Raw genomic sequence first — 450,025 nt, 5'->3', positions numbered from 1 at the left:
TGGAAACATATCATTCCTTCACTGTCGCTGGGTCAAAATCCTGGAACTCTCTCCCAAACAGCACTATGGGTGTATCTACATCACAGGGACTGCAGCTGTTCAAGAAGGCAGCTCATCACCACCTTCTCAAGGGCAATTAGGGATGGGCAATAGTTGCTAGTCCAGCCAGTGACACCCCGCATCCTGCATGTGAGTAAAGAAAATGCTCCGAACCAATAGGAAGAGGGGGCAGGACTGGAGTACCGATTGGCTGACCCGTGGTCCTCCAGCCAATCGGAGTGAATGAGGGAGCAGAGCTGAGCCCAGATTTGCCTCATTGGCTGAAACTCTGCATCATTTTGGAAGCTGATTTGTCTCCAACTCCAGGAGAAAACTGGACTTTTCTGTTTATGACTTTAAACAGATGAAACCATGTGGGTGTGGAGCAAACATTTCAACATTTGTTAGTGAAATGCATTGATTCGGGACAGACAGCAGGGATAATTTGAAGTAATAACACAGTGTAGTGAGAAAGGAAATTCAATGGCAGGATTGGGGAGCTGGGACTTGAAACTGAAGATTTGAGAACTGAAATAATCTGGAGTAAGAAAGGAGAAATGACAAGAAACTGAATAATCAGTAACAGGACATCAATTGGTCTCTTATCAAAGAGAAATCGACAATTCATTCCAACTGATCAATAATCTCCAACTGTCAGGATGAATGTGGTTCACTCCTGAATGTGATTTCTCTCTTTATTCTTCAATGGAATATGGGCATCGCTGACAAGGCCAGCATTTGTTGCCCATCCCTAATTAACCTTGAGAAGGTGTTGGTGAGCCACCTTCTTGAATATAACTGAGTGACACCTCACAGAATCACAGAATCACACTGTGCAGAAGAGGCCTTTTGGCCTATTGAGCCTGCACCAACACATGAAAAACACCTGACCTACCTACCTGATCCCATTTACCAGCACATGGCCCATAGCCTTGAATTTTATGACCTGCCAAGTGCTCATTCAGATACTTTTTAAAGGATGTGAGGCAACCCGCCTCGACCACCCTCCCAGGTAGCGCATTCCAGATCATCACAACCCTCTGGGTAAAAAGATTTTTCCTCACATTCCCCCCCCGAAACCTCCTGCCCCTCACCTTGAACTTTTGTCCCCTCGTGACTGACCCTTCAACAAAGGAGAATAGCTGCTCCCTATGCACCCTGTCCATGCTCCTCGTAATCATGTACACCTCGATCAGGTCGCCCCTCAGTCTTCTCTGCTCCAACGAAAACAACCCAAGTCTATCCAACCTCTCTTCATAACTTAAATGTTTCATCCCAGGCAACAACCTGATGAATCTCCTCTGCACCCGCTCTAGTGCAATCACATCCTTCCTATAATGTGGTGACCAGAACTGCACACAGCACTCCAGCTGTGGCCTCACCAAGGTTCTTTACAACTCCAACATGACCTCCCTACTTTTGTAATCTATGCCTCGATTGGTAAAGGCAAGTGTCCCATATGCCTTTTTCACCACTCCACCAACATGCCCCTCTGCCTTCAGAGATCTATGGACACACACGCTGAGGTCCCTTTGTTCCTCAGAACTTCCTAGTATCATGCCGTTCATTGAGTACTTCCTTGTCAAGTTACTCCTTCCAAAGTGTATCACCTCACGCTTTTCAGGGTTAAATTCCATCTGCCACTTATCTGCCCATTTGACCATCCCGTCTATATCTTCCTGTAGCCCAAGACACTCAACCTCACTGTTAACCACCTGGTCAATCTTTGTGTCACCTGCAACCTTACTAATTCCATCTCCACATAGTCATCTATATCATTTACATAAATGACAAATAATAGGGGACCGAGCACAGATCCCTGTGGTACGCCACTGGACACTGGCTTCCAGTCACTAAAGCATCCTTCTGTCATCACCCTCTGCCTCCTACAACTAAGCCAATTTTGAATCCACCTTATCAAATTACCCTGTGTCCCATGTGCATTTGCCTTCTTTATAAGTCTCCCATGTGGGACCTTGTCAAAGGCTTTGCTGAAATCCATACAAACTACATCAACTGCTCTACCCTCATCTACACACCTGGTCACCTCCTCAAAAAATTCAATCAAATTTGTTAGGCATGACCTCCCTCTGTCAAAGCCATGCTGACTATCCCTGATCAAACCTTGCCTCTCCAAGTGGGGATAGATACTCTTCTTCAGAACTTTCTCCAATAGTTTCCCTACCACTGACATGAGACTTACTGGCCTGTAGTTCCCTGGCTTATCTCGAAAACCCTTTTTAAATAGCGGAACCACATTAGCTGTTCTCCAGTCCTCTGGAACCTCCCCTGTGGCCAGAGAGGAATTAAAATTTTGGGTCAGTGCCCCTGCGATCTCCTCCCTTGCCTCCCTCAGCAGTCTGGCACACAAATCATCTGGACCTGGAGATTTGTCCACTTTTAAGCCAACACCTCCAATACCTTGTCACTCCCTATATTAATTTGCTTAATAACCTCGCAGTCTCTCTCCCCGAGTTTGATAACCTTCATCCTCATTCTCCTGGGTGAAGACGGATGTGAAACATTCATTCAACACTCTAGTGATGTTCTCTGGCCCTACCCATAGATTTCCCCCTTGGTCCCTTTCAGGCCCTACTTTTTCCCTGGTTATCCTCTTCCCATTGGTATACTTATAGAATATCTTGGGATTTTCCCTACTTTTACCAGCCAGAGCTTTCTCATATCCCCTCTTTGCTCTCATAATTGCTTTCTTAAGCTACACCCTGCACATTCTGTACTCCACTAATGCCTCCGCTAATTTGCTTCCCTTGTACCTGCTAAAAGCCTCTCTTTTCCTTCTCATCATAGCCTGAATATCTCTGGTTATCCATGGTTTTCTGGGCTTGTTACTCCTTCTTATCACCCTAACGGGAACATGTTGAGCCTGTACCCTTCCCATTTCCTGTTTGAACGTCCCCCATTGCTCCTCTGTAGATTTCCCCACAAGTAGCTGTTCCCAGCCTCCCTTGGGCAGATCCTGCCTTATTTTACTAAAATCCACTCTCCCCTAATCCAAAACATTTTTTTGCAACTTGTCTATTTCTTTGTCCATAACAAACTTAAACTGTATCATGGGAATATACTAAGAGGGGTAGACGAAGTGAGAGATCTTGGCGTTCAAGTACACATGTCCCTGAAGGCAGTAGTTCAAGTAGACAAGGTTGTAAAGAAGACATATGGAATTCTCTCCTTCATTGGCAAAGGTATAGAATATAAAAGTAAGGATATTATGTTGGAATTGTATAAAACACTGGTGAGGCCACAACTAGAGTATTGTCTGCAGTTCTGGTCACCAGATTACAGGAAGGACGTAATATCTCTGGAGAGAGTGTAGAGGAGGTTTACAAGAATATTGCCAGGGTTAGAAAAGTGTAGCTATGAGGAGAGATTGGATAGGTTGGGGTTATTTTCCTTAGAACAAAGAAGGCTGAGAGGTGACTTGATTGAGGGGTACAAAATTATGAGGGGAATAAAAAGAGTGGACAGGATAAAATTGTTTCCCTTGGAGGAGAGTTCTAGAACCAGGGGACATAGATTCAAAATAAGTGGCAGAAGGTGTAGTGGGGACATGAGGAAGAACTTTTTTATGCAGAGTGTAGTGGGTGTCTGGAATTCACTACCCAAGTTGGTGGTAGAGGCAGAAACTCTAAACTCTTTTAAAAAGTACCTGGATCTGCACCTAAATTGCTGTAAACTGCAGGGTTATGGGCCGGATGCAGGAAGGTGGGATTAGAAAGGGCACCTGGGTGTCCTCTGGCTGCATGGACAAGATGGGCCGAATGGCCTCCTTCTGTGCTGTCACTTTTCTATGGTTCTATGTTGTGGTCGCTATCACTAAAATGCTCCCCCACCAACACCTCAGCCACCTGTCCGGCTTCATTCCCCAGAATTAGGTCCAGCACCGCGCCATCCCTTTTGGACCCTCTACATATTGACCTAACTGTACACATTTCAAAAAATCTATTCCATCCAAGCCCTTAACACTATGTATATCTCAATTAATGTTAGGAAAGTTGAAATCACCTAATATAATTACCCGATTGTTATTGTTTCTACACACCTCCACAAATTGTGCATATTTACTCCTCAATTTCCCACTGACTATCTGGGGGTCTATAATAAACACCTAACAATGTGGCTGCCCCTATTTTATTCCTAAGCTCTACCCACAAAGCTTCATTCGATGCCCCCTCCAAGATATCATCTCTCCTTACTGCAGTAACTGACTCCTTAACTAATAATGCAATGCCTCCTCCTCTTCTTCACCCAATTTAAAGGGCAGCTAAGAGTGAACCACATTGCTCTGGGTCTGGAGTCACATGTAGGCCAAACTGGGTATGGATAGCAGATTTCCTTCCCTGAAGGACATTAGTGAACCAGGTGGGGTTTAGAACAATTTTTGATAGTTGTCATGGTCACCATTGCTTCGACTAGATTTATATTCTAGATATATCAATTCAGAACTGAGGAAGAAGTCATATTGGACTCGAAACATTAACTCTGTTTCTCTCTCCACAGATGCTGCCAGACCTACTGAGTTTTTCCAGCATTTTCTGTAGATGAGGCTGGATGCACAAGTGAATCCTTTCCCACGTATGGAGCAGATGAACTGCATCTCCCTGGTGGAAAGGACGTTTCCTCTTGTGGATGAGTCCAGAACTAGATAGCACTGTTTTAAAATTAGGGGTCACCCATTTAAAACGGAAGTGAGGCAAAAAAAATTTCTCTCAGAGGGTCGTGAGTCGATGGAAACCTCTTCCTGAAAAGATGGTGGAAGCAGAGTTTTTGAATATTTTTAAGGCAGAGGTGGATAGATTCTTGGTAAGCAAGGGAGTGATAGATTATTGGGAGTAGGCAGGATGCAGATTTCAGGCTACAATCAGATCAGCCAGATCTTATTGAATGGCAGAGCAGGCTCGATAATGGCCTATCCTGCTCCTTGTTCGTATGTTTGTTCATATGCCTCAGAAGGCAGTGGAGGCAGGGTCACTGAGTACACCTTCGGTCTGTCCGCAAGCATGACCCAGACCTCCCTGTCGCTTGCCATTTCAACACTCCACCCTGCTCTCGTGCCCACATGTCCGTCCTTGGCCTGCTGCAATGTTCCAATGTGAAGCTCAACGCAAACTGGAGGAACAGCACCTCATCTTCCGACTAGGCACTTTACAGCCTTCTGGACTGAATATTGAGTTCAACAACTTCAGATCATGAACTCTCTCCTCCATCCCCACCCCCTTTCCGATCCCCCTTTTTCCAATAATTTATATATATTTTTCTTTTCCCACCTATTTCCATTATTTTTAAATGCATTTCCATCCATTGTTTTATCTCTACCTTTTAGCCTATTTCGATCCCTTCCCCCCACCCCACCCCCACTAGGGCTATCTGTACCTTGCTCGTCCTGCTTTCTACCCTTAATGTCACCATTAGCACATATCTTAGCTAATATCACCACCTTCAACACCTCTTTGTCCTTTTGTCTATGACATCTTTTGGCAATCTCCACCTATCACTGGCCCTCTATCCAGCTCTACCTGTTCCACCCCGCCCCTCAAATCAGCTTATATTTCACCTCTTTTCTATTTTTCCTTAGTTCTGATGAAGAGTCATTCGGACTCGAAATGTTAACTGTATCCCTCTCCGCAGATGCTGTCAGACCTGCTGAGTTTTTCCAGGTATTTTTGTTCTTGTTTTGGATTTCCAGCATCCGCAGTTGTTTGCTTTTATCTAGGTGAATCAGTTATTCTGTTTCTGGATTCAGTGCTCTCTGTAATTCGGTGTCATCTCCTCCCAACTCCTGATCAGCATATTGCACATCCACCTTGTACTGCGCATGCTCAGAGTACAACCCGGTGCTGAGTAATCACACTGGGCTCCTGTAGTACTTGATGGGGCACAGTCTGGCCACTTGAGAAATCGTGCATTGTATCACCATCACGGAAAACCAATTGGTGAACGGAATTTTTTGTCAACAAATTGAGATTGGATCAAATGGCCTGTTTCTGTAATAAAATCCTATGGGGTAGAGGTGGATTAATACTTAGGTCTATGCAGTTGCGGCCCAAGAGGTGAATTAATACTCAGGCCATGAAACCCCCCACCATAAACTCAGCACCGACTCCATCCCCCTCCTTGCCACACTGTGAGGCTGGACCAGACAAATTGCAACCTTCGCCTCCTATTTGAACCTGAGTTGAGTATCGTGCTACCAACAACATATCCTCTCTATCACTAAGATCACCTGTTTCCAGCTCTGTCATATCAATTGTCTCCATCCCACCTGGGCCAATTTGCTGCTGAAATCTTCATCCATTCCTTTGTTACCTCCAGTTTCGCCTATTCCAATGCTCTCTTGATTAGTCTCCCATTTTCCACCCTCTATAAACTTACGCTCATCCAAAACTCTTCTGGGTGGACAGCAGTTTAGTGGGAATGGAGACCACAGAGCGGAAAGTGTGTCTCATGGACAAGTTGAGCTCATGAAAGTATAAAGGGAGGTAGGAGAGAAACTAAAGAAAGATTCTTGTTCAGAGCTAGGACTGGTCAGATCTGGAGAAGCAGTTTGGCCCAGTGGACGAGTGAAAAGGAGGAAAGTGGCAGAAGCAGCTGATTAGATGGTCTCAATCTTGGAAACAAGGAAGTAAATCAGCTCCTCGCATTTGTCATTGGAGGTGAGGATGGAGGAGACAGGGGAGAGGGAGAGCACTTCAAAAGGAACTAACTTGCATTGGAGATATTAAAATGACTCATCATTCCATCTGTTTAACACAAAATGTATTTATTTGGCTTTTATCCAGAATATTGACACATATAACTGAGAGTTTATTAACTTTAGCAGAAACAGATCCGAATACTATATTTGCTATGAGGCGAGGGATGGAGAGATATCGGGAAGACCAATGCAACATGAAGATTGATCATGGTAGTTTACATTAATGGAAGTAAGCTTCTTAAAAAGTGACCCCTCCTGCTTTACTTTATTCAACATGTATATGAATTTGAAACCAGTTATATGGTTATTAACAACAGCAGCAACAACCCCAACTGTAAACTTAGCTCAGCCTTCAGTTCAGTGGATTAGCAGCAGAAATAAGAACAGAATCCAAGGCTTGCAGTCACTTGTGAATTCATTGATAATCTATCATCTCAGCAGGGTAGATGATAGATTAAATGGCTACCCACATACGGATCATGTAAAAGGCTTCTCCCGAGTGTGAGTGCGCTGGTGCCTCAGCAGTTCCCTTTTGTATTTAAAGCTCTTGTCATAGCCAGAACATTTAAATGTTCTCTTATCAGTGTGAACAAGCTGGAGTGAAATGAGGGTGCTTGACCGAATGAATCCCATCCCACACTCGGAGCAGATGAATGGCCTCTCCCCAGTGCGAACAGGTGAAGCAAAGTAGAAGGTCAGGACAGATGGGAGCCAAGGATAAATTTGACAAGACGTCATGGACACAAGACAGTGTGAGTGTTAATGGTTATGTTTGAGTTTTGGTGAACACCTTGTCAAACACCAGGTGGGAAATGGAAAACAATGAAGGTGAACATGGTGAAAGAGCCAAAAGGAAATCCTGTCAGAGAGAAGACCTTCTCTGTAACCTGTCTTAACTGCTCTGTTGGTTCATTTATTGAAACAAGGGACTCTCCTTGTTCTAATGATGACATTCCCTGTCTGCCCAATTATCACTTTAAGTCAGCCCTTGAATTGTTTGTGCATTGTTTCATCATGTTCCCAATTTTCACTAACAAATGTTGAAATGTTTGCTCCACACCCACAGGGTTTCATCTGTTTAAAGCCACAAACAGAAAGGTCCAGTTTTCTCCTGGAGTTTGAGACAAATCAACTTTCAAAGTGATGCAGTTTCAGCCAATGAGGAAGATCCGGACTCATTCGCCCCTCATTCACTCCGATTGGTTGAAGAACCAGCCTCTCAAGTTCTGTTTCCCAGCCACGCCCCCTTTTTCTATTGGTCCGGAGATGCTGTCAATCAGGCGAGCACCGTGAGCTGGAGCATGCGCAGTGTGGCTGTTGAGGCCAGTGCGGGAAGAGGCGCCAGTGCGCAGGCGCAGTGTCGAAGAGTCTGGAGCATGCGCAATGCGATTGATGGCCTTGCGGGAAGAGGCGCCAGTTTGTCCCGAAGAAGCGGAGTCAGAGCGAGGAGGTGGGCGGGGAGGATTCAGAAACACCCGCTGGAGGCCCCAAACCCCCAACGAGACTCATTGATTTTATTGTCAGTCTGCAGACAGGAGCTGGAGAACTGAACCCAGGCAGAGGAGAGGGAGGGAGAAAACTGGGAGTGGAGGAAAAAAATGGTGGAGATGGGTTTGGATTTCAGCCCAGGGAGGAGGGAGAGTGTGTGTGGCGGGGATTTACAGGTTTGGGGGAACAAGAGAGGAAGAAATGGTCCATAGAAACTAGAATTGTCTGTTCTGAATTTCTAGGCTGTGCTGACAGTCAAGAGTTTTGTAAACTCCTTATGCAGGATATTAGAAGGGGAAGATTTACAGAGAGAAGTTCAAATCAAACTTCACATCAAGATTTAAAACCGTCACTCGATTCATCAGGACCTGAATATCATCGGCAATTGAATGTGGAAGGAGAAATACTTGTTTTGTCTGTGGGAAAAGATTTCAAACATCAGTGTGACTGGAAAAGCACCGAGACACACACACCCGTGTGAGAGTGTCCTAGTGCACTAACTGTGGAAAGAGCTTTAACCAGTTACACAGCCTGAAAAAAACATCACACCATTCACAGTGGGGAGAGACTGTACATGTGTTCTGCTTGTGGATGAGGCTTCAACTGATCGTCCAACCTGATGAGATATAAGGACTCCGGCACCATGGACAAACCATGGAAATGTGAGGATTGTGGTAAAGGATTCAATTATCCATCTCAGCTGGAAATCCATCGATGCATTCACACTGGGGAGAAGCCGTTCACCTGTTCCGTGTGTGGGAAGGGATTCACTCAGACAACCAAACTCATGTCACACTAGCGAATTCACATTAAGAGGCCATTCACCTGCCCTGTATGTGGGAAGGGATTTATTCAGACATCCTGTCTTATGTTGCACCAGCGAATTCACACTGAGGAGAGGCCGTTCAGCTGCACTTACTGTGAAAAGAGGTTCAGGTCTTCATCTGACCTCCATATACACCAGCGACTTCACACTGGGCAGAAGCCATTCACTTGCCCTGTGTGTGGGAAGGGATTCACTCATTCATCCGGCCTAAGGTCACACCAGCAAGTTCATTCTGAGGAGAAGCCATTCAACTGTACTTCCTGTAGAAAGAGTTTCAGGCATTCCTCTGCCCTTGCTGAACACCAGCGAGTTCACACTGGGAAGAGGCCGTTCACTTGCTCTGTGTGTGGGCAGGGATTTACTCAGTCATCCAGTCTGCTGAGACACCAGCGAGTTCACACTGGGGAGAAGCCGTTTAGCTGCACTTCTTGTGGAAAGAGTTTCAGGCAGTCATCCACCCTCATTGCACACCAGCGAGTTCACACTGGGGAGAAACCATTCTCCTGCTCTGTATGTGGGAAGGGATTCACTGTATCATCCGCCCTCGAGTCACACCAGCAAATTCACACTGAGGAGAAGCCATTCAGCGGCACGGACTGTGGAAAGAGTGTCAGGTGTTCATCTGCTCTCCTGGCACATCAGAGAGTTCACACTGGAGAGAGACCATTCACCTGCTCCGTGTGTGGGAAGAGATTCACTCGGTCCTTCAACCTAGTGACACATGAGTGAGTTCATAAGTGACTGCAGGGGTTGGATTCTGCTGTTATCACTGCTGTTAATCATGTTCAGGATTGATAGTCTGACAATGTCAAGTTTGTTTCTGCTGACATTAACAACCCCTATAACTGGCTGGAGTTTAATATTCTGGAGATGTCACTGATACTCGGGGCTTTAGTGTCCCTTTTTAAAAACACCAACTGTGATCATTCCCCTTAATTCATGAACTCTGCTGGAAGGTCGGATCCGTTCCACAGGACGTGCATGACACAACAATAATCACAGTTTACAAAAACAAAGGGGACAGAGGAGATTGCAACAAAAACTTTGTCCACCAAAGTTCCTCTGTCTCATCCACTCCTTTCATGACAACATGCCCTGTACTGTACAGTTTGACGGCTCCACTTCTGACAGTTTCAGGGTGAAGAATGGTGTGAAACAGGGCTGTGTCCGAGTCCCCAATTTGTTTGGCATTTTCTTCTCCATGTTCCTGACCTTGCCCTTCCCTGCAGATATGGAAGGAGTTTCCCTGAATACTCAGTCAGACGAAAATTCCACAATCTGTCCAGACTGAAAATGAAGACAAAATACAGCCTGTCTCGATCAGAGACCTCCTCTATGCTGATGATGTCATGCTTGTGACTCACACAGAAACTCAGCTACAAAGACCCATGGACTGTCTCTCCCGTGTCTGTAACTTGTTCTCCCTTACTGTAAACATCAAGAAAACTGTGGTTTGGGGACTGGGTGTCCGTCCTTGATCACACTGGAAGTGGCCAGTGAAATCTGTGACTTTGGGTCCACAATGACAGACAATCTGTTTCTTGATGCAGAACTCGATACACGCATCGGGAAAGCGGCTTCACCTTTGGCCGACTCACATCAAGCTGTCTCTCAGCACCAAGATGCTGGTTTATGAGGCTTGTGTCTGAAACATGGACGATTTACAGTGATCAGGAAAGGAAGCTCAATATCTTTAACTTTCGCTGTTTGCGGCACATTCAGGGCGTCTCAGGGACAGAATCAGGAATGTGGCAGTCCTCTCAAAGACAAATCTCCCAAGTATGCTGACTCTCATCAAGCAGAGGCGACTTCACTGGCTCTGAAGAAGAGTCATACGGACTTGAAACATAACTCTGTTTCTCTCTCCACAGATGCTGTCAGACCTGCTGGGTTTTTCCAGAATTTTTGTTTCTACCCCATAAGAGGCTTCTGGCCACCCTTCCATGGTCTTGTCCGTGTCTGGGTGGCTCTGGAGAGGGAGCATGTGGTGTCCACTCATACGGTTGATACTTTCCACCACCGGTGGGTACCTCAAGGTACAGAGTGTCTCGGAGACACTGGAAACAACATTCTGGTTTAGTTAGGAAGGTTCTCTTCACTCTTGTTGGGGCTTTGATGCTGATTTTGGGCTCTTTTCATTTAATTGGACAACGTGCTTGAGAGAAGAAAGTATGTTCTATAGAAACTAGAATTGTCTGATCTGAATTTCTATCTTGGACTGACGGTGATAACTTTTGTCAACTGTATTTACAGGATATTAGAAGGAGATGATTTGAAGATGGGAAACTCAAACCAAACATTTCATCACAATCTGACAGAGTCATGTGATTCATCAGGACCAGAATATCTTCAGTCTTTGAATGTCGAAGGAGAAATGTTTGTTCTGATTGTGGGAAAAGATTTCAAGCATCAGTGTGGCTGGAAAAGCACCGAGACACACACCCGAGTGAGAGCGTTCCAGTGCACTGACTGTGGAAAGAGCTTTAACCAGTTACACAGCCTGAAATAACGTCACAACATTCACAGTGGGGAGAGACTGTACATGTGTTCTGTGTGTGGATGAGGCTTCAACTGATCGTCCAACCTGGAGAGATACAAGGACACTGAGACCACAAAGAAACCGTGGAAATGTGGGGAGTGTGGGAAGGGATTCACTTGCCCATCCCAGCTGGAAGCTCATCGACGCACTCACACTGGGGAGAGACCGTACTCCTGCTCCGTGTGTGGGAAAGGATTCACTCTGATGTCCAGCATTCAGTTACACCAGCGAGTTCACACTGACGAGAGGCCTTTTAAATGCTTTGACTGTGGGAAAGGCTTTAAAATCTCACCGGACCTAATTAAACACCAGCTTGTTCACACTGACGAGAGACCATTCAGTTGTTCTCAATGTGAGAAGAGATTCAGACAATCGCCTCACCTCATTCAACACCAGCGAGTTCACACCGGGGAGAGGCCGTACACCTGCTCCGTGTGTGGGAAGGGATTCACTTCATCATCCAACCTGGTGACACATCAGCGGGTTCACACAGGGGAGAAGATATTCACCTGCTCTGTGTGTGGGAAGGGGTTTTCTCAGTCATCAAACCTGCTGACACACCAGCAAGTTCACACTGGGGAGAGGCCGTTCACCTGCTCTGTGTGTGGGAAGAGATTTGCTCGATCATCTCACTTGCTGACGCACCAGCGAGTTCACAAATGACTGCAGAGGTTGGATTCTGCAGTTAATCACATCCTTTGTTTCTGTTGCTGTTAGTAACCCTTGTAACTGGGCTGGAGTTTAATATTCTGGATATCTGTCAAATAAATGAGTTTAGATGAAAGCAGACAGCGCTGTTGTAAGAACCTAAGAGAGGGAAGAGAAGCGTGAGAGGTGTGTCTCCAGCTGCAGCTCCTGGAAGCCCGGGTTTTGGAGCTGGAGCGGCAGCTGGGGACACTGTGGAGCATCTGCGAGGCGGAGAGTATCATAGAGAGGTGGTCACACCGTAGGCTAAGAGTCCACAGACAGGAAGGGAATGGGTGACCATCAGGCAGAGCAAGAGGACTAGGCACACAGTGCAGGAATCTCCTGTGGCTATTGCCTTGTAAAACAGATATACCACTTTGGATACTGTTGAAGGGAATGGCCTCTCAGGGGAAAGCAGCAACAGCCAAATTCGTTGCACCGTGGTTGGCTCTGCTGCACTGGTGAAGAGTAAAAAGTGTGGGAATGCAATAATTAATTCAATTGGAAGGGGAATAAATTGGCATTTCTGTGGCCGCAAACGAGACTTCAGGATGGTATGTTGTCTCCCTGGTGCTAGGGTCAAGGATGTCTCAGAGCGGCTGGAGGACATTCTGAAGGGGGAGGGTGAACAGCCAGTGGTCCTGGTACACATTGGTACAAACGACATAGGCAAAAAAAGGGATGAAGTCCCAAAAGCAGAATATAGGGGGTTAGGAAGTAAGTTGAAAAGTAGGATCTCAAAGGTAGTGATTTCAGGATTACTACCAGTGCCACGTGCTAGTCAGAGTAGAAATAGCAGGATATGTCGGATGAATACGTGGCCGAAGAGATGGTGTGAAGGGGAGGGTTTCAGATTCCTGGGACATTGGGGCCAGTTCTGGAGGAGGTGGGACCAGTACAAACTGGACGGGTTACACCTGGGCAGGACCCGGACTGATGTCTTAGGAGGAACATTTGCTAGAGTGGTTGGGAAGGGTTTAAACTAAAATGGCAGGGGGATGGGAACCTATGCAAGCAGTCAGAGGAGGGGGAATCAAGGACAAGAACAAAAGACAGAAAGGGGAATAAGAAAAGTGATAGGCAGAGAAATCAAGGGCAAGAATCAAACAGGCCCTCAGTGAAAAATAGTGGGAACGGGACAAGTAATGTTAAAAAGACAAGCCTTAAGGCTTTATGCCTTAACGCGAGGAGCATTCACAATAAAGTGGATGAATTAACCACGCAAATAGATGTAAACAGGTATGATATAGCCGGGATTACGGAGACATGGCTGCAGGTTGACCAGGGATGGGAACTGAACATCCAGGGATATTCAGTATTTCGGAAGAACAGACAAAAAGGAAAAGGCAGAGTTGCATTGCTGGTTAAAGAGGAAATTAGCGCAATGGTAAGGAAAGATATGAGCTCCGACGGTGTGGAATCTGTATGGGTAGAACTGAGAAACACTAAGGGGCAAAAAACGTTAGTGGAGGTTGTATATAGACCCCCAAAATGTAGTGGTGATGTTGGGAATGGCATTAAACAGGAAATTAGAGACGCATGCAATAAAGGAACATCTGTAATTATGGGTGACTTTAATCTGCATATCGATTGGGCAAATCTAATCAGTAACAATACCATAGAGGAGGAATTCCTGGAGTGTGTACGGGATGTTTTTCTGGACCAATACGTTGAAGAACCAGCTAGAGAACAGGCCATCCTAGACTGGGTATTATGTAATGAGAAAGGAATAATTGGCAATCTAGTTGTGCGAGGCCCCTTGGGGATGAGCGACCATAATATGAATTAATTCTTCATCAAGATGGAGAGTGACGTAGTTGATTCTGAGACTAGGGTCCTGAATCTTTATAAGGGAAACTATGATGGTATGAGGCGTGAGTTGGCTATGATGGATTGGGAAACATTACTTCAATGGATGAGGGTGGATAGGCAATGGCAAACATTCAAAGAGTGCATGGGTGAACTGCAGCAATTGTTTATTCCTCTCTGGTGCAAAAGCAAAATAGGAACGGTGGCCAAACCATGGCTTACAAGGAAAATTAGAGATAGTATGATATCCAAGGAAGAGGCATACAAATTGGCCAGAAAACGTAACAGACCTGAGGATTGGGAGCAGTTTAGAATTCAGCAAAAGAGGACCTAGCAATTGATTAAGAAGGGGAATATAGGGTACTAGAGTAAGCTTACGGGGAACATAAAAACTGACTGTAAAAGTTTCTGTAGGTATGTGAAGAGAAAAAGATTGGTGAAGACAAATGTAGGTCCCTTACAGTCAGAAACAGGAGAATTTATAATGGGGAGCAAAGAAATGGCTAACCAACTAAATAAATACTTTGGTTCTGTCTTCAGAAAGGAGGACACAAGTAACATACCAGAAATGTTGGGGAACACAGGGTTTAGTGAGAGGGGGGAACTGAAAGAAATCAGAATTAGTAGGGAAATAGTGTTGGGGAAATTGATGGGATTGAAGGCCAATAAATCCCCAGGGCCTGATAACCTACATCCCAGAGTACTTAAGGAAGTGGCCCTAGAAATAGTGAAAACATTGGTGGTCATCTTCCGAGATTCTATAGACTCTGGAACAGTTCCTACAGATTGGAGGGTAGTTAATGTAACCCCAATACTTAAAAAGGGAGGTAGAGAGAAACCAGGGAATTGTAGACCAGTCAGCCTGAAATCGGTACTTGGGAAAATTCTGAGTCCATTATAGAAGATTTAATAGCTGAGCACTTGGAAAACAGTAGCAGAATTGGACAGAGTCAGCATGGATTTATGAAAAGGAAATCATGCTTGACAAATCTACTGGAATTTTTCGAGGATGTAACGAGTAGAGTTGATGAGGGGGAGCCAATGGATGTGGTTTATTTGGACTTTCAGAAGGCTTTCGACAAAGTCCCACATAGATTGGCGTGTAAAATTAAAGCGCATGGGATTGGGGGTAGTGTATTGAGATGGATAGAAAACTGGTTGGCAGACAGGAAACAAAGAGTAGGAATAAACGGGTCTTTTTCCGAATGGCAGGCAGTGACTAGTGGGGTACCGCAGGGATCGGTGCTGGGACCCTAGTTATTCACAATATATATTAATGATTTAGATGAGGGAACTAAATGTAATGTCTCCAAATTCGCAGATGACACAAAGCTGGGTGGGAGGGTGAGCTGTGAGGAGGATGCAGAGATGCTTCAGTGTGATTTGGACAAGCTGAGTGAGTGGGCAAATGCATAGCAGATGCAGCATAATGTGGATAAATATGAGGTTATCCATTTTGGTAGCAAAAACAGGAAGGCAGATGATTATCTGAATGGCTATTAATTGAGAGAGGGGAATGCGTAACAAGACCTGGGTTTTCTCGTACACCCGTTGCTGAAGGTAAGCATGTAGGTGCAGCAGGCGGTAAAGAAGGCAAATGGTATGTTGGCCTTCATAGCCAGAGGATTCGAGTACAGGAACAGGGATGTCTTCCTGCAATTGTACAGGGCCTTGGTGAGACCACACCTGGAATATTGTGTGCAGTTTTGGTCTCCTTATCTGAGGAAGGATGTACTTGCTATGGAGGGAGCGCAGTGAAGGTTTACCCGACTAATTCCTGGGATGGCGGGATTGACATATGAGGAGAGATTGAGTCAGTGAGGATTATATTCGCTGGAGTTCAAAAGAATGAGGGGGTATCTCATAGAAACCTATAAAATTCTAACAGGACTAGACAGAGTAGACGCAGGAAGGATGTTCCTGATGGTGGGGGAGTCCAGAAGCAGGGATCACAGTCTGAGGATATGGGGTAGACCATTTAGGACTGAGATGAGGAGAAATTTCTTCACCCAGAGAGTGGTGAGCCTGTGGAATTTGTTACCACAGAAAGTAGTTGAGGCCAAAACATTGTATGCTTCCAAGAAGGAGTTAGATATAGCTCTTGGGGTGAAAGGGATCAAAGGATAAGGGGAGAAAGTGGGAGCAGGCTATTGAGCTGGATGATCAGCCATGATCATAATGAATGGCGGCGCAGGCTCGAAGGGCCCAATGGCCTACTCCTGCTCCTAGTTTCTTTGTTTCTATAAGGGCTAGGAGCGGGATTAGACTGGATGACCTGTCACGCCTGCTCCGCCATTCAAAATGATCATGGCCGATTTCAGCCTCAATTCCACTTTCCTGCCTGTTCACCATGATCCTCGATTCCCTGAGAGAGACCAAAATTCTGTCTCAGTCTAAATCTCAGTCTTCAACATCTTCAACGATGGAAACTGAAAATGAAACTTTACAGGACTGAAGGAGGCCATATGGCCCGTCATATCTGTGCCAGCCCAATCCCACTATCCAGTTCTTCGTCTGTAACCTTGTAGGTTACAGAACGTCAAGTTCCTGACTTTATTGATTGGCGCTATGGTCAGTCTCCACCTCATTCCCACAAAATAATCACAACCTGAATTGTGAATCACAATGGTGGGGCTTTTACCCAGCATTCCCCGAGGTAGAGAATGTCCCCTATCCACACAACAGGAGACCAGTGCACAGGTTCAGTGCCCCCCAGTGTTTGGAGCATGCGCAGTGTCAGTCATGACCACGGAGAGCCACTTGTTTGTCGCTTCTGCAACCGGTAGAGGGAGCGATGGAGCCGGCGGCTGGACGGGGAGGATTTGGAAACACTGTGGATCCGGAAACCCTGAGGAATAATTGTCAGCTCCTGGTTTGCAGCTGCGGGGCTTCTCCCTCCCGGGAACAGGTCCAGGTTAACGGCCGCCATCCTGTGTCAGCGAGTGGAGGATGGTTCACATCAGAGGATGGGGGAGGGGGGACAATAAATAAAAGGTTACACTTTGGGCCCAAATCAATGAGGACTCTGATCTCTCTTTGGGAAACTATGAACAAATGGCTCCTTGTAAATTGAGCTCAGGGTTACATTGGGCAGGAAGAGAAGCAGAAACCAAAACGGGACAAGAGACTGAGTTTAAATTAGTTAGGGAGAGGAAGTAGGAAAGAAACCCTGGGAGGTTTGGATAAACCACTTTCATGATTGCACATTAAATCTCCACACAATAAGTTCTGGACACACGGTTAACATCTGATATTCTGTATGGTCGGTCAGGGTGATTCAGATTAATAGATAATTGGTTTGGTTCGATAGATAATTGGTTTATGGAAAAGTCATCACGGTGCCAGGTACTGAATTGTGATGATGATACAAATAAAACAAGTAATCATCATTCATGACATAGTTATAGGCAATATTAAAATAAAGTGAAAATATTAATCAGTTAAAGGGTTGCACAATTATGATCATTTCAGCATAAAGTCATTACAATATGTTACAAAATGCAGGACTCCTTAATTTATAGATTAGAAATGAAAGGTCTACTGCACTCTGCATTTTCTATTAAAGTCCTTCGATCATATGTTGTCAGCTTGAGTTCATTAAACTCTCAATCATTTACATCCTATTTATGAGTTTTATACAGTGGATGATCGGGCTGTCTTGTAGTGTATTTGTCCCATAGCTTATTTGCAGATGTTATCTTTTCTCCTGAACTCCATTATGCATTTACTTCCATGTGGTTGGGCAGTGCCTTTGAGAGGTGGGATTCTGGAGTTTTCTGCTGTCCCAGCTGCTGAGACACCAGCTAGTTCGCATTGATGAGAGGCTGTTTAACTGCTCTGATTGTGAGAAGAGCTTTAAAAGACGAGAGGACCTGGTCAAGCACCAGTTTGTTCACACTGAGAGACAGTTAGTTGTTCTCACTGTGGGAAAGTGTTTAGACAATCACTGAACCTCATAAAACACCAGCAAGTTCACACTCACTTGCACCATGTGTGGGAAGGGATTCACTCGACTATCTCACCTCAGGTCACACCAACTTGTTCACACTGATAACAGACCTTTCCAATGTTCAGAATGTGAGAAGAGCTTTAAAACTGCAGGTGATCTACTGAGACACCAGTGAGTTCACACTGAGGAGAGGCCGTTTACCTGCTCCATCTGCCAGAAGGGTTTTATTTGTTTGACCAACCTCAAGCTGCACCAGCAAGTTCACTCTATTAGGAAACCTTTCCAATGTTCTGACTGTGAGAAGAGCTTTAAAACTACAAGGGATCTACTGATGCACCAGTGTATTCACACAGGGGAGAGGTCATTCACCTGCTCCACATGTGGGAAGGGATTCACTTGTCTAGCTCACCTCAATTCACATCATTGTTCACACTGATTACAGACTTTTCAAATGTTCAAAATGTGAGAAGACTTTTAAAACCACAGGTGTTCTGCTGAGACACCAGCGAGTTCACACTGTGGAGAGGCCGTTCACCTGCTCTGTGTGTAGGAAGGGATTCACTCATTCATCCCACTTAATGAGGCACTAGCGAGTTCACAATTGAACAAAGGGGTTGGATTTTGCTGTTATCACTGCTGTTAATCACATACAGGACAACCAGGTTCATTCTGACAGTTGGGCTGATGTTAATAACCATGTAACTGGGCTGAAGTTTGATTCATTTGACAGATCTCAAGATATTCATGTTGTTTGAAACACAGAGTGTCGTGTCCTTAATTTCTCTAAGATAAGAGGAGAATAATTGATGTCCTGATACTGACTGCTGCTTTTTTGCGTCTTTTTTCCTTTCTAACTCAAGATTATTTCAGTTCTCATACCTTCGGTTACTCTCATGGACAATTCCCAGCTCCCCATACCTTCCAGAATGTCTCTCCTGGCCTTGGGATCCTGGGAAGGTATCTGTAACACTCCCAGGATCAATAAACACAAAAGCCAGCCTGTTAATCACTCTCAACTACTGGATTTAGTGTGTGTCCCCCACAGCAAAAGTCAAATAAATCAGTTTTGTGTTAAACACAAGGTGTGTTTATTATTTAAAATATCTATAACACATGTTAGTTCCTTTTGAAGTGCTATCCCTCTCCCCTGTCTCCTCCATCCCCACCTCTATAAGATTAAGGTTTGGGAGTCATGGATTAAACAAAAAAAATGTTCAAGTTCCTCAGTGATTTTAAAGTTGTTTATTAATTATTAAGTAGTTTATTCAGAAGAACCAGATTAAATATGATCATAAACTAAATGGATATAAAATTACACTTGACCCGTGACAGGTGAAAGTGGTTTTGATAGCAGTCTCTTGTTCGATGTTTGCATCTGTTTTCTCTTTTGTTCTGTCTTCTCGAGCTGACTGAGGGGTTAGGAAGTTAGGAATGTTTCTGCCGATGAGGACTGCCCCCTTTCCCTCTGAGCACCCATTAAAATACTTTATTTCTAGGGGCTGGTAGTTTACCCCATGTCAATCACTTGTTCGATTCCCCATCTGGTCAGTGACCAGAGGCGAGGTAGCCATGGTGTCACCCCCTCCCCTCCACCCTTGTCCATCACTTTGCTTCAAGATCATCTTGCAGCTTATCTTGTGCTTGGTACGCCACCTGTTACCTCCTGCCAGACACTTGTCTAGATTCTTCTTGGCTGTTATCTCTGTTTGTCCCTGGCTCTGGCTGCTATGAACTGTTTATTCAAAGTGACAGAGACAGCAGAGACAAAGTAACAACCTTGTGTCAGACAGTCTTATGCAATACCTGCTGATTCTATAATAATTTTGTAATATTCTTAAAGATACATCTCTTACAGCACTCCCCTTTGAAAAGGAAATATACTCACAACTGTTTCTGACTAACCTAATTATTTCTACACTAGAGCTTGTTTCCCTAATTTCTCGATTACATACCGAAGATAACTAAAGTTACTGGAATTATCAGAATCATCATGACAAAATATTAATCTGAATCACCCTAATTCAACTAAACAGAATAACAGACATTAACCTTGTGTCCGGAACTTTCTGTGTAGAGATTTAACGAGCAATTGTGAAGGTGGTTTCTCCAAACCTCCCAGGGTTTCCTTCCTTCCTTCTCTCCCTCTCTAAGTTAAAGTCAGTCTCTTGTCCCGTTTTAGTTTCTGATTCTCTTCCTGCCCAATGTAACCCTGAGCTCATGTTTTACAAGGACCAAATATTTTGATAGCTTCCCAAACAGATCAGAGACCTCCTGAAACAAAAACAAAAATTGCTGGAAAAACTCCCAGCATCTGTGGAGAGAAAGACAGAGTTAACGTTTCAAGTCCGTATGACTGTTCTTCAGAGTCTTTCTCTCCATAGATGCTGTCAGACCTGCTGGGTTTTTGCAGCAATTTTTGTTTTTGTTTGATTTCTAGCATCCACAGTATTTTGCTTTTTATCAGAGTCCTGCTCATTGATTTGATCCCAAAGTGTAACCTCTTAAATTAATTCATCTCAGTTGGGTAGCAGAAAATAGCCTATTGCCTGTTTGGAGTTTCAATGGCGCTGTTGTTACCCAGCAATCCTCGCGAATGTGAATATGCTCTATTCACTCGACAGGACGCCCCAGTGCGCAGGCGCAGTGCTGGGCTGTATCTGGAGCGTGCGCAGTGTCACTTTGCTCAGAGGCCTGCGAGTGTGGAAGATGCTTTTATTCAGAGGGTGAGAGCCGGTGGTGGGGAGGGAGGAATGGAGCCGGGAGTGGAGGGGAGGGGAGGGAGGTGAGGCCTCATGTAAACACTAGGTGTAGGCCGAAATCCTGGATTAGAACCTCCATGTCCCGCGTTTGCAACTCCGGCGCTTTTCCCCGGAACACGCCCAGTTAACGGCCGCCATCTTGGGGCAAGGGGCGGAGGGGCGTATGCGCAGTGGGTGTCTCACTGATTCGGAGCCGGGACAATGGCCCGTGACGTCACTGAGGAACCTCTAGTTTGGGTGGAGCTGTGAACATGAGAATCAGGAGCAGGAGTCGGCCATTCGGCCCCTCAAGCCTGCCCCACCATTCAATAAGATCACGGCTGACCTGCCGCAGGCCTCAACTCCTCTTTGGTGCCAACTCCTCATAGCCCTCAACTTCCCAAGTGGGGGCAACTTTGGGCACAATGTCAGATTTTACTGGTTTGGAGACTGGGTCTTGCCTGGTGTTTTCTCACAGTGTATGCATTTGTTTAAAATATCTTTCAAAACTGAGGGGAAAATGTCCTAATAACTGTTTGATAAGCATCTCTGCTCCTGGCTGCTGCTGACCCTGCCACTTGTAATGACTTAATGGAGTCAGACAGTACAACTGTGCATGCACAGCATTGGTAGCAAACACAGCCGGCGAAGGGCAGGAGGACGCATGCACGGCCGCCATCTTTAGAAGCGATGAGCAGCAGAGGGCATGCGCAGTCATCACTGTCCCTTGCAGCAGGAGGAGGGAATGTTGTGTCTCCTGTCAATCCAAGATGTCCACCAATACTCATCTGCACATGCGCACTGCTCCAGAAATCCAATGGCTTCACCACTGGAGCCTGCAGCCTGGAACCTGGAGTGGGAGAAGGGAGAAGAATGAGGAGAGGCAATATAGTCTAACACTCACAGCAATCTACAATCCATGCACATTATTGTGACAGAGAGACAAAGTTTCCAACATGTCTGCAGTAAAAGATCCCACAAGGAAAATATTTTACTTTCCCATCTGCATATTCTCCCCCTCAAAACCCCTGTAAAAGGAGTTTCCAAAATCCATCAGTGTCAGTCCAGGATAGAAATGCACAATATTCTCTCCTCCTGCTGACAGGGAAAACAGCGAATATGCCCTGCCGCATATTGCCCCCTATAAAGATGGCAGTCGCTAACCTGGGTCTGCCATCAGCATACAACTGTGCATGTATCACACTGGTAGAAAACACAGCCAGGGGAGAGTGTTGTGAATTCTTATCCTGGACTGACAGTGATGGATGTTGGAAACTCCTTTTCCTTGGGGTCTGAAGGGGAGGAATTACCAACGACAAGTCAAATTAAGAGTACCAAGAGAATTGTCTCCTCTGAATCTCGAACCTCGACTGACACTTATGACTTTTGTGATCTCCTTTTACAGGGTGTTAAAAGATTTGAAGACTGCCAGGTTGTTCTCTGAATCCAGTGCTTCTGATATCTTTACAGCTGCAGGCAGCAGCAGGAGATTTTAAATTTGAAAACAGTGAAATTGTTTCAGAGGTGAGTGTTATTGAGCATTCTTGACAATTTAGAGTTTTTAGTGCTGTGCTCTGGTTCCATGGCTCAGGGGCTGGTGTGGCTCCTTTATTGTGGATCTCAATCCATGTCCATCCATTGCTCTGTTTCACCTCTGCCCTCCCTGATCACCTCTCTGTCATTGTCTAACTTCCTCTGTCTCTTCTAATGGGTGTGTTTTAACCATGTTTGATATTTTGCTGTTATTTCCACCAACTGTGTCTAAATGAGGTTTCCACTGCTGCCCATCCCCCCCAGTTATTCACTACTGATTTACCAGCTTTATTTCTCCACGGTTAGGAATTGTTTTCTCCTTCACGAGAGATCATTTCTCTTCCACTTCTAAACTTATATTGACCATCAAATTCTGGTCCATTTTTATTCCCCGTAATTCATTTTGCACACTCTGAAACATTAACTCTGTTGCTCTTTCTACAGTTACTGCCTGACCTGCTGAGTATTTCCAGCATTTGCTCTTTTTATTTTAGATTCCCAGCGGCTGCATTATTTTCCTTTTGTTTTATTGCAGATGTTTCTCACAGAACTGAATCTAAAAACAGAGATGGACCAATTAAGAACTGATTATTAGGTTGGGTGTTGGTTGCAGATTTTGGCCCCTGGCCTCCATGGTAGGTGCTTATTCACATAATCATTGTGTGATTACAATACAGGAGGCCATTCAGCCTGTCATGGTCAAGCCCGTGCTGGCGTTCTGCAAGAGCAAATCGGCTAGTCGCATTCCCCTGCCCTTTCCGCGTAGCCCAACTTTTAACTTCAGGTGCTTCTCCAATTCCCTTTTGAAAGCCTTTATTGCATCAGTTTAAGCTGGAGTGGAGATGGAGGAGAAGCTGCTGGGTTTAACCCTGAGTTCTTCGGAACCCAGAAATTTCCAATGTGAAATTGTCGAGGGAGGTGGATTCCAGGGAGATCAGGTTGTTAAATGGACACTGTCCGTACAATGTAAAAGAATATTGTTTTTGGAATAAATATTTCTATAGATGCTTTTAATTTATTTTACATATACATATTTTGAAAATTTATTCCTACCAGCAGCAGATATTACCCATCCCCAGTTACCTGTGGAGAAGATGATGTTTGACCTTCTTGAACCGCTGCAGTCCGTGTGGTGAAGGTGCTCCCACAATGCTGTTAGGTAAGGAGTTACAGGATTTTCACTCAGTGATGATGAAGGAACAGTGATGTATGTCCAAATCAATGGCAATAATGTGTATTTATATAGTGCCTTTCATGTAATAGACCTTTCCAGGGTGTTTCACAGGTGTGTTATAAAGCAACATTTGACACTGAGCCACATAAGGACATATTAGGGCAGGTGACCAAAAGCTTGGTCAAAGAGGTAGGTTTTAAGGAATATTTTAAAGGAGGAAAGTGAGATGGAGAGGCAGAGCTTGGGGCCTTGGCAACTGAAAGAACAGCCACCAATGGTGGAGCGAATCAAATCAGAAATGCTCAAGGGGCAGGAATTAGATGAGCGCAGAGATCTCAAAGGGTTGTGCGGCTGCAGGAGAGTACAGAGATAGGGATGATCATAGCCATAGAGGGATTTGAAAACAAGGATGAGAATTTTAAAGTTTGGTGCTTAAATGAGAACCTTTGTAGGCAGCAAGCACAGGGTAATGGGTGAAGAAGACTTGATGCAAGGAAACACGTAGGCAACAGAGTTTTGGATGAGCTCAAGATTACAGGGAGGTTGAATATGGGAGTCCGGTCGCGCGTGTGTTGGGATAGTTAAGTCTAGAGGTAACAAAGGAATGGATGAGGGTTTAAGACTCGGGTGGAGTTGGACGATGTGACTGAGGTGCAAATAGGCAGTCTTGGTGACGATGCAGATATGTGGTTGGAAGCTCATCATGAGTTCAGATATGACACCAAAGTTGTGAACAGTCTGGTTCAGCCTCAGACAGTTGCCAGGGAGAGGGATGGAGTCGACGGCCAGGGAGAGGAGTTTGTAGCGGGGATTGATGACAATGGCTTCGGTCGTTCCAATATTTAAATGGAGGAAATTTCTGCTCATCCAGTACTGGCTGCCGGACAAGTCAGAACGGTGTGTGAATTGGAGGGGAACTTGGAGTTGGAGGTGATGCAGACCAGGTGGCAGGTTACCTTCCCTGAAAGACGTTAGTGAATGAGTTAGGTTTACAACAATCCACATACACCTGCTCCCTTGGCCCTTCTGGGTTGAGGGTTTGGGAAGTTCTGGTTGAGTTGTGGATACATAAAATCACTCTCCTTTACCCCCCTCACTCTGCCATCTCTCTCTCTCTCTCTCATCTCTCCCCCTATAGAGGCCAGAACCTTGTGTAGGCCCAGACTGGGAGGCCTGTTCCCTTCCCTGAAGGACATTAGTGAACCAGTTGGGTTTTTATGACAATCCAGCAGTTTTCATGGTCATTTTTTCCTAGTCCTGGCCCCACAAATTACCAGATTCATTCAGCTCAATTTCACAACCTGCCTTTGTGTTTTTGTGGGTTCTCTCTCACTCCCTTTTTTCTGTTTTACATCAATTTCACAGGGTATTAGAAGAGGAGGATTTGCAGTCGGGAAACTCAAACTAAACATCATGTCAGGATCTGACAGTCTCCCAGTTTATCGCAATCTGAATATCATCATCAGATAGTGAACATGGAAGGAAAAAGCACCGTTCACAGCGGAGAGAAACCGTACACATGTTCTGTCTGTGGGCAAAGCTTCAACTTTTCATCCAACCTGCAGAGACACAAAGACACCCGCACCACGGAGAAACCATGGAAATGTGAGGACTGTGCAAAGCGATTGAATTGTCCTGTTAAGCTGGAATCTCATTTGCACTTTCACACTGGAGAGAGGCCGTTCACCTGCTCAGAGTGTGGGAAGGGATTTACTCGTTCATCCCACCTGCTTCGGCACCAGTGTGTTCACACTGGGGAGAGGCCGTTCACCTGCACCAGATGTGGAAAGGGATTCACTCGGACGTGCCACCTCATGGCACACCAGCGTGTTCACACTGAGGAGAGACCATTTAAATGTCCGGGCTGCGGGAAGGGCTATAAAAGTTCAGGTGAATTGATGTACCATCAACGTATCCACACTGATGAGAGACCGTTCAGGTGCTCTCACTGCGGGACTGGGTTCAGGCGATCATCTGACCTCACTGAACACCAGAGAACTCACACTGGGGAGAGGCCGTTCATCTGCACGGAGTGCGGGAAAGGATTTACTCAGTCATCCAGCCTGCTGAGACACCAGCGAGTTCACACTGAAGAGAGACCATTCACCTGTCCCGAGTGTGGGATGGGATTCAGTAATTCATCCAACCTGCTGACCCACCAACGTGTTCACACTGGGGAGAGGCCATTCACCTGCTCAGCATGTGGGAAGGGATTCACTCAGTCATTCAGCTTGCTGAGGCATCGGCGAGTTCACACTGGGGAGAGGCCATTCACCTGCCCCGTGTGTGGGAAGGGATTCATTAGTTCAACCAACCTGCAGAGACACCAGAAGGTTCACACTGGGGAGAGACCTTTTAAATGCCCAGACTGCAGGAAATGCTATAAAAACTCCTGGGAACTCATGTCCCATCAACAGATTCATGCTGAATAGATACCATTCAGGTGCTCTCAGTGCGGGACTGAGTTCAGGAAATCATCTTAACTCGCTGAACACCAGTGAATCCACACTGGGGAGAGGCCATTCACCTGCACAGAGTGTAAGGAGGGGTTCATTAATTGAACCAATCTGCTCAGATACAAGCAAGTTCACGAGTGATTGGATTTTGCTGTAAATCACATCCAGGATTGAATTATGTTCTTTGGGGTCTGTTTCTGCTGATGTTAATAAACTCCATCATAGTTATAGTGGTTAATATTCTGGATAGAAGCCAAATAAATCAGCTTTGTCTTAAACAAAGTGTGTTGAGTCTTTTTAATGTCTCTGAAACAAGTTAATTCCTTTTGAAGTGCTCTCCCGCTCCCCTGTCTCCTCCTCCCTCACCTCCAAAAACAAGTGTGAGGAGCTCATGGAGCTTCTTTGTTACTAAGATTGAGACAATCTGATCAGCTGCCTCTGCTGCTTTCCACCCTTCCACTAGCCCACCGGGACAAACTGCCTTTAAAGTTACCCCCCCGGGCCTGATCCAAGAACGTCCCTCTTTCTCTAGGCTCCCTCCCATCTCCCCTCATACCCTCTCAGGGCTCATCTTGCCCATGAGACCCACCTCCTGCTCCATCGACCCTATTCCCATGTAAATTGATCTTGTTAACAGTTCTCTCTCTTCAGTTGTTTTCCCGCTTTCGTTTAAATCTGCCGCCATCGCCACCTCCTCAAAACACAGACCCTTGTCTCCACTGTCCTTGCAAACTAAAGCCCCATTTCCAAACTGCCGTTCCTCTCCAAAGTCCGAGATCATCTTATCGACTCCCAATTAATTATCTGTCCATCATTCCCGGAAGTCCGTATTTGAATCCCTTCCAGCAGATTTCAGCCTCTGCCACAATACGGAAACAGCTCTTCTCAAAGTCACAAATGACATCCTCTGTGACTGTGACAAAGGTTAAGTAACCCTCCTTGTTCTTCTGGACCTGTCTGCAGCCTCGACATGGTTGACCACACAATCCTCCTGCACTTCTCCACTATCACCCAGCCGATGGGACTACTCTCGCCTGGTTCCTTGTAATCTATCTAATCACAGCCAGAGGATCACCTTCAATGGCTTCTCTACCTGTTCCCACACAGTTACCTCTGGTATGCACACCAAGGTCCCTCTGACCTTCAGTACTTTCCATGGTCCTGCCATTCACAGTGTAATCCCTTGCCTTGTTAGCCCTCCCCAAGTGCATTAATTCAAACTTTTCCGGGTTGAATTCCATTTGCTACTGCTCTGCCCACCTGACCAGTCCATTGATATCCTCGTTTGTGAAGCTAAAAACAAATGTGGTGCTATTTAAAATCAAACAACATGACGTGGGAGAAAATAAAGGGAAGACATAGAGTAAACTAAAAATAAAAAATAAACTCGAAACGTCAACTGTACTCTTCTCCGCCGATGCTGCCAGACCTGCTGAGTTTTTCCAGGTATTTTTTATTTTTTGTTTTGGATTTCCAGCATCCGCAGTTTTTTTGTTTTTAACATAAATTAAACTCCCTTCCCCCACCTGCCAGCCCAGCACGCAGGCGCAGAAAGCGCTGCTGACCTGAGCTGTCTGGAGCGATCTCTGTTTGGACCAAGCAGTCGCCGTAGTCAGTGGGGGGAGGGGGGAATTCGCCGAGCGGCTACTCGCTCTGGCCGGAGCCGTCAGCCGGTTGCCTGGAAACCTTGGCTCGAGGAGTCGGCGGAGCGGGAACAATAGGTGGGGGCGGGGCTCCCGTGTCCGCGCTCTGGCCTGCAGACTGGAACCCGAGGACGTCACCGCGGATCAGAGTGATTCCTATTGGCTGATTCAGGCAGGGTTCCATTGTGGACGTCACAATGCGGAAGTTGGACAATGAGCTTCAGACGAAAACTTCCTCCTCTGGGCAACATCTGTGAGGAAATCAATGCTTCTCCCTTTCCATTTCTTTTCTAATTCTGGGGATAAATTGGTGACCTGCAGGAACTGAAGGGAAATGAAGTGATTCCAGGGAGGGATTCCAGACTCTGAGAAGGTAAGCCGAGGTCTCGCTCTCTCTCTCTTAAAGACATTGACATCCTTTGCTCCTTCAACTTGACACATTTATTTGTCTGGCTAAATTAGGCTGGCTCCTTCCTAATTGTTTACAATTAAAGGAATGGTTTCCCCAAGAGATGGCCGATATTTAAGGGGACATTAAATTAATATAGGACAGAGATATGTTTAATATTGTCATAAGGTACATTTTAAATATATAATTTATGGTCCTGTAAGAAAGTTCTTTTTTCATCTCATTATGTAATACTGTTGCTATGTTATATATTTCTCGTACTGAAAGAGTCCAGTTGTCAATTTGAGTCCATGCTGACTCAATGTGGAACAATCCACTCAGCCCGATTCGTCTTCTACATTCTTGTATCCTTGCATGATTATTTCTTTCAAGTGCCCATCCAATTTCATTTTAAAACCATTTACATTTTAGCAGCCTCCATAAACATTTTAGCAGCCTCCATAAACATTTTCGGTCTCTAATTCCAGGACATGAAGCACTGACCATGGTCTGTCGATCAGCATGAATCTCTCCTTCAGGACAATTAGGAGGTTCAAAGTTATGTGCAGCAAAGTATCTTGGATATGAACTTGAGGTGATGTAACCTATGGGGGTACAGACCAGGCGCTGGAAGGTGGTGTTAGATTGGATTGTTCTTTCTTGGATGGCACAGACATGATGGACCGAATGGTCTTCTCTGCTATAAATATATTATGTACCTATGAGAGGGCAGATGGAACCCCAGTTTAACCTCTCATTCGAAATACAGAACCTCAGACAGTGCAGCATTCTCTCAGTACTGACATTGATTTATAGAGGTGGAAAGGTTTAAGGAGGGAATCCCCGAGTTCAATCCAGAGAATTTTGAGGTAATTGATTTGGGGAAGGCTAACAAGGCAAGGGGATACAGAACAAATAGTAGAATAGTGAGAAATGTAGAGGAACAGAAGGACCCTGGATTGTATGCCTACAGATCCCTGAAGGTAACAGCACAGGTAGATAAGGTGGTTAAAAAAGCACGTGGAATATTTTTCTTTAATAGCAGAGGCCTGCGTATCTGTAGCACTTTCTGCTTGTATTTAAATCTAAATCCTTACGCTTGAAGTTAACAAACTGATTGGGTAAGGGGGCGTCACAATAAAATACAGTAACTACCCACATATACTTTCTGTCAGTGTGGGGTCAGTGCGCCTCCCACCCCCACATTTCATCCAGGTCTGAGGAGCTTGGAGACTGGGATCCGGATGAGTAATGGCGGCCCCAGCTCCCACAATCCCCCGCGCTGGTGAAACCGCTCTATCCGCCGCGCGGTGGGCGACCCGGGACTGCGCATGTCCAAGGGAGAGGGAAGTTGCGCATGTGCGAGGGAGAGCCCCTCCCCCCAACATTACTATCATGCTGAGATGTTGGCCAATGGGAATACTTGGAGGACCGGAAGTATCCGGGTGCTCTAGCCAATCAGAGCGCAGGCTTTGTGTCTCCAGCGCAGAGACGAAACTTCCTCCTGTATCCAACATCTGTGAGTAAAACCATTTCTTTTCTCCCCCTTTCCATTTCTTTTCTCATTCTGAGTTTAAATTGTTGATTTGCAGGAACTGAAGGGAAAGGAAGTGAATCCAGGGAGGGTGCAGACTCTGGAAAGGTTGGCCCAGGTCTCTCTCTCTCTTAAAGACATTGACATCCTTTGCTCCCTCAGCTCGACACATTTATTTGTCTGGCTAAAAGGATGGCCTCTTTCTTAATGTTCATAACTAAGGGGATGGCTTCCCCAGGAGATGGCTGACATTTAAGGGACAGTAAATTATATTGGAAGAGTTATGTTGAGTGTTGTTATATCATACATATTAGAGATATTATTTATGGTTCTTTAATCATGTACATTTATTATTATTTCTATTCTTGTAATATATTAGGTGGTAGCATTTTATATTTCCAACCATAGAGTCATTTTGGCATTCAGCGATTTGAGTCCATGCCAACTCTCCAAGATTAGCCTGGAGTCTCCAGGAATTGAAGACCATTCTCCAATTCACTGCTGCGTGCAACCCTGGAGAAAATTCATCAGGAAATTAATAAAGATTGGGTTTTTTTGTAATTTTCTTAGAACATTTCACTTTGCCAGATGTAAAACTATTGAAAATGTGTGTGGGGATGGAGGTGGGTGTTGGGTGGCTGGGGAGGGCGTGGAAGGCTGCTTGGCTGACAGTTGAGCATCATCCAAGTGGATATTGAGTCTTTTTGCTTTCCAGTTGCTGGAGGAAGGCAGTGTGCCACAAGGTTGGCTGTGTTGGTTGATTAACGGCTGGAACGTGGAGGTAAATCATGTGGTGAAACCTCCAGGAATACATTTCATCACAGTTGGCAAGCTTAGTCCTCACTCACTCTCCATAAAGCAATCCATTCACCCTGTAGATTCTCATAGTCTTGCAAGTTTATTTCCTTCAAATGCCTAATTTCATCCTCAAATCATTGTTAATATCTGCTTCTACCAGCATCGTAGGCAGCAAGTTCCAAGTAAATCTAAGAGTACTGTAACTCTAGCTCAGCATCAGAGTACTGTATCTCGAGCTCAGCATCAGAGTACTGTATCTCTAGCTCAGCATCAGAGTACTGTATCTCTAGCTCAGCATCAGAGTACTGTATCTCTAGCTCAGCATCAGAGTACTGTATCTCTAGCTCAGCATCAGAGTACTGTATCTCTAGCTCAGCATCAGAGTACTGTATCTCTAGCTCAGCATCAGAGTACTGTATCTCTAGCTCAGCATCAGAGTACTGTATCTCTAGCTCAGCATCAGAGTACTGTATCTGTAACTCAGCATCAGAGTACTGTGTCTGTAACTCAGCATCAGAGTACTGTATCTCTAGCTCAGCATCAGAGTACTGTATCTCTAGCTCAGCATCAGAGTACTGTATCTCTAGCTCAGCATCAGAGTACTGTATCTGTAACTCAGCATCAGAGTACTGTGTCTGTAACTCAGCATCAGAGTACTGTGTCTGTAACTCAGCATCAGAGTACTGTGTCTGTAACTCAGCATCAGAGTACTGTGTCTGTAACTCAGCATCAGAGTACTGTATCTGTAACTCAGCATCAGAGTACTGTGTCTCTAACTCAGCAGAGTATTGTCTCTCTAAACCAGCTTTAGGGTACTGTATCTCTAACTCAACATCAGAGTGTTGTATCTCTAGCTCAGTAATAGAGTACTGTATCTCTAACTCAGTGGTAGAGCACTGTATCACTCAGCAATAGAGTACTGTATCTCCAGCTCCATAGTAGAATACAGTATCTCAATATCAGTATTAGAGTACTGAATATTACACACATTTTTAGTCCTGTGATAGATTTTCGTGCCTCTGCGTCCAGAACAGGAAGCGGTGAGTGTGGAACTGTCAGTTAGCATGATTTGCCACATTCAGGAGAATTGGGAGGGTGTACATTAGGTAATGCAGAGTTAGAAAGGAGGGAGAGTGTGTGGGATGGAGATTTACACATTTTGGAACATAGGAGGGAAGAATGTTCCTTAGAAATTAGAATTGTCTGTTCTGAATTTTTATCCTAGACTGATGACATGTGTGAACTCCTTTTACAGGATATTAGAAGGGGAGGATTTGCAAACAGAAATCTCAATACAAAAGTCACGTCAAGATCTGACAGTCACTCAATTCACGGGAACTGAATATCATCAGCCTTTGAATCTAGACGGAGAAATGTTGGTCTGTTCTGTCAGCTTCAAAAAGTTTTAAACATCTGTGTGACTGGAAAAGCATTGAGACACACACACCCAAGTGAGAATTTTCCATTGTACGACTGTGGAATAACCTGAAAAAACACAAGGACACCTGCACCATGGAGAAACCGTGGAAATGTGGGGATTGCGGGAAAGGATTCCGTTCCCCGTCTGTGCTGGAAATTCATCGACGCAGTCACACTGGGGAGAGGCCGTTCACCTGCTCCGAGTGTGGGAAGGGATTCACACGATTATCCACACTGCTGACACACCAGCGAGTTCACACTGGGGAGAGGCCATTCACCTGCGCTGAGTGCGGGAAGGGATTCACTCAGTCATCCCACCTGCTGATACACCAGCGAGTTCACACCGGGGAGAGGCCGTTCACCTGCTCCTTGTGTGAGAAGGGTTTCAGTGATTCATCTACCCTGCAGACACACCAGCGAGTTCACACTGGGGAGAGACCGTTCACTTGCTCCATGTGTGGGAAAGGATTCGCTCAGTCATCCAACCTGTATTCACATCAGCGAGTTCACACTGCGGAGAGGCCATTCACCTGCTCTGTGTGTGGGAAGAGGTTCCCTCACTCATCCAACCTGCTGAGACACCAGCAGGTTCACAGTGGGGAGGGGGCTTTCACTTGCTCTCAGTGTGGGAAGGGATTCAGTGATTCATCCAACCTATTTTCACACCAGCGGGTTCACACTGGGGAGAGGCCGTTCATGTGCTTTGTGTGTGGGAAGGGATTTACTCAGTCATCCAGCCTGCAGACACACCAGCGAATTCACACTGGGGAGAGACCGTTCACCTGCTCTGTGTGCGGGAAGGGATTCAGTGATTCATCCAACCTGTTTTCACACCAGCGAGTTCACACTGGGGAGAGGCCGTTCCCCTGCTCTCAGTGTGGGAAGGGATTCACTCGGTTATCCAACCTGGTGACACACCAGCGAGTTCACAGTGGGGAGAAGCCATTCATCTGCTCCGAGTGTGGGAAGGGATTCACACAGTCACAACACCTGCTAAGACACCAGCGAGCTCACCAGTGCTTACAGAGGTTGGATTCTGCTGCTATTGCTGCTGTTAATCACATCCAGAACTGAACCATGTTCATTATGAAAGTTGGGAGGGTCAGAGGGTTTCTTTCTGCTGGACTGGTCAGTCTCATGACTTTGCTTCCAGTGGGCTGATGCTCTTTGAATGTGGGAGAGCACTTTTCCACTGAAATGATCCATAAAAGCTGATGAAGTACATTTATTTATCCTGGATAGTAAATAGTGTTGTTCCTACCACTACAGGTAGATTTAAAATAAATACATCTGCTTTTTTCCCATTGAGTCTATAGCACAGGGCTAGACCAGTCGGCTCCATTGGTCTATGTCAGTATTTGTGCTCCACATGAGCCTCCACCCACCCCTCTTCATCTCCCCCATCAGCATATCCTTCTATTCCTTTCTCCCTCTTGTTTGTATCTAGCTTCCCCTTAAATGTATTCATGCTGTTCACCTCAACCAGTCACTGTGATAGCGAGTTCCACATTGTCACCACTCACTGGATAAAGAGGTTTCTCATGAAATCCCCATTGGATTATTGAACCCCTTCATAATCTTAAAGACTCCCATCAGGTTACCCTTCAGTCTTCTCTTTTCTAGAGAAAAGCAGCCCCAGACTTTCCCGAGGGTTGAAATGCTCTCAGTTCTGGTATTATTCTTGTAAATATTTGTTGCCCCTTCTCCAGTGCCTCTATTTCCCTTTTCTAAATGGACATCAAAAATGTTGACAGTACTCCCAGTGTAGTCTAATCATGGTTCGAAACAAGTTGAATATAACTTCCCTGCTTTTCAATTCTGTCCCTCTAGAAAGGAACCCTACATCTGAGCCCCGCACTTTAGACAAGATGTGAAATTATGCGAGAGAGCGCAGAGGAGAATCGTGAGAATGCGCCAGAGATGAGGGTCTTCAGTTAGTTGGAGAGACGGGAGCAGCTGAAATTTCTGTCTTTAGATCATAGAGTCATTAGGGCAGAGAAGGAGGCCATGCAGCCCATCGAGTCCATGTCGACTCTTGGCAGAGCAAATTAGTCAGTCCCATTGCCCTGTTCTATCCCTGTTACCCTGAATGTTTATTTCCCTCAAGTGTCCATCCAATTTCCTTTTGAAATTATTCATTGTCTCCTTTTCCACTGCCCTTATAAGCAGTGAGTTCCAGGTCATTCCCACTCAGTGTGTAAAATATTCTACCTCAAATCCCCCTGCATCTCCTCCCCAAAAGCTTAAATCCATGTCCCCCACTCCTTGTACCTCAGTTAATGGGAACAGCTTTTCTTTGTCCACCTTATGTAAACTTGTCATAATTTTGTACACCTCTATCAAATCTCCCCTGAACCTCCTTTACGCCAAGGAGAACAATCCCAGTTTGTCATCTAAAATAAAGAACAAACAGAATATGTTAATGCCTGGAATCAAATGGGAATTTAAAGGTATTTTGAAAATATTGTACCGGACAGTAAAGGAATTGGAATTACTCACCTTGGGTGTTGTTCAATGGAATATATCAATCCGGTATCCACATACATTCTAGTGAAAGTCAAGGAAGTGTCGATGAGATGAACAAGTTGATAGCTTTATCTTGGAAATATTTGTATCCTTTGCTTATATTCTTTTTATAAGAAAACCACATTTGATAGCCTGGCTAATACCTAAAATATCAACACCATATCAGGGGAGATAAGCAAAGATCTCGAGATTAACACCCACTTTCATCTTTTAATAAGAACACCTGAAAGTTCAGAATATGTGGCATGATATTGGAATACCGATTTGTGTGTACAGATGTAATTTGTTACATGTGAAGCAACTAACGTGTAAATTCATGGTGAAAGGCACTGAAGAATGGGTTCCAAACATGGACAGCTACTTGACAAACACCATGACATGAAATGGTTAATGTGACCAGGGAAATGAGACAACATTTTGACATCATTAAGACACTGACTCATACTCCATGGAGAAACTGACTTTAAAACAATCAGGATAGAATTAAGCACACTGGTCACACTCAAAAGATGAATTAAATTAAAGTTAAAGGGATAAAAATTTTCGATTGGGAAAATCAAGGGCTTGGGAGAAATAATACTCAGTAAGAACTGTCCACAAGTTGGATAGGGATAAAGAGAGAGCTGGAGAATCTTTGACATCCATGCTTGATAAGTTGCTTCTTGATGCTCTTTGATATTCCTCATGTACTAGTACCATAGAGCTCATGGAGCTCCTTCATGAGAAGAAAAGATTGAGTAAATGTTACTCCAGATGGGGCCAGAACAGAACTGGAAAATAACAGAGTGAAATTGAATGAGGGAGTCAGAGAGAGAGAGTACTGCTCCCCCTCAAGATGTGGGCTGTAAGAATCCTGGGGGATCCCCGCTTGGGGTTTTCTTGCTAATTAGTGAACAATAAAATAAATTCGATAACTGGCTGTGCATTTATTTTTAATTTTATTCTTATGCTTCTGTTTTTATTCCTGTTGTGATTACGCTCTGAGTAAGGATGGTTGATAGGTGACAGGATGGGATATTGTGGCTTGGGTCTTCATTGACCAAATGTTTTATTGATCTGAAAGGTGTAAAAGGGGCCAAACTTTGGCAGGAGCCTAGCAGAGCTGAGAAGAAATGACTTGCTGGGTGTCCTCGGGCTGGCATGGACAAGATGGGCCGAATGGCCTCCTGTGCTATAACTTTTCTATGGTTCTATGTGGGAACAGGGAGACAAACAGGCTCCCAGAGGACAGAGAAAACAAGAGTACCTTGAATCTTAGACGACACCTGGGTGTGAAGGCCACCATGTTTTCACTGCTTGGCCTGGGAATGCTGACTCCCTGTACCGGGGATGGAATGTGGGGAAATCAATTGTTTCAGAGTTTGATTTGGCTTGGACGGGTACAGATGGATCAATGACAGATTTTTAATTGGTTCATTCAAATATTAGCTTGGCAATGATTGGGTTAAATCAGTCTCCGTAGACTTTGCAATGTATAAAAGTAAAAGAAGTGATCCCCCGAGTTCAGGGATTTGTAGAGGTTTTACATGTTGCATTGACTGGTGCCATGGCGTCTGGGACAGACCAGGGAGCATTTACGTGGAGATGGTGCTTCTATCCAGAGTGTAATGGTAATGCTGCTGCACTTTGATACTACTGCTCAGACATGAGCAAGTGTCAGCTCTTATTTGAATAATATCTCGCCACTATCACCAATAATTGTTATCACTGTGACTCATTTAAGAGTTTGGGAAAGAGGGACAAAAGGTTAATTAACTCCCTGAACCCCATTTTCTAACATCGCTGTGTCAAAAACAAAATCTCATCTCCCCCTGTGGCTCCCTTACCTTAGAGGGACTCATTTTCTGTTAAAGAGCCTGCCACTCTCCCTAAAGTGCATAAATCTAATCATGTAAAGCCCAGCAAAATCAAATATTTTTTTTGATAAAAGTTTATTAATGAAACAGAACATGGTTAAAAAGAAAATTACTTAAGGATCAAAGACAACCAGAGTAAAAGGATTTGCACAATGTTCTGGACCCAAATGGTTTCTCTTCAGCTCCTCTGTAAGCTGTTCCCAAGACTCCCCGCTTTGGAATCAGGGGAACTGAACCCCAGGGGTCACGTCACCATCAGACCCAGTCGCCCCGCCACTCCTTCCTCAATTGGTTGGAGGCCCACTTCCCAGTCAGCCTTCCAGCATCTTCCTATTAGTCAATACCCATGGCAGTTTCTTAACTGCGATGCAGACCCTGTTATTCTCAGCTAAATTCAGCCCTCAGCTCCATCATTGACATGAGCAATAGAGACAGAAAGGAGCCAGAGGCTCAAATGGGAGCTCAAAACTTGTGGCGGGCTGTAAACCAACACTAACGTTTGTCAGTCAAATACATGTTATTTATGCTGGAGTTTTGATTATTAGATTTAGGCACTAGAGGCAAAATGTGGGGAATTTAAAGGATAACTTTCCCTTTCTAACTTTGTATTGTCTGTAGTGTCAACTCAAGGGCCCTATCTGCCCCTTTGGGCGGAGATGGAAGTTCTCATGGCCAATATTTTGAAGAAGAGCAGGGGAGCTATCCCAGGTGTCCCGGCCAATATTTATCAATCAGCATCACTAAAACAGATCATCTGCTCATTATCACATTGATGTTTGTGGGATCTTGCAGTGTGTAAACTGGCTGCCATGTTTCCAACTTTACGACAGTGACTACACTTCAAAAGTACTTCATTGGCTGCAAAGCGTTTTGTGATGTACTGTGGTTGTGAAAGACGCTATATAAATGTAATATCTTAAAATTAAGATTTATATTATCTGATCTTGCGATCTGTAACTTAATTGATTTCAGCTTGCCACTTAATAAATTCACTTTGGTCCGAACAAGATTTTAACCAATTAAGGCAAAGCAGACTTCTCTCGATAGTAAACTTAAAAAAAACTTATTTTTTTATTCATTCATGGGATGTGGACGTCGCTGGCTAGGTCAGCATTTATTGCCCATCCCTAATTGCCCTTGTTCAGAGGGGCATTTAAGAGTCTGGAGTCACATGTAGGCCAGACCAGGTAAGGGCAGCAGATTTCCTTCCCTGACAATGGTTTCATGAGTCATTATCAGCCTTTTAATCTCAGATTCCTATTGAATTCAAATTCCATCATCTGCCATGGTGGGATTCAAACCCTGGTCCCCAAAGCATTACCCTAGGTCTCTGGATTACTAGTCCAGCGATAATACCACTACACCATTGCCTCCCCCATACATTATGAGATAAAGGTTTAATTAACAATTTTAAGACATTAACTTTTACAACTTCATGTGGGTGATCAGTCCGTAGAAGCGTCACCCTCTCTGGCTCCTTCTTTGACAGTAATTTCCTTGGAACTCAGCCTTGGGAATCTTCAGCACTTGGCTAGCAAGGAAGACCTTTGGAACCTCTATTTTTATCCCCAAAGTGACCATTACCTCACATCAGAATGGGGCTTGTTGTAACATGACAATGGATCAATTTAGTTACTAGATTAATTGTATTCACAATTACTTACACGACCTTCTCTCATTATCTTTGACAGGAATACAATAGAACTGTTTCATACTATCCCTTTATCTGATTCTATACAATCAGACAGGTTTTCAGACAGTTTCAAACTTTGAGGCTAATCAGAGCTTGAAGGTCTCTCTTACCAGTACATTTATCTTCATTGCACATTCTTTATGTACGCAGCAGTGAAGGTTTCACATCTTTACAGTGAATAAAACTCAGTCTTTTACTATAACTACTGATTCATTATTGATTCATTAATTGTAACTCAATTAAGGCTCACTACTTAAACATCTGTTACTGACTGATAGTTAATTAATACAGTAATATTTAATCAATACATTTGGTTAATACAAGATACAGTGGTTCAAAACAACAGTTCGTGGAAAACAATAGCTTTTTTACTAATCCTGAATGGATTAAATAATGAGCCTTATTCTTAAACTGGATTTTGGCAGAATATGATGTCCTATAGCTTATCAAAATTAGAAAATAATTTATTTGTTTAAACAATTTCTGCTAGTTCTGCAGTTTCTAGAAAAAATAGGTTTATATGGTGTTCATTTTTTAAAATGCAGATGCACCCTTTATAATATAATTATCTATTACATTGATGCACTAAGTGATAACTTATTCAAGGTTCATTACTGAATAATCATCTGGTTCATGACTGGCTATTAATACAAAACCAATATGTATTTAATAAAGAAAAGTTATACAATGTGCAAAAGTTTCAAGAAGCCACGTGTTAAGAGTTTAAAATGGCTCCCTTGACCTTGTTACTTAAAACAGTGAATACAGGATGAAAGTGATTGATTTTTAAAATGAAATTTGACTACCCCGCCCTATCTATAGTTTCATACATTACAACAATGATGAAACTTCAAAACTACTTCATTGGCTGCAGAACACTTCAAGAGGTCCTGTGGTCCTGAGAGGTGCTATAGAAATGTATTGTTTCGTAATTGTCCAGAAAATTGAATATATTACACACAATCCCCTTGTCAAAATCATTGATAAAGATTGAACCTTAATTTTGTGTAATAACCACACCTTTGACACCATTTTGAATACTATGTGAAACTTCAAACACACAATATCCTGAATTATTTGTTTTAAAACACAGCAAGTTGTTGTGATTTGGAACGCACTGCCTGAAAACGGTGCGAGAAGCAGATTCACTTCTATCTTTAAAAAGGGATCTGGACAGATTCTTGAAAGGGAAAGAAAACTGCAGGGCGACTGGATTAATTGAGTTGTTTTTCAAAGAGCCAGCATGAGCATGATGGGCCTAATGGCCTCCCTCTTTGCTCTGTGAGCCTTGTAGGCATTTAAAGTGAGTGGTCATGACCTGGAATCTGCTTCCAATGAGGGTGAGAGAAGCGGAGATAATTGGGTGGACAAATAAACCTATAGGGATGTGAGGATGGAACGGGGCAATGGAACTGACTGGTCCACTCTGGAGAGCTGGCATGCAATTGATGGGCCGAATGCATAATTCTATGATCTAAAGAGAGGAATTTCATCTACTCCAGTCTCTCCAACTAATTGAAGTCCCTCATCCCTGGTGCCGTTCTCATAAATCCTGTCTCCAGCCTCTCAAAGAATTCACATCTTTCCTTTAATGTGTGGTCCATATATAGTGTTCCATTATAGACGGATAGAATTGAAAACCAGGGAGTTTATGTTCATCTTGTTTCGAACCATGGTTAGACTAACTGGGAGTACTGTCAACATTAGTGATCTCCATTTAGAAAAAGAACAATACCAGAACCAAAAGCATTTTCTTCACTGACACTTCTCAGGAAAAAGAGAGAAGACTGGAGGATGACCTGATGGAAGTCTTTAAGATTATGAAGGGATTCAATAATCCAATAGGGATTTCATGACAAACCTCTTTACCCAGCGAGTGGTGAGAATGTGGAACTTGCTACCACAGCGAGTGGTTGAGGTGAAAAACATGAAGACATTTAAGCAGAGGTTAGATACATACACGAGGGAGATAGGAATAGAAAGATATGCTGATGGGGGGAGATGAAGCGGAGGCTCATGTGGAGCATAAATACTGACAAAGACCAATTGAGCCGACTGGCCTGGCCCCATGCTGTAGACTCAATGGAACAGAGACAAATGTATTTATTTGTGATCTATCTGTAGTGGTAGGAAAAACACTGTTTACTATTTAGGATATAATAAATGTACTTAATCAGCTTTGTGGATCATTTCAGTGGGAATGTGCACTCCCAGGCTCAAAGAACATCAGCCCACTGGAAGCAAAGCCTTGAGACCAGCCAGCCCAGCGGAAAGAAGCCCTCTGACCCTCCCACTTCATCAACAGTCAGAATGAACATGGTTCAGTCCTGGATGTGATTAACAACAGCAATAACAGCAGAATCCCTGCAATCATCTGTGAACTCGCTGGTGTCTCATCAGGCTGGATAACTGAGTAAATCCCTTCCCTCAAACAGAGCAGGTGAATGGCCTCTTCTCAGCATGAACTTGCTGGTGCTTCAGCAGGGTGGATGAATGTCTGAATCTCTTCCCGCAGTTACAGCAGATGAATGGCCTCTCCCCAGTATGAATTCGTTGGTGCATCAGCAGGTTGGATGAATCACTGAATCCCTTCCCACACTCAGAGCAGGTGAACGGTCTCTCCCCGGTGTGAAGTCGCTCATGTGTCTGCAGGGCAGATGAATGAATGAATCCCTTCCCACAGTCAGAGCAGGTGAATGGTCTCTCCCCGGTGTGAATTCGCTGGTGTCTCCGCAGGGCGGATGAATGAGTGAATCCCTTCCCACACTTGGAGCAGGTGAACGGCTTCTCCCCTGTGTGAACTCGCTGGTGGGTGAGCAAGTTAGTTGACTGATTGAATCCCTTCCCACACTCAGAGCAGGTGAAAGGTCTCTCACCGGTATGAAGTCGCTGGTGTATCAGCAGGTTGGATAACTGAGTGAATCCTTTCCCACAGTCAGAGCAGGCGAATGGCCTCTCCCCAGTGTGAATTCGCTGGTGTGTCATCAGGCTGGATAACTGAGTAAATGCCTTCCCACAGTCAGAGCAGGTGAACGGCCTCTGCCCAGTGTGAACTCGCTGGTGTCTCCACAGGGCGGATGACTGAGTGAATCCCTTCCCACACTCGGAGCAGGTGAACGGACTCTCCCCTGTGTGAACTCGTTGGTGTGTCAGCAAGTTAGTTGACTGATTGAATCCCTTCCCACACACTGAGCAAGTGAAAGGTCTCTCCCCGGTATGAAGTCGCTGGTGTATCAGCAGGCTGGATAACTGAGTGAATCCTTTCCCACAGTCAGAGCAGGCGAATGGCCTCTCCCCAGTGTGAATTCGCTGGTGGGTCATCAGGCTGGATAACTGAGTAAATGCCTTCCCACAGTCAGAGCAGGTGAACGGCCTCTGCCCAGTGTGAACTCGCTGGTGTCTCCGCAGGGCGGATGACTGAGTGAATCCCTTCCCACACTTGGAGCAGGTGAATGGTCTCCCCCCGGTGTGAATTCGCTTGTGTGTCAGCAGGTTGGCTGAGAGAGTGAATCCCTTCCCACAAACAGGGCAGGTGAATGGTCTATCCCTGGTGTGACTGCGTCGATGATTTTCCAGTGCAGATGGGGTCCGGAATCCCTTCCCACAGTCCCTGCACTTCCACGGTTTCTCCATTGTGTGGGTGTCCTTGTGTCTCTCCAGTTTCAACAATCAGTTGAAAACACTTCTACAAACAGAACACGTGTACAGTCTCTCCCTGCTGTTAATGGTCTCATGTTTTTGTCAAGCTGTGTAACCCGTTAAAGCTTTCTCCACAGTCAGTGCACTGGAACACTCTCACTCGGGCTGTGTGTCTCAGTGCTTTTCCAGTCACACTGATGTTTAAAACCTTTTGAAGCAGACAGAACAGACAAACAGTTCTCCTTCTAGATTCTAAGGCCGATGATACTCACATTGTGATGAACCGAGTGACTGTTGATGTGACATTTGGTTTGAGATTTCAGTTTGCAAATCCTCCCCCTCTAATGTCCTGTAAAAGTTTACAAAAGTCATTGCTGTCAGTACAGGGGAGAAATTCAGAACAGGCTATTGTAATTTTGATAGAACATTCTTTCCTCTCTCAATCCCCAAAATCTCTAAATCTCCATCCCGCACACTTTCCCTACATCCTCATTCTGCCATACCAAATATACACCCTTCCAATTTTTCTAAAGGTGCTGATTCAAGCTGATTGACAGATTCATGTTCACTGCTTCCTGTCCTGGGCACGGAGGTTATAAGAAATGGGAACATCAGTAGGCCATTCATTCCATCAAGCCTGCTCCACCATTCAATAAGATCATGTTTGATCTGATGTGGCCTTAACTGCACTTTCCTGCCTATCCACTAACCATTTGGCTCCCTTGTCGATCAAAAATCTGTCTAACTCGGCCTTGAATATATTCAATGTCCCGTCTCCACTGCTCTCTGTGGATGAGAATTCCTAAGACTAATGCTCCTCTGAGAGAATAAATTCCTCCCCATCTCCATCTTAAATAGGAGACCCCTTTTTAAAAACTGTGTCCCCTTGTTCTAGATTTCCCCATGAGAGGGAACATTCTCCCAGCACCTGTCGAGCCCCCTCAGAATGCTATTTGTTTCAATAAGATCACCTCTCGTTCTTCTAAACTCCAATGAGTTAAGGCTCAACCTGCTTAGCATTTTTCATAAAACAATCCTTCATCCCAGGAATCAGTCTAGTGAACCTTCTAAAATGGCTCCCAAGCCAGTATATCCCTCCTTAAGGAAGGAGTCCAAAACTGTACAGAATACTCAACGTGTGGCCTCAACAATGCCCTGTGCAGCTGTAGCAAGACTTCCTGAAAAATTCCTTTGCGAGTAGTGGACCGGACCCAGAATAGGGACAAATGGACCTTCTAGCAAGTATAAGTGAGCCACATTGTGAGTCCAACTGATAATCTTATATTGGGCCTGGTCCTCAGCAGGGAAAATGAATTTGTCGAGGCATTGTGGCTTTTCAATTAAACAAAAGCTACATGGACAACTATTCCTTGTCGTTTCCCCCAGTGGCATCTCTCAACCAACTGGATTTGACTCGGATTTTCTGAATTTAATTAAAAGCTAGCCATGATTGTTCCCTGGTGCATACCCCAAAGCAACAACGTGACCTGAGTACACTTGCAAAACAATCAGCTCACTGTTTTACAATATGAATTATTGTTCCCTTTGAAATTTGACATTCTAGCATCTATTCTGATGCGTGCAAATGAAAAGCTTCGACAGAATCTCTCTTTTTACAGCAATACTCAATGTCTCTCTGACTGTACTGTCTCATTAAATACCGGGCAACTCCTGGACAAACCACCCCTTTCATTGAGAGGCCTGGGGCAACCTTTCCAGAGTCTGCACCCTCCCTGGATTCACTTCATTTCCTTCAGTTCCTGCAAGTCAACAATTTAAGCCCAGAATTAGAAAAGAAATGGAAAGGGGGAAACATTGATTTCCTCACAGATGATGCCCAGAGGAGGAAGTTTTAGTCTGAAGCTCATTGTCCAACTTCCGCATTGTGACGTCCACAATGGAACACCATGCCTGAATCAGCCAATAGGAATCACTCTGCTCCGCGGTGACGTCTTCGGGTTCCAGTCTGCAGGCCAGGCCCGCGGACACTGGAGCCCCGCCCCCACCCATTGTTCCCGCTCCCCCTGCATCTCCTCGAGCCAAGGTTTCCAGGCAACCGGCTGACGGCACCGGCCAGAGCGAGAAGCCGCTCGGCGAATTCCCCCTCCCCCCACTGACTACGGCGGCTGGTCCAAAAATAGATCGAGAGCGACCGCTAGCGGCAGCTGCACTGCGCGTGCTCCAGACAGCTCGGGTCAGCAGCCCCTTCTGCGCCTGCGCGCTGGGCTGCCCGCAGAGGGAGTGCAGCTCACAAAATGTCTTCCACTCATTTTCTTTCAAGTTTGATTTTAAACAATACAACATTTGTTATTAACTTCACACAGACACTAAAACTTCCTCCTCTGTCTAACATCTGTGAGTAAAACACTTTCTTTCCCTCACAACAAAAACAGAAACAGAAATACCTGGAAAAACTCAGCAGGTCTGGCAGTAGTTTCGAGTCCTCATGACCCTTCAACAGAACTAAGAGATAGGAAAAGGGTGAAATATAAGCTGGTTTGGGGGGGTGGGGTGGGGGGGGTGGGTGGATGGGTTGTGGTGACAAGCAGCCAGTAATAGGTGGAGATAACCAAAAGAACACAGACAAAAGAACAATGAGGTGTTGAAGGTGGTGATATTATCTAAGAGAATGTGCGAATTAAGAGTAGAAAACAGGACAAGCAAGGTACAGATAGCTCTAGTTGGGGTGGGGGAATACTAAAAGGTAGAAATAAACAATGGGTGGAAATACATTTAAAAACAATGGAAATAGGTGGGAAAAGAAAAATCTATATAAATTATTGGAAAAAACAAAAAGGAGGGGGAAGAAACGGGAAGGGGATGGGGATGGAGGAGAAAGTTCAAGATCGAAAATTGTTGAACTCAATATTCAGTCCGGAAGGCTGTAAAGTGCCTAGTCGGAAGATGAGGTGCTGTTCTGCCAGTTTGCGTTGAGCTTCACTGGAACAATGCAGCAAGCCAAGGGCAGACATGTGGGCAAGAGAGCAGGGTGGAGTGTTGAAATGGCAAGCGATAGGGAGGTCTGGGTAATGCTTGCGGACAGACCGAAGGTGTTCTGCAAAGCAGTCACCCAGTCTGCGTTTGGTCTCTCCAATGTAGAGGAAACTGCATTGGGAGCAACGAATGCAGTAGACTAAGTTGAGGGAAGTGCAAGTGAAAAGCTGCTTCACTTGAAAGGAGTGTTTGGGCCCTTTGACGGTGAGGAGAGAGGAAGTGAAGGGGCAGGTGTTGCATATTTTGCGTTTGCATGGGGAGGTGCCGTAGGTGGGGGTTGAGGAGTAGGGGGTGATGGAGGTGTAGACCAGGGTGTCACGGAGGGAACGATCCCTACGGAATACCGCCGGGGGGAGTGAAGGGAAGATGTGTTTGGTGGTGGCATCATGCTGGAGTTGGCGGAAATGGCGGAGGATGATCCTTTAAATGCGGAGGCTGGTGGGGTGATAAGTGAAGACAAAGGGGACCCTATCATGTTTCTGGGAGGGAGGAGAAGGCGTGAGGGCAGATGCTTTCTTTCCCTCCCCTGGGAAATACAGAAAGTTGTGGGACTCTGTAACCGGAATTAGTGCCAAATATGCTGAGGGGGAAAATGTTTGTGATTTTGTGGAACCTGTTTTTATTGTATAAACTTTTTAAAGTCAAATTTATCCTGTCTACTCAAATCCTGTTTGTCTGTTAATGCAGGTTTCATGTATGTTGATTTTAATTTGATTGTTACAGTAAAAGTTTTAAAAGTTAACCTTATCCTTAGGTTTATTCCGTTGGGGGTTGTCTGGGAATTTGTTTATTTTAAGGGGATCGTAACAACATAGATATGTCTAGTGGTGTAATATTGTACATATTGGATATATTATTTATGGTTCTGCAAAAAAGTACATTTATTACTATTTCTAGTCTTGTAATGTTGTAATATAGTACTGCAGCGATGTTGACACAGCAACTTGTAAAGGCTGAGTTGTTTAAATCCCAGATGGAAACTTGAACAACTGTCAAAACCTATATTTTCAATTGGTATGTTTGAAATGCAGCTCTGAGTTCAGAAATAAAACCACTAAGCCTCAAGAGGTTTTTTTTATCTAAACTAACTTAAACATTTATTAATTTAACAAGAAATTAAACACATATACATGTCTACAAATTACTACCATAATTTTTAAACAAATCCCCAAATTAATCACACCCAGGTAAATCTTCACCAAGGCAACAACAACCCACAGACGTTAAACAGACACCAGGCAAAGTACATATCATCTTACGAATTCAAAATGAGGTTCCTTTCAATTTGTTTCCTTTGCAGACAGTTGTAGGGCTTACAGGCTTTTTAGATGTTACATGCCTCTGACCTGCACACACAAACTCCTCTTGGGTTACACCTAGCTCTCCCTTTGAACGTAAATTCAAACTGTATCATTAGGTCTTTGAACTTCACCTCTTCTAACAATAAAACCCCTTTCATAGCACCAATTTTATTAGTAATATGAACACATTTCTTGGTCTCCTAGCTAGGTGCCCCAAGATGTTACCCCCTTCTTTTGAATGGTTTATTCAACAAATGCAGATATACTCTTTGCCTTTTAACTTACTGTTCACCCAATTACCACCTCAAATCTACTATACATAAAAGCACCCAGATTATCTGGCTAGAATCCAATTAAGCCACACATACACACCCACAGACACAGACCCTACTATAAGTCCAATTTAAAAAATAATTTCCAATAGCATTATTTACATTCATATCTTCATGACAAGCTACATTATATATTTACAGTTGTAGAGTCATTACAGTACAGAAGGAGTCCATTCGGCAACTCGAGTCCATGCCGACTCTCTGTAGAGCAATCCAGTCAGTCCCATTCCCCCTTCTATATCCGCGTTACCCTGCAAGTTTATTTCCTTCAAGTGTCCATCCAATTTCATTGTGAAATTATTGGTTGTCTCTGCTTCCATCACCCTCTCATGCTGCAAGTTCCAGGTCATGGCAACTCGCTACCTAAGAAAAAATCTTCCTCACATCCCCACTATATCTCTAACCAAGTGATATAGTACTGTATATTACACACATTTTTTGTCCAATATTAAAGATTATATATATATATATATGTATATGGTGAACAGCCTGCATGAAGATTTTCAGGTCTCATTGTCCAGCATAGGAAGCAGTAAGCATGAATTGACACCTTCAGGAGAATTAGGAGGATGTATATGAGGTACAGCAGAGTGAGAATGGAGAGAGAGCTGGGGGTGGGGGTGGCGGGTGCTGTGGGGAACAGAAATTTACAGACTTGGGGAATGAGAGAAGAAAGAATGTTCCATAGAAACTAGAATTGCCTGGTCTGAATTTCTATTCCGGACTGAAAGTGATGACTTTTATAAACTCCTTTTACTGGATATTAGAAGGTGAGGATTTGAAGACGCAAATCTCAAAACAAACTTCACATCAAGATCTGACAGAGTCACTTGGTTCTTCAGGACCTGAATACCAATAGCATTTCAATCTAGAAGAAGAAATGTTTGTCTGTTCCGTCTGCTTCAAAAGGTTTTAAACATATCTTTGACTGGAAAAGCACCAAGACACACTCACCTCAGTTCCAGTGCACTGACTGTGGAAAGAGCTTTAACCGGTTACACAGCCAGAAAAAAAAAATCACACCATTCACAGTGGGGAGAGACTGTACACTTGTGTGTGTGGACAAGGCTTCAACTGATCACCGAACCTGCAGAGAAAGAAGGCCATTGGCACCATGGAGAAAGTGTGGGATTGTGGGGACTGTGGGAAGGGATGCAGATTCCCATGTCAGCTGGAAACTCATTCATAGCAGGGAGAGGCTGTTCACCTGTTCTGAGTGTGGGAAAGGATTCAATGATTCATCCATCCTATGCAAGCCGAGCAAGTTCACACTGGGGAGAGACCATTCACCTGGTCAGGGTGTGGGAAGGGTTTTACTCAGTTATCCAGCCTGCAGACGCACCAGCGTGCTCACACCGGGGAAAGGCCATTCACCTGCCCTGAGTGTGGGAAGGCATTCAGTGATCATTCCACCCTGCGGAAACACCAGCAAATTCACACTGGGGAGAGGCCGTTCACGTGCTCTGAATGTGGGAAGGGATTCAGAGATTCATCTGCCCTGCAGAGGCACCAGTGAGTTCACAATGGTGAGAGGCCGTTCATCTGTTTCGTGTGTGGAAAGGGATTCACTGACTCATCCACCCTGCTGACACGTCGACGAATTCACACCGAGGAGAGGCTGTTCACCTGCTCCGAGTGTGGGAATGGATTCAGAGATTCACCCACCTTGCTGAGGCACCAGTGAGTTCACACCGAGAGGCTGTTCAGCTGCTCCGCGTGTGGAAAGGGATTCACTGACTCATTCACCCTGCTGACACACCAGCGAGTTCATACAGGGGAGAGGCCGTTCACGTGCTGTGTATGTGGGAAGGGATTCAGTACATCGTCCAGCCTGCTGAGACACCATGTCACCCACACCAATGAGAGACCTTTCAAATGCTCTGACTGTGGGAGTTGTTTCAAAAGCTCTCGGGACCTGATGGCTCACCAGTGCATTCACACTGAGGAGAGTCCGTTCAGTTGCTCTCGCTGTGCGAAGAGATTTAGAACATCATCCAACCTGCAGGCATGGCAGCGAGTTCACAAGTGACTGCAGGGGTTGGATTCTGCTGTTATTGCTGCTGTTAATCACATCCAGGACTGATCCATGTTCATTCTGACAGCTGGTGAAGTGGGAGGGTTGGAGAGTTTCTTTCTGCTGGACTGGCCGGTCTCACAACTTTGCTTCAAGTGGGCCGATTCTCTTTGAGCCTGGGAGTGCACATTTCCCCTGCAAAAGCTGATGGAGGACATTTATTTTATCCTGGATAGTAAATAGTGTTTTTCCTACCACTACAGTTAGATCTAAAGTATATACATTTGTCTCTGTTTCACTGAGTCTACAGCACAGGGCCAGGCTCATCTGGTCTTTGTCAGTATTTATGTTCCACATGATTCTCCGCCCACTCCTCTTCATCTCCCCCATCAGCATATCCTTCTATTCCTTCTCCATGATGTATGTACCTAGCTTCGCCTTAAATGTATTCATGCTGTTCACCTCAACCACTCGTGATTCCTTTCACAGAGTCCATTGCTGAAAGGACTTTCAGCTGCGATGTTCATGAACATAATGTTCATGTTTTCACACATCTCTAAACTCATCATTCGCAAATTCCCCTCAATTATCAGTCAGAAATTTAGCTGGTGTGCCAGGTCTAGTCACAGAATTTTTACAATGCAGAATGAGGCCATTCGGCTCATCGAGTCTGCATGAGCTCGCTGAAAGAATGTTCTACCTAATCCCACTCCCCTGCCTTATCCCCGTAACCTTGCACATTCTCTCTTTTTGGGTAGCAATCCAATTCCCTTTTGAATACCTCGATCAAACCTGCCTCCGCCACCCTCTCAGGAAGTTCGTTCCAGACTCAAATCATCCTCTGGGTGAAAAAATTTCCTCTCATCACTTCTCCTTTTGGCAATTATTTTGTATCTGTGCCCTCTAGTTCTTGATGTTCTCTTGAGTGGGAACGGTTTCTTACTATTTACCCTGTCCATACCTCTCGAGATGTTGAATACCTCTATCAAGTCTCTTCTCAGCCTTCTTTTCTCAAAGGAAAACAGTCCCAACCTCTCCAATCTTACCTTATAGCTACAGTCGTTTATCCCTGGAAACATTCTTGTGAATCTCCTCTGTACTCTCTCCAATGCCTTCACATCCTTCCTCAAGTATGGTGCCCAGAACTGGATGTTGTGCTCCAGATGAGGCCTAACTAGTGTCTTACACAAGTTTAACATGACCTCCTTACTCTTGTACTCAATTCCCCTATTAATAAAACGTAGGATATCATATGCTTTATTAACTGCTCTCTCAACATGCACTGCCACCTTGAATGAGTTATGTACATATACACTGATGTCCTTATGTTCCTGCACTTCCTTAAGAACTTCCCTTTATTTCATACAGTCTCTCCACATTCTTCCTGCCAAAATGAATCAGCTCCCACTTCTCTGCATTGAACTTCATCTGCTATTTGTCTGCCTAGTCCACCAATGTGTCTATGTCCTTTTAAAGTTCAAGACTATCCTCGTCACAGTCGACAATGCTTCCAATCTTCGTATCATCCGCAAATTTTGAAATCATGCCCTGCACACCACAGTCTAGGTCATTAATATGTATCAAGAAGAGCAAGGGTCCCAACACTGAACCCTGGGTAACTCCACTACAGACCTTCCTTCAATCTGAAAAACAACCATTTATCACTACTCTCTCTTTCCTGTCACTCAGCCAATTTCTTATCCAAGTTCCTACTTTCCCTTTTATTCGATGAGCTAGAATTTTGCTCACAACTCTGTTCTGTGGCACTGTATCAAATGCCTTTTGCAAATCCATATACACAACATCAACAACATTGCCCTTATCAACCTCTAGCCAGAACAATTCCATACTTGACCCCTCTGGAACATCCTCTCTCTCCAGTACTGTAATACCATCTTTAATCAATACAGCCACTCCACGCCCTCCCCAACTTTCTTCCTTCCCTGTCCCTCCTAAATACCTTATACCCAGGAACATTTAATGCCCAGTCCTGTCCATCTTTGAGCCAGGTCTCAGCTATAGCAATAATATCATAGTTCCATTTGTCAGCCTGTGTCTTTAGTTCACCAATCTTATTAATCACACTCCATGCATTCACACGCATGCACATTAATACTAACTTAGGCTTTTTAAACTTTCCCCCTTGCTCTGACTCCATTTAATGACTTATGATAGCCTACTCTAGTTCTATCAGACTCTCCGAGTGTTCTACTTACCTTGATACTACTCTCTGATATATCCTCATCAGCTACTTCTACTTCTCTACTTCCCACTGGCAGTTTTTCTCCTCTCCTCTCTGAATTTCCCCTCAGGTTCCCATCCTCCTGCCAATCTAGTTTAAACCCTCCCTATCTATTTCTCCATGACTTGGTCTATAATCACCCTTTTGTCCTTGCGATGTCTTATTGGAGAAAGACTAAATCGGTTACCATGTCTATAAAGTGTAGAATGAAAATATTTCTGTCTTTGTCCCATTCCTTTCGATCCATGGCATCTACCTTGTTATGGAGTCACCTGCCAAGGGAAGGTTTACAATAGGATCCACTCATAATTGGGCCAAAGCTCCTTCTAACTGGTACAATTTATTCAGAGCAATCATTATCATTTTCAGCCTCAGAATTCTCAGCATCATGTGTCACTCTGAAGACCCTGATTTTCTGCTTTGGGCAGTTCATCACACAATGATATTGTGAGTTAGACCTGAAACACCTGTTAATTGTTCCCCGGTCATTCAGTCCTGACAGCCTTATGGTGAAGGAAGAAACTGGAACCAATCTTATTGGTATAGATTTATTCACAGAGTGAAACATTACAGGTATATACCTCCTAACTCCACTCTATGTCAGTAAGTGCCTCTTCATATGCGCTCATGTAACCAACCAATCAATGCCCAGCACCTGTATATACTGAAGCCCAAATGATATAATGAACACCCACAGTCAGAGTATTTAAAAAGTCTCAATCGGTGTGACTGCCATGCTAACTCAGCAGGTTGGATGACTCAGTGAATCCTTTCCCACACACGGAGCAGGTGAAAGGCCTCTCCCCAGTGAGAACGCGTCGGTCTGTCCGCAGACTGGTTGACTGAGTGAATCCCTTCCCACACACAGAGCAGGTAAATGACCTTTCCCCAGTGTGAACCGCCCAGTGCTTCTGCAGGGTGGATGATTCACTGAATCCCTTCCCACACACAGAGCAGGTGAACGGCCTCTCCCCAATGTGAGCTCGTTGGTGTCTCCGGAAGCTGGATGACTCCACAAATCCCTTCCCACACATGGAGCAGATGAATGGCCTCTCCCCAGTGTGAACTCTCTGGTGTATCAGCAGATTGAATAACTTAGTGAATCCCTTCCCACACACGGAGCAGGTGAACGGCCTCTCCCCAGTGTGACTGCGTCGATGAATCTCCAGCTCAGATGGGGCTTTGAATCCCTTCCCACAATCCCCACATATCCAGTTTCTCCCTGGTGCGGGTTGCCTTTTGTCCTTCCAGTTTTTATGATCAGTTGAAGCCTCATCCTCACACAGAACACGTGTACAGTCTCTCACCACTGTGAATGGTGTGATGTTTTTTCAGGCTGCTTAACATGAGCACACTGACTCGGGTGTGTGTGTCTCAGTGCTTTTCCAGTCATACCGATGTTTAAACCTTTTGAAGAGACAGAACAGACAAACATGTCTCTGTCTAGATTCAAAGGCCAATGATATTCACATTGCAATTAATTGAGTGACTCTGTCAGATCTTAATGTGATGCTTGTTTTGAGATTTCTGACTTCAGATCCTCTCCTTCCAATATCCTGTAAAAGGAGTTTACACAAGTCATCACTGTTATTAGAGAATAGAAGCTCAGAACAGACAATTCTAGTTTATATGAACACTTTTTCTTCTTTCATTCCTGAAAAGGTGTAAACCTCCACCCCACACACTTTCCTTCTAATCCCACTCTGCTGTCCTTCATATACACTCTCCAAGTTCTCCTGAAGGTGCCAGTTCATGCTGATTGACAGATACATGCTCACTGCTTCCTGTCCAGGACACAGGGCCCTGAAAATGAACTGGAACTCACTCCATACAAGGGTGGTGGAAGCGGAGATAATCAATGATTTCAAAATTAAATTGGATGGACACTTGAAGGAAATAAACTTGCAGTGTTACCTGGATATAGAGGGGGAATGGGACTGACTGGATTGCTCTACAGAGAGTTGGCATGGACCTGAGTAACTGAATTGTCTCTGTGCTGGAATAACTCTATGACTGGAAATATATAACATACCTACAGTACTGTATTGCAAGACTAGAAATAATAATGAATGAACTTTACTACAGAACCATAAATGACATCTAATATGTACTATATAACAACACTAGACACATCTCTGTTGTTACAATCCCCATGGAGAACGATAACCTTAAAATAAAAAGAAACAAATTCCCAGACAACCCCAACGGAATAAACCAAAGGGCAAGGTTTCACTTTTAACTTTTACTGTATCAAACTAAAATCAGCATAAATGAAGCATGCATTAAAAAAGTTTTTATAATAAGAGCTAAATTTCACTTTAAATAGCTTGCACAATAAAAGCTTCTTCCACAAAATCACAAGAAATTCCCCCTTCAGCATATTTGACACTAATTCCAGTTACAGAGTCCCACAACTCTCTGTATTTCCAAGGTATACATTCAGTTCCTTTCCTCCTACAGGAGGTTGGACTGAAGTCCGTTCAGAGGGCTGTCTTCCCACAGCCCATTTCCACAGGCAGCCCCAAGAGTCACAGCCTCTGGATCTCTCACTGTTGGATTCCCCCAATCAGCCTTTTTGCTCTTCTTTTCCCAGCTGCTCAGACTTCCTTCCTCTCCATCTCCCACTCACAGCTTCACTGTTCTGTTACTGAATTATTCCCTTTTCTCCTGAAAACCTGAACCTCTCAACCCCGCCTGTTTCTCTTTTTCTTTTCAACGCAAACAAACTTTCATATCCTGGACACAGGAGGAAGTTTTGGTCTGTGTGAAGCCCATCTTCTGATTGGGTGGAGGACCAAAGTCCTTCCGGTATTCCAGCGCTCGCTATTGGCCGGAGCCGTCATCGGTTGCCTGGAGACCTTCTGTTGAAAAGTCATATGGACTCGAAACGTTAACTGTGTTCCTCTCCGTAGATGCTGTCGGACCTGCTGAGTTTTTCCAGGTATTTTTATTTTTGCCTGAAGACCTTGTCTGGGGGCAGTGCTGGGGTGGGGGCGGGGCTCCCGTGTCCGCGCGGCCTGCAGGCAGAGGACGTCACCGCAGAGCAGAGTGATTCCTATTGGTTGATTCAGCCAGTGTTCCATTGTGGGCGTCACAATGACTCAGAGGTTCGTTCCCAGTACACAGTGTCCCATTGGGAGCAATAGCTCTGGTTACAGAAGCAAAACACTGCGGATTGGACAATAGCTTAGCACGTCTGGAGGTCAAAGTCACCCCCGCCCCACGTGGGCACGGGTTACGCTCCCTCATTGTGGTCGGACCGGGTTGACCAATGGGATGAGCTTGTGGACCTGAATTGGGCTTTGTGCTAATGGCTGCACGGAGCTTCCCCCATTGTCTGAATGCGGGTGTTGGACAATGAGCTTGTGAACATGTTCATTACTGCCCAGCAAAACTGTAATGAGCAGATTAACAAACTCTGAATGAAGATTCAGCGTCACACACATCAAAACTTCTTCCTCTGTCCCACTTCTGTGAGTAAAACACTTTATTTTCTCCCCCTTTCCATTTTTTTTTCTCATTATGGGTTTAAATTGTTGACTTGCAGGAACTGAAGGGAAAGGAAGTGAATCCAGGGAGGGTGCAGACTCTGGAAAGGTTGGCCCAGGTCTCTCTCACTCTTAAAGGCAGTGACATCCTTTACTCCCTCAGCTCGCTACATTTATTTGTCTGGCTAAAAGGATGGCCTCTTTCTTAATGTTTCTAATTAAAGGGGTGGTTTCCCCAGGAGATGGCTGGCATTTAAGGGGACAGTAAATTAATATTGGACAGATTTAGTGTTATATGCTAAAAATTAGATATATTAATGTTTCTGTAATAAAGTACATTTGTCATTATTTATAGTCTTGCGATATAGTACTGTAGCTACTTTGTATATTTCCAGTCATAGAGTCATTACAGCACAGAAGAAATCCATTTGGCAACTTGAGTCAATGCTGACTCTCTGTCAAGCAATTCAGTCAGTCAGTCCCATTCCCCCGCTATATCCCCATTCCCCTGCAAGTTTATTTCCTTCAAGTGCCATCCCATTTCATTTTAAAATCATTGATTGCCTCTGCTTCCACCACACTCTTAAGCGGAGAGTTCCAGGTCATGACCACTCATTTCCTAAATAAAGTGCTTCCTCACATCCCCCATGTATCATATAATACAGTATTCTATGTTACATGAGTTTTTCTCCAATAGATATATAGAACTGGTAAGCATGGATCTGTCGACCAGCATGGATTCGCACCTTCAGGAGAATTGGAAGGGTGTATATTAGGTATGGCAGAGTGAGAATGGAGGGAAAGTATGTGGGATGGAGATTTACAGCTTTTGTGGAAAGAATGATCCACAGGAACTAGAATTGCCTGGTCCAAATTTCTATCCTGTACTGACAGTGATGACCTTTGTAAACTCCTTTTGCAGGACATTGGAATGGGCGGATTTGCAGACAGATTATCAAACCAAACGTCACTTAAGAATCTGACAGTCACCTGATTCAATGGGACCTGAATATTACCGGCCTTTGAATCTAGAAGAAGAAATGTTTGTCTGTTTTGTCTGCTCCAAAAGATTTTAAACATCAGTGTGACTGGAAAATCACTGAGACAGAGAGACCTGAGTGAGTGTATTCCAGTGCATCACACCATTCATAACAGGGAGAGACGGTACACGTGTTCTGTGTGTGGATGAGGCTTCAACTGATCGTCAAACCTGGAAAGAAATAAGGAAACCCGCACCATGGAGAAACCATGGAAATGTGGGGATTGTGGAAAGGGATTCCGGATCCCGTCTGCACTGGAAACCCATCGACGTGTTCACACTGGGGAGAGGCCGTTCACGTGCTCTGTGTGTGGGAAAGGATTCTGTACCCCGTCTGCACTGAAGATTCATCAATGTGGTCACACCGGGGAGAGGCCATTCACCTGCTCTGTGTGCGGGAAGCGTTTTCTCCAGTCATCTGACCTGTGGAATCACCAACGAATTCACACTGGGGAGAGGCCATTCACCTGCTCTGAATGTGGGAAGGGATTTACTCAGTCATCCCACCTAGTGGCACATCAGGGAGTTCACACCAAGGAGAGGCCATTCACCTGCTTTGAGTGTGGGAAGGGATTCACGCAATCATCCAGCCTGCGGACACATCAGCGAGTTCACACTGGGGAGAGGCCATTCACCTGCTCTGCATGTGGGAAGGGATTCACTCAGTCATCCAACCTGCTGACACACCAGCGTGTTCACACCGGGGAGAGGCCATTTAACTGTTCTGAATGTGGGAAGGGATTCACTCAATCATCCAACCTGCTGACACACCAGCGTGTTCACACCGGGGAAAGGCCATTCATCTGCTCTGAATGTGGGAAGGGATTCAGTCTGTCCTCCAATCTGCAGAATCACCAGCGAGTTCACATTAGGGAGAGGCCATTCACCAGCTCTGAGTGTGGGTAGGGATTCACTCAGTTATCAAATTTGCAGACACACCAGCAAGTTCATGGTTGATTGTAGGGGTTGGATTCTGCTATTATTGCTGCTGTTAATCTCATCCAAACTGAGCCATGTTCATTTTGACACTTGGTGAAGTGGGAGGGTCGAAGGATTTCTTTCTGCTAGACTGATTTTTCTTCCAGTGGGCTCATGCTCTGTTGGACTGACTTTGCTTCCAGTGGCCTGATGCTCTTTGAGTTTGGGAGTGCACATTTCCACTAAAATGGTCTGCAAAAGCAGAACTGTAGTAGAACTGGAGTCAATGGGAATCAGGGGGAAAACTCTCCACTGGTTGGAGTCATACCTGGCAGAAAGGAAGATGGTTGTGGTTGTTGGAGGTCAGTCATCTCAGCTCCAGGGCATCACCGCAGGAGTTCCTCAGGGTAGTGTCCTTGGCCCAACCATCTTCAGCTGCTTCATCAATGACCTTCTTTCCATTATAAAGTCAGAAGTGGGGATGTTCACTGATGATTGCACAAAGTTCAGCATCATTCGCGACTCCTCAGATACTGAAGCAGTCCATGTCCAAATTCAGCAGGGCCTGGACAATATCCAGGCTTGTGTTGACAAGTGGCACGTAACATTTGTGCCACACAAATGCCAGGCAATGACCATCACCAACAAGAGAGCATCAAACCATCGCCCCTTGAGGTTCAATGGCATTAACTTCACTGAATCCCCCACTATCAGCATCCTGGGGGTTACCATTGACCAGAAAATGAACTGGACTAGCCATATAAATACTGTGGCTACAAAATTAGGTCAGAGGCTAGCAATCCTGTGACGCGTAACTCATCTCCTGACTTCCCAAAGCCTGTCTACCATCTACAAGGCACAAATCAGGATTGTGATGAAATACCCAACACTTGCCTGGATGAGTGCAGCTCCCACAACACTCAAGGAGCTTGACACCATCTAGGATAAAGCAGCCCGCTTGACTGGCACCACATCCACAGACATTCACTCCCTCCTCCACTGACACACAGTAGCAGCAGTGTGTACCATCTACAAGATGCACTAGCAGGAATTCACCAAGGCTCCGTCAACAGCACCTTCCAAACCCACGACCACTATCATCTAGAAGGACAAGATCAGCAGATTGATGGGAACACCACCACCTGGAAGTTCCCCTCCAAGTCATTCACCATCATGACTTGGAAATATATTGCTGTTCCTTCACTGTCGATAGGTCAAAATTCTGGAACTCCCTTCCTGACAGCACTGTGAATGTACCTACACCACATGGACTGCAGCGGTTCAGGAAGGCAGCTCACCGCCACCTTTTCAAGAGCAACTAGGGATAGGCAATAAATGCTGGCCCAGCCAGCGAAGCCCACATCCCATCAATGAATGAATAAAATCTCAGAGCTCTGCAATCTCTCATCATTTAGATAATATGCTTTTTTATTCTTCCTGACAAAATGGTCAATGCCACATTTGTCCACACTATACCCCATTTGCCAGATCTTTACCCATTCACTTAACCTATCTGTGTCCCTTTGTGGCCTCCTTATGTCCTCTTCAAAACTTACTCTCCCACCTACCTTTCTATCATTGAAATAATTTTGATTATTAATATATTAACATCCTGATAATTGCAATAATTTCCTGATTATTGGAGCAATGGGCAGCTGATTATTAATGCAATGGGAACTGTGTAATTAATGTAATTAGATCCTGATTATTAATGTAATAGGACGCTGATTATTTATACAATAAGATCCTGATTGTTGATGCAATAGGTACCAGACTATTAATGTAATAATATCCTGATTATTAATGTGTTGGGATCCTGAATATTAAAGTAATTGGACTCTGATCATTAATGTAATAGGATCATCATTACTGATGTAACAGTACCCTGATTATTGATACATGTTTTTATTCATTCATGGGATGTGGGCGTCACATTTACTGGTGATCCCTGATTGCCCTTGAGAAGGTGGTGGTGAGCTGCTTTCTTGAACTGCTGCAGTCCATGTAGTGTAGGTACACGCACAGTGCTGACTTGTTTTTAGCGCTTTTTATACAACCAAGTGGTTTGCTGGGCCGTTTCAGAGGGTGTTTAAAAGCCAACCACCTTGCTGTGGGTCTGGAGTCACACATAGGCCAGACCAGGAAAGGATGGCAGATTTCCTTCCCTTAAGGGCATCAATGAACCAGACGGGTTTTTACAACAATGAAAATGGTTTCATGGTTGTCATTGGACTTTTAATTCCAGATTTTTATTGAATTTAAATTCCATCATCTGCTTCGGTGGGATTTGAACCCAGATCCCCAGAGCATTACCCTGGGTTCCTGGATTACTAGTCCAGTGACAATGTAGTGACACTACACCACTGCCTCGCCCCACTTGACACTGTTCTGAGGATGTGAAAGGTTCTAAATGAATACAAGGGCTTTCAGCTCCACATACTGTCCACTGGGGAGTTCTTCTGGTGCAGTGCGACCAACATTCATGTTCTAACTAACACCACCAAAAGAACTGGATTAATTGGTACTCGTCTGATTGTTGCTTTTGGAATTTTACTGTGCGCAAACTGGTTGATATGAAACAGTAACAACTTGTATTTATATAATATAATTAATGTAATAAAACATCCCAAGATGCTTTAGAGGAGTTTCATAAAGAAAATATTGACACATAGGGCAACATTAAGGTGGATGGCAAAAACATTGATTGGAGAGGCAGATTTGAACAAGAATCTTCAATCAGGAAAGAGATGGAGAATTTAGGGAGGGAATTTCAAAGCTTCATGCCTAGGCCCTGCCACCAATCGTGGAGTAATTAAAATCAGGGATGTTAAAGAGGTCAGAATGAGAAGCACAGATTATCTCAGAGGGTGTGAAACTGGAGATTACAGAGATGGGAGGGATGAGGCCATGGAGGGTTTTGAAAATGAGGATGTGAATTTTAAAATCGAGGCATTACTTGACCAGGAGCCAATGTAGGTCAGTGAGCACAGGGGTGAAGGGTGAACGGGACTTGGTGTGAGAAAGCACATGGGCAGCAGAGTTTTGGATGATCTCACATTTCCGTGTGGGGGTGGGGTGAATGTGAGAGGCTGGTCAGGAATGTATTGGAATCGCCAAGTCTAAAGGTAACACAGGCATGGATGAGGGTTTCAGCAGCAGATGAGCTGGGGTGGGGTGGAGACAGGCGACGTTATGGAGGTTGAAATATCTGGTGTTAGTGATGGTGTAGATATGTGGTCAGAAACTCATCTTGGGGTCAAATCTGACACCACAATTGTGAAGAGTGTGGTTCAGCCTCAGACAGTTCCCAGGGAGAGGGATGGACTCGGTAGTTAGGGAACGGAATTTGTAGTGGTGACTGAGACAATGGTTCTGGTCTTCCCAATTTTTAATTGGAGGAAATTTCTGCTCATCCAGTACTGGGTGTGGGATAAGCAGTTTGATAATTTAGTAACAGTGGAGGAATGAAGAGGGATGGTGGTGAGGTAGAGCTGGCCTTTGTCAGTGTACATGTGAAAACTAACACGGTGCTTTTGGATGATGTCACCTAGTGGCAGCATGTAGATGAGAAATAGGAAGGGCCAAGGATTGATCCTTGGGGAGACTCCCAAGGAGAGGAAAGGAGAATTGGAGATGGGGCATTAGTTTGCAAAGCTGGTGAGTTCAAAGGTTGTTTTTGTAATGATGGGTGATGACGGTGGATTTAAAGGTGAGGGACAGAACCAGAAGAGACAGAGAACTGCCAACACGATCAGCTAAAACGTGGAAGCTGGATGGTCAGCAGTTTAGTGAGAATAGGATCAAGGGAGCAGAAGGCAGGTCTCATGGATAAGGTGAGCTCTGAGGGAAATAGAAGATAGGAGCGAAACTGGACAAAGATGTGAGATCAGGGCTCGGACAAGGGGGGACTTCAGAAACAGTTTTGCCCAGTGCGCTAGTGGAAGGGAGGGAAGTAGCAGAGGCAGCTGATCAGATTGTCTCAATCTTAGGGACAAAGATGCTCCATGAGCTCCTCAGACTTGTTGTTGGAGGTGAGGATGGAGGAGACAGGGGAGAGGGAGAGCCCTTCAAAAGGAACTAACTTATGTTTGAGATATTAAAAAGATTCAACACGCTATGTTTAACACAAAGCTGATTTATTTGACTTTTATCCATACAATTAATCCATATGACTGGGCTGGAGTTTATGAATATCAGCAGCAACAGATGCCAATGAACATGGTTCAGTCCAGGATGTGATAAACAGCAAAATACCATCACCATAGTTACCTGTGAACTCGCTGATGTTTCAGCAGGGTGGATGAGGTGGTGAATCCCTTCCCACAGTCAGGGCAGGTGAACGGTCTCTCCCCAGTGTGAACACGCTGGTGTGTCCGCAGGGTGGATGACTGAGTAAATCCCTTCCCACACATAACGCAGGTGAACGGTCTCTCGCCAGTGTGAATTCGCTGGTGTGCAGTGAGTTGTTCTAATCCCCTGAACCCAGTCCCACAGTGAGAGCACCTGAATGGTCTTTCATCAGTGTGAACACGTTGATGGCGCATCAGGTCCCCGGAACTTTTATAGCACTTCCCGCAGTCTGGGCATTTAAAAGGTTTCTCATCAGTGTGAACACGTTGATGGGACATCAGTTCCCGGGAACTTTTATAGCACTTCCCACACTCTGGGCATTTAAAAGGTCTCTCGTCAGTGTGAACACTCTGGTGCTTCAGCAGGGTGGATGGATCTGTGAATCCCTTCCCACACTTGGAGCAGGTGAACGGTCTCTCCCCTGTGTGAACTCGCTGGTGTGTCAATAGTGCAGATGACTGAGTGAATCCCTTTCCACACTCGGAGCAGGTGAACGGCCTCTCCCTAGTGTGAACTCGCTGATGTACAGTGAGTTCTTCTGATCGCCTGAACCCAGTCCCGCAGTGAGAGCACCTGAATGGTCTCTCGTCAGTGTGAACAAGTTGATGGCGCATCAGGTCCAGGGAACTTTTATAGCACTTCCCGCAGTCTGGGCATTTAAAAGGTCTCTCATCAGTGTGAGCGCGCTGGTGTTTCAGCAGGTTGGATGACTGAGCAAATCCCTTTCCACACTGGGAGCAGGTGAACGGCCTCTCCCCAGTGTGAACTCGCTGGTGCGTCAGCAGCCCTGATGATCGAGTGAATCCCTTCCCACACTCGGGGCAGGTAAACAGCCTCTCCCCACTATGAACTCACTGGTGTCTCACTAAGTGGGATGACTGAGTGAATCCCTTATCACACTGGGAGCAGGTGAATGGCCTTTCCCCAGTGTGAGCTCTCTGGTGTTGCAGCAGGTTGGATGACCGACTGAATCCCTTCCCACACTCAGGGCAGGTGAATGGCCTCTCCCCAGTGTGACTGCGTCGATGAGCTTCCAGTTCAGACGGGGATCTGAATCCATCTTCACAGTCTCCACATTTCCATGGTTTCTCCCCACTCTGAATGGTGTTTTTTCCTTCCATGTTCAAAATGTGATGATATTCAGGTTATGGTAAATTGGCGACTCTGTCAGGTCCCGATGTGATGTTTGATTTGAATTTCATGACTGCAAATCCTCCCCTTCTAATACCCTGTGAAACTGATTTAAAACAGAAAATAAACGAGTGAGAGAGAACCCATAAAAACACAAAGACAGGTTGTGAAATTAAGCTGAATGAACCTGGTAATTTGTATGGTTGGCACGAGGAAGAAGTGACCATTAAAGCTGCTGCATTTTTTGTAAAAACCCAACTGGTTCACTAATGTCCTTTCAGGAAGGGAATCTGCCACCCAGTCTGGCCTACACAAGACTCTGGCCTCTATAAGAACAAACACCCTGTGGAACCTGCTCCACCGTTCAACATGATCGTGGCTGATCTTGGTCTTCAACTCCACTTTCCCGCCCACTCCCCATATCCCTCGATTACCTGAGAAACCAAAAATCTCTCCATCTCAGCCTTAAATATATTTAAAGATGGAATATCCAGAGATCTCTGGGCTAGAGAATTCTATGTGCCAAGAAAGACAGAGAGAAGGAAAGGAGGGAAGTGGGAGAGAGAGAGAGGGAGAGAGAGAGAAAAAAAAACATTGAGAGGAATCGGATAGAGAGAGAGAGGGAGGGGGGGGGGGGTGCAGTGGAAGAGGCAGATGGAAATGGATCGGCATTTTATAGACCTGCAAATGCTCCACAATTTAACAGAATCTCCCAAACCCTCAACCTCCACCATCGAGAAGGCTAGGGTAGCATGTATATGTGAACACCATTACCTCCAAGTTCTCCTCCAAGTCACACACCATCTTGACTTGTCTGACATCCAGTACTGGATGAGCAGAAATTTACTCTATTTAAATATTAGGAAGACCAAAGCCATTGTCTTCAGTCCCCTCTATAAACTCCACTCCTGAGCCACCAACTCCATCCCTCTACCTGCCAACTATCTGAGGATGAACCAGACTGTTCAAAACCATGGCAAAACATTTCACCCCAAGATGAACTTTCAAACACATAAACACATCATCACCAAGACCGCCTATTCCCACCTCAGTAACATCTCCTGACTCCACCCTAGTCTCAGTTCATCTGCTGCAAAAACTGTCTTCCATTCCCTTGTTATTTCTAGACTTAACCCTGGCTGGAGGTACTGGAGCCAGGGAAGAGAGTCTCAGAATAAAGGGCAGGCCATTTGGGACTGAGACAAGGAGGATTTTTTTTCACTCAGATGGTGGTGAATCTTTGGAATTCACTGCCCCACAGGATTGTGGCTCAGTCATTGAGTATGTTCAAGACTGAGATCGATAGATTTCTACATCTTAAAAACATAAAGCGATCCGGGAATAGTGCAGGAAAATGGCATTGAAGTAGAAATGATCTCATTGAATGGAGGAGCAGGCTCGAAGGGCTGAATGGCCGACTCCTGCTCCTATTTCTTATGTTCTTTGGCTCTCTCCAAACGTTTAACCTCCCTGTAATCTTGAGGTGATCCAAAATTCTGCTGCCTGTGTGCTTACTCACACCAAGACGTGTTCACCCGTTACCCCTGTGCTCACTGATATACAAAGGTTCCTGTTTAAAAAGCAATAAAACTTTTAATTTCTCATCCTTGTTTTTAAATCCCTCCATGGTCTTGCCTCTCTCTATCTCTGTAATCTCCTGCAGCCTCACAACCCTCCAAGATCTCTGCACTCCTCCGTCTGTATTGTCCATCGTTGTGGGAGCATGGACTGCAGCGGTTCAAGAAGGTCAGACATCATCTTCTCCACAGGTAACTGGGGATGGGAAATATCTGCTGCTGGTCTTGTTAGTGAAAGGGCAGGGGAGTGGGACTAGCTGATTTGCTCTTATAAAGAGACAGCACAGGCAGGAAGGCAGAACAGCCTCCATCTGCATTGTAACCATTCAATGATTCAGAACCGACACTGGAGACCAGGGACCAGCCTCTGGAACCAATGTCCAGCCTGATACAAACCGGCTCTTCAGTGATCTGGGAGCTGCGGCCCCGCTCGGTGCAAACGGGGGAGGGGGACCGGTCAGTTTATTTCCGGGGTTTGCAGTTTACACAACATGTTTCCGGAGCCTCTCCGTCCACCCGCCGGATCCATCGCTCCCACCGCCCCGTCCTCTCCCCCCTTTACCCATTGTGGACCCGTCTCTCCATCGCCATTAGCCGCACTGCACATGCTTCAGTCACAGTCTGGCTCCGCCCCCTCTTTAACTCCGATTGGTTGGAGGATCAGACCCAGCTGCTGGGACCTCCAGCCCCGCCCCCTCTTCCTATTGGTCCGGAGCTGCCGCCAATCACCCAGGCATTGTGACGGTTTCAAACGCTGAGAGATGCCAGACTCAGCCCGACTTGCTGATTCTTGGCAGCATTTTCTGTTTGGGAATTAGAGCTAGAGATGGATGGTCAGTTCCCCTCTGTCCGAGGGGGATTCACACTCATTTCCCCAGTGCAGTGATTATCACGTTTACTTTACATGATATTTTACATGAGAAAGTCCCCGGTTCAATCCTGGCAGTTTAATTAGTGAGATTAAACTCACTAATCCTTGAGTTTAAACAAAAATAGAATTACCTGGAAAAACTCAGCAGGTCTGGCAGCATCGGTGGAGAAGAAATCAGTTGACGTTTCGAGTCCTCATGACCCTTCGGCAGAACTGAGTATAGTTAGGAGAGGGGTGAAATATAAGCTGGTTTAAGGTGGGGGGCGGGAGGGGGGAGAGAGAAGTTGAGGGTGGGGTGATTGTGGGGATAAGCAAGCAGTGATAGGAGCAGATAATCAAAAGATGTCACAGACAAAAGGAACAAAGAGGTGTTGAAGGTGGTGATATTATCTAAGAAAAGTGCTAATTAAGAATGGATGGCAGGATACTCAAGGTACAGCTCTAGTGGGGGTGGGGTGGAAAGACTAACAAAGTTTTAGTTTTAGATTTAAAAATAATGGAAATATGTGGGAAAAGAAGAATCTATATAAATTATTGAAAAGAAAAAAAAAGGGGGGGGAGAGGGGAGAAACGGGGTGGGGATGGGGGGAGGGGGAGTTTAAGATCTAAAGTTGTTGAATTCAATGTTCAGCCCAGAAGGCTGTAAAGTGCCTAGTCGGAAGATGAGGTGCTGTTCCTCCAGTTTGCGTTGGGCTTCACTGGAACAATGCAGCAAGCCAAGGACAGACATGTGGGCAAGAGAACAGGGTGGAGTGTTAAAATGGCAAGCGACAGGGAGGTTTGGGTCTTTCTTGCGGACAGACCGCAGGCGTTCTGCAAAGCGGTCGCCCAGTTTGCGTTTGGTCTCTCCAATGTAGAGGAGACCGCATTGGGAGCAACGAATGCAGTAGACTAAGTTAGGGGAAATGCAAGTGCTTCACTTGAAAGGAGTGTTTGGGCCCTTGGACGGTGAGGAGAGAGGAAGTGAAGGTGCAGGTGTTGCATCTTCTGCATGGGCATGGGGAGGTGCCATAGGATGGGGGTTGAGGAATAGGGGGTGATGGAGGAGTGGACTAGGGTGTCCCGGAGGGAACGATCCCTATGGAATGCCGCCAGGGGGGGTGAAGGGAAGATGTGTTTGGTGGTGGCATCATGCTGGAGTTGGCGGAAATGGCAGAGGATGATCCTTTGAATGTGGAGGCTGGTGGGGTGATAAGTGAGGACAAGGGGGACCCTATCAAGTTTCTGGGAAGGAGGAGAAGGCGTGAGGGCGGATGCGCGGGATATGGGCCGGACACGGTTGAGGGCCCTGTCAACGACTGTGGGTGCAAAACCTCGGTTAAGGAAGAAGGACATGTCAGAGGAGCTGTTTTTGAAGGTAGCGTCATCAGAACAGATGCGACGGAGGCGAAGGAACTGAGAGAATGGGATGGAGTCCTTACAGGAAGCGGGGTGTGAGGAGCTGTAGTCGAGGTAGCTGTGGGAGTCGGTAGGCTTGTAATGGATATTGGTGGACAGTCTATCATCAGAAATTGAGACAGAGAGGTCAAGGAAGGGAAGAGAAGTGTCAGAGATGGACCATGTGAAAATGATGGAGGGGTGGAGATTGGAAGCAAAATTAATAAATTTTTCCAGGTCCCGACGAGAGCATGAAGCAGCACCGAAGTAATCATCGATGTACCGGAGAAAGAGTTGTGGGAGGGGGCCGGAGTAGGACTGGAACAAGGAATGTTCCACATACCCCATAAAGAGACAGGCATAGCTGGGGCCCATGCGGGTACCCATAGCCACATTTTATTTGGAGGAAGTGAGAGGAGTTAACGGAGAAATTGTTCAGTGTGAGAACAAGTTCAGCCAGATGGAGGAGAGTAGGGGTGGATGGGGATTGTTCGGGCCTCTGTTCAAGGAAGAAGCTAAGGGCCCTCAGACCATCCTGGTGGGGGATGGAGGTGTAGAGGGATTGGAGATCCATGGTGAAGAGGAAGCGGTTGGGGCCAGGGAACTGGAAATTGTTGATGTGACGTAAGGTGTCAGAGGAATCACGGATGTAGGTGGGAAGGGACTGGACAAGGGGAGAGAGAAGGGAGTCAAGATAACGAGAAATGAGTTCCGTGGGGCAGGAACAGGCTGACACGATCGGTCTGCCAGGACAGTTCTGTTTGTGGATTTTGGGTAGGAGGTAGAAGCGGGCCGTCCAGGTTTGGGCGACTATCAAGTTGGAAGCTGTGGGAGGAAGATCTCCAGAGGAGATGAGGTCAGTGACAGTCCTGGAAACAATGGCTTGATGTTCTGTGGTGGGGTCAAGGTCCAGGGAGAGGTAGGAGGAAGTGTCTGCGAGTTGACGCTCAGCCTCCGCGAGGTAGAGGTCAATGCGCCAGACAACAACAGTACCACCCTTGTCAGCGGGTTTGATGACAATGTTGGGGTTGGACCCGAGAGAACGGAGTGCAGTAAGTTCAGAGAGAGACAGATTAGAATGGGTGAGAGGAGCAGAGAAATTGAGACGGCTAATGTCACGCCGACAGTTCTCAATGAAAAGGTCAAGAGAAGGTAAGAATCCAGAGGGAGGGGTCCAGGTGGAGGGAGAATATTGGAGGTGGGTAAAAGGATCCGTTGAACGGGGAGAGGACTCCTGCCCAAAGAAGTGAGCATGGAGATGAAGACGGCGGAAGAAGAGTTCAGCATCATGCCGAGCCCGAAATTCACTGAGATGAGGGTGTAAGGGTATGAAGCTAAGTCCTTTGCTGAGAACTGAACGTTCAGCATAACCTTGAGTTTAACATTGTTACTGATGGGGAATTAACAGTGAGTTTAGTTTCATGGAAAAACTCAGCAGGTCTGGCAGCATCGGCGGAGAAGAACAAAGTTGACGTTTGAGTCCTCATGACCCTTCAACAGAACTAAGTAGAAATAGGAAAGGGGTGAAATATAAGCTGGTTTAAAGGGGGAGTTGTTGTTGGGACAAGCAAGCAGTGATAGGAGCAGATAACCAAAAGATGTCACAGACAAAAGAACAAAGAGGTGTTGAAGGTGGTGATATTATCTAAAAGAATCATCCCACCCCCACTAGAGCTACCTTGCTCGTCCTGCTCTCCAATCTTAATTAGCACATTCTTTTAGATAATATGACCACCTTCAACACCTCTTTAATAAAAACAAAAAACTGCAGATGCTGGAAATCCAAAACAAAAACAGAATTACCTGGAAAAACTCAGCAGGTCTGGCAGCATCGGTGGAGAAGAATAAAGTTGATGTTTCGAGTCCTCGTGACCCTTCAACAGAACTGAGTAAAATTAGGAGAGGGGTGAAATATAAGCTGGTTTAAGGTCGGGGGTGGGGTGGGGGGAGAGAAGTTGCGGGGGGGCGGGGGGTGGTTGTAGTGACAAGCAAGCAGTGATAGGAGCAGATAATCAAAAGATGCCACAGACAAAAGAACACTTTGTGTTGAAGGTGGTGATATTATCTAAGAGAATGTGCTAATTAAGAATGGATGGCAGGACACACAAGGTACAGCTCTAATGGGGGTGGGGTGAAATAAGGCTAACAGGGCATAAAAGGTATAAATTTAAAAATAATGGAAATAGGTTGGAAAAGAAAAATCTATATAAATTATTGGAAAAAACAAAAGGGAGGGGGAAGAAACGGAAAGGGGGTGGGGATGGAGGAGGGAGTTACAGCCTTCCGGACTGAATATTGAATTCAACAACTTTAGATCTTGAACTCCCTCCTTCAGCCCCACCCACTTTCCGTTTCATCCCCCTCTCTTTTGTTTTGTCCAATAATTTATATAGATTTTTCTTTTCCCACCTATTCCCATTATTTTTAAATTTGTACCTTTTATGCCCTGTTAGCCTTATTTCACCCCACCCCCACTAGAGCTGTACCTTGTGTGTCCTGCCATCCATTCTTAATTAGCACATTCTCTTAGATAATATCACCACCTTCAACACCTCATTGTTCTTTTCTTTGTGACATCTTTTGATTATCTGCTCCTATCACTGCTTGCTTGTCCCTACAACCTCCCCCCCACCCCCACCCCACCTTAAACCAGCTTATATTTCACCCCTCTCCTAATTTTACTCAGTTCTGTTGAAGGGTCATGAGGACTCGAAACGTCAACTTTATTCTTCTCCGCCGATGCTGCCAGGCCTGCTGAGTTTTTCCAGGTAATTCTGTTTTTGTTTTCAACACCTCTTTGTTCTTTTGTCTGTGACATCTTTTGGTTATCTCCTCCTATCACTGCTTGCTTGTCCCAACAACCCCCACCCCCCCACCCCCCCCTCCACCAAACCAGCTTATATTTCACCCCTTTCCTATTTCTACTTAGTTCTGTTGAAGGGTCATGAGGACTCGAAATCACCCCTTTCCTATTTCTACTTAGTTCTGTTGAAGGGTCATGAGGACTCGAAACGTCAACTTTGTTCTTCTCCGCCGATGCTGCCAGACCTGTTGAGTTTTTCCAGGTATTTCTGTTTTTGTTTTGGATTTCCAGCATCCACAGTTTTTTGTTTTTATCTCTGAGTTTAGTTTCATGTCGAACAGGGTGATAGTTACTGTTGTCTCATTCCAGAGAAAACTGATCCTCTCTGACCCAAAAACAAAATACTGTAATACTCTAGGTGGAAATCCGACCTAGCACTGGGGGGTCACTGTTTAAAAATAAGGGGTGGCTCATTTAAGACAGAGATGAAGAGAAGTTTTTTCTCTCATAGGGTCATGAGTCTTTGGAACTGACTTCCTCAAAAGGCAGTGGACACAGAGTCTTTGAATATTTTTAAGGCAGAGCTCGATAGATTCTTGATAAGCAAGGAGGTGAAAAGTTATCAGGGGTGGGCAGGAATGTGGAGTTAAGCTGACAATTAGATCAGCTCAATTAGATCAGGCTCAAGGGGCCGAGTGGCCTACTCCTCCTCCTAATTCGTATATTTGTTTGACCTCAAAACAGAAAATATTGGAAACTCTGAGCAGGTTAAACAGCATCTACAGAGAGGGAAACAGAGTGAATGCTTCAGGTCAGGAACCTTTGATCCAAACTGGAAAAAAATTAGAGATCGAACAGTTTACCAGCAAGTACAAAGTCAGAGAAAAGAGAGTGGGGGAGGACGGTGGGGTCGAAGGATTTTCTTATGATGAGAGACAACAGTGGATTTAAAGGGGAGAGGGACAGTATGAAAAGAGAATGAACAGTTAAGGATATTGTCTAAAATGTGGAAGTTGGATGGTCAGCAGTTTAGTGAGAATAGTGTCAAGGAAGCCGAAGGCAGGTCTCAGTGACAAGGTGAGCTGAGGGAGATAGAAGATAGGAGAGAAACTGGAGAAAGATTCAAGTGCAGAGCTTGGACAAGAAGGCGCTTCAGATACAACTTTTCCAGGTAGGTTAGTGGAAGGGAGGGAAGCAGCAGAGGCAGCTGATCAGATTGTCTCAATCTTAGTGACAAAGAAGTTCCGTGAGTTGTTGTTGTTCGAGGTGAGGAGGAGGATACGGGGAAAGGGAGAGCACTTCAAAAGGAACTAACTCCTGTTAGAGATATTAGAAGTTTCACCGCACTGTGCGTTTAGAACAAAGTTGATTTATTTGACTTTTATCCAAAATATTAACCATTATAACTGGGCTGAAGTTTATTAACATCAGCAGAAACAGACCCCAATGAACATGGTTCAGTCCTAGACATGATTAACAGCAAAATCCAATCACTGGAATTATTTGTGAACTCGATGGTGACTCATCAATGTGGATGACCGAGTGAATCTCTTCCCACGCACTAAACAGGTGAATGGTCTCTCCACACTGTGAACCCGTTGGTGTGTCTGCAGATGGGATGACTGAGTAAATCCCTTCCCACACTCGGAGCAGGTGAACGGCCTCTCTCCAGTGTGAATTCGCTGGTGTTCAGTGAGCTGAGACGATTGCCTGAACCCAATATCACAGTGCGAGCATCTGAATGGTCTCTCATCAGTATGAATACATTGATGGGACATCAGATCCCCAGACCTTTTATAGCACTTCCCACAGTCTGGGCATTTAAAAGGTCTCTCATCAGTGTGGACTCGTTGATGGCGCATCAGTTCCCCAGAACTTTTAAAGCATTTCCTGCAGTCTATGCATTTAAAAGGTCTCTCGTCAGTGTGAACTCGCTGGTGTGACAGTAGATTGGCTGATTGAGTGAATCCCATCCCACACTCGGAGCAGAGGAATGGTCTCTCCCCAGTGTGAATTCGTTGGTGTACAGTGAGTTCAGATGATCGCCTGAACCCACTCCCGCAGTGAGAGCACCTGAACGGTCTCTCGCCAGTGTGAATATGTTGATGGGACATAAGTTTATCTGAAGTTTGATAGCACTTCCCACAGTCCAGGCATTTAAAAGGTCTCTTGTCAGTGTGAACTCGCTGGTGTCTCATCAAGTTGGATGAACAAGTGAATCCCTTTCCACACTCGAAGCAGGTGAATGGTCTCTCCCCAGTGTGACCTCGCTGGTGTATCAGCAGGGTGGATGACTGAGCGAATCCTTTCCCACACTTGGTGCAGACAAACGGCCTCTCCCCAGTATGAACTCTTCGGTGTGTCAGCAGGTCGGATGAATTAATGAATCCCTTCCCACACTTGGAGCAGGTGAACTGTCTCTCCCCAGTGTGAACTCGCTGATGTTTCAGCAGGTGGTTTGACTTTGTGAATACCTTCCCACACTTGGAGCAGGTGAATGGCCTCTCCTCAGTGTAAACTCGCTGGTGTGTCAGCAGGTTGGTTGAATCAATGAATTCTTTCCCACAGTCAGAGTGGGGAAATGTCCTCTCCCCAGTGTGACAGCGCTGATGAATTTCTAGCTCAGACGGGTAATTGAATCCCTTCCCATAGTCCCCACATTTCCCTGGTTTCTCCTCAGTGTGAATGGTGCTTTTTACTTCCATGTTCAAAGGCTGATGATATTCAGGTCCTGATGAATCGAGAGACTCTGTCAGATCCTAATGTGATGTTTGATTTAAATTTCCTGACTGCAATTCCTCTCCTAATATCCTATGAAACTGATTTAAAACAGAAAAGAGGGAGTGAGAGAGAAACCACAAAAAGACAAACATAGGTTGTGAAATTGAGCTGAATGAATCTGGTAATTTGTGGTGCCGAACCCAACTGCATCACTAATATCCTTCAGGGAAGGGAATCAGGCTCCAAGTCTTACTTCTGATGAAGAGTCATACGGACTCGAAACGTTAACTGTGTTCCTCTCCGCAGATGCTGTCAGACCTGCTGAGTTTTTCCAGCTATTTTTGTTTTTGTTTCAGGCTCCAGGTCTGTTTGACTTTCCCGTCTGTAAATCCTCCTCTTCTAACCCCCTGTAAAAGGGGGTTAAATCCAAAATCCATCCCTGTCAGTCCAGGATAGAAATTCACACCATTCTCTCCTGCTTCCTGCTCCAGGATCAGTAAAGTGAGTTAAAGGTGATTTCTCATTAACAAATCCATTGCTGCATTTCCTTCATTAACCCACATTTGTCCACTCGGGCCTGGCACCGGGAGAAAGCCCGCAGCTGCCGTTCCGTTCGGTGCAAAGGCGGGCCCGGCACTTTCTTACTGGGGGTGTTGAGGCCTCCACTGGGTGTTTGTGAAGCCTCCCCTCCCACCCACTGCCCCTAACGCTGCCTCCGCTTATCCGCCTCCTTCCCGCCTGAAGATGAGACAAACAAGCGTCTGTCCCTGGACATCACCCGCACTGCGCATGCTCCAGGTCACAATGCTGGGGAATGATTGACGGAGGTTTCGGACCACTGGGAAGAGGGGACGAGGCTGGAAGACCGAGCGGGAGACTCTGATCCTCCAACCAATCGGAGTGAATGAGGGGGCGGGGCTGAGCCCGGATCAACCTCATTGGCTGAAACTCTGCATCATTTTGAAAGCAAATTTGTGTCAAACTCCAGGAGAAAACCGGACCTTTCTGTTTGTGGCTTTAAACAGATGAAACTCTGTGGATGTGGAGCAAACATTTCAACATTTGTTACTGAAATGGATTCATTCAGGACAGACAGCAGGGATTATTTCAGGAAATTACACAGTGTAGTGATTGTTTCTCTTTGAACCCATCCCTTGGCGAACAGTGTGAATTAGTGGAAGAATTCACAGGATGTTTAACGCTCCTTCCATGTCTGGAACCATTTAATTCCAGCCGATTTGTTGGTCCAGCTTCAACCGGGAGAGTTTGATGAGCTCCCACAAACTCACACAATGGGAGTGGACAGGCAGACTTACCGGACATTCAGAACACATGAACCTGACCACTCCACTTTGAACAGGGCTGTTTGCTTCCATGTTCAAAAGCTGATGATGTTCAGGTCCTGATCTATGTCAGATCTTGATGTGATGCTTGGTTTGTGTTTTCCGTTAGCAAATCCCCCTGTAAAAAGAGTTTCCAAAAACCATCACTGGAAGTTCAGGCTAGAAATTCAGACCTAACTTTTCTTTTGGTTTGAATTAACTGTGTGTAAGTCCTCTTCCTCCGAAAAACATTCCAGAAACAACCACTGTCATAATACAATCAGAGACAACGTTGTTTTCTGAAAGGGAAATCGTGTTTGACAATTTCATTAAAGTTCTTTGAGGATGTAACTAGCTGGGTGGATAATGGAAACCAGTAGATGTAGTGCATTTGGGTTTCGAAAAGGTATTCAATTAGCTGTCACATAAAATTTAACTGCACAGGCTAAGTGATAAGATGTTGTGGTGATATATTAGTATGGATAGATGATTGGATAACTAACAGGAAACAGAGGGTCTGGATAAATGGGTCATTTTCAGGTTGGTAGACTAACTGCTGGAATGCCACGGGGATAAAAGAGCGCGAGAAGAGCGGCGGAGACACAGGATAAAACTGAAAAAGTGATATCACAGGAAAGCTGTGACCTGATTGGTTAGTAGGAAATATGCACCAAATTTGAAAAAAACACTGCAAAGCTAATTAATAAATTAATTAACTAAGTAGAGATGGCTGGGCAGGTGATGTGTTGTAGCTGTATGATGTGGGAGCTGGCAGATCCCATTGCGAGCCGCAGTGACCATATCTGCAGCAAGTGTTGGTTGCTGGAGGAATTCCTCAAAATTGATGAGCTGGAGTCCGAGCTCCGGATGCTGCGGCACATCCAGGAGGGGGAGAGTTACCTGGACGCTTTGTTTCAGGAGGCAGTCACACCTGGTAGATTAAGTACCTCAAATTCGGGCAGTTGTCAGGGTCAGCAGGGTGTGACTGCAAGTGAGGCAGGTAGGGGTATCCTGTGTTCAGGAACAGAGGAGCTTCAGCTCTTGACCTTGTCCAACAGGTACGAGATACTTGCTCCTTGTGTGGATAAGGAACAGGGCTGTAGGGAGGATGAGCCAGCTGACCGTGGCACAGGAGGCCATTCAAGAGAGAGGAGCAAAAAGACAAGTGGTAGTTGTAGGGGATTCTATAATTAGGGGAATTGATAGTATCCTTTTTAAGCAGGATCGAGAGTCCAGCATGGTATGTTGCCTGCCCGGTGCCAGGGTGAGGGACATCTCTGACCAGCTTGAAAGGATTTTGGAGAGGGAGGGGAGGATCCAGTTGTTGTGGTCCACATCGGGACAAATAACATAGGTAAGACTAGGAAAGAGGACCTGTTTGGGGATTATCAGGAACTAGGAACTAAATTAAAGAACAGGTCCTCAAGGGTTCTCATCTCCGGATTACAACCCGAGCCACGTGAGAATTGGCATAGGGACGCGAGAATAAGGGAAGTAAACACGTGGCTAAAGGAGTGGTGTGGGAAAAAGGGGTTCCATTTCATGGGTATGGGCATCAGTATTTGAACAGGAGGGATCTGTACTGTTGGGACAGTCTCCACCTGAACCAATCTGGGACCAATGTTCTAGCGAAAAGGGTAAATAGGGTGGTCAACAGAACTTTAAACTAGAAAGTCGGGGGGAATGGAAGGGTAAAACTCCAAGCAGTATGACTAATGGGAAACAAAGCAGCAGGTTAGCATGTGGGGGGGTGGATTCAACTTCATGGAAAACTATGAAAAAACTGAAAAGGAAGGAGAGCCCAGGAGAGGCTATTAAATTCTCCAGAACACAAAATGGGACAGAGTGTTTGGAAAGGGCTAGGAATCTAACTTCAAGCACATCAGATAAAGGGATGACAATGAGAAGAGGGACAGGAAATACAGGACTGAAGGTGTTGTATATGATTGCATGCAGTATATGAAATAAGGTAAATGAGCTTGTGGCACAGATTGAAATTGGCAGGTATGATGTGGTGGGCATCGCGGAAACATGGCTGCAGGGGGATCAGGACTGGGAGCTAAATATCCAAGGATATATATCCTATCAAAAAGATAGGCAGGTTGGCAGAGCGGGTAGGGTTGCTTTGTTAGTAAGAAATGAAATTGAATCGATAGCAAGAAACGACGTAGGGTCAGATGATGTAGAATCTGTGTGGGTACAGTTGAGGAACCGCAAAGGTAAAAAAAACCCTAATGGGAGTTATGTACAGGCCTCCGAACAGTAGTCAGGATGTGGGGCACAAGATACACCATGAGATAGAAAAGATGTGTAAGAAAGGCATGGTTACAGTGATCATGCGGGATTTCAATATGCAGGTAGACTGGGAAAATCAAGTTGGTAGTGGATCCCAAGAAAAGGAATTTGTGGAATGTCTACGAGATGGCTTTTTGGAGCAGCTTGTGGTGGAGCCCACTAGGTAACAGGCAATTCTAGATTTAGTGATGTGTAATGAAGCAGATTTGATAGGGGAGCTTAAGGTGAAGGAAACCTTAGGAGGAAGTGACCATAATATGATAGAATTTACCCTGCAATTTGAGAGGAAAAAGCTGGAATCAGATGTAACGGTATTACAGTTGAATAAAGGCAATTACAGAGGCATGAGGGAGGAGCTGGCCAGAATTGACTGGGAGATGAGCCTAGCAGGAAAGACAGTGGAACAGCAATGGCAGGAGTTTCTGGGAGTAATTTGGGAGACACTGCAAAAATTAATCCCTAGGAAGAAGAAGCATACTAAAGGGAGGACAAGGCAACCATAACTGACAAGGGAAATCAGGGACAGCATAAAAGCTAAAGAGAAAGCATACAATGCGGCGAAGAGCAGTGGGAAGCCAGGGAGTTGGGAAGCCTACAAAGAGCAACAGAGGAAAACTAAAAAAGAAATAAGGATGGATGAGATTAAATATGAGGGTAAACTAGCCAGTAATATAAAAGAAGATTGCAAGAGTTTTTTTTAGATATATAAAGGGTAAGAGAGAGGAAAAAGTGGACATTGGGCCACTGGAAAATGACACTGGAAAAGTAATAATGGGGAACAAAGAAATGGCAGAGGAACTGAATAGGTACTTTGCTTCAGTCTTCATGGAGGAAGACACGAGTAACATCCCCAAAATTCAAGAGAGTCGGGGGGGGCAGAGGTGAGTATGGTGGCCATTACCAAGGAGAAGGTGCTAGGAAAACTGAAAGGTCTGAAGGTGGATAAATCACCTGGACCAGATGGATTACACCCCAGAGTTCTGAATGAGATAGCTGAAGAGATAGTGGAAGTGTGAGTGGTGTTCTTTCATGAATCACTGGAGTCAGGGAGGGTCCCAGAGGACTGGAAAATCGCAAATGTAACCCACCTGTTTAACAAGGGAGTGAGGCAAAAGATGGGAAATTACAGGCCGATTAGCCTGACCTCGGTCGTTGGTAAGATTTTAGAGTCCATTATTAAGGATGAGATTTCAGAATATTTGGAAGTGCATGGTAAAATAGGGCAAAGTCAGCATGGTTTCATCAAGGGGAGGTCATGCCTGACAAATCTGTTAGAATTCTTTGAGGAGGTAACAAGCAGGTTAGACAAAGGAGAGCCAATGAATGTTATCTACTCGGACTTCCAGAAGGCCTTTGACAAGGTGCCGCACAGGAGGCTGCTCAGTAAGATAAGAGCCCATGGTGTTAGAGGCGAGGTACTAGCATGGATAGAAGATTGGCTGTCTGGCAGGAGGCAGAGAGTGGGGATAAGGGGGTCCTTCTCAGGATGGTGGCCGGTGACTAGTGGAGTTCCGCAGGGGTCAGTGTTGGGACAACTTTTCACTTTATACATTAATGATCTATATGAAGGAACTGAGGTCATTCTGGCTAAGTTTGCAGATGATACAAAGATAGGTGGAGGGACAGGTAGTATTGAGGAGGCGGGGCGGCTGCAGAAGGATTTAGACAGGTTAGGAGAATGGGAAAAGAATTGGCAGATGGAATACAACGTGGGAAGTGTGAGGTCATGCACTTTGGTAAGAAGAATAGAGGCATGGACTATTTTCTAAATGGGGAGAGAATTCAGAAATCTGGAGTGCAAAGGGACTTGGGAGTCCTAGTCCAGGATTCTCTTAAGGTTAACTTGCAAGTTGAGGCAGTAGTTAGGAAGACAAGTGCAATGTTGGCATTTATTTCGAGAGGAATAGAATATAAAAGTAGGGATGTACTGCTGAGGCTTTATAAGGCTCTGGTCAGACCACATTTAGAATATTGTGAGCAATTTTGGGCCCCATATCTCAGGAAGAATGTGCTGGCCTTGGAGAGGGTCCAGAGGATGATCCCAGGAATGAAAGGCTTAACATATGAGGAAGGTTTGAGGACTCTGGGTCTATACTCAATGGAGTTTAGAAGGATGAGGGGGGATCTGATTGAAACTTACAGAATACTGAAAGGCCTGGATAGAGTGGACGTGGGGAAGATGTTTCCATTAGTAGGAGAGACTAGGACTCGAGGGCACAGCCTCAGAGTGAAGGGAAAACCTTTTAGAACAGAGATGAGGAGAAACTTCTTTAGCCAGAGAATGGTGAATCTATGGAATTCATTGCCACAGAAGGGTGTGGAGGCCAGGTCATTGAGTGTATTTAAGACCGAGATAGGTAAGGGGATCAAAGGTTATGGGGAGAAGGCGGGAGAATGGGGTTGAGAAACTTATCAGCCATGATTGAATGGAGGAGCAGACTCGATGGGCCGAATGGCCTAATTTCTGCCCCGATGTCTTATGGTCTTATGGGATCAGTGCTGGGACCTCAACCATTTACAATCTATATTAATGACGTGGTTGAATGGGCCAAGTGTATTGCAGCCAAATTTGCTGACAATACAAAGATGAGTAGGAAATCAAGTTGTGAAGAGACAAAGAGCTCGGTTAAGTGAATGGGAAAACACTTGCAGATGGTGCATGATTTGGGAAAATGTGAGGGTTTCCACTTTGACAAGAAGAATAGAAAAGCAGAAATCATTTAAGTAGAGAGACACTGCAGAATGCTGTAGTACAGAGGGAGTCCTGGCACATAAATCTCAAAAAGTTAGCATGCAGGTACAGCAAGAAATTAGGAAGGTAACTGGAATGTTGGCCTTCATTGCAAGAGGGTTGGAGTATAAAAGTAGGAAAGTTTTGCAACAGCTGTAGAGGGCATTGGTGAAACCACACCTAGAGTACTGTGTACAGTTTTGGTCTCCTTACTTAAGGAGGGATATACCCAGCGTGTCCACTCTGAACCAGGTTTGCTGCTCCCTCTGTGTCCAGCACTGTCTGCATCCCTGGTACAAAGAAATGGAATTTCAAAAGAAGGAAGGAATCTGTCAGCATTTGAAAGACATTCACAGAGAATTGAAGGGCTCCTTGAATGGCAAGCTGTAACTAGTAGGGTGCCACGAGGTTCAGTCCTTGGGCCCCAACTATTTACAATCTATATTAATGACTTGGATTCAGGGATAGAAGGTACGATAGCTAACTTTGCAGATGACACCAAAATAGGTGGGAAAGTAAGCTGCAATGAAGAAATAAGAAATTTACAAATGGATATGGAAGGGTTAGGTGAATGGGCCAAAATTTGGCAGATGGAGTTTAATGTGGATAAGTGTGAGGTTATCCACTTTGGTCAGAAGAATAAAAAGGCGACTTATTATTTAAATGGAGAGAAACTTCAGTGCAGAGGGATCTGGGTGTCCGAGTGCATGAATCGCTGAAAGCTAGTATGCAGGTACAGCAGATAATTAGGAAGGCAAATGGAATTTTGGCATTTATTGCTAAAGGAATAGAGTATAAAAATAGGGAAGTGTTGTTGCAACTGTACAAGGCATTGGTGAGACCGCACCTGGAGTACTATGCACAGTTTTGGTGTCCTTACTTGAGGAAGGATGTTGTTGCATTGGAGGCAGGTCAGAGGAGGTTCACTAGATTGATTCCAGAGATGCGGGGCTTGTCTTATGAGGAGAGATTGAGCAGTTTAGGCCTATACTCGCTACAGTGTAGAAAGATGAGAGGAGATCTAATTGGGGTATATAAGATGCTAAAGGGGGTAGATAAAGTAGACATGAGCAGATGTTTCCCCTTGTGGGGCATTCTAGAATGAGAGGCCATAGTTTTAGGCTAAGGGGTGGTAGGTCTAAATCAGAGATGAGGAGGAATTACTTTTCTCAAAGGGTCGTGAATCTGTGGAATTCACTACCTCAGAATGCAGTGGATGCCAGGACGATGAATAAATTTAAGGAGGAGATAGACAGATTTTTAATTAGTAACGGGTTGAAAGGTTTTGGGGGGAGGGCGGGAAATTGGAGTTGAGGCCGAAATGAGATCATCCATGATCGTATTGAATGGTGGGGCAGGCTCGAGGGGCTGAATTGCCTACTCCTGCTCCTAGTTCTTATGTTCTTAAGATTTTTCTTTATTCTTGGACAGTTGGACATCAGACTGTCTCCTTTCAATATGGAGCTCCATTGTAGGGCTGGGACCACCTTTGAAGGAGCTGCCAATGAGTCCTGCCCTTTCCCCAAAGCCTTCATTAGAATCATAGAATGGTTACAGCATAGAAGAAGGTCATTCGGCCCATCATGTCCATGCCCACGCCAGCTTTCCGAAAGAGCTACTCAGCCAGTTCCACTCCCCGGCCATTTCATCGTAGCCCTGCACATTTTTTCTGTTCAGATAATTATCCAATTCTGTTTTGAAAGGCATGATTGAACCTTCCTCCACCACACTCTCAGTCAGTGCACTCCAGATTCTAACCACTCACTGCAAAACAGGGTTTTCCTCATGTCACCATTGCTTCTTTTTCAATTCACCTTTAACCCATGTCCTCTGGTCCTCAGCCCTTCTGCCACTAGGAATATTTTCTCCCTGTCTACTCTGTCCAGATCCCTCATGATTTTGAGCATTGCTATCAAATCTCCTCTTAATCTTCTTTTCTCTAAACAGATCAGCCCCATCTTTACCAATCTATCCTCATAACTGCAGTTTCTAATCCCTGGAACCATTCTCAATAATTTGTTCTGCATCCTCTTCAATACCTTCACATCCTTCCTAAAGTGTGGAATCCAGAATTGGACACAATACTCCAGTTGAGGTTGAACCAGTGTTTTATTCTGATTTCTCATAACTTCCTTGTGATTCTCGGGGAGTTGAACACCAGCCTTTCTCCTGTCGACATAGAGCTGCCTTATAGGGTTGTGATCACCTTTGAAAGAGCTGCCAATTAGCCCACACTCCCCTGCCCTTTCCCCAGAGCCCTGCAAACTTTACCTTTTAACTGGAGATCCAACTCACTTTGGAAAGTTGTTATTGAATCTGCCTCCTATCCCCTTTCAGGCAGAATGTCTCAGGTCATAACTTATTGAGTAAAAAATGGTTCCTCATCTTCCTAATGGATTTTTGCCAATTATTTGATGTGATGTGTTTAATTGTTGGTTTCCTGTTGAAGACATTACCTGAGTGGATTTAGGGGAACACGCTCGTGATATCTCAGAGAGACCAAACACACGACATGCTGTATATTTGAAACAAAGCTGATTTATTTGATGTATTAAAATAGTCAACACCAGCCACATTACAGGAGATTGCTGAAAAAAGAGACATGACTAAGCTTTTTGTCTTGCACTCATCAGGACAATTCACAATGTTCAGCACCATTCGTGACTCCTCAGATACTGAAACAGTCCATGTCCAAATGCAGCAAGACCTGGACAATATCCAGGTTTTGGCTGACAAGTGGAAAGTAACATTCACGCCACACAAGTGTCAGGCAATGACCATCTCCAAAAATAGAGAATCCAACCATTGCCCATCGCTGTATCCCCCACTATCAACATCCTGGGGGTTACCATCTGCTAATTAGTTTAAATCTAAGCCCTCTGGTCATTGACATCTCTGTTAACGGAAATAAGTCCTTTCTATCCACTCTATCTGGGCCCCTCATAATTTTATACACCTCAGTTAAATCTCCCCTCAGCCTCCTCTGTTCCAAAGAAAACAACCCCAGCCTGTCCAATTTTTCCTTATAGTTAAAATTCGCCATTCCTATCAATATCCTCGTAAATCTCCTCTGTACCCTCTCTGGTGTGAACACATCCTTCTTGTAATGCACTGACCAGAACTGTACTCAGTAGTCCAGCTGTGGTCTAACTAGTAGTTTATTCAGCTCTAGTATAACCTCCCTGATCGTGTAATAAAAACAGAAAATGCTGGAAATGCTCAGCAGCTCTGGCAGCATCTATGGAGAGAGAGGAGTTTCAGGTCTGTGATCTTTCATCAGCGAAAAATGCTAGAAATATTCCCTGTTCTTGTATTCTATGTCTCAGTTAATAACAGAAAGTATCCTGTCTGCCTTTTTAATCACCTTATCTACCTCGCCTGGCCCTTCAGGGACCTGTGGACATGCATTCCAATGTCCCTCTGTTCACCTACACTTCTCACTATCATACCAGTAATATCCTTTCTCTAAGCCGTGTTTGCCCTCCCCAAATGTAATTATTACCTCACACTTCTCCAGACTGATCTCCATTTGCTACTTTTCTGCCCACCTGACCATTCTATTGACACCTTCCTACAGTTTACAGCTTTCTTCCTCACTGTTAATGACAAGATTGAAAATGTCTTAATCATGTCCCCATGTTAAAGTCTAAATCAGTGATATATACCACAGAAGTATGGGATCCTGTGCTGAGCCATCCAGAACTCCACCGGAAACAGCCTTGTAGTCCCAAAAACATCTCTTGGCCATTCCCCTTTGCTTCCTGCTGCACCAGGTGATGACATTTCCTGCACTTGTGATTGTACAGCACAGAGAAGCATCCTGGTTTTCCCACATGGAACTGGATGCGCACCCTACAGGAATCAGATGCCCTGCCATGCCTTTATTTATCTGATTATTAACTCATTTAAACAAAATAAGCTAACCATTAAAATAAATAAAGATTCATCAGCTACCCACCAATCAGCTTCTTCTATTGTGCTGAAGTCACCTTATTTTTAGAGGGAATTAACAAAAATGTTTTTCTTAACTCTTATTATCTAAACACCTCAGGGTTTAATTTACTGAAAAAATCAGATTTCTTCACTGTTTCAACCCATTGTTAGTTAGCTTTATCATTATTCCCTAGATTTGATTAATTGAATACTGACTGCAATTATATGATAAATTATCAATTCGTCTTTAGTTTTAGGCTAATTGATTACTTTATAGTTGATTAATGCAGTGACCAGGGCCATACTCAGTACTCTAGCTGTGCTCTAACTAGTGTTTTACACAATTCTAACATAATCTCCCTGCTCTTATATTCTAGGCCTCAGACAAGAAAGTGCCCCAAATGCCTTCTTGACCACCTGATCTACCTGTCCAGCCACATTCAGGGATCTGTGAATGTGCACTCCAAGGTCTCCCTGTTCCTCTGTACTTCTCAGCATCATGCCTTTTATTTTCATTCCCTTCTCTTGTTTGCCCTCCCCAATTTCATCATCACACACTGCTCCAGATTCATTTACATTTACCAATTTTCTGCTCATCTGACCAGTCCATTGATGTTTTCCTGCAGTCCACAGCTTTCTTCCTCATTGTCAACCACACCAGCAATGTTGACATCATCTGCAAACTTCTTGCTCATTGCCCCTACATTTAAGACTAAATCATTGATAAAAACTACAAATTGTGGAACCCCACTGAAAATAGACGTCCAGACATGATTCAGTCCCACATGTGATTAACAGTAGCAATACCAGCAGAATCCAACCCCCGCTGTCGCATATGAACTTGCTGGTGTCGCAGCAGGTTGTTTGACTGAGCAAATCTCTTCCCACACACGGAGCAGGTGAACGGCCTCTCCCCAGTATGAACTCGCTGATGTGTCAGTAGATTCTGTTTACTTTTAAATCTCTTCTCACAGTCAGAACATTTAAAAGGTCTCTGATCAGTGTGAACAAGTTGATGTGTAGTGAGATGAGACGACTGAGTGAATCTTTTGCCACACAGAAGACAAGCATATGGTCTCTCCCCAGTGTGAACTCGCTGGTGTATCAGAAGGTCAGATGAATCAATGAATTCCTGCCTACATTGACTGCAGGTGAATGGCCTCTCCCCAGTGTGAACTCGATTGTGTCTCACCAGATGGGCTAACCGAGTGAATCCCTTCCCACAGATAGAGCAGGTGAATGGCCTCTCCCCAGTGTGAGTGTGTTGGTGTTTCAGAAGATCCTTTTTGCTTTTAAATTTTTTCTCACAGCCAGGACAATTATAAGGTCTCTGCTCAGTGTGAACAAATTTGTGTGTCAGAAGGTGGGATGAAGAAGTGAATCTCTTCCCACACACGGAGCAGGTGAATGGCCTCTCCCCAGTGTGAGTGCGTTCATGGTTCAGTAAATCCTTTTTACTTTTAAAGCTCTTCTCACAGTCAGAACATTTAAAAGGTCTCTTATCAGTGTGAACAAGTTGGTGTGTCAGGAGGTGGGATGACTGACTGAATCCCTTCCCACACACATTGCAGGTGAATGGCCTCTCCCCAGTGTGAGTGCGTTGGTGTGTCAGTAGATCCTTTGTGCTTTTAAAGCTCTTCTCACAGTCAGAACATTTAAATGGTCTCTCATCAGAGTGAGCTCGATGGTGAGTCCGGAGGTTTGACAAAGCATTAAATCCCTTCCCACATTCAAGACAGGTGAATGGCCATTCGCCAGTATGAACATGCTGGTGTGTGTAGAGGCTGGATGACTGAGTGAATCGCTTCCCACACACGGAGCAGGTGAACGGTCTCTCCCCAGTGTGGCTGCGTCGATGAGTTTCCACCTCAGATGGGTAATTAAATCCCTTCCCACAGTCCCCACATTTCCACGGTTTCCCCGTGGAGCGGGTGTCCTTGTGCCTCTCCAGGTTGCGCGGTCAATTGAAGCCCAGTCACACACACACACAAAACACGTGTACAGTCCCTCTCCACTGTGAACAGTTGATGTTTTTTTCAGGCTGTGTAACTGGTTAAAGCTCTTTCCACAGTCAGTTCACTGGAAAACTCTCACTCGGGGTGTGTGTGTCTGTCTTTGTGCTTCTCCAGTCACACTGATGTTTGAAACATTTTCCCACAGATAGAATAGCCAAACATTTCTCCTTCCACATTCAAAGGCCAATGATATTCGGATCCTGATGAATCAAGTGACTGTCAGATCTTGATGTGGTGTTTGGTTTGAATTTCCCATCTGCAAATCCAACCCTCCGAATACCCTGTAAATGAAGTTTAAATTGAAATACTCAAAATATGCAATCGACAAACAGACCATTCTGTCCAACCATTCTGCTAGTATTATGCTTCTCCTCCCATTCCATGCAAATCATCTCAGCCTTTCAGTTTACCTTTCTAATCCCTTTTCTCCCATGTACTCATCTAGTCTCCTGTTGAAACTATCACAATGTTTCCCCCTCAATGATTTCTTGTGAGTTCCACATTGTAACCACTCTCTGAGTGAAGAAATTTCAAGTGGAAACATTGTCTCCATATCTACCCCGTCCAACCCATTGATCATTGTAAGGACCTCTATCTAAAGAAAAAATGCCCCAACCCAAACTTTCCCAGCACATGTAATTTTTTTTTTTGGTTTACAAAATTCATCAGTTGGCCCAGGATAGAAATTGGGAGGAGACAAACGTTTCTCTCGGTTTGAGTTTGCTGTGTGTAAACCCTCTTCTTCTAACCCCCTGTGAAAGGAGTTTCCAAAATCCAGCCCTGTCAGTCCCGGATAGAAATTCACAACATTCTCTCCTCCTGCTCCGGGTTTGTCACCGGGACATTTCCTCTCGGCTCCACTCAGTACAAACGGAGAACCGGTAGCTTCTCATTTGGGGTTTGCAGTTTTCACAACACGTTTCCGGAGCCTCCCCGTCCACCCGCCGGATCCCTCGCGCCCTCCACCCCGCCATCCCGCCCTTTACCCATTGTGAATCCGGGATAGAAGCGTCTGTCCCTGGTCATCTGACACTGCGCATGCTCTCAACACTGGGCAGCACTGCGCCTGCGCACTGCTCCCCTGTGGTTATGGATAGGGGACATTCTCCACCGCGGGGGATGCTGGGTAGAAATGCTGCCATAGAGAACCCCAATTATGAACAGGTTTTTTTTCGCTTTCACATTGGGGTCGGATGGCCAATAAATAAGATTAAATTCGTGCTGGTTTTCCTTAATTAACCAACATTTATCGATGTGATTATTAATTTTATCTCGAATCATTGCTTCTAGAATTTTCCCCACCACAGAAGTTAAACTGACTGGCCTGTAGTTACTGGGCTTATCTTTACTTTGTTTCAACAAAGTTGTAACGTTTGCAATCGTACAGTCCTCTGGAACCACCTCTGAGCCTAAGTGAAATTGGAAAATTATGGCCAGTGACTCTGCAATTTCCACTCTCACTTCCTTCATTATCCTTGGATGCAACTCATCCAGTCCTGGCGCTTTATTAACTTTAAGTATAGACTGTCTATCTAATATCTCCTTCTTATCAATTTTAAATACTTCTAGTGTTTTAATTACCTCCTCTTTCACTGTGGCCATATAGCATCTTCTTCCTTGGTAAAAAGACATGCAAAATATTCTTATAAAAGCAAAATACTGCAGATGCTAGAAATCTGAAACAAAAACTCAGCAGATCTGACAGCCTCTTACTCTCTGCAGTATTATACTCTTATTCATTCTCTCTCCAGGAAGAATGTGTCCATTGTCCTTTGTTGTTTCACTGGCCTTTATTGCTTTTTATCATCCGTAATTGGCCTTTAATGTAAGCAGATTGGAGTAGAAGAATGAAGTTGTCTTGCTACAATTATACAGGGATTTTCTGAGACCACAACTGCAACCCTGCATGCAGTTTTGGTTTCCACATTTAAAGAAGGATATACTTGCATTGGAGGTAGTACAGTGAAGGTTCACTACATTGGTCCCTGTGGTGAAATGGTTGTCCTATGATCAGTGGCTGAGTAAATTGGGTCTATAATCTCAGGAGTTTAAAAGGTGAGAGGTGATCTCATTGAAACATTTCAGATTCTAAGGAGCTTGATAGGGCAGACATGGAGAAGTTGTCTTCCCAGCTGAAGAATCAAAAAGATGGGGTACAGTCTCAGGATAAGGAGCCGATCATTTAGGACTGAGATGGGGAAAAAATTATTCACTCATGTTGTTGTGAATATTTGGAATTCTCTACTCCAGAGGGTTGGGGATGGTCTATTGTTGGATTCATTTAAGGCTGAGATAGACAAATCTTTGGTCTCTCAGCGAATCGACGGATATGGGGAACAGGTGGGAAAGTGGAGTTGAAGCTGAAGATCAGCTACGATCATATTCAATGATGGAGCAGGCTCGAGGGGCCCTATGGTCTATTCTGCTGCTTTTTACTATGCACTTACGTCCAGAAAATGCTTTTAACTTGTAAAACTGATTCGATTTCTGATGCCAAGCTGTTTGTGTTTTAATCTTGTCTCATTGAGTGATTTCACTGTAACTGAATATGGCTTTACTGATCAATGGACATTGAGCTCTCAGTGACTGCACTGCAGATACCATTCGTTTAACTGTTCTGTGTGGAAATGAGAAACTGAGCAGAAAATGGTTAACAGGTTCACTTCTCTCAAACACTGAGATTAGAGAGGGGAAAATGTGTTATTGTTGATAGCAAGCAGTCTCAGGCATTCCATGTCTGATTGGTTGTTTTTATTTAATTGTAAGAAAATAGGGAAGTGTAACACAGAAATAAGAGGAGTTCATACAACTCCCCCCCCCCCCCTCCCATTTTACATCATTATTTTGTTAAACGTTCCAAGATTTAGTCTTTTTAATCCTATTTGTCTTCAATACTCGACTTTCCAAGAGCTTATTTTAAACTCTTCAACTCATCTGTGATGGTCACTCTCTGTGCCCAACCTGCCTTTTTTAGGAAATAAATTGATCATTACTTCTCTCTGTCAGCCTAACTTTCTCCCTTTCTATGTATCTGTCTTTCTCACTCTGCATCATTCTCCATCAATCCCACTCTTTACAGTCTTTGGAAAATATATTGTCCTTCAATAGAAACAGGAGGATGTCATTCAGCCCCCTTGACGCTACTCTGAATTCACTAAGAGAATTGCTGATCTGCCTATCAGCATCGTTCCCTTACTTCCATCTTCCTCGCTCAACAAAAGCAGGAACAACCCTGGCAAACAAACTCCCAGGAGGAGGTTGGGTGTGGGGGGCTCAATTCCACTTGAGCATTCATTGATTGAACCAAAGTCCAACACCATAATCACTCGACCAACCTGCTGCATTGGAACCTTTTGCTGACCACTCATTGGGCCTTTCAGTGAATGAGACAGCACACATTCCAATGGTCATGGTGAGTTTCTTTTTCCTTCATTCTATTTTCATCAGTCTCCAATTTGAAATGTCTGACAAGTTCCTCTCGGTATTATAACTGAGAATGTGTCTATCTGCTCAGCATTAACTGAACACGGTAAGAGAGATGCTTTGGGATTATTTGAACTTGGTTTCAGCCCATGCACACAGTGGTTCACTGAGGGCTCGGTGATACATGTGCTACTGACATATTTACGATGTGGGGAAGAGACTGTGAAGAGAATCTGTGTATCTACATATGTATCAATATTACAAAGACAAGAAGATAGAAGGGAGGGAAACTGAAATGAGTGGAGTGTATGAAGACAGATAGAAAGACAGAATAATACATGATGGACGCACACTGTTTATAATGTACCTTCACTTGTCTGTGATTACAGATATCCGGTAACATGATGGTTGTGAACTTAATGTTGTTTATCATGTTTTGCTTCAAGATTCAAACATCCATCTTCAAGTTTGACATGTGGGGAATCTTCTCTGTTGCAGAGAGCTAGCTGCCTTTCCAGAGACTCATCAGAGGTTTTAATGATGATGATGATGGCGATCATTACTATTATTTCATGTTTATATAACCAAGACAAAGTGGATAGTGGAGGGGACCCTCTTATGACAGATGATGAGGAAAGTAATGCCACACCATCTTGCACCTTAAAATCGTAGACCTCATGTGCGCCAGCATCGTCAGAATATCAGTAAACCTCCACAATGTCACAATAGAATGTCATTCCCACTCGGTCTGTAACAGTGGAACCATCCCCCCTGTGAGCAGGCTGACCTAGCTCGGGGTCAGAGAGTCATAGAGTTATACAGCACAGAAAAAGGCCCTTCGGCCCATCGCGTCCATGCTGGCCATCAAGCACCTATCTATTCTAATCCCATTTCCCAGCACTTGGCCCACAGCCCTGTATGTAATGGCATTTCAAGTGCTCACCTAAATACTTCTTAAATGTTGTCAGGGTTCCTGCCTCTACCACCCCCTCAGGCAGTGTGTCCCAGATTCCAACCATCCCCTGTGTGAAAATATTTTTCCTCAAATCCCCTCTAAAGCTCCTGCCCCTTACCTTAAATCTCTGCCCCCTGGTTATTGACACCTCCGCTGAGGGGAAAAGTTTCTTCTTATCTACCCTATCTATGCCCCTCATAATTTTGTACACCTCTATCAGGTCCCCCCTTGGCCTTCTCTGCTCTAAGGAAAACAACCCTAGCCTATCCAGTCTCTCTTTATAGCTGAAACACTCCAGCCCAGACAACATCCTGGTGAATCTCCTCTGCACCCTCTCCAGTGCAATCACATCCTTCCTATAGTGTGGCACCCAGAATTGCACAGATTACTCCAGATGCGGCCCAACTAGTGTTTTATACAGCTCCAACATAACCCCCCTGCTCTTATATTCTATGCCTCGACTAATAAAGGCAAGTATCCCATATGCCTTCTTAACCACATTGTCTACCTGTGCTGCTGCCTTCAGGGATCTATGGACTTGTACACCAAGGTCCCTCTGATCCCCTGTACTTCCTCGGCTCATGACATTCATTTGTATTCTCTTGCCATGTTAATCCTCCCAAAATACATCACCTCACACTTCTCAGGATTAAATTCAATTTGCCACTGTTCTGTCCATTTTACCAGCCCATCTATATTACCCTGTAATCTAAGGCTTTCCTCTTCACTATTTATGACTCCACCAATTTTTGTGTCACCTGCGAACTTACTGATTATACCTCCTATATTCACATCGAAATCATTAATACAAACAGCAAGAGTCCCAGCACCGATCCACTCATCACAGGCTTCCAATCACAAAAACAACTTTGGACCATCACCCTCTGCCTCCTGCCACTAAGCCAATTTTGGACCCAATTTGCCAAATTGCAGAGCTCGAAATCGGGACCAAATTAACCACGTTAATATGGGGGCTGCAGCTGACCGACGCTGCAGAGTACCACTGCTCCCCGAGGCTCACAGTGACAGAAAACAGTGAAACTCTCATACAGAACTCCTGGATGCCTGGGCCCCAGCTGCTGAAGCGTGATATAAGGGCGGTCAGATGTTGACACGGTGCTGAGTCACGCCCCTGTGAGCTGACACACATGGAGACGGAGCCAGGAAGCAGCCCCTTGTGTGAAGGACTCACAACAGACTGATTATTTGACACTGGGAAGTGTCCTTGAGTGTCAGCAATCTCTGTCTCGGTGCGTATCTGAACTTTGAACCCTGGTTTTAAAGGGAGAAGTATTTGATCAGAGGCAGGAAGGAAGGTTTAACCTGTACATTGGTTCTCTGATGGGTCTGTCTGTCCGATTGGATTCTACAGTTTGTTTTCTCAGCTGCTCCTGGAGACAGTTGGGTGACAGTTTAAGCCGAGTTTCTATCTGACACCCAACAGCCAGGAGCTCCCAGCCACAGTCCAAAGGCAGTTTTTGTACAGGGGTGAGACAGTTTTCCATCACCGTGAGTCTTAGAGAGAGTGCAGTGTGAATACGCTGTTGTCTCAGCAGGTCATTGCTTCTTGTAAAGGTATTCTCACATTCAGAATATTGAAACAGAGTGAACACATTGGTGTTCAGTGTATTGGGAGGATTCAGAGAGAAGCTGGAAGCGGCGGATAGTGAGAGTGGAGAATGTTCATTGTTTAATGTTCGGCTCTGGGGCCGCACTCGGGATTTGTAAACCCCGCCCCGCCCCGCCCGAGGTTTATTAACCCGCTCCCGACAGTGACCTCTCACCTGACAGCTCACAATGCCCGGCTGATTGACAGCAGCTCCGGACCAATAGCAGGAGGGGGCGAGTCCGCGGCAGCGGCTGGTTCTCGAGCCAATCGGAGTGATGGAGGGGCGGGGCTAGGCTGCGACTGAAGCATGCGCAGTACGGGAATGGGAGCCGGAAGAAGGCGGTCGGGTTAAGATCTCAAAGGGTGAGAAATGAAGCCGACGGCTGGCGATTGGGAACCGGGAGGGGGGGAGCCTGGAAACCGCGCGCGAGCTCAGAGGGCGGTTGGAGATTGTGAATTGGGGGGAGCCTGGAAACCGCGCGCGAGCTCGGAGGACGGGGAGACGGTGGCCTCGTGGTAATGTCACTGGGCTCGAAACCCAGAGACCCTGATCTGAGGATATGGGTTCAATTCAGTGAATAAATCTGGAATATAAACCTCGTCTCGGAAATAGTGACCATAAAACTATCATGGGTTGTTTTAAAACCTCATCTGGTTCACCTGCGCCCCTTCAGGGAAGGAAATCTGCCAACCTACATGTGACTGCAGACCCACAGTGATGTGGTTCACTCTGAAACCGTCCGGCAAGCCACTTAGTTCCAGGGCTATTGGGGATGGGCAACGCCCGCATCCCATAACAGAATTAAAAAACATGGTGGCTGTGGGACTGGAAACCCTGGTAAGAGGCCTGGCTTATGCAGGCAATTGCCTGTCACCATCTCGGGAGGGGAAGGGGGGTGGGGTGAATGGTTGGCCATATTGGTGAGGCAATTGTCATTTGTGGGAGAGAATTCCAAACTTTTCCCAGCCTTTGTGTCAACAATTGTTATCTCCTTTCACTCTGAAAGACCTGGCCACAATTTTTAGACTATGTCCCTAGTCCACAACTCCCCAGTTAACAGAAATAACAATCCGAGTTCCAGTCTTCTCTCCTGATAATTTAATTTCAGGTATTTCTGTGACTGGAAAAGTACCTGGATACACAAAGCCCTGGTCAGACCACACCTGGAGAACGGTGTTCACTGCTGGGCAGCACACCTCAGGAATGATATATTGTCCTTGGAGGGAGTGCAGCACAGATTTGAATGCATGATACCTGGACTCCAAGAGTTAAATTGTGAGGAGAGATGATACAAAGTTGGGTTGTATTCCCTGGAATTTAGAAGATTAAGGGGTGATTTGATCAAAGTTTTCAAAATATTAATTGGAACTGATTGGATAGATGGAGAGAAACAATTTCCACCAGTTGGGGAATCTGGGACTGGGAGCACAGTGTAAACATGAGAGAGCCAGACCTTTCAGGAGTGAAGTTAACAAACACTTCTACACACAAAGGGAGGTAGAAGTGAGGAACTCTGTTCCACAAACAGCAGTTGATGTGAGATCAATGTTAATGTTAAATCTAACATTGAACGATCTTTGTTAACCAAAGGTGTTAATGGATATGGGGCAAAGGCAGGCATATAGGGTTAGATCACAGATAACCCATGATCTCATTTCACGGTGGAACAGACACGAGGGGCTAAACAGCCACCTCCTAGAATCATAGAAACTTACACCACAGAAAGAGGCCATTCAACCCTTTGTGCTTCTGCTGTCTCTTTGAAAGAGCAGTCATGTTTAGACCCACATACCCACACTCTGTTTGTAATCAGTAAGTTCCTCATTCTCAAATCCTTTTAAAATTCCTTATAGAATCAGGTTCCAGCACCTTTTCAGCTCAAGAGTTCCCAATCCTGACAACTCCCTGCTGGTGCAGAAACTGCTGAACTCGATGTTGAGTTCTGGAAGGTTGTAAAGTGTCGAATCAAAAGATGAGCTGCTGTTCCTCGAGCTCCCACTGAGCTTCATTGTAACAGTTCAGGGGGCCAAGGACAGAAAGGTCAGAGTGGGAGTGGGGCGGAGAATTAAAATGACAAGTGACTGGAAGCTCAGGGTCAAGCTCACAGACTGAACAGAGGTTGTTCAACAAAGTGATCGCCCAATCTGTGTTTGAACTTCCCTATGTAAATGCAGACCACATGATGAGCACTGAATAAAGAAACTAAATAGAAAAAATTACAAGTAAATCACTGTTTGTTGTCGGCTGAAGAAAGATGCTTCATTTGAAGAGTAAGGGTTACAAAGTAAAACAAGCCGATTTCCAGAATATTAAATCACCAGTCCAGTTATAGAGATTATTATCAGCAGAAACAAACCCAAACTATCAGAATGAACATGGTTCAGTCCTGAATGTGATTAACAGCAGAGTCCAACCCCTGGAGTCACTGCTGAACTCGCTGGTGTGTCAGCCGGTTGGATGATGGATTAAATCCCTTCTCACACGTGGAGCAGGTGTCCGGCCTCTCCCCAGTGTGAACTCACTGTAGTGTGTCTTGGAGCTGATGGTTTTCCCCATGCACCAGCTGCTCTTGTCTTTCCAGGTGGTGGGGGTCATGGGTTTGGGAGATTCTATCAAAAATTCTGGTTGAATTGCAGATCTATGAAATCCATCTCCTTTCCCCCTCCTCCACCTCTCTCTCTTCTCCCATAGAGGCCAGAGTCTTGTGTAGGCCCAGACCGGGAGGCAGGTTCCCTTCCCTGAAGGACATTGGTGAACCAGTTGGGTTTTTATGACAATCCAGCAGTTTTCATGGTCATTTTATCCTAGTGCCGCCCCCACAAATTATCAGATTCATTCAGCTCAATTTCACAGCCTGCCTTTGTGTTTTTGTGGGTTCTGTTTCATATTTCCTTGTTTGTTTTAAATTAATTTTACAGGGTATTAGAAAGATTTTCAGTCGGGAAAGTCAAACCAAACATCACATCAAAATCTGCCAGAGTCGTTCGATTCATCAGGACCTGAATATTATCAGCCTTTGAACATGGAAGCAAAAAGTACCGTTCACACCAGGGAGAAACCCTGGAAATGTGGGGACTGTGGGAAGGGATTCAGATCCCCATCTGAGCTGGAAACTCATCGATGCAATCACACCGGGGAAAGGCCGTTCATCTGCTCCGTGTGTGGGAAGGGATTCATTCAGTTAGTCTGTCTTCAGAGGCACCAGCGACTTCACACTGGGGAGAGGCCGTTCACCTGTTCTGTGTGTGGAAAAGGATTCACTCTCTCATCCCACCTGCTGAAACACCAGCAAGTTCACACTGACAAGAGAGAGTTTAAATGTCCCAACTGTGAAAAGAGCTTCAAAAACCTACACGGACTGAGGGTGCACCAGCATATTCACACCAGGTACGCACCATTCAGCTGCTCACAGTGTGGGAAGAGGTTCAGGACATCACCCCACCTTCTGACACACCAACGAGTTCACACTGACGAGAGACCTTTTAAATGTTCAGACTGTGGGAAGTGCTTCAAAACTCCTGGGGATCTGCAATATCATCAACGTATTCACACTGATGAGAGACCGTTCAGGTGCTCTCGCTGCGGGACTGGCTTCAGGCAATCGTCTCACCTCACTACACACCAACGCACTCACACTGGGGAGAGGCCATTCACCTGCTCCAAGTGTGGGAAGGGATTCAGTCAGTCATCCAACCTGTTGACACACCAACAAGTTCACACTGAGGAGAGGCCATTCACCTGCTCTGAATGTGGAAAGGGATTCACACGATCATCCCACCTGCTGAGCCACCAGCGCATTCACACTGGGGAGAGGCCGTTTACCTGCTCCAAGTGCGGGAAGGGATTCACACAATCATCAGCGCTGCTGACACACCAGCGAGTTCACACTGGGAGAGACCCTTCACCTGCTCCATGTGTGGGAAGGGATTTAATCGATCATCCAACCTGGGGAAACACCAGCGAGTTCACATGTGACTGCACTGCTCTGATTCTGCTGCTGTTATCAGATTCAGGAGTGAACCTTGTTAATTATGATATTGGGGAAGTGTTGATGCTGTTGTTGCTAACCACAGTATCCGGGCTGGAGTTGACAATTGTGAAGTGCCTTTCACAATCTCAGGACATCTCTGTGTGCAGTAAGCCTCTACAAACAACAATGTGATAATGACCAGAGATGATCTGTTTTTAGTGAGATTGGTTGAGGGTGAAATATTGGCCTCACAGGGGAGAACTCCCCTCCTCTCCTTCCAAATAGTGGCCATGGGATCCTTCACAGTCCATGTCCAAATGCAGCAAGACCTGGACAATATCCAGGCTTGGGCTGACAAGTGACAAGTAACATTCACGCCACAGAAGTGTCAGGCAATGACCATCGCCAACAAGAGAAATCCAACCATTGGCCCTTGATGTTCAAAGGCATTACCATCACTGAATCCCCCACGATCAACATCCTGGGGGTTACCATTGACCAGAAACTGAACTGGACCAGCCATATAAATACTGTGGCTACAAGAGCAGGTCAGAGGCTAGGAATCATGCATCGAGTAACTCACCTCCTGACTCCCCAAAGCCTGTCTACCATCTACAAGGCACAAGTCAGGAGTGTGTTGGAATACTCCCCACTTGCCTGGATGAGTGCAGCTCCCACAACACTCAAGAAACTTTACACCATCCAGGACAAAGTAGCCTGCTTGATTGGCACCACATCCTCAAACATTCACTCCCTCCACCACCGATGCACAGTAGCAGCAGTGTGTACCATCTACAAGGTGCACTGCAAGAATTCACCAAGGCTCCTTCAACAGCACCTTTCAAACCCACAACCGCTACCATCTAGAAGGACAAGGGCAGCAGATAGATGGGAATACCACCACCTGGAAGTTCCCCTCCAAGTCACTCACTATCCTGACTTAGAAATATATCGCCGTTCTTCACTGTTGCTGGGTCAAAATCCTGGAACTCCCTTCCTAACAGCACTGTGGGTGTACCTACACCAGATGGACTGCAGCGGTTCAAGAAGGCAGCTCACCGCCACCTTCTCAAGGGCAACTAGGGAGAGGCAATAAATGCTGGCCCAGCCAGCGAAGTCCACATCCCATGAATGAATGAACAAAAAACAACTAGAGTATTGTGTACAGTACTGTTCTCCTTATTTAGGAAAGATGTCAATGTGTTAGAAGCAGTTCAGAGATGGTTTACTAGACTAATACCAGGAATGGGTGGGTTGTCTTATGAAGATAGGCTTTTTTTTCATTTGTTCATGGGATGTGGGTGTCGCTGGCTAGGCCAGCATTCGTTGCCCATCCCTAATTGCCCTTATTCAGAGGCATTTCAGAGTCAACCACATTGTTGTGGGTCTGGAGTCACATGCAGGCCAGACTAGGTAAGGATTGCACAGTAAAGGACATTAGTGAACCAGATGGGTTTTTACAACAATCGGCAATGGTTTCATGGTCATCAACAGACTTTGAACTCCCGATGTTTTATTGGATTTAAATTCCAGCATCTGCCGTGGTAGGATTCAAACCCGAGTCCCCAGAGCATTACCCTGGGTCTCTGGAATACTAGTCAGTGACAATACCACTGTGCCACCACCTCCCCTCCCACCAAGGTTTGGCTTGGACAGGTTAGGCTTCTATCCGCTAGAATTTAGAAGAATAAGAGGTGACTTACTTGAAATGTTTAAGATCCTGAGGGGTCTTGACATGGTGGATGTGGAGAGGATGTTTCCTCCTGTCGGAGAATCTAGAACTAGGGGTCACTGTTTAAAAATAAGGGGTTGCTCATTTAAGACAGAGATGAGGAGAAATTTTTTTCCCTCAGAGGGCTGTGAGTCTTTGGAACTCACCACTAGAGATATAAATTAGCCATGTGGGTCAAAAAATCAAAGGGGTTGTTTTTAAAGTAAAAGACAGTTAATTTACATTTCTGTTTGGACCATCCTTGGTATATCACGTCATGTAGATAGGCTGTGGGGGTTAGGAAAGTTCTTTGGTTTAATTTATCTGTGTCTGGCCATCTTGGTGATGCAACAGAGAGTGGGCGGGGCTTCATGGTCCCAGTGACCTGGAGAGAAAATGATGAATTCATTGGTTACATTCTCACTCTCCACACAGGGACTTGAGAACAGAACCCAGCTAGATTAGAGAGAGGGATAAACTGGGAGTGAGGAGAGGAATGGTGGAGATGGTATGATGGGTTTGGCAGGATGACCATATCTCATGGAGAAAATTAAGGGACAACCTGCCATGGGAGTCCATATGAGTGGGTGGGAGGGTCTTGGTTGGGATGCTGCCAGAGCTGGTGAGGCGCGGAGAAATGGGGTGAATTGGCTGACAGAGCTGTTGGAGCACAGAAACAGTAAGGGACAGTGTTCTGCATGAGGCATGACCACAAAGGTCCAATTTAAGGGACAAACAGTGTTCTGCACCAGGAAGCCCAGGACAGCTGAATACAGGACAATTCTGTAAAATCCTGTACATTTGGTCACCCTGCGTTTTGGATTCCAGCACAGGGAGGAGGAAGAGTGTGTGGGATGAGGGTTTACCACCTTGCAGGAACAAGAGAGGAAACCATGTTCCATAGAAACCAAAATTGTCTGTTTAGAATTTCTATCCTGTCTTTACAGTGATGAGTTTTGTAAACTCCTTTTCCAGGATATTAGAACGGGTTTTACAGGCAGGAGGCTCAAACCGAACACCACAGCATAATCTGACAGAGTCACTCGATTCATCAGGACCTGAAGATCATCAGCCTTTCAATGTGGATGGAGAAATGTTTGTCTGTTCTGCCTGTGGGGAAATGTTTCAAACATCAGTATGACTGGAAAATCACCAAGACGTGCACACCTGAGTGAGAGTGTTCCAGTGTACTGACTGTGGAAAGAGCTTTAGTTACACAGCCTGAATAAAGATCACACCATTCACAGTGGGGAGAAACCATACACATGTTCTGTGTGTGGACGAGGCTTCAACTCATTGTCCAATCTGAAGAGACACAAGGACACGGTGCACCGTGGAGAAACCATGGAACTGGGAGGAATGTGGTAAAGGATTCAATTCTTCATCCAGGCTGGAAATTCATCAGTGCATTCACAATGGGGAAAAGCCATTCAGTTGTTCCGTGTGTGGGATGGGATTCACTCGGTCATCTGGCCTTCAGTCACACCAGCGAGTTCACACTGAGAAGAAGCCATTCAGCTGCACAACCTGTGGAGAGAGGTTCAAATCTTCATCCATCCTCACTGAACACCAGCGGATTGACATGGGTGGGAGATCATTCATTTGCTTCGTGTGTGGGAGTTGTTGCAAGGATATGCTTTTGCTTCAGTGACTGGAAGCCAGTGTCCAGTGACGTACCACAGGGATCTGTGCTGCGACCCTTATTATTTGTCATTTATATAAACGACATAGATGACTATGTGGGGGGTAGGATTAGTAAGTTTGTGGATGACACAAAGATTGGCCGGGCAGTTAACAGTGAGGTTGAATGTCTTGGGCTACAGGAAGATATAGACGGGATGGTCAAATGGGCAGATAAGTGGCAGATGGAACTTAACCCTGAAAAGTGTGAGGTGATACACTTTGGAAGGAGTAATTTGACAAGGAAGTATTCAAAGAACGGCATGACACTAGGAAGTTCTGAGGAACAAAGGGACCTTGGCGTGTGTGTCCATAGATGTCTGAAGGTGGAGGGGCATGTTAGTGGGGTGGTGAAAAAGGCATATGGGACACTTGCCTTTATCAACCGAGGCATAGATTACAAAAGTAGGGAGATCATGTTGGAGTTGTATAGAACCTTGGTGAGGCCACTGTTGGAGTACTGTGTGCAGTTCTGGTCACCACATTATAGGAAGGATGTGATTGCACTGGAGAGGGTGCAGAGGAGATTCGCCAGGATGTTGCCTGGGATGAAACATTTAAGTTATGAAGAGAGGTTGGATAGACTTGGGTTGTTTTCGTTGGAGCAGAGAAGACTGAGGGGCGACCTGATCGAGGTGTACAAGATTATGAGGGGCATGGACAGGGTGGATAGGAAGCAGCTATTCCATTTAGTTGAAGGGTCAGTCATGAGGGCACATAAGTTCAAGGTGAGGGGCAGGAGGTTTAGCGGGGAATGAGAGGAAAAACATTTTTACCCAGAGGGTGGTGACGGTCTGGAATGTACTGCCTGGGAGGGTGGTGGAGGCGGGTTGCCTCACATCCTTTAAAAAGTACCTGGATGAGCACTTGGCACATCATAACATTCAAGGCGATGGGCCAAGTGCTGGTGAATGGGATTAGGTAGGTAGGTCAGGTGTTTCTCACGTGTCGGTGCAGACTCGATGGGCCGAAGGGCCTCTTCTGTACTGTGTGATTCTGTGTGGAAAGGGATTCACTAAGGTATTCGCCCTCCAGTAACACCACCGAATGCACATTAAGAAGAATCCATTCAGCTGCACTGCTGCGTCAGCTGCGGAAAGAGTTTCAGGCAGTCAACCGACCTCAGTGGACACCAACGTACTCACACTGCGGAGAAGCCATTCACCTGCTCCATGTGTGGAAGGGAATTCCTTGGTCATCCCAACTGCTGACACATCAGCGAGTTCACATCGGGGACAGACCGTTCACCTGCTCCTTGTGTGGGAAGGGATTCCCTTGGTTATCCCAACTGCTGACACATCAGCGAGTTCACATCAGGGACAGACCGTTCACCTGCTCCTTGTGAGGGACAGGATTCACTCAGTCACAACACCTGCTGAGACACGAGCGGGTTCACAAGTGATTACAGGGGTTGGATTCTGCTGTTTTTGCTGCTGTTAATCACACAGGATCAATAGTCTGACAATAATTGGTTTGTTTCTGCTGATGTTAACAAAACTGTAACTGGCTAATGTTTAATATTCTGGAAATGTCACTGATTTTCAGGGCTGCATTGTCCCTTTTTAAAAGCTTCATCTGTGATCTTTCCCCTTAATACGAGAACTCTCAATAGGAGCTAATTTACAAGAAAATTCTGAACTTTTACTTCAACCTTAAATTGATCTTTGATGCAAACTCTACAGTTCAGTATCTGAAAGGTTCCACTGATTAACATCTCCAATTAGAAAGTGCTGATTAACCCTTGCTGACAATTCTTACTGACTTCCACATTCTTCACAGTGACACCTCCATTATGAAGTTAAATTATGAAGGAACAGCAATTAAAATGGTGAAATATTTTACAGGCACATCAATAAAAGCTTCATCAATCAACATTGATATTGATGAAGTTTGGAAGTCGCTGAGTTCAATCATTTCTGACACAGCAGCAGTAACATTTGGTAAAGGTGGAACCCACAACAAAGACTGGTTTGAGACCCACTCAGCAGAGATGACATTTGTCATTGAAGCAAAAAGCAAAGCCCACCTGATGTACAACATAAAGCCAACAGCCAAATACTGTGTGCAGTTCTGGTCACCATATGAATTTAAGGGGAAGTGGTGGAGTGGTATTGTCACTGGACTTGTGTTCCAGAGACCCAGGGTAATGGGGATGCGGGTTTGAATCCCACCATGGCAAATGGTGGAATTTGAATTCAAATATCTGGAATTAGAAGTCCAATGATGACCATGAAACCATTGTCATAAAAACCCATCTGGTTCATTGATGCCCTTTAGGAAAGGAAATCTGTCATCTTCACCTGGTCTGGCCTACATATGACTCCAGACCCACAGCAACTCCTAAAAATGCTCTCTAAACAAGGGCAATTAGGGATTGGCAATAAATGCAAGGGTTTATATGTCATGAGAACGCACACACACAAACAAACTGGGTCTCTTTTCTTTTGAAAAAAGACGTCTGAGGGCTGAGCTAATCATTTAAAATGATAAAGGTTTTGATAGAGAGGATACAGGGAGAATGTTTACTCTTGTGGAGAAAAGCATAACTAGACACCATCAATATAGGATTGTCACCAAGAAATCCAATAGGGAATTCAGAAGAAACTTCTTCACCCACAGATGGAGTGAGTGAAGTGAATAGTATCAATGTACTTATGGGGAGGCTGGACAAACATATGAGGGAGAAGGGGATATTGGGTTATGGTGATAGATTTGGAAGTGGAAAGATGGGAGGAGGCTCGAGTGGAACATAAACACTGAAATGGACTGGATGGGCCGAATGGTCTGTTTCTGTGCTGTATGTCTATGTAATCCTATCTAAGGCTTCAACTGATTGTCCAACCTGGAGAGACACAAGGACACCCACAACAGGGAGAAACCATGGAAATGCGGGGACTGTGGGAAGGGATTCAGCTCTCCATCCCAGCTGGAAACTCATTGGCTCAGTCACACTGGGGAGAGACTGTTCCCCTGCACCGTGTGGAGGAAGGGATTCACCGAATCATCCAGCTTCCAGAAACGCCAGCACACTCACAGTGAGGAGAAACTGTGAAACTTACACTGTGTGTGGGAAAAGATTCACTCAGTCACCCATTCTCCGGATACAGTCTGTAAGAATTCTGTTCTTTCTTTGTCTGTGTATTTATATAGTCTGTAGGAGTTGTGTTCTTTCTTTGCCTGTATGTTGATCTGTAGGGCAGAATCTGTGGAGGTGATGCCATGCTTTGAACCAGCTTGTCCTAGTTTGGAACTGTGAGATGGTGGAAGTGCAGAAGTTCTATGTAATCACAGAGGAATGTGTGTGCTCTCAACAACAGGCGAACGCTGTTCAGATGAACACACCTGTGATTGGGCAAGAGCCACATGATTGTGTGGTGAAATGTCCATGGACAGTTCTGATTGGTGGCCTCAGGGGAGCCAGTTGGGGGTGGGGGGGAGGGGTTCCAGCATAAGAACAGTCCTCTCACGGGCAAAAACAAAAAGCTAAAAGTTTTTCCAGGTAATTATGTTTTTGTTTTGTCCTCTCACGGGGTTTGATGCAGTGGAGAAAAGAACAAAGGGAAGAAGACAAAGAAATAAGAAAGAAGCAAGAAAGCTGGAAACTCCACACGAAAACCAGAAGCTATGGGGAAAGAAGTGCGCTCTGCTGTCCAGATATGACACGGGAAGTATAGAGCTCACATTATTCTGTAAATCACTGCTTGAACTTTACCTTTAGTCCAGAAGTTTGTCCTGTCTTTCTCTTAATAAAGCTGCTCCATAACTGAACTTTATTGTCACATCCGATCCTGTTGTAAGTAAGGAGTTCAATCCCTACAACCCACAAGTTCACATCAAGGAGATTCTAAAACAAAAACAGAATTACCTGGAAAAACCCAGCAGGTCTGGCAGCATCGGTGGAGAAGAAATCAGTTAACGTTTTGGGTCTTCATGACCCTTCGGCAGAACTGAGTCAGTTCTGCCGAAGGGTCATGAAGACCCAAAACGTTAACTGATTTCTTCTCCACCGATGCTGCCAGACCTGCTGGGTTTTTCCAGGTAATTCTGTTTTCGTTTTGGATTTCCAGCATCCGCAGTAGCTTTTAGCTTTTTGTTTTTATCTCAAGGAGATTCTGTCCATCTGCTCCATTTGTAGGAAAGGATTCACTTGTGTGTCCAGCCTCACTGCCCATCAGTTGTTCACTCTGATAAGAGACCTTTTAATTGTTCCCACTGCGTGAAGAGTTTTAAAAGCTCGAAAGATCTGATGAAATACCAACTCACTCACACTGAAGAGAAACCATTCACCCGCACTGAGTGTGGGAAGAGATTCACTACTCACTCAACCTGCGGACACACCAACCATCCTGCCAATGGAAACAATTTCTCCCAATGTAAATGAAAACTCCTAAAAAATAATCATTTCCACACCTCTATTAAATCAGTCCTTAACCTTCTCTACTCTAAAGAGAACAATTCCAGCTTCTCCAGTCTCTCCATGTAACTGAAACCTCTCATCCCTGATACTATTCTGGTAAGTTTTCTCTGTACTCCAAGGCCTAGACATCTTTCCCAAAGTGTGGTGCTCAGAATTGACCACAAGATTACAGCTGATCAGTGATTTATAAAGATTTAGGATAACTGCCCTGCTTTTCCACTCCATGTCCCCATTAGTAAACCGAGGTTCCCATTATATTTTTATAAACAATTGATCAACATGTCCTAACGGATTCAAAGGTTTGTGTCCATGCACTCCCAGGTCACTCTGTTCCTGCACTGTGTTTAAAATTGTACCATTTAGTTTATACTGCCTCTCCTCATTCGTCTTTCCAAATGCATCATTGACTGTGAATCACTTTGAGATGTTCTGAGGATGTGAAAGGTGCTAAATGAACATGAGAACTTTCTTTTACAGCTGATTAAGAGTTGTAGATTTTGATCCATAGATTAAATTGGGATTGATATTCAAAGTTAACCACTTTACTGTAGAAAAACTCCAACTGGGAGTCAGTGAATTAAGAGGAATGATCCCAGACAGCGGTTCTTCAAGGTACACTTCAGGCCCGGCAGCTCAATCAGCTCCACTCTCAGCTCAGGAGACCTCAACAACTCCACAAACTGTCCACAGGGGAGTTCTCCTGGTGCAGTGGGACCAATATTCGTGCTTTAACTATCACCACCAAAAAAAACTGGATTAATTAGTCACTGGTTTGATTCCTGTTTGTGGAATCTTACTGTGCACAAACTGGCTGTCGTGAAACAGTAACTGGTAGCTATATAACACGATTAATGTAATAAAACATCCCAAGTGCTTCTGAGAAATTTCATAAAGAAAAAAATTGGCACTGAGTTACATAGGACATTATTAATGTAGATAGCCAAAACCTTGATTAGAGAGGTAGATTTTAACAAGCATCTTTAATCAGGAGAGAGAGAGCTGGAGGAGCGGAGTGGGTTAGGGAGGGAACTTTATGCCTGGGTACAGCTACTAATGGTGGAATAATTAAAATCAGGGATGTTGAACGGGCCAGAATAAGAGGAGAGCAGATATCTCAAAGGGTGTGAGGCTGGAGATTACAAAGATTGGGAGGGATGGGGCCATAGAGGAATTTGAAAACAAGGCTACAATTTTAAAACCAGGATTTTGTCAAAACCAAGCTTTAACCAGTGGCCAATGTAGAGCAGAGAACACAGGAGTGATGGGTGAATGGGAATTGGCGTGAGAAAGCACATGGGCAGCAGAGTTTTGGACAAGCTCACGTTTCCAGGTGGATGTGGGGTGAATATGAGAGGCTGGTCAGGAATGTATTGCAATCGTCAAGTCTAAAGGTAACACAGGCATGGATGAGGGTTTCAGCAGCAGATGAGCTGGGGTGGGGTGGAGACAGGTGACGATAGGGAGATTGAAATATCTGGTATTAGTGATGGTGTGGATATGTGGTCAGAAACTCATCTTGGGGTCAAATCTGACACCAAGATTGTGAAGAGTGTGGTTCAGCCTCAGACAGTTCCCAGGGAGAGAGATGGACTCAGTAGTTAGGGAACAGAATTTGTAGCGGTGACTGAAGACAATGACTTTGGTCAGATAAGCAGTTTGATAATTTAGTAACAGTGGAGGAATGGAGAGAGATGGTGGTGAGGTAGAGCTGGGCGTTGTCAGTGTACATGTGAAAACTAACACAGTGCTTTAGGATGATGTTGCCTAGTAGCAGCCTGTAGATGAGAAATAGGAGGGTCCAAGGATAGATCCTTGGGGGACACCAAGTTCAAGGACTTTGCAGAGGAAATGGAGGTTGGAGATGGGGTGGTAGTTTGCTAGGACTGTGGAGTCAAGGGTTGGTTTCCCTCAGGATGGTGACGATGGTGCATTGCAAGGCGAGGGTGACAGTACCAGGAGAGAGAGAGAACTGTTAATAATATCAGCTAACATGGGCAAGTTGGATGGTCAGCAGTTTAATGAGAATAGGATCGAGGGACTTGGATGCGGGTCTCATGGACAAGATGAGCTCTGACAGGGATTGACAGGAGGTAGAAGAGAAACTGGAGAAATATGCAATTTCAGGGCTTGGTCAAGGAGGAACTGTAGAGACCGTTTGGCCCGGTGGGCTGGTGGGAAAGAGGGAAGCAGCAGAGGCAGCTGATCGGATTGTCTCAATCTTAGTGACAAAGAAGCTCCATGAGCTCCTCGCACTTGTTGTTGGGAGTGAGGATGGAGGAGGCTGGGTAGAGCCCTTCAGAAGGAACTAACTTGTATTCGAGATACTAAAAAGATTCAACAGGCTGTGTGTTCAACACAAAGCTGATTTATTTAATTATTGCCAGAATAATATTCCTGCTAACTGGGCTGGAGTTTATTAACATCAGCAGAAACAGACCCCAATGAACATGGTTCAGTCCTGAATGTGATTAACAGCAAAATCCATCACTGTAGAAACTTGTGAACTCGCTGGTGCTTTAGCAGCGTGGATGAAGTTGTGAATCCTTTCCCACACTCAGAGCAGGTGAATGGCCTCTCCCCGGTGTGAATTCGCTGGTGATTCAGCAGGGTGGATAACTGAGTGAATCCCTTCCCACATTCCATGCAGGTGAATGGCCTCTCCCCAGTGTGAATTCGCTGGTGCACAGTGAGCTGTTCTGATCGCCTGAATCCAGTACCACAATGAGAGCACCTGAATGGTCTCTCCTCAGTATGAACACGTTGATGGGACATCAGTTCCCCAGAACTTTTAAAGCACTTCTTGCAGTCCAGGCATTTGAAAGGTCTCTCCTCAGTGTGAACTCGCTGGTGTGTCAGCAGGTGGGATGACTGAGTGAATCCCTTCCCACACTCGGAGCAGGTGAATGGCCTCTCCCCAGAGTGAATTCGCTCGTGTTCCAACAGGTTGGATAACTGAGTGAATCCCTTTCCACACTCGAAGCAGGTAAATGGCCTCGCCCCAGTGTGATCTCGCTGATGTTTCAGCAGGCTGGATGACTGACTGAATCCCTTCCCACACATAGAGCAGGTGAATGGCCTCTCCCCAGTGTGACTGCGTCGATGAGTTTCCAGGTCAGATGGGTAATTGAATCTCTTTCCACAATCCCCACATTTCCACGGTTTCTCCCCAGTGTGAATGCGCTTGTGTCTTGACAGGCCAGATGATTGTCTGAAGCCTCGTCCACACACAGAACACGTGTACTGTTTCTCCGCGATGTGAACGGTGCTTTTTCCTTTCATGTTCAAAGGCTGATGCTTTCCAGTTATGTTAAATTGGGCGACTGTCAGCTCCTGATGTGATGCTTGGCTTGAGGTTCATGACTGAAAGTGATTTAAAACAGAAAAAAGGGGGTGAGAGAGAACCCACAAAAACAGAAGGGCAGGTTGTGAAATTGAGCTGAATCAATCTGGTAATTTGTGGGGCCGGCACCAGGAAGAAGTGACCATGAAAACTGCTGGATTGTCATAAAAACCCAACTGCTTCAGGGAAGGGAACCTGTCACCCAGAGTGGACCTACACAAGACACTGGCCTCAATGGGAGGAGAGAGAGAGAGAGAGAGAGAGAGATAGAGAGAGAGGTGGGACAGGCAGGGGGTCAAAGAGAGGGAACAAACCCAGAACCTACTAAAAGGACCAGGGTATCAGGTGTATGTGAACACCATCACCTCCAAGTTCCCCTCCAAGTCACTCATCGTCCTGACTGGTCTGACATCCAGTACTGGATTAACAGAAATTTCCTCCACTTAAGTACCGGGAAGACCAAAGCCTTTGTCTTCGGTCCCCACTACAAACTTCACTCCTTAGCCACCGACTCCATCCCTCTCCCTGCCAACTGTCTGAGGCTGAACCAGATTGTTCACAACCATGGCAGAATATTTCACCCCAAGCAAGATAAACTTTCAGCCACGAATCCACATTATCACCAAGACCGCCCATTTCCACCTCAGTAACATCGTCCGACTCTGTCCTCGTTTCAGTTCATCTGCCGTTGAAACCGTCATCCATTCCTTTGTTAACCCTAGACTTAACTATCCTGACACATTCCCCGCTGGCCTCCCACATTCAACCTCCCTGTGACCGTGAGGTCACGCAAAACTCTGCTGCCCATGTGTTTACTCACACCAAGCCTTATTCACCCGTCCTCCCTATGCTCACTGACCTACAAAGGCTCCTGTTTAAGAAGCACCAAAATTTAAACATTCTCACCCTTATTTTCCTCCATGGTTGTATTCTCCCCTATCTCTGTAATCTCCTCCAGACAGTCAATCCTCCAAGATCAAAAACAAAAATACCTGGAAAAACTCAGCAGGTCTGACAGCATCTGCAGGGAGGTTGCACTCATCTAATTCAGGCGTTTATGATTGGTGGCCGTCCTTTCAGTTGCCTAGGCCCCAAACTTTGGAATTTCATCCTTAAACCTCTCCCCGTTGCTACCTCACTCTCACCCTTTAAGATAATCCTCAAAACCTACCTCTTTGGCCATACACCTGCTGCCCTGCTCCCTCACAACAACTTATGTAGCTTAGTTCAAATGTTTCTTTATAACATTTTTGTAAAATGTCTTGGAAGGTTTTATTACGTTAAAGGCACAATATAAATACAAATTATTAGAACATAAGAAATAAGAGCAGGAGTAGGCCATTCGGCCCCTCAGCCTGTCCAGCCATTCAATAAGATCATGGCTGCTCTGCCCCAGGCCTCAACTCCTTATTCGTGCCAGTTTTTCATAGCCCTCAACTCCTCAATATTTCAAAAATCTATCTACCTCCTCTTTAAATCCTTTAAGTGATCTAGCCTCCGCAACTCTCTGGAGTAGAGAATTCCAGACATTCACTATCCTCTGAGAGATGAAATTCCTTCGGATCTCAGTTTTAAATGAGTGTCCCCTTATTCTGTAACTATGTCCCCTAGTTCAAGATTCTCCCACTAATGGAAACATCTTCTCAACATCTACCCTGATAAGCCCCCTCAGAATTTTTTATGTTTCAGTAAGATCACACCCCACTGACTTGGATGTATATCTCTGCTTCTTCATCATTTCTGGGTCAAAATCATGTAACTCCTCACCTAAAAGCTTCATGAGATCACCTTCACCACACGGACTGCAGAGGTAAGAAGGTCAAACATCATCTTCTCCATGAGCAACTGGGCATTGGCAATATATGCTGCTGGCCTTTTAGTGATGTCCAAATCGCAAGAATAAATTTTTAAAAATATGTATACATTCCAAAAACAATACTCTTTTACATTGTACGGACAACGTTTGTTTAATAACCAGATCTCCCCTAGTATCTGCCTCCCTTGATAATTTCAGATTGAAATTGCTGTGTCCAACTGAGTTCCAAAGTCCTCAGGGTTAAATCCAGCAGCTTCTCCTCCATCTCCCCTCCAGCTCAAACTGATGCAAATAAGACTTTAAAAAGGGAATTGGATAAAAATCTAAGGAGAAAAAAATTGCCGAAGAAAGGACAGGGGAGTGGGACTAGCTGATCTGTCCTTGCAGAGAACCAGAACAGGCACAAAGGATCAAATGGCCTCCGTCTGTATTGTAATCATTCAATGATTCTCTGATTCTATTAAAAAGGACCAACACTGGAGGCTGAGGACCAACTTCTGAACCAATGCCTACCTGGCAACAAACTGGCTCATAATGTGTGTTTCTAGACTCGGTTCTGTGAGCAATGCTTGCAATAAAAGGAACACAAAACACTGAAGCTGCTGGAAAGCTGAAATAAAAAGAGCAAATGCTGGAAATACTCAGTAGATCAGGCAGTATCTGTGATCAAAGCAAAATAGTTAATGTTTCAGGTTATGCAGAATGAATAACGGGGAATAAAAATGATGTAGAATTTGGTGGTCAATATAAGTTTAGAAACGAAAGAGAAATGGGCCAAAGCGCAGGAAAAGAGAACTCCTGACTGAAAAATATGGTAGGAGGATAAAGCTGGTAAGCAAAATATAAAATACCAAATAGAGCTAAAAGACACCCAATACTGGAGGCAGAGGATGTTAGAGAATGGAAGAGAGGTGATCTGGAAGGCAGAGGTGAAACAGAGCAATAGATGGATTCAGATCCACAGAACAGGAGCTGCACAGCCTGAGAGCCATGAAACTCTCACAGATAACAAAGTACAGCACTAAGAGTTCTAAATGGTAGTTGAAAAGGTCAAAAATAGTCACCTCTGAAACAATTTCACTGTTTTCAATGTTAAAATCTCCTGTTGGAACCTGCAGCTGGAAAGATATCAGAAGCACTGGAGTCAAAGAAAAATCTCCCAGTTGAGGAAATACCCGGGGAGCGGGGTGATGTCACCGCGCAATTGTCGATGTGTGATGACATCACAGACACGAACACAGAACATCTGGGTCTGAGCAAACCAGTGATCACCACACATTATGAAGGATGTGAGGGTCCTTGAGAGGGTGAAGAGGAGATTTACCAGAATGGTTCCAGGGGTGTGAATTTTATTTGCAATGTTAGGTTGGAGAAACTGGGGCTGTTCTCCTTGGAGCAAAGGGGATTGAGGGGAGATTTGATAGAGGTGTACAAGTTTATAATAGGTTTAGGTAAGGTAGATAAAGAAAAACTGTTCCCATTATCTGATTGTGAAAAGGTTACTCGCCATAGATTTAAGGTTTTGGGAAGATGAGAGGAAGAAATTTTACACAGCGAACGGTAATGACCTGGAACTCAATACTTACACTCAAAGGCTGATAATATCCAGGTCCTGATGAATTTCTGATTCTGTCAGATGTTGATGTGATGTTTGGTTTGAGTTTCTTGTCTGAAAATCTTCTTCTAATACCCTGTGAAAAAAGTTCACAAAAACCATCACTGTCAGTCCAGGATAGAAAATCAGAAAAGCATTTTTCTTGATTTGAGTTTGCTGTGTGTAAATCCTCCCCTTCTAATCCCCTGTAAAAGGAGTTTCAAAAATCCATCCCTCTCAGCTAGGAGAGAAATTCACAATATTCTCCCCTCCTGCCACCTGGCCCTGCGCATGCGCCCTGCTGCACATTACCCTTCGTCGTCATCAGCAGTTCCTCGATTCAAGGATGACATTTAATCAGGGTCGTGAGTTTCTGCCGTGGGTCTTCATGTGATTAAACAGATGCACAGAGCTTTGGACACATTGGGTTCCATGAGATATTGGGATTAGGACAGCAGGATTTGCTTCCTTTTCTTTCCTTCTCTGCCTCCTCAATAAGACATTGGGACTCAAAGGGCAATACAGCTTGATGGACAAACTGTCCCCATTCTGAACAATGGGTAACAAGCTCCTCCCAGCCATTAAAAACATTGCCCCCTACAAAGATGGCGGCCGTGCATGCGCCCTGCTGCACGTTACCCCAATAAAGATGGCGGCCGTTAATTTGCCCGATCACTGGCCCCGCTTGGTGAAAACAGTGGAACAATAAGTTCTTTTTCGGGGTTCGCGGCTTACACAACATGTTTAAGAAGCCTCCCCGCCCACCCACCCACCGGATCTATCGCTCCCTCCGCCCCGCCATCCCCCCCTCTTTACCTATTGCGGATCCGAGAAAGAAACGCCTCTCTCTTTCTCTCTCGCCATTACCATCACTGCGCATGCTTCTGTCACAAGACAAGCCCCGCCCCTCATTCACTCCGATTCGTTGGATGACCAGTCGCTCCAGCTCGGTCCTACTGCCCCGCCCCTAGTTTCTATTGGTCCGGAGCAGCCGTCAATCACCCGGGCATTGTGACGGTTTCAAACGCTGAGAGCGGCCACAGACTCAGCCTGACTTGCTGATTCTTGGCAGCGTTTTCTATTTGGGAATTAGAGCTAGAGATGGATGGTCAGTTCCCCTCTGTCCGGGGGGGATTCACACTCATTTCCCCAGTGCAGTGATTATCACGTTTACTTTACATGAGAAAGTCCCCGGTTCAATCCCGGCTCTGAAGAAGTCATACGGTCTCGAAACGTAAACTCTCATTCTCTCCCCACAGATACTGTTAGACCTGCTGAGTTTTTCCTTCGTTTTCTGTTTCAGATTTCCAGCATCCGCAGTATTTTGCTTTTATCAATCCCGGCTGGAAGCTTTGTGTTTAACATTGTTACTGGCGAGGAATTAACAATGAATTTAGTTTCATGTCGAACAGGGTGATAGTTACTGTTGTCTCATTCTTTAAACGTTCCTTCTTCACCTTTAAACAGGTAACGGAAAGTGAGAGAAAACAAGACGCTGGAAATCCGACCTCAAAACAGAAAATGTTGGAAACACTCAGCAAACAATGGAGAGGGAAACAGAGCGAATTTTTCAGGTCACTGAACTTTTATCCAAACTGGGAGAACTATGTTTACCAACAAGTACATAGTCGGAGATAAGAGAGGCAGAGAGCAGGAAAGAAAAACGATCCTGTGATAGGATGGAAAGCTGGAGATTAAATGACAAAGGGGATGATGGTGCAAGGCAAAATTGGGCGATAACGATACAAGCAAACAAACCAATGGAACAAGTGAACAAATAAAAGACAAGTCCAGAGGAAGTAAAAATCGTAACAGCAGAACAATTAGCATCAGCTACTGTGAGGAAAAAAGGGAGCAGTGGTTATGATCTGAAATTGTTGAAATGAATGTTGAGTCCAGAAGGTTGTGAAGTGGCCAATCAATAACGAGGTGCTGTTCCTCGAGTTTCCTTTGAGGTTTATTAGAAGAGTGCAGGAGGCTGAGGGCAGAGGTCAGACCTGAAGTGAGGTGGAGAATTAAAATAGTAAATGACCGGAAGCTCACTGACTCACAGACTGGTGATGTTCCACAAAGCAATCACCCAATCAGATTTAGTCTCTTCAGTGTAGAGGAGACCGCATTATGAGCAGGTAACGCAATACTAAATTGCAAGAAGACACAATAAATCACTGTGCCATTTGGAAAGTGTGTTTGGGGTCCTGGAATGTAAGAAGTGGGAGGTGAAAGTGTGGGTGCTGCATCTGCTGTGCTTGCATAGAAATGATTCACAATGATGTTCATAAGAACACAAGAAATAGGAGCAGGTGTAGACCATACGGTCCTTGAGCTTCTGAACCATTAAATGATTAACCTTAGCCCCACTTTCCCACCCTATCCCCAAATCTATTGATTCCCCGAGTATCCAAATCTTAATGGATTTGCATTTTGAATATACTCAAAGTGGAGAGTGATAGATTCAATTCATTTTTAATCTGGAAAATGCATAGAGAAGGTGCACATGAATCGCAAGTGCTCCCTATCACTGCTTGGCAATCATATTAACTGAACTTTTATCTAGCTTGTGTCACCCCACTGAAATCCTGTATTTCTCTGACATGTTATTCTTCATATCATAACTGATGGATTAAGAGTTAAACAGCCCACCATCCCAGTGTAAGGGGAAGAGGCAACTTTGTAGATGCTCCATAATGTTACAGACTGGCTCGTTGGATCTGCTCATTCTATCCCATCTTATATTCAGCTAATGATTAAAATGCTGCAACATACAGGCATTTGGGACAATAGTGAGTTTACTGCTCAGATTAGCTTCATATATAAAATGGATCTGGAAGAACTGGAGAAGATGCAAGAAAAAATTACTAGAATGATGCCAGAACTGGCAGGTTACACCCAACAAGAAAAATTGGACAGACTGTAAATGTTTTCTCTGGAAAAGAGAGTAAAGGATGACCTGAACATTTAAAATTATGAAAGGGTTTGACAGGGTAGATAAGTGAGAGATGTTTCCAGTTGCGGACAAATGAGAATAAATATCAGTTTGTCACTGATAAATCTAAGTACAGTTCTAGAGCAGCCAGAGATAAAAACAGAAAATGCTGGAAATACTCAGCATATCAGTGAAAGGAGAAAGGGAGTTAATATTTCAGGTCTGTGCAGTTCCGATGAAAGCTCATCTGCCTGAAATGTAAACTCTGTTTCTCTCTCCACAGATGTTATCAGATCTACAGAGTATTTCCAGAATTTTCTAATGTTAATTCAAATCTGATGCACCCACAGTATTTTGCTTTTCTTTAATTGGAGAATGCTGAGAACGTGGAACTCATTACCATGAGCATTTGGGATTCCTGTCTGAGCTGGAAACTCTTGGGTAAAATCTCCCCGTGGAGAAAAAATACTTTGCCAGCTGAATGTGGAAATGGATTCGCTCAGTCATCCCATTTACTCACACAACAGCACAGTCACACCAGAGGGAGACCACTCAGACACTTACCATGTGTGAAGGGATTTGCTCAGTTAAGCCACTGGTTAACATTCCAGCTTTAAAAGCTAAAAGCACTTGATCCACTGTCAGTGCTTTCATGTTGGTGAGGGGCAGTTTAACTATTCTGTCTATGGGGAAAAGCACTTTTATACCCCACCTGCTGAGACCCTGGTGAGTTCACACCTGACTGTAGGTGTTCATTCTGCTTTTAATCACACCCAGTACAAAACTATGTTAGCGAGCCCGTGGTCTTTAGGTGCTGCATCAATTAATTTAATAAATTGGTATCGTGGCCCAATGTCTCCAATCGTAATCGAATCGCACAACTTTATGTTCCAACAACAACTATCGACTTTCAATGGCGAGGGTCTTACCCAGCATGCACTGCGAGTATGAATGTGCTCTATCCTCATTACAGGGGCTCATTGCGCAAGCGCATTGCTCCGTTGCGACCCGAGCATGCATAGTGTGGGCTGTCACTGGAGCTGCAAGGAACGGATCGGAAGTGATCGAGTGCAGTTGAGTAATGGAGCCAGTGGCTGGGTGACGAGGATTAGAACCATCGAAGTGGGCGGGGATGCTTCATAAGTACTCAGTGTAGACCTGAAACCCGAAATAAAAACTTATCGTTCCCGCCTTGGCACCGAACGGAGTATAAGCAATGGGACTCCTCTCGCTCGTAGGCCTGGTTTGCCGGTCGCCATCTTTGTGGGGGGCAATGTGCAGCACTGCGTGTGCGCGACCGCCATATTTATTGGGGGTGATCCTGGACCAGGAGCAGAGGAAGGGTTGCCACCCATCACATTCACAGAATTGTTACAGCACAAAGGAGGCCATTCAGCCCATCATGTCTGTACCGGCTCTCAAAATGAGCATTATAACAGTGCCATTCTCCTTTTCCCCGTACCCTTGCATATTGTTTCTATTTAAATAATCATCCAATGTCCTCTTGAATGCCTCGATTGAAGCTGTCTCCACCACACTTCCAGGCAGTGCATTCCAGACTCGAACCACTCACTGTGAGAAAAAGTTTTTTTCTCATATCACATTTGCCTTTTTTTGCAAATCACTTTAAATCTTTGCCGTCTTGTTCTACATTGTTTTCCGAGCAGGAACAGTTTCTCCCTTTCTACTCTATCCAAACCCCTCATGATTTTGAGCATCTCTATCAAAACTCCCCTTAGCCTTCTCCTCTCCAAGGAGAACAGTCCCAACCTCTCCAATCTGTCTTCATAACTGAAGTTTCTCATCCCTGAAACCATTCTTGTAAACCTCTTCCGCACACTCTCCAATGCATTCATATCGTTCCGATCGTGTGATGCCCAGAACTGTACACAATACTCCAGCTGAGGTCTAACTAGTGTCTTATATAAGTTCAGCATAACCTCCTTGGAGTCTCCAGCAATTGAAGATGAATCCCCAGGACACTGCCGTGTGCAACCCCGGATAAAAATCATCAGGACATTAAAAAATATTTTTTTTTGTAATTTTCTTTGAACATTTCTCTTTACCAGATATAAAAATATTGAAAATGGGATAAAGGCTGTTTGGCTGACAATCAATCATCATCCAATTGGATAATGAGACTTTTTGATTTCCAATTAGTGTCGGAAGGCAGTGTGTAAAGGATGGATGTGTGGGGGCAGGTCATGTGATTAAACCTCCAGGGATACATTTAATCAGAGTTGTAACCCTAGAGGAGAGAATGCTGTGAATTTCTATCCTGGACTGACAGTGATGATTTCTGTAAACTTACAGGGCACTGGAAGTGGAGGATTGACAAACAGGAAACTCAAATCAAACATCACATCAAGATCTGACAGAGGCACTCCATCAGAACCTGAATATCAGCAGCATCTGAATGTGGAAGGTAAAAGGTTTCTCTGTTCTCTCTGTGGGAGAAGATGTCAGGTATCAATGTGACTGGAAAAGCACTGAGACACATAAACCCTGGTTAGAGCACACCTGGAGAATTATGTTCATTTCTGGGCAACAAACAACAGGAAGGATAGAATGGCCTTGGAGGGAGTGTAACACATTTACCTGAGTGATATCTGAACTCCATGGTTTAAATTACAAGGTGAGATTACACAAAAGAGTCATCGAGTTATTATGGCACAGAGGAGGCCATTAGGCCCATTGAGTCCATGCCAACTCTCTATTGCAATCCAGTCAGTCCTGTTCCCCTGCTCTATCCCTGTATCCTTGCAGGTTTATTTCCCTCAAGTGCCTATCTAATTTCCTTTTGAGATCATTCATCATGTCCATTTCTACCACCCTCATAGGCAGCAAGTTCCAGCTCATTACACTCACTGTGTAAAAATGTTTTCCCTCAGAATCCCCTCAATCTCTTACCCAAATCCTTAAATCTGTGTCCATGAGTCCTTGAGCGATCAGCTGATGGGAATAGCCTTTCTTTTTCTACCTTATCTAAACCTGTCATAATCTTGTGCATCTCTATCAATCTCCCCTCAACCTCCTTTACAGGAACCATTCTGGTAAATCTCCTCTGCACTTTTCTCAATGACCTTCACATCCTTCCTAAAGTGAGGTGACCAGAACTGGATGCAATTCTCGAATTGTGGCCTAACCAGAGCTTTATAAAGATTCAGCATAACTTCGCTGTTTGTGTACTCAACGCCACTATTCATGTACCTCGAGATCCAATTTATTTTGACCAGCTACTCGCTTAATATGTCCTGTCACCTTCAAAGATCTCTGCACATGAACCCGCAGGTCCCTCTGTCCCTGCTCACTCTTTAGAACTGTGCCTTTCATTATATATTGACTCTCTCTACCCATTCTGCCAGAACACACTACTCACTGTGAGGATTGTGATCCCTGAATTTAGAAGATTAAGAGGTGATTTGATCAAAGTTTTCAGTATATTAATTGTAACTGTCAGGGTGGATAGAGAGGAACTATTTCCACTGGTTGGGGAATCTAGGACGAGTGAGCGGAGTCTAAACGTAGAATCAGGTTCCAGCACCTTTTCAGGTAGAGAGTTCCCGATCCTGACAATCCTGATCCTGTTGGTGCAGAAACTGCTGAACTCGATATTGAGTCTGGAAGGTTGTAAAGTGCCGAATTGAAAGATGAGCTGCTGTTCCTCGAGCTCTCACTGAGCTTCATTGGAACAGTTCAGGAGGCCAAGGACAGAGAGGTCAGAGTGGGAGTGGGGCGGAGAATTAAAATGACAAATGACCGGAAGCTCAGGGTCAAGGTCACAGACAAAATGGAGGTTGTTCCAAAAAGTGATCACCCTCATTGTCGAGCAGATCACTTCGTGAGCAGTGAAGACAATAACTAAATTGCAAGAAGTACAAGCAAATTTCTGTTTGGTTTCATCTTGGAAAACCTTGAGAATAGCCCAAAGAAAGATACTTTATTTTAAGAATAAAGGTTACAAAACACAGCCTCTTCCCAGTGTGAACTCGCTGGTGTGTCTTGGACGTGATGGTTTTCCCATGCACCAGCTGCTCTTGCTCATCTAGAAGATGGGGTGCTGGGTTTGGGACATGATGTCAAAATTCTCATGTATCAAGTCCATCTCCGTTGCCCCCTCCTCCACCTCTCTCTCTTTCTCCTCCCATAGAGGCCAGGCTCTTGTGTATCCCAGCCCGGCTGGCAGGTTCCATTCCCTGAAGGACATTAGTGAGTCAGTTGGGTTTTTATGATAATCCAGCAGTTTTCATGGTCACTTTCCTCTGGTGCCGGCCCCACAAATGACCAGATTCATTCAGCTCAATTTCACAACCAGCCTTTGTGTTTTTGTGGGTTTTCTCTCACTCCCTTTTATCTGTTTTAAATCAATTTCACAGGGTATTAGAAGGGGAGGATTTGCAGTCGGGAAACTGAAACCAAACATCACATCAGAATCTGATGGAGTCTCTCAATTTATCAGGACGGGAATGTCATCAGCCTTGGAACATGGAAGGAAAAAGCACCGTTCACACTGGTGAGAAACCCTATAAATGTGGGGACTGTGGGAAGGGGTTCAATTACTCGTCTCAGTTGGAAATTCATCGGCGCAGTCACACTGGGGAGCGGCCGTTTACCTGCTCTGAGTGTGGGAAGGGATTCACTCAGTCTTCCAACCTGCTGCAACACCAACGAGTTCACACTGGGGAGAAGCCGTTCAGGTGCTCTCACTGCGGGACTGGCTTCAGGCGATCGGGTGACCTCATCACACACCAGCGAGTTCACACCAGGGAGAGGTTGTTCACCTGCTCCGTGTGTGGGCAGGGATTCAATCATTTTTCTGTCCTGTGGACACACCAACGAGTTCACACCGACGAGGGAGAGTTTAAATGCTGTAACTGTGAAAAGAGCTTTAAAAGCCCACGTTCACTGATGGAACACCAGCGCATTCACACCGGTTCCATGCCGTTCAGCTGCTCTGAGTGTGGGAAGAGGTTCAGGGGATCCTCCACCCTGCTGAAACACCAATGCACTCACACCAGGGAGAGGCCGTTCAGCTGCTCCGAGTGTGGGAAGGGATTCACTCGGTCATCCAATCTGTTGAGGCATTGGCATGTTCACTCAGACGAGAGACCTTTTAAATGTCCAGACTGTGGGAAGTGCTTTAAAAGGTCTGAGAAACTGACGTCCCATCAACGTGTTCACACTGACGAGAGACCGTTCACATGTTCTCACTGTGGGACTGGGTTCAGGCGAGCAGGTAATCTCATTGCACACCAGCGAGTTCACACTGGGGAGAGACCGTTCACCTGCTCGGAGTGTGGGAAGGGATTCACTCGTTTATCTCATCTCACTACACATCACCTTGTTCACACAGATACGAGACCTTTTCAATGTTCTGACTGTGAGAAGCACTTTAAAAGCAGAAATAATCTGGTGAAACATCAGCAAATTCACACTGGGGAGAGGCCGTTCACCTGCTCTGTGTGTGAGAAGAGATTCACTCGTTCATCCAACCTGCTGAAACATCAGCGAATTCACAGGTGATTACAGGGGTTGGATTCTGTTGTTGTTGATGCTGTTAATCACATCCTGGACTAAACCATGTCCATTCTGACAGTTGGGGTTGATCTCTAATGTCAGTTGCCCAGTTTAGACTTAGTGTGTACCTGCACCGTCTCTCAATCATGTCTGCAAACCTCGTTTTCAATGTAAATCACTCAGAAACTGTCTTGAACTAAAGATGAACAACAAACAGATCACAGTGCAATCCTGCAGCTCTATATTGATGGGAGAAAGTCTGTTCTGTAACTCGAGGATGAGGCTCGGTAAGCTCTGAATGTTTGTAATCATAAGTAGGCTCGAGCTGTTTGTGAGACGGGCTGATCAAAGCTGTTAATTTGTCAGATATTGAAGGAATTACTCTGAAAATAAACTCACCAATTTATAACCCCAGACTTTGCTCCCTGCTGTAATTAATACTCAGCATCCATTCGTGCTGATTTGCAGTGAATCACTGAATATCCTGTGGAGTCTTTGTTCCTTGTTTTGTGAAATAGCTCTCCCCATTAGTGCTGAACTGCTGGATAACTCTGATTACATTTAGACACGTCTAGAAAGGGTCTGTGTGCCCACATTTCACTGTGATTTGAAAACAATAAACAATGTTCATGGCCTGACTTGTAATCTGGTATCTGGGTGATTTGTGAAGAAAGATTTAATTCACTCACTCAGCAGCTTGAGGGGAACCAGACTGAGGTTTAATGAACATAAGAAATAGGAGCAGGAAAGGCCATTCAGCCCATTAAGCCTGCTCTGCTAGTCGATACGATCATGTCTGATCTTCTACCTTAGCTCCACACTCCCCACAAACTTAATTCCCCTTGTACCCAAACCTCTATCGACCTCTGTTTCAAATATAATTGAGAACCACAGCTCCCTGGGGTAGAAAATTCCAAAACCCTATCGACCTCTGTTTTAAATATAACTGAGAACCACAGCTCCCTGGGTTAGAAAATTCCAAAACCCTATCGACCTCTGTCTTAAATATAACTGAGAACCACGGCTCCCTGGGGTAGAAAATTCCAAAGGATCACAACTCTGAATGAAGAAATTCCTCCTCATCTCAGTCATGAATGGTTGACCCCTTATTCTGAGACTAATCCCCGTGTCTAGATTCTCCAGATGGGAAACTTTTTCTCAGCATCTACTTTGTCAGGCCCCTTAAGAATGTTTCAGTTAGATCTCCTCTCATTCTTCTAAACTCCATTCAATGTAGGCTTAATCTGCTCAATCTCTCCTCATGCGACAATTACTTCATCCCAGGAACTAGTCTGGTGAACATTTGTTTCACTCCCTCTAGGTCAAGTATGTCTTTCTTTAGGTAAGGAGACTAAACCCACACACAGTACTCCAGGTGAGGCCTCACCAATGCTCTGTGTAATTGTAGTAAGACATCTTTACTCTTATACTCCAATCCCTTTGTAATAAAAGCTAACAGACCATTTACCATTTGCTTGCTGTACCTGCGTGTTAACTTTCTGTGATTCATGTACAAGAACAGCCAGGTCCTTCTGAATGCAAATATTTCCCTCTCACCATTCGAAAAATATTATTTTTTTTATTATTCCTACCAAAGTGGATAACTTCACATTTCACATGTTGTCTTCCATTTGCCATGTTCTTACCCAACCTGTCTATATCCCTCTGCAGCCTCTTTGTGTCCTCCTCAGCACTTACTTTCCCACCCAACATTGTATCGTCAGAAAATCTGGATACATTACACTCAGTCCCCTCATCTAAGTCATTGATATCGATTGTAAATAGCTGAGGCACAACTACTAATCCTTGTGGGACCTGCTGTCACAGCCTACCACCCTGAAAATGTCCCATTTATTCCTACTCTCTGTTTTCTGACCATTAACCAATCCTCAGTTCATGCTAAGATACCCCCAAACACCAGACCGAATTGTGTAATGACCTCTTGTGTGGCCCCTTATCAAATGCTTTTTGAAAATACAAATACACAACATCTACTGATACCCTCATTATCCTCCTCACTTATTACATTTTCAAAAAGTTCTGAACAGATTTGTCAAATATGAATCCATAAATCCTTTCATAAATCCATGTTGGCTCTACTTAATCAGTTAATGATTTTCTAAATGCCCTGTTAACACATCCCTCATGATAGATTCCTACATTTTGCCAATTATTGATGTTAGACTAACTGGTTTCTACTTCCCCATTTTCTCTCTTCCTCCTTTTCAGAAAAGTGAGATGATGTTTGCTACCAAGGCTAGGACAGACACTCTGGAAGGTATGGACAGCTGGGACTTGTCCATGAGAGTAACCAAAGGTCTGGGAACTGAAATAATCCAGAGTGATGATGAGGTGTTAGTCGTGGCTCAGTGTTGCATTTTTATGTCTGAGTCAGGAGGTTGTGGGTCCAAATCCACATCCAGAAAGATGAGCATAAAATCCAGGCTGACATTCCACTGCAGTACTGATGGAGCACTGCACTGTCAGAGACGGCACTGAGACAGAATGGATGGGTGTAAGAGATCCATTGACACTATTTCAAAGAGCTGGGGGTTTCTACAAGAGTCTTGGTCAATATTTATCCCTCTATCAACATCACTGAAACAGATCATCTGGGTATTATCAATTTTTTGTCTATGGGATCTTGCTGTGCATAAATTAGATGCTGTATTTCCTACATTACAATATTGACTGCACTTCAAAGGAATTTCATTGGCTGTAAAATGCTTTGGGACATCCCTGATGTCACTAAAGGCTCTACACAAATACAAATCTCTCTTTAACAGTGGAGAAAAGGCCCAGAAATGGAACAGTCAAGAACAGGATTTCAATTTGTCTCCTCTTAACCTGGAGAGAACAAATACTCCACACACTGTGTTGGACACCAAGTTGATTTATTTGACATTTAACCAGAATATTAAACTCCAGCCCTGTTGCAAGGATTATTAACATCAGGAGGAATAAACTCCCAAGAGCTGGATTTTCAAAGAGGTTTGGAAACCTGACCCTGGATTAATTCCAAGTTCAGACACTGCACCTGAACTGCATTGCTCTTGCGACACTATTTTTAAATGTAAATGAGCTGTTTTGGCAGGAGATGAGCTCAGCATCCAATCCGAGGCACCAAGTGCCTCCAGGGAGAGGGAGCTTCTTGTCTGACGCCAGCAGCAAATGCAGACAGCAGCCATTTTGGGGTTTGCTGCTGCTTTGCAGAGGGGCGCTGGCAGTTCATGAAATGACCAGGACAATAAAAACAACACAAGTGCGCACTGACGTCAAGTTGAGGTACAGTGCTCAAACCAGAACAAGTCTACCCCACAAATTTTACACACAAAAAAAAAGAAAATTAACTTCCTTTTGACGCATAGTAACTCTAACAGCTGTGCACTAACATGTCTGGCATCATCCTGTAAGTAAGCCTGGGTAATAGGTTTTAGTGCAGCCCAACCACGTTCAGGTTCATTTCATTTCATATTCATTGTAATAAGCTAACAAGGTCAAAACACAATTTTCTGCTAACGCTGAGATGAGAAGCCATTTTGATGTTAACCTTTTACAACAAACTAACCCAAAACAGTATCACGAAGCAGTGACTGATGAGCAACAGATGATTGGTAGTTAAGTAGAAGTCGCTTTATGTTGTTTCTGTATTTCTCCATTAGCATTTCTTATGAGAGAATTAAAGTGCTGTAACAGCTGGGTAAGAAATGGGATAAGCCCTGGACTCGCTCCCTATCAGGAACACACACTGTTCTTGATTGTTGAGTCTATTTTAATGAATGGGCTCCTGTAAAGACACCAAGATAAGAGACACAGCTTAAAGGAAGGAACTGTCCTAAGTTTAAGACAATGTGGTAATTTAGCTAAAACCAATGGAGTTAGCTCTTGTCACATTCTTGACAAATTGTAGACCAATTAGCCATTTCCAACAACTTGGCTAAGGTGGGCTTACAACATCATTTAAGTGTAAAAATTAAGGTTGCGAGAAGCCATTTTGTTAGCATGTTATCTGTGTATCGAATAATGGAGGGTTATCCTCACTTCACATCTTCGGCCTGATCAACCGAGCAACATTGAGAAGTCTGTTTAATTGTTAAAGTTAAACATTCTCCTCTTACTGTTAATTGAAACTTTGATTTTTAATCTTTCTAACTTGTTACCTTCCCACCTTTTAATGGTTAATAAATCTTTTGAAATGACCATTTAAAGTGTTCATTCCTGCCAGATGGTTAAGTCCTGTAGAACCTGATGATTTCATTCACAATTGGGGATTTATTGCAAACAATCTGTACCCCATAAATCAATTTAGAATCCAGAAGAAAAGATTGAAAATCCCATTCTGTTCGAGACAGACTCCTTAACAAGTTCTTTAATGAGATTAAATTGGTTCATTGGTGGTTAATCAGATGGTTAATTGGTGGTGAGTTAATTGGCACTTTGAAAATCACAAACTGTCTCAGAGGCAGCGGATCCAGTGCCTCTGACCAGGAAAGTAATTTTCAAGTCGCACAAGTCCCAGTTCCCACCCTCGTCAGGAAGTGAAAATCCAACCCCAGCTCTCAGAATGAACATAGTTCAAACCTGGATGTGATTCACAGCAGCAATAACAGCAGAATCCAACCTCTGTTGTCAAATGTGAAACTTCTGGTGTCTCTTCAGGTTAGATGAAAAAGTGAATCTCTTCCCACAGACGGGGCAGTTGAAAGGCCTCTCCCCAGTGTGAACTCGTTGGTGTCTGTGCAGGTTATGCGACCGAGTGAATCTCTTCCCACACACACAGCAGGTGAACGGCCTCTCCCCAGTGTGAACTCGCTGGTGTTTGAGCAAATTTATTGGTCCTTTGAAACTCTTCTCACAGTCAGAGCATTTAAACAATCTCTGATCACTGTGAACAAGTTGATGTGTCAGCAGAGCAGATGACTGAGTGAAGCCTTTCCCACACACAGAGCAAGTGAACGGCCTCTCCCCAGTGTGAACCCGCTGGTGGGTCCCCAGGTTAGATGAGCTCATGAATCCCTTCCCGCACACGGAACAGTTGAACGGCCTCACGCCACTGTGAACACGCTGGTGTGTCAGAAGATTTGATAACTGCGTGAAACCCTTCCCACAATCGATGCAGGTGAACGGCCTCTCCCCAGTGTGAATACGCCGATGAATTTCCAGCTGGGATGGGGAAATGAATCCAGCTCCACAGTCCCCACATTTCCACGGTTTCTCCGTGGTGCGGGTGTCCTTGTGTCTCTCCAGGTTGGATCCTTGTCCAAACACACAGACACATGTACGGTTTCTCCCCACTGTAAATGCTGTAATTTTTTCAGGTTGCGTAACTAGCTAAAGCTCTTTACACAGTCAGTGCACTGGAACACTCTCACCGGTGTGATTGTGTCTCGGTGCTTTTCCAGTCATATAGATGAGTGATTTTTTTTTTCTACAGTCAGAATAGGCAAATATTTCTCCTCCCACGTTCAAAGGCCGGTGATATTCAGCTCCTGATGAATCAAGTGACTCTGTTAGATCTTGATGTGATATGTTGTTTGAGTTACCAGTCTATAAATTCTCCCTTCTGATGCCCCTGTAAGCAGAGGTTTCAAAAGACCTCATTGTAAGCACAGCACAGAAATTCAGAACAGTTAATTTTAGTTTCTATGGAACATTTTTTCCTCTCTTCCCCCAAAGCTGTAAATCCCCGTCCCACACACTCTCCCTCCTCCCTGGGCTGAAATCTAAATAAAGTGTTGGATAATTCTCTGTATCTTTTTAATAAATTCTACAACTGGAGATCATGTTTTACAAGGGGCCATTTGTTAACAGTTTCCCAAACACAGATCAGATTCCTCATTGATTTGAGCCCAAAGTGTAACCTCTTATTTATTGTCCCCCCTCCCCCATCCTCTGATGTGAACCATCCTCCACTCGCTGACCCAGGATGGCGGCCGTTAACCTGGACCTGTTCCCGGGAGGGAGAAGCCCCGCAGCTGCAAACCAGGAGCTGACAATTATTCCTCAGGGTTTGCGGATCCACAAAGTGTTTCCAAATCCTCCCCGTCCAGCCGCCGGCTCCATCGCTCCCTCCCTCCCGGGCCTGTCACCGCGGGGTAAACACGGGGCCTGGGGCCTACCCCAGAAGTTGATCCAGTTCCCAGTCCAGCCGCGGTTTCCATTCCTACCCTGTGCTCACAATCGCCTCCCGAAGCGTCCGCTCCTCCTCACTCTGTCACCATGACTGACACTGAGCATGCTCAGAGCGCACACCCACACTGCACCTGCGCACTGGGAAGGGGGGGAGGGCTTCACCATCCGCCGCCATCTTGGCAGAGGAAGGTGAGTCTTGTTCAGGGAGCCGGGCACATGGGCGGCCAACTTGGTGAGGGAAGAGAGGCGTGAGGACGGGGCTTCCTCCCCGGTTACAGGCCCAGGTTACCCGGGCAACCGGCCGCCGCCATCTTGTGCTGAGGGTTTTCCATCCGGGTCTTTAGTGAAGGAATGGACAATGAGCTGGAGTCAGTTTGAAAACTGTTCAGAGGAAGGTCTGAAATCAGATTTACATCCAGTTACCTGTAAGGACAATAAAGTCTACATCAATTATGTGTTCAAAATGAAATCAGAATGCTGGAAATACTCAGTTCTGAAGAAGAATCATATTGGATTGGAAATGTTAAATCTGTTTCTCTTAACAGAAGCTGCCAAACCTGCTGAGGATTTCCAGAACTTTCTGTTTTTATTTCAGATTTCCAGCATTCACAGTATTTTACTTTTATTTCAGTGCTGGTACTTCTATAAAGAAATATAAGCGAAAAAGCTTTGTTGATGTAATTGGAATGGAATTGTCTTGTGTGAAATATAAACACCAGCACAAATCAGTCGAACAGAAAGGTCTGTTTCTGGACTCGGTATTCTCTGTAATTCAGCGTCATCTCCTACCTGCTCCTGATCAGCATGTTCCACATCCACCACTTGTACTGTACATGCTCAGAGTACAACCCAGTGCTGAGTAATCGCACTGGGCTCCTGCAGTCATTGATGGGTCACATTCTGGCATATGGGAAATTATGGATTGTAACAATGTAATTGAAAGACCAATTGGGGAACAGAAATTTTTATCACCACATTGAGATTGGACCTGTTTCTGTGATGTTGTCCTATGGGACAGAGACAAATTAATGCTCAACTCTCTACAGCTGTGGCCCAGGAGGTGGTTTAATACATGGGCCCATAGCCCCCACCCACCGCCATTAACACTGTCACCCTCATCACCGACTCCATCCCCCTCCCTTACCAAAGTCTGAGGCTGAAGCTGACCGATTGCAACCTTAGTTTCCTATTTGAACCTCAGCTGAGGGCTGAGCTACTGACAACTTATCCTTTCCATCACTAAAATCAGCTCCTCCCACCTCTAATATCAGTTTCTTCATCCCTCCTCAGCTCATTTCCTGTTGAAATCTTCAATTATGTCTTTGATGCCTCCAGATTCGACTATTCCAATGCTCTCCTGACTGGTGTTCCATCTTCCACCCTCCATAAACTTATGCTCATTTAAAACTCTTCTGAGTGGTCAGCAGTTTAGCAGAATAGGGTCAATAGAGCAGAAGGTGGGTCTCATGGACAAGATGAGGTCTTGAGAGGATGATGGGAGATCAGAGAGAAACTAAAGAAAGATGTGAGTTCAGGGCTAGAGTTGGTCAGATCTTTAGAGGAAGTTTGGCCAGATGGTCTAGTGGAAAGGAGGGGAGGAGCAGAGAGAGTTGATCGGATTGTCTCAATCTCAGCGACAAAGAAGCTTCATGAGCTCCTCATACTTGTTGTTTGGGGTGAGGATGGAGGAGATGGGGAGAGAGAGAGAGCCCTTCAAAAGAAATTAACTTGTGGTAGAAATATTAAATGACTTGTCACATTGTCTGTTTTACATAAAGCTTATTGGTTTGACTTTTATCCAGAATATTAACACATATAACTAGGTCAAACTTTTAGCTTTGTTAACATCGGCAGAAACAGTTCCCAGTGCTATTTTTATTTTGAGACAAGTGATGAAGAAATATTGGGGAGGTCAATGAATCATGAAGATTGTAGTTATTGATCTAGAGAAGGCTTATGACCAGGTGCCCAGGGAGGGAGACTGGAGATGTGTTAGAATTCGTGGAGTCCCTGGGAAGTATGTACGACTATTACAGGACATGTCCAAGGAGTTCCAGACAAGAGTAAGAAGCTGTGTGGGAGAGACTGAGAGCTTCAAAATCAAAGTTGCATTGTACCAAGGATCAACACTGAACCCTTTCCTCTTCCTGATGGTCACAGATGTTTGAACTGAGCAAATGTGACAGGAACTGCCATGGTCAATGATATTTGCAGATGACACTGAGCTGTGTGGTAGGTTTAATGAGAACATGACTGAGTATCTGGAGAAAAGCACTGGGAAGACACGGGTATGAAGATTAGGTTTTTAAAAATTTATTATTTAATGGGATGTGGGAGTCACTGACAAGACCAGCAATTGATATCTATTCCTAATTGCCATTGATGGTTTCCTCGTCCATTGCAGGGGGCGGTTAAGAGTCAACCACATTGCTGTGGGACTGGAGTCACATGTAGGCCAGACTGGGTAAGGATGGCAGATTTACCTTCCCTAAAGGACATTAGTGAACCAAAGACCCAATTTATGGACTGTCAGTTTGAGTCTAGGGAAGAGAATCAGAGTGAAGGTGTAAAGGTTATGGGCGAAGTCTTGGAGAATGTGAGTAGCTTCAAGTACCTGAGGGAGGTCAGTGATGGCAGAGAGTGGAAGTATAGAAATTAAGAAACGGATTAACTTAGGTTGGAGTAATTGGAAGAAGTGCGGCTCAGTGTGCTGTGATGGAAAAGTGTCACTGAAGTTGAAAAGGAAGAATCTACAGGACCGGCCTTGTTAAATAGAGCAGAAACTTGGACAACATCAAGAAAAGAGGAACAGCAACTGAATACTCATGAGATACAGATGCTGAAGTGGACGTGTAGAGTGACAAAGGATAAGATCAGGAATCAGTGTGGCCATTATCATCGTGACGGCAGCGGTGGCAGACAATGAGGACATTTTTTTCTTCTTTCATTGGATGTGGCTAGACCAGCATTTACTGCCCATCCCTAATTGCCCTTGAGAAGGCAATGGTGAGCTGCCTTCTTGAACCACAGCAGCCCATGTAGTGTGGGTATACGGACAGTGCTGTTAGGGAGGAAGTTCAGCATTTTGACCCAGCGACAGTGAAGGAATGGTGCTATATTTCCAAGTCAGGATGGTGAGTAGCTTGGAGGGGAAAATTAAGGTGGTGGTGTTCCCATGTGCCTGCTGCCCTTGTCCTTCTAAGTGGTAGATGTTGCAGGTTTGGAAGGAGCTGTCAAAGGCCTTGGTGAGTTGCTGCAGTGTATGTTGTAGATGATGTCACTGTGGATCGGTTGTAGAGGGATGAATGTTTAAGGTAGTGGTCGGAGCACCAATCAAACTCGCTGCTCTGTGCTGGATGTTGTTGAGCTTCTTGCATGTTATGAAGCTGCACCCATCCAAGCAAGTGGCGAGTATTTCATCACACTCCTGATTTGTGCCTTGTAGATGATGGGGAGGCTTTGGGAAGTGTTATGACGTGACAGGTGATGTGTGCCAGGCGGACCAAATCCACAAGGGAAACTTATCCACGCTATCACAAGGGTTTTGCAATTTGTATTTATTTCAAGATTTGTGCACTGATCAGAAGTAATGTGTGCACTAACACCTTTAGAGACTTTATAAACTCAATTGAAACATTTATTAATGAAAAAAAAATATTTCAAGCATGTACATAAGATTACAGTTACTTAATACAATAACAAATCCCAAAATTACTAATTAACCTGATTCCCAACTACACACCTCCTTTAAGGCAACAGCCCAAAACAGATTTTAAGTTAAAATAGCAAGCCAGCAAGTTTACCACAGCATCCACTTGACAGTGGAATTCCAAAGGCTTTTCTCCAACTTTAGTTACCGGACTTCTGCAAAAATGGCTGGGGCTTCTCTAAGGCTGTTTCACACACTCCTCTTAGATCTTACATGGCTCCACAACAAAGCCTTTCATTCTTCTATATATATGTTTCTCTCTCTTTAATCTGTAAATTCCTTTGTTCTGTATGTCTTTGGAAATTTACCTTCTTCATAATATAAAAATCTTTCATATTGCCAATATGGTCAGTACCTTTGGGAAAAATAAACACACTGGTTGGCCTTGCTTATCTTGCTAGTTGTAAACATCCTATCATCCCTTTGAAACCCAACAACTCCTTCACTTATCTAAAAATTCAAATTTCCTTTGCAACTTATATGCAAAGCCTTGTCCATGCTTACTCATTAGCATTTATAATACCGTTTGTACACCTCACTTCTTTTGATAATTTCAACCTTGTAGTCGATGTGACTCTCATTAAATACCACAGACAGAAAAATGTACATTCACATCCACAAACCTACTTTACAATAAACCACTATAATATTATGAAAATTATTATAGTTTCATGACAGGAGACAGGAGGTGAGAAACACTCCACAGAAATCCTCGTCTCAACCTGTTCTTGTTGCCACGCTATAGTGGGGGTTTCAGTGATGGTAATGCCATTGAATATCATGGGGAGATAGTCATTGCCTGGCACTGGTGTGAAGCAAAAGTAACTTACCACTTGTCAGTCCAAGCCTGAATGTTGTCCAGGTCTTGCTGCATATGGACACGGACTGCTTTAATATCCAAGGAGCCATGAGTGATGGCTGAACATTGTATAATGACCATTGAACATCCCCATTTCTGACTTTATGATGGAGGGAAGGTCATTAATGAAGCAGCTGAAGATGATTAGGCCAAGGACATTACCCTGAGGAACTCCTGCAGTGATGTCCTGGGACTGAGATGATTGACCTCCAACATCCACAACCATCTTCCTTTGAAGAAGAAGAAAAACGATCCCAATGAACATGGTTCAGAACTGGATGTGGTTAACAGCAAAATAAAATCACAGTACTTACTCATGAGCTCACTGGTGAGCAGGTTGGATGACTGGGTGAATCCCTTCCCAAACTCGGATCAGATGTAAGGCCTCTTTCCAGTGTGAACTCGCTGGTATCTCAGCAGATTGAATGATAGAGTGAATTCCTTCCCACAGTCAGAGCAGGTGAATGGCCTCTCCCAGTGTGAATTTGCTGGTGCGTCAGCAGGTGAGATGACTCAGGAAATCCCTTCCCACAGTCAGAGCAGGTGAATGGCCTCTCCCCAGTGTGAACTCGCTGGTGTCTCTGCAGGTGGGATGACTGAGTGAATCCCTTCCCACATTTGGAGCAGGTGAATGGTTTCTCCCCAGTGTGAATTCGCTGGTGCGTCAGCAGGTGAGATGACTCAGGAAATCCCTTCCCACAGTCAGAGCAGGTGAATGGCCTCTCCCCTGTGTGAACCTTCCGGTGTGTCAGCAAGGTGGATGACCGAGTGAATCCCTTCCCACACTCAGAGCAGGTGAATGGTCTCTCCCCAGTGTGAACTCGCTGGTGTATCAGCAGGTAGGATGACTGAGTGAATCCCTTTCCACAGTCCCCACATTTCCATAGCTTCTTCCAATTGTGACTGTGCTTGTGTCTCGACAGGCCAGATGATTGCCTGAAGCCTTGCCCACAGACAGAACACGTGTATGGTTTCTCTCCACTGTGAACGGTGCTTTTTCCTTCCATGTTCAAATTCTGATGATACTCAAGTTTCAATAAATTGAGCAACTCTGTCAGATCCTGATGTGAGATTTGGTTTGAGTTTCCTGACTGCAAATCCTCCACTTCTAATATCCTGTGAAATTGATTTAAAACAGATAAAAAGGGATGAGAGAACCCACAAACACACAAAGGCAGGTTGTAAAATTGAGCTGAATGAATCTGGTAATGTGTGGAATTGGCATGAGGAAAAAGTGACATTGAAAACTACCGGATTGTCACAAACATCCAACTGGTTCACTAGTGTCCTTTAGGGAAGGGAACCTACCACCCAGTCTGAGTCTGGGTGTACACAAGAGTCTGAACACTTGGTGAGGAGAGAAAGAGAGAGACGTGGGAGAGGGGGTGAAGGAGTGGGATTTTAAATGTTTACAGCTTGACAAAAACTGTGACAGAATCTCCTAAACCCTCAACTTCAACCATCTAGAAGTACCAGGTGGTAGGTGCTTGTGAATACTATCACCTCCAAGTCACACACCATCCTGACCCGTCTGACATCCAGTACTGGATGAACAGAAATGTCTTTCATATAAATACGGAGAAAACTTTTTTAATTCGTGCATGGGATGTGGCCATCTTTGGCTAGGCAAACATTTATTGCCCATCCCCAATTGCCCTGGAGAAGTTGGTGGTGAGCTATCTTCTTGAACCATTGCAGTCCATGTGGTGCAGGTACACCCACAATGCTATTAGGGAGGGAGTTCTAGGATTTTGACCCAGCAATATTGAAAGAACAGCAATATTTTTCCAAGTCACGATGGTAAGTGGCTTGGAGGGGAACTTCCAGGTAGTGGTGTTCCCATGTGTCTGCTGCCCTTGTCCTTCTAGATTTGAAAGATGCTGCCGAAGAACCCTTGGTGAGTTCCAGCAGTGCATCTTATAGATGGTGTGTACCATGCGTCGGTGGTGGAATGTTTGTGGATGGGGTGCCAATCAAGCGGCTGCTTTGTCCTGGATGGTTTCGAGCTTCTTGAATGTTGTTAGAGCGACACTCATCCAGACAATGGGAAAGTATTCCCTCAAGCATCTGACTTGTGCCTTGTAGATGGTGGACAGGCTTTGGGGAGTCAGGAGGTGAGTTATTTGCTGCAGCATTCCTAGCCTCTGACCTGCTTTTGTAGCCACAGTATTTATATGGCTAGTCCAGTTCAGTTTCTGGTCACTGGTGACCCCTAGAATGTTGATAGTGGGGGATTCAGCGATGGTAATGCCATTGAATGTAAAAGGGAGATGCCTGGCACTTGTGTGGCGCGAATGTTACTTACCACTCGTCAGCCCAAGCCTGGATATTGTTCAGGTCTTACTACATTTGTTCATGGACTGCTTCGGTATCTGAGGAATCGTGAATGCTGCTGACATTGTGCAATTATCAGTGAACATCCCCACTTCTGACTTTATGGTGGAAGGAAGGTCAGTGATGAAGCAGCTAAAGATATTTGAGCCCAAGACACTACCCTGAGGAACTCCTGCAGTGATATCCTGGAGCTGAGATGATTGACCTCCGACAACCACAACCATCTTCCTTTGTGCTAGGTATAACTCCAACCAGTGGAGTTTTCCCCCGATTCCCTTTGACTCCAGTTTTGATAGGGCTCTTTGATGCCACAGTCAGTCAAATGCTGCCTTAATGTTAAGAGCAGTCACTCTCACCTGACCTCTGGAGTTCAGCTCTTTTGTTCATGTTTGAACAAAGGCTGTAATGGGGTCAGGAGCTGAGTGGCCCTGGCAAAACGCAAACTGTGTGACATTGAGCAGGTTATTGCTAAGCAAGTGCTGCTTGATAGCACTGTTGATGACCCCTTCCACCGCTTTCCTGATTATCAAGATTAGACTGATGAGTCTGCAATTGGCTGGGTTGGACTTTTCTTTTTTGTGTGCAGGACAAACCTGGGCAATTTTCCACATAGCCAGGTAGATGCCAGTGTTGTAGCTGTACTGGAACAGCTTGGCTAGGGGCATGGCAAGTTCTGGAGCACAAGTCTTCAGTGCTATTGCCGGAATGTTGTCAGGGCCCACAGCCTTTGCAGTATTCACTGCCTTCAGCCATTTCTTGATATCACCTGGAGTGAATTGAATTGGTTGAAGACTGGCATCTGTGATACTGGGGACCTCAGGAAGAGGCTGAGCTGGATCACCCACTCAGCACTTCTGGCTGAAAATTGTTGCAAATTCTTCAGCCTTATCTTTAGCTCTGATGTGCTGGGTTCCCCATCATTGAAGGTGGGGATATTTGTGGAGCCTCCTCCTCCAGTGACTTGTTTAATTGCCCACCACCATTTACGACTGGATATGGCAGGACTGCAGAGCTTAGATCTGTCAGGAAGATATAATTATTATTATAATGTTATTGTAAAATAGAGTAACAGTGGGATGTGTTTATGTGTCTATATGTGTCTGCGTGTGTGAGAGACTTAATTGAATTAGAGGCAGCTAGTCTGGATGCTTTTATGTAAGAAGAGAAGTTAGGTTTGAAAAATTAATTTGATAAACATAGTGAAGTTTAGAAACATAGGTGTCAAGGGAATATTTGCATTTTTGAATAAACCAGACTAGATTGTTTTCAAAAGATGGAGTGAAATGTGACACCTAGCCAGGTGAAGTTTAGAAAGAGTGTGTTTATTTTTCCCAAAGACTACTGGTAAAACTTAGTGGTATGAGAGATTTTATCAGAAACATAAAGTCCAATGACATAGTGAAGCAATGGGAATTTGCATTCAAAGGGGAAGAAATGTATAAAGGAACGAAGGTTGCGTGTAAGGGAAAGCAGTCTAAGATTCAACGAGTGTGAAAAACCTTTAGCATCTATGCCTCAAACTGCTGCCTTCAGGGGCTGAAGTTAAAAGAACTCATTTGGATTCTTAATTTTTTTTAAAAAATTCATTCACAGGATGCGGGCTTCACTGGCTGGGCCAGCATTTATTGCCCATCCCTAGTTGCCCTTGAGAAGGTGGTGGTGAGCTGCCTTCTTGAACCACTGTGGTTCATGTGGTGTAGGTACACCCACAGTGCTGTTAGGGAGTTCCAGGATTTTGACCCAGCGACAGTGAAGGAACAGTGATATATTTCCAGGTCAGGTTGGTCAGTGACTTGGAGGGGAACTTCTAGATGGTGGTGTTCCCATCTACCTGCCGCCCTTGTCCTTCTAGATGGTAGAAGTCATCGGTTTGGAAGGTGCTGTTGAAGTAGCCTTGGTGAATTCCTGCAGTGCATCTATTAGATGGTACACACTGCTGTTATTGTGCGTCAGTGGTGGAGGGAGTGAATGTTTGTGGATGTGGTGCCAATCAATTTATCCTGGATGGTGTCCAGCTTCTTCAGTGTTGTAGGAGCTGCACTCATCCAGGCAAGCGGAGAGTATTCCATCACACTCCTTACTTGTGCCTTGTAGATGATGGACAGGCTTTGGGGAGTCAGGAGGTGAGTTACTTGTCGCATAACCTGCTCTTGTAGCCATAGTATTTATATGGCTAGTCCTTTTCAGTTTCTGGTCAATGCTAACCCCCAGGATAGTGGGGAATTCAGTGATGGTAATGCCATTGAATGTCAAGGGGCGATGGTTAGATTCTCTCTTGTTTGAGATGGTCATTGCCTGACACTAATGTGGCACGAATGTTACTTGCCACTTGTCAGCCCAAGCCTGGATGCTGTTCAGGGTATGGTTTATTTTGCCTGGGACTTAGGAAAGTATGTGTCTTACTGTTGCCTTAACGAAAGTGCAACTGGGAGTCAGATTAAGCAGGGGATTTAGAAGTTATCAAAGTAGTAATTTGTAGATCTATGTATGTATTTAAAGTCATTTCTTTTATTAATAAATGTTTAATCTAGTTTTGTAAAAACCAATAAGACTTGGTGGTCTTATTACTACTGAATTCAAGGCACGCATCTCAAAACATAAACAAATTGCAAAAGAAGTTGTGGCAGTTGCTTCAAGTTCCCCTTTCTGATTTGAACAACTCAGCATTTACCATCGGCTGTGCCATAACATATCTGAACCATTGGTTGTGGAATCGCTTAGCTCTGTCTATCACTTGCTGCTTATGCTGTTTGGAACTCAAGTAATCCTGTGTTGTAGCTTCAGCAGGTTGACACCTCATTTCTACATATGCCTCGTGTTGTTCCTGGTATGCCACCTGCACACTTGATTGAAGCAGGGTTGATCCCCTTGATGGTAATAAGACCATAAGACATCGGAGCAGAAATTAGGCCATTCGGCCCATCGAGTCTGCTTCGCCATTCAACCATGGCTGATAAGTTTCTCAACCCCATTCTCCCGCCTTATCCCCGTAACCTTTGATCCCCTTTCCAATCAAGAACCTATCTATCTCGCTCTTAAATACACTCAATGACCTGGCCTCCACAGCCTTCTGTGGCAATGAATTCCATAGATTCACCACTCTCTGGCTAAAGAAGTTTCTCCTCATCTCTGTTCTAAAAGATCTTCCCTTTACTCTGAGGCTGTGCCCTCGAGTCCTAGTCTCTCCTACTAATGGAAACATCTTCCCCACGTCCACTCTATCCAGGCCTTTCAGTATTCTGTAAGTTTCAATCAGATCCCACCCATATCCTTCTAAACTCCATTGAGTATAGACCCAGAGTCCTCAAATGTTCCTCATATGTTAAGCCTTTCATTCTTGGGATTGTTCTCGTGAATCTCCTCTGGACCCTCTCCAGGGCCAGCACATCCTTCCTGAGATACGGGGCCCAAAATTGCTCACAATATTCTAAATATGGTCTGACCAGAGCCTTATAAAGCCTCAGCAGCACATCCCTGCTTTTATATTCTAGTCCTCTCGAAATAAATGCCAACATTGCATTTGCCTTCCTAACTACTGACTCAACCTGCAAGTTAACCTTAAGAGAATCCTGGACTAGGACTCCCAAGTCCCTTTGCACTCCAGATTTCCGAATTCTCTCCCCATTTAGAAAATAGTAATGGTAGAGTGGGTGATATACCAGGGCATGAAGTTACAGATTGTGGATGAGTACAATTCTGCTGCTGCTGATGGCCCACAGCGCCTCATGGCTGCCCAGTTTTGAGTTGTTCGATCTGTTCAAAACTTATCCCATTTCGCAAGCTGGTAGTTCCATACAACACGATGGAGGGTATCCTCAATGTGAAGACAGGACTTTTTCTCCACAAGGACTATATTCTGCGAATATGAGTGTGTCAGGCTGTTGCTTAACTTGTTTGTGAGCAGCTCTCCCAATTTTGGCACCAGATGTTAGTAAGGATGATATTCCAGGGTCGACAGGGCTGAGTTTGCCATTGTCGCTTCCGGCCTAGGTTGATGCCAGGTGGTCTGTCTGGTTTCATTCCTTATCCAATTGCTGGTAATGGTTTGACAGAGTCAACCACATTGCTGTGGGTCTAGAGTCACATGTAGGCCAGACCAGGTAAGGAAGGCAGATTTCCTTCCCTAAAGGGCATTAGTGAACCAGTTTGGTTTTTATGACAATCAAAAATGGTTTCATGGTCATCATTAGACTTTTAATTCCACCATCTGCCATGGTGGGATTACAATCCAGTTCCCAGAGCATTACCCTGGGTCTCTGGATTACTAGTCCAGTGACAATGCCACTATGCCACCACCTTCCCTATAACTGAAACCATTGTCTTCAGTCCCTTCTCCATTCAATAGCCACTGACCCCATCCCTCCCCCTAGCAACTATCTGAGAATGAACCAGACTGTTCACAACATCAGTGTCATGTTTCACCCCAAACTGACCTTCCAACCACATATATGCATCATGTGAACATGCAAAATAGGAGCATAAGTAGGCAATTCGGCTCCTCAAGCCTGCTTCGCCATTCAATATAATTATGACTTTGATTAGAGAACCTTTGAATCCCTTGCCTAACAAGATTCTATTTACCTCAAAAATATTTAATGACCCTGCCACCACTGACTTCTGAGGCAGAGAGTTCCAGAGTCGCAGAACCCTCAGAGAAAAAAATTCTCCTCATCTCTGTCCTGAAAGGGCGACTCCTAATTTTCAAACAATGCCCCTAGTTCTGGACTCACCCAAAAGAGGAAACATCCTTTGCAAGTCCATCTTGTCTAAACGATTCAGGATCTTATATACTTCAATCAAATCACCCCTCACTCTTCTAAACTCCAGTAGAAACAGGCCAGCCTGACCAACCTTTCCTCATAAGACAACCTGCTCAGTGCAGGTATCAATCGAGTAAACCTCCTCTGAACCGCCTCAAACACATTTACATTCCTCCTTAAATAAGGAGACCAAAAACTGCTCTCAGTTTTTCAGATGTGGTCTCACCAATGCCCTGTATAACTGGTGTATAACATACTGACTTTTATGTTCAATTCATCTCGTAATAAAGAGAAGCTTCCATTAGCCTTCTAAATTACTTACTGTACCTGCATACTAATTTTTTGTGACTCGTGCACTAGAACACCTAGATCCCTCTGCACCTCAAAATTCTGTGTTATTCTCCATTTAAGTAACACTCTGCCTTTTTATTCTTCCTGCCAAAGTGAACAACTTCACATTTTCACACATTATACTCCATTTGCCAGATCTTAGCCCACTTGCTCAACCTATCTATATGCATCTGCAATCTTCTCACGTCATCTTCACAACTTACTTTCCTACCAATCTTGGTGTCATCAGCAAATTTAGCTCCCATGACTTCGCTCCCCTCATCTAAGTAATTGATATAAATTGTTAAATGTTCAGGATCCAGCAGACCCCTGCTGGACTCCACTCATCACATCCTGACAATTAGAAAAACACCCATTTATGTATACTCTCTGTTTTCTGCCAGCCAGCCAATCTTCTATCCATGCTAATATGTTACCCACTACAACATGAGCATTTATTTTCCACAATAACCTTTGGTGTGTCACCTTATCAAATGCCTTTTGGAAATCCAAGTACAGTATTTCTACAGGTTCCCCTTTATCATCACCAAGACCGCCCATTTCCACCTCATTGAAATCGTCCAACTCCATCCTCGTCTCAGTTCATCTGCTGCTGAAACCCTCATCCATTCCTTTGTTACCTCAAGACTTAACTAACCTAACACAATCCCAGGTGGCCTTCCACATTAAACCTCCCTGTAATCTTGAGGTCATCCAAAACTCTGTTGCCCATGTGCTTACTCACACTAAGTCTTGTTCACCCATCATGCCTGTGCTTGCTGATCTTCAAATGCTTCAGTTCAAGAAACACCTAAATTTTTAATTTCTCATCCTTGCTTTCAAATCCCTCCCTGTGTCTGTGATCTCCTCCAGTCTCATACCCTCTAAGATAATTCTTAAAACCTACCTCTGTGACCAAACCTTTGCCCAAACATCTCCGTATGTGGGCTCATTGTCAAATGCTGCTTTATAAGACTCCAGTGAAACACCTTGGAATGTTCTATTACATGAAAGGCACTATATAAATACACATCATTGTTGTTGATTTGGACATATGTCACCGTTCCTTCATCGTCACCGAGTGAAAATCCTGTGACTGCTTATCTCACAGCATTGTGGGAGCACCTTCACCACACGGGCTGCAACAGTTCAAGGTCAAACATCATCTTCTCCACAATTGTTGAACAATTCTATGACTCAATGATTCTTTACATAGATGGGAACATCACTACCGAGAAGTTCCCCTCCAAGTCACTCACCAACCTGACCTGGAAATATAATCACTGTTCCTTCACTGTTGCTGGGTCAAAATCCTGGAGCTCCCTCCCTAACAGCACAGTGGGTGCACCTACACCACATAGACTGCAGCGGTTCAAGACGACAGCTCAGCACCACCTTGTCAAGGGCAACTAGGGATGGGCAATAAATGCTGGCCCAGCCAGTGAAGCCCGTGTCCCATGAATGAATTTTTTTTTAAATGAAGAAGAATCCAAATGAGTTCTCTTAACTTCAGCCCCTGAAGGAAGCAGTTTGAGGCATAGATGCTAAAGGTTTTTCACACTCGTTGAACCTTAGACTGCTTTCCCTTACACGCAAGATTTGTTCCTTTATACATTTCTTCCCCTTTGAATGCAAATTCCTATTGCTTCACTATGTCGTTGGTCTTTATGTTTCTGATAAAATCTCTCATACCACTAAGTTTTACCAGTAGTCTTTGGGAAAAATAAACACACCCTTTCTAAACTTCACCTGGCTAAGGTGTCACATTTCACTCTGTCTTTTGAAAACAATCTAGTCTGGTTTATTCAAAAATGCAAATATTCCCTTGACACCTATGTTTCTAAACTTCACTATGTTTATCAAATTAATCTTTTAAACCTAACTTCTCTTCTTACATAAAAGAATCCAGACTAGCTACACCACATGGGCTGCAGCGGTTCAAGAAGACAGCTCAGCACCACCTTCTCAAGGGCAACTAGGGGTGAGCAATAAATGCTGGCCTCTCCCCAGAGTCGGACCCGAGCGAAACGGAAGAAACCGGGGACTCGGGGATAATATTCAGTTTTCTAGTCGCGTCTTAAGTAGAAAATGTTGCCGGTTTTATTTTGGGTTCTGGATCCACATTCGGTGTTTGTAAAACCTCCATTTTAAACCCGCTGCCTCGAGCTCTCTTACCGTCTGTCGCCACGGCCCGCGCATGCTCAGATCACAATGCTCGGGGTGTGATTGACGACAGCTCCGGACCAATAGGAAGAGGGGGCAGGACTGGAGGACCAAAAGCGAACGGCTGGTCCTCCAACCAATCGGAGTGAACGAGGGGCGGGGCTGAACCTGGATGTCCCTCATTGGCTCAAAGTCTGCATCTTGAAAGCTGATCTGTCTCAAACTCCAGGCGAAAACTGGACCTTTCGGTTTGTGGCTTTAAACAGATGAAACCCTGTGGGTGGGGAGCAAACATTTCAACATTTGTTAGTGAAATGGATTAATTCAGGACAAACAGCAGGGATTATTTCAGGAAATTACACAGTGTAGTGAACTCTTTGAATTCACCCTTGGAGAACAGTGTGAATTAGTGGAAGAATTCACAGGCTGTTTAACGCTCCTTCCAATTCTGGAACTGTTTAGTTCCAGCGGATCTGCAGTTCCCGCTTCAACCTGGAGAGTTTCATGAGTTCCCACAACTCACGCAATGGGAGTGGACAGCTGGACCCGCCGGACACACCTATCCTGTCTGATATCAACCCAGAATGAGCTGGAGAGCCGTCTCCACTCCCCAGGACTGTCTACAGTGGGGTTTCTGACACAGAGGCAGGAACGTCGATAGTTATTTTTTTAGTAATAACCCTAAATGGTACAAGTTTCATTGAGCTGACATGATCTCTTCCTTTCTATATCCACTTCACTGTTTAAATAAAGTTTTGATTTTACTTCCACAGCTTAATGGCAGCAGCGACATCATCGAACCACCTCCTTCCTTGTGAGAATGCAGAAATACAGTCGCTACAGAAACACATCCTTCTCTATCCTCTACCAAGTCTCTCCTCATCCTCTGAGAATCAAACTATTTCTAGCTCTGTCCAGTATTTTCATTATCCTTCAATGAAAGTTCTCTGTGTATTATTGCTTAGTTATTGTGAATCTAATCAAGCTGCTCCAATGTTCATTCTAATTCAGTTTGCGTTATGTTTAATCTTGGGCTATCACATCTGCTTCTGCTTCTGCCTTATCTTCATGTTCAGCCTGGTTTCACTGGAGTGAGCTTCCTGTGGCCAGAATTCAATTAAACGACCTGTTCAGCTGCATGTATTCTCTCAGTGCCCAAGTGCCTGTGTTAGTCATTTGGTCATTGTTTAATACTTCATCAGCAGTCTCTCGATTCAAGGATGACACCTACTCAGACTGGTGAGTTTCTGCCATGGGTCTCCTTGTGACTGAACAGACTGATTCTCGACCTGCAGATCTTTGGCCTCATGGGGCTGGACATCCATGAAGTATTGGGATCTGGAGCGCAGCATTTGCTTCCACTTATTTCCTTCTCTGCTGCTGCTCTGCCTCATCATGAAGATGATGTGACTCAAAGTGTGATGCAGTTTGATGGAAAAATTGTCTCCATTCTGAACAATTGGGAGAAAGCTCCTCCAGGTCATTCAGGTCAACGCTGCTGCACAACAAGGTGAGCAGGCTGCAGAAAATTGGTTTGTATTTCATTAAATATTGAAGTTTCAGGGATGATATGATGCTGGTTTTTAAAATGATCAATGTGCTTGTGAGGATAGATACAGGGAAACTATTTGCTTTGCTGGGTAATCCAGAACAAGAAGGCATAATCAAAACAATAGAACCTGGAGTGAAATCAGGAACAACATGTTCAGACAAAGGTGGTGGAAATCAGGACCAAACTCCCCAGAACCTGTGGATGCTGAGGGTCAATTGAATTTCTCAAGGCATGAACCGATCGAATTTTGTTCAGTAAATATATCAAAGTAATTTGATCCAAGTTGGGAAAAGGGAGGTGTGGTGCAGATCAGCCATGATCTAATAGAACAGTGGAGCAGGCTTGAGGGGCTGAATGGCTTGCTTCTGTTCCTATGTGCTGGCTGCAATCACTCCAGCAAGAAGTACCCAAGAAAGGGGGAAGTTTGTAATGTCCCTATGGGGTGCAGTGTGTTCAGCATCTGACTCTGAGCTGCCTTCTCTCATCAAGCTCTAGGGAACAGTCACTCTCCTCTCAGATAGAGTTTAAAGGAAGGGCCGCTCCATTTGACACAGGTGATACTTGGGATTTTGGTGTCACTAACAAGACCAGCAGCAGATATTGCCCATGCCCAGTTACCTGTGGGGAAGATGATGTTTGACCTTCTTGAACCGCTGCAGTGTGTGTGATGGTGCTCCCACAATGCTGCTAGATAAGGAGGTACAGGATTTTCAGCCAGTGAGTATAAAGGAACAGTGATATATGTCCAAACCAACAATAATTTATATTTATATAGCATCTTCAATGTAATATAATGTTCCAAGGCATTTTGCAGAAATATTACAAAGCAACATTTGACACCAAGCCACGTAAGGAGAATTTAGGGAAGGTGACCAAAAGCTTTGTGAAAGAGGTAGGTTAAGGAGAATCTTAAAGGAGGAAAGTGAGCAGAGATGTGGAGAGGTTTAGGGAGGAAATTCCAGAGCTTGGGGCTTCAGAAACTTAAAGAACGGTCAGGAATGGCCAAGAGATCAGCGCAGACATCTCGGAGGGTTGTGGGACTGGAGGACATCACAGGGATAGGAATGATCACAGCCACAGATGGATTTGAAAACAAGGACGAGAATTTCAAAATGTTGGTGCTTCTTAAACAGGAGCCTTTGTTGGTCAGTGAGCACAGGGGTGATGGGTGAACAAGACTTCCTGCAAGTAAACACATGGGCAGCAGAGTGTTGAATCATCTCAAGATTACTGGTGGGTGAATGTGGGAGGCCGGCCTGGGGTGTGTTAGGATAGTTAAGCCTCGAGATAATAAAAAAATGGATGAGAGTTTCAGAAGCAGATGAGCTGAGACAAGGACAGGGTTGGGTGATGTTACTGAGGTGGAAATAGGCAGTCTTGGTGATAATGGAGATATGTGAATGGAAGCTTAGTTTGAAACATGACACCAAGTTTGTGAAGAGTCTGGTTCAGCCTCAGACAGTTGCCGGGGAGAGGGAAGGAGTCAGTGGCTAGGGAGTGGAGTTAGTAGCGGGGACTGAAGACAATGGCTTTAATTTTTTCAATATTTAATTGGAGGACATTTCTGTTCATCCAGTACTGGATGTCAGACAAGTCAGGACAGTGTGTGACTTGGAGGGGAACTTGGAAGTGATGGTGTTCACATACACCTGCTACCCTGTTCCTTCTAGGTGATGTCAATTAAGGGTTTGGGAGGTTCTGTCAATGTTCTGGTCGAGTTGATATGAAATCCCTCTCCTTCACCCCTGCCACTCCCATCTCTCTCTCTCCCTTTTTACCCCTCTGCATCTCTCTCACCCCCCACCTCTCTCTCTCTCTCTATCTCTCTCTCTATCTCGCTCTGTCCCTCCTCCCATAGAGGCCAGGGTCTTGTTAAGGCCCAGACTGGATGATAGGTTCCCTTCCCTGACGAACATTAGTGAACCAGTTGAATTGTTATGACAATCCAGCAGATTTCAATGTCATTTTTCCCCAGTGCTAGTCCCACAAATTCACAGATTTTAAGCCCAATTTCACAATCTGCTTTTTGTGTTTTTGTGGGTTCTCTCTCACTCCCTTTTTTCCGTTTTAAGTCAGTTTCACAGAGTATTAGAAGGGGAGGATTTGCAGTCAAAAAACTCAAACCAAACATCACATCAGGATCTGACGGAGTCGCCCAATTTATCGTAACTGAATATCATTGGACTTTAAATATGGAAGGGAAAAGCCCCTTTCACAGCGGGGAGAAACGTGTACACATGTTCTGAGCGTGGACGAGGATTCAGAGGATCATCTCGCCTGTTGAAATACAAGTGCAGTTACACTGGGGAGAATCTGTGGAAATGTGGGGAATGTGAGGAGGGATTTAGCTACCTGGAAGCTGGAAATTCACCAATGCAGTGACACTGGGGAGGGGCCATTAAGCAGCTCCACGTGTGGTAAGGGATTCACTCATACATCCACCCTGCTGATGAGTTCACACTGGGGAGAAACCTATTAAATGCCCAGACTGTGGGAAGTGCTATAAAAGTTCCAGCGAACTGATGTCTCATCAACATGTTCACACTGACAAGAGACCCTTCAGGTGCTCTCACTGTGGAACTGAGTTCAGGCGATCATATCAATTCACTGTACACAAACAAATTCATACTTGGGAGAAGCCATTCACCTGCTCTGAGCGTGGGAGGGGATTCACCCAATCATCTCACCTCATGGCACACCGGCAAGTTCACACTGAGAAAAGACCTTTTAAATGCCCTGACTGTGGGAAGTGCTATAAAAGTTCTGGGACCTGATGCTCTATCAACTTGTTCACACTGATGAGAGACCATTCAAGTGTTGTCACTTTGGGACTGGTTTCAAGCAATCATCTCACCTCATTGCACACCAGCGAGTTCACACTGGGGAAAAATTGATCACCTGCTCTGAGTGTGGGAAGAGATTCACTCAGTTATCCGCCATGCTGTCACACCCGTGAGTTCACACTAACGAGAGACCTTTTAAATGCTCAGAATGTGGGAACTGCTGTAAAAGTTCTGGGCAACGGATGCTCCATCAATGTGTTCAAACTGATGAGGCCCTTCAGGTGTTCTCACTGTGGGACTGTGTTCAGGCGATCATCTCATCTCACTGTACACCAGAGAATTCACACTGGGGAGAGACCATTCACCTGCTCCGAGTGTGGGAAGAGATTCACTCAGGAATCGCACCTCATGGCACACCACCGAGTTCGCAAGTGACTGTCAGAGCTCGATTTTGCTGTTAATCACATCCAGGATGTGACCATGTTCATTAGGGTCTTTTTCAGCGGATGTTAATAAATTCCAGCCCTGTTATAGATGTTAATAATCTGAATAAAAGTCAAATAAATCCACTTTCTGTTAAACACACAGCCTGTCGAATCTTTTTAATATCTTTAACACAAGTTACTTCCTTTGTAAGTGCTCTCCCTCTCCCCTGTCTCCTCCGTCCTCATCTCCAACAACAAGTGTGAGGAGCTGAAATAAAAACAGAAAGTGCTGGAAATAAATAAACACTGCCAGAAAGTAGCAGGTTAATGATTCGAGTCCAATATGACTCATCTTCGGGACCCTACTCTTCAGGAGAGTCATGTTGGACTCGAAACATTCACTTTGTTGACATACATTGCCTCCTGATCAAACAAGGCTTCGATTTTTAAATTTGCATCCTTGTTTTCAAATCCTTTCATGACCTCATCCTTTCCTGTCTCTGTAATCTCCAGTCACACAACCCTCTGAGATATATGAAATCCCCCTCCTTTGCCCCCTGCCTCTCCAATTACTCCTCCCACAGGGACTGGAATCACATTTAGGCCCAGATCAGGTGGCTATTCCCTTCCCTGGTGGATATTATTGAACCCAGTTCAGTTTCTGATGACAATTATTAACAATTTTCATTGTCACTTTTTCCTAGTGCCAGCCCCAAAAACCACCATGTTCATTCAGCTGAATTTCACAACCTGGATTTGTGTTTTTTTGGGTTCTCTCACTCCCTTTTTCCTGGTTTAACTCAATTTCAGAGGGGATTAAGGAGAAGTATTTGCAGTCCAGAAACTCAAAGTAAGCATCACATCAGGATTGGAGAGAGTCGCCCAATTTATCCTAAACTGAATATCATCCTCAGATTTTGAACATGGAAGGAAAAAGTGCCGTTCATAGTGGGGAGAAACAGTACACGTGTTGTGTGTGTGGACGAGGCTTCCACCAATCATCTGGCCTATTGAAACACAAGTGCAGTCACTCCAGGGAGAAACCATGGAAATGTGGGGATTGTGGGAAGGAATTCAGATACCCATCTGAACTGAAAATTCATCGGCACCGTCACACCCGGGGGAGACAGTTCACCTGCTCTGAGTGTGGGAAGGGATTCATTCAATCATCCCAACTGCTGAGACACCAATGGGTTCACACTGGGGAGAGGCCATTCAGCTGCTCCCTGTGTGAAAAGAGATTTACTCAGTCATCGCAGCTGCTAATATACCAGCATGTTTACACTGGGGAGAAGTTATGCACGTGCTCCCTGTGTGGGAAAAGATTCACTCAGTCATTGATCCTGCTGATACACCAGCATGTTCGCACTGGGAAGAGGCCATTCACCTGCTCTGTATGTAGGAAGGGATTCACTCAGCCATCCCACTTGCTGACACATCAGCGAGTTCACACTGGGGAGCGGCCATTCACCTGTTATGAGTGTGAGAATGGATTCACTCGGTCACCCCATCTGCTCACATACCAGCGAGTTCACACTGCAGAGAGGCCATTCACTTGCTCCGTGTGTGGGAAGGGATTCACTCGATCATCCCACCTGCTGGAACACCAGCGAGTTCACACTCTGGAGAGACAGTTCAACTGCTCTGAATGTGGGAAGGAATTCTCTCAGCTATCCTCCCTGCTGAGACACCAGCAAATTCACACTGAGAGGCCTTTTAAATGCCCAGACTGTGGGAAGTGCTTTAAAAGTTCTGGGGAACTGATGTCCCATCAACTTATTCACACTGAGGAGAGACCATTCAGGTACTCTCGCTATGGGACTGGGTTCAGCCGAACAGACAAACTCACTGTTCACCAGCGCACTCGCACTAGGCAGAGACCATTCACCTGCTCTGTGTGCAGGAAGGGATTCACTCAGTCACTGGCACTGCTGAGACACCAGAGAATTCACAAGTAACTACAGTGATTAGATTTTGCTGTTATTCACATCCATGACTGGAGTATATGGGGCCTGTTTCTGCTGATGTCAATAAACTCCAGTCTACTTATAGGGCTTAATATTCAGGGTAAAAAGTCAAATAAATTAACTTTGTGTTAAACACACTGATGAGTTTTTAAAAATATATCTCTAGCATAAGTTAGTTCCTTTTGAAGGGCTTTCCCTCTCCCCAGTCTCCTCCATCCGCACCCCCAACAACAAGTGTGAGGAGCTCATGGAGCTTCTTTGTCACTAAGATTGAGACCCTCTGATCAGTTGCTTCTGCTGCTGACCTCCCTTCCACTAGCCCACCGGGCCAAGCTGCCTCTAAAGATCTGCCCAACTCTAGCCCTAAGCTCATCTTTATTTAGTTTCTCTCCAATCTCCCTTCATCCTCTAAACAGCTTATCTTGTCCATGAGACCCACATTCTGCTCTATCCACCCTGTTCCCACTCAACTGCTGACCACCTAAAAAAGGTTTGGATAAGCAAAACATTCTGGAGGGTGGAAGATGGGAGACCAGCCGGGAGAGGATTGGAATCATCAAATCCGGAAGTAACAAAGGCAGGGGTGAGAATTTCAGCAGGAAATGGGCTGAGATTGGATGGACACAACCAATATTACAGAGAAGGAAGGAGGTGATCTTAGTGGATATGTAGTGGTAGCTCAGCTGTCAGTCAAATAGGAAACTAAGTTTGCAATTGGTCTGGTTCAGCCTCAGGCTGTGGTCAGGGGGGTGAGAGGATGGAGTCAGTGATGAGGATAACAGTTTATGGTGGGGAGGGGGTTTTCATGGGCTCAAATATTAACCCACCTCATCTCGCAGCCATTTAGACTCGAACATTAATCCCCGTCTCCGACATATGATTACATTACAGAAAAAGAGTCATTCAGTCCAATCTTGGCATGTTGATGAAAATTTCTGTTCATCAATTGGGGCTTTCAGTGACAGTACTACAATCCATAATTAACCATGTGTCAGAATGACTACAGGAGCCCAGTACGATTACTCAGCACCGAGTTGTACTCTGAGCATGAGCAGTACAAGTGGTGGATGTGCAACATGCTGATCAGGAGACAGTAGGAGGTCACATTTAATTACAGACAATATCGAGTCCAGAAACAGGCCATTCAGTTCAACCAGTGTGCGCTGGTGTTTATATTGGACACAAGACACTTTCCATTCCATCTCCCTCATCTCAGTCTTTCAGCTTATCTTTCTAATCTCCTTTCTCTCATGTAATCATCTAGTTTCCTTTTGAAACAATCTAAGCTATTTGCCCAACTTCTTCCTGTGGTTGTGAATTTCTCATTCTAAACATTCCGAGTAAAGACATTTTTCCTTATTTCCCAATAAATCCAACAGGGAAATATCTTGAATTCATGGCCCTAGATTTTGATTCTCCCACAAGTGGAACTATGGATTCCACATCTACCTTATTGAACCCGTTCATAATTTAAAGACCTCTATCCAGTCACCTCTAAGACTTCCCTTTTCTAAAGGTAAAAGCTCCAACCTGTTCAATGTTTCCCAATGACTGTAACCTCTCCGTTCTGACATCATCCGTGCAAATCACTTTTGCACTTTCTCCAGTTCTTCTTTATCCTTATTACAGTACAGAGATCAGAACTGTACACAGGATCCTACACAAATGAAACATAACTTCACTATTTCGGAATTCTACACCCTAGAAATACATCCTGGTCCTGTGTGAACATTTTTATTTGATTTACTGACTTGTGATGTTTTTAACTATTTGTTCACCTGTATTCGAGATTGGTTTGCTCTTCTACCCCTTTAACTTTCTTATTCTCTAAGGTTTGGTGATATTTGTACTTTTCCTACCAAAGTGCATCATCGCATATTATCTCTGTTGAAGTTCATTTGCCACTTCACTGTCCAGTCTGTAACTTTTCCAATATCCTCTTGCATTATGTTGCATTCTTCCTCAGTTTTTGATAAATGCTCTTAGTTTGGTAACAGCTGCAAACTTTGACATTGAATTACTTGTTCTCAGGTCCAAATCATTAATGTAAATTATGAATAACGGTGGTACCAGAACTGATCCTTGTAGATCATCACTTTTGACCTTTTTGCAATCTGAAATGGTGGGAGGTGGGCGGGAATAAATTTCACAGACATTGCATCAGCAGGGGGAACTTGAAATCACGGATGAACACAATGGGAAGAACTTGAAATAAAAGCAGAAAATTCTGGAAAAACTCAGCAGGTCTGGCAGAATCTGTGGAGAGAGAAACAAAGTCAATGTTTCGAGTCCACATGACTCTTCTTCAGAGCAGCGGGTACTTGAAACTGCAGGTGAACACGGAAAGCAGGGAGGGAGACGTGTCTGAGTGAGCTGAGAAGCTTCAGAAACTTTCTAAGATCCTGAAAAAGAGGCCACGGGCCCCATGGGGAGTGGGCTCACTGGAGTCAGGATTTTATTTTCCGAGTGTTTGGAATGGACAATGAGCTGGAGCTCAGTTTTCAAGCTGTTCTGAGGAAGGTCTGAAATCAGATTTACATCCAGATATCTGTAAGGACAATAAAGTTTACATCAATTATGTTTTTAAAATGAAATCAGAATGCTGGAAATACTCAGTTCTGAAGAAGAATCATATTGGATTGGAAATGTTAAATCTGTTTCTCTCTCTTCATAGAAGCTGCCAAACCTGCTGAGGATTTCCAGAACTTTCTGTTTTTATTTCAGATTTCCAGCAACCCTACTATTTTGTTTTTATTATAGTTATTTTTAAAAAAATTTTGTTGCATAATGAGTTAGGGTAAAATAATTGTTACCATTTAAATGTACAAATCAATTATATGCAATTGTGGAATTGAGAATTGGCTGTTCAGGAGCAATGTCAGACAGCATTTCTTCACAAAAAATATATTGGAAATCTGGAATGCTGTTGAGATTAGAAGGGCTGAAATTTACAAACTAAGATTGCACGACGTTTCTGAAGAGAATCAAGGCAGTTGGATGGATTTAACATACAGATCAGGCACTGCATACTGGAGCTCAATGCCTGAGGTTGGACTAACTCTGGTTTTGTTTTGAAAATGGTGTAGGTTTCCTGTTTGCTCTGTAGATTATCTTCATGCCTGTAGGTAATTTGATGGAGGTGAAGTGCAGTTTTGCAGTGAGTGAAAGGGAGGATGGATGGTGTGATATGTTAAGACATGGCAGATGATGTGTGCCAGACGGACCAAATCCACAAGGGAAACCACAACGGTTTTCCAATTTGTATTTATTACGAGAAGATGTGTTTTTTTTATTCATTCATGGGATGTGGGCGTCACTGGCTAGGCCAGCCTTTATTGCCCATCCTTAATTGCACTTGTTCAGAGGGAATTTAAGAAGCAACCACACTGCTGTGGGTCTGGAGTCACACGTAGGCCAGACCAGATAAGGTTGGCAGACTTCCTTTGCTAAATAACATTAGTGAACCAGATGGGATTTTACAACAATAATAGAACTGGAGTTTATTAACATCAGCAGAAACAGAATCCAATGAACATATTTCAGTCCTGAATATGCTTCACAGCAAAATCCAATTACTGTAGTAGCTTGTGAACTTGCTGGTGTCTCAGCAGGGTGGAGGAGTGAGTGAATCCCTTCCTGCACATGGAACAGGTTAACGGCCTCTCCCCATTGTCAATTTGTTGGTGTTTCTGTAGGTAGGATGAACGTGTAAATTGTTTCCCACACTCAGATCAGGTAAACAGCCTTTCCCTAATGTGAACTCGCTGGTGTCTCAGCAGGTCAGATGAATGAGTGAATCCCTTCCCACACCTGGAGCAGGTGAATGGCCTCTCCCTATTGTGAAAGCGTTGGTGTCTCAGCAGGTCTGATGAATGAGTGAATCCCTTCCCACACCTGGAGCAGGTAAATGGCCTCTCCCTATTGTGAAAGCGTTGGTGTCTCAGCAGGTCTGAAGAATGAGTGAATCCTTTCCCACATTCAGAGCAGGTAAATGGCCGCTATCCAGGGTGAATTTGTTGACGTTTCTGCAGGTAGGATGAACAAGTGAATCCTTTCTCACACTTGGAGCTGGTAAACGGCCTCTCTCCAGTGTGAACCCGCTGGTGTCTCACTAGGTTAGTTTAATTACTGAATCCCTTCCCACACTCGGAACAGATGAATGGTCTCTCCCCAGTGTGATTGCGTCAATGAATTTCCAGCTCAGAAAGGGATCTGAATTTGTTCCCACAATCCCATTTCCACTCTTTCTCCATGGTGTCAGTGCCTTTGTGTTTCTTCAGATTGGACAATCAGTTGTAGCCTCGTTCACACACAGAACACGTGTACAGTTTCTCCCCAATTTGAATGGTGTGATTGTTTTTTTCCAAGGCTGTATAACTGGTTAAAGCTCTTTCCAGTCAGTGCACTGAGACACTCTCACTCAGGGGTGTGTGTGTCTTGGTTCTTTTCCAGTCACACTGATGTTTGAAATTTTTTTTTTTAAATATACTTTATTCATAAAATATCTGGAAGAACATTCCAAACCATTTCAAAATCACCATCACATAAGTACCAATCAGATTCAACTTTTACACATTTATCACAAGGTGCATCAATACAATCAATGAATATTACAATCATTTCAATATGGTCAATGCAGACAATCAGACAATGTTATTGGAGTTATCAACATACATCATGTTGCACTCTGAGGTGCTTCAATACATTTATAATACACTTAGTATTCACTGCATACATTCATTTTGAGCTGTACAGCCCAAGGGGCTCTCAACAGTTCCCAGCCCCTCAGTGCACTATGGCAAAAAGGTCTTAGGCAGCGACCTTTCCCCATTGCGCCTTTGCGGCGGCTGCCCCAAGCTTTAGTGCATCCCTCAGCACGTAATCTTGGACTTTGGAATGTGCCAGTCTGCAACACTCGGTCGGGGACAACTCTTTGCGCTGGAAGACCAAGAAGTTTCGGGCAGACCAAAGAGCGTCTTTCACCGAGTTGATGATCCTCCAGTTGCAGTTGATGTTTGTCTCGGTGTGTGTCCCTGGGAACAGCCCATAGAGCACAGAGTCCTGTGTCACAGAACTGCTCGGGATGAACCTCGACAGAAACCATTGCATCTCTCTCCAGACTTTCTTTGCAAAGGCACAATCCACAAGGTGAACAACGGTCTCTTCCCCACCACAGCCACCTCAAGGGCAACGTGCAGAGGGGGTGAGACTCCTGGCGTGTAGGAAGGATCTGACGGGGAGGGCCTTTCTCACCACCAGCCAAGCCAGGTAGTGTTCTCCCACAGACAGAACAAACACTTCTCCTTCCACATTTAAATGTTGACGATATTCAGGTCCTGATAAATCGAGTGACTCTGTCAGGTCATGGTGTGATGTTTGTTATGATTTTCCCGCCTGTAAATCCTCCCCTTCTAAGGAAGGGGTAAAAGGAGTTTAGAAAACTCTTCACTGTAAATGCAGGATAGAAATTCTAGAGGCCTTCCAGCTCCAGCAGCCGAACAACGCATCCTTCAGTCACAGCCCAGCCCCGCCCCTCGTTTATTCCGATTTGTTGGAGGACCAGCCACTCCTGCTCAGTCCTCCAAGTCCACACCTCTTCCTATTGGTCCGGAGCTGCCGTCAATCACCGGGCATTGTGAGCTGTCAGGTGGGAGGTCACTGTCGGGAGCGGGTTCATAAGCCTCGGGCGGGGTTTACAAATCCCAAGTGTGGCCCCAGAGCCGAATATTAAACAATGAACATTCTCCACTCTCACTATCCGCCGCTTCCGGCTTCTCTCCGGGAACAACCTCAAACAAAGAGAGGAAGACCCTCCGAGCATGCGCGATCCACCCGCCAACCCGCGGCAGATAGAGCGGTTTCTGAGACACACAGGATTGTGGGTAATCAGGCCGCCATCAGCAGTCGAGTCTCAGTTAATCTCTGTCTCAATCTGGGCAAGTGAGGGTGAGATTCTGCTGACATAGAGATTGTAACATTTTTTAAAAATGAATCTCTTTCTCCCAGCATCTGCACCCTTCAATCTTGGCAATCAGCCTGTTTCATTAGGTCTGTATAAGACCCAATGCTTTGTGTTTTAATGGGAATTAGCAGATTTTTTTTTACGACCATGAGCTTGCATTGCGGACTGTAATATTGTTATCCTTCTCTGTTGATCTTATCCAGAAGGGCTGGTGTAAATAAAAGGACTTGGTCTGCAAGATAGTCACTGTGAGCATTTAATGGAACATTTTTGTGTCAAAGTTCAGTGACAGCTGATCATTCACTGAGTGAGTGTGTAAAAATATAACTCAAATACTCACAACTTCTGCAAATGATTCTCTGGTTACAGTTCGACAGATAAGAAAGGAATCAGGAGCGTGCAGTCCCACACAGCTTACCAACAGTGGAGAGGTATTGGAGGATGATGGTTTGGTTAACAGTGTCAAAGATTGCAGACAGGCTGAAAAGAAACAATAAGTGAGAGTAAACCTTTGTCACACTCACATAGGATGTAATTTCTGACTTTGATAAGAGCTATTCTGATACTGTGCAGGAGGAGAAATCTTATTGGAGAGATTCAAACATGGAGTTCCAGAAAAGATGGGCATGGGTTTTAGAGGTGACAAGGACTTTGCAGAGGAGAGGGTTGTCAAAGATGGGGCGGGAGTTTGTAAGGACATTGGGGTCAAAAGTTTGTTTTATTGAGGGGGTGATGATGGCAGATTTGAAGGAGAGAGGGACAGCACCTGAAGAGAGAGACTGATAACAATGTCAGCAAATATGGGAAAGTTGAGTGATCAGTGGTTTAGAAATATGCAGGTTTCAGAGCTCATACAAGGGGGAACTTTAGAGGCAGCTTAGCCTGGTGGGCTACTGGAAGGGGCAGAAGCAGCAGAGGCAACTAATTGGATTGTCTCAATCTTTGCGATAAAGAAGCTCCATGAGCTCCTCACACATGTTGTTGGAGGTGAGGATGCGGGAGACAGGGGAGAAGGAGAGCCCTTCAAAAGAAACTAACTTGGGTTAGCGATATTAAAAAAGACTCAACAGACTGTGTTTAACAAAAGCTGATTTATTTGAGTTTTATTCAGAATATTAACATTAACTGGGCTTGAGTTTATTAACATTAGCAGAAACAGGCCCGAGTTCAGTCTTGGATGTGACAATCACATTCGCTGGTGACTCAGGACATGGGATAAATAAGCAAATCCATTGCCACATTCACAACAGGTGACCTCTCACCACAGTGAATTTGCTGGTGTAGTGAGTTGAGGTGAATAGTGAACACAGTCCCGCAGTGTAAACACCTGAGTGGTCTGTCATCAGTGAGAACAAGTTGGTGGAACATCAGTTCCTGGGAAACTGTATAACAATTCCTGCACCCTGGGCATTTAAAAGGTCTTCCATCAATGTGAACATGTGGGTGTTCCAAGAGGATGGCTGAGTGAATTTCTTCCCTCACTCGGAGTAGGTGGACGGCCTCTCCCTAGTGTGAACATTCTGGTGTTTCAGCAGGTTGGATGACCGAATGAAGCCCTTCCCACACTCAGCGCAGGTGAATTGCCTTTCCCTAGTGTGAACCTTCTGGTGTCTCAGCAGGTTGGTTGAATTAATAAATCCCTTCCCACACTTGGGGCAAGTGAACGGCCTCTCCCCAGTGTGAACTCGCTGATGTGTCAGTAGGTCGGATGACTGAGTGAATCCCTTTCCACACTCAGAACAGGTGAATGGTCGCTCCCCAGTGTGAATTCGCTGATGTACAATGAGGACAGATGATTGTCTGAACCCAGTCCCGCAGTGAGAGCACCTGAACGGTCTCTCGTCGGTGTGAACACGTCGATGGTACATCAGTTCCCCGGAACTTTTATAGCACTTCCCGCAGTCTGGACATTTAATAGGTCTCTCATCAGTGTGAACTCGCTGGTGTGTGTGCAGGTGGGACAACTGAATGAATCCTTTCCCGCACCTGGAGCAGGTGAAAGGTCTCTCCCCAGAGTGAATTCGCTGGTGTAACAGCAAGTCGGATGACTGAGTAAATCCCTTCCCACACTCAGAGCAGGTGAATGGTCTCTCCCCAGTGTGAAGTCGCTGGTGTTTCAGCAGGTGGGATGACTGAGTGAATCCCTTTCCACAATCAGCGCAGGTGAACGGCCTCTCCCCTGTGTGACTGCGCTGGTGTTTCTGCAAGTGGGATGACTGAATGAATCCCTTCCCACAGTCGGAGCAGGTAAACGGTCTCTCCCCAGTGTGAATTCTCTGGTGTGTCAGGAAGTGCGATGACTGAGTGAATCCCTTCCCACACTCAGAGCAGGTGAATGCCCTCTCCCCAGTGTGACTGCGCTGGTGTGCCAGCATAGCGGATGACTGGGTGAATCCCTTCCCACATTTGGAGCAGGTGAATGGCCTCTCTCCAGTGTGACTACGCCGATGAGTTTCTAGCCTAACTGGATAATCAAATCCCTTCCCACAGTCCCCACATTTCCACGGCTTCTCCCCATTCTGGCTGCATTTATGCTTTGACAGGCCAGAGGATCGGCTGAAGCCTTGTCCACATACAGAACACATGTACGGTTTCTCTCCGCTGTGAACGGTGCTTTTTCCTTCCATGTTCAAAATCTGAAGATATTCGAGTTATGATAAAATTGGTGGCTCCATCATGATGTGATGTTTGGATTTATTTTTCCAACTCCAAATCCTCCCCTTCTAATACCCTGTGAAATTGATTTAAAACAGTAAAAAGGGAGTGAAAGAGAACCCACAAAAACACAAAGGCAAGGTTGTGAAATCGAGCTGAAGGAATCTGGTAATTTTGTGGGGCCAGCACTAGGAAAAAGTGACCATGAAAACTACTGGATTGTGAAAAGAACCCAACTGGTTCATTCACATCCTTTGGGGAAGGAAACCTGCCACCTGGTCTGGGCTGACACAAAACTCTGGCCTCTATGGGACGAGAGAGAAGAGAGATGGGGTGGAAGAGGCAGGAGGCTGAGGAGAAGCATTTCATGTACCTGAAACTCAACCGGAACTTTGACAGAATCTCCCAAACACTCAACCTTCACCACCTAGAAGGCCAAGGTAGCAGGTGTATGTGAACATCATCACCTGCAAGTTCCCCTCCAACTCATACATCATCCTGGCTTGTCTGTGCTGGCCAGTACTGGATGAGCAGAAATTTACTCCACTTAAATATTGGGAAGACCAAAGCCATTGTCTTCAGTACCCATAACAAACTCCACTCCCTCGGCACTAACTTCATCCCTCCTCCTGGCACTTGTCTGAGGCTAAAGTTCACAACTTTGGTGTAATATTTGATCCTGAGATGAGCTTCCAACCACATATCTGCACCATCACCAAGACCGCCTCAGTAACGTCGCCTGACTCCGCCCTAGTCTCAGCTCATCTGCTGATAGAACACTCATACATTCCTTTATTATTTCTAGACTTAACTATCCTAACGCACTCCTGACAGCCTCCCACGTTCAACCTCCCTGTAATCTTTAGGTGATCCAAAACACTGCTGCCCGTGTGCTTACTCGCACCAAGTCTTGTTCACCCATCAGCCCTGTGCTCGCTGACCTACTAAAGCTCTGGGTTAAGAAGCATCTAAATTTTAAAATTCTCATCCTTGTTTACCGGAATGGCTGTGATGATCCCTCCCTCTGTAATCTTCTCCAGCCAGCCAACCTTCGAAATCTTACAACTCATCTAATTCCGGCCACTTGAACATTCCTAATTTGAATTGCTCCATCAGTGTTGGCCGTTCTTTCAGTTACCCAGGTCCCAAGCTCTGGAATTTCCTTCCTAACTTTTTGCTGCTCTCTCCCTCGCTTTCCTCCTTTGAGACACTCCTTACAAGCGCAATATAAATATAAATTGTTGTTGATCTGGACATATAACATTGTTTCTTCATTGTCACTAGTGAGTAACCTGTAACTCCTTATCTAACAGCATTGTGGGAGCACCTTCACCACACGGACTGCTGAGGTTCAAGAAGGTCAAACATCATCTTATTCACAGGCAACTGGGAATTGGTAATATCTGCTGCTGGTCTTGTTAGTGACGCCCAAATCCCAAGAATACATTTTTAAAATATGCACTTGTAAAATAGGTTGAAAACATCTATAGAAATACCTGCTCCTAAAACAATATCCTTTTACATTGTCGGGACAGTGTCTGTTTGGCAAGCTGATCTCTCCTAGGATGTACTTCCCTTGACAATTTCATACTGGAAATTGCTGGGCTCGACTGGGTTCCAAAATGCTCGGGGTTAAACCCAGCAGTTTCTCCTCCATCTCCACTCCAGCTAAGCTGATGCAACAAAGGCTTTCAAAAGGGAATTGGATAAAATACCTGAAGAGAATAGAATTGCTGGGCTACAAGGACAGGATAGGGGAATGGGATGAGCTGATTGCTCTTGCAAAGAACCAGCACAGCCACAATGGGCTAAATGGCCTCCTTCTGTATTGTAATCAGACTATGAATGCATGAAGAAGGACCTATATTTGAACATTTTTTTTGAAACTATATTTTAAGGGTAAAACTCCATGAAGCATGACTAATGGGAAACAAAGCAGCAGGTTAGCGTGTTGCGGGGGTGGATTCAACTTCATGGAAAATTATGAAAAAAACTGAAAAGAAAGGAGAGCCCAGGAGAGGCTATTAAAGTCTCCAGAACACAAAACAGGACAGAGTGTTTGGAAAGGGCTAGGAATCTAACTTCAAGCACATCAGATAAAGGGATGACAATGAGAAAGGGGAGGGGAAATACAGGACTGAAGGTGTTGTATCTGAATGCACGCAGTATACGAAATAAGGTAAATGAGCTTGTAGCACAGATTGAAATTGGCAAGTATGATGTGGTGGGCATATCGGAGACATGGCTGCAAGGCGATCTGGACTGGGAGCTAAATATCCAAGTATATACATCCTATCGAAAAGATAGGCAGGTTGGCAGAGGGGGTGGGGATGCTTTGTTAGTAAGAAATTAATTTAAATCGATAGCAAGAAATGATGTAGGGTCAGATGATGTAGAATCTGTGTGGGTAGAGTTAAGGAACCGCAAAGGTAAAAAAAACCATAATGGGAGTTATGTACAGGCCTCCGAACAGTAGTCAGGATGTGGGGCACAAGATACACCAGGAGATAGAAAAGGTGTGTAAGAACGGCAAGGTTACAGTGATCATGGGGTATTTCAATATGCAGGTCAACTGGGAAAATCAGGTTGGTAGTGGATCCCAAGAAAAGGAATTTGTGGAATGTCTACGAGATGGTTTTTTGGAGCAACTTGTGGTGGAGCCCACGAGGGAACAGGCAATTCTAGATTTAGTGATGTGTAATGAGGCAGATTTGATAAGGGAGCTTAAGGTGAAGGAAACCTTAGGAGGAAGTGACCATAATATGACAGAATTTACCCTGCAATTTGAGAGGAAAAAGCTGGAATCAGATGTAACGGTATTACAGTTGAATAAAGGCAACCACAGAGGCATGAGGGAGTAGCTGGCCAGAATTGACTGGGAGATGAGCCTAGCAGGAAAGACAGTGGAACAGCAATGGCAGGAGTTTCTGGGAGTAATTTGGGAGACACAGCAAAAATTCATCCCTAGGAAGAAGAAGCATACTAAAGGGAGGACGAGGCAACCATGGCTGACCAGGGAAGTCAGGGACAGCATAAAAGCTAAAGAGAAAGCATACAATGCGGCGAAGAGCAGTGGGAAACCAGGGGATTGGGAAGCCTACAAAGACCAACAGAGGACAACTAAAAAAGATGCAAGGAGGGAGAAGATTAAATATGAGGGTAAACTAGCCAGTAATATAAAAGAAGATTGCAAGAGTATTTTTAGATATATAAAGGGTAAGAGAGAGGCAAAAGTGGACATTGGGCCACTGGAAAATGATGCTGGAGAAGTAGTAGTGGGGAACAAAGAAATAGCGGAGGAACTGAATAGGTACTTTGCATCAGTCTTCACAGTGGAAGACACGAGTGACATCCCCAAAGTTCAAGAGAGTCAGGGGGCAGAGGTGAGTATGGTGGCCATTACCAAGGAGAAGGTGCTAGGAAAACTGAAAGGTCTGAAGGTGGATAAATCACCTGGACCAGATGGATTACACCCCAGAGTTCTGAAGGAGATAGCTGAAGAGATAGTGGAGGCGTTAGTGGTGATCTTTCAGGAATCACTGGAGTCAGGGAGGGTCCCAGAGGACTGGAAAATCGCTAATGTAACCCCCCCGTTTAAGAAGGGAGTGAGGCAAAAGACGGGAAATTACAGGCCGATTAGCCTGACCTCGGTCGTTGGTAAGATTTTAGAGTCCATTATTAAGGATGAGATTTCAGAATACTTGGAAGTGCATGGTAAAATTGGGCAAAGTCAGCATGGTTTCATGAAGGGGAGGTCATGCCTGACAAATCTGTTAGAATTCTTTGAGGAGGTAACGAGTAGGTTAGATAAAGGAGAGCCAATGGATGTTATCTACTTGGATTTCCAGAAGGCCTTTGACAAGGTGCCGCACAGGAGGCTGCTCAGTAAGATAAGAGCCCATGGTGTTAGAGGCAAGGTATTAGCATGGATAGAAGATTGGCTGTCTGGCAGGAGGAGAGAGTGGGGATAAGGGGGTCCTTCTCAGGATGGTGGCCAGTGACTAGTGGAGTTCCGCAGGGGTCAGTGTTGGGACCACAACTTTTCACTTTATACATTAATGATCTAGATGAAGGAACTGAGGGCATCCTGGCTAAGTTTGCAGATGATACAAAGATAGGTGGAGGGACAGGTAGTATTGAGGAGGCGGGGAGGCTGCAGAAGGATTTGGACAGGTTAGGAGAATGGGCAAAGAAGTGGCAGATGGAATACAACGTGGGCAAGTGTGAGGTCATGCACTTTGGTAGGAAGAATAAAGGCATGCACTATTTTCTAAATGGGGAGAGAATTCAGAAATCTGGAGTGCAAAGGGACTTGGGAGTCCTAGTCCAGGATTCTCTTAAGGTTAACTTGCAGGTTGAGTCGGTAGTTAGGAAGGCAAATGCAATGTTGGCATTTATTGCAAGAGGATTAGAATATAAAAGCAGGGATGTGCTGCTGAGGCTTTATAAGGCTCTGGTCAGACAACATTTAGAATATTGTGAGCAATTTTGGGCCCCATATCTCAGGAAGGATGTGCTGGCCCTGGAGAGGGTTCAGAGGAGGTTCACGAGAATGATCCCAGGAATGAAAGGCTTAACATATGAGGAACGTTTGAGGACTCTGGGTCTATACTCGATGGAGTTTAGATGAGGGGGGATCTGATTGAAACTTACAGAATACTGAAAGGCCTGGATAGAGTGGACGTGGGGAAGATGTTTCCATTAGTAGGAGAGACTAGGACACGAGGGCACAGCCTCAGAGTAAAGGGAAGACCTTTTAGAACAGAGATGAGGAGAAACTTCTTTAGCCAGAGAGTGGTCAATCTATGGAATTCATTGCCACAGAAGGCTGTGGAGGCTAGGTCATTGAGTGTATTTAAGACCGAGATAGATAGGTTCTTGATTGGTAAGGGGATCAAAGGTTATGGGGAGAAGGCGGGAGAATGGAGTTGAGAAACTTATCAGCCATGATTGAATGGCGGAGCAGACTCGATGAGCCGAATGGCCTAATTTCTGCTCCTATATCTTATGGTCTAACATACGAATTAGAAGCAGAAGGCCAGTTGGCTCCTCAAGCCTACTCCATCATTCAATAAGATCATGGTTGATCTGATCGTGGCCTCAATTCCACATTCCACCTCCCCCTGATAATCTACCATTGAGGCCAGGGACCAACCTACCCAACCAACACCAACCCTGATACAATTCTGTGCTTAATTGGTTTACCTCTGTTTCTAGATTCAGTTCTTTGAGCAACACCTGCAATCAAACAAAAGCAAAATACTGTGGTTACTGGAAATCTGAATTAAAAAGAGCAAATGCTGGAAATACTCAGCAGGTCAGACAGTAGCTGTGGAAAGAAAAAAGGAATTAATGTTAATGAATTACAGGAAATAAAAACGGAGCAGTATTTGATGGACAATATAAGCTCAGAAGCGGAAGAGAAATAATCTCTAATGGAGGAAAAACAATTCCTGACCACAGAAAGATAAAATTGGTAAATCAGTGGTGAATAGCCAGGGGATACGCAGATGTGGAAACCTGATTTAGACACAGTTGGCAGATAACAGTAAATTACCAAATATAACTAAAATACCCTATCATTAGAAGCAGAGGAAGCTAGACAATGGCAGACAGGTGATTGGGGAGGGCAGATATGAAGCAGAGCAATAAATGAGAATGGATTCAGATCCACAGTAAAGGAACCACACCAACTCCAGTGTCATGGAACCAGAGCACAACGCTAAAAGCTCTAAACTGTAGATGCATGTTCAATAATACTCACCTCTGAAACAATTTCAAATTTAGAATCTACTGGAGCCTGCAGCTGAAAAGATATCAGGAGCACTGGAGTCAGAGAAAAATCTGGCAGTCTTTGGATCTTCTAACTCCCTGCAAAATGAAATTACAAAAGTCATAAGTGTCAGATGTGGTTAGAAATTCAGGAGAGACAAACATTTCTCTTGGTTTGAGTCTGCTGTGTGTAAATCCTCTCCTGCTAACTCCCTGTAAAAGGAGTTTCCAAAATCCATCCCTGTCAGCCCAAGATAGAAATTTATAACATCATCTCCTGCTTCCTGGCCCAAGGTAACTTAGGCAGGGACATGCTTGCATTGGAGGCGTTCAGAAAATGTTCATGAGGCTGATTCCTGGGATGAGGGGGTTTGTCTTATGAGAAAATGTTGAACAAATTGGGTCTATAGTCATTGGAGTTTAGGAGAATGAGAGGTGATCTTACTGAAATATGTAAGATTCTGAGGGGGCTTGACAGGATGGATCAAAAAGGTTGCTTCCACTCATGGGGGAATCTAGAACCAACGGGCACGGTTAAAAAGTAAGGGTTCTCCCGTTTAATGCAAGGATGAGGTGAAATTTCTTCTGAGGGTTGTCTGTCTCTGGAAATATTTTCCCCACAGTGGAGGCTGTTCATTGAACATATTCAATCCTGATTTAAACAGATTTTTGATCTACAAGTGAGTCAAGGGTTATATGGGGCTGGGTGGGTTGGGAGGTGGAGGGCATACAAGAAAGTGGAGTTAGGCCACAGTCTGATCGACCATGATCTTATTGAATGGTGGAGCATGCAAGATGGACCAAATGGCCGACTGCGAATTCTGATGTTCTTATTCTTATGTTGTTAGGCCGGCCGTGCATTACCCCCCTAAAGATGGCGACCGTTAACCTGGGCCAGTCACCACCCCTTGTGTGCAGAATGACAATAAAATAAACGAGTCAATAATTTTCTCTCCTGGTCACCGGGACCCTGAGGCCCCGCCTACTCTCTGTTTCGTCACCGAGATGGCCGCGCGTGCGCTCCAGTCCCCGCTGAACCAAGCTCGCGGCTGGGCCTGTTCCCGGGAAAAAAAAACCCAGACCCGCAAACAATGGGACTTGCAGGGCCTTACTCGGGCCCTGCGGCCTACACCGGGTGTTTACGAAGCCTCCCCGCTCCTCAGCTCCTGGCTCCATTCCTCCCCGCCCTTCCCTTCCCACCCCGACTCGCCGGCTCCATTCATCCTCTCGCTTTCCCGACCTGATCCGCCCGCTCTCACCCATTTCCAATCGCGTCGGTCACCCTCGTACGGCTCTGAGCAAAGTGACACTGCGCATGCTCCTGGAAGTCCAGTAGTGCACCTGCGCACTGGACTCCTGTAGGAGTGAATAGGGCACATTCACAGCCGCAGGGAATGTTGGGTGACAACAGCGCCATTGGAACATCGAAATGCACAACAGAAAATAATATTGTTACGCAATAGAGATAAAATAATAAAAAGTAAATTCTTGTAAATCTGCGCGCTGCCCTGTTCCATACCCAAAGTGTCTTAAACGGCTGCTCTCCTGTGGGAAAATGCTGAGCTTTTAAAGCTTTCCCCACTGGTTCCCCTTTCACTCCTCCACAGAAACTGCTGATTCTGGCTGGGTTCAAACCCACTGGTTCCTCTCTCTTACTCGGCCTATCCCCAGATACTGAATGTTCACTGTTTTATAGAATGATGCAGCACAGATGGAAACCATTCGGTCCAACATACCTGTGCTGGTTGTTTCGAAGATCTAGCCAATTAATTCCACAGACTTGTTGGCACTGTCACATCCATGTATATCTCCTGTAGTAACGCAGGAGGTGAATGGAAAAGGCTTTCCAGTTGGATGCTTCTCAGACACACTCACCCCTGTGGAAAGATCGATTGACCAGTGTACTGGACAGGCATTAAGGGTTCACTGAAATAAAAACAGAAAGTGTGGGAAAACTCAGCAGGTCTGGCAGCACCTGTGGAGAGAGAAACAGAATTAATGTTTTGAGTCCAATATGATTCTTCTTCAGAACTGAACTGGACAGCCTTTTGTCCTTTATTCTGCCATTAAAACTGACTGGGTTTTGTTTCTTTATTACAACCATTACCATTCCCTTTGCTTTTCGTTCCATTACACCTTTGTTATTTAATCTCTACCACCCTCTGACCTATCCCTGACCTTCTCTTTTATTCTATCTGACCCTGCCCTCTTCTTCAACAGCTTAAAACCCATCCTATTTCTATAGATAAAAGCAAAATACTGTGGATGCTGGAAATCTGAAACAAAAAATAGAAAATGTTGGAAAAACTCAGCAGGTCTGACAGCATGTGTAGAGAGAGACACAGGGTTGACTTATCGAGTTCATATGACTCTTCTTCAGATCCACCCTATTTCTACCTCACTTCAGTCCTGAAGAAGAGTCATACTGGACGCTAAACATTAACTCTGTTTCTCTCTCCACAGATGCTGTCAGAGAATCCTTCAAAAACACCCAAGAAGCTTGACAACATCCAAGACAAAGCAGTCCGCTTGATTGGCACCCCTTTCACGAACATTCACTCCTTCCACCACCGCATAGTGACAGCAGTGTGTACCATCTATAAGGTGCACTGCAGAAACTCACCAAGGCTCCTTAGACACCTCCTTTCAAACCCACGACCACAACCATCTAGAAGGACAAGGGTATTAGACACATGGGTACACCACAACCTGGAATATCCCCTCCAAGCCACCCACCATCCTGATTTGGAAGTATATTGCTGCTCCTTCACTGTCGCTGGGTCAAATTCCTTTCCTAACAGCACTGTGGGTGTACCTACATCACATGGACTGCAGCGGTTCAAGAAAACAGCTCACCACAACCTTCTGAAGGGCAACTAGGGATGGACAATAAATGCTGGCCTGGCCAGCGATGCCCACCTCCCTTGAATGAATGAATAAGCTGCTGGGTTTTTCCAGAACCTGTTCTTATTTCTGTTCTGTGGCATCCACAAGATGTTGCTCTTGTTTAAGTGTTCACTAGTTAGTTAAGCACGAAGGGTACTTCATAAAGTTTAATTCAATAACCCTACACATCCCACAGGCCACAGTGGCATAATTAATAAGAGGCCAAGTTAAGGGAGTATCCCGGTGTGATAGAGCAGAAGAATTATGGAGTTACAAAGCAAAGGTTTTAATATCCTGTAACCTCACAATCACCAATTGACTGGGATGTTGCAGTATGAAAGAATCACACATACCTGTCAAATGAAGGAGGCCATGTCCAAACCTGTTAAAGGTACACCACTGTTAGACTGCACTGGCGTTTATGTGGATTGGTCTCGGTTTTATGACTGTATCAGACTGTTGCTGTGTCTTTGATTCCCCATGACAGCTGTAGCATCCTTATTAAATACCCACCACAATACTTAGCCCAGAAATGTGAGGTTATTATCATCACAGTCCTTCAAACCGTCACTGAGACAATCGGCTCCTTTGGTTGTAACTCGTTCAGAGAAAACCTACCTCTCTGGCAAAACAAAACACGGAAATGAAACCACTCCAAACTCCGAATGACTTGGGATTTTTTTTATTCATTGATGGGTTGTTGGCTTCGCTGGCTGGGCCAGCATTTATTGCCCATCACTAATTGCCGTGGAGAAGATGGTGGGGAGCTGCCTTATTGAACTGCTGCAGTCCCTGTGATGTAGGTACACCCGCAGTGCTGATAGGGGCAGAGTTCCAGGATTGTGACCCAGCGACAGTGAAGGAACAATGATATATTTACAAGTCAGTATGGTGAGTGGCTTGGTGGGGGGGTGGAATTTCTAGGTGGTGGAGTTCCTATCCATCTGCTGCCCTTGTCCTTCTAAATGGTAGTGGTCGTGGGTTTGGAAGGTGTTGTCGAAAGAGCCTTGGTGAATTCCTGCAGTGCATCTTGTAGATGGTGCACAGTGCTGCTAGTGTCTGTCAGTGGTGTAGGGAGTGAATGTTTGTGGATATGGTGCCAATTAAGCGGGCTGCTTTGTCCTGGACGGTGTCAAGCTTCTTGAGTGCTGTGGGAGCTGCACTCATTCAGGCAAGAGGGGAGTATTCCATCACACTCCTGATTTGTGCCTTGTAGTTGGTGGACAGGCTCTGTGGAGTCAGGGGGTGAGTTACTCATTGCATGATTCCTAGCCTCTGACCTGCTCTTGTAGCCATTGCATTTATATGGCTAGTCCAGTTTAGTTTTTGGTCAATGGTAATCCCCAGGATGCTGATAGTGGGGAATTCAATGATCGTAATGCCATTGAACATTAAAGGGCAATGGTTGGATTCTCTCTTTTTGGAGATGATTCATTGCTTGACACTTGTGTGGTGCGAATATTACTTACCACTTGTCAGCCCAAGCCTGGATATTGTCCAGGTCTTGCTGCATTTGGACTTGGACTGCTTCAGTGTCTGAGGAGTCATGAATGGTGCTGAACATTGTGCAATCATCAGCGAACATCCCCATTTCTGACCTTATGCTGAAAGGAAGGTCATTGATGAAGCAGCTGAAGATGGTTGGGCCGAGGACAAAACCCTGAGGAATTCCTGCAGTGATGCCCTGAAACTGAGACGACTGACCTCCAACAACCACAACCACTTTCCTTTGTGCTAGGTGTGGCTCCAACCAGTGGAGAGTTTTCCCCTGATTCCCATTGACTCCAGTTTTGCAAGGGCTCCTTAATGCCAAACTCTGTCAAATGCAGCCTTGATGTCAAGGGCAGTCACTCTCACCTCACCTCGGAGTTCAGCTCTTTTGTCTATGTTTGAACCAAGACGGTAATGAAGTCAGGAGCTGAGTGGCCCAGGCAGAACCCAAACTGGACGTCAGTGAGCAGGTTATTGCTAAGCAAGTGCCTCTTGATAGCACTGTTGATGACCCCTTCAATTACTTTACTGAGGGTTGAGTAATTGGCCAGGTTGGATTTGTCCTGCTTTTTGTGTACAAGACATAACTGGGCAACTTTCCACATAGCTGGGTTGATGCCAGTGTTGTAGTTGTGCTGGAACAGCTTGGTTAGGGGTGCAGCAAGATCTGGAGCACAAGTCTTCAGTACTATTGCCAGAATATTGTCAAGGTCCATAGCGTTTGCAGTATCCAGTGCCTTCAGCCGTTTCTTGATATCATGTGGAGTGAATCAAATTGACAGAAGACTGGCATCCATGATGCTGGGGACCTCTGGAGGAGGCTGAGATGGATCATCCACTTGGCACTTCTGGCTGAAGATTGTAGCAAATGCCTCAGCCTTATCTTTAACACTGATGTGCTGGGCTCCTCCATCATTGAGGATGGGGATATTTGTGGCGCCTCCTCCTCCAGTGAGTTGTTTATTTGTCCACCACCTTCACGACTGGATGTGGCAGGACTGCAGAGCTTAGATCTGATCCGTTGGTTGTGGAATTGCTTAGCCTGTCTAACAGTTGCTGCTTATGCTGTTTGGCATGCAAGTAGTCCTGTTTTATAGCTTCACCAAGTTGACACCGCATTTTTAGGTATGCCTGGTGCTGCTCCTGGCATTCTCTCCTGCACACTTCATTGAACCTGGATTGATCCCCTGGCATTATTGTAATGGTAGAGTGGGGGATATGCCGGGCCATAAGGTTACAGATTGCGTTCGAATACAATTCTGCTGCTGCTGATGGCCCACAGCATCCCATGGATGCCCAGTCTTGAGTTGCTAGGTCTGTTCGAAATCTATCCGATTTAGCATGATGGTAGTGGCACACAACATGATGGAGGGTATTCTCAAAGTGAAGGCGGGCCTTCGTCTCCACAATGACTCTGCGGTGATCACTCCAATCGATACTGTCATGGACGGATGTATTTGCAGCAGGCAGGTTGGTGAGGGTGAGGCCAGATGTTTTTCACTCTTGTTCTCTCACCACCTGCCACAGACCCAATCTAGCAGTTATGTCATTTAGGCCTCGGCCAGTAGTGGTGTTACCGAAGCACTCTTGGTAATGGACATTGAAGTCCCCCACTCAGAGTACATTCTGCACCCTTACCGACCTCAGTGCTTCCTTAAAGCGGTGTTCAACATGGAGGAGCACTGATTCATCAGCTGAGGGAGGGCTGTATGTGGTAATCAGCAGGAGGTTTGCTTGCCCATGTTTGACCTGATGTCATAAGACTTCATGGGGTCCAAAGTCGATGTTGAGGACTCCCAGGACAACTCCCTCCCGACTACCTCTACTGGGCCTGTTCTGCCGATGGGACAGGACATACCTAGGGATGGTGATGGTGGTGTCTGGAACATTATCTGCAAGGCATGATTCTGTGAGGATGACTCTGTCAGGCTGTTGCTTGACTAGTCTGTGAGACAGCTCTCCCAGTTTTGGCACTAGCCTCCAGATGTTAGTAAGGAAGACATTGTCGTTTCCAGTGCCTCCGTCGATGCTGGGTGGTCCGTCTGGCTTCATTCCTTTTTTGTGACTTTGTAGTGGTTTGTTACAACTGAGTTGCTTGCTAGGCCATTTCAGAGGGCATGTAAGAGTCAACCACATTGCTATGGGTCTGGAGTCATGTGTAGGCCAGACCAGGTAAGGACAACAAATTTTCTTCCCTCAAGGACATTAGTGAACCTGATGGGTTTTTACAACAATCAACAATGGTTTCATGGCCATCATTAGGCTTTATTTCCAGATTTTTATTGAATTGAAATTCCACCATCTGCCGTGGCGGGATTTGAACCTGGGTCTCCAGAGCATTTCCCTGGGTCTCTGGATTACCAGTCCAACGACAACACCACTGGAATTGTCCACAATATTGCTGGTAAGTGTCCAGGACAAGTTGATATTTGCAAGGTGAAGGGACATCAGCAGCAGCAGTTAGTGAAGAGGTTGATGGTAATAAGCAGGTAGACTGATTCACCAGGAAAGCTGCACCAGAGGGGATTCCATGGGATCCACCCAAATCACAATCGTTGGCACCGGTACGACAGACTCCAGTTAAACCTGATTTAAAAGCTTGTCAGGACCCTGACCCTGATGTGACTGTGGTCAAAGAGGCTGTCACCATAGGAAAGAGTTTCCCTCATCACTCACAGCAAGTAAGGACTCACATGTAATCCATCATGAGATTTTCCATCACAAGGATGGCCTTGTTGGACTTGGGTCACACCTCGATGCCTTTGAAAATAATTAATTTTTTCTTTGGATCAAATTGGGGCAATTTTGCTTTTTCAAGTCCTCGATATGTTACATAATTACTATCGGTGGCTGAGGATGCATCAGGATGGCCATCACCACCTGAGCCTGTGTCCAAATTAATCCAGTCCTATGAAATAAATGATCCCATTGGACACGGCCATCTGAATGATGCCCTCTGGGAAACAATGCAGATTAATTGTACAGGCCCACTGCCCACAGTAAAAAAGGGGGGACTGGTATACCCTGGTAGTTATAGATATGTTGAATGGCCTCTCCCCAGTTTGAACTCGCTGGTGTATCAGAAAGTCAGTTGAATGAATGAATCGCTTCCCCCACTCGGAGCAGGTGAACAGCCTCTGCCCAGTGTGGATGGTGTGTCAGCAACTGGTACCTGCTTTTAAAACTCCCCTGCTGGATTGAAGCTTTCCCTGTCTGTAAAAATGATGCAGTCACTACATTTAAAATCTTTTGGGGACCAGATGGGGCTTTCTGAAAAGGATAGAGAGCGATAATGTTTCTTATTTTACAGCAGAAGAAATACAGTAGCTCTGTCGTCTTGTGGGTGTGGAACCACATTTCCAAACCCCCTACCATCCAGAGCCCAGTGCAATGGCCGAGATCTTAAATCACTCTGGAGAAATGACACTGAAAGAAGCTGTCATGATGGGAGCTGATGATCTGGTCAAGGCCAATGACTGGGTCACTGCCTCGCCTGGTACCTCAATGACCATTCACTCCACTCCTGTTCACTCCCCCGGTCACAGCCTATTTCAGCTCGACCAATCCAGATTGTAAATCCCCCGCCCCCGGGGTCCCACTCCCCATTGCTACTCGACAGACTCGGGACCAGTTTCTCCAGAACCTCCACATTCTCCCTGCCACAGGCAGTGGAGAAGATGGTGCTGCCCATCTCAACACCTCCAGGGAGAAAAGCCCCACCCATTAGGTTAACTGTTCAATTGGAGATGAAGTGATATTAAAAGCATTGTTAAACAGGGGGGGCCTGGGTGGGTTACTTGGGAAGGTCCATATGATGTTCTACATTAACTGGGAGAAACAAGTCTTAGATTGAGTATTCAGTAGCAAGAGAATGAAACACAATATCTGTGTTACCATGGAGATCAGTGTAAACAGTAAAAACTGAAAAGGTCAAATAGCCAGATGGAGAATAAATGCTGTGTTTGATTTTATCCAACAGGGACAACATGTGGATGGTCATCGTGCTCCTGGACTGTGTCCAGGCTGAAGTTCTGTTCCTACCGTATGATCCTCCCCCAGATTGTCCTTTCTGAGCTCCAGCCAGGTGATGTTAAACACTCAGGTGGGAAAGACAAAAATCTACAACAATGTATTTACAACAAAGCTGATTTATTTGATATATAACCAGAATATTAAACTTCAGTTCAATTATTAACATCAGCAGAAAGAAATGCCAACTTTCAGAATGAACAGGGTTCAGTCCTGGATGTGATTAACAACAGCAGAATCCAACCCCTGCAGTCAATTCTGAACTCGCTGGTGTCTCACCAAGTGGGATGAATGGACGGATCCCTTCCCACACTCGGTGCCAGTGAACAGCCTCTCCCCAGTGTGTGTACGTTGGTGTGCCAGCAATTTACACCTACTTTTAAAGCTCTTCTCGCAGTCAGAACATCTAAAAGGTCTCTGATCAGTGTGAACCAGTTGGTGTGCCTTGAGCAGGGATAATCGGGAGAATCTATTGCCACATATGGAGCAGGTGAACGGCTTCTCCCCAGTGTGAACTCGCTGGTGTATCAAAAAGTCGGATGAATGAATGAATCCCTTCCCACACTCGGAGCAGGTGAATGGCCTCTCCCCAGTGTGAATGCGTTGGTGTGTCAGCAACTGGGACCTGCTTTTAAAGCTCTTCTCACAGTCAGAACATTTAAAAGGTCTATTGTCTGTGTGAACCAGTTGGTGTGAAGTGAGGTGGGATGACCGAGAGAATCCCTTTCCACACTCAGAGCAGGTGAATGGCCTCTCCCCAGTGTGAGCTCTCTGGTGGGCCAGCAGGTGGGCTGACTGAGTGAATCCCTTCCCACAGGCAGAGCAGGTGAACGGCCTCTCTCCGGTGTGAACTCGCTGGTGTGTCCGAAGGTCTGATGAATTAATGAATCCCTTCCCACACATGGAGCAGGTGAATGGCCTCTCCTCAGTGTGAGTGAGTTGGTGTCTCAGAAGGTCGGATGACCGAGTGAATCCCTTCCCACACAAGGAGCAGGGGAATGGTCTCTCTCCAGTGTGAATGTGTCGATGAGTTTCCAGCCGCGATTGGTATTTGAATCCTTTCCCACAGTCCCCACATTTCCATGGTTTCTCCATGGTGCTGGTGTCCTTCAGTCTCTCCAACTTGGAAGATCAATTGAAGCCTCATCCACACACACAACACTTGTACATTTTCCCCTCGCTGTGAATGGTGTGATTCTTTTCAGGCCGTGTACTGGAACACTCTCACTCGGGTGTGTGCGTCTTGCTGCTTTTCCAGTCACACTGATGTTTGAAATCTTTTCACATGGACAAACGTTTCTCCTTCCATGTTCAGAGACCAATGATATTCAGGTCCTGATGAATCAAGTCTCTGTCAGATCTTGATAATTGGTTTTAGTTTCCCATCTGTAAATCTTCCCCTCCTAACACCCTGTAAAAAAAGGTTTACATAGAATTACACAGAATAAACAGAATAGAAACAGGCCATTTGGCCCAACTAGTCTCTGCTGGTCTTTATACTCCACATGCTTCTCATTCCATTCCATCTACCTCAGCTCAGTCTTTCACTTTATTTTTCTATTCCTTTTTCTCTCATGTACTCGTCTAGTTTACTTTTGAAATTATCTCAGCTTTTTGCCACAACTGCTCCTTGTGGTAGTGAGTTCACTGTCGAACCACTCTGAGTAAACACATTTCTCCTTATTGGATTTATCAGTAACTATCTTGTACTTCTGGCCCCTGGTTTTGGATTCACCCACAAGTGGAAACATCTACATCTACAATGTCTCGCATGGCAGGCTGGGCAGAAAATTAAAAAGTCAAGGAACCCCACAGCAAGATGTAAGTTAGATCCAAAATAGGCTCAATGGCAGGAAGCGGTGAATGATGGTCGATGGGTGTTTTTTTTATGATTGGAAGGCTGTTTCCAGTGGGGTTTCACAGGGCTCAGTACTGGGTCCTGTATTCATGGTTTATACCATTGATTCAGACTTAAACGTAGGGATATGAATAACAAATTTGCAGATGATACAAAAATAAGGCCGTGTGCTTGGTAGTGAGATAAAAAGCAGTGTCCCTTAATTCTCAATTCCCTCACAAGAGGAAACATATTCTCAGCATCTACCCTGTCAAGACCCCTCAGAATCTTGTATGTCTCAATAAGATCACCTCTCATTCTTCTCAGCTCCAATGGATACAGGCCCAACCTTTCCTCATGAGACAGCACCTTCATCCCAGGAATCAGCCCAGTGAACCTTCTCTGAACTGCTTCCAGTGCAAGTATATCCCTCCTTGAATAAGGGGACCAAAACTGTACACAGTACTCTAGATGCAGTCCTACCAATTCCTTGTACAGTATTAGCAAGATTACCCTACTTTTATACTCCATCCTCCTTGCAATAAAGGCCAACATCCCATTTGCCTTCCTAATCACTTGCTTTACCTGAATGTTAACTTTTTGTGATTCATGTACAAGGACACCTAGAACCCTCAGTACTGCAGCCTCTCTCTATTTCAATAATATTTTGCTTTTCTATTCTTCCTGCCAAAGTGGACATCCTCACATTTTACCACATTATACTCCATCTGCCAATTTTTGCCTACTCACTTAGCCTATCTATATCCTTTTGCAGACTCTTTGCATCCTCCTCACAACTTGCTTTCCTACCTATCTTTGTATCATTAGAAAATTTAGCTACAATACAATTGGCCCCTTCAGCCAAGTCATTTGTATAGATCCTAAATAGTTGAGGCCCCAACACTGATCCCTGTGGCACTCCACTGGTTGCAGATTGCCAACTGGAAAATGGCCCATTTATCCCAACTCGATCTTTCCTGTTAGTTAGCCAATCCTCTATCCATGCTAATATATCATCCCCAACACCATGAACTCTTATCTTGTGCAGTAATCTTTAACGTGACAATTCATTGAAGGCCTTTTGGAAATCCAAACACACTCCATCTACTGGTTCCCCTTTATCCACCCTGTTTATTACATCCTCAAAAAACTCAAGGCTCCTTGGTCATTTTGGAGGTGAGGATGAAGCAGACAGGGGAAAGGGAGGGCCCTTCAAAAGAAACTAACGAGTTAGAGATATTAACAAGATCCAACACACTGTGCATTCAACAAAAAGCTGATTTAACTTTTGTCCAGAATATTAATCACTGTAACTGGGCTGGACTTCATTATCAGAAACAGACCCCAATGGACAAATGAATTAACAGCAAAGTCCAATCAGAGTAGTTACTTGTGAACTCGCTGGTGTCTCAGCAGGGTGGATGAGTGAGATAACCCCTTCTTACATACGGCGCAGGTGAACGGCCTCTATCCAGTGTGAACTCGCTGGTGTGTTAGCAGGCGTAATGACCGAGTGAATCCCTTTCCCCGGTCTGTGCAGGTGAACGGCCTCTCTCCAGTGTGAATTCGTTGGTGTACAGTGAGGTCAGATAATTGCCTGAACCCAGTCCTGCAGTGAGAGTACCTGAACAGTCTCTCATCAGTGTGAACACGTTGATGGCGCATTAGTTCCCTAGAACTTATATAGCACTTCCCACAGTCTGGCATTTAAAAGGTCTCTTGTCAGTGTGAACTCGCTGGTGAGCCAACAGGTTGCATGACAGAGTGAATCCCTTCCCAAACTTCAGCCAGATGATCAGCTGAAGCCTCGTCCACACACAGAACACATGTATGGTTCCTCCCAACTGTGAATGGTGTTTTCAACTTCCGTGTTCAAAATCTAATGATATTTAGTTTATAATAAATTGGGTGACTGCATTAGATCCTCATGTGATGTTGAGTTTGAGTTTCGCAACTGCTAGTTCTCCCCTTCTAATATCCTGTAAAAATGATTTAAAACAGAATAGGGGAGTAAGAGAGAACCCATTAAAACACAAAGGCAGATTGTGAAATTGGGCCGAATGAATCTGGTAATTTGTGGGCTGGCACGAGGGAAAAGTGACCATGAAAACTGCTGGATTGTTGTGAAACTCCAACTGGTTCAGGTTGGACAGGTTAGGAGAATGGGCAATGAAGTGGCAGATGGAATACAACATGGGGAAGTGTGAGGTCATGCACTTTGGTAGGAAGAAGAGGCATGGACTATTTTCTAAATGGGGAGAGAATTCAGAAATCTGGAGTGCAAAGAGACTTGGGAGCCCTAGCCCAGGATTCTCTTAAGGTTAACTTGCAGGTTGAGTCGGTAGTTAGGAAGGCAAATGCAATGCTGGCATTTATTTCGAGAGGACTAGAATATAAAAGCAGGGATGTGCTGATGAAGCTATGTAAGGCTCTGGTCAGACCACATTTAGAATATTGTGAACAATTTTGGGCCCCATATCTCAGGAAGGATGTGCTGGCCCTGGAGAGGGTCCAGAGGAGGTTCACGAGAACGATCCCAGGAATGAAAGGCTTAACATATGAGGAACATTTGAGGACTCTGGGTCTATACTCGATGGAGTTTAGAAGGATGAGGGGGGATCTGATTGAAACTTACCAAATACTGAAAGGCCTGGATAGAGTGGACGTGGGGAAGATGTTTCCATTAGTAGGAGAGACTAGGACCCGAGGGCACAGCCTCAGAGTAAAGGGAAGACCTTTTAGAACAGAGATGAGGAGAAACTTCTTTAGCCAGAGAGTGGTGAATCTATGGAATTCATTGCCACAGAAGGCTGTGGAGGCCAGGTCATTGAGTGTATTTAAGGCCGAGATAGATAGGTTCTTGATTGGTAAGGGGATCAAAGGTTATGGGGAGAAGGCGGGAGAATGGGGTCGAGAAACTTATCAGCCATGATTGAATTGCGGAGCAGACTCGATGGGCCAATTGGCCTAATTTCTGCTCCTATGTCTTATGGTCTTATGGTTCACTAATGTCCTTCAGGGAAGGGAACCTACGATCGAGTTACCCTACACAAGACTCTATGGGAAGATTGAGAGAAAGGGAGAGAGGGAGTAGTGAAGGAGAGGGATTTTGTATTTCTACAACTAAGCCAGAAGTTTCGCACGGTTACCACATTTATAGTTTCTCCCCGGTGTGACTGCGCTTGTGGCTCGACAAGCTAGATGATTGGCAGAATTCTCATCCACAGAAAGCACATATGTACAATTTCTCCCTGTTGTAAACGCTGCTTTTTCCTTCCATGTTCAAAATTATATGATATTCAGATTAGGATAATCTGCCAGTCAGTCTGAACCTACACAAGGCCCTGGCCTCGATAAGGGGGAGGGAGACAGAGAGGGGAGGAGATTTTATGTATCATCAACCTGATCAGAACTTTGACAAAACCTTCTAAAGCCTCAACCTCCATCACCTAAAAGTAAATCCTCCCCTTCTAACCCCCTGTAAAAGGAGTTTCCAAAATCCACCCCTGTCAGCCCAGGATAGAAATCCACAATATTCTCTCCTCCTGCTGACAGGGACGGGGATGACTGCGCATGCGCCCTGCTGCACATTGGCCCCTATAAAGATGGTGGCCGTTAACGCGCATCTGTCATCAGGTTCAGCCCACGGCTGCTGCCCCGCATGGACTAAATGCGGGATTGGTAGATTCTTAATTTTGTTCCCAGGCATCCACTGGGTGTTTATGAGGCCTTCTCGCCCATTCCACCGCGTCCATTACCCACCTATAATCAGCCGTTGTTCACCGGTTGCGGAGTCGAGACGACCGCCCTCCTGTCGCTCCAGCACGTAGAGTGCGCACGCACCCACTGGAACTAAATGCGCATGAGCAATTCACAACCCACCACTGCGCCTGCGCCATGGTTTCCTCTGGTGAGTAGAGGGCACATGCTGTATCGTCATGGATGCTGGGTAAGATCCGCACCATTAAAACACGACATTGTTGAATAGAAAATTATGATTTGTGATCGGACTACGATGGAGCCATGGGGCCAAGATATAAAACTATTAAATTAATTGATACAGCAAACAAAGTGGCCCTCCATCATAATTCTGTCCTGGGTATAATTAACAACAGAACAAACCACTACAATTCAGTGTGAACTCACTGGAGTCTCAGCAGCTGGTAGGTGAGCAAGTAATTTTTCTTCCCCATTCACGGAACATTTAAACCATGTATTGCCTGTAAGAGACAAGTGGATAAAATCCTTTGAACTTTTAAAGTTGTGGTGTGAACAGGTGGGCAAACTGAATAAATCCCATTGCACAAGTGTAGTATCTGAATGGTCTCTCTCCGGAGTGACTGTGCTGCTGTGTCAGTAAATGGAATAACTGAATGAATCAATTTCCACGTTCAGCTGGTGAACAATCCATTCATGGGTATGAATTGACCCATCAGTTTCCAGCTCAGACGAGGATCTCAAACCCTTCCGGTGATGAATTCCAGATTCTCAACATGCTCCCAGTAAAAAAATACTGCCGATGCTGTAAATCGGAAATAAAAACAGACAATTCTGAAATTTCAAGCAGGCCTGATAACATCTGCAGAGGGGAAATATAATTTACATTTCAGGTCTGCAACCTTTCAATGAAATGTTAATCATGTTTCCCAATCCACAGATGCTGTCAGACATGGTGAGGATTAGAAGCGTTTTCTGTTTTAATCTCCTGTTGAAGAAGTTTCTCCCGAATTGCACATTAGTTTTATTGATGATGAACTTATATTTATTCTCATCCATCTGCAGCTGGAAACATCTTCCACTTGTCTGCCTTGTCAATCTCTTTTATAATCTTAAAAACTCGATCAGGTCATCTGTCACTCTCTTTACCAGGTAAAACATCTCTAGCTTGTTCAATCTTTCTTGATAGATATAACCTTGCAGTTTTGGCATTATTCCAGTGCATTCCAGTGCAGATGCAACAACCACCCTTTCACCTCCTCAGTTCCCATGTTCTAGGGCCCCAAATACACTTTCCAAGTGATAAAGCAAATTACTTGCACTTCTTTCAATTTAGGATTGTGTATTCACTGCTTATGATGTGATCCCCTCCACACTAAGGTGACTAAATCAAGATTGGACAACTGCTTTGTGGAACATCACCATTAAGTGTTCAAATATATTCCTGAGCATCTGGTCATTTTCTATTTTAATTCTCTACCCCACGCCCAGTCTGACCTCTCAGTCCTCAGCCTCCTGTACTGATCATAATCATTACTCCCATTTTTTCAGAAGGTAGGTGCTGGTAATGGTTCTGCTATTACTATTTATGCCTATTCTGGACTTGTCTTTTATTTGTTCACTTGTCCCATTAGTTTATTGTCTTATCACAGAATTTTATCTTGCATTATCCCCCCTTTATCATTTAATAACTCCTGCCTTCCATCAACAATGTTCATTCCTCCTCTTCACCTCTTATCCTTGACTCTGTACTTGTTTGTCAACTATTACATCTCTAAATTCTTCAACTTTTGATAAAGGTTCACTCACCTTAAGCATTGATGCTGTTGTCCTCTCCATGGAGGCTGTTTGACCTGCTGAGTGTTTCCAACAATATCTTTTGAGTTCAAATTTGCAGCCTCTGCAGTATTTTGTTTTTGGGTCTCTGTGGATCAGTTTTCTCTCACTTAACGTGACCTGTTTAAGAAGTTAAAGTAGGAGCCATTAAAGAATGAGGCAACAGTTATTCAGTTCAAAAACAAATTGAACAAAATGTTAATTGATCATTTTTTTATATAGTTTGATGGAATGTGGGGGTCACTGTCAAGACCAGCAGTTATGACCAAAGCCTAATTTCCATTGAACTTAGTGGCTTGATTGACCATTTTAGAAGGCAGTTAAAAGTCAACCACGTCACCGTGGGCCGGGAGTCACAAGTAGGTCAGACCAGGTAAGGACAGCAGATTTCCTCCTCTAAAGGAAATTCGAGAACCAGGTGGGTTTTTATGACAATCGATGAAAGCTTCATGGTCACCATTACTGAGACTAGTCTTCAATTTCAGACTTATTGATGAATTGAATTTAAATTTCACCCACTGTCATGGTGGGATTTGAACCTGTGTCCGCACTTCTGGATTATTAGTCCAGTGACCTGATCATCTGCTCTTAGCAATTGAAACACAAAGTTTCCACGTTGGCTCAAAGCAGGAATTTCACATGTAAAGCAAACATTCTGCCCACTGCACTATGGAAATTAGTGTCAAACATCTGCGACCAAGGGGAGCTGACCATACATCTCTCAGTCCAATTCACAAAAAGGAAATGTTGGGAATACTGAGCGGGTCAGACTGAGTCTGTGGAGAGAGAAACAGTTAATGGTTCAAGACACTGAACTTCCATCTGAACTGGAAAAAAAAGACACACAATAGATTTTTTAAACAAATGCACAGTCAGAGAAAGGGGGAGGGGTAAATAACTGAAGAGAAGGTTTGTGATCAGTTGTAAGGCAGGAGAGATTAAATAACAAAAGGATGATGATGCAAGGCAAAAGTGAGAGTAATGGAACTAGTGAAGAAACTAAAGGTGGGACAGCCATTCTGTATCTGTCACTATTTCTACTCTGGTTGGAAATGTGTTCCTTCTTTGTTGATCCATTTCACTTCTTTCATACACTGAAAATTCTCAACCTTTCTCCACCGTTACCTTTTACAAACATTTCATTGAACAAACACACAGTCAGACAAGAAAACAATCACCATTTTGAAGCACTGAAACAATGAAAGCATAGAAATATTTTCATAACCATCTTGTTCATGCTTCATATCAATATTTTAGAGGTAATTTTTACTTTGGGGAAGATTAAAATTGTTAGGGTAAGGTTATTAAAATTCTGGACTTTAGAAATTGCCAGGACACCTCAAGAAATGGCAGTTCAAAGGCTGGTCCGTGTTTGTTCAATATGATCAGAATAGAAGAGAGAGAGAGAGATCTATAAAATGGCAGGGGAGCTCGTTTAGCCAGAAATCTGGAGACAGAGTGTGTGTGAGCTGTATGGTCCTGTCTTTGTTAAAGAGGTGAATTATTTAAGCAGACTTCAGGGTTAAGAGGTTTGGTTAATTAATGTAAATATCTATTGGTACATGGGCTCTTTTTAAAAATGTCATCATACATTGTACATTAGGTCACACGTACAAACTTGTCCCTTGCACTTCCTGTGAAGTGGAGGGCAGTTTTCACTGGCAGTTTCAGTGGATTGAAGAACAGAGTGATGCACAGACACAGTGCGGTTCTGATGAACAGTCACAGACCTGAAATGTAAACTATGTTTCCTTCTCCACATACGCAAGCGGATCTGCTGAAAATTCCAGCATTTTCTGCTTTATTTCTGATTTCCAACATCTGCAATATTTTGCTTTTCCTTAACTGGAGAGGGCTGAGAATGTGGAACTCATTGCAGGAAGGCAGAAAATGCTGGAAAAACTCAGCAGGTCCGGCAGCATCTGTGGGGAGAGAAACAGAGTCAACGTTTCGAGTACGTATGACCCTTCTTCAGAGCTGAAGAAAAGTGGAAATGTGATTAAATTTACACTGTTAAAGGGGGTGGGGCAGGTGGAGCTGGATAGAAGGCCAGCGATAGGTGGGGACAAAGGAGGGATTGACAAAGATGTCATGAACTAAAGGACAAAGGGAGTGTTAATGGTAGTGGTTAGTGCTAAAAAAAAAGTTGCTGATAGTGGCATAAAGATAAGAAAGCAGAATGTGATAATAGCAGAACAAGGGTAGCATTGTGTGAAAGAACAACATGGGACAACTAACAGATGGCCCTGTAGGGGATGGGGTTTAGGGAGGGGGTAGAGTGTGGTGGGGTGGGAAAAAAGGATAAAAAATGGATAGAAGGGGGATATAAAAAAGGGGATAAAACAATGGATAAATGAATAAAAATGAAAATAAAAACGTGGGAAAAAAACTGAATGTAGAAAAAAGGGGATTAGAAAAAAGGGGTGAGAATGGAGGAGAGAGTTCACGGTCTGAAGTTGTTGAACTCAATGTTAAGTTCAGGAGGCTGTAAAGTGCCTAATCAGAAGATGAGGTGCTGTTCCTCCAGTTTGCGTTATGCTTTACTGGAACATTGCAGCAGGCCAAGGACAGAGATGTGGGCATGAGAACAGGATGGGGTGTTGAAATGGCAAGTGATCGGAAGGTCTGGTTCATGCTTGAGGACAGACCAGGGGTGTTCTGCAAAGCGGTCACCCAATCTGCGTTTGGTCTCCCTGATGTAGAAGAGACCACATTGGGAACAGCGGATGTAGTAGGCCAAATTGAAGGAGGTGCAAGTGAAGCAGTGTTTCACTTAAAAGGAGTGTTTGGGCCCTTGGACAGTGAGTAGGCAGGAGGTAAAGGGGAAGCTGTTGCACCTTCTGCAATTGCATAGGAAGGTGCCATGGGAAGGGGATGAGGTGTTGGGGATGATGGAGGAGTGGACCAGGATGTTCTGGAGGGAACGGTCCCTATGGAATGCTGACGGGGGACTTAACAGTATAAATTTCATCACATTTCCACTTCTTGTCAGCTCTGAAGAAGTGTCATATGGACTCAAAAAGTTAACTCTGTTTCTCTCTCTACAGATGCTGCTAGATCTGCTGAGTTTTCCCAGCATTTTTTTGTTTTTGTTTCAGATTTACAGCATCTGCAGCATTTTGCTTTTATCATTTCAGGAAGGGTTTGAGATTCCCATCTGAGAGTAAAGTGATGGGTAAGATCACAGCATGAAAATATCATCACCAGCTGAAGGTGGAAAGGGATTCAGTTGGTCATCCCATTTACTGACACAGCAGCACAGTCACAGTGCAGAGACCTTTCACATATTTCACGAATGAGAAAGGAATTACTTAGTTTTCTCACCTCCCACCAACTTTGAAAGTTCAAATGATTTGATTCACAATCAGTGCATTCTGACTAGCAAGAGGCAGCTTAAGTGTTTTGTGTCTTGGGAAAACTCCACGCACTGACAGTCCAGTGAGTTTCCATCTAACTGTTAAAGTATTAATTTTTATTAATTACACCCAGGATAGAAATATGGTGGAGGACCCGTGCACTTTGGTTGCCGTATCAATTGATTTAATAATATTATATTTTGGCCCTGTGACTCCAATCGATCACAAAACATAATTTTCTATTCAACAATATCATGTTTCAATGACCGGAGTCTTACCCAGCATTCGCGGCGGGGCAGAACGTGCCCTATTCTCGTTGCAGAAGCTTCTTGCGCATGCGCACTACCGGGTGTGACTCGAACATGCGCTTTGCGGGCGCTGAGTAGAGCATGCGCAGTCGAGGCCGCACCATGAACTGGTCGAAAACAAAAACAAAATTACCTGGAAAAACTCAGCAGGTCTGGCAGCATCGGTGGAGAAGAAGAGTCGACGTTTCGAGTCCTCACGACCCTTCAACAGAACTGTTGAAATTCTGTTGAAGGGTCGTGAGGACTCGAAACGTCGACTCTTTTCTTCTCCGCCGATGCTGCCAGACCTGCTGAGTTTTTCCAGGTAATTCTGTTTTTGTTTTGGATTTCCAGCATCCGCAGTAGTTTATTGTTTTTAGGAACTGGTCGAAGCTGTTCACAAATATCGAGTGCAGGCGAGTAAATGAAGCCGGTGGATGGGGAGGATTAAAGACGGCAGAGTGGGTGGGGAGGCTTGATAAATACCCACTGGCTGCCTCAACGTCGGAATAAGCTGCTAGAGCTCCCGAGGAAGCAGCGAACGGGGAGGTAGCTGCGGGCCGCGGTTCTCAGTCACAGGCCGCAGTAAACGGCCGCCATCTTTACAGGGGCAAACTGCAACAGAGCGCATGCGCGGTCATCCCTGTCAGCAGGAGGAGAGAATGTTGTGAATTTCTATCCTGGACTGACAGGGATGGATTTTGGAAACTCCTTTTACAGCGGGTTAGAAAGGGAGGATTTACACACAGCAAACTCCTCTGACATAGGTCTTTAAAATTCTGATTGAGTTGGACAGATAGATGTGGACAGAATGTTTACACTTGTTAGTAATAAATCCAAGAGGAAAACGGGAGATATTTCTGTCCTCAGACAGTTGTTAGAATGTGGAACTCGCTACTACAGGAAGTGGTTGAGACAAATCCCTTAGATGCTTTCAAAAGTAAACTAGATGAGAACAAGAGAAGAAAGGGATTAGAAAGATAAACTGAAAGGCTGAGATGAGGTCGGCAGAATGGGAGGAGACGCCTGTGGAGTAGAAACTCCAAGATAGACTAGATAGACCGATTAGCCTGTTTATGTAATGTATGTTCCATGTAATTCTTTGTAAACTTATTTTACAGAAAAAAGAAGAGGAAGATTTGCAGTCAGGAAAAGTAAACCAAACTTTACATCAAAGTCTGACAGTGTCTCAATTCATCTGGATCTGAAGATTTGTATATCTGAAGGATTTAATTGACTGTCTCAGTTGGAAACCAGTGAGATGCTGTTCACCTGCTCCTCCTGTGTGAAGGGATTGATACAGCTGGTTAACATGCTGACACAACCGTGAGAGGCTGTTCATCTGCTCTGTGCGTGGGAAGAAATTCATGTGTTCATCCAACCTGCTGGCACACCAACTCAATCACTTTGATGAGGAACCTCTTCAATGCTCTGACTCTGAGAAAAGCCTTGAAACCTCTGAGGAACTGGTCCAACACCAGCGAGTTCACACTGGTGAGAGACCGTTCAGCCGCTCCCACTGCGGGAAGAGGTTCAGGCTGTCCTCCCGCCTCACGGAGCACCAGCTCCTTCACACACACGAGAGGCCGTTCAGCTGCTCTCACTGTGGGGAGTCGTTCAGCAAGTCAATGCATCTCACAGCACCAGCCAGTTCACACCAAGGACAGGCCATTCAGCTGCTCCCAGTGTGGGAAGAGATTCGCTCAGTCCTCCCATTACACTGAGCACTAGCTTGTTCACACCGATAAGAGACGTTTTAAATGCTCAGCGTGTGAGAAGACCTTTAAAAGACACAGTGAACTGCTGAGACACCAGCGCACTCACACCAGCGACAGGCCATTCACTTGCTCTGTGTGTGGGGAGAGCTTCACCCATTCAACTTCTGAAGCACGAGGGTGTTCACAAAGGGGAGAGACCCTTCATCTGCTCTGTGTGTGGGAATGGATTCACTCGGTCATCCAACCTCCTGGCACACCAACGGGTTCACACCGGGGAGAGGCCGTTCACCTGCTCTGACTGTGGGAAGACATTTACTTGATCATTCCACCTTCTGACACACCAGCAAATTCACACAGGGGAGAGACCGTTCACCTGCTCTGAGTGCGGGCAGGGATTCACACGGTTATCCCAACTGGTGAGACCTCAGCGAGGTCACACTGGGGAGTGGCCGTTCATCTATTCCACGTATGACAAGAGAGTTCCTGAATCCGCCCAATACACTGAACACCAACATGTTCACTCTAATAAGAGAACTTTTAAATGTTCTGAATGTGAGAAGACCTTTACAAGAAGCAATGACCTGCTGAGACACCAGCGTATTCACACTGGGGAGAGGCCGTTCCTCTGCTCCGAGTGTGGGAAAACATTTATGCATTCATCTGATCTGGTGAAACACCAGCGCACTCACTTTGGGGAGAGGTCATTCCTCTGCGCCGAGTGTGGGAAGAGATTCACTCGGTCATCTGATCTAGTGAGACACCAACGCACTCACACTGGGGAGAGGCCATTCACCTGCTCTGAGTGTGGGAAGGGATTCACTCTGTTAGCCAACCTGCTGAGACACCGGTGAGTTCACAGTGGGGGGAGAGGACGTTCCTCTGCTCCGAGTGTGGGAAGAGATTCACTCAGTCATCCCACCTGCTGAGACACCAGCGCATTCATACTGAGGAGAGACCTTTTAAATGCTCTGACTGCGGGAAGTGCTTTAAACCTCAGGAGAACTGATGTACCATCAACGCATTCATACTGAGAAAAGACCGTTCAGGTGCCATCAGTGCAGGACTGAGTTCAGGAAATCATCTCAACTCACTTTACACCAGCGAATTCACACTGGGGAGAGGCCGTTCACCTACTCCGAGTGTGGGAAGGGATTTACTTGTTCACACCACCTACTGAGACACCAGCGAGTTCACAGGTCACTGGCAAAGTTGGATTTTCTTGATTTTGCTGCTGAGAATTATGTCCAGGACTGAACCTTTTCTCCTTTCTACCTCTAGAGTATTTAAGTTCTCCTACCTTCAGTTACTCTCATGGAAAAGTCCCAGCTCCCCATACTTCCAGAGTGTCTTTCTTAGCCTTGGGATCCAGGGAAGGCATCTGTAAGAGACTCGGGATCACTAAACACAGAACTCAACCTGTTAATCAGTTTCAGCTCCTGAATTTGGTGTGTGTCCCACAGCATCTCTCTCACCTTCAATGTGTGAATGGAGCATCACGTCTGCAAACCTGGCTTAAATTGAAATCCACTCAGTAAATGTATTTAATGAAACACTGTGGCTGATGAGACAATGTTAAGGTGCCAGTGTGCGGCTGTATTGCTGGGTCAGCCGTGGCTCAGTGGGTAACACTCTGATCTCTCAAGCAGAAGGTTGTGGGGTCAAGTTCCACTTCAGCCACTCAGCACTAAAACTGAGGTTGACTCTCCAGTGCAGTACTGAGGGGGTGCCTCACTGTCAGAGATGCTGTCTTTCAACTGAGAATATTACCAAGGCCCCCATCTGGCTGCTCGGGAGGATGTAAAAGATCCACTGGTCTCTATGTTGAAGAAGAGCAGGGGAGTTATTCCTGATGTCCCAGCCAATATTCATCCCTCAGCCAATGTGACAAACACAGATGATCTGGTCATTATCATATTGCTGTTTGTGGGAGCTTGCTATGTGCAAATTGATTGTGATGTGTTTCCTAAATTACAACAGTGACTGCACTTCAAAAGGATTTCCCTGATGTAAAGCACTTTGGGACACCCTGAGGTGGTGAAAGGTGCTACATAAATGCAAGTCTTTCTTTTCTCTGTGTTTTGCCTGTAATGGAAAATGCCTGAACCTTTGTCCCAGTGGAACCTTTGCTGTTATGAAATGTGGGTGAATATTAATGAGCCTCACATCGTTGCTGATGTCTGCTGCAATTGTGTAGAAAGGGGATGTGTAAAGAGCTGGTCTTTGTATGGCGATGTGAACCAAGGAAACGGTATCTGTGTGTGATAGTGACACAGCCTTGTGCTCACACTCAGAGCAATGCACAGATATCCTTCTGGTTACGGTTTGAGCAGAGTCATCACAAATATAGTGAACAAGTTAAATATAAATATCTCCAGTGTAGCTGCAGCTTGTTAGATCAGAGGTGGGGAGAATGGGGCAAATGAAATTAAACACAGATAAATGTGAGGTAGCAGATTTTGGTCAGAAGAATAAGCAGGTCACTTATTACTTGGAAGGTCTGAGTCTGGGTGGGGTAGAGGAACAAAGAGATCTCCAAGTATAAATACAGCAATCAGAGCAAGACCATAAAAAGAGAAAACCAAGTACTAGGTTTTATTTCGCAAGGAATGGAATTGGAAAGTTGGGAGGTTCTGCTAAAGCTGTCTGGAACCTTGGTTAGGCCACACTTGAGAATAAAGAGTGTAATCTGGTCACCATTTTATAAAAAAGGATAGAGAGACACTGGCAAGGGAGCAGAGAAGATTTACGAGGATGACTACTGAAATACATATGAATCAGAATCACAGTGCAGAAGATGCCCTACGGCCCATCGAGTCTGCACCGACACACCTGACCTACCTACCTACCTAATCCCATTTACCAGCACTTGGCCCATAGCCTTGAATATTATGATGTACCAAATGCTCATGCAGCTACTTTTTAAAGGATGTGAGGCAACCAGCCTCCCAGGCAGTGCATTCAAGACCGTCACCACCCTCTGGGTAAAAAAGTTTTGTCTCACATCCACCCGAAACCTCCTGCCCCTCACCTTGAACTTATGCCCCCTTGTGACTGACCCTTCAACTAAGGGGAACAGATGCTCCCTATCCACCCTGTCCATGCCCCTCATAATCTTGTACACCTCGATCAGGTCGCCCCTCAGCCTTCTCTACTCCAACGAAAACAACCCAAGTCTATCCAACCTCTCTTCATAACTTGAATGTTTCATCCCAGGCAACATCCTGGTGAATCTCTTCTGCACCCCCTCCAGTGCATTCACATCCTTCCTATGAAGAAAGGATTGACAGGCTAGGTCTCTTCACTTCTGAGAAAAGAATGTTGAAGGGTGTCCTAATAGAATCACACAGTGCAGAAGAGGCCATTCGGCCCATCGAGTCTGTACTGACTCGTGAGAAACACCTGACCTACCTAATCCCATTTTCCAGCACTTGGCCCATAGTCTTGAATGTTATGACGTGCCAAGTGCTCATCCAGGTGCTTTTTAAAGGATGTGAGGCTACCCGCCTCCACCACCCACCCAGGCAGTGCATTCCAGACCATCACCACCCTCTGGGTAAAAAAGTTTTTCCTCACATCCCCCCTAAACCTCCTGCCCCTCACCTTGAACTTATGTCCCCTCGTGACTGACCCTTCAACTAAGTGGAATAGCTGCTTCCTATCCACCCCCTCCATGCCCCTCATAATCTTGTGCACCTTGATCAGGTCACCCCTCAGTCTTCTCTGCTCCAATGAAAACAACCCAAGTCTGTCCAACCTCTCTTCATAACTTAAATGTTTCATCCCAGGCAACATCCTGGTGAATCTCCTCCACACCCTCTCCAGTGCAATCACATCCTTCCTATAATGTGGCAACCAGAACTGCACACAGTACTCCAGCTGTGGCCTTCTTGTTAAATTACTCCTTCCAAAGTGTATCACCTCACACTTTTCAGGGTTAAATTCCATCTGCCACTTATCTGCCCATCCTGTCTATATCTTCCTGTAGCCCAAGACACTCAACCTCACTGTTAATCACCCGGCCAAGCTTTGTGTCATCCGCAAACTTACTAATCCTATCCCCCATGTAGTCATCTATGTCATTTATATAAATGACGAATAATAGGGGACCCAGCACAGATCCCTGTGGTATGCCACTGGACACTGGCTTCCAGTGAGGAAAGCAACCTTCTGTCATCATCCTCTGTCTCCCACAACTAAGCCCATTTTGAATCCACCTTATCAAATTACCCTGTATCCCATGTGCATTTGCCTTCTTTATAAGTCTCCCATGTGGGACCTTGTCAAAGGCTTTACTGAAATCTATATAAACTACATAAACTGCACTACCCTCATCTACACACCTGGTCATCTCCTCAAAACGTTCAATCAAATTTGTTAGGCATGACTTCCCTCTGACAAAGCCATGCTGACTGTCCCTGATTAGGGCCTGAATTACTATTTGAAGCTTAACTAGTGTGACTCATCTCAGCTCACCTTATCTCTATTTAAGAAAGGGACTATTAGAAGCACACGAGCAGGGGAGAGACCTCATCCTGAGTGAGACACAGCGAGAGTGAGTGTGGGTCTTGGCAATTTGCTGCACAGTAGGAATTGAACTGGCAAGTCTTTCTCTTTACTTTCTCTGAGTTCAGTAGTCTAGTTAAAAGGTTGCTAAGGCAGCTGACTCACCTGACTGTGTGACAGTTAACTATCAATCACCTGAAGCCTGATTAGGCATGAATAGGTTTTGATTACTATTTGAAGCTATATTCAAGACATTACTGCAGTCGATCCTCTCTGATTATCACCAGACTTGACCATGTCTCTATTTATATTGTACATGACTCTGTTATTTGTGCCCTTGATGCTGTCTCAGTTGTTACAAACTAGACCATGTTTCTGTTTATGTTTCATTAGACCCTGTCTCAGTTATTTGACCATGTCTCTAATTATATCCACCTGTATTACACGAGGCCCTGTACTAGTAACATTACTAACAATTTGAAAGTACTCAATTAGGTGTAAAGTGTTTTGACACATGTGGTGATCATGATATGAGCTATATAAATGCAAATATTTCTTAATATTATTTTGAACTGTACTAGACCCTGTCCTGGTTTATAGTACAGTAGACCCGGTGTACTGATTACCGCACTAGATCCTGTCCCTGTTTATAATGCACTCGCCCCTGTTTTGCTTTTAACTTACCTTGGCCATGTCTCAGTTATTGCCACATAAGACCAGGCCACTATTTGCACTACACTAGGCCCTGTCAAAGCAGCTACTGCAGTCGACTGTGCCACTGTAATTTGGGCCTCTGTCTGTTACATTACAGTGGGCCATATCACAATATATCTTAGTTATTATGGCACTAGAGTCAGACCATGTCTTGCTTAATATTCCATTAGGCACCATCCTTTTCATTACTGCACTAGGTCCGGTCTTGGATTATTTTACTCTTCCTGCTGCATCAGTAATCACTGCACGAGACCCTGTCTCAGTTGAGATTAATCTGGGCCCTGTCTCAGTCATCCCTACACTAGACCCTATTTCAGTTTATATTAATCTAGGCCCTGTATCAATAATCAGTTGCAGGGTTATGGAGAAAAGGCGGGAGAGTGTGATTAGCTAAGTGATTCTCGCAGATAAGACAGGCCAGTTGTCCTCTTTCTCTGGGGGAACCATTGTTTGAATCTTATGCTAATGGCGGCCGAGATTCCCACAATCCATCGCGCTCCAAAAACCGCTCTATTCAACACGCACCTTTCCCCAGGCGCTGAGAGTGCGCATGCTCCCCAGGGCCAGCCGCGGGGCATTCTGGGTGGCTCCTTTGTTGTGAGTCGGACTCGGTGGAAACCCGACCCCCAGCCAGGGGAGATCACCGCGCGGCCGCCGGGCCGCTCTCATTCGGCCTCTGAGAGCCGCACTCGCTGTTCCTGAGGCTGTGCTCGCCCCCCGCTCAGTTTCTCCATTGAATCCTGTTTCTCTCCTTGTTTTTCCCAACTCAGATTCACCGCCACATTTTCCTTTCTCCCTCTGAGCCCCTGAACTCCATCTGACAGGGTCATGTTGGAGAGCGAGCATTGACTGTCCTGGGAAACAACAGCAAGAGGAGCTCAGAGGCCGGAGGAGCAAAGGGAGCAGCGACTTCAGTCACCAGTCGGGGGGATTGAGGACTGGACCCTGAGTCAGTCAGTCAGGGGAGTCAGAGTGAACCCCTGGGGAATCAGTCATCTCTGAAAAATTAAATGAGTATCTCTTTTATCAACAACACAATTTAACATTTATCAGGTTTTTTTTATTCTTTGTTACCTCAAACCCAGGACATCGCTGCAGGAATTCCTCAGGACAGTATCCTGGGCCCAACCATCTTCAGCTGCTTTATCAATAACCTTTTTTCCATCATAAATCAGACTTGGGAATATATTGCGGTTCCTTCATTGTCGCTGGGTCGAAATCCTGGAACTCCCTTCCTAACAGCGCCGACACCACATGGACTACAGCAGTTCAAGGAAGTGAACAGGAAGATTTGCTGACAGGAAACTCAAACCAAAAATCACGTCAAAATCTGACAGATTCACTCAATACATCAGGTGCTGGATATCATTGAACCTTTAATGTAGGAGGAGAAATGTTTTAACCAATTGCACAGCCTGAAAAAACATCTAATCATTCACAGCGGGGATAAACTGTGTACGAGGTTTGGTCTGACCATCCAACATGGACAGCCACAAGGACACCGGCACCATGGAGAAACCGTGGAAATGTGGGGACTGTGGGAAGGGATTTGGTTCCCCATCAAAACTGGAAATTCATCAACGCAGCCACACTGGGGAGAGGCCATTCACCTGCTCCGTGTGTGGGAAGGGATTCACTAATTCATCCAACCTGATGAGACACAAGCACATTCACACTGAGCAGAGTTCAGTCATCTGCTCCGTGTGTGGGAAGGCAATTGGTCATTCATCAAACTTTCAGAGGCACCAGCAAACTCACAGTGGAGAGAGGCCGTTCACCTGCTCCGTGTGTGGGAAGGGATTCACTCAGTCATCCTACCTGCTGACACACCAGCGCATTCACACGAGGAAGAGTCCGTTCATCTGTTCCTTGTGTGGAGAGGGATTTAATCGATTATCCAGACTTCTGAATCACCAGAGAATTCACACTGGGGAAAGTCCATACACCTGCTTTATCTGTGGCAAGGGATTTAATCGACCATCCAAACTACTGACACACCAGCGAATTCACACTGGGGAGAGGCCATTCACCTGCTCCATGTGCGGGAAGGGATACACCAATTCATCTGACCTGTTGACGCATCAGCGAGTTCACACTGGCGAGAGGCCATTCACATGTTCCATGTGTGGAAAGGGATTCATTCGGTCATCCCACCTTCTGACACATCAACTTGTTCATACTGATCAGAGACCTTTTAAATGTTCTGAGTGTGAGAAGACATTTAAAAGTAAAAAGGATCTGCTGACACACCAGCGAGTTCACACTGGGGAGAGGCCATTCACCTGCTCCGTGTGTGGGAAGGGATTCACTCAGTCATCCACCCTGCTGACACATCAGCGAGTTCACAAGTGACTATGGGGATTGAAATCTGTGGTTACTGTTGCTTTTAATCCTGTTCAGGATTGAATTCTTTCATTCTGACAGCTGGAGTTTGTTTCTGCAGAAATATAATTGTGCAAAGATGTTTAGCAGCTCAGAAGACTGGATAGAATTTAAAAAAAGCAAAGAATGATTGAAAGATTAATAAAGAAAGAAAAAGTCGAGTACGAGAGAAAGCGAGGTAGAAATATAAAGACAGATAGTGAAAGTAAATATTGATATTTAAAAATGAAAAGAGTTAACAAAGTGAGGGTTGCTCCTATAGAAAGTGAATCTGGGGAGTTAATAATGGAAAATAAGGAGATGGCAGATGAATTGAACAGATATTTTGCATCGTCTTCACTGTGGAGGATACAAGTAACATGCCAGGAATGGCTATAAATCAGGAATTGGAAGGGAGGGAGGAGCTCAAGAAAATTACAATCACCAGGGAAGTGGTACTGAGCAAATTGTTGGAGCTGTGGGCTGATAAGTCCCCCTGTCCTGATGGATTTCATCCTTGGGTCTTAAAAGAAGTGGCTAGTGAGATAGTTGATGCATTGGTTTTAATTTTCCAAAATTCGCTAGATTCGGGGAAGGATAGGAAAATCAGATAGGAAAATAGGAAATGTAACTCTTATTCAAAAAGGGAGGGAGACAGAGAGCAGGAAACTATAGGCCAGTTAGCTTAACATCTGTCATAGGGAAAATGTTAGAAGCATTATTACAGGGCACTTAGATAACTTCAAGTTTAATCAGGCAGAGTCAACAAGGTTTTGTGAGAGGGAAATCATGCTTAACCAATTTATTGGGGCTCTTTGAAGAAGTAATAGGTGCTGTGGATAAAGGGGAACTGGTGGATGTACTGTACCTATATTTCCAGAAGGCATTTGATAAGGTGCCTCATTAAAGGTTATTGTGGAAAATGAAATCTCATGGTGTAGGGGGTAACATATTGACATGAATAGATGATTAGCTAGCTAACAGGAAACAGAGAGTAGGCATAAATGGGTCTTTTTCTGATTAGCAGGATGTGATGAGTGGTGTGCCACAAGGATCGGTGCGGGGACCTCAGCTCTTTATAATTTATATAAATGATTTGGATGAAGGAACCAATGGTGTGATTGCTAAATTTGCTGATGACACATAGGTAGGAAAGTAAATTGTGAAGATGACATAAGAAGGCTACAAAAAGATACAAATAGGTTAGGTGAGTGGGCAAAAAGCTGGCAAATGGAGTATAATGTGGGAAAATGTGACATTGTCCACGTTGGCAGGACGAATAAAAAAGAAGCATATTATTTAAATGGTGAGAGATTGCAGAGCTCTGAGATTCAGAGGGATCTGGGTGTCCTAGTGCATGAATCACAAAAGGTTAGTGTGCAGGTACAGCAAATAATTAGTAAAGCTGAAAGAATGTTATCATTCATTGCAAGGGAAATTGAATACAAAAGTAGGGAGGTTATGCTTCAGTTATACAGGGCACTTGGTGAGCCCACATCTGGAGTACTATGTGTAGTACTGGTCTCCTTATTTAAGGAAAGATGTAAATGCATTGGAAGCAGTTCAGCGAAGGTTTAATTGATCAATACCAGGAATGGGCGGGTTGTCTTATGAGGAAAGATTGGAGGAAAGAGGTAACTTGATTGAAACACATTGAGGGGTCTTGTCAAGGTGGATGTGGAAAGGATGTTTTCTCTTCTGAGAGAATCTTGAACTAGGGGCCACTGTTTAAGGGGTCGCCCATTTAAGTCAGAGATGAGGAGTTATTTTTTCTCTCGTAGGGTTGTGAGACTTTGGAATTCTCTTCCTCAAAAGGCAGTTGAGACAGAATCTTTGATTATATTTAAGGCAGAGGTAGATAGATTCTTGATAAGCAAGGGGGTGAAAGGTTGTCAGGGTCGGCAGGAATGTGTAGTTGAGATTACAATCAGATCAGCCATGATCTTATTGAATGGCGGAACAAGCCCGAGGGGCCGAGTGGCCTACTCCTGCTCCTAATTCGTATGTTCGTATATAAGTTGATAAACCATATCAATGGGCTGCTGTTTAATATTCTGGATAAATGTCACATAGCATGTCAAACTTTATTTTTCACACATTGTTGTACAATTTTGTCTTTCCTACCTGAGTGTTTAACATCACCTGGCTGGAGCTCAGAAAGGACAATCTGGGGGAGGATCATATGGCAGGAACAGAACTTCAGCCTGGATGCAGTCCTTTAGGGTCATACTGAGAGGGACAAATGACACTTTGGTCTTTCTCATATTTCTTCACTGACAGCAAAACCCACATGTGGATTAATCCTGAGATGTGAGAAATGTGTCACAGCCACTTCTGTGCAGTACGTACAGACTAACGATGACCAAGGTCAGGCTGTGGAGTCCAAGGCCACATAGAAAAATGGATGGAAAGATACAAACTCCCTGGAAATCTAACCCTCTGATTTCTGTTTTGTAACCATCGTGTTTCAAAGCTGCTAGGCAGAGAGCAGAAGGCTCCTTTACAACTGTTGGTTGTAGAACCTGAGTCAGGCAGTCTGGAAACATGCTGTTAAATCAGAGATTGGTGTAAAACTGTGCTCTGTTCCTGACTGAAACTGAAATGGCAGGAATAAGTCTCCAGTTTAAAAATGACCGTGGTGATTATTCTGTGAAGTTTTTAAGATTTATTGGTGACAGTCCTGAGTCCACTACTTTAAGCCAATGTCAACAATAACTTGTATTGACATAGCACCTTTAACATAGTAAAACGTAGCTAAAAATAAATAGTGTAACGTCTGTCTTAAAATAACACAAGGAGGAATTCACAGGATCCTTTTAACTCCTGGGACAATTATACAACAGACATTTGATCTCCAGATGAAGAAGGACCTACACCATGTTTCCAAGAATTCCCGGCTATATTGATGTGTGTGTGTTAGATCCCAGGATTTTGTTGCAGTCTTCCTCCAGTATTAACTGTACTTCCCAATTTGGTAATCAATTAATTCATAAATAAATCAGTTCATCACTTCCTCATGTCATTTGTTCACTCTGCTACTGAATTAAAGATTTAATGAACTGTACAACAAAGTTTTGTTAACTGGGAATTCTTATCTGTGATTTACTGTAATTCTGCTCCCAAATTTTAAAATTGGGTTTCTGATTTCTGAGTCCAAATCGTTTGTATAAATTTGAATAACAGTGGTTCCAGCATTGCTCCCTGTGGAACATCAGTTCCCACCTTTTACCAGTCTGAGTCACTTTGCTTAACCTCTTCTCTGTTTTCTGTTTTGTAACCCGCTTGTTATCCATAACAGTGTGTACAAGGTGACCAAGATCAGGCTGTGTGGAGTGAAGGGCCAGGCAGCAGATGGATGGAAAGATGGCTACAAAACCGAAATCAAAAGGTTAGATTTACAGGGAGTTTGGAGCCATCTTTTCATCCATTCTGCTCTGTGGCCTGACCTTCACCGAGGCCATCAATATAAGGGGAATTATCCATATTACCAATAGGAAAGTAGGGGCTGCAATTATGCAAAGATGTTCTGTATTGTCTAAAATCTCCCACCAGGGCTGATCACCAGAGTGGTCATAGACCACCTAATGTCTGTTGGTGGCTTAACTTTTTGCCATTGTGTCAGTTCAATATGTTGTCCATTATAGATTAAGGTTCAGAGAAAGTGCTGGAATTAGGTAGTCAAAACTGCTTTGAGTCCCTGGAGCATAATGATTACTTGAATTTCTATAACTTTTTGGTCCTTACAGACACTGATACTTTATCGCCAGTCTTAGTCAGTAGTCGGGTTAGCGGTGTGAGGCATAACCTGGTCCACCTGATCGATAGGAAGTGTATCCATGTGGGTTTGTGTGTGTGTGTTGTGTCAAACCAAGTGGAAGGTCCCATGTCCTTTGTAGCAACATGAAGAGTCTTTTTTTTTTCAAGATCCCTTCCTTTCCCCTCACTATTATCCTCAGTTCAGAAAACCCTTGTGTACATTATCCTCCAGCATGCTACTGTCTCCACTAAATACTTCCATCGGTCTTAGTAACAGATAGGAATGGGATCACTGATATCACAGGAATAATTTCTGAAATGCTGTCATTCTGATTTTAAAGCTTCCTGGAGTAAGACATTGATCCAGACCTTCCCACCTAACACCAATCTTTATCCCCATCTGAGTTCCAGATTTTAATGTGATTGTCCCATATGTTTAGCATCTGTCCATCTGCGAGAGATGATGGGATTGCAGCCTCAGAACTTTAATGAGAACAGATGAGACGATCTGCTGCACTTCATCTGATGGCTGAACAAGCAGATTCTATAAAGGCAAAAGTGCCTCGTATGAAGGTTTTCCTTACTTGTGTTGCGGGATGATCTCTGCTGACACCTTGTTTGTCTGTGTTGGAGTTTCTGAAACCACATGTCGCTGTGGTGGTGAACTCCTGCCCACAGCTGGTGTTTCCAATTGCATCAATCATCAGTCAGCTTCCCACTTGTCAAGATTAATGTCGAGGGCTTTCATGTCTCACCTTTGAAGCTTTGAATGTGATTGTGCAATATAGAAAACATGTTTAACCTCTTTAAACCTGGTTCAGCACATCCCCTCCAAACACGTTACAACAAATTGTCTTTGAGATCAGCTTTTACTTTACATTCTGTGTTGTTCTGAATGATGACAATATTAACCTTCTCCCTGAGCTGTCCTGACCCTTCTGCCAGTTCATTTATTGAAACCAAGGACTCCCCTTGTTCTAATGGTGACATTCCCTGTCTGTCCAGTTATTCCTTTAAGTTTGTGGCTTGTTTCACCACGTTCCCACATTTCAGTAACAAATGTTGAAATATTTGCTCCACACCCACAGGGTTTCATCTGTTTAAAGCCACAAACAGAAAGGTCCAAAACAAAAACAGAAACAGAAATACCTGGAAAAACTCAGCAGGTCTGGCAGCATCGGCGGAGAAGAACAAAGTTGACGTTTCGAGTCCTCATGACCCTTCAACAGAACAGGGTCATGAGGACTCGAAACGTCAACTGTACTCTTCTCCGCCGATGCTGCCAGACCTGCTGAGTTTTTCCAGGTATTTCTGTTTTTGTTTTGGATTTCCAGCATCCGCAGTTTTTTGTTTTTATCTCAACACAAAGGTCCAGTTTTCTCCAGGAGTTTGAGGCAAACCAGCTTTCAACATGATGAAGAGTTTCAGCCAATGAGGGAGATCCTGATTCAGCCTCGCCCCTCATTCACTCCAATTGGCTGGTGGGCCAGCCGCGCCCCTTTGGTCCTGCAGTCCTGCCCCCTCTTCCTATTGGTCCAGAGTTGCCGTCAATCACCCGGGTATTATGACGGGAGCATGCGCAGTGTGGCTGCTGGAGCTGGACATCAGTGCGCAGGTGCAATTCCGCCTCGAGTCTGGAGCATGCGCAGTGTGAGTGAGGGCGAAGGAAAGCTGCTTGTTTGTCAGGTCCGCAGCCGGTAAGATAAAGGGCGGAATTGAGGGAGAGATGCAGCCGGCGGGTGGACGGGCAGGTTTCGTAAACACCTTGAGCCGTTCTGAAGCCAGAATAACAAGCTACCGGTTCCTCGCTGGTATCTGTGGGCGGCAGTTGCCCCGATCCGCGTTCCTCGGTGAGAGGTCCGGATTAACGGTTGCCATTTTGTGCAGCAGGGCGCATGCGCGGACATTCCTTTCCCTGTCAACAGGAGGAGAGAATATTGTGCATTTCTATCCTGGACTGACAGGGATGGATTTTGGAAATTATCTTTACAGGGGGTTAGAAGGGGAGGATTTACACACAGCAAACTTAAATCAAGAGAAATGTTTGTCCCTTCTCAGTTTCCATCCTGGAAATATAGTGATGGTTATTGTGAACTTACAGGGCACTGGAAGTGGGGGATTGACAGACGGGAAACTCAAACCAAACATCTGACAGAGTCATTCGATTCATCAGAACCTGAATATCACCAAAGTTTGAATGTAGAAGTGAAACAGCTTGTCTGTAGGCAAAGATTTCAGGTAAGCCCAGTTAAGTTGGAAACAAAGGTTGGCAGGTGAAACTGGAACTGAAAAATTGGCTGATTTGAAATAAGAGATAGTTTGGACGCATGAGGCAAAAGATAGGGGAAAGAAATTCAGAGCTCTCACAATGACAAAAACAACAGAGATTAAGATGAAGAAGAAAAAGTGTACTTTATTGCAGATGTCAGGTGTAAAGTAGAACCAAGCTGAATAAAAAAAGGTTCAGAGCAGAATTGGAAAAGCAATTAAGAGAAGCAAAGAGAGAGTATGAAAAGAGATTGATGGCTAACATAGAAAGAAATTAAAATGTCTTCTATAGACATACAAAGGATGATGAAGGGATGGGTGGGGCTGATTCGGAACCACAAAGGGGATTCACACATGGAGGCAGGGGGCATGGCTGATGTATTAAATTAATACTTTGCACCTGTATTTACTAAAGAAATTGCACAGGTCATGGTGAAAGAGAAGGTAGTTGAGACCCCTAAAGGGTTTAAAATTGATGAGATATTGGATAGGCTGTCTGTACTTAAAATGGACAATGTACCAGGATGGTTTGCATCCATGGATATTGAGGGAAGTGAGAGTGGGAATTGCAGAGGCACTGGCCAGAACCTTTCAATCTTCCTTATACTCGGGTGATGTCAGAAGACTGGAGAATTCCAAAGGTTCCACCCTTGTTCAGAAAGGGTCTAAAGATAAGCTCAGCAACTACAGGTCTATCAGTTTAACCTCTGTGGTGTGGAAGCTTCTAGAAACGATAATTCAGGACAAAATTAATAACGGTAAATCATGTTTATCTAAAATAAAAACAAAGTTCTGTAAAAACTCTGCAAGTCAGGCAGCATCTGTAGAGAGAGAAACAGAGTTAATGTTTCGAGTCCGATATGACTCTTTCTCAGAACCGGCTTATCTAACTTACTTGAGTTTTTTGATGAGGCATCAGAGAGGGGTGATGAGGGTAATTCTGTTTATGTGGTGTAGATGGATTTCCAAAAGGCATTTAATAAAGTGCTGCACAACAGACTTGTGAGAAAAGTTATAGCTCATGTGATCAAAGGGACAGTAACAACATGGATACGGAATTGGCTGAGCGCCTGGAAACAAAGAGTAGTGGTGCAGTGGTTAATGGTTGTTTTTTGGACTGGACGAAGATTTATAGTGGAGTTCCCAAGGGATCAGCATTAGGAGCTCTGCTACTCCTGAAAAAATATTAGGATCTACACCTTGGTATCCAGGGCTCAGTTTCAAAATTCACAAACATTACAAAACTTGGAAGCATTGTGAACTGTGAGGACGATAGTGTGGAACTTCAAAAGGATGTAGACAGGTTGGTAGACAGGATGGACAAGTGGCAGATGAAATGTAATGCAGAGAAGTGTGACATGATTCATTTTGGTCAGAAGAACGCTGGGAGACAATAGAAAAGAAAGAATACAAGTCTAAAGTGGGTATAGGAGCAGAGGGACCTGGATGTATATGTGTATATGTTGAAGGTGCCAAGGCAGGTTGAGAAAGCAGTTCATAAAGCACACGGTATCCTGGGGTTTATTAATGGGGACATTGAGTACAAGAGCAAAGTTGTTATGTTAAACTTGGATACAAGACTGGTTCGGCCTCAACTGGGGTATTGTGTCTATTTCTGGGTACCACACTTTGGGAAGGATGTGAAGGCATTAGAGAGAGTGCAGAAAAGATTCATGAGAATGAAGTCCCTCATCCCTGAAGTTACAAATATAAATTAGAGAAGTCCGGACTGTTCTCCTTGGAGAAGAGAAGGTTGAGAGGAGATTTGATAGAGGTGTTCAAAGTCATGAGGGGCCTGGACAGAGTGAACAAGGAAAAGCTGCTCTCATTGGTGGAAGGATGGAAATTCAGAGGACACAGATTGAAGGGAATTGGGGAAAGAAGCAATGGTCATATGAGAAAAACTTTATCTCACAGCCAGTGTTTAGACTCTGGAATGCACTGCCTGAGAGTGCGGCGGAGGCAGATTCCATCGAGGCATTCAAGAGGAAATGATGGTATTGTTTGAAAAAGAAGAATGTGTGGGGCTACAGAGAGAAGGCAGGGGAGTGGCACCAGATGGATATCTCCTTTAGGTAGCCAGAATATACACAAGGGGCCGAATGGCCTCCTTCTGTGCTGTGACTATTCGATGATCCTGAAGCAGTGTGACTGGAAAAGCACCGAGACACACAAACCCTGGTTAGAGCACACCTGGAGAACCGTGTTCAGTTCTGGGCAGCAAACCTTAGGAAGGATAGAATGGCCTTGGAGGGAGCGTAGCACAGATTTACCTGAATAATATCTGAACCCGAAGGGTTAAATTTCAAGGCAAGATTGCATGCAAGAGTCACCGAGACATTATGACATAAAGGAGGCCGTTTGGCCCATTGAGTCCCTGCCAGCTCTCCAGAGCAATCCAGTCAGTCCCATTTCCCTGCTCTATCACTGTATTCTTGCAGATTTATTTCCCTCAAGTGTTTATCCAATTTCCTTTTGAGATCATTCATCATGTCCATTGCCATCCCCCCTCATAGGCAGCAAGTTCCAGCTCATTATCACTCATTCTCAGAGGGCCAATAGGCTGTGGAATTCTCTTCCCCTGAGACCAGTGGGGCTGGGTCATTGAATATATTCAAGGCTGAGCTATATAGATTCTCGATTGACAAAGGAGTCGCAGGTTATAGGGGATAAATAGGAAAATAGAGTTGAGGCCACAATCATATCAGCCGTGATCTTATCAAATGGTGGGGCAGGATTGAGGGGCCGAATGGCCTACTGTTGCTCCTAATTCCAATGTTCGTATGTATGGAAACTCAGTACGGTCCTGCCAGGGAGAGGGTGTTCAGCAATTGAAATCAGTGAGGACTCTGATTTCTGGGAAGGAAGGAAACTCTGGGAGGTGGGCGTGGAGGATTCAGAAACACCCATTGGAGACCCCAAACCCCCAATAAGAGCCTGCAGGTCCTGCGTTTGCAGCGCTGGGGCTTCTTCCCAGGAGCAGGCCCAGATTAACAGCTGTCATCTTGGTTCATCTGGGAGCAGACGCATGTATGGCCACCTTCATGATGCAACAGAGAGTGGACGGGGCTTGAGGGTGTCTGTGACCAGGAGGGAAAATGATTAATTCATTGATTTTATTGTCAGTCTCCAGACAGGAGCTGGAGAACTGAAGCCAGGCAGAGGAGTGGGAGGGAGAAACCTGGGAGTGGAGGAAAGAAATGGTGGAGATGGTGAGATGGGTTTGGATTTCAGCCCAGGGAGGTGGGAGAGTGTGTGGGACGGGGATTTACAGCTTTGGGGGAACAAGAGAGAAAACAATATTCCATTAAAACTAGAATTGTCTGTTCTGAATTTCTATCCTGGACTGACATTGATGACTTTTATAAACTCATTTTCCAGGGTATTAGAAGGGAAGGATTTGCAGATGTGAAACTCAAACCAAACATTTTCTGACAGTCACTCAATTCACCAGGACCTGAATATCCTCAGATTTTGAATGTGGAAGGAGAAATGTTTGTCTGTTCCGTCTGTGGGGAAAGATATTGAACTTCAGTGTCACTGGAAAAACACCGAGACACACACTCACACCCGAGTGAGAGTGTTTCAGTGAACTGACTGTGGAAAGAGCTTTAACCAGTTAAACAGCCTGAAATAGCATCACATCGTTCACTGTGAGGAGAAACTGTACACATGTTCTGTGCCTGGACAAGGTTTCAACTGATTATTCAACCTGGAGAGACACAAGGACACCCACACTATGGAGAAACCGTGGAAATGTGAGGACTGTGGGAAAGGATTCAGTTACCCATCCCTGCTGGAAAACCATCGACGCAGTCACACCGGGGAAAGGCCATTCACCTGCTCTGTGTGTGGGGAGGGATTTACTCAGTCATCTGGCCTTTGGTCACACCAGCGAATTCACACTGAGGAGAAGCTATTCAGCTGCACTTCCTGTGGAAAGAGGTTCAGGCACTCTTCAGCACTCACTGTACATCAACGCACTCACACTGGGGAGAGGCCATTCATCTGCTCCGAGTGTGGGAAGGGATTTACTCAGTCATTCCACCTTTTGACACACCAGCGAGTTCACACTGGAGCGAGGTTGTTCACTTGCTCTGTGTGTGGGAAAGGATTCACTGGGTCATCCCACCTGCTGTCACACCAGCGAATTCACATTGAAGAGAAGCCATTCAGTTGCACTTCCTGTGGAAAGAGTTTCAGACAGGCATCGTCCCTCATTTTACACCAGCGAGTTCACACTGGGGAGAGACCGTTCACCTGCTCCATGTGTGGGAAGGGATTCACAGTTTTACCCAACCTGCTGAGACACCAGCGAATTCACACTGAGGAGAAGCCATTTAGCTGCACTTCCTGTGGGAAGAGTTTCAGGCAGTCATCCAACCTCACTGCTCACCAACGCACTCACACTGCAGAGAAACCGTTCACATGCTCCGTATGTGGGAAAGGATTCAGTCGGTCATCCAATCTCACTGCACACCAGCGAGTTCACACTGGGGAGAGGCCGTTCACTTGCTCGCTGTGTGGGAAGGGATTTGCAAAGTCTTTCAACCTGCTGACCCACCAACGCACTCACACTGAGAAGAGGTTATTCAACTCTCGGTGTGTGGGAAGGGATTCACTCAGTCACAATGCCTCCTGAGACATCAGCAAGTTCATAAGTGACTGCAGGGGTTGGATCCTGTTGTTCTTGCTGCTTGTAAGCTTGTTTAGTATTGGTAGTCTGGCAATATTTTGTTTCTGCTGATGTTAACAACACTATAACTGGCTGGAGTTTAATATTCTGGAGATGTCACTGATTTTCAGGACTGCAGTGTCCCTTTTTAAAAGCACCATCTGTGATCCTTCCCCTTAATTTCAAAAACTTTCAGTAGGAACCCCTTGACAATAAAATTATGAACTTTTACTACAATCGTAAATTGATATTTGGTGAAAAATCTCCAATTTAGTGTCTGAAAGATTTAACTGCAGGTATCTAAATTTTTTTTTTCAATGCCAATGGGAAGAGGATAATCAGGGAAAGAGTTGGGCCCATTAGGGACCAATGGGCCTTGACATTTTGACCAACATTCAAGGCTATGGGCCAAGTGCTGGTAAATGGGATTATGTAGGTAGGTCAGGTGTTTCTCATTATTGGTGCAGACTCGATGGGCTGAAGGGCCTCTTCTGCACTGTGTGATTCTGACAAGATTTCAAGTGTGACTGGAAAAATGCTGAGACACACAAACCCTGGTTCAAGCACACCTGAAGAACAGTGTTCAGTTCTGGGCAACAAACATCAGGAAGGATAGAATGGCCTTGGAGGGAGTGTAGCACATACTTACCTGAGTGATCTGGGCTCCAAGGGTTAAATTACAGAATGAGATTACACAAAAGAGTCACAGAGTCATTATGGCATAGAGGAGGCCATTAGGCTATGTAGAGCAATCCAATCAGTCCCATTCCCCTGCTCTATCCCTGTATCCTTGCAAGTTTATTTCCCTCATGCTTCTGTCCAATTTCCTTTTGAAATCGCTCACCATGTCCATTTTCACCCCCCTCATAGGCAGTAACCTCCAGGTCATTACCACTCACTGTAAAAATATTCTTCCTCACATCTCCCGCACCTTTTACCCAAAATCTTAAACCTCTGTCCTTGGGTCCTTGTACAATCAGCTGATGGGAATAGCTTTTCTTTGTCTATACCTAAACCTGTCATAATCTCGTACACCTCTACCAATCTCCTCTCAACCTCCTTTGCAGGAACCATTCTGGTAAAGCTCCTCTGCACCTTCTCAAGGACCTTCCTCCCTCCCATCCTCCCTAAAGTGAGGTGACCAGAACTGGATGCAGTTCTCAAATTGTGGCCTAACCAGAGCTCCATAAAGAATTCAACATAACTTCCCTGTTTTTGTTCTCAATATCACTATTTATGAAGCTCAAGATCCAATCGGCTTTGCTAACCACTCTCTTAATACATTCTGTCACCTTCAGAGATCAAAGCCATGAAGCCTCAGGTCCCTCTGTCTCTGCACACTCTTTAGAGCTGTGCCATGAATAATATTTTCCCTCTCCCTATTCCTCCTGATAAAATACATCACCTCACTGTGAGGGTTGTAATCCCTGGAATTTATAAGATTAAGAGCTGATTTGATCAAAGTTTTTGGGATATTAATTGGAACTGACAGAATAGATAGGAACTATTTCCACTGGTTGGGGAATCTAGGACGAGTGGGTGGAGGCTAAACATAGAATCAGGGAGAGAGTTCCCGATCAGAACAATTCTCTGTTGGTGCACTTCCCTTTTTTGTTCTCAGTACCTCTATTTATGAAGCCCAAGACCCCATATGCTTCACTGATACCCCCTCAATCTGTCCTGCCACATGAAATTGGTTCCATAAATGGTTTAATCATCACTTGTACTCAGAAAGCCTACATAATGATACAAGATTTAAAATAGTTCCGGTACTATGTGCCCTGAATACCACACACCCATCCCCAAGGTTATGTCATCCCATCTACAAGGACCTTGATGTTCGGATGATAAGGGAATTATCCGGGGATTTCAGAAGTCAGAATGCAGGGAGAGAGATGGGTGGACAATGACCACCCAGTAGCCATGACCCCGGTGTTAAGGCAGTTTTGGGAAAACACTGAAATCGTCCCTGTGATAGTGACACCAGTAAAAAGGGTGGAGGGAAGAGAGGGATCGGTGATTGGGCTGGAATAGGGGCCACGGCTGCTGGGAAGCACTTAGACATGGAGAATATGTGGGAACAGGACGAGGCTGTGAGGCAGCAATGGACAGGAATCTTCAGTAAAAGAAATAAAAGGCAGAGAGATGAAATCCTGGAACAACAAGAAGGAGTGAAATCCAGAAAAGAGATGGTGGACGGACTGATCGAGAGAAAGGGAACGGTCAATGAGATCATTCAGCAGAATAAGATTGAGGTGAAAAGTCAGGACATGTCTAAAGCTGTTCCCTGTGTGATGTAAGGAGGGTTTTTATTGGATCAGGTACAAGGCCAGGAGGACATTGAAAAACAATAGAGAGTCCAATAATAGAGAACCCAAAGGGTCTGGAGCGGGGAGGGTTAATAAACCCAGGGAATCACAGGGCCAGTAGGACATTGAAAAACAATAGAGAGCTCAAAGGGTCTGGAGGGGGAGGGTTAATAAACTCAGGGAATCACAGGCTGCACAAACTTCAAGTGTGAGCCCAGACCCATTTTAAAACAGTGAACAAATAAATCCCTGATTTTACTGAGACTCTTTTCCGTGTCCCAGCTCCTGTAAATACTGACGGGAAAGGGACCGGAATCTCAGGAGGCTCCACTCCGCTGGCTGTTCGTGAGGAAGTGATCTCTGATCAGATTAATGTGCTTCTGCTGTGAGTATTTAATAAAGTGTCCGAACCTCTCATTGTGCTTCCTGTCCAATATCCCCCTCATCCATGGATCTTCTGTTTTACCAACTGGGGGGGAAAAAATGCCCGTTCACAGATTGGTCTCGATGGCGGCTGGTTTACCCTGAATCCCCATGGGTCAGAAAGTCCCCTGTCAATGAAAACGGGAACCCATAGTGCCGGAATGAGGGCCGGGCTGTGCTCTGAGGCAGGGGCACAGCTGGGCGATGTTACTGAGGTGGAAATGGGTGGTTTTATTGATCTGTAGTCAGAAGCTGAGTTTGGGCTGAAATATGACAACAAGGTTGCGAATATTCTGGTTCAGCCTCAGAGAGCTGGTTAGGGAGTGGAGACAATGGCTTTCATCTTCCCAACGTTTAAATGGAGGGAATTTCTGCTCATCCAGTACTGGATGTCAGACAAGTCAGGACGGTGCGTGAGTTGGAGGTGATGGTGTTCATTGACACCTGTTACCTTCGTCCTTCTAGGTGGAGGAGGTTGAGGGTTTGGGAGATTCTGCCAAAGTTCTGGTCGAGCTGAAGATGTATTAAACACATCTTCACCCCCTGCATCTCCCACCTCTCTCTCTCCTCCCATGGAGGCCAGAATCTTGTATAGGCCCAGACTGGGTGGCAGGTTCCCTTCCCCGAAGGACATTAGTGAACCAGTTGGGTTTTTATGACAATCCAGCAGTTTTCATGGTCACTTTTTCCTAGTACCGGCCGCACAAACTACTAGATTCATTCAGCTCAGTTTCACAACCTGTTTTTGTGGGTTCTCTCTCACTCCCTTTTTCCTGTTTTAAATCAGTTTCACAGGGGATTAGACGGGGAAGATTTGCAGTCAGGAAGCAGAAACAAAACATCACAGCAGATTCTGACAGTCACCCAATTTATTGTAACCTGAATATCATTTGATTTTGAACATGGAAAGAAAAAGCACCGTTCACATCGCGGAGAAACCGTGGTTTCTGTGTGGACGAGGCTTCAACCAATCATCTGGCCTGTCAAGACACAAGCGCAGCCACACCAGGGAAAAACCGTGGAAATGTGGGGACTGTGGGAAGGGATTCAGATTCCCGTCTGAGTTGGAAATGCATCGGCGCAGTCGCACTGGGGAGAGGCCGTTCACCTGCTCCACGTGTGGGAAGGGATTCACTCTTTCATCCAACCTATTGAGCCACCAGCGAGTTCACACTGATGAGAGACCTTTTAAATGCCAGACTGTGGGAAGTGCTTTAAAAGTTCCTGGGAGCTGATGTACCATCAGTGTGTTCATACAGACAAGAGACCATTTAAATGCTCTCACTGCGGAACTGGGTTCAGGCGATCATCTCAACTCATTGTACACCAGCGAATTCACACTGGGGAGAGGCCGTTCACCTGCTCCACTTGTGGGAAGGGATTCACTCACTCACCCCACCTGCTGAGACATCAGCGAGTTCACACGGGGGAGAGACCGTTCATCTGCTCTGAGTGTGGGAAGGGATTCACTCGGTCATCCCACCTGCTGACACACCAGCGAGTTCAGACTGGGGAGAGGCCATTCAACCGCCCCCAGTGTCAGAAGGGATTCACTCAGTTATCTAGCCTGCTGAGACACCAGCAAATTCACACTGGGAAGAGGCCATTTTCCTGCCCTCAGTGTGGGAAGAGATTCACTACCTCATCCAACCTGCTGACACACCAACGAATTCACACTGAGGAGAGACCATTCACCTGCGCCCAGTGTGGGAAGAGATTCACTACCTCGTCCAACCTGCTGACACACCAGCGAGTTCTCACTGAGGAGAGACCATTCACCTGCGCCCAGTGTGGGAAGAGATTCACTTATTCACCCCACCTGCTGAGACACCAGCGAATTCACAAGTAACAACAGTGATGGGATTTTGCTGTTCATCACATCTAGGACTGAATCATGTTCATTGGGGTCTGTTTCTGCTGATGTTATTAAACTACAGCCCACTTACTAATCTGGCGAAAAGTCAAATAAATTAGTTTTGTGTTAAAGACACAGTGTGATGAATCTTTTTAATATCACTAACACAAGTTAGTTCCTTTTGAAGGGCTCTCCCTCTCCCCTGTCTCCTCCATCCGCACCTCCAACAACAAGTGTGAGGAGCTCATAGAGATTCTTTGTCACTAGGATTAAGACAATCTGATCAGCTGCCTCTGCTGCTTCCCTCCCTTCCACTCGCCCTCCCTAAAGTTCCCCATTACCCAATCCCTGAACTCTCATCTTTCTGTCGTTTCCCTCCCATCTCCCCTCATGCCCTCTCAGAGCTCATCTTGTCCATGAAACCCACCTCCTGCTTCCTCAGCCCTACTCCCACTAAACTGCTGATCACTCAACTTTCCAATGTCCACTGACTATGTTAATAGTTTTCTTTCTCAGGTACTGTCCCTCTCTCCTTCAGATTTCCCATCATTATACCCTTCTCAAAAAACAAATGCTTGACCCCACTGTCTTTCCAAACTATTGCCCCATCTCCAGCCTCCCTTTCCTCTCCAAAGTCCTTGAACATGTTGTCACCTCCCAAATCTGTGCCCATTTTTCCCAGAACTCCATGTTTGAATCCCTCCAAATAGGTTTTTGCCCCTGTCACAGTGCTGAAACAACTCTTATCAAAGTCACAAATGACACCCTATGTGACTGTGACAAAGATAAACTCTCCCTTCTCGTCCTCGACCTGTCTGCAGCCTTTGACAATGTTGACCACATCATTCTGCACCTTTGCCTCTCCCCTGTCGTCCAGCTGGGTGGGGCTGCTCTCTCCTGGTTCCATTCTTCTTTATCTAATCATAGCCAGAGACTCACTTGCAATGTCTTCCCTTTCCAATCCCAGAGTTACCTCTGGTGTCCCCAAAGGATCCAGCCTTGGTCTCCTCTTGTTTCTCATTAACCTGCTCCACACAATGACATCATCTGAAAACACTGTCAGTTCTCACATTTACACTGACAGCTCCCAGCTCTGCCTCACCACCACCTCTCACGATTTCTCCACTCTTGGTAAATTATCAGACTGTTTGTCTGATATCTGGTGGTGGATGTGCAGAAATTTCTTCAAATTAAACATTGGGAAGACTGAAGTCATTGTCTGAATGACTGGTAGAAGCAGATTCAGTAGTAACTTTCAAAAGTGATTTGAATTTCAACTTAATAAGTAAAGATTTGGAGGGCGATCGGAAAAGGGTAGGGGAGTGCGACAGATTGGTAACATTTTCAGAGACAGGACAGGCACAATGGGCTGAATGGCCACCATCCGTGCTCTGAGATTCTATCATATGTTTATTATGAATCGTTCCATTATTATAGATGACAGAATGTCGTCAAACCACAGCAGAGAAGGAGGCCATTTGGCCTATTGAATCTGTGCTGACAAATTCGGCAAGCGATCCAGTTAGTCCCACTACCCTATTCTTTACCCCATACCAGCATCATTTCTCCTTTAAGAATTTATCCGATTCCCTTTTGAAGGTCACTCTTGAATCTGTATCCATCCGATAGTGAATTCCAAATTCTTACTACTTGTTACTGAAAAGATTTCCTCATGATGCTAGCATAAAAGCAAAATACTGCAGATGCTGGGTGTCTGAAATAAAACAGAAAATGCTGGAAAAACTCAGCAGGTCTGACAGCGCCTGTGGAGAGAGAGAAACAGAGTTAACATTTCGAGTCCGTGTATGACTCTCCTTTGTCTCCTCTCTCTCTCACACACTCTCCTAGTCGGTTCCTCGACATTCGAGTCTGAAAAAAAGCTTGTACACTCCAGGAATTCATCCACCACAGTAATATTGCTAATTTGGTTTGCCCAACCCATATGCAGCTTAAAGTCACCCCTGAATACCATAGCACCCTTGTTACATGCATCTCTAATTTCCTGTTTAATACAGTCCCCCACCTGATCACTACTGTTTGGAGGCCTACAGACAACACCCAATAATGTTTTCTTCCCATTGTTGCTTCTTAGCTCCACCCAGACTGATTCTACATCTAGATTTTCTGAGCCAATTTCCTCTCTCATTATCACATGAATTTGTCCTTAACTAACAATGCCACACCACCTCCTTTTCCATTTTTCCTGCCTGTCCTTAATATCGAGTATGCTTGGACATTCAGTTCCCAGCCATGGTCACCCTGCAGCCAAGTCTCTTTAATCACAATCATATTGTATCCGTTTACATCTACTTGCACTGTTAATCCATCTACCTTATTGCGAATGTTCTGTGCTTTAGACTTTTTAACATTTTTAACATCCTTGATTTTTTGTTCTATGGCTCTATTTACTGTTAGCCCTTGTTTCCTCTGCCTTCCACTTTTGCTTTCTACTTTTCTGTCTCTCATTCCAATCTTTGTTTCCCTCTCTTGTGTCTCCCCACTCAGTTTCCCATCTCCCTGTCAGTCTAGTTTAAACCCTCCCCCACAGTACTAGCAAACACCCTAGCGAGGATATTGGTTGCAGTCCTACTGGGGTGCAACCCATCCACCTTGTACAGGTCCCATCTTCCCTAGAATCAGTCCCAATGTCTCAGCAATCTAAGTCCCTCCCTCCTGCACCATCTCTCCAGCCATGAATTAATCTGGTATATTCTCCTAATCCTGATCTTTCCAGCACGTGGCGCTTGGAGTATTCCTGATTCCAGGGGAATCCTGGAGGCCTTGCTTTTTAATTTATTTCCCAGCTCCCTATATTCTGCTTTCAGGACCTCATCCCTCTTTTTCCCTACATCATCGGTACCTATATGGACAATGACTCTGGCTGTTCACCCATCCCTTCAGAATGTCCTGCAGCCACTCAGTGACATCCTTGATGCTGGTGCCAGGGAGACAACATACCATCCTGGTATCACGTCTGCGGCCGCAGAAACGTCTATCTGTTCCCCTTATGATTGAATCCCCTGTCAATATTTCTCTTGCGCTCTCCCCACCTTGTGCAGCTGAGCCACACGTGATGCCACAGACATTTTTTAATTCATTCATGGGATGTGGGCATCGCTGGCTGGGTCAGCATATATTGCCCATCCCTAATTGCCCTTTTCAGAGGGCATTTAAGAGTCAACCACATTGCTGTGGGTCTGGAGTCACATGTAGGCCAGACCAGGTAAGGATGACAGATTTTCTTCCCTAAAGGGACATTAGTGAACCAAATGGGTTTTCACAACAATCGACAATGGTTTCATGGTCTTTAGACTTTTTAAATTCTAGATTGTTTATCAAATTCAAATTCCGTTGCGGGATTCAAACCCAGGTCCCCAGAGCATTACCCTCGGTGTCCGGATTATTCGTCCAGCGACAATACCACTACGCCATTGCATCCCCTTTGCTTGGACCCAGGGACCCCTGCACTACCTGCCTAATGCTTTTTACTCTGTCTGGCAGGCACCCAATCACTTTCTGCCTGTGTACTCTTTACCTGCGGTATGACCACCTCACTGTATGTGCTATCCACGAAGATCTCTTCTTTGCTTTTGCTCCACAGTGACTCCAGCCACAGCTCCAGCTCTGAAACGTGGATTTTGAGTAGCTGCAACTGGAGACATTTCCTGCATACTTGGTCACCTGGAGACTGGAAGTGTCCCTGACTTTCCACATCGCACAGGAGGAGCATTCCACTTGGCCGAGCTGCCCTGCCATGACTTAACTGTATAAGCCAGTTAACTAATGGACTAGCTGCAGCTGCAAGCAGAGCCTGTATAATCTTGGTTTTAAAGCTGGACTAAAACTCACTTTCTCCCAACCCAAAGAGAAACTTTTAGCAAGACTTAGAAGGACAAGGGCAGCAGACAGAGGGGAACACCACCACCTGGAAGTTCCCCTCCAAGCCACTCACCATCCTAACTTGGAAATATGTTGCCATTCCTTCACTGTTGCTGAATAAAAATCCTGGAATTCCTCCCTAACAGCACTGTGGGTGTACCTACACCATGTGGACGACAGTGGTTCAAGAAAGCAGTTCACCGCCACCTTCTCAAGGGCAACTAGGGATGGGCAATAAATGCTGGCCTAGCCAGCGATTCCCACATCCCATAAATGAATAAAAAATTTAAAGAATGGTTAGACTTTAGATAGAAATTAATCCTTAAAAGTCCCTCTCTTACCAAACGCCAACTTAAGCACTCAAATGCAACCCAAAGCAACACTCCAGTTAAGATAAAAGCATAACTATCGATGACTTGCTTTTATGCTGCCTAAATCTAGCTTCTGAAAACCTGTTTAAGCCAGTTAACTAATTAACTAGCTGCAGCTGCAAGCAGAGCCTGCATAATCCCTGTTTTAAAGCTGGACTAAAACAACTTCTCCCAACCCAAAGAACAACTTTTAGTTAGTTGCTAAATTAAAGAAAGATTATACTTTAGATAGAATTAACCCTTAAAAGTCCCTCTCTCATCAAACTCCAGCTGAAGCACTCTGATGCACCCCAAAGCAGCCCTCCTGTGCAGACCAGTGAGGGTGATAATGGAACATTTTTATATAAACGTGCAGTGATACCTGATCACCCATTGAGTGAGTGAGTCTATAACAGTGTTATTCAAATAATCACAGCTACTGCAGGTGATTCTCTGGCTACAATTTGATAAGAAAGGAATCAGGAGCGTGATGTCCCATCTAGCTGGGTACCAGTGGAGGGGCATTGGGGGAGGATGGTTTGGTTCTTGGTGTCAATGACTGCAGAGAGGCCGAGAAGGACAAGGAGGGAGAGTTCATCTTGGTGACATGGAATGTAAGTTGTGATTCTAAGAGCTCCTTCAACATTGTGACAGGGGCAACAATCATATTGGGGGGATTCAAAAATGGAATTCCTGGAAAGATGGGCATGGATTTGGGAAGTGACAAGGACTTTGGATGCAAAAGGGAGGTTGGAGATGGGGTGGGAGTTTGTAAAAATGTTGTGGTCAAGGGTTGGTTTTATTGAGGAGGGGGTGATGATCGCAGATTTGAAGGACAGAGGGACAGGACCTGAAGAGAGAGAACCATTAACAGTGTCAGTGAAAATGGGGAAGTTGGAACATCAGTAGATTAGTGAGAATAGGGTCAATGGAGCAGGAGGTGGTTCTCATGGACAAGATGAGCTCTGAGAGGGCATGAGGAGAGATGGCAGATAAACATAAGAAATATGTGAGTTCAGGGCTAGGAGAAGGAGCAGCTTGAGAGGCAGTTCAGCCCAGTGTGTTAGTGGAAGGGAGGAAAGCAGCAGAGGCAGTTGATAGGATTGTCTTAATCATAGTGACAAAGAAACTCCATGAGCTCCTCACACTTGTTTTTTTTTCTAATTCAATCATTGGACATGGGCATTGCAGTCGAGGCCAGCATTTATTGCTCATCCCTAATTTCCCTTGAGAAGGTGAGGGTGAGCTGCCTTTTTAAGGCAGCCCTGTGGTGTAGATACACCCACAGTGCTGTTAGGGAGGGAGTTCCAGGATTTTGACCCAGTGACAGTGAAGGAACAACGATATATTTCCAAGTCAGGATGGTAAGTGGCTTGGAGGGGAACTTCCAGGTGATGATGTTCCCATCTATCTACTTGCCTTGTCCTTCTAGATGGTAGTGGTCGTGGATTCAGAAGGTGCTGTCTAAGGAGCCTGGTGAGTTGGAGTTTGAGAACGGAGGAGACAGGAAAGGGAGAGCACTTCAAAGGAATTAACTTGTGTTATAGATGTTAAAAAGACTCGGCACACTGTGTGTTTAACACAAAGCTGATTTATTTTGATGATATCCAGAATATTAACACCTATAACTGGGCTGGAGTTTATTAACATCAGCAGAAAAAGAGCCCAATTTAGTCCTGGATGTGATTAGCAGCAAAATCCAATCACTATACTTACTTGTGAACTCGCTGGTGTGTCAGCAGGGTGGATGACTGAGTGAATCCCTTCCCACACTCAGAGCAGGTGAATGGTCTCTCCCCAGTGTGAACTCGCTGGTGCTCAGTGAGGTGAGATGATCGCCTGAACCCAGTCCCACAGTGAGAGCACCTGAACGGTCTCTCGTCAGTGTGAACACGTTGATGGGACATCAAGACCCCGGAACTTTTATAACACTTCCCGCAGTCTGGGCATTTAAAAGGTCTCTCCCCAGTGTGACCTCGCTGGTGTATCAGCAACCTGGAGGACCGAGTGAATCCCTTCCCACATACGTGGCAAGAGAATGGCCACTCCCCAGTGTGAACTTGCTGATGTGTCAGCAGGTCGGATGTCCGAGTGAATCCCTTCCCGCACTTGGAGCAAATGAACGGCCTCTTCCCAGTGTGAACTTGCTGATGTATCAGCAAGGTGGATAACTGCGTGAATCCCTTCCCACAATCGGAGCAGGTAAACGGTGTCTCCCCAGTGTGAATGCGCCGGTGTGTCACCAGATGGGATGACCGAGTGAATCCCTTCCCACATTCGGGGCAGGTGAATGGTCTCTCTCCAGTGTGAAGTCGCTGGTGTACAGTGAGTTGAGATGACCACCTGAACCCAGTCCCGCAGTGAGAGCACCTGAACGGTCTCTCATCAGTGTGAACATTTTGATGGGACATCAAGTCCCCAGAACTTCTGAAGCGCTTCCCACAGTCTGGACATTTAAAACGTGTCTCGTCAGTATGAATGCGCCGATGTGTCAGCAGGTTGGATGACTGAGTGAATCCCTTCCCACACTCGGAGCAGGTGAACGGCCTCTCCCCGGTGTGAACTCGTTGGTGTCTTGTCAGGTGGCATGATCGAGTGAAACCTATCCCACAGTCAGAGCAGGTGAATGGCCTCTCCCCAGTGTGAGTGCGCCTGTGACTTTCCAGCTGAACTGGATAATTATATCCCTTCCCACAGTCTCCACATTTCCACAGTTTCTCCCTGTTGTGACTGCATTTGTGTTTTGATAGGTTAGATGATCGGCTGAAGCCTCGTCCACACACAGAACACGTGAACGGTTTCTCTCCACTGTGAACGGTGCTTTTTCCTTCCATGTTCAAATTCTGATGATATTCTAGTTATGATAAATTGGGTGACTCTATCGGATCCCAATGTGATGTTTGGTTTCAGCTTCCTGACTGCAAATCCTTCCCTTCCAATATCCTGTGAAATTGATATAAAACAGAAAAAGAGAGTGAGACAGAACCCAGAAGACACAAAGGTAGGTTGTGAAATTGAGCTGAATGAATCCGGTAATTTGTGGGGCCGGCACCAGGAAAAATTGACCATGAAAACTGCTGGATTGTCGTAAAAACCCAACTGGTTCACTGATGTCCTTCAGGGTGGGAATCTGGTGTGGGCCTAAACAAGACTCTGGTTCTATGGGTGGAGAGAGGGTGTTTGGGAGAGAGAGGTGGGAGAGGCAGGTGGTGAAGGAGAAAAATTTGATATCTATAATTTCACAAAAACATTGACAGAATCACCCAAACCATCAGATTCCACCACCTAGACAGGCCAGGGTATGTAAACACCAGCACCTCCAAGTTCCCACCCAAGTCACGCACCATTCTAACTTGTCTGACGTCAAGTACGGGATGCGCAGAAATTTCCTCTGAAGCTGAACCAGATTGTTCACAACCATGGTGTCATATTTGACTCCCAGATGAGCTTCCAACCACATATCCACATCATCACCAAGGCCGCCTATTTCTACCTCAGTAATATGGCCTGACTCCACCTTAGTCTCAGTTTATCTCCTGCAGAAACCATTATCCATTCCTTTGTTACTGCAAGGCTAAACTATCCTAACACACTCCCAGTCAGCCTTCAACATTAAATCATCCCCCTCCACCCCCGTAATCTTGAAGTAATTCAAAGCTCTGTTGCTTGTGTGTTTAGTCGCACTGTCTTGTTCACCCACTGCCACTGTGCTCACTGATCTACAAAGGCTCCCAGTTAAGAAGCACCAACTTTTAAAATTCTCAAACAAAAACAAAAATAGCTGGAAAAACTCAGCAGGTCCAACAGCATCTGTGGAGAGGAATACAGTTAACGTTTCGAGTCCGTATGACTCTTCATCAGAACTAAGGAGAAATAGAAATGAGGTGAAATATAAGCTTGTTGAGGGGGGTGGGACGGGTAGAGCTGTTTAGAGGGCCAGTGATAGATGGAGGCAAAGAAGAGACTGCCAAAGATGTCATAGACAGAAGGACAAAGGATAAAGTTCTCATCCTTGTTTTCCTCCATGGTTGTGATCATTCCTGTCTCCACAATCTCCACAACCAGCCACACAATCTCCAAGATCTCTGCACTCATCTAATTCCAGCCTCTTGAGAATTCCCGATTTTAATCGCCATCAGTGATTGTTCCTTCCGTTGCCTAGGCCACAAGCTCTGGAATTTCCTTCTTCAACCTCTCTGCCTCTCCACGTCATTTTCCTCCTTTAAAATATTCCTTAAAACCTACCTCTTTGACAAAGCTTTTGGTCACCTGCCCTAATATCTCCTTATGTGGCTGTGGCAAATGTTACCTTGTAACATTTATGTGAAATGCATTGGAAAGTTTTATACTGTTTAGGGCACAATATAAATACAAATGATTGTCACTGACTTGGACATATATCGTTGTTCTGCCTCATCAATAAGACATTGTGACTCAAAGTGTGAAGCAGCTTGATGGACAATTGTTCACACTTTGTCATTGGAAAAATTTCAATAACATTGCCCCCTACAAAGATGGAGGCCGCGCATGCGCCCTGCTGCAAATTGCCCCCAATAAAAATGGCGGCCGTTAATCCGGGTCTGGAACTGGGTGAAAGCGGCGGCCCTGCTCTGTGCAAAAGAGCGTCACGGTCCCGGGTATTGATTGGTTGTTTTTCGAGCTTTACGGTTTACATAACATTTACGAAGCCTATTCAACCGCCGGCCGGATTGCGCCATCGCTTCACCCCGCCATCCTACCCTCTCCGCCTTTACCGAATGCGAATCCTAGAAAGAAGCTTTTCCCCATCGCCATTAATCACACTGCGCATGCTTCACTCAGCCCAGCCCTGCCCCGCCCCTTATTCACTCCGATTGGTTGGAGGACCAGCCGCTTCGACGCGCCGACAGCCCCGCCCTCTCCTTGCCTATTGGTCCGGTTCTGCCGTCAATCAGCCGGGCATTGTGAGCTGTCAGGTGAGAGGTCACTGTCGTGAGCGGCTTCATTGAAACATAGGAAATGGAAGCAGGAATAGGCAATTAAGCTCTTCGAGTCTGCTCTGCCATTCAGTATGATCATGGCTGATCCTCTATCTCAATGCCATACTCCCGCTCTCACCCCATACCCCTCGACGCCTTTAGAGTCTAGAAATCTGTCCGTTTCCTTCTTAAATATATTCAGCGATTTTGCCACCACAGCCCCCTGTGATAGAGAGTTCCACAGGCTGACCACCTTTTGTGCGAAAAAGTTTCTCCTCATCTCAATCCTAAATGGCCTACCCCGTATCCCGAGATTGTGACCTCTTGATCTAGACCCCGCCCCCAGGCAGAGGAAACGTCATCCCGGCATCCAGTCTGTCCAGCCCTGTCAGAATTTTATACGTTTCAATGAGACCCCCTCTCATTCTTCTACACTCCAATAAATACAGGCTTTGTCGGCCCAACCTGTCCTCATACGACAATCCTGCCATCCCAGGAATCAGTCTGGTCAACCTTCGCTGCACCCCCTCTATGGCAAGTATATCCTTTGTTCGGTAAGGAGACAAAACTTCACACAATACTCCAGGTGTGATCTTACCAAGGCCCTGTATAGCTGCAGTAAGACATCCTTGTTCCTATACTCAAGTCCTCTCGCAATGAAGGCCAGCATACCATTTGCCTTAACAGCTTGCTGCACCTGCATGCTTGCTTTCAGTGACTGGTGTACAAGGACACCCAGGTCCCTTTGTACATCAACATTTCCCAATGTATCACCATTTAAATAATATTCTGCCATTCTGTTTTTCCTACCGAAGTGAATAACTTCACACTTATCCATGTTATACTGCATCTGCTATGTATTTTCCCACTCACTCGACTTGTCTAAATCACCTTGAAGACTCTTGACACCCCCCTCACCACTCACATTTCCACCTAGTTTTGTGTGGCCAGCAAACTTGGAAATATTACATTTGTTTCCCTCCTCCAAATCATTGATATATACTGTGAATAGCTGGGGCCCAAGCACTGATCCCTGCGGTACCCCACTAGTCACCGCCTGCTATTCCAAAAAAGACCCATTTATTCCTGCTGTTTCCTGTCCGCTAACCAGTTCTCAATTCATACCAATATATTACCCCCAATCCCATGTGCTTTAATTTTGCACACTAACCTCTTATGTGGGACTTTAACCATTCTGAAAATCCAAATACACCCATCCACTGGTTCTCCCTTATCTTTTCTATTAGTCATGTCCTCAAAAAACTCCAGGAGGTTTGTCAAACATGATTACCCTTTCATAAATCCATGTTGACTTTGTCTAATCCTGTTGATATTTTCTAAATATCTTGTTATCACATCCTTTATAATAGATTCTAGCAACTTCCCTACCACAGATGTTAGGCTGACTGGTCTGTATTTCCCCGTTTCTTTCCTCCTTCCTTTTTTTAAAATCGTGGGGTTACTTTTGCTACCTTCCAATCTGCTGGGACTATTCCAGAATCTACAGAATTTTGGAAGATGACAACCAACACATCTACTTTTTCCATGGCCACCTATTTAGTACCCTGGGATATAGATTATCAGGCTCTGGGGACTTATCAGCTTTCAGTCCCATTAATTTCTCCAGCACTGTTTTTTTTAAGTAATGCTAATTTCCTTCAATTCCTCCTTCTCATTAGATCTTTGGTTCCCTAGTATTTCTTGGAAGCTATTTGTGTCTTCCTCCATGAAGACAGAACTAGTATGGTTGTTTAATTGCACTGCCATATCCTTGTTCTCTATTATAAATTCTCCTATTTCCATAACCATAAGACATAGGAGCAGAAATTAAGCCATTCGGCCCATCGAGTCTGCTCCGCCATTCAATCATGGCTGATAAGTTTCTCAACCCCATTCTCCCGCCTTCTCCCCATAACCTTTGATCCCCTTACCAATCAAAAGATTTCGGCCTGTAAGCGACCTACATTTGTCTTCACTAATCTTTTTCTTCTTACATGCTTGTAGAAGCTTTTATGTTCCTTGCAAGTTCACACTCGTACTCTATTTTCCCCTCTTAATCAATCTCTTGGTCCTCCTTTGCTGAATTTTAAGCCTCAGTCTTGCTATTTTTTCAAGCAACTTTACATGACACCTCTGGATCCAATACTACACTTCATTTGTTTTGTTAGCCATGGTTGGGCCACTTTTCCTGTTGTGTTTTTGCACCAGAAAGGAATATATAACTGTTGCAATGCATACATTCGTTCCTTATATATTAGCCATTGCCTATCCACCGTCATGTCTTTTAATGAATTTCTCCAATTTATCTTAGCCAACTCACGCCTTATATCTTTGTAGTTTCCTTTGTTTAGATTTAGGACCTGAGTTTCAAATTGGACTACTTCATTTTCCAACCTAAGGAAGAATTCTCTCATGTTATGGTCATTGTTCCCTAAAGAACCCCGCACCACAAGATTATTAATTAACCTCTTCTCATTGCACAAAACCAAATCTAGGATAGCCTGTTCCCTAGTTGGTTCCTCGACACACTGGTCGAAAAACCATCTCGTACAGACTCCAGGAATTCATCCGCCACAATGTTATTGCTAATTTGATTTGCCCAGTCTATATTAGATTAAAGTCACCCAAGATTACTGTAGCACCCTTGTTATATGCATCTCTAATTTCCTTTTTAATACTGTCCCCTGCCTTACCACCACTGTCTGGAGGCCTATATACAACTCCCACTCATGTTTTCCACCCCTTGTTGCTTCTTAGCTCCACCCAGACTGATTCTACATCTAGATTTTCTCAGCCGATATCCTCTCTCACTATTGCACTGATTTCATCCTTAACAAACAATACCACTCCACTTTCTTTTCCTTTGTGCCTGCCCTTCCTAAATATCGAATACCCTTGGATATTCGGTTTCCAGCCTTGGTCACCCTGCAGCCGTGCCTTTGTAATCGCAATCATGTCATAGCTGTTTACATCTATTTGCACTATTAATTCATCTACCTTATTGCGAATGCTCCATGCATTCAGAGACAGTGCCTTTAGACTTGTCTTTATTCACATCTTCTTTTGTACTATTGCCCTATTTGCTGCTAGCCCCCGTTTCCTCTGCCTTCCACTTTTGCTTTTTACTTTCCTGTCTTTCATGTCTATCTTTGTTTCCCTCTTCTGTGTCTCCCACTCAGGTTCCCAACCCCATGGAGTCTGTGGGCTGTGGTACAGGTGCCAATGATTGTGATTTGGGGGGTCCCATGGGATCCCCTCTGGGGCAGCTTTCCTGGTGAGCCAGTCTGCCTGGTTATTACCATCACTCTCTTCACTAACTCCTGCTGCTGACAAACAGCAATTTGCCCTGGACACTTACCAGCAACACCCCGAATCATTCAGAGTTTGTAGTGGTGACTGAGTGGTTTCCTTTCTGTTGTCGAGAAGCCATATGTTTTTTGCCAGGATGAAAGATTCTGCATAAGGGAATTACAACTAGAGGAGCTTTCAGAATAGTTGGTGCTTCTTTCAGTAACAGTTTGAAAGGCTGTGATGCTTTCTAGGCTGAATATTGTGGTGGTTATTTAATAAGGATATTACAGCTGTCATGAGGTATCAAAGACACAGAACCAGTCTGGCACAGACCTTGTTTATAAAACAAAGATCCATCCAGATGAACAGTGGAGTCTCACAATGATGTGGCTTTTACTGGTTCATTGTACGTGGCCTCTTTCACCTGACATGTATGTGAGGTTCTTTCATACTGCAACATCCCAGCCAATTCTTAATTGTGAGGTTGCAGGATATTAATTCATCTACTCTATTACATCAGCGATACTCCCTTAATTGACCCTGTATTAAAAATGTCACTGTGGTCTGTGGGGTATGTAGAATTATTGAATTAAACTCTACCAGGTAACTCTGTGTAACTCTTCATATCTGCTTAGTACACTGGGCAATCGATCTTTGCACAAGGGTGAGTATGTCTGAGAGCTGTCCAACTGGAAAATCTTCTCCATTCACCTCTTGCATTATGACAGCAGACTGTTCTGACTCCACCAGCAGGGCTGTGAAATCAATTAAATAAATCTTGCAAAAAGCCAGCATAGGCATGATGGGCTGAATGGTTTCCATCTGTGCTGTATTGTTCTATAAAGCAGTGAATATTCAGTTTCTTTAGATGCTTCAATCTATTTTACATATACATATTTTAAAAGTTTGTGGAATTCGGGTGACACTAACAAGACCAGCAGCAGATATTGTCAACCCCCAGTTACCTGTGGAGAAGATGATGTTTGACCTTCTTGAACCGCTGCAGTCCGTGTGGTGAAGGTGCTCCCACAATGATGTTAGATAAGGAGTTGCAGGTTATTCACCCAGCGATGATGAAGGAACAGTGATATATGTCCAAATCAGTGACAATGATTTGCATTTATATTGTGTCTTTAACATAATAAAACTTTCCAAGCCATTCACTGAAATGTTACAAAGCAACATTAGACACCGAGTCACATAAGGTGATATTAGAGCAGGCGACCAGAAGCTTAGTCAATGAGGTAAAGAAGTGGAGAGATTAAAGGAGGAAATTCCAGAGCTTGGGCCTAGGTAATTGAAACAATGGCCACCATTGCTGGTGTGATTAAAATGTGGAATGCTCATGATGCTGCAATTAGATGAGCGCAGTTATCTCAAAGGGTTATGTGACTGGAGGAGATTACAGAGATACGGATGGATAAGTCTAGAGGTAACAAAGGAATGGAGGAGAGTTTCAGAAGCAGATGAGCTGAGACTAGGAAAGAGCTGAGCAATGTTACTGAGGTGGAAATAGGCGGTCTTGGTGATGATGCGGATCGGTGGTCAGAAGCTCAGTTTGGGGTAAAAGATGACAGCGATCTTGTGAACAGTCTGGTTCAGCTTCAGACAGTTTCTGAGGAGAGGGATGGAGTCAGTGGTTATGGAGTGGAGTTTGCAGCAGGGACTGAAGACAATGGCAATCATGTTCCCAGTATTTAATTGAAGGAAATTTCTGTTCACCCAGGACTAGATGTTAGACAAGTCAGGATGGTGTCTGAGTTGAAGGGGAACTTGCAGGCGATGGTGTTCACATACACCTTCTACCCTGGTCCTTCCAGGTGGCTGAGCTTGACGGTTTGGGAGGTTCTGTCACCTTTTGGCCAAACTGTAGATTTATAAAAGGACTCTCTTTCATGCGCTGCCTCTCTCTTTCATCCGCTGCCTCTCTCTCTCTCTCTCTCTCTCTTTCTCCCTCTCTCTACCTCTCTTTCTATATCCCTTTCTCCCTCTCGCACTCGTGCTCTCACACTCGCTCGCGCTCTCTCTCTCGCTCGCACTCTCTCTCTCGTGCTCTCTCTCTCTCTCTTTTTCCTCCTGTAGTGTCCAAAGTCCTCTTTAGGTCCAGACTGGGTGACAGTTTTCCCTTCCCTGAAGGACATTAATGAACCAGTTGGGTTTTTATGACAGCCCTTCAGCTTTCATAGTCTTTTTTCCGATTGCAAGTCCCATAAATTCATTCAGCACAATTTCACAGTCTGTCTTTGTGTTTTTGTGGGTTCTCTGTCACTTTTTTTTCTGTTTTAAATTTCACAGGGTATTAGAAGGGGAGGATTTGCAGTTGGGAAACTGAAACCAAACATCACATCAGGATCTGACGGAGTTGCCCAATTTATATTAACGTGAATATTATCAGATTTTGAATATGGAAGGGAAAACCACCATCCACAATGGAGAGAAACCATACATGTGTTCTGTGTGTGGACGAGGCTTCAGCCGATCATCTGGCCTGTCGAGACACAAGCACATTCACACTAGGGAGAAACTATGGAAATGTGAGGACTGTGGGAAGGGATTCACTCATTCATCCACCCTGCAGAATCACCAGCAAATTCACACTGGGGAGAGACCACCTGCTCCGAGTGTGGGAAGGGATTCACTCGGTCAGCCACCCTGCTGAATCATCGGCGAGTTCACACTGGGGAGAGGCCATTCGCCTGCTCCGAGTGTGGGAAGGGATTCACTCAGTCATCCCACCTGTTGACACACCAGCGTGATCACACTGGGGAGAGACCATTCACCTGTTCTGTGTGTGGGAAGGGATTCACTCGGTCATCCCACCTGATGACACACCAGCGAGTTCACACTGGGGAGAGACCATTGACCTGTTCTGCGTGTGGGAAGGGATTCATCCAATTATCCAACCTGTTGGCTCACCGGCAGGTTCATACTGGGGAGAGGCCGTTCACCTGCTCGGAGTGTGGGAAGGGATTCACTCAATCCAGCAGCCTGCATTTACACAAGCTCACTCACACTGGGGAGAGACCATTCACCTGCTCAGAGTGTGAGAAGGGATTCACTCGGTCATCCGACTTGCTTATACACCAGCGAGTTCACACTGATGAAAGACCTTTTAAATGCCCAGATTGTGGGAAGTGCTATAAAAGTTCCGGGCAATTGATCTCCCACCAACGTGTTCACACTGAGGAGAGACCGTTCAAGTGCTCTCACTGTGGGACTGGGTTCAGGCGATCAACAAACCTCACTGTACACCAATGAATTCACACTGGGGAGAGACCATTCACCTGCTCTGAGTGCGGGAAGGGATTCTCTGATTTATCCACCATTCTGAAACACCAGTGCGCGCACACTGGAGAGAGGCCGTTCACCTGCCCTGAGTGTGGGAAGGGATTCACTCAGTCAGCCAACCTGCTGAGGCACCAGTGGATTCACACTGGGGAGAGGCCATTCACCTGCTCCGAGTGTGGGAAGGGATTCACTGACTTGTTCAACCTGCTGAGACACCAGCGAGTTCATGAGTAACTACCATGATTTGATTTTGCTGTTAACCACATCCAAGAATGAACCATGTTCACTGGGATATGTTTTTTCCTTTTTCCTCTTCCTCCCATTTTACTTGTGGTCACCACAATGCTGCTTGATCACCTTCTCTATCTCCTCCTGTCACTCACACATTCCTCTTCCAATCCCACTGCATTTCTGTCTCTGGCCACCACATCTTTCCATCTGGTCTTAGATCTTCATCTTCTCCTTCTTCCTGACAGTCCCATGTCCATCACTCACCTCACCACATTTCCTCTCTCTCTCCACAACAAACGACCAGACAATTTCAATCTTTTCTCAGCTACTTTCTTTGATGTTTCCACAATCTTCACTGACCCCCTGATGTACTGGTTTCTAATCCTGTCCTTTCTTGTCACTCCACACATCTATCTCAGCATCTGTATCTCATTAGTATCCAGTCATTGTCCTCTCTTCTTGATATTGTCCAAGTTGCCCCAGGTATTTGAAGCTACTCATGTTGTCCAAGTCTTCACCCATCATCTTTACACCTTCACTCTGATTGTCTTCCTTAGGCTCAAACCGACAGTCCATAGATTGGGTCTTTGGTTCACTAATGTCCTTCAGGGAAGGAAATCTGTATGGACTCGAAACGTTAACTTGGTTTTTCTATTTCCACTGATGCTGCTAGACCTGCTGAGCATTTTTCAGCATTTTCTGGTTTTATTTCAGCTTCCCAGCATTCATAGTATTTTGCTTTTATTTGAAACAATCTCCATGTTGTATTAACCTTCCCAGTATTTATCCATCACTTGTCTCAAAACAAAAATAGCTTTGGGATCTGTTTCTGCTGATGTTAATAAACTCTATCCCTATTATATGTGTTAATACTCTGGATAAAAGTCAAATAAATCAGCTTTAACAGACAGTATGATGAGTCATTTTGAGCTCTCTCACAAATTAGTGCCTTGTTAAGGTCTCTCCCTCTCCCCTGTCTCTTCCTCCTCACAAGTGTGAGGAGCTCATGGTGCTTCTTTGTCTCTAAGATTGAGACAATCTGATCAGCTGCCACTTCCTCTTCCCTCCCTCTCACTAGCCCACCAGGAAAAACTGCGCCTCAAGATCGGCCCAGCTGTAGCCCTAAACTCACATCTTTCTTTAGTTTCTCTCCTGTCTCCCCTTATCCCCTCAAGAGCTCCTCTTGTCCATGGGATCCACCTTCTGCTCGATTGATCCTATTCCTACTAAACTGCTGACCACACAGAAGAGTTTTGAAGGAGGGTAAGTTTATGCAGGGTGGAAGATGGGGGACCAATCAGGAGAAGATTGGAATTGTCGATTCTGGATGTAACAAAGTCATGGATGAGGATTTCAGCAGCAAATGTGCTGAGGCAGGATGGAAACAACTGATATTACAGGGGTGGACGGAGGTGATCTTAGTGTTGGAGAGGATTTGTCGTCCGTAGCTCAGCCCTCACCTCAGGGTCAAATAGGAAACTAAGGTTGCAATTGGCCTGGTAGCCTCAGACTGTGGTCAGGGAGGGGGATGGAGCTGGTAATGAGGGTAACAAAGTTTATGGTGGGGGGAGGTTTCATGGGCCTGACTATTAATCCACCTCCAGGGCCACACTGTACAGACCAGAGAATTGATCCAATTCTGTCTCATTGGATTACAAGCCAGTTGGTCCCATCTCAATGTGTTGGCGAAAATTACTGTTCACCAATTGGGTTTTCAATGACACTGTTACAACCCATAATTTTCCATGTGAGAGAATGTGCCTCATCAATGACTACAGGAGCCCAATGTGATTCCTCAGCACCGGATTGTACTCTGAGCATGTGCAGTCCAAGTGGTGGATGTGCAACATGCTGATCAGAAGCTGGGCAGTGAGGACAGGGAATATCGGGTCCAGGAACAAACTATTTGTTTCAACTAGCCTGGGTGGTTATCTTCAACATGAATCTCCTTCCATTCCATCTTCCTCATTTCAGTCTTTCAGTTTATCTTTCTATTCTCTTCTCTCATGTAACCATCTCCTTTCCTTTTGAAAACATCTAAGCTATTTCACCTCAACCACCTCCTGTGGTAGCGAATTTCACATTCTAACCATTCTCTGAGTAAAGACGTTTCTCCTTATTTGCCTGTTGGATTTATTAGTTACCATCTTGTACATATGGCCCTAGTATTTTATTCTCCCACAAGTTAATAATTTAAAAGACCTCTAACACCTCAAAATCTTCTCTTTTCGAAAGATAAAAGCCCAAACCTGTTCAATCTTTCAAAAAACTGCAAAATCTCAGTTATGAGATTTATCCTTGCAAATCTTTTTGCACTTTCACCTGTGCTTCTTTGTCCTTTCAGTAGAACAGAAACCAGAGCTGTGCACAGGATCTTACACGAATTGAACATAATTTCACTATTTCTGAATTCTGTACCTCTAGAAATAAATACCACTCCTTTGTGAGCATTTTTAATTGATGTGCTGACTTTCAGTGATGGTTTTAATTAATTGTTCACTTTTATCCAGAGATTGCTTTGCTCTTCTGCACCAGTAACTTTCTTATTTTCTCAGGTGCAGGTGATGTTTGTATTTTTCACATCAAAGTGCATCATCACAACTTATCTATGATAATGTTCACTTGCCACTTTACTGCCCAGGCTGGAAGTTTTGTAATGTGTATGTTACATTTTTCCTCAGTTTTAGGTATACACCCCTAGTTTGGTATCAGCTGCAAATTTTGACATTGAATTACTTGTTCTCAGGTCCAAATAGCAGTGCTACGAGAACTGGTCCTTGTTGATCACCTTTTTTGACCCTTTTCCAATCTGATATTGGTGAGGGAGGTGGGGTGCATTGCTCAGACTTCATATCAGGTATGGAAGGCCCAGGCTTTCAATTTTCTACATATTATAGGCGCTTATGTTGTATTATGCCTTTGGCCCCGATCTCGCTTGGGATACCGAGACATTAATTTTCAGTCAGCTGTTCAATCTGTCAATGGTGGTTTGATTACCCACAACACCCCACGCTTCGGAAAGTCCCCTATCAATGACTATAGGAGTCCAGTGCGCAGATGCAGTGTGGGTGTGCTCTCTGAGCATGCTCAGTGTCAGTCATGGTGACAGAGTGAGGAGGAGCGGACGGTTCAGGAAGCGGGAAGAGATTGTGAGCACAGGGTAGGAATGGAAACCGCGGCTGGACTAGGAACTGGATCAACTTCTGGGGTAGGCCCTAGGCCCTGAATAACAGGTCATTGGCCCCGCGATAACAAGGCCGGGTATCGGGCTTACCGGCCGCCATATTGCGAATCAGGGCGGATCAGGGAGGCGGAGCTTCCTCACCGGTGACGGGCCCGGGTTATCCAGGCAACTGGCCGCCATCTTGAGAGAAGAAGGCGGGGCTTGTTCAGGGAGCGAGGCACATGGGCAGCCATCTTGGTGAGGGAAGAGGGAGTGGGCGGGGATTGTTCGGTGAGCGGGAATTATGAGCAGGAATAGGCCATTCGGCCCTTCGAGCCTGCTCCACCATTCAATAAGATCATGGCTGATCTGACTGTAACCTCCAGTTCACATTCTGCCTCCCCCTGAAATCTTACACCCCCCTTGTTAGTCAAGAGTCTATATAACTTTTGCCTTAAAAATATTGATAGACCCAGTCTCCACCACTCTCTGGGGAAACAAATTCCAAAGATTCACGACCCTTTGAGAGAAAAAAAAATTCTCATCTTAAATAGGAGGCCTCTTAGTTTTAAGCTGTGTCCCCTATTTCTAGTCTCCCCCACGAGGGGAAACATCTTTTCAGCATCTACCCTTTCAAGGCCCCTCAGGATCTTATATGTTTCAATAAGATTACCTCTCATTCTTCTAATCTCCAATGTATACTGGACGAGCCTGTCCAACCTTTCCTCGTAAGATAACCCCCAATCCCAGGGATCATTCGGGTGAATCTTCTCTGAACTGCTTCTAATGCATTTATACCCCTTTTTTGAAAATGGATACCAAAACTGTACACAGTGCTCTAGATGTGGTCTTACTAACAACCTGTCCAACTGTAGCAAAACATCCCAACTTTTATATTCCATTCCCCTTGCAATAAACCAAAACATTCAATTTGCCTTCCTAATCACTTGCTGTGCCTACACACTAACGTTTTGTTATTCAGATACTGAGCACCCAGATTCCTCTGCATCTGAGAGTTCTGCAGTCTCTTTCCGTTTATATAATACGCTGCTTTTCTATTCTTCCTGCCAAAGTGCACAGATTCACATTTTCCTACATTATACTCCCATCTACCAAATTTTTGCCCACTCACTTAACCTGTCTATATCACTTTACAGACTCCTTATGATTTTTGGCAAATTGTGCCCCTACCTATCTTTATATCATCAGCAGATTTAGCAACCATACATTCAGCCCCATCAACCAAACCATTAATATGGGTTGTAGATAGTTGAAGCCCAGCACTGATCCCTGTGGAACTTCACTCGTTACATTTTGTCAACCCGAAAATGATCCATTTATGCCAACTGTCTGTTTCCTGTTAGCTAATCGATCCCCTGTCCATGCTAATATGTTATCCCGAACACCATGAGCTTATTTTGTATAGTAACCTTTGATGTGGCACCTTGTCAATCCTGGAAATCTCGTACATCACATCCACAGATTCTCCTTGATCCACATTGCTTGTTACTTCCTCAAGCCAATTTCCCTTTCACAAAACCCTGTTGACTCTACCTGATTGCATTGAGATTTTCCAAGTGTCCCACTATAACCTTCTTAATGATAGATTCCAGCATTTCCCCAGTGACAAATGTTAAGCTTGTTGGACTGTAATTTCCTGCTTTCTGTCCCCCTCTGTTGAATGAAGGTGTTACCTTAGGAATTTTCCAATCTGTTGAGATCATTCCAGAATCTAGGGAATTTTGGAAAATTAAAACAAATGCATCTACTGTCTGAGCAACTACTTCTTTTAGGATCCGAGGGTGAAGACCATCGAGGACCCAGGGATTTTTCAACTTTCAGTTCTAATAATTTTCTCAGTGCCCTTTCCCTGGTGATTGTAATTGTTTTAAGTCCCCCCCTTCCTTTCACCTCTACAGTGAAGATGCAAAATATGTGTTCAATTCATCTTCCATTTCCTTATTTTCCATTATTAATTCCCAGACTCGTCCTGTAGAGGACCAATGTTCACTTTACCTCTTTTCCTTTTTGAATACCCATAGAAACTCTTACAATCTGCTTTCACATTTCCAGCTAGCTTTCTCTTGTACTCTAAATTCTTCCTCATTTTTTAGCCGTTCTTTGCTTTTTCTATATTCTGTCCAATCTTCTAACCTGCCACTAATCTTCACATAATTGTATGCTTTTTCTTTCAATTTAATACTATCTTAAACTGCCTTAGTTAGCCACGTATGGTACGTCTTTCCCCTAGAGTCTTTTTTTTCAATGGAATGTATCTTTCTGAGTATTATGAAATATCTCCTTAAATATCTGCCACTGCATCTCTACTGACTTAACACTTAGTCTAATTTCCCAGTTTGCTTTGGCCACCTCTGTCTTCATACCCTCATAATTGTCCTTATTTAAGTTCAAAACACTAGTCTTAGACCCATTCTTCTCTCCCTCGAACTGAATACAAAATTCAATCATATTATGATCACTGCTCCCTTGGGGCACCTTTACTATGAGGCCATTAATTAATGCCTTCCCATTACACGTTAACAGATCCAGAATAGCCTGCTTTCTGGTTGTCTGTAGCACATGCTGCTCTAAGAAATTGTTCCGAAAACACCCGATGAACTCATCTTCCAGGTTAACTTTGCCATTCAGATTCATCCAATCTACATGTAGGTTAAAATCACCCATGATTGTTGGTGTATCTTTCTCACAAGCCCCTATTATTTCTTAAAAGCAAAAAACTGCAGACGCTGGAAATCCAAAACAAAAATAAATATAAAAATACCTGGATTATACCTGGATTAATACCTACCATTATTTCTTCCTGGATACCCGGTCCTACAGTGTGGTTACTAGGGGGCCTATAAGCTACTCCCACAAGTGACTTCCTACCTTTACTATTTCTTATCACTGCCCAATCTGATTCTACATCTTGATTTCCAGAACTAAGGTCATCGTCTCTGTTGTACTAATGTCATCCTTAACTGACAGATCTACCCATCCACCTTTTCCTAGCTTCCTGTCCTTCTGAAACATCATGTGCCCTTGAATATTCAGGTCCCAGCCTTTGCCACCTTGAAGCTATGTCTCTGTAATAGCTTTCAGATCACAATACCTCTCCCCAGTGTGTTGTTTTGGTGTCCTTAATTAAGGGGAGCTATTCCCAAGAATAACTTAGGAGCAGTTCAGAGAAGGATCACCAGGCTGGTTCCTGGAATGAAGATGTTGTCTTATGAGGAAAGGTTGGGCCTGTACTCATGGGAGTTTAGAAGAATGAGAGGTGATCTTACTGAAACCTATAAGATTCTGAGGGGGGTTGACAGGGTAGATGAAGAGAGGCTGTTTCCCCTCGTGGGGGATTCTAGAACTAGGAGAGCAGAGCCTCAAGATAAGGGGGCTCTCATTTAACATGGAATTGAGGAGAAATTTCTTCTATCAGAGGGCCATTATTCTGTGGAATTCTCTTCCCCAGAGAGTAATGGAGGCCGAGTCACTGAATATATTCAAGGCTGAGTTATACGGACTTTTGATTGACAAGAGAGTCAAGGGTCATGGGTGACAGGCAGGAAAGTGGACTTAAGGTCACAATCAGATCAACCATGATCCTATTGAATGGAAGAGCAGGCTCAATGGGCCAAATGGCCTACGCCTGCTTGTATTTCTTATGATGTTATGATCTCTGTGCTGAGGACAGAAAGCAGTGTGTATTGATCTGTCGATCAGCTTGAAGCAGCACTTTCAGGAGAATGGGGAGGGTGTATATTAGGTACAGCAGAGTGAGGATGGAGGGAGAGGGTGTGGGGCAGAGATTTACAGCTTTTGGGGAACGAGAGAGGAGAGAATGACCCATAGAAACTGGAATTGTCTGTTCTGAATTTCCATCCTGTACTGACGGTGATGACTTTCTGTAAATTCGTTTTACAGGATATTAGAAGGCGAGATTTGGAGACAGAAATCGCAAAACAAATGTCACATCACGATCTGACATCACTTGATTCGTTGGGATGTGAATACCATTGGCCATTTTAACATCAGTTTGACCGGAACAGCACCAAGTCTCACACCCAAGTGAGAGTGTTCTAGTGCACTGACTGTGGAAAGAGCTCTAACCAGTTACACTGCCTGAAAAACATCACACCATTCACAGCAGGGAGACCCTGTACACGTGTTCTGTGTGTGACGAGGCTTCAACTATTTATCCAACCGGGAGAGACACAAGGACACCAGCACCATGGAAAAACCATGGAAATGTGGGGACTGTGGGAAGGGATTCAGAACCCCGTCTGAGCTGGAAACTCATCGACGCAGTCACACCAGGGAGAGGCCGTTCATCTGCTCGAAGTGTGGGAAGGGATTCGCTCAGTCACCCACACTGCTGACACACCAGCGAGTTCACAGCAGAGAGAGGCCATTCATCAGTTCTCATTGTGGGAAAGGATTCACTAATTCATCCCTTCTCCTGAGACACCAGCGAGTTCACACTGGGGAGAGGCCGTTCACCTGCTCTGACTGTGGGAAGGTATTTAAGGATTCATCCACACTGCTGACACACCAGCGAGTTCACACTGAGGAGAGGCCATTCACCTGCTCTGACTGTGGGAAGGTATTTAAGGATTCATCCACACTGCTGACACACCAGCGAGTTCACACTGAGGAGAGGCCGTTCACCTGCTCTGACTGTGGGAAGGTATTTAAGGATTCATCCACACTGCTGACACACCAGCGAGTTCACAGCGGAGAGAAACCATTCATCTGCTCCATGTGTGGGAAGGGATTCACTCAGTCTTCAAATCTGCTGAAACACTGGCAAGTTCACTCCGGGCAGAAGCCGTTCACCTGCTCTGAGTGTGGGAAGGGATTCAGTGATTCATTTCACCTGCGGAGACACCAGGGAGTTCGCACTGGGGAGAGGCCGTTCACCTGTTCCGTGTGTGGGAAGGGATTCACTCATTCATCCACCCTGCTGGCACACCAGCGAGTTCACACAGGGGAAAGGCTGTTCACCTGCTCTGTGTGTGGGAAGGGATTCACTCAGTCTTCCAATCTGCTGAAACACTGGCGAGTTCGCTCCGGGCAGAAACTATTCGCCTGCTCTGAGTGTGGGAAGGGATTCAGTGATTCATTCCACCGGCTGAGACACCAGAAATTTCACAAGTGATTACAGGGGTTGGATTCTGCTGTTATTGCTGCTGTTAATCACACCCAGGACTGAACCATGTTCCTTCTGACAGTTGGTGAAGTGGGAGGGTCAGAGGGTTTCTTTCTACTGGACTGGCCGGTAATGAAATGAAATGATCAACAAAGGCAGATGAAGTACATTTATTTTATCCTGGATAGTAAATAGTGCTTTTCCTATATTACAGGTGTCTTATCTTGTTTTTCACCTGTCCTTGTTCTGAGGGTTGCCACACTATGAATAATCTTTCTCCACTGATTTCTATTCTCTGCTGCCCTCACTGCCTGTCCCATTGAGAGGTCAGTCCACCTTCTGATATTATCCATCTATTCCATCTTGGGTCTTCCTTGTGCACATTTTCCAGGTGTATGTTCTTGCATTACCTCTTTTTGCAAACACTCCCCTCCTGATCGCGTCACGTGTCCAAACTCTGTGAGCTTCCCTGATATCACTGCCTCAAACAAGTTCCTCTTAACACCAGCTTTCTCGAGCACCCACTTGTCCGTCCTCCTCGCCGTCCATTACACATGGAATATCCGTCTGAGGCCTTTCATTTCAAAAGCTCTCATTCGAGCCTCCTCATTCTTCTTGATGGTCCAGCTTTCACACTCGTACATTGTCACCGGCCACACAAGGGCTTTCACAAGACACATGTTTGTTGTAATCGAGATGCTGTGGCTGCTCCATACTCTGTTAAGTGAGGTCACAACGCCATGACCCTTGCTAAGTCTGGCCCAAATTTCTTTGGTGACTCTGTATCTACCACTACAGGTAGATATAAAATAAATATGTTTGTTCCTGTTCCATTGACTCTACAGCACAGGGCCAGGCCAGTCAGCTCAACTGGTCTGTGTCAGTATTTATGCTCCACATGAGCCTCCTCCCACCCCTCTTCACTTCCCCCATCAGCATATCCTTTTATTCCTTTATCCCTCATTTATGTATCTAGCTTGTCCTTAAACGTATTCACGCTATTCACCTCAACCACTTGCTGTGGTAGCGAATTCCACATTCTCACCACTCGCTGGGTAAAGAAGTTTCTCATGAAATCCCTATTTGGATTATTGAACCCCTTTATAATCTTAAACTCTTCAGTCAGGTCACAGTGCCAATGATTGTATTTTGGGTGGATCCCATGGAATCCCCATTGGATCAGCTTCCCTGGTGAGTTAGTCTGCCTGGTTATTACCATCAACCTCTTCACTAACCCTGCTGCTGATGTACCTTCACCTTGCAAATAGTAATTTGTCCTGGACACATACCAGCATATCCCAGTTCTCCACCCTGGGATTCCCTGTATGAACAGGGTGGTATGTGTTTTCAGACAGAATGTCCCAGTTTTCCACACTGGGATTCTCAGTATGAACGGGGTGAGATGTGTTTTGAGACAGGATGTCCCAGTTTTCCACACTGGGATTCTCAGTATGAACAGGGTGTGATGTGTTTGGAGACAGGATGTCCCAGTTCTCCACCCTGGGATTCTCAGTATGAACAGGGTGGGATGTGTTTGGAGACAGGATGTCCCAGTTCTCCACCTTTAAAGGGACAAAGAGAGGACCAGATGGATAGAACGGTGATGCTTTATGACATCAGTGCAGTGCCTGGGATCTAACCTCCCTGAACCCTGCTCGATATTGGCTGGGAGAGTTTGATGGGACAGTGCAGAGGGAGTTTTACTCTCTTATTAAAACCGTGCTGTACCTGCTCTGTGGCACTGTTTGATGTGGCACGTTATGGAAGCTTTTCTCTTTATCTAGCCTGGGCTGTACTTGCCCTGGGTGTGTTTGATGGGACGATTTAGAGGGAGCTTTGCTCACTATTTAATTCTAACACTCGTTGGACCTACCTTGGGAATATTTGATGGGAAAGTGTAAAGGGATCTTTACTCTGTTTCTAACATGTGTTGTACCTGCCCTGAGTGAATTCCACATTGGAACAGGCACATTAAATTCTCTCACCTTGAGAAATGCTTTAAAAGACTAAAGTAGTTAATTCACAAAACATTCGTAATGGAGAGAGGCTGTTTAAATATCCTGTGTATGGAAAGAAATGAGACACCAGTGAGTTCATCTGTGACTGCGGATGTTGGATTCTGCTGTGATTCATCTCATTCAGGCCTGTGCCATGTCAGAGTTCCAGTGAACTTGAATATCTGTGAGACTTTTAAAATTAATTTTATTGATTTAATTGATTCGTGCATCTCAATGGCATCAGAGAGATCAACCATTATTTACTATTTGGGATTTTCAATGTCAGGGTTTTTGCCCAACAATCCCCGCAGAAGGAAATGTGCCCTGTTCACTCCACACAAGCTCAGTGTGTAGGTGCAGTGCTGGACAGTATCTGAAGCATGCCCTGTGTTGCTTTGACCAGAACCATGCAAGTGCTGGATGCGCTCTTCAGGCAGGTGAGCTGGTGGCATGCAGGGGATCAAGGCTTTAGAAAAACCTGGTGAAGGCCACAGGACCTGAATAAGAACCTGCAGGGCCCACATTTGCCACTCTGGGGCTTTTTCCCAGGAACAGGCCCAGGTTGATGGCTGCCATCTTGCTTCAGGAAGTAGCCCAGCAAATGCGTGGCCATCTTGGTAAGGGAACAGGGAGTGGGCGGGGCTTCAGGGTTGCAGTGACCAGGAGAGAAAATTATTGAGTCATTGATTTCATTACCAGTCTGCACACAAGTGAGAACTGAACCCAGCCAGAGTAGTAGGAGGGAGAAAACTGGGAGTGGAGGAGAGGAATGGTGCAGATGGCACATTAAGTTTGGTTCTCATCACAAGGAGTAAAGCACCAAGACACACACCCAAGTGAGAGTGTTCCAGTGCACTGGCTGCGGAAAGAGCTTTAACCAGTTGCACAGCCTGGACAACATCACACCATTCACAGCAGAGAGAAACCGTACACATGTTTTGTGTGTGGACCAGGTTTCAACTGGGTATCCAACTTCGAGAGACACAAGAACACTGACAACATGGAGAATATGTGAAAATATGAGGACTGTGGGAACTCAATTATCCAAGCTGGAAAGTCATTGGCAAACTCACACAGGGGGGAGGCCATTCACTTAACCTGTCTGCTGGAAAGGATTCACTTAGTCATCTCGCCTGCTGTTACACCAGCAAGTTCACACACGGGAGAGGCTATTCACCTGCTGTGTGCATGGGAAAAGAATCAGTCAGTCATTTACCAGCTTCCTATGTTGAAATAAATTTGATAATGGATCCACTGCTTTTCAGAGATCTCTGGATTAATTTCAAATTGTAACAGGATGTTGGCCTCTAAAAGGCTAATTATACATTGTGTTCTTACACAATTATCTGGACCCAGACCCCTTCAAACAAGCTCAGAAAGTAGGAAACAATGGGTCGTTGTTTAATGTTTATTTCTATTACACAAGTGACTACATACTGAGACTATGAGATTACTGTATACTCATGGGAGGAATCATCAGAAAGAGTTGTGAGTGCGATCAGCACATCGTTCTAATCTGGTTACCCTGGTCAAAGTTAGACCAGGTCAAGGGCCCCAAGCTTTTGTGCATTGAACCATTTTTGTTTTAGTAAGGTCTTGCTAACTTGATAACAAATATCAACATCTTCTGTTTTTGTAAATTAAAATGGAAAAAGATCAATCTAATGAACTCATCTTGTAAATAATTTAATCCTCTTTAAGTGAGTCTGAGAGATAATGTCATTTCTTTTGTCACAGTTTGTGCCTGAAAATCCCATCTCTTTCTGAGAGACTTAATAATGTCTTTGTATTGAGTTCATCCCCTGACCCTCTGGCTCAGTGTCGAGAACATACATTATCTGTCCTTTCAGATCATTGATCTATTCCTGTCTAATCTTATCCTTAATAGGACCTTCTGCTTCTATTACAGATTCATACCTTTGAGAAATGTTTAATAAAGCTATTAGAATTATTCAGATATTCCTCACCTGGCCTCCCTGTCTACATTCCCCACCTCGAGGCTCAAGAATGATCTTCCTTTTGTTGATTCAAAGCTTTACTCTTGGTCAGTGCAAACATTTCCATTATATTCTTTCCCCTTGTAATCTGTCTTTGGATTCTCTTCATCAACCAGACCATGAACATTAAGGGAAATTAGCATCATCGGTAATACCAAGAGGATATTAGAGGCAGTGATTATCCAGGGATGTTGTCCTGTATTTCACACTATCTGCAAGTGGGGCTGATCACCCAGTGTAACAATGAACCACTCAATGTTAACATTAGGAGGGTGAATTTAATGTGTTTAATTCTATCCTGATTGTTTTAAAGTCTGTTTCTCTATGGAGCACTGATAACATAAAAAGTCTCATTCTACTAACCACATTAATCACTTTATGTTGTTGTGTTGTTGAGTTCCTGGGCATGTCTGGGACTCATTCCTCAGAGCAGGTTCACCATACATTTCCACATGTTAATTACTTCACATGTAGCAAATCACATTTGCACACTCACACCAGTATCCCAACATCATGCTACACATGCAGTATGATACAAGCCACTCTTGACTTTCAGGTAATCTTACCAAAAGATCAAGAGGGTGTCTGACGATCTTGGCTTATCTCCCACTGCAATGCCTCAGGTAGTGGCCAGACTATTAAATGCAGTTTCCTTGAAAAGTTCAGAGGCAAGGATACTAACATCTTCAACAAAACACTATCAATTTACTAGTCTCATCTACACTTTCCTTTCTTCCATTTAAATGTACATTGATACCAGATTAATCTATTCTCTTGAACTATACCCAGGATGAGTTATTCCAACTTCCATTTGTTGGTATGATTTTCTGTCTTTTATTCTAAGTGGGCCATCCCATCAATTACCATTCTATCTCATTCATGAGCCCTGGAGGAACTTTACTGTCCAATTCAATATTCATGTAGTATGGCATTTTTACATCAGAGATGGAAATACTTACAATTCAGTTTAGACCTAACTCCCAAATCTCCCATTATCAAACATTTTGTCTTGAAAGACAGCAAGTGGGATAAATCCAAATCTTTAAAAGGCAAAGTCTTTAGTTCAAACTGTCACAGTGGGACAGGGGTTAACGTCTTCGCTTGTTTGCAGAAAGTTGGAGCAAATGTTCTCAAATGTGCACAATTGTGTCAACTTTACATAACTTTTCTTTTCAGATCATAGATGAACCAAACACCATTTTTGTTTCTCCAAGCTCTTTTGTTCTCTCTTCAGATTACTGTTACAATCCCAGCTGATGTTAAAACTTGACAATAAGATCCCAGAGTGAATCCTGGTTTGACAGATCCTAAATTTTTTTGAAGAAACTGTGAAGGAAAGTTCGTCAACAGGAGTCTGTTGATGAACTTCTAATGCAAGGAATAAACTAGTTACTAAACAGGAAAAAAAGAACTATATTACACCAGACAAAAAGGTTGGAAAGATCTCAATACCAACAAAAGAAGACACTTCAGATTGATGTTATTCCTTTACCCCAGAAATATCTTTACAGACACATAAACTACTGAAGAGTTACCACTAGCTTGACACAAAATCTTCTCACTTGGGACTGGCACAGTTGCAAACAGTTTTCTTCCGGTGAATTCCTGAACATTCACTCGATGCTTATCACGCAACTTGTATCTCTCCCCGAGACACCCAAAAATTGCACTTTAAACTCATTGCTTCTTCAACTGCAAAATGAACAAATTAGTTCCCTAAACTCCACCTTCCAGTAGCACCTCTGCTAAACTGATCACTTTACTGAGTTCTATAACTGATTATTCAGTTAACTACTGTCCCCAAAGGCCTTGCAATTTTTCTTATCAAAGAGCTTAAAATTCCTGTCCTATCTCTTTGACGCACTCTGAATTTTCAATGACAGATGCAACCAAAGCAGATTCCATGGATTGCTCCAGAACCCACCCAGACATTTGTCACATTGTGAGCCAACCAATTCCACTGAAACTTTGTCTTTCTCATGAGGGTTTCTAATCTCCACATCTGAAGATCTAACCTTGGAATTCTTTCCAAAAGTCACTCCCACTCGGGCAGTTTCAATAATGGCCCACCTCACAGGGTTTCAATATCTCCTGAGATTCCTTTCCCCTGGATTCTCGAGTAAACTCAAGCATCACATTCCAAGCACAATTTCAGATCTTTGGCTGTGTCAAGCAGAACACCACTGCTTCAAAGAGGTACCCAAGTCACCGACCTTCAGCTGCCTTCTCAGATCTTCAGGGCTTCTCTCAAGCCCACTTCACTACAAGTCTGCTCACTGCAGCTCCTTATTTAACTCTGAGCCTATTTATCTGCTCCTTTGCTTTACCTCATTTAAGGGGACCTATTCATGTCCCCTATCTTCATCCCTTACCTGGGACTACTTTTTGGGATTTCTCCCTGGTTTGGGAACTTCTCCCTCTCCCCCTTCCGTGTCCTGCTCCCTGGCACACCAAGATAATGGCGCTCCATCTCAGGTCATCTGACATGCATTTCCGAACTGGAGTTCCTGACCTCTGAACCAAAGGTGAGTTGAGCTTTCATCACACGCCTTTGCAAATGACTGTAATATAAATGAAGAAAATTAAAACTAAATAAGTTAGCAGTCATAGGTTAACAAATGCTTTCAACCTTCTTAGACCAAAAAGAGTCAAAGAGGGTGGAGCTCCCTACAGCTTGTAAGTTCCGGATCATAACTTCAAGGCTGAAGCTTTTCTTTAGGGAATCCAACTTTTCGGTGCCTTTTATAATTCTACAAGTAAATTGTGATTCATGCTAAAAGGTTTACTTTCACTCAGTAATTATAACGTTTCACTTTTCTCAGCACGTAAGCTGGCAGCATTTTAAATCCCAATTGTACGCTTCTCTTGTAGCTGGTGTATGGAGAAGGTAATTTCCACTGTAGATCTGCCAGCACAGAAACTGCACTGTGTTCCTGGATACACTCGGTCTGCAAAAAGATAAAGTGTTTAAGCATGACCGTAGTGTAGGTCTTCCCTGTGACGCTAAGGAGTGAGATGCCTCTCTAATTGTTGCAATCTCCACTCTCACCTTTGTTTTTGTATATTGTGATGACTTCTGCATCATGCAAGTCCTGTGGAACAGATGCTACCTTCCAGAGAAGGAGGTGCTCACAAAACCTGGGACTTCCTGTACCTGAGCAGTTTGCTTGGAACTCCATCCTGGCCGGGTGCTTTCCTGCTTGCTAAGAATAATTGGGCTGGTCAAGCTCAAAAGATACAGGTTCTTTATCCAACTCAAACATGATGGGAAGCTGCAGGAGAGAGACAAACAGACTGGGAAATGTCTGTCTTACGGGGGTACAGCTCACAGTAGTGTTCAGCCCTGTGGGATATCTGTTTACTTTTGTCAGTGAGTACTTCACCATCTGTGATTTCAGGGGTCAACTTTGGTGATGGTCGGACCAAGTGCCCTTTTGATCCCATCATACATTGCACATAGATTTCCATTGTCACTGGCAATTTGGATTTCTTGACATAGGCTGATCCAGTGTTTTTATACTGTATCTCCCTGTCTTTTGCACAATCATCTTGGCTACTTTCAAGTTGTGCATTGCTCTAGCTGTTGGGTTTATGTTGTGCATCAGGTAGGCTTTGCTTTTTGCTTCAATGACAGATGTCATCTCTGCTGAGTCTTTGTTGTGGGTTCCACCTTTACCAAATGTTGCTGCTGCTGTGTCAGAAATGATTGAACTCAGCGATTTCCAAGCTTCAACAATATCAATATTGATTGATGAAGCTTTTCTTGATGTGCCTGTAAAAGATTTCACTATTTTGTTTAACGTTCCTTATTAATTTAATTTCATAATGAAGGTATCACTAAAGAATGTGCAAGTCAGTAAGAATTGTCAGCAAGGATTAATCAGCACTTTATAACTGGAGATGTTCATCACTGGAACCTTTCTGACACTGAATTGTAGATTTTGCATCAAATATCAATTTAGGATTGAAGTAAAATCCAAAATTTTATTGTAAACTAGTTCCCGGGGAGAGTTCTTGTATTCAAGGGAAAGACCACAAATGGTGCTTTTAAAAACGGACATTGCAGCCCTGAAAGTCAGTGACATCTCCAGAATATTAAACTCCAGCCAAGGTTGTTAACATCAGCAGAAACAAACCTAATATTGCCAGACTATCAGTCCTAGGTGTGATTCACAGCAGCAATAACAGCAGAGTCCATCTCCTGCAGTCACTTGTGAACCCGCTTGTGTCTCAGCAGGTGTTGTGACTGAGTGAATCCCACCCCACACAAGGAGCAGGTGAATGGCCTCTCCCCAGTGTGAACTCGCTGATGTGTCAGCAGTTGAGATGACCAACAGAATCCCTTCCCACACATGGAGCAGGTGAATGGCTTCTTCCCAATGTGAGTGCGTTGATGCTCATTGAGGTCAGTTGACTGCCTGAAACTCTTTCCACAGGAAGTACAGCTGAATGGATTCTCCTTTGTGTGCATTCGGTGGTGTGACTGGAGGGCAAATACATGAGTGAATCCCTTCCCACACACGAAGCAAATGAACAGTCTCCCACCTGTGTGAATTCGCTGATGTTCAGTGAGGATGGATGAAGACTTGAACCTCTCTCCACAGGTTGTGCAGCTGAACGGTTTCTTCTCAGTGTGAACTCGCTGGTGTGACCGAAGGCCGGATGACTGAGTGAATCCCTTCCCGCACACAGAACAGCTGAACGGCTTCTCCCCAGTGTGAATGCGTCGATGGATTTCCAGCCGGGATGAATAGGTGAATCCTTTACCACAGTCCTCACATTTCCACGGTTTCTCCATGGTGCCGGTATTTTTTGTGTCTCTCCAGGTTGGACAATCAGTTGAACCTTGTCCACATACACAACACGTGCACAGTTTCTCCCCACTGTGAATGATCTGATGTTTCCCCAGGCAGTGTAACTGGTTAAAGCTCTTTCCACAGTCAGTTCACTGGAACACTCTCCCTCAGGTGTATGTGTCTTAGTGATTTTCCAGTCACGTAATGTTTGAAACATTTCCCCACAGACAGAACAAACATTTCTCCTTCCACATTGAAAGGCTAATGTTATTCAGGTCCTGATGAATCGAGTGACTCTGTCAGACCATGCTGTGATGTTAGGTTTGAGCTTCCTGCCTGTAACTCCACCCGTTCTAATACCCTGGAAAAGGAGTTTACAAAACTCATCAGTGTAAATACAGGATAGAAATTCTCAACAGACAAACCTAGTTTCTATGGAACATGCTATCCTCTTGTTCCTGCAAAGCAGTAAATCCTCACCCTACACAGTCTCCCTCCTCCCCGTGCTGGAATCCAAACCCCAGAGTGACCAACTGTACAGTATTTTACAGCATTCCTCCGTATTTGAGAGTCAACTGTCCTGGTGCCGGAACACTATTTGTCCCACAAATTGGAACCTTCTGGTCGCACCCTACCGTCTACTGCTTCTGCGTTCAAACATCTCCTGCAGCTATTTCCCCCCATCACCCCCACCCCCGCCCCACCAACTCTGGCAGCACCCCACACAGCATCCCACCACCGACTCGTATGGACTCCCACGGCAGGCTGTCCCTCAATTTTCTCCATGAGAGTTGGTCATCCTGCCAAACACATCACACCATTCCTTTCCTCACTCCCAGTTTTATCTCTCTCTCTCTACTCTGGCTGGGTTCCGTTCTCAAGCCTCTGTGCAGAGTGAGAATATCATCAATGAATCAATCATTTTCTCTCCTGGTCACTGGGACCCTGAAGCCCCGCCCACTCTTTGTTGCTTCACCAACATGGCCGCGCATAACGTTAAAATGCAACAAACGCGGGGCCTGCAGGTTCTTGCTGGGGGTTTGGGGCCTCCAGCGGGTGTTTCTGAATCCTCCCCGCCCACCTCCCAGGGTTTCGTTCCTTCCTTCCTTCCCACAGATCAGATTCCTCATTGATTTGAGCCCAAAGTGTAACCTCTTATTTATTGTCCCCCATCCTCTGATGTGAACCATCCTCCACTCGCTGACCCAGGATGGCGGCCGTTAACCTGGGCCTGTTCCCGGGAGGGAGAAGCCCCGCAGCTGCAAACCAGGAGCTGATAATTATTCATAACGGTTACTCCAGCTCACAATGCCCGGGGAGTGATTGACGGGAGGGTCGGACAAATAGGAAGAGGGGATGCGGCTGGAGGCCGGAGTGATAAAGCCTGGTCCTCCAACCAATCGGAGTGAATGAGGGGCGGGGCTGATCCCAGAACGCCCTCATTGTCTCCGCAGGCGCCCCGGCTGCAACATTATCCCGGATAAAGGTGGCGGCCGTTAACTGGGGCCTGTCTCGGGGAAAAGCCCGAGCAGTTGTAGCCGGTTCAAATACCATACGCGAGCTTCGTATTCGGGACTTGCAGCCTACACGAGGTGTTTATGAATCCTCCCAACCCACCCGCCGATTCCTTCCCTCCTTCATGACCCAGCCGGCGATAACTCACCGGCTGAGAATTTCGATACAGCCAACTAGTTCATCACCATCATCGGCAGTGCGCATGCTCTAGCTCACACAGCTCGGCTGATTGGCAGCAGTTCCGGACCAATAGGTAGAGGGGGCGGGGCTGGCGGACTGCGCGCGGGAGAGGGCTGGCCCTCCGACCAATCGGAATGAATGAGGGGCGGGGCTGAACCAGGCTCTCCCTCATTGGCTGAAACTCTGCATCATTTTGGAAGCTGATTTGTCTCAAACTCCAGGAGAAAACTGGAGCTTCCTGTTTGTGGCTTTAAACAGATGAAACCCTGTGGGTGTGGAGCAAACATTTCAACATTTGTCAGTGAAATGTGGGAACATGATGAAACAATGCAGAACTAATTCAAGGGCTGACTTCAAAGAATAACTGGGCAAGCAGGGAATGTCACCATTAGAACAAGGAGAGTCCCTGTTTTCAACAAATGAAGAACGGAAGGGTTAGGACAGGTTAGGGAGAAGGTTCATACTGTTCATATATATACAGCAACAACTGGTCTCGAAGACAATCTCTTGCAGTTTGTGTGCATGGGGTGTGGGAGCTCAATCAGGTTTAACGGGATTAAATGATCTACGTTTCCTTGACAAAAACAAAAATTGCTAGAAAAACTCAGCAGGCCAGACAGCATCTGTGGAGAGAAAGACAGAGTTAATGTTTCGAGTCCGTGTGACTCTTCTTCAGAACTTGTCTCCTGGATTGGACAATCACATTAAAATGTTGAACTCAGATGGGAATATGTATTGGTGTGAGGTGGGAAGATCTGGTTCCACGTACTCCCACGGCAAGCCTTAAAATCAGAGTGACAGTATTTCAGAACTGATTCCTGTGTTAGCAGCTATCCCATTGCTAACTGTTGGTAAGACCGATGGAAGTCTTTAAAGTAAAGTGGAGACCGTAGATGAGTTGGAGGATGATGTGCACAAGGAATTTGTGAACTATCTGAGGATGATAGTGAGGGGAAAGGAAGGGATCTAGAAAGTAGCAGACAGTTTGTGTTGTTCCAGGAGAAGTGGGGCCTGGTTGTGTAGATGTCAGGTTTTACATAGCACACGGTCAGCCTATAGCTTCACTCTGGATGAAGAATCTCTGAATGGTACCATTCAAATCATTCAATGAGATTCTAGGAGAACCAACATTGTCTGGTCAGAGACGGGAAGGTTTGTTTTACAGTTAATGAGAAACAGCACACATGCTCACAGACACCCACACACAGAAACCTGCACACAGGAACACATATACCCATAACACACAACCACACACTCAAACACAGAGACCCACATTCACACTCACACGGGTGTACATTATCCTCCAGTGATTCTGAGTGGTTTTGGCCATACAATTTCACGGTTTTCTCTGAAGCTTAAATCAATATTGAACAACATCTGGGACTCAGGAAACAACAAGCAATAACATTTGAGTGATCTATTGTCACCCTGGGTGATCATCCCTGGTCGGAGATAGAGTAAAATACAGAAGAACATCCCTGGATAATCATAGCATCTACTTTCCTCCTAGTATTACAGATGATGCTAATTCCTCTTCTATTGATGGTCTGCGGGATGGACAGAATTCTAAGGCAGGTTACAAGGAGAAAGAATATAATGGAAATGTTTGCACTGACCAAGAGAAAAGCTTCGAAGCTACAAAAGGAAGAATCTTCTTGAGCCTCGAGGTGGGGAATGTAGACAGTGGGAGGCCAGGTGTGGAAGACTTGAATAATTCTAATAACTTTATTAAACATTTCTCGACAGTACAGACACTTACACACATTAAACTAAGAATCTGCAATGGAAGTAGGCTCTAGGAGGTCATACTGAGGATAAGATTAGAGCCTGTGAACAGACACCAGTACATTAATGATCTGGAGGAACAGACAATGTATGTTCTCGACACCGAATTAGAGGGTCAGGAGATGAACTGAATACAAAGACGTTATTAAGTCTCTCAGATCAGATGTTCAGGTAGAAACCATGAGAAGAGCAATGACGATATCGCACAGATTCACTAACGAGGATTACATCATTTACGAGATGAAATGTTATGATATGGCAGGTGGTATATGCCAGGCTGACTAAATACACAAGGGAACCTTGGCCACGCTAGCACAATGGTTTTGCAATTTGTATTTAGTACCAGAAGATTTGTGCACTGATTCAGAAGTGATACGTCCACTGACACCTTTAGAGATTTTGGAAATCAAATTAAAACATTTATTAACAAAAGAAAAGAGTAAATCACATACACAAGATTACAGTTACATGGTTACTTCATATTATAACAATTTCCAAAATTCCTAGTTAACCAGACTCCAGACTACAAATTCCTAGTTAACCAGACACCCCCTTTAAGGCAACAGTCCAAAATAGATTTTAAATTTATTGTGACAATCAGCAAGGTTACCCACACGACAGTGGTGTTCCAAAGGCTTTTAACACAACTTTGGCTACAGGAATAGCAGACTTCTGCAAAGTGGCTAGAGGCTTTTCTCCAAGTCGGTTTTACACTTGTACCTTTCAGATATTACACGGCCACCCCACACACAGCCTTCCATCCTTCTTTAAATATATTTCTTCCTCTTTAATCTCTAAACCCCATTGTTCCTTCATGCCTTTGGCATTTACTTTTCCCATAAGATGAAAATCTTTTATGTTGTCAATATGGCCAGTACTTTTGGGAAAACTCAACATAATAACCCGCCTTATTGATATTGTTTCTTGTCAACATCTCATCATGTATTTTTGAAAATCAAACACCTCTGCACATATCTTAAAATGCAAATTCTATCTGCCAAGGCTTTACCCTACTTCATTCATTAGCATTTCACATGCGCTTTTTATACGTGACTCCTTTGATAATTTGAATATTGCAGTCTATCCATCTCTAATTTAATTAAATCACCACGCAGACAGAACCATCCACACACACAAACATAAGCCTACTTTACAATACCCCACAATAATATTATGAAAAATATGATCGTTTCATGACAGATTTAAAGGGTTACTGTATTCTGTTTGATAAACAAATAACCAGAATGTGTTGAGATGTTATCAAGTTAGCGAAACGTTACTAAAGTCAAAAAGGATCAATACACAAAAGCTTGGAGTTGTTGACCATGTCTACATTACAGACTGATCAGATTCGAATAATGTGCTCACAACTATTTCTGATGAGTCCTCCCGTGAGTATCCAGTAATCTCATGGTCTCTGTGTGCAACGGGTTATATACTAGAAAAATAAAACATTAAACCAATGTCTCAGTGTTCCCTAGTTTCCGAGCTTGTTTAAAGGGAGACGGATAAGTCTGTAAAAACACAAAATGCATTTAGCTTTTAGAGAGCAACGTTCTAACAATTTGAAATGAATTCCAGGATCTCTGTTAAGTACAATATCCATTATCAGGAAATGTGTTTCCAGACAGGAAGCAGGTGAACAGCCTCATTCCACTTTGTCATTGATAGTTTTACAGTTTTCATGATGATCAAATCCCTTTACAAGGAGATATACACACACACACAGAAACATCCACTATTCAGTGTGAACTCACTGATGAGTCAGAAGTTTAAATGACTGAGTGAATCCCTTCCCACACAAGGAGTAGGTGAACAGCCTCAGCCCAGTGTGAACTTGCTGCTCTGTCCAGAGATTGGATGAATTAATGAATCCAATCTCACGTTCATATCACCTGCACAGTCTTTTCCCAGTGAGAACATGTTGGTGATTCATCAGGTCAGTTGATTCCGTGAATCCCTACCCACAATCGGAGCAAGTGAATGACTGTCCAACAGCAGACTGTATGACTGAGTGAATCCCCACCCAGACGTGGAGCAGGTGATTGGCCTCTCTCCAGTGAGAATTTGCTTGTATTTGAGAGGGGTACGTGTCTGATCAACTCTTCCCACATCCCGAGCATGAGACGGCCTCTCCCCAATGTGACCGCGCTGGTGAACAGTGAAATGAGATGACTGCCTGAACTCAGTCCCACAGTGGGAGCACTTGCAAGGTTTCATATCAGTGAGCATTTTGGTGGAACATCAGGTCTCCAGAGCTTTTATAGCACTTCCTGCAGCCTGGGCATTTAAAAGGTCTCTAGTCAGTGTGAACCCGTTGGTGTTTCAGTAAGTTGGATGAGGTAGTGAATCCCTTCCCACAATTGGAGCAAGTGAATGGCCTCTCCCCAGTGTGAACTCGCTGGTGGGTCAGCAAGTGTGATAAGCAAGTGAATCCTTTCCCACACTTGGAGCAGGTGAATGGCCTCTCCCCGGTGTGAGTGCGCCGATGTGTCGACAGTTGGGATGACTGAGTGAATCCCTTCCCACACTCAGAGCAGGTGAATGGCCTCTCCCCAGTGTGAATTCGCAGGTGCATCAGCAGGCGGGATGAAATACTGAATCCCTTCCCACATTCAGAGCAGGTGAAAGGACTCTCCCCAGTGTGACTGTGCTGATGTACAGTAAGTTCAAATGACCGCCTGAACCCAGTGCCACATTGAAAGCACCTGAACGGTCTCTCATCAGTGTGAACACGTTGATGGGACATCAGTTCCCCAGAACTTTTATAGCACTTCCCGCAGTCTGGGCATTTAAAAGGTCTCTCAGCAGTGTGAACTCGCAGGTGCGTCAGCAGGCGTGATGAACACGTGAATCCCTTCCCACACTTGGAGCAGGTGAATGGCCTTTCCCCAGTGTGACTGCGCTGGTGAGTCAGCAGGTGGGATGACTGAGTGAATCCCTTCCCACAGTCAGAGCAACTGAACGGTCTCTCCCCAGTGTGAGTGCGCTGGTGGGCTCGCAGTTGGGATGACTGAGTGAATCGTTTCCCACAGTCAGAGCAGGTGAATGGCCTCTCCCCAGTGTGAATTCGCTGGTGCATCAGCAGGTGAAATGAGGTAGTGAATCCCTTCCCACACTTGGAGCAGGTGAATGGTCTCTCCCCATTGTGATCTCGCTGGTGTTTTAGCAAGCTGGATGAGTGAGTGAATCTCTTCCCGCACTCAGAGCAGGTGAACGGCTTCTCCCCAGTGTGAGTGCGCCGATGAGTTTCCAGGTCAGATGGGTAATTGAATCCCTTCCCACAGTCCTCACATTTCCATAGTTTCTCCCTCATATGATTGCACTTGTGTTTCGACAGGCCAGATGATCGGCTGAAGCCTCGTCCACACACAGAACACGTGTACGGTTTATCTCCACTGTGAACGGTGCTTTCTCCTTCCATGTTCAAAATCAAATGATATTCCAGTTATGATAAATTTGGAGGCTGCATCAGATCCTGATGTGATGTTTGGTTTGAGTTTCCTCACTGCAAATCCTTCCCTTCTAGCACCCTGTGAAATTAATTTAAAATAGTAAAAAGACAGTGAGAGAGAACCCACAAAAGCACAAAGCGAGAAATAGAGCGAGAGAGAGGGATGGAGCAGCAGGGGGCTAAGGAGAAGGATTTTAAATATTTACAACTTGACCAGAACTTTGACAGAACCTGCCAAACTTTCAAACTCCACCACCCAGAAGGACCAGGGTAACAGGTGTATGTGAACACCATCACCTACAAGTCACCCACGGTCTTGACTTGTCTGACATCCAGTAATGGATGAACAAAAATTTACTCCATTAAAATATTGGGAAGCCCAAAGCCTCTGTCTTCAGTCTCTACTACAAACTCCATTTCCTAGCCACCGACTCCATCCCTCTCCCTGGAACTGTGTGAGGCTGAATCAAACTGTTCACAACCTCAGTGTCATATTTCACCCAAAGATGAGCTTTCAACCACATATCCAGATCATCAAAACCGCCTACTTTCACCTCAGTAACATTGCCCGACTCTATCCTAGTTTCAGCTCATCTGCTGCTGAAACTGTCACCCATTCCTTTGTTACCTCTAGGCTTAACTATCCTAACGCACTCCCAGGCAGCCTCCCACATTCAACCTCCTCTAATGTTGAGCTCACCCAGTGCTCCATTGCCATGTGCTTCCTTGCACCAAGTCATATATGTCCATCACCCCTATGCTCACTGACTTACAAAAGCTCCCATTTAATAAGTACCTACATTTTTAAATTCTCATGCTTGTTTTCAATTTCCTCCATGCTCCCTGTCTCTGTAATCTCCTCCATGCTCTTGTCCCTCCCTGTCTCTGTAATCTCCTCCATGCCCTTGTCCCTCCCTGTCTCTGTAATCTCCTCCACACTCTTGTCCCTCCCTGTCTCTGTAATCTCCTCCATGCTCTTGCCCTCCCTGTCTCTGTAATCTCCTCCACACTCTTGCCCTCCCTGTCTCTGTAATCTCCTCCACACTCTTGTCTGTCCCTGTGTCTGTAATCTCCTCCATGCTCTTGTCCCTCCCTGTCTCTGTAATCTCCTCCATGCTCTTGCCCCTCTCTGTCTCTCTAATCTCCTCCAGTCACACAATCTTCTGAAATATCCGCGCCCTTATAATTCCGGCCTGCTGACCACTCCTGATTTTAATCGCTCCACTGTTGGTGGCCCTTCTTTCAGTTGCCAAGGCCACAAGCTCTGGAATTTCCTCCTTAAACCTCTCCATCCCTCTACCTTGCTTTCCTCCTTTAAAATACTCCTTAAAACCTACCTCTGACCAAGCTTTTGGTCACCTGCCCTAATATCGCCTTATGTGGCTCGTTGTCAAATGTTGTTTTGTAACATTTGTGTGAAACATCTTGGAACATTGTATTGCACCAAAAGCACGACATAAATACAAATTAGTATTGTTGACTTGGACATATATGGCCTTCATCATCACTGGGTAAATAACCTGTAACTCCTTATCTAACAGCATTGTGGGAGCACCTTCGCCACACGGACTGCAGCGGTTCAAGAAGGTCAAACCTCATCTTCTCCACAGGCAACTGGGGATTGGTAATATCTGCTGCTGGTCCTGTTGGTGAAAGGACAGGGGCGTGGGACTAGCTGATTTGCTCTTGTCAAGTGCCAGCCTGAGCATAACGTGCTAAATAGTCTTCCTCTGTATTGTAATCACTCAATGATTCTATGGCTCAATGAAAAAGGACCTACACTGGAGGCCAGAGATCAACTTCTGCCACCAAAGCCCACCGTGATGCAACCCAGCTCTTAATCAGTCTCTCTGTGTTTCCAGACTTGGTTCTCTGAGTGATGCCTGGAATAAAATAATAGTAAAATACTGCAACTGCTGGAAATCTGAAATAAAAATAAAAAACGCCGGGAATACTCAGCAGGCCGGGCAATTTCTTTGGAGCGAGAAACAACATTAACATATCAGGACGTGCAGAATGAATTACGGGGAATAAAAATGGTGCAGAATTTGACGGGCAGTATTAGGTCAGAAGTGGAAGAGAAATGGACAAAACGCAGGTTAAACAAAATCGTGTGGGAAGATGGAAAGCCAGCAGCACATGGCTGGGGGATGGGCAGCAGTGGAACCTCATTTAGACATAGTCAGTGGAAGTAACAGTAAACATAACGACAATACATTCATTATCAGAGGCAGAGGAAGTTAGATAATGGCAGAGAGGTGATCAGGGAGGGCAGAGGTGAAATAGACCAATGGATGGACATGGGTTCAGTTCCACTGAAAAGGAGCCAAACCAGCCCCAGAGATGTGGAACTTCATACAAATAACAGAGCATAGAACTAAAAGCTCTAAATTGCAGATCTTCTTATCATGTCCACAGACAGTCTATACATGGCCCAGCCAGAACTGGACACATTTTTGCACCTTGTTGTTGAATTCGGCAAGATCTGCAACAGTGCAGGGTTCCTCTAGCGATAGGCATTGCAGGAGATGTTGCATAGTCTGTGGCTCAGTTCCACATTCACAAGTTATCAGGCTGTTTGTATATCCCCATTTGCTTAGTGACACCTTTGAACGACCTACACTAGTCCTAAGTCTGTTAAGACACTTCCAGGTTAATTGCAGATGAATGGTCAGAAATACCACTGAAACAATTTCAGTTTTCAATTTTAAAATCCCCTGCTGCAGCCTGCAGGTGCAAAGATATCAGAAGCACTGGAGTCCGAGAAAAATCTCACAGTTGAGGAAATACCCACGAGCTCCAGCTGGAAAAAACATCTATTAACCACTACTGTTTGTTACCTGTCACTCAGCCAATTCCCTATCCTTGTTGTTCGTGTCCCTTTTATTCCATGAGCTAGAACTTTGCTCACAGCTTAAAGTCTGTTGTGTGGCACTGTATCAAATGTCTTTTGGAAATCCCATCACATCACATCATTGCTCACATTAACCCTCTCTGTTACCAATTCAAAAAACTCCTGCAAGTTAGTTAATTATGATATTAACAGTCTCCCCTCCTGCTTCCTGTAAAGTTAAAGATTATTTTTTGTAAACAAATCCATCAGTGTCAGTCCAGGATAGAAATTCACACCATTCTCTCCTCCTGCTCCAGGATCAGTAAAGTGAGTTAAAGGTGATTTCTCATTAACAAACCCGTTGCTGCATTTCCTTCATTAACCCACATTTGTCCACGCGGGCCTGGCACCGGGAGAAATCCCGCAGCTGCCGTTCCGTTCGGTGCAAAGGCGGGCCCGGTACTTTCTTACTGGGGGTGTTGAGGCCTCCACTGGGTGTTTGTGAAGCCTCCCCTCCCACCCACTGCCCCTAACGCTGCCGCCGCTTATCCGCCTCCTCCTCGCCTGAAGATGAGACAAACAAGCGTCTGTCCATGGACATCACCCGCATTGCGCATGCTCCAGATCACAAAGACCGGGGTGATTGACGGCAGCTCAGGACCAATAGGAAGAAAGGACGGTGCTGGCGGGCCGAGCGAGATAGCTGGTCCTCCTACCAATCGGAGTGAATGAGGGGCGGGGCTGAGCCCGGATCTCCCTCATTGGTTGAAACTCGGCATCATTTTGAAAGCTGCTTTGTCTCAAACTCCAGGAGAAAACTGGACCTTTCTGTTTGTGGCTTTAAACAAATGAAACCCTGTGGATGTGGAGCAAACATTCCAACATTTGTTATTGAAATGGATTCATTCAGGACAGACAGCAAGGATGATTTATTTGCAGTGTAGTGAGAAAGGGAAAAAGTGACCACGAACTGAATAATCAGTAACAGGATATTCATCTCCTCTCTCAGCAGCAGATGAGCTGTGGGGGGAGACAAGTAACCTTATGGAGGTGGAGATATGTGGTATTTGTGATGGTGTGGATAAGTGGGGGGAAAGTCATCTTGGGATAAAATAGACATCAAGATTCTGGACAGTGTGATTCAGCCTCAAGACAGTTCCTAGAGAGAGGGATGGACTCGGTAGTTAGGGAACAGAATTTGTAGTGGTGACTGTAGACAATAGCTTTGGTCTTCCCAATTGTTAATCGGAGGAAATTTCTGCACATCCAGTACTGTATGTCGGATAATCGGTTCGATAATTTAGTCGTGGTGGCGGAATGGAGAGGGATGGTGGTGAGGTAGAGCTAGGCATTGTCAGTGTACATGTGAAAACTAACACGGTGCTTTTGGATGATGTCGCCTAGTGGCAGCATGTAGATGAGAAATAGGAGGGACCAAGGAGAGATCCTTGGGGGACACCAAGTTCAAGGTCTTTGCAGAGGAAAAGCAGGTTGGAGATGGGGCAGTAGTTTGCAAGGATGGTGGGGGTCAAGGGCTGCTTTTTTCAGGATGGTGGTGATGGTGGATTTAAAGGTGAGAGGGACAATAGCAAAATGGAGAGACAACCATAAACAGTATCAGCTAAAATGGGGAAGATGGATCATCAGCAGTGTAGTGGGATTAGGATTGAGGGACTAGGAGGTGGGTCTCATGGACAAGATGAACTCTGACAGGGGTTGATGGGAGATAGGAGAGAAACGGGAGACAGATAGATAGGTTCTTGATTGGTAAGGGGATCAAAGGTTACGGGGAGAAGGCGGGAGAATGGGGTTGAGAAACTTATCAGCCATGATTGAATGGCGGAGCAGACTCGATGGGCCGAATGGCCTAATTTCCGCTCCTATGTCTTATGGTCCTATGGTCTAGTGCAATCACACCCTTCCTATAATGTGGATTTCAGAACTGCACGCAATACTCTAACTGTGGCCTAACCAGCGTTTTATACAGTTCCAGCATAACCTCCCTGCTCTTATATCCTATGCCTCGGCTAATAAAGGCAAGTATCCCATATGCCTTATCTATCTGTTCCGCTACCTAAAGGGACCAGTGGACGTGCACACCAAGGTCCCCCTGATCCTCGGTACTTCCCAGGGTGCTACCATTCATTGTGTATTCCAGTGCCTTGTTTGTCCTGCCCAAGTGCATCACCTCAAATTTATCTGGATTAAATTCCATTTGCCACTGACCAGCCCGTCTATATCCTCCTGCAATCTAAGGCTATCCTCCTCACTATTTACCACCCCACCAATTTTCGTGTCATCCATGAGCTTACTGATCAATCCTCCTACATTCAAGTCTAAATCGTTTATATATACCACAAACAGCAAGAAACCCAACACTGATCCCTGTGGAACCCCGCTGGACACAGGCATTCAGTCACAAAAACACCCTTCGACCATCACCCTCTGCTTCCTGCCACTCAGCCAATTCTGGATACAATTTGCCCAATTGCCTTGGATCCCATGGGCTCTTACCTTCATTATCAGTCTCCCATGTGGGACCTTATCGAAAGCCTTGCTGAAGTCCAAGTCAACTACGTAAAATGCATTGCCCTCATCTGCACACCTGGTCACCTCTTCAAAAAATTCAATCAAATTGGTCAGACATGACCTCCCCTTAACAAAACCATGCTGACTGTCCTTGTTTAATCCCTGCCTCTCCAAGTGTAGATTAATTCCATCCCCCAGAATTGCTTCCAATAGTTTCCCCACCACTGAGGTTAGACTGACTGGCCTGTAGTTCCCTGGTTTATCCCTTCCTGCATTCTTGAATGATGGGGCCACATTGGCTGTCTTCCAGTCCTCTGGCACCTCTCCTGTGGCCAGACTTGCCTCATTGACTGACAGGAATGGATTTTGGAAACTCCTTTTACAGGGGGTTATAAGGGGAGGATTTACAGAAGGGAAACCAAAATGTTTTCCTGATGGGATTTTCTACAGGAATTGTGTTGGTGAGTGGTCAGAAAAGGGCAAATGAAATTAAATCCAGAAAAGTGCGAGGTAATGCATTTGGGGAAAGCAAACAAAGCAAGGGAATATTCAATAAACGGGAGGATATTGAGAGGGCTGAAGGAAGTGAGGGACCTTGGACTGCATGTCCACTTGTCCCTGAGGTGGCAGGACAGATTTACAAGAATGTTGCAAGGGCTGGAAAATTGCAGCTATGAAAAAAGATTGGATCGGCTAGGGTTGTTTTCCTTAGAACAGAGGAGGCTGAGGGGTGACCTAATTGAGGTGTACAAAATTATGAGGGGCCCAGATAGCGTAGACGGTAAAGACTTGTTTTCCCTAGTTGAGAGGTCAATTACCAAGGTCCATAGATTTAAGGTGATTTAGTAGGAAGATTATAGGGGACATAAGGAAAAATCTCTTCACCTGAATGGGGGTGGGTGTTTGGAATTCACTGCCTGGTTTGTTGGTGGAGGCAGAAACCCTCAACTCATTTAAAAGGTACCTGGGTCTGCATCCGAAGTGCTGTAACCTGCAAGGCGACGGACCAGGTGCAGGAAGGTGGGATTAGAATGGGTGGCTCATTTTTTTTTCCCGGCCGGCATAGATACGATGGGCTGAATGGCCTCTTTCTGTGCTGTAACTTTTCTGTAGTTCAATGGATTGTTTCTGAGCTGTCTCACTATCCCGGTAATATAAGTGGACTGTAGGTTGCTGTGAGTGTCAGTCTCTATTGTGTCTCCTCATTCTTCCCCCTTCTCCCACTCCGAGTTCTAGGCTGGAAGCTCCGGTGGCTCGATGAGTAGCTTTGGTGGGAATGTGGCACAGTTGTTGGGCCCAGAGATCCTGGAGGGTTGTGAGGCTGGAGGAGATTATAGAGATTGGGAGAGGGGAGGCCATGGAGAGATTTGAAAACAAGGATTAGCATTTTAAAATTGAGATACTGCTTAACCAGGAGCCAGTGTGGGTCATGGGATGGTAGGCGAATGGGACTTGGTGTGAGTGAGGATATAGACAGCAGAGTTTTGGATGAGCTCACGTTTACTGAGGGTAGAGTATGGGAGGCCGGTCTCTATTGTGTTGGAATAATCAAGTTTAAAGGTAACAGTTTGATGGATGTAAGTTTCAGAAGCAGATGAGCTGAGGCAGGGGCAAAGTCAGGCGATGTTACTGAGGTGGAAATGGGCAGTCTTAGTGATGGTGCAGATTTGTGGTCAGAGGCTCATCTTCTGGTCAAATATGACATCGAGGTTGCAAACAATGTGCTTTAACTTCACACAGTATATGTACCATCTACAAGGTGCACTGCAGCAACTCACCAAGGCTCCTTCGACAGCACCTTCCAAAGCTGAGACCTCTGCCATCTAGAAGGACAAGGATGGCAGATAGATGGGATCACCACCACCTGGAAGTTCCCCTCCAAGCCACACACCATCCTGACTTGGAAATATATCACCATTCCTTCACTGTCGCTGGGTCAAAATCCTGGAACTCCCTTCCTGTGGGTGTACCGACACCACAAAAACTGCAGCAGTTCAAGAAGGCAGCTCACCATCACCTTCTCAAGGGCAATTAGGGATGGGCAATAAATGCTGGCCCAGCCAGCGACACCCATATTCCGTGAAAGAATAAAAATAAAAGTTTTCAGGGAGAGGGATGAAATCGGTGGCCAGGGAATGGAGTTTGTATCAGGGACTGATGACAATGGCTTCGGTCTTTCCAATATTAAAAAGGAGGAAATTTCTTCTCACCCAGTACTGAATGTCAGACAAGCCAGGATGGTGTAAGACTGGAAGAGGAACTTGTAGGTGATAGTGTTCACATACACCTGCTACCCTGGTCCTTCTAGGAGGTGGAGGTTGAGGGTTTGGGAGATTCTGTAAAAGTTCTGGCCAAGTTGTAGATATATAAAATCCCTCTCCCAGGCACTTACCTCTCCCACCACCATCTCTCTTTCCCTTTTCCCACAGTGTCCTGAGTCTTGTGTTGGCTCAGACTGGGAGGCAGGTTCCCTTCTCTGAAGGACATTAGTGAACCAGTTGGGTTTTTATGACAATCCAGCAGTTTTCATGGTCACTTTTTCCTGGTGCCGGCCCCACAAATTACCAGGTTCATTCAGCTCAATTTCACAACCTGCCTTTGTGTTTTTGTGGATTCTCTCTCCCTCCCTTTTTTTTCCATTTTAAATCAATTTCACAGAGTATTAGAAGGGGAGTTGGGGAGTTCAAACCAAACATCACATCGGGATTTGACAGAGTCGCCCAATTTATTGTAATCTGAATATCATCAGATTTTGAATATGGAAGGAAAAGGCACCATTCACAGCGGAGAGAAAACATACATGCGTTCTGTGTGTGTATGAGGCTGCAGCCAAACATCTGGCCTGTCGAGACACAAGTGCAGTCACAGTGGGGTGGAACTGGGGAAATGTGGGAACTGTGAAGAAGGATTCAGTTACCCGCCTGAGCTGGAAATTCACGAATGCAGTCACAGCAGGAAGAGGCCGTTCACCTGCTCCGAGTGTGGAAAGGGATTCACTCATTCTTCCCACCTACTGATACACCAGCGAGTTCACACTGGAGAGAGACCTTTCAAATGTCCAGACTGTGGGAAGTACTATAAAAGTTCCTGGGAACTGATGTCCCATCAATATGTTCACACTGATGAGAGACCATTTAAGTGCTCTCAATGTGGGACTGGGTTCAGGCGACCATCTCAACTCACTGTACACCAGCGAATGCACACTGGGGAGAGGCCAGTCACCTGCTCCGAGTGTGGAAAGGGATTAATTGAGTCATCCCATCTCATGGCACACCGGCGAGTTCACACTGAGGAGAGACCTTTTAAATGCCCAGACTGCAGGAAGTGCTATAAAATTTCCAGGGAACTGATGTCCCATCAATGTGTTCACACTGATGAGAGACTGTTCAGGTGCTCTCACTGCGGAACTGGGTTCAGGCAATCATCTGACCTCACTGTACACCAGCGAGTTAACACTGGGGAGAAGCCGTTCACCTGCACTGTGTGTGGGAAGGGATTCACTCGATCATCCCACCTACTGACACACCAGCGGGTTCACACTGACGAGAGACCTTTTAAATACTCAGACTGCGGGAAGTGCTTTAAAAGTTCCCAGGAACTGATGTCCCATCAACGTGTTCACACTGATGAGAGACCATTCAGCTGCTCTGACTGCAGGTCCCAGTTCAGGTGATCAGCTGACCTTATTGTTCACCAGCGAGTTCACACTGGGGAGAGACCATTCAGGTGCTCTCATTGTGGGACTGGGTTTAAAACATCATCTAACCTCACCTGTACACCAATGGATTCACACCGGGGAGAGGCCATTCTCCTGCTCCGAGTGTGGGAAGGGATTCACTCAGGTATCCACCCTGCAGAAACACCAGTGAGTTCACATGTAACTACAGTGATGAGATTTTGCTGTTAATCAGATCCAGGACTGAACCCTGTTCATTGGGGTCTGTTTCCACTGATGATAATAAATTGTAGCCCAGTTATAGGGGTTAATATTCTGTATGAAAGACAAATAAATCAGCTTTGTATTAAACACACAGTGTGTTGAATCTTCTCAATATCTCTAACAAAAGTTAGTTTCTTTTGGAGTGCTCTCCCTCTCCCCTGTCTCCTTCATCCTCAATCCAACAACAAGTGTGAGGAGTTCATGGAGCTTCTTTGTCACTAAGATTGAGACAATCTGATCAGCTGCCTCTGCTGCTTTCCTCCCTTTCACTAAACCACTGGGAAAAACTGTCTCTGAAGTTCCCCCTTGCCCAAGTCCTGAACTCACATCTTTCTCCAGCTTCTCTCCCATATCCCCTCATGCTCTCTTAGTGCTCATCTTGTCCATAAGACCTATATTCTGCTCTGTTGACCCTATTCTCACCAAACTGCTGACCATCCAATTTCTCCATGTTAGCTCATATTGTTAACAGTCGTCTTCCTCTTTTGATACTGTCCCTCTCACCTTGAAATCCACCATCATCACCCATCCTAAAATAAACTATCTTTGACTCCACTGTCTTTCCAAACTACCATCCCATCTCCAACCTTCCTTTCCTCTCCAAAGTCCTTGAACTTGGTGTCCCCCAAGGATCAATCCTTGGCCCTTCCTATTTCTCATCTACATGCTGCCACTAGGCGACATCATTCAAATGCACCATGTTAGTTTTCACATCTACACTGACCTCACCACCATCCCTCTTCATTCCTCCACTGTAGCTAAATTATCAAACTGTTTATCCGACATCCAGTACTGGATGAGCAGAAATTTCCTACAATTAAAAATTGGAAAGACCAAAGCCATTGTCTTCAGTCACCGCTACAAATTCCGTTCCCGAACTATCGAGTCCATCCCTCTCCCTGGGAACTGTCTGAGGCTGAACCACACTCTTCACAACCTTGGTGTCAGATTTGACCCCAAGATGAATTTCGAGCTACATATCCACATAATCACTCATACCAGATATTTCAATCTCCATAACATCGTCTGTCTCTACCTCACCCCAGCTCATCTGCTGCTGAAACCCTCATACCCATGACTTGACTTGACGATTCCAATGCTTCCTGGCCAGCCTCTCACATTCGCCCAGCCCTCTCCCCACAGCAGGAAATGTGAGACCATCCTAAACTCTGGTGTCCATGTGCTTTCTCACCCTAAATGGAAGGGAGATAGAGGCATAGTAGTAATGTCACTGGACTAGTATTCCAGAGGCCAAGGCTTATGACCTGGGAACATGGGTCCAATTCCCACATTCCACACAACCTTCCAGATATTTGCAATAAATTTCCCAATAGTATTTATACATAGATACACTGACCTGAGTGAGACAGAAAATGTTTGTGTCTGTTTGTATGAAAGTTAATATCAATAATGGTGCCATGAAATTATCGTCAATTGTCTTAAAAATCCATCTGGTTCACGAATGCCCTTCAGGGATAGAAATCTGCCATCCTTACCTGGTCTGACCTACATGTGTCTCCAGATCCACAGCAATATGGTTGACTCTTAAATGCCCTCTGAAATGACCTAGCAAGCCACTCAGTTCAAGGGTAACAATTAGAGATGGTCAACAAATACTGACCTTGCCAGTGACATCCTCGTCATGTGAAAGAATGAAATAAAGAAGTCCTGTTCACTCATCACCACTGTGCTCGCTGACCTACATTGGCTCCTGATCAAGCAATGCTTTGATTTTAAAATTTCCATCCTTGTTTTCAAATCGCTCCATAACTTCATCCCTCCCTCTCTCAGTAATCTCCAGTTGCAGAACCCTGAGATATCTGCTCATTCTGGCTTCTTTAGCATCCCTGATTTTAATTATTCCCACATTGGTGACAGTGCCTAAATGTGAAACTCTGAAATTCCCTCCCTAAACCTCTCCACCACTCTCCTGATTAAAGATGCTTGTTAAAATCTGCCTCTCCAATCACGCTTTTGCCCATATACCCTAATTTCGCTCTATGTAACTCAGTGCCATTTTTTTCTTTATGCAACTCCTCTGAAGCACCTTGGGACGTTTTATTACATTAATCATGTTATACAAATACCGAGTTGTTATTGTTTCACGACGGCCAGTTTGCGCAAAGTAAGTAACAGCAATCAGACGAGTGACCGATTAATTCAGTTTTTTTGGTGGTGTTAGTTAAAACGTGAATGCTGGTCCCACTGCACCAGCAGAACTCCCCTGTGGACAGTATGTGGAGCTGAAAGTTCTTGTGTTCATTTAGAACCTTTCACACCCTCAGAACATCCCAAAGTAATTCACAGACAATGATGCATTTTGGATGGAAGAATGAGGAGAGGCAGAATAAGCTAAACGATACAATGTTAAACAGAGTGCAGGAACAGAGTGACCTGGCAGTGTACGGACACAAATCTTTGAACATAAGAACGAGTTGCAGGAGTAGGCAATTGAGCCCTTGAGCCTGGCCCGCCATTCATTACGATCATGGCTGAGCTCATTTCGACCTCAACTCCAATTTCCCGCTCTCTCCCCATAACCTTTCAACCCATTACTAATTAAAAATCCGTCTGTATCCTCCTTAAATTTATTCAGCGTCACGGCATCCACTGCTCCCTGAATCCACAGGACAGGTTACTCAAACTGCTTATAAAAATCAAATGGGGTCCTCGGTTTACTAATGGAAACATGGAGTGGAAAAGCAAGACAGTTATCCTGAATGTTTATAAATCGCTGATTAGTCCTCATCTGAAATCTTGTGTTTGAGGTATTAAAAAGACTTAACACATCGTGGGTTTAAAATAAAATTGATTCATTTGATTTTTATGCAGAATATTAGTCCAAATGACTGGGTTGGAGTTTATTAAGATCGGCAAATACAGAGCCCAGTGCACATGGTTCAGTCCTGAATTTGATTAACAGCAAAATCCAATCACTGTCGTTACTTATGAACTTGCTGGTGTCTCCGCAGTGTGGATGACCAAGTGAATCCCTTTCCACAATCAGAGCAGGTCTCTTCCCAGTGTGAATACATTGGTGTGTTGTCAGGTAGGTTCATTGAGTGAATTGCTGCCCGAACTTGGAGCAGGTGAATAGCCACTCCCCTGTATGAACTGTCTGGTGTGCCCTCAGTCGGCATGATTGAGTGAATCCTTTCCCACACTCGGAGCAGAGGACTGGTCTCTCCCCAGTGTCGGCGCACTGGTATACAGAGTTGAGATCATTGCCTGAACCCAGTCCCACAGTGAGAGTATCTGAACAGTCTCTAGTCAGTGTGAATACTTTGATGGGACATCAGTTCTCAAGAACTTTTAGAGCACTTCCTGCTGTCTGGGCATTTAAAAGGTCTCATTCGTGTGAGCTCGCTGGTGTCTCAGAAAGTTGCATGAGTGAGTGAATCCCTTCCCACACTTGGAACAGATGAATGGCTTCTACCCAGTGTGAATTCGCTGATGCATCAGCAAGTGCGATAAACAAGTTAATCCCTGCCCACACTCAGAGCAGGTGAATGGCCACTTCCCAGTGTGAATTCGCTGGTGTGTCTTCAGGTGGGATGACTGAGTGAATCCATTCCCACACTCGGAGCAGATGAATGGCCTCTCCCCAGTGTGAATTCGATGGTGTGTTAGCAGGTGGGATGAGGTAGTGAATCCCTTCCCACACTTGAAGCAGGTGAACGGCCTCTCCCCAGTGTGAGTGCACTGATGTACAGTGAGGTCAGATGATCGCCTGAACCCAGTCCTGCAATGAGAGCACCTGAATGGTCTCTCGTCAGTGTGAAGACATTGATGGGACATCAGTTCTCCAGAGCTTTTATAGCATTTCCCACAGTCTGGGCATTTAAAAGGTTTCTCCTCAGTGTGAACACGTTGATGGGACATAAGTTCCCTGGAACTTTTATAGCACTTCCCACATTCCGGGCATTTAAAAGGTCTCTCGTTAGTGTGAACTCGCTGATGTCTAAGCAGATTGTATGAGTTAGCAAATCTCTTCCCACACTTGGAAGTGGCCAGGAACGTGGTAAAAGGGGTTGGTTTTAAGGAGCATCTTAAAGGAGTAGAGAGAGAGTGGTCAGAGGTGGAGAGTTTGAGGGAGTGAGTTCTATCACTTGGAGCCTCGGCAGCTGAAAGTGAATGAAAGATGAAAATTAGATGAGAGCTTAACAGTGAATTGGCTCTAAGTTTCTGAAATGGTCTGATCCATTTTTCAGAAGTGAGTCAAATTGCAGAGTCACAGGAAAGTACAACAAAGAATGGCCTCTCTCCAGTGTGAACTTGCTGGTGCATCATCAGGTGGGATGAACAAGTGAATCCCTTCCCACAGTCGGAGCAGGTGAATGGCTTCTCCCCAGTGTGAGAGCGCTGGTGTTTAGTGAGGTCAGGTGATCGCTTGAATCCAGTCCCGCATTGGGAGCACCTGAATGGTCTCTCATCAGTGTGAACATGTTGATGGGACATCGGTTCCTGGGAACTTTTATAGCACTTTGCACAGTCTGGGCATTTAAAAGGTCTCTCGTCGGTGTGAACTCGCCGGTGTCTCAGCAGGTTGGATGAATGAGCAAATCCCTTCTCACACTTGGAGCAGGTGAACGGCCTCTCCCCAGTGTGAATGTGCTGGTGTGTCAGCAGGTGGGATGAGGTAGTGAATCCCTGCCCACATTTGGTGCAGGTGAATGGCCTCTGACCAGCATGACTGCCCTGATGAATATCCACCTTGAATGGGTAATTGAATCCTTCCTCACAGTCCCCACATTTCCATGGATTCTCCCTAGTGTGACTACACTTGTGTCTTGACAGACCAGCTGATTGCCTGAAGCCTCGTCCACACACACACAACACTTGTATGGTTTCTCTTCACTATGAACGGCACATTTTCCTTCCATGTTTAACATTGAATGACATTCAGGTTGTGATGAATTGGGTGACTGATCCTGATATGATGTTGGGTTTCAGCTTCCCGACTGCAAATCCTCCCCTCCTAACACTCTGTGAAATAGATTTAAAACAGAAAAAAGGGAGTGAGAGGGAATCCACAAAAACACAAAGGCAGATTGTGAAATTGAACTGAATGAATCTGGTAATTTGTGGGGCTGGCACTAGGAAAAAGTGACCATGAAAACTGCTGTATTGTCGTAAAAACCCAACTGGATCACTAATGTCCTTGAGGGAAGAGAACCTTCCACCCTGTCTGGCTCTACACAAGACTCTGGCCTCTATGGGAGGAGAGATTGAGAGAGAGAGAGAGGTGTGAGAGGCGGGGGGGGGGGGGGGGGGGGGGGGGGGGAATGAAGATGAGGGATTTTATATACCTACAATCAAGCAGAACTTTGACAGAATCTCCCAAACCCTTAATCTCTACATCTAGAAGGACCAGGGTTGCAAGTGTGTGTGAAGACCATCACTTCCAAGTTCCCCTCCAAGTCACACACCAGCCTGACTTAAATAAAAGCAAAATGCTGCAGATGCTAGAGATCGGAAATAAGAACACAAGGTGCTGGAAATACTCAGCAGGTCTGGCAGCATTTGTGGAGAAAGAAATAGAGTTAACATTTGAGTGGGTGCAGAATGAATTATGGGCAATAAAAATGATGCAGAATTTGATGGTCAATATAAGTTCAGAAGTGGAAGAGAAATGGACCATAGAGCAGGGAAAACAATTCCTGACTATGAAAGATGCTGTGGGAAGGTAAAGCTATTCAGCCAGCAGCACATGGTCAGGGGATGGGCAGTGGTGGAAATCTCATTTAGACATGGTCAGCAGAAGTAACAGTAAAATACTAAACACAGTTAAAATACACCCATTATTAGAGACAGAGGAAGTTAGACAATGGCAAAGAGGTGATATGGGAGGGCAGAGGTGAAACAGAGCAATGGACGGACACGGATTCAGATCCACGTAAAGGAGTCATGCCAGCCCCAAAGACATGGGAATTCTCAGAGATAACAAAGCATAGCACTAAACGCTCAAATTTGTAGATGAATGGTCAAAAAATACTCTGAAATAATAACTAAAACAACTTCACTTTTCAATATTATCTCCTGCTGGATCCTGCAGCTGGAAAGGTATCATAAGCACTGGAGTCAGAGAAAAATCTCACAGTTGAAGAAGTATCCGGCAACTCCACTGCAAACCTTCCTCCAGCCCGAAAAACATCCATTAACCACGGCTCTGTTTCCTGGCGCTCAGCCAATTCTGTGACCCTTTTATTCCATGAGCTATAACTTTGTTCACAAGTCTGTTGTGTGGCATTTTATCAAATGTCTTCTGGAAATCCATGTTAATCACATATTATCATCGTCTTTGTCAACCCTCTCTATTACCTCTTCTAAAAACTCCAGCAAGTTAGTTAAAGATGATTTTTCATTAACAAATCCATCCATGTTGGTCCAAGATAGAAATTCACACAACAAAAATAAAAATACTTGGAAAAACTCAGCAGGTCTGGCAGCATCTGCGGAGGGGAACACAGTTAACGTTTCGAGTCCATATGACTCTTCAACAGAACAGAAATTCACACCATTCACTCCTCCTGCTCCAGGATCAGTAAAGTGAGTTAAAGGTGATTTCTCATTAACAAATCCATTGCTGCATTTCCTTCATTAACCCACATTTGTCCACTCGGGACAAAATAAAAACAGAATTACCTGGAAAAACTCAGCAAGTCTGGCAGCATCGGCGGAGAAGAAATCAGTCAACGTTTCGAGCCCTCATGGCCCTTCAGCAGAACTGAAGCATAGTTTCAACAAGGGAGAAATATAAATTGGTTTAAGGTGGGTGGGGGGGAAGAGACACATTGAGGGTGTGGTGTGAGCAGATAATCAAAAGATGTCAGAGACAAAAGGGTCAAAGAGGTGTTGAAGGTGGTGGTCTTTGTCTGAGAAAAGTGCTAATCACACCCTCAATGTGTCTCTTCCCCCCCACCCACCTTAAACCAATTTATATTTCTCCCTTGTTGAAACTATGCTTCAGTTCTGCTGAAGGGCCATGAGGGCTCGAAACGTTGACTGATTTCTTCTCCGCCGATGCTGCCAGACTTGCTGAGTTTTTCCAGGTAATTCTGTTTTTATTTTGTTTTGGATTTCCAGCATCCGCAGTAGCTTTTAGCTTTTTGTTTTTATCTTTGTCCACTCGGGCCTGGCACCGGGAGAAAGCCCGCAGCTGCCGTTCTGTTCGGTGCAAAGGCGGGCCCGGTACTTTCTTACTGGGGGTGTTGAAGCCTCCACTGGGTGTTTGTGAAGCCTCCCCTCCCACCCACTGCCCCTAACGCTGCCTCCGCTTATCCGCCTCCTTCCCGCCTGAAGATGAGACAAACAAGTGTCTGTCCCTGGACATCACCCGCACTGCGCGTGCTCCAGATCACAATGCCCGGGGAGTGATTGACGGCAGCTCCAGACCAATAGGAAGAAGGGACGGGGCTGGAGGGCCGAGCGAGAGCGGCTGGTCCTCCAACCAATCGGAGTGAATGAGGGGGCGGGGCTGAGCCCGGGTCTCCCTCATTGGCTGAAACTCTGCATCATTTTGGAAGCTGATTTGTCTCAAACTCCAGGAGAAAACTGGACCTTCCTGTTTGTGGCTTTAAACAGATGAAACTCTGTGGGTGTGGAGCAAACATTTCAACATTTGTTACTGAAATGGATTCATTCAGGACAGACAGCAGGGATTATTTCAGGAAATTACACAGTGTAGTGATTGTTTCTCTTTGAACAGTGTGAATTAATGGAAGAATTCACAGGCTGTTTAACGCTTCTTCCATGTCTGGGACTATTTAATTCCAGCCGATCTGTTGGTCCAGCTTCAACTGGGAGAGTTTGATGAGCTCACAATTCACATAATGGACACACCTATCCTGCATGATATCAACCCAGAATGAGCTGGAGAGCCGTCTCCAATCATCAGAACTGATCGCAGTGCGGTTTCTGACTCAGATGCAGGAATACGAACAGTTATTATTTACTAATAACCTTAAAAGTTACAACTGCCGCCAAACTGACAGATCTTCTCCTTTGTATATCCACTTCATTGTCCAAATGGAGTCTTGATTTTACTTTTGCAGCTTAATGGTGACAATTACATCATCTCACCACCTCCTTCCATGTGAAAGTGCAGAACTACAGTTGCTGCAGAAACCATATCCTTATCTATCCTCTACCAAGCCTCTCCTCGCCCTCTCAGAATCAAACCATTCCTATCTTTCTCCAGTATTTTCCATTATCCTTAAATGAATTGTCTCAGTTTATCATTGATTCTGCATTATGATTCTAATCCAGCTGCTCCAATGTTCAATCCACTTCAGTTTACATTGTGATTGATTGGGAACTATCACATCTGCTTCTGTTTCTGCTTTAACTTCATGTTCAGTCTGGTTTTGTTTGAGTGAACTTTCTGTGGTCAGAATTCAGTTCAGTGACCCCTGTCCAGCTGCATGTATTCTCTCAGGGTAACTGGATTTCTGTCCCTGGTGTCTGTGTTAGACATTGAGTCATTGTTTAATACACAACCTGTCCAGTGAAATCAGAAACAACTTGTTCAGGTAACAGCACCGTGGGTGTACTTGCACCACATGGACTGCAGCAGTTCAGGAAGGCAAGCCATCTCAAAGGCAATTAGGGATTGGTAATAAATGCTGGCCTAGCCAGTAACACCCAGATTGCACGAATGAATAAAAAACATCTGGACCAATCTCTCCAAAAGGCTGTGGTTGAAATTTTCAAGATGGGAATCAATGGATTCTTAAATAGAGATATCAAAGGAAATGGATCAAAGATGGGAAAATTGAGTTGAAGTGCAGGTCAGCCATGATCTCATTGAATGGTGGAGCAGGCTTGAGGGGCTGAATGGCCTTCTCCTGTTCCAATGTTCTGGCTGCAGTCACTCCAGCAATGATTGCCTCAGAAAAGGGGCAATTTGTGATGTCCCTGTTGGGTGCAGTATAATCAGTGTATGACCCTGATCTGCCCTCGCTTATCCTGCTTTAGGGGGCAGCACTCTCCTCTCAGAAGCAGTTTAAAGGAGGGTCCGTCCCATCTGACAGAGGCGATACTACAGACCCATCGTATCTGTGCCACCTATTTCCCACAATAATCCAAACACAAAGTCCAGATACAAACATCACATTTATTTTCTAATTATTTTACAGTGATTCACCACATTCATGGTAGCTTACATTACTGGAAGTCATCCTTTAGAGAATACACCTTCACTCTACTTTATTTGGCATGTATCCAGAATATTAAACTCCATCCCACATACAGAGGTTATGAACATCAGCAGGAAAAAATCTCCGGCTTTCAGAATGAACATGGTTCAGTCCTGAAAGTGATTAACAGCAGCAATAACAGCAGAATCCAAACCCCAGGAATCACATGTGAGCAAGTTGATGTTTCAGCAGGGTGGCTGAATGATTAAGTCCACACATGGAGCAGGTGAATGGCTTCTCCCTGGTGTGAACTCGCTGATGCACCATCAAGCAGGAGGAATGAATGAAACCCTTCCCACACCCGGTACATTTAACTGGTTTCTCTTCCCTGTGAACCGACTGGTGTTCCACCAGGTCAGTGAACTGACTGAATTCCTTCCCACACGCGGAGCAGGTGAATGGCTTCTCCCCAGTGTGAGTGCGTTTGTGTGTCTGTAGGTGGAATGAGTCCCTAAATCTCATACCACAGTCAGAGCACTGGAACGGTCTCTCGTCAGCGTGAATTATCTCATGCTTCTGCAGACCAGATGAAATTTGATTCCCTTCCCACACATGGAGCAGGTGAATGGCCTCGCTCCAGTGTGAATTCGCTGATGTGTCAGCAGGCTGAATGACTAAGTGAATCCCTTCTCAAGCACGGAGCAGGTGAATGGTCTTTCCCCAGTGTGACTGTATCGATGAGTTTCCAACTGCGATGGAGAATCAAATCCCTTCTCATGCTCCACACATTCATGTTTCTGCATGAAGTGACTGAGTTTGTGCTTTAAAAAAGCAAATGATTGACTGAAGCCTCGTCCACACAGCGAGCATGTGTGCTATCTCTCCACATTGCGATTGGTGTTTTCTTTTTCTATATTTAAAGGCCGATGTTATTCAGATCCTGATGAATCAGATCTTGGGGTGAAATTTGGTTTGAGTTTCCCATCTGTAAACCCACCCTTTCTAATCCCCTGTGAAAGGGGTTTACAAAAGTCATCACTGTAAGAACACGATAGAAATTCAGAAAAACATTCTAGTTTCTATGGAACATTTTGCTCTTTCTTTCCTCTCTTTAGGGTAATAAGGTTATTTAAGACATCCGGGGGCTATTTTGTGAGTTGCTCCAGGCCCAGGTAAGGGTCCCACGCTCAGGGTTATGAGCCGTGGCCAATGGAGGATCCAGTGAACTTTCAGTGGTGATGGTGAAAGAACTAGAACCTTGAGGGACAACAACTGCTTACAGGAGGAGGGAGGATCCTTCAGGAAGGGAACTTGTGTTTCCTCTAAACACATATGAGGAAGGCAATGGGAAGCCACCTCATGGATTCTTATCCATAGCCATGGAGTTGATTGAAGTTGAAAATGGGAGGGTCTTATGAGCAACTGATGAGGAAAGCGCAAGACTGTGAGGCACAGAGAAATGAACAGAGAACCTGCCCGTGTGCAGATCACCACAACTCTCTTTTCCCTTCTCCAAAACTATAAATCCCCATTCCACGTTCCATCTCTCTTCCCTGTGCTCAAATCCAAACTCATAACACCATCTTCAACATATTTCCTTCCGGGCAACTTTTCTCCCTCGTCTCAAGGTATGGACACTGACTGGGTTCAGTTTTACACTCACTTGTTCCTCTCTCTCTCCTCCCCTGAAGGTGCTGACTCTGACTGGGTTCAGTTTTACACTCACTGGTTCCTCTCTCTCTCCTCCCCTGAAGGTGCTGACTCTGACTGCGTTCAGTTTTACACTCACTGGTTCCTCTCTCTCTCCTCCCCTGAAGGTGCTGACTCTGACTGGGTTCAGTTTTACACTCACTGGTTCCTCGTTCTCTCCTCCCCTGAAGGTGCTGACTCTGACTGGGTTCAGCTCTACAGTGACTGTTTCCCTCTCTGTCCTCTCCTGAAGGTACTGACTCTGTTTGGGTTCAGTTCTGCGATGACTGGATTCTCTTCCAGAAGGGATGAGGCCAGTGACAGTCTGAGAATTGATGGTGAGGTGTTCAGTGCTGGGGTCATTGTCTGGAGGTATTAGGAGGGTGAATCTACGGGGTGTTTTGTTCTTTAAGGAAAGGGTTAATCTTACGAGCAACAGTTTTTATAACTGAGTTGAAATGACCTGATGCTCATCCAACAACACTAATGATTTGTCTTTACATCATTGTTCATTTAACTTCTAACCTCTGTTAAAGAGGGAAGTGTGATTTTAAAATTATAATATTGTAATATCTGCAAGTAATTCTAATTGTCGAGCTCCATGATCAGACCAAGATGGTGATCCTGAATGTTTGAACACAGACTGACCCTCACAGCTCCAGCAACTTCTAACATGACATTACAACCTGGTCAATTGGAAAATTAATTAGAAACTTTTCAGTGAGAGATTATGAAGTAATTATAAAGGGAGGATAATTGTGCAAAACGCTATATTTCCAGTTAGAATTTACAACAAGGGTAGTGAATGTCTTTGACTCTGTAACACTCAGGATTAAATGTTTCACTTGTAGAATAGCAATTAAATGACAATAGAGGAACATGCAATAGGGTAATGAAATAGGAAGTTACACTGATTCCATTAGTCCAAGGATGATAACAATGTATTTCTGAAGAACTCAGTTTAAATAGTCGAGTTATTCTAAAGTTAGAGAGTCTCAGTAGTTTCTCCCTTGTGGGCGAGTTGTTACCTTTTGATATCACAACATAATGTGAAAACAAACACATCGAGGTATGTGAACTGTACCAAGAGTTTGGGTTTGAAGGATTTGATCAACCTTAACACTGAGCTGGGAACTTTATTGTAGCCAAGTCCCCAGCTACCATTGCCCAGTGTGTGGGTTTAAATAATATATACACTGAATAAATCTGTGACATCTGACCCTAACAGTTCTAGAACCTTCCTGAATGAGGAGTAGATGGAACATTGAATCATCAACAAATCATAATATCCTCTAACAATCTCCAACTTAGTTCATCTGCTGTACCTGTCCTCACATCCTCGGAGATTTGTATGTCTTTTATTTCTCTACTTTCTCTTGATTGTCTCTTTTGTTATTATCACTTTTCTCATTGACCCACCTTGCGATCACCAGTCAACTTTACAAATCATTTATTTCCTTTTTTTTCTGTATGTGCATTCTCTCTCTCTTTGTCCTATTACTCTGTTCCTCCCTGTAAGCTGTCCATCTGCAATGTCTCCCACAACTAACCAAGGGCTTCCTGGGACCAATTCTCCTTCCTGTACAGACATACTCCATCCACTCACCAGTTCTTGTTCAGTCACAGACACTACCTGAAAAATCACAATTACCATCCCTTTGTCAGCATTCTCTAAACGGTCTTCCTTTCTCAATTTACAGACACTCCCTGACCAGTTTCTATTTACAGATGCTCCATGCCCAGTCTCAATTTCCCCTCTGTTTACAGATGATCCCTGACCAGCCTCCATTTCTCATCCATTTACAGACACTCCCTGACCAGTCTCCATTTACAGACACTCCCTGACCAGTCTCCATTTACAAGAAACTCCCTGGCCAGTCTCCATTTCTCCTCCATTTACAGACACTCCCTGACCAGTCTCCATTTCTCCTACATTTACAGACACTCGCTAAACTGTCAAAATTCTCCTAGATGTTTGTGAATGGTAATAGTTTAAAAAGAGTAGAAGATCAGAACAGTAAAGAGGTGGAACATTCAAGTTAGCGCCTTGTCTTAATAATCAGTGGATCTGAAAGTCTAATGTCAGCAACTTCAATACTTCATTAATACAAACTGAGCAGATTCTCTGTCCTCTGCTGTATCTTACATTGATCCATCAATCGGAGTAAACATCCAAGTCCCATGTGTCCACAGTTACTTACACGAGGTCAGCCTGCTGGATGGAGCCTTAGGCACCCTGAGCTTGATCTCTGGTGTCTCCAGTCCTGACTGCCTTCTTTCATCAGAACCCCATCACTTTTATACCCTGTGGTGATCTAGCTCTGGCTCCTGACTCTTTTTTGTCTTCTCTGCTGGGTTTTGGTAGAAAGTGGGGAAACGCCAGCTGGAATTTCTCTAATCTGTGATTTACAAGGACATATTCCCTGGATCCCAGCAGTTACTTTTCATCAGTAATTTTCTAATTCTCCCTTAACTCCCCTGCCTACTCTTAATTCTATTATTTCTTATAGTTTTACAATTAAAGGTATAAACATCAAATATTATAATGTAACCTATTCTATTCTTCACTTTGGTTTAAGTTTCTATTCTGGTTAATAACGACAAACTCTGTCCTTTCCCCTGATCTGATTAGAGTTTCCAATGAGTCGATTCTGTGGAATGAAATGTCTTCTCAGTGTTTCCATGGTGACCTGTCTGCAGTGAAGAACCTGCTTTTTGAGTTTCTAACTCAGACTAAACTTCCTTATCCCATAATACACATTGTATTACAGCCCTTACCTCAGTATATCATAGCCATGTTACAAGGGGTTTAGATACAGAATTCTTTAAAGCTGGTGGATGTTTACACGCTGTTTGAAAACATTACCCTACATTTTAAAAAATAATCTTCTCAATCATTGACCAGGCTGCAGTTAACAAATTGAGCCAAGTTTTGGAGATCTGACACTAGGAAGGATGTCAAGGCCATTGAAGAGATTCATTGCCACAGATGAGAGGCTACACCACAAAAAGAGGCCATTCGGCCCTTGGTGGCTTTGCCAGCTCTTTGGTCGACCAATCTAATTAGTCCCATTCCCCTGCTGTTTCCCCATGACCCTGTCAATGTTTTCCTTCAAGCATTTCTCCAATTGCCTTTTGAAAGTTACTACTGAATCTTCTCCCATCAAACTTTCAGGCAGTGTATTCCAGATTAGAAAAAGTCATTATGAAATGAAATGTTTCCTCATGGTGACCTGTCCGCTGTGAAGCTCCTGTTTGAGTTTCTAACTTAGTTCTAACTTTTCTTTACCATGAGCAGGAACAAGAGAAACTGGGAATCTTTTCATTAGAATGAAGCAGGGTGAGAGGAGACGTGAGCAGTGTTCAAAGCTTGATCAAAGACATGATCCAAAATGTTACAGACTTGACTTTCAGGATCCCTTCGACATCTGTCATTGGGAAATGCTAGAATCCGTTATTGAGGAGGTAGTATCAGGGCACTTAGAAAATACGAATACAATCAGGCAGAGTCAACATCGTTTTATAAAAGCGAAGTCATGTTTGACAAATTTATTAGTGTTCTTTCAGGATGTAACATATAGGGTGGATAAAGTGGTGCCAGTAGATGTAGTGCATTTGAATTTCCAAACAACATTTGATAAGGTGCGACTTAGAAGGCTGCTTGCTGCACAAGACAAGAGCTCATGGTTTTGGGAGTGATATATTAGCATGGTTAGAGCATTAGTTAACTAACAGGGAGCAGATAAATGGACCATTTTCAGTTTGGCAAACTGTAACTAGTGGACAGCCACAGGGATCAGTGCTGGGGTCTCAACTATTTACAATTTATATCAATGACTGGGTGAAGGGACTGACTGTATTGTAGTCACATTTGCTAATGGTACAAAGATAAGCAGGAAAGTAAGTTGTGAGGATGATACAAAGTGTATTTTGTAGTGCTCCCTCCCCACTCTCTGTACTATTATTTTACAGAAGCTGGACAGATTGCCCGCCTGCCATGAGGCATTTTAAAATCAGATTCATTTATCCCGGTTTTCTTTGGGTCTTTTTCTCTTCGCTCCAGGCTCTGTGATGGTCCCCGTGTGTTCAGCTCTCAGTTGCAGGCAGTACCTGGTTCAGTTTTACCCAGCACAGCTATGTCTCTGATGTCGCATTCATCTCACATTTATAAAGCTCCTTTCATGTAGTGAGAAACAGCCCAAGGGACTTCACAGAGTGATGACCCTGAACCACAGAAGAAGATATGAGGATGTTAAACCAAGGGCCCCATCTGCCCTCTCAGGCAGATGTGAAAGATCCCAGAGTCAGTATTTTGAAGGAGAGCAGGGAAGTTCTCCCCGTTGAGGCCAATGTTCCACCCTCAACCAATCTCACTAAAAACAGATGCCTCTCTGGTCATGATCACCTTGCTGTTTGTGGAGGCTTATGGAGCACAGAAATGTCCTGAGGCTGTGAAAAGAGCTACATAACTGCAGCAAGACCTCTTTACTCCTGCACTCAAATCTCCTTGTGATAAAGGCAAATACACCATTTGCCTTCCTCACTGCTTCCTGCACCTGTATGTTAGCTGTGTGAACAAGGACAAGGACACCCAGGGCCCTTTGGCCATCAGCACTTCCCAATCTCTCACCATTTAAGGAATACTCTGCATGTTCCTCCTACCAAAGTGGATAACCTCACACTCATCCACATTATATTCTATCTGCCATGTTCTTACCCTCTATGGGAAGCAAGGCTGAGGATTTCCTGGAGCACATGCTCCAGGGGGCAGAAGCTCTCCCGTCCCCGCAGGGAAGGAGAGATCACTGGAATAGTAAGCGGAGGCAGGTTGAGATCCTCTGGGAGTGGTAGGTGATGAGGCACTCTCAAAGCGGCTTTCAGGTGACGCTGAGGGTGTGGACACCTTGGGGGGGGGACGAGGCGGGCGCAGTGGGGGGGCGCGGAGTGGATTCTGGGGTGAATCCACGGCCCTAGGAAAGGGTGCAACAAAGTGTAGCAATTGTAGATGGATGGACTGCGCCTCAACTGAGTTGGGGGCCATGGTCCGTGTGGGTAGGTTAGGTAGAAATATTGGGGAGGGTTCAAATTAATTTTATAGGGTGTTGCAGGAGATGGGAATGATACACGGCATGCCACCCTATGGTTAAGGTCAGCCTGACAGTGCTCCCTCCCCACTCCCTATATTATTATTTTACAGAAGCTGGACAGATTCCCACATGTGCCATTAGACATTTTGCAATTGGATTCATTCATCCTGCTTTTTTTTCCCTAACCTCCTGCTCTTTGCTGCCGGCTCTGTGACGGTTCCCATGTGGTCAGCTCTCAGCAGCAGCTGGGTCAGCTTTACCCTCTCCTCTTCTTATGCAGGCCTTCGGGATTGAAGGTGACTGGTTTACACTCTGTTCAATGGGTTCAGAGATGGGTAATAAATCCAATGGGCAATCAGGAGACTCCACCAGATGTGGGGCAGGTGGTGCTTGAAGGGTTGGATAGATGGGGGCGGTCTGGCGGTTTGTGCACTCCCCAATGCCTCGACTTCGCCTCCACATGTTCCCAATATGTTCAGTGCCTTCCCCAATGAGTCTCCTCCGTTTTGGTCAGTCACAAGCCAGGGTCTCCCATGAGACTGCGGGAATGTTTGAACTCTCCAGGGATTCTTTGAGGACATCCCTGAATGTTTCTGCTGTCCTCCCGAGAGTCTCCTGCTGTGACTGAGTTCTGAATAGAGCAGTTGCTTTGGGAGTCTGGTGTCAGCCAGACAAATGACATGCCCTGCACAGCGGAGCTGGTTTAGAGCAATTAGCCCCTCGATGCTGGGCAGGTTGACCTGGGAGAGGATCTTGCTGCAGTCCGCCTTCCTCACCATTGGATTTGGAGGATCTTGCACTGGCACCACTGGTGGGACTTCTCCAGTGCCTTGAGGTGCCTTTTATCGGTTGTCCAAGTCTCTGAAACATATGGCAGTGCGGGGATCACTGTAAACCATGACCTTAGTCTCAGGTTTGTGATCCTGGTCCTCAAATACTCTTTTCCTCTGTCTGGCAATGGCTGAGTGGGCACATTGTCTTTGTCTGTCTTTGCCAAGAGAAAGCTCCCAAGATGTGGAAAATGGTCCACACTTTCCAGGGTTTCACCATTGATCTTAATGAAGGGAGGGAGGCGCTCTGCTGTGGGAGCTGCTTGGAAGAGTTTTCCGAGTGTTAAATTAAAGGCCCATTTTCTCATCTGCTTTGGAGAAGAAATCGACAAAATAATCTGGAGCTCAGTTTCTGATTGAGCGCAGACACACACACACATACAAGCATCATCTGCTCCAGTGCATCTATGTTTGCAATGTCACATTCATCTCACATTTATAAAGCTCCTTTCACGCAGTGAGAAACATCCCAAAAGACTTCATAGGAGCAATGTCCCTGAACCGCATAAGGATATATGGGGATGTTAAACCGAGGGCCCCGTTTGCCCTCTCAGGAAGATGTAAAAGATCCATTGGCCATTAATTTGAAGGAGAGCAGGGGGGTTCTTCCCGATGAGAACAATATTTCACCCTCAACCAATCTGATTAAAAACAGATAATCTCTGCTCATTATCACATTGCTGTTTGTGGAGGCTTACTGTGCACAAAGACAGCCTGAGCTTTTGAGAGGCGCTATAGAAATGCAAAGTCTGTCACCTCCAGCCCCGTTACTGTAGTTAGCAGCAACATCAACAACACTTCCCCAATATCATAATTAACAAGGTTCATTCCTGAATCTGATAAACAGCAGCAGAATCAAAGCAGTACAGCCACGTGTGAACTGGCTGGTGTTTCACCAGGTTGGATGATCGAGTGATTCCCTTCCCACAAATGGAGCAGGTGAATGATCTCTTCCCATGTGCACTTGCTGATGTCTCAGCAGGGTTGAGGACTCAGCAAATCCCTTTTCGCACAGAGAGCAGATGAACGGCCTCTCCCCGGTGTGAACTCGCTGGTGTCGTAGCAGGTTGGACGCTTGAGTGAATCTCTTCTCACAAACGGAGCAGCTGAAGGGCCTCTCCCTGGTATGAGTTCGCTGGTGTCTCAGTAGGTGAGAAATTTGAGTGAATCTCTCCCCACACTTGGGGCAGGTGAACGGTCTCTCACCTGTGTGAACTCGCTGGTGTTTCAGCAGGTCGGATGAATCAGAAAATCCCCTCCCACACACAGAGCAAGTGAAGGGTCTCTCCCCAGTGTGAACTTTATGGTGTCTCAGCAGGTGGGAAAATCGAGTGAATCCCTTCCCACACATGGAGCAGATGAACAGTCTCTCTTCACTGTGAACTTGCTGGTGTGACCGCAGATTGCAAGATCGAACAAATCCCTTCCCACACACAGAGCAGGTAAACGGCCTCTCCCCGGTGTGAATGCGTCGATGAGTTTCCAGCTCAGAGGGGTAACTGAACCCCTTCCCGCAGTCCCCACATTTACATGGCCTCTCCCTATTTTGGATACATTTGTGCCTCCCCAGGTCATACGCTCGGTTGAATCCACGTCCACACACGGAACATGTGTAAGGTTTGTCCACATGGTATTCGCTGCTCTCCCCTTCCATATTGCCGATGACCTTCACGTCCTGCTGAATCACGTGACTCGGTCACATTGACTCGATGTTTGATCTGAGTTTCCCATCTGTAAACCCTCTCCCTGTAAAACAAGTTTACATCAGTAATAACTTTATAAAAGAAATGCAGGAAAAATTCAGGATATCAAATTTTCTTACTTTACTTTTTTCTTACTTTGATTGCTTGAAAACCCGCGCTTCCTCCCTCTCCACTGAAATCAATCTCTTTCTCACACTGTCACTGTCCCTTTTAATCACAAGTGAACACAGGGACAGGGTCCCTTTAATTATGCGGATCACCATACGGGCGCCGCGCATGCTCAGTTGGCTCAAACCAACCTGGGCAGCACTGCGCCTGCGCGCTGTAAGGCGGCCGTTGAGGCCTAATCACCGATGGAAAGTGAGTTTTCCCAAACCGAGTGAGTGAGGTACAAGGTGGGGTAAGGGTGGAGAGAGAGAGAGAGAGAGGGGGGTGGAAATCAAATAAAATACAAACCTAAGAGTCCGATTGAGGCTAACAGGACACCGAGTGGAGCGAGTGGGTGCAGCGGCGACGCCCCTGACCGCCACATGATCCGGGGGGGGGGGGGCCTGAGCGATGACTGACGTGCGCTCCAACCAATAGAGAGCGAGCGAGGCGAGCCTGGAGGACCAATGGGGCAACGGGACGACCAATCAATGTCGGCACTGCAAGGAGGCGGGGCCTTGTGTGGAGCTCAGGTGCGCTGGAGACCGATTGTGACGTTGGCACAGGAGGCGGTCCGTCGGCAACTCCTGCAGATGCTGCAGAAGCTGAGCCAGCATCGAACTTTGTCCCAGATGATCAGGGAGCTGGGTTTCTCCTCCACCCTCCTTTTGTTGAACAAGGATGTGACATTTGTAATTATCCAGTCCTCTGACACCACTCCATGTGTCTAAGGAGGATTGATAAGATCATGGTAAGTGCCTCTGCAATTTTAGCCCTACCTTCCCTCAGCATCCTCGGATACCTGTTTACTCACCTGAAGAGAGAACAGGAAGAAAACAGAGAATGCTGGAAAAACTCAGCAAGTCTGACAGCATCTGAGGAGAGAGAAACACAGTCAACGTTTCGAGCCCGTATGATCCTCTTTCAGAGAACAAAAAGATCCCATCAAACAAATCACCTTTAGCCAGTTTCGTTCTGCCCTTGGGATTCCTTGTGTGGTTGGAGGCTGGGATTGGTCAACACAATCTCAGCCTCTGGGGTTGTGTGTTTTACATTGAGGGGGTAAAAGGGTCTTTTTCTGACAGCCATAGGGGAGGGAGCACTGCGGTGACTCTTTTTCTAAAATTTAAATTATTTATAAAATGCCCCCTCCCCACCCCTCTCCCAGTTACAACAACCCTCCTATTTCAATATAAAAGAAAAAAAATGAATTGGGATGTCGGCAATGCCATTGGAGGATGAAGAGGAGAGAGGGAGCCCAAGATGGTGGCAGATGCATTGCAGGTAAAGAGGCTCCGACTGTGTCTGAGAGAGAGAGGGAATGTGAGAGGGGGGAAAGAGAGAGGGAGATTGAGGAAGGAGAAGCTGGATTGGCGGGGGAAGGAGGCCTCTCAGGACGAGAGAGACAGAGTTTGGGAAACAGGCAGCATTGTTCAATTTCACACACAGCTTATTTTCTTCATTAATATGATATCCCAACTTTTTTAAAATATATATTTATTTTTCCTTCTGAAACCCTCCTCCTGGGCCTGGCTTTCACATTTACAAACTACAACTGGAACAACAATAACCAAAAAGAGAAAGGAAAGTTAAATCCTTTCCAAAGGCTTTCTTCCTCTTTCATATTTGTCCAATCAATTATTTTGTGAGCAAAGCTTAGAGATTTGGAGCAGAGGGTGAAAAAATATTGTGGGAGAAATCTAGTTTTTTTTTCTGCTCCCCTTTGATTTTTCTTCAGCTGTTGTTGCTACGGAAGTCTCTGTCTGTATACAAACTGTTTTGGCTGTCGTTGTGTGTGTCTTTGCTTCTTAAAAACAAAGCGTTGGTGGGTGGAAAAAGTCAGGATTCAGTCGATGCAGAAGAGCCCAATGTTCCAGACCTTGAGTTTGCTTTAATATCAGTCACTGGAGGAGGTGAATGGGGAAGGGGGGGGTAGGTGAATGAAGGAAAACTGTTTAATGGCTGTTGGACTCCTGGCCGCCTGCTCAACATTGAGTCTCTCGTTTCTTTGATATCCTTTAATGGAGATGTAGAGCATGTTTGCAAGTTGCTGCTTCATGAACTGATGGTTTTCTCACATAAATCTTTTGAATTGAGGAGCCCCTGAAAACCAAAAAGTAACTCCTGAAATTCAAAAAGTTGCCCTCAAGAAAAGTAAATTATTTCGACGCCTGCCACACACCATCCTGACTTGGAACTATTTTACCGTCTGTTCACTGTTGCTGGGTCAAAATCCTCAGAGCCCCTTCCTAACAGCTCTAACCTACAGCACATGGACTGCAGCAGTTCAAGGTGGCGGCTCACCACCATCTTCTCAAGAGGCAGTAAAGGATGGGAAATATATGCCAGCCTTGTCAGTGACACACATCCTGAGAATGGACTTAAAAAACAAACTAATCCCGAGGCTCTGCTATCATTCTGGCGAGGCTGCATTGCACTCCTTCCATGACGAGTATATCCAATTGAAATTCTGGTGCCCAGAACTGTAACAATACTGCGGATTTTCAACTTCAGGCTAGATTTGTCTTCTCCATCATGCCTATGTTACCCACGTTGTCCTCGTTTAATGCGAAGGCAGATGCATTGATTTTTTTCAACAGACACATATACGGAATATGAAATTGCTGCCTGCTTTTTTGGAGATTGTCAGCATCAACAAATCCCACCCGACCCCACCCCACCACCCCATCCCATAATCACCATAATTAATGATCAATCCTGATACAAAATCAAAACATTGAGGATGCTGGAGATGTGAAATGAAGTCAGATAATGCTTATGCAATCCCTCAGAATCGAGGATGACTTGCTTCCTCTCCAGTTTGATGGGTTCTGTGATGGCTGATAAGTCCAATATGCGATCTGCAGACTCTGCCACAAAAGGGTTGTGGAGATGGGATGTTTGAAGGTTTGTGCGCTCCCTCAGATGCCTCAACTTTGCCTCTGCAGATTCCTGACTAAGTCTCTCGATGTGCTTCCCAGATGAGCCTTCTCCATTTCGACCAGTCACAAGCCAGAGTCTCACATGAGTCTGCAGGGATGTTTGACCTCTTCAGAGACACTTTGAGGAGATTCCTGAAGCGTTTCCACTGTCCTTCTTGAACTCTCCTGACGCGACCGAATTCCAAGTAGTGAAGTTGCTTCAGGAACCTGGTGTCGGGAATACGAACAACATGTCCTGCCCAGGGGAGCTGGTTTTGAGTGATTAGCCCCTCGATGCTGGTTGAGTTGGCTTGGGAGAGGACGCTGCTGGTGGATCACCTTTTTTGCCACTGGATTTGGAGGATCTTGTGAAGATCCTGCAGAGAAACTGTTCCCACTGGTGGATGGATTGAGGACCAGACGGCAGATTTAAGATAATTGGAGAAGAAACAAAGGCGAGGAAACGTTTCTCACACAGCGAGTGGTTAGGATCTGGATACACTGTCTGAGAGGGTAGTGGAGGCAGGTTCAATGGAGGCTTTCAAAAGGGAGTTAGACTGTTATCTGAAAAGGAAGAATGTGCAGGGTTACGGGGAGAAGTCAGGGAAATGGCATTAAGGGAATTGATTATTTGGAGAGCTGGTGCAGCCACGATGGGCCGAATGGCCTCCGTCTGTGCTGTAACACTGCTGTGATTCTGTGACTGTTGCAGTTAATTGTGCACTTGCTGGTGTTTCAGCAGGTGAGAGGAACGGGTGAATCTCTTTTCACACACGGAGCAGGTGAACTGACCTTTCCGGTGGTGGACTCGCTGGTGTCTGAGGAGGCTTCCTGCCTGTGTGAACGCCTTCTCACAGTGAGAGCTGCTGAACAGTCTCTCTAGGGTGTGAACATGTCGATGCTTTCACAGACCTTTGGCGATTTAAAGCTCTTCTGGCAGTCGGGAAATTTGAACGGCCTCTCATCAGTGTGAATGAGCTGGTGCTCACACTGGAAGGATGCCGGAGTGAAGGCCTTCCCACACTCGGGGCAAGTGAAGGGCCTCTCCCCCGTGTGCAGGCATCAGTGCCTCAGTGGGGCCAAGTGCTGGGTGAATAACTTCCCGCACTCAGAGCAGACGAACGGCCTCTCCCCGGTGTGGACCGCCTATGCATCTTGAGGTGGCCCGACTGGTTGAACCCCAGCTCGCACACCCGGCAGATGAAGGGCCACTCCCTGGTGTGACTGTATCTGTACATCTCTAGCTCAAAGGGAAAGCTGAATCACCTCGTACAGTCACTGCACACGTACAGCTGCTCCCCGGTGTGACTGCGTCTGTGCATCTGCAGCTCGGAGGGGAAGCTGAATCTCCTCGTTCAGTCACTGCAAGCATCTGGTTGCTCACAGTGTGGACCCGCTTGTGCCTCCTCAGGCTGGAGGCTCGGCTGAAGGAACACTCACACTCAGAGCAGGAGTAAGGCTTGTCCACACTGTGATCACTCATTCCCCTTTCTACGAGCAAAGGCCCACGATATTCAGGACCTGGGGAATCGAGGGACTTGATGTGATGTTCGGTTTGGGCTTCCCCTCTTCCGATAAACACCCTGATAAACAAGTTCATATCAGCTAAGTTCAACAGATAAATTCAGAACGGACAATTTACTATCTCAAATTCTTTAAAGGGTCATGTGAGCATAAGAAATAGGAGGAGTAGGCCATTTGGCCCATCAGGTCTGCTCTGCCATTCAATAGGATCCTGGCTGATCTTCACTCCACTTTGATTAAGTGAGTGGGCAACAGGATTTTAGGGGCTGTGGGAGGTTATAGGGAGAGGGGTGAGGAGGCCATGGGGAGGGATTTGAAAACAAGGATGAGAATTTCAAAATCAAGGCGATGCTGGACTGGGAGGTCAGTGTCAGTCAGCGAGGACAGAGGGTGATTGGCAGACGAGTGAGGACACTCTCATGGTCACCTATCCCTTGAGCCCCCATGGCACAGAGAGCAGTGGTGTCCCTTTAAATGTTGAATGATTACCCTGAGATGACACTGTCCCTTTCACTTGCAAAGCAACTCCCTCCCTAACAGCACTGTGTGTGTACCCACACCACTTGGGACTGCAGCAGTTGGATGTTGGATAAGCAGTTTAAGTTAGTAACAGTGGAGGAATGGAGAGGGATGTTGGGGAGGTAGAGCTGGGCGTTGTCAGTGTACATGTGAAAACTAACACGGTGCTTTTGGATGATGTCACCTAGTGGCAGCCTGTAGATGAGAAATAGGAGGGTCCAAGGATAGATCCTTGGGGGACACCAAGTTCAAGGACTTTGGAGAGGAAAGGGACGTTTAAGATTGGGCAGCAGTTTGCAAAGACAGCAGAGCCAAGGGTTGTATTTTTTTCAGGAAGGGTGAGGATTGTGTATTAAAGATGAGAGGGGCAAAACCAGAAGAGAGAGAGCACTGTTAGCAATATCAGCAACACGAGGAAAATGGATGGTCAGCAGTTTTAGTGGGAACAGGATTGAGGGACGAGGAAGTGGGTCTCATGGACAAAATCAGCTCTGACGGGGCATGATGGGAGATAGGAGAGAAACTGGAGAAAGGTGCGAGTTCAGGGCTCAGACAAGGGGAAACGTTAGGTACAGTTTGTCCTGGTGGGCTAGTGAAAGGGAGGGAAGCAGCAGAGGCAGCTGATCGGACTGTCCCAATCTTAGTGACAAAGAAGCTCCATGAACTCTCACACTTGTTGTTGGAGATGAGGATGGAGAAGATGGGGAACAAATGGAACCAACTTGTGTTTGGGATATCAAAAAGATACAACATACTCTGTGCTAAACAGAAAGCTTGTTTATTTGACTTTTATGCAGAATATCAACACCTATTACTGCCCTGGAGTTTATTAACATCAGCAATGAATATCGTTCAGTCCTGGATTTTATTAACAGCAAAATCCAATTCCAGCTATCACTTATGAACTCGCTGGTGTCTCAGTAGGATGGACGACTGAGACAATGCCTTTCCACACTTGGAGCAGGTGAACGGCCTCTCCCCAGTGTGAACTCGCTGGTGTGTCAGCAGGTTAGATGACTGAGTGAATCCCTTCCCGCACTCAGTGCAGGTGAACGGCCTCACCCCAGTGTGAACTCACTGGTGTACAGTGAGATGAGATGATCGCCTGAACCCAGTCCCGCAGTAAGAGCACCTGAATGGTCTCTCATCAGTGTGAACACGTTGATGGCGCATCAGTTCCCTGGAACTTTTATAGCACTTCCCACAGTCTGGGCATTCAAAAGGTCTCTCGTCAGTGTGAACTTGCTGGTGTGTCAGCAGGTTGGATGAACGAGTGAATCCCTTCCCACACTCAGAGCAGGTGAATGGCCTCTCCCCAGTGTGAACTAGCTTGTGTGCCATGAATTGGGATGACTGAATGAATCTCTTCCCACATACGGAGCAGGTGAATGGCCTCTCCCCAGTGTGAATTCGCTGGTGTACAGTGAGTTCAGATGATTTCCTGAACCCAGTCCCGCAGTGACAGCACCTGAACAGTCTCTCATCAGTGTGAACACGTTGATGGGACATCACTTCCCAGGAGCCTTTATAGCACTTCTCATAGTCTGGGCATTTAAAAAGACTCTCCTGAGTGTGAAGCCGTTTGTGTGTCATAAGGTGGGATGACTGAGTGAATCACTTCCCACATATGGAGCATTTGAACAATCTCTGCTCAGTGTGAATTTGCCAGTGAGCCAACCGGTTGGATGACAGAGTGAATCCCATATAACATAGAGAGCAGGTGAACGACCTCTCGCTGGTGTGACTGCATCAATGAGTTTCCAGCTCAGACGGTTAACTAAATCCCTCCTCACAGTCCCAACTTTTCCATGGTTCCTTCTCAGTGTATTTGAATTTATAGGTCATGAGGCCAGGTGATGAGCTGAAGCCTCCTCCACACAGAGAACATTTTCATCCGCTATGAACAATGCTTTTTCCTTCCAGGTTCAAAATCCAATGATAATCAAGTTACCATTAACTGGGGCCTCAAGTTACCATTAACTGGGGCCTCATCACATCCTGATGTGATGTTTTTGTTTGAGTTTCTCGACTGCAAATCCTCCTTTTCTAATACCATGTGAAATTGATTTAAAACAGAATAAAAGAGATTCAGAGAGAATCCACAAAGATAAGTTGTGAAATTGAGTTGAACGAATTTGGTAATTTGTGGGGTCGGCACTAGGGAAAAGTGACCATGAAAACAGCTGGATTGTCATAAAAACCCAACTGGTTCACGAATGCCCTTCAGGGGAGGCAACCTGTTACCCAGCCTGGACCTACACAAGACACTGCCCTCTATGGGAGGAGACAGAGAGACAGGCAAATGGATAGAGAAAGAGAGAGGTAGGGGCAAAGGAGGGGGATTTTACATATCTATATCAGAACTTTTACAGAACTTCCCAAATCCTCAACCTCCACCACCCAGAAGAACCAAGACAGGAGGTGTATGTGATCAGATCATCTCCAAGTTCCTCTCCAACTCACACACTATCCTGACATCCAGTATTGGGTGAACAGAAATTTCTACCAATTAAATATTAGGAAGATGAATCCCTGCTACAAACTTCATTCCCTATTCACTGACTCCATCCCTCTGCCAGCGACTGTCTGAGGCTGAACCAGACTGTTCACAACCTCATGTGTCATGTTTCACTCCAAACTGAGCTTCCAACAACATAACCACATTTTCACTGAGACTGCCTATTTCCACCTCAGTAACATCGCCTGACTCCACCCTAGTCTCAGCTCATCTGCTGAAACCGTCATCCATTCCTTTGTTACCTCTAGCCTTAATTGTCCAAATACAGTCCAAGCCAACCTCCCACATTCACGCTCCCCATAATTTTGAGGTGATCCTACAATCTGCTATTCCCACCAAGTCTTGTTCACCCATCACCCCTGTGCTCACTGACTGACAAAGGTTGCAATTTAAAAAGAACCAACATTTTCAATTTGTCATTGTTGTTTTCAAATCCGTCCGTGCCTGCGACCATCCCTATCACTGTAATCTTATCCAGCCACATAAACCTTCAAGATCTTTGTATTCATCTAATTTTGGCCTCTTGAGCTTTTCCGATTTTAATGGCTCCACCATCAGTCGCTGTTCTTTCAGTTGTCGACACGCCAAGTTCTGGAATTTCCTCCTTAAACCTCTCCGCCTCTCTACCTCAATCTCCTCCTTTAAGATACTCCTTAAAACCCACCTCTTTGACCAAGATTTTGGTCACCTGCCCTAATATCCCCTTATATGGCTTGATGCTTTTGTGCCTTGGAATGTTCTATTACATTAAAGGTGCTAAATAAATGCACATTATTGCTGTTGATTTGGACATACACCAGCGTTCCTTCATCATCACTGGGTGTCTAACCTGTAACTCCTTATCTAACAGTATTGTGGGAGCATCTTCACTACACAGACTGCAGCGGTTCAAGAAGGTCAAACAGCATCTTCTCCACAGGTAACTGGGGATTGGCAGGTAACTACTGGTCTTGTTAATGACGCCCTAACTCCAAGAATACATTTTAAAAATATGTACATGTAAAATAGATTAAAACCATCTACAGAAATACTTGTTCCTGAAACAATATCCTGTTACGTTGTATGGACAGTGTCCGTTGTGCAACCTGATCTCCCTGAGAATCTACCTCCCTTGCCAATTTCACATCTGAAATTGCCGGACCTGACTGGGTTCTAAGGTTCTCGAGGTTAAACCCAGCAGCTTCTGCTCCATCTCCACTCCAGCTCAAAATGATGTCAATACCTAAAGGGAATTGAAGCCACTGAAGAGAATAAAACTGCTGGGCAATCAGGAAAGGGTTGGCGAGTGGGACTTGTTGATTGTTCTTGCAGAGAGCCAGCACAGGAATGATGGGCTAAATGGTCTCCTTATATATTGCAATCATTCCATGACCGCATGTAAAAGGCTCAACACTGAAGGCCAGGGAGCAACTTGTCCAACCAACACCCAACCCAATACAGATCAGTTCTTAATTGGTCCATCTCTGTTTCTAGATTTGGTTATGTGAGCAAAGCCTGCAATAAAACAAAAACAAAATACTGCAGCTGCTGGTAATCAGAAATAAAAGGAGCAAATGCTGGAAATACTCAGCATTTAATATTTCAGGATGTGCAGAATGAATTACGTGGAATGAAAATTGAGCAAAATTTGACGGGAAATGTACACTCAGAGGTGGAGGAAAAATTATCTCTAGTGCAGGAAAACAATTCCTGACCACGGGAAGATAAAGCTGGTAAATCAACAGTGAACACACTGGGGAGTGGCATAGTGGTAGTGTCACTGCAGTAGTAATCCAAAGGCCCAGGTTAATGCTCTGGGATTCAAATCTCACCATGACAGATGGTGGAATGTGAATTCAATTCATAAAATCTGGAATTAAAAGCTAATCTCAATAATAGTGATCATGGTCATAAAAACCCATCTGGTTCATTCCACCGACCTCCTTACCTGTTCTGGTCTACACGTGAGACCAGACCAACAGCAATGTGGTTGTCTCTTAACTGCCCACTGAAATGGCCGAGCAATTATGGATGGGCAAAAAATGCTGGCCTTGCCAGCAACTCCATGAAAGAATAAATTGAAAAAGATTGCTGGGGGGTGGACACTGGTAGAAAACTTCATTTCGACAGAGTTGGTGGAAATAACAGTAAAGGACCAAACATAGTTAAAATACACCCATTATTAGAAGCAGAATAAGTTAGACAATGGGGGAGGGCACGGGGAGTGGCAGAGGTGAAACAGAGCAATGGATCGACATGGATTCAGATCCACAGTAGAGGAGTCACACCAGCCTCGGAGACATGGAACCAAAGCACAGCACTAAAAGCCCTAAGTCTAAATTGTAGATGAATGCTCAATAGTACTCACCTCTGAAATAATTTCACCGTTTTCAAATTTAAAATCTCCTGCTGGAGCCTGCAGCTGGAAAGATATCAAAAGCACTGGAAGCGCCTGTAAAAGGAGATTACAAAAGTTATATGTGTCAGTCAAGGTAAGAAATTCAGAAGAGACAAACATTTTCTTGGTTTGAGTTTGCTGTGTGTATATCCTCCCCTTCTAACCCCCTGTAAAACGAGATTCTAACATCCACCACTGTCAGTCCAGGATAGAAGTTCTGCTGAAGGGTCATGAGGACTCGAAACGTCAGCTGTGCTCTTCTCCGCCGATGCTGCCGGACCTGCTGAGTTTTTCCAGGTATTTCTGTTTCTGTTTTTGTTTTAGAAATTCACAACGTCTCTCCTGGCCCAGAATTACTTAAACAGAAACAAACTTGTATTGGAAGCAAGTCAGAGAAGGTTCATGAGGTTGATTCCTGGAATGAGAGGGTTCGTCTTAGGAGGAAAGGTTGAGCAAGCTGGGACTATACTCTGAAACATCTAAAATTCTGAGGGCTCTTTACAGGGGAGATGCTGAAGGATGTGTCTCTCATTGGGGAATCTAGATGAGGGGCCACAGTTTAAAAATAAGGCATCTCCCATTTAACACTGAGATGAGGAGAAATTTCTTCCCTCAGAGGGTCATTAGTCATTGGAATTCTCTTCTCCAGAAAGCAGTGGAGACTGAGTCATTGAATTGACTGAGTCAAGAATCAAGGATGAGTTAAGCAGATTTTACATCTACAAAGGAGTCAAGGATTATGGGGGCAGGCAGGAGAGTGGAGTTAAGGCCACAATCAGATCAACCATGACTTTATGAATGGCAGAGCAGGCTCAATGGGCCAAATGGTCGACTCCTGCTCCTACTTCTGATGTTCTTAGGAAGGCCACGTGTGCCCTGCAGCACCTTACTGCTCTATAGATGCCGGCTGTCAACCTGGGCCTGTCACCATTTCCTTTGTGCAGATTGAGAATAGAATCAATGAGTCAATAATTTTCTCTCCTAGTTACTGGGACCCTGAAGCCCCACCCAGTATCTGTGTAACAAACATGGCCTCCTCCGGAGGTCCCCAGCCTCATAGATGCCAGTCTTCAGCCAATTCGATTCACTCCACGTGATATCAAGAAACGGCTGAAGGTGCTGGATACTGCAAAGGCTATGAGTCCTGACAACATTCTGGCAATAGTACTGAAGACTTGTGCTCCAGAACTTGCCGCGCCCCTAGCCAAGCTGTTCCAGTACAGCTACAACACTGACATCTACCCGGCCACGTGGAAACTTGCCTAGTTATGTCCTGCACACAAAAAGCAGGACAAATCCAACCCGGCCAATTACCGCCCCATCAGTCTACTCTCTATCATCAGTAAAGTAATGGTAGGGGTCATCAACAGTGCTATCAAGTGGCACTTGCTCAGCAAAAACCTGCTCACTGATGTCCAGTTTGGGTCCCACCACGGCCACTCAGCTCCTGACCTCGTTACAGCCTTGGTTCAAACATGGACAAAAGAGCTGAACTCCTGAGGTGAGGTGAGAGTGACTGCCCTTGACATCAAGGCAGCATTTGACCAAGTGTGGCATCAAGGAGCCCTAGCAAAACTGGAGTCAATGGGAATCAGGGGGAAAACTCTCTGCTGGTTGGAGTCATACGTAGCACAAAGGAAGATAGCTGTGGTTGTTGTAGGTCAGTCATCTCAGCTCCAGGACATCACTGCAGGAGTTCCTCAAGGTAGTGTCCTAGGCCCAACCATCTTCAGCTGCTTCATCAATGACCTTCCTTCCATCATAAGGTCAGAAGTGGGGATGTTCGCTGATGATTGCACAATGTTCAGCACCATTCATCAATCCTCAGATACTGAAGCAGTCCAAGTCCAAATGCAACAAGACCTGGACAATATCCAGGCTTGGGCTGACAAGTGGCAAATAACAATCGCACCACACAAGTGTCAGGCAATGACCATCTCCAACAAGAAAGAATCCAACCATTGCCCCTTGATGTTCAATAGCATTACCATCACTGAATCTCCCACTATAAACATCCTGGGGGTTACCATTGACCAGAAACTGAACTGGACCAGCCATATAAATACTGTGGCTACAAGAGCAGGTCAAAGGCTAGGAATCGTGCGACAAGTAACTCGCCTCCTGATTCCCCAACGCCTGTCCACCATCTACAAGGCACAAGTCAGGAGTGTGATGGAATACTCCCCACTTGCCTGGATAAGTGCAGCTCCCACAACACTGAAGAAGCTGGATACCATCCAGGACAAAGCAGCCCACTTGATTGGCACCCCATCCACAAACATTCACTCCCTCCACCACCGACGCACCATCCATAAAATGCACTACAGGAATTCACTAAGGCTCCGTCAACAGCACCTTCCAAACCCACGACCACTACTATATAGAAGGGGAAGAGCAGCAGATAGATGGGAACATCACCATCCTGACTTGGAAATACATCACTGTTCCTTCACTGTCGCTGGGTCAAAATCCTGGAACTCCCTTCCTAACAGCACTGTGGGTGCACCTACACCACATGGACTGCAGCGGTTCAAAGAAGACAGCTCAGCACCACCTTGTGAAGGGCAACTAGGGATGGGCAATAAATGCTGGTCCAGCCAGTGAAGCCCGTGTCCCGTGAATGAATAAAACAAATGGCCGCCCTCGCGCTCCACTGGACCGAGGCCGTTAACCTGGGCCTGATCCAGGGGAATAAGATCTGGGGCTGCAAACACGGGACCTTCAGGGTCTGATTCAGGGATTGCGGCCTTCACAAGGTGTTTATGCAGCTTCCCCACCCGCACCTCCCAGCTCCATTCCTCCCCTGCGGCCCCGCCGCCTCTCACCCATTTCCTGAAGCCGATCCCACACTCGGAGGGCCCTGAGCAAGGTGACACTGCGCATGCTCCAGAGACAGGCCAGCTCTGCGCCTACGCACTGGACTCCTGCAGCCTGAATAGAGCACATTCCCATCCGCAAGGTATGTTGGGTAATAGTAGCGCCATTGAACCGTCGAAACGACCACCAAACTGTCCCTCCTCCCTATTGATTGTAACCCTAATTAATTTTCCTCAATTTCCTCCTCTGAAGATGCGGACTCTATAGATCAGTTTCAGTCATCTATTGGCCTCCACAATATGTCACCTAGGTGTCTAAATCCTTATGCCAAAAGTTAACAAACCGCTTCGTTAAGGGGGCGTCACAGTCAAATCCGGTGAAGACCCACATGCACTTTGGGTCAGGCTCACCTCCTGCTCCGTAATGGCGGCCGCGGCTCCCACAAACTACCGCGGTGGGGAAATCGCTCTGTCCGCCGTGCAAGCGAACGGGACTGCGCATGTGCGCGGTGAGTGGAAGGGCGCTGCGCATGAGCGGAGATGCGAGAGGTGCGCATGTGAGGAAATACGGCAGACTGCGCATGTACAGAGAGAGCTGGGGAACAGAAGAAAAGCCGAGATAAAAACAAAAAGCTAAAAGCTACTGCGGATGCTGGAAATCCAAAACAAAAACAGAATTACCTGGAAAAACTCAGCAGGTCTGGCAGCATCGGTGGAGAAGAAATCAGTTAACGTTTCGAGTCCTCATGACCCTGTTCTTCTCCACCGATGCTGCCAGACCTGCTGAGTTTTTCCAGGTAATTCTGTTTTTGTAGAAGAAAAGCCGAGCTCTGATTGATTGGAGGACCCGAGCCCTTTCGGTCTTCCAGCTGTTCCCATTGGCCAATAGCTCAGAGTGTCTCGAGATCAAAGTCTCTCAGATGGATAAAAACAAAAAACTACTGCGATGCTGGAAATCCAAAACAAAAACAGAATTACCTGGAAAAACTCAGCAGGTCTGGCAGCATCGGTGGAGAAGAAAAGAGTCGACGTTTCGAATCCTCATGGCCCTTCAACAGAACCTCTCAGGTGGGTCGGGTTCAGGTTCCTCACTGACGTCATGCGGAAAATTGACCAATGGAGAGCACTGGAGGACCGGAAGCAAACTGGTCCTCCAGCCAATCAGAGCACGGACTTGCTGCAAGTGGCGATTTGACTTCAACGACATGAAAACTTCTTCCTGTGTCCAACAACTGTGAGTAAAACAGTTTCTTTTCGTCCCCTTTCCATGTCTTTGCTGATTTTTGGTTTATTTATGTTGATTTTAGTTTGGTTGTTATTAGTAAAAGTTTTTATAAAATGAAATCTTGCCCTCGGTGTTTGAGAATTTGTTTATTTTAAAGTGATCATTCTCCATGAGGATCGTAACATCAATATGTCTAGCATTGTTATATTATACATATTAGACATATTATTTATGCTTCTTTAATAAAGTACATTTATTATTTCTTGTCTTGGTGTATAGTACTGTAGCTACGCTATATATTTCCAATCATAGAGTCATTATGGCACAGAAAGTATCCAATCAGCCACTTGAGTCCATGCCGACTCACTGTAGAGTGATCCTGTCAGCCCCATTACCTCTCTATATCCCCATTCCTCTGCAAATTCCTTAAAGTGCCCATCCAATTTTCTTTTGAAACCGTTCACCTTGGCATCCAGCAGCCTCGTAGGCAGCAAGTTCCACTCGCTGCTTAAATAAGGTTTAGTCCTCACATTCTCCCCTGTATGACTAATCAATTAATGTTGTAATGTATTTTGCACAAATTTTGAGTCCAGTAATATCAATATATGAAATATATTAATGGCAAACAGCCTGCATGAAGATTTTCTTTTCTTTGTGCCCAGGGCAGAAAACGGTGAATTGGGAGGGTGTATATTTGGTACAACAGAGAGAGAATGGAGGGAGTGTGTGTGGGGTGGAGATTTACAGCTTCAGGGGAACAAGAGATGAAAAAATGATCCATAGAAGCTAGAATTGTCTGTTCAGTGTTGACTTTTGTAACTCCTTTTGCAGGATGTTAGAAGGGGAGGATCTACAGATAGAAATCCCAAACCGAACATCACATCAAGACCTGACGGAGCCACTCGATTCATCAGGACTTGAATTTCATTGACCATTGATTCTGGACAGAGAAATGTTTGTCTGTTCTGTCTGCTTCAAAAGGTCTGAAACATCACTGTGACTGGAAAAGCATCGAGACACTCACACACGCACATACACACACACACCCCTACGTGAGAGTTTCCAGTTCACTCACTGTGAAAACAGCTTTACACAACCTGGGATAACATTCACACCGGTGAGAGACCAAGCAATTGTTCTGTATGTGGACAAAGCTTGAACTGAGCATCAAAACAGGGGAGACAAAAGGATACGTGCGCCATGGAGAAACCGTGGAAATGTGGGGACTGTGGGAAGGGATTCCATTCCCCATCTGCGCTGGAGACGCACCATCGTGTTCAAACTGGGGACCGGCCATTCACCTACCTTGAGTGTGGGAAGGGTTACACTCAATTATCTGGCCTGCTGCAACACCAGTGAGTTCACACTGGGGAGTGTCCATTCACCTGCTCTGTGTGTGGGATGGACTTTACTCAGTTATCCAGCCTGCAGACACATAATCGTGTTCACACTGGAGAGAAGCCGTTCACGTGCTCTGTGTGTGGTAAGGGCTTCCGTCATTCATCCAGCCTGCAGAAGCACCGGCGATTTCACACCAGGGAGAAGCCGTTCACCTGCTCCATCTGTGGGAAGGGATTCAGTCAGTCATCCAGCCTGCTGAGACACCATGGCAGTCACACCAATGAGAGACCTTTCAAATGCTCTGACTGTGGGGGTGGCTTTAAGAACTCTGAGGAACTAATGGCCCACCAGCGCATTCACACTGAGGAGAGACCGTTCAACTGCTCTCGCTGCACAAAGCGGTTTAGAACGTCATCCAGTGTGAGCAGACACCAGCGAATCCACACTGGGGACAAGCCATTCATCTGCTCTGTGTATGGGAAGGGATTCACTCAGTCATCCACCTTAGTAACACACAAGCGAGTTCATACTGGGGAGAGGCCATTCACCTGCTCTGTGTGTGGGAAGGGATTCACTCAGTCAACCCACCTGCTGACACACCAGCGAGTTCACAAGTGATTACAGGGGTTGGATCCTGCTGTTAATCACACCCAGGACTGAACCATGTTCATTCTGACAGTTGATGAAGTGGGAGGGTTGGAGGGTTTCTTTCTGCTGGACTGGCCGGTCATTCAACTTTGCTGATGGTCTTTGAGGCTGGGAGTGCACATTTCCACTGCAATGATCCACAAAAGCTGATGAAGGACATTTATTTCATCCTGGGTAGTAAATAGTGTTTCGCCCACCACTACAGGTAGATCTAAAATAAATAAATTTGTCTCTGTTCCATTGACTGGTAAAAGTAGGGAAAATCCCAAGATATTCTACAAGTATATCAATGGGAAGAGGATAACCAGGGAAAGAGTAGGGCCCATTCGGGACCAAGGGAACAATCTATGGATGGAGCCAGAGGACATCGATAGAATATTGAACGAATACTTCACATCCGTCTTCACCCAAGAGAATGAGGATGAAGGTATGGAATTCGGGGAGAGGGACTGCGAGGTTCTTGAGCAAATTGATATAGGGAGTGACAAGGTATTGGAGGTGTTGGCAGGCTTAAAAGTGGACAAATCTCCAGGTCCGGTTTATCTGTGCCCCAGACGGCTGTGGGAGGCAAAGGAGGAGTTCGCAGGGGCTCTGACCCAAATTTTTAATTCCTCTCTGGCCATGGGGGAGGTGCCAGAGGACTGGAGAACAGCTAATGTGGATCTGCTATTTAAGAAGGGTTGTAGAGATAAGCCAGGGAACTACAGACCAGTGAGTCTCACGTCAGTGGTAGGGAAACTATTGGAGAATATTCTGAAGGAGAGAATCTATATCCACTTGGAGAGGCATGGTTTGATCAGGGATAGTCAGCATGGCTTTGTCAGAGGGAGGTCATGCCTAACAAACTTGACTGAATTTTTTGAGGAGGTGACCAGGTGTGCAGATGAGGGTAGTGCAGTTGATGTAGTTTATATGGATTTCAGCAAAGCCTTTGACAAGGGCCTACATGGGCGACTCATAAAGAAGGCAAATGCACATGGGATACAGGGTAATTTGATAAGGTGGATTCAAAATTGGCTTAGTTGTAGGAGACAGAGTTTGATGACAGAAGGATGCTTTAGTGACTGGAAGCCAGTGTCCAGGGGCACACCACAGGGATCTGTGCTGGGTCCCCTATTATTCATCATTCATGTAAACAACATAGATGACTATGTGGGGGGTAGGATTAGTAAGTTTGCGGATGACACAAAGATTGGCCGGGTGGTTAACAGTGAGGTTGACTGTCTTGGGCTACAGGAAGACATAGACGGGATGGTCAAATGGACAGATAAGTGGCAGATGGAATTTAACCCTGAAAAGTGTGAGGTGATACACTTTGGAAGGAGTAATTTGACAAGGAAGTATTCAATTAACGGCATGACTCTAGGAAGTTCTGTGGAACAAAGGTACCTTGGCCTGTGTGTCCATAGATCTCTGAAGGTGGAGGGGCATGTTACTGGGGTGGTGAAAAAGGCATATGGGACACTTGCCTTTATCAATCAAGGCATAGATGACAAAAGTAGGGAGATCATGTTGGAGTTGTATCATCCTTAGTGAAGCCACAGCTGGAGCACTGTGTGTAGTTCTTGTCACCACATTATAAGAAGGATGTGATTGCACTGGAGGGGGTGCAGAGGAGATTCACCAGGATGTTGCCTGGGATGAAACAGTTAAGTTATAACGAGAGGTTGGATAGACTTGGCTTGTTTTCGTTGGAGCAGAGAAGACTGAGGGGCGACCTGATCGAGGTGTACAAGATTATGAGAGGCATGGACAGGGTGGATAGGGAGCAGCTGTTCCACTAAGTTGAAGGGTCAGTCACGAGGGGACACAAGTTCAAGGTGAGGGGTAGGAGGTTTAGGGGGGGTGTGAGGAAAAACTTTTTTACCCAGAGGGTGGTGATGGTCTGGAGTGCGCTGCCTGGGAGGGTGGTGGATGCGGGTTGCCTCACATCCTTTAAAAAGTACTTGGATGAGCACTTGGCACGTCATAACATTCAAGGCTATGGGCCAAGTGCTTGTAAATGGGATTAGGTAGGTAGGTCAGGTGTTTCTCACGTGACGTTGCAGACTCGATGGGCTGAAGGGCCTCTTCTGCACTCTGGTTCTGTGGTTCTGTGAACCTAACCTTGTTGTTAAAATTCCTCATCCCTGGAATCACTCTGGTAAATCTCCTCTATGCCCCCTCAGGGATCCTCACATCCTTCCTAAAGTGTGGTGACCAGCACTGGACTCAATACTCTAGTTGTGGCCTAACCAGAACTTTATAAAGGTTCAGCATAACTTCCCTGCTTTTGTTCTCAATACATCCATTCCTGAAGCCCAAAATCCCATTTACTTTGCTAATTCCTCTCTCACTCTGTCCTGCCACCTTCAATGATCTCTGCACATGAACCCCCAGGTCCCTCTGTCCTTGCTCACTCTTTAGAACTGTGCCATTAAGTCAATATTGCCTCTCCCTAATCCTTCTGCCAAAATGCATCACCTCACGCTTCTCTGTATTAAATTCCATCTGCCACTGTAAAGAATATTAAGGGGAGATTTAAGTGTTGAACTGAACATACAGAGAAGAGGAGACACTGCTTTCTTTAATATGTCACCTACAATCAAAGATGATCCCTCCCAACAAATGCATGTGAGGCTCATAGAGCACAGAAGGAGGACATTCAGCCCATTATGCTCATGGTTGTGCGAATACCTAGTTTCATAATTCATATGTTTTGGAAAGTAACTTTCAGTTTGGGGATTGGAATTCTTTTAAATGTAGATAGATGGAGACACTTGGTTGAGAAATTGGTAACCACAACTCTGAGTAAATTCACGTGAAACAAGCCTGCGTTAATTACAGTCAAAAGGTAACATTTGTCGATTCAATAAGGTCAGTGTTGATTGTGAGAAAACTTGAACAATGAGTGACCCATCGTGACTTTTTATTGTTCACAGAAGGCAGTTTTCAGGCAGTTTGGTCACTTCGCAGGAAGTGTGGGCCCAGGAGCTGTGAACTAGCTGTGGGACTAGAGGCCTTGAGGGCCATTAGGAACTAGGGGTGTTCCTAATGTTTAAATCTCTCAGCAAGAAGGCAGTGAAGCCCACGCTTGGACTGAGGAGTCCACAGTTTTGAGTCTTAAATAAAGTTGGAAGGTTGCTGAGCCAAAAGCCAATGGAAGGACCCCATTAAACCTTGGAGGTTGGAGAATAGCTGGAACACTAAGGAGAATTAAAGTGAATTCTGGAGAGCTTTGACATTCCTTTGGGATGGTCCCAAGAACAAAAGTGAATGAACCTTCAAGATATCGTTAAGCATAAGAGAACTATTTGGGAGTCGAGGGGGGAGTTAAAAAGTAGAACTGTGTTTACAGCATAAGTCTTTATAAACTATAGCGTTAAATTCATAGTACTGGCTTTTAATTTTCTTTTGTTTTATATATACAGTAAAGTTTGTTTTTATTTAAAAACATGGAATCTTGTGGTGTAATTCTTCCAGTCAATCACTGGATGTTCGAATTTCTCTTCAAACATTAAAGGTCTCAACTGGGATCATAACAATACTCACAAACAATATTTCAAAACAAATTGAAAAAGAAAAAAATATGGTTTTCCTTATTTTGTACAAAGCATTACATCATAAGACACCCCTCTTCCAGGATCCCCAATAATTTCTTATTTCGAGCACTTCTTTTCATGAAACAAACTGATAATTGATGACTAACAATGGAACTAATTGTAGACTGTTCCAAAGCAGGAGGGCTATCGCCCAGCACAGAGGGTAATTTGGGATTTCTCCCATAGACCAATTGATAGGGACTATACCCTCCAACCATCTGAAGTGAATTCTTTATATGAGTCGTCCATGCCTGTGCAGTTGTCAACTTGCAGTTTGGCTGATTAGCTAAGATTTTGTGCAGCATTTCATTGATCACCGTGTGACTCCTTCCACAGAGTCCATTGCTGAAAGGACTTTCAACTGCGGTGTTCATGAACATAATGTTCGTGTTTTCACGTACGTCTCTAAACTCATTAGCAAGTTCCTCTCCGTTATCAGTCAGAAACTTAATTGGTGCCCCAGGTCCAGTCCCTATCCATTTTCCATGATTTGGTCTGTAATCACCCTTTTGTCCTTGCCATGTATTCGAGAAAGACTAAATCAAGTAACCATGTCTATAAGGTGTAGAATGAAAATATTTCTGTTTTTGTCCCATACCTTTAGATCCATTGGAAACTGCCTTGTGAAAGTCACGTATCAAGGATAGGATGTGATGGCATTTTCCTATACTTTTTACACATTTCACAATTTGCACTGACCTCTTCCATGAGCCTCGTATAGTCTTCATCAACCACCCCTGCATCTTTTAGCAGGATTTTTAACCTTTGACAAGAAGTGTGAGCAAATTGTCTGTATAGCTTTGAGACAATTTGCTTTCTTTTCTCTGGTTCTTATCACCTGATGCCATTAATCCTTCTCAAACACTCTGATTAGAAACATCAGGTATTGTTAAGGGGATATGATAATGTCCTGATTGAGTAGACTGCAGATTCACTGACTTTCCAAAAATAATTGCCTTGTCTTTCTCCATGTGCGGTTGCATTTGTGCCTTTTTCATGGAAGGTTTACTCAACAGTAAGGATATCTCACCAGAGATTACACCAGTCCTGATAAAGTGGCTGACTCCAGCTATTTTGTATGGAATCACCACTCTTTAGTAATAATGTGTTGAAATCACTAAACTGAAACTATGAGAACTTTCATACTCCTTAATCTTGCATCAATCCTCACTATGAGGTGAATCCGGGTAACATCTTCACCAATCTGATCCACATACTGTCGAGGTGCAACCACTATCTAACACAGCACAGTTGAATGAGTCTGTGACTAACATACTCATCACTGGACCAAAGCTCCTTGTGATGAGCACAATTCCTCCAGAGCGATCATTATCATCATTTTCAGCCTCAGAATTCTCAGTGTCATGTGTCACTTTGAAGACCCTGGTTTTCCACTTTGGGCAGTTCATCACATAATAACATTTCGAGTCAGAACTGAAACACCTGTTAATTGTTCCCTGGTCATTCCTGGGATTAATTCACCTATTAGTGCCGTTACAATCCTGTCTTTTGTTGTGATATCCAGATCTGCTAAAGACGCTTTCACCCTCATTAGAAAGCTGTCAATGTGGAGGCAAGGAGAAAACTGGGAGTTGAGGAAAGGAATGGTGGAGATGGTGTGATGTGTTTGGCAGGGTGATGAACTCTCATGGAGAAAATTAACGGACAGTCTGCCTTTGGAGTCCATATGAGCGGGTGAGGGGGTGTTGGGTTGGGTGCTGCCAGAGCTGTGGAGGTGTGGGGGGGAGGTGGTGGAGGTTTGGGGGGGGGGTGATTGGCTGCCAGAGCTGTTGGAACACAGAAACAGTAGGGGACAGGGTTCTGCACAACCAGAAAGGTCCAATTTACAGGACAAACAGTGTTCCAGCACCAGGAAGCCCAGGACAGTTAACTCTCAAATACTGGAAAATTCTGTAAAATACTGTATGGTTGGTCACTCTGGGATTTGGATTCCAGCCTGGGGAGGAGGGCGAGTGTGTGGGAAGAGAATTTACTACTTTGCAGGAACAAAAGAGGAAAACATATTGCATAGAAACTAGAATTGTCTGTTCAGAATTTCTGTCCTGTATTTACAGCAATGAGTTTTGTAACCTCATTTTCCAGAGTATTAGAATAGGTGGATTTACAGACAAGAGGCTCAAACCAAACATCACAGCATGAACTGACAGAACACTCGATTCATCAGGACTTGAATGGAAAATCAGCCACCTGCCTCATGACTGCCTCATTAGCCACCTCTTCTAAGACCATAGGATGAAGTCCATCAGCAGCCAGAGACTTGTCAGCCCTGCAGTTCCATCAGTTTGTTCAATGTCCCTTTCCTAGTGATTGTAGTTTCACTAAGTTCCCCTCTCCCCTCCACCTCCTGATTTACAGCTATTACTGGAGAGTTTTTTGTATCCTCTATAGCGAAGACAAAATATTTGTTCATTTCATCCACAATTTCCTTATTATCTACTGTTAACTCCCCACTGTCACTCTCTAGAAAATCAAAACTCAGTTTACTTACTATTTTTCTTTTTAAATGCCTGTAGAAATTCTTGCTACCGTTATTACATTTCTAGCTAGCTTCCTCTCATACACAAATTTCTTTCACCTGATTCACCTTTTAATCATTCTCTGCCATTCTTTATATTCTGACCAATCATCTGACCTGCCACTTGTCTTTTTTCAGTTATATGCGTTTTCCTTAAGTTTGATGCTTTCCTTTACTCCTTTAGTTAACCAAGGATGGTGGCCCTCTCCTGAGAATTTTTCATTATACTAGGAATATACTTATTTATAGTAGAAATATACTTACTCTGAGTAGCCAGAAATATCCCCTTATATGTCTGCCACTGCTTCTCTACTGATCTATCCCTCTCGGCTCGTATCCCAGCTGGCTTCGATTAGCTCAGCTTTCATGCCCACATAGTTGCCCTTATTTAAGTTTAAAATACTGGTCTTAAACCTGCTGTTCTCCCTTAATAACTGGATGTAAAACTCGATCAAATTGTGGTCACTGCTACCTAGGTCATTAATTAATCCTGTCCCACTACACAACACCAAGTCTAATATAACCTGCTCTCTGGTTGGTTCCAGAATGTGCTGCTCTAAGAAACTCTTGAAAACATTCTATGAACTCCTCATCCAGGGTACTACTGCCAATCTGATTTTTCCAGTTTATATGTAGATTAAAATCACCCATGATTATTGCCATCCCTTTATCACAAGCACCAATATTGCTTCTTGTATACTTTGTCCTACATTGTGGTTGCTGTTAGGGGGCCTGTAGACCACTCTGACTAGTGATATCTTTCCCCTACTACTCCTCATCTGCACGCAAGCCGATTCTACCTCCGGATCTCCTGAACCAAGGTAATCTCTAAATATTGCACCAATGCCATCCTTGATTAACAGTGCTACCCCTCCACCTTTAGCTAGCTTCCTGTTCTTCTTGAATATCATATACCCCTGAACATTCAGGACCCAATCCTTGGCATTCTGCAGCCATGTCTCCATAATGGCTATCATATTTATTTACTTCAATGTGAGCTATCAATTCATTTATTTTGTTATGAATGCTATGTGCATTCAGATACGGAGCCCTTAGTTTTGTCTTTTTGTTATCTATGTAACATCTAGTCTTGACTGTTGTCTTAGGCTTTTTTCTCTCTGTCCCTTCCTGCCATTCTCTAACCCTCATTTCCCATATTACTATTTTGCTGTCCTGACTTGACTCTATCTGTTGATATACTACATCTACCCACGATTGATTCCCCCCCCCCCCAACCAGGCCCCACCACCGCCCACGCGCCGTTTAGTTTAAAGCCCCCTCTACTTCCACAACTTGCACAACTGGTCCCAGCGCAGTTCGTGTATAGACCATCCCAACGGTACAGCCCCCACTTTCCAGCACTTCTTCTCCAGCCAATCAAATTGCTCCTTTGCTGTGATGTTATATTTGTTTCCTCGTGCTGTTTTCAGACTCCCAACGGCCTCTTCTCTCATGCTGTTTCCCAGGTTCACTGCACATGCGTGATCCCAGCAACCTTCTGGGTTCTTTACAAAAACAGAATTACCTGGAAAAACTCAGCAGGTCTGGCAGCATCGGCGGAGAAGAAAAGAGTTGACGTTTCGAGTCCTCATGACCCTTCAGCAGAACTGAGTAAAGTTAGGAGAGGGGTGAAATATAAGCTAGTTTAAGGTGGGGGGTCGGGTGCGGGGAGAGAAGTTGGTGGAGGGTGAGGTGGTAGTAAGGACGAGCAAGCAGTGATAGGAGCAGATAATCAAAAGATGTCACAGACAAAGGAACAAAGACGTGTTAAAGGTGGTGATATTATCTAAGAGAATGTGCTAATTAAGAATGGATGGCAGGACACTCAAGGTACAGCTCTAGTGGGGGTGGGGTGGAAAGACTGACAGGGCATTACAGGTATAGATTTAAAAATAATGGAAATAGGTGGGAAAAGAAAAATCTATATAAATTATTGGAAAAAACAAAAGGGAGGGGGAAGAAATGGAAAGGGGGTGGGGATGGGGGAGGGAGTTCAAGATCTAAAGTTGTTGAATTCAAAATTCAGTCCGGAAGGCTGTAAAGTGCCTAGTCGGAAGATGAGGTGCTGTTCCTCCAGTTTGCGTTGGGCTTCACTGGAACAATGCAGCAAGCCAAGGACAGACATGTGGGCAAGAGAGCAGGGTGGAGTGTTAAAATGGCAAGCGACAGGGAGGTTTGGATCTTTCTTGCGGACAGACCGCAGGTGTTCTGCAAAGCGGTCGCCCAGTTTACGTTGGTCTCTCCAATGTAAAGGAGACCGCATTGGGAGCAACGAATGCAGTAGACTAAGTTAGGGGAAATGCAAGTGAAATGCTGCTTCACTTGAAAGGAGTGTTTGGGCCCTTGGACAGCGAGGAGAGAGGAAGTGAAGGGGCTTCTGGGTTCTTTGTTCACTGGGTATCGGCTGTAAAATTTACACATTGAGTTTCTGATATTGTGAGTTGAGTCTCTACCCCGCCCCCGACACCCACCACCCCCGATCTCGAATGGGATGCCGGGACATAAATGCTCCGTCTGAAATTCACTCTGTTAATGGCGGGTGAATTACCCAGAATACATCGCGCTGCAGAAAGTTCCCTATCAATACCCATAGGAGCCCAATGCGCAGGTGCTGGAGCAGCCCGTGCTCAGACTGCGGCTGAACACAAGGTGGGGGCCTGGAAACCGAGAGGGGTGGAATACTGGAAACCGTGGGTGAATAGGGCGGGGGGGAGGGCCTGGACATCAGGCGGCCCTTAAAACAAGTTTTCCCTCACGTACCCGCTGCATCTCTTCCCAAAACCTGAAATCTGTCCCCCTGCTCCTTGCACCATGGGAATTGTACAATGGGAAAAGATTTTCATTTTTTTCATTCGTTTATGGGATGTGGGCATCGCTGGCTCGGCCAGCATTTATTACCCATTCCTAATTGCCTTTGTGCAGAGGGCATTTAAGAGTCAACCACATTGCTGGGGTCTGGAGTCAGTCACATGTAGGCCAGTCCAGCAGATTTCCTTCCCTAAAGGACATTGGTGAACCAGATGGGTTTTTCTGACAATCAGCAAATGGTTTCGTATTCATCATCAGACCTTTAATTCCAGATTTTTATTGAATTCAAATTTCACCATCTGCTCTGGTCCCCAGAGCATTACCCTGGGTCTCTGGAATACAAGTCCAGTTTCAATACCACTAGGCCACCACCTCCCCTTTGTTCACCTTATCTAAACCTCTCGTAATCTTGTACACACCACCATCAAATCACCCCTCAATCCCTGGAACCATTCTGGTAAATCTCCTCTGCACCCTCAAGAAGAAGCCAATCCCCAGCCCCCATGTGCTAGCAACCTGCATGAAGATTTTCAGGTCTCTGTGTCCTGTGTCCTGATCTGCATGAATTGGCACCATCAGGAGAATTCGAGGTGTGTATATCAGATACAGCAGATTGAGAATAGAGGGAGAGTGTGTGGGATGGATAATTACAGGTTTTGGGGGAATGAGAGAGGAAAGAATATTGCATAGAAACTAGAATTGTCTGATCTGAATTTCTATCCAGTACTGATCATGATGAATTTTGTAAACTCCTTTTACAAGATACTAGAAGGGGAGGATTTGCAGCCAGAAATCTCAAACCAAATGTCATGCCGTTATCTGACAGAGTTGCTCGATTCATCGAGACCTGAATATCAGCGGCTTGTGAATCTAGAAGGAGAAATGTTTGTTCTGTCTGCTTCAAAATATTTTAAGCATCAGTGTGAATGGAAAAGCACAGAGATATAAACTGAGTGAGAATGTCCCAGTGCACTGACTGTGGAAAGAGCTTTAACCAGCTGCACAGCCTGAAAAAAAATCACACCGTTCACAGTGGGGATAAACCATATATGTGCTCCATATGTGGATGAGGTTTCAACTAATTGTTGAGCCTGGTGAGACACATGGACGACCGCACCATGGAGAAACCGTGGAAATGTGGAGACTGTGGGAAGGGATTCAATTTCCCATCCCAGCTGGAAAACCATCGACGCAGTCACACTGGAGAGAGACCATTTATCTGCTGTGTGTGTGGGAAGAGATTCAGAGTCATCCAGCCTCCTGTCACACCAGCGCATTCACACCGGGGAGAGGCCGTTCACCTGCTGTGACTGTGGAAAGGGATTCACTCAATCGTACAACCTGCTGATGCACCAGCGTCTTCACACTGATAAGAGACCTTTTAAATGTTCTGACTGTGAGAAGAGCTTTAAAGGAAGAAATTACCTGCTGACACACCAGCGAGTTCACATCGGGGAGAGGCCACTCACCTGCTCTGAGTGTGGGAAGAGATTCATTCAGTCATCCCACCTGTTGGCACATCAAAGCAGTCACACTAGGGAGAAGCCGTTCACCTACTCCGGGTGTGGGAAGGGATTCACTTGGTCATCCACCTTGCTGAGACACCAGCATGTTCATATGTGACTGCAGAGATTTGATTCTAACGTTCTCGCTGCTGTTAATTACAGCCAGGACTGGACCATGTTCGTTCTGACAGGAGCTCAGTTGGTCTGTGTCAGTATTTATGATCCACATGGGCTTCCTCCAATTCTACTTCATCTCCCCCCATCAGCAAAACCTTCTTTTATTTTCTCCCTCATGTGTACATCCAGTTCCCCCTTAAATGTATCAATGTTATTTACCTCAACTACTCCCTGTAGTAGTGATTTCCACATTCCCACCTCTCTCTGGGTAAAGGGGAAGAATTTTACAGACCTCCATCGGTGGATTTTCAAGCAGGGGGGATCTGTCAAATTGCCTGCCACATACCCACCTGCCTCCAACCTGTCTGAAAATTTACGGGCCCACAGGCCCTCACTCCAGTTGAGGCCCTTAGGCCGCTTCCCGTGTGGCTGCCATTTTAAGGATGGTGGGAGAAGATCAGGGACAGGGGAGGGAAGCCTGACAGCTTCTTGGGAGATGTGGGTCTCAGGCAGTAAACGGGGAGTGAGCGCCTCCCACACGGGACCCCTTCCCTGATCGGGAATCACCCCAGCAACTGCCCTACCCCCACCCCTGAGTGCTCCCCATCCCTGGCCTTTCCAACTTTGTTTTTGAATGTTCCTGTGAAGCAGCTTGGTAAGTTTTATGACAGTAAAGTCCCTTTCTAAACACAAATCACTATTATGTGCATAAGAACTTTGAATCACTGGAACTGATTTCTCCAAACATTTGGCAGCAGCCATAATCTCTAAACTTATTTTCAGCCAAGTTTTAAAGTTCATCTGTTTGCCACATTTTGTAAAGTTTGTTGAAACAAAATGACAAATTGAACAATCTATGTCTTCTGTCAATGCAGTTGATGCTAATTTTCAATGATGCAGCCATGTTCAACTTTCCCTGCTGGTCAGCAAAGTGAAGCAGCTTTAGAGAATACAGAGATTAGGGCACAAGTAGAAGAAAGGCCGACTTCCCGTTGTTTTATAACCAAGAAAACAAGCTTGGAATACAAAAGTTCAGCAAAATTGTTCCCCATCCCTAAACACACACATACTGGTCTGAGAGAGAGAGAGGCCTTCAGGCCAAAGTGCACAACAGTCTGAAAGGGAGCTCTCACCAGTCATTGTCCACAGGAGTCTGGGGTTATTGGGAAGAGAGAGAAAAATAAAGTTTGTCCAGGACAGGCCTGAGCTGGAAGTTGACAGTGGATAATGGTCAAGGTTGCGAACTCTGCTCATTCGAACTCGGAGACGCTGAACCCCAGCTAACATCCTATAGTTGAGCTGAGTCCATAGGTTGAACCTGGGAGTCTTTTGATCTGCAGAATTTGCTCAGAGAAATGCTGAGCCATTGAGGTTTTTATTCAAGCACTGCTTTAAGATTTTTGAATGAACTTGTTAATATCAACTGAAATGTTCGGGGTTTGGAAGAATCGTCCAAATAAAATTTTATTGAAGGCAGTGAAAGAAGCAGAAAAAACAATTTTATCAATATGTTATGGTGTGTTATTTTTTAAAATATTATTATGATCCCCAGCTTAGGTTACCCCTGGACAAGCCTGATCCCAGGCTGGAACCCAGCTTGATAGATCCTAACTTTTATTTGTTCGTTTAGATACGTGGAGAGTGGTTACTGAACAGAGTCACCGAAGTCAGCTAATGAACGTGGAACAAAAGAATAAAACATTTATTTAACAAGAAAAGATGAACTATATTACAATACTCCTTCACCCACATCTATACATTTACAGATATAGCCAGATTTGTAACAATAACATAAACTTCAAAAGCTATCTAATACTCTAATGTTCACAGTAAGTACAGTCCACGTAAACCAATTGGCAACCTGTGGTCAGACACACTACGCTCTGAAACCAAGTGACAGATGCCATCCGAGACAGATGCTATGGATTTCTCCTCAACTCCCCCCAGACGCTTGTTACACGTGAGACAAACAGCCTCACTGAACTCTGTCTTTCACGTGAGGGTTTCCAATCTCACTTTCCAAGAATTCGCTTTGGAATCTTCTCCCAAACCAACACTTTCTCTCAGACGCCTTCCGCTGGGGTCCACCTCCAGGGTTTTGAACTCTTCTTCCGATGATCCTCTCCCTTGGGTTACCACATGCATTCAAACTGTCTTCCATGCACACTCTCTCACTGACTCAGCCATCAACAGTACACCACTACTTCACAGGCCCATAGTAAAGAGTTACAGACCTTCAGCCGTTCTTTGGGCATTCTTGCCTCTTGCAAGCTGTTCTCTCAGCTTTTGTCTCTTTAAATCTGAAGCTTGGAGCCTTCCTCTCTGCCCCCCACCCCACCTCCCCCCACCCTGTGCAATTTATTAACTGTGTGTGAAATGTGCTGGATCGCAAGCTGCCGGGTGAGGATGGAGGGATTGAATGTGGCGTGCGAAGATCACAATGCACAGGGACAGTTCTGAGATCACATGTGGCCGGGAACACAAGGCAGCTGGGAGGGCGGGACCACCTCTGAGGAGGTAAGAAATTGGAAAAAGAAATTAAAAGGGTGGAATTCCTTGATCCTACAATCGGAATTCATTTCTCATCCCTGCATTGCACTGACGCCTGCGTCCAGTATCTGGACCATCACAAAAGGCGGCAATCATTAGGTCCTCTATTCGTTGCGACACTGCAGAATGTTCCATTTGTTCCATCAAGGCTGCCGGAAATGACTGCTTCCCGGGAATTTTTTGAAGGCAGCACACATCTCACATCTGATCCAACAGAGAGTCTCTCTCTGAGAACTGAAACTCAGTTAGAACCAAAAGCTTGTCCATATGTGACACCTCAGCACAATCCAGCAATTTAAATGCTAAGACTGAACCGGGCATGTGTAAATTGAATTTCTTCAATCTTTTATATAATGTGTTAAAGTCCATGATCTGTTCCTCCATGGAATGACCATCTGATTTCAAAATCTATCAAAGTCTGACTATGCTTCATAGGAATCCACTAGATCATCTTTCTTGTAAATCTCATCAATGAACCCGAATAGAAGATCCAAACCTTCCTCAGTATCCAACTGACGGGCATCCAGCTCACAAAATACTTTGCTTCTGATTTGACAAGTGACAATGCCAAGGCCATACCTTGTTTTCTCCTTGGTAGGGACATAACCCGTGTCCACATATCCACTTCATTCTTCCACTGGTCATATGGCCCAGACTCTGAGAACATCAGTGGCCACTCAGACGCTGACAATTCCCACTTGCTTTCAGCCATTTCTCACAAAAGCTACTCGGATCGTAACTTCTGTCTGAAATTTTATTTTCCTTAAATCTCCAACCTACATCATTAGACAAGCATTCTCAGTTACCATGTTATAATCCTGACAGCCTTAAGGCGAAGGAAGAAACAGGTGCAAATCTTTACTTGTATATATTTGTTCACAGAGTGAAACATTACAGATATATACCTCCTGACTTCACTCCACTCTATGTCAATAAGTTTCTCTTTCCAGCCACTCATGCAACCATCTAATCAATGCCCTCCACGTGTAGACACTTAAACTGAGTTTATACAACTAACACCCACAGTCAGAGCATCTAAAAGGTCACCAATTGGTGTGATAGCCATGGTGTCTCAGCAAGTTCAACAAATCAATGAATCCCTACCAACACTCAGAGTAGGTGAAGGGCATCTCTCCTCAGTGTGAACTCGACGGTGTTTCTTCAGGCTGGATGAATCAGTGAATCCCTTCCCACACTCAATGCAGGTGAATGGTCTCTCTCCAGAGTGAACGCGTCGGTGTGTCCGCAGGCTGGACGATTCAGTGAAACCCTTTCCACACACGGAGCAGATGAATGGCCTCTCTCCAGTGTGAACTCGCCGGTGCTTCCACAGGCTCGATGAATCAGTGAATCCCTTCCCACACTCACTGCAGGTGAACGGCCTCTCTCCAGTGTGAACTCGCTGGTGTGTCAGCAGACTGGTTGACTGAATGAAACCCTTCCCACACTCGGAGCAGGTGAATGGCCTCTCCCCAGTGTGAGCTTGCTGGTGTCGCAACAGGCTTGATAACTGAGTGAATCCCTTTCCACACACGGGGCAGATGAATTGCCTCTCTCCGGTGTGAACTGCCTGGTGATTCTGCAGGGTGGATGATTCACTGAATCCCTTCCCACATACAGAGCAGGTGAACGGTCTCTCTCCAGTGTGAACTCGCTGGTGTGTCAGCAGGTGAGATGACCGAGTGAATCCCTTCCCACACTCAGAGCAGGTGAACGGTCTCTCCCCAGTGTGAACTTGCTGGTGCTTGCGCAGGGCGAATGAACGACTGAATCCCTTCCCACACTCAGAGCAGGTGAACAGCCTCTCTCTGGCGTGAACTCGCTGGTGCTTCTGCAGGGCAGATGAATGAGTGAATCCCTTCCCACACTCAGAGCAGGTGAACGGCCTCTCCCCAGTGTGAACTCGCTGGTGTCGCCGCAGGGCGGATGAATGAGTGAATCCCTTTCCACACTCAAAGCAGGTGAAAGGCCTCTCCCCGGTGTGAATCCGTTGGTGTTCCTGCAGAGTGGATAACTGAGTGAATCCCTTCCCACACTGAGAACAGGTGAACGGCCTTTCCCCAGTGTGAATGCGGCGATGTGTTTCCAGCTGGGATGGGAAACTGAATCCTTTCCCACAGTCCCCACATTTCCACGGTTTCTCCATGGTGCCGGTGTCCCTGTGTCTCTTCCAGGCTTCACAAGCAGTTAAAGTCTCTTCTACCACAGAACATGTGTATGGTTTCTTCCCGCTGTGAATGGTGTGATTTTTTTTGTCAGGCTGTGTAACTGGTTAAAGCTCTTTCCACAGTCAGTGCACTGGAACACTCTCACTCGGGTGTGTGTGCTCAGTGCTTTTCCAGTCACACTGATGTTTAAAATCTTTTGAAGCAGACAGAGCAGACAAACAGTTCTGCATCTAGATTCAGAGGCTGGTGATATTCAGGTCCCATCGAATCAAGTGTCTGTAAGATTTGGAAATGTCATTTGAGATTTCTTTCTGCAAATCCTCCCCTTCTAATCAGCTGTCAAAAGAGTTTACAAAAGTCATCACTGTCAGTACAGGATAAAAATTCAGAACAGACAATTCTAGTTTCTATGGAACATTCTTTCCTCTCTCATTCGCCAAAAGCTGTAAATCTCTGTCCCACACACTCTCCCTCCATTCTCACTCTGCTGTACCTAATAATGAGCCTCCCAATTCTCCTGAAGGTGACGATACATGCTGATCGAAAAATCCACGCTCACCTGAAAATCTTCATGCAGGCTGCTAGCCTATGTCCATATTACTGGACTAAAAATGTGTGTAATATAGAGGACTTCATTACTTGATTAGAGATAAAGCCAGAACGCGAGGAAGAACTTTATTTAGGCAGTCAGCTGTCGTGGCCTGGAACTCGCTTCCTATGAGGCTGGTGGAAGTAGGGACGATCAAATGATTCAAAATGAAATTGGTTAAAGACTTGAAGGAAATAAACTTGCAGGGTTCTGGGGATATAGAGGGGAAAAGGAATGACTGGATTGCTCCACAGAGAGTCAGCATGGACACTAGTTGCCTTTTGGATTCCTTTGGTGTTGTAACGACTCAGCGATTGGAAATATATAACGTAGCTACAGTACTATATTAGAAAACAATAAATAGTTGCAAATTTTCTTTATTACAGAACCATAAATAATATATCAACTAAGTAACATATAACAACACTAGACATATCTTTGTCCTATATTAACTTACTGTTCCCTTAAATGCCAGCCATCTCCTGGGGAAACTATCCCTTTAATTCTGAACATTAAGAAAGAGACCATCCTTTTTGCCAAATAAATGTGTCAAGCTGAGGGAGCAAAGGATGTCAATGTCGTTAAGAGAGAGACCTCGGCCAACCTTTCCAGAGTCTGCACCCTCCCAGGATTCACTTCCCTTCCCTTCAGTTCCTGCAAGTCAACAATTTACCCCCAGAATTAGAAAAGAAATGGAAAGAGGAAGGAAAGAAAGTGTTTTACTCACAGATGTTGGACACAGGAGGAAGTTTCAGGCTGTGAAGCTCAATCTTCATTGTCACAAAGTACGCGCTGATTGACTGGAGGACCAGCGTTCTTCCGGTCCTCCAACTCTTCCCATTGGACCGAACCTCAGCAAGTAGGTGGGATGGGCTCTCTTTGGCACATGCGCAATTTCCCGCTCCGTTAGACATGCGCAGTCCCGGGTCGCCCGTCCGCTCGATGGATTGAGCGGTTTCCCCAGCGCGAGGACTTGTGGGGGCTGCAGCCGCCATTACTCATCCGGAGCTCAGCTTCCAAACTCCTGGGACTAGGATGAAAAATGGGAGTGGAGGGCGCAGTGACCTCAGTCTGTTCAAATAGTTTGTCAGCTTCAGGCGTAAAGATTTTGACTAAAATAAAAATTGAAAGTTTTGCAGACAATCACAAGGCTTGGCCACATGTGTGGAAAATGAAACAGAGTTAACATTTTGAGTCCAATATGGCTCTTCTTCAACGAAGATTTGAAACACCTGGGTGACATATTGTGAAAGACAATAAGTGAGTGTGAAACTGAACCTGAGAGTCAGCACCTTCTGGGGAGGAGAATTGGGAGAAAAGCAGGAGGAGGATAATTGGATGAATTAAGGTTACAATCAATAGGGAGAAGGGAGTGTGTGGGGGGACAGAGATTTGTCGTTTGCGAGGGAGAAGGATGTTCCATGACAACTAAAATTGACAGTTCTGGATTTCTACTCCTCGCTCACAGTAATGTATTTTTGTAATCTCCTTTTATAGGGGATTAGTAGGGAGGATTTGCAGATAGCAAACACAAACCAAACATAACATCAAAATCTGATATAGTCACTCGATTCATCGGGTCCTGACGATCATCGGCCCTTGAATGTGGAAGGAGAAACATTTGTCTATTCTGTCTGTGGGAAAGGTTTCAGATATCAGTGTGAGGCTTAAATTGATCATCCAAGCTGATGATGGCCAACTGTTACCAGACTGGTGATGAACTATATAATCACGACAGTAGATGAGATTTTGTGAAAGCGTGCAGCCACAGTGGGTTGAGGCCATTCATATGTTCTGTCAGTGGGAAGTTCACTCACTGAACTTGATACCCACCAGTGAGCACACACAGGGTAGATCCATCTGCTCCATTTGTGGGAAGAGATTCATTCTGTCAGTCAACCTGCTGGCACAACAGTGAGTTCACTCCACGGAGAGGCCCTTTAATGTATGGGAAGGAATTCAGCCAATCTTCCAACCTGTTGGCACACCAATGATCTTACACCAGGCTATGGCTGTTTAAGAATTCCACTTGTGGGAAGGGACTCGCTCATCCCACCTTCTGACACACTAGTGACTTCATGTTTGACTGTAGGGGTTAGATTCTGCTGTTCTTGCTGCTGTTAATCACATCCAGGACTGAACCATATTAATTCTAACAGTTGGGGTCTGTTTCTGCTGTTATTAATCCCTATAACTGGGCTAGAGTTTAATATTCTGGTAATGTCAAATAAATCAGCTTTGTTTTGGACAAACAGTTTGTCAAGTCCTTGATGTCACTGAGAGATGAAAAGGTAGGTTTTAAGAAGAGTCTTAAAAGAGGAGTGAGAAGTGAAGAGGTTAAGGGAGGGAACTCCAGAGGTTTGGAACCTGGCATCTGAAGACTGAAAGAGTGTCAGCCCAGGGTTTTGGGGGACTTGAGTCTGTGGAGTGGGGACTCAAACCCACGATGTTCAGACTCAGAGGCAAGAGTATGAGGCTGACTGAGGCATGGTGTTCGGGGAAGTGATGTGAAGTGTCAGTGGCCTCATCCTTTCCCTGTCATTTGCCCCATTCCAGGATCAGCAGATCGAGCTGAGAAAATAGGCAACAATTAAAAGGGGCATGAAGAGTGTTAAGAAAATAAACTTCTTCACCCAGAGAGTGGTGAGAATGTGGGACTTGCTACCGCACAGAGTGATTGAGGTGAATATCATAGATGTGTGTAAGGGAAAGCTGCATAAACACTTGTGGAAGAAAGGTAGGATTTGCTGAAGTAAAGCAGGAGGAAGTTCGTGTCCAGTACAAATGACATAGACTGATTAGCCTGGTTCTGTGCTGTATATTCTGTGTGAAGAACTTACATTATACAACACAGGAACATAGGAACAATGGAACAGGAGAAGGCCATTAAGCCCGTCGAGCCTGCTCCGTCATTCAGTACGATCATGGTTGATCGAACACTTTGATGCCTTTTACTTACACTGTCCCCATAACCCTTTACGTTATTGTTAATCAGAAATCTATCAATCTCTACCATTAACATACTCAATGACTGAGCTTCCATAGCCCTTCGGGGTCAAGAATTCCAAAGAATCCCCCTCTCTGAATAAAGAAATTTCTCCTCATCTTGGTCTTAAGTGGCTTCTCTTTATTTTGAAATTGTGTCCCCTGGTTCTAGGCTCCCCGACCAGGGGAAACATCTTACCCACATCAACTCTGTCTATTTCTTTCATTATTTTGTAGGTTTCAATGAGATCACCTCTCATTCTTCGAAACTCTAGAGAATGCTGGCCAAGGTTGCCTAGTCTCTCTTCATAAGACAATCCTGCCATCTCCAGAACAAGGCTGGAGAACCTTCGTTGCACTCCCTCTACAGCAATAATATCCTTTCTGAGGTAAGGGAACCAAAACTGCACTCAGTACTCCAGATGCGGTCTAACCAAGCTTCTATACAATTGAAGCAAGACTTCACTACTCCTGTACTCAAATCTTCTTGCGATAAAGCCTAACATCTCCCAACCTTCAGCCAATTAAATACTTATTTCTAAGATTAGGCATTTCAGCATTTGTAACTTAGGTTGAGATGAGGCGTTTTTAACATGTAAGCCAATCTCAAGTTTCAGCTCAGGATCTTAATGTACAAACAGCGCATATTTAGAAATATAGACATAGCTAGGGACCAGAGGATATTGGCTAAAGATCAGGAAATGGTCAAATAGAAACCTGCCCAGGATCCAGCAGAACGGGCTGAACAAGGGGATACTGAGCTAAAAGGGGCCAGGATACACAGGGACTCTGTTCTAAAGGGGTTTGTGTGCATACACAGATAATCCATGTCCAAATGTAGCAAGGCCTGGACAATATCTAGGCTTGGGCTGACAAGTGACAAGTAACATTCAGGCAATGACCATCTCCAACAGGAGAGAATCCAACCATCGCCCCTTGATGTTCAATGGCATTATCATCACTAAATCCCCCACTACCAACATCCTGGGGGTTACCATTGACCAGAAACTGAACTGGACTAGCCATATAAATACTATGGCTACAAGAGCAAGTCAGAGGCTAGAAATAGTACGATGAGTAACATACCTCCTGACTTCCCAAAGCCTGTTCACCATCTACAAGGCACAAGTCAGGAGTGTGGTTAAATACTCCCCACTTGCCTGGATGAGTGCAGCTCCCATAACACTCAAGAAGCTTGACACCATCCAGGACAATCCAGCCCGCTTGATTGGCACCACATCCACAAACATTCACTCCCTCCACCACCAACGCACAGTAGCAGCAGTGTGTACCATCTACAAGATGCATCACAGCAATTCACCAAGGCTCCTTCAACAGCACCTTCCAAACACACGATCACTACCACCTAGAAGGACAAGGACAGCAAATAGATGGGAGCACCACCAGCTAGAAGTTCCCCTTCAAATCACTCACCATCCTGACTTGGAAATATATCGCCGTTCCTTCACTGTCGCTGGATCAAAATCCTGGAATTCCCTTCCTAACAGCACTGTGGGTGTACCTACACCACATGGACTGCAGTGGTTCAAGAAGGCAGCTCACCACCACCTTCTCAAGGGCAACTAGGGATGGGCAATAAATGCTGGCCCAGCCAGCGAAGCCCTCATCCCATTCTTTTTGCAGAGATGCTGAGCAAAGCGGTTTGCATACACACAGAATTTGAGCTGAAGTGGTTTTCTTACACACCCTAAGCAATATAGTTCCAAGTCAGGATGGCGTGTCACTCACAGGAGAATTGCAAGTGCTGCTGTTCCCATGTGTCTGTTGCCCTTGTCATTCGAGGCTGTGGGATTGGAAGATGCTGTTGAAGCAAACTTGGAAAGTCGCTGTGGAGCATTTGTAGATGGTACACATTGCAGCCACTGTGTGTTGGTGCTGGAGGGAGTGAATATTTAAGGTGGTGGATGGGGTGACAATCCAATGGTCTGCTTTGTCCTGAATGAACTTTCCAATTTGAATAAGACTGGCTGAAAAGTAATAATTGGTTCAGGAAATAATTGGGACCCAGTAAATTTAAATAATTTCAGTCCATTTGCTAAAATTCTGATCTTCCAAGACATATTGCGACAAATCACATGAGATGATGGTAGCTGAATTGAATGTCTTGGCTGCTCACCTGGACATGTGACTGACAAGAGGCATTGATTGGACAATAGCTGGAAACAATGAGCTGAAATGGTCTTTTGTGAGTAAAACTATTTCTCTTTAACCCAGGATGGGCTATATCAGAGTTAAAGGCAATACCAGGCTAAATTACACTGAATATACAGCACAGAAACAGGCCATTCAACCCAACAGATCCATGCCAGTACTTATACTTCATTTGATCCTGCTCCCATCTAACTTGATCAGCATATCCTTCTATTCATTGCTCCACCGTGTGTTTATCCAGCTTCCCCTTAACTGTATCTATGTTATTCACCTCAACATCACCCTGTGCTGCTACCTTCAGGGATCTGTAGCCGTACCCTTCAAGGTCCCTCTGTACTTCTCAGTATCCTACCTTTTATTGTGTATGCCCTTGCCTTATTAGCCTTCCCCAAATTCATTACCTCACATTTCCCCGGATTGAATTCCATTTGTCACTTTACTGCCCATCTGACCAGTCCATTCAGCCTAAAGCTTTCTTCCTCACTATCAAACCCATGGCCAATTTGTGCCTCATCTGCAAACTTCTGAATCATAACCCCTACGTTTAAGTCTAAATCATTGATCTGTGCCATGAACAGCACAGGACCTGATACTGTTACCTGTGGAAACCCACTGGAAACAGCCTTCCACTCACAAAAACATCTGTCGACCATTATCCTTTGTTTCCTGTCACTGAGCCAATATTGGGTCGAACTTGCTACTTACCCTTGGATCCCATGAGTGTTTAATTCACTGATTAATCTGACATGTGGGACTTTATCAAAAGCCTTTCTAAAATCCAAAAATATAGATTACTTCAAATGCACTACCCCATCAACCTTCCTTGTCACGTCCTCAAAAAATTCACTCGATTTAGTCAGACACAACCTTCCCTGAACAAATCTATGCTGATGACAGCCCCTGATTGATCAATGCCTTTTTAAATGAGGATTTATATTGACAGTAACAAGGGTTGAGCGAGACCCTAATCAGTGTACAGAGAGGAACACAGGGTGAGAGAGAGAGAGAGAGAGAGAGGAGACCGAGACACTAGTCAGTAACAAAAATAAGTAATGAAATTGAATCCAGACACAGATATGCATTAACTAACACCATTTTATGAACAGATTAACAGAGTAAACACTGTACTTGGATCAGATAAAGACAAAATACTGTGGATGCTGGAAATCTGAAACAAAAACAAAAAGTGCTGGAAAAACTCAGCAGGTCTGACAGCCTCTGTGGAGAGAAAGACAGAGTTAACGTTTCGAGTCTGTATGACTCTTCTTCAGAGTCTGAAGAAGAGTCATATGGACTCGAAATGTTAACTCTGTCTTTCTCTCCACTGTACTTGGATAGTAACAAAAACAAGTAATGAAATTAAGACCAGACACAGACATGCATTAACTAACACCATTTTATGAACAGATTGACAGAGTAAACACTGCTTGAATCAATGTTATTAACTGATAGAGTTAATCTGACCATTAATTGATTCAATTCCATCACAATAGCCCAGCATCAGATAGATCTTTATACACAACAGGGTTATATCCAATGTCCAATATTAGAGGTCACTGTGGCTGTTGGACGCCTAGTTTCACTGCCCCAGTTGACAAGCTCACAGCTTCGGAGAACTAGTCTACACAGGGTATGTTTCTAAAGCCTGATCACAACATCTTGCCTGGTTAGCTGTTGTATGTACCACCACGGTCAGGAAGCTTACACAAAGCTCAACCATAAACAATGGTTTTTCTTTCTCCTGATTCCAGGTCCATCAAGGGGTTGTGTCAGCATCAACCCCGGTTTCACCCTCATGTGCCCCAATTGGTTGGAGGCTCATTTCCAAGTCAATCCTCCAGCACCTCCCTGTCTCTCTATTAGTTCGATGCCCACGGCAGTTTCCCAACGGGGTCCCAGGCCCTGTTATTCTCATTTACATTTAGACCTCAGGTCCGTCGCCTGGCTGTCATTGACACGAGCAGTAGAGAGACAGAAAGGTGTCAGAGGCTCAAATGGGAAGTCGAAACCTACGGCTCCAAACCAACACTTCAACATTTAAGAACGTAAGAAATAGGAGCAGGAGTAGGCCATTCAGCCCTTCAAGCCCGTTCCACCATTCAATATATTCAATGGCTCATCTTCTTCTTCAACACCATTTCCCTGCACCATCCTCGTGTCCCTTGATGTTTTTAAGATGTAGAAATCTATCGATCTCAGTCATACTCAACAGCTGACCCCGCACAGCCGTCTGGGGCAGAGAATTCCAAAGATTCACCACCCTCTGAGTGAAGAAATTTGTTAGTAAAATACACGTTATTTATACTGGGATTCTTGATGTTAGGTTTAGACACTGGAGGCAGAGTGTGGGGGCATTTAAAGAGTAACTTTCTCTTTCTAATTTGCGTTGTCTATAGTGTTAGTCGTGGTTCAGTGTGCAGCACTCTCACCTCTGAGTCGGAAGATTGTGGGACCAAATCCAACCCCAGGGACCTGAGCACCAAAATCAAAGCCCACGTTCCTAGTGCCAGCACCGAGGGAGTGTCGCACTGTGTTGGAGCTGCCATCTATTGAATGAGATGTTAAACCGAGGGTGCTGTCTGCTCTCTCAGAGGTTTGAGGGATCTTGCTGTGCACAAATTGGCTGATGCGTTTCATACGACAAAGGCTTCAATTCAGAAAGCACTTCATTGGCTGTAAAGCACTTTGGGGATCCTGTGGTGGTAAAAGGCCCTGCAGGAATGTAAGTCATTTTTTAATTGTCAGCAAACATTACACTCGGAGCCCTCATCTAAATCATTAATGTAGATTAAAACCTAATTTTGTATTATATCCTCTTCTGTAACACCTTTTCAAATCCTTTCTGAAAATCTAAACACAATACATCCAAAATTATTTTAAACACGCAGCGAGTTGTTGTGATTTGGAATTCACTGTCTGAAAACCTGCTGGAAGCAAATTCAACTGTATCCTTCAAAAGGGAATTGGACAGATTCTCGTAAGGAAAGGAAAATGTCAGGGCTACGGGATTATTTGGAAAGCTCTTTCAAAGAGCCAGCATGAGCATGATGGGCCGAACAGCCTCCTTCTGTGCCCTATGAACCTCGTGTGCATTTAAAAGGGAGCGGGGGTCATCTTCAATTGTGGGTGTTATATTAAAGAAAGCAGTGCCTCCTCTTCTCTGTATGTTTAGTTTAACACTTAAATCTCCCCTTGGTTGCAGATGGAATTTAATACCGAGAAGTGTGAGGTGATGTGATTTGGCAGAAGGATTAGGGAGAGGCAACATAGGCTTAACGGCACAGTTCTAAAGTGTGAGCAGCGACAGAGGGACCTGAGGGTTCATGTGCAGTGATCATTGAAAGTGGCAGAACAGAGTGAGAGAGGAATTAGCAAAGTAAATGGGATCTTGGGCTTCAGAAATTGAGGTATTGAGAACAAAAGCAGGGAAGTTATATTGAGCCTTTATAAAGTTCTGGTTAGGCCACAACTAGAGTAATGAGTCCAGATCTGGTCACCACACTTTAGGAAGGATGTGAGGGGCCTTGAGAGGGTGTAGGGGAGATTTATCAGAATGGTTCCAGGTATGAGGGATTTTATCGACAAGGTTAGGTTGGAGAAGCTGGGTTGTTCTCCTCAGAGCAAAGGAGATTGAGGGGAGATTTGATAGAGTTGTCAAGTTTATAATGGATTTAGATAAGGTGGATGAAGAAAAGCTGTTCCCATTAGCTGATGGTGCAAAGATGAGGGGACACAGAATTAAGGTTTTGGGAAAGAGATGCAGGGGAATGTGAGGAAGAATATTTTTACACAGTAAGTGGTACAGTCTGGAACTCCAGTCTCTCCAATGAACTGAAGTCCCTCATCCCTGGTACCGTTCTCGTAAATCTCCTCTGCACCCTCTCTCAGAACTTCACGTCTTTCCTAAAGTGTGGGGCCTATATTTAGGGTTCCTTTCCAGAGGGATAGAATTGAAAAGCAGGGAGGTTATGTTTAACTTGTTTTGAACCATGGTTAAACTACACTGGGAGTGCTGTCAATATTTGTGATCTCCATTTAGAAAAAGGAAATAAAGGCACTGGAGAAGAGGCAACAAAGATTCACAGGAATAATACCAGAACTGAGAACATTTAAGCTTCAAGAAAGACTGGGGCTGCTTTTCTCTTTACCCAGCAAGTGATGAGAATGTGGAACTCACTAACACAGCGAGTGGTTGAGGTGAATAGCATGAATATATTTAAGGGGAAGCTAGATACATACATGAGGGAGAAAGGAATGGAAGGATATGCTGATGGGGGGAGATGAAGAGGGGTGGGTGGTGGCCCATGTGGAACATAAATAATGACAAAGACCAATTGTGCCGACTGGCCTGGCCTGTGCTGCAGACTCAACGGAACAGAGACAAATGTATACATTTTAGATCTACCTGTAGTGGTGGGCAGAACACTATTTACTATCCAGGATAAAATAAATGTCCTTCATCTGCTTTTGCAGATCATTTCAGTGGAAATGTGCGCTCCCGGGCTCAAAGAGCATCAATCCACTGGGAGCCAAGTTGTGAGACCGGCCAGTCCAGCAGGAAGAAACCCTCCGACCCTCCCACTTCACTAACTGTCAGAGTGAACATTGTTCAGTTCTGGATGTGATTTACAGCAGCAATAACAGCAGAATCTAACCCCTGTAACTACTTGTGAACTCGTTGGTGTCTCAGAAAGTTGGATACCTGAGCGAATCCCTTCCCACAGTCAGAGCAGATGAAGGGACTCTCCCTGCTGTGAACTCGCCGGTGTGTCTGCAGGCTGGATGAATCACTGAATCCCTTCCTACACTCAGAGCAGGTGAAAGGCTTCTCTCCGGTGTGAACTCGCTGGTGTCTCAGCAGATTGGATACTTGAGTGAATTCCTTCCCACAGTCAGAGCAGGTGAACCGCCTCTCCCCGGTGTGAACTCACTGGTGTCTCAGCAGGTGAGATGACTGAGTGAATCCCATTCCACACATGGAGCAGGTGAACAACCTCTCCCCCATGTGAACCTGCCACTGTGTCACCAGATGGCTGAATGAATCCTTTCCCACAATCAGAGCAGGTGAATGGTCTCTTCCCAGCGTGAACTTGCTGGTGCTTCCACAAGGTGGCTGAATCACTGAATTCTTTCCCACATTCAGGGCAGGTGAATGGCCTCTCCCCAGCGTGAACTCGCTGGTGTGTCAGCAAGTGGGATGACTGAGTGAATCCCTTCCCACACATTGAGCATGTGAATGGCTTCTCTCCAGTGTGAATGTGTTGATGAGTTTCCAGCTCAGATGGGGAAGGGAATCCCTTCCCACAGTCCCGACATTTCCATGGTTTCTCCAGGATGTGGGTATTCTTGTGTCTCTCCAGGTTAGAAGATCAGTTGAAGCCTCATCCAGACACAGAACAGGTGTATGGTCTCTCCCGTCTGAATGGTGCGATGTTCTTTCAGTCTGTATAACTGGTTTAAGCTTCCACAGTTAATGCACTAGAACACTCCCACTGGGGTGTGTGTGGATGTGTGTATCTTGGTGCTTTTCCAGTCACTCTGATGTTTAAAACGTTTTGAAGCAGACAGAACAGACAAACATTTTTCCTTCTAGATTCAAACACTGATGAAATTCAGGTCCTGATGAATTTAGTGACTCTGTCAGATCTGGACATGATGTTTCATTGGAGATTTCCCTCTGCAAGTCCTCCACTTCTAATATCCTGCAAAAGTAGATTACAAAGTCATCACTGTCAGTACAGATTAGAAATTCAGAACAGGCAATTCTAATTTCTATGGAACATTCTTTCCTCTCTCATTACCCAAAAGCTGGAAATCTCCATCCCACACACTCTCCCTATATTCTTACTCTGCTGTACCTAATATACACCCTCCCAATTCTCCTGAATTCATGCTGATTTACAGATTCATGCTCACTGCATTCCTGTCCTGAACACAGAGACCTGAAAATCTTCATGCAGGCAGCTAGCCTCTATAGATGTCTATATTACGGACTAAAAATGTGAGTGATATAGAGGATTGTGTCACTTGATTAGAGATACTGGGGGAATGTGAGGAAGAAGTTTCCTTTGGCAGCAAGCAGTCATGATCTGGAACTCGCTGCCGACGAGGATGGTGGAAGCAGAGATTATCAAGGATTTCACAATGAAGTTGGATGGACGCTTGAAGGAAATAAACTTGTAGGAACAAGGGATATAGAGGGGTAATGGGTCTGACTAGATTTCTCTTCAGAGAGTTGACATGGACTCAAGTTGTTGAATGGAATCCTTCTGTACTGTAATGTCTCTCTGACTGGAAATATATAACATAGTTATAGTACTATATTACAAGAATAGAAATAATTATAAACATACTCTACTGCTGAAACATAAATAATATATCTAATATGTACTATATAACAACACTGGACATATCTCTGCTGTTATTATCATGTGAAGACCAATAAGGTTAATAAACAAATTCCCAGGCAATCCCAATGGAATAAACTGAAGGACAAGGTTTCACTTTTTAAAATTTTTACTGCAGCAATCAAGCTAAAAGCAACAGAAGTGAAGCCTGCATTAACGGACAAACAGTATTTGAATAGACAGGATAATTTTCACTTTAAACAGTTTATACAATAAAAACAGGCTCCACAAAATCACCAGCATTTCCCCCCTCAGCATATTTGGCACTAATTCCAGTTACAGATTCCCACAACTCTCTGTGTTTCCCAGGCAAAGGAAATAAAGTGTTTTATTCACAGATGTTGAACAGAGGAGGAAGTTTTTGTGCGTGTGAAACTAAAAACAAACGCTGAACTGATGTAACCAGACTACAGGACTTGGTAGAAAATAAAGCAAAGACATTTTGTCAAGCCTCCTCCCCTCCCCTCAGCTGGCAGCCCAGCGCGCAGGCGCAGAAACAGCTGCTGGTCCGAGCAGTCCGGAGCAGGCGCAGTGCGGCTGCAGTCAGTGGTCGCTCTCGATCTCTTTTCGGCCCAGCCAGCCGCCGTAGAGAATGATTGGGGAGGGGGAGTTCGCCGAGCGGCTTCTCGCTCTGGCCGGAGCCGTCAGCCGGTTGCCTGGAAACCTCGGCTCGAGATGGTGTCGGAGGAGCGGGGACAAAGGGTGGGGGCGGGGATCCCGCGTCTGCGCGCCTGGCCCGCAGACTGGAACCCGAGCACGTCACCGCGGAGCAGAGTGATTCCTATTGGCTGATTCAGGCAGGGTTCCATTGTGGACAATGAGCTTCAGACTGAAACTTCCTCCTCTGGGCAACATCTGTGAGGAAATCAGTGTTTCCCTCTGACCATTTCTTTTCTAATTCTGGGAGTAAGTTGTTGACTTGCAGGAACTAAAAGGCAAGGAAGTGAATCCAGGGAGAGTGCAGACTTTGGAAAGGTTGGCCCAGGTCTATCTCTTGAGACATTGACATGCTTTGCCCCCTCAGCTTGACACATTTATTTGCCTTGCTAAAAGGATAGTCTCTTTTGTAATGTTCACAATTAAAGGGGTGGCTTCGCAGGAGATGACCAGCATTTAAGCGAAGAGTAAATTAAAATAAGACAGAGATCTGTCTAGTTTTTTTATTCATTCACAGGATGTGGGCTTCGCTGGCTGGGCCAGCATTTATTGCCCATCCCTAGTTGCCCTTGAGAAGGTGGTGGTGAGGTGCCTTCTTGAACTGCTGCAGCCCATGTGGTGCAGGTACGCCCACAGTGCTGTTGGGAAGGGAGTTCCAGGATTTTGACCCAGTGACAGTGAAGGGACGGCAATATATATTTCCAAGTCAGGATGGTAAGTGATTTGGAGGGGACTTCCACGTGGTGGTGTTCCCATCTATCTGCTGCCCTTGTCCTAGATGGTCCTGCTGAGCGTTTGGAAAGTGCTATCTAAGGAGCCTTGGTGAATTCCTGCACTGCATCTTGTAGGTGGTACACACTGCTGCTACTGTTCACCAGTGGTGGAGAGAGTGAATATTTGTGGATGTGGTGCCAATCAACTGGGCTACTTTGTCTTGATGGTGTCAAGCTTCTTGAGTGTTGTGGGAGCTGCACTCATGAAGGCAAGTGGGGAGTATTCCATCACACCCTTGACTTGTGCCTTGTGGACAGGCTTTGTGGGGTCAGGAGGTGAGTTACTCGTCGCAGGATTCCTAGCTTCTGACCTGCTCTTGTTGCCATAGTATTTATATGGCTAGTCTTGCTCAGTTTCTGGTCAATGGCAATCCCAAGGATGTTGACAGTGGGGGTTTCAGTGATGGTAATGCCATTGAACATTATGGGGTGATGGTTAGATTCTCTCTTGTTGGAGATGGTCATTGTCTGACATTTGTGTGGCATGTATGTTACTTGCCACTTGTCAGCCCAAGCCTCGATATTGTCCAGGTCTTGCTGCATTTGGACATGGACTACTTCAGTATCTGAGGAGTCAAGATTGCTGCTAAATATTGTGCAATCATCAATGATTCTGACCTTATGATGGAAGGAAGGTCACTGGTGAAGCAGCTTAAGATGGTTGGGCCGAGGACACTATCCTGAGGAACTCCTGCAGTGATGTCCTGGAGCTGAGATGATTGACCTCCAACAACTACAACCATCTTCCTTTGTGCTAGGTATGTCTCCAACCAATGGAGAGTTTCCCCCCTGATTTCCATTGACTCCAGTTTTACCAGGGCTCCTTGACGCTACACTTGGTCAAATGCAGTCTTGATGTCAAGGGCTGTCACTCTCACCTCACCTCAGGAGTTCAGATCTTTTGTCCATGTTTGAACCAAGGCTGTATTGAGGTCAGGAGCTGAGTGGCCATGGTGGAATCCAAACTGGGTCTCAATGAGCAGGTTATTTCTAAGCAAGTGCCACTTGATAGCCCCGTTGATTACCCCTTCCATTACTTTACTGATGATTAAGAGTAGGCTGATGGGGCAGTGATCGGCCGCATTGTGTACAGGACTTAACAGGGCAAATTTGACATGGGTAGCTGCAGTGCAACAGCTTGGCTGGATCTGCATGCTATATGTATATGACAGGTATTGTTTATGGTTCTCTAATCAAGTACATTAATTTTATTTCTAGTCTGGTAATGTTCTGCTGCATATATTTCCAATCATAGGATCATTAAGGCATAGAAGGAGTCCATACAGCAACTCAATTCAATACCGACTCTCTGTCAAGCAACACCCTCAGTCCCGTTTTCCCTTGATATTCCTGTAGCCCTGCAAATTTATTGCTTTTAAATGCCCACCTAATTTCATTTTAAAATCATTGATCATCTCTGCTTCCACCACCCTCATGGGCAGCAAGTTCCAGATCATGATCGCTCACTGCCTACATAAAAGTCCTTCCTCACATCTCCATGTTTCAAATAATACAGTACTATATATTCCAAGAATTTTTAGTCCATATATATATATAAATATATATATATAGAATCAGTAAGTATGGATCTGTCAATCAGCACAAATCGACACCTTCAGGAGCATTTGAAGGTTGTAAATTAGGTACAGCAGAGTGGGAATGGAAGTAGAGTGTGTGGGCACAGATATTTACAGGTTTTTGGGAACGAGGGAAAAGAATGTTCCGTAGAAACTGGAATTGTTTTTCTGAATTTCTATCCTGTACTGACAGTGATGACTTTTGTAAACCTCTTTTACAGAATATCAGAAGGTGAGGATTTTCAGAACAGAAATCTCAACATGATCTGACAGTGTCACTTGATTCATCAACACCTGAATATGATCTGCCTTTTTAACATCAGTTTGACCAGAAAAGCACCGACACACACACATGTGAGTGAGAGTGTTCCAGTGCACTGACTGTGGAAAGAGCTTTACCCAGTTACACAGCTTGAAGAAACATCACATCATTCACAGCAGCGGAAAAACCATAGACGCGTTCTGTGCGTGAACGAGGCTTCAACTGATTGTCGAACCTGCAGAGACACAAGGACACTCGCACAATGGAGAAACCTTGGAAATGTGGGGACTGTGGGAAGGGATTCAGATTCCCATGTCAGCTGGAAAGTCATCGACGCACTCACACTGGGGAGAGGCCATTCACCTGCTCTGATTGTGGGAAGGGATTCACCCATTCATCCCACCTGCTGACACACCAGCGAGTTCACACCAGCGAGAGGCCGTTCACCTGCTCTGATTGTGGGAAGGGATTCACTCAGTCATGTAACTTGGTAAGACACCAGCGAGTTCACACGGGGGAGAGGCCATTCACCTGCTCTCAGTGTGGGAAGGGCTTCACTGACTTATCCACCCTACTACACCACCAGCAAGTTCACACTGAGGAGAGGCCGTTCACCTGTTCTCAGTGTGGGAAGGGATTCAATCGGTCATCCAACCTGCTGAGACACCAGCGACTTCACATTGGGGAGAGGATGTTCACCTGCACTGAATGTGGGATGGGATTCACTCAGTCATCCAGCCTGCTCTCACACCAGCGAGTTCACACTGGGGAGAGGCCATTCACCTGCACTGAGTGTGGGATAGGATTTGCTCAGTCATCCAGCCTGCTGAAACACCAGCGAGTTCACACGGGGGAGAAGCCATTCATCTGCTCTGAATGTGGGAAGAGATTCAGTGATTCATCCAACCTCCTGAGACACCAGCGTGTTCACACTGGGGACAGGCCATTCGCCTGCTCAAAGTGTGGGATGGAATTCACACAGACATCCAGTCTGCTGACACATCAGCGAGTTCACACTGGGGAGACACCATTCACCTGCTCTGAGTGTGGGAAGAGATTTAATCGGTTATACAATTTTCAGAAGCACCAACGAGTTCACAAGTGAATATTACGGAGTTTGGATTCTACTGTTATTGCTGCAGTTAATCACATCCTTGACTGAATTTTGCACATTCTGCCAGCTGGCAAACTGGGAAGATTGGAGCGTTTCTTTCTGCTGGACTGCCCAGTTTTACAACTTTGCCTCCAGTGGAATGATGCTCTTTGTGCCTCGTTACGAACTCCAATTTCTTATTTCATAAGGATCACAGAATGAAAATGTGTTTTGAAGGTAAATGATATTTAGTTTGCATTTCTGTTTGGAACATCCCAAAGCTTGCTACATTGCCTTGGAGATGGGCAGTGGGGGTTCGAAGGCTCTTTTGCTTCATTTATCTGGGTGTTCCTCACAGAATGCAATTGCAGATTTGTTCTTGTATCGTTTTCAGCCCCCTTGGCATTGGTGAGGCGAAAAGAAGCTGGACGATCAACCTAGTTTGAGCTGGAGGGCGAAATTTATAGTGATCCTTTCAGTGAAAGGCAGTTAGTCTTGTAACAGAAAGCAGTCAGCTTCAACAATTAGCTTGGAAAGAGCTGTGAAGATGATGTGGGAGCAACCTGGGGGAAAAGTCAGGGCAAGAAGGCAGTGAGGCTCCTGCTTGAGCAGTGGAATCCACAGTCGTGAGGTCTTGCAGTAATTTTTAAGCGCCAATTAGCCAAAAGCTAATGGAAAGATGCCCAGGAAATCTTGCACCTCAGAACAGGAGCTGCAACACTGAGGAGAAATCAAAGTGAATTCCAGAAGGCTGTGGCACGTGGGTTGGTCCCAGGAAAAGTGAATGAACCTTCAAGAGCTCGCACCGTTTAATGTAAACTTTTGGGCCTCAACAAAAGGTAGAATGGGTTTTATAGCTTAAGTGATTTCAAAACATGGTGTTAAGTTAGCAGTATTTGCTTTGTTTACTTGTTTATACAATGAAGTTTGTTTTTGTGCAATAATGTGAAATCTTGTGGCACAGCTCTTTCAGATAATTACTGGATTTTCAGAATTCTCTTCAAGCATTAATGGTCCCCACCAGCTTTGTAAGAAAGTTGGGGCTCACCTTGGATTTCGAATCCACAGACTGATACGTGTACGCTGTGTTTTGATAAGATTTAGACTAACAAGACCTCACTGTGAACTTTACTGTACTTATTGAGAAGCAGAATTGCTTGTTAATTGCTAAGATTTTACTTGAGGGGGGAGATTTGTCCCTGAGAAATAATAAAAAAATGATATGCATCTAACTGACAAGCATTCAAATGCTAATTTAGACTTCTCAATTGACCCTCCGTTACCTTTCTGTCTCTCTACTTCTGAAATGATTCACAGTGATAACCCTTACTGGTGACAGTGGTTAGATTTTATTCAGTATAAATAAGACCTGACACTTGCAAATGTCTGAGCAGTGGTATCAAAGTGCAGCAGCATTACCATTACACCCTGGATAGAAGCACCATCTCCATGTAAATGCTCCCTGGTCCGCCCCAGATGCCATGGCACCAGTCAGTGCAATATGTAAAATCTCTAAAAATCTATGTGCTCGAGGAATCCCTTCTTATACTTATTTTTTTAAATATCGCAAAGTCTATGGAGACTGATTTAACCCAACCATTGCCTGCTTAATATTTGAATGGACCAATTACAAAACCTGTCATTGAACCATCTGTACCCGTCCGAGCCACATCAAACTCTCAAACAATTGATTTCCCCACATTCCATCCCCGGGGCAGGGAGTCAGCATTCCCAGGCCAAGCAGTGAAAACATTCTGGCCTTGGCACCCAGGTGTTGTCTAGGATTCAAGGCACTCTTGTTTTCTCTGTTCTCTGGGAGCTGTTCATCTCCCTGTTCCCACATAACATGCTGTCTGTTCTCAGCTCTGCTAGATTTCTGCTGAAGTTTGGCCCCTTTTACACCTTTCGGATCAATAAAACATTTGGTCAATGAAGACCAAACCACAATTTCCCATTCTGTCACCTGTCAACCATCCTTGCCCAGAGCGTAATCTCAGCAGGAATAGAAACAGGAGAAGTGTAACAATCAAATTAAAAATAAATGCACAGCCAGTCATATAATTTAATTCAGTATTCACGGATAAGCAAGAAAAGCCGAAGTAGGGGTTCCCCAGGATTCTTACAGTCCACACCTTGAGAGGGAGGAGTACTCTCTCCAACTTCTCACTCAGTTTAACTCCGTTATTTTCCAGTTCTGTTTTGGCCCTGCCTGGAGTAACATCTACCTGATCTTTTCTTCTCCTGAAGCAGCATCATGAGTTCTAAGTTACAAGTATGTAAGGACATATGCTTCAAGCAACAGGTCAAGCATGGATGTACAGGATTCTCCAGCTCTCTCTTTACCCCTACCCAACTTGTGGCCAGCCCTTATCGAGTATTATTTCTCCCAAGCCCCTAATTGTCCCAATCCAAATTTTTATCCCTTTTACTTTAATTTTACTCACTTTTTGACCAAGACCAGTGTATTTAATTCTATCCTGTTTGTTTTAAAGTCAGTTTCACTATGGAGAATGTGTCAATTCCTTGATGATTTCAAAATGTTGTCTCATTCCCCTGGTCACATGAACCATTCATGTTATGCTGGGTATCAAGGAGCTGCAGATGTTTGGGACCCGTTCTTCAGTGTAGGTTCACAATGGATTTCCCCGTGTTAGTCATTTTACATGTAACAAATCACATACGCACACTCAAACCGGTATCCCAAAATCATGTCACACGTTCTTCACTTTCAGGTGATCTCATCAAAAGATCAAAGTGGGTGTCAGTCTCGAGATCTTCACTTATCTCCCCCAGTATGTTGCTGAGGTTTCAGGTAGTGGCCAGGCTTTCAAATGTACATCTTTATTTTAAAAAAAGTTCATAGGCAAAGGATAGAAATATTTCCAAGTGAAATCTGTCAACTTATACGTCTCTTCACTTTCCTGAATTCACCACAATGTATATGGATACTAGATTGATATATTCCATTGAACTACACCCTTGATGAGTTATTCCAATTCCTTTACTGTTCAGTACAATACTTTCCCAATACTTTTAAAACAGAAAATAAACATTCCCATTTTGTTTCAGGTATCAACATATTTTGTTTGTTCTAAATTTTAGATGTCAGGCTGAGTTGCTCTCCGAGGAGCAAAGGAGTTTGAGGGGAGACTTGATAGAGGTGTTGAAGATTATGACAGGTTTAGATCAGGTGGACATAGAAAAGCTGTTGCCGTTAGTCGATGGTACAATGTTGAGGGAACATAGATTTAAGGTTTTGGGTAGGAGATGTATGGGGATGTGAGGAAGGAACATTTTTACATAGTGAGTGGTAACGATCTGGAACTCAGTGCATACGAAGGTGGTGGAAACAGAGACAATGAATGATTTCAAAAGGAAATTGGATGAACACCTGAGGGAAATAAACTTGCAGGGCTACGGAGATAGAACAGGGCAATGGGACAGACTGGTACGCTCTACAGAGAGCTGGCATGGACACGATGGGCCAAATAGCCTCCTTCTCTGCCCGAGTGACTCTATGATCTAAAGAGAACAATTTCAGTTGCTCCAGTCTCTCCAACTAACTGAAGTCCTCATCCCTGGTGCCATTCTCGTAAATCTCCTCGGCACCCTCTCTGAGCACTTCACATCTTTCCTAAAATGTGAGGCCCATATATAGCCTTCCTTTCTAGAGGGATAGAATTGAAAAGCAGGGAGGTTATATTCAACTTGTTTAGAACCATGGTTAGACTACACTGGGAGGACTGTCAACATTTGTGATCTCCATTTAGAAAAAGGAAATAGAGGCACTGGAGAAGGAGCAATAAAGATTCATAAGAATAATCCCAGAACTGAGAGCATTTAACCCTCAGGAAAGGAGGGGGTGTATTTCTCTAGAAAAGAGGAAGACTGAAGAGTGACCTGATGGAAGTCTTTATAATTATGAAGGGGTTCAATCATCCAATAGGGATTTCATGAGAAACCTCTTTACCCAGCGAGTGGTGAGAATGTGGAACTCACTACCACAGTGAGTGGTTAAGATGAATAGCATGAATACATTTAAGGGGAAGCTAGATACAAACATGAGGAAGAAAGGAATAGAAGGATATGCTGATGGAGGGAAATGAAGAGGGGTGTGTTGAGGCTTATGCGGAGCATAAATACTGACATAGACCAATTTGCTGACCCTCCCACTTCAACTGCCAGAATGAACATGGCTTAGTTCTGGATGTGATTAACAGCAACAATAACAGCAGAATCCAACCCCATTAATCACTTGTGAACTCACTGGTGTCTCAGCAGGGTGGACAAGTCACTGAAACTCTTGCCACACATGGAGCAGGTGAACGGCCTCGCCCCAGTGTGAACTCGCTGGTGTCTCATCACAGTCGTTGAATCACTGAATCCCTTTCCACACACGAAGCAGATGAATGGCCTCTCCTCAGTGTGAACTCTTTGGTGTCTCAGCAGGTTGGATAAATCACTGAATCCCTTCCCACACTCGGAGCAGGTGAACGGCCTGTCCCCCGAGTGAACTCGCTGGTGTATCACCAGGAGGTATAACCGAGTGAATCCCTTCCCACACACAGAACAGGCAAACGGCCTCTCCCCCGTGTGGATACGCTGATGTGTCCGCAGGTGGGATGAATCACTGAATCTCTTCCCACATTCAGAGCAGGCAAATGGCCTCCCGCCTGTGTGAACTCGCTGGCATCTCTGCAGGGTGGATACATCACTGAATCTCTTCCTACACTCAGAGCAGGTGAATGGCCTCTCCCCAGTGTGACTGCGTCGATGAGTTTCCAGCTGGGATGGGTAACTGAATCCCTTCCCACAGTCCCCACATTTCCACAGTTTCTCCGTGGTGCTGGTGTCCTTGTGCCTCCCCAGGTTTGACGATCAGTTGAAGACTCATCCACATACAGAACACGTGTACGGTTACTCCACACTGTGAATGGTGTGATGTTCTTTCAGGCTGTGTAACTGGTTAAAGCTCTTTCCACAGTCAGTGCACTGGAACACTCTCACTCGGGTGTGTGTGTCTCAGTGCTTTTCCTTAAACTGATGTTTAAAATCTTTTGAAGCAGACAGTGGAGACTAGAACCAGGGGGCACAGTTTAAGAATAAGAGGTCTCCATTTTAAGACTGAGATCAGGATTTTTTTCTCTCAGAGGGTCACCAGTAGGTGGAAATCTCTTCCCCAGAAAGCAGTGGAGGCTGGTTCATTCAAGGATGTTTTGGACAGATTTTTGACAACCAAGGGAGCGAAGGGCTATGAGGGCAGACAGGAAAGTGGATTTGAGACCACAACCAGATCAGTCATGATTTCAGTGAATGGTGGAGCAGGCTCGAGGGCCGAATGGCCTCAAACCGACAAACATTTCTCCTTCTTGAGTCAAAAGCCGATGATATTCAGGAATGGATGAATTGAGTGCCTCTGTCTGATCTGGATGTGATGTCTGTTTTGAGATTTCTGCCTGCAAATCCTCCCCTTGTAATATCCTGTAAAAGGAGTTTACAAAAGTCATCACTGTCAGTCCAGGATAGAAATTCAAAACAGACAATTCTAGTTGCAATGGAACATTTTTTTCCTGTCTCATTTCCCAAATGCTGTAAATCTCCAATCCACAAACTGTCCCTGTATTCTCACTCTGTTGTAGCTAATATACATCCTCCCAATTCTCCTGAAGGTGCCGATTCATGCTGACCAACAGATCCATGCTCATCGTTTCCTGACCTGGACACAGAGCCTCGACAGAGAGTTGGCATGGACTTGAGTTGCCAAAAGGACTTCTTTGCTGTAATGACCGTATGACTGAAAGTATATAACATAGCTACAGTACTATACAACAAGACTAGAAATAATGACAAATGCACTGCACTCCTCCAATTCTGGCAACTTGTGCATCCGTTATTTTATCCTGAGGGGTCTTGACAGGGTGGATGTGGAGAGGGTGTTTCCACTTGTGGGAGAATCTAGAATTAGGGGTCACTGTTTAAAAATAAGGGGTCGCCCATTTAAGACAGGGATGAGGAGAAGTTTTTTCTCTCAGAGCCATGAGTCTTTGGAACTCGCTTCCTCAAAAGGTGGTGGAAGTAGAGTCACAGAATCAGAATCACAAAATCACACAGTGCAGAAGAGGCCATTTGGCCCATCAAGTCTGCACTGACATGTGAGAAACACCTGACTTACCTACCTAATCACATTTACCAGCACTTGGCCCATAGCCTTCAATGTTATGACGTGCCAAGTGCTCATCAAGGTACATTTTAAAGGAGTCTTTGAGTATTTTTAAGGCAGAGGCAGATAGATTCTTGATAAGCAAAGGTGTTGAAAGGTTATCAGGGGTGGGCAGGAATGTGGATTTGAGGCCACATTCAGATTAGCCATGATCTTACTGAATAGCGGAGAAGGCTCGAGGGGCCGAGTGGCCTACTTTAGGGGGAGGTGGTGGAGTAGTGGTATTGTCACCTGACTATTACTCCAGATACCCAGGGTAATGCTCTGGGGACCTGGGTTCGAATCCCACCACGGCAGATGGTGAATTTGAATTAAATATTTTTAAAATCTGGAATTAAAAGCCTAATGATGGCCATGAAACCACTGTCGATTCTCGTAAAAATCCATCTGGTTTACCAGTGTCCTTTAGGGAAGGAAATCTGCCGTCCTTACTTGGTGTGGCCTACAGGTGACTCCAGACCCACAGCAATGTGGCTACTCTTAAAAATTACCTCCAAAATGGCCTAGCAAGACATTTCAAGCCAAGTCAGTTCTCAAGGGCAATTAGGGATAAAAGGTAATAAATGCTGGCCCAGCCAGCGGTGCCCACATCCCAGGAGCAAATATAAAAAAAATACTCCTGCTCCTAATTCGTATGTTCGTATAAGCAAAGGATGAGTGTGTGAGTGCAAACAGCAGAAATAGAGAGTAAGGAAGGTGTTGTATTAATAAACCCTGATGAAATAAGAAAAAGATGGAAGGAGCATATTGAAGATATGCAAAAAGCTTGAAAGGATTGAACTGGAAGACAGTAATGTTGACATCGATTTCATTGAACTAGAAATACTAGAGAGTGAGATACGAAGAGCAATCAATGAGATAAAAACTGGATAAGTGACTGGAATAGATGAAATATCTCTAGAGTTGATTAAAAACGTGGGAAAGAACTTCACATCAATGTTTACTGAGCTGTGCAAAGAAGTTTACTTATCCGGAGAACGGCCAGATGACTCCATGCAGACAATAATGATCAGCCTGAGAAAGAAGCCAAAGGCATGCTGATGTCCTGACTTTCAGACAATTCGTCTGCTGGTCCATGCATTGCAGGTTATGTTGAGAGTTGTAGAAAGAGAGTGGGTGGGAAGGTGCAGAACTACATGGGAAATGACCAGTTCAGATTCCAGGGAGGAAGCGGGACGAGAGGAGTCATCAGCATTTTATCATTAATGAGCAGTTTAGAGTTTGGACAGGAATTATATGTTTACTTTGTAAATTTTTAAAAAGCATTTGATCAGATTAAGCTCTTGACAGTGCTGAAAGATGTTGCTGTAGAGAGAGACAACAGCAACAGAGACAGTAGCCAACAAGGAGTCAGGGCCATGTGTAACTGGAAGAAGAGTTTGTTTTATTCTTTGATGGGATGTAGGCATCACTGGCAACTTTCAGCAGCAATTGCCCATCCCTAATTGCCCTTGCACTGAGTGGCTGGCTGGACCAGTTAAGAATCAACCACATTGCTGTGGATCTGAGAGTCACATGTAGGCCAGACCGGAAAGGATGGCAGATTTCCTTCCCTATTGAACATTAGTGAACCCAATGGGTTTTTACAACAATCAATGATAGCTTTTATCTTTTCTAATTCCAGATTTGTTAACTGAATTTAAATTCCACAAGCTGCCGTGGTGAGATTTGAATCTGGATTACGAGTCCCGTCACATTACCACTACACCACCATCTCCCCAACATGAAACATGGAGCAGGAGTCAGATGCCCTTTGCCTACTTGAAGCAATTTCTTGAAGCACACACAAGGACAAATCGCCTGTAATTGTGGCAGCCATGGGGTTCGAACACACATCTCCTCAGAGGCTGGAGCCTAAATCCAGCACCTTAAACCACACAGCCTCATGAGCATGAGTTTGACAAGGGTGTTGTTATCACCGGTCCTCTTCAATGTCTGTGCAGAAGCAATGATCAAAGAAGCGTTTGAAGACACAGGAGCTGGTGTTAAGATTGATGGCGAATGATAACACCAGTTAGATTTGTAGATGACAAAGCACTTGTAGCAAGCACAGAAGGAGGATTCAAGAACTAGTAGATAGACTAGTGACAGCAGGCAGGAACAGTGGAATGAAGGTGAACATCGGCAAAACCAGTGATACAACATCTTAAAACCACCATGAAATAGAAACATGGAGTTATACAGCACAGAAACAGGACCTTCGCCCATTGTGTCTGTGCTGGCCATCAAGCACCTATATAGTCTAATCCCATTTTCCAGCACTTGGCCCATAGCCCTGTATGCTGTGGCATTCCAAGTGCTCATCTAAATACTTTGTAAATGTTGTGAGGGTTCCTGCCTCTACCACCCTCTCAGGCAGCGTGTTCCAGATTCCAACCGACCTCTGGGTGAAAAAATTTTTTCCTCAAATCCCCTCTAAACCTCCTGCCCCTTACCTTAAATCTATGCCCCCTGGTTATTGACACCTCCACTAAGGGGAAAGGTTTCTTCCTATCTATGCCTCTCATAATTTGTACACCTCTATCAGGTTCCCCCTCGGCCTTCTCTGCTCTAAGGAAAACAACCCCAGCCTATCCAGTCTCTCTTCATAGCTGAAACACTCCAGCCCAGGCATCATCCAGGTGAATCTTCTCTGCACCCTCTCCAGTGCAATCACATCCTTCCTATAGTGTGGTGACCAGAACTGCACACAGTACTCCAGCTGTGGCCTTACTAGCGTTTTATACAGCTCCAACATAACCTCCTTGCTCTTATATTCTATGACTCAGCTAATAAAGGCAAGTATCCCATGTGCCTTCTTAACCACATAATCTACCTTTGCTGCTGCCTTCAGGGATCTATGAACATGTAAACCCACGTCCCTATGATCCTCTGTACTTCCTAGGGTCCTACCATTCATTGTGTATTCCCTTGCCGCATTAGTCCTCCCAAATTGCATCGCCTCACACTTCTCAGGATTAAATTCCATTTGCCACTGCTCTGCCCATTTTACCAGCCCATCTATATCGTCCTGTAATCTAAGGCTTTCCTCCTCATTATTTACAACACCACCAATTTTCGTGCCATCTGCAAACTTACTGATCATACCTCCTATATTCACATTTAAATCATTAATGTACATGACAAACAGCAAGGGTCCCAGCACCTATCTCTGTAGTACACCACTCGTCACAGGCTTCCAATCGCAAAAACAACCTTCGACCATCACCCTCTGCCTCCTGCCACTAAGCCAATTTTGGATCCAATTTGCCAAATTGTCCTGGATCCCATGGGCTTTTAGCATCTTGACCATTATCCCACACAGGACCTTGTCAAAAGCCTTACTGAAGTCCATGTAGACTATATCAACTGCACTACCCTCATCTACACAACTAGTCACCTCCCCGCAAAATTCAATCAAAGACATAATCTTCCCCTGACAAAACCATGTTGAGTATCTTTGATTAATCCCTGCCTATCCAAGTGGAGATTAATCCTGTCCCTCAGAATTTTTTCCAATAGTTTCCCTACCACTGATGTGAGGCTCACTGACCTGTAATTACCTGATTTATCCCTACTACCCTTGAATAATGGTACTACATTCACTGTCCTTCAATCCTCTGGCACCTCTCCTGTGGCCAGAGAGGATTTGAAAATTAGTGTCAGAGCCCCTGCAATCTCCTCCCTTGCCTCACATAGCAGCCTTGGATACATCTCATATGGGCCCGGGGATTTATCCACTTTTAAGCCCGCTAAAACACTAATACCTCCTCCCTGTCAATGCTAATTTGTTCAAGTATATCACAGTCCCCCTCCCTGATTTCTGCACCTACATTGTCCTTCTCCATCGTGAACACAGATGAAAAGTAATCATTCAAAACTTCACCTACGTCCTCCAGCTCCACAAAGAGATTGCCACTTTGACCCCTAATGGGCCCTACTCTTTCCCTAGTTATCCTCTTGCTCTTAATATATTTACAAAATACCTTGGGATTTTCTTTTATGTTGCCCGCCAGTGTTTTTTCATGCCCCCTCTTCGCTCTCCTAATTACTTTTTTAAGTAGCCCCCCCCACAATTCCTATACTCCTCTAGGGCTTCCGCTGTTTCCAGCCCTCTGTATCTTCCATGAGCCTCCTTTTCTTCCTTATCCAATCCTGTATAGCTCTTGACATCCAGGGTTCCCTGGAATTGTTGGTCCCACCCTTCACCTTTATGGGAACATGTTGGCCCTGAACTCTCACTACTTCCTTTTTGAATGACTCCCACTGGTCTGATGTCGACTTTCCTACAAGTAGCTGCTCCCAGTCCACTTTGGCCAGATCCTGTCTTATCATATTGAAATCTGCCTTCCCCCAATTCAGGGCCTTTATTTCCAGTCCATCTTTGTCCTTTTACATAACTACCTTAACTTTTTTCAGGGTTATAGTCACTATCCCCAAAATGCTCCCCCACTAACAACTCTATCACCTGCCTGGTTTCATTCCCGAAGATTAGATCCAGTACCACCCCTTCTCTTGTCAGACTTTCCACGTGCTGGCTCAAAAAGCTCTCCTGGATGCACTTTAAGAATTCTGCTCCCTCTAAGCCTTTCACACAAAGACTATCCAGGGAAGTTGAAATCCCTTACTATTATTACCCTATTATTTTTACACTTCTCTGAAATTTGTCTAAATATCTACTCCTCTATCTCCCCCTGACTGTTTGGAGGCTTATAGTACATTCCCAGCAAAGTGATTTCCTCCTTTTAGCTCTTAGGTCCTACCCATATGGCTTCATTTGAGGAACCTTCTAAAATACCATCCCTCCTTACTGCAGTAATTGACTCCTTGATCAATAGAGCAATGCCACCTCCTCTTTTATTTCCCCCACCCGCCAGAAGATTAACACATGGGAATATAATATCATTGCTATCACAGAGACGTGGTTGCAGGAAGGGCTGGACTGGCAGCTCAATATTCCAGGGTAGAGGGGGAGGGGGAAGGAGGGGGGAGCTGGGGGAGGGGAGGGAGAGGGGAGGGGGAGGGGAGGGGGGAGGAGGGGGGGTGGAAGGGGGAGGAGGGGAGACAAGTAGAGCTGGATAGAGGGCCAGTGATAGGTGGAGATAACCAAAAGATGTCACGGACAAAATGACAAAGAGGGGGGAGGGGAGGGGAGGGGTGGAGGGGGGGACGAGGGAGGTGTGAGGAGGGGGGGAGGGGAGGGGGAGGCGGGAGGGGGGGAGGGGAGGGGGAGGAGGGGGGAGGGGAAGGGGGAGGGACGGGGAGGGCGGTAGGGGATGGGGGAGGGGGGAGGGGGGAGGGTGAGGTGGAGGAGGGGGGAGGAAGGGGGACAAGTAGAGCTGGATAGAGGGCCAGTGATATGTGGAGATAACCAAAAGATGTCATAGACAAAAGGACAAAGAGGGGGGAGGGGAAGGGGGGAGGAGGTGAGGGGGGAGGAGGGGAGGGGTGGAGGAGGGGGAGGGTGGAGGGGGGGTGGAGGGGGGGTGGGGGGGGGAGGGAGGAGGGGGGGAGGGGGGACAAGTACAGCTGGATAGAGGGCCAGTGATAGGTGGAGATAACCAAAAGATGTCACAGACAAAAGGACAAAAGAGGTGTTGAAGATGATGATATTATCTGAGGAATGTGCTAATTAAGGGTAGAAAGCAGGAAAAGCAAGGTACAGATAGCCCTAGTGGGAGTGGGGTGGGGTGGGGTGAAGGAATCAAAAAAGGCTAAAAGGTAGAGATAAAACAATGGATGGAAATACAATTAAAAATAATAGAAGTAGGTGGGAAAAGAAAAATCTATATAAATTATTGGAAAAAAAAGAGGGGGGAGGGGGGGGGGGGAAATCAGAAAGGGGGTGGGGATGGAGGAGAGAGTTCATGATCTAAAATTGTTGAACTGAATATTCAGTCCGGAAGGCTGTAAAGTGCCTAGTCGGAAGATGAGGTGCTGTTCCTCCAGTTTGCGTTGAGCTTCACTGGAACAATGCAGCAAGCCAAGGATGGACATGTGGGCAAGAGAGCAGGGTGGAGTGATGAAATGGCAAGCGACAGGGACGTCTGGGTAATGCTTGTGGACAGACTGAAGGTATTCTGCAAAGTGGTCACCCAGTCTGCGTTTGGTCTCTCCAACGTAGAGGAAATCACATTGGGAGCAACGAATGCAGTAGACTAAATTGAGGGAAGTGCAAGTGAAATGCTGCTTCACTTGAAAGGAGTGTTTGGGCCCTTGGACAGTGAGAAGAGGGGAAGTAAAGGGGCAGGTGTTGCACCTTCTGCAGTTGCATGAGAAGGTGCATGAGAAGGTGCCTTGGGAGGGGGTTGAGGTGTAGGGGGTGATGGAGGAGTGGACCAGGGTGTCCCAGAGGGAATGATCCCTGTGGAATGCTGCCGGGGGGGGGGGGGGGGGGGGGTGGTGAAGAGAAGATGTGTTTGGTGGTGGCATCATGCTGGAGTAGGCGGAAATGGCGGAGGATGATCCTTTGAATGCGGAGGCTGGCGGGTGATAAGTGAGGATAAGGGGGACCCTATCATGTTTCTGGGAGGGAGAAGAAGGTGTGAGGGCGGATGCGTGGGAGATGGGCCGGACACGGTTGAGGGCCCTGTCAATGACCGTGGGTGGAAAACCTCGGTTAAGGAAGAAGGAAGAAATGTCAGAGGAACTGTTTTTGAAAGTGGCATCATCAGAACAGATGCAACGGAGGCGGAGGAACTGAGAGAATGGGATGGAGTCCTTACAGGAAGCGGGCTGTGAGGAGCTGTAGTCGAGGTAGCTGTGGGAGACGGTAAGGGAGTCTCTCCCTTTCCCTTTATTTTCTGGGTTTAAATTGTTGACTTGCAGGAACTGAAGGGAGGGTGCAGACTCTGGAAAGGTTGGCCCAGGTTTCTCTCTCAAAGACATTGACATCCTTTGCTCCCTCGCTTATTTGTCTGGCTAAAAGGATGGTCTCTTTCCTAATGTACACAATTAAAGGGGTGGTTTCCCCAGGAGATGGCTGACATTTCAGGAGACAGTAAATTAATATAGGACAGAGATATGTCTAGTGTTGTTATAAGGTACATATTAGAAATATTATTTATGGTATTGTAATAAAGTACATTTATTATTCTACTTTTTAAATATAGTACTGTATACATTTCCAGTCATAGTTATCACAACACTGAAGGAGACCATCAGCAACTCAAGTTCATGTCAACTCTCTGTAGAGCAATCCAGTCAGTCCCATTCCCCCTCTGTACCCATATAAGTTTATTTCCTTCATGTGCCCATCCTGTTTCATTTTGAAATAATTTGCCTCTGCTCCCACCGTCCTCATAGACAGAGATCCAGATTCAGACCACTTGCTGTCTAAATAAAGCTCTTCCTCACACCCCGTCCCACTGTATGTCGAATTAAGTGGTACAATACAGCATATCACACATTCTAAATATGTACATATTATATGTTATGATGTGGCAGATGATGTGTGGCAGGCAGATCAAATCCACAAGGGAAACTTGGTCACATTATCTCAAAGTTTTGCAATTTGTATTTTTTTACTAGAATATGTGTGCACTGAATTCAGAAGTAATGAGTCCACAAAGACCTTTAGCAATTTTAAAAATTAAATTAAAATATTTATGAATAAAATAAAAGATTTCAAACATACATAAGATTACAATTACTCCCTACTATAACAACTCCTAAATTTCCTAATTAACTTGACTCCCAGTTACACACCCCCTTTAAGACAACAGTCCAAAATAGATGCTAGATTTAAAACAAAACCAGCAAGTTAACAGAATACCCACTTGACAGTGGAATTCCAAATGGCTTTCTGCAACTTCAGTTACCGGATATAACAGATTTATACACAAATGGCTGGAGGCTTCTTGATGGCTGTTTCACACACTCCTGTCAGATCTTACATGGCCCTCGACTCACATAGCCTTTCATTCTCCTTTATATATGCATCTATCTCTTTGACACGTAAATTCTATTGTTCCATATCTCTTTGAAACTGTATCTTTCTCATAGTATAAAAACTTCCATATTTCCAATATTGTCAGTAACCTTTAGCAAAAATAAACACACTCCTTAGCCTTGCTTATCTGGCTCATTGTAAACAGACTAACATCCCTCTGAAATCCCTTCATTTATCTAAAAATGCAAACTCCCTTCACACTTTACACGCTGAGCCAGCATCCATGTTTACTCATTAGCATTTCAAACACATTTCTACACCTAGCTTCTTTTGATAATCCCAAGCTTGCAGTCTACCTGACTCCACATGTAATTAAACCACACAGACAGACCCAACCATACTCACGCCATAAACCTACTTTACAATAAACCAGAAAAATATTATGAAAATGATTATACTTTCATAACATATATACCAGCAGCCTGCATAAAGATTTTCAGGTCTGTGTGTCCAGGACATGAATCTGTGACCATGGATCTGTCGATAAGCATGAATTGCTCCTTCAGCAAATTGTTAGGGTGAATATTTGGTACAGCAAAGTGAGAATGGAGTGTGTGTATCTGGGATGAATTTTGGGGATCAAGAGACAGTGATTACTTTTGTAAATTCCTTTTACAGGATATTGGAAGGGGAGGTTTTGCACCCTGAAATCCCAAACCAAATATCACGTTAAGATCTGACAGAGTTGCTTGTTTTATTGGGACCTGAATGTCATCGACCTTTCAATATGGAAGGAGAAATGTTTGTCTGTTCTGTCTGTGGGAAAAGATTTCAAACATCAGTGTGACTGGAAAAACACTGAGGGACGAAAACCCAAGTTAGAGTGTTCTAGTGCACTGACTGTGGAAAGAGCATTAACCAGTTACACAGTCTGAAAAAATATTATGTCATTCACAGTGAGGAGGAACCGTACACATGTTCTGTGTGTGGACAAGGCTTCAACTGATTGTCCAACCTGGAGAGACACCAAGGACACCGGCACCATGCAGAAACCGTGGAAATGTGTGGACTGTGGGAAGGGATTCAGATCCCCATCAGAGCTGGAGATTCATCGACGCAGTCACACTGGGGAGAGGCCGTTCACCTGCACTGAGTGTGGGAAGGGATTCAGTAATTCATCCAACTTATTGAAGCATGAACAGGTTCACACTGGCAAAAGACCATTCTCCTGCACTGAGTGTCGGAAAGGATTCAGATCCCCATTAGAGCTTGGGAGTTTACATTTCCATTGAAATGATCCGCAAAAGCTGTTGAACGACATTTATTTTGTCCTGGATAGTAAATAATGTTTTTCCTACAGATAGATCTCAAATAAATACTTTTGTATGTGTTTGAGTCTACAGCACAGGGCCAGGCCAGTCGGCTTAATTGGTCTCTGTCAGTATTTATTGTCCACATGAGCCTCCACCCACCCCTCTTCATCTCCCTCATCAGCAAATCCTTCTATTCCTTTCTCCCTAATGTATGTGTCTAGCTTCCCCTTCAATGTATTCATGCTATTCACCTCAACCACTCACTGTGGTAGTGAGTTCCACATTCTCAGGTTTCTCATGAAATCCTTCCCTAAATGTTAAATGTTCAGTTCTGGTATTGTTCTTGTGAATCTTTGTTGCCCCTTCTCCAGTGCCTCTATTTCCTTTTGCTAAATGGAGATCACAAATGTTAACAGTACTCCCAGTGTAGTCTAACCATGGTCCTGAACAAGTTGAACATATTCTCCCTGCTTTTCAATTTTATCCCAGTAGAAATGACCCCAAATGGGCCCCAAATCAAAGGAAATTTGTGAAGTTCTTCGAAAGGCTGGAGAGAGGGTTTATGAGGACGGCACCTGGGAGGAGGGTCTTCAGTTAGTTGGAGAGACTGGAGCAGCTTAAATTTCTCTCTTTAGATCAGAGTCATTAGGGCTGAAAAGGAGGACACTAAGCCCGTTTAGTTCATAGCAGTCAGTCCCATTGCCCTGTTCCATATCCATATCCCTGTAGGCATATTTCCCTCATTCCATCATTTCTGCTTCTGCCACACTCGCAGGAAGTGGGTTTGAGGTCATTATCACTAGCTTTCAATGTACACGAGGCTCCTAGAGCACAGATGGAGGCCATTTGGCCCATCATGCTCATGCCAACTCTTTGAAAGCGCCATCCAATTAATCCCTAAGCCCAGTGTGCTTGGAGTTTCAGAGAGTATTCAAGATGGTGTCATCTTGGGTCATTACACAATGTTAAAGCTCAATCTTTATCAATGATTTTGAAGAGTGTAATATATCCAAATTTGTGGACAATTAGAAAAAATGCATTTACATTGCACCTCTCATGACCACAGGACCTCCTGAAGCAGTTTAAAGCCAATGAAATACCTTTGAAATGTAGTCACTGTTGTAATGTAGGAAGCTGTAGGTAGGCCTGGGTAATCAAAATCAGTTTTAAAAAATCAATCACTTTCGTACCGTATTCAGTGATAAGAAACAAGGTCAAGGAAGCCACTTTAACCTCTAACATGTGGCTTCTTGCAGCCTTTTCATATTCTGAACTTTTCTTTATTTACTATATATTGATTCCATATTAAATGCCAATCATGAAACAGATAATTATTCAATAATGAACCTTGATTAAGTTATCATTAGTGAATTAGTGTAATAGATAATTATATTGTGAAGGATGGATCTTTATTTTTTAAAATTAACACTGTACAAACCAAAATATTTATTCCAAAAAGGAAAAAAGCAGAGCTAGCAGAAATTATTTTCTGATTTTGATAAATTATAAGACACCATATTCTGGCAAAGTCCAGCTCAAGAATATGGCTCATTGTTCAATCCAAACAAGATTAGTAGGAAGTAAAGCTGTTGTCTTCCACAAATTGTGTTTTTGAACCAGGATGTCTTGTATTAACCAAATGTATTAACTAAAGTTTACTGTATTAATTAGCTAGCGGTCAGCAACAGATGATTGAATAACTAGTGAGCCTTAATTGAGTTACAAATAATGAATCAGTAGTTCTCATAAAAGACAGTTTTATTTGCTGTAAAAATATAAAACCTTAATTGCTGTGTATGTGAAGAATGTGCAATGAAGATAAATTTATTGGCAAGAGAGACCTTCAAGCTCTGATTAGCCTCAAAATCTAAAACTGTATAAGGGATTGTATAGAATCAGATGAAGGGATAGCATGAAATAGTTCGATTGTATTCCTGTCTGAGATAGTGAGAGAAGATGATGTAAGCAATTGGGGATCCAATTAAATTAATCGAGTAACTAAATTGACCAATTGTCATGTTACAACAGGCCCAACTCTGACATGAGGTAATGGTCACTTTGGGGATAAAAGTAGAGGTTCCAAAGGTCTTCCTTGCTAGCCAAGTACGGAAGATTTCCGAGGCCAAGTTCCAAGGAAATTACTGTCAAAGGAGGAGCCAGACACACAAGGCCAAATTTCACAAGAATTACTGCCAAAGAAGGGGCCAGAGAGGGTTACACTTCTACGGACTGATCACCCACATGACGCTGTAAAAGTCAATGTCTTAAAGTTGTTAAGTAAACCTTCATCTTTTAATAAACTTCTTTTTAAATTTGCTCTCCAGAGAATTCTGCCTTTACTTTAATTGGTTAAAATCTTGTCCAAACTAAAGGTAATTTATTAAATGGCAAGTTGGTGGTAGATAATTAAGACAATTAAGTTACAGATATCAAAAACAGGTAACGTAAATTTAAAACCTTGCATTTCTACAGCATCTTTCACGACCACAGGACATCCCAAAGTACTTTACAGCCAATGAATTACTTTTGAAGTGCAGTCACTGTTGTAAAGTAGGAAACATGGCAGCAAATTTACACACAGCAAGATCCCACAAATAGCTATGTGAGCAGACGATCTGTTTTTAGTGATGTTGATTGATAAATATTGGCCAGGACACCGGGGATAACTCCCCTGCTCTTCTTTGTAAGAGTGGCCATGTGAACTTCTAAATCCTCCTGAAGTAGCAGACAGGATCCTTGGGTTAGCATCTCACCCAAAAGACAACAGCTCCAACAGTGAAGTTGGCATTTGAAATGTTGGATGTGATTTTTGTCCTCAGATCCCTTGACTGGGACTTGAATCAAGAACTTTCTGACTCAGAAGGGAGATTGTGATCCACTGAGCCCCGGCTGACACTATAGAGAATGCAAAGCTAGAAAAGGAAAATTACCCTTTGCCTCTAGTGCCTAAATCGAAAAATAAAAACCTTGTACAAAAAACAAGTATTTGAGGGACAAATATTGAAGTGTGGTTTAGAGCCACAAGTTTCGAGCACCTTTCTGTTTCCCTGTTGCTCTTGTCAATGACAGCAGGTGACGGAGCTGAGGGCTGAATTTGGCTGAGAATAATGGAGCCTGCGCCCAAGTTGGGAAACTGCCACGGGTGTTGCACCAGGAGAGAGACAGGAAGGTGTTGGAGGACTGACTGGGAAATGGGCCTCCAACCAATCAGGGACGGCGGGGCGACTGGGACTGATGGTAACATGATCCCTGGGGTTCAGTGCCCCTGCGTCCAAAGTGGGGAGTCACAGGAACAGGGCACAGGAACTGAAGAGAAAGCATTTGGACCCAGAACATTGTTTACATCCATTTACTTTTGTTGTCTTTGATCCTCAAATAATTTTCTGTTTTATTTTTAAACATGTTCTGTTCCATTAATAAACTTTTATTCGTAATAATATTTGATTTTGCTGGATTTTCGTGATTAGATTTATGCACTTTAGGGAGAGGGGTTGACAGGCTCTGTATCAGAAAGTGAGTCACTCTCAGGTAATTGGCAAAGGAGCCAGAGGGGGAGAGGAGATTTTATGTTTCATACAGTGAGTTGTTCTGATCTGCCTGAAAGCAGATTCAATAGTATCTTTCCAAAGGGTAAATACTTGGAAAGGAAGAATTTGTAGAGCTGTGGGGAAAGAGCAGAGCAGTTGGATGAATCAGGGAGTCCTTTCAAAGAGATGGCAGGGGCACAATGGGAATTCCAGACATTATTGACACCACTGTACATATTACAGACACACATTTATTTACTTAGCTGTAACCACAGAATCCCACAGTACAAAAGTGGCCAAACCGCCCATCATGCCTGTGCTGGCCCTTTGAAAGAGCTAATCAATTATTCCCACTATCGTGTCCTTTATCCCCATGAGCCCAGAAAACTAGTCCCCTTCCAGTATTTATCCAATTCCCTTTGTTGGATCTGCTTCCACCAACCTTTCAGGTGGTGCATTCAGGGTCACAACACCTCACTGTGTAAAGATTTATCTTCCTCATTTCCCCTCTGGCTTTTATGTCAATCACCTTCAATCTGTGTCCTCTGGTTAACAACCATTTTGTCTGTGGAAACAGTTTCTCTTTATTTACTCGATGTAAACTGTTCATGATCTTGAACACCTCTATCAAACCTCCTCTTAGCCCTCACTGTTCTAAGGAGAACCCCAGCCTCTCCAGTGTGCTCACATAACTCAAGTTCCTCATTCCTGTCACAGTACTAAATCTCTGGACCCGTTCCAAGGCCTTGACATCCTTCCCGAATTGTGGGGCCCATATCTGGGGTTAATTTCGAGAGAAATAGCATCGAACAGCGGGGAAGTCATGTTAAACTTGTATCGAGTCTTGACTAGACCACACTTAGAATACCGTGAACAGTTCTGTGTCTCTATAATTATAAAGATGATAGAAAGGAACTGGAGGAAGATTCAGAGGGAAGATACCAGAACTGAGAGTGTTTAAGTTGCACGATAGATTGAATAGGCTGGGGATTCTTTCTCTGGGAAAGAGAAGGCTGAGGTATAACCTGATAGATGACTTAAAGATTATGAAGGCATGTGAGAGGGTTGATGTAGAGAAGATGTTTCCACATGTGGGAGAGACCAGGAACTGGGGACCATCGATATAACAACATAGTCACTAATAAATTCGATGGAGAATTCAGGAGGAGACTTTCTTTGCTCAGGGAGAGGTATAAATGTGGAATTCGCTACCACAGGGCATGGTGGAGATAAATAACATACATTTAAGAGGGAACTAGATGAACACATGAGGGAGAAAGGAAGAGAAGGTTCTGCTGGCAGGAGGGTATATTAAGTAGAATTGGAGGAAGCTCATATGGAGCATAAACACTGACATGGACCAACTGAGCTCCTGTCAGAATGAACACAGTTCAGTCCTGGCTGTAATCTGTGAGCGTACCTACACCACAGGCACTGCAGTGGTTCAAGAAGGCAGTTCACCACCACCTCCTCAAGGGTAATTAGGAATGGGCAATAAATGCTGGCCCAGCCAGCAACTCCCATATATGAATTTTTTAAAAATAGCAGCAGCAATAACAGCAGGATCCAATCTCTGCAGTCACATGTGAACTCTTTGGTTTGTCAGCAGATTGGATGACTGAGGGAATCCCTTCCCACATTCGGAACTGGCAAATGGCCTCTCCCCAGTGTGAACTCGCTGGTGTAACAGCGGGTGAGCCGAAAGTGTGAATTTCTTTGCAAACTTGGAGTAGGTGAACGGCCTCTCCCCAGTGTGAATGCGTAACTGAGTTTCCAGCTCAGACAGGGATCTGAATCCATTCCCACAGTCCCAATATTTCCACGGTTTCTCCATGGTGCGGGTGTCCCTGAGTGCCTCCAGGTTGGATTATCACTTCAAGCCCCATCCACACACACGACAGGTGTCGTTTCTCCTCACTATGAATGGTGCGATGATTTTTCGGACTGTGAAAGTGGTTAAAACTCTTTCCACAGTCAATGCACTGGAACTCTCACTTGGGTGTGTGTGTGTGTGTCTCAGTGCTTTCCTAGTTACACTGATCTTCTAAAATCATTTAAAGCAGACAGAAGTAATTTAATTTTAATTTCATTTTCTTTAATTCACCTGTACCCTGACCTCTTTGTGGAACAACACAGCCCAGTCTGCAAACATGACCCTGACCTTCCTGTCGCTTGCCATTTCAAATCAGCATCTTGCTCTCATGTTCATATTTCTGTTCTCAGTCTGTTACTATGTTCCAGTGAAGCCCACACAAGCTGGACAAACAGCACCTCATCTTCTGATTCGGCACTTTACAGCCTTCTGGACTCAACATTGACTCCAGTTACTTCAGACTGAGAAATCTGTCCTCCAGATCGATATTTTTTTTTTGCTGAGTGCCAGTCTACATCTTGTTTTTTCAGACAGAGCTGTCCTTTATTCTGCTATTAACACTTACACTGGACAAATGCTTTGTTTCTTTACCACAACCATTACCACTCTGAACACCTTTTGTTCCTTGACATTTCTGACATTTAATCTCACCCTCCCTCTAACCAATCCCCAGCTTTCCCTTTTGTTCTACCTGACCCACCCCCTTTCTTAAGAGCATAAAACCCATCACGTTTCTCCCTCGAACTCATTCTGAAAAAGAGTCATATTGGACTTGAAACGTTAACTCTGTTTCTCTCTCTACAGATGCTGTAGTCTCTACCTGTAATGCTAGGAAAACGCCATTCACTGGCCAGAATAAAATAAATGTCCTTCAACAGCTTTTGTGGATCATTTCAGTGGAAATGTGCACTCCCGGGCTCAAAGAGCATCAGCTCACTGGAAGCAAAGTTGAGAGACCGGCCAGTCCAGGAGAAAGAAACTCTCCGACCCTCCCACTTCACCAACCGTCAGAATGAACATGAATCAGTCCTGAATGTGATTAACAGCAGCAATAACAGCAAAATCCAACCCCTGCAGTCACTTGTGAGCTTGCTGGTGTCCCAGCAGGCTGGATGCATCAGTGACTCCCTTCCCACACTCAGAGCAGGTGAATGACCTCTGCCCAGCATGAATACACTGGTGCTTCCACAGTTTGAATGGTTGACTGAATCCCTTCTCACATTCAGAGCAGGTGAACGGCCTCTCCTCAGTGTGAACTTGCTGGTGAAGTAGCAAGGTGGATGAATCAATGAATCCCTTCCCACACTCAGAGCAGGTGAACGGCTTCTCCCCAGTGTGAACTTGTTGGTGCTTCTGCAGGTTGGATAACTGAGTAAATGCCTTCCCACACTCAGAGCAGGTGAATGGCCTCTCTCCAGTGTGAACTTGCTGGTGAAGTAGCAAGGTGGATGAATCAATGAATCCTTTCCCACACTCAGAGCAGGTGAATGGCCTCTCACCAGTGTGAACTCATTGGTGCTTCTGCAGGTTGGATAACTGAGTGAATGCTTTCCCACACATGGAGCAGGTGAATGGCCTCTCCCCGCTGTGAACTCGCCGGTGTTGCAGCAGAACACTTAAATCACCGAATCCCTTTGCACACTCAGAGCAGATGAACGGTCTCTCCCTGGTGTGAAGGCGTCGATGAGTTTCCAGCTTGGATGGGGTAGTGAATGCCTGCCCACAGTCCCCACATTTCCATGGTTTCTCCATGGTGCTGGTGCCTCTCCAGGTTGGATGATCAGTTAAAGCCTCTTCACACACAGTATATGTGTATAGTCTCTCCCCGCTGTAAATGCTGCGATTATTTTACAGGCTCTTTCCACAGTCAGTGCACTGGAACACTCTCACTCGGGTGTGTCTCAGTGTTTTTCCAGCCACACCGATGTTTAAAACCTTTTCAAGCAGACAGAACAGACAAACATTTCTCCTTCTAGATTCAACAGCCGGTGACATTCAGATCCTGATGAATCGAGTACCTCTGACTGATCTTGACGTGATGTTGTTTCGAGATTTCTATCTGCAAATCCTCACGTTCAGATATCTTGAAAAAGGAGATTACAAAATTCATCACTGTCAGTCCAGGATAGACATTCAGAACAGACAATTCTGGTTTCTTTAAACATTCTTTCCTCTCTCATTTCCCAAAAGCTGTAAATCTCTGTCTCACACAAATCCCTCCATTCTCACTCTGCTGTACCTAATCTACACCCTCCCAGTTCTCCTGAAGGTGACAATTCATGCTGATCGACAGATACATTCTCACCCACTTCTTTAAATATATATTTTAGATAGATAGATAGTTAGAGAGAGAGAGAGAGTGGACTGAAATGTGTGTAATAAACAGTACTGTATTAGTTGATTAGAGATACATGGGATTTGTGAGGATGAATTTTATTTAGGCAGCGAGAGACACTGACCTGGAAATTGCTATCTATGAGGGTGGTGGATGCAGAGATTATCAATAATTTCAAAATGAAACCAGATGGGCACTTGAAGGAAATAAACTTGCAGAGTTATAGGGATATAAAGGGGGAATGGGACTGACTGGATTGCTCTACAGAGAATTAGCATGGACTCAGGTTGCCGAATGGACTCCTTCTGTGCTGAAATGACTCTACTACTGAAAATATATAATGTAACTATAGAACTATATAACCAGACCAGAAATAATAATAAATTAACCATAAATAAGATAAAATATCTACCATTTAACAACCATAGGCATTTCTTTGTCATGTATTCATTTATATAATATAGGGAAGTTAAAATCACCCACCACAACAACCCTACTGCTTTAACATCTTTCCAAAATCTGCCTACATAACTGTTCCTTAATCTCCCGCCGGAAATTGGGAAGCCTATTGTAAACCCCCAACATTATGACTGCACCCTTCCTATTCCAGAGTTCTACCCATATTGCCTCGCCAGGTGTCCTCCTGTCGTACAGCTGTGATACTCTCTTTAACCAGCTAGGATGAATTGGGTTCACAATCAATAGAGAGGAGGGAGTGTGAAGGGGACAGACATTTATAGTTTGAGAGGGAGAAAGATGTTTTATGACTGTCAGTTCTGAAATTCTATTCTGTACTTCTGCTTCAGTTGTGTCAGCATCACAGATTAACATCCATATTCCGCCAACAAATTTTGGTGATGTTTATTGAGGGATGGATATTGGTCAGGACACTGGGGATAACTCCCCTGCTCTTTTTCAAAATAGTGTCATGTAATCTTTTACATCCACGTGAATAAGTTGACTAGAGTTTTAATGTCTCACCTGAAAGATGACACCTCTGACAGTGGAGTGATCCCTCAGTACTGCACTGGAGTGTCAGCCTTGGTTTGTGTGTGCTCAACCCCTTGAGTGAAACTTGAACACAGGATCTGTGGTTCAAAGGGGAGAGTGGTACTAGCTGAGTTCAGCTAACAGTTTTGTAAACCTCTTTTACAGAGTATTAGAAGGGGAGGACTTGCAGATGGGAAATTCAATCAAATGTCACATCAGGATCTGACAGAGCCACTCGATTGATCAGGACCTGAATATCATCGGTCTTTGAATCTAGAAGGAGAAATGTTGGTCTGTTTCATCTGTGGGGAAAATTTCTAATGGGAGTGTGAATGGAAGGCAGTGAAATACACACAGCAGATTGAGAGTGTTCCAGTGCACCGAGAGTGGCAAGAGTTTTAAACATAGGAACATATAAACTAGGAGCAGGAGTAGGCCATTCGGCCCTTCAAGCCTGCTCTGCTATTCAATATGATCATGGCTGATCCTCCATCTCAACACCATATTCCCGCTTCTCCATAACCCTTGGTGCCCCTAATACCCAAAAATTTATCAATTTCTTTCTTGAATATACTCAGTGACCCAGCCTCCACAGCCTCCTGTGGCAGAGAATTCCACAAGTTGACCACCCTCTGAGTGAAGAAATTTTTCCTCATCTCAGCCCTAAATGGCCTGTCCCATATCCTGAGATTGTAGCCCCTGGTTCTAGACTCCCCAACCAGGGGAAGCATCCTCCCTGCATCTAGTCTGTCTAGCCCTGTTAGAATTTGATATGTTTCAATCAGATCCCCTCTCATTCTTCTAAACTCTAGTGAATACAGGCCCAGTCGAACCAATCTCTCCTCGTACGACAGTCCTGCCATCCCCGGTATCAGCCTAGTGAACCTTCGCTGCATTCCCTCTATGGCAAGTATATCCTTTCTTAGGTGGGGAGACCAAAACTGCACGCAATACTCTGGTGTGGTCTCACCAAGGCCTTGTATAACTGCAGTAAGACATCCCAATTCTGAATTCAAATCCTCTTGCAACGAAGGCCAATATATAATTTGCCTTCCTAATTGCTTGCTGCACCTGCCTGTTTACTTTCATTGACTGGTGTACAAGGACACGTAGATCCCTTTGTGCATCCACATTTCCCAATATATCACAATTTAAACAAATTTAAACCATTTAACAAATTACATAGCCTGAGAAAACATTGCACCAAACAGGGTGGGGAGAGACCATGCTCCCACGGAAATATAAGAACTGTGGGTATGGATCAGTTCCCCATTTGTGCTGGAAACTCATCGACACAGTCACACCGGTGAAAGGCCATTCACCTACTCCATGTGTGCAAAGGAATTTATCCTTTCCATTCATCTGCTATTGCACCAGTGAGTTCACACTGGGGAGTCGCCTGCTCTGAGTGTGGGAAGTTATTCGCTCAGTCACCCAGTCATTTTTTTTATTCGGTCATGGGATGCATGAGTTCCCCTGCAGGAGTTCTTCAGGATAGTATCGCAGGCATAACCATCTTCAGCTGCTTCATCAATGACCTTCCTTCCGATCTAATGTGGGAAAATGCGAAATTGTCCATTTTGGCAAGAAGAATAAAAGAGAAACCTATTATCTAAATGGTGAGAGACTGCAGAGCTCTGAGGTGCAGAGGGATCTGGGTGTCCGAGTGCATTAATCACAAAAGGCTAGTATAGAAATACAGCAAGTAATTATGAAAAAATAGAATGTTATTGTTTATTGTGAGGGGAATTAAATACAAAAGTAGGGAGGTTATGTTTCAGTTGTACAGGGCACTAGTGAGATCACATTTGGAGTACTGTGTATAGTATTTGTCACCTTATTTAAAGAAGGATGTAAATGGGCTGGAAGCAGTTCAGAGAAGGTTTACCAGACTACCTGGAATGGGTGGGTTGTCTTATGAGGCAAGGCTGGACAGACTAGTCTTGTATCCACTGAAGTTTAGAAGAGTAAGAGGTGACTTCATTGAAACATATAAGATCCTGAGGAGTCTTGACAGGGCGGATGTGGGGAGGATGTTTCTTCTTGTCAGGGAATCTAAAACTAGGGGCCACTGTTTAAAAGTAAGGATTTTCCCATTTAAAGTGGAGATGAGGCGAACTTTTTTCACTCAGGGTTGTGAGTCTTTGGAACTCTGTTCCTGAAATGGTGCTAGAAGCAGAGTCCTCAAATATTTTAAAGGCATAGATGGATTGATTCTTGGTAAGCAAGGGGGTGATAAGTTATTGGCGGTAGGTGGGATGCAGATTTCAGGTTCTTATCAGATCAGCCAAGATCTTATTAAATGGCAGAGCAGGTTCAAGGGGCTGAATGGCCTACTCCTGCTCCTTGTCCGTATGTTTGTATGTTAGCATGTTCCATCATAAAGTCAGAATTGGGGATGTTCGCTGATGATTGAACAAAATTCAGCACCATTCGTGACTCCTCACATACTGAAGCAGTCCCTGTCCAAATGCAGCAAGACCTGGACAATATCCAGGCTTGGGGCTGACAAGTAGCAAGTAAAATTCGTGCCACACAAGTGCCAGACAATGGCCATCTCAAACAAGAGAGAATCTAACCATTGCCTCATGACATTCAATGGCATTACCATTGCTGAATCCCCCTCTGTTAACATCCAGGGGTTACTATTGACCAGAAACTGAATGGAACACCAAGGTTCCTTAGGCAGCACCTTCCAAACTCAAAACCGCAACCATCTAGAAGGACAAGAACAGTAGATACATGGGAACACCACCATCTGCAAGTTCTCCTCCGAGCCACTCACCATCCTGACTTGGAAATATATCGCCGTTCCAACAGTGTCACTGGATCAAAATCCTCGAACTCCCTCCCAAGCACTGTGGATGTACCTACACCACATGGGCTGCAACGGTTCAAGAAAGCAGCTCACCACCAACTTCTCAAGGGCAATTAGGAATGGGCAATAAATGCTGGCCTAGCCAGCGATGCCCACATCTCGTAAGTGAATTTTAAAAATTTTGGGTGTTGCTGGTTAGGCCAGCATTTATTGCTCATCCCTAACCCCCCCTTAAGAAGGTGATGGTGATCTGCCTTCTTAAGCCATGGGGTGAAGGTAGACCCGCAGTGCTGTTAGGCAGGGAGTTCCAGAATTTTGACCCAGCAACACTGAAGGAACAGCAACTTATTTTTAAGTCAGAATTCCATCTCCACCATCTGCTGTGGTGGGATTCAAACACAGGTCTCCAGAGCATTACACAGAGTTTCTGGATTATTAGTCCATGACAATATCAATACACCACAACCTTGTTATTGCAGCAGTAATCCTGCTCAATATGAGAGGAACCACAGATTCAGACATTTGGTGCATGTACTTGGCTGAGGAGGCAATGATGTGAGCTACCATCTCTCCAATTATGACTGAATGTCTCTGAGTCAGAATCCGCCCGCCCCCTGATAAAAGTTGTGTTGCTGCAGAAGTTTGCTGAACGGCCAGTGAGGTCCCGCTGGTGATGAGCAGTTCAACTGCTCCATGTTTGGGAAGTGTTTTACAGGTTCTACCAGCCTATGAAGCACCAGTGAATTCACACTGAGGAGACACTGCCCGCCTGTTCCATGAGTAGGAAGAGATTTATTCAGTCATCCCAGCTGCTGACACAACAACGCAGTCCCACAGGGGAGAGGCTGCTCCGAGTGTGGGAAGGGATTCCCTCAGTCATCCAATCTGCTGAGACGCCAGCGAGTTCATGTGTGACTGCAGGGGTTGGATTCTAATGTTATTGTTGCTGCTCATTACAGCCAGGACTGAACCATGTTTATTCTGAAAGTAGTTCAGTTGAGTTATGCCAGTGTTTATGATCCACATAAGCTCCCTCCAATTCTACTTCAAAACATTCTATTCCTTCAGCAGAACCTTCTATTCTTTTCTTCCTCATATTTATTTAGTTCCTCGCTGTGAGACCCGCATGCTTACCAGGTTCTGGGCTCTGGTCTTGGAGAATCTGGGGACTGCCTATAGTCCCAGCTGTCTCACCTTCAGTTCATTAACACTCCACTGAGGGTTAAATAGCTTCAGGGCAGCTGACATCAGCAGGGATGCGTTTCCCACTGACTTTTTTTGATGGGGTGGTGAGGGCCATCTGAAAAGTCCTGCCCTAGAAATTTCCCCTGCATTCCCAAATAATGAGCTGTAAGCAAGTGACTAGCTCGTATTGATGGACCCCAGTTCCAGTGTCCCAAGTGTAAATCTCTCTACGTCAGCCATATTAACCCCTACATAATCTTAAAGTCCTCTATCAGGCCAGCCTTCAGCCTTCAGTCTTGTAGAGCAAAAAATCCCCAGCCTGTTCAAATTAAAATAAAATACTCTCAGTTCTGGTATCATCTTTGTGAATCTTTCTTGTACCTTCATCAGTTCCTCTCTATCCTTTCTATATTGATGGACACCCAGAACTGTGTGTTCTAACCAAGGCTCGAGGCAAGTTTAACATGACTTCCCTGCTTTTCAATGCTATTTCTCTAGAAATGAATCCCATATATGGGCTCTACAATTCAGGAAGGATGTCAAGGCCTTGGAAAGGGTCTAGGGATTTAGTATGGAGACAGGAATGAGGAACTTTGGTTATATGAGCATACTGGAGAGACTGGGGTTGTTCTCCTTAGAGCAGTGAAGGCTAAGAGGAAATTTGACAGAGGTGTTCAAGATCATGAAGTTTACATGGAGTAAATAAAGAGAAAGTGTTTCCACTGACAAAAGGATTGTTAATCAGAGGACACAGATTGAAGGTGATTGACATAAAAGCCAAAGGGGAAATGAGGAAGTGAAATCTTTACACTGTGAGGTGTTGTGACCCTGAATGCACTGCCCGAAAGACTGGTGGAAGCAGATCCAACAAAGGGAATTGGATAAATATTGGAGGGGGATAAGTTTGCAGGGCTCATGGGGAAAGGGCAGAATAGTGGGGCTAATTGAGTAGCTCTTTCAAAGAATCAGCTCAGGCACGATGAGTCAAATGGCCTCCCTGTGCTGTGAGATTCTGTGATCACAGATAAATAAATAAACGTGTGTCTGCAATATGTACAGTGATGTCAATAATGTCTGGAATTTCCATCATGCCCCTGCCATCTCTTTGAAAGTACTCTTTGATTCATTCAACTGCTCTGCTCTTTCCCACAGCTCTACAAATTCTTCCCTTCCAAGTCTTTCCCTTTGGGAAGATACAATTGAATCTGCTTTCAGGCAGATCAGAACAACTCACTGCATCAAAATAAAATCTCTTCGCACCCCCGGCTCCTATGCCAATTACCTTAGAGGGACTCACTTTCCATTAAAGAGCCAGCCAACCCCTCTCACCTGCTTTCCCTAATGTGCATAAATCTAATCATGAAAAGTTCAGCAAAATCAAATATTCTTACCGATTTATTGATGAAACAGAAAATGGTTAAATAAAAATTAGTTGAGGATCAAAGGCAACCAGAGCAAAAGGATGTGCACAATGTTCTGAACTCAAATGGTTTCTCTTTGGCTCCTCTTTACCCTGTTGCCTTGACTCCCCCACTTTGGACACAGGGACATTGAACCTCAGGGGTTGTGTCAGCACCAGTTGCCCCCTCCCATGCCCCAATTGATTGGAGGTCCATTTCCCAATCAGTCCTCCAGCACCTTCCTGTCTCTCGATTAGCGCAATGCCCCTGGCAGTTTCCCAACTGGGCTAGAGGCCCCTTTATTTTCAGCCACATTCAGCCCTAAGCTCTGTCATCTGACTGTCATTGATATGAGCATTAGAGAGACAGAAATGTGGCAGAGTCTCAAATGTGAAGCCAAAATTTGTGGCTCTGAACCAACACTTCAACATTTGTCCACCAAATACTTGCTGTTTATATGGGGTTTTTATTTTTAGATTTAGCCACTAGAGGCAAAGGTCAACTTTCCCTTTCTAACGTTGTATGGATTATAGTGTCAGCTGTGACGAAGTGCATCGCAGTCCCATCTCTGAGTCAGAAGGTTGTTCGTCCAAGTCCTAGATCAGGGACCTGAGAACAAAAATCACACCCGCTATTCCAAGTGGCAGCACTGAGGGAGTGCTGCACTGTTGGAACCGCTGTCTTATGGATGAGATGTTGCCTTGAGCAGACTTTGAAGTTTCCATGGCCACTATTTTGAAGAAGAGCAGGGGGGTTATCCCCAGTGTCCTGGCCAATATTTATCAATCAACATCACTAAAAACAGATCATCAGCTCGTTATGACATTGCTGTTTGTGGGATCTTGCTGTGCGTAAATTGTCTGCCTTTCCTACATTACAACAGTGACTACAAAAGTACTTCATTGGCTGTAAAGCGCTTTGGGATGTGGTCATGAAAGACACTATATAAATATAAGTTTTTAAATTTAAGATTTATATTACCTGATCTTGTTATCTGTAACTTAAATGATTTCACCCACCCGCAGCTTGCTCTTTAATGAATTCACTTTGGTTCAGGCAAGACTTTAACTAATTAAGGCAAAGGCAGAATTCTACACATTCTCAGACTACACTTCAAAAGTAATTCATTAGCTGTAAAGCGCTTTGGGATGTCCTGTGGTCGTGAAAGACGCTATAGAAATGCAAGGTTTTAAATTTATGTTACCTGATCTTGATACCCTGTAACTTAATTGATTTTATCCACTCCCAGTTTGCCCTTTAATAAATTCACTTTGGTTCAGACAAGACTTTAACCAATTAAGGCAAAGGCAGGATTCTCTGGATAGGAAATTTAAAATGAAGTTCATGAAAAGAAAAAGGTTTACTTAACAACTTTAAGACGTTGATGTTTACAATGTCATGTGGGTGATCAGTCCGTAGAAGCGTCACCCTCTCTGGCTCCTTTTTTGACAGTAATTCTTGTGCAATTCAGCTTCTGGAGTCTGGCTCCTTGTTTGGCAGTAATTTGCTTGGAACTTGGTCTCGGGAATCTTCAGTACTTGGCTAGCAAGGAAAACCTTGGAACATTTACTTTTATCCTCTAGTCTTTTACTATAACAATTGATTCATTTTTGATTCATTAATTGTAACTCAATTAGGCTCATGACTTATTTAATCATCTGTTGCTGACTGCTAGCTAATGAATACAGTAATATTTAATTAATAGATATTGTGAATACAAGATAGAATAGCATTCTTATTTACTAATCATGACCGGATTGAACAATGAGCCTTATTCTTGAGATGGACTTTGGCAGAATATGATGTCCTGTAGCTTATCAAAGTTGGAAAAGAATTTCTTTGTATAAAAAATTTCTATTGGGTCTGCAGCCTCAGGAAACATTTTGGTTTATACATTGTTATTTTTATAAATAAAGATCCAACCTTTACAATGCAGTTATCTATTACATTAATTAACGATAACTTCATCGAGGTTCATTACTGAAATCCATTAAGTACAGATTGATTTTGTAATTAAGAAGTTACAGAATGGGAGAAGACTGCAAGAAACCCATGTTCCAGTTTAAAATGGCTTCCTTGGCCTTGTCACTTATAACAGTGAATATATTATGAAAGTGATTCATTTTTGAAACAAAATTGGACTACCCCGACCTACATATAGTTTCCTACATTACAACATCAACTACACTTAAAAAGTCCTTCATTGGCTGTAAAAGGCTTCAGGATGAAGGCAGAGCTAGATAGATTCTTGATAAGCTAGGGGGTAGGCAGGAATGTGGAGTTGAGGTTACAATGAAATCAGCCATGATTTTATTGAATGGCAGAGCAGGTTCAAGGGGCCGAGTGGCCACAGCTGCTGCCAATTCATATGTTCGTATAACTTTCTGTGGTCGTGAGTGGTGGTAAAGAAGTGCAATTTTTTTTTTCTAATTCTCCACAAATTTGGATATATTACATTTGGTTCTCACATCAAAATCATTGATAAAGATTAAGCCTTAATTTTGTGTAATAACCAGGTTTTTGACACCATCTCGAATGCTCTGTGAAAATCTAAACACACAGCATCGTGGTTATTTGGTTTAAAACACAGCGCCTGGTTGTGATTTGCAATCTGGTGCCTGCAAAGGGTGCATGAAGCAGATTCAACTCTGTCTTTCAAAAGGGAACTGGATAGAGTCTTGAAAGGAAAAGAAAATTACAGGATGATGGGATTTATAGGGTAGTTCTTTCAAAGGGCTGCAAGGACACGGTGGGCTGAATGGCCTCCTTCTGTGAACCTCATGTGCATTGAAGGCGAGTGGTAATGATGTGGATCCCACTTTCTGTGATGGTGGTAGAAGCAGGGATAATGGAATGATTTCAAAAGGAAATTTGTGGGTAGAACGGGTCAATGGTGCTGACTGATTTGCTCTGAGGAGAGCCAGAATGGACTCGATGGGCCTAATGGCCTCCTTTTCTCTGCCCTAATGACTGATCTAGAGAGAGAAATTTCAGTTACTCCAGTCTCTCCAAGAAACTGAACTCCCTCATCTCTGGTGCCATTCTTGTAAATGGCCGCTGCACCCTCTCTAAGAACTACACATCTTTCCTTACATTTTGAGCCCATATTTAGGGTTCTTTATCAGGGACAGAAATGAAAAGCAGGGAGGTTATGTTCAACTTGTTTTGAACCACGGTCAGACTACACTGGGAGGACTGTCAACATTTGTGATCTCCATTTAGAAAAAGGAAATGGAGGCACTGGAGAAGGGGCACCAAAGGTTCACAAGAATAATACCAGAACTGAGAGCATTTAACCCTCTGGAAAGGCTGGGGCTGCTGTTCTCGAGAAAAGAGAAGACTGAAGGGTGACCTGATGGAAGCCTTTAAGATTATGAAGGGGTTCAATAATCCAATAGGGATTTCATGAGAAACATCTTTCCACAGTGAGTGGTGAGAATGTGGAACTCACTACCACAGTGCATGGTTGAGGTGAACAGCATGAATACATTTAAGGGGAAGCTCGGTACATACATGAAGGAGAAAGGAATCGAAGGATATGCCGATGGGGGAGATGAAGAGGGTGGGTGGAGGCTCATGTGGAGCATAAATACTGATTTAGACCAATTGAGCTGACTGGCCTGGCCCTGTGCTGTAGACTCAATGGAACAGAGACAAATGTATTTATTTCTGATCTGTCTGTAGTGGTAGGAAAAACACAATTTACTACCCAGAATAAAATAAGTGTCTTTCATCAGCTTTTGTGGATCATTTCAGTGGAAATGTGCCCTCCCAGGCTCAAAGAGCATCAGCCCCCTGGAAGCAAAGTTGACAGACTGGCCAGTCCAGTAGAAAGAAACCCTTCAACCATCCCACTTCACCAACTGTTAGAATGAACATGGTTCAGTCCTGGATGTGAATAACAGCAGCAATAACAGCAGAATCCAACCCCTGTAATCACTTGTGAACTCCCTGGTGTCGCATCAGCTGTGATGACCGAGTGAATGCCTTTCCACACTCCGAGCAGGTGAATGGCCTCTCCCCAGTGTGAACCCTCTGGTGTGTCCGCAGGTTGGATGAATTACTGAATCTCTTCCCACACTCATAGCAGCTGAACGGCCTCTCCCCGGTGTGAACACGCTGGTGTGTTAGCAGGTGGGATAACTGAGTGAATCCCTTCTCACACTCAGACCAGGTGAACGGCCTCTCCCTGGTGTGAACTCGCAGGTGTTTCTGCAGATTGGATGAATCAGGGAATCTCTTCCCGCACTCCGAGCAGGTGAACGGTCTCTCCCCAGTGTGAACTCGCTGGTGTGTCAGCAGATGGGATGAATCACTGAATCCCTTCCCACACTTGGAGCAGGTGAATGGCCTCTCCCCGGTGTGAATTCGCTGGTGCATCAGCAGGTGGGATGACCGACTAAATCCCTTCCCACATGTAGAGCAGGTGAACGGTCTCTCCTCAGTGTGAATTCGTTGGTGCATCAGCAGGTTGGATGAATCACTGAATCCCTTCCCACATGTAGAGCAGGTGAATGGTCTCTCCCCACTGTGAACGTGCCGGTGCATCAGAAGGTTAGATGAATCAGTGAACCCCTTCCCACACTTGGAGCAGGTGAACGGTTTCTCCCCAGTGTGAACTCGCTGGTGCCTCAGCAGGTTTGATGAATCACTGAATCCCTTCCCACACTCAGAGCAGGTAAATGGTCTCTCCCAGGTGTGAACTCGCTGATGTGACTGCAGATGTGATAACTGAGTGAAACTCTTCCCACAGTCTGAGCAGGTGAATCGCCTCTCCCCAGTGTGGACTCGCTGGTGCATTAGCAGGTTGGATGAATCACTGAATCCCTTTCCACACTCAGAGCAGGTAAACGGCCTCTCCCCAGTGTGAACTCGCTTATGCGTCTGTAGGAGGGATGAACTAGTGAATCCCTTCCCACACATGGAGCAGGTGAATGGCCTCTCTCTGGTGTGAACTCGCTGGTGTGTCTGAAGGGAGGATGAATGAGTGAATCCCTTCCCACACTCAGAGCAGGTGAATGGCCTCTCCCCAGTGTGACTGCGTCGATGAGTTTCCAGTTGATATGGGAAGTTGAATCCTTTTCCACAGTCCCCACAATTCCAAGGTTTCTCCATGGTGCTGGTGCCCTTGTGTCTCTCCCAGTTTGATGATCAGTTGAAGCCTCATCCACTCACAAAACACCTGTATGGTCTCATCCCACTGTGACTGGTGGTGGTTTTTTCAGGCTGTGTAACTGGTTAAAATTCTTTCCACAGTTGTACACTGGAACACTCTAACTTGGGTGTGTGTGTCTCACTGCTTTGTCAGTCACACCGATGTTTAAATCTTTTAAAGCAGACAGAACAGACAAATATTTCTCCTCCTGGATTCAAAAACCGGTGGTGTTCAGGTCCTGATGAAACGAGTGACTCTGTCAGATCTTGAAGTGATGCTTGATTTGAGATTTCCCTCTGCAAATCCTCCCCTTCTAGTATCTTGTAAAGGGAGTATACAAAAGTCATCACTGTCAGTACAGGATAGACATTCTGAACAGACAATTCTAGCTCCTAAGGAAAATTCTATCCTCTGTCTATTCCCAAAAGCTATCAATCTCCTCCCTACACATTCTCCCCCCATTCTCATTCTTCAGTACCTATTACACACCCTCCCAATTCTGATGTAAAATGTGTAAAGTTATAGTTGTATATTACATACATTTTAGTCCATTTTATATGACTAGAAACACATTACAAGAATAAAAATAATAATAATTGTACATTATTAGGGAATCAGAATTAATATGTCTAATATGTCCCATATAACAACACTAGATATATCTTTGTCCTACGTTAATTTACTGTCCCCTTAAATGTCAGCCATCCCATGGGGAAACCATCCCTTTAATTGTGAACATTAGGAAAGAGGCCATCCTTTTAGCCAGACAAATAAATGTGTTAATCTGAGAGAGAAAAGGATGTCAATGTCTTTAAGAGAGAGAGAGAGAGAGACCTGGACCAACCTTTCCAGAGTCTGCACCCTCCCTGGATTCACTTCCTTTCCCTTCAGTTCCTACAACTCAACAATTTAAACCCAGAATTAGAAAAGAAATGGAAAGGGGGAGAAAAGAAAGTGTTTTACTCACAGATGTTGGACACAGGAGCAAGTTTAGTCCGTGTGAAGCTCAATCTTCAGTCACACAAAGCAGGCGCTCTGATTGGCTGGAGGACAATAGTCCTTCCGGTCTTCCGGCGCTTCCTGCCGTCAGCCGGTTGCCCGGAGACCTCGGCTCGAGAAGGTGTAGGGGGAGGGGGGGGTGGGGGGAACAATGGGAGGGTGGGGTGGGGGACAATGGGCGGGGGCGGCGCCCCCCTGTCCGCGCGCCTGGCCGACTTGCTGGTTTCGGCAGTGTTGCGTTGTTGACGTCACAATGACTCAGTGGTTCGTCCCCAGCACGCGGTGTCCCATTGGGAGCAATACGACTGGTTACGGAAGCAAGTTACTGCGGATTGGACAACAGCTCAGCGCGTCTGGAGGTCAAAGTCTCTCCCGCTCCCACGTGGCCTCGGGTTCCGCTTCCATATTGTCTTCATGCGGGGCGGGGGCGGTGTAATTCACACTGGTGAACCGGAAGGATTCTAATCATCCAACCAATCAGGGCGCGAGCTTTGTGCCAATGGCTCCACGGAGCTTCCTCTATTGTCTGAATGCTGAGGTTCGACAATGAGTTTGTAAACCCAAGATAAAAGCAAAATACTGCGGATGCTGGAAATCTGAAACATCAGAAGAGTCATACGGACTCGAAACGTTAACTGTATTTCTCTCCGCAGATGCTGTCAGACCTGCTGAGTTTTTCTAGGTATTTTTGTTTTTGAGTTTGGAAACCTGTTCATTGCTGCCCAGCAAAGCTGCTGGTGCTCTGGTGCTGCTCCTCTCTCTCTGAATGCACCCAATTTAATTTTGAAATTATTTGTCTTTGCTTCCACCATTCTCATAGGCAGAATCCCAGATTATGACTAAAACAAAAACAGAAACAGAAATACCTGGAAAAACTCAGCAGGTCTGGCAGCATCGGCGGAGAAGAGTACAGTTGACGTTTTGAGCCCTCATGACCCTTCAACAGAACTAAGTAAAAATAGGAGAGGGGTGAAATATAAGCTGGTTTAAGGCGTTGGTGGGGGGGGGGGGGGGGGGGGTGGAGAAGGGGGGTGGTTGTTGTTGGGACAAGCAAACAGTGATAGGAGGAGATAACCAAAAGATGTCACAGACAAAAGAACAAAGAGATGTTGAAGGTGGTGATATTATCTAAAAGAATGTGCTAATTAAGAGTGGATAGCAGGGCAAGCAAGGTACAGATAGCTCGAGTGGGGGTGGGGTGAAATAAGACTAAAAGGGCATAAAAGGTATAGATAAATGATGGGTGGAATAATTTAAAATAATGGAAATAGGTGGGAAAAGAAAAATCTATATAAATTATTGGAAAAAACAAAGAGGGGGAAGAAACGGAAAGGGGGTTGGGGTGGGGGTGGAGGATAGAGTTCAAGTTCTAAGATTGTTGAACTCAATATTCAGTCCAGAAGGCTGTAAAGTGCCTAGTTGGAAGATGAGGTGCTGTTCCTCCAGTTTGTGTTGAGCTTCACTGGAACAATGCAGCAAGCCAAGGACAGACATGTGGGCAAGAGAGCAGGGTGGAGTGTTAAAATGGCAAGCGACAGGGAGGTCTGGGTGATGCTTGTGGACAGACCAAAGTTGTTCTGCAAAGCGGTCACCCTGTATGCGTTTGGTCTCTCCAATGTAGAGGAAACCGCACTGGGAGCAACGAATGCAGTAGACTAAGTTGAGGGAAGTGCAAGTGAAATGCTGCTTCACTTGAAAGGAGTGTTTGGGCCCTTGGACGGTGAGGAGAGAGGAAGTGAAGGGGCAGGTGTTACATATCTTGCATTCACATGGGGAGGTGCCTTAGGAGGGGGTTGAGGAGTAGGGGGTGATGGAGGAGTGGACCAGGGTGTCACGGAGGGAACGATCCCTACGGAATACCGCCAGGGGGGGTGAAGGGAAGATGTGTTTGGTGGTGGCATCATGCTGGAGTTGGCGGAAGTGGCGGAGGATGATCCTTTGAATGCGGAGGCTGGTGGGGTGATAAGTGAGGACAAGGGGGACCCTATCATGTTTCTGGGAAGGAGGAGAAGGCCATTCTAACCTGTCTCTCTCTGAACTTACTGCACTCCGTTCTCTCAGGTCCAACCCTAACATTGTTATCAAACCCGCTGACAAGGGTGTCGCTGTTGTTGTCTGGCGCACTGACCTCTACCTCGCGGAGGCTGAGCGTCAACTCGCAGACACTTCCTCCTACTTCTCCCTGGACCATGACCCCACCACTGAACATCAAGCCATTGTTTCCAGGACTGTCACTGACCTCATCTCCTCTGGAGATCTTCCTTCCACAGCTTCCAACCTGATAGTCGCCCAACCTCGGACGGCCCGCTTCTACCTCCTACCCAAAATCCACAAACAGGACTGTCCCGGCAGACCGATTGTGTCAGCCTGTTCCTGCCCCACGGAACTCATTTCTCGCTATCTTGACTCCCTTCTCTCTCCCCTTGTCCAGTCCCTTCCCACCTACATCCATGATTCCTCTGACACCCTACATCATATCAACAATTTCCAGTTCCCTGGCCCCAACCGCCTCCTCTTCAACATGGACGTCCAATCCCTCTACACCTTCATCCCCCACCAGGATGATCTGAGGGCTCTCTGCTTCTTCCTCGAACAGAGGCCTGAACAATCCCCATCCACCACTACTCTCCTCCGTCTGGCTGAACTTGTTCTCACACTGAACAATTTCTCATTTAACTCCTCTCACTTCCTCCAAATAAAAGGTGTGGCTATGGGTACCCGCATGGGCCCCAGCTATGCCTGTCTCTTTATGGGGTATGTGGAGCATTCCTTGTTCCAGTCCTACTCCGGCCCCCTCCCACAACTCTTTCTCCGGTACATCGATGATTACTTCGGTGCTGCTTCATGCTCTCGTCGGGACTTGGAAAAATTTATTAATTTTGCCTCCAATCTCCACCCCTCCATCATTTTCACATGGTCCATCTCTGACACTTCCCTTCCTTGACCTCTCTGTCTCAATTTCTGGTGATAGACTGTCCACCAATATCCATTACAAGCCTACCGACTCCCACAGCTACCTAGACTACAGCGCCTCACGCCCCGCTTCCTGTAAGGACTCCATCCCATTCTCTCAGTTCCTTCGCCTCCGTCGCATCTGTTCTGATGATGATACCTTCAAAAACAGTTCCTCTGACTTGTCCTCCTTCTTCCTTAACTGAGGTTTCCCACCCACGGTAGTTGACAGGACCCTCAACCGTGTCCGGCCCATCTCCCGCGCATCCACCCTCACGCCTTCTCCTCCCTCCCAGAAACATGATAGGGTCCCCCTTGTCCTCACTTATCACCCCACCAGCCTCCGCATTCAAAGGATCATCCTCCGCCATTTCCGCCAACTCCAGCATGATTCCACCACCAAACACATCTTCCTTTCACCCCCCCCGGCGGCATTGCGTAGGGATCGTTCCCTCCGTGACACCCTGGTCCACTCCTCCATCACCCCCTACTCCTCAACCCCCTCCTACGGCACCTCCCCATGTGAATGCAAGATATGTAACACCTGCCCCTTCACTTCCTCTCTCCTCACCGTCCAAGGTCCCAAACACTCCTTTCAAGTGAAGCAGCATTTCACTTACACTTCCCTCAACTTAGTCTACTGCATTCGTTGCTCCCAGTGCGGTTTCCTCTACATTGGAGAGACCAAACGCATACAGGGTGACCGCTTTGCAGAACAACTTTGATCTGTCCGCAAGCATCACCCAGACCTCCCTGTCGCTTGCCATTTTAACACTCCATTCTGCTCTCTTGCCCACATGTCTGTCCTTGGCTTGCTGCATTGTTCCAGTGAAGCTCAACACAAACTGGAGGAACAGCACCTCATCTTCCAACTAGGCACTTTACAGCCTTCTGGACTGAATATTGAGTTCAACAATTTTAGATCTTGAACTCTATCCTCCACCCCCACCCCCTTTCCGTTTCTTCCCCCTCCTTTTTGTTTTTTCCAATAATTTATATAGATTTTTCTTTTCCCACCTATTTCCATTATTTTAAATGTATTCCACCCATCGTTTATCTATACCTTTTATGCCCTTTTAGTCTTATTTCACCCCACCCCGACTAGAGCTATCTGTACCTTGCTTGCCCTGCTATCCACTCTTAATTAGCACATTCTTTTAGATAATATCACCACCTTCAACATCTCTTTGTTCTTTTGTCTGTGTCATCTTTTGGTTATCTCCTCCTATCACTGCTTGCTTGTCCCAACAACCACCACCCCCCCCTTCTCCACCCCACTCCCTTAAACCAGCTTATATTTCACCCCTCTCTTATTTTTACTTAGTTCTGTTGAAGGGTCATGAGGACTCGAAACATCAACTGTACTCTTCTCCGCCGATGCTGCCAGACCTGCTGAGTTTTTCCAGGTATTTCTGTTTCTGGTTTTGTTTTGGATTTCCAGCATCCGCAGTTTTTTGTTTTTAACCCAGATTATGGCTGCTCGCTGTCACAGTATTACAGTATCTTTACAGTGCAGAAAGAGACCATTCACCCTATCAAGTCGACACTGGCTCTCTGAAAGACCATTCCATGTAGCCCCATTCCCCTGCCTTATCCCTGTAACGTTGCACATTCTCAGCCTTGAATATACTTAACAACCCAGCCTCTACAGCCCTCTGCGGTAAAGAATTCCACAGACTACCCTCTAAGAGAAGAAATTCCTCCTCATCTCTGTCCTAAATGGGTGACCCCTTACTTTGAGGTTATGCCCTCTGATCCTAGACTCTCCCACAAAGGGAAACAGCCTCTCAGCATCTACCCTGTCAAGCCCCTTAAGTATCTTATATGCTTCAATAAGGTTGCCTCCCATTCTTCCAAACTGCAATAAGTATAGGCCCAAGCTACTCAACGTCCCCTCATAAGAAAATTCATCCATATCTGGGATTAACCTGCTGCTGCTGCTTCAGGAGAATTGGGAGAGTAAATATTCAGTACAGCAAAGTGAGAATGGAGAGTTTGTGTTTGGGTCGACTTTTAGGGAATGAGAGAGGAAAGAATTTTCCTTAGAAACTAGAATTGTTTGTTCTGAATTTCTATCTGGTATTGACAATGCTGACTTTTGTAAACTCCTTTTACAGGCTATTAGAAGGGGAGGATTTGCAGATAGAAATCTCAATCCAAATGTCATATGAAGATCTGACAGAGTCGCTTGATTGATTCGGACCTGAATATCATCGACGTTGAATCTAGAAGGAGAAATATTTGCCTGTTCTGTCTGCTTCAAAAGGTTTTAAATATTAGTGTGACTGGGAAAGCACTGAGACACACACACTGGCGTGTTCCAGTGCACTGATTGTGGAAAGAACTTTAACGAGTTATGCAGTTGAAAGAAAATCACACAATTCACAGCGTGGAGAGACTGCACCCGTGTTCTGTGTGGGGGCAAGGCTTCAGCTGAGTGTGGAACCCGGAGAGACACAAGGACACCCGCACCATGGAGAAACCGTGGAAATGTGGGAAGGGATTCAGATCCCCTTCAGACTTGGAAGCTCATCGACGCAGTTACACTGGGGAGAGTCCGTTCACCTACTCTGAGTGTGGCAGAGGATTCAGATCCTCATCTAAACTGGAGATTTATCAATGCAGTCACACTGGGGAGAGACCATTCACCTGCTCTGAGTGTGGGAGGGAATTTATTCATTCATCCCACTTACAGACACACCAGTGATTTCACACCAGGGAATGGCTATTCATATTCTCTGAGTGTGGGAAGGGGTTCAGTCATTCATCCGCCCTGCTTATGCACTAGCGAGTTCACACTGGGGAGAGACCACTCACCTGCTCTGATTGTGGGAAGGGATTCAGTGATTCATCGAGCCTGTGACTGCACCAGTGAGTTCACACTGGGCAGAGGCCGTTTCAGCTGCTCTGATTGTGGGAAGGGATTCAGTGATTCATCTCACCTGCAAACACACCAGCGAGTTCACATTGGGGAGAGACCACTCACTTGCACCAAGTGGGGGAAACAATTCACTCAGACATCCAGCCTGCTGACACACCATGTCACTCACAACAATGAGAGACCCTTTAAATGTTTTGACTGTGGGAGTGGGTTCAAAAGTGCTGCAAGTCTGATGGTGCACCAGCGCATTCACACTGGAGAGAGGCCATTCACCTGCTCTGTGTGTGGGAAGAGATTCACTCAGTCATTGCACCTGCTGAGGCACCAGGGAGTTCACAAGTGATTACAGGGGTTGGATTCTGCTGTTATTGCTGCTGTTAATCACATCCTGGACTGAACCATGTTCATTCTGACAGTTGGTGAAGTGGGAGGGTCAGAGGGTTTCTTTCTGCTGGACTGGCCGGTCTCACAACTTTGCTTCCAGTGGCTGATACATTTGAGCCTGGGAGTGCACATTTCCACTGAAATGATCCACATAAGCTGATGAAGTACATTTATTTTATCCTGGGTCATAATTAGTGTTTTTCCTACCATTATAGGCAGATCTAAAATAAATACATTTGTCTCTGTTCCATTGAGTCAACAGCACAGCCAGGCTGTCGGCTCAATTGGTCTGTGTCAGTAGTTATGCCCCACATGAGCCTCCACCCACCCTCTTCATCTCCCCCATAAGCATATCCTTCGATTCCTTTCTCCCTCATATATGTATCTGGCTTCCCCATAAATGTATTCATGCTGTTCACCTCAACCACTCGCTGTGGTAATGATTTCCACATTCTCACCACTTGCTGGGTAAAGAGGTTTCTCATGAAATCTTTATTGGATTTTTGAACCCCTTCATAATCTTAAAGACTCGTGGCCTGAGTTTGATTCCCGGCCAGGGAAACACTCTTTCTTGGCGCTGTAAAGACTGTCACCATTAACAGGAATTCCTTATGAAATGAAACCACTTCTGGCTGTCCTTGTGGGGTGAGAAACAGAGTGAATCTTTCAGCTGGGTGATTCTTCATCAGAGCTGGAAAAGTCAGAGATGCAGCAGGTGGAAAACAAGTGTGGAGGTGGAGGGAGGGAGTGAGAGGACAAAAGGGAAGGGCTGTGATAGGTTCCAAGACATGAGAAATAAACTGAATGAAGAGATGATGGCGCAGTCTAACTGTGGGTGGAAATGGGGCAGATTTTAATTCGCTTAAACTGTTTAAACAGGCACAAATATCACTCCTGATCAACCAATCACAACTGCTCTTTCAAAGCAGCACGCTGGGCCGAATGGCCTCTTTCTGTGCTTTAACTTTCTAGGCTATGGGCCAAGTGCTGGTAAGTGGGATTAGGTAGGTAGGTCAGGTGTTTCTCACGTGTTGGTGCACACTCGATGGGCCAAAGGGTCTCTTCTGAACTGAGAGATCCTGTGATTCTGTGAATTGTTTCATTTCCATCCCCACTTCTGCCACTTTCACAGTCATTTGATCTTCTTACAGCCCATCACAGAAAGATACACCTTCTTCAACTCCTGTGACATCAACGCACTGAGCAAATTCTTGTCATTTCACATGAGATTTGGAATCAGATCGGGAAGGTTCTTATTCCATTTAACTGATCAGTAATTCTTACAGGCATTTGGAATAATAAGAAGCACAGTCAGTCGGATTGAAACCTGCCACAAGGTGACCCCAATGGATTTCAAAACCATCACCTTAACCACTCAGCCATGAGTACAGCACATGCTTGGCCCCTTATGTTGTTCATATAAAATCATAGAATGATTGTAGAGAAACCGGGGAATTCAGCCCATCCCATTCCTGCCATTTCCATCATCTTTTCCCTGCCATCGGAAAATTTAAAAGTAGAACAATCTATCCATCTCCACTCTGAATACTGGACATGAGGAGTGGTGGCGTAGTGGCATTGTCCCTGGACTAGTAATCCAGAGACCCAGGGAAATGCCCAGGGACCCTGGTTTGAATCTGAATTCAATAAATATCTGAAATTAAAAGTCTAATGATGACCATGAAACTATTGTTGATTATCATAAAAACCCATCTGGTTCACTAATGTCCGGAAGGAAATCTGCAGCCCTTACCGGGTCTGGTCTACATGTGACTCCAGAACCAATGTGGTTGACTCTTAAATGCCCTCGGAAATGGCCACTCAGTTGCATCAAAGCACTAAAAAGTCTAAAAGGAGTGAAACCGGATGGACCACCCAGCATCGACCTAGGCATGGGAAATGACAATGGCAAACTCAGGCCTGTCGACCTCCTTATTAATAGATTGGAGCTAGTGCCATAATTGGGAGAGCTGACTCACAGACTAGTGCAGCAACAGCCTGACATAATCATACTCATGGAATCGTACCTTACAGATAATGTCTCAGACACCACCGTCACCATCCCTGGGTATGTGGTCCCACCGGCAGGACAGACCCAGCAGAGGTGGCGGCACCATTGTATACAGTCAGGAGGAAGGAGCCCTGGGAGTCCAAAACCCATGGCATCAGGTCAAACATGGGCAAGGAAACCTCCTGCTGATTACCAGATACTGGCCCACCAACCCCACCACCTCCCCATCCGCCGGCCCGCACCCACCCACCCCTGCCATCAGCTGATGAATGAGTGCTCCTCCATGTTGAACACCACTTGAAGGAAGCACTGAAGGTGACAAGGGCACAGAATGTACTCTGGGTGGGGGACTTCAATGTCCATCACTAAGAGTGGCTTGGAAGTGCCACTACTGACCGAGCTGGACAAGTCTTCAAGGACATAGCTACTCGACTGGGTCTGTGACAGGTGGTGAGGGAACCAACAAGAGAGATAAAATATAATTGACCTCATCCTCATCGATCTGCCTGTCGCAGATGCATCTGTCCATGACAGAATGGGTAGGAGTGATCACCGCACAGTCATTGTGCAGACAAAGTCCCACCTTCGCATTGAGGATACCCCCCATTGTGGTGTGTGGCACTATCACCGTGCTAAGTGGGATAGATTTTGAACAGATCTAGCAACTGAAGACTGGGCATCCATGAGGCGCTGTGGGCCATCAGCAGCAGCAGAGTTGAACTCAACCACAATCTGTAACCTCATGGCCTGGCACATCCCCCACTCTACCATACCATCAACCCAAGGCATCAACCCTGGTTCAATGAAGAGTGCAGGAACAGCACCAGCCATATCTAAAAATGAGGTGTCAACCTGGTGAAGCTATAATACAGGACTACTTGCGTGCAAAACAGCATAAGCAGCAAGTGATTGACAGGGCTAAGTGATCCCACAGCCAATGGATCAGATCTAAGCTCTGCAGTCCTGCCAAATCCAGTTGTGGATGGTGGTGGACAATTAAACAGCTCACTGGAAAAGGATCCACAAATTTCCCCATCCTCAATGATGAGGGAGCTCAGTGTAAAAGATAAGGCTGAAGCATTTGCAACAATCTTCAGCCAGAAGTGTTGAGTGGGTGATCTATCTCAGCCTCCTCTGGAGGTGCCCAGCATCACAGATGCTAGCCTTCAGCAAATTTGATTCACTCCACGTGATATCAAGAAATGGTTGAAGCCACTGGATACTGCAAAGGCTATGGGCCGTGACAATATTCTGGCAATAGTTCTGATGACTTGTGCCCCAGAACTTGCTGTGCCCCAAGACAAGCTGTTCCAGAACAGCTATACCACTGGCCTCTACCCGGAAAAGTGGAAAATTGCCCAGGTATATCCTGTAGACAAAAAGCAGGTCAAATCCAACATGGCCCCATCAGTCTACGTTTGATCATTGGTAAAGTGATGGAAGGAGTCATCAAAAGAACTATCAAGCGGCACTTGCTTAGCAATAACCTGTTCACTGACGGTCAGGTTGTGTTCCGCCAGGGTCACTGAGCTCCTGACCTCATTACAGCCTTAGTCCAAACATGGACAAAAGAGCTGAACTCCAGAGGTGAGGTGAGAATGACTGCCCTTGACATCCAGGCCACATTTGACAGAACATGGCATCAATGAGCCCTAGCAAAACTGAAGTCAAAGGGAATCAGGGGGAAAACTCTTGGCTGGATGGGGTCAAACCTAACACAAAGGAAGATAGTTGTGATTCTTGTAAGTCAGTCATCTCAGTTCCAAGACATCACTGCAGGAGTTCCTCAGGGTAATGTCGTCAGCCCAAACATCTTCAGCTGCTTCATCAATGACCTTCCTTCCATCATAAGATGAGAAGTGGGGATGTTCGCTGATGATTGCACAATGTTCAGCACCATTCATGACTCCTCAGATACTGAAGCAGTCCATGTCCAAATGCAGCAAGACCTTGACAATAACTAGGCTTGGGCTGATAAGTGGTAAGTAACATTTGCACCACACAAGTGCCAAGTAATGACCATCTGCAACAAGAGAGAATCCAACCATCATCCCTTGACGTTCAGTGGAATTACCATCACTGAATCCCCCACTATCAATATCCTGGGGGTTACCATCGACCAGAAACTGAACTGGACTAGCCATATTAATCCTATGGCTATAACAGGAGGTCAGAGGCTAGGAGCCCTTCGACAGTAACTCACCTCCTGACTCCCCAAAAGCTTCTCCACTATCTACAAGGCACAAGTCAGGAATGTGATGGAATACTCCCCACTTGCCTGGATGAGTGCAGATCCCACAACACTCAAGAAGCTTGACACCATCCAAGAGCAAGCAGCTGCTCGATTGAAGCCCCATCCATGAACATTCACTCCCTCCACCATCGAGGCACAATAGCAGCAGCGTGTGCCATCTGTAAGATGTACTGCAGGAACTCACCAAGCCTCCTTCGACAGCACCTTCAAAACCCACGACTGCAAGCATCTAGAAGGGCAAGGGCAGAAGATAGATGGGAACACCACCACCTGGAATTTCCGCTCCAAGTCAGTCACCATCCTGACATGAAAATATATCACCGTTCCTTCCCTGTCGCTGGGTCAAAATCCTGGAGCTCCCTTCCAAACAGCACTGTGGATGTACCTACACCCCAGGACTGCAACAGTTCAAGAAGGCAGCTCACCACTACCTTCTCAAGATCAATTAGGGATGAGCAATAAAAGCTGGTCTATCCAGCGAAGTCCATATCCCATGAATGAATAATAAAGAAGCAACTGAGCATCCACGGGCATCTGTGACAGAGAATTCCAAAGATTCACAACACTTTGAGGAAAGAAATGTCTCCTCACCTCTCTCCTAAATGACTGACACATTATCTGGAGAATTTGAGCCCCGTTCTGGATGCTCCAACCAGGGAGAAAACAGCCTCTGAACATGAACACTGTCAAACTGTGTCAGAATGTAAGTCTTTTCAATGATCTACCTCTCATTATTCTAAACTCCAGAGAAAACAGACTCATTTCGCTTAATCTCTCCTCCAATGACAACCGCCTCATCTCAGGAATCAGTCCAGTGAAACTTGGTTGTGCTCAGATAGCGAGTGAAAAGAGGGAACAAAGAGCGAAAGAGGAAAAAGAGAGAGACAGAGAGACTGTGTGTGTGAAAGAGACAGATGCAGAAATACAGAGACAAAGGGAGAAAGATTGTGATAGAGAGTGGGGTAGACACTGAAAGTTACAGATACACTTCAATATTCCATTGGATTGTTAGATTGACAGAAAGAAAGAAAGAAAAAAAACACTTACATTTACACAGAGCCAGTAGAGAGTCAGGGAAAAGAGAGGAGGAAAGAACCAGTGGTTTTGTGATAGGATTGTTAAATGAAGCGATTAAGTGATAAAGTGGATGATTCTGCAAGGAAAAATGGGTGATAATGAGACAAATAAATAAACTAATGGGACAAGAGAGGAACAAAATACAGGTCTAGGTATTTGTAACAGAAGAACCATTATCAACACCTACTGTCTGAAAAATAGGAGTGGCGGTTCTGATCTGAAATTGTTGAAATGAGTGTTGAAGTTGTAAAGTGCCTGATCGACAGATGAGATTCTGTTCTCTGAGCTTCCATTGAACTTCATTGGAACGGTGCAGGGGATCAAGGACAGAGGGGTCAGACCAGGAGCGGGATGGAGAATTAAAATGACAAATGACTGGATGCTCAAAATCACGCTTGCAGACTGAATGGTGATGTTCCACAAAGCAGAGAGCCAAACCTGGATTTAGTCCCCTCTATGTAGAGGTTACATCGTGAGCAGCAATTTCACAATACTAAATTGCAAGAAGTGTATCCCGTGTCATCTGGAAAGTGCATTTGGAGCCCTGGAACTTGGTAAGGGAGGAAGGAGGAAGGGTGCTGCACCTACTGTGATTGTAGGAAATTTACTAGAATGATGCCAGAACTGGCAGGTTATTCCTACCAAGAAAGATTTAACGGGCTGAAAATGTTTTCCCTGGGAAAGAGAGTGAAGAATGACCTAATTGAGGCCTTTCAGATTACGAAAGGGTTTGACAGGCTAAACAAATGGAAGATGGTTCCATCTGTGGATAGACAAGAATGCATATAAGTTAGTCACCAATAAATCTAATGTGCAGTTTAGGAGCAATTCCTTTAACCAGGGATAAAAACAGAAAATGCCAGAACAAAGTATTCAGCACATCTGGCAGCATCTGTGGATTGTGAAATAGAGTTAATGTTTTGGGTCTGTATACTGATGCTCTGCAGTTCCGATGAAAGGTCATATACCTGAAATGTAAACTGTGTTTCTCTCTCCACGGACACTATCAGATTTACTGACTACTTCCAGCATTTTCTGTTTTTATTTCAGATGTGCAGCATCTGCTGTATTTTGCTTTAGGAGACTGCTGAGAATGTGGAATTCATCACCTGAAGGGTTTGAAAGCCCCGTCTGAGCTGGAAATTGATGGGTAAACCCCACCAGGAAAAGAATGTTAACCAGCTGAAAGTGGAAATGGATTCACTCGGTCATCACATTTACTGACATAACAGCACAGTCACACCAGAGAGAGATCATTCGGATACTTCACATGTGAGAAGGGATTTACTCCAATTCCCTATTTGTTAATATTCCAGCTTTAAAAGTTCAAAGGATTTCATCCACAATCGGTGCACTCTTACTGACAAGACAAAGTTTAAATATTCTGTATATGGGGGTTTTTAAAAAAATCACTTGTTCATCCCACCTGCTGAGACTCCAATGAGTTCATGTCTAACTGTAGGGGTTTGTTCTGCTGTTAATTACACCCAGGATAGCACTACGCTGCCGGTATAATTTGCTTGACGTGTCAATTGGTTTAATAATGTTATATCTTAACCCTATGGCTGCGATCGTCATCGGACCATAAAACACAATTTTCTAGTCAACAACATCGCTTTTCAATGGCGGGACTCTTACCCAGCATTCATGGCGGCAGAGAATGTGCCCTATCCTCACAACAGGAGCAGTTTGCGCAAGCGCAAGTGGCTGGTTGTGAATGGAGTCTGCGCGCAGTGCGTGTTCGGACAGGCTCATGCGCAGTGCGTGTTCGGACAGGCCCATGCGCAGTGTGGGTGCTGGAGCTGCAGGGAGGCGGAAATGAGGCCGAGTGTCGGAGGGTAATGGAAGCGGTGGAGAGGGTGGAGAGGCTTCAGAAACACCCGGCGGAGGAGGCCTCAAACCCAGAATAAGAAACTACCGGTCTCGCGGTTGCACCGACCTGGGTGGTAATTGTTGCCTCTCTGTAAGTGGGAATGGTGGCTGGTGGTGATAACCGTGGATCAGTGACCCAGAGAAGCAGCCTAATGCTCGGGACAGGGGTTCAAATCCCACCGTGGCAGTTAGTGGAATTTTAAAATTAATTAATGGGATTTATTCAATGATTAAAAGGGGGAAATCTGGAATGTAAGGTCAGTAATAGTGACCATGGCAGCGATTATCAATTGTTACAAAAACCCCAGTGGTTCTCTGATTGGAATTTGTCCTCTTTACCTGGTCTCCATGTGATTTCAGACCCACAGCAATGTGTTGCCCTCAGTTCAAGGGCAATTCGGGATAGGCAATCAGTGACAATCACATCCGAGGGAAAAAATAAAGAAAAACACTTCAGACCGTGGTAAATGGCAGCCACCTTTATAGGGGGAGATGTGCAGCATCCCTGTACCTGGCAACAGGAGAAGATGTTGTGAATTTCTATCCTGGACTGACAGGGATAGATTTTGGAAACCTCTTTTAAAAGGGGAGGATTTACACACGGCGACCTGAAACCAAGAGAAATGTTTGTCTCTTTTGACTTTTTCTTTTACAGGATATTAGAAGAGCAGGAGATGGAATTGGAGTGGAGGCAGAAAACTCAAACCAAGCATCATACCAGGATCTGACACCAAATTCACCGTAACCTGAATATCATTGGATTTTGAATATGGAAGCAAAAAGCACCATTCACAGTGGACAGAAACCGTACATGTGTTCTGTGTGTGGACGAGGATTCAGCCAATCATCTGGCCTGTTGAAACACAAATGTAGTCTCACTGGGGATAAACCGTGGAAATGTGGGGACGGTGGGAAGGGATTCAGATTCCGGTCTGAGCTGGAAACTCATCAGCGCAATCACACTGGAGAGAGGCCTTTCATCTGCTCTGAGTGTGGGAAGGGATTCACTACTTCAGCCATCCTGCTGACACACCAGCGAGTTCACACTGGGGAGAGACCATTCACCTGCTCCAAGTGTGGGAAGGGATTCACTTGTTCATCCCACCTGCTGAAACACCAGTGGGTTCATACTGGGGAGAGGCCATTCACCTGCCATGAGTGTGGGAAGGGATTCACTACCTCATCCATCCTGCTGATACACCAGCGAGTTCACACTGGAGAGAGACCGTTCATCTGCTCCGAGTGTGGAAAGGGGTTCCCTACCTCATCCACCCTGCTGAAACACCAGCGAGTTCACACTGGGGAGAGACCGTTCACCTGTACTGAGTGTGGAAAGGGATTCACTGATTCATCCGACTTGCTGAAACACCAGCGAATTCACAATGAGGAGAGGCCATTCACCTGCTCTGAGTGTGGGAAGGGATTCACTCAATCATCCACCCTGCTGAAACACCAGCGAGGTCACACCGGGGAGAGGCCGTTCACCTGCTCTGAGTGTGGGAAGGGATTCACTCAGTCATTCATTCTGCTAAAACACCAGCGAGTTCACACTGGGGAGAGGCCATTCACCTGCTCCAGTTGTGGGAAGAGATTTACTGATTCATCGACCTTGCTGAGACACCAGAGAGTTCACACTGGGGAGAGGCCATTCACTTGCTCCATGTGTGGGAAGGAATTCACTCAGTCATCCAGCCTGGTAAAACACCAGCGGGTTCACACTGGGGAGAGGCCGTTCATTTGCTCCAAGTGTGGGAAGGGATTTACTCAGTCGTCTCACCTGCTGAAACATCAACAAGTTCACAAGTGGCTGCAGTGATTGGATTTTGCAGTCAATCACGGCCAGGACTGAACTATATTCATTGGTGTCTGTTTCTGCTGATGTTAATAAACCCCAGCCCAGTTCAAGGTTAATCTTGTGGATAATAGTTAAATAAATTAGCTTTGTGTTAAACACACAGTATATTGACTCTTTTTCATATCTCTAACAGAGGTTAGTTCCTTTTGAAGGGCTCTCCCTCTCCCCTGTCTCCTCCATTCTCGCCCCCAACAAGTGAGGAGCTCATGAAGCCTCTTTGTCACCAACATTGAGACAATCTGATGAGCTGCTTCTGCGACTTTCCTCTCTTCCACTGGCTCCCCGGGCCAAACTGTCTGTAAAGCTTCCCCTTGTCTGAGCCCTGAACTCACATCTTTCTCCATCCAGCCTTCACACACACCAGTGAGTTCATACTGGAGAGAGAGGGTTTAAATGTTTAGACTGTGACAAGGGCTTTAAAAACCCACATTCACTGATGCAGCACCAGTGCATTCACTCTGGTTCCACTCCATTCATCTGCTCTCAGTGTGGGAAGAGGTTGAGGTGATTGTCCATCCTGCAGCAAGTGAGTTCACAGCAGGGAGAGGTCATTCACCTGTTCCAAGTGTGGGAAGGGATTCACTAATTCATTCAGCCTGTTGACACCAGTGAGTTCACAATGATGGAAGATTTTTAAAATCTCTTGATTAAAGGAAGTGTTTTTAAAAGTTCTGTGGAGCTGACGTGCCATCAACGTGTTCACACTGATGAGATCATTCAAGAGCTCCCACTGTGGGACTAGGCTCAGGTGATCATGTGAGCTCAGTGTCCACCAGTGCACTCTCACTGGGGAGAGACCATTCGCCTGTTCTGTGTGTGGGAAGAGATTCAGTCAGTCATCCCACCTCACTACACATCAATATGCCCACATAGAAAAGAAACCCTTCCAATGTTTTAATGGGTCTGCTGATACACAAACACATACATATTGGTGTGAGGATGGTCATCTGCTCCTCCAGTGTGAAGAGATTCACTAATTCATTTCACTTACTGACACACCAATGAGTTCACAAGTGTCTGCAGGTATTGGATTCTGCTGCTATTGCTGCTGTTAATCACATCCAGGACTGAATCATGTTCATTCTGATTTTGGGGGTTTGTTTCTGCTGATTTAAATAATCCCTGTAATTTTGTTTTCATTCTGAAATGGGATGTGGGCGTTGCTGGCTTGGCCAGCCTTTATTGCCCTTGAGAAGGTAGTGGTGAGCCACCATCTTGAACCGCTGCAGTCCATGTGGTGTTGGTACACCCACAGTGCTGTTAGGAAGGGTTTGAGTTTAATATTTCTGATACATATAAAATAAACACATTGCTGTAGATTTAGGCACTTCCGACCTGACTTTAACATCAGCTGGCTGCAGCCCAGAAAGGACAATCTGGGAGAGGACCAAGATTAGGGGAGCAGGAACAGAACTTCAGCCTGGACACTGTCCTTCAGGATCACACTGAGAGGCACAAACGGCACTTTGGTCTTTTTCATCTCTCTTCACTGACAGCAAACTCCCCATGGTTCAGAGCTCCTAGACACGGAACAGAAGGCTCCTTTACAAATGTGTTTAGAGTCAGGAAGAACAACTGTGAATGCTGGAAACGTGCTGTCAAATCAGAGATTACTGTAAAACTGTGATCTGTTCCTGACTGAAAGTGAAACGGCATGTTCAAGTTTCCAGTCTGAAACTGACTGTGGTAATTATTCTTTGAAGATTTAACGCATTTGTGTGACAGTCCTGAATCTACGAATTTAAGGCTGGTTAAATCTACGTTTAAAACTAACCTATTTAAAATAGATCTGCAAAAGTCTGCATTACAAGAGCAGATGGTGGAGTTCAGAGCAGGAGCCTGTTAACTGCTGGGACATTTGATCTCCAGATAAACAAGAATCTGCAGTGTGTTACCAGGAATTCCCTGTTTTATTGATGTGTGTGTATTAGACACCAGGAGAAGTATAAATACACAACCCGGAACATCCACGGGGTCCATCCCCACAGCTCCTCCCGCTGTGGAACACCACCTCCAGCCCCGCCCCTTCATTCACTCCCATTGGCTGAAGGACCAGCCGCTCCCGCCCGGTCCTCCAGTCCCGCCCGCTCCTCCTATTGGTCCGGAGCTGCTGTCAATCACCCGGACCGGAGCTGGAGCATGCGCAGTTGGGTATGAAGCCGGACTCGGGCGGAAATTGGCAGCGGGAGAGAACCTGCCGGGTGAGCGGGAGGTTGGAGCCGGCGGCGGGGGTGAGATAGGCGGGTTCATAAATACCCGGTGTAGGCCCCAAACCCGACCATGAAGAACTCGGTGCCGGATTTTAACAGCTGCGGGGCTTCTCCCTCCCGGGAACAGGCCCAGGTTAACGGCCGCCATCCTGGGTCAGCGAGTGGAGGATGGTTCACATCAGAGGATGGGGGAGGGGGGACAATAAATAAGAGATTACACTTTGGGCTCAAATCAATGAGGAACCTGATCTGTGGGAAGGAAGGAAACGCTGGGAGGTGGGCGGAGAGGATTCAGAAACACCCGCTGGAGGCTCCAAACCCCCAATAAGACTCATTGATTTTATTGTCAGTCTGCAGACAGGAGCTGGAGAACTGAACCCAGGCAGAGGAGAGGGAGGGAGAAAACTGGGAGTGGAGGAAAGAGATGGTGAGATGGGTTTGGATTTCAGCCCAGGGAGGAGGGAGAGTGTGTGGGACGGGGATTTATAGCTTTGGGGAAACTAGAGAGGAATAAATGTTCCATAGAAACTGATTTTCTGTTCTGAATTTCTATCCAGGACTGACAGTGATGACTTTTGCAACATTTACAGGATATTAGAGGAGGAGGATTTAACAGACTCAAACAGACATCACATCAAGGTCTGATTGATTGAATTACTCAATACATCAGGACCTGAATATGGAAGGAGAAATGTTTTTCTGTTCTGTCTGTGGGAAAAGATTTCAAACATCAGTGTGACTGGAAAAGCACTGAAACGCACACACACGCGAGTGAGTGTTCCAGTGCACTGACTGTGGAAAGAGCTTTAACCACTTACACAGCCTGTAAAAACTACACACTACTCACATTGGGGAGAAACCATACACGTGTTGTGTGTGGACAAGGCTTCAACTGATTGTCCAATTTGGAGTGACACAAGGACACTGACACCATGGAGAAACCGTGGAAATGTGGGGACTGTGGTAAAGGATTTAATTATCCATCCTTGCTGAAAAACCATCAACGCGTTCACACTCGGGAAAAACCATTTAACTGCTCTGTGTGTGGGAAGGCATTTACTCAGTTATCCTGCCTCCAGTCACACCAACAAACTCACACTGAGGAAAGGCCGTTCAGCTGCTCTTCCTGTGGAAAGAGGTTCAGGTCTTCATCCAACCTCATTGCACACCAGCGAGTTCACACTGGGGAGAGGCCATTTACCTGCTCTGTGTGTGGGAAGGGATTCAGTCGGTCCTCCCATCTGCTGGAGCACCAACAAACTCATACAGAGGAGAGGCCGTTCAGCTGCACCAATTGTGGAAAGAGGTTCAGGTCTTCACCCAATCTCATTGCGCACCAGCGGGTTCACTCTGGGAAGAAACTGTTCACTTGCTCCGTGTGTGGGAAGGAATACATTCACCCATCCAACCTGCTGATACACCAGCGAACTCACACGGGCGAGAGGCCATTCACCTGCTCCGTGTGTGGGAAGGGATTCACTAAATCCTTCAACCTGGTGATACACCAACACACTCACACTGGAGAGAGGCCATTCACCTGCTGTGTGTGTGGGAAAGGATTCACTCAGCCATCTAACCTGCTGACACATCAGCGAATTCATAAGTGACTGCAGGAGTTGGATTCTGCTGTTATTGCCCTTGGATCATGTCCGGGACTGATATTCTGACAATATCATGTTTGTTGATGTTAACAACTCTCATAACTGGCTGGAGTTTAATATTATGGAGATGTCACTGGTTTTCAGGACTGCAGTGTCCTTTTTTAAAAGCACCATCTGTGATCTTTCCCCTTAATTCAAGAACTCTCACCAGGAACTAATTTACAATAAAATTATGAACTTTTATTTCAATCCTAAATTGATCTTTAATGCAAAATCTACAGTTCAGTGTCTGAAAGGCTCCACTGATTAACAGCTACGATTAGAAAGTGCTGATTAACCATTGCTGACAATTCTTACTGACTTACACATTCTTCACAGTGAAACCTCCAATTTGAAATTAAATTATAAAGAAACATGAAACAAAACAGTAAAATATTTTACAGGCACATCAGTAAAAGCTTCATTAATCAACGTTGATATTGATGAAGCTTGGAAGTCGCTGAGTTCAATCATTTCTGACACAGCAGCAGCAACATTTGGTAAAGGTGGAACCCACAACAAAGATTTATTTGAGACCTACTCAGCAGAGGTGACATCTGTCATTGAAGCAAAAAGCAAAACCCACCTGATGCACAACATAAACTCAACAGCTAGAACACTGCATAACTTGAATGTAGCCAAGACACTTGTGTAAAAGACCAGGAGAAACTGTGTAAGTAAACACTGGATCAGTCTGCGTTCAGGAATCTAAACTGCCTGTGACAATGGAAATCTGCAATGTATGGTGGGATCAAGAGGGCGCTTGGTCCGACCATCACCAAAGTTGCCCTCCTGAAATCGGAATATGGTGAAGTATTCACCAACAGAAGTAAACAGATGTCCCCCTGAGAAAATATTTCAAACATCTCTGTGACTGGACATCACTGTGAGCTGTACTCCTCTGAAATGGACATCCCCCAGTCTCAATTTGACACTCCCACAGCTTCCTGTCATGGTTGAGTTGGATGAGCTCGAAAAGGCCATTGATTGTCCAGCAAGCAGAAAGGCACCGGCAAGGATGGAATTCCAGCTGAACTGCTCAAGCACGGAAAGTCCCATCTACTGTCACACATTCATGACCTCCTCCTTCTCTGGTAAAAAGTCTCATGGATTGTTTCTTTTGTGCAGTGAATCTTTTTTCTTTGGTTAGCTTGTGCTAAATTGCTTATAACATGTCAACACCATGTTTTTTATTGATTTACTTATTAATTCATCTGGTAAATTATGTTGTTCTCTTTCGTACGTCTATGTTATTCTCTCATTGCTTTTCTCACAGTTTATACCTGAATATCTCATCTCTCTGATAGATTTAATAACGTTTTTTTATTTGGTTAATCACCTGACTATCCAGCTCGGTGAGCAGAATGCATGTCGTCTGTCCTTTCAGATCATTAATCAGCTCACAGCTTCTCATCTTATTGTTCTGGAGCCTGCTTCTATTGCTGGTCCTTAGTTTTTAATGTGTTTAAGTGTGGTTATTGTTGAGAAACATTTAATAAAGTTATTGGAATTATTCAGGTCTTCCCCATCTGGTCTCCCTCTGTCTACATTCCCCACCTCGAGGCTCAAGAAGGTTCTTCCTTTTCAAAGCTTTTCTCTTGGTCAGTGCAAACATTTCCATTATATTCTTTCTCCTTGTAGGTTACAAGGTTGTCTTAGAATCCTCTTCATCAAGCAGACCATCAAGATAAGGGGATTTAAAAAAAAATCATTTACTGGATATGGGCACCACTGACTAGGCCAGCATTTATTGCCCATCCCTAATTACCCTTGAAAAGGTGGTGGTGAGCTGCCTTCTTGAACTGCTGCAGTACTAGTGGTGTAGGTACACCCACAGTGCTGTTAGGGATGGAGTTCCAGGATTTTGACCCAGCGACAGTGAAGAAATGGCAATATATTTCCAAGTCAGCATTAACATCATCTGTAATACCAGGAGGAAAGTAGAGACTGTCATTATGCAGGGATGTCGTTCTGTATTTCACACTATCTCCCACCCAGCGTAGCAATAGCCTTCTTAATGTTAATGTTTTGTTGTTGCCTCTGTACCAGATGTTGTTCAATATAGATTTAAGGTTCAATGGAGTTGGATGGTCAAAACTGCTCTCAGCCCCTGGAGGGTAATGTTTACATGAATTTCTCTTAACATTGTGGCCCTTACAACAGACACCGATACTTTATCTCCAGTAATAGTCAGGTTAGCTGGTGTTGTTCACCCGATAAAACAGGAATTGTCTCTGTGTGAGTATGTCTGTGTGTGTGAGAGGTTGTGGGGGGTGGGTGGGTGAGGGTATAGCTGTGTGCATGTGAGGGCTGTCTGTGTCTCTCTATATGCGTATGAGAGACAGAGAGAGAGAGCCTGTGAAAATCTGGGAGTTTGTGTGCAGTTTCTCATTGGCTGTAACATAAAACTTCCCAATTAAACAGGGAACAAAAATAAAAATACCTGGAAAAACTCAGCAGGTCTGGCAGCATCTGTGGAGAGGAACACAGTTAACATTTTGAGTCCGTATGACTCTTCAACAGAACTAAGTAAAAATAGAAAAGAGGTGAAATATTTCATCTCTTTTCTATCTTTTCTATTTTCTATTTTTACTTCGTTCTGTTGAAGAGTCATACGGACTTGAAACGTTAAATGTGTTCCTCTCCACAGATGCTGCCAGACCTGCTGAGTTTTTCCAGGTATTTTTATTTTTGTTTTGGATTTCCAGCATCCGCAGTTTTTTGCTTTTATCTTCCAATTAAACAGGAGTTGTCTCTATGTGTGTATGTGTGTGTTATGGGGGGGTGCCTATTCGGGGGTGGGGGTGTGATAGCTGTGTGTGTGTCTGTGAGGGCTCTCTGTTTGTCTCTATGTGTGTATGAGACAGAGAGAGAGAGAGTCTTTGCTGCTTCTCATTCGCTGCATCAGAAACCTTCCTCTTTCTGAGCAGACAATGTTGGTTCTCTGAGAATCCCACTGAGTGATTTGAATGGTACCATTCAGAGATTCTTCATCCAGGGTGAAACCACAGGCTGACCATGTGCTGTGTAAAACCTGACATCTACACAACCAGGCCCCACTTCTCCTGGAACAACATGAAGTGTCTGCTGCTTTCCAGGTCCCTTCCTTTCCCCTCACTATTATCCTCAGATAGTTCACAATTCTTTGAGTACATCATTCTCCAATATGCCTATGGTCTCCACTTTAAATACTTCCACTGGTCTTAGCAACCAATAGCAATGGAATCACAGGAATCAGTTTTGAAATACTATCACCCAGATTTTAAAGTTTCCTGGTGTAATACCTCCTCCCTAACCTGTCCTAACCCTTCTGCCCGTTAATTTGTTGAAACCAAGGACTCTCCTTGTTCGAATGGTGACATTCCCTGTCTGCCCAGATATTCCTTTAAGTTAGCCCTTGAACTGTTTGTGCATTGTTTCATCATGTTCCCACGTTTCACTAACAAATGTTAAAACATAGATAAACATAGAAAATCGAAGCAGGAGCAGGAATGGTAGGACCCTGGGAAGTACCGAGGAGCAGAGGGACCTTGGTGTGCATGTCCACCAGTCCCGTAAGGTAGCGGGACAGATAGATAATTTGGTTAAGAAGGCATATGGGATACTTGCCTTTATTAGCTGAAGCATAAAATATGAGAACAGGGAGGTTATACTGTAACTGTATAAAATGCTGGTTAGGCCACAGCTAGAGTATTGCGTGCAGTTCTGGAATCCACATTACAGAAAGGGTGTGATTGCACGAGAGAGAGTGCAGAGGAGATTTACCAGGATGTTGCCTGGGCTGGAGAGTTTTATTATGAGGAGAGTCTAGTTAAACTGGGGTTATTTTCCATGGAGCTGAGGAGATTGAGGGGGGACATGATTGAGGTGTATAAAATTATGAGGGGCATAGATAAGGTAGACAAGAAGGAACTTTTCCCCTTGGTGGAGGGATCAATAACCAGGGGGTGTAGATTTAAGGTAAGGGGCAGGAGGTTTAGCGGGGATGTGAGGAAGAATTTTTTCACCCAGAGGGTGTTGGGGATCTGGAACTCTCTGCCTGAAAGGGTGATAGAGACAGAAACCCTCATAACATTTAATAAGTATTTGGATGTGCAGTGGCGATGCCATGGCATACAAGGCTATGGGCTTAGTTATGGAAAATGGGATTAGAACAGTTAGGTACTTGTTTGACCAGGGCAGACTCGATGGGCCAAAGGGCCTTTTTCTGTGCTGTCAGCCTCTATGACTCTATGAGTTGGTAATTTGGCCCCTCAAGCCTGCTCTGCCACTTAATATGATCTTGGCTGATTCTCTATCTCAACGCCATACTCTTGCTCTCTCCCCCATACCATTTGACACCCTTGGAGTCTAGAAATCTATCTATTTCCTTCTTAAATATACCCCGTGACTTGGCCTCCATAGCCTTCTGTTATAGAGAATTCCACAGTTTCACCACCTTCTGTGTGAAGTTTCTCCTCATCTCAGTCCTAAATGGCTGACTCCATATCCTGAGATTGTTTGAAATGTTTGCTCCACATCCACAGGGTTTCATCTGTTTAAAGCCACAAACAGAAAGGTCCAGTTTTCTCCTGGAGTTTGAGACAAATCAGCTTTCAAAATGATGCAGAGTTTCAGTCAAAAATCAGGGAGATCTGCGCTTAACCCCGCCCCTTATTCACTCCGATTGCTTGGAGGACCAGCAGCTCCCGCTGGTCCTCCAGCCCCGCCCCCTCTTCCTATTGGTCCGGAGCTGCCGTCAATCACTCCGGGCATTGTGATTTGGAGCATGCGCAGTGCGGGTGATGGACAGATGCTTGTTTGTCTTCAGGAAGTGAGGATGCGGATAAGCGGAGGCAGTGTTAGGGGCACTGGGTGGGCGGGAAGGCTTCATAAACATCCTTTGTAGGGCTAAAAGACCAAGCAGGAGGCTGCCGTCCCGGGATTGCATCGGGCGGCAGCTTTGGGGCTTTTGCCGGTGCAGACCCGGGTTAACGGCCGCCATCTTTGCAGGCGCAACGAGCAGCAATGCGCATGCGCGGCTATCCATGTCCCTGTCAGCAGGAGGAGAGAATGTTGTGCATTTCTATCCTGGACTGACAGGGATGGGATTTGGAAACTCCTTTTACTGTAAGAAGGGGAGAATTTACACACAGCAAACTCAAATCAAGGGACGTGTTTGTCTCTTCTGATATAAGTCCTTAAATGGGTTGGACAAATAGATGTGGACAGAATGTTTCCACTGAGCCATGAAAACACAATAGAGACTAATCAATCCGAGGGGAAAACGGGATATTTCTTTCCTCAGACAGTTGTTAGAATGTGGAACTCGCTACTACAGGAAGTGGCTGAGACAAACACCTTAGATGCTTTCAAAAGGAAACTAGATGAGAACATGAGAGAAAAGGGATTAGAAAGATGAGCTGAAAGACTGAGATGAGGTCGGCAGAATGGGAGGAGACTCATGTGGAGTGGAAACTCCGGGACAGACTGGATAGATTGAATGGCCTGTTTGTGTAATGTATATTCCTTGTAATTCTTTGTAAACTTATCTTCCAGGAAATAGAAGAGGAGGATTTGCATTCAGGAAACTCAAACCAAACCTCACATCTGACAGAGCCAATCAGTTCATCGAAATCTGAAGATTTGTACATCTGAAGGGTTTTAATTGACTGTCTCAGCTGGAAACTGGCGAGAGGCCGTTCACTTGCTCCTCCTGTGTGAATGGAATGATACACCTGGTAAACATGCTGACACAACAGCGAACTCACAACACAGAGTCCATTCACCTGCTCTGTGTGTGGGAAGAAATTCATGTGTTCATCCAACCTGCTGGCACACCAGCTCGATCACTTTGATGAGAAGCCTCTTCAATACTCTGATTATGGGAAAATCTTTGAAACCTCCGAGGAACTGGTCCAACACCAGCAAGTTCACACTGACGGGAGACTGTTCAGCTGCTCCCACTGTGGGGAGTCGTTCAGTGAGTCAGTGCATCTCACTGAGCACCAGCGAGTTCACACCAAGGACAGGCCGTTCAGCTGCTCCCAGTGTGGGAAGAGATTCACTCAGTCCTCCCAATACACTGAGCACCAATTGGTTCACTCAGAAAAGAGACCTTTTAAATGCTCAGAATGTGAAAAGATCTTTAAAAGATGCAAGGAACTGCTGAGACACCAGCGCACTCACACCAGCGAGAGGCCATTCACTTGCTCTGTGTGTGGCAAGAGCTTCACCCATTCAGTCCACCTTCTGAAGCACGAGGGTGTTCACACTGGGGAGAAACCCTTCATCTGCTCTGTGTGTGGGAATGGATTCACTCGGTCATCCAACTTCCTGGCACACCAACGGGTTCACACTGGGGAGAGGCCGTTCACATGCTCCGAGTGTGGTAAGACATTTACTCGCTCATTCCACCTTCTGACACACCAGCGAATTCATACCGGGGAGAGACCGTTCACCTGCCCTGAGTGTGGGCAGGGTTTCACTCGGTCATCCCACTTGGTGAGACACCAGCGAGGTCATGCTGGGGAGAGGCTGTTCCCCTGCTCTGAGTGGGACAAGGGATTTTCTGAATCCTCCCAATACACTGAACACCAATGTGTTCACTCTGATAAGAGAATTTTTAAATGTTCTGAATGTGAGAAGACCTTTACAAGAAGCAATGACCTGCTGAGACACCAGCGCATTCACACCAGGGAGAGGCCCTTCCTCTGCTCCGAGTGTGGGAAGAGATTTGTTCATACATCTGATCTGGTGAAACACGAGCGAATTCACACAGGGAAGAGACTGTTCACCTGCTCTGAGTGTGGGAAGGGATTCACCCAGTCAGCCAACCTGTGGATACACCAATGAGTTCACAGTAGGGAGAGACCGTTTCTCTGCTGTGAGTATGGGAAGAGATTCACCCAGTTAACCAACCTGCTGAGACACCAGTGAGTTCACAGTGAGGAGAAACCTTTTAAATGCCCAGACTGTGGGAAGTGCTATAAAACATCCAGAGAACTGATGTACCATCAACATGTTCACACTGAGAAGAGACCGTTCAGGTGCTCTCACTGCAGGACTGGGTTCAGGAAATCATCTCAACTCACTTTACACCAGCGAACTCACACTGGGGAGAGGCCGTACACCTGCTCCGAGTGTGGGAAAGGATTTGCTCACTCAGGCAACCTGCTGAAACACCAGCGAATTCACACTGGGGAGAAGCCGTTCACCTGCTCCGAGTGTGGGAAGGGATTTACTTGTTCACACCACCTGCTGAGACACCAGCGAGTTCACAGGTCACCGGCAAAGTTGGATTTTCTTGTTTTTGCTGCTGAGAATCACATCCAGGACTGAACCTTTTCTCCTTTCTAACTCTAGAGTATTTCAGTTCTCCTACCTTCAGTTACTCTCATGGACAAGTCCCAGCTCCCCATTCCTTCCAGGCTGTCTCTCCTAGCCTTGGGATCCAGGGAAGACATTGGTAACACACTCAGGATCAATAAACACAAAACCCAATCTGTTAATCATTTTCAGCTCCTGGACTTAGTGTGTGTCCCACAGCATCTCTCTTGCCTTCAATGTGTGAATATCACATCATGTCTGTAAACCTGGTTTAAATTGAAATCCACTCAGTAAATGTATTTAATGAAACAGTGTAGCTGATGAGACAATATTAAGGTGCCAGTGTGCAACTGCACTGTTGTGTTACCCGTGGCTCAGTGGGTAACACTCTCACATCTCAACCAGAAGATTGTGGGTTCAAGTCCCACTGTAGAACAACTGAGGTTGACTCTCCAGTGCAGTACTGAGGGAGTGCTTCACTGTCAGAAGTGCTGTCTTACAACTGAGAATATTACACCAAGGCCCCGCCTAGCTGCTTGGGTGGACGTAAAAGATCCACTGGCCTCTATTTTGAAGAAGAACAGGGGAGTTATTATTTATGTCCTGGCCAATATTTATCCCTCAGCCAATGTCACAGACACAGATCTGGTCATTATCATATTGCAGTGTATGGGAGCTTGCTGTGCGCAAATTGATTGTGATATGTTTCCTAAATTACAACAGTGATTGCGCTTCAAAAGGATTTCCCTGATGTAAAGCACTTTGGGACACCCTGAGGTGGTGAAAGGTGCTATATGAATGCAAGTCTTTCTTTTCTCTGTGTTTTGCCTGCAATGGAAAATGACTGAACTTTTGTTCCAGTAGAACCTTTGCTGTTATGAAATGTGGGTGAATATTAATGAGCCTCACATTCTTACTCATGTCTGCTGCAATTGTGTAGAAAGGGAATATATAAAGAGCTGGTCTTTGTATAGAGATGTGAACCAAGGAAACGGTATCTGTGTGTGATAGTGACACAGCCTTGTGCTCACACTCAGAGCAATGCACAGATATCCTTGTGGTTATGGTTTGAGCAGAATCAGATCACTGATGTAGTGAACAAGTTAAATATAAATATCTCCAGTGTAGCCGCAGCTTGTCAGATCAGAACTGGGGAGAAGGGGCAAATGAAGTTGAACACACATAAATGTGAGGTAGTAGATTTTAGTCAGAAGAATAAGGAGGTCACTTATTACTGGGAAGATGTGAGTCTGGGTGGGGTAGAGGAACAATTAGATTGAGTGTAAATGCGTCAATCAGAGAAAGGCAATAAAAAGAGCCAATCGAGCACTAGGTTTTATTTCACGAGGAATGGAATTGGAAAGTGGGGAAGCTCTGCTAAACCTGTCTGGAACCTTGGTCAGACCACACTGAGAGTAATGAGTACAGCTCTGGTCACCATTTTATAAAAAGAATGGAGACACACTGGAAAGGGAGCAGAGATGACTTACAAGGATGATACCAGAAATACATATGAGGAAAAGATTGATGGACTGGGTCTCTTGTCTCTTGAAAAAGGAAGGTTGAAAGGTGACCTAATAAAGGTCTTTAAAATTGTGAAAGATTTCGATAGAGAGGAAACAGAGAGAATGTTTTCTCTCATGAGGAAGAGAATAACCAGAGGTCTTCAATAGAAGATAGTGTAAAATTATTAACACTGAACTCTGTTAAAACCCCTTTTGTGGTATAGTGAGGAAGGAAAATGGAGAAATAAGGCTTAATATAAATGAATGCCAAGGGAGAGAGATTCTGGGAAATAATGACAATCTTTAAAACACTTACTGCAGCTAAAAGCTAAAGTTCTTGTAGATTGTTTGTGTGAGCTAAAGGCAGGAATGTAGGGGCCTCTGTGAGATAAATAGCAACAGGATGTAGCAGCCTGCAGATACGAGAAAATAGAACCACGGTGAATACACGGAACATTACATGATTAAATAAGGCTAACATTGCTGTCATGAACTGTGAATATGATAAACTTAGGTGATTAATTAAGGCTAACATTGCTGACATGAACTAAACCTGATTGGCTAAGAGAAGCAATCTCAGGGCATGTTCATCACAGGGATGAACATTGATTGGGAAGAGGCAGAGGTTAATTGGATAAGAGGCAACATGAAAGAGATTCTCCTGAGCAAGGCCGTGCAGAGGAGAAGAAGCAGAGACCAGCAGCTAAGAGAGAGAAACTGAGAAGAAACGGATTTGATACAAGTAGAATAATCCACGTTAAACTGTAAATCGCTGCCAGAGTTTGTCACTCTAGTTTACATGAAACTTGGTAAACTTGTCCTGACTTTGTCTCAATAAAGTTGTTTCACAACCCAACTTTGTGACCATGTCTGTTCTTGATGGCAAAAACAGAATTAAAACCTCCCAAAACTACAAACTGTCAGTGTTTCTATTAAAGTAGAATGTATCTCTATTTACATTACAAAAGACACTGCCTCAGATCACTGTACTAAGACAATGTCACTGTTTATATTACACCAGGCCCTCTCTCAGTTGTTACTGCACTAGTCCCTGACTGCATATTTCAAATTAGACTCTTCTCTCAGTTATTATTACAATTGAGCATGAATATATTTAAATTAACGAGATCATCTCTCTGTTTATATTACAATAGATCCTTCCTCAGTTGTTAATTCATGAGACCATGTCTCTATTTATAACACACCAGGATCTGTCTCAGTTATTACTTCCTTGTACCATATCTCTCTTCATATTAGAATAGGCCATATTCAAGACATTACAGTCTCTCAACCCCAGACAGCCCGCTTCTACCTCCTCCCCAAAATCCAAAAACAGGACTGTCCCAGCGACAGATCATGTCAGCCTGTTTCTGCCCCACGGAATTAATTCCTTCCTATCTTGAATTTGTTCTCTCTCCCCTTGTCCAGTCTCTTCCCACTTACATCCGCGATTCCTCTGATACCCTACGTGATACCAACAATTTCCAGTTCCCTGGCCCTAACCGCCTCCTCTTCACCATGGACGTCCAATCCCTCCACACCTCCAACCCCCACCAGGATGGTCTGAGGGCTCTCCGCTTCTTCCTTGAACGGAGGCCCGAACAATCACCATCCACCACTACTCTCCTCCGTCTGGCTGAACTTGTTCTCTCACTGAATAATTTCTCCTTTAACTCGTCTTGCTTCCTCCAAATAAAAGGTGTGGCCATGGGTACCCGCATGGGCCCCAGTTATGCCTGTCTCTTTATGGGGTATGTGGAGCATTCCTTGTTCCAGCCCTACTCAAGCCCCCTCTCACAACTCTTTCTTTGGTACATCGATGACTGTCTCGGTGCTGCTTCATGCTCTTGTCTGGACATGGAAAAATTTATCAATTTTTCTTCCAATTTCCACCCCTCCATCACCTTCACATGGTCCATCTCTGACACTTCCCTTCCCCTCCTTGACCCCTCCGTCTCAATTTCTGGTGATAGACTGTCCACCAATATTCATTACAATCCAACCGACTCTCACAGTTACCTTGACTACAGCTCCTTACACCCTGCTTCCTGTAAGGACTCCATCCCAATCTCTCAGTTCCTTCACCTCCGTCTGTTCCGATGATGCCACTTTCCAAAATGACACTCTGACATGTCTTCCTTCTTCCTTAGCCGAGATTTCCCACCCACTGTGGTTGACAGGGCCCTCAACCGTGTCCAACCCATCTCCTGTGCCTCTGCCCTCACACCTTCCTCTCCCTTCCAGGACCATGATAGGCTCCCCTTTGTCCTTACTTTTCACCACACCAACCTTGGCACTCAAAGGATCATCCTCCGCCATTTCTGCCAACTACAGCATGATGCCACCACCAAACACATCTTCCTTTCACCCCCCGCTGTCAGCATTCCATGGGAACCATTCCCTCTGGGTCACCCTGGTCCACTCCTCAATTACCCCCAACACCTCACCCCCCTCCCATGGCACCTTCCCATGCAATCACAGAAGGTGCAACACCTGCCCATTTACCTCCTCCGTCCTCACCATCCAAGGGCCCAAACACTCTTTCAGGTGAAGCAGCACTTCACTTGCACCTCCTTCAATTTAGTCTACTGTATTCACTGCTCCTAATGCGGCCTCCTCAACATTAGAGAGACCAAACGCAGACTGGGTCACTGCTTTACAGAACACCTTCAGTCTGTCTGCAAGCATAACCCAGACCTTCCTGTTGCTTGCCATTTCAACACCCCATTCTGCAGTCATGCCCACATGCCCATCCTTGGCCTGCTGTAATGTTCCAGTGAAGCCCAGCGCAAACTGGAGGAACAGCACCTCATCTTCCAATTAGGCACTTTACAGCCTTCCGGACATAACATTAAGTTCAACAATTTCAGACCATGAACTCTCTCCTCCATTCTCACCACTCCCCCTCCCAATTTTTATCCCCCTTTTTCAATATTCATTTTCAGTTTTTAATTTTATTTTTTAATTTTTAGTTTTTAATTTTATTTTTTAATTTTTAGTTTTTAATTTTTATTCTTTATCCACTTATTTTTATTTTTTATTTGTTTTCGTTTTTATTCATTGTTTTATACCCTTTTATCCTATTTTCAATCTTTTTCCCCCAACACCATCCCCTCCCCCCACCCCACCCCCACAAGGGACATCTGTCACTTGTTCATGTTGCTCTTTCCAGAGTACTTACCTTTGTTCTGCTATTGTCACATTCTGCTTTCTGACCTTAATGCCACCGTCAGCACCTCCTTTAGCCAGTACCACTATCATTAACACCCCTTTGTCCTTTTGTTCATGACGTCTCTAGCAATTTCTCCTTTGCCTCCAAGTATCACTGGCCTTCTATCCAGCTTCACCTGCTCCACTGCCCACCCCCCTTAAATAGTATAAATTTCATTACATTTTTACTTCTCTTTAGCTCTGAAAAAGAGTCATAAGGACTCGAAATGTTAACTCTGTTTTTTTCTGTCCACAGATGCTGTTAGGCCTGTTGAGTTTTTCCAGCATTTTATGTTTTGTTTCAGATTTCCAGCATCTGCAGTATGCACTAGGCCCTGTCTTCGTAAGAATATTATGAATAATTCAAAAGTACTTAATTAGTTATAAAGTGCTTTGACACATTCGGTGATCATGAAATGAGCAACATAAATGCAACTATTTCCTTATATTATTTTTAACTGCACTAGATCTTGTTTAATAGACCTACTAAGGTCTACTGATTATGTACTAGAACTTGACCATGTTTATAATACGCTAGATCCTGTCTGCTGATTACTGCACTAAACCTTGTCCCGAGTTATAATGCACTCGGCCCTGTTTTGCTTTTGGCTGACCTTGACCAGGGCTCAGTTATTATCACACCAGACCAGCCCACTGTTTACACTATCCCTGTCATGGTAACTACTGCATTGTAATCTGGGCCCTCTGTCTGTTACATTACACTAGGTCATATCACAATATATCTCAGTTATTATTGCACTAGACAATGTCTCCCGTAATATTCCACGAGGCACTCTCATTTATTACTGCACAAGATCAGCTGTTGGCTTATTTTATGCTAGGTGCTCTATCTAGACCCAGTCTCAGTTTATATTAATCTAGACCTTATATCAGAGATCAATTACAGAGCGATGGATAAAAGGGAGAAGGGTCGTGTGTGTGACTAGATAAGTGGCTCTCTGTGGTTGTCTCAGATAAAACGGGCCAAATGGCCTCCTTCAAAGATTGAACCATTGTTTGTTTCTTACACCAATGGTAGCTGCGGTTCCCACAATCCCCCGCGCTCGATCCAACTCGCTCCTTTCCCCAGGCGCTGAGAGTGCGCATGCTCCCCAGGGCCAGCCGCGGGGCATTCTGGGCGGTTCCTTTGTTGTAAGTCGGACTCGGTGGAAACCCGACCCCCGACCCCCAGCCCGGGGAGATCACCGCGCGGCCGCCGGGCCCGGCCGCTTTCATTCCGCCTCTGAGAGCCGCACTCGCTGTTCTTGAGGCTGCGCTCGCCCCCCGCTCAGTTTCTCCATTGAATCCTGTTTCTCTCCTTGTTTTTCCCAACTCAGATTCACCGCCTCATTTTCCTTTCTCCCTCTGAGCCCCTGAACTCCATCTGACAGGGTCATGTTGGAGAGCGGGCATTGACTGTCCTGGGAAACAACAGCAAGAGGAGCTCAGAGGCCGGAGGAGCAAAGGAGCAGCAAGTTCAGTCACCAATCGGGGGATTGAGGACTGGACCCTGGGTCAGTCAGTCAGGGGAGTCAAAGTGAACCCCTGGGAAATCAGTCATCTCTGAAAAATTAAATGAGTATCTCTTTTATCAACAACATTATTTAACATTTATCAGTATTTTTATTTATTTCATGGGATGTGGGCATCACTGGCAAGACCAGCGTTTGTTGCCCATCCTAATTGCCTTGAATTGAGTGACTTGCTCGGCCATTTCAGAAGCAGTTAAGAGTCAACCACGTTTCTATGGACCTAGGGTCACATGTGGGCCACAACAGGTAAGGATGACACGTTTCCTTCCCTAAAGGACATTAGTGAACCAGATTGTTTTTGCAATGATCTGGTCACTGTTACTGACACCAGCCTAAAATTCCAGATTTTATTAAATGGAATTAAATTGCGCCAGCTGTGCTGATGAGATTTGAACCGATCTCCCCAGAGCAATAGCTTTAGCATTACAAGTTTAGTGACATTATCAGTACGCCACCATCTTCCTGGAGTTCCTGGCCTTTGATTCAGATGCTTCTGTGCCAAGTTGACCAGGTGTTTAAAGGTCATTCATTTCCCTCGTTCCATGTTGTTGTTAGTTAAAGATATAGATTAATTCCTCACTGATCATGCAACCATTTGCGATATTTAGAGAGACAATCATTCAGATTTCTGCACATTTATCAGTTAAAGAAACATCCTTCATGCAATTAGTGATCCACATTCTGTAGTGGGGGAGATGTCTGGTGACTTCAGCCTTTAAAATTCTCATCCTTTTGTCCAATTCCCTCCATGGAATCACCCCTCCCTATCTCTGTGACCTCTTCAAGCCCTATACCCTCTAAATAAGGAGAAGCTCTTTCCAGTGTGAGACGGGTCAGTGAGCAGATAACACAGATTGATGGTAATTGGCAGCAGAACCAGAGGTGACATGAGGGACATAATGCAGTGATTTGTTATGCTCCAGAATGCACTGCCTGAAAGGGTGGTGGAAGCAAATTCAGTAATACCTTTCAAATGGGATAAATACTCAAATTGGAAAAAAATCGCAGGGCTGTTGGGAAAGGGCAGGATTGTGTTGTTAAAGTGTACAGCTCTTTCAAAGGTCTAGTGTGGCCATAATGGGCAGAATGACCTCCTTCCGTGCTGTGCCATTCCATGATGTTCGGCACTCTGCATTCCTCTGATTCTGGCCCCTTACTTGCTAATGACCTCAACAAAAGAGCTAAATTTCAGAGATGATTTGAAAGTGACTTACCTTGGCCCAGTGTGGCATCAAGGAGCCCGAGTAAAACTGAAGTCAATGGGAATTGGGAGGGGTGAATCTGGCTGGAGTCATGGCCAATACTAAGGAAGGTGCTTGTGGTTGTTGGAGGCCAATCATCTCAGCCTAAGACATTGGTGTGTGACTTGCAGAGGAATTTGGAGGTGATAACATTTTCATACACCTGCTTTCCTGGTCCTTCGAGGTGCTGGAGGTTGAGGGTTTGTGAGATTCTGTCGAAGTTCTTGTCGAGTTGTAAATATATAAAATTCCTCTCCATCACCCACTGCCTCTCCCACCTCTCCCTTCCCTTCTATAGATGCCAGAGCCTTGTGTAGACACAGACTGATTCTCTTCCCTGAAGGACATTAGTGAACCGATTGTGTTTTTATGACAATTTGATAACTTTCATGGTCACTTTTCCCTAGTGCCAGCCCCACAAATTACCAGATTAATTCAGTTCAATATCACAATCTGCCTTTGCTTTTCTGGGATTCTCTCTCACTCCATTTTTTCTGTTTTAAATCAAATTCACAGGATATTTGAAGTCGAAGGATTTGCAGTGGAGAAACACAAACACAATATCATATCAAGATCTGCCTCAATCACAAAATTTATCATAACCTGAATATCATCAGATTTTGAACATGGAAGGAAAAAGCACTGTTCACAGTGGGGAGAAACCGTGCATGTGCTCTGTGTGTGGACAAGACTTCAGCCATTCATCCAGCCTGTCAGAACATAAATGCAGTCAGAATGGGGAGAAACCGTGGAGATTTGGGGACTGTGGGAAGGGATACAATTATCCATTCAAGGTAGAAATTCATCAGGGTCGTCACAACGGGGAGGGGCCATTCACCTGCACCGACTGTGGGAAGCGATTCACTACCTCATCCCACTTTCTGACACACCAGCGCATTCACACCGGAGAAAAGCCGTTCACCTGCTCCAAGTGTGGGAAGGGATTTGCTCATTCATCCAACCTGCTGAGACACCAGCGAGTTCACACTGATGAGAGACCTTTTCAATGCCCAGACTGCAGGAAGCACTACAAAAGCTCTGGGGAACTGATGTCTCACCAACGTGTTCACACTGATGTGACACCGTTCAAGTGCTCTCACTGTGGGACTGGGTTCAGACGATCATCTGACCTCAGGGTACATCAGCGCATTCACACTGGGGAAAGGCCATTCATCTGTTCAGAGTGTGGGAAGGGATTTACTACCTCATCTTACCTTCTAACACACCAGTGCATTCACACTGGGGAGAAGCCATTCACCTGCTCCGAGTGTGGAAGGGGATTCACTCAGTCATCCCATCTGCTGACACACCAGCGAGTTCACACTGGGGAGAGGCCATTCACCTGCTCTGAGTGTGGGAAGGGATTCACTCAGTCATCCAACCTGCTGACACACCAGCGAATTCACACTGGGGAGAGGCCATTCATCTGCTCCAAATGTGGGAAGGGATTTACTTGTTCATCCCACCTACTGACACATCAACGAGTTCACACTGGGAAGAGGCCATTCACCTGCTCCAAGTGTGGGAAGGGCTTTTCTCACTCTTCAAACCTGCTGAGGCACCAGCGAGTTCACACTGGCAAGAGATCATTTAAATGTCCAGATTGCGGGAAGTGCTGTACAAGTTCCAGGGAACTGATGTCCCATCAACGTGTTCACACTGGCGAGAGACCATTCAGGTGCTCTCACTGTGGCACTGGATTCAGCCGATCATCTGACCTCACTGTACATGAGCGGGTTCACACTGGGGAGAGGCCGTTCACCTGCTCCAAGTGTGGGAAGGGATTCACTCGGTCATCCTATCTGCTGACACATCAGCGAATTCACACTGGGGAGAGGCTGTTCACATGCTCCGACTGTGGGAAGAGATTCAATCAGCTATGCACGCTTTTGGGACACCAGCGAGTTCACACTGGGGGGAGGCCGTTCACCTGCTCTGAGTGTGGAAAGGGATTCCCTACCTCATCCCAACTGCTGACACACCAGCGCACTCACACTGGGGAGAGACCGTTCAGCTGCTCCAAGTGTGAGAAGGGGTTCGCTTGTTCATCCCACCTGCTGACGCACCAGCGGGTTCACACCGGGGAGAGACCATTTACCTGCTCCAAGTGTGGGAAGGGGTTTGCTCACTCATCCAACCTGCTGAGGCACCAGCGAGTTCACACTGATGAGAGACCTTTTAAATGCGCAGACTGTGGGAAGTGCTATAAAAGTTCCCAGGAACTGATGTCCCACCAACGTGTTCACACTGATGAGAGACCATTCAGGTGCTCTCACTGTGGGACTGGGTTCAGACGATCATCTGACCTCACTGTACATCAGCACAGTCACACTGAGGAGAAGCCGTTCACCTGCCCCGAGTGTGGGAGGGGATTCACTACCTCATCCCGCCTGCTGACACACCGGCGAGTTCACACTGGGGAGAGGCCGTTCGCCTGCTCCGAGTGTGGTAAGGAGTTCACTCAGTCAACCCACCTGCTGACGCACCAGCGCACTCATACTGGGGAGAGGCCATTCACCTGCTCTGAGTGTGGAAAAGGATTCACTACCTCATCCCAGCTGCTTACACACCAACGCACCCACACTGGGGAGAGGCCATTCACCTGCTCCAGGTGTGGGAAGGGATTCACTTGTTCATCTCACCTGCTGACGCACCAGCGGGTTCATACTGGAGAGAGACCGTTCATCTGCTTCAAATGTGGGAAGGGATTTTCTCACTCATCCAACCTGCTGAGACACCAGCGGGTTCACACTAACGAGTGACCTTTTAAATGTCCAGATTGTGGGAAATGCTATAAAAATTCCCAGGATCTGCTATCGCATCAAAGCGTTCATTGTCATGAGGTCAGGTGCTCTCATTGTGGGACTAGGTTCAGGCAATCATCTCACCTCACTATTACACCAGTGTGATCACAATGGGGAGAGGCTGTCTCATGCTCAGAGTGTGGGAAGAGAATTGATCAGACATGCACCCTTCTCAGATACCAGCAAGTTTTCACTGGAGAGAGGCCGATCACCTGCTCCCTGTGTGGGTAGGGATTCACTCAGTCATACAGCCTGCTGTTGGACAGTCACTCACTTGCTTTATGTGTGGGTAGGGATTCACTTAGTCATGCAGCCTGTGTTGTACAGTCATTCACTTGCTCTGTGTGTGGGAAAGGATTCATGGAATCAACTGACCTGACGAATCACCAACATGTTCACACTGGAAAAGATTATGCAGGTGATATGAACATGAGATTGGATTCATTAATTCATCCAATCTCTGGACACACCAGCGAGTTCACACTGGGCTGAGACTGCTCACCTGCTCCATGTGTTGGAAGGGATTCACTCAGTTGTTTAAACTTCAGACTCTTCAGTGAGTTCACACTGCATGGAGGGTGTTTGTCTCTTCTGTGTGTCTCTTTGTAAAAGGATTTGATCATCATGACAACTGTAAAAATGTCAATGACGAAGTGTCATTTCCTGTCTGGAAACACATTTCCTGATAATGGATATAGTATTGATCAGAGATCCTGAAATTCATTTCAAATTGTTAGAATGTTGCTCCCTAAAAGCTAAATATACTTTGTGTTTTTACAGAATTATCTGTATCCCTTTAAACAAACTCGGAAACAAGGAAACAACGAGACATTAGTTTAATGTTTTTATTTCTAGTACATAACCCATTACATACAGAGACCATGAGATTACTGGATACTCATGGGAGGACTCATCAGAAAGAGTTGTGAGCACATTATTCTAATCTGATCAGTCTGCTTGAAGTTCAAGGACATCGAGCTTTTATGTATTGATCCTTTTTGACTTTAGGAAAATTTCACTAACTTGATGATAAACAAATAACCAGAATGTGTTGACATGTTATCAAAATGGAACACATTAACCCATTAAATCATCTTGTAAATGAGGTAATCCTCTTCAGTGAGTCTGTGTGATATTGTCATTGCTTTTGTCATGATTTGTACATGAATATCTCATCTCCTTCTGAAAGACTTAATATCTTTGTATTCAGTCCATCTCCTAACACTATAGCTCGGTGCTGAGAACATGCACTGTCTGTCCTTTCAGATCATTAGTCTCTTCATGTCTATTCACAGGTTCTAATCTTACCCTCAATATGACCTCCTAGAACTTGTTTCTATTGCAGATCATCAGTTTTAATGTGTGTAGGTGTCTTTACTATGGAGAAATGTTGAATAAAGTTATTAGAATTACTCGGGTCTTCCTCACCTGGCCTCCCTCTGTCTACATTCCACACCCCGAGGCTCAGGAAAATTCTTCCTTTTGTCGCTTCAAAGCCTTTCTCTTGGTCAGTGCAAACATTTCCATCTATTCTTTCTCCTTATAACCTGTCTTAGAATTCTCTTCATCAAGTGGACCATCAATATAAGGGGAATTAGATTCATCTGTAATACCAGGATAAAAGTAGATGCTGTGATTATCCAGGGATGTCGTTCTAAATTTTACTCTATCTCCCACTGGGGATGATCACCCAGGGTCACGATAGACCACTCAACATTATTGTTTGTTGTTTCCTATGCCCCAGATGTTGTTCAATATTGATTTAAGATTCAGAGAAAACAGTGGGATTGTATGAACAAAATTGATCAGTCACTGGAGGATAATGTTGACTTGAATTTCTCTAATATAATGGCCTTATAGATATTGATACTTTATCCTCAGGATTAGTCAAGTTGGCTGGTGTTGTCCAATTGATGGGACAGGAAGTATTCCTGTGTCAGTGTGGTTCTCTGAGTACAAATGTGTGGTTGTGTGTTCATCATTGAGGGTGTGTGTGTGTGTGTGTTTCGGTCTCTGCGTGTGGGTGTCTGTGAGTGTGTGCTGTTTCTCATTCGCTATACCACAAACCACCTGCTTTCTGAGCAGATGATGTGGCTCCTGAGAATCCCATTGAGTGATTTGAATGGTACCATTCAGAGATTCTTCATCCAGGGTGAAACCACAGGCTGACCGTGTGCTGTGTAAAACCTGACACCTACACAACCAGGCCCCACTTCTCCTGGAACAACATGAAGTGTCTGCTGCTTTCCAGATCCCTTCATTTCCCCTCACAGTTATCCTCAGATAGTTCACAAATTTCTTGTGTACACCATCATCCAACATGCCTATGGTCTCCACTTTAAATATTTCCATCGGTCTTACCGATGGGATTGCTGCTATCACAGGAATCAGTTCTGAAATACTGTCACTCTGGTTTTAAGGCTTCCTAGAGTAATACACTGATCCAGATCTTCCCACCTAACACCAATCCATATCCCCATCTGAGTTTCAGATTTTAATGTGATTGTCCAATATAGAAAACATATATCATTTAACCCCTTTAAAACTGATTCAGCACAAACCCTCCACATATACAAGAGATTGTCTTTGAGATCAGTTGTTCCTTTATAATGTATTACGTACAAATTAGGAAAGGAGCAGGTCACTCTGCCCCTCGAGCCTGCTCCGCCATTCAATAAGATCATGGCTGATTTGATTGTAACCTCAACACCATATTCCTGCCTACCCCTGATAAACTGTTAATCATGAATATATCTAGCTCTGCCTTAAAAATTTTCAAAGACTCTGCTTCCACTGCTTTTTGAGGAAGAAGAGAGTTCCAAAGACTCACAACCCTCTGAGAGAAAAAAATTCTCCTTGTCTCTGTCCTAAATGGGCAGCCCCTTATTTTGAAACAGTGACCCCTAGTTCTAGATTCTCCCACAAGAGGAAACATGCTCTGCAAATCCACCCTGTCAAGACCCCTCAGAATCTTATATGTTTCAATCAAGTCACCTCTTACAATTAAACTCCAGTGGATACATGCATAGCCTTGTCCAACCTTTCCTCATAAGACAACCCACCCATTCCTGGTATTAGTCTCGTAAACCTTCTCTGAACTGCTTCCAATACATTTACATCTTTCCTTAAATAAGGTGACCAATACCGTACACATTACTCCAGATGTGGTCTCACCAGTGTCCTGTACAACTAAAGCATAACCTCCCTACTTTTATATTCAATTCTCCTCACAAAAAAAAATAGTTTTCCTCATTATTTGTTATATCTGCTTACTAGCATTTTGTGATTCATGCACTAGGACACCCAGATCCCTCGAAATCTCAGAGCTCTGCAATCTCTCATCATTTAGATAATAATCATTTTTTATTCTTCCTGTCAAAATGGACAATTTCATATTTTCCCACATTATACTCCATTTGCCAGATCTTTGCCCACTCACTTAACCTATGTGTCCGTTTGTAGCCTCATGTCCTCTTCACAACTTACTTTCCTATCTATCTTTGTGTCATCAGCAAATTTAGCAACCATACCTTTGGTCCCTTCATCCATAAAAAGTGTAAAAAGTTGAGGTCACAGCACTGATACCTGTGGCACATCACTCGTTACATCCTGCCATCTTTCCTATTAACTAGCTAATCTTCTATCCATGCCAATATGTTACCCCATACACCATGGGTTTTTATTTTCTGCAAGAACCTTTGGTGTGACACCTTATCAAATGCCTTCTGGAAATCTAAGTTGATCCACTGGTTCCCCTCTATCCACAGCACATGCGACTGCTTCAAAAAGCTCCAATAAATTCGTTAAACATGATTTCCTTGCTCAAAACCATGTTGACTCTGCCTGATAACCTTGAATTTTTCTCACGCCTTTGATCATACCTGCTAACATTTTCCCTATGACAGATGTTAAACTAACTGATCTGCAGTTTTCTGCTTTCTGTCTCCCTTCCTTTTTGACTAAAGGAGTTACATTTGTTATTTTACAATTGAATGGAATCTTCCTGGAACCTAGGGAACTTTGGAAAATTAAAACAAAGGAATAAACTATCTCACAAGCCACTTCTTTTAAGGCCCTAGGATGAAGTCCATCAGGACCCAGGGATTTGTCAGCCCGCAGCTCCATCAATTTGCTAAGTACCACTTCCCTGGTGATTGTAATTTTCCCACAGACAGAACAAGCATTTCTCCTTCCACAATCAGAAGCCAACCATATATGAATTAAGTGATTCTATAAGATCTTGTTGAAATTTTTCTTTTGAGTTTCCTGTCTGTAAATCATCCACTTCTAATATCCTGTAAAAGGAGTTTACATAAGTCATCAACTCTATGTACATGATAGAAATTCAGAACAGGCAATTCTAGTTTTTATGGAACATTTTTGCTTCTCATTCCCCTAAATCTATAAATCTCTGTCCCACACACTCCTCTCCCTCTCTGCTCATTTTTCCAGATTCAGCATCCAGTCTCCTACTTATTCTTTTCTCCTCTCCAGATTCTCTCTCTTCCTGTCCTTAAGCTGGTGACTCAGGCTGTGGATCAATCCCATTCCTTCACTCTAATTTTACCAAATAATGCAGCTTACAACAAGAAATCATCTTTGATAAATGTATTTTTGAATATTTGGAAAGAATCACCTTTTCCCAATTGTGGAGATCAGGGAGTCCAGTGATTAGTTCAGAGCTTCCTTCTCCCCAGGTCTATTCTAAAAAGCTGTGTCTATGAGTTACATTGATACAGACTTACTCAGTAAGGGATCTCACTGAACTATGACACAAGCTGTGTCTGAGTTACATTTATACAGATTCACTCACTCAGCAAGTGATTGGGTCTGACTGAGCTACAACAACTGCAACATCTTATATTTATATCGAGCTTTTAACATGATAAAATATCCCATGGAGTTTCACATGAGCAGAACGACATTTTAGGCCAGATGACCAAAAGCTTGGTCAAAGAGGTCGGTTATAAGGAGTGTCTTAAAGGAGGAAAGTGTAGAAAGGTGGAGAGGTTTAGGGAGGAAATTCCAGAGCTTAGGGTCCAGGCAGCTGAAGGCACAGCCACCAATGGTGGAGTGATTAAAATCAGGGATGAAGGACATTGGGTAATGGTGCTCCATGTATGTGGGCCTGATAGCCCAGGCTCAAGGCCCAAATCTGAACTTTGGGACATAGTCCCTGGTCTCACAGAAAAGCAATTCCTCATGTAAACATCTTGTAAGATTTTTGTTTATTGATAGCATGAAATGTTAGGACCAGTTGAGTCCTCCTGTGTACTCAATGGGGATTGGCTTTAACAGATATGAAATCCTCTGGATTTCAGTGTTACAACAAGAATGTTTTAATAAAAAAACATATCTATAAATCCTGGAAAACTAAAAGAACAGAATGGGGAAGTACACAGCAGCTCAATCATTTCAAAGTGATAAATGAATGGTCACTGTTTCAGGTGGGACTCCTTCAGAATGAACACTTCCCACCAGCAGCACCAACCCCCATTCCCCCTCCATGTTCACTGAACATTCCTTCACCCACTCATCCACCCATTGCACATCCACCCAATGGCTCCCAGCCCGGATTGACATTCAGCATGAACCCAGTGAGAGGGTGAGCTGGCCCTCGGGATGTCAGAATGGACAAGAGCTGGAAGTGGTTCCAATCAATACATTTTCTGTGCCATTACTTAAAAAGGAAATTAATATTTTATCAAACGCCCCTGTGCACCCTTGGTGAATTACAATTTCCAGCCCAGACCCTTCCTATTGCTTCTACATGGTGCATCCTGTGTGGTTTCAGCAGAGGGAGAGACAGGCTGCTCACATCCCTGCTCTCAATGCCGAGAGGCTTGTGGTCTCCACCCTCAGGGTTTCAGAGCCCCTCAGGGTCCCGGCAAAGACTGATCCACCTGTATCTGTGCAGGGGCAGATTCAGCTGGGGAGAGACAGGGGCAGCGTGTCGGGAGATGGGGGCAGCATGTAGGTTACTGCCTGGAGGGTGGTGGTGGCAGGTGTTGGGTGGGGTAATGATTGAGAATGGGAACTGATACTCTTCTTCTCATTCGGCCGAAGGTTGAGCTGGAATATTAGAGGTGATGATGTATTTAATCAGCTATGTCTGCCTTCGTCAAAAAGAGGCTGCCAAGATATGGAAAACAATCTACATTTTCCTGGATTTCGCGGTCGACAGGAGGTGTTAAAACCCACGAGACAGATAAAAAACAGTGGGTAGAAATTGCACAGGAGAGCCAACAACTTGTGGACACCAATGACATGCGTGGTTTAGGGAGGTGGTCAGTACTCACTGGACAGAACATTTTGGAGAACTCCTCAACCAAGACTCTGTCTTTGACTTGAATGTCCTCAATTCCATTCCTCAATAACCCGTCCGGCTCAGTCTCGGTGCTACCACGGTCCAGAGTGAAAGTGAAAAAGCTATTTCACAACTGAGAAACAACTAGATCTGGAGCAGATGGAATCCCTGCTGAAATTCCGAAACACGGCGGAGTTACACTCCTGGCCCGGCTGCACAACCTCATATTCCTCATTGGGAAGAGGGATGCATGCTGGGGATTATTTGGGACACTGTGACTGTATTCTAGAAGAGAGACAAGCCCAAATGTGATAATTACAAAGGAGTCTTCCTGCTGTCTGCCACAGGGAAAATCATTGCAAGGATTCTCCTCAATCACCTCCTCCCAATTGCCAAAGAGCTCCTTCCAGAGGCACAGTGCAGGTTTTCCCTATCGAGGGGCACCACAGACATAATCTTCACTGTGCAGCAAACCCAAGAAAAATCCAAGGAACAGCTCCAACCACTGTACTTGACCTTCTTGAACCTCACACTAGTCTTTTACACTGTCAAACATGAAGTTTTATGCAGTATTCTCCTCAAACTCAGCTGCCCTCAGAAATTTACCATAATCCTCCGCCTACTCCACAATGACATGAAAGCCGTGAACCTCATCAACGGAACCACCACAGACCCTATCTCAGTGAAGACTTGGATCAGAAAAGGCTGTGTCATCGCACCAACCTTCTTCTCTATTTTCCTCTCTGCATCTCACCTCAAGCAAATTACCAATAGGTGTGGAGATAATCTACAGAGCAGACAGGAAACCTACACCACCTTCAAAATAACAACAGAATCAGTCCAACCTCAGACATTGAGCTCCAGGATGCAGATGCCTTATTTGTATGTTAAAACCATCAAACTGCGTTGATTCCATAACCGTTAATATCCTTGCCTCATAAATGTCCAGCAATCTCAGTTTTTAAATTTTCAATATGTAGCACAAAGGAAGATGGTTGTGGTTGTTGGAGGTCAGTCATCTCAGCTCCAGGACATTACTGCAGGAGTTCCTCAGGGTAGTGTCCTCTGCCCAACCATCTTTAGCTGCTTCATCAATTACCTTCCTTCCATCATAAGGGCAGAAGTGGGGATGTTCGCTGATGATTGCACAATGTTCAGCTCCATCCGCAACTCCTCAGATACTGAAGCAGTCCATGTCCAAGTGCAGCAAGACCTGGACAATATCCAGGCTTGGGCTGACATGTGGCAATTAACATTTGTGTCACAGAAGTGCCAGGCAATGACCATTTTTAACAGAAGAGAATCTAACCATCAAGCCTTGACATTCAATAGCATTACCATTGCTAAATCCCCCACTATCAATATCCTGTGGGACACCATTGACAGAAACTGAACTCGACTATCCATATAAATACTGTGGCTACAAGTGCAGGTCAGAGGCTAGGAATCCTGCGGTGAGTAAGTCACTTCCTGACTCCCCAAAGCCTGTCCACCATCTACTAGGCACAAGTCAGGAGTGTGATGGGATACTCTCCACTTGCCTGGATGAGTGCAGCTCCCACAACACTCAAGAAGTTTGACACCATCTGGGACAAAGCAGCCCGCTTGATTGGCATCCCATCCACAAACATTCACTCCCTCCACCACTGGCGCACAGTAGCAGCAGAGTGTACCATCTACAAGATGCACTGCAGGAATTCACCAAGGCTCCTTAGGCAGCATCTTCAAAACCCATGGCCGCTATCATCTAGAAGGACAAGGACAGCAGATAGATGGGAACACCATCACCTGCAAATTCCTCTCCAAGCCACTCACCATCCTGACTTGGAAATATATCGCCATTCCTTCACTGTTGCTGAGTCAAAATCTTGGAACTCCCTCCCTAACAGCACATCGGGTGTACCTACACCACATAGACTGCAGCGGTTCAAGAAGGCAGCTCACCACCACCTTCTCAAGGGCAATTAGGGATAGGCAATAAATGCTGGCACAGCCAGCAAAGCCCACATCCCATTAATCAATGTTTTAAAAATTGACCGAATCTCAACAGAATTCCAGGTTTCCACTATATTTTCTGTGGAATGATTTCTGACTTTGTTCCTGAAGAGCCGAGTCTCAGTTACATAAATAATAAATTATTTGCACATTTAAATGGTAAAAATTATTTTACTCTTAACTGGTCATGCAACAAACTTTTAGAAAAACATAATTTTAGTAAAATAGTGTGAATGCTGGAAATCTGAAATAAAAACAGAAAGTTCTGGAAATCCTCAGCAGGTTTGGCAGCTTCTGTGAAGAGAGAGAAACAGATTTAACATTTCCAATCCAATTTGATTCTTCTTCAGAACTGAGTATTTCCAGCATTCTGATTTCATTTTAAACACATAATTGATGTAAACTTTATTGTCCTTACAGGTAACTGGATGTAAATCTGATTTCAGACCTTCCTCTGAACAGTTTTCAAACTGACTCCAGCTCATTGTCCATTCCTTCACTAAAGACCCGGATGGAAAACCCTCAGCACAAGATGGCGGCGGCCGGTTGCCCGGGTAACCCGGGCCTGTCGCCGGGGAGGAAGACCCGCTTCCCTGATTCCCACTCGCAAGATGGCGGCCAGTGAGCCCGCTGCCCCCGGGCTTGTCACAGCGAAGAAAAAGTCCAGTTTCCCGCTGGAATTTGTGACAAATCAGCTTTCAAAATGATGCAGAGTTTCAGTCAATGAGGGAGATCCGGGCTCAGCGCCGCCCTTCATTCACTCCGATTGGTTGGAGGACCTGTCGCTGCCGCTCGGTCCTCCAGACACGCCCCCCTCTTCCTATTGATCCGGACCTGCCATCAATCACCGGGCTTTGTGAGTTGAAGCATGCGCAGTGCTGATGCTGTAGCTGGAGTAAGGCCTGTCGGCCACAAACCTGAATAAGAAGCTTCTGGTCCCGCGTTTGTATCCAGCGGGTTGGGAGGGAAACAGCTGTGGCTTCTCCTGGCGACAGGCCTGAGTTAACAGCCGGCATCTTGAGGCCTCAAACCCGCAGGAGGCAGAAAATCAGAGAGAGAGTTTGTTGTGAAATCAATGGGTTGTTGTAAATCAGGGGGTCAGGGTTACAGTCAACAACAACAACAACCTCTATTTATATAGAGCCTTCAGCATCAGAAACCATCCCAGTGCATTTCACAGGAAAATTATAAAACAAAGTGTGATACCGAGACACATGAGGAGATATGAGGGCAGGTGACCAAAAGCTTGGTCAAAGAGGGAGGTTTTAAAAAGTGTCTTAAAGGAGGAAAGTGAGGTAGAGACGGAGAGATCTAGGGAGGGAATTCCAGAGCTTGGGGCTGAAGGAACTGAAGACACGGCCACCAGGGGTGGAGAAACCACCTTCACGATTGCTCATTAAATCTCCACACAGTAAGTTCTGGACACAAGGTTCATGTTTTATTCTGTATGGTTGGTCAGGCTGTTTCAGATTAATATTTTAACACGAGTAATGAATGAATTCAATTATCAAACATATTGTTCTCTCCAGTTGTACAAACTTGTTAAAAGGATACAGAAAGAATTATCCAACACTTTGCCTGGATTTCAGCCCAGGGAGAGTGTGTGGGATGGGGATCTGCGGCTTTGAGGAATAAGAGAGGGAAAAAATGTTCTATTGAAACTAGAACTGTCTGTTCTGAATTTCTATCCTGTACTGACAGAGATGACTTGTGTAAACCCCTTTTACAGGATATTACAAGGGGAGAATTTGTAGACACGTAACTTGAATCGAACATCACATCAAGATCTGACAGTCACTTGATTCATCAGGACCTGAATATCATCAGCCCTTTAATGTGTAAGGAGAAATGTTTGTCCGTGGGAAAAGGTTTCAAACATCAGTGTGACTGGAATAACACCGAGACACGCACACACCAGTGAGAGTGTTCCAGTGCACTGACTGTGGAAAGAGCTTTAATCGGCTACACAGCCAGAAAAAAAATTGCATCATTTACAGTGGGGAGGAACTGTTCTGTCTGTGAAAAAGGCTTTATCTGATCATCGAACACCATGGAGAAACCATGGAAATGTGGGGACTGTGGGCAGGCATTCACTACCCCATCCAAGCTGGAAACTCATCGACGCACTCACACTGGGGAGAGACCATTCACCTGCTCTGATTGTGGGAAGGGATTCACTCAGTCATACGGCCTAGCATTACACCAGCGAGTTCATACCGGGGAGAGGCCATTCACCTGCTCCGTGTGTGGGAAGAAATTTATTAATTCTTCCAACCTTCTGAGGCACCAGCATGTTCACAGTGAGGAAAAGCCATTCATTTGCTCTTATTGTGGAAAGACTTTCAGCCTTTCAACCATCCTCATATCACACCAGCGAGTTCACACCGGGGAGAGGCCATTCATCTGCTCCATTTGTGGGAAGGGATTCACTGAGTCAGCCAACCTAGCATTACACCAGCGAGTTCACACTGGGGAGAGGCCATTCACCTGCTCCGTGTGTGGGAAGGGATTTATTAATTCATCCAACCTGGTGTCACACCAGCGAGTTCACACTGAGGAGAAACCATTTAGCTGCACTTCCTGTGGAAAGAGTTTCAGGCATTCAAGTAATCTCAGTGTGCACCTGCGAGTTCACACAGGAGAGAGGCCATTCACCTGCTCCCATTGTGGGAAGGGATTCACTTGTTCCTCTCACCTAGTGAGACATCAGCGACTTCACAAGTGACTGCATGGATTGGATTCTAATGTTATTGCTGCTGTTAATCATATCCAGGATTGAACCATGTCCATTGTGACAGCTGGGGTTTGTCTCTGCTGATGTTAATAATCCCTGTAACTGGGCTGGAGTCTAATATGCTGAATCTATAGCTGATTGTGTTCTTGGGGCGGCAGTGTCCCTTTAAGAACAACTCAGTGACATTCATCAGAAATTAGTTTACAACAAGATCATGAACTTTTTCTTCAATCCTAAATTGATCTTTGGTACGAACTCTACAATTCAGTGTCTGAAAGGTTCCACTGATTAACATCTCCAGTTAGAAAGTGCTGATTAATCCCTGCTGACAATTCTTACTGACTTGCACATTACAAACAGTGACACCTCCATTATCCACCAGAAAGAAAGAAGGGGAATGGGATTTGGAGAATCGAGAGTCCCCGAATGTTACCCCTCCCGCCTGGTACAGAAATCCCCTCGGTGTGGGAATAGAGATAAGTCCAATCCAAGTAATGGACTAAGAAATCGCCATCGAATAAACTTATGAAATCTTCAAAAATGTATGGAATATTATAGAAATTGCTCACTCTCCCTTATGAAGGAAGCTTCCATAGCAGCTTACTGGCTGACAAACACAGGACAGGCCTGTTATCTCTGCCAAGGACGTCTCAAGCACATTTCCTGAAACAAGACATTTCTAACCCTGATGCGATTGAATCTCATGACCCGTACATAAACCAACTGTCTGTCTGAAGGTTAAAACAGGCTCTCGAGAGGAAAAAGATTTCAAAGTGATTCGTAATAGCTTCAGCCCAGCACCTACACACTGGCTCACACCAGTAAACCGTTCAAAGGAGATTGCAGCCACCAGCTACAGAGACCAGCACTCACTCTGCATCATCCGTCCGTTTGTCCTCCGGGACTGGTCAACCATTCTGACCTGTCACAGGTCATCTGTTTTCCTGTCTATTTAGCTCATTGATCATATTTAAACTGTTGCTTCTCAATAAACTACTTTCAAATCACTTCTGAGCTCGACCCCCTTTTTCAGGTAATCTGTGACTCCCAGACCTAAGTCTTACAAGGAGTGTTAGGAGCAGGATCACAGTGGTCGAGGTCATAGGCTTGAGAAGTAACAGTCTTAGTTAAATGTGAATGGGGAAGTTCCTAAGTGAAGCCAGGAGTATACAATGACATTAACATTACAGGGAACGATGGACAGACAGACTGACAGAGAACATGGGCACGTCAGGGGTGAAAGATATCCTGGGGATTGTAGAAGGGTATGATGGGAATTATGAATATATCTCTGTAGGCTTTCTAAAGAGGTTCAGAAAGGCCAAATTAAATTGAAGTCCAGAATCAGTTGGAAAATATCCAATAGGTGGATGCAGGAGAAGAATGAGCTGGAAAATCTTTAAATTCTGTGCATGAACTTTTGTTTGAACCATATGTATTTATGACATGCCAATAATTTAGAATTGTGTGAGATGATCTGCAGGTGGGGAGGATAAGTTGAAATTGATAGCTATCACATTTTACTGGAATAGTTTTTACATTTATTCTTGGTGCAGCTCAAGGGTTTGTGTTGCTGATTCTGGTAATTCTAGTAGCTTTAGTTTGTTATTGATGGTATGTAATCATGAAATTATGAAAACAAGCTCTTAGCTTTGAAATAACTGGGTTAGCCAGAAATCAGTTTGTGAAAAGTCAATAAGGATATTTCCTTCTCAAGGTGGGGAGATGTGGAAGAAATCATTGTCCAATAACCATGTAATTTTTAAAGAAATTTATTGATTGTAGGAATAGCTCTCTCTCTCTCTCATTTATGAAGAAAGCTTCCTGGGTTGACAAACACAGGACAGTGAAGGCCTGTTATCTCTGCCAAGGACATGTCTCCAGCACAGACCCTGAAACAAGACAAACTTGATCGGGTCAGTGAAGGGTGATGGGGGAGGGGGGGGAATCTCATGACCCATGTGTAAATCAACTGTCTGAGTAAAGGTTAACAGGATGCCCTAGAAAGTGATGAGCCACTAAATGACTTCAAGGATTTCCAATCGAAGTAGGAGGGATTAACTTGAAAATCTATCCCTTCATAATTGAATAAGCGATTGACAAAAGACGCCCAGAAATAATGTATACAAACAGCCTTTCAAGAGGAAAATCAGTTTAGAGAAGAAAGAACTTCTCAGTGATCGATGCTGGCTTCAGCAAAACACTTTGGCTTAAAGAAACCGAGAAAGGAAGAGACTGCCACCTCCAGCCACGGAGATCAGCATCCCCCTGATCCAGGATCAGTAAACCATTCCAAGGAGACTGTCACCTCCAGCCAGGGAGATCAGCATCCCCCTGATCCAGGACCAGTAAACCATTCCAAGGAGACTGTCACCTCCAGCCAGGGAGATCAGCATCCCCCTGATCCAGGACCAGTAAACCATTCCAAGGAGACTGTCACCTCCAGCCAGGGAGATCAGCATCCCCCTGATCCAGGACCAGTAAACCATTCCAAGGAGACTGTCACCTCCAGCCACGGAGATCAGCATCCCCTCCTTGCTTCTCCCCATCTATTTGTCCAATCAGGGACCAGTAAACCGTTTTCACCTGTTATTGGTTGTCTGTCCTTTCTGCCTTTTTAACTGATGTATCGTATCTAAACTGTTGCTTCTTAATAAAATGCTTTAAAATCACCTACGACTTCGACCCCCTTTTTTGGGTAATCTGTGACTCCTGGACTAAAATCTTACACTTGTCCATGAGAATAACTGAAGGTACGAGAACTGGAATAATCCAGAGTAATGATGAAGTGTTATTTGTGGTTCAGTGGTTGCATTCTTAGCTCTCAGTCGGGAGGCTGTGGGTTCAAATCCACATCCAGAAGCATGAGTATAAAATCCAGGTTGATATTTTGATGCAGTGCTGAGGGAGCACTGCACTGTCAGTCTATGGCCCCATCTGCCCTCTCAATTGGGTGCAAAAGTTCCCAGGATGTTCTTCCAAAGAGCAGGGGAGTTCTCCCTGGTGTACTGCTTCATTTTTATCCTCAATAAACACCATTGAACAGATTATCTGGTCACAATCACATTTCTATTTGTGGGATCTTGCTGTGCACAATTTGGTGACTGCAGTTCGTACATTACAACAGTGACTTCAAAAGAACTTCATTGGCTGTAAAGTACTTTGGGACATCTTGAAGTTGTGAAAGGCACTACATAAATACAAGTCTCCATTAACAAAGGAGGAAAGGCCCAAAAATAGAACAGTCGGTAACAGGACATATATCACTCTCTTCTTATCTTAGAGAAATCAAGGACTCGAACACTATGTTTGTCACAAAGCTGATTTATTTAACCTATATCCAGAATATTCAACTCCAGCTCAGTTACAGAGATTATTAACACCAACAGAAACAAACTCCAACTTTCAGAATGAAATGCTTCAGTCCTGGATGTGATTAACAGCAGCAATAACAGCAGAATCCAACCCCTGCAACTTGTGAACTCACTGGTATGTCTGCAAGGTGGATGAACAAGAGAATCCCTTCCTACATACGCAGCAGGTGAATGATCTTTTCCTGGTGTGAATGCACTGGTGTTTCAGCCTGAGGGAATGCTGAATGAATCCCTTCCCACACACAGAGCAGGTGAAAGGCCTCTCTGCAATGTGACTGCGCTGGTGAGTCAGCAGATCCATTTTGCTTTTCAAGCTCTTATCACAGTCGGAACGTTTAAAAGGTCTCGTGTCAGAGTGAACACATTGGTGTGAAGTGAGTTGGGGAAGCTGAGTGAATCCCTTCCCACACTCACCCCAGTGTGAATACGCTGGTGTCTCAGCAAGGTGGATAACTGAGTGAATACCTTCCCACGCACAGAGCAGGTGAATGGCCTCTCCCCAGTGTGAACTCGCTGATGATCCAACAGTTTGCATAACAGTGAATGCCATCCCACACGCAGGGCAGGCGAATGGTTTCTCCCCAGTATGAACTCGCTTATGTAACTGAAGGCTGGATAACTGAGTGAATCGCTTCCCACACTCATCACAGGTGAACGGCCTCTCCCCAGTGTGAATTCGCTGGTGAGTCAGCAGGTTTTGTTTTCTTTTAAAGCTCTTCTCACAGTTAGAACATTTAAAAGTTCTCGTGTCAGAGTGAACAAGTTGGTGCGCAGTGAGGTGGGTTAATCGAGTGAATCCTTTCCCACGCTCAGAACAGATGAACGGCCTTTCCCCGGTGTGACTGCGTCAATGAATTTCCAACGCAGATGGTGATGTGGATCCCTTCCCACAGTCTCCACATTTCCATGGTTTCTCCGTGGTGTCGATGTCCTTGTGTCTCTCCAGGTTGGATGATTAGTTGAAGTCTCGTTCACACAGAACACGTGTATGGTTTCTCCCCACTGTGAATGGTGCAATGTAGTTTCAGGATGTGTAACTGGTTAAAGCTCTTTCGACAGTCAGGGCACTGGAACACCCTCACTCGGGTGTGTGTGTTGGTGTTTTTCCAGTCCCAGGCAGAACATACAAAAAATTCTCCTTCCACATTCAACTGCCAATGATATTCAGATCCTGATGAATCGAGTGACTTTGTCAGACCTGCAGAAATTTTTGCAAATTATCTCCTTCTAATCCCTGGAAAAGAAGTTGACAGTGACAGTATCAGTGTCACTATCAGCCCAAGATAGAAATTCAGAATAGGCAACTCTAGTTCCGATGGAACATTCTTTCTTCTCTTGTTTCCCCAAAGATGTGGTTCAATCAAAGTAAAAGAAGAGAAAATCAGCAACAAAGTCCCAAAAAAGTTCGGAGAACCTTTCTATCTAAACCAGGATGTTGTTCTCTGTGTGTATGAAACACTTTGTACCCTGATGTCCCCACCAGTTATGGAAGATGGACCCCACATGCTCCCTGTGCAAGGTTACCTGGGCACAGATGAGGCTGCGAAAGAGGTGGGTAGCTAGTGTGAACCCACCCCCATCCCCCACCATATGCCCCTTACATCTTGGATCTACAAATTGTTGTTTTAACCAAGACCAGGTCCTGGAGAAGATCCTCTAACTTACCCAGTCCCTCATTGGGCAGGCAAAGATTATAACCAAGCCCTTCAGGTAACTATACAGGGGTTGCATCTTCTCACAGGCCCATAGATTCCTCTGGGCTGCAAACATCACCTGGATTCAGTTGATTGGCCGGAGCGTAGGACCCGGTTGGGAACAGAGACCCTGAAGGTCCGCCTACTCAGTTACGTCACTAATATGTTAGCGCATGCGCTGTGCACCCAACTGAACCAAAATGGCGGCCGTTCTCTTGGGCCTGTTTCCTGGTCTCTTACTCGAAGCTGCAAACGAGGGAGCTGCAATTTCGTATTCGCGGCTTGAGGTCTCCACCAGGTGTTTTGAAACGCTCCTCGTCGACCCGCCGACTCCATAGCTCCCTCCGCGTTTCCGCATCCTTACTGGTTTAGGGATACGAGAAACAAGAGGCTCTCCAGAGGTAACACTGCGCATGCTCCAAACAATGGGCGTTGCCGCGCATGCTCACTGCTCTCCTGTGGTGGGGATAGGGGACATTCACCATCGCGGGGGATGCTGGGTAACTTCCCCGCCATGGAAAGTACGAACCAGTGAAGAGTGATTTATTTTGTCATGACGTGGAGATTGGGGCGCGGTGGTGTGGAAATTAATAAAATTTGTAACGAAGTTATACAGAAACCCAAGTAAAATTCTTCTTCTACCTTCTCTGTTTCAGCCAACAGTTTTTCCATCTATGGGCCTTTTAATGCTCCTAGGTCAGGAATCCAGCAAGAACTAGTTTGTGTACAAGGTGATTGCGTGGGCCTTGAGCTGTGGAGGGATTTGAACAAAATAATGGTAATTTTAAAGGCTGAGGGCATCAGAATTTTACTCCCTACTAAAGATGAAGAATGCTCCCTTAACTACTGAAAGAGCAGAAAAGTGAAACATTGTCCATATACATATTGGAAATAGATTCAAAATGAGGGGGATATCAAACTCTATATCTTTAACAGACATGGAAAGGGGGAAATGAATGACCTTTAGAGATCTACTCCACTTGCGAATCAGTCACCACTCGCCAACACTATTACACTGTCAGAGTTCAGGGGCTCGGAGAGAAAAAAACAACGTGGCTGTGAATCTAATTTAGGAAAACAGTTAAAGAAATAGGATTCAATTTATAAACTAAAGTATTGAACTTCAAATAAAAATAATTGTTTGCAATTAATATATTCATGTTTCCCAACACCAGTGGGGAGTAGGTGTGGAGAATGTTCACTGTTTACACTATTCTATTTTTCTATGATTATGATGCATGACCTTCCCCTCCATTCTGTAACATATAAATGGCAAACTATTCTACCCAGAATACTCCATGTGGGTGAATTCAGCCTATCTCCATCAGAAGGGTCGAAATGCACAGGTGCGGGATGGCCCCTCCCTTCCCAGAGGAAAGGGATCTGCTGGACACAGCCTCTCCCACCTTACAAATATGTGGGGCTTCTTCATATTGCAACATCCCAGCCAATTGGTAGTTGTGAGGTTGCAGGAGGGTAATGCCTTTACTTTGTAATCCCATAATCCATCTGGCCTATCACATTGGGGATACTACCTTAATTAGGCTCTTTATTAATAATGTTACTCAGGTATGTGAAATGTGTGGAATTATTGGATCAAACTCTACTAGGTTCTCTGTGTACGTAACTAACCAGCGAAACCCTAATATCTGTTTCAGCACACAGGTAGATCGAATTTTCCACAGGGATGAAGGTGAAAGAATTATCCACCCTAGGATTCTCAGTGTGGACAGGGTTCGATGTGTTTTGAGACGGGATATCCCAGTTCTCTACCCTGGGATTCTCAGTATGAACAGAGTGGGATGTGTTTGGAGACAGGATGTCCCAGTTCTCCACCTTTAAAGGGACAAGGAGAGGACCAGATGGATAGAATGGTGATGCTTTATGACATCAGTGCAGTGCCTGGGATCTAACTTCCCTGAACCCTGCTCATTATTGGCTGGGAGAGTTTGATGGGACAGTGCAGAGAGAGTTTTACTCTCTATCAAAACCGTGCTGTACCTGCTCTGTGGCATTGTTTGATGAGGTACATTGTGGAAGTTTTTCTCTGTATCTACCCTGGGCTGTAGTTGCCTTGGGCATGTTTGATGGGATGATTTAGAGGGAGCTTTGTTCAGTATCTAATTCTAACACGTGTTGTACCTACCTTGGGAATATTTAATGGGAAAGTGTAGAGGGACCTTTACTCTGTTCCTAATACATGTTGTACCTGCCCTGAGTGAATTCCACATTGGAACAGGCACATTAAATTCTCTGACCGTGAGAAATGCTTTAAAAGACTAAAGTAGTTAATTCACAATACTTTGCTGATGGAGAGTGGCTGTTTAAATATCCTTTGTATGGAAAGAAATGAGATACCAGTGAGTTCATCTGTAACTGCAGGGGTTGGATTCTGCTGTTATTCATCACATTCAGGCCTGGGCCATGTGAGAGTGCCAGTGAACTTGAATTTCTGAGAGTCTTTTAAAGTTAATTTTATTGATTTAATTAATTCTTTCATCTTAATGGCATCACAGGAATCAACTATTATTTACTATTTGTGATTTTCAATCTCGGGGCTTTTCCCCAACATTCCCCGCAGAAGTAAATGTGCCCTATTCACTCTGCAGGAGCTCAGTGTGCAGGTGCAGTGATGGACAGTATCTGAAGCATGCCCAGTGTCGCTTTGATTAGAACCATGCAAGTGCTGGATGCGCTCTTCAGGCAGGTGAGTTGATGGCACTCAGAGGATCAAGGCTTCAGGAAAAACCTGGTGACGGCCATAAGGCCTGAATAAGAACCTGCAGGGCCCACGTTTGCCACACTGGGGCTTTTTCCCGGGAACAGGCCCAGGTTAATGGCTGCCATCCTGCTTCAGTAAGTAGCACAGCAAATGCGTGGCCGTTTTGGTGAGGGAACAGGGATTGGATGAGGCTTCAAGGTCCCAGTGACCAGGAAAGAAAGTTATTGAGTCATTAATTTCACTACCAGTCTGCACACAAGTGAGAACTGAACCCAGCCAGAGTAGGAGGAGAAAACTGGGATTGGAGGAAAGGAATGGTGGAGATGGCACGATGAGTTTGCTTCTCATCACGGGGAGGAAAGCACCAAGACGCACACCCAAGTGAGAGTGTTCCAGTGCACTGACTGTGGAAAGAGCTTTAACCAGTTACACAGCATGAAAAACATCACACTATTCACAGCAGAGAGAAACCATATACGTGTTTTGTGTGCATGGACCAGGCTTCAACTGGTCATCCAACCTAGAGACACATGGACAAGGACACAAGGCAGCATGGAGAAACTATGAAAATGTGAGGACTGTGGGAAGGAATTCAGTTATCCCAGCTGAATGTCATCAGCGAACTCACAGAGGGGAGAGGCCATTCACCTGCCCTGTCTGCTGGAAGGGTTTCACTCAGTCATCGAGCCTGCTGTTACACCAGTAAGTGCTCACAGGTGATGTTATTCACCTGCTGTGTGCATGGGAAGAGAATCACTCAGTCATTTACCTGCTTCCTGTCTGGAAATAAATTTGCTGATAATGGATCCATTGCTTTTCAGAGATCCTGGGATTCATTTCAAATTGTAACAGGACGTTGGTCCCTAACAGGTTAAATGTACATTGCGTTCTTACACAGTTATCTGTCTCCAGACCCCTTCAAACAAGATCAGACAGTAGGAAGCGATGTGTTGTTGTTTAATGTTTCTTTCTGTTACACAAGTGGCTACATACTGAGACCATGAGATTACTGGATACTTACGGGAGGACTCATCAGAAGGAGCTGAGAGCGCAATCAGCACATTCGTTCTAATCTGGTTACTCTGATCAAAGTTAGACCAGGTCAAGAACCCCGGCCTTTTGTGTATTGAACCACTTTTCTTTTAATAAGGTCTTGCTAACTTGATAATAAATATCAACAATTTCTGTTTTTGTTTATTAAAACGGAAAAAAATCAATCCAATTAACTCATCTTGTAAATATTTAATCCTCTTTAGTGAGTCTGTGAGATAATGTCATTCCTTTTCTCATAGTTTGTGCCTGAAAATCGCATCACTTTCTGAGAGATTTAATGTGCGGAAGTGTCTTTACTATTGAGAATCATTTAATAAAGTTATTAGGATTATTCAGATCTTCCTCGCTTAGCCTCCCTCCATCTACATTCCACACCGCAAGGCTCAAGAAGATTCTTCCTTTTGTAGCTTCAAAGCTTTTCTCTTGGTCAGTGAAAACATTTCCATTATATTCTTTCTCCTTGTAATCTGTCTTCAAATTCTCCTCATCAATGAGACCATGAACATTAGGGGAATTAGCATCATCGGTAATACCAGGAGGAAATTAGAGGCAGTGATTATCCAGGGATGTTATCCTGTATTTCACACTATCTGCCACCAGGGCTGATCACCCAGGATAACAATGGGCCACTCAATGTTAACAGTAGGAGGGTGAATTTAACATGTTTAATTCTATCCTGATCGTTTTAAACTCTGTTTCTCCATGGAGTATGTGTCAATGCATTGATAATATAAAAAGTCTCATTCTACTAACCACATTAATCACTTTATGTTGTTGTGTTGTTGAGATCCTGAGCATGTCTGGGACTCATTCCTCAGAGCAGGTTCACCATGCATTTCCAAATGTTAATTACTTCACATGTAACAAATCACATCTACAAACTCACACCAGTATTCCAATATCATGTTACACATGCCATCTGATACAAGCCACTCTTGACTTTTAGGTAATCTGACCAAATGATCAAGAGGGTGTCTGACGATCTTGGTTTACCTCCCCACTGCAATGCCTCAGGTAGTGGCCAGACTATTAAATGCAGTTTCCTTGAGAAGTTCAGAGGCAAGGACACTAACATCTTCAACAAAAGGCTAAAAATTTGCTAGTCTCATCCACAATTTCATTTCTTTCACATAAATGTACATGGATACCAAATTGATCTATTCTATTGAACTATACCCAGGATGAGTTATTCCAATTTCCATTTGGTGGCTTGATTTTCTCTATTATTTTAAGCGGGCCATCCCATCAATTACCATTCTACCTCATTCATGAGCCCTGGAGGAACTTTACTGTCCAACTCAATATTCACATAATATGGTGTTTTTACATCAAAGGTGTAAAACTTGCAATCAGCTCAGACCTAACTACCATATCTCCTGTTCTCAATCACTTTGTCTTGAAAGATAGCAAGTGGGATGAATCCAAACCTTTAAAAGGCAAACTCTTTAGTTCAAACTGTCACAGTGGACAGGGGTTAACGTCTTCGCTTGTTTGCAGAAAGGTTGGAGCAAACATTCTCAAATGTGCACAACTGTGTCAACTTTACGTAACTTTTCAGATCAAAGATGAACCAAACACCATTTTTGTTTCTCCAATTCTTTTGTTATTTCTCACAGCTCTTTTGTTCTCTCTTCATATTACTCTTACAATCCCAGCTGATGTTCATACTGGACAATAAGATACCAGAGTGAATCCTGGTTTGACAGATCTAATTTTTTTTTGAAAAAACTGTGAGGTAAGTTCATTAACAGGAGTCCGTTGACACAAAGAATAAACTATTTATTAAGCATGAAAAAAAATGAACTATATTACACCAGGCAAAAAGGTTGCAAAGATCTCAATACCAGCACAAGAAGACAATTCACATTCACACTATTCCTTTACCCTAGAAATATCTTTACAGACACATAAACCAGTGAAGAGTTACCACTAGCTTGACACAAAAGCTTCTCGCTTGGGACTGGCACAGTTGCAAACAGTTTTATTCCACTCAATTCCTGAGCATTCACTCGATGCTTATCACCCAACTTTTATCTCTCCCCGAGACACCCAAAAAATGCACTTTAAACTCATTGCTTCTTCAGCTGCAAAGTGAACAAATGAGTTCCCTAAACTCTATCTTCCAATAACATCTCTGTTAAACTGATCAATTTACTGAGTTCTATAACTGATTATCCAGCCAACTACTGCTCCCAATAGCCTTATAATTTTTCTTATCAGAGAACTTAAAATTCCTGTCCTCTCTCCCTGACACACTCTGAACTCTCAAGGACAGATGCAACCAAAGCAGATTCCATGGATTCCTCAACAACCCACCCAGACGTTTGTCACATTGTGAGCCAACCAATCTCACTGAAATGTCGTCTTTCTCATGAGGATTTCTAGTCTCCACATCTGAAGACCTCACCTTGGAATCTTTTCCGAAAGTCACTCCCACTTGGGCAGTTTCAACAATGGCCCACCTCGCACGGTTTCAATCTCTCCTTCTGAGATTCCTTTCCCTTGGAGTCTCGAGCACACTCAAACATCACATTCCAAGCACAATTTCAGATCTTTGCCTGTGCCAAGCAGAACACCACTGCTTCAAAGATGTACCCAACCGACCTTCAGCTGCCTTCTCAGATCTTCAGGGCTTCTCTCAAGCTCACTTCACTATAAATATGCTCACTGCAGCTCCTTATTTAACACTGAGCCTATCTCTCTGCTCCTTTCCTTCATTTCATTTAAAGGGGCCTATTCCTGTCCCCGATCTTCATCCCTTAACTGGGACTACTTTTTGGGATTTCTCCCTGGTTTGGGAACTTCTCCCTCTCCCCCTCCCGTGTCCTGCTGCCTGGGACACCTACCAGGTAATGGCGCTCCATCTCAGGTCATCTGACATGCATTTCCGAACTGCAGTTCCCGACCTCCGAACCAAAGAAGGTGAGTTGAGGTTTCATCACACACCTTTCCAAATCACTGTAATATAACTGAAGAAAAATTAAACTAAATAAGTTGGCATTGAAGCTTCAACCTTCTTCGACCAAAAAGAGCCAAAGAGGGTGGAGCTTCCTACAGCTTGTCAGCTCCGGCTCATAACTTCAAGGCTGAAGCTTATCTTTAGGGAATCCAACTTTTCAGTGCCTTTTATAATTCTACAAGTAAATTGTGATCCATGCTAAAAGGTTCAGTAAGTATAACATTTCAATTTTCTCAGCACAGAATCTGGCAGCATTTTAAATCCAAATTGTACGCTTCTCTTCTAGCTGGCATATGGAGAAGATCATTTCCACTGTAGACCTGCCAGAACAGAACCATCACTGTGCCCCTGGATACACTTGGTCTGCAAAAAGTTAAAGTGTTTCATCATGACCATAGTGAAGGTCTTCCCTGTGACGCTAAGGAGTGAGAGGCCCCTGTAGTCATTGAAATCTCCTCTGTCACCCTTGTTTTTGTATATTTTGATGATTTTTGCATCATGCATGTCCTGTGGAACAGATGCTACCTTCCAGGGAAGGAGATAGTCACAATATCTGGGGCTTTCTGTGCCTGAACAATTTGGTTGGAATTCCATCCTTGCCGGGTGCCTTTCTGCTTGCTAAGCAATAATTGGCCCGTTCGAGCTGAAATGATGTGGGTTCCTCATCCAACTCAACCATGATGCGAAGCTGCAGAAGAAAGTCAAACGGACACTGCGAGATGTCCATCTCATGGGGTTACAGCTCACAGTAGTGTTCAACTCAGTGTTTATTTCTGTTGGTGAGTACTTCACCATCTGTCGATTTCGGGGTTGGGGGGGGGCGGGGGAGTGGTGTTGGGTGTGGGGGGCAACTTTGGTGATGGTCGGACCAAGTGCCATCTTGATCCCATCATACATGGCACATAGATTTCCGTTGTCACAGGCAGTTTGGATTTCTTGGTGCAGGCTGATCCAGTGTTTATTTACACAGTATCTCCCTGTCTTTTGCACAGCCATCTTGCCTACTTTCAATTTGTGCAGTGTTCTAGCTGTTGGGTTTATGCTGTGCTGATGCACAGTAGGCTTTGCTTTTTGCTTCAATGACAGATGTCATCTCTGCTGAGTTGGTCTCAAACAAATCTTTGTTGTGGATTCCACCTTTACCAAATGTTGCTGCTGCTGTGTCAGAAATGATTGAATCAGCAACTTCCAAGCTTCATCAATATCAATGTTGATTGATAAAGCTTTTATTTATGTGCCTGTAAAATATTTTACTGTTTTGTTTCATGTTCCTTATTAATTTAATTTCATGATCAAGGTGTCCCTGAAGAATGTGTAAGTCAGTCAGAATTATCAGCAAGGATTAATCAGCACTTTCTAATTGGAGATGTAAATCAGTGGAACCTTTCTGAGACTGAATTGTAGATTTTGCACCAACGATCAATTTTGGATTGAAGAAAAAGTTCAAAATTTTATTGTAAACGTGTTCCTGAGGGGAGTTCTTGTATTTAGAGGAAAGATCACAAATGGTGCTTTCAAAAAGGGACACTGCAGCACTGAAAGTCAGTGACATCTCCAGAATATTAAACTCCAGCTAGTCATCGGGTTGTAAACTTCAGCAAAAACAAATCTAATATTGTCAGACCATCAGTCTTGGGTGTGATTAACAGCAGCAATAACAGCAGAGTCCAACCCCTGTAATCACTTGTGAACCCGCTCATGTCTCAGCAGGTGTTGTGACTGAGTGAATCCCGACCCACACAAGGGGCAGATGAACGGTCTGTCCCCGGTGTGAACTTGCTGATGTGTCAGCAGTTGGGATGACCAAGGGAATCCCCACACACGGAGCAGGTGAATGGCTTCTCCCCACTGTGTGTTGGTGTTCATTGAGTTCGGTTGACTGCCTGAAACTCTTTCCACCAGAGGTACAGCTGAATGGATTCTCCTTCATGTGCATTCGGTGGTGTGACTGGAGGGTGAATACCTGAGTGAATCCCTTCCCACACACGAAGCAAGTGAATGGTCTCCCAACGGTGTGAATTTGCTGGTGTTCAGTGAGGATGGTTGAAGACTTGAACCTGATCCTCAGGTTGTGCAGCTGAATGGCTTCTTCTCAGTGTGAACTCGCTGGTGTGACTGAAGGCCAGATGACCGAGTGAATCCCTCCCCACACACAGAACAGCTGAATGGCTTCTCTCCAGTGTGAATGCGTCGATGGGTTTCCAGCCGGGATGAAGAATTGAATCTTTACTGCAGACTTCACATTTCCATGGTTTCTCCATGGTGATGGTGTCTTTCAATGTGGAAGGAGAAGTGTTTGTCTGTTCTGTTTGTGGGAAAAGATTTCAAACATCAGTGTGACTGGAAAATGATCGAGACACACACACCCGAGCGAGAGTGTTCCAGTGAACTGACTGTGGAAAGAGCTTTAACCAGTTACACAGCCTGAAAAAACATCACACCATTCACAGTGAGGAGAAACTGTCCATGTGTTGTGTGTGTGGACAAGGCTTCAACTGATCGTCGACCTGAAGAGACACAGCAGCAAACACACCAAGATGGCCGCACAGAAACTAAGAAGTCCCTGAGCTGCAAACGTGGGACCTGCAGGTTCTTGTTTGGGTTTTGGGGCCTCCAGCGGGTGTTTCTGAATCCTCCCCGCCCACCTCCCAGGGTTTCCTTCCTTCCCACAGATCAGATTCCTCATTGGTTTGAGCCCAAAGTGTAACCTCTTATTTATTGTCCCCATCCCCCATCCTCTGATGTGAACCATCCTCCACTCGCTGACCCAGGATGGCGGCCGTTAACCTGGGCCTGTTCCCGGGAGGGAGAAGCCCCGCAGCTGCAAACCAGGAGCTGATAATTATTCATAACGGTTACTCCAGCTCACAATGCCCGGGGAGTGATTGGCGGGAGGGATGGACCAATAGGAAGAGGGGGGTGGGGTTGGAGGCTCGAACCAGAGCGGCTGCTCCTTCGACCAATCGGAGTGAATGAGGGGCGGGGCTAAGCCCAGAACTCCCTCATTATCTCCGCAGACGCGCATTTTAAGGTGAGGAACAAAGGAGTCGCTTCCTTAAACTCACTAAACCAGAAGGTGGTCTCTTTGAAAGAAGTGCTGCAGAAACAAGGACTCGAGATTGCACAAACTAAAGAAATGGGCTGTAATCTGATTTGCCATGTTCGCTTCTCGGCCTTTTGGCTAAGATCAAGTGTTGCAGGGGCGACACCATGGTCCTGCCAAGGCAAGGTCGGGATGGAAGGGCGATAACCAATCGCAATCCGAATCCATACCGTGGGTTACCTATCACTGTCCGAGTCACGGTGAACCACAGCGACGAAGGAGGATCACCTATGGATCGGGGCTTCTTCACCAGGAGGATCCTGTTGAAGGCGTGCGGCTTCCAAGCTACGGAGATCTTCACCCTGCATGACTCCCGCAAAGGTGGTTATTTTGACGTGACGTTCAAGCAAGTGGCAGACTGCGTCCGGCTCCTGAGGGTGTTCGAGGAGAAGAGAGACCTGCCGGAGATGAAGATCCTGACGGCGGAGCCGCACTTTTCTCTGCCGTTGCAACGGGAACGTGAGGTGATGGTGCATGTGTACAACCCCTTCGTCCCTGTCGCCGACGTGGTCACCTTCCTCACCAGGTACTTCGATAAGGTGGGGAGCGGCACTGAGATTCGAGACGACTTGGGGATCTGGACAGGCAAACGCCTGTTTAAGGTCACGCTAAAGACCGATGGTAATGGAGCCATTTTCCACCCTCCTTCCAGTTTCGCTATCGGGGGAAACCGTGGCTACCTGGTCTACGCTGGGCAACCCAAGCATTGTCGCTCATGCGGCAAGGCTGGTCATGTGGCGGCCAACTGCAGCGCCTCCCTCTGCAAGATCTGCAAACAGGAAGGGCACCAGACAAAAGACTGCAAACAGGCCAAGTGCTGCAACCTGTGTGGCGAGGCAAGTCACCTCTACAGGACCTGCCCCAAACGCTGCCGTACTTACGCACAGGCAGCCAAAGCCGACCACGGGGAAGCAGAAGAAATGTTCCGTGTCACTCCAACCACCAAGGCCCCCAGGGAGCTCAACGGGACAAAGGAGGACACAGAGAGAGACAAGGTGGAGAAAGAGATTGAGGCAACAGAGAGCCAATCAACAGCACTACCCCCTGAACCTTCCAGTCCTCAGGACAGCGAATCAATGGAGGAGGAGGCAGCAGTGGAAAAGCAGCAGGGGGAGTGGCGGACGGTGAAGAACAAGAAAAGTAAGAGGGAGCGAAGAAGAAGCAAAGGTGTTTCCCAGAGAAGCGGCAAGAGGCGTCTCCCATCCGACACGGATGACAAGGGCAGCAGCTCTTCGGATGAGGAAGTGCCAGAGCGGCACCGACAGAAGAGGCGGCAAAGCTCCAGGGCGTTGGAGGACGAGACACCCGAGCTCCAGAAAATTGGAGACAACAAGGAGACCAGCGCACCCCAACTTGGCCTGCAACCTGAGGAGGCCAGTGCACCACAGCCCCTGGAATCTGGGAGCAGTGAGGCAATCATCGCACCCCAGCTCCAGGAAGCCGGGAACAGCAACCCCCCAGAGGGGGTGAGTTTTGGAGAAGCTTCTCCAGCAAAGGTCATCTCAAAATCCGCTCACTACGTGAACCTCCAGATGCCACTGGAGCAGAACACGGCCAAGGAGATCTACCTCAGCCCATCCAAAGTGAAGGAATTTGAGCTCACTACGGGTATGAAGGAGCAGACTAAAGGTCTGGGACTCTCAGAGACAGTGGGTTTGGTAGGAGAATAAATGCTTTAAAATGGGTTTAAAGATTGTATCCATAAATGTGCGTAGCATTAAATCTACTACGCGATGTGTTGCGACCTTGGACTACCTAGCCAAGGTCAAAGCTGACCTGTTGTTTCTGCAGGAGTGTGCGATACCGCACCTCAGCTCCTACAGGCAATGGTCACGATGGTGGTCCCACGGGCCATCGATCTGGTCGGGCGGAAACGACTCTCGTTCCTCCGGCCTGGGTATTCTGCTGCGGGGAGGCAACTTCACCGTCTCCGAGGTCAAGGAGGTGGTGGGCGGGCGACTCCTGGTAGCAGACGTAATGTACAAGAACGCTCCACTCCGGTTAATAAACGTGTACGGCCCGGCACAAGGGGCTGAGCGGCTGGAGGTTTTTCAGCAGCTCCCACTGCTGATGGCGACCTCCAGGCCGGTCATTCTGGGCGGGGACTTCAACTGCATCATCGATGCGGCTGGACGATCCGGCAGGGCCGGAAGCAGATTGGACGCTACGTCCAGATCCCTGATGGAAACAGTTAAGGATGCCAAGCTGCACGACGTCTTCAGCAACCCTGCAGACGGAGCGCAGCGTAGATACACCTGGTCGCGGCCAGACGGGTCCATTCGTTCCAGGATAGACTTCCTGTTTGTGTCCCGTGCATTCACAGTCAGATCCACCGACGTCAAGCCGGTGTTCTTCTCTGACCACTGCCTCCTACTGGCGGACTGCCACTTGGAGGAAGACCTGAGGGTGGGCAGGGGGGCATGGAAGCTAAATGTGCAACTGCTGACCCCAGAGAACATTGAGGAGCTCAAGAGGGAGTACAAAGGTTGGAGAACCGTGAAACCCCTCTTTGAGTCCCTGACACACTGGTGGGAAGTGATCAAGGGAAGCATCAAGAGGTTTTTCATCCGCAAAGGCACCCAGAAAGCTAGAAAGGAACAGAGGGAAATGTCCCGACTCCAGGAAAAGATGCAGAATCTGCTCCGGCTGCGGTCGATGGGGGTCGATGTCAAGGAGGAGCTCCAAGAGGTGAAGGGCCAGCAAGCCTCGCACTTTGCCTCGGAGGCCTCCAAGATCATCTTCCGTTCCAGAGTCCGCTCCGTGGAGCAGGATGAGACGTGCTCACGTTTCTTCTTCCAAAAGGTACACAGAGAGCGCTCTGTGATCAGCAGCCTGAAGGAAGAAGACGGCTCAGTAAAGTCATCACGGTCCGACATTCTGAGGATCAGCAAATCCTTTTATGCCGGTCTGTATGACGTGAAGCCCACGGACAGCACGGCCTCCCAGTCCTTCCTGTCCTCTATCACGGAGGTCTTAGACCACAGTACGCGGGAGAGCCTAGACAAACCGCTAACTCCTGACGAACTGACTAAGGCCCTCGAGTCCTTCGAGAAGAGTAAAACCCCCGGAAGCGACGGCCTGCCGGCGGAGTTGTATTCGGCTCTGTGGGACTTGATCGGCCCAGACCTGCTAGAAGTGTACGAGAGTATGCTCCTGGCCGGCAGCATGTCAGAATCCATGAGGAAAGGCATCATCACCCTCATCTACAAGCACAAGGGGGAAAGGGAGGAAATTAGAAATTGGCGACCCATTTCACTGTTGAATATGGACTATAAGATTCTGTCCAAGGTCATCGCCAACCGGGTCAAATCCGCTCTGGAATTGGTGATTCACCCTGACCAGACCTGCTCTGTGCCAGGCAGGAAGATCTCTGACAGCCTGGCGCTGCTCAGGGATACGATTGCCTATGTACAGGACAGGGGGGTGGATACCTGCCTCATCAGCTTGGATCAGGAGAAGGCCTTTGACAGAATATCGCACACCTACATGGGGGATGTGCTCTCCAAAATGGGCTTTGGGGAGGGAATTCGAAATTGGATCCAACTGCTCTACACTAACATCAGTAGCGCAGTCTCAATCAATGGGTGGGAAACAGATAGCTTTCCGATTAAATCTGGAGTCAGGCAGGGCTGCCCTCTCTCGCCTGTCCTTTTTGTGTGCTGCATAGAACCCTTTGCCGAATCCATCAGGAAGGATCCGGGCATAAGAGGAGTGACGATCCCAGGCAGTGGAGGCACTCAGGTAAAAGCCTCCCTGTACATGGACGACGTCGCCGTCTTCTGCTCGGATCCGCTGTCGGTGCGCAGACTGATGCACGTCTGCGACCAGTTCGAACTGGCCTCGGGAGCCAAGGTAAATCGTGGGAAGAGCGAGGCCATGTTCTTTGGGAACTGGGCTGACCGATCCTTTGTCCCCTTCACTGTCAGGGCTGACGGCCTGAAGGTGCTGGGGATATGGTTCGGAGGGACCGGGGCATGCGTTAGAAACTGGAAGGAGCGAGTGGCTATGGTGAAAAGGAAACTGGGCATGTGGGAGCGACGCTCCCTCTCCATTGCGGGTAAGAACCTGGTCATCAGGTGTGAGGTACTCTCGCTGTTGCTGTACGTGGCGCAGGTCTGGCCCATTCCACACTCCTGCGCGATGGCGATCACTCGAGCCATCTTCCGCTTTATCTGGAGGTCGAAAATGGATCGTGTCTGCAGGGACGCGATGTACAAGCCTCTAGATAAAGGGGGAAAAAACGTGCCCAACATCGCCCTCATACTGATGGCCACCTTTGTGTGCGGCTGCATCAAGCGGTGCGTAGACCCTCAGTACGCAAACACCAAGTGTCACTACGTGCTGAGGTTCTACCTGTCCCCGGTGTTGCGAAGGATGGGTCTGGCCACGCTGCCGCGGAACGCTCCAAGTAGTTGGACCGTGCCGTACCACCTGTCCCTGGTGGAAAAATTTATGCAGAAAAACACCTTTGACCACAAGTCCATCAGGCAGTGGTCAGCACGTAACGTCCTAGAGGCCCTGAGGGATAAGGAGAGGGTGGACCCTGTGGGATGGTTCCCCGAGCAGACTGTCAAAGTCATTTGGCAGAATGCCTCATCGCCAGAACTTTCCAACAAGCACCAAGACGTAGCTTGGCTGGTGGTGAGAAAGGCCCTCCCCGTCAGATCCTTCCTACACGCCAGGAGTCTCACCCCCTCTGCACGATGCCCTCGAGGTGGCTGTGGTGGGGAAGAGACCGTTGTTCACCTCCTTGTGGATTGTGCCTTTGCAAAGAAAGTCTGGAGAGAGATGCAGTGGTTGCTGTCGAGGTTCATCCCGAGCAGTTCTGTGACACAGGACTCTGTGCTCTACGGGCTGTTCCCAGGGACACACACCGAGACAAACATCAACTGCAGCTGGAGGATCATCAACTCGGTGAAAGAGGCGCTTTGGTCTGCCCGAAACTTGTTGGTCTTCCAGCACAAAGAGTTGTCCCCGACCGATTGTTGCGGACTGGCACAATCCAAAGTCCAGGACTACGTGCTGAGGGACGCACTAAAGCTTGGGGCAGCTGCCGCAAAGGCGCAATGGGGAAGGGTCGCTGTCTAAGACCTTTCTACCACAGCGCACCGAGAGACTGGGAACTGTTTAGAGCCCCTCGGGCTGTACAGATCAAAATGAAAGGCTGTAAATGACTGTAATATTGTTTGTACTGATGCACCTGGTGATACATTTTGTAAAAGTTTAACCTGGATTGTACCCTTGTAATGTTGTTTTTGAAATGGTTTTGAATGTGATTGAAGATTTTTATGAATAAAGTATATTTTTACAAAAAAAAAAAAAAAAAATGTTGCACAGCAGTTTGCCGAGCTGCACCAGTTCCTCAATGAGCAAGAGCAACGGTTGATAGAAAAACTGGAAGCTGAGGTGGAAAGCAACTTGGCAGGAATGGAAAGGAATGTGTCAAAAGTCCGTGGAATACTCTTCTCTACTGAGCTGGACATCACTAACATGGAGACCAAACTGGAGCGAGGTGACCTGACCTCCCTTAAGGAGGTTAATTCTTGGAGGGACAGGTTTTCTGAAGAGACACCCACTACTCTGTCGAGGAATATGTGCCTGGGGATGTACAGAGGCCCTTTACAGTACAAACTGTGGAGGGAAATGAAGAAAATCGTCCATCCAGTTCCAGCCGCCCTGACCCTGGACCCTCGAACAGCAAACCCTTGGCTGCTGCTGACTGAGGACCTGACCAGCGTGACTGCCATCGATACCAAGCAGCTGCTGCCTGACAGCCCGACCAGGTTCGACGTGTGCGTCTCCGTCCTGGCTGTTGAGGGCTTCACGGTGGGGAGGCACTACTGGGAGGTTGAGGTGAGCGGCAAGTCCAAATGGGACCTGGGTGTGGCCAGAGAGTCCATCAATAGGAAGGGAGACATCGCCTTGAAGCCCGAGAATGGATACCTGGCACTGCCTCTAAGCAATGGGGAGCAGTACTGTGCTCTAACCTCCCCGACAGTCACCCCGCTGGCTCTGGGGGAGAAACCCAGCCGGGTTGGTGTTTACCTGGACTACGAGGGAGGCCAAGTGTCCTTTTACAATGCTGCTGACTTTGTCTCATCTCTACACTTTCACAGAGACATTTACCGAGAGAATGTTCCCTTACTTTTGCCCTTGTTTGAATGACACTGGAGACAATGGTGCTCCTCTCGTGGTAGTTTCCTTAAGTTGACTGTGTCTTTAAAGATTGATTCAGCTCTGGCTGCTCATGCCTAGGTTTCTATGAATAAAAATACTCGTTACTGGGAAGAATGAATTGATAGAATCACCCTAATCTGCATTGTTCAATCGCTAGCGAGAGTCCAGTGGGTGAGGGAATGTGTATTCACCAAACTCCTGCTGTCCGTGCAATTCACACTCCCTGTCCACTCGGTTTCCAGGGCTGATGTTTCAGTGTATCTGTTAGAGGAACCCACATCTTTTCTACAATGAAATGTAAGATTAATAAAGGTGGCGGCCGTTAACCCGGGCTTGTCTCGGGGGAAAAGCCCGAGAAGCTGTAACCGGTTCAAATACCATACGCGAGCTTCGTATTCGGAGGTCGCTGTCTAAGACCTTTCTACCACAGCGCACCGAGAGACTGGGAACTGTTTAGAGCCCCTCGGGCTGTACAGATCAAAATGAAAGGCTGTAAATGATTGTAATATTGTTTGTACTGATGCACCTGGTGATACATTTTGTAAAAGTTTAACCTGGATTGTACCCTTGTAATGTTGTTTTTGAAATGGTTTTGAATGTGATTGAAGATTTTTTATGAATAAAGTATATTTTTACAAAAAAAAAATTCGGAGCTTGGAACCTACACGAGGTGCTTATGAAGCCTCCCAACCCACCCACCCACCCACCCACCATCTCCTTCCCACCCTGATGACCCAACCGGTGGTAACTCATCGGCCGAGAATTCCCAAACAGCCGCTTCAGTCATCCGCCATCATCGGCATTGCTCGTGCTCCAGCTCACAATGCCCGGCTGATTGACGGCAGCTGCGGACCAATAAGTGGGGCGGGGCTGGAGGATGGCAAGGAAGCGACTGGTCCCCCAACCAATCGGGGTGAATGAGGGGCGGGGCCGATCTCGGTTCTGATGAAGAGTCATTCGGACTTGAAACGTTAACTGTGTTCCTCTCCGCAGAGGCTGTCAGACTTGCTGACTTTTTCCAGCTATTTTTATTTTTGTTTCGGATCTCCCTCATTGGCTGAAACTCTGCATCATTTTGAAAGCTGATTTGTCTCAAACTCCAGGAGAAAATTGGACCTTTCAGTTCGTGGATTTAAACAGATGAAACCCTGTGGGTGCGGAGCAAACATTTCAACATTTGTTGGTGAATTTGGGAAAATGATGAAACAATGTAGAATTTATTGAAGGGAATAACTGGGCAGACAGGGAATGTCACCATTAGAACAAGGGGAGTCCCCGGTTTCAATAAATGAACAGAAGGGTGAGGACAGGATAGGGAGAAGGTTCATACTGTCATTGAAGGTTCATACTGTTCATATACACAGACTATAAATAAACAACTGGTCTCAAAGACAGTCTCTTGTAGTTTGTGTGCAGGGTGTGTGGGTGCTCAATCAGGGTTAAAGGGATTAAATGATATACGTTTTTCTAGATTGGACAATCTAGATGGGGATATGTATTGGTGTCAAGTGGGAAGATCCGGATCTGTGTACTCCTCCAGCAAGCCTTAAAATCAGAGTGACAGAATTTCAGAACTGATTCCTGTGATAGCAGCAATCCCATTGCTAACTGTTGGCAAGACCGATGGGAGTTTTTAAAGTAAAGTGGAGAACATAGATGAGTTGGGTGATGATGCTCACAAGGAATTTGTGAACTATCTGAGGATAATAGTGAGCAGAAAGGAAGGATCTGGAAAGCAGCACACACTTCATGTTGTTCCAGGAGAAGTGGGACCTGGTTGTGTAGATGTCAGGTTCAAAACACAGCACACGGTCAGCCTGTCGTTTCACCTTGGATGAAGAATCTCTGAATGGTACCATTCAAATAACTCAATTGGATTCTCAGAGAACTAACATCATCTGAGAGAGGAAGGTTTGTTTTACAGCTAATGAGAAGTAGCACAAACGCTCACAGACACCCACACGCAGAAACCTGCGCACAGACACACGTACCCATAACAAACAACCACACATTCATATACAGAGACCCACATTCACACACATGCACAGGCATACATTACCCTCCCATGACTCTAAGTGGTTGGTCATACAATTCCACATTTTTTCTGAACCTTAAGTCAATATTGAACAAAATCTGGGCCATAGGAAACAACAAGCAATAACATTGAATGGTCTATTGTCACCCTGGGTGATCATCCCTGGTGGGAGATAGAGTAAAATACAGAACAACATCCCTGGATAATCACAGCATCTACTTTCCTCCTGACATTACAGATGATGCTAGTTCCCCTTCTATTGATGGTCAGCTGGATGACGAGAATTCTAAGACAGGTTACAAGGAGAAATGATATAATGGAAATGTTTGCACTGACCAAGAGAACAGCTTTGAAGCTACGAAAGGAAGAATCTACTTGAGCCGAGGTGGGGAATGTAGACAAAGGGAGGCCAGGTGGGGAAGCCCCAACTAATCCCATAAACTTTATTCAACATTTTTCAATGGTACAGACACTTACACACATTAAACTAAGAATCTGAAATAGAAGAAGGTTTCAGGAGGTCATACTGAGGATAAGGTTAGAGCCTCTGAACAGACACCAGCACATTAGTGATCTGAAAGAACAGACAACGTATGTTCTCGGCACCAAGCCAGAGGGTCAGGGGATGAACTGAATTCAAAGACGTTATTAAGTCTTTCAGAACAAGATGAGATATTCAGGTACAAAATGTGAGAAAAGCAATGACAATCTCACAAGACTTAATAAAGAGGATTACATAATTTACAAGGTGAATTGTTATGATATGGCAGGTGATATCTGCCAGGCTGACTAAATCCACAAGGGAACCTTGGCCACGCTATCACAACAGTTTTGCAATTTGTATTTATTACCAGAAGATTTGTGCACTGATTCAGAAGTGATAAATCCACTAAAAGCTTTAGAGATTTTAAAAATTAAATTAAAACATTCATTAACAAAAGAAAAGAAGAAATCACATACACAAGATTAGAGTTACACGGTTACTTGATATTATAACAATTTCCAAAATTCCTTGCTAACCAGACTCCTTTAAGGCAACGGTCCAAAATAGATTTTGAATTTATTGCGACAATCCAACAAGATTACCACTCATTCGACAGTGGTATTCCAAAGGCTTTTAACACAACTTTGGTTACTGGAACAGCAGACTTCAGAAAAGTGGCTGGAGGCTTTTCCCCAAAATCTGTTTCACACGGTGTATGTTTCAGATATTATACGGTCACCCCCACACACAGCCTTCCATCCTTCTTTAAATATATTTCTCCCTCTTTAATCTGTAAACCCCATTGTTCCCACATGTCTTTGGAATTTACTTTTCCCATAGTATAAAATTCTTTTTATGTTGTCATTTTAGCCAGCACTTTTGGGAAAAATCAACGTAATAACCTGCCTTATTTATCTTGTTAGTTGTAAACATCCTACCATGACTCTTTGAAAACCAAACACCTCTCCACTTATCTTTAAATGCAAATTTAATTCACACCCTTTCCGCTGAGACTTTACCCTACTTCACTCATTAGCATTTCACATGCCCTTTCTATACCTAACTCATTAGATAATTTCAACCTTGCAGTCTATCCGTCTCTAATTTAATTAAATCAGCCACACTGTCAGAACCTTTCACACACACAAACATAAGCCTACTTTGCAATACCCCACAATAATGTTATGAAAAATATGATAGTTTCATGTCGGTGCAGACTCGATGGGCCTCTTCTGCACTGTGATTCTGTGATTCATGACACCCCCATCCTTATGGAAAAATGAACCATCATAATTTTAAAAGAAAGCTTCATTTTCTCAACCTATCTTTCACTACTTACTATATTTATCTATATACACAAACTATTACATTACCAGGTGCATGCATTAGCATAACAAACTATACACATCTTTTGTATCAGCAAAAAGCACTTTGTCAATGTCCAGTGTCAATGTTTCAAATGTCCAATTTCCTTTGAATTTTAACCTCTCGACAATGCACCTGTAATTAATTTTTCTCATACTACCCCATGTATAATCCATGAATTAAACAGTTGCATTAATAAACTTCACATGAACAATCTCACAATTTGATCTTGAAATTTGTCCAGAAATTTTATATGATTGTGGTCTTTACACATAATTGTCTTTAATGAATTGCTTGCAACATAAACCTCAAAATTCTCTAACGCGAACACTAGACCTAGAGTCTCTTTTTTGATGGTTGAGTGTTTTTTCTGATATACCTTCAGCTTCCGTGAAAAACATCTTGTTGGCTTCTCAATTCCAGATTCATCTTCTTGTAACAACACAGCACCAATGCCCAAATCACTTGCAACCACGCCAACTTAAACTGCTTGGCATAATTAGGTACTGCCAAAACTGGTGTCTTCGTCAACACTGTTTTTAAACTGTCAAATGCATTCTGACATTCCTGTGTCCATTGAAACTTGTTCTTTTTTTAGCAGTTCAGTCATTGGAGCAACCACACTGCTACAATTTGGTATAAACTTCCAGTAAAATCCACTCATGCCCTGAAATCTCAAAACTTCTCATTTTGTTGTAGGCACCGGGAGATTCACGATGGCTTTTACTTTTGCATCTCTTGGATCCACCTGACAATGTCCAATGGTATGGCCTAGATATGTATCATGCACTTTTCTAAATTCACTCTTAGCCAAGTTCACCATCAAATTAGCTTTTTGTAGTCAATCAAACAGTCCTTTCCAATGTTGTAAATGCTCCTCCCACGTTTGACTGAAAACTACCAAGTCATCAATATAAACAGCACAATTGCTCAGGCCTGCAATTACTTTGTTTGTCAGTCTTTGAAATGTTGCTGGTGCATTCTTCATACCAACTGGAATAACCTAAAACTGATATAGTCCATCTAGCGTCACAAAAGCTGATACCTCTTTGGTCTGACTGATAATGGTACTTACCAATATCCTCGCAGCAAGCCAATTTTGGTAATAAACTCTGACTATCCCATTTTCTCAGTACAATCTTCCAACTGTGGAATAGGATATCACTCTGCTCTTGTCACTGCAATTACTTTTCGATAATCCATACACAGTCTTTAAGTTGCAATTGAGACCAAAAATGTTCTTATACTTTCACCTGAGTTTTCCTAAATCCTAAATGGCCTGCTATTGGAATTTCATGAGCTACTCTCAATATTTCATTTCTGTATCCAGGTGGTATAACTGTTCGATGTACTACTTCACATTTCTCATCTGCTGAAACATAAGTCGGCCTCCACCTCCTCATTAGCACATTACTTTTAAGGTAATAACATTCTGGAATACATTCTGCTTCCAAATAAGCTTTTTGGTATAACTTTTTTATTTGTGAATACTTCTGCTGTAACTCTACCAATTTAACTGAACTAAACACTTCCACCTCATTCTCTTCAACCATCTGTTCATGCACAATCTTTTCAAAGACTGATCCAGCTAACTGAATGTCAGCATCGTTTCCCGGCCTTTTAGATTCTTCCTCTTCCTATTTCAACCTGTGAGTTTGTGATTTCGTTATACACAATCTGGAAACAATCCAGGATGTTCTTTCAGCAGCAATTCTGTTGAATGCACATCCATAGTAGGCATCACCAACTTCTGTGACCCAGCTATATCATCACTTATAATAAATTGAACCCTTGAAATGGGCAATTTTTCCACTACTCTAACAATCACATCACCTGTTTTCAACTTACTTTTTAAATTTACCTTCCACAATGGAATAGATTTTGCAGCTCCATGAATTCCACTTATTACCACTTTTTCCTGCAATATTCCCTCTGAACAACAAGTAGCATTACCCCATAACATTAAGAATTGATGAGCCCCTGGATTCCTTAAAATGTTAATATCTTTGTCTGCTCCACCCTGTACACGTGGAAAGACTTTCCCTTCACACACAAAATCTTTAAACATTCCTGTAATGGGGAGGCGGTGGTGTAGTGGTGGTGTTACTGGACTGATAATCCAGAGTCCGATGAAGAGTCATACGAACTCGAAACATTAACCGTATTCCTCTCCGCAAATGCTGTCAGACCTGCTGAATTTTTCCAGCTATTTTTGCTTTTGTTTCAGATTTCCAGCATCTGCAGTATTTTGCTTTTACCCAGGATAATGTTCTGGGGACCAGGCTGGAATCCTGTCATGGCAGTGGGTGAAATCTGAATTTGATAAAAAATGATGACTGTGAAACCATTGTCAATTGTTGTAAAAACCCAACTGGTTCACTAATATCCTTTAGGGAAGGAAATCTGCTGTCTGGTTCTACGTGTAACTCCAGATCCATAATAATGTAGTTGACTCTTAAATGCCCTCTGCAGAAGGGCAATTAGGATGGGCAATAAATGCTTGTGAGTGATGCCCACACCCTGTGAATGAATGAGAAACAAAACCCTGCCCTTCAGAACTCCCTTGGGTAAATTGTGAGCACATTCCCACTTCTTTACCTATTACTGATTCTTCCTGCTTCACCTGTACACAAACCATTGCTTTTTCCTGCTTCTGGATCTCTGAACCCACAGTACTCTTCCAGAACTTTTCCGTGTTCCAATTACTGCAATAGGTTTTCCCTTTAGCCTCCAACAGATTGACTACATGTGCCCCACCTTAACACAATGAAAACACCTCAGTTTTCAAGTGTCATTTCTACCCTCAGCACGTTCCTTTTTAGTCTGAGGTGAAACTTCCTGAAAATTCCCAACTGCTCCTGCTCTTCCCTGACTTCCTACCTTCCTTTCACCTCTCCACTTTCTATCCTTCTCAGATTTAAAAGGGTGACGATAAAAAGGTTTAGATCTATGGACTAACTCAATCATCAGCTATCTCTGCTGCTTGCCGAACCGTTTTAACCCTCTGTCCTTCCACATGAGTTCTACCTATCGAAAGAATTGAATCTTTAAATTCTTCCAAAATAATTACTTCTGTAAGAGCTGCATATGTTGTCTCTACCTTTAATGCCCACATCCTGTGGTCAAAATTACTGTGTTTTACACTCTCAAACTCAATATAAGTCTGACCAAGCTGCTTCCTTATATTCCAAAATCTCTGCCCGTAGACCTCAGGCACCAACTCATATGCACCTAAAAAAGCTTTCTTTGCTGCACCATAATCCACCTCTTTCGACAGTGATGCATATATCTCAGGAACTCTACCTACCAACCTAGACTGTAAAAGCAATGTCCAGATTTCTTGTGGCCATTTCATCTGCTTAGCTATCTTCTCAAATGAAATAAAGAACACCTCTGCACCCCTTTCCTCAAACTTTGGAAGAGCCTGTACAAATTTAAACATCTCCCCACTGGATTTCAAGTTGAAAGCAGTCATTTCAACATCAGAATCTTCCTCAGCATGACATTTTTTTTTAAATTCCAGATTTCTAAGCTGATATTCTCTTTCTCATTCCTTTTCTCTTTCCTCCATTGCTAAATTCTCCAGTTCCATTCCTGTTCCTGTTTTCTTTCTCTCTCCTGCCTTCCTGCTTGCTCCCTTTGAAATGCTTGTTCTCTTTCCTTTCCCTCTAATTCATTTTTTTTCATTTCCATTGCTTGTTCAAGTTCAAGCTTCTTCATTTGTAACTGAAGTCTCACTACCTCCAGCTGTGCCTCACTAGTTTCAGGTATTCCTTCCAATTTCAAATGCTGTGCTATTACTTCAATTATGTCTGCTTTCTTTGCCCCTGTGGTTAAACCTAACTGTAACTTATCCACCAATTCTGTTAACTAACCCTTAGTTTCTTTGTGTAAACCAATAAGGGTTATATATACTACTCCCAGGAAAGTCTTAGCAATGGATAAAGCCATATTTGCAGTCTCACCACTAAAATCCCTCAACACCAACTCCTGAGTTCAATGTTCTTCTCGTACTCATAGCCTTAAGATTCACCAACTCCAACGCAATCAAGGAATTTCAAATATCCCACCAAGAGCCCCCAATTTTATGATATGGCAGGTGGTATTAACCAGGCTGACTAAATCCACGAGGGAAACTTGGCCATGCTATCACAACAGTTTCGCCATTTGTATTTATTATGAGGTTTGTGCGTTGAATTCAGAAGTAATGAATCCACTAACACCTTTAGAGATTTAAAAAATCAAATAAAAACATTTATTAACAAAAGAAAAGAATAAAGCACATACACAAGATCACAATTACATGGTTACTTAATATTATAACAATTCCCAAAATACCTAGTTAGACAGACAACCAATTACACACCCCCCTTTAAGGCAACAGTCCAAAATAGATTTTAAATTTATAGCAACAATCCAGCAAAGTTAACGCACACACCCACTCGACAGTGGCATCCCAAAGGCTTTTAACACAACTTTGGTTACTGGAAGAACAGGCTTCTGCAAAGTGGCTAGAGGCCTTTTCCTAAGTCTGTTTCACATGGTGCACCTTTCAGATATTACACGGCCACCTCACACACAGCCTTCCATCCTTCTTTAAATATATTTCCTCCTCTTTAATCTCTAAACCCTATTGTTCCTTCATGTCTTTGGAATTTACTTTTCCCATAACATGAAAATCTTTTATGTTGTCATTATGGCCAGCATTTTTGGGAAAACTCAACATAATAACCTGCCTTATCTATATTGTTAGTTGTAAACACCCTACCTTGTCTCTTTGAAAACCAAATACCTCTACTTGTCTTAAAATGCAAATTCTAACTGCTGAGCTCTTACCCGAGTTCACTCATTCGCATTTCACAAGCCCTTTCTTTTGTGACTCCTTTGATAATTTCAACCTTGCAGTCCATCCATCTCTACTTTAATTAAATCAGCCACAAACATAAGCCTACTTTACAATACCCCACATTAATATAATGAAAAAATGATAGTTTTAATGGGCTAATGTGTTCTGTTTTGATAAACAAATAACCAGAATGTGTTGACATGTTATCAAGTTACCAAGATGTTACTAAAGTCAAAAAGGATCAATACACAAAAACTTGGAGTTCTTGACCATGTCAACCTTTGATCAGACTGATCAGATTAGAATAATGCGCTCACAATTCTTTCTGATGAGACGTCCCAGCAATATCCAGTAACCTCATGGTCTCTGTATGTAATAGGTTACGTCATAGAAATAAGAACATTAAACCAATGTCTCAGTGCTTCCTAGTTTCAGAGCTTGTTTAAAGGGGGACAGATAATTCTGTAAAAGCACAAAGTATATTTAGCTTTTAGGGAGCAACACTAACAATTTGAAATGAATTCCAGGATCTCTGATCAGTACTATATCTAAAATCAGGAAATGTGTTTCCAGACAGGAAGTAGGTGAATAGCCTCTCTCCACTTTGTCATTGACATTTTTACAGCTGTCATGACGATCAAATCCTTTTAAACAGAGACACACAGAGACAAACACTCTCCTTGCCGCGTGAACTCACTGATGAGTCAGAAGTTTAAACAACTGAGTGAATCCCTTCCCACACACTTAGCAGGTGAACAGTCTCAGCCCAGTGTGAACTCGCTGCTCTGTCCAGAGATTGGATGAATTAATGAATCAAACTCGTGTCCATATCACCTGCACAGTCTTTTTCCAGTGAGAACATGTTGGTGATTCATCAGGTCAGTTGATTCCATGAATCCTTTCCCACACAAGGAGCAAGTGAATGACTGTCCAACAGCAGGCTGCATGACTGAGTTAATCCCTACCCACAAAGGGAGCAGATGAGTGGCCTCTCCCCAGTGAGAACTTGCTGGTGTCTCAGAAGGGTGCATGTCTGATCAAAACTCTTCCCACATCCTGAGCATGAGACAGCCTCTCCCCAATGTGACTGCACTGGTGTAACAGTGAGGTGAGATGATTGCATGAACTCATTGTCACAGTGAGAGCAGCTAAAAGGTTTCATATCAGTGAACATTTTGATGGGACATCACTTCCTTGTCTGGGCATTTAAAAGGTCTCTAGTCAATGTGAACCCGCTGGTGTCTCAGCAGGTTGGATGAGGTAGTGAATCCCTTCCCACAATTAGAGCAGGTGAATGGCCTCTCCCCAGTGTGAACTCGCTGGTGGGTCAGCAGTTGTGATAAACAAGTGAATCCCTTCCCGCACACAGAGCAGGTGTATGGCCTCTCCCCAGTGTGAGTGCACTGATGTGTCAACAGATGGGCTGACCGAGTGAATCTCTTCCCACACCTGGAGCAGGTGACCAGCCCCTCCCCAGCGTGAATTCGCCGGTGCGTCAGCAGACGGGATGAAATACTGAATCTCTTCCCACATTCAGAGCAGGTGAACGGTCTCTCACCAGTGTGAACTCGCTGGTGTGCAGTGAGTTCAAATGATCGCCTGAACCCAGTGCCACAGCGAGAGCACCTGAACGGTCTCTCCTCAGTGTGAACACGTTGATGGGACATCAGTTCCCCAGAACTTTTATAGCACTTCCCGCAGTCTGGGCATTTAAAAGGTCTCTCCCCAGTGTGAACCCGCTGGTGTGTCTGCAGGTGGGATGACCGAGTGAACCCCTTCCCACACTGGGGGCAGGTGAATGGCCGCTCCCCAGTGTGAACTCGCTGGTGAGTCAGCAGATGGGCTGACTGACTGAATCCCTTCCCACAGTCAGGGCAGATGAACGGTCTCTCCCCAGTGTGAATGCGCTGGTGTACCAGCAGTTGGGGCGACCGAGCGAATGTATTGCCACACACACAGCAAATGAATGGCTTCTCCCCAGTGTGAATTCGCTGGTGCATCAGCAAGGAAGATAAAGTAGTGAATCCCTTCCCACACTTGGAGCAGGTGAATGGTCTCTCCCCATTGTGATCTCGCTGGTGTTTCAGCAAGCTGGATGAATGAGTAAATCTCTTCCCACACTCAGGACAGATGAACGGCCTCTCCCCTGTGTGAGTGCGCCGATGATTTTCCAGCTCAGATGGGTAATTGAATCCCTTCCCACAGTCCTCACATTTCCATCGTTTCTCCCTTGTGTGACTGCACTTGTGTTTTGACAGGCCAGATGATCGGCTGAAGCCTCGTCCACACACAGGACACGTGCACGGTTTCTCCCCACTGTGAACGGTGCTTTTTCCTTCCATGTTCAAAATCCGATGATATTCAGGTTCCGATAAATTGGGCGACTCTGTCAAAACCTGATATTTAGTTTGAGTTTCCCAACAGCAAATCCTCGCATTCTAACACTCTGTAAAATTGATTTAAAACAGAAAAAAGGCAGTGAGAGAACCCACAAAAACACAAAGAGAGTGAGAGAGAGAGAAAGGTAAAGCAGCAGTGGGGTAAGGAGGGGGATTTTATATATCAACAACTCAACCAGAACTTTGACAGAATCTGCCAAACCCTCAACCTCCAGGACCAGGGTAACAGGTGTACGTGAACACCATCACTTACAAGTTCCCCTCCATCTCACACACCGTCCTGACTTGTCTGACATCCAGTACAAGATGAACAGAAATTTCTTCCATTTAAATATTGGGAAGACCAAAGCCATTGTCTTCAGTCCCTGCTACAAACTTCACTCCCCCGCCACTGACTCCGTCCCTATCCCTGGGAACTGTGTGGGGCTGAATCAGACTGTTCACAACCTCGGTGTCATATTACACCCAAAGGTGAGCCACATATTTCAACCACATATCCACATCATCACCAAGACTGCCTATTTTCAACTCAGTAACATCACCTGACTCCATCCTATTCTCAGCTCATCTGCTGCTGAAACCATCATCGATTCCTTTGTTACCTTTAGACTTAACCATCCTAACACACTCCCGGCTGGCCTCCCACATTCAACCTCCCCCTGATGTTGAGATCACCCAGATCTCTGTTGTCCGTGTGCTTCCTCACACCAAGTCTTGTTTGCCCATCACCCCTATGCTCACTGACTTACAAAAGCTCCCATTTAATAAGTACCTACATTTTAAGATTCACATGCTTGTTTTCAAATTCCTCCATGCTCTTGTCCCTCTGTCTCTGTAATCTCTCCATGCTCTTGTCCCTCCCTGTCTCTGTAATCTCCTCCATGCTCTTGTCCCTCTGTCTCTGTAATCTCCTCCATGCTCACGTCCCTCTCTGTCTCTGTAATCTCCTCCATTTTCTTGTCCCTGTCTCTGTAATCTCCTCCATGCTCATGTCCCTCTCTGTCTCTGTAATCTCCTCCATGCTCATGTCCCTCTCTGTCTCTGTAATCTCCTCAGCCGCACAATCCTCTGAAATATCTGCACTCATATAATCTCTGTTGAGCATTCCCGATTTTAATCCCTCCACCTTTGGTGGCTGCTCTTGCAGTTGCCAAGACCACAAGCTTCCTTCTTAAACCTCTCCGTCTCTCTACCTCACTTCCCTCCTTTAAGATACTCCTCAAAACCTACCTCTGACCAAATTTTGGACACCTGCCCTAATGTGGCTCAGTGCCACATGTTGCTTTATAATGCACCCTGTGTAACACCTTTGAATGTTCCATTATGCAAAAGGCACAATATAAATACAAATTGTTTTACCAATACATTAATGCTAAAACGTTAGTTAAGGAAAAAGTGGGACCTATCAGAGATAAAGATGGAAACTTGTGTGTAGATGCAGAGGCTATGGGAAGGGTTTTAAATGAATATTTTGTCTCCATGTTTACAAAGGAAAGGGAGGATGTAGATATTGTAGTTCAGGAGGAACACTGCGAGATATTGGATGGGATAGTCATAAAGAGAGAGGAATTACTCGAAGGGTTGAAACCCTTGAAAGTTGATAAGTCGCCAGGGCCAGATGGATTGTTTGAGGCTACTGAAGGAAGTCAGGGAGGAGATAGCAGATGCTCTAAGGATGATTTTTCAATCTTCACTAGATACAGGGGAGGTACCGGAGGACTGGAGAAATGCAAACGTAGTTCCATTGTTTAAAAAGGGATCAAAGTAAATGCCAAACAATTATAGGCCAGTTAGTCTTACATCAGTGGTGAGCAAATTAATAGAATCAATTCTGAGAGATAGGATTAACTGTCATGTGGAAAGGCATGGACTAGTCAGGAATGGTCAGCATGGATTTGTTAAAGGAAGGTCTTGCCTCACAAATTTGGTTGAATTCTTTGAGGAAGTGACAAGAAGGGTTGATGAAGGTAGTGCAGTGGATGTTGTGTACATGGATTTTAGCAAGGCATTTGACAAGGTCCCACATGGCAGATTGGTCAGGAAAGTAAAAGCCCGTGGGATTCAGGGTAATGTGGCAAACTGGATAAAAGGTTGGCTTTGTAACAGGAAACAAAGGGTAATGGTCAATGGATGCCCTTGCGAATGGAAAGTTGTCTCAAGTGGTGTTCCGCAGGGCTTGCTGTTGGGACCCTTGCTGTTTGTGTTATATATTAATGATTTGGACGTGAATGTGGGGAGCACGATTGGGAAATTTGCAGATGACACAAAGATTGGCCGAGTAGTGGATAGTGTAGAGGACAGACATAATCTCCAAAACGATATAGATGGATTGGTGGAGTGGGCGGTAAAGTGGCAGATGGATTTTAACATAAAGTGTGAGGTCATACATTTAGGGAGGTCAAACAGTTACAGGGATTACAAAATAAATGGGAATATACTAAGAGGGGTAGATGAAGTGAGAGATCTTGGCGTACTAGTACATAGGTCTCTGAAGGCAGCACTTCAAGTAGACAAGGTTGTAAAGAAGGCATATGGAATGCTCTCCTTCATTGGCAGAGGTATAGAATATAAAAGTAAGGATACATTATCGAAATTGTATAAAACACTGGTGAGGCCACAACTGGAGTATTGTATGCAGTTCTGGTCACCACATTACAGGAAGGGCGTAATAGCTCTGGAGAGAGTGCAGAGGAGGCTTACAAGAATGTTACCAGGGTTAGAAAAGTGTAGCTATGAGGAGAGATTGGATAGGTTAGGGTTACTTTCCTTAGAACAAAGAAGGCTGAGAGGTGACTTGATTGAGGTGTACAAAATTATGAGGGGAATAGATAGAGTGGACAGGATAAAATTGTTTCCCTTGATGGAGAATTCTAGAACCAGGGGACATAGATTCAAGATAAGTGGCAGAAGGTGTAGAGGGGACATGAGAAAGAACTTTTTTTATGCAGAGGGTAGTGGGTGTCTGGAATTCACTGCCCAAGTTGGTGGTAGAGGCAGAAACTTTAAACTCTTTTAAAAAGTACCTGGATCTGCACCTAAAGTGCTGTAAGCTGCAGGGCTATGGGCTGGGAGCAGGAAGGTGGGATTAGAAAGGGCACCTGGGTGTCCTCAGGCTTGCATGGACAAGATGGGCTGAATGGCCTCCTTCTGTGCTGTAACTTTTCTATGGTTCGATGGTGTTGATAATTTTTATTTATTCATTGGGATGTGGCTGGGCCAACATTTATTGCGCATCCCTAATTGCCCTTGGAAAAGTGGTGCAGAGCTGCCTTTTTGAACTGCTGCAGTCCCTGCGTTGTAGGTACACCCACAGTGCTGTTACGGAGTTCCAGGATTTTGACTCAGCGACAATGAAGGTATGGCTATATGTTTCCAAGTCAGGATGGTGATTGACTTGGAGGAGGACTTCTCGGTAGTGGTGTTCCCATGTATCTGCTGCCCTTGTTCTTCTAGATGGTAGTGGTTGTGGGTTTGGAAGGTGCTGTCTAAGGAGCCTTGGTGAGTACCTGCAGTGCATCTTGTAGATGGTACCCACTGCTGCTACTTGCGTCGGTGGTGGAGGGACTGAATGTTTGTGGAAAAGGTGCCAATCAAGCGGGCAGCTTTGACCTGGATGGTATCAAGCTTTTTGAGTGCTGCTGAAGCTGCACTCATCCAGGCAAATGGAGAATATTCGATCACAGTCCTGACTTATGCCTTGTAGATGGTGTCAACCTTTGGGGAGTCAGGAGGTGAGTTACTCGCCACAGAATTCCTAGCTCTTATAGCCACAGTATTTATATGGCTAGTCCAGTTCATTTTCTGGTCAATGGTAACCCCCAAGATGTTGATAGTGGGGTATTCAGCAATGGTAACGCCATTGAATGTCAAGGGGCGATGGTTGTATTCTCTCTTGCTGGAGATGGCTATTGCCAGGCATTTGTGTGATGTGAATGTTATTTGCTACTTGTCAGCCCAAGCTCTGAAAATTGTCCAGGTCATGCTGCATTTGGGCATGGAATGCTTCAGTATCTGAGGAGTAGCAAATGGTGCTGAATATTGTGCAATCATCAGCGAACACCCTACTCCTGACCTTATGATGGAGGGAAGGTCATTGATGAAATAGCTGAAGATGGTTGGGCCTAGGACACTACCCTGAGGAACTCCTGCAGTGATGTCCTGGAGCTGAGATGATTGACCTCCAACAACCACAACCATCTTCCTCTGTGCTAGCTATGAGACCGACCAGCAGAGAGTTTTCCCCCAATTCCCATTGACATGTCTTGCTAGCACTCCGTGATGCCACACTCAGTCAAATGCTGCCTTAGTCACTCTCAACTCACCTCTGGAGTTCAGCTCTTTTATCCATGTTTGAACCAAGGGTGTAATGAGGTCAGGTGCTGAGTGGCCCCCTAACTGGGCATCAATGAGCAGGTTATTTGCTAAGCACATGCTGCTTGAAAGCAGGACGATGATCCCTTCCATCACTTTACTTATGATTGAGAGTAGACTGATAGGGCGATAATTGGCCGGGTTGGATTTGTCTTGTTTTTTGTGTAGAGGACATACTTAGGCAATTTTCCACATTGCCAGGTAGATGCCAGTGTTTTTGCTGTAGTGGAATAGCTAGGCTTGGGGCACAGAAAGTTTTGGAGCAGAAGTATTCAGTACTATTGGAGAGTATGGTCACCCGTCCATAGCCTTTGCATCATACAATACGTTCAGCCGTTTAAGCTTGTTATGGACAAAGAAATAGAGAAGTTGCAAAAACATGTTTTTGATTGGGGGAGAGCGGATTTTAGTAAAATAAGGCAGGATCTGGCCAAGATACACTGGGAACAGCTACTTATGGGGAAATCTACAGAAGAGCGTTCAAAAAGGAAATGGGGAGGGTACAGGCTCAACATGTTCCCTCTAGGGTGATAGGAAAGAGTAACAAGCACAAAGAACCATGGATGACCAGAGATATTCAGGATAGGCTGAGAAGGAAAAGAGAGGCTTTTAGCAGGTATAAGGGGAGCAAATCAGCGGAGGCATTAGTGGAGTACAGACAGTGGAGGGTGGAGCTTAAGAAAGCAATTAGGAGAGCAAAGAGGAGATATGAGAAAGCTCTGGCTTGTAAAAGTAGGGAAAATCTCAAGATATACTATAAGTATATCAATGGGAAGAGGATAACCAGAGAAAGAGTAGGGCCCATTAGGGACAAAGGGGGCAATCTATGGGTGAGCCAGAGGACATCATTAGAGTGTTGAACAAATACTTCACACCTGTCTTCACCCAAGAGAATGAGGATGAAGGTATCGAACTCGGGGAGAGGGACTGTGAGGTCCTTGAGCAAATTGATATTGGGAGTGACAAGGTATTGGAGGTGTTGGCAGGCTTAAAAGTGGACAAATCTTTAGGTCCGGATTATTTGTGTCCCAGACTGCTGAGGTAAGCAAGGGAGGAGATCGCAGGGGCTCTGACCCAAATTTTTAATTCCTCTCTGGCCATGGGGGAGGTGCCAGAGGGCTGGAGGACAGCTAATGTGGTTACGCTATTTAAGAAGGGTTGTAGAGATAAGCCAGGGAACTACAGACCAGGGAGTCTCACGTCAGTGGGAGGGAAACTATTGGAGAAAATTCTGAAGGAGAGAATCTATCTCTACTTGGAGAGGCAAGGTTTGATCAGGGATAGTCAGCATGGCTTTGTCAGAGGGAGGTCATGCCTAACAAATTTGATTGAATTTTTTGAGGAGGTGACCAGCTGGGTAGATGAGGGTCGTGCAGTTCATGTAGTTTAAATGGGTTTCAACAAAGCCTTTGACAAGTTCCCACATGGGAGACTTATAAAGAAGGCAAATGCACATGGGATACGGGGTAATTTGATAAGGTGGATTCAAAATTGGCTTGGTTGTAGGAGACAGAGGGTGATGACAGAAGGCTGCTTTAGTGACTGGAAGCCTGTGACCAGTGGCGTACCACAGGGATCTGTGCTGGGTCCCCTATTATTCATCATTTATATAAACGACATAGATGACTATGTGGGAGGGTAGTATTAGTAAGTTTGCGGATGACACAAAGATTGGCCGGGTGGTTAACAGTGAGGTTGAGTGTCTTGGGCTACAGGAAGATATAGACAGGATGGTCAAATGGGCAGATAAGTGGCAGATGGAATTTAACCCTGAAAGGTGTGAAGTGATACACTTTGGAAGGAGTAATTTGACAAGGAAGTATTCAATGAACGGCATGACACTAAGAAGTTCTGAGGAACAAAGGGACCTTGGCGTGTGTGTCCATAGATCTCTGAAGGTGGAAGGGCATGTTAATGGGGTGGTGAAAAAGGCAGATGGGACACTTGCCTTTATCAAAATCGAGGCATAGGTTACAAAAGTAGGGAGGTCATGTTGGAGCTGTATTGAACCTTGGTGAGGCCACAGCTGGAGTACTGTGTGCAGTTCTGGTCGCCACATTATAGGAAGGATGTGATTGCACTGGAGGGGTTGCAGAGAAGATTTACCAGGATGTTGCCTGGAATGAAATATTTAAGTTATGAAGAGAGATTGGATAGACTTGGGTTGTTTTCGTTAGAGCAGAGAAGACTGAGGGGCGACCTGATCGAGGTGTACAAGATTATGAGGGGCATGGACAGGGTGGATAGGGAGCAGCTGTTCCCCTTAATTGAAGGGTCAGTCACAAGGGGGCATAAGTTCAAGGTGAGGGGCAGGAGGTTTAGTGGGGGATGTGAGGAAAAACTTTTTCATCCAGAGGGTGGTGACGGTCTGGAAAGTGCTGCCTGTGAGGATGGTGAAGACGGGTTGCCTCACATCCTTTAAAAAGTACCTGGATGAGCACTTGGCATGTCATAACATTCAAGGCTATGGGCCAAGCGCTGGTAAATGGGATTAGGTAGGTAGGTCATGTGTTTCTCACGTGTCGGTGCAGACTCGATGGGCCAAAGGGCCTCTTCTGCACTGTGAGATTCTGTGATTCTGTTTCTTGATATCACGTGGAGTAAATCGAATTGGCTGAAGAGTGGCATCTGTGATGCTGTGGACCTCCAGAGGAGGCCAAGATGGATCATCCACTCTGCACATCTGGCTGAAGACTGTAGAAAATGCTTCAGTCGTATCTTTTACACTGATGTGCTGGGCTCCCCCGCCATTGAGAATGGGGATATTTGTGGAGCCTCTTCCTCCAGTGAATTGTTTAATTGCCCACCACCATTCACTGGTGACCTGATCTAGATCTGATTCGTTGGTTGTGGAATCGCTTAGCTCTGCTTATTGCTTGCTGCTTATGCTATTTGGCATGCAAGTAGTCCTGTGTTGCAGCTGCACCAGGTTGACACCTCATTTTTAGGTATGCCTGGTGCTGCTCCTAGCATGTCCTCTCTTGCACTATTCATCAACACATGTATAAGTAAAACAGATAAAAAGCATCTGCAGAAATACTTGTTCCTCGAACAATATCCTTTGCCATTATACAAACAGTGTCCCTTTAACAACCTGATCTCTCCTGGAATCTACCTCCATTTGACAATTTCACATTGGAAATTTCTGGGTCTGACCGGGTTCCAAAGTCCTCTGGATTAAACCCAGCAGCTTCTCCTCCATCTCAAACTGACTCAACAAAGGAAAGGGAATTGGACAAGCACCTGAAGAGAAAGAAAATGCTGAGCTACAAGGAAAGGGCGGGGGGTTGGGAGGGGAGGGGGGGTGCGGTGGGACTAACTGATTTGTCCTTGCAGAGAACCAGTATGGGCTCAATAATCTCAAGGACTCCTCCTCTTTTGTAACGATTCGCTGATTTTATGATGCAATGAAAATGGAAAAACACATGAGGCCAGGGACCAACCTCTGCAGCCAACACCCACCCCGACACAAATTGGTTCTTAGTTGGTCCAACTCGGTTTCTAGACTCGGTACTGTGAGAAACGCCTGCAATAAAACAAAAGCAAAATACTGCAGCTGCTGGAAACCTGAAATAAAAGGACAAATGCTGGAAATACTCAGGAGGTCAGGCCTATTTGTGGAGAGAGAAACAGAGTTAACATTCCAGGGTACACAGAATAAATTATGAGGAATAAAAAAGGTGCAACACTTGATGGCCAATATAAACTCAGAGACAGAAGAGAAATGGGCGATAGTGCTAAAAACAATTCCTTACTATGAAAGATACTGTGGGATGATAAAGCTGGGAAGCCAGCAGCACATGGTCAGGGGATGGGCAGCAGTGGAAATTTCATTTAGACATGGTTGGTAATAGTAACAGTAAAATATGAAACAGAGCTAAAATACACCCATTATTAGAGGCAGAGGAAGTTAGAGAATGGCAGAGAGGTGGTCAGGGAGGCAGAGGTGAAATGGAGCAATGGATGGACATGGATTCAGATCCACAGTAGAAACATAGAAACTCGGAGCAGGAGTAGGCCATTCGGCCCTTCAAGCCTGCTCTGCCATCCATTATGATCATGGCTGATCATCCAACTCAATAGCCTGCTCCTGCTTTCTCCCCATACCCTTTGATCCCTTTCACCCCAAGAGCTATATCTAACTCCTTCTTGAAAACATACAATGTTTTGGTCTCAACCACTTTCTGTGGTAACGAATTCCACAGTAAAGAGCCACGGCAGCCCCAGAGACATGGAACCTCTTGCAGATAACAGAGGATAGCACCACAAGCTCTAAATGGTAGTTAAATGATCAAAAATACTCACCTCTGAAAGAATTTCACTGTTTTCAATATTAAAATCTCCTGCTGGAGCCTGCAGCTGGAAAGATATCAGAAGCACTGGAGTCAGAGAAAAATCTCCCAATTGAGGGGGGGTGATGTCACCGCGCAATTGTCGGCATGTGATGACATCACAGACACAAACACAGAACATCTGGGTCTGTGCAAACCAGTGATCACCACACATTATGAAAGATGTGAAGGTCCTTGAGAGGGTGCAGAGGAGATTTACCAGGATAGTTCCAAGGATGAAGGATTTTAGCTGCAAGGTTAGGTTGGAGAAACTGGGATTGTTCTCCTTGGAGCAAAGGAGATTGAGGGGAGATTTGATAGAGGTGTACAAGTTTATGATAGGTTTAGATAAAGTATTAGTTAATCGTAAAAGTATCACAGACAGATTTAAGATAAAAATTACAGGGGGAATGTGAGGAAGAAATTTTCCAGAGTGAGTGGTAATGACCTGGAACTCGATGCTTGCGCTCAAAGGGCGTTAATATCCAGGTCCTGATGAATCAAGTGACCCGTGTCAGATCTTAATGTGATATTTGATTTGAGTTTGGTGTATGGAAATCCTCCCCTTCTCATCCCCTGTAAAAGGAGCTTCCGAAATCCATCCCTGTCAGTCCAGGATAGAAATTCACAATATTCTCTCCTCCTGCTGACAGGGACAGGGATGATCACGCATGCGCTCCGCTGAACATTGACCCTGTTGTGGTAATTTTAACAAATGGGCCACAGGCGTCTCAGGTACAGGTCACGATCGTTTATTCGAGCAATTGTAAGGAGAGAACCATCTCAAGGCAGCTTGAGATAGCACTCCGCTCAATTACAAATGTTCAACATATTTATACGTTATTGGTCATGTGCAAGAACATTCCCCAGATTCCAATCTCGTCAACATATAGGTTTACATTAAACAGACATCTCTGGTAACAGGTACATGCATCGTATGTGCCTATTTTCCACCCGGGCAGAGACTTTCCCTCCTATCTAAACTGGGACTATCTGTCCTTCCCCTATCTGTTGAAGAGCACACTTAATCTTAGTTGTTTTCCTAAGTCTCTAGTCTAACTCCCAGGACCTTGCTAGTGATTGCAAACTCTGAGGGTGTACAAAGTTCGAGAGTGTATGAGGTTCATCTGGTTTAACTGTTGATGTACTGGTTTGCGCTGGCCTGCTTGTAGATTCTAATTTAAGTAATTCATTCCCTTATAATGAATTCTCCCTTACCATAAATTCTTTCTTACTTTCTTTCCCCTTACAGTCCCCCCTTTTGGCCCTTGGCCTAGCCCAAGGTAGCCAACCAAACTGGAACTGTCCGTCCCTTTACGCACCGCCGCCCATTGATGCTGGCCAGTCATCCAGCTTTGGGTTGTAAAAGGTACCGTCAGACCATCTACATCATCTGGCCCTTCAATTCAGGCCTCTGGCTCACTAAATTTCGTCCCCACCGGTATAAACTCCCCCAGCACCACGTTTTTTTTGCGACCTTCGAGTATGATGAATCAAGTATGTTAAATACATAATTATTATCAGCTGAATCACAACTAGGGCATGGAAGATAATCAATGGGTGTATGTGTATATTTGTGCCCCAGTTCCACAGATCCTCCCACCATGTGGAATAATCTATTCGATCAATATCTTCTTTTAAGGTTCTAACCTGTTGTTGTGGTGTATAGTAAGTCCTGTACATTTGTTGAGCCTGTCTCCAAATCACAGTTAAGTGCTCTGATAGTAAGGGGATTTCATAGGAGAACTGGTTCAAACACTGCGTCAGGTTATCCCTAAGGCTTTATAGTAGTCATTCCTCTCTTGTATATTTCGGCCAGTTCCACCTTTCCTACCCTTGCCGGCACCTGCGGGTGTAGACATACTGAATGATTGTGCATGGGGCATATCCAGTTGCTCCCATACTGGATCTTTTGCTGACATGTGGTGATACAATATCTCCCATTCCTCATGTATGCAACATGGGTCGGTTCTTTTGCAGCCCATATAGTTTCCATTGTACAATTTGTTGCTGCTTTAAATCCACAGTTAGCTTTGTCTGTCTCATAGATGGGGTGTGCATACTACTGTGGTGGCCTCTATCCTACACTCTTCTAATGTGGTGCTAACTATATTTCCTTCTATGTCTATTGCATATGGTGGAATGTCATGATACCTAATATAATTATCCCCCCGTATCACCCCAATATTTTCTACTCCATGTAATGTTCTGCCGGGTGTTAACATAGGTATAACAGGTATCACTAAGGCAATGCCTATTAGCATATTATTAGTCACTATACATTCAACATTCATTCTATATACTCATGTTAAACTTCTGAGCTGGCAACTGGTCAAGTCATGATCCTTATGTCGTGAAAGATTAAATAAATGTTCATTAGTTACCCATAAAGGAACTACCCCTTCATTAATCTGTCTGAAATTCTCTTGGGCTTGTTCCAGTGCCCAAGATCCATGGGTGCTGCAAATGTCATTTCTGCTTGCTTCATCTGAAATATTTTTCCCTATCCCAATCAGTTTATTGATAGTCCCCGCATGACTTTCGAGCACGGTAGTCAGGTTTTGAATTAACCGTGTCACGTCCTGGTCTGTATTCAGTTGGGTGTTGTGAATTCCCTGTCCCCGTTCTAAGATTTCCTTAAGCTTGGAGCTCAAGGCCTAGACCTTCTGATCAACAGTTGCCAGGTCAATAGCATTAACCATTGATGTCCCTGTACGTGTCATTCCCTTGACACTTCCGTGCCCAATCTGAAGAAAACCATTGCTACAAATCAAAATCACTTGTTCTTCTACTGTTACATTTATCATTACCTGTTGTGTGTCACATTCAGCACTGTCCGTGCTGTACCAAAGTTCCTCCTGTGGTGCGGGATGAGCAGTGATGATCCCCGACCTTGTTGCCAGTACTGATACGCCCTCGACTAGGGTCGTAAATCTGTGGAGACATTAACATCGGCTCCCGTTGTCCGGGTTACCGCTTGGTCAATTGTCATGTATCTTTAACTGTGTGTAATGCCTCCATTTACTTCCCATTTTCATATCCACAAGTGCGCATGTATCACCTGTCATAATTGCCTCGTATGGTCCAGGGCACCTGGAGGCAAACCCTGTTCGCTTCGGGCTCACCTTGACCATTACCTTATTCCCCACTTGGTGGGGGGGCGGGGGTCCATTGTTGCTCTTTGGATTTGCCTGTTTCCATACCCTTAATCACCTGTCGGTCTCTGACTTCCTTCCTTAACTCATGCAATTGCCTACTCATTTCCCTCACATAGTCTCGCATCCTTCCTTTCCTGGTCCTACATCTCCCCCTCCTACTATGATTCCCTCAGGTAGCTGCATTGCTTTCCCTGTCATTAGTTCAAATGGGGTGACCCGGTGGTCCTGCTTGGGGAAAGCCCTAAGGCACGTTAGAATATTGGGCAACACTGTTGACCAGCTGTTCCCTGTCTCTTGAATTGCTTTTGCTATTGATTTTTTAAAAAGTTCGGTTCATCCTTTCCACCATCCCAGAGTTCTGTGGGTGGTAGGGAACGTGGAATTTCTGCTTAATCCCCATAAAATTACCTATTTCTTTAATGACTCTTCCTGTGAAATGAGTTACCTGATCTGAATCCATCTGGGTAGGCACCCCCCCACTCCTTCCAATCTACTGTCTCCTGCTGCTGTCCCACTTCGGACCTCAATTCCCTAAACTGCCTACACAACTCTACAATGCACCTTCTTAACCTATCTTTCAATGGCTCAGTATCTTCACTTCCAGTGGCGGTTCTCTCCGGGAGCCGCTTAACTCTGCATGTGATCACAGTGTTAATCCTGTGGTCTGACATTTTGTAGCTCGCAAGCAATTAATAGTCAGTAATACATCTATTTAGCCTTTTTCCAGCTTTCCCTTTATCTGTATCCATCTTGTGATAAATTGTTAAGTATTATTTCTTCTTACCTTTCAATTGCCTCAACTACAGATTCCACATGGTTTAACTCTAAGTTTTTTTTTCTGACCATGATCATCCTAAGATTCTCTTCAGGTCAGTTTCTCTATTGTCTCGATAGTTTAAAATGTTTTCTTACTCTTTAGGCCATATTAACTATTCCATGTCAACGGGGATCTCTGTCTAGATCTTTGCTTATCTCCCCCTGTACATTTCCAATATCTCAGTTGATTGCCAGATTATCAAATTCACTTCCCTTAAAACAGTTTATATATTGTGTCCTTTTTCCCTAACTCTTTCTCCTACTTGCCTCATACCATTTTACACATACAACATCAGTCACAAGGGGGCATAAGTTCAAGGTGAGGGGCAGGAGGTTTAGGGGGATGTGAGGAAAAACTTTTTTACCCAGAGGGTGGTGACGGTCTGGAATGCACTGCCTGGGAGGGTGGTGGAGGCAGGTTGCCTCATATCCTTTAAAAAGTACCTGGATGAGCACTTGGCACATCATAACATTCAAGGCTATGGGCTAAGTGCTGGTAAATGGGATTAGGTAGGTAGGTCAGGTATTTCTCACGTGTCGGTGCAGACTCGATGGGCCGAAGGGCCTCTTCTGCACTGTGATTCTGTGAAAAGCTACCACCTTATCTTGTTCAGTTGTCTCGAGAGACTTTAAAATCCAATAAAGTATTCTCATAACAGTTTTAAAACAGAAATCAGGCATTGACATGTTTTGCTTCCTTATCTTCTCAAAAAACATTTTGTCTCAAAATTAACCCATTAAATTGTGTCTGACCCTTTTCTTAGAATTATCCCAGATTCATTAACTCAGCCAAAAATTGGATTCCTGCCAAACTTTGTCAAGGTTAGCTTCATATTTTGGGAACAGAATTACAAATAGAAAAGCTTGCAGCATTTGAATTAATGCCAATTGTTGTCAAACCTTTTAAATCGAAAATTCCCTGTTAAGAAATTATCAGGAACCAAACCTCAAATTTTAAACTTTGTAAGAAGTGTAATTTACGCTATCAAAATTAAAACTACCTCTTTCTTATGTGTATTGATTTGTATCCAAGTTAAAAGTCCCATATTTTTATCGACACATTCTTTATCTTAGATAGTTATTCAAAAGTAACCTTCTAAATTACAGTGCACTTTACACCTCAAGATTGTCCCAAATTCAAATAACAGTGCTGTTGGGATGCAGATTTCCTTTCATATTTAATTAATCTCTTCAAAAGAAACCCCTTTTTATCCATTGGAACTACCTAGACTGTGTTTATGCCTTTTGGTTTTCCTAGAATCTTTTGAACTTCAGGTTATTTTTTTCCCTCAGACTTTTAGAATACCAACTCGTATGAGTTAATGTAACTCGTATGTATCAATCCCAATCAGCTTGGAAGCTGGTGATACTAGTCTGCAAGGGGGTGGTACAAAGGTTGGTTCATCTAACCCTGTTTTAGCTTTACAATACGTTCAAATTGCGATTTTTGCCAGAAATCTCAACTCAAACCCTATACTCAAAACTTTGGAATGTTTTAGTATACTTTTCCTTTAATCTAAATTTCAATTCTAAAATGCTGAACAACACACACAAATGGCAATTTAAGGAAGAAAACACATTAAAGCTCACATACAAATGCTTCCTTACACACAAGCAAACATATATTTAGGGGTATGTATTTATATTCCTGTATCCTTAACTTAACGACTTAAAACTCATATTCTAAACAAAACTTCAATTAGCAGTGGGGGGGATAAAGGGATCTTGAAGGTTCCACCTATAGGGACAATCAAACTGACGGAAGCTCACATTTCCGCTGCTGCTGCCTGTCAATGCTTATTAACTCCCCTAGGGGTACCCCCCTTTTCTCTCTTTCTCTCTCTTCAGCACAAGCAGCTCTTGTAACTTAGATCAATTCATTTTTTTAAGTTACAGAAAATTCAGCAGCGGACCTTTCGGGTCCCAATCATCCTTCCACATTTTCTTGATCAATTTTGACTGTTCTTCCGCTCTGGACCTCGTGATGGAGTCCTCGGTTCCACAGTCGAGTTCCATAGCACTTTCCTGTTTTGCTGACAGCATTCTATTTGTTTGTCTCTGCATAATTAATTCATGCGGCTCTGACAACTTAGTTACTCGCTGTTTAATTAGGGGTCTGGCCTCGGTTATGGTTTGTTTCAAACCGTAACCCACCAGCACAGCTCTGCCTCTTGCTTTGGGTAGTGGTCTGGCCTCCCTGCGCGGCTTCGGCACCGCTAGCCTGCCAGCGCGGCTCTTGCCTCCGACCCCGGCGCATCTTCTCCCTGTCCAGTCCTGAGTCCTCCTCCTGATTCTTTGACACTCGGCCAGACTATTCTCGCATAGGCTTACTGCACTATGGGTGGTAAATGAAATATACTCACCCACTTGCAGAGCCGTCCTGAGGATTCGATTCGAGTATCCTGCTGGCTACGCCAAACTGTTGTGGTAGCTTTAACAAACGGACCACAGGAGTCTCGGGTACAGGTCACAATCATTTATTCGAGCAATTGCAAAGAGAGAGAACCATCTCAAGGCAGCTTGAGACAGCACTCTGCTCAATTACAAGTGTTCAGCATATGTATACGTTATTGGTCACGTACAAGAACATTCTCCAGATTCCGCTCTCGTCAACACATAGGTTTACATTCAACAGACATCTCTGGTAACAGGTACATGCATCGTATGTCCCTATTTTCCACCCGGGCAGTGACCTTCCCTCCTATCTAAGCTGGGACCAATCTGTCCTTCCCCTATCTGTTGAAGAGCACACTTAATCTTAGTTGTTTTCCAACCTAAGTCTCCAGTCTAACTCCCAGGACCTTGTTAGTAATTTCAAATCCTGAGGGTGGACAAAAGTTTGAGAGTGTACAAGGTTCATCTGTTTAACTGTTGATGTGGTGGTTCGCGCTGGCCTTCCTGTAGATTCTAACTTAAGTAATTAATTCCCTTATAATGAATTCTCCCTCACCATAAACTCTTACTTACTTCCCCCAATCCCCCCACCCGGGACGCGGATCGGTGCAGCTGCCGCCCACAGATACCAGCGAGGGACCGGTAGCTGGTTATTCTGGCTTCAGAACGGCTCAAGGTGTTTACGAAACCTGCCCGTCCACCCGCTGGCTGCATCTCTCCCTCAATTCCGACATTGATCTTACCAGCTCCGGACCTGACAAACAAGCTGCTTTCCTTCGCCCTCACTCACACTGCGCATGCTCCAAATAATCGAGGCGGGACTGCACCTGCGCACTGGTGTCCCGCTCCAGCAGCCACATTGCGCATGCTCCCGTCCCAGTGTCCGGCTGATTGACGGCAGCTCCGGACCAATAAGAAGAGGGGGCAGGGATTGCACGACTAAGGGGGAGCGGCTGGCCCTCCAACCAATGAGGGGCGGGGCTGAGCCCAGATCTCCCTCATTGGCTGAAACTCTGCATCATTTTGAAAGCTGATTTGTCTCAGGCTGTAGGAGAAAACTGGACCTTTCTGCTTGTGGCTTTAAACAGATGAAACCCTGTGGATGTGGAGCAAATATTTCAACATTTGTTACTGAAATGTGGGAACATGGTGAAACAAACCACAAACTTAAAGGAATAACTGGGCAGACAGGGAATTCACCATTAGAACAAGGTGGGTCCTTAGTTTCAATAAATGAACCGGCAGAAGGGTTAGGACAGGTTAGGGAGAAGGTTAATATTGTCATCATTCAGACCTACATATAATGTAAAGGAGCTGTGGCTCAGTTCATAGCACCCTCGCCTTTGAATCAGAGGGTTGTGGGTTCATGTCCCACTCCCGGAAACCAAGAAACTGTGATTGTACTCGAAAGAGTTGCAATCTGTGTACATATAATGTAAAGGAAAAACTAATCTCAAAGACAATTTGTTGTAATATGTGTGGAAGGAATGTGCTGAACCAGGTTTAAAGAGGTTAAATATGTTTTTTATATTGCACAATTACATCAAAGCTTCAAAGTTGAGACATGAAAGCCCTCGACATTAATCATGACAAGTGGGAACCTAACTGATGATTGATACAATTGGAAACACCAGCTGTGGGTAGGTGTTCACCACCACAGCGACATGTGGTTTCAGAAACTCCAACACAGACAAACAAGGTGTCAGCAGAGATCATCCCGCAACGAGTAAGGAAAACCTTCATATGTGGCACTTTTGCCTTTACAGAATCGGCTTGCTCAGCCATCAGATGGAGTGTAGTCGATCATCTCATCTGATCACACCAAAGTTCTGAGGCTGCTTTCCCAACATCTCTCACAGATGAACGGATGCTAAACATATGGGACAATCACATTAAAATCTGGAACTCAGATGGGAATATGGACTGGTGTTAGGTGGGAAGATCTGGATCAATGTCTTACCCCAGGAAGCTTTAAAATCAGAATGACAGCATTTCAGAAATTATTCCTGTGATATCAGTGATCCCATTCCTATCTGTTAGTAAGAACGATGGAAGTATTTAGTGGAGACAGTAGCATGTTGGAGGATGATGTACACAAGGATTTTCTAAACAAACTGAGGATAATAGTGAGGGGAAAGGAAGGGGTCTGGAAAAAAACAGACTCTTCCTGTTGTTACAAAGGAAGTGGGACCTCCCACTTGGTTTGACACAACACACACATACACAGACTCACATGGATACACTTCCTATCGATCAGGTGGACCAGGTTTTGCCTCACACCACCAACCCGACTACTGACTAAGACTGGCGATAAAGTATCAGTGTCTGTAAGGACCAAAATGTTATAGAAATTCAAGTAAACATTATGCTCCAGGGACTCAAAGCAGTTTTGACTATCTAATTCCAGCAC

The 450,025-nt window shown here is 44.9% G+C and overlaps 24 protein-coding genes and 3 pseudogenes across 43 annotated transcripts; 13 read left to right on the top strand and 14 right to left on the bottom strand.

The window, feature by feature from the left end:
- Positions 1–8,118: 8,118 nt before the first annotated feature.
- LOC144697297 (uncharacterized) lies at positions 8,119–14,439 on the top strand. Its single transcript, XM_078569261.1, has 2 exons — positions 8,119–8,201; positions 11,319–14,439. Exon 2 carries the CDS (start codon positions 11,809–11,811, stop codon positions 12,265–12,267), a length of 459 nt encoding a protein of 152 aa, XP_078425387.1. The 5' UTR covers positions 8,119–8,201; positions 11,319–11,808; the 3' UTR covers positions 12,268–14,439.
- LOC144697916 (uncharacterized) lies at positions 8,135–9,794 on the top strand. Its single transcript, XM_078569878.1, has 2 exons — positions 8,135–8,167; positions 9,039–9,794. Exons 1-2 carry the CDS (start codon positions 8,135–8,137, stop codon positions 9,792–9,794), a joined length of 789 nt encoding a protein of 262 aa, XP_078426004.1.
- Positions 14,440–22,065: 7,626 nt separating the features above from the next.
- On the top strand, positions 22,066–316,889 carry LOC144697912 (uncharacterized). The gene is given in 11 exon segments (XM_078569873.1): positions 22,066–22,311; positions 216,057–216,370; positions 216,373–216,823; positions 216,908–217,177; positions 224,905–225,351; positions 249,637–250,344; positions 282,289–282,392; positions 284,469–284,687; positions 288,057–288,061; positions 295,271–295,633; positions 316,026–316,889. Coding segments are annotated over 10 exon segments (3,636 nt in total). The 5' UTR covers positions 22,066–22,311; positions 216,057–216,165.
- Positions 27,717–35,172, top strand: LOC144697051 (uncharacterized). Of its 2 annotated transcripts, none has more exons than XM_078568833.1 (2): positions 27,717–27,966; positions 31,569–35,172. In XM_078568833.1, exon 2 carries the CDS (start codon positions 31,826–31,828, stop codon positions 32,804–32,806), a length of 981 nt encoding a protein of 326 aa, XP_078424959.1. In that variant the 5' UTR covers positions 27,717–27,966; positions 31,569–31,825; the 3' UTR covers positions 32,807–35,172. The 2 variants fall into 2 exon arrangements, with proteins under 2 accessions (XP_078424959.1, XP_078424960.1); XM_078568834.1 differs by lacking the exon at positions 27,717–27,966 and adding an exon at positions 29,432–29,500.
- Positions 37,817–43,333, bottom strand: LOC144696974 (uncharacterized). 2 transcript variants are annotated; one of them, XM_078568705.1, is made up of 2 exons: positions 43,108–43,333; positions 37,817–41,795 (listed from the first exon to the last, which is right to left on the bottom strand). In XM_078568705.1, exon 2 carries the CDS (start codon positions 41,438–41,440, stop codon positions 40,235–40,237), a length of 1,206 nt encoding a protein of 401 aa, XP_078424831.1. In that variant the 5' UTR covers positions 41,441–41,795; positions 43,108–43,333; the 3' UTR covers positions 37,817–40,234. The 2 variants fall into 2 exon arrangements, with proteins under 2 accessions (XP_078424831.1, XP_078424832.1); XM_078568706.1 differs by having other exon boundaries at positions 43,275–43,319.
- LOC144697165 (uncharacterized) lies at positions 53,692–57,602 on the top strand (annotated as a pseudogene). Its single transcript, XR_013580310.1, has 2 exons — positions 53,692–53,802; positions 54,740–57,602. The product of XR_013580310.1 is annotated as an uncharacterized LOC144697165 (transcript).
- Positions 59,894–171,037, bottom strand: LOC144697444 (uncharacterized). The gene is given in 4 exon segments (XM_078569422.1): positions 59,894–61,141; positions 67,897–67,898; positions 69,815–71,003; positions 170,981–171,037. Coding segments are annotated over 3 exon segments (1,878 nt in total). The 5' UTR covers positions 70,589–71,003; positions 170,981–171,037; the 3' UTR covers positions 59,894–60,039.
- On the bottom strand, positions 81,661–108,352 carry LOC144697915 (uncharacterized). Its single transcript, XM_078569877.1, has 5 exons — positions 108,233–108,352; positions 107,409–107,513; positions 103,157–104,026; positions 82,231–82,842; positions 81,661–82,167 (listed from the first exon to the last, which is right to left on the bottom strand). The coding sequence occupies exons 3-5, from the start codon at positions 103,943–103,945 to the stop codon at positions 81,661–81,663; spliced, it is 1,908 nt and encodes a 635-aa protein (XP_078426003.1). The 5' UTR covers positions 103,946–104,026; positions 107,409–107,513; positions 108,233–108,352.
- On the top strand, positions 111,348–116,497 carry LOC144697006 (uncharacterized). 6 transcript variants are annotated; one of them, XM_078568759.1, is made up of 3 exons: positions 111,348–111,415; positions 112,656–112,767; positions 114,719–116,497. In XM_078568759.1, exon 3 carries the CDS (start codon positions 114,780–114,782, stop codon positions 115,863–115,865), a length of 1,086 nt encoding a protein of 361 aa, XP_078424885.1. In that variant the 5' UTR covers positions 111,348–111,415; positions 112,656–112,767; positions 114,719–114,779; the 3' UTR covers positions 115,866–116,497. The 6 variants fall into 6 exon arrangements, with proteins under 6 accessions (XP_078424885.1, XP_078424881.1, XP_078424880.1 ...); XM_078568755.1 differs by having other exon boundaries at positions 111,355–111,440; positions 114,730–116,497; XM_078568754.1 differs by having other exon boundaries at positions 111,355–111,440.
- On the bottom strand, positions 117,986–292,759 carry LOC144697327 (uncharacterized). 4 transcript variants are annotated; one of them, XM_078569315.1, is made up of 2 exons: positions 292,740–292,759; positions 117,986–121,431 (listed from the first exon to the last, which is right to left on the bottom strand). In XM_078569315.1, exon 2 carries the CDS (start codon positions 120,867–120,869, stop codon positions 120,489–120,491), a length of 381 nt encoding a protein of 126 aa, XP_078425441.1. In that variant the 5' UTR covers positions 120,870–121,431; positions 292,740–292,759; the 3' UTR covers positions 117,986–120,488. The 4 variants fall into 4 exon arrangements, with proteins under 4 accessions (XP_078425441.1, XP_078425438.1, XP_078425440.1 ...); XM_078569312.1 differs by lacking the exon at positions 292,740–292,759 and adding an exon at positions 134,891–135,250; XM_078569314.1 differs by lacking the exon at positions 292,740–292,759 and adding an exon at positions 122,281–122,373.
- Positions 126,973–128,890, bottom strand: LOC144697914 (uncharacterized). Its single transcript, XM_078569875.1, has 2 exons — positions 128,865–128,890; positions 126,973–127,675 (listed from the first exon to the last, which is right to left on the bottom strand). Exon 2 carries the CDS (start codon positions 127,564–127,566, stop codon positions 126,973–126,975), a length of 594 nt encoding a protein of 197 aa, XP_078426001.1. The 5' UTR covers positions 127,567–127,675; positions 128,865–128,890.
- Positions 149,921–210,288, bottom strand: LOC144697913 (uncharacterized). Its single transcript, XM_078569874.1, has 6 exons — positions 210,267–210,288; positions 207,231–208,455; positions 164,663–164,776; positions 157,255–157,296; positions 156,696–156,728; positions 149,921–151,486 (listed from the first exon to the last, which is right to left on the bottom strand). The coding sequence occupies exons 2-6, from the start codon at positions 208,344–208,346 to the stop codon at positions 150,314–150,316; spliced, it is 2,478 nt and encodes an 825-aa protein (XP_078426000.1). The 5' UTR covers positions 208,347–208,455; positions 210,267–210,288; the 3' UTR covers positions 149,921–150,313.
- On the bottom strand, positions 165,790–176,744 carry LOC144697118 (uncharacterized). 4 transcript variants are annotated; one of them, XM_078568947.1, is made up of 5 exons: positions 176,693–176,744; positions 173,032–173,178; positions 171,652–172,027; positions 169,325–169,484; positions 165,790–167,079 (listed from the first exon to the last, which is right to left on the bottom strand). In XM_078568947.1, the coding sequence occupies exon 5, from the start codon at positions 166,761–166,763 to the stop codon at positions 165,921–165,923; it is 843 nt and encodes a 280-aa protein (XP_078425073.1). In that variant the 5' UTR covers positions 166,764–167,079; positions 169,325–169,484; positions 171,652–172,027; positions 173,032–173,178; positions 176,693–176,744; the 3' UTR covers positions 165,790–165,920. The 4 variants fall into 4 exon arrangements, with proteins under 4 accessions (XP_078425073.1, XP_078425074.1, XP_078425075.1 ...); XM_078568948.1 differs by lacking the exons at positions 169,325–169,484; positions 171,652–172,027; XM_078568949.1 differs by lacking the exons at positions 171,652–172,027; positions 173,032–173,178; positions 176,693–176,744 and adding an exon at positions 171,268–171,503.
- LOC144697111 (uncharacterized) lies at positions 184,476–186,043 on the top strand. The gene has a single exon (XM_078568934.1). The coding sequence runs from the start codon at positions 185,119–185,121 to the stop codon at positions 185,986–185,988; it is 870 nt and encodes a 289-aa protein (XP_078425060.1). The 5' UTR covers positions 184,476–185,118; the 3' UTR covers positions 185,989–186,043.
- Positions 191,398–201,368, top strand: LOC144697410 (uncharacterized). Its single transcript, XM_078569387.1, has 4 exons — positions 191,398–191,603; positions 191,855–191,991; positions 195,403–196,608; positions 200,695–201,368. Exons 3-4 carry the CDS (start codon positions 195,761–195,763, stop codon positions 201,275–201,277), a joined length of 1,431 nt encoding a protein of 476 aa, XP_078425513.1. The 5' UTR covers positions 191,398–191,603; positions 191,855–191,991; positions 195,403–195,760; the 3' UTR covers positions 201,278–201,368.
- LOC144697339 (uncharacterized) lies at positions 228,684–234,968 on the bottom strand. Its single transcript, XM_078569327.1, has 2 exons — positions 234,129–234,968; positions 228,684–232,531 (listed from the first exon to the last, which is right to left on the bottom strand). Exons 1-2 carry the CDS (start codon positions 234,379–234,381, stop codon positions 232,425–232,427), a joined length of 360 nt encoding a protein of 119 aa, XP_078425453.1. The 5' UTR covers positions 234,382–234,968; the 3' UTR covers positions 228,684–232,424.
- On the bottom strand, positions 239,986–244,630 carry LOC144697629 (uncharacterized). Of its 2 annotated transcripts, XM_078569662.1 has the most exons (3): positions 244,154–244,630; positions 242,869–242,956; positions 239,986–241,392 (listed from the first exon to the last, which is right to left on the bottom strand). In XM_078569662.1, the coding sequence occupies exon 3, from the start codon at positions 241,281–241,283 to the stop codon at positions 240,159–240,161; it is 1,125 nt and encodes a 374-aa protein (XP_078425788.1). In that variant the 5' UTR covers positions 241,284–241,392; positions 242,869–242,956; positions 244,154–244,630; the 3' UTR covers positions 239,986–240,158. The 2 variants fall into 2 exon arrangements, with proteins under 2 accessions (XP_078425788.1, XP_078425789.1); XM_078569663.1 differs by lacking the exon at positions 242,869–242,956.
- Positions 266,553–281,947, bottom strand: LOC144697152 (uncharacterized). The gene is made up of 3 exons (XM_078569003.1): positions 281,893–281,947; positions 279,038–279,121; positions 266,553–269,104 (listed from the first exon to the last, which is right to left on the bottom strand). Exon 3 carries the CDS (start codon positions 269,010–269,012, stop codon positions 268,251–268,253), a length of 762 nt encoding a protein of 253 aa, XP_078425129.1. The 5' UTR covers positions 269,013–269,104; positions 279,038–279,121; positions 281,893–281,947; the 3' UTR covers positions 266,553–268,250.
- On the bottom strand, positions 274,937–281,922 carry LOC144697269 (uncharacterized). Its single transcript, XM_078569210.1, has 2 exons — positions 281,897–281,922; positions 274,937–275,876 (listed from the first exon to the last, which is right to left on the bottom strand). Exon 2 carries the CDS (start codon positions 275,763–275,765, stop codon positions 275,247–275,249), a length of 519 nt encoding a protein of 172 aa, XP_078425336.1. The 5' UTR covers positions 275,766–275,876; positions 281,897–281,922; the 3' UTR covers positions 274,937–275,246.
- On the bottom strand, positions 297,322–321,994 carry LOC144697011 (uncharacterized). Of its 2 annotated transcripts, none has more exons than XM_078568765.1 (2): positions 321,871–321,994; positions 297,322–300,492 (listed from the first exon to the last, which is right to left on the bottom strand). In XM_078568765.1, the coding sequence occupies exon 2, from the start codon at positions 300,338–300,340 to the stop codon at positions 299,276–299,278; it is 1,065 nt and encodes a 354-aa protein (XP_078424891.1). In that variant the 5' UTR covers positions 300,341–300,492; positions 321,871–321,994; the 3' UTR covers positions 297,322–299,275. The 2 variants fall into 2 exon arrangements, with proteins under 2 accessions (XP_078424891.1, XP_078424890.1); XM_078568764.1 differs by lacking the exon at positions 321,871–321,994 and adding an exon at positions 301,679–301,802 and having other exon boundaries at positions 297,322–300,698.
- A 15,916-nt stretch (positions 321,995–337,910) lies between these two features.
- Positions 337,911–351,864, bottom strand: LOC144697400 (uncharacterized). The gene is given in 2 exon segments (XM_078569379.1): positions 337,911–339,396; positions 350,396–351,864. Coding segments are annotated over 2 exon segments (1,767 nt in total). The 5' UTR covers positions 351,524–351,864; the 3' UTR covers positions 337,911–338,757.
- A 14,029-nt stretch (positions 351,865–365,893) lies between these two features.
- Positions 365,894–367,944, top strand: LOC144697015 (uncharacterized). 3 transcript variants are annotated; one of them, XM_078568768.1, is made up of 2 exons: positions 365,894–366,084; positions 366,649–367,944. In XM_078568768.1, the coding sequence occupies exon 2, from the start codon at positions 366,763–366,765 to the stop codon at positions 367,807–367,809; it is 1,047 nt and encodes a 348-aa protein (XP_078424894.1). In that variant the 5' UTR covers positions 365,894–366,084; positions 366,649–366,762; the 3' UTR covers positions 367,810–367,944. The 3 variants fall into 3 exon arrangements, with proteins under 3 accessions (XP_078424894.1, XP_078424895.1, XP_078424896.1); XM_078568769.1 differs by having other exon boundaries at positions 365,895–366,067; XM_078568770.1 differs by having other exon boundaries at positions 365,920–365,959.
- Positions 367,945–376,792: 8,848 nt separating this feature from the next.
- LOC144696936 (uncharacterized) lies at positions 376,793–379,905 on the top strand (annotated as a pseudogene). The gene has a single exon (XR_013580283.1). The product of XR_013580283.1 is annotated as an uncharacterized LOC144696936 (transcript).
- Positions 379,906–385,283: 5,378 nt separating this feature from the next.
- LOC144696913 (uncharacterized) lies at positions 385,284–391,866 on the top strand. The gene is made up of 2 exons (XM_078568634.1): positions 385,284–385,499; positions 387,011–391,866. The coding sequence occupies exon 2, from the start codon at positions 387,121–387,123 to the stop codon at positions 389,254–389,256; it is 2,136 nt and encodes a 711-aa protein (XP_078424760.1). The 5' UTR covers positions 385,284–385,499; positions 387,011–387,120; the 3' UTR covers positions 389,257–391,866.
- A 6,494-nt stretch (positions 391,867–398,360) lies between these two features.
- Positions 398,361–403,006, top strand: LOC144697200 (uncharacterized). Its single transcript, XM_078569084.1, has 2 exons — positions 398,361–399,011; positions 399,330–403,006. Exon 2 carries the CDS (start codon positions 399,651–399,653, stop codon positions 400,323–400,325), a length of 675 nt encoding a protein of 224 aa, XP_078425210.1. The 5' UTR covers positions 398,361–399,011; positions 399,330–399,650; the 3' UTR covers positions 400,326–403,006.
- A 17,590-nt stretch (positions 403,007–420,596) lies between these two features.
- On the top strand, positions 420,597–421,586 carry LOC144697173 (zinc-binding protein A33 pseudogene; annotated as a pseudogene).
- A 7,940-nt stretch (positions 421,587–429,526) lies between these two features.
- On the bottom strand, positions 429,527–432,592 carry LOC144696992 (uncharacterized). Its single transcript, XM_078568736.1, has one exon. It carries the CDS (start codon positions 432,486–432,488, stop codon positions 431,364–431,366), a length of 1,125 nt encoding a protein of 374 aa, XP_078424862.1. The 5' UTR covers positions 432,489–432,592; the 3' UTR covers positions 429,527–431,363.
- Between the last annotated feature and the right edge of the window lie 17,433 nt (positions 432,593–450,025).

This window comes from Cetorhinus maximus, chromosome 23, assembly GCF_964194155.1.
Source record: "Cetorhinus maximus chromosome 23, sCetMax3.hap1.1, whole genome shotgun sequence".
Taxonomy (NCBI): domain Eukaryota; kingdom Metazoa; phylum Chordata; class Chondrichthyes; order Lamniformes; family Cetorhinidae; genus Cetorhinus; species Cetorhinus maximus.
Note: the sequence above shows the minus strand (reverse complement) of the source record. Positions and strands in the feature narration are given on the sequence as shown.

Excerpts from the sequence above, each read along its gene's own strand:
- LOC144697916 (XM_078569878.1), top strand. The coding sequence starts at position 8,135 with ATGCGATTGATGGCCTTGCGGGAAGAGGCGCCA. Across the intron at positions 8,168-9,038 it reads CCTTGCGGGAAGAGGCGCCA|CGAATTCACATTAAGAGGCC; the intron begins GTTTGTCCCGAA and ends ATGTCACACTAG.
- LOC144697297 (XM_078569261.1), top strand. The coding sequence starts at position 11,809 with ATGTCCAGCATTCAGTTACACCAGCGAGTTCACACTGACGAGAGGCCT.
- LOC144697051 (XM_078568833.1), top strand. The coding sequence starts at position 31,826 with ATGGAGAAACCGTGGAAATGTGGGGATTGCGGGAAAGGATTCCGTTCC.
- LOC144696974 (XM_078568705.1), bottom strand. The coding sequence starts at position 41,440 with ATGGAGAAACCGTGGAAGTGCAGGGACTGTGGGAAGGGATTCCGGACC.
- LOC144697915 (XM_078569877.1), bottom strand. The coding sequence starts at position 103,945 with ATGAAAGGAAAAAGCACCGTTCACATCGCGGAGAAACAGTACACGTGT. Across the intron at positions 82,843-103,156 it reads AGCGAGTTCACAAGTTTCTA|CGCAACCTGGAGAGGCACAA; the intron begins CAGTGATGGATT and ends TTCAATTGACCG. Across the intron at positions 82,168-82,230 it reads ACCTTCTGACACACAAATTT|GATCTTCTGAAACACCAACA; the intron begins GTTCACACTGAG and ends AAAAGCAAAAAG.
- LOC144697006 (XM_078568759.1), top strand. The coding sequence starts at position 114,780 with ATGGAGTCTCTCAATTTATCAGGACGGGAATGTCATCAGCCTTGGAAC.
- LOC144697327 (XM_078569315.1), bottom strand. The coding sequence starts at position 120,869 with ATGAGCTCATCTAACCTGGGGACCCACCAGCGGGTTCACACTGGGGAG.
- LOC144697914 (XM_078569875.1), bottom strand. The coding sequence starts at position 127,566 with ATGGAAGGAAAAAGCACCGTTCACAGTGGAGAGAAACCATACACGTGT.
- LOC144697118 (XM_078568947.1), bottom strand. The coding sequence starts at position 166,763 with ATGGAGAAACCATGGAAATGTGGGGACTGTGGGAAAGGATTCAAATAC.
- LOC144697111 (XM_078568934.1), top strand. The coding sequence starts at position 185,119 with ATGGACAGCCACAAGGACACCGGCACCATGGAGAAACCGTGGAAATGT.
- LOC144697410 (XM_078569387.1), top strand. The coding sequence starts at position 195,761 with ATGGAGAAACCGTGGAAATGTGAGGACTGTGGGAAAGGATTCAGTTAC. Across the intron at positions 196,609-200,694 it reads CGCACTCACACTGAGAAGAG|ACCATTTAAATGCTCTCACT; the intron begins GTTATTCAACTC and ends TACAGACAAGAG.
- LOC144697913 (XM_078569874.1), bottom strand. The coding sequence starts at position 208,346 with ATGGAAGGAAAAAGCACCGTTCACAGTGGAGAGAAACCGTTCACGTGT. Across the intron at positions 157,297-164,662 it reads ACATATCTATAACTACCAGG|CTGCAGGCTCCAGTAGATTC; the intron begins GTATACCAGTCC and ends ATATCTTTTCAG. Across the intron at positions 156,729-157,254 it reads AATTTGAAATTGTTTCAGAG|GTGTTGCTCAAAGAACTGAA; the intron begins GTGAGTATTATT and ends GTTTGATTGCAG.
- LOC144697339 (XM_078569327.1), bottom strand. The coding sequence starts at position 234,381 with ATGGAGAAACCGTGGAAATGTGAGGACTGTGGTAAAGGATTCACCTAT. Across the intron at positions 232,532-234,128 it reads ACATCAGCGAATTCACACAG|ACCGAGTGTATCCAGGAACA; the intron begins GTGGGAGACTGT and ends ATCTTTTTGCAG.
- LOC144697629 (XM_078569662.1), bottom strand. The coding sequence starts at position 241,283 with ATGGAAGGAGAAAGCACCGTTCACAGTGGAGATAAACCGTACACGTGT.
- LOC144697152 (XM_078569003.1), bottom strand. The coding sequence starts at position 269,012 with ATGGAAGGGGAGAGCAGCGAATACCATGTGGACAAACCTTACACATGT.
- LOC144697269 (XM_078569210.1), bottom strand. The coding sequence starts at position 275,765 with ATGACACACAAACGGCTTCACACTCAGGAGAGTCTTTTTAAATGCCCA.
- LOC144697011 (XM_078568765.1), bottom strand. The coding sequence starts at position 300,340 with ATGGAGAAACCGTGGAAATGTGGGGACTGTGGGAAAGGATTCAGTTTC.
- LOC144697015 (XM_078568768.1), top strand. The coding sequence starts at position 366,763 with ATGGAAGCAAAAAGCACCATTCACAGTGGACAGAAACCGTACATGTGT.
- LOC144696913 (XM_078568634.1), top strand. The coding sequence starts at position 387,121 with ATGGAAGGAAAAAGCACTGTTCACAGTGGGGAGAAACCGTGCATGTGC.
- LOC144697200 (XM_078569084.1), top strand. The coding sequence starts at position 399,651 with ATGGAGAAACCATGGAAATGTGGGGACTGTGGGCAGGCATTCACTACC.
- LOC144696992 (XM_078568736.1), bottom strand. The coding sequence starts at position 432,488 with ATGGAAGGAAAAAGCACCGTTCACAGTGGGGAGAAACCGTGCACGTGT.